This window comes from Hyperolius riggenbachi, chromosome 12 (assembly GCF_040937935.1).
Source record: "Hyperolius riggenbachi isolate aHypRig1 chromosome 12, aHypRig1.pri, whole genome shotgun sequence".
NCBI classification, from domain to species: domain Eukaryota; kingdom Metazoa; phylum Chordata; class Amphibia; order Anura; family Hyperoliidae; genus Hyperolius; species Hyperolius riggenbachi.
The window spans coordinates 204,890,353-205,467,068 of NC_090657.1; the positions used below are offsets into that span (position 1 = coordinate 204,890,353).

General features: G+C 45.8%; 4 protein-coding genes across 4 annotated transcripts; 3 read left to right on the forward strand and 1 right to left on the reverse strand.

The window, feature by feature from the left end:
* The first annotated feature begins 11,853 nt into the window (after nucleotides 1-11,853).
* On the forward strand, nucleotides 11,854-32,422 carry RCVRN (recoverin). Its single transcript, XM_068262264.1, has 3 exons — nucleotides 11,854-12,328; nucleotides 18,955-19,066; nucleotides 31,521-32,422. Exons 1-3 carry the CDS (start codon nucleotides 11,948-11,950, stop codon nucleotides 31,634-31,636), a joined length of 609 nt encoding a protein of 202 aa, XP_068118365.1. The 5' UTR covers nucleotides 11,854-11,947; the 3' UTR covers nucleotides 31,637-32,422.
* A 25,691-nt stretch (nucleotides 32,423-58,113) lies between these two features.
* On the forward strand, nucleotides 58,114-342,656 carry LOC137541031 (myosin-16-like). Its single transcript, XM_068262177.1, has 23 exons — nucleotides 58,114-58,170; nucleotides 64,101-64,343; nucleotides 70,535-70,570; nucleotides 102,328-102,420; nucleotides 104,467-104,615; nucleotides 152,914-153,004; nucleotides 164,373-164,429; nucleotides 171,575-171,661; nucleotides 178,969-179,214; nucleotides 214,622-214,739; nucleotides 269,648-269,775; nucleotides 277,947-278,143; nucleotides 281,058-281,190; nucleotides 282,933-283,149; nucleotides 287,191-287,327; nucleotides 317,696-317,799; nucleotides 326,018-326,210; nucleotides 328,539-328,742; nucleotides 332,239-332,364; nucleotides 334,643-334,813; nucleotides 336,279-336,479; nucleotides 342,146-342,292; nucleotides 342,497-342,656. The coding sequence occupies exons 1-23, from the start codon at nucleotides 58,114-58,116 to the stop codon at nucleotides 342,635-342,637; spliced, it is 3,276 nt and encodes a 1,091-aa protein (XP_068118278.1). The 3' UTR covers nucleotides 342,638-342,656.
* Nucleotides 223,605-226,130, forward strand: LOC137540831 (E3 ubiquitin/ISG15 ligase TRIM25-like). Its single transcript, XM_068261998.1, has one exon. It carries the CDS (start codon nucleotides 223,668-223,670, stop codon nucleotides 225,075-225,077), a length of 1,410 nt encoding a protein of 469 aa, XP_068118099.1. The 5' UTR covers nucleotides 223,605-223,667; the 3' UTR covers nucleotides 225,078-226,130.
* An 18,869-nt stretch (nucleotides 342,657-361,525) lies between the features above and the next one.
* Nucleotides 361,526-364,420, reverse strand: LOC137541032 (gastrula zinc finger protein XlCGF7.1-like). Its single transcript, XM_068262178.1, has 2 exons — nucleotides 364,411-364,420; nucleotides 361,526-361,926 (listed from the first exon to the last, which is right to left on the reverse strand). The coding sequence occupies exons 1-2, from the start codon at nucleotides 364,418-364,420 to the stop codon at nucleotides 361,526-361,528; spliced, it is 411 nt and encodes a 136-aa protein (XP_068118279.1).
* Nucleotides 364,421-576,716: the final 212,296 nt, after the last annotated feature.

Below are 576,716 nucleotides of genomic sequence, written 5' to 3' on the forward strand. Positions count from 1 at the left end.
TGCAGTGTACCTTGTAGTCGTGTTGTGGGATAGCTACACCCCACTGACATATGTTTAAGTGGAGGGGGATCAGCCAGGACCTCCATAACACAATACTACTATATCTATTTAGGCAGTGTCACTGTATAAAGCACTAGTACGCAGTGGTGTTTTTAGCAACATTTATTTGTAACATATATCAGGTGTATCATACCTGACTCAGTACCTATAAGGCATGTCTTTTTGACAAGTGTGTTTGTAGCTTTTAGTTAGCCAATGAATGGTGTCATCCTGATTCAAAACTTCTTGCATTCTCAGTGATGTCACTGGTCTCTGGGCAAGGGATAGGCTGTATTCTCAGTGAAGTAATTGGTCTCTGGGGATGGGATAGGCTGCACTCTTAGTGATGTCACTGGTCTCTAGTGAATAGCTAGGTTGCATTCTCAATTATGTCATTGGTCTCTAGTGAAAGGATAGGTTGCATTATCAGTGATGTCACTGTCTCTAGTGAATGGATAGTCTATGCTGTTAATGATGTCACTGTCTCTACTGAATGGAATGCTGTGCTGTTAGTGATGTCACTGTCTCTAGTGAATGTAATGCTGCGCTGTTAGTGGTGTCACTGTCTCTAGTGAATATAATGCTGTGCTGTTAGGGATGTCACTGTCTCTAGTGAATGGAATGCTGTGCTGTTAGTGATGTCACTGTCTCTAGTGAATATAATGCTGGGCTGTTAGTGATGTCACTGTCTCTAGTGAATATAATGCTGTGCTGTTAGTGATGTCACTGTCTCTAGTGAATGTAATGCTGGGCTGTTAGTGATGTCACTGTCTCTAGTGAATGTAATGCTGGGCTGTTAGTGATGTCACTGTCTCTAGTGAATGTAATGCTGGGCTGTTAGTGATGTCACTGTCTCTAGTGAATGGAATGCTGGGCTGTTAGTGATGTCACTGTCTCTAGTGAATGGGATGCTGTGCTGTTAGTGATGTCACTGTCTCTAGTGAATATAATGCTGTGCTGTTAGTGATGTCACTGTCTCTAGTGAATGGAATGCTGTGCTGTTAGTGATGTCACTGTCTCTAGTGAATGGAATGCTGGGCTGTTAGTGATGTCACTGTCTCTAGTGAACGGATAGGCTATGCTGTTAATGATGTCACTGTCTCTAGTGAATGGAATGCTGTGCTGTTAGTGATGTCACTGTCTCTAGTGAATGTAATGCTGTGCTGTTAGTGATGTCACGGTCTCTAGTGAATGGAAAAGCTGTATTCTCAGTAATGTCACCGGTCTCCAATGAATGGATAGGTTACTTTCTCAGTGAATTCACTGGTCTCCACTGAAATGAGAAGCCATGTTCTCAATACCAATAACCATCACACATGTATTATCTTTATTTCCTATAAATACAAATGTTAGAATCAGCTCAGAGGACACATAAGCCTTCAGGAATCACTCATGACCACATCTATCTGTACTGCTGTTAGCGGATCGGCCGCACAGCCTTCCCTATTCATGGCTCAGCGGGGACTCGTCTAGACCGGGTCACAACAAGGCAACACGTGAAAGTCGGGATGATGGCCAACTGTGTAAAAAGATCTAATTTACCAACTTATTGCAAAATGGGTCATTTAACAGCCATGCATTCCCCCGGCGTGTGACCTGGTGGCACAGATGGCGACTTAATCCACCCGGCATCCTATTGCATTTGTTAAAGCAGAATTAAGGTCTGTCTAAAGCTGCCCACAGAAAGATATAAGCTGATTAGGCTGCAAGTTCTTGTGTGGAGATGATAATTGTACACTCTGCATAATGAGAATGATGCTGTCACTATTGTGAGAGCTCCATATCCCCAGCAGAAACCCTTGTTACTTGTATGAGGACATAAAGACTGTACATTATAGTTCATACAATGTTTTTTACTAGGCCGTTCCTTATCTTTCACTCCTCCATCACCTCTGCTCTTCCCTTCTCCTGTTTCCCTTATCCATTCTCCACTCACTCTCACAACCCTTTCCTCTTTAACACTCCACCCTCATTCCCATTCCCTCCTTACTCTTCTCCCCTATCCTTCTTTCCCACTCCCATATCCCTCCTTCCCACTCCCTTTCCCACTTCCCTTCCCTCTTTCCCACTCCCTTTCCCTCTGTCCCACTCCCTACTACCTCAATCCCACTCCTATATCCCTCTTTCCCACTCCGCTTCCCTTTTTCACTACCTCAATCCCACTCCCCTATCCCTCTTTCCCACTCTCCTTCCCACTCCCTACTACCTCAATCCCACTCCCATATCCCTCTTTCCCACTCCGCTTCCCTTTTTCACTACCTCAATCCCACTCCCCTATCCCTCTTTCCCACTCTCCTTCCCACTCCCTACTACCTCAATCCCACTCCCCTATCCCTCTTTCCCACTCCGCTTCCCTCTTTCACACTCCCCACTACCTCAATCCCACTCCCCTATCCCTCTTTCCCACTCCGCTTCCCTTTTTCACTACCTCAATCCCACTCCCCTATCCCTCTTTCCCACTCTCCTTCCCACTCCCCACTACCTCAATCCCACTCCCCTATCCCTCTTTCCCACTCCGTTTCCCTCTTCCACACTCCCCACTACCTCAATCCCACTCCCCTTCCCACTCCCCACTACCTCAATCCCACTCCCCTATGCCTATATCCCACCCCGCTTCCCTCTTTCACACTCCCCACTACCTCAATCCCACTCCCCTATCCCTCTTTCCCTCTCCCCTATCCCTCTTTCACACTCACCCTTCCCTCATTCCCACTCCCATACCCCCTTCCCTCTTTTCCACTCGCCACTACCTCATTCCCACTCCCCTATCCCTCTTTCTTATACCCCTTTTCCTCTCACGACTACCTCATTCCCACTCCCATATCCCTCTTTCCTAATCCTCTATCCCTCTTCCCCACTCCCCCTTCCCTTTTTTCTTACTCCACTATCTCTCTTTCTCACTCCCCACTACCTCATTCCCATTCTCCTATCCCTCTTTCTCACTCACCCTTCCTCTTTCCTACTCCCCTATCCCTCTTTCCAACTACTCTATTACTGTCCCACCCCCATTACTCTTTCCAACTACCCTTTCCCTCTTTGTTTCTCCTCATTCCCACTCTCCTATCCCTCTCCCCATCTCCTCCACACCATCATTCCTTTTTCTTCCACTAACAACTAACCCGGTTTTCCTCTCTGTCTGTACTCCCCTCACCCTCCTCCCAAATTATCATGAACAGAGAAAACCAGAAACACAAGGGGCTTGATTCACTATGCGGTGCTAACCTACTTAGCACGTCTAAAGTCTTTAGGCGTGCTAATCAGGGTGCTAAGTAGGTTAGCACCGGTTTTCTCAATCAGATCGCGTGCTAAGTACCGCGCCCAAAGTTTTGCACACGCAAAGTCCTATGTGCGCGCTAAGTCCCATAGGCTTTAATGGGAACTTCGCACGGAGCGCACAAAGTTTTGCGTGCGAAAAGCTCGTTTAGACATGCTAAGGGGGTTATCACAGGCGTGCTAACAGTTAGCACCGCTTTGTGAATCAAGCCCCAGGATGGCAATACCGAAGTCAATACAAGTGTGCTACATGATACAGTGAATTTTATATAAAAATGGTAAAAACCGTTACATCTGGTGATCTCTTGTCAGGACATCTAGAATAAGGCCAGCATGGGGTCCTTGGTGGCACAGACCCCATTACTCTCTGAGCGAATGCACATTAATAAGAAAACATTCTTATTTTACCCTTTGTTGGGCTAAACAAAAATAGCTTAGAAAAAAAAGTACAAAATAAACAAAGCAAGAGAGAGGCTTGAATTGTTGATCATCTTCGCATTGTCATCAGAATTCCTTGATGAGCCATAATTATTTTCCTTGGAAACGTGAAAGGCAAGGAACATCTACGGAACATAATGACAGAAACGCGGGCGCAATCTGAGAACGGAGAATGGCTTTGATGAAAAACTTTTCTGTCACCAATCAGTTTGTCAATTCTTCGTAAACACAGACGTAATTCATAATCACAGCCAGACTTTGATTTGACGCCTTCTCTGATTGTTGTAGAAAGCTCTGCTTTTATGGAAAACAGTTCCTTCCTGCAATCGTTGTACATTACCATAAAATATCCATCTCTGCACCTTTACTGCGCTCCATACATTCTTACCGGATTCACTTTCATGTAAATCTCTGGGAATATAAACCCAAATTCTTATTTTTAGAAAGATTCTGAAGACTTTTTGGCCAAGTAAAAGAAGGGAAAGGCTCATAAAGATAAAGGAAAAATTCAGAGGTGATGGAGATGAAAGAAGGAGAAATAACAGAAAGAATAAGGTGAGCCAGTTAGTTGGAACAACAGCGGCTTGGGGGATTTTGATTTTACAGTTGGGGGGCTTTGATTATGATCAGCATAACCTGGCGGTGATATGCTAGGTTTTGGGGGTTTGGGGGAAGTACTGTTTAGCAACAAAGGTTTTATGCTAGGTTTCAGAAGAGGCAGGGCCGTTTTTAGGCAAAGGCATTCCAGGCCATGGGGGGCACCATGTCCTTGGATTAAGCCCCTTCTCTGAACAAAGCCCCACCCTCAGAATAAGCCCCGCCCCATGGGTGTTCTATCACCTGCTTCTGTGCATATGTGCAGCAGCAGGAAGTTCGGTGGTCGTCTCCTGCTCCCTCTAGTGCTGTCACCTCACGCGACTCATATCATGTGTAATCACATTATATGCAGTAGAAGATGCTGGGCTACGCTTAGTGACGTGCGGCGATAATCACCGTCGCGGCGGATCGGATCTTTAAAGAGGAACTCCAGTGAAAATAAGGTAATGATCAAAAGTGCTTAATTTTTACAATAATGATGTATAAATGATTTAATCACTGTTTACCCAGTGTAAAATCTGTCCTCTTCCTGATTTACATTCTGACATTTATCACATGGCGACATTTTTACTGCTGGCATCTGATGTCAGTGGAAGTAGCTGCTGCTTGCTTTTTTGGCACTTGGAACAGCTTTTATTTCCCACAATGCATCAAGGGTCCCATAGTGTGATGTCAGCACCATGGTCCTGACATCACACTGTGGGAGTGGTTTCACCACAATATCAGCCATACAGAGCATCCTGGTGATCCGTTTGAGAAAAGGTAAACATTTCTAATGGGAAAGGGGGTATCGGCTACTGACTGGAATGAAGTTCAATGCTTGGTCACGGTTTCTCTTTAAGATCCACCATGACTCCTGCACAAAGTACTGCGATTGCTTGAAGTCTCATTCATGCCCATCATGTGACGTCACGACGTATACCTGTCGTCAGGCAGATGGATCGGGGTCGCGATGTGAGTATTCAGCTGACATAAAATGTAAAGTCATGTACCTGTTTGTGTAAAGTGTACAATGCATGGAAAAGCTATGTCATTTTAATGCCTATTTTCAAACCTGTCAAGATGCCCGTGTATTGTTAGTGCCTTATGACTTTTGCAAAATAAACTTTTTTTTGTCAAACAAAAAATAATTTTTTGCATGCACTGCTAAGAGATACACCCCTTGCATTTATGCTCGGTGTGGGGAAGAAGTTCCTGGCAACCCAGGGCCATCCTGTGTACCACGCATGATGACATCATTGCACACAACAGCAAGCAGTGGTGGGTGGCACCTCAATGAGACTCCAATACCTTTAGCTTAATTTTTGGAGGTGATAAAATTGGCCAATCAAGATTGGAGGCATGTTCCCACCTTCAAGGTGGCCAAACACAACACAATAAAAACATTCTATTTTACTGATAGACACAAATCAGCTTTACAGAAAAATCAACGTTTCTTTTTTATTTGAGCAAGGAATCTGATTGGAATCCCCATTTTTATCAACAAAGACTAACTGATTATTCTGATCAATTTTTATGAAAATCGTACAGTGTTTGGTAGATTGTCAGTTTTGTCATTTACAGACCTAAGCAATTTTTTTGTGGAGATTTAAATCATTTGTTTTCATCATTGGGGAAGGATTGAACACTTGTGTGTGATACATCTGTCCGTGATTTTTCAGATGTTGCAAAAAGAAAAATTGATTGTAATTTCCACATTTAAAATATATATATTTTTTTAAATATATTGTGCATGGCTACCTTTATTTTTTTTTAAGTTGCTTCACTGACTAATAGAGAACTCAGAAACTCAGTCACTTTATTTTGTATTTCCTTACATCTCCTGCAGTCTGTGGAGCTGCAGAGATTTTATCCCTGAGGTTTGTCTATAGGTAATCTCTGATTATGCAGTATATTACCATGTGTTCAGCTGATATTGCCAAGTCCTACGACTTCACAGTCACTTTGTGTTGCAGTTTTGTCAGTCTGTCTCCTTCTGCAATGTATGTGTCAGGTTCAGACATATTACTGAACCACACAAGTTCATAATGAACCGTCCCCAGATATATCAATGTCAAACGTGATCAATCCTACAGGGGCTGCACATTTTCCAAGGCGTTAGACGTCAGGAATGTTTAGAGCCAGAGCAGAGTCCTCTTTTCATACCTGTTTTTATTTTTGCAGACAGATGGGTCAGGCTAATGTTTGAGCGCTATCTCACGTTGTTGTCAGCACACCTACAGGTAAGTGGATTTACAGACTCTATATTTAGACCTGAAGCTTAGAGATGATGAGCAGAGTTGAAGTTTCAAGGAAATTAAATGGGGCAATATATTGGAATGCTGCCAACAACTTAACATTTGACTAGAGGGTCCTCTGAGGTCCTCTTAAAGGACTAGAACTGAAGTGAGAGGTAAATGGAGGCTGCCATATTTTTTTATTTTGTTTTAAACAATTCCAGTTGCCTGGCAACCCTTTTCATCTATTTCGCTGCAGCTAAAATGGTCAGATCTGACAACAATGTCAGAAACGCCTAATCTGCTGCATGCTTGTTCAGGGGCTATGGCTGAAAGTATTAGAGGCAGAGGATCAGCAGGACAGCCAGGCAACTGGTATTGTTTACCAGAAAATAAATATGGCAGCCTTCATATCCCTCTCACTTCAGTTGTCCTTTAAGGATAATGATGTCAGGATTTGATTGAGGAAGGTCCAAGAACGGTTTGGAGATTATAGATGCATAGAGATTTCTACCCAATGTTCCATAACAGTCATTTGAAATTCCTTTACGAAAGGAATCAATTTGTACCACACACAATACATCAATTTTTAGTATATTCCAGCAGGGAATCTACTGAAAATTGATCAAGCTGCAGCGTTGCAAAGTTTTGATCCAGTGCAATTTTATGGGCTATTGATCTACCGCCTCCCCTGATTTGCCTCCAATCGACCTGGATTTGAGTAATTGATTAAAAATGTTTAAATTTTTATTTTTTTGCAAATCATGAAAGCAAACACAATACAAACATATCAAATATACTGTAATCTACAACAATGCTGAAAAGAAAAGAAAACTTTGCTAATAGCCCTGTCCTACTAGTGCTGCAATGCTAAGCCTAGGGCAAACTCAACTAATGATAGATTAAAGAGAAACAAAAAATGTACACAATAGGACAACTTAATCAACGCGTAGCGGTACACCTTTAAGAATATTAACTAGATCGATCGAAAATTTAAAGGAAGTGGTTCTCATCCGATTTGATCACAATGATTGAATCTGCAGATAAATTGATGTGTGTATGGGCACCTCAACACTGTGCAGATATTTATCCATCTGTGGCCACGTTGTCCATCAGTATCACAGTCAGCCTGTTTACAAGGATCACCAATGAATGAGACTCTGGATACATACATATGAGTCCAAATAAAATAAACATCTTACGTACTCTTCCAGAACAATTGCTTCTATAATATAATCTTAGATCATAATTAGGCAACATGCATCCACCAAACAGCATTATTAGCATACCCCCCCCCCCCACACACACACACACACACACACACACACACACACACACAAAATCATTAGGCAGCATATCCCCCAAACAACATAATTGAGGAGCATGACTTCCCCTCCAACCCCAACAACATAATTGGGCAGCATGTGTTAAAAGCACTATACATCTATACATTTTTTTTGTAAAATCATTTAAAGAGGCTCTGTAACAAAAATTTGAGCCTTATTTCTTCTATCCTATAGATTCCTATGCCTGTTGTAATGTGCTCTGTCTTACTGCAGCCTTTTCTAGTTGCACTGTCTCTGTAATAAATCTTATCTTCTTTCCTCTGTCGGGCTGAGGCTGGAATGTGTGGAATGTGCAGCACTGCTTGTCATTGGCAGAAGCTTTACACACCCTCTCCAAGCTCTGCATGAATCACACAGTAAGCTATTCTCAGCCTATCATACTCTGGTTAGAAGCCATGTCTTTTGTTTGTAAACACTGCCTAAAACTGTTAATTACAAACCAGGATTGCAGCAGGGAGTGACAGAAACAGCACAGAGGGGCCCAGGAGAACATCATGAATAGAATGGTATGCTTTTTATTGTAAGAATTTTAGAGTACAGATTCTCTTTAAGGTAATTGTATTGTTTAGTTTCCTTTGAATGAAATAATGGATTATGCCAAATGCGGGATGAGTTTATATATTAGGAGCACTACCCTAAAACCGGCCTATATGAATTTCTAAGGGTAATGAGAAAAGTGCTGTCTGTATTTAATTTAAAAAACTATATCAGCTTAGAATATACCATACACATCTAATATTACACTGCTGTACAATATTATGTTGCTTTATAGATAAAGAATAGCAGTGGCGTAGCTAAGGAGCTGTGGGCCCCGATGCAAGTTTACAATGGGGCCCCCCAAGCACTCTATACATAGCTATTGATACGGCGCACCAAAACCTGCCAATGGCAACTACAGTGTCAGAGGTGCAAGAAGGGGATGGGTGACAGTTTGTTAATGATTACCACTATTTAAAGCATCTATAGAAGTGATTATTATGAGCACAGGACCAATAGAGAGCTAATACTGTAGTTGAGGGAGGGCCCTTCGGGGCCCCTCTGGCCCAAGGGCCCCGATGCGGTTGCTACCTCTGCAACCCCTATTGCTACGCCCCTGAAGAATAGTAATTAGTTTCACTTTCCGTATTTGGTAATATACCTAATACTAGTAACCTTAGCTCATTTAAAAACGGGTTAGGTCTGCCTGCACTCCTACAGGGCGCCCACACGCCGCTCATGCACACGCCCGCACGCGCGCTGCTCGTGCATGCGTGCGCCCACCGCACGCACACACACACACTCTTTCTGGCCCCGTCCTCCCTCCGCTCTACGCAGTCTCTGCGTCCCTGCCTGCACAGACACACACACACAGGAAGTCAAGCACAGGGACGCAGAGACAGTTGCATATTATTACAGAGGATAGTCACATTTATATAGGTCTACTTGCTGAATAGGTGCAGCTTACTGAACAGAAAGAGACGAGATTTCAACCCTGGTCTTCCGTGTCAGAGGTGAAGCCCTTCACCAGTACACTATCCAGCCACTGCTCTGACCATAGTATACTTTATATCCTTCCTCTCTCAGATAATTGCAATCTCTGTGGACCAAAAAGTTTGTTTCTAAAAAGAAATGCCATCTTCAGTCTCCTAGTCACAGTGATTAATCTCCAGTTAGCATCTAAGTAATAAGGCTGCAAGCTGCAGTATGGACCCTGAGATATTTGAGTACACAGGTGCGCAAAGAAACAGATAAGTACATTAATGTTCTCCAAGAGCAGGAAACGCAGGGTGAGGACATTCATTTTCTGCTCAATGGAGTGAAGTGCATAGAGAATGATGCCTGCCTATTACCTTAAAGCGGAATATAACCCTGCATTTCAACTTTGCTCTAAAACATTATTTACAGCATATTATATGCAAAAAGCATTTTTTTTTTTACTAGACCAGCATTGGAAGGGTTAAACACAGAGGTTTTAAGTTCCGTGCAGACGTTCAGATAGTTACATTCTATTTAGTTATATGTATATATTTAGAAATGTTACACACTCTTTGGCTGTCCTCCAACTCCTTCTCAGTGAGAGAGATGAGTCACAATAAACACTTAGATACATTTGTGTAAACAAAAAGTATCTAACTCAAGTTCGGATGCGTCTGCAAAAATCTCCAGGGACTTTAAAACCCTGTGTAACCCTTCCAATGCTGGTCTAGTAAAAAAAAAAATTGCTGGTTGCATATAATATACTGTAAATAATGTTTTAGAGCAAAGTTGAAATGCAGGGTTATATTCCGCTTTAAGTTCTAAGGCCCAAACACACACTGTCTGTGTCCTCAGTCAGTAATCTGGCATGTGTGCCTGAGCAACGATCCCCTAGGTAGATCAATTTGGCTAAACGGCAGCCAATAGCTTTTTCTCTCCCCATTCGCCTCGCCTGCTGTGTAATGTCACATCTGCACCACTCCTTTGGCCCTTCGCCACCTTGTCTTGCAACAGAACATGTCGCAAGCCTGCAGGCTTCCTACGCATCTCTGCTGCCTCACCCCAGTGATGTCCGAGGGATCGGGTGCATGTCATGTCGGCACCGCTCAGTTCGGCGCGGTGAGAGACGAATGACGGCAAAATACTGAGGTGGCGTTAAATACTATTCCCCCTCCGAGTTGGGAGATGTAATTCGGGGTCTGGCAGCCGCCAGAGCCCCGAATTACCGCTACGTGCCCCGCGCAGCATAACATTGCTGCTATGGAGCGCCCAGTTTTCGGCGCTCGGCTCTCAGAGCTGCGTGCCGAAATAAGTTGATCGGCGAAGGATTGGGGTCCAATCCCCATCGGTTAGCATCCATCTAATGTGTGCAGATTCACATCACTTCTCAGGCAGAGAATGAGCGGTACCGAGCTCACTCTATCATCCAGCGCCCTGTTGGCCCTCTTCACCCCTACACTGAACATACTTGCTGTTTGGCTGTACCTTAGCGACATACCTACATATAGCTCTTGTGCTCTTCAGTGCTGTCCTAACAATAAAGCACTAATTTACGTGTGTATGGCAGGCATGTCCAATGTCTGTCCCGTTGGCCAAATGCTGCCCGTTGAGGAATATCTGGTGGCCCCCACAGCTCTCTATAGTTAATTCCATGCGGATTACAGGCCGTATCAGCCACCACTGTAGCAGTACCAGCGACTCAGTAGCAGCTGCCACTGTGCCAGCAGCAGCCCCTAATTAGTAGCTGCCACTATGCCAGCAGCAGTAACAGCCACTGATTAGCAGCCACCACAGTGCCAGCAGCAATAACAGCCACTGATTAGCTGCTCCTGCTATACCAGCAACAGTAACAGTTACTGATTAGCAGCAGCCACTATGCCAGCAGCAGTAACAGCCACTGATTAGCAGCTGCCACTGTGCCAGCAGCAGTAACAGCCACTAATTAGCAGCCACCACTGTGCCAGCAGGAGCAGTTCTTCTTTAACATGTAATTTGAACTGAATCCATGTAATATTCATAATATTTAGGATAATATGCCCATTGTATAGTCAGCCGTCTAATGAAGTTTGTTATACATAATTCAGAACTCACCTATAACAATCCTCAAAACATCACAATTACATATATATGATTGTGAACACAAGTAGAGCCAGACGGCAAACTATTAAGGGTGTAGTAAATAAAATGTTGTATACAGTATATGTATATACTGAAATGGCTTCTTAGTTGTGCTTGTGAAGCTAGGTCAAAATACATATCGCTTTGTGATCTATAATGCTGACTATTAAACAATTCCCCACCTGCAAAACTGTGCCATCATAAAATAATATTGACACCCATGAAGAGATGATGACGCTTCATCATTAGCTTGTTTTGTCAATCAGTGAATTGAAATTCCAGAGTCCTGTGATATCACAGAGTGAATATGATTCTGTTTGTGACGCCTAAACCCTCATAATCCCAAAAAGGCATTAGCTGGATTTATCCTGCTGAGAAGCCCTCTTGCTCAGTACCTTCCTGTGTTTGGTCTTGTAGGACAATAGGAAAGCTCCTCATTTTAGATTCTAGAAAAACTTCTTCACCATGGGCAACAGCAAAAGTGGAGCCCTTTCCAAAGAGATTTTGGAGGAGTTGCAGTTGAACACCAAATTTTCTCAAGAGGAATTGTGCACTTGGTATCAGTCTTTTTTGAAGGAGTGTCCCAGTGGGAGAATTAGCAAGAAACAGTTTGAAACCATCTACTCCAAGTTCTTTCCCGACGCTGACCCTAAAGCGTACGCCCACCATGTCTTCCGAAGTTTCGATGCCAACAACGATGGCACGCTGGATTTTAAGGAATACATGATAGCTCTTCATATGACCTCATCTGGCAAAGCCAACCAAAAACTAGAGTGGGCTTTCTGTTTATACGATGTGGATGGGAATGGGACCATTAGCAAAATAGAAGTTCTTGAAATAATTACGGTATAGTACTTAATTTTGTATTCATAGTTAAATGCATGCTATATTGAAGGAAACATAGGTCAGACAAAAATAAGTGTTACTAAGATACGAGTTCATCTATATTAATGTCCTAGTCCCACCAAACTCTGCATGTTTTGCAGGAAACCACACCCAAAGAAAGCTGGGTGCCGGAAGTGATTAAATGACCTATGTGGGAAACACTGATCATGATTTTGATCATGTGTGGTGAAAAAAAAATCTAGATTTAAAATGACTTAAATAACAAAAGTTCTGTTTAAACAAATTGGAATACAGAACCAACCCTTAGCTTAATGTACTCATTCAACGTAATCCTTATTTGATCTTGTCCATTCACAGTTTGCACCATTTGCACACTGCTGATCTCTAGATCTGTTAGAATCATTACTGACAACTTGTTTTTCATAGAAGGCAAGAACCTATCAAAAATTTGTTTACATACCAAATAACTTTTGGACCTTAAAACATGTTTGAAAGGCCCTGCGATCAAAGAGTTTGTAAGAGCAATTATAAATATTTTCCTCCCACGTTGAATTTGTCATTTTAAACCAAAGAACAAGAGTGACAAGACTCATTTACAGTCTGAAACTATAACCAGTAAATTTCCTGGCCCTGTATCGCAATTATTACGTTTTTCAACTTTTTAATAAATTACTTTTTTTTCAACTGTATTACAATACAGCACGCATAGTCAGCAGAATGATCTTAATTAAAATAAATGTAATAATGTAAAATATGACTAGGCTCATTTTATGCAAATTTCTTTAAAAATTACAGACTAAGAAATGTCCAGGGAATTGCTGTTAATTAATTCATGACATCACCACTAAATCAAAAAGGATATGTATGATAGAGAAAACATAAAACTCAAATAGTTTAATAATTGACTTGTACATTTTATTGTACCTCATTACCAGAGCTGACTTTATAGCGATTCCATTTAGTAAGAATAAAAAGTGCATTTAATTTACAGCCATTACTATTTTTCCACTTGTTAGTCCAGTATATTAATATTGCTGATTAGATTTTCTGACAATAATTAGGTTGCATTATTGATTAACCATTTAAAGTACCTTCCTGAGAGCTTGTAAACATCGGACACGCTTCCAATATATTTTCTGCATTCTCCAATACAGGAAAAATATACAGCCATTTAAGCTATGCTATTTTAAATAGAAACGGATCCTGATTTTAATGCACTTTGCGTGATTTATTGCACTAGAAGTAATAGGAGAACACAAGTGACCTTGTAGTCCTGGCTTAAAGTTAATAACAATTTCTGACAAGTTTTGCAACATTCTCATGGCTGGCATCAGAAAAAAAAGTGGGTTTTGTAAAATTCTTGGTAAATTAGTGATTGCAGGCACATGCATATGCATCTACTGAAAGGCCTGGGGCACACCAGAGGAGTTTTTCTGAGCGTTTTGAGTTTTTAAATCTGCTGCTAATGTCATCCTATGTGTCTGTGCACACTGGAGCAATGAGGTTTTGTAAAAATCCCCATAGCATTACATTGGAAAGAGCTTTTAGAGGTTTCAAAAGCTTTTCCTAATGTAATGCTATGGGTTTTTTTTTTTACAAAACCTCATTGCTCCAGTGTGCACAGACACATAGGATAACATTAGCAGCAGATTTAAAAACTCAAAACGCTCAGAAAAACTCCTCTGGTGTGCCCCAGGCCTGAGACAATAAGTTCAGGCGGTCGTGGTTTTTTCAAAATCAAGGACACTTACTGGAAATGTATGCTGAGAATCCATAAGCTGTAATCCTTGCAGTGCTGAGCCTGTCACCTAGTTATGTCACATGCAGAGCACTAGGACACTACGGCCCATATGCAATTACATTTTTCTCCTGAGTTTTCTCCTAGGAGACAAGTATTCATTTTTTTATTTGAAATAACTTTTCAAGGCTCTGCAATTGATAAAGTACCAAAAATGAGTTGAAGAAGTAGTCCATTATTCTGAGCATTTTCTTGCTTGCTGGTGGCTCAAAAAGCATTTTATTAATAAGGTGTTTAAGTATCATCTAGGAGAAAACTCAGGAGAAAAGGCTAATTGCACATGGCTCTATGGGCCCAATCCAAATCACTCTTTTTCCTAGGTTTATTTTCACATCATGAATAAAATGCCTTTTAAGCCACCAGCAGTAGAACAATACTCAGAATAATTTTGACAGTACTTTCTCATCTACTTTTTGGTACTTTTTCAGTTGCAGAATGCTGAAAAGTTATTTTAAACAGAAGATGAAATATGATCTCCTCGGAGCAAAGTGAATTGGACCGGGCTCTGTGTGCTGAATTGATGAGCTTCAATGAAACCAAAACTTTGGGTATCATTCATAAAGCATTTCCGCATGCGGAAATGCTTAACACCGGTGACTTTCCCGACCACTCAGCATAAGCCCCATTCATAAAGGCTCTTTCCGCATGAAAAGGTGACAGAGCGATACATTTCCGCCTTGTGCGGAGTTTTTCTAGATTAATCTAGAAAAAGTAACAAACACATCCATTCATAAAGATTAGAGCAAGCGGTATCCGGAAGGAAAATACCGCTTGCTCGACAGTAGCGATAGGCGGGCGGAATACATATAAATGAATGGGAGGGACCTCCCAAGCAGCATCAGACAGAGCAGCGCAGGGAGGGAATCGGGCAGCTTTTAAGTTTCCGCATGTCTTCCGCCACGCTGCCGCCAGCTTCCTCCAGAAAACCTCCGCACTTCTTCCGCAACAGGCAGACTTCTTTATGAATGGCCACCCAGAAGTCTTAATTACCGGTTGCGGAGAAGAACGGTGTTTTCCCGCACTACCGACAGCCTGTTTATGAATGATACCCAATGTATGGAGATTTCATCAATCATGAATTACAACAATAACATTTGTAAAACTCTTTATTAACATAGAACTCAAAATGCACAAAAGGCAAAACAGGATTCTGCATGGAGAGGCAATTGAAGAGGCAATTCACTTTTTCTCCTAAGTTTTCTCCTAGGAGATCATTTTTCATTTTCTGTTTAAAATAACTTTAAAAAACTGCAATTGAAAAAGTAGGTGAAAAAGTACTGTCCAAATTATTCTGAGCATTTCATTGTTTTCTGGTGATTTAAAAGTTATTTTAAATATAAGATGAAAAAATATCTCTTAAAAGTAAGCTCAGAGGAAAAAGTTTAATCACATATTGGTCATTGGCCTCAATTCACTAAGCTTATCTCCTGTCTTTAATAACTCTTCTAGAGTTGTTACCATGGTGATAAGGCATGTAGTATTCAGGAAACATTTTACCTCAGGCAAACCTAAAGTTAACTCTTCAATCCTTAAAATAACTCCAGAGTTAAAGACAGGCTGTTCATTAACTGCGTGTGAAAATAACTACAGAGGAGGTAACGTAACTACAGAGGAGGTAAATTAACTACAGAAGAGGTAACGTAAGGAATGAAGAGATAAGATAACTCTCTCACTGTGTGGAGGTAAGTTTTCTCTTGCCTTATTATCTCCAGCATGATCTTAGTGAATTGAGGCCATTGTTTGCTAAACTAAAGGTAGTCATATAAATAAGATTCGGTGATGATCAAAGAAATAGAAAGATGTTATCTGACCAGCATGTCTTCTTTGAACAGTGGTTCTGTGAAAAGTACTCTCATAATACTGGAGCAGTCTTGATGTACTGGATGAATAAAGGATTGAGAAAAACAAATAAAAATGGGCAATCTAGTCAGTAATCAAAGAATGATTTACTGAGGTTGTGTCCTGGTACTTAGAGATGCAATAATCATCTTCTGATCCAATTGAAATTGGCTCAGTTGGGCAAGAGTCATCTTATCTATAAGTACCAATCTATAAGTCATTTTTTAAACCCAATTAGTTCTTGGAAACCAAGGAAGATTAGAGTAAAACCTAAGACCTTTTGTAACAAAACCAATCCATTATGATGTAAGTATATTAAGCTTCATTAGGTATACGTTATGGCCAGCCCACCTAAATGATTTTGGCTTAATGAGATGGTTTATTTACTTAAGGTAAAGCCAAGCTACTTACAGACTCCAGATAATACAAAGATGTACCATTTCAAACTGACTGCTAAAATATAATCTTTTGTAATTTAGCATGCACACTTGGATTGACCAAGCATGAGTGTTCATCCTGTAAAGGAGGAAGGGTTGCCAAAGAAAGAGTCAGCACAAAGCTAGATTGTGTTAGTGGAAAGCATTTGTTATTGTCCATGGAGAGATTAACCTGTATAATCAGATTTACCTAAGACAGAGATGTTATGGGTGCCATTCAAAACATAAGCATTTTTCCCAAAATCATGTTGGACTTATGTGATCATTCCTCCTCCTCAGTCGTTTAGTTGACTCTTCATGACCATATGTACTTTTGCACGCCAGATGTCTCTGTCAATCACTCCTTCTTTCAGGCATGTTCCTGGCTTCATATATACTGTCTATCCATCTTAGCCTCTGTCATCCTCTTCTTCTTTTGCCCTAAATTTTTTGAAGCTAAAGGATCTCTCCAAAAAAACCAGTCTTCTCATTATGTGACCAGAGTATTTGAGTTTTAATAGTAGTATCAGCCCTTCTAGTGAACACTCTCTGGCCTTATTTCCTTAAATATTGACTGGTTAGATCTTCTAGCAGTCCAGGGAACTCTCAGTAGCCTTCTCCACACCCACAGTTCAAAAGCATCAGTGTTTGTTTGTATGCATGCGGTTACTACTTTTTAAAATATATAGGGGGTCCATTTGATTGAGTCCATAAGTTAAGTAATTTTCTTTTCACAAATAATTGATAAACACAATAAAGAGACAATAAAATGGTAGATGATTATAAATGGACTAATAGACTCAAGCCCGTTTAAAAACGGGCTCTAGGGTCTGTTTCTTGCCGCCTGCCGCATGTTACTGCTCATGCGAGTGCACCCGACGTGCGCACACCCGGCCACCCGCTCACACGCCCACCTGTCTCCATGGCCTCGGCCCCGTCCTCCTGTCTCTGTGAGGCTGGGTCCATGCTACGCACATGCACAGAAGCAAAAAGCACGGACCAGCTAAACAGGGACAGCGTGACGCAGGGACACAGGGGTTTTATTATAGAGGATATCATTCTCCAGAGTTTTCTTTCAGGAGATTATTTTTCAACTTCCCTACCAAGTAACTTTTCAGTACTTTGCAAATGAAAAAGTACCAAAAAGAAAGCTTCATCTAATGAACTGGAAATTGGGACCAGTGAGCTACTTGTTAAATCGTTAAACTGCTAAAAGCTTTGATTTGCTAAACCCAACTTCTGCCTCCTAGGTGGGGCAAATGAGTAAATTATGAGGTAAATTACGAGGTAAATATTTATTTTCATTTTTTCATCAACTGATTTTCTTAATCAGCTGTACTTTTTGAAAAATCAAACCAATCTGACACATATTATTCAAGCCCAGTGTTCTCCCCAGAATTTGTTTCCAGCTGGGCGGCATGAAAAAGTAGTCGGGTGGGGCGCAACCAGGGGAATGCAGGGCCGGTTTTTCTCCATGCAACTCTGCTTACAGAATAGGAGGAGGATTAGGAGGCAAATCGATGACAGCTGGGTGTTCACCAAAATTAGCCGGGTGGAGCACCCAGCTAAAAAAGCCTGGGGAGAACACTGAAGCCCATGATTGCGATATTAAAAAAAATCTTGATTTACTGTTTTCAGGTTTCAGTGATGACAGAGACCTGATTAGCATATACATAAAACCAGACTCTTTTCTAACCATCATATTTTGCCTTCAAACCTGTATAACTCTAAAAAATTTAAATATTAGGACATACATGCTAAAAAAAATGCATTACATTCATGCATTTATGGTAACATATTTTTATTTTTTTAAGTACTATAACTAAATGTGGCACACTAACACCAAGAGAAACACTATCTTCTGTTATCTTTTCTTGGTTTTCAATAAATCCCCGCATCACCCAGTCCCATGCACGCCTCCAGGACTTCTCAAGAGCTGCTCCAACACTATGGAACTCCCTACCTCCACCCATTAGGGCAGCCCCCTCCTTCAACATCTTCAAGAAAGCCCTCAAAACTCACCTTTTCACTCTGGCCTACTACCCCTCACAAGTGCTCTAAACCTACAGCTGAACTCTGGTCCCCTACCATTCGTGTCCTTACCTCTCCCTCTAGATTGTAAGCCTTTGGGCAGGGTCCTCCTCCTTTTGTGTCCTACCTGATCATGCACCTCCATTACTGTGAACCCATAATATGCATCTGAGTGAACCTAACTTGCCTAATCTCCATGCTCCATCCAGTGACTGACTAAGCATTACCTGGTACTCATACTATGGTGTGTGATCTGGTTTTCTTGTATTCCTGTATTGTCATATTGCTGTATGTCACCCCTAAATATTGTCTGTAACCTAAACTAATGTTCAGCGCTGCGTAATATGTTGGCGCTTTATAAGTACAATAAATAAATAAATAATAAAACTAAATCCAGCCGTTCCAAGCTGGAACTAGTGATGCATTTTGCAGGTAAGAAAGACGATTTATGTTGATATGCTTAAATGTCTGCTGTTGACTCTTGGTAATATTTTACCTATGTCCCAGTTAAGTAGGTGATAAAATGTTTTGCTCCTTCCCAGGCAATATTCAGAATGATTAATCCTGAAGACCATAAGCATCTTCCAGAAGATGAAAATACCCCAGACAAGAGAACCAATAAAATATGGGATTTCTTTGGGAAGAAGGACAATGGTAATTTACATTTGACACAGAAATTTTACATAGTTACAAACAATACAACATGTATAGTACCTGTTTCAGGAAGGGTGAGTTTTGATTCTCACAGGAAAGAATGTACCAGATACTTTTAATAGAATTATTATTATTTTTTTAATTAAAATTAGTCTTTTTGTGGCAGGTACCCGAGCATCTAAAGAAGACGGTAGGCAAATAGAACTGATATACTGTATTGTGTTTTTCTTTTTTTGGTGGTGGTGGTGGTGGGGGGTTAATAAGGTTTAAAGGATACCAGAGAGCAACTGAAGATGAGAAACCGGGGGGGGGGGGGGGAAGAAGGCTTGTATAGTGAGCTGTCCTGATGCTCACCGCTCCCCACGTTCTCCTTTCTACCCCCTCCGATACCTGTAATTGGGCTCCGGCCCTTCTGCCGGTCGGATTGGTTGGGCATCAGTACACCTGAGCTGGCCAGGCTGCACGTGTACTACAGCACACAACCATGGCCGAGAGCACTCTGTGCATGCACTCCCAGCCGCAGTTGCATGCTGTAGTGCACGTGCAGCCCAGCCAGCACAGGTACACTGATGTCCAACAAAGCCGACCTGAAGACAGGGCAGGAGGGCAATTACAGGTACTGGAGGGGCAGAAAGGAGAATGGGGAGTGGTGAGCATCAGGACAGCTCACCATACATGCCAGCTCCCCCCATTTCTCAGCTTCATTTGGGCTCTGGTATCCTTTAATAGTAAAGAAAAAAAGTTAATTTTTAATCCAAACAATATTAAGGATTAAAAGTTGGTTCAAGAATAATCCTTTAGGTTTACAAAAGCATTTTAAAGCCCCATTCAAGACACAAATGTTTTCTTAAATATGTGCAGACACTTGCAGAGCTTCTTTCTTATTTTCTGTGTTTAAACTCCTTGATTAGTTAATATCAAATCACTTGTGAAAAAAAAAGATTGGTCAGAACCCTAGACACTGGACATTTCCTGCATCACAACCTATCTGTGCTATAAACTGTGGTCTTTTTAGACAGATTGAGACCGTACTCCCCTCTTGCAGTTTAAACAGTAGGAATGATGCAATCAATGCATCATTACCAGAAAAGAGTTACACACAGAGTTAACCACAGATTGTACAAAGTGCACAGTGCTACAAATTCTATCATAGACAGGCTTGTACATGCAGAAAAAAACAGTGTGTATGGGGAGAATGATCAACGGATGGGATAATGCTTGGAGGGAATAGTAGAGTGCATAGGGCTCGATTCACAAAGCGGTGCTAACCCAGTTAGAGACTTTAGGCGTGATAACCATTGCACCACGCTGGTGAAAAGCCAGTTTAGGCGTGATAAGTTTAGGCGTGCTAAGTTTAGGCATGATAAGTTTAGATCGTGCGCAAAGTCCCGCACGCAAAGCAGCGCCATTAAACTCTATGCAAAGTGCACCAGACTTTGCTAGCGCAAAACTTTTGATCAGCTGTGCACTGCGGTGCTAACCCAGTTGGTGCTTAAACTTATCACGCCTAAACTTATCATGCCTAAACTTATCACACCTAAACTTATCACACCTAAACTGAGTTTAGGCATGATAAAGGGCTTTTCACCAGCGTGCTAACTGTTAGCACGCTTTGTGAATCAGTCCCATAGAGTTCAGAGAGTTCACAGCTGAGAGGAAGAAGCTGTTTCTGTGCCTTGAGCTCTTGGTGGTGATAAAACAACACCTCCTGCCCAAGGGGAGCCGACTGAAGAAGCGGTAGCCTGGATGTGAGGGATAATTGGCGATCCAAAAAGCCCTGCAGCGCAGTCTGCTTGTATACTGTAGCTGTAAAATAGGATTCCAATATCAGTAAAACCACTTGGTGGACCAACCAAAAGCTGAAACTGCTATGTTTAATATTTGATAGGATCCTAATACAAAAAGAATGTTTTTATTTTTTTTACCATTCAGAACAAGAAATAACATTTCAAAAGAAGAAGTGACACCCATGCAACCTGGAAATAAAAAACACATATATAAGTAGATAAATACTAATTCTACTTACAAATGTATTGCACTGTCCATCAGGGCCGGCCTTAGGTTGTACAGCGATCTGAGCGAAGCCAGATTTTGGTGCCCCCCCATTCATCCTCTTTGCACGTGCACATACACACGCACACACACACACACACACACACACACACAAGTCCATAGGCAATTCACCTTTTCTCCTGAGACATCTCCTAGGAGATAAGTTTCATCTTCGTTTTAAAATACGGTAACTTTTCAGCATTTTACAATTGAAAAAGTACCTAAAAGTTGGTGAAAAAGTGCTAACAAAATGATTGTTTTTTCTTGCTTGCTGGTGGTTTAAAATGCATTTTATGACAAGGGCCCATATGCAATTCACTTTTTCACCTGAGTTTTCTCCTAGGAGATAATTTTTCATCTTCGATTTAAAATAACTTTCCAGCACTTTTCAACTACAAAAGTACCACAAAGTTGGTGAAAAAGTACTATCAAAATTATTTTGAGTATTTTCTTGCTTTCTGGTGGCTTAAAAAGCATTTTATTGATAAGTTTAAAATTATCACCCAGGAGAAAACTCGGGTGAAAAGTTGAATTGCATACTGTATGGGCCAAGGGCCATATGCAATTCATTTTTTCACCTGAGTTTTCTCCTAGGAGAGAATCTTTCATCTTCTGTATAAAATAACCTTTCAGCACTCTGCAATTGAAAAATACCAAAAGCAGGCGTAAAAGTACAGTCAAAAGTATTTTCATGCTTGCCTCTGGCTTAAAAGGCATTTTATTAATAAGGTATGAAAATATCACCTTGGAGAAAACCCAGGAGAAAAAGTGAATTGCATATGGGCCACTTACTTTTGTTTTAGCAAGAATAAATAGTAACAGCAAAAACCAAAAAAAACTTGTTTATCGTTTATGGAAACAGGCTCTATAGTCATTGAAAGATGACGAAACACTGAAATGGAATTTAAATAAAAATGATAGAATTTCAAAATGAAAATGGTACGTGAACTCTAGGATCCCTTTACACTTCATACTGCAGCTAGGCTCAGGAATCAAGTAACTGAGCACAGGAGGATAACCATTAATCCCCCCCCCCCCTTTTTAGTGCATATAGTCAGCCCCCCACCACCACCTTTAGTGTATATAGGTAGATCCCCCTTAGTGCATATAGTCAGATCCTCCTTTTAGTGTATATAGGAAGATCACCCCCTTTTAGTTTATATATGCAGATCATCCCCCCCCCCCCCTTTAGTGTACAAGGGCAGATCCCCCTTTAGTATGTATAGGCAGATTCCCACTTTAGTGCATAGCTGTCCAATCAGACATCGCTGTGAGTGAGGGGCGGCACTGCTGGCATGCACGGCTCACACATGCTCCACAAGAGGCAGCAGCAGGTTACTGGAGTCTTCACCCCCATCAGCCCCAGCAGTACAGGGGGGGGCTGGGTTGGAGCCGTAGCAACCACTAGCAGCAGCAACACAAGGACCTGGAGCCCGCAGCCAGGTAGAAATGTTGCCAGGGTCAGTCCAGACAAGGTAGATGAATGTGCCTGTGCGCCCCCCTGGAAGCCAGCGCCCTGAGCGACCGCTCCAGTCGCTCAGGTGAAAGGCCGGCCATGCTGTCCATGTTATGATTCCTGTGAATTTTATAAAGGAAAAGCAGAGAATCCTATTCTAGACAGTTTCCATCTTGGTTACCTTTGACCTGACCTCCTGACATCATTTCCTCACTCACTCTTTTTTTCTCCTCTTGCTAATTGTGTATGCATTACCCACCCTCCTCCCAGAGTCTTCAGACACTCCCACGGAGGTCTATACTAGGAAGTGCACTGTCTTAAGCTATTAGAAGGAGGGGGAAATAAAGGGAAGAGTAGGACTATATCATAGATAAAAATACCCCCCAGCATGCAACTGTTTGGCAATTAAAGGGGCAGTGCTCCTAAGGTATGTGATAACTCCAAACCATAACAGCAGAAAAAGTTTTGAAAGTTTTGAATGCAGGATTAGCATCTTTATCACTTAATACACTCAGACCAGTTGCTGTTCAAATTTGATTTTTATTGCACTTTATAAAGTGCAAAAGCCAAAGTCATAGAAAATAAGGCAGCACCTGAATACTGCAATTGCAAAGCAATTAGATTATATTTTTCTTGGTGGCATGGGAGGTCTAAACGCAGCACCTCTGTTGAGATACACATGATGTTTCAGTGGACTAACTCCTGCAGCAGTGAGTTAGTTTAAGATCTTGCAAAATTCTGACAAGCAGATGTAATCCGACCGGTGGGAGTCTGCTCTCCTCCGCTTTGAGTGGGCTTTGGAAGTCTTTGGGAGCACTCAGGCTCTCAAAGACAGGCTGCTCCATGCTGTGCACTCTCTTGCGCACTCGCGCGTATGCAGTACAGAGCCGCCTGTCCTCAAGAGCACTTGAGCTCCTGAAAACTTCCAAAGCCTCCCACAGTGACAGTGTGCTTTGCCGACCCCTCCATGACAGAGAGCATGTTGGCAGATTGAGGTGAGGCCTAGATCAACACTGAGTGTATAACCCGCTTCTGAGTGTGCCCCCCCCCCCCCCCCCATAGACACAGCGGAGCTCAGTGGTACGGCTGTGTCTATCCTGGACTTGCAGATATTCAGTGCAGGCTGTTCAGAAGTGGGTTAGCTGGCTCAGTGACTCAAGTATAGGCCGAGACCCCCACATTTGGGCCCAAAAACTCAGCCTATACTAAAGTATATATGGTATCTCTTTTTTGTTTTTGTTTTTTTAACCACTTCAGCCTTCAGTCGTTTTTCACCTTATGCATCCGAGCAATTTTCACCTCCCATTCATTCGCCAATAACTTAATCACAACTTATCATAATGAATTGATCTATATCTTGTTTTTTTTCGCCACCAATTAGGCTTTCTTTGGGTGGTACATTTTGCTAAGAATTATTTTATTCTAAATGCATTTTAAACAGTAATATTAAGAAAAAAATAAAAACATTCATTATTTCTCAGTGTTTGGCCATTATAGCTTTAAAATAATACATGTTACCATAATTAAAACCTATGTATTTTATTTGCCCATTTGTCCCGGTTATTACACCATTTAATTTATGTCCCTATCACAATTTATGGCGCCAATATTTTATTTGGAAATAAAGGTGCATATTTTTCAGTTTTGCGTCCATCACTATTTACAAGCGTATAATTTAAAAACATTAGTAACAAACCCTCTTGACATGCACATTAAAAAGTTCAGACCCTTAGGTAACTATGTTTTTTGTTTGTTTGTTTGTTTAAGTGTAATTTTTTATTTTTTATAAGTTAAAAATTTTATTTGGGTATTTTTTTGGAGTGTGGGAGGTAAACAGTTAATTTTAAATGTATGTGATTGTGTTAAATAGAAAAAAAATGTGTCTAGATGTAGTTTTACTATTTGGCCACAAGATGTCCTCAGTCATTTATTTATTTTTACCTATTCTGTATGCGAGCACTCTCACTTACAGAAAGTGTAGGGAGGAGGTGAATTTTTTTTTTTAATTCAGAAAGATCGCAGTTTCTATAGGAGCTATCGGTCTTTCTAACGGGGACTTAGATCAATAAATGAGAACTGCGTTCCCATTCATTGATCTCTGGGACAACGGACAGTGGCAAGGTAGAGTGCAGGCGCGCAATCGGCCGCGGGAGCGCGCAGCAGCAGCCTTTTGGACGTAGCAGCTATGTCCAAAAGGCTGAAATGGTTAATAAGGCTTCAGATTCACTTTAGGCTGAGTGCACACTTGTCAGTGTGTTAAAGCTCGTTTTCTGTCATGTGCGTTTGTGTTTTTTTTACGCACATGCGTTTTTCTTGTGTTTTGCATGCATTTTAACGCACTGCTCGAGGAGGGGGCACTAGGAAATACTGCACTGCTCGGGGGTGGGGATGTCACTGGGAAGTACTGCACTGCTCGGGGAGGGGGGCACTGGGGAATACTGCACTGCTAGTTGGGGGAGGGGATGTCACTGGGAAATTCTGCACTGCCCGGGGGGGGGATGTCACTGGGGAATGTGGAAATCGATTGGCAATCTGTGTGTAGTGAGTGGAGGGATTCGACCAGATACATCCCTCTCTAATTAAATAATGAAGCACCCAAAAACTGAAACTGTTATGCGTAACATTTGACAGCATCCTAATACAAAAATAAATAAGAAACATTTTTTTACAATTCAGCACAATAAATAAATATGATCAAATATTTTCATTTTTATCCTTGACCTTAATTTATTGTTGTAGGTGTGTGCTTTAAATGTTGTTGATGTCTGCTTGTATTTAGCCCTATTAATTCTTTGCCATGCGATGAGGAGGAGACGCAATCTAGCGGAGAGAAATCTCCCCATCGTGGGAGGGGGAATGCAAAGTACATCAGGATAATCTCAGCATCGTCAGAGAGGCAAAGACATAAGAACAGTCACCAGACTCACCACTGTGTTTGTAGAGTATATACACACATCTTCATTGAAACCTCACCTTTGTGGGATGGGAGATACTCAAACTGCTTCTGGGAAATGTCTTCCTTGTGGGAGGGGCAGGAACACAAACTACTCCTGGGAAATGTTACCATTGTGAAAGGAAAAGGGAAATTTCATCATTAGATCACAGAAACAACAGAGGTGTAGCTAGAGTTCTCAGCGCCTGGGGACAACGTTTTTGTGCCCCCCCCCCCCTTTGGATAGTCCTTCTGCACCTGGCCATGCAGCATGAATGTGGGAGTTGTCATGAGTGGAGCCACATGTACAAATGCTGTTTAGATCGCCAGAAGTGCCCCCTTCCCCCTCATAGATAGCCAAGTGTGCCCATTCCCCCATTCAGATAGCCAGTGTGCCCCACTATCAGATGTTCTACCCTTTAGATAGCCAGATGTGCCCCCTTCCCTGTTTAGAGAGCCAAATGTGCCCCTTCTCTATTTCAGATAGCCAGATGCACCCCCTTCCCCCGTTTAGATAGCCAGAAGTGTCCCCCTTTACATAGCCAGATGTAACAGCATCTCACGACTTACCAGCTCCAACGTACCAGCGATGACATCATCTGTCCTCTGCAGCGTGCCTAGGGTGCTCTCCTTGGTAAGAGCAGTGTCTCTTATCAAATGATGCCGTTGCTACTAAGCGGTGGATGCTGGAACGTCTAAGCTGGTGAGACTTCTGCTGTTATTAATACTCCACTACATAAGGAGGGAGAGAAGCAGGGGCATTTTGGGCAGCCAGCGAGCCACCTCTCCTGCACGTGGGGGTGCATGGCCACACTGAGTGTCCTCACAGTGCTGCGCCCGGGGAGAAATGTACCCCCTTGCCCCCCTCCCCCATAGCTACACCTCTGACAAACTACTGTAGAAAATTCTCACAACTGAGAGAGGAAAGCACATGTAGCACACTGCAAGAAATTCTCACCATTGTGAGAGGAGAGGGGACAAACAGTTATAGTCAGGAAATATTCCCTTTGTTGGAGGAGAGGAGACACATACCTCTGCAGGGAATTCTCACCCTTAAATGAGGGGAGGAGACACAAACTACTGCAGGTGAAATATCACCACTGAGGGTTGGGGGGAGTGTGGGAAACACATTATGTGTGGAAGAGCAGGCCACACAAAGCACTGCTAAGAAAACTCTTCATATTATCAAACAAGATACTTGCATGTGAATAATTCTAGTTATTGGAAACAAAAAAAGGGACACGAGAGCCCAATATAGTGTATTAAGTTGTTATGTCGAGAAGAAATGAACAGCGTATAAGTAATTATACTTTCAAACGTGGCAACCACAGTACAGGCAGGTGGGGAGATTAGACCTGACCCTACTCAGGCTAAAAAAGTCACTCTATGTAGATCGGAAACAAAGAGGTAGCTCCCATCCACTAAGGCCTAGTGCACACCAGAGCGGTTCGGCTGCAGTTTGCGATCCGCTTGCGGGTGCGGATCTGCTAGGGTAATGTATTTCAATGGGCTGGTGCACACCAGAGCGGGAGGCGTTTTGCAGAAACGCATACTCCCGGGCTGCTGCAGATTTTGGATTGCGGATGCGTTTCTGCCTCAATGTTAAGTATAGGAAAAACGCAAACCGCTCTGAAAAACGGCACTTCAGAGCGGTTTGCCAGGCGTTTTTTGTTACAGTAGCTGTTCAGTAACAGCTTTACTGTAACAATACATGAAATCTACTACACCAAAACCGCTACACAAAACCGCAAAACGCTAGCTGAAACGCTGCAGAAAAAGAAGAAAAAGCGTTTCAAAATCTGCTAGCGTTTTGCGGATCTGCTTGCGGTTTTTGGTGTGCACCAGCCCTAAGGGTGGACTTTACAGTGTGACAAAGGTTGAAACAGAGGTGCTAAAATCAGGATAAAATATTTAAAAACCGGTTAAAAAGGAGGTAGTGGTGGAGTTACCTCCCCAATAAATAGACACAGATTTTTTAGATTTTTAGTCAACAAAAACAATAATAATGCATTATGAAGTACTCTAAAAAAAATGTTTTGTTGACCAAGAATCAACAGAATCTGTGTCTAGTTACTGGGGAGGTAAGTCCATCATTACCTCCATTTTAACCGTTTTTTAAATACTTTATCCTGATTTTGGTACCTCTGTTTAAACTTTTGTCACAAATTCTAGTTATTGGTACCTATAAAGGATTTTGAAGCAATGTGTGTAAAATATTTGGTCTATTATCAAATTCATGAGTACCTGTATTGAAGTTAATCAGAAAATCCTTATATATGGCAGCCATCATCATTGTTCGCGCTTTTTATTTGCAAGTAGCTTGTTTTTACCTGAAATGCTGCCTATTGAATTTCAATAAGGAAAGGCATTTATTTATTTTGTATTTATCTAGCATCAACATATTCTGCAATACTTTTCAATGTGCCTAGCCCTATCACTGGCTAACCAACCAACCAAGGAGGCGCACAGTCAGGGTCGCACATGCGCATTAGTCCCTGGGATAAACAGCGGGAGAACAGAGGGTAGGATTAGCTTTTCACTATGGTTATCTGCTAATTCATAAGCTTGTTGTTGTTGGACAGCATTATTAGATTGTGTTTGAAGTGTACTACACTGAGTAAACAAGGTTGAAAAGTTTCTGCTGTTTGCTTGCTAATTACTTAAATCTACCGTATATTCCGGCGTATAAGACGACCCCCAACTTTTCCAGATAAAATAAAACGTTTGGGATATACTCCCCTTAGAAGACTAGCCCTCTTCTAATGCACACCAAATAAAAATAAAAACACATCATATACTAGTGCTGTGTATGAACAGATAGTGGTGCTGTATTGTATGTGGTACCCAGTATAAAACAGTATATAGGCAAATGACTGGTTGGATTGGTCAGCTCTCCTTGTCTTCCTGTTTATCAGGGCGTTATGGAAGAATAGATTGTGCTGTGCCCATAAAACACGCCTCTTTCACCCTTCAGGCCCACCCTTGTTTCCTATTTACCTCCTTCTCTGCCTCTCAGATCTCACACATGTGCGCCTGCGCCTCTTCACTACAGTCCTCAGCAGCAAGATCTGAGAGACGGTAACAGGATAGGGCGTATCACCCAGCATCAATGACAACCGGCATATAAGACGACCCCTGACTTTTCAGAAGATTTTCAAGGGTTAAAAAGTCTTATACAGAATATACAGTAACTGATATTTTGTCCTACAGAAATTCTAACAGTTAGATTCAGTGAGGTATAAATATGTATTCAAATGACAACAGAACAGTCTCAGGCCTGGAACACGCTAGAGCGTTTTTTTTAGCGTTTAGGGAGCGCTTTAAATCACTAACAATTTCCCTAATAACTCTGCCAATGTAAATGGATGGGACAGATTCCACTAGAGCGATTGTGATTAAGAAAATAGAGCATTTTGGGAGCGTTTCCATTCTAATGAATTGTATTGGAGCAGGGAAATCGCTCCCAAAAGTGCTTGAAAAAACGCTACCACAAATCGCTAGTGATTGCGATAGTGCTTTACACTTTCTAGTGGGTTCCAGGCCTCATAGGCCTCAATTCACTAAGATCATGCTAGAGATAATAAAGCAAGAGAAAACTTACCTCCACACGTGAGAGAGTTATCTTACCTCTTCATTCCTTAAGTTACCTCTCCTGTAGTTAATTTACCTCCTCTGTAGTTAATTTACCTCCTGTGTAGTTAATTTACCTCCTCTGTAGTTATTTTCACATGCAGCTAATTAACAGCCTGTCTTTTACTCTGGAGTTATTTTAAGGATTGGAGAGTTAATTTAAAGACAGAAGAGTTAACTTTAGGCTTGCCTGAGGTAAAATGTTTCCTGAATACTACATGCCTTATCACCATGGTAACAACTCTAGAAGAGTTATTAAAGACAGGAGATAGGTTTAGTAAATTGAGGCCATAGTGTTTTATATTCGTTTTTTTTATACTGTGTTTTATGTTTTAAAGCAAAAAATGTAATTTTGATTTTTAATCCCACTTTCATTTCTATTAACTTTACATAAAAGCTGACCCTGATGGGGGTTTAATAAAAACCTTTATTTTTTTATGTATAATCGGCAAGCAACAGTTTTATGAATCCTTGCAACACAAGTAACTGTTAAGATAGTACTCAACCCTAGAAAGTATTCAGACCTACTATTATTTCCTAGAGATAAATTTTAACTGTGACAAGTAGGAATTCAGACTTACTCAAAAGCTTAGTAAGCATTACCGTATATACTTGCAAGCAAGCCGAATTTTTGACCCCCAAAAAGTGGGTCAAAAGTTGGGGGGTCGCCTTGCTTGCGAGTCATGTGGTAGAAATCCCCGCTCCCCCCACGGCCGCCGCTGCTATTACCTTAGCTCGGCGCCGCTTCTATTCTCCTGTCCTGCTCGTAATAACTAATTCACAGCAGCGCGCCCCACGGCGGCTGCTGTGATGAGGGAGGGAGCCGTAGAGAGAGAGCGGTTCCCATAGTAATGGCGATACACATCGCCGCTATAGGAAGCCGCTTTCTCTACGGCTTCCTCCCTCATTACAGCAGCCGCCGTGGGGCGCGCTGCTGTGAATTAGTTATTACGAGCAGGACAGGAGAATAAAAGCAGCGCCAAGCTAAGGTAATAGCAGCAGCGGCCGTGGGGGGAGCGGGGTGGTGCACTACCTACCTATACTGGGCACTATACTAGCTATACTGGGCACTATACTAGCTATACTGGGGCACTACCTACTCATACTGAGCACTATACTAGCTATACTGCGCACGATACTAGCTATACTGGGCACGATACTAGCTATACTGGGCACTATACTAGCTATACTGGGGAACTACCTACCCATGCTGGGCACTATACTAACTATACTGGGCACTATACTCGCTATATTAGGGCACTACCTACCCATACTGGGCACGATACTAGCTATACTGGGCACTATACTAGCTATACTGGGCACGATACTAGCTATACTGGGCATTATACTAGCTGTACTGGGGCACTACCTACCCATACTGGGCACTTTACTAGCTATACTGGGCACAATACTAGCTATACTGGGCACTATACTAGCTATACTGGGCACGATACTAGCTATATTGGGGCACTGCCTACCCATACTGGGCACTATACTAGCTATACTGGGCACTATACTAGCTATACTGGGGCACTACCTACCCATACTGGGCACTATACTAGCTATACTGGGCACTATACTAGCTATACCAGGACACACTGGGGGGATCACACGGACAGCATTTCCTACCCCTGGCTTATATGAGGGTCAATCGTTTTTTCCTGGTTTTCCAGGTAAAAGTTGGGTGGTCGGCTTATATGCGGGTCGGCTTGCTTGCGAGTATATACGGTACTTATGTAACAGAATTTTTAAAGCATGCATGAATTCCTGAACATACCCTCTAGTGTAAGCAATCTTATGGCAGGGAAGCTGCAGGGGTAGTGATTACTTTTTGGGGCCAACCTCAGCTATACAGGTAAGATATTTTCTTTAATTCACAAGAATTAAGATGGCAGCCCCTTATGAAATTCAGACTGCAGATTCTGCAGCTCTGGACAGTGGGTAAAAATGTGGCAGAGGTGGGTCAGATGAAGTTCTGTCCCCCCCCCCCCCATCATAACCCTATTTATTGTCCAGCGCTGTGTAATATGTTGGCGTTTTATAATAAATAATAATAATACTCTCTTCTACCTCCTCGAGGAAACACTAATCAATGCCTGCACTATAATACTTCTTTAGTTAATCTGCATGTTTTTACTCCTAGTTAATATTTCTATAATTTTGCAAGAAAACTATAATGCAAACCTTCATCCTAGACTGCAAGAGCGAGCTGAGGAAACTTAACAATGTGGTCAGGAAACCCCTCTAAGATGCTGCTGATGCTTGTAAAAAAAAAAAAGTAACATTGAAGTAAATTTTTTATAGATACACTGAAAAAATGAAAAAAAAAGGCCATTAAACTTCATGTTTGAAACCACTGCTAATTTGAATTATCCTTTTTTCAGATCGGTTGACGGAAGGGGAATTTATCCAGGGTATAGTCAACAACAAAGAAATTTTGCGTTTGATCCAGTACGAACCGCAAAAAGTCAAGGAAAAGCTGAAAGAAAAAAAACAGTAACTTGAAAGCTCCTGAATTTTTTTTACTTAAGACTGTTTATGTAGCTCTTTTTACACGTCCATCAACAAGATAATTACTGTGTTTAATGAAAGATGAACTGAAACGCTTCTTGTCCTTAAACCTGCTCTACGCAACTTGTGTCATGTACCATCACACTTTCTATACTATAATTAGTTTAACTAATAATCCGTGGATTACATCTCCAGCCTTCTTATGCTCTGAAGGTCACATAAAATAATCTTGTTGCATTTAAATTGATATTGCAGATGTTAAACCACTGAGAGCAAATAAAAGGCACTAAAACCACAAAAGAAAGCAGGAAGCAGCTAAAACATGAACGTAAAAAGGTCTTAAAGGCACAATAAAGAGAAATAGAAAAAAAAACTGAAAAAAAAGACATTCTTGAGTAATTTTATTATATTATCATCTGTCTAACTTGCAGTTAGTTAGTAATTTGTCATGTTGACTACATGTTCTGGTTTTATAAAAATGTCAATCATATAAAAAGAAAAAAAAAAGCAGTTAATTGTTTAGATTGCCAGTTTAGAATTTTTGAGCTGTGATTTACATATATGATTATTTATTATTGTGGTAATACTAGTCTTCGAAAATGCTGCAAGGTAATGTAGTTGATTGAAAAGTACGTGTATTACATAAATTCATTTCCAAATGATATTTATTGCCATGGGAAATAAATGTAATTTCATTATAAAATTAGCATAAATATTAGGCTTAATTTCCTAAAGCGAACAGCATGCAGTACAAATTTTTGCAATTAAAACTAAGAACTTTCTTAAATATGTGATAATTTGGCTGCTTTAATATATGAAGATTCGTTACAAATTAAATTATCTTTGTGTTTGTAGTTTTTGTGTTGTTTCTATTCTCTTTTCATTTTTAAAATGTTAAAAATAAAAACATATTTATTGTATTTCCATTATTCATTTTTTTTGTCTCTTCTTTTGATGTCTCTTTTTTGCATGTTTCAAATATTCATTTGATGAACCTTACGCACTCCTCCCCTCGCCAAAAAAAAAAAAATTAAAGATATTAAAATCAGCTGTCTCTATCATGATCAACAAAAACAGTGTATAATAATGTTTTATGGGGCCTTTTTTTCTAGGTGTGTGAACATGCAAATTTGGCCTTTTTTGGTGAAAACTATTGTCTCCTGTTGTACAGTATTGTGTCAGTATGGCCAAGAGAGTGAATCTTTGTCATTTTCAGTTACTCTTGTTTATTGCTGGTATTGTGCACATTTGTAATTTGTAATATGTGGAATACATCTTCTCCCCCACCCCTTTTTCTTGGGGGGGGGGGGAGAAGATGGGGGTTGACAACTTGACAATAATGTATCTGAAGAATGGAGAGCAGAGGGAACATTTCTCACATAAGGGTTGATTCTCTAAACCACAGGTGTCAAACACAAGGCCTGTGGGCCGAATGCGGCCCACCTAGCTTCCGATCACATGACATGCATTACATGATCACATGACACAGTTCGGTGTGAAGCAAGCACCCCAGGAGAGGAATGGTTGACGTGCTATGACTCCCAGGATCTCTGCACTAGATACACAACGACAATCCAGTCAGCACCGTTAATAGTATTAAAGCTCTTTATTGTGCTAAAAGCAGCATGATGTCTTGCTGTAACAGCGACAGCCCCACTGTTTTCCTCAGACAGACCTTTTTCAAGCCGTTCAGTTGTGCATTAAGCTGACAATTAAAATCAATCCATTTATATAGGCACACCTCCAAAATCCAACCAATCATGGTAAGGCATCCTCAGCCAATCAAAAGCCAGCGGCTCTCCAGTGGACCTGATAGAAAACAATGGTCCCTTATATGCAAAATCTCCACATCCCATAATAGTGCTTTCCACTCCCACCTATGTGAACCACCTCCCCAACTGTCACCCAGGCCTAAATGGGAGCTATCTATTTCCAAGTTCACAAACATAATGTGACCACACAGAATGCCCAGCCAAGGTCTCTTATATATATAAATACCGGAGAGTTGAACTCCGATACTGTACACACTCCCAAAAATACATAAAAGCTTAATGGCTCCACCAGGGAGACCAATAGTGTCAGATGTGGACTCGGTATTTGTCCTACTAGTCCAATTTGTGGATAAGTTGTTGCCACCTTTGGTTCAGTTGATTGACGCTTATCTCCGCGATACACATATGTTTATTGAAAAATTATATCTTTTGCATAGCGGGGCTGTCGCTGTTACAGCAAGACATCATGCTGCTTTTAGCACAGTAAAGAGCTTTAATACTATTGACGGTGCTGACTGGATTGTCGTTTACATGATCACATGACATGCATTCGGAGCAAGAGGTATGCAGGATAATGCGTGTGCCTGTCAGGAATATTAGAGGAGACCCAACACAGCACTGGAGCAGGTGAATTATTAAACTACTCCACTGCACCACTATGGCATCAGGGGAGGAGCCATCCCCCCCCCCACACCTCCGGTCACCATGATTAGGCTACTTTATTTGAGACCATTAGGCCAGCGACTTAGAACATGTCTTAGATTTTGGCCCCTTACATGATTGAGTTTGAAACCCCTGCTCTAAACAGCATTCATTTTACTGTGCTCACATAGTGCACAGCAATATTACCCTAACTTCTGCCTGCAAGTACTGCGAGTTACGCGATTAGCATGACCCACGGCATTTGAGTAACATGACCGTTGCTACGGTAATGCTCAATATAATCCTCTATTTTTTAATCCCCCTCCCCCCAAATTGGCCCTAGACTGCAATCCATGCACTACATGATCATATCATAGATTGTGAGGCACTCCGAGGGACAATTAGGTGACAGGGACATTCTCTGTACAGCGCTGCACTAGATTGCATCGCTGTACACTTACATTCCACCTTTTTACAGTTAAAATCAGCCTCCCAGCTCCGATCACAGGCTGGCAGGCTGATCATGAAATCCCGCTGTGTTGTGTGCAGGGAACGCATGTGAGCGCTCGTTCCCTGCAAATCTCGCGCATCACGAGAGTCACTCCATATGGCGTGACGGAGGAACAAGGAAGCCACTCTGCGGCAGCCATCCTGCGTTAGGTGGTTGCAGAGTAATTAAAGATTACCACAAGGGATAAAAAGTAGGGCTGTATCAAACTTATTTTGAGTACTGTATATTCTGGCGTATAAGACTACATTTTAACTCTTGAAAATATTCTGAGAAGTCAGGGGTCGTTTTATACACTGGGTGTCATTGATGCTGGGTGATACGCCCTATCCTGTTACCGCCTCTCAGATCTCGGTGCTGAGGACTGTAGTGAAGCGGTGCAGGCGCACATGTGCGAGGTCTGAGAGGCAGAGAAGGAGGTAAATTGGACACAAGGGTGAGCCAGAAGGGTGAAAGAGGCGTGTCTTATGGGTACAGCGCAATCTTTTCTTCCATACCACTCTGATAAACAAGGAGAGCTGGCCAATCTGCTTAGGGAAAGCTGACCAATCCAACCAGTCAATCGCCTATATACTGGGTATTACATACAATACGGCACCAGTATCTGTATCTTGCTGATATTTTCAATTAAAGTCTATGGCAGCATCCAATTTGTACAGAAGCTGCATGCACCCGTTTTGCCTGATGTCATGTGCGTGTGTGCAAGGGGGCGTAGCAATAGCCATAGCAAGTGCTATGGGGCCCTGGAGTAGAGGGGGCCCAGGTGGCACCTGATATATTCACCATTACCTTGCTTGTGTTCCTCCACCCTATGAGTTTGTCTCAGTGCCCATGGACTGTATGCAGTGTAGATCACGTTAGAATTTAAATTGCCCAATTAACTCATATCCATAGGGTAGGGGCATGTGGCAATGCTCAAAAATGCCTACATCTTATGGCCCCATGAAAATGTCACTATGGGGCCCTTAATCTCTAGCTACGCCACTGCATGTGTGTGTTCCCAAGAAGTTTTGCATGAAAACATCTTTTTACCTGTAATATATCAGTGAATGACATTTGGCTCTTTCCCATGCCCATGCAATGGGAGCCGGGTGGAGTCAGTTTTCATGAGATTTCTTTTTTTCAGATGTGGATAAAGTTGCGCCAGTGTAGCACTGCAGGTTGCCATAGCAGAGTATGGGCTAGAATTCACTAAAGCATGACAACACAGTTATCACGTGTTATAGCTTTTCACGAGCAATCGTGCGTGCATGCTGCGTGTGAAAAGTTTAGCACGCACGTGTTCATTTTTATCGCACGTACAGCGTTGTGCTTCATGCGAGAAGCACGCTTTTCACGTGATAATTGTGGCACTTCACGCCTTAAGTAGATAGAGTCTGGTACTGAAATCACCAATGGTGCTGTGAACCATGTCAGTTAATTCAATTACAGCGTAATTGATTGCGCTCGATATTCTTCTCTATGTGCAGTGTGCAATTTAGTTTCCTGTTGTTTTCAATTGGACTATTTAGTGTGTGTATAAAAGGTTTTTTTTTTGAGGGGGGGTTTTGTTCTACACTGATCGCGCGCAAAGTTTCAAGCGGATCGCGTGATGTGCTGTGTGCAGTTATAACGCATGATCTGTATTCCGTTCGCGTGATCTGCAGTGATATCACGTGATACTGATGTTTATCACGGGATATCCCGCCTTTGAGCACAAAGTCAGTAGTTATGGCGTGTACACCTTTGCGTGCGCGTGAATCGAGCCCCATGGCTCTCTGTTGGTGGGGTCTGATTGCTCCACAGTTGTTTATTTTTTTTCTTATAAATATTTATTTCATTTATTTTTTAATACATTTGGCTCTTTTTTTATTTCTTTTCCCCTGCTCCCTCCCCCCGCCAGCCAATCAGGGTGATCGGCTGTCATAGGCTTGTACAGCACTGCTGCCGATTGCATCGCTGTACATGTAAATAGACGGCGATTACACCATCTAACAGTCTCCAGAGCGGCAATCGTCGCTCGGAGACTGAAGGCGGGGCGGAGCTCCGCCCCCCAAGCAGGAGAGCAATCTCCCGCAGTAGCCGGCTCCAGGACCTGATGTCAATTGGCGTTAGGCGGTCCTGGGGCTGCCGCCGCGGCCACACCCTTTGGCGTGGAGGAGTCGTAGAGTAGTTAAACTCCCGCCAAACTGCAGTGCAAGTGTGCTGGCTGTCCCAATTGTGACTTCTTCCTTACTTCCCTTGCCCATCATAGGTAGCAAAAGTGCCCCTTAGTATTAGGTAGCCAGAAGTACCCTCAATATTAAGTAACTAGACTGCATGTAAAATCGTACTTTTGTAGCTCATAGTGATAGGTCAGTGTAGGGAGGGGGGCTTGGAGACGGATATCATGCCCCCTGCTAGGCACAATCTACAATTGTGTGCGATTGAGCTCTCTCTCTCCTGTCTACAGCCATCTGTTTCAGCTCTTGCTGGATTTGGTACTGCAGACACATGTACATGTATTTCCATCTTTTTATTGGCTGACAGGCTGTCTGTGGACCAATTTAAAAGGCAAGTTGCTGTTTTGGAGTGAGCATTGGCTTCAGGGCTGGGCCGAGGCAGAGGTGAGAGAGGCTCTAGCCTCAGGGCGCAGTGTAGGAGGGGCGCACAACTCACTCAGCTATCATTCCTCTATTGTGTTTGAAGCAGAGAGAAATAAGAGAAAGGGGATACCTGACAGTGACTGCAAGCCAGATAAGCAGGGATTAAGGTGATGGGGGCTTTGGGGGCCTTGGGGCGTCTCCCAGTCTAGTAGCATTCAGTGTGTGACGGCTGGGGTGGGAGGCATGGGGGGCGCACTTTGGTGTCTCAGCCTTGGGTGCTGGAGGACATTGTCCCGGCTCTGATTGGCTTCTTGTGTTTTGCATAATATGCATGTAGTAATATTATCTCATCCAATGCAGTTCAGCCACCATAGACAGCAGACATTGCGGGGAATCAGTGAACCAAATCATGTAGATGAGAGATCCTGGTACACTGATGCCAGGACTCCAGTGCTGCAGAGGCTGCTATGGACATTATGTAAGATTAGAGTCTCTTACAACCACTCATCGAACGGAGAACTCGTGAACTGTGAACAGACGTCAGAATTCAGCAGCTTCTCTTGTAGTCTGGAAAGTGCATTGCTGATGCCATTTTGGCAGAGCCCATGGAGAGAATGACTTAACTGCTGCTTCTGAGTTCAAGAGTGACTCCATTTTGGCATAGCCTGAGGAGAGACTGACATCTCGCAGCAATGGCAAATAACAGCTCTGGCTCCATATATTATATCCATTATAGGTCAACTTCAGAACTGAAGATTAAATAGTATGATTATGATCGCCCTAGCTGATCCCGTATTTACATACAAATCATCTTAAAATAAAAAAAATCTTTACTTCTGGTTCCTATAAACTTGTCTAAATACACCTGTCATAATACAGCAAGACCCCCGGCGGGGATCACCGGATGCCGGATACATGTTCTTGCCGGTTGCTTGAGCAAAGCACAAACCTCCCCCTGTGCAGCACAAAATACTTACTGAGCCCCAGCCCCAATACTTACTCTACCCATTCTGTTGCTCCTAGCAGCTTTCCGGCAGAAGGGTAACTAGGGTTTTCAGCGCCTGGGGACAAAAACAGTTTTTGCACAAAAACTCCATGGACAAAATGGGCGTGGTCACACATCATAATGCGGTTGTGGTCATGGGTGGAGTCAAATGAACAAATGCTGTTTAGATGTGCCCCCTTCCCCCTATAGATAGTGATATGTGCCCCCCTTCCCACCATTTACATAGCAAAATGTGACCCCCGTTGGCCGTTTCAGATAGCCAGATGTGTTCCCCTTCGCCTGTTCTGATAGCCAGATGTGTCCCCCTTTTATTAGCCAAATGTGCCCCCTTTAGATAGCCAAATCTGACCCCTTCCCCCATTTAGATAACCAGTGTACCCCCTGGAGATAGCCAGATATAGGCCACATCTGGCTATCTCCAGGGGGTACACTGGCTATCTAAATGGGGGAAGGGGTCAGATTTGGCTATCTAAAGGGGCACAGGGGCAGCTTTTTCTTCTGCTGTTAACGCTTCTTGCTTCTCGCTCTTTTACGAGAAGGGGGAGAGAAGCAGGGGTACCTTGGACAGTCAGCGAGCCGCCTCTGACGCATGTGGGGGTGCAGCGGTTGTGCTATGTCCCCCCTTGCCCACCCATAGCTACGGCTCTGCTTTCCGGCATTCTCCATGTACAGCTCCCGGCGTGTCATCTGCCTCGCGTCGGGTCATGCCATATCCCCCCAAAGCGCTGTCCCCTTTATCCCCTCAGGCATGTCGGTTAGTTGAGACTTCCGGGTGCCTGAGTTCCGGGTATCGGGGACTTTGCTGTGCAGTGCAGCAGGTCAAGCGGAGGAGAAATGTGGTGACATCATCAACTGAGAATAAGTCTGAAATCTGTGGTGGGTGTGTGTATGGGGACCTTAAATGGAACCTGTACTGAGTAAAAATATTTAAAATAAACACATGAGGTAACTTCAAATGAACATTACATAGTTACCTTGCCATCAGTTCCTCTCAGAAGCTCACCATTTTCTTCTTACAGTGATCCCTTCCAGTTCTGACAACATTTTGTCAGATCTGAAATATATCAGTTGCTTTCAATAAAATATCAGTTGCTGTCAGTTATAGCTGAGAGGAAAACTGATGTACCAGGTAATGTCCATGTTTCCCTATGGCTCAAGTGGGCGATGTTACAGTTTAACTGTGTGCTGACCAGAAAGCTGTTATGGGTAATGGCCATTTTCCAAATGGAGGACGGAAAATTCCCTTGATCACAGTGAACAAATAGGACGTGGGACAGGAGAAAGCCACTGAGGAGTAGACTACATGGGAGGTAAGTATGACTTGTGTATGCTTATTTTGACTTTTAATTTTCAGTTCAGGTTTTCTTTAAAGAGGAACTCCAGTGAACATTTTTACTGTTGGCAGGTGATGTAGCTGCTGCATGGTTTTTGGCAGTTGGAAACCGCTGTAAACAGCTATTTCCCACGAAGCAACAAGGTTCACAGACAGGAAACTGCCAAAAGTTCGAACTTTTCTTGTGGGAGGGGTTACTTGTGGGAGGGGTTTCACCACAATATCAGTCATACAGCGCCCCCTGATGGTCTGTTTGTGAAAAGGAATGGATTTATCATGTAAAAGGGGGTATCAGCTACTGGTTGGGATAAAGTTCAATTTTTGGTCGGAGTTTCTCTTTAACACAAAAATGAGAGCTTGCAGAAATAAACTGACAAGTAGCTCCAGTACTAAAGCAAATCTGTAGCATAGCATGTTTTAGATATACTTACCTATGCAGAGGGAGGGAAGGCCCTGGATCCTAATGGCACCTAATGAGTGGACATGACGATGCACATCTACCATGGCTAGATTTGAGGCAAGGCAGAAAAGGCCATGGCCTCGGGCACCAGGAAGCAAGGAGCGGTCAGCCGCTAGCACACTCAGGCAGTTAATTTACCAAACATGTGAATGGCAGCAGTCAAAGACAGGACGGTGGGAGAACAGCACAAGAAGCACAGGAACAGGGCGGCTGGGCGGTGGTGTTAGTGACGGTGGGCCTTGGGCAGTAAAACGTACAAATATGGCCCTGGTATCTACCCCTTCCTTCTAAATACAGCCCCAAATCTGATCATCACTCCCAATCTGTCAGCACTCACTGATGCAGGTCTTGCAGAAATATCACATTGGGTATTGTGCTTATGGAAACTGCAGGAACTGCATCCTGTTCAGTCAGCGTGACAGGTGAGTGACAGTGTAACAAATCTTGCCTGCAAGTTTACATCTGTGGATATCTATTCATTTCTCCAGTCCACTCACCACACTGCACAGATCACATCGCCCCCTCTGGGCCTGTTCACACTATGGGCGTTTTCCGCCTTTTTTCAAGCGCAGGTGATTTTTAAAATCGGCCACAAAACGCTTGTGCAATGATTCCCTATGAGAGAGTTCACAGTTGAGCAGTTTGTTTCCGATCCACTCAGCAAAGCGCTGCCTGTACCATTTTTGGGGTGTTTTTGCTATAATGAAAGGTATAGGAAAAATGCAAAACGCTCACAAAATCGCTTTTTACAGCGACTGCATTCGCGTTTTTAAGAATAAATACATTGTATTTATTATTTTCCGGGTCAATGAGTTCACTTCCTGACTTGCGTTTCGGCGCGTCTCTGACGAATCTGATCTGACGAAGGCGGAGACGTGCCGAAACTCGTAATGACGCTGCTGGCACGCAGAGGCTAGGCCCACAAGTCCTGGCTGATACTACCCACATCCACGGAGATCTGGATCCTGCACCGCCAGCCACGGAGCGAGTTGGGGGACAACGAGAGGAGGAGGGGAGCCTGCCTACAATGTTACACGCTCGTTCCTTCTGAAATCTAGTCATTCCTTATGAAATCTAGTACGTTTTTAAATGTGTTTTGCGGAAAAATAAATCATCTTTTAATGCACTATAGAGCGCTTCCTTTATTGTACAGATTGTTCTATCCTACTTTCCAAGGAGTTCAAGGGCGCAGCTCCGGAGGGCATCCATTGTACCAATGCTGACAATGCTTTTGTGCCGTGCTTGTTTGGACTTGACTTTAGATTAGCGCCCTGTCTGCTTAACTGTATGTGCTGCAATGTGCGGATAACGTTTGGTGAAACTTTTATGTTGCGTTCCTGCTTTTACAAGGAAAGCAATGCAACTCCCACTGTGAATGTAGCCTTAGCAGAAAGCAAAAGAAGACAGAGGACCTGAAAGAACGTTGACGGTAGGGTGAGTATCTGGATTTTCTCTATATAGGTTATTATATTATGCTGGGCGTTCTGCTTTATTACTTCTAGGACATTTTTGCAGGATCACTTTTGACGTCAATGATTTCCTCCAGCCCAGATAGGCCTCAGGCTAGGGTCACACGTCGTAAAAATCTCTGGTGTTTGCCGCAATGCGAAAAAAAGACCCGCGAAAACGCACATAATGCTTCCCAATGCATAAATGCAGTACACTGGGAGCCTTGTGTGGTTTTCCACTGCGGGGAAAAAAAAGCTGACTTTGTTGCTTTTTATCGCACAACGCATGCCATTCCCCTTTGGCAACAGTCAGCTGACTGCCAGACAAAAATTCTGATTTGGTCGCAGGAAAACGCTGGTGTTTTCCCACAGCCTGAAGTGTAACTCTAGCCTCAGGAAGTCAGGCCTATTATGCCCATTATTTAGACCTGGGACCCACTGTGAGTGATTCTGCGGGACTTGCCGATCGCCAGCAATAGGCAAAGCGCTGCAACAGTGGAAATCTATGGAGGAGGTTCCACGCAAAGCGATTGCGGAGAGATTGCAAATTGCTGCAGGCAGAGTTTTGGGAGCGATCCCTGAGCGATCGCATTAGTGGCTGTATTGCCAAATCATGATTGATCAAGGAATCACGGTGAAATCGTAGCATTTATGCAGTTCCGAAAATGACTGACGCATTGCGATTCCCACAAAGCTCTCGTAGTGGGTCTCTAGCCTAATAATGGCCTGTTTAGGAACATATGATCATTTTTATTTCACACAATTATATCTTTGTATTGTTATAACATTCATCCAGTTTGATTTTTGTTTTCCTCCAGCCCGACCAACAAACATGTACATTACAAGCTTGCCACTGGTCCCTCGGCTGGGAGAGAAGCTGGCTCTGAGCGGCATCATTGAGCAGTTTTATCTAAGTCGATCTTAGTTACTTGGATGAGGAACAAAAAGGCGCTTGTCATGGAAGTCAATTCCTAACGAATGAGAGATGTTTAAGATCATAACAGCTTTTCATTCAGTTGCTAGCAATAAAAATACAGCTATAAAGAGCAGGTATTTTTTATCTCTAACAGGGGAATGGAGATAAAATAGCATACAACCATTTACTAACGCCGTTCTGATGTGGTAGGAAAGGAGAAGAACTGTTATGATTCCTAGAACTCTCTCTCATTGTGAATTGAGCCCAAAGTGTGTGTATCAGTCGGTGTATGTCTCTGTCAAGTTTGAAAAACAAAAAATTTTACCATGATGTTTCCAATCTTCTGCACGTCCAGATCCCATCCGTCCATCACTGCCTGTCATCACATCTGGCCAGCTTCACCACACAGGTCTTCTAAATATTCAAAACAAAAATACAGTTAAAGTATCCAAACATACAGATGTATATGACAGAGATGTGGCGAACGGTTCCCGAACCGTTCGCCGGCGAACATCTCTAAATCCATGGGCCTCTTACTACTTCCGGGTCGCAATGACTCGGAGTAGTACGCCTGCGCTGCCCGGCGGAGCGCGTCCTAGATCGCGCTCCTGTTGCCGGGCACTCTCTGCGCATGTGCATGAGTGACATCACGCTCATGCGCAGAGAGTGCCCGGCAACAGGAGCGCGATCTAGGACGCGCTCCGCCGGGCAGCGCACTCGTACTACTCCGGGTCATTGCGACCCGGAAGTAGTAAGAGGCCCAGAGAGGTTCGCCAGGCGAACTGTTCGGCCCATCACTAATGACAGAAAGCCGCACATAATAGATCCTTAGCATACTGTAATGATCAGTATTAGCTCTAACAGCACAGTAGTCAGTATTTTATTCAGAATGTGATCACACGTGTCCTTGTGCACAGTATAACATAGGAGCACTCCTATGTGATAGCCCTTGGCTGTAGGGACTATCACTAAATAGAGTGGTCGTACAGGCAATGTCGGTAACAGGTCGGTCAGGTAGCGGTACAATATCGTCAGGCAAATACGTAGTGAGTAAACAAGCCGAGGTCGGTAATAGATCAGATGAGCGAAGGTACAGAATCAGGAGGCAATATCAGAGTCGGGGTCGGGCCGAGGTCGGCAGCAAACAGATAGGCAGAGTACAGAATCAGAAGGCAGAAGAATAGTCGAGAGTTCAGGCAAGGTTCATACACAATAAGGATATACAATAATGTAATTACAATTACGTTAGATAATAATAATAATCCTAAGCTATGTGTGAATTCCCGGGGTCCTGCCGGATCAAACACACCAGGAACTGACTAAGGTCTGAGAGCTTAATCGCAAAGTATCAGCAACAGCAGACAACGGGATACTGGCAGCTCAGGTTTTAAACACAACCAGGCAATCCAGAAGTTCCGCCCAGCGCACCACAGCCAATCAGCAGAGGAAGTCAGTTCATCACTGTCAGCTGACCGGAAGGTCAGCTGACCCGCCTCCTTAACGCATAAAGGTCCTGTCTCCTGGTGCGTGCGCTATTCTGTCCTGATGCACCCTGGAGAGACCTGTTCTGCCGGAAAGAGATGAGCGAGAGGACGCGGCGGGATCCGCCGTGACGTCAGAAGCGGGAGCGGCGGCCACGCCGCTCCCCGCTGCAGAGGTAACAATATTCATAACACATACGTTCCAGGTTGCGCTCCTGCCAAGGCTTTGGATTTCTCAGGTTAATCTGGCATCCATGTATATCCCGACTCCTGGGCTCTCTGGGGGGGGGGGGGGGTCCCCCGGCTGGCTCGGCTCACTGCTGACCTGAAACGAGAATACCTGGAATAGACGTTGCTCCAGGGATCCAATGAGCCTCTGGTCCTCTTCTCTGGTGGCCGACATCACCTCCTCCAGGGTCTGCTTCGGCAGGCTCTCCATTTCTGAGGGCAGCAAAGACAAGAAAAGATGCAGCTACAGGTTCTCGTAGCTGCAATATGACATATATAATATGCCCCGACCTTATACTTACTCGTTCAGGTACGACAGGGGGCATTAGGTGAAGACCTTCAACTGCCCCCCAGTCTACACCGGTGAAAAACGGATGTCCACGAATGTCACCGAATGTCACACAGGTGATGTAGTCCTCTGTGCCTGCGTATTCTGTGGCTGTGCGACCTTGCCACATGTTCTCCATGGCTAGACCAAAATCTGCCACTTTGACATGGCCAGATCCATCCAGCAGGATGTTTTACGTGTTATAAAGTGCTAAAATAACATTTTTCTCCCTAACGGTCATTCAGAAAGGCAAACAGAAATGTACAGCTTCAAATATCCAACAACAGCAACCAATCAAAAAATAGCATCAGTCTGTGTTGGTGATGCTTACTGTGGGTTACTAGGTTTTAAAATGTACCATTGTTTTTTTTCCATTGGTCTTAAAAGAAATCTGTGGCTTATATAAGTACTATATACAGTATGAAATATGTGTGTGGGGGGGGGGGCACTTTATTTTTTAGTGTAGCTGTGATTGTCACTTTAATCAACTCTTTTTTTTTAAACTGTTTAACTTTTTTTAAGTTACTATGAATAATTGCTGGTATTTGCTACAGCAGCAATCATTCACGTTTAAACAGTTGCGCATAAGCGGTATCTTTCAATGCTGGATATGAATCTCACATCCTGGAATGCTGGAAAGGACCAATTAGAACATGAAATTCACTTCCTAAAATGTAAAAGGATTAAAGGGCACCCGAAATATTTTTTTTGTTTCAAGAACCCTCCCATAATAGAGGTTCACCCGGATCGATTCCCGTTCGTCCCCGCAGGCGCTTCTTATCTTCCGCTCGATTCGCCGATATTGTCCGCCCGCTGGTATCGAGCGCGGAATCGATCCCCGCGGTGATCGGACACGTCAGATATTATCAATCGAGCCATCAGCGGCTCAATTGATAAGCCTGCGTCGAGCCGTGTATGCCCAGCATAAACCTCTCACACTGCCAGGTCCCCCGAACAAAGTCAGACAAGCATAAATGCTTTCTGATGCTTTCTGATTAAGTTAGATGATGAATAAAGCAGTTATAAATAAAATGCAAAGTCAGCTCTCAGAGTAAAATAAGTGTACTTTAGAAACATGTAATTTCTAAATGAATAATAATACTTATGCACAAAAGCAAATATGCGAACCGTATGGCATATAAAAAAGTAGGAAAACATGTTTTTATTGAATATTATGTCAGGGGTTTATTCCGCTTTAAACACCATTTTTAAAGGCAGTAAAAAAAAAAGAATTGTTAAACCAAGTTTAATGTTTACTTACCTGGGGCTTCTCCGGCCCCTAGATGTCATTTGGCCCCATCGCCGCAGCTCCGGTCTTTGCGGTGTCCCCTTCGCAGCTTCTGAAGATCGCCAACCCCCGGTGGGTTGGCATCATCTGTGCATGAACCTCCCTGCACTATCGGGAGCCTACTGCACCTACATAGCACTACTGCACAGGCGAAGCACACTCCCGGTGATGTGGGTGTGTTCTCCCAGGGGACAGGTGCAAGCCTGCGCAGAAGATGCTGAGCCATCGGGGGTTGGCGATCTTCAGAGGCTGCCAGCCTGCTGCCTTCTCTCAGTCCCCTGGATCCAGCGATGTCACCTGGTGAAGTTACGCATCCTCGCTTGCGCAGTACTGAGACGCTCATTTTAGGGAGTACTGGGGGACATGAGTGCTCGTAAAGCCTGAAGGCATATTTGCTTTTGCTGGTCAAACACATACAACAGGGGTGACATCGCTGGAAAGAGGAGACAGGGAAGACTTTTTAGGATCCAGTCAGAGCCTTCACTCTGCATAGTATCAGGTTTTTTTTCTTCAGATTTACTTTAAGCCATGCAGTCAGTACAATAAAACTAATAATGTCCCAGTTATATGTCTGGATAATTCAGTGTTTGGGTTGGCTGTACATGTGGAAATGTGATAGATCTGAGGTCTGAGGTGGCCGCACTTATTACAGAGATGGGATTCATTATGGCCATAAAGTTATGCTTGGTCATGGTGGTCACACTTTTAATGGGGCAGGTGGGTGTGGATGCAGTTGATAGGGGACAGAAGTCATGGAGGCTACATTGTTATGGAAGAGGAGTTCCGTGGTGGCTCTGCTTGTAATGGTGGTCTGATGCTGGCCAGTGGCCACACTGTTATTGAGGGGGAATCATGCAGGCCATGCTGTTATGGGACAGCCATAGTCATTATGCAGTTATGGGGAGGGGGATGCTGGTGATTATGCTGTTATGGGAGAGGGGAATGTGGACATACAGTAGCTGTTATCAGGGAATGGATGGGGTCATTCTGTCCACACTGTTATGGAAAGGCTATGGTGGCTGCAATGTCATAGTTGGAAGGAGAGGGGAATGAGAGCATGGTGGTTGTACTTGTTATGTTAAAGAGACTCTGAAGCGAGTCTTAATTCTCTTTTTTAACCTATATTCATATTAAGCCCCATAAGCACAGCTAAACCACCGCTATCCCGTGGCAAAACGAGGGGGTTATAACCCCCAAATCCCCTCTCCTACCTCCGGGGAGCGTTTCCTGCTTGAGGCGGAGCTACAGCCATAAGATCTGCCTCAAGCGCGTCAATCCCCGCTGATCGCAGAGTCTCTCCCGCCCCTCTCATCTGCCTTCACAGAGAGGGGCGGGGGAGCAGGGCCGTTTCTTGGGCAGTGCGGGCAGGGCGACCGCACTGGGCGCAGACCAGCAAGTAGATGAAGGGGGGTGCAGGCAGAAGGACATTACCACTAGGGAGCTGGTGACGTGCAGTGCAGCCAAATGGAAGAAGAAAGATTACCAGCGCGATCACCTTCCTTGACTCCTCCTAGGCTGCCTGCATCAGACTTCAAGTCACCATCATGCCATCACCACGTGATGACACATGATGTCTTGTAGTGGTACTGCAGGCTGTGAGTGCGCGGCACCCATGGAGGAGTCAGCTTTCTGGGCTCTCCTCGCCTGGGTGTTTTCCTGCTTCCTCCTGGATGAGCGGCTGGTCACTAAAAAGTTGGCAGATTTACTTGTAACCTGTGGCCGTGTTTCTGTTCCTAAAGTGTAAGGGTTCCCGAGTCCACTGGATGGGGGGGAAGGGGGCGCAATTTTTACACCCTCGCCCTGGGTGCAATTTAGCCTAGAAACTGCCCTGCGGGGGAGAGGCGGAGATCTGCGCGGCTATTGACGCCCATGGAGGCAGTGCTACAGCTCATAGCTCTGCCTCCAGGAAGTGCAAAATCCACGACCAAGAAAGTCGTAGATTTTGCAGGGGGATTTGGGGGGTATTAACCCCTCGTTTTGCCGTGGGATATCGGCGGTTTAGCTGTGCTTATGGGGCTTAATATGAATATAGGTTAAAGAAGAGAGTTGAGTCTATCTTCAGAGTCTCTTTAACGCTGATTAATGGGGCTTCTGTTCATGAGGGTAATGCAGCGCAAGGGACCTTATAAAGGTTTTCACTTTCACACTCGCTCCAAAAATAAGTCTCCTTTGTTCGAGGTTAGAAAACTCTTCTAACTGTATCATTCTGCTACAATAATAAAGGTGACACATTTTTGAAGGGAGCAATCACTAGATTGCATGGATTCATCATTTTGAACTTGAGAGTAACCAGTGGAGTATGGGATAAAAACACCTTGGATACCCATACTGATCACCGTCAGCAAGCACTTTATTGGCGCCCTCCACAGTCAGTGGTGCTCCTGGTGACGGCCTGAAATGTCTTTGGTTAAAAATGACCTTGATGACCAGGAATATTAATATTCAGAACTTCACCAGCTGCAGGAGAGCTCCCAGCATTCCAAGACACAAAGGGGCCAATACTGGTGTAACGCTGGGGGGGGGGGGGGGGATTATACTTTGACCACCCAGAGCAACAAGGCTAAGAGCTGGATAATGGAAGAGGCTACACAGGCTGCCCAGAGCAACTGCAGCTCTGGGCTTCCGATATCGCTACAAATAAAACACAATGGCAGCGCAGTGCGATGTTGCGCTGCCGTAGCGATAGCAAGCATTCAGACAGGTACAAGACTATAGATTGGAGCGTAACTAGTAGCAACCGCAGCTCACAGTCACGTCCACAGAAGCAGAGCAAGCAGGCTAGCAACATTCACCAGCAAGCATCCACCCAGGCAAGACTACAGGATAGAGCGTAACTAATAGCAACTGCAGCCTATAGTTACGTTCCCAGAAACTAGAGTAGCAGGAATACTTCCAGTCACCAATGTGGTGATGGCAGAATCCAAACTATCTGGATAATGGACTTCACTGACCCACCGCGGATGCAGCGAACGTCCATCAAGCATGGAACTAGGCAATACACAATAATAAGAAAAATAACAAACGGCTCAACTAACGGATAAATATATATTAGCAAGTCTGCATATATATTTAATCAGGAAACTAGCTAAAGCATAAGTAATAAGGTCGCATAGAACTACAATAACAGAACTATACAGAGTAACAAGATGCCTAGCAGACCAGCATACTGACCGCTATGACGGGCAGGGTCTAAAATGGGAGGCAGACTTTTAAACCGGCATCAGCCAATGGATGCAAGTATGCAAATTTCCACACAGCTGAATGGTAATCATTCAATCCTGAGCTGGCTTGATTACCATTTGCTAGCTGGCTGTGAATGCAAAGGACTCTCATAAGAAATACATGCAGTATTATGTAACGACATGCCTGCAGGAAACCCAGGGCTATCTGGCCGCAGCTGAGCTGCAACAAGCAATTGGTGGAATGATGACAGCATCCTGAGCTGCCCAGAAGTGCAGAGCGATTGCAAATGACAATAAGACTTATTGCGAATGCACAACCGAATGCAAGCAGATAAGTCAGAACTGTCCGTTTGCAGCTCCACTGTAACGGACAGAATAGGCTACAGGAGGGGCGTACGTACAAAAAGGGCGCCCGGACAAAAAGGGCGCGGGGTGTAAACGCTAATTAATAATTAATCATTAATAGTGTTTATAAAAATAGTGTGCTATATTTCGTTAACAAATAATGTTTTACAAAATTATAAATCATTAAATAATGTTTATGAAATCGGCAATTGTGAAAACGTTAATCTTCCCTGTTTCAAAAGTGAAACTTATAATTACGTTTATTAAAAAAAACGATAATATATGTTTAATTGTTATAATTATATATTATTGTGAATAACCTTCATTTATGGTTTGTTCTTATAATAAAATCTGAAAATATTCTTTATAACGATGATATAAATATAACTACGTTCGTAATAAGTGTTGTAAAACATTAGTAAGTATTACTAAAATTTTACTAAAACTATACCTAAGCCTACTGTTATGATCATGTCTGCAGCGTTTACTGCTGGCTGCAGTGGTATTGCAACCCAAGCAGTTCTAATGTCATTACATGCATTTGCTTGCATAGTTTGGTTTGCACTTAAACTAGTTGCTGATTCCATCTGCAGTCGCTCTGAAGTTAATGACAGTTTAATATGCTTTTGTGTAAACAAACATTGTCTACTGCAATGGAGGGGCAATCCCTTTCCTGCAGGCTGCATATCATTGTCTGCCTTTTCCTGCTGTCAGCCTGTGATTAATTACCATTCACTTGTGTGGGAATCTGCAGGTCTGCTCCCATTGGATGACCTCAGTATAAAGAACTGCTTCCTGCAATGCTTGATGGGCTACCATAGTCTCAGATTCTGTCTGTTACTCTGCTCGTGCCCCACCTTGTTCCTAGTCCGTGTGGACTGCGCTGACTCCTGCGAAGGGGTCAGCGAGTCCTCCTAGTTCTGCTCTTGTTCTAGAAGTTGTTACTCTGCTTGTCTTGTGTCATATATTAGTTCATTGCCAATATATACGCATACTTGCGCATTTTGTTATTTTCCTTGTATTCGTGTTACGTTGATACATCAGTGTCGCTGATATATACGTACACGAACTGTTTATTTCCTGTGTTCAGTTAGTCAGCCTTCCAGCACGTTTTGGTAGTTTGCGCGTATCGTGATCACCCGTGCTGAGCTAGTATCCTGCTCCTGGTCCTGTTTGTGGATTGCGTTCATCTCTGCGAGGAGATAACGAATCCTTCTGAATCCTGTCCTGTTACCGTTTGTGGATTGCGTTCATCTCTGCGAAGAGATAGCGAATCCTTCTGAGTCCTGTTCCCTGTATTGCTCCAGTGCTAGTCAGTGTTCCTGCTTATGTCATATATCGGTTCATTGCCGATATATACATATGTTAGTCAGACGTTACAAATAGTTTCATTGATAGCTGTAATTGTAATACACTAGGGAAACATACTTATTGTATATTTGTCTGTGTTACGTTCATCTATCTTGATCCTCCTATTTCCTGGCTATCCTGTCCTGTCTTTGTGAGGCACGCCATCGCTGCTACGCATTGGCTGCCTCATTCCAGTCTGTCTTGTTGTGGACGCTTGCTGTCACTAAGTAGTGGCTAGTTAAGCAGGCGTTCATTCTGTCTACCTGTCCTGATCTCCTCAGTCCTGGTTTATGCGCTCAGCGCTACTTTGCGCTGAGACGTTATTACGAAAGTGTTGTTTGTGGCTGTTCGGATCTGCACCGGCTCTGTGCACCACAATCTCCTATTGGAGTCAGTCCTCTCCTCCACTAAACTGGGCATATCCTGATTCCTTGTGCTGGTGTGTGTACCTCCTTCACGTCAGCTTATGTGTTGCATGCTGACTGTGGAGATTACACCTCCAAGCTTAACATTATGGTAGCCCCTGAACCGATCCCCATTGTGTGTGTGTGTGTGGGGGGGGGGGGGGGGGTGTCCAGCAAAAATGACACTGTTTGTTATGGTTCCTGTTCCTTTAAGAAATTTGAGAAACTTAATTCTGAAACAGAAAATGAGTTTTTTTCTGAATGTACCAGGTTCCTGGCCAATCCCGAGCTCCAGGCTACTCCTGTTTCAACGTGGGCCCCCCAGCTAGTTTATGTTTTATTTAAGGGAAGATTGTTTCAGTGGGCCTACGCAGGGCCGGATTTATACTTTTTACCGCCCAAGGCCAATGTCACCAACCTCCCCCTTCAGTATAGGTAGGACTAGCGAGGTGACCCCTCTCCCCTTCCCTCCAATATAGGTAGCCAGATGACCCACCCCCTTCCCTCTAGTATAGGTAGCCTGATGACTGCTCCCCTCTTTCCCTCTAGTATAGGTAACCTGATGACCCTGTCTCTTCCCGTAAAGGTAGCCTAATGACTCCCTTAATTCCTCCCTTTCCCACTCCCCCTCTTTCAGTACAGCTCGCCTCCACACCCCAGCAGCCATCCGCGTCACTCACTTCTCTGCTTGTCTCCGGTGCAGAAGCTTCCTTTACCCCTCCTTCTCCAATGCTGCCCAAGTCTGTAGCCAGTTGCTTTGGTGCCCTTGCTCCTGTGGTGCCCTAGGCCATGGCCTAGGTGGCCTTGGCCTAAATCCGGCCCTGGGCCTACGATGTCTTGGATCATACCAATTTAAAAGAGAGACCACTGGAATTTCTAGCGTTTGTGATCCATAACTGGCTGCGCAAAACCGATTTGCCTAGCCCTTTTGATAAGCTCCTGGCAGCTTGTCAATCAGCTGCTCCTTCTACTGCTTACAAAGATACTCAACAAGCAGATAATTGTTCTGATAACTTTTCTTCTGCTTTGAATAAATCACCTAAGGCAGCAGGGTCTAAAGCCAAACGTAAACGCTCCAAAAGAAAAGCGTTACAATCAGCGGAGTCGTTGCCCTTAGCGACTGCGCATCAGATCTGTAATGAGACTCCGCCATTAGCAGATAATGAAATTCAGTCACCATTCAGGGGAGTCAAATGGACCTGTGAAACTACTAATGAACTTTCATTGCTAGCCAGGGAAAATAAGAGTTCTTGTTTAAATGAATTATCTGAATATGATTATGAAGATATATTACAGAGTATTGAACAGATCAATTTATTCGTGCAGCAAGGGAAATTTGCATACACTACAGTTCAACACTTGCTACAGGTATTGGAGATCCTTAGGAATAAGAAATCGGCCAATCGCCTGCTAAATAACCCAATGTATGTTTCTGCCACAAACACATTTGCAAACTATGATCAACCTGAATGCTCAGCTGTTAAATATGCATGGGATCCTCCATTTGAGAAAGGAGAGATGGAAGCCCTGGTCTATGAATGGAAGAAAGATGCAAGTTCATTTTGTCAGTTTTACAGTGCAAAAAGTGAATTAGTATTGAATGCATGCATTAAGTCGGCTTATAACCTAATAAAGACTGGTGTGTGTGGGTATGACTTTGTGGCTCCATTGATCGATGTGTGGAGAATGATTTTGGACGATTTTTATGCGATTCAATCAGTTGATACCAGGGAAGACACACTGTCAATTGGAGATTGTTCCACTTCCTCAGTTCCTGAGGACTCGCCTGCTTCAGCACCTTTGGCTGATTCAGCGAGTGATTCAGAGCTCCTTTTGTGTGAAATTGAAGTTCCTGTAATTCCACCCTGTACCATGGATAACTCAGTGTTACTTCCCAGTAAGACAGAAATTACTAATACTTCCTTAACCTTGCCCTGCACAAATTTCTCAGCAGAGGACCCAGAGGTCCTGCTGACTTCTGAGTCCAGCCTAGCCAGTACTCATGAGTCTTTGTTCAGGGAAACAGACATTAGAAAATCTTTGCCTGCCTCTGCAAACACTTCTGTAGAATTTACCTGTGTTAATAAAGTTCAACTCCTGTCTGATCCAGCAGATGCCAATAGATGCACTACATTAGTTTCTGAGTCCCAGCAATCCTGTCTAGAAACCTCAGAACCCCAGCATCTGAATTTCCCAATTTTACAATTGAATAGTGCTTCAGATGCACAAACATTGTGTCTTGATCTTCCTGTCTCTACACCTCACTCTAGTTTCGTGAATAGCTCAGAGCATCTGCTATGTGAACCTGAAATCGTAGAATTATTACCTTGTTCAGAAAATGTTCCAGTAAATTTGCCCTGTACCATGAATTGTGCAGTAGATCTTCCCAATGAAGCTCAGGTCACAGAATCATTATGCTGTCCAGCAGGTGCTTCCATGGTTTTGCCCTGCGATATGGCCTGTTCAGTGATCCTGTCCAGTGAAGCTGTGGTCGCAGAGTCTTATGCTTCACCCAGTACTTTGGATACTTCAGATCCTCTAGTAGAGGAGTCTGAGGCACAGCTTACTTCAGTGGGTGTTGCAGTAGTATTCTCTTGTTTAGCAGCTGTTTTGGAATTACAGTCTGCTCTAATAAAACTTGATGAATCTCTGCCCAGTGAAGCAGAAGCTATTGAAACATTGTCTCTGTCAGCAAGCGTTTTTGATACCTTGCCCTGTACACAGTCTGATTTAGCTAAAGATGTTGAGTCCCTCTCTGATATCACAGTAGTCAGGGAACTTCAGCCCTGTCCTCTGAATGTTTCAGAAGTATTGCCCTGTAACATGGATAATCCTGACTCGCTGGAAAAAATAATAGAAATCTCAGAATTGCAGTCCGGGTTAATGAGTGTTTCTGAAACCCAGTCCTGTATCCTGGAAAATTCTGGTTTTCTGGCCGGTGTGGCAGAAGTTCCAGAGTCCCCTTCCTGTCCAGTGAGTTCCTCAGTTTTGCCTAGTTCAGTGGGGATTGCTGCAATACTGACTTGTTTTGCAGCCCTTCATGAGCTCCAATCCAGTGTATTTGATGAGTCTCTGTCTAGTCCAGAAGAAGTTATGGGAACCCTGTCTAGTTCGGTGCATACATCAGAAGATTTGTCCTGTCTTGTAAATGCCCCTGAACATGATTTGTTAATAACCTTGCTGGAATCAGAGACATCTAAGTCTGATCCTGCATTTTTTAGTGAGAATCCAGTAACTGTGAAGTCTAGTCATGATGATTTTTTTTTGCCCAGTCCTGGTTTCGGTCCTGTCTTGACTGACTTTGAGGTTCGCAGTTCCTTGACATGCCCAGAGGTCTCTCTTGTGCCAGTGTGCCCAGATGTGCTTCGTATGCCAGAGTGCCCAAGTGTGTCTGTGTTAGCGTGCTCACGTGCTTCCCTAGTGGAGACATGTTCTGATGTTGCCGGTTGGCCTGCATGCCCGGAGATGGTTCTGGTCCCTAAAAGCTCTGATCTTGATGTTTGTCCTTGTGACCCTGACTCTAGAGTTGCCCTGGGTTCCATAGGGGTTCTTGATAGTTCTCCATGTGAGCCTAAGGGGCGTTCTGACCTGTGGGGATCTCTTTGGAGCTTCCAAGTGTTCTGGGAGATCTCTGAGGAAACTTGTCCTGGCACCTTGGACTGGTTCAACGGTGGGTTTTGTGTTGGTAAGGACAGTTCCGGTGGGCATTGCAAAGGCTTTGGCGTTTTTGGACAGTCCCTGGAAGGCGGTGGGTATCGCTCAGAGAGTTTCTGGGGGCTTTTTTCTGGAAGTCGTGGTTCTGATGGGTGTCACACTGAGGCTTGTAGTGCTGACGGGCATGGTTCTGTAGGTTCTGGTTCTGATGGGTCCAGTCTTGTGGGGACTGATTCTGGAATTTGGTCTTGCCGGGCTGTGCCGGTCATCATGAATTATCAGTCAGATTGTTTTGTCGGGAATTTCAGTTTTGAAAAGCGTCTGGTATTCGCTTTTAAGGGGGGGGGGGGGGGGTAATGTTATGATCATGTCTGCAGCGTTTACTGCTGGCTGCAGTGGTATTGCAACCCAAGCAGTTCTGATGTCATTACATGCATTTGCTTGCATAGTTTGGTTTGCACTTAAACTAGTTGCTGATTCCATCTGCAGTCGCTCTGAAGTTAATGACAGTTTAATATGCATTTGTGTAAACAAACATTGTCTGCTGCAATGGAGGGGCAATCCCTTTCCTGCAGGCTGCATATCATTGTCTGCCTTTTCCTGCTGTCAGCCTGTGATTAATTACTATTCACTTGTGTGGGAATCTGCAGGTCTGCTCCCATTGGATGACCTCAGTATAAAGAACTGCTTCCTGCAATGCTTGATGGGCTACCATAGTCTCAGATTCTGTCTGTTACTCTGCTCGTGCCCCACCTCGTTCCTAGTCCGTGTGGACTGCGCTGACTCCTGCGAAGGGGTCAGCGAGTCCTCCTAGTTCTGCTCTTGTTCTAGAAGTTGTTACTCTGCTTGTCTTGTGTCATATATTGGTTCATCGCCAATATATACGCATACTTGCGCATTTTGTTATTTTCCTTGTATTCGTGTTACGTTGATACATCAGTGTCGCTGATATATATACGTACACGAACTGTTTATTTCCTGTGTTCAGTTAGTCAGCCTTCCAGCACGTTTTGGTAGTTTGCGCGTATCGTGATCACCCGTGCTGAGCTAGTATCCTGCTCCTGGTCCTGTTTGTGGATTGCGTTCATCTCTGCGAGGAGATAACGAATCCTTCTGAATCCTGTCCTGTTACCGTTTGTGGATTGCGTTCATCTCTGCGAAGAGATAGCGAATCCTTCTGAGTCCTGTTCCCTGTATTGCTCCAGTGCTAGTCAGTGTTCCTGCTTATGTCATATATCGGTTCATTGCCGATATATACATATGTTAGTCAGACGTTACAAATAGTTTCATTGACAGCTGTAATTGTAATACGCTAGGGAAACATACTTATTGTATATTTGTCTGTGTTACGTTCATCTATCTTGATCCTCCTATTTCCTGGCTATCCTGTCCTGTCTTTGTGAGGCACGCCATCGCTGCTACGCATTGGCTGCCTCATTCCAGTCTGTCTTGTTGTGGACGCTTGCTGTCACTAAGTAGTGGCTAGTTAAGCAGGCGTTCATTCTGTCTACCTGTCCTGATCTCCTCAGCAGAGCCGGGACAAGGTCCTCCAGCACCCAAGGCTGAGACACCAAAGTGCGCCCCTCCATCCCTCCCACCCCAGCCATACCACACTGATTGCTATTAGACTAAGAGGCACTCCAGGGCCCCCAACACCTTAATCTCTAGTTATCTGGCTTGTAGTCACTTCCATGTATCTCCTTTTCTTATTTCTTTCTGCTTCAAACATAATTAGGAATGAAAGCTGAATGAATTGTGCGCCCCCTCCTACACTGCGCCCTGAGGCTGGAGCCTCTCCAGCCTATGCCTCGGCCCGGCCCTGCTCCTCAGTCCTGGTTTATGCGCTCAGCGCTACTTTGCGCTGAGACGTTATTACGAAAGTGTTGTTTGTGGCTGTTCGGATCTGCACCAGCTCTGTGCACCACAATCTCCTATTGGAGTCAGTCCTCTCCTCCACTAAACTGGGGATATCCTGATTCCTTGTGCTGGTGTGTGTACCTCCTTCACGTCAGCTTATGTGTTGCATGCTGACTGTGGAGATTACACCTCCAAGCTTAACACCTACTCTCTCACAGAACCCTCCCTGTACCTATCCCTAACCCCTAGACCCCCCTGGTGGTGCCTAACCCTAAGACCCCCCTGGTGGTGCCTAAACCTAAGACCCCCCCTGGTGATGCCTAAACCTAAGACCCCCCTGGTGGTGCCTAACCCTAAACCCCCCCCTGGTGGTGCCTAAACCTAAGACCCCCCTGGTGGTGCCTAAACCTAAGACCCCCCTGGTGGTGCCTAAACCTAAGACCCCCTGGTGGTGCCTAAACCTAAGACCCCCCTGGTGGTGCCTAAACCTAAGACCCCCCTGGTGGTGCCTAACCCTAAGACCCCCCTGGCGGTGCCTAAACCTAAGACCCCCCTGGCGGTGCCTAACCCTAAGACCCCCCTGGTGGTGCCTAACCCTAAGACCCCCCTGGTGGTGCCTAACCCTAAGACCCCCCTGGTGGTGCCTAAACCTAAGACCCCCCTTACTGATCACTTTATTATGTGGATAATAATGTTTTACTAATTGTGGCTGCAAAAAATATATTGCAACCCTAAGACCCCCCTGGTGGTGCCTAACCCTAAGACCCCCCTGGTGGTGCCTAAACCTAAGACCCCCCTTACTGATCACTTTATTATGTGGATAATAATGTTTTACTAATTGTGGCTGCAAAAAATATATTGCAATTTACGTTACGTACTGATCGCTTTATTTTGTGAATAATAATGTTTTACAAACAGTAAGGGATAAAACTTTAAATAATGTTTTAATTAGTTAAATATATATGTTTAGTATTTTTATAAACGTTATTCGGCACGGGTGCATTTTATAAACGTAAATCACCACAAGCACAGTTATAAATCATTAAAAATCTCCGGGCGCCGTTTGTAAACGTTATTTATCTCCGGCGCCCTTTTTTCCTGCTCGGCGCCCATTAAACGTTATTTATTATGAGAGTGAATGGCGACGCCCTTTTTGTCCACTAGCTGCCTGCGCCCTTTTTTCCCGCTTCCACAGGAGGGATCCTTACAATTGGTAGTTACAGTTCACCACATTCAGACTGAGGACTAAGAGCACTGCATACAAGAATGACAAACCAATACGTATTTCCTGAGAGCATAGTGATGTGTGATGTGATAGACAAAGTGATGTGTCTGTATATTTCCTACTGTAGAGGGCAGAGAATAATAAATCAATGTATAATAAAGAATGACTATCACTTACTTCTCTCCAACCCCTTCTCTTCATCCAACCCTCAATATTTATTCAGAGACCTTGATGTTGTCGGAATCTACTTGGAAAGAAGGTGTCACTCTTTGTCCATGGAGGTGTCTGCTGGAGCCCAGCGGTTACGTTGAAACTTGTCCCCCAAGGCAGACAAGACGCAGGTGACAATGGTATAAACCCCTTGTACTGATGAGGGTGTGTACAGGAACGCCAAACAGCGTGACTGCTGCTCATCTATAAGGTGTGGGTGACAAGAAAGGGACATTTGTCAGCTGTCTAACACTCTGACAGTGGCATGGACTCCGTCTCCAGCGTGGTCTGCACCAGGCATGTCACCATCATGGACTGGATGGTAAGCTGAGACTTTCTGTTATATCTATTTCCAGATCCAGCTAGAGGAGCTATGTTCAAAATTAGTTTATTTTAAAGTAATTTGTCAAATGTGAAAGACATCTTCTTAATCTATACTGAACTGAATAAAAGCTGCAGAGTAACACTTCTCACCAGTATGCCGGGTGTAACTCTCAGTATCTGCTCTCATTCTGTATGTATGGAGGCTGCACAGTAGCGCTTCTCTTGTCCTGTATGCCGGGTATAACTCTCAGTATCTGCTCTTATTCTATATGTACGGAGGCTGCACAGTAGAGCTTCTCTTGTCCTGTATGCTGGGTGTAATTCTCAGTATCTACTCTCATTCTGTATGTATGGACGCTGTACAGTAGCGCTTCTCTTGTTCTGTATGACAGATGTTATTCTCAGTATCTGCTCTTATTCTGTATGTATGGAGGCTGCACAGTAGCACTTCTCTTGCCCTGTATGCCGGGTGTAACTCTCAGTATCTGCTCTCATTCTGTATGTATGGAGGCTGCACAGTAGAGCTTCTCTTGTCCTGTATGCTGGGTGTAATTCTCAGTATCTACTCTCATTCTGTATGTATGGACGCTGTACAGTAGCGCTTCTCTTGTTCTGTATGCCAGATGTAATTCTCAGTATCTGCTCTTATTCTGTATGTATGGAGGCTGCACAGTAGCGCTTCTCATCCTGTATGCCGGGTGTAACTCTCAGTATCTGCTCTTATTCTGTATGTATGGAGGCTGCACAGTAGCACTTCTCTTGTCCTGTATGCCGAATGTAATTCTCAGTATCTGCTCTTATTCTGTATGTATGGAGGCTGCACAGTAGTGCTTCTCTTGTCCTGTATGCCGGGTGTAACTCTCAGTATCTGATCTTATTCTGTATGTATGGAGGCTGCACAGTAGCGCTTCTCATCCTGTATGCCGGGTGTAACTCTCAGTATCTGCTCTTATTCTGTATGTATGGAGGCTGCACAGTAGCACTTCTCTTGTCCTGTATGCCGAATGTAATTCTCAGTATCTGCTCTTATTCTGTATGTATGGAGGCTGCACAGTAGCGCTTCTCTTGTCCTGTATGCCGGGTGTAACTCTCAGTATCTGATCTTATTCTGTATGTATGGAGGCTGCACAGTAGCGCTTCTCTTGTCCTGTATGCCGAATGTAACTCTCAGTATCTGCTCTTATTCTGTATGTATGGGGGCTGCACAGTAGCGCTTCTCTTGTCCTGTATGCCAGGTGTAACTCTCAGTATCTGCTCTTATTCTGTATGTATGGAGGCTGCACAGTGGCACTTCTCTTGTCCTGTATGCTGGGTGTAACTCTCAGTATCTGCTCTTATTCTGTATGTATGGAGGTTGCACAGTAGTGCTCAGGCCCGGATTTCGGAAAAGGCCACAAAGGCCATGGCCTAGGGCGATAAAATCAGATAAGATCAGAAGGGCGGCAGGACTTGGAGAGATGGTTAATTTGCATATATTCAGCAGTGGTGCTCTGGAAGACATCTCAAGCTCACTCCAACCTGAATTATCGCAAATTCTTTCTGTTTTAGGAAAGCAAACTTGTTTTTCTTAACATCTTAGTAAGGGGGCTTTTAGGACCATTGTAGTCCCTTACACACGCCAATGAGTTCTGGGTCACCATGAGCTTGCTGGTTAGTCTGTAGGAGTTGGAGAGAGAAGAGGTCATATGTCAAAGTAAATCATCTCCTCTGTTCCCGCAGCGCAGCCAGCCAGCGCCCTGCTCTGCACTAATAGATGAATTCCAGAGTTCCCCAATCCCTGCACCTCTCACTTCCTGATGTGTTATAACAATCAGGATCAATCATAACTGTCACCTGATGATCCAATTATCTATATGATCGACATACAGTACAAGTGGATGTGAGAAATACCAGGGATTTACATTACAAAGTAGATAAAACTAAGTTACGCTGAGTTCTAATGCAGGCATTCCCAAACATTTCTGCTAGTTTCTTTGCCTTCTCTTTTACAGCTGTGGCACTGACCCCAGCAGTTGTAAATTACACTTTCTTATCTAGGCCTAATTTATTGCTTTTTTTTTCTTTCTAGCCAGTGATCTCGTTTGTGCTTCAGTTAACTCTTTCCTGACTCATTTTCTGTCCTTCAGCTCCGACCATCTATGAGAACTGCTGCAGCCTGGAATAAAAATGCTGTACGCTTCCCTTTTATTGCTAAACTGTCACTGTCACCTGAGCTGTTGCTACCTCTATGCTGGTGTTTATGGTTTGGCATCCTTCTGCTTTCCTGTAGCAGTAGAACATTGTACCATCTTAGCCATCAGCAAAAGCAGAGAGTTTTGAATCAGGGTGATACCATTTATTGGCTTAAAAGAAAAAGAGTAAGCTTTCTGCTAATAAACCTTCTTCAGACTTTGTTCCTGTATGCTGCCAATATGTTAGAGCACACCACCATATGTTCATTCAGCATTCAAAAGAGATACGTAGATTTTTCAGCAAATATAAATAAATGTTATTCAGATGCTTTAAAGTGGAGCTGAACTCTTGCACAGGACAGAGGGAAAACATGCAGAGACATGCACCCTGTATGTATTTAGAGAGCCTTTCGAATTCCTCCACATCTGTGTCTAATCACAAGTTGTAATTTTATATCTTCCCTGTGTCACCTGACTGCCACAGCATATAAGCTTATTTTAAAGCACAAGATGTTAATATATTTGCTTCCATGAAAGTAGGAATTAGACACACTGTCTATTTATTGCAGAATTTGTATCGGCTGTAACTAATAAATGTTTTTCTTTAAAGGATATTATGTTGTTGAGTATCTTTTAGAGCAGAGAGGAAGTTCTGAGTTCAGGTTTGCTCTAATTACAACCAAACATCCAAAGTGGGTCTTGGCAGGATGTTTGCTGCTTACCTATTCTCTGTTTTGGATGGGCTTTTATCCATTGCTCTGCACTGCCACCTGTTTGTGGCTCTGACTGCAACCAGTCGCACAAAGGACAAAGAAGCAGTGCATGCTGTGGACACTTGCGCTCCCTGTAATTTCCTGCTCCTGCCCAGATGTGCACAGAGCGCTTCTCTTGTCCTGTATGCTAGGTGTAACTCTCAGTATCTGCTCTTATTCTATATGTACAGAGGCTGCACAGTAGCACTTCTCTTGTCCTGTATGCCATGTGTAACTCTCAGTATCTGCTCTTACTCTGTATGTATGGAGGCTGCACAGTAGCGCTTCTCTTGTCCTGTATGCCGAGTGTAACTCTCAGTATCTGCTCCTATTCTGTATGTATGGAGGCTGCACAGTAGCGCTTCTCTTGTCCTCTATGCCGGGGGTAACTCTCAGTATCTGCTCTTATTCTGTATGTATGGAGGCTGCACAGTAGCACTTCTCTTGTCCTGTATGCCGAGTGTAATTCTCAGTATCTGCTCTTATTTTGTATGTATGGAGGCTGCACAGTAGCGCTTCTCTTGTCCTGTATGGCGGGTGTAACTCTCAGTATCTGCTCTTATTCTGTATGTACGGAGGCTGCACAGTAGCGCTTCTCTTGTCCTGTATGCCGGGTGTAACTCTCAGTATCTGCTCTTATTCTGTATGTATGGAGGCTGCACAGTAGTGCTTCTCTTGTCCTGTATGCCGGGTGTAATTCTCAGTATCTGCTCTTATTCTGTATGTATGGAGGCTGCACAGTAGCACTTCTCTTGTCCTGTATGCCGGGTGTAACTCTCAGTATCTGCTCTTATTCTGTATGTATGGAGGCTGCACAGTAGTGCTTCTCTTGTCCTGTATGCTGGGTGTAACTCTCAGTAAATGCTTTTATTCTGTATGTATGGAGGCTGCACAGTAGCACTTCTCTTGTCCTGTATGCCGGGTGTAACTCTCAGTATCTGCTCTTATTCTATATGTATGGGAGGCTGCACAGTAACTCTGATGTGTATGCTTAGTAGAGTCATTATAACAGCAGGGCAGGCAGAGGTTGGGAATCACTACACTAGTTCCTTATTGGCGCTGTACTGGTAATGATCAGCAATGCAGTTGCTTTGAATAGTGGTAATCATTAACAAACCATTGCATTTTCCCTTGTACCTCTCTCACGCAGTGGCTGTTATTGGGAAGTGGGTCTTGGTGGTCTGTGTCATGTGATTATTATACATAGTGTTGGCGGAGGAGGGGTGTACTGTAAAATGTGCACTTGGGACCGTAGCTCTGAGGCATCACCACTGCTTGTGGCTGTTGCCCATAGTTGTTGCTTCCCAGCAGAGACCTCTAAGCGTGACAGGTTGTTCTGGCCTGTGCTGGGGTCAGAGGGAATTAGCACTAGACATGCTTGGATTGTCAGGGAAATTGATCTTCAATACTGAGATGTAGAAGGGACCCTTCAAAGAAAAGTTTCTTTTAAATGATTAACTTATTGCACAGAGGTTGAATAGGATTAGATGTAAAAACAACATGGCGGCTCCTGACAGAGACTTCTACATCTGTGTATTCTCCTGCCGGATAGAGCTGGTCCTTTAGGCCCCCCTGCAGCCCAAATCTGATTGGCCAAACGCCCCCCTCCCACTAATCTAGCAATACAAGAGTAATATAATAACGTTTGTAAATACCTTTCTCTTGGAGTAAACTGGGAAATCTATGGATTTAAAGTAAACTTGTAAGGGAAAAAGTGCCCTTGGGGGGTACTTACCTCGGGTGGGGGAAGCCTCTGGATCCTACTGAGACTTCCCCGTCCCCTTCAGCCTGGGGGATTCAATGCCTGAAAATCCATTTGACAAGCTTGACAGCGGGCAGCGCAGGCACAGTAGGGGCTTCAGTGCAGCAATATTTACCAATCCTCGCTCCTGAGCAGACACACTACCAGCTTCACCTCGAGCCCTGACGGATATAGCTGAGCCTGATCAGTTCTGCTCTACTGTGCCAACACGAGTCTCCTGCACCTGCGTAGTAGAGCGGACCCAGGCAGGCTCGGCTATAACCGCCAGAGCCCAAGGGGAAGCTGGTACTGTGCCTGTGCAGGAGCGAGGATTGGGAAAAATGGATAACAGCCTGCTTTAGCACATGATGATGACTAGCAAGTCAGAGACTTACATACTGTATCTATCACCTGACTAAACTGATCACATGCTTCTCCATGAGTTCTCCTAGACATCACCACCACGATTGACCATCTCTATGACAATGTTTAGGTTGCTCACTAGTTATCCAGACAACCACTTGCTCTGTACTCTCTCTCATTGTACTGCCTGCTCCTCCAAACTACATGAGGGCCTGACAGTGGCCGAGGAAGGCATATCAGAGGATATTTGCAGGTTGTCCTCTAGTGAAATCATACTCTAGACATTTCTATTTCCTGACATTCTTATGCACTGCAATGAAATGTGTACATTTTGCCATTTTGTCCACCACCTTCTACACACATATAGCTGTGCGGCCTGAAATTGTCATTTTTTTTTAATGTGAGCATTTTGGCTGCCGTCCAGGGTCACTCGCAGGTCTGCTGGAACCTTCCATTTATTACTTTTAAGGAGAAACTATGCGCTTTGGAGACTATCTCAGAAAAAATAGCAAGCAGTGTGGAATATTTTCGACAATGAGGTATTCTGTTTTGGAAGCGATAGGGAGACTTGGTGCCTGGTTCTCACATGCCGGCCAGCATGAGACAATGCTTCGTAACTTCGGATTATATTTTTATATCCAGAAAATAGGAAAAAATTATCTTACTCCCCCCTTTTCCATCTGACCTGCTGGAAGCCAAGTCCAGAATATATGAGTGTTTGAGAAGTGGAATGGAGATTAGTTTAGCAGCCCAGGGGTGATTAAGTCTAAAGCCCAGACATCAAAGCCAGGCCAAGATAGCATCAGGAAGTGGGATTTCACCTTGATGCTGACAGCCATCCCAAGTCAGGCAAAACTTGTGGTTCTGCTAGATTAAATTTCACAGGCCAATGACTTCCCAGGGATCACCACTGGGACCTCACAGCTGTGCTGAGCCTCTGCAGGAGCCAGAGCAGCTACTGGACCCAGCAAGCTTGGAAGAGCTGGACCCTGACCAGTCACTGCGGTCCCAGGTGAAAGGATTGGACGAGGGGGAGACACTGACGGACCGGACAGGCGCCATCGCCAACTCGGCACAAGTCGATATTTTAAATGTAAAGCAGCTTGTGCAAGGAGAGAAGGCGCTCAGCTCTGACGCTCAGCAGGTAAGAGCTTCATTTTATTTCCCTGTCAGGTGTAAGATCTCCCCACACTTCCTCAGCTGCCAGTTATCTTGGTTCAGAATCTGCTTCTTTCATTAATTTCCATACGAATGTGGTTATCTTTGCTTATAGTTAGTCCTTTTGTGACTACTGGCCGCAGAAAGAATTGGACAGGTTGAAGGACAACTGAAGTGAGAGGGATATGGGGGCTACCATATTTATTTCCTTTTAAAGTGGACCTGAACTCTTGCACAGGACAGAAAAAAAACATATAAACATGCCCCCCTGTATGTATTTAGAGAGTTTAGCCGGTCTAGTCCCCCCTCATTTGTGACTAAGCACAAGTTGTAGTTTGATCCCTCAGCTTTATCAGCAGACTGCCACAGCAGAAAGCTAATTGGTAAACACAAAATGTTTACAATATGGCTGCTTCCATGAAAGCAGGAAGTAAAAACACTGCAGATTTATTGCAGGATTCGTATCAGTTGTAACAAAGAAACATTTTCTTTAAGGCCTCTTTCACACTAAGACGTTGCGTTTCATGCAACGTTAAGGTCGCATAACGTGCTCCTAACGCAACGCATGTTAGTATTGAAGTTGGACGTTATATAGAGCCGCGTTAAAAAAAACATTACTGAGCATGTGCAAACATCCGAACGCAGCCAATACGAGTATCATGCACAGCATGCTGCACTTTCTTTGAACGTCCAGCGTTACACTGTAACGCCTAGGTTCTCAACATGCGGTACGCGTACCCCAGGGGGTACTTCTGATGGTTCCAGGGGGTACTTCGGCTTGATATAATTAACCAAGTATAACAAATTTAGAGTTTTAGAAAATGATAAATCCTATATAAACAACACCAAATTAGTATTTTAGCTAATTAAAAGCAATAGTAAATGCTTGGAAATTGTTTAGAACCAATTATTATGTACTATGATTAAAAATGTATTTGTCAAGGGGTACTTGAGATAATGTTTACTATGCTAGGGGGGTACTTGGTGAATACAGGGTTTTAAAAGGGGTACATACCAATAAAATGTTGAGAAACACTGCTGTAACGGAACGTGGGCACTGTGAACAGCCCATTGATTTTTCAGTGCTGTGAGTTGGGCTGCGTTACAGGCTGCTCTAACTGCGCCTGTAATGTCTTACTGTGAAAGCAGCCTAAAGGTTATTATGCTGTTGCATATCTTGAGCAGAGAGGAAGTGCTGAGTTCAGGTCCACTGTAAACAATGCCAGTTGCCTGGCTATCCTGCTGATCCTCTGCCTCTAATACATTTAGCCACAGACCCTGAACGAGCATGCAGCAGATGAGGTGTTTCTGATTATTGTCAGATCTGACAAGATTAGCTACATATTTGTTTCTGGTGTTATTCAGACACTACTGCAGCCAAATATATCTGCAGAGCTGCCAGGTATTGTTTAAAAGGAAATAAAAATGTCAGCCTCCATATACTTCTCACTTCAGGTTCCCTTTAAAGGACACTTGCAGAGGGACTAGCAAAGAGTATTCCTACAAAGACTGGAGGGACAACTGGCGTCCATGCTGGGACTAGTATTTGAATAGAGGCAGCAATGGGACCTGCTGGGACAGCGGCTGTGATATAAGTACCACCAGTGTGGGCATGCTGGGACTTGTAGTTTTACAGCGACAGGGGAAATACAAAGAACAGGAGATGTGGCAGGCTCAGACTTTTTTTTATATAGTTTTATAGAGCTACATAGATAAGCCAGTTGGGAATGCTTGAACTTCTGCAAGCATATAAGAGAAATCATCTGCAGTGTGCTTGGACTTGTAGTACTGCAGAGAGATAGAGGAAACCAAATGGGACATGCTGGAGCGTGTAGTTCTGTGTACCTATAGAGATAACAGAGATGTCGGTCAGGGAAACAGTTGGCTCTACTAATAAAGGTATCTTTCTCCAGCCATGAATACAGTGGCTAGTTTGGTGGCCTTCTGACCTTACTGAAGCTGCAGGTAGTGAGATGACAGCGTAACCTTGGCTCTGTTCATTTCGGCACCAGGGCCAAAATGCAATTAACTTTTTTTTCCTGAGGTTGGATTCACATATGACAATGGGCTCTATTCTCAAAGAGCCAAAAGTACCGCAAAATTTTAGCGCTAAATTCCCGCCAGCGGTAAACTCCGCATTTTTTCAGCATTCACTAACATTTTCCGCATGTTTTCCGCATGCGGGAAAAAAGATGCGGAAACAGGCATTATTCATGCGGGAATCATGCGGTAAAAAGGTCGCATGAAAAAGTGTTTAAAAAAAAAAAGTTAAAGTCCACCAAGCACAGCCCTTAAAGGTTCGTATACACGTCCGATAAAGATCGTTCGTTACGAACGATTCGTGACGTTTACACGATATTCAAATTAGACTGAAAAGATCGTTCGTAATGAACGATTGTGTACACACGTGAACGATATAAGTATAAAGTACTGAACGACGAACGATAAAAAAATGCGTGCGCAAACGGAAGTGACGTTATGACAGGCAATAAGAACATGCGTTATCGGACGATCTTTGTACACACTGCAACGATTGAACGATTATCTTTCGAAAAAATCCGCCGGGTTGGATCGGTCCGATTGAACGATAACGATCGTTATCGTTCACAAAAACGATCGTTCACACTTTTTGAACGCACGATTATCGTTCCGATTGTCGTTATCGTTCGTTTTTGAACGATCGTTATCGTACGTGTGTACTCAGCTTTAGCCTCCACACTTCATTAAAGTCAATGGGATGCGGAATATATCACCTACTACTTGTAGGTGATAAAAATTCGGTAATTAACGAAGAAATGATGCGCCTGAACATCTTTGAGAATTGATCTTTTATTGCGGAAAATACCGACTTTTGTGGAAATTTTACCGCATGAATCCCGCACTTTTATCACACTTTTTCCGCATGCGGAAAAAACATGCGGAACATTTTGAGAATCCCAACTTGCCGGTATTTTGGGTGCAAACTTCCCGCATGTACTTTACCGCATGCGGGAAGTCTTTGAGAATAGAGCCCATAGTGTGAAAAAGATGTGTTTTATGCAGGAGCGTGTGCGATTTTGTAATGCGTTTTTACTGCAGTTTCGGTGGATTTGCCTTTTCTTTTACTGCAGATGCGTTTTCCATGCATTTTGCGTGCATTTTAATGCGTTTGCGTATGTGTACAATATGCGTATATGCACATATGTAAAACGTATATGCGCTCTGTATGCGTAAACACCGTAAACAGGAAGCGAAAACACATAAAAAATCTTGCTATCCGGATATCTCCCAGTAAACCTGTGCAGAGTGGGCGGGGGGGGTCAAGCTTACCTGTCTGACGTCTTCTTCGTCCATCCCTCGGCTCCTCCCACAATGCGCTCCACGCGCGTCACGTGATTACAAACACTTCCTCCTTCAACCCGGAAGGAGGAAGTATTTGTACTCACGTGACCGCCGCTTGGAGCGCATTGTGGGAGGAGCCGAGGGATGGACGAAGAAGACGTCAGACAGGTAAGATTGACCCCCCCCCCCCGCACAGGTTTACTGGGAGATATACGGATAGCAACTATCCGGGTATCTCCCGGATGCGGATTTGGGCAGCCCTGCCGTCAGTGTCGCATAGGTTGTGCAATGCAATGCTGCAAGCCGCGTTCCATTGTGGCCGTTATGCCGCACTGCAAAGCACTACTGCAATAATGCAACGTTAGAGACAGCGCATTCTGTAGGGTACTGTGACATATACAGGGCCGGCCCTAGACTTTTTGCCGCCTGAGGCAGATTTAGAGAAAATTGTATAGTTTGTATCATTTTATTGTATCGTTTGTGGCCTTTTTGAAGGGATGAAAAAAGATCTATTTACCTGGGGCTTCCTCCAGCCCGTGGCAGCCACCCTAAGTAGGGTTGCTGAAATCCGGATCCGGGAGATACCTGGATAGTTGCTATCCGTATATTTCTCAGTAAACCTGTGCGGACGGGGGGGTCAAGCTTACCTGTCTGACGTCTTCTTTGTCCCTTCCTGTCGCCTCCCACGATGCGGTCCATGCGCATCACGTGACTACAAACACTTCCTCCATCAACCCGGAAGGAGGAAGTGTTTGTAGTCACGTGACCGCCGCTTGGACCGCATCGTGGAAGGCGCCAGGAACGGACAAAGAAGACGTCAGACAGGTAAGCTTGACCCCCCCCGTCCGCACAGGTTTACTGGGAGATATCCGGATAGCAACTATCCGGGTAACTGCCGGATCCGGATTTGAGCAACCCTAATCCTAAGGGCTCTTTCACAGTGCAACTTTAAAGGATACCACAGCTGAAAAAACAGAAAGCTCCAGTGTGTAGGGGATTAAAAGTACATAATGTAACTTCCACCTGCCGCCGTTCGTGCACTATTCATGCTGGTGTCCCGGCGACTTGCTTGACCCTTGACCTGGATATAATCTTCCTCTCTTCACTTCTGGCCGGCGCATAGCGATCGGCTTAGAAGCACGCTGTCCCCTGCGTCTACTCTGGGCTGTGTGTGCGCTTCATTACACCAAGCGTCACATGATAATGCGGGTGTATGCGAATTTTCATGCGAATTCGCATGAATGGCGCTGTATCCGAATTTAACCATGGCCGTGCCTGTGTGCTTTTCCATTGATTCCATGCAAATTCGCGTGCGAATTCGCTGAAAATTTGCATACACCCGCATAGCGGTATGCGAATTCTGATAGCTCTGCCATGCGGATTTTTCACGCAGATAAAAACGCTCAGAAAACCTGACAAGTGGAAACAGTCCCATCCACTTGTACTGGCTATGCGAATTTGCATGCGGCAAACGCATGCGAATTCGCGATAGTGGAAACGGGCCCTGAATTGTCCAGGAGCAGGAAAAAACGCTCCAAAAATCGCTTGCAAAACGCTATCACGAATCACTAGCGATTGCACTAGCGCTTTTTAGTGGGTTCCAGGCCTAAGGATGATCAATGAGTTGCAAATATTTCCGAGTTGATGCAGGATTATGTAAATTTGTATGCACATTTATGCAGCATGAAAGCGGACTCATCAAGACTCACCAAGGCCACATACACACATCAGACCATAGTCTTTGGAAAATGAAAGATCACAGACCAATCTTACCACCCTTCATGTAGTATGAGAGCCATACCTTTCCAGTCTTTTCTATGGAGCTGAAATCCCCATCAGAAAAAATCTTGCAAGATGCTGCACACACAGATGCTGTACAGACACAAAAGATCAGTATCTGCAAAAGATCTGTTCCTGCCAAAAATCCATTCCTGCAAATTGCAATGATAGTCTATGAGATCTGCACATCATCATACACACATGATTTAACTGACATTCATCTGCAGATCAGATCCACCAGGATGGATTTTCAGATCTGCAGATCTGCAGATGAATGTCAGTTAAATCATGTGTGTATGATGATGTGCAGATCTCATAGACTATCATTGCAATTTGCAGGAATGGATTTTTGGCAGGAACAGATCTTTTGCAGATACTGATCTTTTGTGTCTGTACAGCATCTGTGTGTGCAGCATATTGCAAAGATTTTTTCCTGATGTGGAGTTCAGCTCCATAGAAAAGACTGTGTAAAGTATGGCTCTTATACTACAGGAAGGGTGGTAAGAATCTGTGATCTTTCATTTTCCAAAGACTATGGTCTGATGTGTGTATGTAGCCCAAGGTTTAAATGAATTTACATAATTCTGCATGAACTTGGCAATATTTGCATCTCATTGATCATCCTTATGAGATAATAATTATTACAGCTTGCATTTAAATTTTATGCAGATTATGATTCAGACAAATTTTGAATATCCAACCATCATAAGGCCTCTTTTCCACGAACTGTTGAGCTGTGCGCTCAACAAGCAGTTGCCAGGCAGCAACAAGCAGTTACCAAGCAGCAGTGAGCAGTTACCAGGCAGCAGTGAGCAGTTGTGAGAGTTTGAGAGGCATTTCACTGCCTAGAAACAGAGGCCTAAATCACTAGCAATGAGGGGATAATTCAACAAATAGGCAAATTCCTGTATGATATGCTGAGGTAAATGTGGTCTGTTAGGCCTCTTTTCCACGAACTGTTGACAGGCAGTGAAATGCCTCTCAAACTCTCACAACTGCTTGCTGCTGCCTGGTAACTGCTCACTGCTGCTTGGTAACTGCTTGTTGCTGCCTGGTAACTGCTTGCTGAGCACACAGCTCAACAGTTCGTGGAAAAGAGGCCTTAATCTACTGGTGAGAGTATGAAGAGTAAACAAAATATCAGGCCTGACAACCAGAATAAGGCCCAGTGCACAACAAAACCGCCAGCAGATCATCAAAACGCTAGCGGATTTTGGAGCTGATTTCAGAGCGATTCTAGGCATGTTTAGAGACGTTTTCTAAACATGCCCAGCGTTTTTGGGAGCGTTTGTGTATAGCAGATTAATAATATTGTTACAGTAAAGCTGTTACTGAACAGCTTCTGTTACAAAAACGCCTGGAAAACCGCTCTGATCTAGCGTTTTCCAGAGCGGTTTGCGTTTTTCCTATACTTTACATTGAGGCAGAAACGCTTCTGCAAACCGCAAGCGTGCAGCAGGAGGCACGTTTGCGTTTTGCTAAAAACCTCAAACCTCTGGTGTGCACCATCCCATTGAAATACATTAGCCAAGCGTTTTCACAGGCGGAGGCGGATCGCTACTAAAACCGCTCGGTGTGCACTGGGCTTAACTTGATATTTTTACACAGAAAGTTGGTGGTAGAAAGTTCAGGATAATAATTAGGAGTTGCAGGAAAGGAGGGCGGGATCACTGGCAGGCAGCACTCAGCTGGTAATCAGTGGTCACATGACCCAATCAGCTTACACCTGAGCTCCTCCCACACTCTATATGCAGCAGTGATGGCTCCTCACACAGGTAGGGGAAGTTATTTTCTTGTGAAGTAGTTTGGTTTTGGTCTCTTTAGCACACAGATACCAGTTTGCTGACTGGACTGTGTTTCTCTGGTGTATTTTTGCTGTGTGGTGAAGTCATGCTGCAGTCTCTCAGATATTCATACAGCCTCAGTGTAGGACTTGCTGGAGGGTGGCATGGAGGATAGCAGCACTCTCACCTTTCAGCAATTCAGTCTGCATGGACTGTGCATGGACTCTGATTTGTGTGGATACTTCCCATGTGTCTTATTCCACCACATGCAAACATACTTTTTGAGAAATTACTCCCCCTCCCCCCTTCTCCCCCTGATGTAGCTGTTGTGGATAATGGTGGGGACAGTACACTGACCAGGAATTAGATTGGGAGCTCCTCTGAGGAGAGTTTGTGACAGGATTATGCCTGGCACACACTATACAATTTCCTGTCAGATCAACTGGTTTATTTGATCATTTATGACAGTTCTGATCTGTTTTCGTTTGATTTTCAGGGCAATTATGTAGAAAATGACTGGGAGACTCCTAAAGGGGCCCATACACCTAACTATTTTCCTGCCGATATTACAGCAGATTCCAGGGGTGCCTCTGGCCATTTTGGCACTCCAGGCAAGGAGACCTGTGGCAACCCCCCCCCCCCCCCTCTCCATGAACATATTTGCAATGTGGCAGCTTTTCACTGGAAAATAATCGTATTACAGTAGTGGTTCAGCGCGATACTACGAGCCCCTGATCTACCGCCACCATACCACTGTGTCCAATTGTAAAAATGTACTGCTTGATTATACTTTTGGTACATTTTTGCCATGGATTGATTAAAATTCTGATCGATGTGGTGGTTGATAATCTCCATATTCGATCATTTTAAAAGAATCTGTCTGTAAAAATGAATGCATGTATTGACAGCTATAGGCTAGGGTTACTAATAACAAGATTGGGTGATTCAATTGTAAGGGGAAGATTGGGGGGGGGGGGGGGTCAAAGTAGAGAGTAACAAGGAACATTTATAATTACTTTTTTCCTGGCGGATTCAGTGCTGACTCGCTCAGTAGGCAGTAGCAGTGTTAGGGAGTCTTGCCCAAGGTCTCCTACTGAATAGGTGTCGGCTTACTGAGTAGGAAGAAGCAGAGATTTGAACCCAGGTTGCCTGTGCCAGAGGCAGAGCCCTTAACAATTACACTATCCAGAGAGAGGAGGAAAAGCACTTTTATTTTGCTTTCCTTTAAGACAAGAAGACAGCCAGCACTAGGGGAAGGGGGGGTCAAAGGTGAATGAGGGAGAGAGGAGGAGTGGAGAGAGACTGAGAATAGCCTGAGATGGAGCAGACAGCTTATCTGTATTGCAGCCACATCACACAGAGGCGACTTGCCTGTAATGTGACGCCTGTCCTGCCAGTCTCTTATGCTGGGAATACACGTTTCGTTTTTGCCTTCGTTTAAACCTTCGTTTCGATTGTGCCTTTTGTCCTTTTCGATCCCGAAATAATCGATCGTACGGTTAATATCACCACCCACAGTTTCGTTTTTTTTTTCGATTCTGATGGTTTCGTTTTTCCAATGATCGAAGGCTGCAAAGAAACGAAACGTAGTACAGGGACGGACGGCATAAACGAATATATAATCGATCTGAACAGCCATCAAGCCTACCAATGGCTCGATTAGATGGATAAAGAGAGATAATATCAAACATGTTCGATCACTAGTCGTTCGTTTTTGGGGTCTATTAATCGAAACTATAATGAGATTATGACTATTTTCACATACGTTTTCAACACTCGATTCGTTTACCGAACGAATCGAAGACTAAAACGAAGGCAAAAACGAAACGTGTATTCCCAGCATTACACAAGGCTGCAGCAGCCCTCCTGGAGTCTCTCAATCAGTGTAATACATACCTCCCAACGTTTTGAGATGAAAAAAAGAGGGACACTTCTGCCATGCCCCTGCCACACCCCCGTCACACCCCCTAGTCACGCATACCATAAAGATTTCATAAGAAAAATATGTTGTTTTTTAATTCAAACCACACTGGTCCTTTCTATCCTGAGTCATTTTCCTTCATATTAACATTTTAAAATTAGTAATATATCAATGTAAAGGATAGGACTAAAATTTACAGTCAAACACATTTTTAGTAGAGAAATATATATTTACATAGAAAGAGGGACAAAATCCTGAAAGAGGGACATATGAGGAAAGAGTGACAGGGCTCGCAAAGAGCGACTGTCCCTCCAAAAGAGGGACATTTGGGAGCTACGACCTTATCTAGCTGACCACATGTAGTCTCTAGGCTTAAGCCGTAGATGCGGCCGCGATGTTTCTTATCAATCGAGCGGCTCGATTGATAAGATCCGACAGGACGGATCTCCGCACCGCCGATTCCCTGCTCGCTCCCTGCGAGGGGACAATGGCAGGGAATCGAGCGGGAGATAAGCGGTGCCGGCGGGGACGAGCGGGCACGAGCGGGGAATCGAATGCGGCGCACGAGCGGGGACACGGCGGGCACGCGGAAGAGGCGATCCGGCGGCTAATCGAGCCGCCGGATCGCTGCAATATGGCATGGTGTAGATGGGGCTTTAGGGCAGCAAGATGTGTATTGCCTCAAAAACATGCAATGCGATAACTGATATGGCGTAAAAGCAGCAAGATTTGACCAATAAACTAACCATAAAAGTGAAAGATTTAACTGTAAAATATGCTGGCTTTCATTGCTAACCCTGGTTTGAGGCTATTTGAATTGTAATATTTGAAGTCAAAAGTTGGAGAAATATAAAGTGTACAGAATGTAATTCTACCGGCATAATTTATCTCCAACTCCCTATTGAGTATTTGGGAACAGTGGTCCAGGCTGGAAGCACACTAGGCAGTGCAGAACACCATGCATTCTGCACTGAGCATTTTTAACTTTTTTTTTTTTTTTGATGTTTGCGGTTTTGCAATTGCTTCTCATTTTTGTTTTTAGTGTGTTTGCATTTTCAATATTTTTCCCTCTATCAATGGTGTATCAGAGCTCTTTTATACTGCATGCAATTCAGAATTTATTCCCCCCCCCCCCCCCGTGGTTTTCTTCTTGTGTTGCTAGCATCCAGCAAAAATCTACAAATTGGAATTGCATATTGGGATCCTTGTTTTGCAGTGTAGAAAAAATGCTGTTAAATCTGACATTAGCTGCATGCTTGTTTCTGGTGTGAAAAATAGAGGAGCAGGACTGCCAGGCAACTGGTATTGTTTAAAAGGAAATAAATATGGCAGCCTCCATAAACCACCTTTTTAAATAAAAATTGATCTCTCAGGCGGTTGCAGCCTCTGGATCCTACTGAGTCTTTCCCCGTCCTCAGTTAGCCCGATCCAGTGCTGAGACCACCCCGGTTTAAAAAAAAAAAAAAGAAAATTAAATTTAAAAATGCTGCGGTGGGCTAGCAGATTTTCCACCAGGCTCTGACGGAAATACATGTGCCTGATGGGGTCCGCTCTACTGTGTGGGTACAGATGGCTCGAGGTCCCAGTGCAGGATGGGGGAAGCCTCATAGGATCCAGAGATTCACCCCCCCCCCCCCCCCCAATCCAAGGTAAGTACCCCCTCAGCCAGGGGTTAGGAACCTTTTTGGCTGAGAGCCATAAACTGTCTACATATTTTAAAGAGAACCCGAGGTGGGATTTAATTGTTAGTGGGGCACAGAGGCTGGTTGTGCACACTAACACCAGCATCTGTTGCCCCATGGTGTGCCTCCAGGACCCCACTGCGCGCCGCTATACCCCCCGCAGTGCTGGCGACACACAGCGTGTTGCCAGCACAATGTTTACCTATGCGCTGTCTGTCAGCGCCGCTCCTCCGTATCGGCGCTACCTGCCCGTGTCCCTTCCCTCCCGCTGATTGGAGGGAAGTGACGCGGGCGGGTAGCGCCGATACGGAGGAGGCGAGGGAGCGGCGCTGACAGACAGGCGAGAGGTAAGTATTGTGCTGGTGACACGCTGTGTGTCACTAGCACTGCGGAGGGGATAGCGGCGCGCAGGGGGGACATGGAGGCACACCATGGGGCAACAGAGGCTGGTGTTAGTGTGCACAACCAGCCTCTGTGCCCCACTAACATAATTAAATCCCACCTCAGGTTCTCTTTAAAATGTAATTCCGTGAGAGCCATGCAATATGTTTCAAACTGGGACAATGTGCATGCGCAGAAGAGGGTTCAAATCCCTGTTGCCATGGTGATTTGTATATAGTTGATCCTCTAGGCAGCGGAAGTGTCACACATCTTCAGCTTCTCTGGGGTTCCAGCAACCTCAGCAATTTCCCTGACAGGAGAAATACCAACTAACAGGTTGTATAATTAGCTAGCTAACTTAGGGGTTGATTCACTTTGTAGGACGAGATCCCCGCACTTTGGCCCAATAGGCTCCCTGTCAAGTGAAAGGCAGCCTACTGGGCCTACCAAAGTACAGGAATCTCATTCTACAAAGTCACTGGACCTGACAGGGTCCAGAGTGGGACAATTGGAGCAGCTGTTAGTTTTGGGGGAGTACAAGTAAGTTAGTAGTGCATGCTACAGCAGCAGCGTGCACTACTTTGAAAATTTTATTTGCGCTGCCACACTAAGCTGTGCTGCTTAGGCAGTATAGCTTATTGAATCCCCCCTACTGATTTGTCTGTGAGCCAGATGTAGCCATCAAAAGAGCCACATCTGGCTCCTGAGCCATAGGTTCCCTACTGCTGCCCTAAGCCTAGAGGCACTTTTTTCCCTTCAGGCTCACTTAAACTACCTAAGCATGCTGGACTAGATTGAAGTCCCTCTGTAGGAAAAGCAAAATAAACTGCAGAAAATATTAGTCATAAGCAGCACCACAGCCAGTAATGTGTGTTTTACTACAGCTTTCTGTGTGAGTTGTATAAAGCCTTCTAGCAGGAGTTTTACAAGCATGGTGTTGGCCACGCACAGCAGTAACTAGCAGTTCTCAGGCCTCACCAGCAGGTGCCGATTAACAATACACATTACTGAATGGTTGATTTTTTGGATCAATGAGATTGGATAGTGTTTGATGCCAATTGATAACCAATTATTTCACATGGAATTGATACAAAAAACTAATCTAAAAATTAATTTTACTTTTCTTGTTTATGAGCCTTGATCTTAAAGTGAACCAGAGACGAAGCACCCTTGTGTATTTTACCATAGAAATCAGTGGGAACATTAGAGAAAACATTTACCATGCTCTCTGTTCCATCCTCACTGCTAAAAGTGTCTGTTATCTAGCTGAGATAAGAATCCCGGACTGAGCATTGATTCTGGCTTTGCTATAATGACTCAGCTATAATGATTCCTGAGCAAAGCCAGCAGGGGGCAGGCTTGGACTTGAAGACAGCAAAGAACACAGTCTCAGCTATAATTATTCTGTAGCAAAGCCAGACCGACTGCTTAGTCGGGATTCTTATCTTAGAGGTGATAACAGGCAAATTAAACAGAGAACAATGTAACAAAGAGCAGATTAGGTGTTTACTGTCATGTTCCCACTGATTTATAAGGTAAAATACATGAGGTTGCTTCATCTCTGGTTCTCTTTAATGAGGAGCTGTCAGTCATACTATTTCAGAAAAAAACACATATATAAGTAGATAAATACTTGCTCTACTTACCGTACATAACATGTATTGCACTGTCCACACTTTGATTTTAGTGATTTTTCTACAGTAAAAAAAAAATCCTTCTTAGCATTTCCCATTTTAACTGGCTATTTTGAAGCCAATCCTGATGTCATTTCCTCCCTTAGGGCTCATTCACACTAGAGGCGGTTTCGGACGTTTTTTCAAGCGCAGGCGATTTTTAAAATCGCCCCCAAAACGCTTATGCATTGAATGTCTGAGAATGTTCATATCAGCTCGGTTTATGTGCTGAGCGTTCAGTAAAGTGGTGCATGGACCATTTTTGGGGCGATTTTGCTATAATGGAAGGTATAGGAAAAACGCAAAACTCTCTCTCAAAATCGCTTTGTGCAGTGATTGCGTTCGTGTTTTTAAGAATGCATTGTATTCTTTTCTGGGTCAGAGTTCACTTCCTGACTTGCGTCAGGGAGTGAAATAAAAAAAAGTGCTTGGGAAAAGCGCTTAGAAAAGTGCTTTTCACAAAAATGCAACACCCACCCAAGCATTGGGATTTGAAAGAAAAAAAGTGTCAAAAAAAGCTGAACGCTAACATGAGCGGAATGCAATGTGAATAAGCCCTCTCTCTCTTCTCTGCCCGATTTGCCTGCCCTTCACTATAGAAAGTACATTGTCTCAGCATGAGAAATATTGGCCAATCAGAGAGGAACAGAGGTGTGGGAGGGGAAAATGGGAGGGAAAGAGGCTTCAGCCAATCAGGCTGCATTAGTTCAGTCTGTTCAGGAGTGATCTCCGAGCTTAATCACGAGTAATCACTAGTGATTCAAATGAGGTGTAATTACAGCAGGTGTGTGGTGGGGAATGAAAGGGTTATTTACCCATAATTCCGCTGTATGCCCTGCGTCCCAAGAGTCCGTGCTGTTAGACGGCTTGTGTTCCAAGCCTCGCTGCTGTCACTTCCACCTTGCGGCTTGAAGTAGGAAGTGACAGCAGTGAGGCTTGGAACACAAGCTGTCTAACAGCACAGACTCGCAGGGCGGACGGCGGAATTATGGGTAAATAACCCTTTCATTCCCCGCCGCACACCTCATTTGACTCATGATTAATCACTCGTGATTAAGCTTGGAGATCACCTTTGAGCCTGAGGGGAAGTAGAAAAGCTTAAAAGGACAACCCAGCATACCCTGCAACTTCCTTTTTGTGTACCAAATAAGAGTCCGGTAAACTGGGGAATGATCATTTATCAACAGGAAAAGTAATAGTGATTTTAACTTCTGGGATTGCCTGGTTAGCATCCTTATTACTTGTTTACCAGAAAATAAATAATTGATTTTATGCCCGACAGTTACACTTTAAGCAGTATAAGGTGTCCTGAACCCCCCTCCTTCCCCGGATAGTATTATGCCCCAGAGACAGCTGACAGGTCACTCCTACCCGAGCTGATAGTGTTCAGCCAGGATCTAGTTTCAATCCAAAGTACTTGTACCGAGGTGTACTCACCTGTCCAGCCGACACGCTCTCTCCTGTGTCCCATGTATGTATTTAGGGACGGAGACAGAAGGACACAGTAGGGAGTGCACAGGCCAGAGTGGTTGGTGTGCTCTGCTGCATTGAGACTGGGTCGGGGGTGGGGGGACCAGTGAATCACTGGACCACTATTAGTTCAGGGGGAGAACTGGGGCAAATCGGCTAATTTTGGCACAGAGCTGCACTGATCAGTTAAGTGCTGCCATAAGCTGTAATGAAAATTATGGCTATAGCAGCACTGGAGCTTTAAATTAAAAAAAAAGGTAGTATGACCACTAGCAATAGCCAAAGTCTGGATTATGTATTCCCTCCAGCCCATGGGTTGCGACAGCTAACGTCACCTAGGAATTTGCTTGCAGCAGGGTAAGCTGTCTTGTGGCTTCACCCTCTTCAAATGGCCACAGCCAAATTTCAGCAGTGCATGCGACCTGTTGGGGGTCTGTCAGCTGGCTCTGAGGTCCTAGGCAATTTTCAAGTTGTCCCTGTGGAAGTGCTGGCCCTGTATGTGTCCACTGCAACCACTCTGCGCACAGCTATGTGCTGGGATCTTCAGCTTCCAACAGTCGCCTACATAAGAGCTTTTACCTTTATTTTTATTGCAGTGTCTTACATAAGAAATAAAAAAATGCAAACACATGCCTCTCTTGGTAAAACATTTTATAAAGTAAGATAATGGCGATGACCACGTGGGTGCTGTCTAGGAGAAGATAAAAGGGCTCATAGCTGGGAGAGGGAATTGGGAACAGAAAAATGGATGGCAATGAGGGAGCACAGGTTTCATATTAGTATAGTGGCTAAGGAAAGGGGGGGGGGGGGGGGTGATAAAACAATGGGGATTGTTGTTATGGGTAGCAGTAGGGATGGCTGCTGAGATGCAAATTATTCCAAGTTCAAACAGGATTGTGCAAATTTTGTATGCGGGTACATGCAGCAAAAAAGAGATTTAATTAGTCCCAGGCCCGGATTTACATCACAGGAGCCCAGGGTCAGACTGGGACACTGGGGGCCCACCAAAGAAATTTCAACCTGGGGCCCACACATCCCATGATGATTGCGGTGAAAAAAGGGCGTGACCATGCATCGGAAGGTGGGCGTGGTCATGATGTATTATGGGCAGGGCCAAATGTACATGATCTTAGCAGCATTGTAATTCAGAGACACTGCTGCCCAGCAAAACTTTGCATAGAGTCCCCGTCTTCAATATAAAGTAATAATAGAGTAAGTGCCTCAACCTTAAAGCAAGAAGAAGAAGTAGTGCCCTGCCCCCAGGGCGTGCCTCAACCTTCAAGCAAGAAGAAGAAGTAGTGCCCTGCCCCCAGGGCGTGCCTCAACCTTCAAGCAAGAAGAAGAAGAAGTAGTGCCCTGCCCCCAGGGCGTGCCTCAACCTTCAAGCAAGAAGAAGAAGTAGTGCCCTGCCCCCAGGGCGTGCCTCAACCTTCAAGCTAGAAGAAGAAGTAGTGCCCTGCCCCCAGGGCGTGCCTCAACCTTCAAGCAAGAAGAAGAAGTAGCGCCCTGCCCCCAGGGCGTGCCTCAACCTTCAAGCAAGAAGAAGAAGTACTTTGCATTAGAAAATGTATGCGTGCTCAAACACCAAGTTTAAGGCTCTTTTCCACGGACTGTTGTTGTGTGCTCAGCAAGCAGTTACCAGGCAGCAGTGAGCAGATACCAGGCAGCAACAAACAGTTACCAGGCAGCAGTGAGCAGTTGTGAGAGTTTGAGGCATTTCACTGCCTATCAACAGTCCACGGAAAAGAGGCCTTACCCTAGCAAGTCTGGCTTTGCAAATCTGGCCTAATTGGCTATTCATGAGGCAATGCTCATGCAAATGCATGCACAAACCAATACCGCAAAGCGGTCGCCCTGCTACATGCTACATTAGCACTGTCCAGGAGCACCATGGGGAGGATTCCCAATACCCCCTTTTTATACAACCGGGGAGACCACAGGGTCCCAGGCTCTCTCACTGCCTGGGAACCACAGCAGCAACCCAGAGGGGGAGGCTGGGTGGCGCAGACGACCCCCTCAAGCGTGGCCAGCACCGGGGAGAGCCGTCCACACCCACCTCCCAATATTAAAAACAGGCACCTTAACGTCCATTGCGTTCTGTTACATGCGCTTTAACTTGGGGGCACCACATGAGAGAGGAGTGAAGCATGGGTCACCCCGAGCTTTAGAGCTCAGGGCTGGCTCACATACAGCACTCCAGAGGGGGAGAGGACAGGCGCAGACAACTCACTCCAGGGCTCACACCACCGGAGCAAGCCATCCACCACCTGCCTCCAAAGGATACAAACTGCACAAAATGCTTTCCATGAGAAAATTAATGCGCATGTAGCAGAACGCAATGGACGTTAAGGTAAGTGCCTGTTTTTAATATTAGGAGGTGGGTGCGCGGACGGCTCTCCCTGGCGCTTGCCACGCATGAACTAATTCCCGCAGGGCAATCGCTTTGCGGTATTGGTTTTTGGACCCTGCATAGTTTGGCATGCGAAAGCAAATGCATATTTGCATGAGCATTGCCTCATGAATAGCCAATTAGGCCGGATTTGCAAAGCCAGACTTGCTAGGGTTAAACTTGGTGTTTGAGCATGCATACATTTTCTCATGGAAAGCCTACAGTGGTGTGAAAAACTATTTGCCCCCTTCCTGATTTCTAATTATTTTGCATGTTTGTCACACTTAAATGTTTCTGCTCATCAAAAACCGTTAACTATTAGTCAAAGATAACATAATTGAACACAAAATGCAGTTTTAAATGATGGTTTTTATTATTTAGTGAGAAAAAAAACTCCAAATCTCTGCCCCCCTTGTTAAAAAATAACTTAACTGTGGTTTATCACACCTGAGTTCAATTGCTGTAGTCACCCCCAGGCCTGATTACTGCCACACCTGTTTCAATCAAGAAATCACTTAAATAGGAGCTATCTGACACAAAGAAGTAGACCAAAAGCACCTCAAAAGCTAGACATCATGCCAAGATCCAAAGAAATTCAGGAACAAATGAGAACAAAAGTACTGTAATTGAGATCTATCAGTCTGGTAAAGGTTATAAAGCCATTTCTAAAGCTTTGGGACTCCAGCGAACCACAGTGAGAGCCATTATCCACAAATGGCAAAAACATGGAACAGTGATGAACCTTCCCAGGAGTGGCCGGCCGACCAAAATTACCCCAAGAGCGCAGAGAAAACTCATCCGAGAGGCCACAAAAGACCCCAGGACAACATCTAAAAAACTGCAGGCCTCACTTGCCTCAATTAAGGTCAGTGTTCATGACTCCACCATAGGAAAGAGACTGGGCAAAAATGGCCTGCATGGCAGATATCCAAGGCACAAACCACTTTTAAGCAAAAAGAACATTAGCTCGTCTCAATTTTGTTAAAAAAACATCTCAATGATTGCCAAGACTTTTGGGAAAATACCTTGTGGACCGACGAGACAAAAGTTTAACTTTTTGGAAGGTGCGTGTCCCGTTACATCTGGTGTAGAAGTAACACTGCATTTCAGCAGAAGAACATCATAACAACAGTAAAATATGGTGGTGGTAGTGTTATGGTCTGGGGTTGTTTTGCTGCTTCAGGACCTGGAAGCAGGGCCGGATTTACCATTAAACAAAGTAGGCACGTGCCTACAGGCGGAGCATTTGTGAGAGGCGGGTAGCACAGTAGCAAGTGGTCTGTCCATTTCTCCCTCCCTTCATACTAGTGGCAGCGGCGGAGGAGACCCACATCTAGAAGAGTGGTGGCAGGCTGTCGTAGTTACTATTAGCGGCATGCTTCAGTCTTTCTTCAGCAGCGAGCGCCTCCATGACGTCACTCTGCAGCGCCCCCTGCTCCTCTCCATGGTTACTGCGTCCGACTCTGCGTGTTACCATAGAGAGGAGCAGGGGGGGCTGCTGGGTGACATCATGGAGCCGCTCGCTGCTGAAGGACTGGAGGTTGCCGCTAATAGTAACTAAGACAGCCTGCTGCCGCTGCTCTTCTAGATGTGGGTTTCCTCCGCCGCTGTCACTGGTATGAAGGGAGGGAGGGTCGCTGCCATCAGAGTCTTTCTTCTGCCTCCCCAGAGTCCCCCACATCCCAGGCGCTCTGGATATTTGGGAGAAGGACTTCAAACTTGCTCCAAGTCCGCCCCCTCCCCCAGAGCCCTGCCCTTCACCCACACCTGGGAAGCCACTAAGTGGACCTGAACTCACAGGACAGAATGAAACATAGGGAACGCACCCTGTATGTACTTAGAGAGTTAGCCTAATTGCCCCTCACTTGTGTCTAATCACAAGTTGTAATGTGATCTCCCCCTGTGTCACCTGATTGTCACAGCAGGTAAGCTCATTTGAAAGCACAGGAAGTTAAAAATAAGTCTGCTTCCATGAAAGCAGGAAGTAGACACACTGCAGATTTATTAAAGGATTTGTATCAGCTGTTACAAAGAAATGTTTTTTTTTATAGGTTATTATGCCGTTGCTTATCGTTCATTTTTTAAATTATTTTTTAGTATTTATGTAGCGCCGGCATCTTCCGCAGCGCTGTACAGAGTATATTGTCTTGTCACTTAAATGTCCCTCAGGTCCGCTCTAACCCTTTGCTGAATGCCCTTCTTTACCTGCTCTACCCTCTAACCCACCAACCTCGACTTACTGCTCTCTATACCTACCTGCTGCTCTCTCCCACCTACCTACCCCCACTGACTGCTCTCTTTGCTCTCTATACCTACCTGCTACGCTCTCCCACCTACCTACCCACCCCCACTGACTGCTCTCTGTTCTCTCGATACCTACCTGCTGTGCTCACCTACCTACCTACTTACACTGATCATTCTCTGCTCTATACCTACCTACTGCGCTCTCACACCTACCAACCCCACTGACTGCTCTCTGTGCTGTCTAAACCTACCTGCTGCACTCTCCCACCTACCAACCGATCCCCACTTACTGCTCGCTGTACTCTCTATATCTACCTTCTATGCTCTCCCACCTACCCACTCCCACTGATTTCTCTCTGTGCTCTGTATTCCTACCTACTGAGCTCTCACACCTACCTACCCTCACTGACCCCTCTCTGTGCTCTCTATACTTACCTGCTGCACTCTCTGACCTACCTACCCCCACTGACTCCTCTCAGTGCTCTCTACACCTACCTACCTACCTACCGCCAACTGACTACTCTCTACATTCTTTATACCATACCTAGGGAAAGGGGTGTGTTATTAGGGGGGTGTGGCCTGTTATGGGGCGGAGCTTAGGGCGCCAGAGCTTATGTGCCTATAGGCTCCTGAGCTGTAAATCCGGCCCTGCCTGGAAGGCTTGCTGTGATAAATGGAACCATGAATTCTACTGTCTACCAAAAAATCCTGAAGGAGAATGTCCGGCGATCTGTTCGTCAACTCAAGCTGAAGCGATCTTAGGTGCTGCAGCAGCACAATGACCCAAAACACACCAGCAAATCCACCTCTGAATGGCTGAAGAAAAACAAAATGAAGACTTTGGAGTGGCCTAGTCAAAGTCATGACCTGAATCCTATTGAGATGTTGTGGCATGACCTTAAAAAGGCGGTTTATGCTAGAAAACCCTCAAATAAAGCTGAATTACAACAATTCTGCAAAGATGAGTGAGCTAAAATTCCTCCAGAACGCTGTAAAAGACTCGTTGCAAGTTATTGCAAACGCTTGATTGCAGTTATTGCTGCTAAGGGTGGCCCAACCAGTTATTAGGTTCAGGGGGCAATTTCTTTTTCACACAGGGCCATGTAGGTTTTGAGTTTTTTTTCTCACTAAATAATAAAAACCATCATTTAAAACTGCATTTTGTGTTCAATTATGTTATCTTTGACTAATAGTTAACGGTTTTTGATGAGCAGAAACATTTAAGTGTGACAAACATGCAAAAGAATAAGAAATCAGGAAGGGGGCAAATAGTTTTTCACACCACTGTACTTCTTTTTGCTTCAAGGTTGAGGCGCATACTCTATTTAGATAGATGCGACGTATGCTACGACGCGGGTTGACTAGTATAAAGTAATGTCCTACGTTGCAGAGGTTGCGACCGCAGAGGTTGCAACCGCATCGGGGCCCTTGGGACAGAGGGGCCCAGAAGGGCCCTCCCTCAACTACAGTATTACCTCTCTATCGGTCCTTTGCTCATAATAATCACTTCTATAGATACTTTGAACAGTGGTAATCATTAACAAGCTATTTCCCGTCCCTTTCTTGCACCTCTGACCTCTGACACTGTAGTTGCCACTGGTAGGTTTTGGTGCGTTGTATCAATTGTTATGTATAGAGTGCTTGGGGGGGGGGGGGGGCATTGTAAAATTTGCATCGAGGCCTACAGCTCCTTAGCTACGCCACTGCTCTCAGCATGAGTGATTACAGCACTGAGAAGAGAATTTTTGTGCTGCAGGCAGCAATTGGAGCTCTGTCAGACAAGGGGGGGGGGGGGGGGCACCAGAGACCTGGAGGGGGGGCTACTACTGTGGCTCAGTCTGACCCTGCAGGAGCCTATAGGCACAGATGTCCTGGCACCCCAGACTTCGCTTTCCATAAACCTACAAACCACCACCGAACTGCACGCAAGTGTGCTGGCTGACCCAGCTGTTACTTCTCCCTTACTTTCCTTGCTTGTCATAGGTAGCTAAAGGTGCTTCGTAGAATTAGGTAGCTAGAGGTACTAACAGTATTAAGTAGCTAGAGGAGCCCCCAACTGATCTTGTCGATGGAATGTGGAGAGCTGGGTGAGTAACCCCCCCCCCCCCATGTACACTCTGTTTAGGACTCTGCATAGGAAAGGAGGGAGGGAGGCACTAGGGAAGGGGAGTGAGACACATTTTCTTTATTAGGCGCCTGTAGGCACGTGCCTATAGTGCCTTATGGTAAATCCGGCCCTGATTACTCCATTTCACCTTTGAAATCTGCAAAAAATATGTTCATAAAATTGTATCAGCTCTGAATGATTAACATTTCATTGACCCTCCCTAGACAGCAGTTTTAGCTTTTATGTTTAGCAGTTTTTTATTCTTAGGTTGTGTTTGCATATCCCAAAAACATGGTAAGTTAGTTGGCTTTCCCCAGAAATTGCCCTTGAGTTATGGCGGGCATCAGGAGTGCGCTCCTGTTGGATTCCGAATGGATTTCATTCGGAATTCATGCTAATAATTATTGCCCCTGAGCAGGTGGGTGAGGGAGGGTTAAACTTACCCAGCAGCCATCTTCTTTAATCCATCCCACGCTACGTTCCAAGTAGCGGTCATGTGACTACCACTGCTTCCTTCCTCCGGGTTGAAGCAGGAAGTGTGGTAGTGACATGACGCAGCTTGGAACGTAGTGTGGGTCTCGCCGTGGGACAGATTAAAGAAGACGGCTGCTGGGTAAGTTTAACCCCCACTCACCCCCCCCCTCCCCCCACACACGCAGCTGCTCTAATTATCAGGATGTATACTGAATGAAATCCATTCAGAATTCATCCGGAGAGCATCCCTGGCAGGCATGTTAGACCAGGGCTGTCCAGCTGGCAGTCCCTAAGCCGCACTCACTTGCCCAGATTTTTTTTTTTGTAAGTCAGGTCCCCTTCTCTAGCAGGCCCATCTTTTTGTTTTTGCTTGACTCCACTCCCAAAGCCAGGACATTGATGCTCTACCCCCTCCAGCCGAAAATCCAGTGCTAGACACACCCCATGCCCAGGGAGTTGGACAGCGCTGTATAAGGGCCCGTTCCACTAGTGCGTTGCAGAATCATCAGGAAATCAACGCGGACGAAATCTCATGCAGGTGCGATTCCGCATGCGGTTGTTGCCGCGATTCCATTCCGCATAGGTAAGGGTATATGCGAATGTAACTATGTCACTGCCTGTTTAAATTAACACTAGCCAACCCGCGTCGTAGCATACGCCGCATCTATCTATCTAATAGAGTACGTGCCTCAACCTTGAAGCAAGAAGAAGAAGTAGGCTTTCCATGAGAAAATGTATGCGTGCTCAAACACCAAGTTTAACCCTAGCAAGTCTGGCTTTGCAAATCCGGCCTAATTGGCTATTCATGAGGCAATGCTCATGCAAATATGCATTTGCATTCGCATGCCAAACTATGCAGGGTCCAAAAACCAATACCGCAAAGCGATCGCCCTGCGGGTATTAGTTCATGCTACATTAGCACTATCCAGGAGCGCCACGGGGAGGATTCCGAATGCCCCTATACAACCGGGGGACTGCGGGGTCCCAGGCTCTCTTACTGCCTGGGAACCACAGCGGCACCCCACAGCTGCACCCCCCCCCCCCCCCCAAGTGTGGTCAGCGCCGGGGAGAGCCATCCGCACCCACCTCCCAATATTAAAAACAGACACTTACCTTAACGTCCATTGCGTTCTGCAACATGCACATTAACTTGGGGGCACCACATGAGAAAGGAGTGAAGCATGGGTCACCCCGAGCTTTAGAGCTCAGGGCTGGCTCACATACAACACTCCGGGGTGGGGGGAGGACAGGCGCAGACAAGTCACTCCAGGGCTCACACCACCAGAGCAAGCCATCCACCACCTGCCTCCAAAGGATACAACTGCAAAAAATGCTTCCCATGAGAAAAATTTTGCGTGCTCAAACACCAAGTTTAACCCTAGCAAGTCTGGCTTTCCAAATCTGGCCTAATTGGCTATTCATGAGGCAATGCTCATGCAAATATGCATTTGCTTTCGCATGCCAAACTATGCAGGGTCAAAAAACCAATACTGCAAAGTGCTCTCTCGCTGCCTGGGAACCACAGCGGCACCCCGGAGTGGGAGGCTGGGTGGCGCAGCCCCCCCCCCCCCCCCCAAGCGTGGCCAGCGCTGGGGAGAGCTGTCCGCACCCACCTCCTAATATTAAAAACAGCCACTTACCTTAACGTCCATTGGGTTCTGCTACATGCGCATTAATTTTCTCATGGGAAGCATTATGTGCAGTTTGTGTCCTTTGGAGGCAGGTGGTGGATGGCTTGCTCCGGTGGTGTGAACCCTGGAGTGAGTGCGCCTGTCCTCTCCCCCCCCCCCCCCCCCCACCTCTGGAGTGCTGTATGTGAGCCAGCCCTGAGCTCTAAAGCTCGGGGTGACCCATGCTTCTCTCCTTTCTCATGTGGTGCCCCCAAATTAATGCGCATGTAGCAGAACCCAATGGACGTTAAGGTAAGTGCCTGTTTTTAATATTGGGAGGTGGGTGCAGACGGCTCTCCCCGGCGCTGGCCACACTTGGGGGGGGGTCGTCCACGCCACCCAGCCTCCCCCTCCGGGGTGCCGCTGTGGTTTCCAGGCAGTGAGAGAGCCTGGGACCCTGCGGTCCCTCCAGTTGTATAAAAAGGGGGCATTGGGAATCCTCCCCGTGGCACTCCTGGAGGCCTGGAGCACACTAAAAACTGCTAGCAGATCCGCAAAATGCTAGCAGATTTTGAAACGCTTTTTCTTATTTTTCTGTAGCATTTCACCTAGCATTTTGCGGTTTTGTAAAGCGTTTTTGGTGTAGTAGATTTCATATATTGTTACAGTAAAGCTGTTACTAAACAGCTTCTGTAACAAAAACGCCTGCAAAACCGCTCTGAACTGCCGTTTTTCAGAGCGGTTTGCGTTTTTCCTATACTTTACATTGGAGGCAGAAACGCCTCCTCAATCCAAAAAAATGCCTCACCTCGGGAGTATGCGTTTCAGCAAAACGCCTCCCACTCTGGTGTGCACCAGCCCATTGAAATACATTACCCAAGCGTATCCGCAGCCGCAAGTGGATCGCAAAACGCTGCCGAACCGCTCTGGTGTGCACTAAGCCGGATAGTGCTAATGTAGCATGTAGCAGGGTGACTGCTTTGTGGTATTGGTTTGTGCATGCATTTGCATGAGCATTGCCTCATGAATAGCCAATTAGGCCAGATTTGCAATGTCAGACTTGCTAGGGTAAGGCCTCTTTTCCATGGACTGTGAATAGGCAGTGAAATGGCTCTCAAACTCTCACAACTGCTCACTGCTGCCAGGTAACTGCTCACTTCTGCCTGGTAACTGCTTGCTGCTGCCTGGTAACTGCTGGTAACTGCTTGCTGCTGCCTGGTAACTGCTTGCTGCTGCCTGGTAACTGCTTGCTGCTGCCTGGTAACTGCTTGCTGCTGCCTGGTAACTGCTTGCTGCTGCCTGGTAACTGCTTGCTGCTGCCTGGTATCTGCTCACTGCTGCCTGGTAACTGCTCGCTGCTGCCTGGTAACTGCTTGTTGCTGCCTGGTATCTGCTCACTGCTGGCTGGTAACTGCTTGCTGCTGCCTGGTAACTGCTTGCTGCTGCCTGGTAACTGCTTGCTGCTGCCTGGTAACTGCTTGTTGCTGCCTGGTAACTGCTTGTTGCTGCCTGGTATCTGCTCACTGCTGCCTGATAACTGCTCGCTGCTGCCTGATAACTGCTTGCTGCTGCCTGGTAACTGCTCACTGCTGCCTGGTAACTGCTTGCTGAGCACACAGCTCAACAGTCCGTGGAAAAGAGGCCTTAAACTTGGTGTTTGAGCACGCATAAATTTTCTCATGCAAAGTACTTCTTCTTGTTTGAAGGTTGAGGCACTTAGTCTATTATATATATAGAAGATAGAAGATGTGTTCCTATGCGGAATCACACACGTAATTGCGGGGAAAAACGCATTCCAAAAATGCATGCGATTTCCCTATTAAATACATGGCGTGTGATTCGCATAGCGGTATGCCGTGCAGATTTTCCCTGCACACAAAAACGGAACGCACAAGTGGAAACGGGCCCATCTACTTGTATTGGTTGAGCGAATCTGCATGCAGGAAACGCATGCAAATAATTGCAGCTTGAAAATGAACCAATCAAATTAAACCTTGTTGGGACATGATCTTGATCCATTTTTAGGCTGCATACATTTGTTTACATAATTTATAATAATCCTGCATCAACCTGGAATTATTTGCATCTTGTTTACCATCCCTGATGCTACTCGCCTGTGATATTACTTTCACTTTGGCGATGGAGTTGAAAGAATATGGAGGAGCACCACAGCAGCTGTGAGAAGACTTAATGCTGGACTTCACTCAAGCTCAGAGGCTTCTTCAAGCAGCCCAAAGAAAGGCTGGGGATCCTAGAGTGAAGAATCCCTGAAGACTTCCAGTGAGATAGAAAGCAAGAGAATAAACATTAAGCCAGTGCTTGTGTTCTGCTGCAGAGGGCTGGGTGGAGGCCACACATGGTCTCCTGAAGCCCTTATGCATGAGCATGTGGGACAGGTTTTCATTTGAAAATTGACTACACACTTTTCTAAATGCATATGCTAGGTACACACCATACAATTTTGTGTTAGATAGATGGTTCGATAGTCTGATCTTATTTTTGATTGTTTTTCTAATCAATTTCTCATAGAAGTGAATGGAAATAGATAAAAAAAGATAAGAGAATCAAATAGGAAATTGATCGTATGTAAAAAACCGCATCGTGTGTACCCAGGATAAGTATTCTTCTGTGCGGAGTCTCTAGAGCTCTCGCTTTGCCGTGATGCTGGGAATTCACGGGACGATTCTGTCGCTCGATTCTGCGCCCGATCGTTTGGCCCGCTCGATTCTCTTATCTTCCGATCCCTTTTCTTACCTTTTTTGCAATTCACTTCAATGATGAATGGAGGTGCAAAACGATCGAACGGTGATTGGACATGTCGGAAATTATCTATCGAGTCATCTTAATGGCTCAAAATTGCCAGCATGACTGAACAAATAAACACAGCTACATCCACTAATGAGCAGTGCGGGTGTTTTACTGTGATTGCTCACAAGCGGGGTAATCCTCAGTTACATTTTATGAAATGTATATGACTTTATGTGGATTGTAAAGAATTTTTCATCCTTTTTTCATATTCTCTACGTACCCTTACATACTTGAATATAAACCAATATTTACTTTTGACCAAAAATTACCTTTTATATTTATATTGACACTTGACTCTTCCTGGATCACAGACTGTCACTGCTATAAGCTGCAGTCTTTTTTAGATACGCTGTCTGTGCCCCGCCCCCTGCAGTCTAAACATCAAGATCATATAAGCAGGAGTCGCACTTCGGGCTGGTGCACACTGCAAGAGCTTTTCTAAGCGCTTTGTGATTTTAGAAGCTCTTGCTAATGTTATCCTATGTGTGTGTGTTCACACTGGAGCAATGTGATTTTGTAAAAATCCCCCATAGCTTTGCATTAGCAAGAGCTTTTCAAATCGCTAGCGCTTAAAAAGCTCTTGTAGTGGGAACTTGCTCTAAAAGAACCTGAGATTTGATTCCCTCGTTACAATTACTCCTGGCCATGTGATAAAAGTTTTTAAGGCTGTATAGCTGAAGAAGCCTCATTTTACACCATTGTGTATTAAGCCTGAGTGTGAACCTAGCCTTACAGTCAGTCTACGGAGTTTCCGAAGTACACTGTATAGGGAGGAAAAGGCTTCTCTGCACATTTAACCAGTTCAGCCTATCTGGACGAGCTTCCTCGTCCAAATAGGCACTGCTGCTCCCGCCGCATGGTGCGCGCGCTCCCACCTCCCGCCGCTAGCCTCCGATCAGTGAATGGGAATATAATTCCCATTCACTGATCTAACTTCCCTGCAGAAATACCGACGCTTTCTCTCCAGAGAGCGCGGTATTTCTGCCCCCAGGAAACTGTTCGCATCCAGGACTTTTCTCACTGTGGCCATCTTGTGGCCAAATAGTAAACTGCACCCACATACATTTTTAAACAAACAATTATATTACTTTACATTTAAAATTAGCAGTTTCCCTCCCACCAAAAATTACCCACATACATTTTTTATAAAAAAAAAAAAATACAATAAAAAACAAAACAAAAACAACATAAATAGTTACCCAAGGGTCTGAACTTTTTAAATATGCATGTCAAGAGAATATGTTATTATATTATTTAAAGTTATAAGCTTATAAATAGTGATGGATGCAAATTGAAAAAATGCACCTTTATTTCTAAATGAAATATCGGCACCATAAATTGTGATAGGGACATCGTTTAAAAGGTGTAATAACCGGGACAGATGGGCAAATAAAATACATGAGTTTTAATTACGGTAGCGTATATTAATTTCAAACTATAATGGCCAAAAACTGAGAAATAATGATTTTTTTCAATTCTTTCTTAATCTTCCTGTTAAAATGGATTTAGAAAAAAATAATTCTTAGCAAAATGTACTATCCAAAGAAAGCCTAATTAGTGACGGAAAAAACGATATAGATCAATTCATTGTGATAAGTAGCAATAAAGTTATAGGAGAATGAATGGGAGGTGAACGTTGCTCGGATGCATGAGATTTTCGGCACTGCGGTGCTGAACCGGTTAATGGAACATTCTGTGCTTTTAGTTCTCCAGCACAAATACAGCAGAAGTTGAAAACAAAACGCTTAAGTAAGATCAGTTCCACATATAGCACTACATGTTTGCAGTGTCCCAAAAAGTTGTGCAGGACTTGAATTTGCATTCTGCTCTTGCAAAGGATGCAATAAAAACAGACATCAGAATCAGATTTATTTCGCCAAGTACAGCAGAGCTGTACTCGGAATTGTTTTTGGTACACATGGCATAGATAGTATAAGAGGACAGACGCACAACACATACAATTTAACAAATATTGCAAGTTATGAATTACAGTCGTGGTATAGATATGGCCCTTCTCAAATAACAGTCATATCATCAGTTAGTGTGTCCTCCCTCTGTGCGGGTACAGTCCAAAACACCTATACTGATAGTAGCAGGGATAAGAATAATAATAGTGGTGATAATTACAATAACAATGACAATGAACCCCCAACCGGACCCTGGGCAGTGAGAACCAAGGCGTGCAGCGGCGAGAACAGGCTCCGCTAGTAGGCGGGTCTGGGCGGAAGGTTGGTGTTAAGCAGCCGAACCGCTTGGGGAAGGAAGGTATTCTCCCGCCTGGTGGTTTTGGATGGTAAGGTCCTGTAGCGGCGGTCCAACGGGAGGAGCTCAAAGAAGCGACTGCCTTGGTGGGAGGGGTCTCGGGAGATCATGGTGGCTCTCTTCATCATCCTAGCGGAGTGGAGGAGATCAAGAGGTGGAAGAGGAGACCCAGTGATCTTTTCTGCGTCAGTTATGACTCTCTGCAGTCTGCGTTTATTGCTGGCCGTACCAGACAATAATGACTGAGGACTTCTGAATGGATCCTATGGATAACATTAGATAAGTCGACATGTCCATCTATTCAGAGAGCCAGTATGGTTGAGGTGACCCAGTGAGAAAGTCCATAGGGAAATTCTGTCAGGCCTGGAACCCACTAGAGCATTTTTTTGAGTGTTTAGTGAGCGCTAACGATTTCCCTACACGCTCTGCCAATGTAAATGGATGAGACAGATACCACCTGAGCAATTGCAATCACAGAACATGCAGCACTTTGGGAGCGTTTCCATTCTAATGAACTGGATAGAAGCAGGGAAATTGCTCCCAAAATCGCTTACAAAACGCTATCACAAATCGATAGCGATTGCAATAGCATTTTGCACTTTCTAGTGGGTTCCAGGCCTCAATGTGATTGGGTGGACAGCACCTTCTCTAACTTGTAGGTTAGAGCACAGCGTGACCAAGCGTCTAGCGAGACGCGAAACGGCCGTCGCAAGCCCCAACTGATGCCCGGCATCCCCACCTCCACCTCACAGCCACCATATTGACCACCCGTGGAATGCACCTGTGGTATGTAACCCTAATGAATGTGAACATTGCACAATAAATTTACGGACGGAAGGTGCCTGGATGTTTCTTTCCTTCTTTGTACCCTCAGTTGCGATACCTGTCATTTCCGCCATGCTGTTCCGCAGTGCACACGTCTGAGCAAGCCATACACAAGGTGTTACTGGAAGGAAGGTGAGAGGAACAACTGTTTGCCTGTCATTTTTGCCACTGACATCTGTACATCACATGGTAGGGAGTGCTACTCACAAAACGCTGTGTCTACATGCCATACCAATTCTGATGGGTTGTAGTAATAATATGGCCGCACTATTCAGCCAATTAGAATGCTTCAGGTTGTAGACAATTGCCTCTATTCACAATGAGTTACCACCAGCAGTAACAAAGCTTTGGAAAGTTGCTGACTGAAGTATGACCATGTCCACATTCACAATGTTTTCCACCTGAAATTACTGTTTGTGGAAAAAGTGCGGTCAAAAAGTGATAAAAGTGCGGTAACATGTCAGTAAAAATGTTTTATCTTAGAGCAGGGATGTCAAACTCAAATACAAAGTGGGCCGAAATAGTACATTGGGAACTGGTCGTGGGCCAATTTCAATGTCTGCTGGTTACCTTCCTCGCTAACAAAGTTCCCAGGTGTCTAATGGCCCCCTTCAAACCCCTGTACAGTTCCCTGGTGTCTAGAGGCCCCCATCCTCCCCTATACAGTTTTCTGGTGTTTAGTGCTTTCCCGCTACCTCCCCCATATGGCTTCCCTGGTGATCTAGGGCTTCACCTCCAATATAGCTTCCCTGGTGGTCTAGAGTGGGCCAAACATAATGCAAAGTGGGGAAACCACTTGAGGGCCAAATGTAATGGCTCTGAGTGCCAGACTTGGAGTTTGACATGTATGTCTTAGGGCTCAAACCCACTAGAGCGATTTTCTGAGCGTTTAGGGAGCTATTCAAACCGCTAGCGGTTTCCCTAAACGCTCAGTTGATAATGGATGGGCCAAATTCCACTGGAGCAATTGCAATTACCAAATCGCAAAATTCAGGACATGCAGCATTTTTCGTGTTTAGCGTTAGCGATTAGCGTTTCTGCAATGTAAAGTATATAAACGCTGGCGTAATCGCTCATCAAAACCTGCACAAGCAATTTTGTTAGCGTTTTGAAGTTACTGCATACTTTAACAATATTACAATTAATTGAAAGGACCAATCTGAATTAAAACACTAATCGCTACACAACCGCTGGCAAATTGAATACACTTTTTCAAATCGCTCCTGAAAACGCTCATGAAATCGCTTGCAAACAGCTCATACAAAACGCTAGCGATTGCGAATAGCGATAGCATTTTGTAGTGGGTTCCAGGCCTTAGAGGTAAATTCCGCAAAAAAAATTCATAATGAAAAAAAACACATTTTTCATCCTTAACCACTTCAGCCCGCGAGTTGTTTTCATCTTATGGACGAGAGGAATTTTCACATTTCAGTGCTTCTCCTTTTCATTCCCCAATAACTTTATCACTACTTATTACAACAAAATGATCTATCCCTTGTTTTTCCACCACCAATTAGGCTTTCTTTGGCTGGTACATTATGTTAAGTATTATTTTATTCTAAATACATTTTAATGGGAATAATAAAAGGAAAATGGGAAAAAAATCATTATTTCTCAGTTTTTGGCCATTATAGTTTTAAAATAAAACGTAAAACTATGGATAAAAGCTACACATTTTATTTGCCCATTTTCCTGGTTATTGCAACGTTTAAATTATATCCCTAGTACAGTGTATGGTGACAATATTTTATTTGGAACTAAAGGTGCATTCATACAGTTTTACATCCATCACTAATTTTAAGAACATAATTTAATAGTAATATACCCTCTTGACATACATATAAAAAAATGTATTCCATAAGATCTGTGCAACGATCGGTGTCAACACCCAGTGAGAATCTGATTGTTGGTGATCTGCAGTATCACCAGCAATACAGATATATACCCGATTATGGATGATCTGCAGAATCGCCAATAATCCGAGTATGACTAACCTCTGGACACCTATATAGTGTGAGTGTTTGGTGCAACAGTAATGACTTTGAGTAGGACCACCCGAGGAGCAGGTGGTCCTTGGCAGTATGAGAAATACCTCCCACTGGGAAGTGTGAAGACCTTTCAGCAGCCTGAGACTTCCAAGGGGGTGGAGCCCCAGGCTGAATAGCAGGAAGGCCCTGTGGCTAAGTGACACCTAGACGGTGGGCGTCACAAGCAGCACTGAAGACTAATCCCTCAATGGAGAGGGATAGCTCGCAAGGTCGGGCAGGATAGGTCGGCAACACACGAGCAGATAAGGTACAGAGACAGAAAGCTGATTCGGTAACCAGGGACAGGCAGGGTTGGCAACAGGTAATCAGAAATGCAAGGTACCGAATCAGAAAGCAGAAGGAGAGTCAGGGAAGCAATAGGTCATAACAGATATCAAACAAGGCCTAGTCTTGGGTGTGAGGTCCGTGGTCTCAACGCCCTGGAACTAATCTGAAGTATAACACAATGGTAACACAGTATCCCTAGTCTTGGGTGTGAGGTCCGTGGTCTCAACACCCTGGAACTAGTCTGAAGTATAACACAATAATAACACAGAAGTAATCTGGCTCAGTGTGAATTCCCAGGTCCTCCTGGTTCTAACACACTGTGGGATCTGACTATGGTCTGAGTGCTTTCACGTAAGTGTTCGCAACGGCAGACAACTTGAGACTGACCAGCAATAACTAAATATAGAGCGGTGCTCCCCGGCGCCACCCATCGCTGATCAACCAATAGCCGCCCGCTCTGAGATCAGCTGACCAACCTGGTCAGCTGATCCCTCTTCGTTTGTCATAAAGGTTCTGCCTCTCAACACGCGCGCATTCCTCAATCTGTGTGCACTAGAAGGCCCAGCCACATCAGACGCACGACGCCGCGTGTAAACCGCTGAGCTGGATGCGGAACCAGCTGCCTCGCTGCCAGTCCGCTTTTCCGCAATCTATTACAATCTGTAGGTGTAATTTTATTATTTGGCCACAAGATGTCTTCGCGTTTAATTTTCCATTGCGTACAACAAGTACACAAATGGGAAGTCATGCGTGGCTGTGTTACTTCGGAATGACGCAGGCATCTCACCTCACCGCCGGTGATCACGGGAACCTACAGGGGAGATGAATGAAAGGGAACTCAGTTCCCATTCATTAATCTAGCGATCGGCAGCAGGAGAGAGCGAGTGGGAGGGAGCGCGGCAGCACGACTGAGAATGATCACTGGTTTTGAACAAAAATAGTGATCATTCTCGCTGTACAAGAACGGATTGGCTCAGGGTACCTCTGTCCCCTTCCACCAATCCCCCTGGTGCCCGGGCTAACGCGGTCGCGGGCTTTCTCCCACACAATCGTGCAGCTCCGCAAACTGCACGGACGTGAGTCTCACATCCCTGTGGCCAGGACGGCACCAGCCGCGGACGTGAGTCTCGCTGACCTTTACTTGCACTCAGAAAAAAATGCTATAAATGTGGGGGGAAAAATGGTAATTGCCGTCTGATTTTTGTTAAAAATGTCTTTACCGCACATTTACTGTGAATGAAGGCCAATGCTGTGATTGGTGAACTGTTCCCTATGGACTTTCTTGCTGGGTCACCTCAGCTATACTAACTCCCTATCTGCGGATCTCCATTGTGGAAAACGGTACAATGATGTCTGTAAACCCTGGCCTGTCACCATGTAACTCAGGTGACCCTTCCTCCAGGGTATGTGTTTCTTATATTCATCAGTGGCAAATATCTGCTTCCCTGGAAAACCTCAATGCACATATACTATTAGGCTACTTTCACATATGCCACGGTGCAATTGTCCAATAAATTGTTGCAGTGCCATTGATTCCTATGGAAATGCCTGTCATCCATACCGCTTGGCAATGCACTGCAGAGTCTGCGTTGTCTGAACCACTTCCGCCGCGATGCACCCAGGGCTGTGGAGTCGGTACCAAAACCCACCGACGCCGACTCCACAGCCCTGGTTGCACCGCGGGTACTGTAGCCAGTAGAGACTACTGGCCACGGCAATGGAGAGCAACACAAGGCGATACTGTGACAGGGGCCTTTTAGATCAGACCAGTGCAATGCTGCCATCAGGAGATGCCGGTGCAGTGCCCGATTGTGCTGCCCTAAAGCCAGGGGCGTATCTGGGTAGAATAGCGCCTATGGCAAACACTGAAATTGCCCCCCCCCCCCCCCCCCAGTTAGACCACCTTGCCCCATAATAACAGCTTATTTTCTTGCAATGTTACAAGTCCCCCTAATATAAGTAACCAGAGCTAGCACCCTAGTTTAGGTAGCCAGAGGTGGTTAACCTAGAATAGGTAGCCCCCAGCTTAGGTTGCCCTCCCAGTATATGTAGTTAGAGGTGTCTCCCCAGTCCAAGTAGCCTTCTTTAGCATAAGTGGCGAGGGGTGTCCCCCAGTATAAGTAGGCCCTCAGTATAGCTAATGTGAGGTGTATCTCATTATAGGTAGTGAGAGGTGTCCCCCAGTATGAGTAACCCCCCTAATATAGGTAGTGACAGGTAACCCCCATATAATTAGTAGCCCCCTGCCAATATATGTAGTGAGGCCAATATATGTAGTGAGGCCAATATATGTAGTGAGGCCAATATATGTAGTGAGGCATGTATCCCAGTATAAGTAGCCCCCACACCCGTATAGGTAATGAGAGATGTCCTTCAGCATAAGAGCAGGTACAAATGCCTGAGAGGCATCCCCCGGTATGGTAGTGGGGAATGAGGAATGAGGGGGGAAGCCATGGTGCCCTGGTGCTGTGGCGCCCATGGCAAAAGCCATGCCTGCACGCCTCTGTGGCGCCCATGGCACAAACCATGCCTGCACGCCTCTGCCTAAAGGTGGCCACTAACGGTCCAATTTCTAGCGAAAAATCGTTCGAGCGATCAGAAATTCTGAGCGGACGAAAAATCGTTCACTACACCATCAACTAACCAATCATTGCTTCCTATCTATCACGACCACCAAGAAAATCCAAATTTTCGTTCGACGAAAATTCATTCGGGCGACATTTTTTTTACTCGTTCATAATCGATTGTGTCCACCAATGGAGATTATTTACAACCAATCCAATCAGAATTTCTGATCGCTCGAACGATTTTTTGCTAGAAATTGGACCATTAGTGGCCACTGGCCAGCTTAAAGCTGCCTTCTTGCGCATGCTCAGTGGCATAGATTACTGTTCCCTCTCTAGGCCGCCATAGACTCTGGGGTAAGGACAGGATGCTACTGCGCATGTGGTGCAGCGTAAATTTATGGGAAGCACAATTGGACTCAGTACCGGCCTCTGAATTTCCTACTTGCCTTCAGTGCAGCTGCTGACACACAGCTCTGACTAAAGAGCCCCCTTTAAAGGACAACCGAAGTGAAAGGGATATGTACCTGCCATATTTATTTCCTTTTAAACAATACCAGTTGCCTGGCAGCCCTGCTGATCTATTTGGCTGCAGTAGTGGCTGAATAAATCCGGAAACAAGCATGCAGCTATTCTTGTCAGCTCTGTCAATAATGTCAGGAACACCTGATCTGCTGCATGCTTGTTCAAGGGCTATGGCTTAAAGTATTAGAGGCAAGACAATCAGCAGGACAGCCAGGCAACTGGTATTGCTTAAAAATCACTACATTTGGCAGCCTTCATATCTCTCGCGCTTCAGTTGTCCTTTAGAGGGGAATGGGAGATGCTATATTTAGGGTTGCTCCATGAGAGGTTGGCGCGTGGCGTCACTCATAAGGTCATAGCGGAGGTTGCGTTCTGCTGCTGACGCGCTGTGCATGGAAATGGATAATTAGCTGAGGGCCTGATGTTCTGCAGGAACGGGACGCCCTCTCTGTGGCGCATATAAAGCATGCTCACCCGTAATTTATAACTGCTCCGCCGCCTCCCTTTGTCACCGCCAGACACCCATCTGCGGAGGAAAATTAAACTAACACCTGCACAGCCGCCAATTAATTACAGCTGAACTTTCCCGTTCTCTGTGTTAATGCCGCTTGCAAGGTGCCATCCATCATGGCATAATGTGAGGAAACGGTGAGCAGGGAAAGCTGCCTTCCCAGGCAATGTTCAGCAAGGAGATTTCCTCGGCCTTCCGCACATGGCGTGTAAAACACTTCTCCGCTCAGAAACAGGACAGCACTGCTCTCCATGTGCTCAGACTGCAGTCCAACAGACTATTACCATATCTCCCAACTGTCTCTTGTTTGGATGGACAGTCCCTTTTTGGGAACCAAATCCTACGTCCCTCTTTCTTCCTTATTTGTCCCTCTTTCAAGACTGATGTATAGATCTATATCAGGGGTCTCAAACTCAATTTACCTGGGGGGCCGCAGGAGGCAAAGTCAGGATGAGGCTGGGCCGCATAAGGAATTTCACAATCGCGGCACATCGCCGCCTCTGCCCGCCCCTCTTACTCTTCCTTCACAGAGAGGGGCGGGGAGAGGCGGCAATTGACGTCAGGAGGGGCAGAGCTGAAGCTGAAAGCTCTGCCCCTTCCAGGAAATGCCGGCGGATTGCCCCCCGGGCGATTTGGGGGCTCTGCAGCCCTCGTTTAGCGGCGGGGATGTGGCGGATTACTTGGGAGCACTGAAGCGAACTATAAGGAAGCTTTTGCCGTCGCGGGCCACAAAATATTCTTTCGAGGGCCGCAAATGGCCCGCGGGCCTCGAGTTTGAGGCCCCTGATTTCTATATTATGTCTTTTCTATTGAAAAATGTGTTTAACAAATTAGGGTACAGTAAACCCCCCCCCCCCCCCCCCCCCCCCAGAAAAAACAGTTTTAATTAGGCTGCTTTACATCATCCTGTAAATCTGTCTCTTTTGTTTTGTTTTCTTTCTTTTTTTTTCCTCTCGATGGGATCACTGTTACTATATTTTGTTGTTGCTCCCTGTTGGAGCCCACTGTTATTTCATATCTGTTTTCAGCAGAAAAGTTGTTTATTATAAAAAAAAAAAAAAATTTGAGGTCCTCCTCTGCATGCCTGAAGTGAACTTATTGGCTTGTTGGATACTTTTCTCTTATATGTTCCATTTGTCTACATTTACGATATGTATTACTCAGTATTCATTGACCTCAATAAAACATTTTAGTACCAAAAAAAAGAAAAATGTGTTTAACTGTCACTAAACTTTATTCCCATTAATTACACATGCACATTTCCAATGCGATGTGACGCAAAGACAATACTAAAGGTTCGTATACACGTCCGATAAAGATCGTTCGTTACGAACGATTCGTGACGTTTACACGATATTCAAATTAGACGGAAAAGATCGTTCGTAATGAACGATTGTGTACACACGTGAACGATATAAGTATAAAGTACTGAACGACGAACGATTAAAAAATGCGTGCGCAAACGGAAGTGACGTTATGACAGGCAATAAGAACATGCGTTATCGGACGATCTTTGTACACACTGCAACGATTGAACGATTATCTTTCGAAAAAATCCGCCGGGTTGGATCGGTCGGATTGAACGATAACGGTCGTTATCGTCCCAAAAAACGATCGTTGGAAAATTTGGAGCGCACGATTATCGGTCCAATTGTCGTTATCGTTCGTTTTTGAACGATCGTTATCGTACGTGTGTACTCAGCTTTATAGAACGAGTGCTGTTAAAACAGTGCAGGAGGTCTGGGCACAGCTGGCGCCACCATAGGCCATAATAGGAATTACAGCTATAGCAGCGAACAGTAAGTAACTTCGGTGCCATCAGAAGTCAGAGCTTAAGTCAATTTTTTAAAACACTGTAATTGGATCGAATTACATCATTCCCCACCATCCACGTCGACCTGGAGGTGGAATAGTAATTACCGCCACCGTGACTTGTGCAGGAGCAGGGTAAGCCATATATCAGCTGTATCCTGCGCCCAAGTCCCCCAGCGGCTATGTCAAAGGTGTGCCTAGTTTTAAAAGCAACATAAAACCGCAACAATGGGGTGGGGGAGAGAGTAGAGGGGCAGGCTTATGTCACCTGTCCCAACTGCAGTCATGTCCCGCATATGTTTAAATAGCGATCCAGATTTCCATTCTAGTAAGATATTGTAGAAACTGTAATTGGATCATGTCATCCTCTCTGAAGTCTGTTCTGTTTCTTTATTGTGCCACTTAAAGCGGATCTATTGGAACTTTATGCCCCTCCACGCACCCTCCGCTCTGCCAACAAGATGAAGCTGGTTATTCCCAGGATACACTTAACATTTGGTGCTCGGGCCTTTTCCTATGCAGCCCCTACTCTATGGAACTCACTTCCACAATCAGTACGAGAGGCTCCTTCTCTGGACAGCTTTAAAAAAAGGCTAAAAACTCACCTCTTTTCCCTAGCCTTTGAGACTGCATAATGCAGGGTCACAGCGCTTTGAGTCCCCAGGGAGAAAAGCGCTATATAAATGTTATTGTTATTGTTATTGTTAAAGAGACACTGAAGCAAAAAAAAAATATATATGATATAATGAATTGGTTGTGTACTATGAATAATTACTAGAAGATTAGCAGCAAAGAAAATATTCTCATATTTTTATTTTCAGGTATATAGTGTTTTTTCTAACATTGCATCATTCTATAATATCTGCAGATTACACAATACTCAGCATTCAAAATGATTCTTTCAGAGCAGTCTGTGAACTAATGACCTCTCCTCTGGCAGAGGAAAAGTAAACCGTTGAGATAATAAAAGTCAGAAGACAGCCCTCTCCACGACTTTTGAAAGTCATAGAAATGAATGGCTTTTTTGCATAGAGATAACAAGTGGAGTTTCTTAACTCTTCCTGTACTGGAAACAATTAAACTGATGTATCTGATCTTAATGTTTTATTTCTTAGCTGTACTACACATGCAAATCATAATATCATCATTTTTTTTTCGCTTCAGTGTCTCTTTTTAAAGGGGAACTGAAGAGAGAGGTATATGGAGGCTGTCATGTTTATTTTCTTTTAAGCAATACCAGTTGCCTGGCAGCCCTGCTGATCCTCTGCCTCTAATACTATTAGTCATAGCCCCTGAACAAGCATGCAGCAGATCAGGTGTTTCAGACTTTAAAGTCAGATCTGACAAGACTAGCTGCATGCTTGTTTCTGGTGTTATTCAGATACTACTGCAGAGAAATAGATCAGCAGGGCTGCCAGGCAACTGGTATTGATTAAAAGGAAATAAATATGGCAGCCTCTGTATACCTCTTACTTCAGTTCCCCTTTAAACCACTTCTTCCTTGTTGTTTCAGGAGGCGGGAGGGGAAGCGGAGGATTACGCAGAGGAGCAGAGAGATGAGACTGATCCGGACACATTATTATGTGGAGGAGAGAGGACTGAAGAGGTGCGTCCATCCGCCACCTGATAAGAATACTTTATGTGCAGCAATGTATCTGTATACCCTTTCCTTCTTCATATATTTAATTTAATGCAAATGTAAAACACATGGAGGGTGGGGTAAGCAGCAGCTGTCTGTGTGTTTTCAACAAATATATCTCCCATACCTGGCTGGCTCCAATAGCTTAATTTATTGTTGACGGTGCAATTATATTGGAGGGACAGCTGTCTGAACTCCTCCCCCTTTCCCTCTTCACCCATGAGGTAGTCTGGAAGGAGCTGGGAGGGTTGAGCAGCCAGTCTCTCTCTGTGAGCTCAGATCACCTGACCCAGTCCAACTCCTCCCACTGCAGAGATTTTACTCTCTGTCCAGAACGCAGCAAAACAGGTGCCCCTCTTAAGGACACAGAACTGCACATGCGGAAGTGACTATTGATGTCACTTCCACATATGCAGTGGTGTGTCTGTGGGGGTCCCATGTGCCATCTTCTCACTTTGGTTGCCGCTGATCAGATGTCTGACTGATGCTGTGACATAAGGCGCGTACACACACCTGATTTATTCAAACGACGGTTTCCGTGTGTGTACAGACTGATAAGGCTGGTTGTGACGTTACGCTCGGCGACCCATCGTTTGAATAAAACAGGCGTGTGTATGCGCCTATAGAGCCAGTGGGGACTGGACACAGCAGTGAAGGGCCTGGGCAGCATACGAGGTGGCAGGACAGGGGCAGGTATGGAGCCCATGGTGCTGTTGTGCCCATGGCACAAGCCATGCCTGCACCCTTAAAGATACGCCACTGCCTTAATGGGCATTACCAACATATCAAAAGTTGCCTGAATAGCATAACAATAATGGCAGGTACTGTTCTTGAGCTATTTAATCTGTAATTGAATTGTATTGATTGATTGTTGCAACTGGATTTCCAGGACAATATTCCAACCTGTAAAGACACAGGCTTCACACAAACAGTATTTTTTTTTTATTAAGTAACTGCATACCTTTCTTACCATTTTTAGGAATGTTTTGTTATGCGGTTTGAGCCAGTGATATGTATCTGGTTTGGTAGTAATATGCATATTCTTTATAGACTTGATTTGAGAAACAATATTTTTGTGTCTAACCTATTGATTAATTGTTGCTATCTGCAAAGCCAATTAATGTAATCTACAGACTTCCTATTTGTAAGTTTAGGGGGGAGGGGGAGGCAACAGCTGCCTTGCCTTGGGCATCAAAAAGGGCAGAAATGTCCCTGATAAGAGGTGCCCAACACGTTACAAGTCAGAGCTGGTCCACACTGGGCGCTTTTGTAGTGTTTTGCTGATAGCCGGCGATCAGCAAAGCGCTGCAGCTAATGTATCCCTATGGGCTCATTCTCACGGCAGGCGTTTGCGATCTGAACAAATGGCAGACCCACTGCATGCAGCGCTTTGGGGACGATTGTGTTGTGATTCTTGTTTTATTGAACGGGAATCACAAGTGTAAATTGCAGAAAAAACACAACATTTTGTACATTCACAATTCGCGATTCACGCTTCTAATGTGAACTAGCCCTCGTTTTTTTTTTTACCATGGTAATATTGGACAGGAAGTCAGTCAGGTGTATGCTAGAAAAGAAGCAGCTTTTACAAGTTTATCAGATTTCATTAAAAAAAAATAATAATCTTTTGAAATTTTAGTTATGTAGAGCAAGTCAACAACAGTCAACGTATTAACATCATATCACAATATGTAAGTGTTATTGTAGAGCCGTACCTGCTTCTGTTCCGCAGATATGAGTGTGTGGCCTGGGCAGCACAGAGCAGGATCATCCACCAGGCAACCGAAGTAGCTGATTGGAGCCTAGTGGGTGTCAAGGGCCCCACCTACCTCCTTCTCTGACCCCTCTCCACTTCAGCTTACCAAAAGGACCTCAAGAGGGCCCCAAGTCTACTACCTTGCCTAGGGCCCTGGGGCAGCAGTACTCTTCTATGATAGCCGTGTCTGATTTTCAGTGAAAAAAAGTTTTTTTTCTTTAATTTCTACTCAGACGTTTCCTTAATTTTTCCTCTAGGCCCTGAATTGTTGTGCTTCCCGAGAGGCTGCCTCACACACTCTACAGATCTGTGAAATGCAGGAGTTTCAAACGCACTTTGAGATGACTTATGACAAAATGTCTGAGAGCAACAAGAGGAGGGGCGACCTGGATGATGTCATCAAAAAGTATGTTTTCTGCTCAGGGGCTCAATATAACTATATGTAACTGTATCTATAACTATGGCTATATGTAACTGGCTATGGGAGTTCATCTATGAGTTTACTAGTTGCAGGAGTTTATCTTTTTATATTAATAGAAGAAAAAAATGATTGTTAATCTCATTACTCTGAATCCTGATTGAAATCATTCAGTGATTTAGAAAGGCAATCTGTACAACCTTTCAGATAAGATCACGTTCCATCGAAATTGCAGGTATCAAACTCAAGGCCCGTGGGTGGAATATGGCCCTCCTAGCAATTCTGCAGAGACCCTGGGGAGCAACACTTAAGATGGGAGGACACCTTGGGTGCCCCTGGGGCGATTGCCCTCTTTGCCTCTGTGGTAGCGTTGCCCTGCACAGATGCACACACCTACCTTTTCTTTCACTGGCTCCTTCTACCCTTGGTGTAAAGGAGGGAGCAGGGCTGTGGAGTCGGTACAAAAATCTTCCGACTCCAACTCTGACTCCTCAGTTTCTGAAACCACGACTAAAACTCCGACTCCGGGTACCCAAAATTGCTAAGACTCCGACTCCTTAGTCTAATACTTAACAGGGCTGTGGATTTTGTACAAAAATCATCCGACTCCCGACTCCGACTCCTCAGTTTCTGAAACCACGACTCCGACTCCAACTCCGACTCCGGGTGCCCAAAATTGCCCCGACTCAGACTCGTCGACTCCAACTCTGACTCCACAGCCCTGGGAGGGAGCAGTGCAATATTTACCTGCTCCAGTGCTACGTTGGCTGTCTTCTGTTCTTCTTAGCAACCACATGCTCTAAGCTTACATACAGCTCCTGATCACATTATCTGCATTGGGAGCCAGAGGTATGCAGCATAGAGTGTGTGGTAGTCAGGAAAAACAGAAGAGACCCAATGCTGTCCTGAACCAGGTAAATATTGCATTGCTCCATTGCATTGCTATGTAGAAGGGGGAGGAGCAGCAGCCCCCCGATAGCCCCCCATATTCCCCCTCCCCAGCCGCTATAGTTACACCTCTGAGTTTGAGAATGTTAAATCTTAATAAACAATTTGGTCCATGACTTAGATTGTGTTTTAGCTTTTGAGTGTGACACCCCTGTTCTAAAGCAGCCTCTGCGTCCTCTGAGTCCCCTCCATGGTCTCGCTGGCGAATTCCGCTAAAGTCGCGCATGCGTGTCATTGCGTCCGTCGCTGTGTGTGGCAATCGTGTGTGTGTGTGTGTGTGTCCTACACGTGTGTGGCACTTGAAAGACTGAACCGCCAGATTTACAGAGCCACCAGCAGGACCCTGGAGGAGACCTAGAGGACACCGAGGGACTGTGCGGGCTATGGGGGGCTGGAGGAAGCACCAGGTAAGCCCAAATTTGTTTGTATTACCTCTGTTCAGTGTCCCTTTAAATCAAGCATTTGAAAATGATGATCTTTTTGTTACATGCGTTGCAGAAAGCACATAGTACTGTGGCCAAGTAATCCATGAATAGTCAGTTCCTCATGCTAAATACCTACAGTACATATGTCTGTTACAGTTATAGGGATTTATTCCTGAAAGCTCTGAACAGTCTCGTCTGACTTGCAGAACTCTATCCTACCAAGCAGAAATATGGGTATTTATTTTATAAGCATAAGCAGGTGGTGGGTTAAAGGGGCGGGCGGAGGGATGGACTTATTGACAAAAACAGAAGTGCAGAAGGATGTGACTAATTATTAACAAAACCTGAAGTGTCAAAGATGTGTGACCAATGACTACCTGAACTACCAAAGATGTGTGACCAATGACTACCTGAACTACCAAAGATGTGTGACCAATGACTACCTGAACTACCAAAGATGTGTGACCAATGACTACCTGAACTACCAAAGATGTGTGACCAATGACTACCTGAACTACCAAAGATGTGTGACCAGAACCTGTTATGCTAGAGCGCTGTGACTAATTATGATTATTTATTGAAATAGAGCTCTCATCTCCTGGATAGCAATGTCGCCAACTGTCCCTCAGTGGAGCTCACAATCTAATCCTACCATGGTCATAGACTTCAGTCCCTGTAATAGTATAACGGTGCCTACACATGCAGAATCATTGTTGCCTACAGGGACCAGAGCTCCGTCACTCAGGTGGCAGTTTGTGGTCAAGTGTTGTACAGACATGTCGCTAGCCTAGAGGGCAGCGACACGTTCTGTTGTTAGGTAGCGTGCGAGGAGGGACAGGCATGGCGCATGGCAGAACTGGAAGAATAAGGAAGAGGAGACGGTCATCTTATGCTGGGCTGAGATGATTCGGCACTCGGGATTTTTTTTGCACACACTAGATTCTCGGAAGAGATGGCCCTGACCACCTGCAAATAAGATACATTTAGTCAGAGCCTGCTTAAGCACCTCATTGGCAATTAGGAGCTGATAACAAATGACGCACCAGAGAGCACAAAAATAAGGGGCATGAAGTTGGAATAACCAAGGCTTGAATTTCATTCCAATCATTAATCTTCCTAGCGGTATGGACAGATATATCCATCCATAAAAACATGCTATTAACAGTATAAATGTGCATACACATCAATACTCTCCTGCACTGAATACTAGACCCTTGCTTGACACATTTTGGCAAGTTACAGGAAAAAAAAGTTTTAAAAATAAATGTTATCACTTTTTGCACAGAAATCCTGGGAAAATTGAACGCCAGGGACTCCAAGTTAAAAATATATAATAGAAAATGGTACTCACCTGGGGCTTTCTGCAGCCCAGTGTAGGTCTGGAGGTCCCACGCCGGCTTCCTGGCTCTTCTCCCATGGTCTCCGCAGAAATGGCTGGCCGGCGGCTCCCGGCGACACTGGCCCCCAGTGTCGGGCTCCTCTTCTGTATACGTCACGTCTGACGTCCCCACGCCGGCCACCTCGCGTCATCATGGCGGCCGGCGTGACAGTACAGCGCATACGCAGTTTAATCGCGCATGCGCCATACTGTCACGCCGGCCGCCGTGATGATGCGAGGTGGCCGTCGTGGTGACGTCAGCCATGACGTTTGAGGAAAAGGAGCCCGACACTCGGGGCCAGTGTCGCTGGGAGCCGCCGGCCAGCCATTTCTGCGGAGACCATGGGAGAAGAGCCAGGACGCCGGCATGGGACCTCCAGACCTACACTGGGCTGCAGAAAGCCCCAGGTGAGTACCATTTTCTATTATATTTTGAGCTCGGAGTCCCTTTATCTGATGACCCCTTTCCCACAAGAAACAATAACAATAATATTTATAGAGCGCTTTTCTCCCTGAGGACTCACAGTGCTTTACCTTTTCTCGAATAGATTATCAAGGGAGTCTTTATGGCTGATATTGTGGTGAAACCCCTTCCACAGTGTGATGTCTTGACCATGGTCCTGACAGTTTCCTGTATATGGACTTTGTGGCATTGTGGGAATTTTTCCAACTGCCAAGCAAGTAGTATCCCCCTCTGTGCATAGAACTCTCAGTAGATAATATTCTGTATAGATCACCTGGCAGAACTAAAGATGTCACCACCTGTGATACATTTCAGCATGTAAATAAGGGAGAGGAGAGATTTTACAGCAGGCAAACACACTAACTAAATAATCTATAAATTAAAATTGTAAAAATAAAGCAATTGTATTCATTATGGTATTTTCAATACATTTCCTCTTTAAATTGCTTTAAATTTGTTCAAAGTGCTTTGGAGCTGAAGCCACTTAGCACTCACTCCACGGGCGACCAGGAGCATTATGGGGGCCTTGACCAAAAACTCCTTTCTTTTACCTACTGGCTTGATCCAGGATTTGAACCCTGGTCAAAGGCAATCAAAGGAAATCCTACATCGAAGGCAACATCCCCAACCAGTACGCTGTCCAGCTGCCCCTAAAGAAAATGTGTCTGTGTGTAAGAGAATGTGCCACTCAGCTGTACATAAACCACAATGGTCTGTACAGATTTATTGGACAAACATAGCTCCGAACTATTCTTCTTTTGGAGGGACAGTCCCTCTTTGGGAACCCTATTCCTCTGTCCCTCTTTCTTCCTCATTTCTCTCTCTTTCACCAAAGAGCCCCCACCCCAGCCATCACACACTGATTACTATTAGACTAAGAGGTGCCCGAGGGCCTCCAACCCCCCCAACACCTTAATCTCTAGTTATCTGGATTGCAGTCACTGCCATGTTTCCCCTTTTCTTATTTCTCTCTGCTTCAAACACAATAGGGGAATGATAGCTGAGAGAGTTGTGCGCTCCCTCCTACAATGCGCCCTGCGGCTGGAGCCTCTCTTGTCTCTGCCTTGGCTTTGCCCTTGGCGTGGCTTAAGTGTCCCTCTCTCTATTCTCAAAAAGTTGGGAGGTGTGAACAAGTCTTTCAGTTGTGTACATAACTTAAGGTGAACCTCCTGACTAAAAATCTACTCAGCAGCGCTGAAAAGGCTTGGTGTTTCTTTAACAATTCCACAGCATCAGAACTTTGTTTTTCTTACCCAAGCCTCATTTTTAGATGCACAGAAGCTAAGCCCCGCCCGATTAAAGAAATCTGCCTGGGCATTTTTCCCCTGACGCTGTGCAAAGCATGATGGGATTTCTGATGTTGTTCCCATTGCCTAGCGTGCTCATCTGGAACTGTGTGTCTCATGCTCCGTCGCCTCCTTTCAACCAGAAAGATGGCTGCCCCATGAAATCACAAACATTTGCCTGTTCTTTTAAAACCAGGTGGGTAAGAGATGATATTACCTATCTATTTTAATTAACATAACTAATGTAACTTAGTGACAGTATGTTTGTTTTGGCTGAATTTCCTCTTTAAGAAACCGCAGAACCAGAAATGCGGGTGAAGAATGAGGAAAGAGGACATTTTCAGCATTATGTGCATCAACATATCTGGATAGCGTACTGGTTAAGGGCACTGCCTTTGACATGGGAGTCCAAGGTTCAAATATTGGCATGAGTCAGTACCTATTCAGTAAGGAGTTCAAGGCAAGACTCCCTAACACTGCCTCTTGAGCACGTTCCAGTGGCTGCAGATCTTGAGTGCTTTGAGTCCGACAGCAGAAAAGCGCTATACAAATGTTAGCATTATTATTACAAAAAAACCCCCAAAACAATGTCCAGTAATAATAATAATAGGCTTTTGAATGGGAAGTAAAAATGTGCTGTGACTGTGCCCGGAGCTTGGCTTCATTTGGTGGTTAATCCATAGATGGGATCAATGCTGACACCGGAACATTGTGTTTATCTCTGATACAGAGACATTCCTAATGAAAATTCAGCACATGATTCATTAATCCACCAGAGTCAGGCCTCGCAGATTAAGCCATTTTTAATAAGCCCAGAAGAGCTGAATTATCATTTCATGTTCAAAAGATGTGACTTGCAATGTCTGGCAAATAATTGGCAGGAGAGCGAGGAGAGGGGTGAAGTATTTAACTGGCCAATCATCATCCTCACGCTGGACACAGAGTGCTGAGAGTGGGCATCATTAATTCTGGCACTGACTGGTGATGATACATGGCAGCTATAGGGCAGTTGTACTGAGAGCCTTGCTAGACATATCTCAGATTTTATCACATCACTGCTGTAACCGCTCTGCAGGAGGATATGGGCTGAACCTCATGGTTATGACCGCTGTCCTCATTCCCATAATCCCCTGTAACTGGAAACATGGAGCTGTGCTGTGTAGTCACATGACTGTCCTGCAGGAGGATAAAGCTGCTGCACCATCATGGCTGCCTTCTCTGTATTCTCTCCCATAATCCCCTGTTACTGGAAACATGGAGCTGTGCTGTGTAGTCACATGACTGTCCTGCTGGGGGATAAAGCTGCTGCACCATCATGGCCGCCTCCTCTGTATTCTCTCCCATAATCCCGTTACTGGAAACATGGAGCTATGCTGTGTAGTCACATGACTGTCCTGCAGGTGGATAAAGCTGCTGCACCATCATGGCCGCCTCCTCTGTATTCTCTCCCATAATCCCGTTACTGGAAACATGGAGCTGTGCTGTGTAGTCACATGACTCTCCTGCACGAGGATAAAGCTGCTGAACCATCATGGCCGCCTCCTTTGTATTCTCTCCCATAATCCTGTTACTGGAAACATGGAGCTATGCTGGTTAGTCACATGACTATCCTGCAAGAGGATAAAGCTGCTGAACCATCATGGCCGCCTCCTTTGTATTCTCTCCCATAATCCCGTTACTGGAAACATGGAGCTGTGCTGTGTAGTCACATGACTCTCCTGCACGAGGATAAAGCTGCTGAACCATCATGGCCGCCTCCTTTGTATTCTCTCCCATAATCCTGTTACTGGAAACATGGAGCTATGCTGGTTAGTCACATGACTATCCTGCAAGAGGATAAAGCTGCTGAACCATCATGGCCGCCTCCTTTGTATTCTCTCCCATAATCCCGTTACTGGAAACATGGAGCTGTGATGTGTAGTCACATGACTGTCCTGCAGGAGGATAAAGCTGCTGCACCATCATGGCCGCCTCCTCTGTATTCTCTCTCATAATCCCCTGTTACTGGAAACATGGAGCTGTGCTGTGTAGTCACATGACTGTCCTGTAGGGGGATAAAGCTGCTGATCCATCATGGCCGCCTCCTTTGTATTCTCTCCCATAATCCCCTGTTACTGGAAACATGGAGCTGTGCTGTGTAGTCACATGACTGTCCTGCAGGAGGATAAAGCTGCTGATCCGTCATGGCAACCTCCTCTGTATTCTCTCCCATAATCCCCTGTTACTGGAAACATTGAGCGGTGCTGTGTAGTCACATGACTGTCCTGCAGGAGGATAAAGCTGCTGCACCATCATGGCCGCCTCCTCTGTATTCTCTCCCATAATCCCGTTACTGGAAACATGGAGCTGTGCTGTGTAGTCACATGACTGTCCTGCAGGGGGATAAAGCTGCTGCACCATCATGGCTGCCTCCTCTGTATTCTCTCTCATAATCCTCTGTTACTGGAAACATGGAGCTGTGCTGTGTAGTCACATGACTGTCCTGCAGGGGGATAAAGCTGCTGAACCATCATGGCCGCCTCCTCTGTATTCTCTCCCATAATCCCCTGTTACTGGAGACATTGAGCTGTGCTGTGTAGTCACATGACTCTCCTGCAGGAGGATAAAGCTGATGAACCATCATGGCCGCCTCCTCTGTATTTTCTCCCATAATCCCCCGTTACAGGAAACATGGAGCTGTGCTGTGTAGTCACATGACTCTCCTGCAGGAGGATAAAGCTGATGAACCATCATGGCCGCCTCCTCTGTATTTTCTCCCATAATCCCCTGTAACTGGAAACATGGAGCTGTGCTGTGTAGTCACATGACTGTCCTGCAGGGGGATAAAGCTGCTGAACCATCATGGCCGCCTCCTCTGTATTCTCTCCCATAATCCCGTTACTGGAAACATGGAGCTGTGCTGTGTAGTCACATAACTGTCCTGCAGGAGGATAAAGCTGCTGATTTATCATGGCCACCTCCTCTGTATTCTCTCCCATAATCCCTTGTTACTGGAAATATGGAGCTGTGCTGTGTAGTCACATGACTGTCCTGCAGGGGGATAAAGCTGCTGAACCATCATGGCCGCCTCCTCTGTATTCTCTCCCATAATTCCCTGTTACTGGAAACATGGGGCTGTGCTGTGTAGTCACATGACTGTCCTGCAGGGGGATAAAGCTGCTGAACCATCATGGCCGCCTCCTCTGTATTCTCTCCCATAATCCCCTGTTACTGGAAACATGGAGCTGTGCTGTATAGTCACATGACTTTATAATCATTTTATGCAAATGCAGGCAGTTTGCAGTTAGACCGATCAAATGGAGCAGCTGATGATTTTACTGGTTCTTTTCCAAACGCCATAAAGTTTGCAACAACTCAAAGTTATCAGCAACTCATAGACCATCTCTTATTCTATCCTATTATCCCCAATACAAAAATGTAGTTAACTTTGTAATAGCTCTGAAATCCTGCAGGCAGACCATCCCTTTTTAATATCCAAAGGGAATGAAATCCTGTGGAAAGCATTAACGTCCCGGTGATTAATGGACTGTTCATAACATTACCATGCTTACATTTCTTTAATGGGAAATGAATCTAAATGTAAGCTGCATTTTCTGTGTAATAATTACCGTATATTCCGGCGTATAAGACGACCCTCCAACTTTTTCAGTTAAAATATAGAGTTTGGGATATACTCGCCGTATAAGACTACCCCCCTCTTCCAACACACACCAAATAAAAATAAACAAAAAACATCATAAACCGGTGCTATGTATGAACAGATACTAGTGCTGCACTGTATGTGGTACCCAGTATATAACACTATATAGGCGATTGACTGGTTGGATTGGTCAACTCTCCCTCTCCCTAAGCGGATTGGTCAGATCTCCTTGTCTACCTGCGGTATGGAAGAATAGATTGCGCTGTGCCCATAAAACACGCCTCTTTCACCCGTCCGGCTCACCCTTGTATCCTATTTACCTCCTTCTCTGCCTCTCAGATCTCGCACATGTGTGCCTGTGCCGCTTCACTACAGTCCTCAGCAGCAAGATCTGAGAGGCGGTAACAGGATAGGGCGTATCACCCGACATCAATGACACCCGGCGTATAAGACGACCCCTGACATTTCAGATGATTTTCAAGGTCTAAAAAGTAGTCTTATACGCCAGAATATAAAGTAACTAACAAGACTGAAGGTCTCCAGGCCGCTCCTCCATTCACAAAGGAGGGGACATTGCCTGGCATGAAATAGGGACAGCAATATAAAGGTTTTGGAGACATTTGGGTGATCTTCATCCGGGAGTATATTATATTATAGATTATATGGGCGGGCAAACCAGATGGTAAAAGGAGGGAGAGGAAGCCTGGCATTGAGGGCAGAGCAGGAAGGTATTTCTCTTGTATTTGGCTACCTGTGACGGGATAAGTGAGCTGTATGCAATATACAGGGGTTGGACAAAATAATGGAAACATCTTGAAAATCAACAAAATATATTTTAATGTGGTGTAGGTCCACCTTTTGCGGCAATTACAGCCTCAATTCTCCAAGGTATTGATTCATACAAATTGTGAATTGTTTCCGAAGGAATTTTAGCCCATTCTTCAGTTAAAATACCCTCCAGTTCTTTTAGAGATGATGGCGGCGGAAATCGACTTCTTACCTGAATATCTAATAATGACCGTAAATGCTCAATAATGTTGAGGTCTGGGGATTGTGGTGGCCGGATAAGATGCTCAACTTTATTAGAATGTTCCTCGTGCCATTCTTTAACAATTCTAGCTGTATGGATTGGGGCATTATCTTGATAGATGGCATTCCCCTCCGGAAACAGTTCTTGAACCATAGGATGAACTTGGTCGCCCAAAATTCCTAAATGGTCTTGGCTGTTAATTCTTCCATGAAGGGAAATCATTGGCCCGGCGGATTTCCAAGAAATAGCACCCCAGATAATCACAGAGCCCCTGCCATGTTTTACGGTTGAGAGAAGGCAGTCTGGATGAAATGCTTCTGTCGGCTGTCTCCAAACGTACACTCGGACGGAGGTCAGAAATAAGGTAAAGATTGATTCGTCAGAAAAAAAATCAAATTTTTCCACTGCTCGAGGGACCAATTCTGGTGGTTTCTACACCACTCTAAACACTTTGAAACATTTTCTAGCAATTCGATTTAGAGTCCGACGGTCTCTCTCAGACAACTGTGCTTTGCTGAGGATGTTTTTCCTTCTCTTTAAAAGGCAGTCATTACTTTTGAGACAGTACCTCTTGAAATGCCAAGCATTCGGGCAGTTTCTGTTACAGTAGCGCCTGCCATAAGAGCACCAACAATTTGGCCTCTTTGAAAATCTGAGAGATCTGCCATTTTTATAAATTATAACAAACTTATGTTTAAATATCTGTAAAAAAAACAATTAAATTATTTTAATTAAACAAATCAAATAACAAAAGTAATAAACAAAAAAAATGTAACATGTCAAGTTTTGATTGCTTGAAACATGTTCAAAGATTACGATGCCAGAATGTTAGGTGTTTCCATTATTTTGCCCATCCCCTGTTTATGGTTGAATTAACAAATCCCTCAAGCAAGGGGAAGCTTTCTTCACTGCCACCAGGGGCAGCCTTAGGCATCTGCTGTCTGTGCACGTGCACTGGGCCACCATTCCCAGGGGGGGGCAACACATGTGATCAATCATCGAGGGACAATCTGGCCACTATGCCTGCAAATGACACTGCCAGTGCTAGTAGCAGCACAGCAGGTCACAGTGACATTGTGTCCGTGTGCTGTGCCTGCGTGCGTCACTAGTAAAGGCACGGTTTGTAGCCTAGCTGCCCGAGAGGTCCTCCCCATAAGCTCCGCCCCCAGCAGCATGGAGAAAGGACACCACATACTGGGACATTAGGGAAAGAGGTAAAATGTTGTGACAAATTTTAGCAAAAGTTAAATCGGATCTGTAAACTGTAAAAAAAAATAAGTTTCACTTACCTGGAGCTTCTGCCAGCTCCCTGCAGTTGACCTGTGCCCTCGCAGTCCTGGACCGATCCTCCGTTCCCCTGCCACGGCTCACTTTTTTTTCCCCTAATGGAGGTCGACTTGTAACCCTGGCCATGCGCATCTTTGTACGCGTTCCTGTAGCTAGAAGCGCCCTGCGCAGTACAAGAAAATCTCTACTGCGCCTGCGCAGTGTGCGTTCGGCTACGGGAACATGAACGAGGAGGCACGCGGTGCAGTTCCCCCGAACTACGCAAAGTGAAAGTGAGCCGCAGCATGGGAGCATCGGTGAGTGGCTGCGTGGGAACAGGTCGGCCGCAGGGGTCTGGCAGAAACCCCAGGTAAGTGAATCTGTTATTTTTTTTCTTATCCGTTTACAGTTTTGCTTTAAACATTTGTGTCATGAGCACAAGGCGGCTATTCAGTGTGGACAAGGATACAGTGACGGGGCTTTTTTATATTCAAAGGCTTTATTAAAATCCAAGAAGTTACAATGCCAATAAACAAGTCAGGTACAAACATTCATATTAAAGTAGAAAAGTTAGCAAGCCAAAAAAAGCATAGGGGTGACAGAACAGTAATCATATGAAAGATATCAAATCCAGCAGTTCCTGCAATTCAAGAGCATATAAATTAAAGGGGAACTGAAGTAAGAGGTATACGGAGGCTGCCATGTTTATTTCCTTTTAATCAATACCAGTTGCCTGGCAGCCCTTCTGGTCTATTTCTCTGCAGTAGTATCTGAATAACACCAGAAACAAGCATGCAGCTAGTCTTGTCAGATCTGACTTTAAAGTCTGGAACACCTGATCTGCTGCATGCTTGTTCAGGGGCTATGGCTAATAGTATTAGAGGCAGAGGATCAGCAGGGCTGCCAGCCAACTGGCTTTGCTTAAAAGTAAATAAACATGGCAGCCTCCATATACTGTACCTCTCTCTTCAGTTCCCCTTTAAGGAGCCAGCAGAGATGTAGAAGGCAATACATTCACAATAGGTAGTCCACGGGTCCCAAATAGCATTGGATCTATCCAGGTTGTCAATTGAAGCATAAAACAATCTGTCTGAAAGTCTAATACTGTTCATCCTGTCAGTAATCATTGTGATAGAAAGAGTGGTGATTTTCCATTTTGAAGCGATTGCCCATAAGGCCGATAACAACAGGCACCTATATAATTTATAAAATTTACCTGGGATCAGTGGATCGGGAAAAAACAGCAAAGCTTGTTTCTTGGTAATATGAATAGTAAACGAAAATATCTGCAAAGCTAGATCATCCCAAAGAGCCCATAACTCTAGAGCCACTCTACAATCCCAGAAGATGTGGGACAACGTACCCTCATTATTACAATTTCAAAAAGCAATGAGGAGAATCCGAGGAAAACATTCTGTGTAATTTCACCGGGGTATAGTACCACCGTAACATTAGCTTGATAGCAGTGTCTTTCTGGACATTAGTGGAAGAAGTTGAAGCGACGTTAGCCCAAATCTTGGACCAGATACCTAGGTCAAGTTCCTCATCAATATCATGTTCCCATTGTAGCATATAAGGTAATTTATTATCAATGTTCACACCAACCAGCAATTGATACATTTTGGAGACAGAAACTCTACTGCGGCCCTGAGTATAATACATGACCTCAAAGGGCCGAAGAGGGGTTTGGGGGATAGGATTATACAATGATTGAAAATGTTTAATCTGGCATTAGCGGAACATTTCTCCATAAGGGATGGATCTGGTAAAACGAAAATGATAAAAAGAGGGAAACTTATCAGATATGCAAAACTTATTAGCTGTAATGAGTCCCTGGTTTTTCCACCATACAAAGAATTGAGGGTTCTCTAGGGCGGGAGGGAAATCAGGGTTACCTAAAAAGGAAACCCGGGTAGAGAGGGCAGGGGCCAATTGAAAGTGAGATTGGGTAAGGAACCAAAATTTAAGAGAGTGAGCAACAATCTTATTAAGAGGAAGAAGTTTGGAAATGATCTGTTTATTGGGAGAGGAAATTAGAGTGGGCAGATGGTAAGGTTCAATCGGATCAGATTCAAACTGACACCAAGGGGGTAAGTCCGAAGTCTGAGTCTAGTCTAACAGCTGAGAGGTGCGGGCAGCTAAATAATAAAGCCATAAATTAACCATTCCAATCCCACCAGAAGATCTGGGACGGTATAAAATCTTAGAGCAAATTCTGGTGACAGGGCTTTTTAAAAACATCTGTAAAAAAACTTGTGTGAAAATAACTTCCTATTCACACCCCTCCCCCATATATTTTTAAAGTGTACCCGAGACTGTGTGGCAGAGGGGCAGATGGGACACAGAGGCATGTTCCCCGCTGCAAGACATGCCACTGCATCCCCCCGCGCCTCTCTCTGCCCCCCAACCGCCGTGCTATAGCCCCCCCCCCGAAATTGCCGACATGCAATTGTCGCTATTCCGGATGGTAAAGAAGGAGAGATATTTCCTGCTCAAATTCACACTAGGGGCGTTCTTACAGGCATTCCCCAGCTGTCATTGGGCAGCTCTGTCTCTTCCTGGCCGCTCCCCCTGCCACTCCCCCTCCTCCCTGCACGCTGCTTACACACAGAGAGCTCTTCCAGCATCATGACACCAGGGGTCATGAAACTGAAACTAAAGAAGAGCAGACCACAGGAGCGGCTACTTGATACGTCCAGCCCCAGGATCGGGTAGCATTGTTTATTTTAATGTAGATCCCCATTTCCGGTTCCCTTTAAACCTGTCTGGCAAATTCAGAGGACTTTTTTTTGCAGATCGAGCCTTTTCTGCTGTCTGTTTAAGCTGTGCATTGGTCTTCTGCCTAAAATCCCTCTATTTCCACAGTGACAGTGTGCAAATGTAACACATGCGTTGCTATAGCAACACATATTACTACGCACGTTACCATAGTTACTTAAAGATTAATAGAGTTATGTTTGTGGCCCTAACGTATTATCGGCCACTGCTCTCCCTGCATATGGCAACTTTACCTGGCGTTTAGTGCATTAGGCCCATTGTGTATTATTTGCGTGTGATCACTGCAGTCATCACCTGGGTCATATCAGGATAAACCGACGACTAGTGAATGATTAGTATGTATGTGGAAAGCCTGGAATCGCTGCTCACTTCACTTGAGTGGATAAGTCCCTATAAGTTGAGCTCAGACATCCCTCCTGCTGGTATTCAGCAGTTTCCTGGTTTGTGGCCTGCCCGGAGTTCCCCTTTAACATTAGTAGTCCTGGAAGGACGAGCTGAATGTGTTGTTGTATTGCTAATAGCCATTCTCCACAGCCAGCGCTCATTAGCTGAGACTCGCCATCCGTGCGGCTGAGCGGAACTCCTCTCGGGTTAATGGAATCCGCCTCCGAAACGGCCTCATTACTGGAACTTTTCCTGTGAAAATTAAGCTTCTCTTCCCTATAGAAGGATAATGTTTGATTTTGCCCGTCCTCCGGTGCGCCGGCTACGGCCCACCAGCAATTAGGCTAATTTGTGGCCCCGCGCCGCTGATTCCCACTTTACGGGCTTGGGAAATGGCCTGTTCTGCGGAGATGTGACATTTATGTGTCACGCCAAGGGCTGTCATGGGGATCGGCAGGAATAATGATATCCCCAACCAAATGCCATAACCTTTCACGCCTCATTTTCCTGGCTCTGCAGGAAAGGGTTAATGCTGAGTTACAGCCGTCTCATTTTCCTTCCACGCTTTTGTGCTGGTTTAATAATAATTACATTAGGCTGCAGTTATAAACAGAGTTGTAAGTTTCTTTTAGGCATGTTAGAGACTATCATTCCACCAGAAGGGAAGAAGTTTATTTGAGCACTGCCATAGAGCCGCCCAGTTTAAAGGATAACCAAGGTGACATGATGAGACAGATGTGTATGTACAGTGCTAAGCACACAAATAACTAGGCGGAGTTCCTTTTTTTTTTTTCTTCTTCCTGAAAGAGTTAAAGTGAACCTCAACGAGTAAAATTATGTAAAATAAACACGATGTACCTGCAAATTAATATGACATACTAACCTCACCTTCAGTTCCTCTCAGAAGCTCACCATTTTCTACAATAATATATTCCAGTTCTGACAATGTTTTCTTAGAACTGAAATATATCAGTTTCTGTGAGTTATAACTGAAAGGACAGCTGCTGTGCAAGGCAATGTCCATGTTTCCCTATGGCTCAAGTGGGCATTATTAAGCCTCATCCACACGGAACAATTTTCCATCAGATGGGATCTATTAGAATAATTAGATGGATCTACTGTATTAGATAATTCCCAACCGGTCTAATCGGATTGCGTTAGATTTTGCAATATATTTTGGGAACTTATCAAAGCAAAATCTGTTGCAAATTTGATTTGAAACAATTTGGACATCTACACATGATGCAATTTCTAATTGGATCTATCTAATATATCCGTCTATCTAGTGGAAAACTGTACTGTGTAGATGAGGCTTTACAGTTTAACAGATTGCTGACCAGGAAGCTGTTACAGGGTCATTGCCATTTTTAAAATGGAGGACGGAGAATTACATCAATCACATTGGAGAAACAGAATGCAGGAGAGGAGAAAGTCATTGTGGGAGGTAAGTATGACTTATGCATGATTATTTTGACTTTTAATTTGCAGTTCAGGTTTGCATTTAAGCCTCATTTACACATATCGCGGTATGTCCCATTACATCGCACAAAAGCATTGCATCCCGTTGCAGTAGTAGTGATAGATCTATGTGGCTATCACATTGAGCGTGTTTGCGGTGTGTTAGTGCGTTTCCCGTTGTGACACTGCAAGAGTCGCGCGGTAACCCCGGAAGTGAGGCATACTTTCAATTTTTACTGATTGCCCAGCAAGCTCATGGTGATCCTCAACTCATTGGAGTGTGTAAGGGGCTAAAAAGGACCAAAAAGCCTTCTTACTAAAAATGCTATACAAAATAGAAATTTGCCTTCTTAACCTTCCTGGTTAAGCTGAGCTCGGGCTATGCCGTGCAGGCGGATTTCTCAGGCCCTGCTGGGCCGATTTGCAAAATTTTTTTTGGGTACACGCAGCTAGCACTTTGCTAGCTGCGTGTACTGCCCGATCGCCGCCGCCCACCGATTAGCCGCCGATCGATGCACCCCCCCCCCCCCCCGACCCCGTGCGCTGCCTGGCCAATCAGTGCCAGCCAGCGCTGAGGGGTGGATCGGGACTCCCTTAGACGTCACGACGTCATCCCGCCCCGTCGCCATGGCGACGGGGGAAGCCCTTCAGGAAGTCCCGTTCTTTCTTTGAACGGGATTTCCTGATCAAAGATCGCCGGAGGCGATCGAAGCGGGGGATGCCGCTGTACAGCGGCTATCATGTAGCGAGCCCTAGGCTTAACCCTCCTGGCGGTTTGCTAAAAATCCGCCATGGTGCAGCAAATCCGTTTTGTTTTTTCTTATTTTCTTTTTCATGTAGCGAGACAAGGTCTCGCTACATGATAGCCGCTGCTCAGCGGCATCCCCCCAGCCTCCGGCGATCGGAGATCAGGAGATCCCGTTCAAAGAACGGGATCTCCTGGAGGGCTTCCCCCATCGCCAAACCGAATAGCGGCGGATCGGCGGGTAGCGGCGGCGATCGCATTGCACACGCAGCTAGCAAAGTGCTAGCTGCGTGTAGCAAAAAAAAATTATGCAAATCGGCCCAGCGGGGCCTGAGCGGTGCCTTCCAATCAGTTTCAGCACACAGACCATGCAAGCTGTGGTCGGGATCTTTGCGCAGAAGCCGACGGAATTTGGGCAGCAGCCCGACTAGGAGGGAGCCTGTGAGGTACGGTAATTACAACTTACACACTATTTCAGGGTATAACTGCCACCACCTCTGTTAGCATGGGACAGAGGAGCCCACTGACTGTCTGAGGCTGAGCCTAGATCTACAAATAAAAACAGTTAAACACACTCTATTCTGTCTAGCTAGCAACAATACAATAGTAGCGTCTCTTCAGAGACTCGGGTTCAGTTTCTGTGTATAGCTGAATAATAGGGTAGCTGGAACAACAACTGACGTTAGCGTTGGTTTATTGAAAGCAATATAAATATTTAATATATACAGAAATTATTAAAATCAACAATTATAGAAACATTAATAGCCAGTATGAAAAGAAAAGGATAAAATACTCAGGTTTGTGGAAAGATGTCTGTTCTGGGAAAACTTGTAAAGTTCTTTTGTTTCAGTTCAGTTCAAAGTCCAAACAAACCAGGTGCCAGCATGTCCTCAAGCTGGCAAGGATATAATCAGCATGATGTTCAAAGTGGAGGACACTGCGTTTGGCTCCCCTGCCATTCTTATGCCCCTGATCCAGTAGGAGGGAGTGAGGGCGGGAGCCACACACCCCCTTAGAATATGAGATGAGTCCTCCCCTTGTCCTGGGGACCAGAAATCATACCTAACCATATATGGGCTCTATCTCACAGAACCGTACAGGTCAGGGCAGATTTACTAACATTTTCAGATCTGTCTCAATTTACCCTGCAACCTGGGACCCCTGTGGTATCATCAGGGCACTTTCGAACTGCCTAACTGGCAGTCTTTACCTCAGAATGTTTTCAGAACCAGCGCCAGACCAGGCCCAGCATGCTCTGGGAGTTTGGGAAGCCTGCCAGCCTGGCAATACAGGAAATATGACACATATAGAAGTTTATGGAATATTATATACATCTAGAGGTAACAGTAGGTCAGTTCTAGGTGAAGGCTCTTTTGAAGCTTTTGGGCAGCAAGCAACGTGTCAGCTCCCCTGCTGGGATTGTAGCCAGAGAGTCCGACTTTTCCCCACTAAATTGGTTCTGCCATCCTGCTTATCAGCTCCATTTGATGGATGGGCCATTAGCACAGCTTGATGCCGGGGACACTCTGCAGCAGGCTTCTGCCTTTTGGTGGGAGGAGGGAAAAAACTGTCTTTTTTTAAAAAAAAAACAGGAATGTGAGTTTCTGATTACTGCAATGGCTGGCAAATCTGACCAAGAAATCGGAAAAATCGATGGCGAATCTTCCAGATTCGCCTACGTTCCTCCCGGCTGTTCCGTGACAGCTGGGAGAAAGAGAAACTCCAGGTTGCTACAGATAGCCCCTACACAACCAATCCAGATTCTATTGATCTGAATCGCAATCGATGCAGAGAATTTTCTTCACGGGCGGTTCTAGGACGCGTCTGCAGCCACGCAGTCGTCCGTGACAGAAGGTATTTGTGATTATTCAGGTTGAGGTGAGCATGTGAGGTGTCCCACAGTGCATCACTGCTGAATATGCAAATTTGTTTTCCCTTAAAGCTAAACACACCTCCTGAACCGCTGAAATTGGCGTAACTAGAATGGAGAAGCCCCTGCGATCACAGGGGGCCCAGAGCTGTGAGGGCCCCATCTACTCAACTTCCCTTCCTGCAGGGGACTATACTTTAGATCAGGTCTGTTGTGACTGCATTTGCTATGGGTGGCCACACTTGTTTTATGACCCTTGTGAGATGGGCCCCAAGAACGTAAAGGGCACAAGGGGAGGCAAGGGAAGCAGTATGAATATTGGGGGGCCCCGTCAAAGTTTCAGACTCTACAGAATTTTTTTCCAGCCAGGTGGCATGAAAAAGTAGCTGGGTGGGGCAAGATGACAGAATTCAGGGCTGGCGCTTCTCTGTTTACAGCAGAAGAGGAGGTGGGCCAATGACAGCCGGGTGCTCACCAAATCTAGCTGGGTGACGCACCCGGCTAAAAGAGCCTGGGGAGAACAATGTAGTTCTATGGGGTGGAACTTAAAACACCCAGAGTTATAGATTGCCCAGCAAACTCGTGGACCTTTTTAGCCGCTTACAGACTCTTATAAGTTCTGGTTCACAATGAGCTTGCTGAGCAACAGTAACCCCATAACAGCTCCTAGGTCAACACTCTGTTAACTTTTGTCATCATTTGTCCTTTGAATTATAACTAACAACAATTGATATAGGGAAGAAGGGCCCTAAGGTTTCCAGAGAGACGAGAGACAAGACAAGACATAACATTTATATTGCACTTTTCTCCTAGCAGACTCAAAGTGCTAGAGCTGCAGCCACTAGGATGTGCTCAGTAAACAGTAGCAGTGTTAGGGAATCTTGCCCAAGGTCTCCATACTGAATAGGTGCTGGCTTACTAAACAGAGCTGATATTTGAACCCTGGTCTCCTGTGTCAGAGTCAGAGCCCTTAAAGCAGGGGTCTCAAACTCAATTTACCTGGGGGCCGCAGGAGGCAAAGTCAGGATGAGGCTGGGCCGCATAAGGAATTTCACAATCGTGGGGCATCGCCGCCTCTGCCCGCCCCTCTCACTCTTCCTTCACAGAGAGGATCGGGGAGAGGCGGCGATCCGTGCGGCGATTGACGTCAGGAGGGGCAGAGCTGAAACTGAAAGCTCTGCCCCTTCCAGGAAATGCCGGCGGATTGCCCCCCGGGTGATTTGGGGGCTCTGCAGCCCTCGTTTAGCAGCGGGGATGCGGCGGATTACTTGGGAGCACTGAAGTGAACTATAAGGAAGCTTTTGCCGGCGAGGGCCACAAAATATTGTATCGAGCGCCGCAAATGGCCCGCGGGCCACGAGTTTGAGACCCCTGCTAAAGGATACATGAGTCAAATTAAATAAAATCAGATTTACGTACCTGGGGCTTACCCCTCTGTAGCGGCCGGACTGGCGCTGTTCATGGTCGCAGTCCAGTAGCTGGGAGCTTTCTCCCAGCGACGGGAGTGTGCGCTCACGCATACGCAGAACCAAGGCCGCTACGAAGGGGACCCCGGGAGACTGGCTTGGAGCGGAGCTGCGCCGAGGGACACAAAGGCTTCTAGGGGTTGGAGGAAGCCCCAGGTAAGTAAATCTGATGTTATTTAATTTGAGTCATGTATCCTTTAAAGGGGAACTGAAGAGAGAGGTATATGGAGGCTGTCATGTTTATTTACTTTTAAGCAATACCAGTTGCCTGGCAGCCCTGCTGATCCTCTGCCTCTAATACGATTACCCATAGCCCCTGAACAAGCATGCAGCAGATCAGGTGTTTCAGACTTTAAAGTCAGATCTGACAAGACTAGCTGCATGCTTGTTTCTGGTGTTATTCATATACTACTGCAGAGAAATAGGCCAGCAGGGCTGCCAGGCAACTGGTATTGATTAAAAGGAAATAAATATGGCAGCCTCCGTATACCTCTTACTTCAGTTCCCCTTTAACCCCGGGGTGCACAACTGCCCATTGGGTTGATCGCGATCTACCGGTAGATCACAAAGGCCTTCATGGTAGATCCCGGCTGCACTACATTTTCCATTCTGTATATACTGTACAATTGTGCTCCTAAAATTGTACATAGGTAGATCATTTTGACTTGCTATTTTTAAAAAGTAGCTCACAAGCCGAAAAAGTGTAGGCACTTCTGCTTTAACCAGTACACTATCCAGCCACTAGCTTGACTAGATCTAGTCGGAACTGGAAGGAATTGTTATTAGAAGAAAATGGTGAGCTTCTGAGAAGAATGGACGGTGAGGTGTTTGTTTGAAATAATTTTGCTTGGTTCAGGTTCACTTTAAGGACTCTGTCCTTCATGTGTGTGATACTTCCATGTACAAGAATAGATAGACTCTATCCCTCTGCTCGTGAAGGTAAATAATGTTCCTGTAAACCAGAGGCAGCCGCAGTTATTTTTACTCTCCGCTGAGAGGATAGAAAGCCCGTCTCTCACGCGAGGCGAGGCGGATGCTGCTCTGAGTGATTGTAATGCGTCTTTGATGGATGAGCGGAGCTGCCGAGAGTTGTTACAGCGCTGGGGAGCACAACACAGCAATATTCATACCTCTTTCAATATTGTGACATTTCTGCGCTCGGTGAAATTGAGATTTGACACTTTGGGTAATGGGAGGCGGCCGAAGCTGGAGGTATTAGTCTGAGATGAATAAAGCTAATCCTTGTCACAGAAATAGCTTCTCAGCCATCCCCAAAGCATAACTCTGCTTTTGTGGAGGAAAAATAGAAATCAATCCCTTCAGGTCAGAGCTGTACATGGCAAGGAGTGTGGAGTACGTTCCTTCATCTCTCCTAACATTCAGGTGCAGAGGCAAGCACATGCATCCCGCAGGGTTCCTAATGGCAACATGGGCGGTTCAGGAGGTTTGCAATGCTTCCTGCTCTGTGCAGGTAATAGTAATGTTGGAAGACTGAAGAATCAAACGCCACAGTGGGTGATGGATGACGTCATTGCTACTGATTATGGTGTTCCTGTAACTGCTGTTTTCCTGGACCTGTCAGCACTGCATTTTTCGTTTTTAAAAACACAAGATTGCAATTTTTTTTAAATAATTTTTACCGGCGATTTCACTGTGATTTTAAAACAAGTCAATAATGTGTTTTTTCAAAAACACAAAAGCAGCGCTGGCAGTTCGAAAAGTGCTCAAAGCGAGGCTCAGCCCTTAAAGGACTCCTTAACTGGGAGGGATAAGGAGGCTGACATTTATTTCCTTTTTAATAATGCAAATTGTGTGGCTTTCCTGCTGAGCCTCTGTGTCTAAAGGTGCCCATACATAAGATGATGTATAGGCAAACCGGCCAAGAGAAAGATCTCACTCTGATCAAATCTGAGAGAGATCTGTTTTTTGCCCATACACCGCAGGCCAATTCCCAATCAATTTCAGCCTGACATCTCTCAGGAATCGGGGAAAAAACACAAAATCCAGGCTCCTCACCTCGAGCTAGGACACTTAAACACTTGCAGATAGGGAGGTGCTGGAAGGGGTGTGGCAAGCAAAACAGCAAAGTCGAAATGAACTTCCGCACACTCATGCAAATCCTCATGCAAATCCATTCACAAAAATCATGCAGCAATGAATGCTGTCCCTACAGCTAAGTTAAAAGCTGGGATCTTCGTTACAAGAATAAAGTCTCTTGCGTAGTCACATACACCGCGTAGAGGTAGCCCAGTGTCGTATGTGTCCTAACTCTGGCCCTGTAACATGCATAGCACAAACATGCACGCATTCAGCGCATCACAACCTATCTAGGGAACAGGAGCACATATCCTTACCGTCCTCCCTGGGACAGATAGTGCATCTAACTAATCCTGCAAGGGAGCTGCTAGTACCTACATATGTACCATGTACATCTCTCAGGAATCAGCCTTGTGTCACCTGATCTGCCACCTCATAAAAACTCCAGAATACGCATACATGAAAACTTGCATAAAACATTTGCTAAGTGTAATATCCTAGTGGATATAGACCCTGATTGTTGATTGTGTATTTTAGAAATGATTTTGTCGAATAGCTTCTGTCACAGGAGCTGCTGCATTGGAATGAAACATTACCTCGCAAGGTAGGCTTAATCTGTTTCCTCCTGAGCCAGAGTTTAGCTGGCTATTGCGCCTCACCCAGTCAGAGTTCCTGGCAATCTGGACAATCTAGACTCAGAGTATGAATGGAGTTTATATCTTTGCTTTTTATAATTTATTATTATTATTATTATTATTGAGGACAAATGAAATATTTCTGAATAAGGATTTATTTTTTCTGTGGAAATAAATATGGGGAGGCAGAATGAGTGGAAGTGCAGTGATTTTATTTTGTGAAGAACTGGAAGGGTTGATTGGGTGATGGGAGAGATATGTCCGCTGTCATTCTGTATGACAGGCAGCTATTGTCCGACGTCCCCGCACAATGCCTCGTTCCATCTGCACTGTGACATTTTCTGCAGAAATAAACTTCCAAGTGCAAAAATTCCCATTCAGTCACTGCATAATCTACTGAGCTGGTGCAGAACCTGGAAACCTTTTGTTACGCTGAAGGGTAACTGCAGTCACAGCAATGAGAGACGGCACCTCCTCCATGCCGACCCGCAGCATCCCCACTCTGATCCCCAGGTATGTGCTGCACTGGTGCCACATCACGCATCTGCTCTCAGCAGATCACCAGCCACACGTGAAGTCCTGCTTCCTCTGACTACAGCGGCGCCTCATGTGACCCATCAGCACGTAACTGGTCACATGAGGCGCCGCTGTAGCCATGGATACAGGAGGCTGGACAGGTGGATGGAGATCCCATTGCTGGAAAGCTGAGAGCAGTGCCGCGCATCTAGAGAGTGGGAGACAGGGAGTGCGAGGAGAGGAACATTTGGGGAGCTGCCTCTTGCTGCCCTCCTAATTGTTGATGCCCTGAAGCACGTGATTCATGTTGCTTGCTGCATGGAAGAACTACCCCTGATCAGGAAACACATTGATCCTGTAAACATTACCCTAAAAAGTTCTGTACTTCACCATGTGACCCTCACTACTCCTTCCATGGGCGCACAGTAGAGTAATGCATAGCACGCTTTATTGCAAGCATCACAAAAGGGCGCCTGGAAATGTGAGCACCCAGAAAAGCCAATAGTAGAGTATCTGCAAATTTGCAGATGTTCTTCTGTTACAGTGGAAAGAACTGTAGTGAAATATCAGTAATACAGGTAATCTAGGCCAATATTTTACTACTTACCCTTCAATTATCAATGCCCAACCTTAACTCCCCCCCCCCCCCCCCCCCCCACAGCTAACCCACCCCGTACAGCTAAACTTAACCACCCACCCCACGGCTAAATAAATGGAACATAAACAGAGAAGGATATGAATTTTTTCCATTTAAAATAATACCAGTTGCCTGACTCTCCTGCTGATCCTGTGTCTCTAATACTTTTAGCCACAGCCCTTTAACAAGCATGCAGATCAGGTGCTCTGACTGAAGTCAGACTGGATTAGCTGCATGCTTGTTTCAGGTGTGTGATTCAGCCACTTTGTCCTCCTTGACGTATAAAAACGTCAAGGAGGACATGCGCGCTCCCGCGGCCGATCGCGCACGTGCACGCACACTCCCGGCCACGGATTCGGTAGCCCAGGAATCAGTGTATCGGGCTATGGTGCCCGATCACTGATTCCTCTCCCCCGCTGAAAAAGCGACAGCTTCTCTCGTAAGCTACGCTTTTTCTGAAGCTATGTCCCTCTAAGCGTACATTGTACGCTTAGAGTGACAATGTAAACAAACTCAAGATTGCCATCTTGTGGCCAAAAAGTAAAACTACATCTAAAAGTAAAAAAAACATTACAATACACAAATATTTTCCCAAATAAAACACTATTTATATCCCACCCTCCAAAAAATGCCCACATAAAATGTTTAATAAAAAAAACAAAAACATTACTATAAAAAAAGCAAACACATAAATATTTACCTAAGGGTCTAAACTTTTTAAATATCTATGTAAAGATGAAATATTTATCTCTATTTTTTTTTTATAAGCTTGTAAATAGTGATGGGTGCAAACCGGAAAAATGCTCTTTTATTTCCAAATAAAATATTGTCGCGATACATTGTGATAGGGACATAATTTAAACGGTGAAATAACCGTGACAAATGGGCAAATACAATACGTGGGTTTTAATTATGGAGGCATGTATTATTTTAAAGGGAAACTGTAGGGGGGTCGGGGGAAAATGAGTTGAACTTACCCAAGGCTTCTAATGGTCCCCCGCAGACATCCTGTGTTTGTGCAGCCACTCACTGATGCTCCGGCCCCGCCTCCAGTTCACTTCTGGAATTTCAGACTTTAAAGTCAGAAAACCACTGCGCCTGCGTTGCCATGTCCTCACTCCCGCTGATATCACCAGGAGTGTACTGCGCAGACACAGACCATACTGGGCCTGCGCTGTGCGCTCTTGGTGACATCAGCTGGATCGAGGACACGGCAACGCAGGCGCAGTGGTTTTCAGACTTTAAAGTCTGAAATTCCAGAAGTGAACCGGAGGCGGGGCCCGAGCATCGGTGAGTGGCTGCGCCAACACAGGATGTCTGCGGGGGACCGTTAGAAGCCCCGGGTAAGTTCAACTCATTTTCCCCTGATCCCCCTACAGTATCCCTTTAAAACTATAATGGCTGAAAACTGACAAATAATGAATTTTTTCATTTTTTTCTTATTCTTACTGTTAAAATGCATTTACAGTAAGGTAGCTCTTAGCAAAATGTACCCCCCAAAGAAAGCCTAATTGGTGGCGGAAAAAACAAGATATAGATCAGTTCATTGTGATAAGTAGTGATAAAGTTATAGGCTAATGAATGGGAGGTGAACATTGCTCGAATGCATAAAGTGAAAACGACTGAGAGCTTAAGTGGTTAAGCCACTACTGCAGCCGAAGAGATTAGCAGGACTGACAAGCAACTGGTATTGTTTATAAGGAAACATCCATATCCCTCTCAGTTTAGGTTCCCTTTAACACTCCCCCACCAAGGCTAACCTTAACAACCCCCCACCACCCCCATTAACAACTATGGCTAACCTTAACAGGCTCCCCCACACCGCCAATCGGCTATAAAGGGAAAGAAAATGCAATTTTCCAGGTACGGCCATAGGCGCCCATTCATATATTGGTATTAAAGGGATATTTGGGCAACTGTGGCAGTCACCCGCAATATAAAATACAAATCACTGGCGCTATTTGTAGCCATATTTTACATTATATACTGCTCCAGTGCCCGCTTTATCGGGTGCCCAAATTTCCTCTCAGTGCCAATATTGTGGGGGCCCAAATTTCCCTTTTCCCTCTTGGTTGGTAGGTCTCATTTATAGGAATATGTCCACATGGGAATGTAAGGCATCCTTAACGAAATACAATTCTTAAAGTATGTGGGTAGTGTTTGTGCTTGTGCTGCTGTTCTCTATTGCTGGCTCCCTGATATTGGGATGTGTGACAGTGAAGCTGTTGTCTCCCACCTCTTATTGGCCCATGTTCAGAGTGCAGGAAAGGCCACAGCCGATGTTGGCTGAAGATGCTATCTTATAGATTGTTTCTCCGCAGGCTGCTCTTCAGTTTGTGTAGCAGCCTTCAGAACTTTCTTCCCTCCCACCCTTCCCTTTGTTGCTCGCACAAATTTGTTGGGAATTATTTCTAGGGTTACTTATTATATGTGAGCAGGCCTTTTTACATAAAGTGGTGATCGGGGTCAACTGGCAGAACTCCTCTAGTCTGCCCCTATTCAGCACCCGAGCGAGCGGACAGTGTCAGGAGGGGTCCTTTGGCTGAACCCCTCTAGTCTGCCCCTGTTCAGCACCCGAGCGAGTGCACAGTGTCAGGAGGGGTCCTCTAGCAGAACTCCTCTAGTCTGCCGCTGTTCAGCACCGAGCAAGTGGACAGTGTCAGGAGGAGTCCTCTGGCAGAACTCCTCTAGTCTAGTCTGCCCCTATTCAGCACCCGAGCGAGTGCACAGTATCAGGAGGGGTCCTCTGGCAGAACTCCTCTAGTTTGCCGCTGTTAAGCACCGAGCAAGCGGATAGTGTCAGGAGGGGTCCTCTGGCAGAACTTCTCTAGTCTAGTCTGCCCCTGTTCAGCACCGAGCGAGCGGACAGTGCCAGGAGGGGTCTTCTAGCAGAACTCTAGTCTTCTGCTGTTCAGCACCGAGCGAACGGACAGTGTCAGGAGGGGTCCTCTGGCTGAACCCCTTTAGTCTGCTGCTGTACAGCACCTGAGCGAGCAGACAGTGTCAGGAGGGGTCCTCTGGCTGAACTCCTCTAGTCTGCTGCTGTACAGCACCTGAGCGAGCAGACAGTGTCAGGAGGGGTCCTCTGGCTGAACTCCTCTAGTCTGCTGCTGTACAGCACCGAGCGAGCGGACAATGTTAGGAGGGGTCCTCTGGCTAAACTTCTCTAGTCTGCTGTTGTACAGCACCGAGCGAACGGACAGTGTCAGGAGGGGTCCTCTGGCTGAACTCCTCTAGTCTTCTGCTGTTCAGCACCGAGCGAGCGGACAGTGTCAGGAGGGGTCCTCTGGCTGAACTCCTCTAGTCTGCTGCTGTACAGCACCGAGCGAGCGGACAGTGTCAGGAGGGGTCCTCTGGCAGAACTCCTCTAGTCTTCTGCTGTTCAGCACCGAGCGAGCGGACAGTGTCAGGAGGGGTCCTCTGGCTGAACTCCTCTAGTCTGCTGCTGTTCAGCACCGAGCGAGCGGATAGTGTCAGGAGGGGTCCTCTGGCTGAACTCCTCTAGTCTGCTGCTGTACAGCACCGAGCGAGCGGACAGTGTCAGGAGGGGTCCTCTGGCTGAACTCCTCTAGTCTGCTGCTGTACAGCACCGAGCGAGCAGACAATGTTAGGAGGGGTCCTCTGGCTGAACTTCTCTAGTCTGCTGTTGTACAGCACCGAGCGAACGGACAGTGTCAGGAGGGGTCCTCTGGCTGAACTCCTCTAGTCTTCTGCTGTTTAGCACCGAGCGAGCGGACAGTGTCAGGAGGGGTCCTCTGGCTGAACTCCTCTAGTCTGCTGCTGTTCAGCACCGAGCGAGCAGACAGTGTCAGGAGGGATCCTCTGGCTGAACTCCTCTAGTCTGCTGCTGTACAGCACCGAGCGAGCGGACAGTGTCAGGAGGGGTCCTCTGCCTGAACTCCTTTAGTCTGCCGCTGTTCAGCACCCGAGCCAGCGGACAGTGTCAGGAGGGTCCTCTGGCTGAACTCCTCTAGTCTGCCCCTGTTCAGCACCTGAGCGAGCGGACAGTGTCAGGAGGGGTCCTCTGGCTGAACTTCTGTAGTCTGCAGCTGTTCAACACCGACCGAGCGAGCGGACAGTGTCAGGAGGGGTCCTCTGGCAGAACTCCTGTAGTCTGCCCCTGTTCAGCACCGAGCGAGCGGACAGTGTCAGGAGGGGTCCTCTGGCTGAACTCCTCTAGTCTGCTGCTGTACAGCACCGAGCGAGCGGACAGTGTCAGGAGGGGTCCTCTGGCTGAACTCCTCTAGTCTGCTGCTGTTCAGCACCGAGCGAGCGGATAGTGTCAGGAGGGGTCCTCTGGCTGAACTCCTCTAGTCTTCTGCTGTTCAGCACCGAGCGAGCGGACAGTGTCAGGAGGGGTCCTCTGGCTGAACTCCTCTAGTCTGCTGCTGTTCAGCACCGAGCGAGCGGATAGTGTCAGGAGGGGTCCTCTGGCTGAACTCCTCTAGTCTGCTGCTGTACAGCACCGAGCGAGCGGACAGTGTCAGGAGGGGTCCTCTGGCTGAACTCCTCTAGTCTGCTGCTGTTCAGCACCGAGCGAGCGGATAGTGTCAGGAGGGGTCCTCTGGCTGAACTCCTCTAGTCTGCTGCTGTACAGCACCGAGCGAGCGGACAGTGTCAGGAGGGGTCCTCTGGCTGAACTCCTCTAGTCTGCTGCTGTACAGCACCGAGCGAGCAGACAATGTTAGGAGGGGTCCTCTGGCTGAACTTCTCTAGTCTGCTGTTGTACAGCACCGAGCGAACGGACAGTGTCAGGAGGGGTCCTCTGGCTGAACTCCTCTAGTCTTCTGCTGTTTAGCACCGAGCGAGCGGACAGTGTCAGGAGGGGTCCTCTGGCTGAACTCCTCTAGTCTGCTGCTGTTCAGCACCGAGCGAGCAGACAGTGTCAGGAGGGATCCTCTGGCTGAACTCCTCTAGTCTGCTGCTGTACAGCACCGAGCGAGCGGACAGTGTCAGGAGGGGTCCTCTGCCTGAACTCCTTTAGTCTGCCGCTGTTCAGCACCCGAGCCAGCGGACAGTGTCAGGAGGGTCCTCTGGCTGAACTCCTCTAGTCTGCCCCTGTTCAGCACCTGAGCGAGCGGACAGTGTCAGGAGGGGTCCTCTGGCTGAACTTCTGTAGTCTGCAGCTGTTCAACACCGACCGAGCGAGCGGACAGTGTCAGGAGGGGTCCTCTGGCAGAACTCCTGTAGTCTGCCCCTGTTCAGCACCGAGCGAGCGGACAGTGTCAGGAGGGGTCCTCTGGCCGAACTCCTCTAGTCTGCCCCTGTTCAGCACCCGAGCGAGCAGACAGTGTCAGGAGGGGTCCTCTGGCTGAACTCATCTAGTCTGCTGCTATCCAGCACTGAGCGAGCGGACAGTGTCGGGGGGGGGAGCCTTTTGGCTGAACGCCTCTAATCTGCTGCAATTCAGCACCAAGTGAGTTTGGAATCGGTTATGCTCAAATTGAACACCAACACTAGTTACATTCTTGTCAGAAATTGGTATGGATCCTTGAGTCTAAAGGTAGTTAAATTTTTTTAAATTTGATATTTTGATTTAATTTGACCAAATCAATCCAGTTTTTTGGTTGATCGGAAGTTTTGAAGAAATTGTTAGATTTAATTCACACATATGTTCGAGATTGTAAATGTACAAAAAGTTGGTTGAATAGAAAACTCTCCTGAATGACAACCTTTCACTCAATAATCAACTTTTGATCATTTTTCATTCTCATAATACTACATTTTCCACTGTTCATTAATATTTCATCATTTGCTGTTAATTACAATTACCAATGATGCCCTTATTGCTACTTACAGCTGCATCTACCACACTTTATTCTGCTACAAACACTCAATGAGTTCTGTTTATTAACATAGTTGTTACATAATATGATAATTCTACAAAAACACACCATTCCATATACAGTATATTACAGTATTTGCACACTACGTGGCATAACATATTCTTTCCATCTTTTCATTATATATATATAAACTGTTTCATAATTCCATCCTTTTTGTTGTGTATACAAACAACAAAGTTTGGCATGTACTTATTACTGGTTATATACAGTGCATTCTGATTGAATACAATTTGACAATCCATCACATGGGAAATTAAATCTAAAAATCGAACAGAAAAATTGTAACATGTGGCCACCTTAAAGGACTTACGAGCCCAAATAAAAAAGTTAAGTACCTGCCTGAAATTTGAATGCACGGAGGACGCCATCCGCGCCCTCCGTGTAGTTCCGCCGGGTCCCCGCAGTTAAATCATCCCCCCGGGCCGCTCCCGACCCCACAGTCCGGGTCGGGCTCTCCGGCCTCCAGCAAAATGGCCGCCTAAACTGGTCGCGGCTGCGCAGTCCGCACAGACACAAATGCGGCTGCGCTGCACTTTGGCCTCCCCCCCGATCCACGCTACAGGCAGCGTGGATCGGGGGGAGGCCCTAGAGCTGCGCAGCCGCATTTGTGTCTGTGCGGACTGCGCAGCCTCGGCCAGCTCAGGTGGCCATTTTGCTAGAGGCCGGACTGTGGGGTCGGGTGCGGCCCGGGGGGATGATTTAACTGCGGGGACCCGGCGGAACTGCACGGAGGGCGCGGATGGCGTCCTCCGTGCATTCAAATTTCAGGCAGGTACTTAACTTTTTTTTTTTATTTGGGCTCATAAGTCCTTTAAGGGAAATGTCATGGAATTTTAATAACATGAGGCCTACTTATCCCCTGGAAGGCTATGTGTCCCTTGCCGCAGTTCCGCTCCCAGCAGGTCTCCTGAGGTATCCTCCGTTACAGCTGCTTACCCGGCGAGGTGTCTTATGCGTGAGTGCGCGGCCACTGCTCTCATGATCGTGTCATGTGGCCGGTAGATTTGTGTGCAAGGGCAGTACTTCTATGTCTGTGCAGAACTCTACTGGCTACGTCATTGCTAGCGGCATGGCTGCGCGCTCATGTAAGCGCAGAAGATACCGACCTCACCGAGTCGGCTGCTGTAACGGAGGGGACCCCGGGAGACCGGCTGGGAGCGGAACTGCGGTGAGGGTCACACAGCATTCCAGGGGCTAGAGAAAGCCTCACATAAGACCTCATTTTGTTAAAAATCCCTTAAGGACTGGTGGCTATATGCAATTCACTTTTTCACCCGAGCTTTCTCCTAGGTGATATTTTACACTACCAGCAGGCAAAAAAAGTCTCAAAACAATTTTAACAGTACTTTTCCACTTACTTTTTGATACTTATTCCATTGCAAAATGCTGAAAAGTTAATTTAAATTGAAGATTTTTATCTCCCAGGAGAAAACTCAGGAGAAAAAGCGTATTGCACATGGCCCTGAGGATGTATTGTTAGGCAAAGTTGCCCACTAATACAGATGGGCTTGGAACTTATGATAATTTAGGATTTACTCATTTATTGACTACTAGTTAATCAGGTTCATTGGAAAAACAGGCGCTAAATTGACACACAGTATGCGCATGCTCGTGATCGCTTGCGCACACCCACGAATGGCCACTTGCACGCTCGTATGTAAGCATTTGTAGGCTCGCGTACATGGCCGTTTGCGTGCACTGTGCATTAACCTAAGGCCCGTTTTTAGTTCCCCTTTCTGTCAGCGCACATGGCAAAAGGCATGGATCCATGCTTGCGCACTCGGCACCTGACACAGACGCAGCCCTTGGACGCACATTCCTGGGCTATTAGGTGGGATTGATGCTAGTTCAGTTGTTGGCATTGAATTTAATAAAGATTACGGTAGATTTTATAATCTAATCGCCACGCCCGACACCCCACATCGCACCATCAAAAACAGGCCGGCCAAAAAGGAAGTGACGCCCGCTTCTAGTCACTTCCTGCTTCGGGTGCATGGAAGCATATTGGTTAAAAAATGTACGTGTCGCCATAGACTACCATAACTTCCGGGCATAAGCAGATCACCGCAACTCAACACAGCGCTGCAGCGGTAACGTAGTTCTTGACCTGCATCGGGGATGCGGCAAAACGTCACTTCCATTACTTCGTGCGGTACTACGCAAGTATGAAAGTCTCCATAGACTTTTATTACCTGGTGGTGGGGTGCGGTAAAAATATTGCACCGCCTCGGTGTGAAAGGGCCCTTAGGCTTTTAGTTGGTCCATGGTCAGTGAGATGCAAATATTTCCAAGTTGTTTCAGGATTATGCAAATTATGCAAATTTATGTGGCTTACGTTTCTACTCCAATGGAGGAGAAAGATGGCGTCGCTGCCTATCACCTCTTCCTACCACCTCTTCCCAGGTTCAATAGAGTTTGGGGTATCTTTAAAGCAGCAGGGACAGCTATACTATCTCAGGAAAAAAAACACCTATATAAGTAAATAAGTACTTGTTCTACTTCCATCAATTGCCGTATGTATTGCACTGTCCACATTTTAATTTCAGTTCATATTATATTGTACATAAAGAGAAAACTGTTCCAGGCATTTTCCATCTTTACTGCCTCTGACTAAAGCCAAAGCTGATGTAATTTACTCCCTTACCCTTTATTTTTTTCCTGCCTGAAATGGTGAAGACATTCCCAGGCCTCCTCCCCACTGAGCTCTGTACTAGAAAGTACACTGTCATATCTAGCTTACTTTGTAAACACATGTGAACACATCAGAGATCATATTTCAGCAGCTTCTGCAGAGGAGTGAGGTGTATTTGCCTTCTCAGCCTCGTCACACTGAAATGTCCTCAGCCAATCAATGAGGAGCAGGAATGTAGCAGGGGAGATAACAAGCTTCCCTCTCCTTGGTAATGTACCAGAATAGAGCCAAGCTGACTGAGATGAGATTCATTACAGCAGGCGCATTTATGATTACATGCAGTCTACATTGCAAGCATTCCAATATAAACAACATCATAAACACAGAGCAGTGGGTAGATGGAATTTGATTTTATGGTTGACAATCCCGCTTTAACACTAAACAGTATACTGTTGCTATGGTTTTCCAGAAAGAGTCCTAAAAAAAAAGTTTTAGCAACTGCTGATTAAAGTTGAAAGATAGTATTGAATGCTACTGAATGAACAACATTTTATATAGATTTTTGTACTAAAGTTGAGTAACTTGAGTTAATTGCTGATGTGGTGATGACAACACCTGGAAGTTGGGGTGATGCTGGATGTACAGAAAAGGTTCTGCGCCCCTTACAGCTAGTACAGAATGCTGCATCCAGACTCCTAGCCAATGCCCCCCGCAGCTCACACATCACCCCAGTACTGCAAACTCTTCACTGGTTACCAGTAAAATGGAGAATCCATTTTAAAGGGAAGGTTCAGGGAAACCTGTAAAAAAATAAAAATCCCTATCCACTTACCTGGGGCTTCCTCCAGCCCGTGGCAGGCAGGAGGTGCCCTCGCCGCCGCTCCAGAGGCTTCCGGTCGTCTTCGGTGGCCGACCCGACCTGGCCAGGCCGGCTGCCAGGTCGGGCTCTTCTGCGCTCCAAGGACGGGCTCTTCTGCGTCCCACGCGGGCGCGCTGACGTCATCGGACGTCCTCCGGGCTGTACTGCGCATGCGCAGAACTGCGCATGCGCAGTACAGCCCGGAGGACGTCCGATGACGTCAGCGCGCCCGCGTGGGACGCAGAAGAGCCCGTCCTTGGAGCGCAGAAGAGCCCGACCTGGCAGCCGGCCTGGCCAGGTCGGGTCGGCCTCCGAAGACGACCGGAAGCCTCTGGAGCGGTGGCGAAGGCACCTCCTGCCTGCCACGGGCTGGAGGAAGCCCCAGGTAAGTGGATAGGGATTTTTATTTTTTTTACAGGTTTCCCTGAACCTTCCCTTTAAGATCTGCCTGCTGACATTCAAGGCTCTACACCACATGGGACCCAAATACATAGCGGATCTATTGGAACTTTATGCCCCTCCACGCACCCTCCGCTCTGCCAACAAGATGAAGCTGGTTATTCCCAGGATACACTTAACATTTGGTGCTCGGGCCTTTTCCTACGCAGCCCCTACTCTATGGAACTCACTTCCACAATCAGTACGAGAGGCTCCCTCTCTGGACAGCTTTAAAAAAAGGCTAAAATCTCCCCTCTTTTCCCTAGCCTTTGAGACTGCATAATGCAGGGTCACAGCGCTTTGAGTCCCCAGGGAGAAAAGCGCTATATAAATATTATTGTTATTGTTATTGTTATGTGACTGGTTCCTTAGGACTCTATAACTTGTGTGTACCTAAATCCCTTATGAATGGCTGTGATTGGCAGGCTGCGTCTGCTGAATTCGCACCGCTCCCGGCTCTCTTAATTGACAGCCTTGCTTGTCTAAATATAGCTGCGTATTCATTTTATGTTTTTTTTATCCTCCTCCTGACGGCTCCATCATTGTCTCTGTTAACTTTTCCCTGACAGAGGCATGCTGGGGATTAATTGGCACCTTTCACAATAAATGCTTTAGTGGTTGTTTAAGAAAATTCCACAGGTAGTTCCCATAGCAGAAGAGTCCTGCGCCAACTCCCTCCGCTTCCAGGAATAAAGACGAAAAAGACAATATTGTTCTATTTCTCAGTCCTTATCTGTTGTTTCCTTTCTTCTGTTCCATATTTCTATTTGCCCATCCATCATTATATCCCATTCCTTCCCTCATACTCTCCCCATCCCCTCTCCTCATCTCCCCATCATTCCTATTACCCTCTCTGCTCATCCCCTCTGTTATTTTCTCTTCACCTCTCCTCTCTTCCCTCATCTTCTCCCCTTCCTCCTCTCCCCTCCCCTCTCCTTATCTCGCCATCAATCCTTTCACCCTCTCCGCTCAGCCCCTCTGCTCTTCTCCTTTCTCTTCACCTCTCCTCTCTTCCCTCATCCTTTCCCCATCCTCCTCTCCTACCCCCCTCCTGATCTCCCCATCATTCCTTTTACCTTCTCTGCTCATCCCTTCTGCTATTTTCTCGTCACCTCTCCACTCTTCCCTCATCTTCTCCCCTTCCTCCTCTCCCCTCCCCTCTCCTTATCTTGCCATCATTCCTTTCACCCTCTCTGCTCAGCCCCTCTGCTCTTCTCCTTTCTCTTCACCTCTCCTCTCTTCCCTCATCCTTTCCCCATCCTCCTCTCCTACCCCCCTCCTGATCTCCCCATCATTCCTTTTACCTTCTCTGCTCATCCCTTCTGCTATTTTCTCGTCACCTCTCCACTCTTCCCTCATCTTCTCCCCTTCCTCCTCTCCCCTCCCCTCTCCTTATCTTGCCATCATTCCTTTCACCCTCTCTGCTCAGCCCCTCTGCTCTTCTCCTTTCTCTTCACCTCTCCTCTCTTACCTCATCCTTTCCCCATCCTCCTCTCCTACCCCCCCCCCCCCCCTCCTGAGCTCCCCATCATTCCTTTTACCCTCTCTGCTCATCCCCTTTGCTCTTCTCCTCACCTCTCCTCTCTTCTCTCAACCTCTCCCCATCCTTATCTCTTCTCCTGTCCCCACTCCTCATCATTCCTTTTACCCTCTTTGCTCATCCCCTCTGCTCCTATCCCCTTTCTTTTGGCTCGCCTCTCTTTTCTTATCCTCTCCCCCATCCTCCTTTCTACCCCCTTTACCTCCCTTTTCTCTCCTGTGTTGTCTTTTCATACCGTTTTTGCTAATTTCCACCCCTCTTCCTTTCCATTTATCTCTCCTCTCGTCTTCTCACTGATTACCTTTTCTCTGTTCCCATCTCGTCACTTTCCTCTCATTTGTTCTCTGTTGTGCTCCTCTCTTGTCCAATTCTCTCCTTTTCAGTGGAGTAGCTAAGTAACTTTGGGCTCCGATGCAAGTTAAACATGGAGTCCCCCGAGCATTTTATACATAACAATTCATATGGCGCAACAAAACCTGCCAAGGACATCCACAGTATGAGAGGTGTAAGCAGAGGAGGAGAAGTTTGTTCATGATTACCGCTATTCAAAGCATATATAAAAGTGATCAATACTAACATAGCACCATTTAAGAGCTAATACTGCGAGTAAAGGAGGGTCCGCCTGGTCCAAGGACTATGGTGAATCCCCTTTTGCTATGCCACAGCTCCTTTCCCCTCCCCTCCTCTGTTCTCTCATTATCTTCTCCTTTCCTCTTCTGCCTTCCCTTCCCCTCCTCTGTCTTCCCTTTGCCTTTTCTGTCTTGTTTTCCCCACTTCTGTCTTCCCTTCCCCTCTTCTGTCTTCCCTTCCACTCTTCTGTCTTCCCTTCCCCTCTTCTGTCTTCCCTTCCCCTCTTCTGTCTTCCCTTCCTCTCTTCTGTCTTCCCTTCACCTCTTCTGTCTTCCTTTCCCCTCTTCTGTCTTCCCTTCCCCACTTCTGTCTTCCCTTCCCCTCTTCTGTCTTCCCTTCCTCTCTTCTGTCTTCCCTTCCCCTCTTCTGTCTTTCCTTCCCCTCTTCTGTCTTTCCTTCCCCACTTCTGTCTTCCCTTCCCCTCTTCTGTCTTCCCTTCCTCTCTTCTGTCTTCCCTTCCCCTCTTCTGTCTTTCCTTCCCCTCTTCTGTCTTCCCGTCCCCTCTTCTGTCTTCCCTTCCCCTCTTCTGTCTTCCATTCCCCTCTTTTGTCTTCCCTTCCTCTCTTCTGTCTTCCCTTCCCCTCTTCTGTCTTCCCTTTCTCTCTTCTGTCTTCCCTTCACCTCTTCTGTCTTTCCTTCCTCTCTTCTGTCTTCCCTTCCCCTCTTCTGTCTTCCCTTCCCCACTTCTGTCTTCCCTTCCCCTCTTCTGTCTTCCCTTCCTCTCTTCTGTCTTCCCTTCCCCTCTTCTGTCTTTCCTTCCCCTCTTCTGTCTTCCCTTCCCCTCTTCTGTCTTTCCTTCCCCTCTTCTGTCTTCCCTTCCCCACTTCTGTCTTCCCTTCCCCTCTTCTGTCTTCCCTTCCTCTCTTCTGTCTTCCCTTCCCCTCTTCTGTCTTTCCTTCCCCTCTTCTGTCTTCCCTTCCCCTCTTCTGTCTTCCCTTCCTCTCTTCTGTCTTCCCTTCCCCTCTTCTGTCTTCCCTTCCCCTCTTCTGTCTTCCCTTCCCCTCTTCTGTCTTCCCTTCCCCACTTCTATCTTCCCTTCCCCTCTTCTGTCTTCCCTTCCTCTCTTCTGTCTTCCCTTCCCCTCTTCTGTCTTCCCTTCCCCTCTTCTGTCTTTCCTTCCTCTCTTCTGTCTTCCCTTCCCCACTTCTGTCTTCCCTTCCCCTCTTCTGTTTTCTCATTCTCTCTCCTGTCTTCCCTTCCTCTCTTCTGTCTTTCCTTACCCAGAACTCCCCTCTCCTACTCTTTTCTTTTCAAGTTTTCTCAACTCTCTCTTCTCCTCTCTCCCATACCTTCCCTGCATAAAACATCTGTCTGTGTTCCTGGGCTGAGCATGCATACAATTTACAGATGACATTACTCCCCTATCAGTGGTCCTGTGAGGAAAGCTGAAATATGCACAGGTACTTGTTAGAGGAGCGATCAATGAATGGAAACACAGTTCCCATTCATTGATCTAAGTCCCTCTGTCAATTATTGCCAGCATCAATGAGATGCCTGCGGTCATTGTAAATAAGGAAGTAACATGTCCACACATTACTTCCTATTTACATACTTATAGTATGCTAATAGGAAATAATGCATGAGGACATCTTGTGGCCAAATGGTAACATTCCACCTACATACATTTTTTTTTTAATAAAAGACCTACACTTTTTTTGCATAAAAAAATGACAATTAAAAATAAATACATAAATAGTTACCTTAGGATCTGGACTTTTTTAACCTCCCTGGCAGTACAATAAATCGGCCAGGGGGCAGCGCAGCACTTTTTTTTTTAAATTTTTGTTTTTTTAAAGCATGTAGCTAGCCTAGCGCTAGCTACATGCTTCCCCCCTCCTTTCGCTATCCCTCCCACCCTGCCGGCACTTTTACCCTGCAGGGAATCGAGTTCTGAACGGGATTCCCTGTATGGGCTTCCCCGTCGCCATGGAGACGATCACGATGACGTCACCGTCGTCATGGACGTTGTGACGTCAGCGGGTGTCCCGATCCACCACTCAGCGCCGCCTGGCACTGATTGGCCAGGCAGAGAAAGGGTCTGGGGGAGGGGCGGCGCGGCGAATCGGCGGGAAGCGGCGGCGATCGTTATGCACACGCAGCTAGCAAAGTGCTAGCTGCGTGTAGCAAAAAAAAATAATTATGTAAATCGGCCCAGCAGGGCCTGAGTGGCACCCTCCGGCGGCTTACCCCGTGTCACACACGGGGTTACCGCCAAGGAGGTAATATGTATGTGAAGAGGGTATATTACTGTTTTTTTATTAAATTATGGGCTTGTAATTAGTGATGGACGCAAAACTGAAAAAATGCACCTTTATTTCCAAATAAAATATTGGCGCCATACATTGTACTAGGGAAATATTCCAAAGGTTGCAATAACGACAAATGGGCAAATAAAATGTGTGGCTTTTATCCAAAGTACAATGTTTAATTTGAAAACTATAATGGCCGAAAACGGAGAAATGAATTTTTTCAAAAAATGTTTTTATTATTCCTATTAAAACACATTTAGAATAAAATAATTCTCAGCATAATGTACCACCCAAAGAAAGCCTAATTGGTGGCAAAAAAATAAGATCTAGATCATTTTTTTGGGATTAGTAAAAATTAAAGAGACTCTGAAGTGAGTCTAAAGTCCCTTTTTTAACTTGTAGTTATGTGAAGCAGTATAACCCCGGCTAAAATGCCAATATCTCGCGGCAAATTGAGGGTTTTTTAACCCCCAAATCTGCTCCGTGGTGCCCGGGGAGCGCTTCCTGAAGAGGCAGAGCTAAGCCCTGTAGCTCTGGCTATCAGCATGTGAATCCCCGCTGATCGCCGCCTCTCCCCCGCCCCTCTCTGTGAAGGCAGATTGAGAGAGAGAGATCCATGTGCTGCATCTCATAGCTCTGCCTCCATGAGCAGCAAAATCCACGATTAAGAAAGTTGTGGATTTTGCAGGGGGAATTTGGGGGGCATTAACCCCTTGTTTTGCTGCAGGATATCGGCGCTCAAAAGCGCTCAGTGTGGTTTTGATGCTGATAAGCTGTATGCTCCTTTTTGATTGGCCTGATGAAGCAAGATTGAGCCCGTGAAACGCGTTGCCTATTTTTACTGTGGAGTATAAATAAATTGTTGTTTGACTGTTGATGCCACAGTCCTTCCTTTGTTTGCTTTGTCTGCATGGATGGGATAGGCCCACCACTGCCCCATCGGTTTTAAGCTCGTTTAAGTGACTTTTATTCTATTGGCGCCTCTGGAAAGCTTCGACATATTGCTAAGTCCACCCTGGGTGGAGGGTTGTACCCATCTTCTTCCCATCTACAGAGAGCGACTTTTAATCCTGAGTGGGGTCAGGTTAATCTCCCCACCTGTCTTTACAGTGGTTGCCTAATGGTAACCCTGGTTTGTGAGTATTAAATTGTTATATTACTCATTATTAATTATCATCTATACAATATCACACTATTGGGCTCTTGGTGTCCCCCCTCCCTTTATGCAGGATAGCGGCGTTTTAGCAGGGGTTTTACTGCTTCACATAACTGCATGGTAAAAACTGAAATTTAGACTCACTTCAGTGTTTAAGTGATTGGCGAAAGAAAGGGAGGAGTGCTGACAGGTGAACATTGCTCTGGCCCTAAAGGTAAAAAACCCTCAGTGGTGAAGTGGTTAATATATATTGTGATGATAGGAAACCAATTTATATGCACAGACTAGGAATGTTCCAACAGCGGGGGTTTCACCATAAAAATCAAATTTCAACAGCAACTGGTCTAAATGTATTAAGTGATAAAGATGCTAATCCTGCATTCAAAACTTTTTTTGCTGTTATGGTTTGGAGTTATTACATACTATAGGAGCACTGGCCCTAGTGCCAAACAGTGCCAAAGAGTTGAATGCTGGGAGTTCTTTTGAATGCTGGGAGTTCTTTTTATCTATATTATATTCCTCCTCTTCCATTTATTTCCCTGCCTAGCTGATCACTTGTGTTTACAAGCAAGGCTGAGGTGACTCAGTGATTGGATGTGTAAATAAAAAAAAAACTCTGGGAGGAGGTCAGCTAATGAATACACAATGAACAAAAGAAGGGAGGGGGGAAAACAAGAGTCAGGGAGGATATGATGTCAGCATTAGCTTGGCAAGATGGCCACTGCCTGGAATAGGATTTTCTGCTTTTCCTTTATAAAATTCACAGGAATAATTACGTGGATAGCACAATACATCTGTATATATGTAAGTAGAAGTAGTATTTATCTACTTATATATGCGTTTTTTATTTCTAGGTTAGCATGGGTGTCGCTTGTTCTTTAAAGTGACAATGAAGCGAAAAAAAAAAAAACCAAAAATTTCTGATATAATGAATTGTATGCGTAGCACCGATAATTAATAGAACATCAGTAGCAAATAACAAAGTCTCATAATTTTATTTTCAGGTATATAGCTTTTTTTTCATAGCATTGCATTATTCTGTCATAGTTGCAATTTACAAACCACACTGCATTTGAAACCATGAAACAGAGCAGGGCTAATGACCTTTTAAACTTCCTTGCAGTAAAAATCTTATCTGAAGCTGCATTCTTTGATGTATAAGTGCCTCAGAAAACAGCACTGTGGCCCACTAAACTGGTTGGAGAGCTCAGAGAAGCCATACCTCCCAACTTTTTGAGATGAGAAAAAGGGACACTTAACCACTTCACCACTGAGGGGTTTTACTCCCTGAGCACCTGAGCAATTTTTACCTTTCAGCGCTCCTTCCATTCATTCGTCTATAACTTTATCATTACTTATCGCAATGAAATGAACTATATCTTGTTTTTTCCGCCACCAATTAGGCTTTCTTTAGGTGGGACATTATGCCAAGAATTATTTTTTTCTAAATGTGTTTTAATGGGAAAATAGGAAAAATGTGGGGAAAAAAATAATTATTTTTCAGTTTTCGGCCATTATAGTTTTTAAATAATGCATGCTACTGTATTTAAAACCCATGAAACGTATTTGCCCTTTTGTCCCGGTTATAAAACCATTTAAATTATGTCCCTATCACAATGTTTGGCGCCAATATTTTATTTGGAAATAAAGGTGCATTTTTTTCATTTTTGCGTCCATCCCTAATTACAAGCCCATAGTTTATAAAGTAACAGTGTTATACCCTCTTGACATAAATATTTAAAAAGTTCAGTCCCTAAGGTAACTATTTATGTATTTTTTTTAATTGTAAATTTTTTAATTTTTTTTTAATTACAAAAAAAAAAAAAATGGGGAGTGTGGGAGGTAATGAGTTAATTTTATGTGTAAAAGTCATTTATTTGTATGTGAAAAATGTGTAGGGTGTAGTTTACTATTTGGCCACAAGATGGCCACAGTAACTTTTTGTTTTAATGCGACCTCCAAGCTTCCTTCCGGAAGCTTGGAGGAAGTATAAGGAGGCTGGACACGTGAGTTTTTTCTCACAATGATCGCGCTGCCCATAGGAGAGCAGCTGATCATTGCGGGGCTTAGATCAACGAACGGGAATGGATTTTCCCGTTCATTGATCTCTGGGCGAGCGGGCGGCGGCGTGTTTACTAGCGGCGGGCGGCGTGTTTACGAGCGGGAGCGCGGGCAGCGTCGGGAACGCGGAAAGTACGTGTTTCTCCGTCCCTGGTTGTTAAAGGATGGAAAAAGGGGCGGAGAAATACGTACGCGCGGGGGTAAAGTGGTTAAAGGGACACTTAAGTCAAACAAAAAGATGAGTTTTACTCACCTAGGGCTTCCAATAGCCCCCGGCAGCTGTCCGGTGCCCTCGCCGTCTCCCTCCGATCCTCCTGGCCCCGCCGGTAGCCACTTCCTGTTTCGGTGACATGAGCTGACAGGCTGGGGACGCGAGTGATTCTTCGCGTTCCCAGACACATTAGCGCCCTCTATGCTGCTATATGGTATATGATATATGCTATAGCAGCATAGATGGCGCTATTGTGGCCAGGAACGCGAAGAATCACTCGCATCCCCAGCCTGTCAGCTCCTGTCACCGAAACAGGAAGTGGCTGCCGGCGGGGCCAGGAGGATCGTAGGGAGACGGCGAGGGCACCGGACAGCTGCAAGGGGCTATTGGAAGCCCTAGGTGAGTAAAACTCATTTTTCTCTAATTGTCATCCGGGACAACCTGAGATCCGGTCCCGCCCAGGATCTGTGGAAACACACCAACAAGAAGTTTAAAAGCCCCCGCCCACCCTCCATCCTCAGTTCATCTGTGTTTCCGTGACGGAAACACCTAAAGAAGCAAGCTCCCGTTTGTTATTTTTCTTGTACTCACCAGAGGGTGAGTCTTTTTCCCAGAGGAGGCAGAGGACGGTGGCGAGGCGTACAGAGGTAACGCTAGCCGCGGACCTCCTCTAAAATATATTGCAGCCAGGTATTTGGTCTCCGTGCGGAGTGTGACCAGAATACCTTCCTTCCTCCGTCAGACGCCGGCCCTGCAAGGCGCATCCGGTCTGACAGCCGATCCAGCCAATCGGAGAGAGGCGGAAGTGACGCATCGGTCACGCGGCTAAAGGAGGAGGCGGAATCCGGAGAGCCAGGAAGTTGAGAGAGCGTGCTCCTGGCGTCTCCGCAAGTGCACCGCTAGCAGAGAGGATGTCGCAACCTCAGCCGCAGCAGCAGCCGACACAGCGGGAGGCAGATGCGGCGGCCAAATCCTCTTCCCAGGTGCAGCAATCCGGGTCTGGGGTGGTAAGTCCTCCAGTGGAGGATGTGTTTTTTACTTATCCCCTCAATATGGCATATCTCAGTGGATGTCTTGTCATGTGTTTTTTTCCAGGCAAAGACTGAGCCCAAAGTTACTGCACCACCTAAATATAAAAGATGTGGTTTATGTAACACCAAAATTGCCCTAGAGACCCCTAGGAATATATGTCAGGCCTGCACTGATGCTATTGTGGTTTCAGAAACTTCTAATATTTTGAAAGGAGTTATGGAATCAGTAAATAAAAACATGCAAGAAACTTTAGACAAATTTAAAGAAAGTTTTGTGCCACCTGCTATAGATCCTCTTCCAGGTCCTTCCAATATTACTCCCTCTCAGCCTTCAAATCTGCCCGACATCTTAGGGGTTGAGGAGGAAGAGGAAGATAGAGAAGAGGAGGAGGGGGAGGATTTATCAGAGAATATATCACAGGAGGAAGGAGAGCAGCCCAGATCAGAGGGAGAGGAAACAGTTAAAACTCCCAGATTTTTATTTTCTCCTGATGAGTCTTCTGAATTGCTCAAGGCTGTGTATGTTACTGAGCAAATTAAGGAAGCAGTTCCTGAACTTACCCCTCAGGATCAGGTTTATTCTGGTCTAGGTCAGGCCACGGGTAAGGTATTTCCTATCCATAAAACTCTGCAGGAAATCATTACATCCCAGTGGCAAAATCCAGAGAGGCCCTTGTTTATCCCAAAATCAGCAAAGAGAAAGTTCCCTTTTTCTCAGGCAGAAATTGATAAATGGACTAAATGTCCTAAATTAGATGCGTCCCTATCCAAATATTCCAAGGATTCGGACTTATCCTTTGAGGATGCTGGGGTCCTTAAAGACGTGATGGATAAGAAAGTAGATTCACTTCTCAGGAGAGCATGGGAATCTGCTGCGTTTGGTTTCATCCCAGGTATTTCGGCCACCTGCATTTCCCGTAATCTTAGAATATGGATGGACAATTTGATTGAACAAATTTCTAAAGGTGTTCCACTAAAAGATTATGCAGCCTCTCTTCCAGTAGTTCTTAAGGCGGTAGCCTTTTTAGCCGACGCAGTTACAGAACTTATTCGTGTATCAGCCCGTACGACAGCACTTATTAATTCGGCTAGGAGAGCAGTGTGGTTGAAAACCTGGGAAGGGGACCAGACATCCAAAAACAAATTATGTGCCCTTCCATTTGAAGGTAATCTTCTTTTTGGCACAGGTTTAGAGGAAGTACTTTCCCGGTCAGCCGAAAAGGGGAAACAATTCCCAAATAAGAAGAAAAGTTTTAAGGGTAAAAGGCCTTTTGTCCCTAAAAGACAGGAGCCAGAGCCAACCAAAAACAGGAATGTGCAGAGGAAATGGTCCTTTCCGAAAGGGAGAGGTAGAGGGGGATTTACTCTCGGGAGGACTGATCCCCCCAAACCAGGTAAATGACTCTCTGCCAGTAGGGGGCAGACTTCTTTATTTTCAGTTAGAATGGGAGAAATTGAATCCCAATCCGTTTGTTTTACAAATTATAAGTCAGGGTTATCGCCTGCAATTCTCTGTCAAGCCCCCCGCAGAGGAGATTTGTAAATCCAATTCCGAAGGATCGAGCGAAAGCCGAGGGTTTGGAATTGGAAATTCAGAAACTTCTAGAAAAAAGAGTGATTATTCATGTTCCCCAGGAAGAAGTATTCCAGGGATACTACTCCCACGTATTTCTGGTAAAGAAAGCCAACGGGGAGTTCAGGTTTATTTTAAACCTGAAATCTCTCAATCCGTTTCTGACGTACAAGAAATTCAGGATGGAGAGTATATATTCAGTAAGGTCCCTATTGCAAGGCAAGGAATTTTTTGTCTCAATAGACCTTCAAGACGCCTACCTGCACATTCCGATTTTTGCGGCACATCAAAAATTTTTGAGATTCGCAATCAGAGCTCCCTCCCACATTCGTCACTTCCAATTTCAAGCTCTTCCATTCGGAATAGCGTCAGCTCCGCGAGTGTTCACCAAGGTGCTAGCAGAAGTGATGAAGGGTTTAAGGCTTCAGGGAATTTCGATTGTCCCTTACCTGGACGATCTGTTGATATTTGCGGAGACAGAAGATCTAGCCAAAACCCACAGGGATATAGTGATCCACACTCTGGTTCAGGTGGGCTGGATTGTGAATTACGCCAAGTCGTCTCTAAACCCGACCCAGGAAATTACTTTTCTAGGCTACAAAATAAATTCGTTAGAAAAGAAAATTTTCCTGCCGACAGAAAAGATTATAAAGATACAGTCAGAAATAAACAATTTAATCAGCCAAGAGACTTCGTCTCTCAGGCAGATTATGAGAGTGTTGGGTCTATTTTCAACAGCAATCCCGGCAGTCACTTGGGCTCAATCGCACGGGAGAATGCTTCAGTCTCTCCTTCTTTCGAATTGGGACAGATCCAGGGAGTCCTTGGATCTACGAATTTCGATCCCAGACTTAGTCAGGGTCGACTTAAGATGGTGGCTGAGCCGACAGAACCTGGAGACGGGGAGATTCTGGAGGCAAAACGATCCAATAAAGATTTTTACAGACGCAAGTTCTTGGGGCTGGGGAGCAACGTCTTTGGGCAATCATGCCCAGGGAAATTGGTCCCAGGCTATAAGCAGGAAGTCATCCAACTTCAGAGAGCTTCTGGCAGTTCAGAGAGCTCTTCTATTTTTTCAGTCTCTAATAGAAGAGAATCACGTTCAGGTCTTTTCAGACAATATCACGACGGTGGCGTATCTCTCAAAGCAGGGGGGTACGAGATCAAGCGAGCTCATGTCTCTCTGCGCGGAGATTCTCGTTTGGATAGAGCCTCGGGTTCTATCGCTGTCGGCGGTCCACATAAGGGGGATCCTCAAGGTGGAAGCGGACTTCTTGAGTCGTCAGGAGGTGAATCAAACAGAATGGGAACTTCATCCAGAAGTTTTTCAACTGATAACAGAAAGATTCGGGATCCCGGAGATAGACCTCTTCGCATCCCCTATGAACGCAAAAGTAGCGAATTTTTTCTCGCTACACAGATGCCAGAAGTCTCTGGGGTTGGATGCACTCAGTCTCCCATGGAGGTTCAAGCTTTGCTATGCTTTCCCTCCAACTGTGCTTCTTCCTCAGGTACTAGGAAAACTTCAAAAGGAAAAAGTGAGATTAATTCTAATAGCTCCCCAATGGCCAAAAAGACCATGGTATGCAACAATGTTGAAGATGTCAGTGGAACCTCAATTTCCTCTGCCACTTCGTCCAGATCTTTTGATTCAGGGGCCGCTCTCGCACCCCAAGCCACAATTATTCAATCTGGCAGCCTGGATCCTGAAAGGGTAATTCTTAGACAGAAGGGTCTTTCGGAAAAAGTGATCGAAACATTGATGAAATGCAGGAAACCGATAACGCAGAAGATTTACCGTAAGGTTTGGAAAGTTTATTTATCATGGTGTGAGGCTCATAACAAGAACCATACGCTATCAAGCTCAGTTCTGGATTTCCTCCAGGACGGGTTTGACATGAAGCTGGCACCAAGTACTCTTAAGGTACAGTGTTCAGCTCTATCCATTCTGCTAGACAGGCATTTAGCTCAGGAAGAATTGTTCAGAAATTTCTTCAAAGCTTTGCAGAGATCAACTCCGGTGAAGCAAAAGATTTTTCCACAATGGGATTTGTCTCTAGTCCTGAATAGTCTTATGAAAAACCCTTTTGAGCCTATTGAAGATATTGATATTAAATTTTTGACACTTAAAATAACTTTTCTCATTGCAATCACATCGGCTAGGCGCTTAGGTGACTTACAAGCTCTTTCCATCAAGGATCCTTTCCTAATTATCTGTCCTGACAGTATTAGACTCAGGTTAGATCCGGCCTATCTCCCAAAAATGTCTTCAGAGTTCCACAGGTCTCAAGAGATTATCCTTCCCTCTTTTTGTACTGAACCTGTGGGGTCCAGAGAAGAGGGGTTCCATTGTTTAGACGTCAGACGTTCCTTACTAACCTATCTTGCCAGATCAAGAGAATTTAGGAAGTCTAGCAACCTGTTGGTTTTATTTGCAGGTAAGAATAGGGGCCAGCAGGCATCCAGACAAACCATCGCAAGATGGATTAGACAGATGATAGCTTTAGCCTATGAGAGTAGTAATTGTCCCTTACCTCCTAACATTAAAGCCCACTCAACCCGATCTTTATCCACATCATGGGCAGAAAGGGCAGGAGCTACCATTCAACAGATTTGTCAAGCAGCAACCTGGTCGAGTGCATCTACTTTCATCAAACACTACAGAGTGGATGTGTTATCTCAGCAGGACCAATCGTTTGGCAGAAAGGTGCTCCAGGCAGTGGTCCCTCCCTAGGTGAGATGTTTGTCTTGTTAAGACTTCTTGCCTATCTCTCAGGTTGTCCCGGATGACAATTAGAGAAAGACTCCTATTAGACCTACCGGTAATGGAGTTTCTGATTGTCATCCGGGACAAACATCTAGAACCCTTCCCTTCTCCTGTCTCGCACCTTTCTCTGTTAGTTTCAGGAGCACAGGGTATTATCTTAATAGTCACCTTCAGGTGTCTAGTTTTTTCCTTCATCTTGGTGTTTCTAGTCTATGTTTACTTTCAGACGCACTGAGGATGGAGGGTGGGCGGGGGCTTTTAAACTTCTTGTTGGTGTGTTTCCACAGATCCTGGGCGGGACCGGATCTCAGGTTGTCCCGGATGACAATCAGAAACTCCATTACCGGTAGGTCTAATAGGAGTCTTTTTTGTTTGACTTAAGTGTCCCTTTAAGCCATACCCCTGCCACACCCCTGGTCACGCCCCCACCACATCCCTAGTCACGCATACCATAAAGATCTCATAAGAAAAATATGTTGTTTTATCATTCAAACCACACTGGTCTTTTCTGTCCTGGTTCATTTTCCTTCATAGTAACATTTTAAAATTAGTAATATATCAATGTAAAGGATGTGAATAAAGTTTAGAGTCAATCAAAAACATTTTTAGTATAGAAATATATATATTTATACAGAAAGAGGGACAAAGTCCTGAAAGAGGGACAAATGAGAGGGAAAAAGGGACAGAGGGACAGGGCTTCCATAAAGGGACTGTCCCTCCGAAAAAGGGACAGTTGGGAGCTATGGAGAAGCTCTGTTGCCTAGATAACAAGTGAAGTTCACTGGCGAACTCAGGGGGCTATTCCGGGTGTCTGGAACCTCCCCCCTGCACTGAGCTGTGTATTCAGCCAGGGAAGCCCGCATAATATAAACAGCCTCATTCTCCCTCCCTTCTTACTTCTGGTGCCTCCCTCCAGCTAATAGAATGAGAGAGGCAGCCGAGCTTCCCTCACAACCCTCACAAGAAGATGCAGCCTACAGTGAGAGAATGTTGATTATGGAGTCCTGGACTCTCCACAGCACAGAAGTGTCAGACATGATGAAATTAGAGTGCAGGCAAGCTGGTAAATATGCACAGCATGATGCAGAGCTTGCCTGGACTCAGGGTCTGTGGGCAAACATCTGTCTGGTCTCTCCCCATTGTTATAATGACTGCATGTGTGGATAAGGTGTGGATAACAAGCTGAAAAGTTTTTGACAGTCCCTAGACTCCAGGAGGGCTTCTTTCTGACTTGTGTGAGAGACTGACAGGGACAGGAGTCCGATTACAGGCAAGTAGCCTGTGTGATATGGCACTTCAATACAGATAAGTTCTCTGCTCCATCTCAGGCTATTCTCAATTTCTCCACTCCTCTCTCTGGGCTAGTGCAACGCCAAAATGACAATAGCAATCGCTAGCAATTTGTGAGTGTGATTTTGTGAAGTGATTTTCAGAGCGATTTTTGAATGAATTGCTCAAAAACATGCTACATGCAGTATACCTGCGATTTTGAAAAAATCACAACGCTGCTGTGGGAACACCCACATAGGGTAACATTAGCCAAGCGCTTTTCAAATCACTGTTGATTTGAAAAACGCTCAGAAGCACTCTTGGTGTGCACCAGCCCTCCCTCATTCACCTTTGTTTCCCTCTTCCCCTAGAGCTGACTGTGTGTTCTTGTCTTACAGGAAAGCTAAATAAAAGTGCAATCCTGGTGAGGCAAAATATTATTATTTAGTATTTATGTAGCGCCGACATCTTCCGCAGATGCATATATCCCTGCATCATATGGGTATCGCTTGCGCTATGTGACACTATGTAGCATATTCCACTGAATTGTCCAAACTAAGTCTATCTCCTGTTCCTCTCTTGGGGAGTTGTTCCAGCGCTGTACCCCGTTCACATTTGCTGCTACCAGAAGCCCTCAGAAACACTAGTGTCCTTGAGTACTTCCAAAGATAGGCAGCTCCGTAATACGCCAGCGCACTTTTGTGCATGGGCAGTATGGAGCCACCTGTATTCGGAAGCACTCGGGACATACGTGCTTCTGGACCTTTCAGGAACCCCCCCCCCTTAAAAATCCTGCGTTTGCCCCTGAAGTTTAACGCTTCCTGTACTGGAAACAGCATGAGACTGGTTTCTGTGCTACCAATAACTGTTCTATTTCTTAGCAGTACTACACATACAATCCATTATTTCATACGTCTATTTTCACTTCAGATTACTTTAAACTACTGGGTGATAAAATAATACTTGATCTCAAATGCATACTGGTATTCTACTAAAAGGTGTGCTGCAAAAACATTTTTTGTTAAAAAATGGGAGAAAAGTAATATATTTTTTTTTCTGTAGGAAGGAGCAAGAGGTCGGCATGTTATGCATGAAGCTGGAACAGGAGCGATCGTTATGCTCAGACTTACAAAAGAAAAACAAAGACTATTTGGTGAGCTGTTTGCTGCTATTTGAAAATCACTTACCCCAATAGCTGTGACAAGTCAGTTTCAGATCTTCAGCTACAACTCTGCTAGTTTATGCTTACAATATACAGCAACGTATGTGCTGCCACATTGTGGTCACTTCAGGTAGTGCGCCTAGAAGTCATACCTCCCAACATTTTTAGATAAGAGGGACACTTAAGTGGACCTTAAAGTGACTCTGTAACAAAAGTTACAACGTTTTTTCTACCATCCTACAAGTTCCTAAACCTATTCTTATGTATTCTGGCTTACTGTAGCTCTTTCTACTATAACCATCTCTGTAATAAATCAATGTATCTTTCCCCTGTCAGACTTGTCGGCCTGTGTCTGGAAGGCTGCCAAGTTCTTCAGTGTTGAACTGTTCCTCTATGCACACTCCAGTGTGTGTTTTATTTACATAAGCCAGCAGCTTCTCTGCTATCTTATCAGTGATAGAAGAGAGCTGGATAAAAATCCTCCTGTGGAGGCTGTGAAAGGAGCTGGTCTGTCACATACTAAGGAATTAACGACATAGGTAGAGCTGTCTGCAGGAAGCCTGTAATGTTCAGTGCATGAGAGAAGCTGGGGACAGAAGGTAAACACACACAAGTGATCTCTTGAGATTCAGAAGTAAGGCTGTATACAGCCTGCTTGTGTATGGATGTATTTTCTATGTGTTGACATGCTGTACATCAACCTACTTCCTGTTTTGGTGGCCATTTTGTTTGTTTATAAACAAACTTTTTAAAACTGTTTTTGACTACTTTTAATGCGGCGGGGAGCGGTGAAATTGTGACAGAGGGTAATAGGAGATGTCCCCTAACACACTGGTATGTTTACTTTTGTGCGATTTTAACAATACAGATTCTCTTTAACTCTTGCACAGGACATGATATAATCTCAGAAATTTGTAAACACAGGATGTTAACCCTTTATCTGCTTCCATGAAAGCAGGAAGTAGACACACTGCAGATTTATCGTAGGAATTCTGTAAGTTGTAACAAAGAATCGTTTTTTTCTTTAGAGGTTGTTATGCTGTTGCTTATCTTTTGGAGCAGAGAGTAAGTTCTAAGTTTAAATCCGCTTTAAGAAAAGACCATAACACACGTTCATAGTCATGCCTACCACAAAGAATTCAGAAACAAAAGATGTCGCTTTATCATTCAAACCAAACTGCTCCTCTCTATCATTAGTTTTTCTTAATTTTAACCTTTAGAAATAAGAAAGACAACAATTTGAAATACTGGAAAAAGTTGTTTGAGGAGGCGCCCTTGGAATATAGTAAGATATATGTGTGTGTGTGTGTGTGTATATATATATATATATATATATATATATATATAAACTCGTTTCACGGGTCTCTGCCCGCTTCCTCAGGTCAATAACACACCTTTTTGATAGCAGTGGTCTGAAATGATAGTAATACAGTTTAGAGTGAGTAAAACATTTTTGAGGAGAAAAATGCATATATTTACACTTATCTGTACATCGTGCCTGAAAGAGGGACGCGTGTGGAAGAAACAGGGACCGTGGGATTTAGTCTTGAAAGCGGGACTGTCCCGCCTAAAGATGGACAGTTGGGAACTATGCTAGAAGTGACACTATATCATACACATACTCTATGGTACTCCGCTCAGGTGGCCATGCAGGGCCAACTCGGCCAAGAAGCTAGTGAGGGCTGGTGCACACCAAGAGCGGTTCTGAGCGTTTTTTAAAATGCTTGTGGGGGAAATACGCCTGGCTAATGAATGTGAATGGGCTGGTGCACACCAAAGCGGTTTGATTTTTTTTCCAAGCGCAATCTTGGGTCCTGCAGCATTTTTGCAGTTTTCTGAGGCGTTTCTGCCTCAATGTAGAGTACAGGAAAGTGGAAAATCGCTCTGTAAAGCAATAGATTAGAGCAATTTTCCAAGCGGTTTTGTTACAGAAGCTGTTCAGTAACAGCTTTACTGTAACAAAATTTAACATCTGCTGCACAAAAACGCTCCAAAAAACGCTAGGCATGTTTAGAAAATCTCTCTAAACATGCCTAGAATCGCTCAGGAAAACCTCTGCTAGCCGTTCTTGGTGTGCACTGGCCCTGTCTGTGCAGGTATTCCTCAACATCATTTAAAGGAATCGTCAAGCAAAATATGCTGCCCTATGATATGCTTACCCGGAGCTTCCTCCAGCCCCTTGCAGCCGAAATGTCCCTCGCACCATCTCTGCTCGCAGCTGCTGGCCCGGGGTCCCCGCCAGTGCAGAGGCCGACCTCGAGGTTGTCCTTACTGCGCCTGCACGAGAGCCGCTGTAAGTCAAGTCCACGTTGTCCACAATGTATTGCGCAGGCGCAGTAGTTCTGTGACCGGAGATGCTGCGAGGAACATGTCGGCTGCAAGGGGCTGGATGAAGTCCCGGGTAAGTATGTCATGGGGCAGCATATTTTGCTTGACGATTACTTTAAAGTGAACCCAAGGTGAAGGACATATGGAGGCTGCCATATTTATTTCCTTTTAAACCATGCACGTTGTCTGGCTGTCTCGCGGAGCCTCTGCCTCTAATGCTTTATGCCATAGACCCTGAACAAGAATACAGATCAGGTGTTTCTGACAGGATTAGCCACATGCTTGTTTCAGGTGTGTGATTTGGACACTACTGATGTCAGAAAGATCAGCAGGGCTGCCAGGCAACTGGTATTGTTTAAAAGGAAATAAATATGGAAGCCTTCATATGTCTCTCAACTCATGTTCCTTTTAAAGATTTGGCCCGCTGGATCTTTATATGACAGTGATGGCGAAGTGAACTCTTTCCTCTGCCCGCCATAAGCCACTCCGTAATGCTCTGCACCCTTGTACCTCCTTCCTTCTCCATAGCAACAGCTGCGTAGCTACAGCCAAACAACATGTCTCAGTGTTCTCCCCAGAATTTTTTCCAGCCAGGTGATATGAAAAAGTAGCCGGGTGGGGCGAGATGAGAGTATGCGGGGCAGGTGCTTCTCTGCACAATTCTGCTTACAGCAGAGCAGGAGGTGAGTTGATAACAGCCGGGTGCTGACCAAAACTAGCCGGGAGGAGCACCCAGCTAAAAGAGCCTGGGGAGAACACTGTGTCTGTACAAAGTCTTGCCTGGAACTTTTGTCCTAGAAATTGGGTCCTAGTCCATCTCTACAAGCGATAGTTGTTGCACATGTGCACATAGCATAATTGGATTAAAAACTGCAAGAAGGAACACTACAATATTACTGATTACAGCTGCTAATAACTTTTATATGGAACATCAGCAGCAGCTTGGGGCTGTATAGACTGTAGCTGCATGGGCAGCACTATGGCATAGTGGTTATCACTCTTGCCTTGCAATGCTGAATCCCAACCAGGACACTATCTGCATCGGGTTTGAATGTTCTCCATGTGTTTGTGGGGGTTTCCTCTGGGCACTTCGGTTTCCTCCCACATCCCAAAAACATACAGATAAGTTAATTGGCTTCCCCTATATTGGCCCTAGATATGATGGATGTGGGACTATGATTGTGATTAGATTGTGAGCTCCTCAGAGGGACAGTTAGTGAAAAGACTATATATATTCTGTACTGTGCTGCAGAAGATGTCAGTGCTATATAAATACTAATAATAATAAAATAATAGCCGTCTAGAAAGGTACGTTTAGTCAGCTCTGAGTCTCTGCTACAAGGTTGCTAGCGTGACATGTCCTTTAAGCTGGCATTGTTTTTCTTTCTCTGCTTGTGCTGCCCGTTTGCTGGAGAGGGGAGTGCAGCCCAGACCTGTTTGCCTGTCTGGTATTCAGATGCCGTGCTCATTGTCTTAATGGAAATCCAGGGCCGTCCAGGGGTGCCGAGACTTCCGAGAAACGAGGTGATGGATGCTCGTCCTGCCTCGCTCAGATATCTCTCCTGGCTGAGCAAACATCCAAAGTCACAGCAGAGGAGGGCGCTAATGGTGGCTGCTGACCTTGCGTCTGTGCGCACGTGTTCTGCTTTTTAACCTGTCATTGAATTTCTTTATAGCTTTGCCATTCTTTTTACGTTACCTTATCTGTTTCTCCCCCTCCTTCATTCATCAGAAGAACATGGCACTGAGGGGAAGATTTATGAACGCATTACCGACAGTTTTTTCTTCTTAATCTGTTCTAACCAGCAGGGAGGACAGTTCTGCATGATAATAAGAACCTTCTTAAAGCCTAGGTAATAGTGGCAATTTAGCATACATTTCTAGAGCTGCACTACAGTTAAGAAAAGTGCAAATCCATCGCTAAACTGGGGCAGATTAAGAAGTGCTTATTAGTAGTTCTACAGGTGTAGAACTTCAGGCTAGACATGATGGCAGAGTGCAGGCTAGACATGATTTGTGATGTGCTCCTCCCCCCTGCTGAATTCCTCCTCAGAGCCTGCTGCTATCAATACAGCAGGTGTGTTGGTTTCTTCAGCAACAGCAATTCCCCTCACACACTGCACTGTCTGAGAGACCTTCCTAACTTCTCCTATCATACAACAGTTTTAGAAGGAATCTGCCTTATCTAATGATTTCTTAAGATGACTGAGACAGTTCTGCATGGATTTCTAAAAACCTACCAATATTTTGTCTCAGACACTCTTGATAAATCTGGCCCTGAGAGCCTTGAGTCATAACTGATATGTGTCACTGCTTTCCCACTTAAGCCTCATACATATGACCAATTAACGTTGCTAAAAGGATCGGGTGATTTTAGGAATGATTACTGTACAGATGCAATGCTGGGCTATGTGCTGGGCAGCATGTTCTGTACTATTGATGGGGCTGGTTCTAAATTTTCTGCTGCCTAAAGTAATCTTTGGAGGACGCACCAGACCGGCCAATCACAGCAGTGTTGCCAACGCATCCCTTCAAATACGGACACTTATGAATTATGCATGTCTTGTGGCTAGTTAGATGCAGTTTAGGCACTGATTATGTGTTAGAAGCCCCAGAAGCTGTATAACTTAGATGTGTCAGTATTTAAAGGGATGAGTTGGCAACCCTGTAGCACAGCCACCCTTGCTCCTTTTGCTAACTGGCACCAATGATCTTGTGGGCGAGACCATGCCACCATCATTGGGCCAATCACTACACTCAATCAGTAACAGTGACCTATCAGATGTTACTGCTACTGATTGAGTGCAGTGATTGGCACCATGTTACTGCCCTGTAAGACCATCAGCCAATATGGCTTCCCTGGTTTTCCAGGGCTTCACCTCAAATATGGCTTCCCTGGTGTTCCAGGGCTTCACCTCAAATATGGCTTCCCTGGTGTTCCAGGGCTTCACCTCAAATATGGCTTCCCTGGTGTTTTAGGGCTTCAACTCCAACATAGCTTACCTGGTGGTCTAGAGTGGGCCAAACATAATGCAAAGAGGGAAAAAACTTGAGGGCCACATTTAATGGTTTTGAGGGCTAGATTTGGTCTGCGGGCCGGAGCTTCACATGTGTAGTCTACATGCACTCAGGCTGGCTATCGGAGGAATGAATCAAGGAGGCCCTCACATATTGGGCACAAGTTGGGAAGGGTACCCAAAAAAGGGTTCTGAAGTTTACTGTCTTCTGTGAATTAAGGCTCAAGAGGGGTTTTCAGGGTTTCCCTTTATGCAGTCCAGGGAAGCAAATCCTGACATTTCCATTGTATGAGAGCTCAAGATGGATTGCTAACATTTGCTTTGTACAAGAAGGGGGTTTCTCACGCTGACTTTGTAAGGAAGCCCAAGACAAGCTCCTGATGTTACATTGTATGAGGGTTAAAAAAGGTTTCTAAAACTTACTTTGGTATTGGGGGGCCCAAGATGGGTTCCTGAAGTCTACTGTGTATGTAGGCTCAAGAAGGGCTCATCATGTTTCCTTTAATACGGCCCAAGAAAGGGTCCTGAACTTAATTTCGTATGTGGGGTTCAGAAAGGTGTCCTAAGGCTTACCTTACTTTTCCTGGGGCACTGACAGTTTTGTTGAGCTGTGATGGTTGCCCTATGTACACTTGATTTTCTAAGTGACCGCACTGGGGGCAAAAGATCAGTGTCCAACTGGGGTCTAACAACTTGCAGTCATTAGGCGGTAGCATTGTGGGAGGAGCTGCAGTTCAAGCAAACTGGATTTCCATACTTGGCTGTCCTCTTAGGAAACTGAGACCTCATCTGCTCAGCAGTGGTGAATCTCAGCAGGGCGGAGCCTTTTTCCAGAAGCTGATGTGTTTGGATATTTATATTGTATAATCGCAGTTCAGCTTTCTTCAGTGTTTTATCCAGCTGACCACATGCATCAAGCTTCCTTTTATAGTCTCAAAAAATTCTTAAAAAAATGCCTGATCTTATTGTACAGTACAGTACAGTACGCTTTTATGAACTAGATGCATTGAATTTCATTACATTGAGTTCTGCTTTTTTTTGATCATGTGTAATACAATTGCACAAAATATCACCGTATGAATAGAGGAGGAGTTGCACAGCACCACCCCTTGAATAAAAAAAATGGGGCTAAGAAAACAAATGGGCGGGGTGGGGGGGTTGTAGGTTTTATTGGGGATGAGCCACCTCTCTGATTGGCTGAATTTGAGTTAACGGATATGTTGCACATTTTAAGTTTTTTATGATTTTGAAACAGCATATTTTAATTCTATGCCTTAAAGTGGAACTGTAGTGAAATTAAGATAATTAATAACATTGACTATATAGTTACATAGTTATTTTGGTTGAAAAAAGACATACGTCCATCGAGTTCAACCAGAGAACAAAGTACGACACCAGCCTGCTCCCTCACATATCCCTGTTGATCCAGAGGAAGGCGAAAAACCCTTACAAGGCATGGTCCAATTAGCCCCAAAAGGGAAAACATTCCTTCCCGACTCCAGATGGCAATCAAGATAACATCCCTGGATCAACATCATTGGGCATTACCTAGTAATTGTAGCCATGGATGTCTTTCAACGCAAGGAAAGCATCTAAGCCCCCTTTAAATGCAGGTATAGAGTTTGCCATAACTACGGTACTTCCCACGGCAATGCATTCCACATCTTAATCACTCTTACTGTAAAGAACCCTTTCCTAAATAAATGGCTAAAACGGTTTTCTCTAGTCCTTTGTGAAGGCCTAGGGAGAAAGAGCTCATCCGCCAAGCTTTTATATTGCCCTCTGATGTATTTATACATGTTAATTAGATCCCTTTTAAGGCGTCTTTTCTCTAGACTAAATAAACCCAGTTTATCTAACCTTTCTTGGTAAGCGAGACCTTCCATCCCACGTATCAGTTTTGTAGCTCGTCTCTGCACCTGCTCTAAAACTGCAATATCTTTTTTGTAATGTGGTGCCCAGAACTGAATTCCATATTCCAGATAAGGCCTTACTAGAGAGACTATGGTTTACAATATTCATTTATAGATTAGTTAGTCAGTGTTTGCCCATTGTAAAATCTTTCCTCTTCCTGATTTACATTCTGAAATGTATCACTGGTGGCGACATCTTTAGTCCTGCCAGGTCATCTGTACGGAATGTTCATTACTGAGAGTTCTATGCACAGAGGCAGCTATTGCTTGTTTGGCAGTTGGAAAAATCTGAAATTTCCCACAATGCAACTAGGTTCAGAGACCGCAAACTGTCAGGACCATGGTGATGACATCTCACAGTGGGAGCGATTTCACCACAATATTAGCCACACAGAAAAGGCAAAGATTTATCATGGGAAAGGGGTGTCAGCTACTGATGGGAATGAAGTTCAATCCTTGGTTAAAGCTTCTATTTAAAGGGGGATTCCAGACTCTAGTAACAACCCCCATAGGCATTCTGACCATTCTCTGACCGATTTCCCATGGTCCCCAGCAGTGACAACATTAAATCCTGGTAGCTGAGGTCAGGTTAGTGAGGTAACAGGATACAATGTGCCTTTTTATAGACAGTAATTTGAGGAAAAAGTGTAAGATAAGGTATCGAATAAATTGCAGTTTGCTCTAGCGAGTTGTCTTCCATAGGTCTTTGCATCATTAGTTTACCCAGAATGCTTTGCTGTGTTTGACCTCAGAGATTGGCTGTGAAGCATTGTGGCTCATTGAGGCATGACTCAGGCTGCTTTCTGGCCTTATTGACAAGGCTGCCTGCCTACTGATGAGCCATCTCCGGATTGATGACCAGGTTTCTGCATTTCTTATAAGATCAGGACGGCTGTTGCGAGGCATTTGTTATTACAAGTGTCAGGTTCCATATTTCTGCAGCTTTTACGCTTGGCATCCTCCCGTCTCTTTTCTGCGGAGACCTCTGTGTCCCGCCGCCTGACCGCCTCTCCACTCTCACTCTGCCTCATCAGTCTGGTGATAAATATACATGCCTGGATTCACAGAGCTTCTACTGTTTGCTGATCTGGCCCCCTTATTCCTGCACGTTTGCCATGTCTACCAGCTGTAAAAATACCATAGTACCTGTTTCTATCTACCCTAACATACTAGTCTTGGAATCTGTTGCCAAAGTTTTCATACAGTGTATATGTCTATTGGACAGTGTATCAGGATGTCCCGTACTGCCCCTCTGGATTCCGTTGTGTGGTATAATCACCCCACCACCATCATCATCACCACTGCTTTGTCAGCCACTTGTGTGGGTGCTGCTGAGTGAAATTTTACAGATTATACAAACTCCACTCAGGTCTTTTTGTAGGCACTACCATTGCCAATGCCCTGACGTGGGTCGAGAACACCATCAAAATGTGATTGGCTCACAGTTATCACAGGGTCAGGAGCCAATGAAATAGTCTCCTGACTGCCTCACGGAGCTCTGCTGTCATACTGACACAGCAGGGCAAGCGGGCTGCAGCGGTGGGGTACCGACGGGAGCGTACGGCAAGGTAATTGAAATCTACACCCTGGCAGGGATAACAAGTCCCAACAAGGATGTAGATTTCAATTAGTCCGGTTCGGAAACAGAAGGCAAAATTACATTTGTCTTTGCTTTTTGGGGGGCTTTTGGTCTCTTTAAGCCCCTCATACCTTCCACGTGGTTATGGGTCACCATGAGCTGTCTGGGTATTCCTTAGTATCTGAGTCTGTGGCCAGAGATACACCATAAAGAAAACCAGAGACGAGCTGTAATAAAAGTTTTATACATACCTGGGGCTTCCTCCAGCCCCATGCGCATGGATTGCTCCCACGCTGCTGTCCTGCCGGAGAGATACGTAGAGAGCGCACTTATCTTGCGCACACTGGACGCGACTGATAGAACTTACGGGACCTGGTACCGGAGCAGGAGAAGACTGAGGACGCTGGCGTGGAAGCGATCCGTGCGGATGAGGCTGGAGGAAGCCCCAGCTATGTATAAAACTTTAATACAGCTCGGCTCTGGCACACTTTAACACTCGGTTCTGTGGCATTCATTCAAACTTTAACAAAAGAGGAAACAAATCTAAGTTGGTTGTATTTATTGGATCCCCAGTAGCCTGTCATCTTATGCTGATCTGATTGGCTGTGAGATAATGACAGGTGACATCTGGTAGTCTGGGGCAGTTCGCCCTGTGTGCGCCAGTAATCCAGGGGGCTGTGTTATTACGGCATGAATATAGACTGTTTTCGCTCTGTGGATCACAGGAAATTGCCCGCGGTGGCGTACGACCGGATAGGTGTTAACAGGCCTATTTGTGCAATCTCCGGACTGCCCGCTCAGATACGCCGCTGTCACGGCTCGTCCATCACTCATGATTGTCCACAAGCCCATTGTGTACGGCATCAGATCTGCATAGACAGCAGCAAGCCTGAGTCACAGTCACCTGCGTGGCGTCCGATCGTGTCAGCATACATAGAGGTCATTAAGAAGGATTGTGCTAATTAGGGAACATTAATTGCAACGTCAGAGATAATGGCGGATGAGCCATGTGATCCTCCTTGGAGTATGTCTGACTTTTCGTTCTTATTATACAGATCAGGGAATGCTGCTGTCCTCTCTCCAGACCTTGTGGTGCATGCTGTAGTATTCCACAGAGGGTGTCCTATGTCCTGCCTGAGCTCAGATCTCTTGACAAGCATACATTCATCGATCAAATCTGCCGGAGATTGATGCCCCGACATTGCCGCTCAATTGTAATTTCAGCCACAATCAGTAGAAATGATTGATCATTCCGGAAGGAAGATCTAGTTTAAATGGTGGTGGGGGTACAGTGGTAGGCAGTAGCCCAGGGCCCCAGAGCTGGTAACTGCCCCCAAGTTCCCCCCGGGCCCTTGCAGAGTACTCTCAGCAGAGCATACTCACCTGTCTGGGTGGCGCGCTCCATCCAGCCTGTGTGCTTCCATCATCCTCATCTGAGCCCGTACTCCGTGACCTGGCTGCATGTTACAGGAGTATGTACTTCCCATAGGGTCACAGATAAGAGGTGTCAGGAGGATGCAAAACCAAGGACACGGACTAGACAGGAGAGTTCACTCTGCTGCGAGTACTCTGCAGGGACCCCCGGGGCACTATTAACTTGGGGGCCATCAGCCGGCTCTGGGGCCCAATACTATCCATTTCCCCTAGGGTACAATTTTTCCATATTCTATGTAAAATAACTTTTGCACTCTGCAATTGAAAAAGTACCAAAAAGCAGTTGAAAAAGTTCTGTCAAAGTTTAGGAGCCGGAGCAATTTTTGGGTACCGGAAATCAGACGTTCAATAAACGGAGGAGTCGTAGTTGTATGATTTTTGTACCCACTCCATAGCCCTGCAAGGGCTGTGGAGTCGAAGTCGAGGAGTCGGGGCAATTTTGTGTACCTGGAGTCGGTGGCTTCCTAAACTGAGGAGTCGGATGATTTTTGTACCAACTCCACAGCCCTGGTTATTCTAAGTATTTTCCTGCTTGCTGGTGGCTTAAAAGGCATTCAGTTTTGATGCCTGTGGTTTCGGCGTTGTGATTTGGGTGCTGCCTTAGCAGCAATGATGTAGTTTGCAGCCTGACCCCGAATTACTTTTCCTTCCATGTTGCTACAACTTGGAGGGGGAATAGTATTCAACGCCACCAGGAATTGTAGCAGCAGAAGGGTGAGCCGTCATTCAGCTCACCCTGCGCTCAACGTCCCGGCGCCGTAGACCTACGTACGGTTCTATTTACTGTATAATAGAAAAAGTGAATTGGATCAGGCTCAATGTCCTCTTCAGAAGATACATTGTCCAAAAGGTCCCATTTTTAGCTCTTGCACGCACACATTCACATAGAATATATTTACATTCCATGGATGTCTGTATGAAGGCTCCGGATTGATCTATTATTTAGTGTCGTATGATTGCTTTTGTCTCCACTTTAGGGCAGTTTTGTATTTTCTGTGCTTTATTGACAGCTGGCTTTATATAATATGTGTACCTGGAGGGGGCGCCATTGATGGCCTCATTAATAGGTAACGTTGTCTCTCTTCCAGGTTCACATGGAAGAGCTGGAGGAGGAGCTGGAGGCAGAGAGGAGCATGAGGATAAAGGTATTACATTCCCAATATGTATACATTATATACATGTGACATTTATGTTCAAGTTATACCCCCCCCCACTCGTCATAGCTTAACCTCTAGCCGTCCTATTCATATTTTAATTATGCTGACATCCTTTTAAAAGTAAAATTCCTCTTCTGTACGGTGACCAGACGTCCCGCTTCAGCCGGGACGCGTCCCAGATTCAAGGCCCCCTGTTGAGGCTGCGATATGTCCCAGGAAACGTCCCGCTTTAAGCTGCGAGACGTCCCGGCCTCGGGACTCTGGCCACCATCCGATAGCATTAAGTGACCGCGGCGTCTAATAGATGCCGTGCTAGTTCATAGCCCGCAGCCCCGCTACAGCCTGCATAGTCTTCCGGCAGGCAGAGCAGGGCTATGGGAAGATGGCGTCCAAAGCCTTGTACTGGAGACTATTGGTGTACTATACAGTACAGTTTTTTTGGCGCCATCTTCCCGTTGCCCTGCTATTTCATTCAGCGCGGGAGATTGCAGGAGCAAGATCTCCGGGGGAGCTGCGCGTCAGAGGGCGGCCGGGAGAGGGGACTTCTGTCAGGTGAGTAAACTATTTTTTTTGCAGGTGAAATGTTGCCCAAATTGCGTTTATTTTCTGCTGAAATGCTGCCCAAAAATTGCATTTATTTTCTGCTGAAATGCTGCCCAAAAATTGCATTTATTTTCTGCTGAAATGTTGCCCACATTGTGTTTGTTTTCTGCTGAAATGTTGCCCAAATTTTATGCCAAGCACATTAGCATAACTACAGAGCCGCAGGCCCCAGTGCTCATTTAAATTGCCCCGCCCTAACCTCCACCTCCCTTTCTCACCACTGTAACAGCTGCATGATACCAAGTGACAAAACTTGCCTTCCATGGGCAGCTGTGGTGTGAGAGAGGTGTAAGCAGGATGGAGTGAAATGGTATAAAAGATTATCAGAAAGGGAGGTGATCATTAATGGCAACAATCAAGAGCTAATGCAGCAATAGGAGGAGGACCTTGGGAGACCTCTCGGGCCCAGGGTTTTTAGGTGCATTGGCAACCTCTGTGCCCCTATTGCTGTGTCACTTACTACAAGTAAATCTAGATTGAACTCGATTAAGTGGCCATCTTGGCTGAGAATCCAGCAGGTGTACTGGTGTTCCCCAAGGTCGATTAAAGATTCAGCACACCAGATGGCAATGCCCTTCGTGAAAAGATAGAATGCAGACAAGAGCTTAGAGAAGCTTGCAACCAGGCCCTAGGCACTTGCCTAGGTTGCCTTGTGGACGATGTGGCTCTGGCAAAGTGTATTGCTCCCCTCTCTACCCTGCCTGCCGGTACCCCACTACATTGTGCACCATGCCGTTGCCCCTCCTTTCCTTCACATAGCAACAGAAGTAGTTGTTAGCCTGTGGTCGGAGCACTTGTCTGTATGCAGTTGCACACAATACTATCGCCCCAGGGTTCCTGTCCCAAATCTCTATGGAGGGCAGTTATTGAAAGTGCACACATAGCTTAAGTCATCTTCAAACTTGTAAGAAATGGTAAAAAAAAACCAGGAAGGAGAGGTGCTGGCTGTGATGGGAGCTCGGCGTGCGCAGAGTATACAGAGACCCACCGTTGCTGCCGCCTCTTGCGTCACCTCCAGCCATCCGTTACGCCGGCACTCGCTCCTGCACCTTAATTACATGCAGATTTCTTGCCAGCTCTCTGAAGGGCAGGGATTATGCGGCCACCCTGGAAAAGGCATTTTATTTCATTTGGAAATGTATCACAACGGCAGACGAGGAAGGCGAATTTAATTTCCTTACCATCTCATTGGGGGTGAATATGAAACGCACGGAAACTGGCAAGCTTAAACATAATCCATTCCTTAGAAAAGGCCCCTAGCTTGTACAGCACAGGTTCTCTTATGACATCATGCCACTCTGAAAGGAGGGGGTAGACAGGCAAACACCTCATACACACATTCAGTTCATGTCATCCATTACTCGATTGTCAGGGCGACATTACAAGGAATGAGCATTGTAGAGACATGCTGCTCAGCTACACTGCTCTGTGGATAATGAAGGAGGGACGATGGGGAGGTGCACAATCAAGCAACAAGCCTAATGAATATATTTACCGCTTGCCATACAGCAATCTGTTGGCACACATCACTAAATGATGTCGTGGTACAGCCGTACACATGGTAGATTTCCAGCTGAGATGGCACTGAGCGTTGAATCTTTTTTGTCCAATTTTACCATTTCTATGTAATATAAAGGACAGCCTAAACTTTAGGCTGCGATGAGAAGTGTAATCGCAACCACTAATGATCCAATCTTCCTTGTCCAATTTTACCAACTCTATGTAGTAGAAGGGCAAACTGAGTGAATATAGTCAATAAACCCTTTAGGTCCTAAAGGGTTTATTGACTATATTCACTCAGTTTGCCCTTCTACTACATAGAGTTGGTAAAATTGGACAAGAAAGATTGGATCATTAGTGGTTGCGATTACACTTCTCATCGCTCCAAGTACACCATACCCACTGTGAGGCACGGTGGTGGCAGCATCATGCTCGGAATATGCAAAAACAGGAAACTACTCAAGGAATAAAGCAAACAAGAAGTTGTAGCATTTTTTGCATTGAGGAAATGGGAGGGTACTCACTATGTGAGCTACATTGTTGAATAAGTAAACACTTTATTAGTCATCACATGAAACTCATACAAAATCAATCAATTGGGGGTGTGGGGGGGTAGGATCTTATCACAAAACCAGTACAAGACATAGCTAAAAGCAATTATAAAACACAAACACACAGTGACTCCCACGGGCCTCTGCCGAAGGTGCGAATAGTGATGATTATTTGGGATGCATGGTAAGTGTGTGACTAGTGTTGTTGACTCGTGAATTATAATTTGATTTATTTGGATTATTTGTCAGCCCTCTGGGGGTTGTGCAGTACTGGAGAGAGGTGATTGTTATCCAGACCTGAATGGATTTATGTGGGAGGGGACACTCCTGTGTTTAGTTGTTTTGTTGCTGTGTCTTGTACTGCTTTGTGATGAGATTCTAAACAATATACTGACTCATTCTATATACAGTTCATGTGAGACAGGACCAGGGACATAACTGGAGGGGAGAAGCTCCTGCGATCACAGGGGGGCCCAGAGCTGTGGAGGGGCTCCTTCTACTAACCTTCCCTTACTCCGATACAAGGGGACTAAACTTCAGATCAGGCGTATGGCTACAGTTGTAATGAGTGTAAAGATCCTGATGGCCACCCTTGCTTTATGACCCTTGTGAGATGAGCTCCCAGGCTGTGAAGTGTACCAAGGGGGAGGCTAGGGAAAATTGGGGAGGGGTCCATCCAAGCTTTGCTGTGGACCGCCCATGAATTGTAGTTAGCCACTATTCAGGACTGAAGTCCCGTACACACCGCTGACTGATGTCACCCGTCGGGGATTGGCAGCTACAACTGCCAGAGCAGACCGAGCGATCAGAAAGTGCTGTCTGGGAAGGGCTTTGACCAACAACAGAAGGGCCCTTTGGCAGGGTGGAATCTGTACATAGGATGGAACTATGTGCTATAGTATATGCATAACTTGCTGAGGGCAGTTATGGTTCAATAAAGCCCTTTTTCCACTAGCTGTGATCCAATTCAAAAAGTGGATCGCAGCCGTTTTCCCGATCGCTGGAGTACAACGGTAACATGTAAATTGTGCTGCTCATTTTCCACCACCACGATTCCTTTTTTGCCGAATCGCGATGGCCGGTCCTTGCGTTTCTCGTTGCGATCGCGCTATGTTCCTGACGGCTGTACGGCGCAAACCTGGATAGTGGAAAAACAGCTTGCGCTATCACAAGCACAGGTGATTTGCGATCGCACTTTCCTAGTGGAAAAGGTCCCTAACTGTACAAAAATGGACTATGCCTGCCTAAAAAAATAGTTTACACTGTTGAAGGTTGAAGAGTGTAAACTGATTTGGCGGGGAGTATGAAAGAAGAGGAGAAGAATACAACAAAACCTGTGTGCAAGTAGGGGAAGAGGTGATTGGGTTGGATGAGAGATAATGATCATTTGTAGGACGTAGATTGTGGTCTGTATGGAGGAGCCAGATTGGCGACACTTAAAGGACAACTGAAGTGAGAGGAGTATGGAGGCTGCCATATTTATATCCTAATAAGCAATACCAGTTGCCTGGCTGTCCTGCTGATCCTCTGCCTCTATTCCTTTTAGCCATAGCCCCTGAACAAGCATGCAGTAGATCAGGCGTTTCTGACATTATTGGCAAATCTGACAAGATTAGCTGCATGCTTGTTTCTGGTGTTATTCAGACACTGCTGCAGCCAAATAGATCAGCAGGACAGCCAGGCAACTGGTATTGTTTAAAAGAAAATAAATATGGAAGCCTCCATCTCCTTCTCACTTCAGTTGTCCTTTAAGTGGGTATAACCAGAGCCGGATCATCCACAAGGCAATTCAAGGCAGCTGCCCAGGGCCTGGAGATAATATAGGGGCCTGGTGAATGCTAGCCTCCACCAAATCTAGCTAAACAAAAGTCAGGTAACCCTCACTGCTGGGTAAAAAGTGCTGTCTTGCCTAGGGTCTCATTTTATCTTAATCCTTTACTGAGGATAAAGGTCCATACACACGCTCAACAAAAGTCTTTTAAATGCACAATTATCAAACAACTTTTGTAGTTGAAACAAACCCAAGAAGTTGTTTGCTATTGTTCAAACAACTAATAAGCAAACAACTTTTTAGGTTTGTTTCAACAACAAAAGTTGTTTGATAATTGTGCATTTAAAAGACTTTTGTTGCGCGTGTGTAACTGGCTAGAAAAACATGGTTAGTCTAAATGGTCAGATAAGACAAGACATAACATTTATGTTGTGTGTCTCTCCTGGTACAGTCTAACCTGCAAGCTCATGGTGAACCAGAACTCATTGGAGTGTGCAAGTCCTGGTGGACTCAAAACCCCAGAGCTGCAGCCAATAGGGGGCACTCAGTAGGCAGTAGCAGGATTAGGGAGTCTAGCCCAGGGACTCCTTGCTGAATAGGTGCAGCTTAAGGTTCATACACACCTACCAACTATCTGTCCACCTATCTACCAAACTTGTCTGTTAAGCCCCATATAACTTTTGTTGTGAAACAAGTTGAAACAACTAAAGGGGCCCATACACTGGTCGATTTCAGCTGTCGATCGATCATTCGATTCGATCAAATCGATCGATTGGAAATCGATTGCCGATCAATTGGCCGATCGTTCGATTTGCGGCCGATTTAGATTGATTTGGTTGATCTGACAGGATGGAAAATCTAGGTCTATCTGCTGCTGCCAGCAGATCGATGACCCATAGAGTTGCATTGGATCTAATGGTCCAATAATGCATTTAGATCGATTTCCAATAGATTTAATTCTGAAATCTGTTGGAAATCTGTTCCTAGTGTGTGGCACAAATCAGATATATTCCTGTCAGATTCAGACTTGACAGACATCTGACAGAAATCTATCTGATGGTCGAATCTGCTGCAAATCTACAAGTGTATGGCCACCTTAAAAGAATCTTTTGCTATTGTTCAAACAGCTGATAAAGCTGGCCATACACTGGCCCGATTTGCCGCCGTTTCGACAGCAGATTCGATCACTGGGATCGAATCTGCTGCCAATCGTTCGCGCAACACGCCGAATTTCGATCCATTTCGTCTGATCCCGTCGATCGCTCCATGTGGAAAATTACCGTTGATCGCCCGCGGGTAGGGAGCACGTCGCTAGCGGCGTTCGAGTGCCCGACGACCGACGCAATAGAGCCGCATACATTACCTGCTCCGCTGGCACGACTACCCCCAGTCACCGCTGCTCCGTGTCCGCGCTGGTCTCCGGCATGCTTCAGTTCCTCCTGCCCGGCAGGAAGTTTAAACAGTAGAGGGCGCTCTACTGTTTAAACTTCCTGCCGGGCAGGAAGAAGTAAAGCATGCTGGACCTGGAGACCAGAGCGGAGAAGATAGCGGAGACCTGGGGACTGGAGTCGCTCCGGCGGAGCAGGTAATGTATGCGGGCATGCGGGCGGGGGGGGGGGGGGAGCGGCGGCAGCACCACCACCACCACAACAGATTGTGAACGGTTTCAGGCTGAAATCGGTTCACAATCTGTTTGCAGTAAAGGTAGCCATACGATCCCTCTCTGATCAGATTCGATCAGAGAGGGATCTATCTGTTGGTCGAATCTGATGGCAAATCGACCAGTGTATGGCTACCTTTAGACTGAAAAGAAGTCAATCCAACAGTTGGATTGACTTCTTTTCAGTCTTATCAGCTTTTTGAACAATAGCAAAAGATTCTTTTAGATGTTTCAACTTGTTTCACAACAAAAGTTGTTTGACAATTGTGCTGCATAAAAGACCGCTGTTGAGCGTGTGTATGGGGCCTAATGCTGGGAATACACAGCTAGATCCGATCTCCTGCTCGATCGTTTCGCCGCTCGATTCCGCATTGAGGAAAATGCAAAAAGATAAGAAAAACGAGCGGAAGGTAAGAGAATTGCTTGCGGAATGGAGCGGGGAATCGATCTAGCGGGAAAATCGAGCAGCAAAATCGAGCCGTGTATGCCCAGCATAACAGACAAGTTTGGTAGATAGTTGGACAAATGGTAGGTGTGTATGTTCATTTACTGAACAGGAAGAGCCGAGATTTGAACCTAGTCCGAGGCAGAGCCTTAACCTCTACACTATCCAGCCACTGCCGATTATACCCCCTTCCTAGCATGTGGAATAATGAGGAACAGATACTGTTCCCCTCTTCCCAGTCATGGGATCGGTTTGTGGCTCAGACAAAATCACTTGACCTTTGTTGTGCTGTTGCAATGCTCACATGAGGTGAGAAAATATGTTTTGCTAACCATACAGATCTGAGCTTTGTATGTCCTGAGCAAATTACCCTCTTGGCGTGGAGCCTTTCTGATTGGCTGAGTAGTTAGCTGGAACCCATGCTGACATTTCCCAGGGACTGTATTCCTCCTGCCTTTGACTAATATGCAGAATATACACAATATATTTATCAGGCACAATATGCCGTGTTCCCGTACATCGCAGGGAATTATCAGTGTGAGTTCTGTTTGGCCATTGATGGTTCCAGTTGTCACATAACCATGATAAATTGTTGTTGAACAGGTGGAGAAGCAGCGGGCTGACCTGGCCCGAGAGCTGGATGACCTTCATGACAGACTGGAGGAGATCGGAGGCTCAGCTGCCTCCCAGGTATGACATCACTTGGTACCTACATTCTGTGATCACTGACGAAGCTGTCCTATTTTTCCTGCCCAAGCAGGTATAGAAAATCTACAGGAGGTAGGAAGTGGTCACATTTCTCCCAACTGCCATATATCCATGAGGGACCTTTGTTATCCAGATCATTTCATGGTGTAGTAATAGGAAAAGTGTATAAGAGTCCTCCGATGCCAACAGACTGTTCTATAGTGAATTGTGCCCAATTGCTATAGTTATTCACTGCTCAAGCTTGTCTAACCCCTTCCTCACTCTATAAAGCAGAACACACTGTTTTTACAGTAAAAGGTCTTCCAAAATGATTAAGAATAAAGGTTTCATAAACCATTATTGCAAGTTTGTACGGTAGGCAGCAGAGTCCTGACCTGCAGTTACCCTCCTATAGGAGGAGTGCAAAGTCCTGACCTGCAGTTACCCCACCTACAGGAAGAGTGCAGAGTCCTGACCTGCATAGTTACCGCTTCTACTGGAAGGGTGCAGAGTTACCCCTTCCACAGGAAGAGTGCAGAGTCCTGACCTGCAGAGTTATCCCTTCTATAGGAAGAGTGCAGAGTCCTGACCTGCAGAGTTACCCCTTCTATAGGAAGAGTGCAGAGTCCTGACCTGCAGAGTTACCCCTCCTATAGGAAGAGGGCAGTGTCCTGACCTGCAGAGTTACCCCTCCTATAGGAAGAGTGCAGTGTCCTGACCAGCAGAGTTACCCCTCCTACAAGAAGAGTGCAGAGTCCTGACCTGCAGTTACCCCTCCTACAGGAAGAGTGCGGTGTCCTGACCTGCAGTTACCCCTCCTACAGGAATAGTGCAGTGTCCTGACCTGCAGTTACCCCTCCTACAGGAAGAGTGCAGAGTCCTGACCTGCAGTTACCCCTCCTACAGGAAGAGTGCAGAGTCCTGACCTGCAGTTACCCCTCCTACAGGAAGAGTGCAGTGTCCTGACCTGCAGTTACCCCTCCTACAGGAAGAGTGCAGTGTCCTGACCTGCAGTTACCCCTCCTTCAGGAAGAGTGCAGTGTCCTGACCTGCAGTTACCCCTCCTACAGGAAGAGTGCAGAGTCCTGACCTCCTATGGTGGGTATCGATTCAGCCCTATTTTAAACTTAAATATTGGCTATATATTGAGTAAATTTGCCATGAAACTATAAATACAAGATATTTTCCGCACCTTTAATGAACTAATTCAGCAAAAAATAAATTTACAGGCCAAATTGACCTATTTTCGTTTGGATACCCCTGAAAGACTTCTTTGCTTTGGTGACCTTACCCACCAGAGATCTTAAATATCTTTATGTGGGGATTTACCCTTTAATGTGTTCCAAATGATCACAATATAGCAATCCCCCTATAGACCTGTATATGCAATATTACAGGGAAAATGAGATCGGAGTCAGAATACCCCCCACTCCCCCACCCTCCGTCCGCTCAATCACCATGCCACGCCGCTCTCTTTATATTACTCTTCATATATTGCATGTTAATAATAAATGAGCTAAAATATTGATTTTTCCCCCCTTTTAAACGAGAGCATAAAATGAATCATAAAACATATTAGATTTTTGGAAAGCCCGATAATCCTGCGGACCCTGTAGGAAGTAATGACGGGCTTAGCGCGGCCGCCACAAAACAAAATGACTTTCTCTGACTCCTCCAGTTTATTGCAGCGCTTATTGATCTCAGAGAGCCCTTTTAATGTTTCCTTATTGCAACTGCGCCTTCTGGAAGAGTTTTATAGCTCCTGCCAAGGTGTAGCTTCAGTTTATGGCTGTGTGTTGTGGCAGTACTAAATCCTGAGCCAAGGAGATCAGGGCCTCCGTGTTATAGTGCGCTGTGAGGTGCTGTATTCATTTTTGCGCATGTTGCTGAGTAGTCCACGGTGGAAAGCCGGCAGATGCGATTGAGCAACCTCTGAGCGTCTAATCACTGTTAATTGACACCGTCATACCGCCCATCTTTTTTGAGATAAGAAAGGCGCATGCCTTAGGCTGCTTTCACAGTGGGACGTTACAGGCGCACGTTAGAGCAGCCTGTAATGCAGCCCAACTCACAGTAATGAAAAATCAATGGGCTGTTCACAGTGCCCACGTTGCGTTACATTGTAACGATGCACGTTCAATGAAAGGGCAGCATGCTGTGCGTTATACGCGGTTTTAGCCGTGTTAGACTGTTTGCATATGCTCAGTAATGTTGTAGGAAGAGGGGAGAGTCGCTATTGTGCCTAGCCACATGGCTAATTAATATTCACTGCACTGTGTGACGTCACGTTTACTTCCTGGAGCGGCTACTTTGTGCGCCGATTGGCTGGCGGGACCACGTGATGCGGAGTGTTCCGATCACGTGACCTCCACAGTCTTTTGACGCATGCGCCGTTTTCGTTCTACCAGTATCGAATGAAGACGGCGCACCAAGAGACGCAAAACGCGTCTCTATGTAGCGTCCAACTTTAGCACCACCATGCGTTGCATTAGGGGCACGTTATGCGACCTTAACGTCCCCTCTAACGCAACGTCTTGGTGTGAAAGAGCCCTTAAAGTGTAGAAGAGATGACATTTGTGGGCCAGTTTATACTTACCTGGGGCTTCCTCCAGCCCCATGAGGTGCTTAGAGTCCCTCGACATGCTCCTTGGCCGCTCCGTTCTCTCAAATATCCACCCGGTAATCAGGCCAGCTGCCCTCTCCTGCACATGCGCGGCTTGGCTGGGTGCGCACCTCCCATCGTGCTCCCGAAACCAGGAGAGTTTGTTTGAATTACACACTTGTTTTGAATGTGGCCATGTCGTGCAGTCGGTCATGTCGCTTGCACGCTCAATATGTAAATGAATTGGCTGTTCAGTGGGTCAGTGCACAGGAAATGCAAGTCGTGTAAACGGTTTGCCGTGGAATTAGTGATGCGCTTTCTTGGACATATTGTACGTTCCTTTAACCACTTGAGGACCGCCCCCCAGCCTATGGGTGGGAGAAATATCTCTGTAATTGACAATTTTTTGATTCAATTGTCCATTTACAGAGATATTTCTCCCACACAGCATGGGTATGTGTAAAAATACACCCCAAAACACATTATACTACTTCTCCTGAGTACGGTGATACCACATGTGTGACACTTTTTTGCAGCCTAGGTGTGCTAAGGGGCCCAACGTCCTATTCACAGGTCATTTTGAGGCATTTGGTGTCTAGACTACTCATCACGGTTTAGGGCCCCTAAAATGCCAGGGCAGTATAGGAACCCCACAAGTGACCCCATTTTAGAAAGAAGACACCCCAAGGTATTCCGTTAGTAGAGTAGTATGGTGAGTTCATAGAATTTTTTATTTTTTTGTCACAAGTTAGTGGAAAATTACAGTTTGTGAAAAAAAAAAAAAAAAAAAAACAACAATTTTTGCTAACTTATGACAAAAAATAAAATATTCTATGAACTCACCATACTCCTAACAGAATACCTTGGGGTGTCTTCTTTCTATAATGGGGTCATTTGTGGGGTTCCTATACTGCCCTGACATTTTAGGGGCCCTAAACCGTGAGGAGTAGTCTTGAAACCAAATGTCTCAAAATGACCTGTGAAATCCTAAAGGTACTCATTGGACTTTGGCCCCCTTAGCGCAGTTAGGGTGCAAAAAAGTGCCACACATGTGGTATTGCCATACTCAGGAGACGTAGTATAATGTGTTTTGGGGTGTATTTTTACACATACCCATGCTGGGTGGGAGAAATATCTCTGTAAATGACAGTTTTTTGATTTTTTTACACACAATTGTCCATTTACAGAGATATTTCTCCCACCCAGCATGGGTATGTGTAAAAATACACCGCAAAACACATTATACTACTTCTCCTGAGTATGGCGATACCACATGTGTGGCACTTTTTGGACATGGCAGCAGAGAACATGGGCATGTGATGTATTGGGTGCGTAGACCAATAAGGTCGCAATACATTCTTTTTGACTAGACCCATGTTAAGGAGAAGGCCCCAAAAAATGTTACGTTCGGAATCTTGCAGCGGCTTCCACCGTAAAGGCTGGGCATAGTAGCTTCTTGGATTGGCGGTTGCGTATTGTGTGGCATAACGGTTGGTCTCGTCACAATTAAGTCGTACCAGCAGTGATCAGAGAAAAAAATTCTGTCACTGCGGTGGGGCAGGTGAGGGTTTGGCCGGGTGATCAGAAGCTCGCAGAAGGGCAGATTAGGGCCTGATCTGATGGATAGGAGTGCTAGGGGGTGACAGGTGGTGACAGGAGGTGATTGATGGGTGTCTCAGTGGGTGATTAGAGGGGAGAATAGATGCAATCAATGCACTGGGGAGGTGATCGGAAGGGGGTATGAGGGGGATCTGAGGGTTTGGCTGAGTGATCAGGAGCCCACACGGGGCAAATTAGGGCCTGATTTGATGGGTAGGTGTGCTAGGGGGTGACAGGAGGTGATTGATGGGTGTCTCAGGGTGTGAATAGAGGGGGGGAATAGATGCAAGCAATGCACTGGGGAGGTGATCAGGGGTATCTGAGGGCGATCTGAGGGTGCGGGCTGGTCATTGGGTGGCCGCAAGGGGCAGATGAGGGTCTGATCTGAAGGGTATGATGGGTAGCAGTGACAGGTGGTGACAGGGGGTGATTGATGGGTGATTAGAGGGGAGAACAGATGTAAATAATGCACTGGGGAGGTGATCAGAGGGGTCTGGGGGGCTATCTCAGGGTGTGGGCGGGTGATTGGGTGTCCGCAAGGGGCAGATTAGGGTCTGATCTGATGGGTAGCAGTGACAGGGGGTGACGGGGTAATTGATAGGTGATCAGTAGGTGATTACAAGCGAGAATCTATGCAAGCAATGCACTGGCAAGTTGATCAGAGCGGGTCTGGGGGGCTATTTGAGGGTGTGGGCGGGTGATTGGGTGCCCGCAAGGGGCAGATTAGGGTCTAATCTGATGGGTAGCAGTGACATGTGGTGACAGGGGGTGATTGATAGGTGATCAGTTGGTGATTACAAGGGAGAATATATGCAAGCAATGCACTGGCGAGTTGATCAGAGCGGGTCTGGGGGGCTATCTGAGGGTGTGGGCGGGTGATTGGGTGCCTGCAAGGGGCAGATTAGGGTCTGATCTGATGGGTAGCAGTGACAGGTGGTGACGGGGTGATTGATGGGTGATTAGTGGGTGTTTAGAGGACAGAACAGATGTAAACAATGCACTTGAGAGGTGATCTGACGGCGGGTCTGTGGGCGATCTGAGGGTGTGGGTGGGTGATCAGACGCCCGCAAGGGGCAGGTTAGGGTCTAATCTGATTAGTAGCAGTGACAGGTGGTGACAGGGGGTGATTGATGGGTGATTGACAGGTGATTGACAGGTGATTATAGGGGAGGATAGATGTATACAGTACACAGGGAGAGGGGGGGTCTGGGGAGGATCTGAGGGTGTGGGGGGTGATCAGGAGCCCCCAGGGGGCAGTTAAGGGCCTAATCTGAAAAATAGCGTTGACAGATAGTGACAGGGAGTGATTGATGGGTGATTAGGGGGGTGATTGGGTGCAAACAGGGGTCTGAGGGGGTGGGCAGGGGGGGGGGGGTCTGAGGGGTGCTGTGGGCGATCAGAGGGCAGGGGGGGGGCAGGTGGCTGCAGCCTGCCCTGGTGGTCCCTCAATTACTGGGACCACCAGGGCAGGAGGCAGCCTGTATAGTACGCTTTGTATACATTAAAAAGCGTATTATACGCTTGTAATGCGGTGATACAGGGGTTAACAACCCGCCGGCGCTTCCGAACGGCCGGCGGGTTGACGTCGCGGGTGGGCGGAGCTTATTGCCAGCGGATGCGCGCGCAGTGATCCCCGGCACGGAAGAGTCCCAGGACCTGACGCCTATTGGCGTTACGTGGTCCTGGGCATGCCACTTTGCCGCCGCCAATTTACAGTGGGCGGTCGGCAAGTGGTTAAAGGAAATGACAATACATTGGAATTAAAGAGATTGTGCAGTGTTTGCAGAACTTAATTCAAAGAAAAGAAACGCCCTGTTCACTCTTTTAAAAAAAAAAAAAAAGGCAATTCTATTTTTGACAAAAATCAGTATTTGGCGGAATTACCCACATTTTATACCACACACTAACCTGCAAATTTTTTTTCATCATTTCCATTTGATATCATTCAAGAGGTTTTCAATAGGGTTAAAGTCTGGATCTTGGGCTAGGCAAGACAGACTCTTGATTTGGCGATCCTCCATCTAGATCTTTATTGCCCTTGCTGAGTGTCACAGAGTGTTGTCCTGCTGGAAATACTTATCTTCTGAGTTGGGGAACATAATTTTAGCAGTAGGAAGCAATTTTTTTTTCTTTTTATGACACGCTTGCCTATTGTATGTGGCTTGATCCATACGTCCTTCGCAAAGGCACATGTGCCTGATTCAAGCCTTGCTGAAGCACCTCCAGATCCTTACTAACCATACTTTGTATCTTAGGCCATAAGCCACCTGCAGTCATGTGACCAATCCAGTTTTTCTAAAATTCTAGGCAGGGCTGGGCCGAGGCAGAGGCGAGAGAGGCTCCAGCCTCAGGGCGCAGTGTAGGAGGGGGCGCAAAACTCACTCAGCTATCATTCCCCTATTGTGTTTGAAGCAGACAGAAATAATAACAATGATATTTATATAGCGCTTTTCTCCCTGGGGACTCAAAGCGCTGTGACCCTGCAACATGCAGTCTCCAAGGCTAGGGAAAAGAGGTGAGTTTTTAGCCTTTTTTTTAAAGCTGTCCAGAGAAGGAGCCTCTCGTACTGATTGAGGAAATTAGTTCTATAGAGTAAATTGAAATCTACACCCTGGCAGGCTTAGACGGACGTAAGGCCCCATTCACACTGCACGCGTTTCCAGCCGCGTTTTGGAAACGCGTGCAGGTGGCCGACACGCACGACATCAGACATTGCATAGAGTGCAATGTCTGATGTTCACACTGCATGCGTTCCGGACCTGTGCGGTCCGGGAACGCATGCTGCACGCATTTTTTGTAAAAACGCGTGGCTGTCCCATTCACTTTTCAGTGATGGGATCAGCCACGCAACGCACACAAACGCGGATGGCGTGCGTTTGTACGCGTTGCGTTCCGCGTGCGTGCCCGTCCGCGTTTGTGATGTGAACGGGGCCTAAACGGGGCATAAATTTCAACTATAGTGGTGGTTAAAGGGGGATATCTAAACTGCTTATCTTAAACCAAACCTTTGTGCAGAACTGAGACAAAACAATGCTTTAAAAAAAACAAAAAACTGTTCCTAAACTTTTTCTTTAAGCCTTCAGTCTAATTAATCTTTCTATTTTAACAGGTAGAGATAAACAAGAAACGTGAGTCTGAGCTGACCAGACTGCGGCAGGAGTTGGAGGAGTCTCTCCTCCAATCAGAAGCCACGGCCTCAGCGCTCAGGAAGAAGCATGCCACCTCACTGGTAGAGGCGGCGGAGCAGCAAGAGAGCGCACAGAGGATGCGGCAAAAGTTGGAAAAGGAGAAACATAGTCTGAAAGCGGAGATGGAAGAACTGGCAGCAGTGAACGAGACCCTACAGAAAGCTAAGGTAGTCTCCATGCGATCATCTTAGAAAGTTCTATCTGTTCCCCCTTGTAATATTAACAGCTTGACCATGTTGTGCTAAGCAGCAGGACTGGATGAGTTCATACACAGACCCATATTTTTCTAGCTGTGTATTTTACCACTCTCAGTTTGTGCAAGAGTAACTGTCGGCATAAAATCAAAAATCAATTCTTTATTTTTATCTGGTAAACCAGTAGTAAGGATGCTAACAGGCAGTCCAAAAGGTAAAAATCACTCTTATTTTTCTGCTCCATAAAACAACTTTCCCCAGTTTCCCTGGCTCTTATTTGGTACATCTGCCACACAAAGGAAGTTGCAGGGCATGCTGGGTTTTCTTTTTTTCTTCTTTACTTTCCCCTCAGACTTAACTAATGCAGCCTGATTGGCTGAAGATGCTTTCCCTCCTGTTTCCCCTCCCACATCTATGTTCCTGTCTGATTGGCCAATATTTCTCAATGCACTTTCTATTGCAGAGCTGGGTGGGAGTGTCTGATGACTGGAAGGAGGGCGGACAATGATACACAGAGTAAGGGAGGAAATGTCAGAATTACCTTCAAGATAGACACAGACAAAATGGAAAATCCTAAGAAGGATTTTCTCTTTTTTTACTATAGAAGAATCACAAAAATCAAAATGTGGACAGTGCAATACATACATTATGTAAGAAAAACAAGTATTTATCTACTTATATATGTGCTTTTTTTCTGAGATAGCATGGCTGACAGCTCTACTGTCAGGTAATGCTAGGTACTCACTATGAGATTTTCTGACAGATTTACTGTCTGATCAATTATTTCCAACATGTCAGATCGATTTCCGTCTGGTTTCCTGCCAGAAAATCTCATAGTGTGTACCTAGCATTGAAAGTATGGTTCCTGCCAATAGATAGGGCTGACACATTCTGCTGCAGCCAGGCTCCTAGCCAATGCCCCCCGCAGCTCACACATCACCCCAGTACTGCAAACTCTTCACTGGTTGCCAGTAATATAGAGAATCCATTTTAAGATCTGCCTGCTGACATTCAAGGCTCTAAACCACATGGGACCCAAATACATACCGGATCTATTGGAACTTTATGCCCCTCCACGCACCCTCCGCTCTGCCAACAAGATGAAGCTGGTTATTCCCAGGATACACCTAACATTTGGTGCTCGGGCCTTTTCCTATGCATCCCCTACTCTATGGAACTCACTTCCACAATCAGTACGAGAGGCTCCTCTGTACAGCTTTAAAAACAGGCTAAAAACTCCCCTCTTTTCCCTAGCCTTTGAGACTGCATAATGCAGGGTCACAGCACTTTGAGTCCTCAGGGAGAAAAGCGCTATATAAATATTATTGTTATTGTTACTGGCAGGAAGTACTTTTTTTTCTTTAAGGCTTCTTGCACACCAAGACGTTGTGTTAGGTGCCACGTTAAGGTCGCATAACGTGCACCTAACACAACGTATGGTGCTGCAAAAGCCGACGGTAGAGTGAGCCGCGTTCGGCGGCTCGATTCCTATAATGTCTCCCAGAGTGGCGCTGATTGGCCAGCGGGACCACGTGATGCGGAGCGAGACACTCCGCATCACGTGGTCCCGCCGGCCAATCAGCTGCCGCCAGTGCAGTGAATATTAAGTAGCCATGTGCGCGGCTACTGTAGCTGGCTCTCCCCGCCTCCTCTCCGCCCCCCACTGCGCATGTGCAAACAGTCTAACGCGGCTATAGCCGCTCCAACGCCGTAGCATGCTGCACTTTGCACCGAACGTGCAGCATTACATGTAACGCAACGTGGGCTGTGTGAACAGCCCACTTGTGTTACATTGCTGTGCGTTGGGGGAGCGTTACAGGCGCACTAACGTGCGCCTGTAACGTCTTGGTGTGTAAGCAGCCTTAAAGGTGCTCCTGAGGGGTAAGAAAGTACAATAAAACCTTGGATTGCAAAGTAACTTGATTTTTTTACTTGATAAGCAAGCAACGTCTTGATACACAAGCACAGAACCTGTAGTGACATCATCACAAGCGGGCCGATGACTCTTCTCCCTTTGATGCTGCAGGATTGTACTTAGTTTTAAGGTGGCCTCACACAATACAATAAAATGATCAGCAATTCCATAAAAAGATTGGTTGTCTCAAAAAATCTAATTTTTTTATTTGATTGAAAAATCCAATCCGATTTCCCGTTTTTTTTCAATATTAATCGATTGGTAAGGGTGAATTTTTTTGATAAATTTTTATGAAAATTGAATGGTGTAGGGTAGATTGTCAATGTATTAATGCATAAACCCAAGTAATTGTTTCAGAGTTTTCAATCTTTTTTTCATAACTGGGGAAAAATCAACACGTAATGTTTAATTTTTCTGATTAATTCTAACATTTAAAAAAATCTGACCACTGTACCACAAAGTCTTGTTTACATTTTTACTTTATACTGTACAGTACTTTGCATTAAACATTTCTCTATACATGTTTTTGGATTGTAGAACGAATCATCATCATCTGAGTTTCCATTAATTCTAATGGGGAAATTTGATATAAGAGTGCTTTGGATTACAAGCATGTTTCCAATATGAATTATGCTCATGAGGTTCCACTGTAAAAGATATAATTACCTCAGCGATATATAAGCTCTTCAGACACCTCCATGCTCTATATTGCGTCCGTGTATGCAACACACTGGACTCACACCTAGACAGGTCTGTGGCTCTAGTCCCGGAAGCCGGTGCCAACTTCTGCAGGTACACCACTCCTGCTAGACCGTACTTAGTGAACAAAATAGAAGACGGCACACAGAAAGGCTTCTTCAAGTAATCTGTATTAGGATCATACAGTTACAGAGTGTCGGAAAGAAGCCTTTCTGTGTGCCGTCTTCTATTTTGTTCTCAATATTGTGTCCGGCCTCTGGTCTCTCTTGCCGCTGTAGCACCCATTCGTAGCTCTGACTGGGACCAGTGGGAGAGCTACACATTTTAACGCAACGCATGGTGGTGTTGAAGTTGGACGTCAGATTGAGCTGCGTTATGCAGCTCTCAAAGCAGCCACTCCAGGTTAGTGATATGAAGTCCAGATCTTTTTAAGGATTCGGATCATTTGAATCGGATCATTGAAAAGATCCGGATCTTTGAACCGAATCATTTGACTCATTTTACTAGGGAAGCAGACTGAGTGAAATGACTAGCAGGACAGGACTTTCCCTGCACTGCACATTCTGTATGTTCCTGTTTCTTCCAGACAGACATCCGCTGTGAACCGAATCTTTCATTGTTATGATCCGGATGATTCGACTGACAAAAAAGATCCAGATCAAATGAACGATTTGTTCATGATCCGGACAACACTACAGTCCCACCACGAGTCTCTGCAGTGCAGTGAATATTAATTAGCCATGTGGTTGGCCGCGGAGGAGGAGGGGAGACCTCCCCCTCCAACATTACTGAGCATGTGCAAACAGTCTAACGTGCCTTAGCCCAGTATAACGTACAGCATGCAGCACTTTGTTGAAACGTGCTGCGTTACTATCTAACGCAACGTGTGCACTGTGAACAGCACATTGATTTTACAGTGCTGTGAGTTAGGCTGCGTTACTGTCTGCTGTAACGTGGGACTTTAACATCCCACTGTGAAACCAGCCTAACTGTCCTTAGAGGAACCTACCGTCTATTCCCTGCCAAATTGGGGGGAAGGGGGGATTTAGGATGGTTTCGGTCTGGTGGTAGCTGGTGATAGTGGGCTTTGGGCAGTAAAAAGTACAAATCTGGCCCACATTCTATGAGAAGCCGCGTGATCATTGTGGAAAAAAAAAAGTTTCCCATTCACAGTGCACTTCCGGTAAGCATACTATTTCCGCTTACAGGATGCATTAAAAAAAAGAGTAAGGCCATCTTGTGGCCAAATAGTAAAGTTACATCAATACATTTTTTTTTCAATTACAAGCTTTTTTTTTTATTTTAAAATTAACTATTGCCTGCCCCCCCCACACACACACTCTCCCCAAGGTAATCTTTATATATATATATATATATATATATATATATATATATATATATATATATATATATAATTAAAAAAAATGACAAAAAAACCCATAGTTACCATAGGGGCTAAACTTTTTAAATATGTATGTCAAGAGGGTACATAACTGTTATTTTTAAAATCATGGGCTTGTAAATAGTGATGGACGCAAAACAGAAAAAATGCACCTTTATTTCCAAATAAAATATTGCCGCCATACATTGTGATGGGGACAAAATTTAAACAGTGTAATAACCGGGACAAATGGGCAAATAAATTACGTGGATTTTAATTGCGGTAGCATGAATTATTTAAAAACTAGAACGGCCGTAAACTGAAAAATAATTATTTTCCATTTTTTTTTCTTATTTTCCTGTTAATAAACATTTAGAATAAAATAATTATTGGCATAATGTACCACCCAAAGAAAGCCTAATTAGTGTTGAAAAAAAACAAGATATAGTTAATTTCATTGTGATAAGTAGTGATAAAGTTATAGGTGAATGAATGGAAGGAGCACTGAAAGGTGAAAGTTGCTCTGGTGCTCAAGGGGTAAAACTCCTCAGTTGTGAAGTGGTTAAACTTCCCAAAGAGAGTTAGTGGAATCCTGCAAAGTGTCAACTATAAACTGAATGTAAACTTTAAGTCTAAGGTTCGGTGCTCCTCTAGCTTTAAGTACCTACAGGTATCTGACCAACTCCCCCTTTGATTCCCACGGCTGCAGGCACTATCTGTCTAAAGCAGGGATGTCAAAGCGGTTTTACGAGGGCCGAGGTCCTCAAACATTTTTGACACAGCTCACATAAATTGATAGGTCTGAATCAGGAAAGGTGTGGTCCATCAGGTAGAACACATTCCTCTCTTTCTCAGACCATCCTAAACACTGGCATGGATCTGGCCCTCCAGGCCTGGAGTTCGACACCTGTGGTCTTAAGGCCCGTACACACGTCGTACTAAAGGCAACAACGGGTCCGTCATCACCTCCCGCTGGGCGGGCGTTCCAGCGACAGTCCGGCGTGTGTACAGTCTGTCTGCAGATCGCTCTGACGGATCGCTCAGAAACAGCCTTATCAGTCCACCGACAGACTGTACACACACCGGACTGTCTGCTGAAAACCCGCCCAGCGGGAGGTGACAACGGACCCGTCATAGCCTTTAGAACGGCGTGTGTACGGGCCTTAAAAGGATTTATCTGCCTGGATGGTTGAGTTATAAAACATATAATATTAAAGGAACAGGAGGGACACTGGAGCCCAAGGAAAAGTATGAAAAAACACCTCACTTTGTTGCTCTCCGGGTACCCTTTATCCTTCATGTTATTTAACACATGAAACAAGAGTGCAATCAGAGTCAAAGACCTGATCTGTACACTGGTTCTGACAGAGGATCAGCACAATTTGCCAAACTCTGAATCCACCGAAATTTCTTACATAATTCCTAATTTTGGGGATGCTGAGTTTGAACTGTGAAAGCATGAAATTGTAATTAACTGCAAATATATTTTCACACGAACCATAAGGTTTAATATAGTAGAAATTGGATGAAAACAGAGGCGTCAAAAAGGATAAAATACACTAAAAACAGATCAAAATGGGAGGTAGTGGTGGGCGTACTTCCCAGCAGACGACACTAACTGTTAGTGGCCAACTTTACTCTATCGTCGGCTTCTTACAAACTCACTTTACTAAAACTTACCATATTGGGCTCCCATTTTCCCTCTTGTGCTTCTTATAAGGTTATACACGGTTAGTGCAAATTGGTGAAAATGTTTCACGACAGATTACAAGTTCGCTTACAATTTTTGCATTCATGTCCGTTTACTGAAAACTGTCTACTGAGCTTGTGAAAAACCTAAGCAAAATCCTATATAATTTCCCTGTCCCTGGCCCATTGGCCTAGCGCCCATTATTTAGCGGACGGCCCTTTTTTTACTAGTAGTTTCATAAATGACAAGTCAAATTTCAGTATCCTGTAAAATCCATGGTGCTCATCCCCACAGCACAGTCATGCGGCTTGCTCCATAGTCCTCTCATGTCAGCACTCCTCTAATAGGCCTCAGAGTTTCACACTTTCCTATTTAGCACGTTGCACATCCTGCGAATGTCAGTTCCCAGCCTCACGTTCATTTGCTTGTGCTGAGCCTGGAGCTCCGGCAATGAGAGATACACTCGGGGAATTGTTCAGTGTTTCTGTATGATCAGAGTTGGCCTGGTCTGCAGAGATGCCTTCGTGTCTCCAGCGGCTCCTGTCACAGCAGTAACTATTTACCAATTCACCACCTCTGCCGCACATGGAGCCATGAGGTCACCACAGCTGTTCAACATGCCAGGCGTAATCCTAACAAGCTACCTCCTGTGCTTGTTAAAAGAACACCGAGGTGACATGTGACATGAGACAGATATGTGTATGTACAGCGCAAAGCACACAAATACCAAGGCTGTGTTCCTTTCTTTTTCTTTCATTTCCTGAAAGAGTTAATATTCAGCTATGCAAGTCACAGTATCTCTAGGCCGGGACTGGGCGGGAACTATTGGTTTAACCCACAATTTTACAGCCATAAAACTCTTTTTTTAGCAGATAACAACTCCTGAGAGCAATGAAGAGATAAAAGAAAGGTCAATAGTGCATAGATTGTAGCTCTGACGTACTTCAAAGACTGTCATTGAGCACAGACAATGAAACATTAAAACCTTATGCCTGGTATACACCATACAGTCATGCAAGAGCACGCCCGTGCTGCACCAGCGCAGTACAGCCATGCTCGTACTTGAAGAAGAGTGCAGTCACAATCAGAAACCCCTGCTCTTGTCTGATTTCTTTTGGGGCTCCACGAGTGGAAACATTGGTCCAGGGGATGACATGAGAAGCCTCTGTAGCACCGGTGTCAAATACAAGACCTGCGGGCCGAATGAAGCCCTCCTTGTCATTTTATGTGGCCCTCCAGAGCTTCAAATATGCATCATTGTAAGCAGTAAAAATGGCAGTACACGGCCTTCCCATCCAGAGGAGCCCACCGGTGACAGTGCTTCTTGTTGAAAGATTGTCAATTTGAGGTGAGATGCAGAAGCAACCCATGGGCTTCCTAGTGAAATTAGCATGGGACCCCCCTTTTGGGAACCAAACCCTGTCTTGTGACTGGTAACCCCCCCCCCTCCCCCACAATGTACATATTATTTGGGTGCTGGGCAGTTCGGCACAGGGCGAGCCGAATGGTGGCTCTCCCTGCTGCCACTTAACTCCCCGGAGGTGTTAAATACTATTCCCCCTCAGAGTTGTAGTAACTGGGTTGTAAATGTAATTCGGTGTCTGGCAATCGCCAGAGCCCTGAATATTTGTTATGCGGGGTGCACAGCATAGAGTTGCTGCTATGACGGTGCCCAGTTTTGGTGCCGCGCGCCAAAATAACCTGCTTCACCCCTATACCCTTTCCCCACCACCTTAGCTTACAAAAAAGACTATGAGGAAGTGAGGCTATCATCATGACTTGGGCCACATGTGATCTCGATCCTTTTCTGCAGAAGCAGCACTGGGACAGGTAAATATTAAACTGCTCCACTGCGTTACTCTGAAGAAGGGGGAGGAGCTGCCCCCCATGGTCTCTATACTGTAGTTATGCCACTTAGTTTGAGACTGTTCAATATATATTAAATCTTAATAACAATTTGGCCCATGACTTAGACTATGTTTTAGATTCTGGCCTCTTCCCTGATTGAATTTGACGCGTACGTACAAAAAGGGCGCCCGGACAAAAAGGGCGTGGGGTGTAAACGCTAATTAATAATTAATCATTAATAGCGTTTATAAAAATAGTGTGCTATATTTCGTTTACAAATAATGTTTTACAAAATTATTAATCATTAAATAATGTTTATGAAATCGGCAATTGTGAAAACGTTAATCTTCCCTGTTTCAAAAGTTAAACTTATAATTACGTTTATTCAAAAAAACAATAATATATGTTTAATTGTTATAATTGTATATTATTGTGAATAAACTTCATTTATGGTTTGTTCTTATAGTAAAATCTGAAATTATTCTTTATAACGATGATATAAATATAACTACGTTCGTAATAAGTGTTGTAAAACATTAGTAAGTATTACTAAAATTTTACTAAAACTATACCTAAACCTACTCTCACACAGAACCCTTCCTGTACCTATTCCTAACCCCTAGACCCCCCCTGGTGGTGCCTAACCCTAAGACCCCCCTGGTGGTGCCTAACCCTAAGACCCCCTGGTGGTGCCTAAACCTAAGACCCCCTGGTGGTGCCTAAACCTAAGACCCCCCTGGTGGTGCCTAAACCTAAGACCCCCCTGGTGGCGCCTAAACCTAAGACCCCCCTGGTGGTGCCTAAACCTAAGACCCCCTGGTGGTGCCTAAACCTAAGACCCCCCCTGGTGGTGCCTAACCCTAACCACCCCCCTTACTGATCGCTTTATTATGTGGATGATAATGTTTTACTAATTGTGGCTGCAAAAAATATATTGCAATTTACGTTACGCACTGATCGCTTTATTTTGTGAATAATAATGTTTTACAAACAGTAAGGGATAAAACTGTACATAATGTTTTAATTAGTTAAATAAGATAAATATGTTTAGTATTTTTATAAACGTTATTTGGCACGGGTGCATTTTATAAACTTAAATCACCACAAGCACAGTTATAAATCATTAAAAATCTCCTGGCGCCGTTTGTAAACGTTATTTAACTCCGGCGCCCTTTTTTCCTGCTCGGCGCCCATTAAACGTTATTTATTATGAGAGTGAATGGCGGCGCCCTTTTTGTCCACTAGCTGCCTGCGCCCTTTTTTCCCGCTTCCGAATTTGACACCCTTGCTCTACAAGATCCTGAGACTTCTTTCTCTTTGGTTAAGTATCTGTTTTTTGACCTTTGGTTCGCCTTGGATACACTTTAATGCTTGTTTGGAAACCAAATCCATATTATAGTGGCTTTTAATGAGATTCAGATTTTATGCAAATGTGCGTGGCATGGATTGAATTAGTCATCAGTAGCTGGTAAATGTAGATACACTAAACTTAAAACGTGCATCACATGAAAGGCTGACGTCACCGCTCTGCAGACATAAGTTATGGATCTCATTTCCCACAATTCCATCTGCTTGTAAGGCCTCTTTGAGCATCATCTCCTCTCACATAAATGCCATACAACAAAGGTAGAAACAGACCAGCAGAACCAACTCTGCAGACAGATTCCTCCAATCTCCCCTCCGCAGAACTAAGTGCTCTGATCAAAAGGCAATTATTCTGCTGGTCGTGATAAACAGGCTTGCATGGACTGTGCATCCGGCTTACATCCCCTTTACCATTATTATATCTCGCCAGTACCGCCGCGGCTGCTCTCCTTATTGCCTATCGCGGAGACTTGCCGTATATCTAGATTTTTATGCACTTGACCTTCTGTAATGGAGGGATTGGTGCATTTCCGTACATGGTGTAATACGCTCACTTCTGTCTGGGCTGTAATCTGTGTGATTGCGCAGCCACCTGTCTCTTGTAAATCACAGCAGCGGCGAGACTCTATCTGAGCACACAGCCACCTGCTTTTACTCCATTCATCATGGGACGTGACTTACCGCATTGCGATGCTGTGACATCAGCAGGCCGCTCTCTACATAATCTGATTGTACCGTTTAACCTTCTGACATGCTAAGAGACTTCTTCCTAAGTGGGCCAGGATGGGGATCGGTCTAACAAGGTGCCGACCATCTGTGCAACGCAAGAGGGCCAAATCCAATATAAAGTGTCACTAAACACAGGACAAATATCCACCGGCTCTGACTGACTTATTCTTCACCTTGTTTGACCACTTCTAGACATTTGTGGATAAACACAGAAGGATTAATGAGTGGTGGTGGTAAGGGGGTTTTCGGAAGAAAGATGCAAGACTCTATATGGAGTAGTCTGTAGGCTCTGCACGCTCTGTTTACTTCAGTAACGGCAAGAACTGATAATATTGATGTGATTTTGAAGGTAGAGTCCAATTGCTTAATACTTCTTAGGGTGGATTTTTTTTTTGGGGGGGGGGGGGCTGTCTGTGCCGGGGTGTGACTTGCAGAGTGGAGTCCTGTGCGGTGAGAGTGCCCGGGGCCCCGTCTATATTGCACACCTTTATGTGTATTTTTTAAATCCCAAAGGCTAGTTGGCTTCCAAATCACATATTCGTGGTAGGGCCCCTTTCAACTGTATTGGGACCTCATTGAGGTGAGGGGGTCTAGTATGGAATTCCTTTGCATGCAAACCCTTTTGGAAGCGAACTTCCTCCATTAGTGCAACTGAATGCAAATTATGCAAAAAAGTGCAACTGAAGGTAAATTTCATGCAAGTTGTTTTTATAATAACTAGAATTCATTCTATTATGTGTAGTTGAGGGTCTCCCTTAATTTTCAGGTGTTTATTTGGGTCAGTTCAACCTTTGCACAATTTGGTGCTGCAGTTTGAATCCACGCACTGTGCTTTTCATTTGCTAATAGGCTTCTGCGGACCACTTATAATGCAGGTGCTGCTTGGAAGTGCTGCTACCTACTAGTGTATTTTTCGGAATATGTCGCTTCAGTATACAAGATGCGCCTAGGTCTACACTACACTAACCCCTGCTGCCCACCAGCTAAGCTGCACTACACTACACACTACAATACACCAATCTCTGCTACACCCACAAGCTAAGCTACACTATACTACACTACACACTGCAATAGACTATGCCCTGCTGCCCACCAGCTAAGCTGCACTACACTACACACTACAATATACCAATCTCTGCTACACCCACCAGCTAAGCTACACTATACTACACTACACACTGCAATAGACTATGCCCTGCTGCCCACCAGCTAAGCTGCACTACACTACACACTACAATACACTAACTCCTGCTGGCCACCAAATAAGCTACACTAGACTGCACTACACTACACTAAACTAGCACTGCAGTTACTTTCACCTGATCACCTCTTCCAGTAGTTTCTGTATTCAGCGCATGGCTAGATCTCAGGCAAGGCCACAAAGGCCATGGCCTAGGTCACCAGGATACAAGGGGCGGGCTGTGGGCGGCAGGATGGCAGTAGCAGTTAGCCTGTTGAATATTCGTCCTGCTACATAGAGATTGCACATAGTAGTGGGCGGCTACCAACAGCCGGATCTGGAACTCAGGGTGAAGAAGAGGCAGCAAATGGGCACTGATCTCTGAGCTGCTCGCCACTCAGTGAATGAGCCACTCGCCAAGGAGCTTGCAATCTAATCCCTGACGTCATGACACTAAGGCTACTTACACACCAAGACGTTGCGTTTTAGGGGACGTTAAGGTCGCATAACATGCCCCTAACGCAACGCATGGTGGTGTTGTAGTTGGACGTCAGATTGAGCTGCCTTATGCAGCTCTCAAAGCAGCCGCTCTAGGTTAGTGATAGGAAGTCCGGATCTTTTTAAGGATTCGGATCATTTGAATCGGATCATTGAAAAGATCCGGATCTTTGAACCGATTCATTTGAATCATTTTACTAGGGAAGCAGACTGGGTGAAATGACTAGCAGGACAGGACTTTCCCTGCACTGTACATTCTGTATGTTCCTGTTTCTTCCAGACAGACATCCACTGTGAACCGAATCTTTCATTGTGATGATCCGGATGATTCCTACCACGAGTCTCTGCAGTGCAGTGAATATTAATTAGCCATGTGGTTGGCCATGGAGGAGGAGGGGAGACCTCCTCTTCCAACATTACTGAGCATGTGCAAGCAGTCTAACGCTGCTTAGCCCAGTATAACGTACAGCATGCAGCACTTTGTTTAAACGTGCTGCGTTACTATCTAACGCAACGTGTGCACTGTGAACAGCACATTGATTTTACAGTGCTGTGAGTTAGGCTGCGTTACTGGCTGCTGTAACGTGGGACTTTAACGTCCCACTGTGAAACCAGCCTAACTGTCCTCAGAGGAATTTATAATGTAATCCCTGCCATCACTTCACTAACTGTCCTCAGAGGAACCTACCGGATGGTTTCGGTCTGGTGGTAGCTGGTGATAGTGGGCTTTGGGCAGTAAAAAGTACAAATCCGGCCCACATTCTATGAGAAGCCGCATGATCATTGTGGAAAAAAAAAAGTTTCCCATTCACAGTGCACTTCCTGTAAGCATACTATTTCCGCTTACAGGATGCATTAAAAAAAGAGTAAGGCCATCTTGTGGCCAAATAGTAAAGTTACATCAATACTTTTTTTTTTTTTTAATTACAAGCTTTTTTTTTTTAATTTAAAATTAACCATAGCCCCCCCCCCCCCCCCCCCCCCACACACACACACACACACTCTCCCCAAGGTAATCTTTATATATATATATATATATATATATATATATATATATATATATAATGACAAAAAAAAACATAGTTATCATAGGGGCTAAACTTTTTAAATATGTATGTCAAGAGGGTACATAACTGTTATTTTTAAAATCATGGGCTTGTAAATAGTGATGGACGCAAAACAGAAAAAAATGCACCTTTATTTCCAAATAAAATATTGCCGCCATACGTTGTGATAGGGACAAAATGTAAACAGTGTAATAACCGGGACAAATGGGCAAATAAATTACGTGGATTTTAATTGCGGTAGCATGAATTATTTAAAAACTAGAATGGCCGTAAACTGAAAAATATTTTTTTTCCATTTTTTTTCTTATTTTCCTGTTAATAAACATTTAGAATAAAATAATTATTGGCATAATGTACCACCCAAAGAAAGCCTAATTAGTGTTGAAAAAAACAAGATATAGTTCATTTCATTGTAATAAGTAGTGATAAAGTTATAGGTGAATGAATGGAAGGAGTGCTGAAAGGTGAAAGTTGCTCTGGTGCTCAAGGGGTAAAACTCCTCAGTTGTGAAGTGGTTAAACTTCCCAAGAGCAAAAAGATAATATAATTAAGGTTAAGGGGCCCATACACCTAACGATTTTCCCGCCGAAATACGACCGTTTTCATCACCGTGATCAAAACGGCCGTGAAATCGCCGCGCACACTGCTGACAGAACGATGGATTTCCGTCCGAAATCCATCGTTCCCGTCGATCCAGACGTGCGGAAGATTTTTCTCAGGTTGGGAGTGCGTCGATAGCGGCGTTCGAATGCCCGACGACCGACGCAATACAGCGGAGATACATTACCTGCTCCGCCGGTGCGAGTCCCCGCTGTCACCTCCCGGCTGGCATCTTCTCCCATCATCTTCCGCATCACGGCATCAGTGTATAACTTCCTGTGTCACTGCAGTGAAAGCGGAAGTACAAATAGAGGGCGCTCTATTTGAACTTCCGCTGTCACTGGAGTGACAGAAAGTTATATGCGGATGCCGGATGGGTGATGCGAAAGGTGATGGGAGAAGATGCCAGCCATGAGCCGATACGAAGAAGATGCCGGGACAAGGCGGAGAAGAAGACAGCTGTGGACCAGGGGACTCGCGCCGGCCGGAACAGGTAATGTATGCAAGGAGGGGGGGCGCGGCAGCTCCACAGATTGTGATCGGTTTCAGGCTGAAATCGATTCACAATCTGTTTGCAGTAAAGGTGGCCATACGATCTCTCTCTGATCAGATTCGATCAGAGAGGGATCTATCTTTTGGTCGAATCTGATGGCAAATCGACCAGTGTATGGCCACCTTAAGAAAAGTAATATTGAAAATAAGTAATCAGGAACAACTTACTTTGAGTGATTATTTTGCTTGTAAATGCGCGGAACGGTTATTTCTATCGGAAGCAGGAAATTTGGGCGCATGAGGCAGGTGGACAAAAAGGGCGCCGCCATTCACTCCCATAATAAATATCGTTTAATGGGCGCCCAACAGGAAAAAAGGGCGCCGGAGAAAAATAACGTTTTAAAAGCGGCGCCCGGATACTTTTAATGTTTTATAACTGCTTCTCATGATTACACATTATTTAATAATTTATATTTTTTTACACATTATTTTTAAACGAAAAACAGTACAATATTTTTAAAACATTATTTTTAAACGAAAAACCGCACAATATTTTTTGAAACGTTATTAATGCTTATCACAGGGGGTCTTAGGTTTAGGCACCACCAGGAGGGTCTTAGGTTTAGGCACCACCAGGGGGGTCTTAGGTTTAGGCACCACCAGGGGGGTCTTAGGTTTAGGCACCACCAGGAGGGTCTTAGGTTTTGGCACCACCAGGGGGGTCTTAGGTTTAGGCACTACCAGGGGGGTCTTAGGTTTAGGCACCACCAGGGGGGTCTTAGCTTTAGGCACCACCAGGGGGGTCTTGGGTTTATTCAACACTGAGTCCGCAAGGACAATCCCTATAAATGAACGACAGAGTTTATAGCTCCTAATAAAAAAGACTAATAGTCAGGTTAAAGTGCCCACCTAGAGCTCTAACTGGGGCCTTTTGCTGGGGGAATTTTTGTTGGTGGGGGGTGCACTGCTTACTACTGTATATATGTATAGCACTTCTTTGAAAAAGCCGTTAGGGTGAAACATGTCAGAATTACCATATACCAGCACCTTGTAATTTAGCACTTATCAATTGTTATCCTCAAGCAACTATTAGGTGACAGATTGTGTACAAATCAAACTATGCAAGTCGGGTGCATCAGGCCACAATGACTGAGCAATAGTATCACAACTGTCCCCCTTTGTGTGAGATTAAACCATATGTGGAATAGCTACACCACTCGGACCAATTGCCCGAGTGGGGGATAAGCAAAGACCTCCACTGCCAATGGTTACCTACTGATATGCAGATCTCCACAATTAGGGTCGCCTTAGGTGGGCACTTTAACCTGACTATTAGTCTTTTTTATTAGGAGCTATAAACTCTGTCGTTCATTTATAGGGATTGTCCTTGCGGACTCAGTGTTGAATTGCTTATTTCCCTTCTTGTAACTCGGAAAGTGTAGGGTCTTAAGTTTAGGCACCACCAGGGGTGTCTAGGGGTTAGGGATAGGTACAGGGAGGGTTCTGTGTGAGAGTAGGGTTAGGTATAGCTTTCCTAACATTCTTATTAATGTTTTATAAAACGTTATTATAAATTTCACTTTTTAAACAGGGAAGATTAACGTTTTTACAATTGCCGATTTCATACACATTATTTAATGATTTATAACTTTATAAAACATTACTTTTAAACGAAATATAGCTCAATTTTTTTTAAACGTTATTCATGCTTATCGTTTAAAACCGTGCGCCCTCTTTTCCCGGCGCCCTTTTTTCCCGGCGCCCGTTTTTAACGTACTCATTTCTATCAATTAGGTGATAAATACTGTATATTCTGGCGTATAACACTTCTTTTTAACCCTTGAAAATCTTCTGAAAAGTCAGGGGTCGTCTTATACGTCGGGTGTCACTGATGCCGGGTGATAACCCCTATCCTGTTACTGCCTCTCAGATCTCACTGCTCAGGACTGTAGGGAAGCGGCGCAGGTGCGAGATCTGAGGGGCAGAGAAGGTGGTAAATGGGATACAAGGGTGGGCCAGACAGGTGAAAGAGGCGTGTTTTATGGGCACAGCGAAATCTATTCTTTCATACCGCTCTGATAAACAGGGAGGCGGGGAGCTGACCAATCCAACCAGTCAATCGTCTATATACTGTACTGTTATATACTGGGTACCACATACAGTACAGCACTAATATCTGTTCATACATAGCACCAGGATATGATGTTTTTGTAATTTTTATTTGGTGTGCGTTGGAAGAGGGGTAGTCTTAGGGCCTGTACACACTGCTGCGCTTGCGCTGCATTTTTAAAAACGCATGCGTTTTTAAAATTGCAAGGTCTTTTGAAAAATAATGAAAATCGTGATGACCTGTACACACTGGTGCGATGCGTTTTTGGAAAAACGCAATCGCAGTGCCTGCTGTGCATTTTTTAAGCGCAGTGCTTGAAAAACGCATGAAAAAATGCAATGCGATTCCATTGCGTTTTTCAGAAGCCAGTATCCCAGAAGACTCTGCAATTTTCTGCTTCCTGTTGAAATGTAAACTAGAAAAAAAAGGATTCTTTAGCCAATCAGCAATTACAAGAAAAACGCAAACGCATCAAAAACGCAGGCAAAAGCGCATGCATATTTTAAAAATATTTTGCTTGCGTTTTTCAGTGTGTACAGGCCCTTATACGGCGAGTATATCCCAAGCTCTATATTTTAACTGGAAAAATTGGGGGGTCGTCTTATATGTGGGAACGTACCATAAGTCATTGATGAGACGTTTTGTGAATAGAGCCCATAGTGGTTACAATTTAGTGAGAAACTTCAAAATCTGAAACTCGAGTATTATCATTATGTAAAGATCTCTTGTAGAGAAGTACATTTAGGCCTATGTCCTGTCACAAATCATCACAAATAATGTCAGAAATCATCCAACCTTTCCATAAGAAGTCATTTTTCCAGCAGTGTAGGTGTAAAAACTTGATAACGTTGTAGGCGGGGTGATGTGATACGTGATAAAGTAGTGTCATGTGAATGGGGCATGTCCTAAGGCTGCTCAATATATATCATGTGTAATTAGTCAAGACGGTCAACTCTGTTCATGAACCCCCCCCCCCCTTCCGGAACCCGAAGTGTACAGAACAGCAAAGCATACAAGACTAAATAATACAATTACAATATAGATGAAATGGTTTGGCTATGCGCCACATGCTCCTGAAATCTCATACAGACTCGGGCCGATGCTGCTGACCACACCGCTTTCTCATGATTAGATTACACCAGTTCCCAACGCATGGGTGAATGCAGAATAGTAGTTGTCCTCCGAAGTACACACACAGCTTATCATTAGTCACCGAGTGCAATATGGAGGCTATCTGATGACCTCAGCAAGCTGTGACACCACAAAGCCCACAGAAGCGTGGAATAGATTGCGGAATAAAAGAGCGGGGAGCATCTCCTCATCACGCCTGGATGGACGCACAGATTATCTATTAGCCAAGGGAATTTTGCAACAAAACAAGGGGTAGAAATCTGTTTTCTAGCAAGCCCTTGATCATGAATTAAACTGCACCCTGTTCTTGTGGCTCGTACAATTCAAGCAATGATAGCGTTCTGTAGCCATTCTGCAAGGACAGCCGTGCAGATGTTCCCAGTCCTCAGTGACCGGGCCACTTCTATGTATTGCAGCTAAGCAGAGCCAGGACAAGGTCCTCCAGCGCCCAAGGCTGAGACACCAAAGTGCGCCCTCCATCCCTCCCACCCCAGCTGTCACACACTCATTGCTATTAGACTGTTATGCAAGTGTAACGTTGACTGTTCCACTGAGGAAAGGAGTCTCCCGAGTGCAGAGTCTAAGTGACCACGGGTCTTCACCAACACCCCAGGAGGGGGTGATGGGCCGCAACCCCTAGTGGGCTACGGACTACTTAGCTGCCTAGTGCCCACCAGGTTGCACCCAAGAAGGACTCCAGCAGTGGTCAGGAGAACAGATGACACCTCGATGTGGAGGCTGGATGACTGAATGAGGATCCGGGGTACTGAAGGTTAAGAGATCCGGGGTAACTGTGTTAGATCTAAATCCAGAGGGTAACTGAGAGCAAAGTTCAGATCCGGTAACAAACTGAGGTCAGGGCAGGTAGCAAAGGTTCCAATCCGGTAACAAGCTGAGGTCAGGGCAGGTAGCAAAGGTTCCAATCCGGTAACAAGCTGAGGTCAGGGCAGGTAGCAAAGGTTCCAATCCGGTAACAAGCTGAGGTCAGGGCAGGTAGCAAAGGTTCCAATCCGGTAACAAGCTGAGGTCAGGGCAGGTAGCAAACCAGGAGAGTCAGGGACGAGCCAAGGGTCAAAGCCGGGTAGATCAGATCAGGAGTAGTCAAGAAACAGGCCGGGTCGGTAACGAATCAATCAGGAAAACAAACAGAGCTTCAGGCTTTTTCACACACTAGCTGACAGAGGAATCAGCGTGGAGTGCTGTGAGTCCTTGCCTTTTATAGTGAAGGAGGGCTGGCCTTCCAATTGAATTCCGCGCCACGCATGCGTACTAACGGCCGCCAAGACCAGCGCATGCTTACTGCCATCCTGACGCATGCGTACTCTTGTCCGCCAGGAACGGCGCATGCATACTTGTTTGCCCACAGTCGCGGCTTGTACTTCCGCCCTTCCGGCCACCGGCAACCACCATGATGACGCGTCAGTGCACGTTCCTCCACACAGGCCACCCGGAAGTGCTGGCCTCCGATGGAACACGGAACATCGTGCACCCTGCATTGGCGGGGCCCCTCCGGACTGCGGATCTCCGGGAAATGCTAAGGCCATCAAACCACCGACTTGTGGTAAGATTTCCGTGTGATCCTGACATTGCCCCCCCCTTAAGGGCAGTCTCCGAATGACCTCTGGTTTTGGTTTTCCTGGATTATTTTTATGAAACAGATTAATTAATCTTGGAGCGTGAACATTTGAGACGGGTTCCCAGGAATTTTCCTCCACTCCAAACCCCTTCCATTTAATTAAATACTGCAACTTTTCAGATCGTCTTCGGGAATCCAATATTCTTTCAACCTCGAATTCCTCCGTACCTTCTATCAGAATGGGTTGAGGTGGAACCGCAGGTGCCCTTCCTGATGATTCTGGGATAAATCTTTTAAGACAAGACACATGAAATACTGGATGTATCTTCAAGGATTCCGGTAAGGTAAGTTTGAATGCAACATTATTAATTCTCTTTTCAATAGTAAATGGGCCTATGTATTTGGGGCCCAACTTCTTGGAAGGACATCGGAGTTTGAGATTAGTAGTTGCCAGCCAAACTAATTCCCCATGCGTGAATTCTGGACTCTTCCTCCTTCTCCTATCTGCCTGCTCCTTCATTCTCCCTTGGGTTTGCTGCAACACTGTTTGAATGAATTCAAAGTTTTCCTTCATCCTGGTAAGTCTGTCTTGAACTTCAGGGACTGAGCTCTCTCCCAATTCTCCAGGAATACTAGTAGGATGGAAACCGTAATTTAAAAAAAATGGAGTTTGCTTCGTGGATGAATGTACAGTATTGTTGAAAGAAAACTCAGCCATTGATAAAAGCGAAACCCAGTCATCTTGAGTAGCTGAGGAAAAACATCTAAGATATTGCTCGAGCACCTGGTTGACCCTCTCAGTCTGCCCGTTGGATTCAGGATGATAACCCGAGGATAATGACACCTGAATTCCTAATTGTGAACAGAGTTCTTTCCAAAATTTGGACGTGAATTGAACACCTCTATCCGAGACAATGTCAGAAGGCAATCCGTGTAGTTTAACTATTTCCTGCAAGAAAGTCTGGGCAGTGAGAGCTGCAGAAGGAAGTTTCTTCAGGGGAATGAAATGCACCATCTTTGAGAATCTGTCTACTACGACCAGAATTGTAGTGAACCCCTGAGAGGGAGGAAGTTCGACTATGAAGTCCAAGAAGATTTTTTCCCAAGGGCGGGAGGGTATAGGGAGCGGAGAGAGTAGTCCCCAGGGTCGTACCCTTGGTGTTTTAGAACGTGCACAGATCAAGCATGATTCTACAAATTGCTTACAATCTTTTGACATTTCCGGCCACCAGAATTTTCTTTGGAGGAGAACCAGTGTCTTTTTAAAACCATAGTGTCCTGCCAACTTATAGTCGTGATTCCATTGAAGAACAGTGGTGCGAAGATTCTCAGGTACAAAGATCTTCTCATCTTTATAAAAGATTCCATCCTTGGGAGTTAGTTGAGCTTTCACATCTGCAGGTAACACGGTGGATGCTTGCTGAAGTTGTTCCCTCAACTCATGGAGAAGAAGAAGGAAGTTGTGGCTGGAAAGAATGGTGTCGGGTGGCTCACCTGAATCCCCTTCTATGTCATCGAGAAACATTCTAGACAAGGCGTCAGGTTTGCTATTCTTTGAACCTGGCCGATAAGTCACATGGAATTCAAACCGAGAAAAGAATAATGCCCACCTGGCTTGACGCGGCTTCAATCTCTTGGCTGTTCGGAGGTATTCAAGATTTTTATGATCTGTGAATATTAAGATTGGGTGCTGTGCTCCTTCTAATAGATATCTCCATTCTTCCAAAGCTGATTTAATGGCCAGTAATTCTTTATCCCCAATGTCGTAATTTTTTTCCGCTGGGCTGAGTTTTCTTGAAAAGAAAGCAATAGGATGTAACAGGATCTTGGGACCAAAGCGTTGAGAAATAATAGCTCCCATGGCAAAGGCGGAGGCATCGACTTCAACAACAAAAGGTAGTGATGGATCAGCATGGTGAAGGATAGGCGCAGATGTAAATAGCTGTTTTAATTTGTCAAATGCAGATTGTGCTACCTGGTTCCACTGGAAAGTTTGATTTTGTTTAGTTAGTTGAGTGATTGGAAGAACTACGGAGGAAAATTTTTTTATAAACTTGCGGTAAAAATTAGCAAACCCTAAAAATCTTTGCACTCCTTTTTTATCAACAGGAACCGGCCAGTCCAGGATTGCTGAAATCTTTTTCTGATCCATGGAGATTCCTTGAGGAGAGATCTGAAGACCCAGAAATTGAATTTCTTCTTTATGGAATTCACACTTTTCCGGTTTTGCATACAGTCCATGAACTCTGAGCCTACCCAATATTTTCTTCACATGACCCTGATGTTCCTCCAGGGATGATGAAAACACCAGGATGTCATCCAAATATACCACCATAAACACATCCAGGAAATCTCGGAAGATATCATTAACGAAATGTTGGAAGGTTGCTGGGGCGTTGCATAGGCCGAATGGCATCACCAAGTATTCATAGTGGCCAAAGCGGGAACGGAAGGCCGTCTTCCATTCGTCCCCCTCTCTTATCCGTACAAGGTTGTAAGCTCCCCTTAAGTCGAGTTTTGAAAAAATCTTGGCAGATCGTAATCTCTGAAATAAATCGGTAATCAGTGGTAGAGGGTACCGATTCTTGACGGTTACTTTATTAAGTTCTCGGTAATCAATGCAAGGTCTTAAGGATCCATCTTTTTTTTCCACAAAAAATATTCCTGCACCAGCTGAGGAGGTAGAAGGTCGGATAAATCCTTTCTTTAAATTTTCATCAATGTAATCCTTGAGAGTGGAAAGTTCAGGTTCAGACAGAGAGTAGAGGTGACCAAAAGGAATTTCTGCTCCCGGACGAAGTTCAATTGGACAATCATAAATACGATGAGGCGGTAACTGGTCAGCACCTCTTTTGTCGAAGACATCCAAGAACTCATGATACATCGTAGGTATTAAACTCTGTTTCTTGATTTCTAGACAGAGGATTGGTCCACAGGAAGGGAGACAATGATTCCTACAATAATCAGATTCAAAGGACACACTCTGATTAGTCCAGTCAATCTTAGGGTTATGGGTCTGTAACCATGGCATTCCCAAAATAATTGGAAATAAAGGGGAGCAGATCAGGTTGAAGCATATGTACTCCTGATGATGATTGTTAGTTGTGACCAGAAGAGGCATGGTCTCTAGAGTGATGGGACCCGAGTTGATGGGAGAGCCATCCGCTAACTGGATGGGAAGAGCTTGTTCCTTGTCTCCGAGAGGTAGATTAAGTTTCTGGGCGAGGGATGAGTCTATGAAGCAGGAACAGGCCCCAGAATCCAGGATGGCCTTAATCTCGTTGATTCCTCCTGGGCCCTGAAGAGACAAAAACAGAGGTACATGAGTGAGCGAAGGGATCCCTGAGAACTCATGTCCTGGTTCCAGTAATGAAGTCTTACCCGAGGGTCTTATGGGGCAAGTTTGTCTAAAATGTCCAGAGGCTCCGCAGTAGAGACAGAGGCGGGAGGTAATCCGGCGTTGTCGTTCCTCAGTGGAGAGAGATGGTCTGGCCAAACCTATTTGCATAGGTTCCGTATCATCCCCGGTGCTGGCAGTAGCTCCGGATGGGACTGAAGAAGCTTGGCCGGAAGAGACATAAGGCCCAACGGGAACAGTGACCCCCGTCCTTTCCAATCTTCTCTCTCTTAGTCGTCTATCAATCTGTATCGACAGGACAATCAGATCTTTAAGAGTTGCGGGGACACCAACCCGTGCTATCTCGTCTTTTAACTGGTCCGATAAACCTTTGTGGAACTGGAACCTCAGAGCTGCGTCGTTCCACTGAGTATCGGCCTCCCACCGCCTGAAGTCAGAAACGTATTCCTCTACCGGGCGTCTACCCTGACGTAGAGTTTGGAGTGCTGCTTCAGCGGAAGCTGCCCGACCCGGATCATCATAAAGTTCTGCTAGGGCATCAGAGACCTTGAACAGTCTTCACCGAATCCTGACCCTGCTCCGTCATCCGGAGTGCCCATGCTTGAGGTTCTCCTTGCAGAAGAGATATGATAACCCCAACTTGGGTGGCTTCAGAGGCATAGGTTCGGGGTTGTAGAGAGAAGAACAGTTGACATGCACTCTTGAATAATCGGAATTTGTTCCTATCTCCGGAAAACCGATCTGGCAACGGAAGTTTGGGTTCCGGGAGTGAAGTAGTCAGAGTGATGTTTTGAGCAGCGGGCTGAACTGGTGCCGGGTTAACTGCAAGACCTTGTACTTGAACTTGTAGTTGTTGGTATCCTTGCTCAATCTTCTGAACGGAGATTGTTAAGTTAGCAATTTGTTGACAGAGCTGGTCAATTGGGGATGCTCCTCCAGAGGCGTCCATTATGGCTGATTCCTTCTGTTATGCAAGTGTAACGTTGACTGTTCCACTGAGGAAAGGAGTCTCCCGAGTGCAGAGTCTAAGTGACCACGGGTCTTCACCAGCACCCCAGGAGGGGGTGATGGGCCACAACCCCTAGTGGGCTACGGACTACTTAGCTGCCTAGTGCCCACCAGGTTGCACCCAAGAAGGACTCCAGCAGTGGTCAGGAGAACAGATGACACCTCGATGTGGAGGCTGGATGACTGAATGAGGATCCGGGGTACTGAAGGTTAAGAGATCCGGGGTAACTGTGTTAGATCTAAATCCAGAGGGTAACTGAGAGCAAAGTTCAGATCCGGTAACAAACTGAGGTCAGGGCAGGTAGCAAAGGTTCCAATCCGGTAACAAGCTGAGGTCAGGGCAGGTAGCAAAGGTTCCAATCCGGTAACAAGCTGAGGTCAGGGCAGGTAGCAAAGGTTCCAATCCGGTAACAAGCTGAGGTCAGGGCAGGTAGCAAACCAGGAGAGTCAGGGACGAGCCAAGGGTCAAAGCCGGGTAGATCAGATCAGGAGTAGTCAAGAAACAGGCCGGGTCGGTAACGAATCAATCAGGAAAACAAACAGAGCTTCAGGCTTTTTCACACACTAGCTGACAGAGGAATCAGCGTGGAGTGCTGTGAGTCCTTGCCTTTTATAGTGAAGGAGGGCTGGCCTTCCAATTGAATTCCGCGCCACGCATGCGTACTAACGGCCGCCAAGACCAGCGCATGCTTACTGCCATCCTGACGCATGCGTACTCTTGTCCGCCAGGAACGGCGCATGCGTACTTGTTTGCCCACAGTCGCGGCTTGTACTTCCGCCCTTCCGGCCACCGGCAACCACCATGATGACGCGTCAGTACGCGTTCCTCCACACAGGCCACCCGGAAGTGCTGGCCTCCGATGGAACACGGAACATCGTGCACCCTGCATTGGCGGGGCCCCTCCGGACTGCGGATCTCCGGGAAATGCTAAGGCCATCAAACCACCGACTTGTGGTAAGATTTCCGTGTGATCCTGACATAGACTAAGAGGCGACCCAGGCCCCCTCACCCCCCCCCCCCCCCCCCAACACCTTAATCTCTAGTTATCTGGCTTGCAGTCACTGCTATGTATTCCCTTTTCTTATTTCTCTCTGCTTCAAACACAATAGGGGAATGATAGCGGAGTGTGTTGTGCGCCCCGTCCTAAACTGCGCCCTGAGGCTGGAGCATCTCTTTCCTCTGCTTTGGCCCGGCCCTACAGCTGAGCCAATTACTCGAACATGAATCTGATTGGTTTATACGAGAAGCATCCGAAAAGTAACAGACGTTTTTATTTAACCACTTCAGCCTTCAGTCGTTTTTCACCTTACGCATCCGCGCAATTTTCACCTCCCATTCATTCGCCAATAATTTTATCACTAGTTATCACAATGAATTAATCTATATCTTGTTTTTTCCACCACTAATTAGGCTTTCTTTGGGTGGTAAATTTTGCTAAGAATTATTTTTTTCTAAACGAATTTTAATGGAATATTAAGAAAATAATGGCAAGCAAAACATTATTTCTCAGTTTTTTGGTCATTATAGCTTTAAAATAATACATGCTACCTGTAACGATTGCGGGTTTCTATTTCCGTGGTCAGCGCACCAGACGTGCGCTGACGCGGCGGAAATCCTCCACAAATGTGTAATTGGGAGAACCCAGGTTAGGTGCAATTCACCAGGTAGAGGGCAATTCCCACCGGCAGATGGAGCTGTGGAGTGCAGACGAGCCCTCCCTCTGCACTGCCACAGATGCTAGATGGAAATTGTACGAGCAGGATCAAGCAGGGCTGAATAGCCCTCAAAGAGAAATAGCACAGGGACAGACAGAATGTGTGTTCACCAATCTAGTCGCCCCCCCCCCCCCCCCCAGCGACGATGAACACACATCAACGGAAAGAAAGCGCGAATGCAATCGCAAGAATGGCGATTGCCAACAGACACCAGACTGAGAAGGACAGAGCATGAGAGTAGCAAAGGCACAGCAAACAACAATCAGAAGATAAGGAAAATAATAAACGCTAGCTAAACACGAACACCGCACTCATTCGCAACAGCTAACGCGTTTAAGCCCGATCACCGCGCGTTAGGCGCCCAGTGATAAGCGAGCCACCCTAACTAACCAATGACAGACAAACACAAAATAGAAAACGTGAATGCTTGCAAAACGGTTACCTCACCGAGCCTACAGCAAGCGTTCGTACAAGACAAACAGACAGACGGGGCTGCCAGTAGCAGCCGCTGCTCTGGCTAGCACCCCTAAGGCAGAGATACAGAAGGAGGCACTGCCACTACCACTAGGGCAAGTGCGATCCAGACAGATGGAGCAGCCAGTAGCAACCGCAGCTCTGGCCTACACTCCCAGACAGACAGAACGATTTCCTGTCGACCGCCGCTGGCGACAGGACAATCGCAACAGAGACAACACAGGCAAAACAGATAATGCAACCTGACTGCACTAGAAGAGCTGCCTAGTGCAGTCCCAAGGAATTACTCTAAGGTAAACTTTGACAAACAAACAGGGCTGATACTCTAGGAGAGTTCATCAGTAACAAACCATGAAATTTGACCAGCAAAGGATTCTGGGAGAACATGGTATTTATACTGCCAGCCTTCAAAGGAGGCAGCTAGGCAATTTGCATAACAAATGTATGCAAATTCCTCAGCAGCAGAGCAGGTCTGAAACTTGCAAAGAAAAGACAGGTCTCTTTTCCAGAGACCTGCAGTCCTCAGACTTAGGCTGGTTTCACAATGGGACGTTACAGGCGCACGTTAGAGCAGCCTGTAACGCACCCCACCGCACAGCAATGAAAAATCAATGGGCTGTTCACAGTGCCCATGCTGCGTTACTTAGTAACGCTGCGCCATTAGACAACGTACTGCATGCAGTACTTTGTAAGCGGTAGAGCCACGTTAGACTGTTTGCACATGCTCAGTGACGTTGGGGAGGAGCGGAGAGCGGCCAGGCACATGGCTAATTAATATTTACTGCACTCAGTGACGTGGAGTGTTTACTTCCTGGAGCGGCCGCTCTGTGTGGCGATTGGCCGGCTGGACCACGTGATGCCGCATGCGTCCATGAGTGCGCATCACGGCATCGCGGGTTCCAGAGTGAGCTGCACAACGCGGCTCACTCTGACGTCCAAAGCAGGGAGCACCAGGCGTTGTGTTAGGGGCACGTTATGCGACCATAACGTCCCCTAAAACGCAACGTCCTGGTGTGAAACCAGCCTTAAGGAATGGTCAAACAGCTGTCTGTCTGTGCAGACAGCTGAGCGGATCATTACACTACCATAATTAAAACTCATGTATTTTACTTGCCCATTTGTCCCGGTTATTACACAATTTAAATTATGTCCCTATCACAATTAGAGATGCTCATTCAAATTCCGATAAAAGGAGGAATAAGAGATCCGGGCACCAGCCAGCAGTTTGCTTAGATCACACCTTTAATTACATCCACCTGGGATTCCAAATGACAATAGGTACAATCGGCCTGACAGCCGTTTCGCAGGAACACCTGCTTCTTCAGAGGCAGCAATAACAGTACATGGCGTACAAACAGTTTAAATACATTTGTCTTACATACAGGAAGGGCTTACCGCACTTCAAAACCGCCCCACCGCCGAGCGTACGCTTCCGTATCGAGCGCCGCCCCGAGCCACTGGTTCATTTCCGGATTCCGACGTCACCCTCTCGGGTGCGTCATTCAGGCACTGCCTGATTGGTTGGTCGGGGGACAGGTGACTACTACGTCACGGCCCTTCCTCCAGTACGGACAGTGGTATCGGTGAAGAGGCTGGCCCCGCTTCTAGTTGCCTAGACAACGGGCCCCGAAGTGCGGCGTACCTAAAAAACAAACAGAACATAACAACAACAAATTAAAAACATTGAAGCATAGAGATAATACATACCCTATAAATAATATACACATAATACATGGAATACCAGGGGCCCGCGGGGGGGAGGGAGGGGAAAGGGGAAAGAGCCACCTATATTAACGTGGGATCGTACTGGTAAAAGACCAGATCGCAACCTCTAACCCCCATAAATTCTGGAAGTCTTAAACCTTATTCAGGGACACCCCAGATAAGCACATTGGAAATTACCACCCCCAATATCCCCTAGAAGATTAATTCCTCCGAGGGGAGCGGGTTGCATGTAAACCTGGAAACCTTGACCCAATGAAGCATATATTTACAACTAACAATGCCTCACTGGTGTATTGTTGTTACATAGGGTATTTAAGAAAAAATGTGTACATCTCTAGAATCTATTCCCAGAGCTCAACTGGAGAAGCTGTATTATGGTTTATAAAAAAACCTAATTGTTAGATAAAGATATACAGAGGGCGGAGGGAGAAAAAGGGATACAGGCAAGCAGGGGGGAAGGGGGGAAGAGAAGGGAGAGAAGGGGAGAAAAGAGGGACGGGAGAGGGGATGGAGGGGGGAACCCAAGGGGGTGAGGGACCTAGGGATAACATTAGGGACCTAGTGTTTATCCAAGAAACACCATAATTCATTACGATCATTTAGTCCCAGTCTCCCACATGCCTCAGTTTTTGAGATCAACTTCGCCTCCTCCCTTCGTAGACAAAGTTCACGGTTTCCCCCTCTATGTGGTACATCAACTAATTTTAAGCCACAGAACCGTAGGCAATCAGCATCACCACCATGTTCCTCTCTCACATGAGAAATTAATCTCCCCGCCCCCTTTCCTGTTTCAACTGATTTGTAGTGTTCTTGAAACCTTTGTTTAATAGGTCTCGTTGTCTCGCCCACATAAAATCTTCCGCATGGGCATACGACCGCATACACTGCAAACTTTGAGCCACAATACCTGAAGTCATCGAACACCACCTTATGACCTCCAAGGGTAATCGATTTCCCTGGCAAAAATTGATGGCAGTGGGTACAGTTTAGGCAACGGTAATTTCCTACAGGTCTCATCGCTGTCAACCAATCGGCCTCCCTTTTTGTTGTAAACTCACTGTTTACTATCCAATCTCCAATCGTACGTGCTCTACGAAATGTCACCAGAGGTCGATCGCTCAGTTTTGTCCCCAGGGCTGACCTACTTCTAAGATCGTTCCAGTGTTTATTCACTGTCTCTTTGATTTTAGTGGCCATTGGTGAGTAATTAAAAATGAAGGGAACCTTGCTTTTTGATTCCTGGGGGTCCCCCATTGGGTTTACAATCCTCTTCTTCTTCCTTTTCTTTAGTAGATCTCCTCTCCCTTTCGCATTTGCCCTATTAAATGCCTCTATCAAGAGGGGAACAGGGTAGCCCCGCTGTACAAATCTCTTGGCCAACTCCTTGCTTTGCTCCAGGAAGTCCTCCTGCTTACTGTTGTTCCGTTTCAGTCTCAAGAACTGACTGTACGGTATTCCATTCAACACATGTCGTGGATGGTAACTGGAATAAGATAGCAAGGAGTTGGTTGCTGTAGATTTGCGGTGGCCCTTAGATAACAACCTTCCTCCCTCCACAAAAATTTCCAAATCTAGAAATTCCAAGTTCAATCCTCCCCAAACTCCTGTAAATCTCATGTCCAGATCGTTAGTGTTCAACCAGATAACAAATTCAAAAAACAGATCCCTGCCTCCAGTCCAGATCATAAATACATCGTCCATGTAACGTCGCCATAGTCCAATGGCATGTCGGTAGGGATTCGCAGCAGAGTGGACATAGCTGGCTTCCCAATGTGCCAGAAAGAGATTGGCAAAAGTTGGGGCTACCGATGTCCCCATCGCCACACCAGAGGACTGTCTGTACCATTGATTGTTGAACATAAAAGCGTTATGTGCGAGTATAAACTTTAAACACTCGCCCACGAATGCCGCCCATTGCTCATCCCTCCCCTGTTCAATGAGGAAGGTTTCAATCACCTGGACCCCCTTTTCCTGAGGGATCCTGGTGTACAGACTCTCTACATCAATAGAGACCAGGCTATAGTTACTGTCCCATTGGACTGTTGGCAACAATCTCAAAACAGCCAAAGTGTCAGCTAGATGTGAAGGGACCACCTCCAAGAATGGTCTCAACAGATAGTCTACGTATTTGGACAATGGCTCTGTCACGGAGCCTCTAGCTGACACGATTGGCCGTCCTGGGGGGTTTTCCAAACTCTTGTGTACCTTGGGGAGGAAATACCACACAGGTTTTTTAGGGAAATCAGGAATGAGGCCCTCACCTAGTTTGCGTGTTATCCACCCAGCCTCGACTCCCCTGCGTAGGAGGGTAGTCAGGAGTTTTTTATATTGCTGTGTGGGATCTCCACGCAACTTTTCGTAGAACCCCTCTGATCCCTCGAGTTGCCTCAAAGCCTCTCGTAGGTATCCCTCCCGTGACAATATCACAAGGTTACCCCCTTTGTCCGCCTTTTTTACCACAATCTGGCTATTCAAACTTAGCCATTTGAGAGCTAGAATCTCTTGTTTAGAGAGGTTCTGCGTCCCCTTGGGGTAAATCAGGGCTTTCAGATCTTTTTGAACAAATTTATCGAACCAATCAATTTCTGACCCAGGAGTTGGGGGAAAATCTCTAGTGGATTTGCAGGGGATGAATGGCACTTGCGGATCTTCAGCAGTAGAGATAACTGACTCATCTGCTATACCTTGATCCGTTTCTTGAAGCAGTGCCATTAGATCATTAAAAACCTGCAGATCTAAGTTCGAACCTGGTGCAAAAAACCCCAGCTCGTTAGGATTGCTCAAGGAGGGAGGGGGAAGGGGTACTTGCAATGGGGTTTCCCTGAAATGGAATGCAGAGATGTTTAACCTTCTAATGGCTTTGTACCAGTCCACCTCAAACTGGAATCTGTCAAATTCACAGGTAATTGAAAAATTCAAACCCTTTTTGAGTAAAGTTTCACATCCCTCTGGTAAGGTTACCCCAGCAATATTGATAATTTGGAGATCATTCTCACCCAAGGAAGAAGAAGAGGTTACTTCTTCCTCCAAAACTTGCGACCAGAGGTCCCCTGATGCCATCTCACCCTCTTTTGCGGGGGTCCTGAAGGGTTTCCTCCTTCCCCGCCTCGTCCTGCCTCTAAAGGGGCCCCAGCACATCCTTGCTGAGGAGTCGGCCTATTAGGTATAACAGATGGTTTTTCAGGGCTAGAGTCCGAGCCGGAGTCAGTGGTCCAGTAGCCACCTGATTTGCGTCGATTTCGCTTCGGTTTGGACCCGGGTTGTTTTTGAGTCGATGGGTTGCCCGATTGGCCCCAGTTGAAAACTCTTCCCCTCTTAAAGTCCTCCTCGTCTCGTCTAAACTTGCGGAGTTTGCGTTCCTTGATGTTATCCTGCAAGGGTCCTAGACGTTTGTCTACTTTAGCAATAATTTCATTGTATTGTGTAGTAGATGTTAATTGGCCCAGCTCTTTTTTACAATCATCCAGTTCTTGTGAGATTTTGTTGTATTCTACTTCACTCCGATCCAACACAATCCTCTGTAATTTTAAAGCATTTTCCACTTGTTGAGTCGTCCAGGTTTTCATAAATTCAGGATCATCCTTATACTCCAATGCTTCACTATATTTGCGAAAGCCCCTTGCGGCTATTTGTTTATCCTCGTATCTTTTTAATGTTGCGACAGTCCAGAACAGTTGTAGTTCCCTTTCAGATAGTCGGTTCAGTCTCTGTTCCGCCACTTTGACTCCAAGGGCTTTACTGGAATCAGAGCCCTTGGCCGTGTCAGTAAGGAATGTCTGCCAGTCACTTCGTCCGGCTTGCACCACGGTGGTCACAGGTCCAGTCACAATTCCAGACGGTCCTTGTAAAGATCCATCGCTTGCGCCGCAACTCTGCATCTGTGCTCTAACCCGGAACCACAGTCCAATAGTTTCAAAGTGGGGAAGTACGAGAGTAGGTTGGCACTAGATGCATAGACAGGCAGATCCAGGGGGTAGCAGGTGGACAATCCGTGCCTCCGGATAAACAGACACCAATATGACGATAAAAGGAGGAATAAGAGATCCGGGCACCAGCCAGCAGTTTGCTTAGATCACACCTTTAATTACATCCACCTGGGATTCCAAATGACAATAGGTACAATCGGCCTGACAGCCGTTTCGCAGGAACACCTGCTTCTTCAGAGGCAGCAATAACAGTACATGGCGTACAAACAGTTTAAATACATTTGTCTTACATACAGGAAGGGCTTACCGCACTTCAAAACCGCCCCACCGCCGAGCGTACGCTTCCGTATCGAGCGCCGCCCCGAGCCACTGGTTCATTTCCGGATTCCAACGTCACCCTCTCGGGTGCGTCATTCAGGCACTGCCTGATTGGTTGGTCGGGGGACAGGTGACTACTACGTCACGGCCCTTCCTCCAGTACGGACAGTGGTATCGGTGAAGAGGCTGGCCCCGCTTCTAGTTGCCTAGACAACGGGCCCCGAAGTGCGGCGTACCTAAAAAAACAAACAGAACATAACAACAACAAATTAAAAACATTGAAGTATAGAGATAATACATACCCTATAAATAATATACACATAATACATGGAATACAAGGGGCCCGCGGGGGGGAGGGAGGGGAAAGGGGAAAGAGCCACCTATATTAACGTGGGATCGTATTGGTAAAAGACCAGATCGCAACCTCTAACCCCCATAAATTCTGGAAGTCTTAAACCTTATTCAGGGACACCCCAGATAAGCACATTGGAAATTACCACCCCCAATATCCCCTAGAAGATTAATTCCTCCGAGGGGAGCGGGTTGCATGTAAACCTGGAAACCTTGACCCAAGCATATATTTACAACTAACAATGCCTCACTGGTGTATTGTTGTTACATAGGGTATTTAAGAAAAAATGTGTACATCTCTAGAATCTATTCCCAGAGCTCAACTGGAGAAGCTGTATTATGGTTTATAAAAAAACCTAATTGTTAGATAAAGATATACAGAGGGCGGAGGGAGAAAAAGGGATACAGGCAAGCAGGGGGGAAGGGGGGAAGAGAAGGGAGAGAAGGGGAGAAAAGAGGGACGGGAGAGGGGATGGAGGGGGGAACCCAAGGGGGTGAGGGACCTAGGGATAACATTAGGGACCTAGTGTTTATCCAAGAAACACCATAATTCATTACGATCATTTAGTCCCAGTCTCCCACGTGCCTCAGTTTTTGAGATCAACTTCGCCTCCTCCCTTCGTAGACAAAGTTCACGGTTTCCCCCTCTATGTGGTACATCAACTAATTTTAAGCCACAGAACCGTAGGCAATCAGCATCACCACCATGTTCCTCTCTCACATGAGAAATTAATCTCCCCGCCCCCTTTCCTGTTTCAACTGATTTGTAGTGTTCTTGAAACCTTTGTTTAATAGGTCTCGTTGTCTCGCCCACATAAAATCTTCCGCATGGGCATACGACCGCATACACTGCAAACTTTGAGCCACAATACATGAAGTCATCGAACACCACCTTATGACCTCCAAGGGTAATCGATTTCCCTGGCAAAAATTGATGGCAGTGGGTACAGTTTAGGCAACGGTAATTTCCTACAGGTCTCATCGCTGTCAACCAATCGGCCTCCCTTTTTGTTGTAAACTCACTGTTTACTATCCAATCTCCAATCGTACGTGCTCTACGAAATGTCACCAGAGGTCGATCGCTCAGTTTTGTCCCCAGGGCTGACCTACTTCTAAGATCGTTCCAGTGTTTATTCACTGTCTCTTTGATTTTAGTGGCCATTGGTGAGTAATTAAAAATGAAGGGAACCTTGCTTTTTGATTCCTGGGGGTCCCCCATTGGGTTTACAATCCTCTTCTTCTTCCTTTTCTTTAGTAGATCTCCTCTCCCTTTCGCATTTGCCCTATTAAATGCCTCTATCAAGAGGGGAACAGGGTAGCCCCGCTGTACAAATCTCTTGGCCAACTCCTTGCTTTGCTCCAGGAAGTCCTCCTGCTTACTGTTGTTCCGTTTCAGTCTCAAGAACTGACTGTACGGTATTCCATTCAACACATGTCGTGGATGGTAACTGGAATAAGATAGCAAGGAGTTGGTTGCTGTAGATTTGCGGTGGCCCTTAGATAACAACCTTCCTCCCTCCACAAAAATTTCCAAATCTAGAAATTCCAAGTTCAATCCTCCCCAAACTCCTGTAAATCTCATGTCCAGATCGTTAGTGTTCAACCAGATAACAAATTCAAAAAACAGATCCCTGCCTCCAGTCCAGATCATAAATACATCGTCCATGTAACGTCGCCATAGTCCAATGGCATGTCGGTAGGGATTCGCAGCAGAGTGGACATAGCTGGCTTCCCAATGTGCCAGAAAGAGATTGGCAAAAGTTGGGGCTACCGATGTCCCCATCGCCACACCAGAGGACTGTCTGTACCATTGATTGTTGAACATAAAAGCGTTATGTGCGAGTATAAACTTTAAACACTCGCCCATGAATGCCGCCCATTGCTCATCCCTCCCCTGTTCAATGAGGAAGGTTTCAATCACCTGGACCCCCTTTTCCTGAGGGATCCTGGTGTACAGACTCTCTACATCAATAGAGACCAGGCTATAGTTACTGTCCCATTGGACTGTTGGCAACAATCTCAAAACAGCCAAAGTGTCAGCTAGATGTGAAGGGACCACCTCCAAGAATGGTCTCAACAGATAGTCTACGTATTTGGACAATGGCTCTGTCACGGAGCCTCTAGCTGACACGATTGGCCGTCCTGGGGGGTTTTCCAAACTCTTGTGTACCTTGGGGAGGAAATACCACACAGGTTTTTTAGGGAAATCAGGAATGAGGCCCTCACCTAGTTTGCGTGTTATCCACCCAGCCTCGACTCCCCTGCGTAGGAGGGTAGTCAGGAGTTTTTTATATTGCTGTGTGGGATCTCCACGCAACTTTTCGTAGAACCCCTCTGATCCCTCGAGTTGCCTCAAAGCCTCTCGTAGGTATCCCTCCCGTGACAATATCACAAGGTTACCCCCTTTGTCCGCCTTTTTTACCACAATCTGGCTATTCGAACTTAGCCATTTGAGAGCTAGAATCTCTTGTTTAGAGAGGTTCTGCGTCCCCTTGGGGTAAATCAGGGCTTTCAGATCTTTTTGAACAAATTTATCGAACCAATCAATTTCTGACCCAGGAGTTGGGGGAAAATCTCTAGTGGATTTGCAGGGGATGAATGGCACTTGCGGATCTTCAGCAGTAGAGATAACTGACTCATCTGCTATACCTTGATCCGTTTCTTGAAGCAGTGCCATTAGATCATTAAAAACCTGCAGATCTAAGTTCGAACCTGGTGCAAAAAACCCCAGCTCGTTAGGGTTGCTCAAGGAGGGAGGGGGAAGGGGTACTTGCAATGGGGTTCCGCGGAAATGCAATTTCCGAAATTCCGATCGGAAATTGCATTTCCGTATCGGAATGCGGAAATCGGTAATGCAAGTGCGTTAGGCGGATTTCCGCCGGAAATCGCGGAAATTCTGCCCGACTTTAACATTGATTTTCTCAAAAACTATAAGGTCTTTTTGAAAACTTTATTTTGCATCTTGTTCACAAGATGCAGTTTAATAACCCCTAAAAATTTGGTGTTTCTAGGACTTACGTGGGCTTTGCTATTAACCGCTAAAGTCGGCGGATTTTTACTGTAATGTAAATGCAGAAAATCTGCTTCTGCCTATTTTCTGCATTTACATTACAGGAAAAATCTGCCGACTTTAACGGTTAATAGCAAAGCCACCGTACGTCCTAGAAACACCACATTTTTAGGGTTTATTAAACAGAATCTTCTGAACAAGATGCAAAAAAAAGTTTTCAAAAGGACCTTATAGTTTTTGAGAAAATCAATGTTAAAGTCGGGCGGAATTTCCGCGATTTCCGGCGGAAATTCCGCATTGGAATGCGGAAATTGGTAGCGGAAAGCGGAATCGGTATTTGGCAATGGCGGAATGCGGAATTACCGCGGAATTGGAAATTGGCATTTCCGACCATCCCTATCACAATCTATGGCGTTAATATTTTATTTGGAAATAAAGGTGCATTTTTACAGTTTTGCGTCCATCACGATTTACAAGCTTTTTAAAAAAAATAGTAATATTTCCTCTTCACATACATATTAAAAAAATTCAGACCCTTAGGTAACTATTTATGTTTTGGTTTTTTTTTGGTTTTGTATTGTCATTTTTTTTTTAAATTAAAACATTTATTTGGGTATTTTTTGTAGTGTGGGGGGTAAACCATTAATTTTAAATGTAATAAATTGTATTTATTAAAAAAAAAAAAAAAAAAAAAGGATGTAGATGTAGTTTTACTATTTGGCCACAAGATGACCTCAGTGAAAATTTTTTTTTTTTTAGTCCTGCAAGCAATCTCTCCCGATTACAGGAAGTGAAGGGAGGACAGGAAACTTTTTTTTTTCTTTGGAAAGATTGCGGCTTCTGAAAGAAGCTGTTGGTCTTTCTAACCGGGAGTTAGATCAATGAATGGGAACTGTATTCCCACTCATTGATCTCCGGGCTAACGAGCGGGAGCGTGTGCGCCGTAGCACGCAACAGAGCAGCAGCAGCCTTTTGGACGTAATTGCAACGTCCAAAAGGCGAAAGGAGTTTATAAATCAAGGAAACATCTCTGTACAGCACTGTGGAGTATATAAGAGCTGCATAATGTATAATCGTGGGTGACAGTGGAGGGCACATTAGAGTGTAAGCTCCTCTGGTGCCGAGTGGATCACTGATCTCTGCACAGGACGGAGGAATATATTGGCACTACATTATTGTGTGTTAGCTGATATACTCTGTTTTCTGTCCCCAGGCTGGCAGCGATGCTCAGATCAGAAAGCTGGAAGATTTACTGTCAGAAGCGAATTCCAGAATTGAGGACCTGCAGAAACTTATTGTGGATAGTAACACCCAGAAGAACAAGCTGTCAGGTAGGTGGCTATATAGGTACATAAGAGGGAAAGCAGGTACAGTAGGTGGGTGAGCAGGTGAATAAGAGGGTGGGTGCACATAGTCTGGGTGCAGTGCGAATAAACAGCACAGTGCTAACATTCATGCGGCTATTACTTAAGATTGCCACTATTGATGCAATTTGCCAAACAATCGATTGTAACGATTCTTCTCATAAACGGTTGTAAATGATCGTTTGGGAACACTAATGGACGAAAATCTAACCAATCCAACAAGATGGAACCGAAATTCGGATCAATTTCATTAAGCTGATTGGAATCGTTTGGAGATTTGTCCATTAGTGGTCCTAAACGATCATTTACGATCGTTCATACGAAGAATCATTTGGCTAATTGTATCATTAGTGGCCACCTTTAGAGCCAGACCGTAATTATCAACAGCTAGGCTCAACCTTCTGCCCAGATGCTGGCCCATCTACCACATCATGTGACCACAAGTCACATGGCACACCCACTTTGGTAGAATATCAGTCTGGCTTTAAGGAACGGCAAAATGCATAGAAAAGGTTCCCTGTCAGTGGCTTGGGCATCATAAAAGAAAAACATTTGTAATATCGAAACATTTTAAAAGTTTCTGCCATTAAGATGTTCTCAACAGCAAAACTTCTGGGAATCTGTCAAACTCTGTCTCTAGTCAAATGCCTGTTGAGAGGGTATATGTTGATTTACCTTATAGGACAAGTGAAGCGAAGAATATGGAGGCTGCCATATTTATTTCATTTTAAACAATACCAGATGCCTGGCTGTCCTCCTGTTCTTTTTGGCCATGAGTTTGTTTACATGACGTCACTCTAAGCGTAACACACGCTTAGAGTGACGCATCGGGGAGGGAACAGCCAGAAAAGGCGAAGCTTCCGAGAGAAGCTGTCACTTTTTCAGCGGGGGAGAGGAATCAGTGGTCGAGCACCATAGCCCGATACACTGATTCCGTGGCTACCGAATCCGCGGCCGGGAGTGCGCGTGCACGTGCGCGATCGGCCGCGGGAGCGCGCGGTAGCGGGCATGGTTCCTGGACGTAGTTTCTACGTCCAGGAACCAAAATAGGTTAAATCCATAATTTACATAAATGTACAGTAATAGTGTAAATGGTGTATTGTACATTATGTGCTTTGTGTAGATAAAGTGGCTTGAGTGTGAGACATACTTAAGGTAGCCATACATCAGGCGACTAGGCGGCCGATCAACCATCCGATTCGATTATTATGAACACGACGAAACCCCCGGCGCTGTCCCCCCAATGTTAATTGTCCCTAGACTGGTGCCCTCCATACCCACGTGCCCCAACGTCAGACGTCATACACGCAGCCACGTTACTAGGCAACCGTGTGGTGCGTGTGTATGAAGAACAGAGTGCGCTCGGAGCAGCGGAGGACAAGCGGAGGTTGCGGGCAGGTAATATATAACATGCACTGGGCACCAGGGGGGGACATTTAACATTAGTGGGAAAGCAGCAGGGCGGCGTGGCGGTCGGATGCACCATCACAAGGCCGATTCCTGATCAATTTTAGCATGAAATTGATCTGGAATTGTACTGCGGTGTATGGGCAGATGACAGATCTCTCTCTAATCAGATTTGACTCTTGTTCAAATCTGCCCATCATCGCTATATGTATGACTATCTTTAGTATACTGACATTGCCTGAGCAGTTGGTGCATTCCTGCAACAGCAGCTGTGGGTGAGAATATGGTCTGTGGTACACTGCTGTGGTTGAAACCATTGGTACTTTTTCATGCAGTTTTGTACAGATTACAACCAGACTGCTGCATGCAATTGTTTGGGGTTTTACTACTGATTGTATCTTAGCAAGGCTTCCAAACATGGACAGATGTTTGATGTCAAGAACAGCTGTGTACTTCCCGCTGAAATCCCTCCTGAACCATGACTGAGAAATTAGGAAACCTGACTGTTTTATCAACCGAAGTTGTGCTTTTATCGGCTGATTGTAAACACTAGAAAGAACTGTCCTTCTTATCAAGTTGTAAACTTTAGAGACTTCCTACCAAAAACATCTGGGGCCCGATTTACATAATTAAGACTGGAGAACCATGGATTGATGTATATACTTACATATAAGCCTAATTTTTCAGCACAAAAAATATGCTGAAAAGTTACCCCCTCTGCATTATATGCGAGTCAGTGGAGCAGAACCGATGGTGTAGCAGGGTTTGTTACTGGTAGGTTTTGTTACTGGCTCCCTGCAGTGTGTGTGCCCCCACCCCCTGCAACATCGTGTGCAGAGTGCGCTGTTCAGGACTACCTGTGTCCCCTGGCTTGTGGAGCAGAGCGTGCAAGAAATGTGTCAGCGGTGCAATAATCGGGATTCTTCCTGTGTGGCAATCTCTGTGTCTCATATCTATGATGCCATTTAGTGGGGCCTTGAGACACAGCTGTATCATCCTTAGGGCACATCTGGCTGTGGGGAGGAAGGCTGACTTGTACTAGGGGCACATCTGGCTACTGTGGAGGGGGCTTATACGCGAGTCATTCACTTTTTTCTGGTTTCTGAAGGAAAAGTGGGTACCTCGACTTATATGTGGGTCGGCTAATATGCGAGTATATAAGGTTTTTATTTATTTATTGTATTCATAAACTGCCAACATATTACGCAGTGCTGTACATTAGTTAAGGCTACAGAGAATATTTAGGGGTGACATAAAGCAATAAGACAAAACAGGAATACTTGCAAACCAGATTACGCAGCACAGTATGAGTACCAGGTAATGCTTAGTCACTGGATGGGAGCATGGAGATTAGGCAAGTCGAGTTCACTCACATCCATAGGATGGGTTTACAGTAATGGAGGTGCGTGAACGGGTAGGAGACACAAGGAGGAGGACCCTGCCAAAGGCTTACAATCTAGAGGTAGAGGTAGGGACACGAAAGGTAGGGGACCCAGAGTTAAGCTACAGGTTTAGAGCACCAGTGAGGGGGGTAGCCCAGAGTGAAAAGGTGAGTTTTAAGTAAACTCTAATAGGGGGAGGTAGGGAGTTCCATAGTGTTGGAACAGCTCTTGAGAAATCCTGGAGGCGTGTATGGGATTGGGTGATGCGGGGGGCAGTCAGGCGAAGTTCATTGGAGGAACAGAGTGAGCGGCTAGGTGTGTGCCTCTGAGTAAGATCGGAAATGTGGGTTGGGCAGGTTTTGTGGACAGATTTGTAGGCCAGACACAGTATCTTGAATCTGGTTCTGGACTGGATAGAAAGCCAGTGGAGGGGAGCTGCCATGGTGGAGCGATGGGAGGAGTGGATAATTCTGGCTGGTGCATTCATGACGGACTGCAGCGGCGCAATTCGGGTCATAGGGAGACCGGACAGAAGGGCATTGCAGTAGTCAAGGTAGGAAATTATGAGGGCATGGATGAGGAGTTTGGTGGTGACAGAGGTCAGGAAAGGGTGGATCTTGCAGATGTTACAGAGGTGGAAGTTGCAGGACTTTGTGAGGTTTTGGATGTGGGGGTTGAAGGAGAGTGCGGAGCCCAGGGTAACACCCAGACAGCGGGCTTGAGAGGTAGGGCGAATGGTACTTTGGTTAACAGTGACATTCACACCTGGGAGGGTCAGGGATGGCCGAGGTGGGAAGATCATAAATTATGTTTTGTCCAGGTTTAGTTTTAGGACCCTAGCAGACATCCAGGAGGAGATGGCTGATAGGCAGAATGAGACCTTTTCCATGGTAGTTTTGGATAGGTCAGGGATGTGGAGGTAGATCTGGGTGTCATCTGCATACAGATGATAGTTAAAACCCATGAAGGAGGTAACCTTGCCAATGGAGGATGTGTATAGGGAGAACAGTAGGGGGCAAGGACCGAGCCTTGGGGGATTGAAGGAGGACGTGAAGGAGTGGTTGGAGGGGTAGGATGAGAGCCAGGGTGAGGTCATGAATGCCTATGGACTGGAGGGACTAGAGGAGTAGGAATTGGTCCACTGTGTCAAAAGCTGCTGAAAGGTCAAAGAGGAAGAGAATGGAGTTTTTGCCTTCAGCTTTAGCTAAGGCGAAGTCATTAACCACTTTGGTGAGAGCTGTTTCGGGTGAGTGAGCAGGCGGAAATCCAGACTGCAGTGGGTCTAGCAAGGAGTTGGCATTGAGGTAAGGGGTCAGGCATTTGTGAACCAGATGTTCAAGGACTTTTGAGGCAAAGGGGAGGAGGGAGACAGGGCGGTAGTTGGAGGGTAGTGAGGGGTCAAATCAGAGTTTATTGAGCAGGGGTAGTACAGTGGCCTGCTTGGAGTCTGAGGGGAAGGTGCCTGTAGATAGGGAGAGGTTTAAACAGAGAAGTGAGGACTGGGGCCAAATCCAGGAAGAGATCGGGTATGGTGACAGGCAAGGATGGTCCGGTTCAAACAGAGGTTGAGGCAGGAAACAGGAACGGGTGGTCGGGTTTATGCAGGGAGCAAACAGGAGTGGTCATATCCAGAGAGGACGACGAGGAGCAAATAAAGGTGGTAAGGTTCAAGCAGAGATTGAGGAAGGGAGCGAGCAACAATGGTCAGATTTAGACAGAGGTTGAGGCAGGGAGCAGAAAAAGATGGTCAAGCTGGTGAAAGTTAGAGACAAAAAGGAAGGTCAGGTTCAGGTAGAAGTCGGGGCAGACATTAAATAAGAATAAGTTTAGGAAGAGGTTGAGGCAGACAGTTAACAAGGGTAGTTAGGTTTAGGCAGAAGTTGAGCCAGAGAGCTAACAATAGTAGATAGATTCAAGCAGAGGTTGAGGCAAAAAGCTAACAAGGATAGTTTCAGGAGGAGACTGAAGCAGAGAGCTACCAAGGGCAGTTAGGATAAGGCAGAGAGCTAAGGATAGTCGGGTTCTGGCAGAAGCCAAGGCTGAAAAGCTAATAATGCTAGTTAGGCTGAGGCAGAGAGCTAACGAGGGTAGTTGGGTTGAGGCAGAGAGCTAACAAGAATAGTTAGGTTCAGGCAGAGGTTGAGGTTGAGCAGCACTACCAAGATTAGTTACACTGAGGCAGAGAGCTAAGAAGGTAGCTAGGTTCTGGTAGAGGTCAATGCGGAGATGAAACAAGGGATGGTCAGGTTCAGGTATCTGGAGACAATATTACATTTTCTAATCTCCAGCCTTGTCCTAAAGTTCACGCCTGTCGAGACCCATGTTTCCAATCACCTCTCCTTCCTGATCATATTCTACTCTCACCATCTGCTGCTACTTGTGAAATAATGGAAAATGAAAATAAAGCAAAGATTGATGCAAGCCGAGCGAGAAAATTCCAATTTGCAAAACCGGCAGTGATTCTTTCCACGGTTCTCAGAATGGTAGATTACTCCGCTAAAGAAACGCTGCACGGCCTTGGCTGTAAACACGAAGGTGGCGCTGATGAATACTGATGCGGCTCTCGGGGACAGAGCTGTACCGGGATTTGTGACCTTTTTCCTGTTCTGAGATGATACTTTTAACAGTGGATGATACTGCCATTTTTATGGAGGTCATAATTTTACAGCTCAAGTGGCCTGATTCATTAAGTTGCGCTTAATGTGCAGTAGTTCTCGCTAATTTACGCTTTACAAAGCAGTGCTCACTGCTATGTAGGAGCATGCCTCCCTTTAGTTATGTGCATTGCTTCCTTAGCAACGCGCTTAACTTTCAATGTGGGTGGTTCTGCCACCGCGATACTTCACTAACAGCGGCTACTATGACAATCAACATGTTATTGCGGTAGCAATACTTCACAGGACCTCCCGCATTAAACGTTGCGCATGTTGCTAAGGAAGCACTGAGCGCAACTAACGGAAGGCACACTCCTACATAGCAGCGAGCGCTGTTATGTAAAGCATAGTTTCCCCAACCCTGTCCTCAAGGCCCATCAACAGTACATGTTTTGCAGGAAACCACAAACATACACAGGTGAGGTAATTAGTGTCTCAGCAGAGCTGATTAACAACCTCTGTTGATTTCCACAAAACATGCACTGTTGGTGGGCCTTGAGGACAGGGTTGGGGAACACTTGAGTAAAGCATGGATTAGCGAGCAGGCCCATGGAGTCCAAAAAGGGGGGCCAACCCACTTACCAAATAAATGCAAAACCAAATGTAATATACCAAAAGAGCCACAAGGTGGCACTGTGTATTATTGTAATGAGCATTCTTGCATTGTCTACATTCTTCTTCTTTTTTTCTTAACCATGTGGCTTTGTCTTCTGCAAAAAGGTGGATATACATTATCTTGGATTTTGAGAACAGGTCTTTGGCTATAACTCTGACACAGGCGACCTGGTTTCGAATCTTGGCTCTTCCTGTTAAGTAAGCCATCACCTAGTCAGTGAGGAGTCCTTGGGCTAGACTCCCTAACACTGGTACTGCCTACTGAACATGCCCTAGTGGCTGCAACTCTGATCCTTTGAGTCCCCCAGGAGAAAAGCGCAATATGAATGTTATTTGTCTTGTCTATACAACAACATTTAAGCTTAAACTGAACTGAGTGTAATATAACAAAAGATCCCCAATGGCCACCCATACTTGGGAGAATATCTCTGACTACCTAATACAAAGCACACTTCCTTTGTGTGTTTTTTTACATCCCTTCCACTTTTAGTTTCAGTCCTCCATTATATGCTTGTGTTTTTGCTATCCCCTTCCTGGCCCTCCATGGCCATTTAGACAGCTCCTCTGTTGTGCTATTTAAAAATGTGCATTCCAATTTTGCAATAGAAAGGTTTCCATAGAATACATCTACATCTGTTGGAATACCTTGCGGTATCTACCTCTGTAAGATCAATAACTTAGTAAAAGGTATAACTTTTACAGCGTTGCGATCAAAAATATTGGGTAAAGTGGAGTTCCTTCCCTCTACAACAGAAAAAGTTATAGATGATGCTTTCCCTTGGAATAATCTCAACGCACTCAGTTTGGATTTTTATATAAATTTGTATTTTTCAAAAATCATATTTACAGCATAAAAATATGAATCTTCAAGATATTCAAAGTTCACAGTTCCATGAGCTGTGCTGTCAGTGTGAAAGCAAGAGTGAGCAGGCCGAGATACGGAGCTCTCCTGTCAGTGTGACAGGAGGGTGAGCAGGCCGAGATACGGAGATCTGCTGTCAGTGTGAAAGCAAGAGTGAGCAGGCCGAGATACTGAGCTCTGCTGTCAGTGTGACATGAGAGTGAGCAGGCTGAGATACGGAGCTGTGCTGTCAGTGTGACAGCAGAGGGAGCAAGCTGAAATACAGAGCTCTGCTGTCAGTTTGACAGCAGAGGGAGCAGGCTGATATACGGAGGTCTGCTGTCAGTGTGACAGCAGAAGGAGCAGGCTGAGATACGGAGCTCTGCTGTCAGTGTGACAGCAGAGGGAGCAGGCTGAGATACGGAGGTCTGCTGTCAGTATAGCAAGAGAGTGAGCAGGCTGAGATACGGAGCTGTACTGTCAGTGTGACAGCAGAGTGAGCAGGCCGAGATACCGAGCTCTGCTGTTAGTGGGACAGGAGGGTGAGCAGGCCGGGATACGGAGCTCTGCTGTCAGTGTGCCAGTAGAGTGAGCAGGCCCTGCGCACGCCCATGTTCATAGTCAACAACATCAGAAAAATGCATGCGGTCATTCAGATGCTGGCTACAAATAAAAAAGGTCATGTATTTGAACTGATATATACATTCATTAAGGCAGCAACTGTCCTAAGACTTTTTACATTTTACCACAAAAAATAAAAAAACGAAAAACTTTAAGGCTTTGTTCACATCTAAAATCGCCGACGCCAGCGGTTTTCAATTTTTTTTCGCAATTTTTTTAGCGCCTCCCGACGCTTACCTGCACGCTGCGATTTTATTTCTATAAAGCACTTTTCTAAGCGCTTTTGCAGAGCGATTCTGTTTTTTCACTTCCTGACGTTACAGCAAAAACAACAGAAGTGGAGGAGCACCCATGCAAGAGTATATGGGGGTGCCGTAGCTTTAAGTTCACTGTACCAATGATCATATGATGCAGATCCAAGCGAAGCAGGCACCACCTTCAGTAATTTAGTAGCTCTTTATTGAAAAGGTCATTAAAAATGACAAGTCATGGATAAAAATGGCTGTAGCCGCTAAGTACTAAATTACTGAAGGCGGTGCCTGCTTTGCTTGGATCTACTTCCTGACGTTAGTCAGGAAGTGAACTTTTTCACCCGTAAATAAATAAATACAATGTATTTATTCATGAAAGCACTGGGGAAGTTGCTATACAAATCGTTTTTTTTTTTTCAAGCGCTTTGCGATTTCCCTGTACCTTCTATTATAGGCAAATTGCCCCAAAAATGGCACAGGCAGCGCTTTGGTGAGCGGATCGGAATTGAACCGCTCAGTTGTGAAGAGTCTCATAGGGTATCATTTCACCAGCGCTTTTAGGGCGCTTAAAAAAATGTAGAGTATTACTTTAAGAGAGTGAGGTCTTAACTTGTCATCATTTCCTGGGTTGTTATAAATATGACACCTATGACGCCACCTACATTGCAGCTTCAGTGTTCTTCCCTTCGTCAGAAGTTCTGCTGAATTTGGAAAGGAAAGAACGAAGTTTTGAATCAGGATGATACCATTTACTGGCTAACGCAAGAGAAAAAGAGTAAGGTTCCCCACTAATATACCCTCTTCAGACTGTATTCTTGAAAGAAAGTGAGAACTAAGGGGCTGAAAGAACAGAAGCTGTAATTATCCAAGGCAGAAGAAATCAGAGGCTAAGTGACTGCAGGGAATGCAGGTGTCAATTACCAGTTAGAATTGGAGGAAGTAGTTAATGCAGATGAATAATTAACTCTTTCAATAGTCCAGCCTGTTTCCCTGAGCACTTCCTGGAATGACACAGCAGCTGCCTGATTGGTCGGCTTGACATCACTCTGCAGTGAAGACAAACAAGGGCTTGCTGTCTGGGAGAAAGACTTTCAGTTTCACTCCTGGTTGCCTGGGGCTCAGCCATGGCCTCTGCGGACGTGAGAGACGAGCTGAACTGCTCCATCTGCCTGGAGATGTACACAGACCCTGTTACTCTGAAATGTGGACACAACTTCTGCCGGGCCTGCATTGACCACTACCTGGACTCACAGGAGCAGGATTATGCAGGCTACAACTGCCCAGAATGCAGGGCTACCTTTCACCATCGTGCTGACCTGCAGAAGAACATCACTCTCTGCAATGTGGTGCTTCACTTCAAGTCCCTGCAGAGGAAGGAGGTGGCTGAGACCTTCTGCACCTATTGTATTCACTCTGCCGTACCTGCCGTGAAATCCTGTCTCCACTGTGAAGCCTCATTGTGTGATGATCACCTCATTATCCACAGCAAGTCACCAGAGCACGTCCTCACCGACCCCACCACTTCTGTGGGTAGCAGAAAATGTCCCACACACAATGAAATCTTTAAGTACTACTGCAAGCAGGACTCTCTCTGTATCTGTGTGTCCTGCAGGCTGGATGGGGAGCACCAGGGACATCAGGTGGGATCGCTGGAAGAGGCTTCGGAGACGAGGAAAGTGAAATTGAGGAAAGTTCTGGATAACCTTACCTCCAAGAGAGCAGAGACTGAGACAAGACTTCAGAGGCTGGAGGACCTACAGTGGGCCATTGCAGATGAGAAGACAGTACAGATAATCCGTAATCTTATCTGTGACATGGAGATAAAGAAGGGCGAGCTTTCCATGAAGATCCAGCAGGCTTCTGAGCTGTGCACAGTGACGGATGCCCTAACCATCTTGCTAGACCAGGAACCATACTTCTGGGGTACTGCGGAAGTGGAGAACGATAGTGTAGAAGATCTCTATCAAGGTCTGATCTCAGACACTGCGTGGAGTGAGGAGACGGATATAAAATTCAATGTCAATACCGCAGCTTGCAATGTTCGTGTATCCTCGGACTTAAATACCTTGTCTTTATCAGCAGGGTACCAGAATCGCCCAGATAATCCAGTGAGGTTCCAGTGCAATCAGGTTCTCAGCACCAGAAGTTTTTCTTCTGGGCGGCACTCATGGGAGGTGGAGACCAGTGAGGTTTCTGACTTCAGGATAGGTGTGGCCTACCATAGCATAGACAAAAGAGGGGATCAGTCCTATATCGGGGACAATGACAAGTCCTGGTGTTTGTGCAAAATGCATTCTAACCAGTATTCAGTGATACACAATGGTAAAGTCAACAAAACGCTCCACCAGTTTTCCTCAAATAAATTTAGGGTCTGTCTTGATTATGAAGCTGGACAGCTGTCATTTTATGAGCTGTGCGAACCAATCAAACTTTTGCACACCTTTACTGCCACCTTTACTGAGCCCCTCTTTGCTGCTTTCGGGGTTGGATATTATTTAGGCGGGGATGGCTGCTGGCTAAAGGTTTGTGGTTAAAGTGTACCTGAAGGGAGAAAAAGTGCCCACTTTGGGTAATCTACCTCAGTGAAAGGAAGCCTCTGGATCTTCAGAGAAATCTCGTCCCCCTCCACCTCACCTTTCCAGTGCTGGGACCCCCCGATGCTCATTAACAAGCCCTTGTTGAGAGAGCATGGCCACACTGCGAAGGCACAGATGGCTTGCACCTGCGCAATAGCACAGAGCTTTTTCCGCCTGGCCTGACCAGTAGCTCCATGCTACAGTGCAGGCGTGGGCTCTCCTGTGCAGTGTGGTCATACTTTTTCTCATACGGGAGCGCAGTTGCAAGCTTCAGCGGGTACCACCATCCCAGCGCTGTTATGTTGCGGTGGAGAGGGCTTGAGGAAGCTTCTGAAGGATCCAGTGGCTTCTGTCTACTAAGGGAAGTATATACATTTTTGCCCAAAGTTTCCCACAGGTTTGCTATAAGGAATCTAGGCCCTATTTGCTGTTGTTTTCAAGTTGATGCAAATGTTATGTTCATTCTATGGAAATGTATTTAGCTTTGAACTGGAACATTGAGAACCTTCTGCTGTTAGTACAGCTACTAGCTGCAACTAACCAGAACCAACAGCAATCAACCAACAACCGACAAATGGTAAATCTCATTTTGAGGCTTAGTTCACAATGTGCCGGACTCAGCCAGAGCAATACCATATCCAGTGCCATGAAGCCACCTGAGTCATCGGATTCAGGGGGAAACATCTAGGGGGCGGCTCTACCGTAGCTGTACTGCCATATTGAAGTGTCTGATGCACGCCATCCTATTGGATGCGATTATTGGCTACACATCCGCCCTGTAGAGACATAGTATAGGTTGAGTTTGTTGCTGTAACTTGGGAACGGCATAGCGGGACGTAGTGTGGACTCTTTCGTTCAAATATTATTTGGGCCCTTTTTTGGTCATTTCAGTGGTATCGGGAACGTAGGATTTCATTTTTATATTAGTAAGAGAGTTTTAAAAAAAATGCTAAACTTTATGCTGTTTTGTCTTTTTTATGTCTTTATAAAAAAAAGAACGTTATTTTAAAGGGACCCTGAACATTAGATAAAAATAAAAACCAGTACTTACCTGGGGCTTCCGCCAGCCCACCGTAGGCTGCAAGGTCCCCAGGCATCCTCCTGGCTTCTCTCCTGGTCCCGCTGGCGTCTTCATTACCGGCTACACCCGGGCCGAGTGTCGACCCAACACGTCCTGAAAGGTGACACTACGAGTCATCACGGCGGCCGGCGTGACAGTCTTGTGCATCCGCAGTTCAGAACCGTGCATGACATGCGCAGGACTTTCATGCCGGCCGCAGTGATGATGCGGAGTGTCACCGTTCAGGAAGTGGTGGGTCGACACTCGGCCCAGGTGTTGCCGGTAATTAAGTCATCAGAGGGGACTGGGAGAGGAGCCAGGAGGTCCTGCTGCCTACGGTGGGCTGGAGGAAGCCCGAGGTAAGTACCAATTTCATTTTTGTCTACTGCTCAGTGTCCCTTTAAATCAGTTATGCATCTAAGGTTAAAAAAGGGTAAAGTTTTTGAAAAGTAAAAGGATGGGTAAGAACTAAAACGATGCTCTCGGCTAAGACACAGCACTTTCAAATCTCTTGGCAATGAAGTGGGATCACTGTACACACATTAGCTTCTCGCTAGGGCTGGCTGCCTCAGCTTAGAGTGATTAACATGTGAACAAAGCCATGCAAAACACGTTGCTGATTGTGCATAGGGATAACCATACTTAGGAGAACTCATGGGGAATCATGCCGCTGATAGATTTGGAAGGTTCTGATTTGCTGTGATTAAATGACTTTCTGGCTTTTACCGTATGATCATAACCAGCAAATCAGAGCCTTACAAATCAATCATCTGATCAAACTGATCGTATGCTTCTCCATGAGTTCTCATAAGCCTTGCCATCCCTAATTTTGCAATCTTGTCCAATTTTACCACATCTATGTAGTGCAACATTTTCAAAGTGCAACCAGCCTGCATATCTTTGTACTATATACACTTGGATAAGATTGCATTAAGATTGTATTGCCATTCAGTTTGTATAGTGTATGGCCACCTTAGGGAGGGGGTGGTTCAGAATAACTGGGAATGAGCAGGCATAAGGATGTCATGAAATGGAGTAGAGGGTTCCTTTTTTTTATTTTGCAAAAACATTTTTTTCAAAGAACCTTTCATTTGAAATAATCTGCTTATTTCAGAAAAAAACAAAACGGTACCTGTCCAGGGTCTTTAACGCAGTGAGATAATGGGTTTTCTTTGCACTATTCCTGTCCATGTGCCAAATGTCTGTCTGTTATAACATATGTATATTTCCTTGTGACGTGCTTATCTCCCTCTCCCCCTCCTAGGGGTCCAATAAATACAATGGCTGTTATGTGTGTGATAAGGGCTAGCTCACACACTCAGCCATTGCTTTTATGAGCTTTATTCGCAAAACATAGTTAAACTTGAGATGTGCAGACAGTCCACATACACCTGGCGGTCTTCTATCAGATAGAACCCTCTTTCATTGAATCTGATCAGAGAAGGATCTAATTCCTGCCCACACACTGCAGACAGATTTCAGCATAAAATCTATTGGAAATTGTCTTCGCACAGCCACCATCTGCTGGGCCACCCCCTCCCCCCAAGTGTTTGTGTCCAGCCCCCTTGCCTGTCGTGAGTGTTGAAGATCCCCCTGTCACACCAGTGTGAGTCCCGGCTTCCTGCTAGGCCCATAATCTTTTTTTAGTTGTAAGTGCCCTGTACCACATGACACAGGCGCATGTACTGACTCCACTACATACCCTGGTGTCATGTGGTCCAGGCGCTCACGGCGACAATTATAAAAGATGATGGGCTCCGGAGGAGGCAAGGAGTGGCACCAGCGTGTCAGGGAAGCCTTCAGCACTCACCACAGGCCCCGGATGGACAAATAGGGCCTGATTCACAAAGCGGTGATAACTCAGTTATCACGCCTAAAAGACTTTAGGCGTGATAAGCTTTGCACCGCTGAGTTAGCACCGTTTTGTGCTCTTTATCGCGCGCAAAGTCCCGCGCGCGCAATCGCGCAACTCCGCACGCAGCGCCCATAGGGTTTAATGGGCGCATTGCGCGCACTGCACCGTGCACCGCGCGATTGCGTTTTGCGCGCAGAAAATTTGCGCAAGTTTCTTCTTATCATGCCTAAACTGAGTTTAGGCGTGATAAAGGGCTTTTCACTGGCGTGCAAACACTTTGCACCGCTTTGTGAATCAGGCCCATAGACTTGGGGGAACACCGGCCCGGGGGGAAATCACAGCCGTTGCCGCCATGTACCTGATCGCGCTCTGACGACCGAGATTTTCCAGCATGCCTGAATGAACCTTTCGGGCTGAAAATTAGATTGATTGGGTGACCATGTTGTGACATTGATATCTGCCAGATTCAATCATGGTGATCGAATCGATCAGGTATCAATGCTAAAAATCGAGGTATGTATGGTCACTCGTATAGATTTCGCCCCACTATTTCAAAACAAATTATTCCTTTCTGAAAGTAATCAATTCAGAAGGAACCGATTCCTACCACACACAGTATATTGGTTTTTAATAGATTGCAGCAGAGGAAATCGATGGAACAGCAGCGTTGCACAGGCAGCCATACATCTAGCGATTTTGCTTCCATTATTAAAGCGATCACCTTTATTGGACGATCAACTTCAGTGTGGTTTTATTGAAAGTTAATTGACTAGTGGCCCACACACTACAAGCAATATCCTATGCGATTCACCTTCGCTCATCGATCTGAACAATATTGTGCCTCCATGCTCTGAATGCAAAAATTGAGCAGCTATCCTCCCTGATCCAATGCTGGAACACACTCGATTCTCGAATCAATAAAATGATCGAATCGATTGGTGGATTGTACAGCCACGTTGTTAGATGTATGGCCACCCATAGATGCAATGCAACGCTATGGGCTATTGATCTACTGCCACTCCTGCCTCGACCCACATTTTCCATCCTGTCCATTAGAAACTTGGTGACTGATATTGGGTTAAAATCAATAAAAATGTGATTGATTGAGCATTTAAAGGAATTGATTTCCATCCGATTCAATCGAAGTGATCGAATTTGCAGGGAATCGGATGTGAAAATCGATGCTGCACCCGTGCTGATACGGATTCGCATCTGAATCGCTGTTGCTGGGGGATGCGGATGCATTGTGCGGCATTCATTTTTCTCCAGCATGACATCCGGATGCTGCCTGTTTCAATTGGCTGCGTTTCTGTATGTAAAATCTCATGCGGGAAACCGCTGCGATTCTGCTGCTGTGACAACAGGGCCTCATTGCACAACAGACCATGTGAGTGTTGCATGCAGGGCTGGTTCTCCCATGAAGCAAGGTGAAACATTAGCATCAGGCACAGAGATTTCAGGTGCAGCATTTTTGTACTGTGTGTACCTTCCTGAGGAGGAATGGAGTGGCTGTGGGTGAGCAGAGTGTTTGTCACAGACTCACAGCCAGCCAGTGTGCTATTGTGTTGAGCTGCAGCATGTCATGTGAGAACATTAAATGTAGCAGAGTAAATTGTCAGGTGCTGTGTGATCATTCCAAATGGGGGGTGTGGGGCATCCTCACAAGTTTGCCTCAGGCATCAAAAAGTCTAGCACCGGCCCTGGTTGCATGTATGAAGTGTAGTAGTAGCAGTAGCATATTGTATGTATTAAGCATGTTACGCTTCACAGACTGCTCATACCCGGTGAACTTGGCATATGTGCTGTCTGCACACATTATGTTTATCGTTGTGAGTATAGCTCAGAGTACCTCAGAGGCTCCGTCTCTCTTTGGGGGCCATATTCTTCTGTCGTTCCTTTTTTTCCTCACTTCTCCATTTTATTGGGGGATCCTATTTACAGATTTGTATAAATAAATCATTTATTTAATAAAAAGAACACTTCTGTACCGTTGTAAAATATTTGTCTATCCTCTAAATTACTGACCTGCATGTTTTTAGATGCTGCTGTTAAATGAAGACAAATAATAATTACCATTATTTTAATAATTAAGAGGACCTGCAGGATTTGAATAATGAAATGTCTTTGGCTGGTTACTGATAATGTGCACAGCTGGAGGTGCAGAGGGATTTTCTTTTTTTCTACCACTACACAAAGCACATATAGAGGTAACCATTACCACTACAGCAGCAATAAGAGGCAATGCAGCGAGTGGAGGTGGGCCCTGTGTGGGCACCTTAGGCCACATACACACATCAGACCATAGTCTTTTGAAAATGAAAGATCACAGACCAATTTTACCCCCTTCCATGTAGTATGAGAGCCATACCTACACAGTCTATTCTATGGAGCTGAACTCCCCATCAGAAAAAAATCTTTGCAAGATGCTGCACACACAGATGCTGTACAGACACAAAAGATCAGTATCTGCAAAAGATCTGTTCCTGCAAAAGATCCGTTCCTGCAAATTGCAATGATAGTCTATGAGATCTGCAGATCATCATACACACCTTGTTTAACTGACATTCATCTGCAGATCTGAAAATCCATCCTGGTGGATCTGATCTGCAGATGAATGTCTGTTAAACAAGGTGTGTATGATGATCGGCAGATATCCTAGACTATGAATGCATTTTGCAGGAACGGATCTTTTGCAGATACTGATCTTTTGAATGTCTACAGCATCTTTGTGTGCATCATTTTTCAAAGATTTCTGTCTGATGGGGAGTTCAGCTCCATAGAATAGACTGTAGAGTATGGCTCTCATGCTACATGGAAGGGGGTAAAATTGGTCTGTGATCTTTCATTTTCCAAAGACTATGGTCTGATGTGTGTATGAGCCTTTAGTTCCAGGGCCATGGTGCGGTCACCCTCTCTGCAACCCCTATTGCTACACCATTGTGTTGACCAACTCCTAACTGTGTTCTGTAAGGATAACTTTAGGATCACTTACAATTGATAAAATCAATCAAAAAAAAAAATCTACATGATGTTGGTTTTGATTTGCTTTGGCAGCACCTGTCCCCCCTTTTTTTTAATATACTGCTAGCTCTGGTTTAAAAAAAAATCTTTATTATACTTACTGGATCTCTGTATTTCCTTCTTCTGTCTGTAGCCCCGCCCCCTAAAGGAAGGGGGTCAGAGGTGTTTCTCTGATTGGTCCTAGAGAATACTAAAGAAGCACCTATGAGCTCTTCCTTTAGGGGGGCGGAGCTACGGACAGAAGAAGGACATCTGGTAAGTATAATAAAGTTTTAATGAAAAAACAAACAAACCGTGAATCACAATAGGAATCGCTGTAGAGCTTATGGTACAGCACTTCCAAGCATTGGGTAATTGGTAATTGATTGTAAGCGCCCTAGGAATTGCTGTACACAGCGCTGTGGGGATATTAAAGCATTGCAGCGATTCCTAGTGGGTTCCAGGCCTTAATCTAGTTGCAAGCTGCTTGCTTGTTTCAGGTGTGTGATTCAGACACTACTACAGCCAAAGAGATCACAGGACTTCCAGGCATGTCCTTTAAAGGAGTTCCTTGCAGCTGGAAGATGCTCATTGGGTAGCAGATCGGTTGCTAACCTGGGTGGCAAGCATGCAGGTCAAGTGTCCGTTAAAAGACAACTGAAGTGATGAGCGGTATATGGATATATGGAGGCTGCCATACTTTTAAACCATACCAGTTGCCTTTCAGCCCTGCAGATGTTTCATGCATCAGTAGTGTCTGAATCTCACACCTGAAGCAAGCATGCGGCAACTGCAGTCAAACTTAAAGTAAACCTGAAACAAATTGCCCCAATGTTGGTGACCAAATTGGTATTTCTATTATAAAGGTATCAAGCTATGTAGGATGCCCCTTTGTCCCTTGTTACATGCTAATTTTTTTTAGGGCTCTTAGGGACTTTCAAGGGAGACCTCGTTTATTTTGTTAGTCCAGAATAAATATGGGTAAGTATTGAGTCAATTCATCCGATAACCAGTTAAAATGACAATTTATTACAACATATTAAAACCATACATATCAAAAGAGCAATATTTACACATAGCCAGTACAACAGCATATTTCTACAATTTTAACAACAATAACAGTTTGTTCCCAATGTGGGTAAAGGCCTGAAACCCACTACAAAACGCTATCGCTAATCGCAACCGCTAGCATTTTGTATGAGCGGTTTACAAGCGATTTCATGAGTATTTTCAGGAGCGATTTTAAAAAGTGTATAAAATTTGCCAGCGGTTGTGTAGCGATTAGCGTTTTAATTCTGATTGGTCATTTCAATTATTTTTAATTTTGTTACAGTGTGCAGTAACTTCAAAACGCAAGCAAAATCGCTCTGTGCAGGTTTTGATGAGCGATTACACCAGCGATTATATACTTTACATTGCAGAAACGCTAATCGCTAATGCCAAAAATGCTGCATGTCCTGCGTTTTGCGATTTGGTAATCGCAATCGCTCCAGTGGAATTTGGCCCATCCATTAACATTAGCTAAGCGTTTAGGGAAATCGCTGCCTAAACACTCATAAAATCGCTCTAGTGGGTTCCAGTCCTAACTCTGATTTGGAATAATGTCCCTTATATCTGGTTAACCACTGCACTGTCCAGTGGATAACCCCGTAAGGGACACTAGTATCTGAACATATTGGTACATTTATTCTATATAACTAGTAGACCTAAGCCCGTTTAAAAACGGGCTCTAGGTCTCTCTCACCGCCACATGTCAGTGCGCATTCTTGCACCTGCCTGCCCGCACCCCCTGTCCCCGTCCTCCTCCTGTCCAAACGGCTTACACATGCGCAGTAGCCAAAACACACGGGACACAGGGACAGGAGGAGGACGCAGGGACAGTTAGGGTTTTATTACTTAAGATTGTTGTATGATGCCGAGATAAAGATTAAAGTAAACCTGAGATGTCCAAATCAAAAGATTTTATACTCACCCGGGGCTTCCTGCAGCCCCATGAGCAAGGATGCGTCCCTCGCGGTCCACCCTAGTGCCTCCGATCACATGGTATTGGTACCGGCAATCCTACTCAGTCGCGCCAGTCGGCTCTTCTGCGCATCCGCGCCCCCAGACCCTCCCCCCCCACCAAGTATAAAATCATTTGATTTGGACATCTCAGGTACACTTTAATTCAAACATCTTATCGGCATGCTTGTTCAGGGTCTATGACTAAAAGTATAAGAGGGAGAGGAGTCAGCAGGAATGCCAGGTAATTTGCATTGTTTATAAGGAAATAAATATGGCAGCCTCCATAGCCTTCTCAATTCATGTGTCCTTTAATATGCAATAAAAGGAAGAAGAATTATGACAAGTTGGTTTAGCTTAAGTCATGGTTCCTAGTGTGTACAGGGGAGGTGGATTTTCCTGATGGACTCAGCTGCTTCCACATTATATTAATCACACTTAGCCTGAATGACTTTGTTCTTTAAAAATTTGTATTCCGCCACATACTCACACTAAACACTTTTTAGTAAAAAAAAAATAAAAAAAATGATGTACATAAAGCTTTGAAGTCATTTATTAAGCAATATGAAATAGCAGGCACTTCCTGTATACCAGACCACTTGCCCCCAGCAAGCACAGAGGTCGTCCAGCACACGCCCCCTTCTCAGATGTGTGAATGTAGTAGTTGTTCCTGGACTGTTGCGTGATTATGTGTTATTTTATCTTGCTCAGTGCGTGATTTGTAAGCTGTTAAAGAGAATCTTGAGTTAACATAAAAAATGATATTAACTTACCTGGGGCTTCTTGCAGCCCCCTGGAGTCTACCTGTGCTCATGATGCCAGTCAAAGTCCCTCTGGCCAGCAGCAGCGATCCCCACTAAGCTGGCCGGTCACGGGTTGGAAGCATTCTGCGCATACGCAGTACGTGAAACTTGCTACTGTGCAGAGCACTCCTGGTTGCGGGAGGGCAATCAGAGTGCATGCAACTCAGGCCGACAACTGGCGGCGACAGGCCAGCTTTGCAGGGGACGCCGCTGCTGGCCACAGGGACTCGGATCGGTGTCGTGAGCACAGCAGGACGCCAGAGGGCTGCAAGAAGCCTCAGGTAAGTTAAAATGATTTTACTTTTTTACTTATAGGACATCCGAGGTGAAACTAAACTGATGATAAAAATAATTGTATCTGTCTTCCTTCTCCTAAAATGACTTTTAAGATATCCCACAGTTTGTATTCTATTTAAATCTAGTTTTAAGTTTTTACTATTTCATTGTCTCTGCTCAATGACACATTCATTGAAGTATGGCAGAGCCCAAATTTATGAATTATTGACCTTTTTATCTCTTTCCTGCTCTCAGAAGCTATGGAAGTGTTTTATGGCTGTAATTACTTATCTGTACATAGCAAGGAAATGAACAGCACTACTTAAAAACAGATGAGTGCCTACCTGCAAAAGAGTGCAAGCCCCCACTTATGGGATAAAATACACACTGAGCATACACATGACCTGTCTACCACTGGAGGATGTTGGTTTCCTGTAACAGCTTGCATGCAACTTGTTAAGTACTCGTCCCTCCCACTGCGAAGAAGTCAATCCTCCATGGGAGGGGACCTAACACTAACTAAATCCTACATATGCATAGCCTGTGCACTCTTTTGCAGGTAGGCACTCATCTGTTTTTAAGTAGCGCTGTTCATTTTCTTGCTATGTACTAATTTAATTCATTTTTGGTCAGCCGCTCCCACTTAACAGCTTTGCTTTTGGTGTATATGCAGAGCCTCTGTTTGGGTTCAAGGTGCGTTTGCAGTCTCTGGGGGGGCTCAGCGCATCTCTGATCGAAGGCCATTCGGAGGCGACTTGGTGATGCGCTGATCTCACTTTTTGTGTAATTACTTATCATTGAGGGTTATGCTTTAGTCTGATCTGGTCCCGACCTGGACAAAAATTGTCACTTGCATACCTGATATTTTATCTTTTTCAGGCAGAAAAAGAAAAAAAGGAACAGAGCATAGTTATAAGTGTCTTAAGAACTATACATCCACATGTCTATCTCATCATGTCACAAGTCCCTCGGGTATCCTTTAAGTGTCCCTTTAGGCAGAGGTAGGGGTGAGGGTGTGCAGGAATCTCTATTTGGAGCTCCCCTGTAGGTTGTGTAGGTGGTCAGAGCAGGTTTGTGTCTGGGTTATACGGAACCTGCAGCAGGCGGTTTGGGGAGGATCTTCCTCAGAGAGATGATGAATGGCGCTGGGGACGCGGCTCCGCTCCATCACATTACTCTCTATTTGATGTATTTACCGGGTGACACTTCATCCGACTGCAGAATAACCTGGATTAATGGAATGGCTCCTGCGCCCTATTCCCTGCGTCTTCTATAGATAGGAGAGAGGCGGCGGATGCTCCGCTCCCGGGCACTCCGGTCATCTATCACCCGCCTCGGCCTGCTTCCTTATTCTTTATTTGGGTGTTGCAGCCTTCATCCTCAGCTTTTCATTTATAAATCTGTAAGAAAGAGTCCAGCCTGGAAGATCTCGTCTGCGGTGCAAAATGGCGTGTTTCCTCAGACATACACGGTAATATCGTATACACCGTACAGAAGTGCTTTCTATCTCCCCAAATCACATCTTCATGTGGAGAAAAGGAATGCAGACTAATTTTCTTGCATTGTTTTTAGCATGAAAAAGAAAAAAAATTGTGCAGATTTTTGCAGTGTTCACAAATAATTGACTGTCTCTTGATGCCTTTCTGAGAAGATCACACTGCTACTTGTCACAGCTGCACTATTATTTGGGTATCTAAACTCCACCTAACTCCCCTGGGCCACACCTCCCTATGTTAAAGAATGGAAAGATGGCTGCTTGACATGGAGTCCCAGGTCCTCCCACAATCCCCTACAGTGAATCCGAGAAAGTCACACTTTCTATCCCTTAGTGCCACACTCCCAGCCATACTGTGCTGTAGCTTAACCACCCAATCACTACCTAGCGGAATGGGAGAGAGTGGTACCACATCCAACCACAATAGAAAAGGGAGGGGATAAGTGGCATGTGTGCCACACCCCCTGCCAAAATATACTGTGGGAAGTCGCACCACTGCTGTGATACAGGAGGAAGCCAACTGTGCTGTGTTCATACATCCTGTAGATAGCACTGTTCTATTTGCATTTCTGCATAAGATTATCTAGACTGTTGTGAACCGTTTGTTCCTGTCTCTGCCTGTCTGGAGACACAGCGGAAAGCCACTTTTTGTATAGAGAGCTGGTAGATTCTGCACTTGTGACTACTGAACACAACACACTGGAAAGGCTCTGTGTGATGTCATTGCTGAACTTTGAAGTAACTATGTAAATTCTGGGCTTGTGGGGTCATCGTTAGCGTGCTGATATCTTTGGCTGCAGTAGTGGCTGAATCACACACCTGAAACAAGCATGCAACTAATCCAATCTGACTAATCCAGTCCTCCTTCTGAAACCTCCATTTGCGGTCCTACGCCTTGTCCTAACCATAACGCCACCGTGGATGGGAGTGTTCTGCATGTGTAGTTTGTAAAAATTGCTACTGTGCATTCCACGGGAGCACAATCGAGTAGGCGCATGGCCAGGGCCACGCATGTGCAGTAGCCTATTGGAGGAGTGCAGCGGCTAAATAGAACAGAGAGGAACAACTGGCCACTTTTATTTAACTTAAAGCGAATCCGAGATGAAAAACGAATTATAACAAGTAACTTGTCCATATATGTTATCTAAAGTTTAGATAGTTTACACAGCAAATCCAGCTGCAAACAGATTTGATAGAAAATGAATATTTCTTCCTGTGATACAATGACAGCAGCCATGTTGTTTGTAAACATTACACAGAGGCAGGCTTATCTGCACCATCAGCACTCAGACCTAATCCCCCCCTCCTTCCTCCTCCCCTCTGTCTCTGAAATCAATGGCTAGTAACACCTCCTCCTCCTCCTGCCCAGACTGAGCTCCCATGAGCCCTTGCTACTGCTAAGGCTCTCTGAAACCCTGTGGGCGTGGTTTATTTAGTTTATAGGGAATTAGAGTATTAAAACAAAAACAAAAAAGTATTTGGCTTGAGGAATGCCCTATAAACAATATGAAAGGAACACAATTATGCAATGAGTAAAAGTTCACCTCGGATCCACTTTAAGGTTTACTTTAGAAAAAAATGCTTCATGACTTTTCTGGCTTCTGCAAGGAACACAGACATGTCATAGATAACTTAGTATCTACGCCATGCCCTTTACAACGGACATCATCACTACATGGACAGACACAGCGTGCATTGCATCTGCTGCGATTGGAAGAAAATCGCTGCTGCAACATGGCCGCCCGATTGACCTTTGGATCGATTTCCTGCTGAAATCAGTCAAAATCATTGATGCCGCATGCTGGAAAATCTTGGTCACAAGGGCTCGACTGGGTACACGGCGGTATCTGCATTTGATATTGCGTCAAACTATGGATCCTACAGACCCCTGGCTGATGTCCCACTAAGTGTAAAGTGTGTCTCCTCCTCCCCGTGACCGTGCAGTGATTTAAAGTCTCACCTATCTGCCGGTGCGACTTCTGGACTCCTCCGGTATTGGCTGACACTGAGGCATGTGTGATGTCATGTGCCGTGCCACGTGGTGCCGATGCTCTGGGTGACACCAGATGCCAGGGGAAGCTTAAAGTTGCGCAGACAGAGGGGGGTTGGATAGGGGGAGGTTCATTTTACACTTTTGGGTAAATCTTGTGCTGAAATCTATCGGAAATCGCTGTGCAGTGTGTGGGCAGGCAACAGGTCCTTCTCTGATCAGATTCAATCAGAGAGGAAATTATCTGATAATGAGCCTGCCTGTACATGGAGTGATGTATGGCCACTTAAAGACCACCTGGACTCAGAACTTCCTCTCTGCTCTAAAAGATAAGCAACGGCATTATAACCTCTAAAGTAAAACATTTGTTACAGCTGATTTCCTGCAATAAATCTGCACTGTGTCTCCTTCCTTCTTTCTGCTTTAATCCTAATGGCGTATCAATAGGGGTTGCAGAGGTAGCGACCGCATCGGGGCCCCGAGGGGCCCTCTCTCAAGCACAGGCCCTGTGTTGGTAATAATCACTTCTGTAGATGCTTTAAATAGTAGTAATCATTAACAAATGGTTCCCCATCCCCCTACTTGCACCTGTGAAAATCCTTGGCAGGTTTGGTGCGCCGTATCAATTGCTATGTATAGAGTGCTCGGGGGGCCCCATGTAAAACTTGCACCGGGGCCTGTAGCTCCTTAGCTACGCCGCTGTTTAATCCTGTTTACAAATTAGCTGCTCTGCCATGGCAAAGGAGATGCCTGAGCTGACACAGCTGAGAGATCAAATTACAGTGGGGATTAGTCACAGATGGGGGAATTAGACAGTCTAAACTTTCTAAATACACACAGGATTCATTTTTCTCTGTCTTCCTTCTGTCCTGTGCAAGAGTTTAGGTGTGTGAAATCGTTGTATGGGCAGATCAACAACAACAACAAATAACATTTGTAAAGCGCTTTTCTCCCATAGGACTCAAAGTGCGACCATCGTGGTACAGAGGAAGAATTTTATATGTCTGGAAATACCAGACGAAACAGGTGGCTTTTCAGTCTGAATTTGAATAACTCCAGGGATGGTGCTGTCTTTACTGGGTGTGGCAGGGAGTTCCAAAGAGTAGGGGCAGCATGACTGAAAGCTCTGTCTCCAAAGGTTTTGAGGTGCACTCTGGGAGTGACCAAGTTTATAGAACTTGCTGATCTGAGGTTGTGAGAGGTGTGGTGCAGCTTCAGTAAGTTCTTCATGTATCCAGAGCCCAGATTGTGCAGGGATTTGAATGTCAGCAGTCCAATCTTGAAGAGTATTCTCCATTTTACTAGTAGCCAGTGCAGTGAGCGAAGGATCGGTGTAATGTGACAGTGGCGAGGCTGATTTGTTAGCAATCTGGCAGCAGCATTCTGCACCACTTGCAGGTGGTGCAGGTCCTTGTTTGAGAGGCCAGCATAAAGGGCATTGCAGTAGTCCAGCCGTGATGTGATGAAGGCGTGAACTAGGGTTGGAAGATCCTCTGGGGGAATCAGATGTTTAATTTTTGCAATGTTCTTCAAATGAAAGTAGGAAGATTTGACTACGGATGAAATTTGGTTTCTGAAACTCAATTCCCCATCGAGTGAACCAGGGGCGTAGCAATAGGGGTTGCAGAGGTTGCGACCGCATCGGGGCCCTTCGGCCAGAGGGGCCCCGAAGGGCCCTCCCTCAACTACAGTTTTAGCTCTGTATTGGTCCTGTGCTCATAATAATCACTTCTATAGATACTTTGAACAGTGGTAATCATTAACAAGCTGTTCCCTATCCCCTTCTTGCACCTGTAGTTGCCATTGGCAGGTTTTGATGTGCCGTATCATCAATTGTTATATATAGAGTGCTTGGGGGGAGGCCATTGTAAAACTTGCATCAGGGCCCACAGCTCCTTAGCTACGCCACTGGAGTGAACTACTTCTCATAATGAGTGAACTGGGTTTCTCTCAGGCTGTCAACCTCCCCACCCACAAGAAAGGGCACACCCTAGATCTTATATTCCATTCCGGACTTTTAATATCACACACGGAAATAAACCCAGTGGTATGGTCAGACCACCACACCATCCACTTCTCCACCACACCACTTCACTTGAGTAGATCACACCTTCTTAAGGAGCCCATACACCTAACAATTTTCCCGCCGAAATACAGGCGTTTCGATCACAGTGATCGAAACGGTCGTGAAATCGCCGCGCACACCGCTGACAGAACGATGGATTTCCGTCCGAAATCCATCGTTCCCGTCGACTCCCGTCGATCCATCCGTGCGGAAGATTTTTCTCGGTCGCCGGCGGGTCGGGAGTGGGTCGATAGCGGCGTTCGAATGCCTGATGACCGACGCAATACAGCGGGTATACATTACCAGCTCCGCCGGCGCGAGTCCCCTGGTCCACCGCTGTCTTCTCTGCCTGGTCCCGGCATCTTCTCCGCATCAGCTTCCGCATCCCGGCACCCGGCATAACTTCCTGTGTCACTGCAGTGACAGCGGAAGTACAAATAGAGGGCGCTCTATTTGAACTTCCGCTGTCACTGGAGTGACAGAAAGTTATATGCGGATGCCAGCCGGGAGACGATGTGGAGAAGATGCCGGGACCAGGCGGAGAAGACAGCGGTGGACCAGGGGACTCGCGCCGGCGGAGCAGGTAATGCATGCGGGGGAGGGGGCGGCAGCAGCGGCAGCTCCACAGATTGTGATCGGTTTCAGGCTGAAATCGATTCACAATCTGTTTGCAGTAAAGGTGGCCATACGATCCCTCTCTGATCAGATTTGATCAGAGAGGGATCTATCTTTTGGTCGAATCTGATGGCAAATCGACCAGTGTATGGCTACCTTTAATAGTCAGCAGCTCTCATATTTGTCACCTGTGATCTCCTCCTGCTGTAACCTGATACTGGTAAAAGTAGCTAATAATATAAGCAGGCTATACATAACACTAATGGGCAGCTCCTCACCTGTGATCTCCTCCCGCTGTAACCTGATACTGGTAAAAGTAGCTAATAATATAAGCAGGCTATACATAACACTAATGGGCAGCTCCTCACCTGTGATCTCCTCCCGCTGTAACCTGATACTGGTAAAAGTAGCTAATAATATAAGCAGGCTATACATAACACTAATGGGCAGCTCCTCACCTGTGATCTCCTCCCGCTGTAACCTGATACTGGTAAAAGTAGCTAATAATATAAGCAGGCTATACATAACACTAATGGGCAGCTCCTCACCTGTGATCTCCTCCCGCTGTAACCTGATACTGGTAAAAGCAGCTAATAATATAAGCTGGCTATACATAACACTAATGGGCAGCTCCTAACCTGTGATCTCCTCCTGCTGTAACCTGATACTGGTGAATGCAGCTAATGATATAAGCAGGCTATACATAACATTAATGGGCAGCTCCGCTGGCAGTTGTAAATTGTGAGGAGTTGTTTGGAGATGAGGCAAGTGCACACTCTTCATTTGTCATGATTAGCGCTGGCAGCTGCGTGTGATTGACAATAATGAGGACGAGGGGGTTGGCGGGATCGCGGAGCGCAGGTGATGGATGGCTGACAGCCAGTGTCACACGCTTGTCATTCATCCTCGTCACGCTGATGAGGGGGACAAGGGAAGATGCTTGTTGTTCTATTAGTGAGGTGGCTGGCACATTCTGTCCTATTATCTCTATAATGCACTATACGGCTGTGTATAACCACAGCTGCTTCTCCTATTCCCCTCTGCAGAAAACCTTCCAGCTACTTCTACTCTAAAGCTGAATACTCAAACTTGACGAGGCAGAAAGATGGATCCTAGCGATGACCCCCGACGACGGGCGTTCCCCGATCCATCTTCCAGCCGGCAGCTATACGCGATGGCACACGACAGACACGAATGAGAGTGCAATCGATCGTGGTATCCTCGATTGCGCTCGCATCACTGTGACCGTCCTGCGCATGCGCAGCACGTGTACGTAAGTAGGAATGTGTACTGCGCATGTACAGAGCAGCCCTGGCCGCGCGCATCCTCGATTGTGCTCCCGTCGTAGTGGCCATCCTGCATATGCGCAGTACACGTACTGCACATGCGCAGGATGGCCACAGCAACGGGAGCACGATCGAGGATGTGCGCGGCAAAGGGCCATGCAAGCGCAGTGGCGAAAACAAAACTAGCTTGCGGCGGGGGGGACTGGAGGATCCGTGTGCGTGCACAGGAAGGCTGCAGGGGGATGGTAGAAGCCCCAGGTACGATCGGTCGGCTGGCACTGCGCCTGCGCAGCCCTGGCCGCGTGCATCCTCGATCGCGCTCCCGTCGTCGTGACCATCCTGCACATGCGCAGTACACGTACTGCACAAGCGCGGGGCGGCCACTGCAATAGGAGCACAATTGAGGGTGTGCGCGGCAAAGGGCCGTGCTCGCACAGTGGCCAAAACGAAGCTAGCTTGCGGCAGGGGACTGGAGGATCTGTGAGTGACTATGCGTGCACAGGAAGGCTGCAGGGGGCTGGTAGAAGCCCCAGGTAAGCAAAACTCATTTTCCTACTTCGGTTAAGGTTCCCTTTAAGGCCCCCTTTACACTCAGACGTGGACACGTTTACATAAACAAGAGTGCAATTGCAGTGTGTGCAGTGTGACGCCAGTATACGCTTGCATTTCCCCCCAGTTCTGAACGTGTTATGGCATGCATGAACACAGGCCTCAATTCACCATGACCTGTTTGGAAAAAAGTAGTAGATCTGCTACAGTGATTTACACTCCACATCTGGCTAGCGTTGTGATGATTCTTCAGGTAGTCTGCCTAAATCATAAGCCTGCCTTTACAAGAGCTGCTTGAGACAGCGTACAACAGTACAAGGCATCCCCAGCGTCCCTTAAGATTTACATGCATGCCACTAGAGGGCTCTAACTGTGTATTCGTCTTTAACTGTGCAGTCTAAATGGATACAGGGGAACCTCTTTGAATGTGTCCTGCTCATGTGTCTCATATTTTTTTATTTTCTGATGTCCTGCCCAACAGTGCATCAGTACTAGTGTTGGGCGAACATCTAGATGTTCGGGTTCGGGCCGAACAGGCCGAACATGGCCGCGATGTTCGGGTGTTCGAGCCGAACTCCGAACATAATGGAAGTCAATAGGGACCCGAACTTTCGTGCTTTGTAAAGCCTCCTTACATGCTACATACCCCAAATGTACAGGGTATGTGCACCTTGGGAGTGGGTACAAGAGGAAAACATTTTTAGCAAAAAGAGCTTATAGTTTTTGAGAAAATCGATTTTAAAGTTTCAAAGGGAAAACTGTCTTTTAAATGCGGGAAATCTGTTTTCTTTGCACAGGTAACATGCTTTTTGTGGGCATGCAGTCATAAATGTAATACATATAAGAGGTTCCAGGAAAAGGGACCGGTAACGCTAACCCAGCAGCAGCACACGTGATGGAACAGGAGGAGGGCGGCGCAGGAGGAGAAGGCCACGCTTTGAGACACAACAACCCAGGCCTTGCATGAGGACAAGAAGCGTGCGGATAGCAATTTGCATTTTGTCGCCATGCAGTCATAAATGTAATACAGATGAGAGGTTCAATAAACAATAAACAGTAATTGGTGTTGTCCAGAATGCGCACAATGCGTGGGTCGCGTTCAATGCAGTCCTAGGCCGAAGAGGTCCTAGCCTAGGGTCACAAAAACCTGTTTATTTGGGCAATTTCAATGGTGGCGAGTCTGACGTACATAAATCGCAGCAATGGCCGTTAGCAAAGTCTGAATCTCACGAAATGTCTCATGCAGGTAGAAGACATATTGTTAGACTTGGGCTCCAAAGATGGGTTCCCTACATCTCTGCAAACCAGAGTTACAGGGCTCCAAAATTGGTAAAATAGGCTTTCATTGGGCCTCCTATTTACAGTTCCAAAATCTCACATCTTTTCAAAGGGCAATTGCTCAGCAGTGGCAAATTTTCTAGCATTGTAGGGACCCTTAGGGGGAACATGACTGGTGAGTTTCGGGCCCCTAGGCCAAAGAGGTCATAGCCTAGGGTCACAAAAACCTGTTTATTTGGGCAATTTCAATGGTAGTTATGCTGACGTACATAAATCTCAGCCATGGCCGTTAGCAACGTCTGAATTTCACGAAATGTCTCATGCAGGTAGAAGACATATTGTTAGACTTGGGCTCCAAAGATGGGTTCCCTACATCTCTGCAAACCAGAGTTACAGGGCTCCAAAATTGGTAAAATCCCCCATAGGCTTTCATTGGGCCTCCTATTTACAGTTCCAAAATCTCACATCTTTTCAAAGGGCAATTGCTCAGCAGTGGCAAATTTTCTAGCATTGTAGGGACCCTTAGGGGAAACATGACTGGTGAGTTTCGGGCCCCTAGGCCAAAGAGGTCATAGCTTAGGGTCACAAAAACCTGTTTATTTGGGCAATTTCAATGGTAGTTATGCTGACGTACATAAATCTCAGCCATGGCCGTTAGCAACGTCTGATTTTCACAAAATGTCTCATGCAGGTAGAAGACATATTGTTAGACTTGGATTCCAAAGATGGGGTCCCTACATCTCTGCAAACCAGAGTTACAGGGCTCCAAATTTGGTAAAATCCCCCATAGGCTTTCATTGCCTCTCTATTTTACTTTCCAAAATCTCACATCTTTTCAAAGGGCAATTGCTCAGCAGTGGCAAATTTTCTAGCATTGTAGGGACCCTTAGGGGGAACATGACTGGTGAGTTTCGGGCCCCTAGGCCAAAGAGGTCATAGCCTAGGGTCACAAAAACCTGTTTATTTGGGCTATTTCAATGGTAGTGATGCTGACGTACATAAATCTCAGCCATGGCCGTTAGCAACGTCTGAATTTCACGAAATGTCTCATGCAGGTAGAAGACATATTGTTAGACTTGGATTCCAAAGATGGGGTCCCTACATCTCTGCAAACCAGAGTTACAGGGGTGCAAAATTGGTAAAATCCCCCATAGGCTTTCATTGCCTCCCTATTTCACTTTCCAAAATCTCACATCTTTTCAAAGGGCAATGGCTCAGCAGTACCAAATTTTCTAGCATTGTAGGGACTCTTAGGGGGATCATGACTGGTGAGTTTTGCCACTGCTGAGCCATTGCCCTTTGAAATGGTGTGAGATTTTGGAACGGTAAATAGTAGGCCCAATGAAAGCCTATGGGGGATTTTACCAATTTTGGAGCCCTGTAACTCTGGTTTGCAGAGATGTAGAGACCCCATCTTTGGAATCCAAGTCTAACAATATGTCTTCTACCTGCATGAGACATTTCGTGAGATTCAGACGTTGCTAACGGCCATTGCTGCGATTTATGTACGTCAGACTCGCCACCATTGAAATAGCCCAAATAAACAGGTTTTTGTGACCCTAGGCTATGACCTCTTTGGCCTAGGGGCCCAAAACTCACCAGTCATGTTCCCCCTAAGGGTCCCTACAATGCTAGAAAATTTGCCACTGCTGAGCAATTGCCCTTTGAAAAGATGTGAGATTTTGGAAAGTGAAATAGGGAGGCAATGAAAGCCTATGGGAGATTTTACCAATTTTGGACCCCTGTAACTCTGGTTTGCAGAGATGTAGGGACCCCATCTTTGGAATCCAAGTCTAACAATATGTCTTCTACCTGCATGAGACATTTCGTGAAATTCAGACGTTGCTAACGGCCATGGCTGAGATTTATGTACGTCAGCATAACTACCATTGAAATTGCCCAAATAAACACGTTTTTGTGACCCTAGGCTATGACCTCTTTGGCCTAGGGGCCCGAAACTCACCAGTCATGTTCCCCCTAAGGGTCCCTACAATGCTAGAAAATTTGCCACTGCTGAGCAATTGCCCTGTGAAAAGATGTGAGATTTTGGAAAGTGAAATAGGGAGGCAATGAAAGCCTATGGGGGATTTTACCAATTTTGGACCCCTGTAACTCTGGTTTACAGAGATGTAGGGACCCCATCTTTGGAATCCAAGTCTAACAATATGTCTTCTACCTGCATGAGACATTTCGTGAAATTCAGACGTTGCTAACGGCCATGGCTGAGATTTATGTACGTCAGCATAACTACCATTGAAATTGCCCAAATAAACAGGTTTTTGTGACCCTAGGCTATGACCTCTTTGGCCTAGGGGCCCGAAACTCACCAGTCATGTTCCCCCTAAGGGACCCTACAATGCTAGAAAATTTGCCACTGCTGAGCAATTGCCCTTTGAAAAGATGTGAGATTTTGGAACTGTAAATAGGAGGCCCAATGAAAGCCTATGGGGGATTTTACCAAATTAGGAGCCCTGTAACTCTGGTTTGCAGAGATGTAGGGAACCCATCTTTGGAGCCCAAGTCTAACAATATGTCTTCTACCTGCATGAGACATTTCGTGAGATTCAGACGTTGCTAACGGCCATTGCTGCGATTTATGTACGTCAGACTCGCCACCATTGAAATTGCCCAAATAAACAGGTTTTTGTGACCCTAGGCTATGACCTCTTCGGCCTAGGACTGCATTGAACGCGACCCACGCATTGTGCGCATTCTGGACAACACCAATTACTGTTTATTGTTTATTGAACCTCTCATCTGTATTACATTTATGACTGCATGGCGACAAAATGCAAATTGCTATCCGCACGCTTCTTGTCCTCATGCAAGGCCTGGGTTGTTGTGTCTCAAAGCGTGGCCTTCTCCTCCTGCGCCGCCCTCCTCCTGTTCCATCACGTGTGCTGCTGCTGTGTTAGCGTTACCGGTCCCTTTTCCTGGAACCTCTTATCTGTATTACATTTATGACTGTAAGCCGACAAAAAGCATGTTACCTGTGCAAAGAAAACAGACATTTCCCGCATTTAAAAGACAGTTTTCCCTTTGAAACTTTAAAATTGATTTTCTCAAAAACTATAAGCTCTTTTTGCTAAATTTTTTTTCTCTTGTACCCACTCCCAAGGTGCACATACCCTGTAAATTTGGGGTATGTAGCATGTAAGGAGGCTTTACAAAGCACGAAAGTTCGGGTCCCCATTGACTTCCATTATGTTCGGAGTTCGGCTCGAACACCCGAACATCGCGGCCATGTTCGGCCCGAACCCGAACATCTAGATGTTCGCCCAACACTACACGTGACCTGTTCGGCCAATCACAGCGCTAGCCGAACGTTCGGGGAACGTTCGGCCATGCGCTCTTAGTTCGGCCATATGGCCGAACAGTTTGGCCGAACACCATCAGATGTTCGGCCGAACTCGAACATCACCCGAACAGGGTGATGTTCTGCAGAACCCGAACAGTGGCGAACACTGTTCGCCCAACACTAATCAGTACCAATGGAGTGAGTAGTAGGACAGTGTGGCTTCTCCTATTGGCTGGCTCCTTTCCATCTCAATGTTTTACAAAATGCTCTGAGGGCTCTTTCACACTTGCGGCGATTTTGTGCGTTAACGCAAACGGCTAACATTTGCGTTAACCAAGGTAAAATGAAAGTCCATAGACTTTCATTTTACCTTTCACACCCGACGCTGCGTTTCGATGCGTTGCGGTTCCAACACACCCGGGCGCAGTTATTCGCCCAACGCACCCGCGAGACGGCGTTTTCCATCGGGTTTAATTACCAGCTACCGCCGCTGATTGCGTCACACTGCAGATACCCGGCGACACGCCGCAGGCAGACAACGCGTGCAGGAGAATGACTCCTGCATGCGTTGGCTGATGTGAAAGAGCCCTAATCTATGTGAACTGATATTTACTGAGTTCATGGGTAAACAGAGGCGCCTGCAGGATAAAAACAATCGTTTTAAAATATGCTGGGAGGTAGTGGTGGACTTACCTCCAAAAAGCAGACTAGACAACTGTCTGACATAAATAAATAAATATTTTATTGGTACCTCAATGGATGCAATGCGTTTCGCAGGTCAAAGCCCGCTTCATCAGGCAATAGGTAGGGGACAAAACAGTAGCTGTCTTACAACACGTGTAGCTCCTCTGTTTTTATGTCAGACAGTTGTCTAGTCTGCTTTTTGGAGGTAAGTCCACTATTACTTCCCAGCATATTTTAAAACTTTTATCGGTTGTTTTTATCCTGCTGGCGCCTCTGTTTACCCACATGTTCATAAGCGTCCACCCTTGGTGGGAGGGGGACCCACCCCTATCTTTCTTCCTTTCTACAGAGAGCGACATCTTAACCCTGAGTGAGGACAGGTTTTATCTCCTCACCTGCCTTTACAGTGGTTGCCTTAGCGGTGACCCTTGTTTGTGAGTATAATTGTCTCACTTTTTTCAAATAACCCTCCAGGACAGGTGCTACATATGAGATTTAGGCCCGCCCCCAACAGGAAACACAAAGATCTAGCTCTCTATAAGTTCCACCTCTAATCTCTACCTGCCAGTTCTTTGTGTTTCCTGTTCCGGGGAACACCTAGCTCCCTAGCTAGGGAAGGTGGTCAGCAGCCAGGCAGTGCTGAGGCCATCTAAGAACTAGTATGTGGGGTAGCCCTATCCTGGTTTGGTCGGAGGTTACCTGTATCCACGGTTGTTGAAGCCTTTGGTGGAGTCGGCAGGTGCACGGCAGCCAGGGGAGCGACTTTGGAGACAGCTAAGGCGGAGGCCATACGCCCGACGGAAGAGGCTAACACCAAGCGGAGGCGGAATGGTGGCCTCGGGAAGGAGCGGTGAGCATTGCAGCGTGTCCAGGCGGAGGCGAGGGCATTAGCGCTGTGGATGTGGAACTTCCGCCCTCACGGTGATGTCACGTCCGGTGACGTCACTTCCGGATCCGGGTCGGGCGCCTGTTTAGAGGTCGCGGCGTCCATCTCCACATGCGGTGGCGTTCTTGGAGGAGATGGACGCGAAACAGAAGACGGCAGATCAGGTAAGTGGGGCAGAGTCGGAGGACAAGCGCCCGTCTGATCTGCGAGGTCTGATGTTGCTGGCTGGATCATGGAGGTCTGACATGCGGATGATGGCTGATATTATTTGCCGCTGTCTGATCTGGTGGTCTGAGCAGGGAAGCAAGTATATGTGCATACCTGATAAACGGCAGTTTTTGATTCATTGCTGCATACCCTGTTATTGGGGGTTATTATTATGCTATTTAAACACATGTTTTTCGAGTAAGATAATAGCATGTTACCTTAGAGCTAGACAGACTTAATCATTTGTTCACTTATTGGCCACAATGTATTAAGGGTTATTATGCAGTAATCCAGACTTAGATATGTTTTGACCATGATGGTCTTATTCATCTCTGTGACTTAGTAAAATAGTGGCTGATTCAGCTGGATATTTATCAATATAATATTCTCATGTATGGAACATTGAGTAGAATCCGGTATTGATTGCATTATTTGTATGTTTTCCAGGATGCTATGGAGTCTGATAGCTCTGATAGGCCCAGGAGTTGCATTTTATGTAATAAACCTCTACAACTACACTGGCCGAAAGCATCATGCCAAAAATGTATATCAAGTATTATTAATGAAGATAACACTGCTTCCTGTAAAGACTTTATGTTTACAATGCACCAAGAGATGGTGGAAACTTTTAAGGCCTTTAGGGAAAGTTTGCCAACCACCTCAGGGCAGGAGCAGCAGACGAGACAGATAAGTAAACCTAAAAAGGCTACTAGAAAGTCACCCAGAGTAATCTACTCCTCAGAAGAGGAACAGGAAAGTCATCAGGAGACCGGGGAACCGGATTCTAGGTCTGCTGAGGAGTTTTCAGAACAGGAAGAAACTGATGAGGCATTTACATCATCTAGATTTAAATTCGCGTCAGAAGAAACGGAGGAATTGCTTAAAGCAATCTACTCAACCCTTGACATACCGCAAAGGAAGATAGCTGAGAAATCGTTACACGATAAATTGTATTTGGGCATGGAACCTTCGGAACAATTATGCTTCCCGGTTCATAGCTCAATGAAAAATGTAATATCTTTACAGTGGAAGGAACCTGAGAAAAGACTATTTATCTCAAAAGGATTTAAGAGAAGGTTTCCATTCTCAGAAGAGGATGCTAAATTGTGGGAGTCATGTCCCAAGCTGGACGTAGCTTTCAGTCAGGTAGAAAAAGATAACGAACTCGCATTTGAGGACCTGGGTCGTTTAAAAGATCCAGGGGACAAGAGGATTGAATTCTCACTAAAGAAAGCCTGGTCAGCTAGTGCGACTAACTTTAAGCCAGCCGCAGCAACTACCTGCGTTTCTCGTACCATGTCTGTATGGTTAGAAAGAATAAAGAAATTGGTGAATGAGGATGCACCAAAAAAGGATATTCTAGAAGCAATTGAGGTAGTTGAAGGGGGTAACGATTATGTGATTGATGCGGCCTCAGAATCCTTGAGAGTAACTGCAAAATCCACAGCACTTATAAATAATGCAAGACGTAACCTATGGTTGAAAACATGGGATGGTAGCCAGACATCAAAGGCTAGGGCTTGTAGCCTTCCTTTTTCTGGGGATTTACTGTTTGGGCCACAACTGCAGGAGGTGTTAGAGCGTACAGCCAGTAAAAAGACAACTTTTCCCAAGAAACGGAAATTTGAGCCTAAAAAGAAACCTTTTTTTCGGAGAAGACAAACACAAGGCAGAGAACAGCAGAGACGTAAGCCTTGGGCAAACAATAGGGGGTTCCCCAAGAAAAATCCGTTGTTTAGAACAACGGAAAGTAAGGATAAACCATGACGCCAGCAAGGTGGGAGGAAGATTAAAGACATTTCTATTGGGTTGGAAGGAAATGACAAAGAACAAGTTCATTCTAGACCTAATAGAAAACGGGTACAAGATCCAATTTTCAAGATCTCCTCCCAAACGATTTTTAATGACTCAGTCCCCCAGAGTGCCAGAGGAAAAAAACGCTATGTTACAAATAGTACAGGATATGCTGGCAAGAGAAGTAGTATGCAAGGTCCCAGTAGATCAGGAGAAACAAGGGTTCTATTCAAGATTTTTTTTGGTAAAAAAGCCCACGGGGAAGTATCGACTGATACTAAACCTAAAACCTCTGAACCCTTATATAAGGTACGAGAGATTCCGAATGGAGACAGTCTTTACGATGCGAAACCTTCTATCTCCAGACTGTTTTATGATCAATATCGATCTAACAGATGCCTATTGGCATATCCCAATAAGAAAAGAATCTCAAGCTTTCCTTCGGTTTTCTGTAAAGACAAGTTCAGGTCTAGAACATTTTCAATTTTGCTGTCTCCCATTCGGTATCTCTTCAGCACCCAGAATATTTACAAAAGTAATGGCGGAGATAGTGGGGGCTTTACATCTGAAGGGCATCCTTATAATACCCTATCTGGACGATTTGCTGGTAGTGGCCGACAGTATACACAAACTGGAGGACCACAAGAGTTCAGTAATGGATCTCTTAGAACAGACGGGGTGGCTAGTGAATCGACAAAAATCAAATCTGATTCCAACGCAAGAAATCCAATTTTTAGGATTCAGAGTAGATTCACTGTCTCAGAGATTATATCTGCCACAGGACAAGGTAATAAAGCTCCAGACTTTGATACATCAGTGTCAGGGAGAAAAAAGTACAACTATAAGACTTGTGATGAGGCTGATTGGCTTTTTAACCTCCACAGCTCCAGCAGTATATTGGGCACTGATGCATATAAGACCACTACAGCAGTGGTTGCTGCAGAATTGGAAGGGAGTCCAGTCAGATCTGGATCGGACTCTTTCGATGCCAACAGTTGTCAAGCAGTCCCTAAATTGGTGGCTACAGGAGGACAATTTAACAAGTGGTCGTCTATGGAGGTGTCCAGTAACAAAAGTACTAACGACAGATGCCAGCCTCACAGGTTGGGGGGCCCACATAGAAGGCATATGTTTACAGGGCACCTGGTCAAGGGAAGTGATGACGCAATCATCCAACTTTCGAGAATTACGGGCAGTAAAGGAGGCACTGACTCAAACAGTAGACAGAATAAGAGGTCACCATCTCCAAATCCGGTCAGACAACATTACAGTAGTAATGTGTTTAAACAAACAGGGGGGCACGAAATCGGAACCACTCCTAACACTAGTACTGGAGATATTGAACTGGGCAGAACAAAATCTACAGTCAATCTCAGCGGTACATCTCAAGGGTTCGCTAAATACTATGGCAGATCTCTTGAGCAGAAAGAAACTGTCAAAATCAGAACTAAGTCTAAGTCCAAAAATATTCAAAGAGCTGACACTGAGATGGGGCCATCCACAAATAGATTTGTTTGCCAACTGGGAGAATACTCACTGCAATCAGTTTTTCTCGCTAGACCCAAGAGGTGCTTTAGGGGTAGATGCGTTGGCCCAGAGATGGGACTTTCACATGGCATATGCTTTCCCCCCAATACCTCTATTACCAATACTGTTACAGAATCTAAAATCAACAGCAATGTATCTGATATTGATTGCTCCAAACTGGCCAAAACGTATCTGGTTCCCGATGATAAAATCGATGTTGGTGGACAAACCAGTACAGTTGAAAAACAGACTCAACATCCTCAGAAAAGAAGGAGAGCGGACTCAGATTCCCAATCTTCAGCTGACAGCGTGGTTTCTGAGGGGCAAATCTTGAAAAGAAGAGGTCTATCTGACAGGGTCACAGAGACTATACTTAACAGTAGAAAGAATGTGACGAGGGCAATCTACTCAAAATATTGGAACATTTTTTGTAGTTGGAAGAAGGATAAAGGTCTAAGATCCAATAGACTGGCCACAGTTCTGGAATTCTTGCAAGATGGAATAGAAAAAAAGCTGGCGCTAAGTACCTTGAAAGTGCAGGTTGCAGCCCTTTCGGTTTTTCTTAATAGGCGGTTAGCCTTAGAACCTTTAGTTGTAAGATTTTTCAAATCAGTAGAACGTTCCAGGCCGGTATGGAAACGTTCGTATCCCAGATGGGACTTAACTTTAGTTTTGAATATGTTAATGAGTGATGTGTTTGAACCATTAAGGGATATTTCGTTAAGATTATTAACAATGAAGACAATTTTTTTGATAGCAATTACCTCAGCGAGGAGGATAAGTGAGCTGGAAGCTCTAAGTTCGGTTGAACCATTTTGTTTAGTTCTCCAGGACAGGGTAGTTTTGAAAACAAGTGAATTTTTACCAAAAGTAGCTACCCTATCCAATAGGATGCAGGAAATCATATTGCCATCCTTTTGCAAAAATGCCACGGATCCTAGGGAAGTTAGGTGGCATAAGTTAGATGTTAGGAGATGTTTACTTTTTTACCTAGATAGAGTAAAAGACTTTAGGAAATCTACAGCACTATTTGTTAACTTTATGGGAGCAACGAAGGGTGAAGGCATGTCCAAGGCATCTATAGCAAGATGGATTAAAGCCTGTATTAATGAAGCTTATAAACTTAAAGGAGTTCCATGTCCAAAAGAGATAACGGCACACTCAGCTAGGTCAGTTGCAACCTCCTGGGCCTACAAAGCTGGAGCAACGGCAACCGATATCTGCAAGGCAGCGACATGGAAGACAGTGAACACCTTCATCAGACACTACAGACTGGATCTACTAGCAGCGGAAGAACAGACTTTTGGAAGAAAAGTTCTTCAGGCTGTGATCCCTCCCTAAGGTTAGTGTTATTTATTGCATATCATCTCATATGTAGCACCTGTCCTGGAGGGTTATTTGAAAAAACCAAAATTAGCTTACCTGGTAATGCTGTTTTTAATAACCCTCCAGGACAGGTGACCCACCCTAAATTTATGAAGGTATAACTATCTATATGTTGTAAACATGACCAATAAGGAGTAAATGGTTAGAGTGTTATTAATATGTGGAGTTTAAAGTATTCTATCGGAACAGTTAATTGGAACAGACTGGCAGGTAGAGATTAGAGGTGGAACTTATAGAGAGCTAGATCTTTGTGTTTCCTGTTGGGGGCGGGCCTAAATCTCATATGTAGCACCTGTCCTGGAGGGTTATTAAAAACAGCATTACCAGGTAAGCTAATTTTGGTTTTTCATTGTACCAACTTACCCTCTGCATACTACACTGGGCTCTTGTTTACCACTTAACTCAGTACTTTACCCCTCTAGTCTGTAATTTCAGCTTTACTTGCGATACTAGCCTTATTGAATTGACATTTTCTGTAAATTCAGCTTTTTTTCTGTATTATCGAATGCAGTAATGCTTCATGTATGCTTTGTGAATTGTGCCCAATGTGACTTACAATTACAATAGGAAATTACATGTATGGGCATTTTGCAGCAAGGCACATAGGCCCTTATTTAATTCCCTTTTTCTACTAGATCATTTTTCTCCTAGGAGATAATTTTTCATCTTCTGTTAAAAATAAATTTTCAACACACTGCAATTGAAAAGTTACTAAAAAGTAGTTGATATACTGTAGTTCTGTGATTTTTATTTTTTTTTGCTTGCTGGTGGCTCAAAAGGCACCTCATTCATAAAATGTGCATAAAAAATGCACTCAAACAAAAGTCAGAACTGAAAAACCGCAAAATGCAGAATCACAGATATGAAAAAGGAGGAAATATGCAGCCAGAAATCGCAGAGATAAGTAAGAAAGCTGTAGAGAAAAGAAACAGCAACATGCGGCACTCAATTGTGTAATAAGTGAAAAAGATTTGGTCTCACAACTGTCACTGAGGGTGTGCTCTGTTCATAAGGTCAAGAAGGAAGTATTTGAAATGTTAGGAAAAGAAGGAAGAGGCGGGCACCATCCAGTGCCAGTAGCTGCTTTATTGTGCCATGCTATAGGTCACGTCATATAACACACCAAATGCATTTATTGCAATTCGGTGCAACTTCAAACCTGCATGAGGAGGTGGACATGGCAGAGGAGGTGGGTGCGGGGGCACAAGTCGGACAGAATGAGAGCCGTTTCACATATCTGTAAGGCGCTTGGTCACGTTGAAGTCAGGGCTAAGTAACAAAGTTGCCGACGTTTCTGCCGCAGGCTTGCGTTTCACATGTGCAAACTTGCATGAAAATTTTCACAAAGGAAAAGGCCTCAGGCCTGACCCTTGTACCCTACCCACAGTACAAATGCACTTTGACCAGAATGTATGAAGTGTTTCCTCTGACGAACCGCATAGTGGCAAAACATGTAGATTAGAGAAAAGAGATGATTGGCACTAGATCACTGTGCACACAGTTGAGGAGGGTACGTGGTGCAAAAGGCTATGCCTCCAGATAAACCAGGTACAATTTCCAAGCAAGCAGGCAAAAGGAGCCGGGCACCAGCCAAAGTCCAAAAAGGGTCAACTTTATTTCATCCTCAACAAGACAGATAAAAGTTGCATATTGTATAGCCTAACAGGCTGTTTCGCAGGATACCCTGCTTTGTCAGAGTCAATATATTGGTATACTGGCTTTGCCTCTGACGAAGCAGGGTATTCTGCGAAACAGCCTGTTAGGCTATACAATATGCAACTTTTATCTGTCTTGTTGAGGATGAAATAAAGTTGACCCTTTTTGGACTTTGGCTGGTGCCCGGGTCCTTTTGCCTGCTTGCTGGGATAGTGGCAAAACAGCTGTCAGGGTTTTCTTGTCACCCCCACTGCTGATGCCTAGTATCTACCTGACTTGAAACAAGTTTTTTTATGGCAAGCTGTGCCTCGCTACCTTTCTTCAGTTTTGGATATGTTGAACCATATGAGAGCATGCTACCTATCCCTATCAGCTTCAGAGCATGCTACCTATCCCTATCAGCTTCTCTATGTGAGCTCATATGTGAGCATGCTACCTATCCCTATCAGCTTCTCTATGGCATCCTGCTGCATCTAGTGCCAGTATTTGCACCTTCACAATTATTTATATATAACTCCGCTTATGTTGAGATAAGGGAAAATAAACTCTCCTTTTACCAGTTAGCCACACAGCACAAAGTGTAAAAAGTCCCTTATTCCCCTTCCCACTGACTAATGTCAGCATCCTGCCCAGTATGTGTTATGTTATAATTTAAGTAGGCCTCAGTTATTTGGACTGAGTTTATGTAAAAGGCTTGTTCGCAGAATATATCTTTAAAACAGAGTTTCTTGTGATGTAGGCAGAAGCATCTCAGTGTCTGCTTGAAAACAGATGAATAACAAGCAGATACTGAGAACATGTTCCTGAAGGAAGGCCACAGGCCTACACTGCCCCAGACAAATGAACAATCAACATAGGCCATATTTACAAAATACCACATTCCTGTAAGTAAGTGAAAGGCATCATTAAATATTAATCGAGTAGGTGTGTATTAGGACACCACGAGGGGTCGAAGCCAATAGCCGGGTCTGGGGGATGGCTAAGATGAGGTCACATTTAACTCTTTCCTAGTCGGTATTAAAGGGCCAGAGGGGCTGACGGAGCTCACTCTGATTCCTACTTTCCTGCTCTCTATATGCTGACTGGAACACCTAATTATTTTCCTTTCTTTATGTAATCTGATATAATGTATGCTGTACATAGGTAGTCTAGAAGATGTAACGTAGGATAGATATAAGAAGACCTGATTGCCCTCAGCAGGAAGGTAATCACACCGCTGTAACGCAACATGGAACTTTGCTTGGCTAGGATATGACAAACTATATCTGTATAGCTGTGTACTTAAACTCCATCAAACTGTGTACTTAAACTCCATCAAACTCCATCAAACTCCATCAAAGACGACTGAGAAAGTCTATCTCCTGCTTGCTGTGATGAGTCATGTGTGCAACTCTCGCGGATGAGTTTGCTGGTGCCGGAGGAAAAGGTGATTTATAACAGTTTATAACATGTTACAGGCTAATAAAACTGTTTAGAAAAAAAATTACAGTGCTAGAGCTGGACACCTTTGGTTGTTGACAAACTGGCTGGGCTGCAGCAAAAGATATGACATCAACAGAGCAGTAAATTGTAAATGATCTACAGCACAAAGGAGGCTTAAGGTGGCCATACACTCGTTAGATTAGCAGCAGATAGATCATCAGATACATTTCTGATCTATCTGATGTGTTTAGGAACATTTTTTACTAGAAACAGATTTCCAATAGATTTCAGTTTGTAATCTATTGAAAATCGATCTGATGGCATTTTTTTTGCCATTAGATTTGCATTGAGGGCAATGCAAATTGATAAGCAATCTCTTCAGATTGATTTTGATTTTCCACCCTGGCCGATTGATTGAAATCGATCGAAATCGGCCGCAAATCGATCGAATCGGCAAACTATTTGCAATCGATCGGTCGATCGTTTTCAATTGATCGATCGATCGGCCGTTAATCGGCTGAGTGTATAGGCCCCTTTACATTGTACAGCATTTAAACTTTAGACTCTAGCAAGCCCATCTACTATTAGAGTACTGTCCAACGTCCTGGACTTGCTCCTTGGTCTGGAGGTGGTGGAGCAGCAACATCCTGGCTTTGGGGGAAGGGGGGGGGGGGTGTGAAGAGAAAGAGGTGGGCGTGGTAGCAGGGGCGTATCTGGGTAATATAGAGCCCGTGGCAGACATTTAAATTGCACTCCCCACTCCCCCTTAGAGAGCCCTTCACCTCTAAAACAGCATCCTTTCTCATGTACATGTGTTATGGTTGCCTGTGGTTGTTGGCTCGGGATATTACTGAAGTTACTTTTTTAGAAATATCTCTTCTTATTGCCTCTCTGTCCTCTTTTTTAACACTAAGCCAAGTACACCCTACATACATACATAAATTAAGTAGCCATGTTCCCCAGATAACAGAATTAATCTGATCTGAGGTCTGAGTGAGGGAGAGGCATGGGGAGCAGCACAGGGTGGTGCAACACAGGTACAGGCATAGTGTTGCACCATTGGGGCAGGCATTGGGCGCAGCACAAGGGCAGGCATGGCGCCCATGGTGCTATGGCGCCCATGGCATGAGCCATGCCTGCACCCCTCTAGATACGCCTCTGCGTGGTAGAAGTAGTGAGAGGAAGTGGAGTGACGCAGCAAACAGACTGTCCGCAACAAGAGCTCAGGAGGGCCAGGTATGTGTCTGATTACGCTGCCTGTTAGTTTGCACTGCCCCGCATGCGCAGTAGGAGACTGTGCGGCCACATTTCCCATTTAATGATGCTGCTGGTGGTAAAATACTAAATATCTCCGCTTCCACACATCCTACGCTCCCCAAATTTTCAGGGTAGGGAGGGGACCATCCGAACTACCTCTATACCAAATTGCAGCCCCCGAGCCCCGCTGGTTCCCAAGATAGGTTTCTATAATCTATATCCTGAACCAGCGGGGCTTGGGGGCTGCAATTTGGCATAGAGGTCTTTCGGATGGTCCCCTCCCTACCCTGAAAATTTGGGAAATGTAGGATGTGTGGAAGCGGAGATATTTAGTATTTTACCACCAGCAGCATAATTAACTTAACGCAGAGCATGCGTGCTACTCAGTGTGGAAGGGAGCTTCCGGGCAGCGCAATCAGACATTACACCGGATTAGGACAGTGCTAATAGATGCACTGCAAAATTCAGCCTAATGCCAGGCATTTATATATTATAAGACATTTTTAATAGGTTAGGCATTAGATATGTAACACGTAGGAAACATCAAATCTAATGTAGATTTATCACTAATCACTGTACCTCCCCACTACAGCTTGGTGTGTGACTGATCTAACTCATGGGATCCAAGTCCTGAGTAGCTATAGACAAGACAAGACAAAGAACATGTATATTGCGCTTTTCTCTTGATGGACTCAAAGCGACAGCTGCAGCCACTAGGGTGTGCTTTATAGGCAGTAGCATTGTTAGGGAGACTTGCCCAATGACTCCTTACTGAATAGGTGCTGGCTTACTGAACAGAAAGAGACGAGATTCAACTCCTGGTGTCAGAGGCAGAGCCCTTAACCAGTACACTGTCCAGCCACAGCTGTCCTGCAACTCCCCATTAGATCTACACATCTCTGTGAGACTATTACTCTCTTAGCGCATGTGCAGTGGCTTTTAGTATTGCAGGTAGAGGCTTCTGTGACCTCTGTGTTCTCACTCTATCTGAGGTTCTCCACAATCAGTAGCTTTCCTTGCTTGTGTGTTAGGATGCACGGTGCGCGGCTACACTGGAGAGAGTAGTAAGGACCTGTCCTGCTGTCGTGAGCAGGTAAAGTTTGGCGCTCCACTGCTACTGCTCTGCATGTGAGCGCAGGAGCTGCCTCCTTTAGTTCTGCTCCCCTTCCATGTTGGCGGGGGTCAGGGGGCTACTTTTTACACCTCTGATGCAGGGCAATGTTGTCTTCACACTTCTGGCCCACCAGATCGATCGTCCCCCCAAAAAAGCAAAGTACTTATTCAATTAGTATTCAGATTGAAATGCTGATAACCAAAATGTCCAAGTTGGTCACGCTTACCAGTCGAACATGCTGCAAGATGTAGGGCTGACTTGCTCGATCGGGAGCGAGGTGATAACAGCATGCGATATCGGGACAAACGCGACAGAACTCCCGACGCTGTCCCCCCAATGTAAAACGTTCCCTCGGTGCCGGGTGCCGTATACTTTACCTGCCCGTGTCCCCCCCTGGCTCCGGACTCAGTCTTCACACACTCACACCATGTGGTTGCCGACATAACGTGGGCGCGTGTAACGTCACACAGGCGCCCACATGTATGCTGGGAACCACATAGAGCGAGTGTGTGAAGACTGAGCCCGGAGCCAGCAGGGGACACAGACAGGTAAAGTATACGGCACCCGGCACCAAGGGAACGTTTTACATTGGCGGGGGGGGGGGGGGGGGGGAATCGCCGAGGCAACAGATGCAGCTACACAAGGCAAATTCCAGAGTTCATGCTGATCATCGATCGGAAATCAGCCCGTGGTGTATGGGCACGCAGCAGATCTCTTTCCAAACAGGTTCAGAGAGAGAGATTTGTCTCTTGGCCGACCTTCCCTTACATCGTCTGATGCATGGGCACCTTAAGAGTGTTAGCACAAATAACTGGGAAGGAGGTACCCAAAAGATAAAAGTATTAACAGTGCAGTACAAACTTGATCACCCCTCTATTACTACATTAGAACTGGTTAATGGACAACTATCCTGAGAGGTATATCGAAACTACCATATTTATTTTCTTTTAAACAATACCAGTTGCCTGGCAGTCCTGCTGACCATTCTGGCATCAGTAGTGTCTGACTCACAACCCTGAAACAAGCATGTGGGTAAGGGCCCGTTTCCACTAGGGCGGTTTCGCCGGCGATTCGGCAGAGTTTCCCCGCACATCATTCGTACGGGGAAACTCTGCCATAGGGGATGACGGCGCCGCGGCGAAATTGCTTGCGGGATCGATTCGCCCGGAACCCCCCGCAGATTTCGCCACGGAGGCTGCGAATCCCATAGCCGTGCATGGCACGGCTCATGGGATTCGCCCGCGATCCCGCCCACCGGCTCAGTGCGGTGTGCGTCTGCGAGACGCACGCCGCACTAGTGGAAACGGGCCCTAAGACTTCAGTCAGAAACATTTCATCTGCATGCTTTCTCAGGGTCTTTGACTATGAGTATTAGAAATAGAGGCTCAGGAGGACAGCCAGGCAATTTGCATTGTTAAACCACTTTGCATTCCTGGGGTTTTTACCCCTTAAAGGACTTCCGAGATGACTACTGTAATCTATTTGTTACTCACCTAGAGCTTCCTCCAGCCTCTCGCAGCTTCTCAGTCCCTCGCCACAGCTCCTCCGGTCCTCCAGCGGGCTGCCGATGGGTCAGCGCTCCTGCACAGGTGCTCATGCCTGTGCGCCCACGTCATCTGGCGCGTTCTGTGCCTGTGCAGCAGTACTGCGCAGACACAGTATGTACCTGCTGACGTGGGCGCTCAGGCGCAATTGCACAGGAGAGCTGACCTGCCGGAGGGTCGCAATCTTTATGGGCAGCCAGCTGGAGGAGCGAAGAGGATTGGAGCTTCAGCGAGGGACTGAAGTAACTTTTAGGGGCGGGAGGAAGCTCCAGGTGATTAACAAATAGATTTTAGTAGTCGCTTCGGAAGTCATTCAAGATTCCTGACAAATTTTATTTCAGTAGTTTCCCTATTGATACAACAATGATGTTTTATCTCTTATGCCATCAAAGTGATACATATATTGTTGTTGTTGTTTTTTTTTTTTGGGGGGGGGGGGTCTAGGCATTCTTTGGGTAATGTCTTTTTTTCCAAGAATTGTTTAATTTTACAGGCATTTTCCATGTTTCACTCTTCCTAATTTTCACTTGCTAAGTGCCACAGTTATTACACACCTCAAAATACATTATTTGGCTTCTTCCAGATACCACCACATATTCCATATTTTATCACTAGTTGGGCATGTAGCATACCATTATTGCCAGCATGTGAGTCTGTGGCAATTGGCAATATAAGCGTCACGTCTTGGAATCAGGAACATTAATTAGGATGTGAATCTCCCGTCATAAAATCTTAAATAGTTAAAAGGAGATAAATATGTCAGCCTCCATATTCTCAATACAGCTGTGCTTTAAACAAGGTGAGAGGCATATAGAGGCTGCCATATTCATTTCCTTTTAAACCATGCCAGTTGTCTGGTAGTCCTGCTAATCTTTCTGGTCAGTAGTGTCTGAATCACACACCTGAAACAAGCACGCAGCTAATCCTGTCAGATTTTTGGCAGAAACATCTGATCTGCATGCTTGTTCAGGGTGTATGGCTAAAAGTATTAGAGGCAGAGGATCAGCAGGATAGCCAGGCAACTGGTATTGTTTTAAAGTAAATAAATATGGCAGCCTCCATGTGTTTCTCATATTGGGTTCCCTTTAAGCTCTGCAGTCAGAAAGGGAGTGTTTAAAGCAACTAGTTCTTAAAGGAGTCATCAGCCAAAAATAACTCCCCACCCCGGGGCTTCCTCCAGCTCCCACCCTCAGCCGTTGGCCCCAAGTTCCCCACCATTGCGGTGGGCGACCTCGAGGTTGTCTCTACTGCGGCTGCACGAGCTCCGATGTCAGTCAAGCCCACGTTGTCCGCAGTGTACTGTACTGCGCAGTCACAGAACTACTGCGCCTGCGCAGTACATCATGGACAACGTGGACTCGATTGACACCGGCGCTTGTGCAGGCGCACTAGAGGAGGTCGGCCTCTTCACCGCTGGGGACCCGGGCCGAGCTGTCAGCGTGGGACATGTCATCTGCAAGGGGCTGGAGGAAGCCCCAGGTAAGTAGAGCTGGGGGAGGGGGAGTTATTTTTAGCTGATGACTCCTTTAACAACTTTAGGACCGCGGTGATTGAAATCTACGCCCTGTTTTGGTGGGCTGCTGGCTGGCAGGGTGTAGATTTCAATCACCGTCCACAGCGCGCATCTGCCGTTTCCGTCGCTACCCGCCGATCACGCCGCTCAAACCCAACGTTTCTCGCCACAGCTCACAGGCTCTGCCTGTCTCTATGACGGCAGAGCCATGTGAGCCGGTTAGGAGCAGATTTCATTGGTCCTGGCCATGTCTATCAATGTAAGCCGCTCCCATTGGCTTAAATTAATAGACACAGTCAGGAGCCAATGGAAGTGGCTTCCGACTGGCTCACATGACTCTGCCGTCATAGTGACGGCAGAGTCTATGTCCTGAGGATCCCGGCGGTGACGGCGATTGCGGCGGATATGCGCAGTGGGATTCCGTTGGTATTGTAAAAAGCGGTCCCTGGTCCTTAAAGTGTACCCGAGGTGCCAGGCGACATGATGAGATAAACATGTGTATATACAGTGCAAAACATATTCATAACCAGGCTGTTTTTCTTGTTTTATTTTGCTGCTTTGAAAGAGTTAATTTTTGGGCACTGAAGTGACAGCTTTTGTCTTGTCAGGAGCTTGTCAAAAATATAGTAACCATAACTGATAAGCAAATTAAAGCCATAAAAGTTTTCCTGGCAAAATACAACTTGTGAAGACAGGGTAGAGATAGAAAAAGGTCAATAGTTCATGTATTTTAACTCTGGGACACTTAATAGACTGCCATTGAACAGGGAAAATAAAACATTAATTCTACTTTGTAAATGTTTAAATATAAAATAAAACCATGGGATATCTAACAAAAAGTCATTTTTAGGAGTAGGAGGATAAATACTATTGTTTATTTCATCAGCTTATTTTCACCTCAGGTTCACTTTAAGGGGGCAGAGACCGCTGGTACTTAAGTGGTTAATCAATGGGATATAAAATATAAATGTATGTAACTTGCATGCAGTCAGAAGTAATAGGTTATTAAAAAAAAAAACCATGAATTTTATTAACCGAGAATGAAAACAGTCACAAAAAGCTTCAAGACTGTGGCACAGTCACAATGCAAATTCAGTACAGTTACAAAATCATACATTTTATACACATAATGTTATATGTAATCAGATACAACACTAATCTGTAATTATTGGTATACACCTTTGACTAAACCAACACATGATGCTATAATGGATAGAAGCGAATGAGTCAAAAAATTATGCCACAAGCTAAAAACGTAAAATTAAACTATTTGTGAGGAGGAGAACAGAAACAGACTACCTTCTGTTTTAAGAAGGCAAACAACACTAAGCATTGCTTTTTTTTGTTTTTTGTTTTTTTTGTTTTTTTAGTAAGAGGGCTTTTCAGTCTTTTAGTCCCCTATATTTAGTGGTTTTGGGTCATGCCGAGCTGCTTGGTTGCTCTGCTGAGGAGAAGGGAGAGAAATCTTCCCTTTCAATAAATACATGACCCAATATAATACTTTTTGTTTTGTTTTGTCTTGTTTTTCTAACTGGGCTTTCTTCCTCTACATTTAGGACTTGTTTGTAGATCAGACAACATTTTCGGTCACCTTCAAATAAAAAGATAAAGAATTTGAAAGGCTTCTCAAACTTTAAAGCACCACCTGCTACTTTAGCAAAACCAGGATTCCCGCAGTGGAATCCACAGCAGGGTAAGGTTGCATACACACATCAGTCATAGTCTTTGGAAAATGAAAGATCACAGACCAATTTTACCCCCTTCCATGTAGTATGAGAGCCATACTCTACACAGTCTCTTCTATTGAGCTGAACTCCCCATCTGATAGAAATCTTTGCAGGATGCTGCACAGAAAGATGCTGTACACATTAAAAAGATCAGTATCTGCAAAAGATCCGTTCCTGCAAAATGCATTCATAGTCTATGATATCTGCAGATCCTCCTACACACCTTGTTTAATAGACATTAATCTGCAGATCAGATCCACCAGGATGAATCTTCAGATCTGCAGATGATTGTCTGATCTGCAGATGAATGTCTGTTAAACAAGGTGTGTATGAGGATCTGCAGATATCATAGACTATGAATGCATTTTGCAGGAACGGATCTTTTGCAGGAACAGATCTTTTGCAGATCTGTTGAATGTGTACAGCATATTTGTGTGCAGCATCTTGCAAAGATTTCTATCAGATGGGGAGTTCAGCTCAACAGAATAGACTGTGTAGAGCAGGGGTCTCAAACTCGCGGCCCGCGGGCCATTTGCGGCCCTCGATACAATATTTTGTGGCCCTCGCCGGCAAAAGCTTCCTTATAGTTCGCTTCAGTGCTCCCAAGTAATCCGCCGCATCCCCGCCGCTAAACGAGGGCTACAGAGCCCCCAAATCGCCCGGGGGGCAATCCACCGGCATTTCCTGGAAGGGGCAGAGCTTTCAGCTTCAGCTCTGCCCCTCCTGACGTCAATCGCTGCACGGATCGCCGCCTCTCCCCTCTCTGTGAAGGGAGAGGGGCGGGCAGAGGCGGCGATGCGCCGCGATTGTGAAATTCCTTATGCGGCCCAGCCTCATCCTGACTTTGCCTCCTGCGGCCCCCAGGTAAATTGAGTTTGAGACCCCTGGTGTAGAGTATGGCTCTCATACTACATGGAAGGGGGGAAAATTAGTCTGTGATCTTTCATTTTCCAAAGTCTATGGTCTGATGTGTGTATGCACCCTAACTGTAAACCTGACTTTTCCTGATTGATAAACTATCTTCACTTGGTTAGGACGTCACACTTCAAGTTTTGAAACTTTTTAACACTGGTGAGTCAGGAATTATTTCTGTAGTTTATAATCTTAATACATGAACCTTCTTTAGGAATCTCAGTCCTCTCAAAGAGAGCAAAGAAAATGTCATGTGTAGTGTAAAATGCGAGATGGAGGGGCTCAGTGAAGGTGGTGGTGAAGGTGTGGAGATGTTGGATTGTGTCACGCAGAATATAAAATGACAACTGCCCAGCCTCATAGTCTAAATAGATTCCAAACTTGGTGCTTGGCAAATGCATTCCTAAAAATCGTATCTTGTCTACGTTATCGTCATGAACCACTGCTAGATGAACTAATCTGGATAAGCACCAGGACTTCTTATTGCTCCCAATCCATGAATTCCTTTCCATACTGGGATAGCACAGTCCTACCCTCCAAATGGACATGGAATGTGTATCTACCTCCCAGTAATGTCGCCCTGAAGAAAAACTCTGAACACTTAAGACCTGAGACTCTAGAAATCTTTTTGGTGTCTCTGGACGATTCTGGCTATTTTCTGACCAAGTTGCGGTTCTCAGGTCATCGGATATAAGTACATCATTAGCAGCTGTGCTCACGTCAAGTATAAGATCCTCAGGTTCTGGCTTGAAGATCCAGATGTCTATACCTTTCATGATGTTAGCTAGGCTTGCCTGTAATTCCTTCAGGAACCAATCCACCTCCATGTGACCTACGCCAATGAGCATTTCATCCACACTCTTCGGGAGCTTCTCATTTTCTGCTTTCATGTCCAAACTGTCATCATCAGTGCTTGACTTCTGATATTGTAGAACAGTCAAAGGATCACTTGAGTTGCGCAGCTCACAGATGTGGGTCATCTTACAAGTCAAAGAGGCCTTCTTCTTTTCCAGCTGATTGATGAAATTAGAGACTGATTGTGAAATGCAGTATTCCTTATATCTGACATCCCTCAGGACCTTATTCTCTTGCACTTCCATCTGTCTCTTCAGGTCTTGAAGTATAGCGGAGACCCTTTTTTTCAGGTCAGCTGCTTTTTCATTTTCTGTTATTTGATATTCTTCTAACATCTGCACTTTTGTCTCAATGTCATTGGTCTCTGTGGTCAGTTCCTCTAGGTCAACTTTTAGTTTGTCCTTCTTCTTCTCGGAGGCCTCCTCCAGTGACTTTAGATGATGTCCTTTGTGCTCTCCAAGCAGGCAGCACGTGGCACAGACACATGTAGAATCCTCGGTGCAGTAATACTCCAAGATCTTTTTGTGGATAGAGCATTTCCTGTCCTCTGGGCAAGCTGTGGGATCAGCTAGGACATGTTCAGGCGTCTTGCTGTGGACTTTCAGGTGATCATCGCACAGAGAGGCTTCACACAGTAGACAAGATTTAACAGCAGCTACAGCGGAGTGAATACAGTAACTGCAGAAGATCCCGGAAGCCTTCACCTCTGGCTGAGTAGTGTGGAAATGTTGAACTACATTGCACAAGGTTATGTTTCTCTGCAGTCCAGGACGTTTCTTAAACTTACACCTGCAATCTGGGCAGCTGTATCCACCTGTTCCCTTCTGCTTCTCCAACACGCCCTCAATGCAAGCTCGGCAGAAGTTGTGTCCACATCTCAGGTTCACCGGATCTGAAAAAATGTTCAGACAGATGGAGCAGTTCAGCTCTTCTCTCAGCACAGCAGACGCCATGACAGAAAACAGGTTTTTCCACTACAAACATTAGAAGGCGTGTTCACTGTGATATTGGCTTGTTTAGTCCCTTCTTATAGTATAGAGTTAAAAACAAGGCATAATGATTGTATTCAACAGAAACAGAAGATATTAACAATAATTGGCAAATTTGTTCCCGCTGTCACTCTGTGAAAAAGTAACAATGCTCATGTATTGACAGACAAGTGTTGTAAAAGACAGATTATAAAGTTAACAGACAGCAGTGATGGGCAATAAAAAAGAGAGAGAATAACAGTGTACCTGAGATGAAGATGAGAAAAAAAATTATACTTACGTGGGGGTTCCTCCAACACCCTTCAGGCTAATCCAGGGATAGGGAACCTTGGCTCTCCAGCTGTGAAGGAACTACAAGTCCCACAATCCATTGCAGGAGTCTGGCAGCCACAGTCATAATTAATAAAGGCAAATGCATGCTGGCATTTGTAGTTTTATCACAGCTGGAGAGCCAAGGTTCCCTACCGCTGGGCTAATCGGTCCCTCGCCATCCTCCTCCGCTGCCTAGATTCTCAGGTAGATATTTTATATTTGCCAGTCAGGATCAATCAGTGCAGTCCGCATCCACTCAACCTCCCCGAACGCTCAACTGGTGAAGATAACGAGGCATCTACCGGAGGATCCAGGCGCCGTAGGACAGTGAGGGACTGATTAGCCTGAAGGGGACTGGTGCCCCAGGTATGTATAATTTGTTTTCTTCTTGTTCATCTCAGGTTTCCTTTCAGGCTCTACAATTCTGTGCAAATTCACTTCATTCTATCCCTCTCTCTACTGACAGGTAGATTGCAGGTAGTGATGAGCACAAATTTAGCATAATCGTAATTTTGCATGGTAATTCGCAACAAGGATGAAAATTGCAATGTGAAATTTGAGGAAAAAAATCTTAATTTTGTTTGTTACCATAATCAGGAACCGTAATTTTGCAATAGTTTGTTCTGACTTTAGCGGTTAATAACAGAACCCCAATACAAGCTATCATCACCTATATACATATCTACGTGTGTTAAAGTGTACCAGAGATGAAAAAAATAAAAAAAGTTTTATGCATACCTGGTGCTTCCTCCTGCTGGATGGTGAGCTGCACTCTAAAGCTGGCGTTTAATATCCTGTGTATGGACTTTTTTTTCTACCGATTGATAGCTGTGGGTGGAAGTGGTTCAAGTTAGTCATGGGTGGAAGTGGTAGAGGCTAGATGTCCAGTGTTGGCAGGATGTCACCGCTATAACTCCCCTTTACCGACAGAACCCCTTCAATGGGTTGGCGGTAAGGGGATGGTTAAGATTAGGAGTGGGGGGTGTTGGTAAAGGCTACATGTTAATGGGAAGGTTAAGGTTAGCTGTGGATAGGAGCTTAATTAAGGTTAGAGCATTGGGTGGATAAGGTTAGGTGTGGGGGTTAACTGTGGTTGGCCCGTGGTTTAGGTTAAGGTTATGCATCCAGGGGAGTGGTTAAGGTTAGGCATGGGTGGGGGTGGTTAAGGTTAGCTGTGTGGGGGGAGGTTAAGCTTAGGAATCCAGGGGGAGTGGTTGAGGTTAGGCATGAGTGGGTTGTGGTTAAGGTTAGGCATAGGTGGGGTTGGTTAAGGTTAGGCATGGGTGGAGAGTGGTTAAGGTTAAGCATGGGTGGGGGGTGGTTAAGGTTTCCCATGGGTGGGGGGGTGTTTAAGGTTAGGCATTGGTGGAGAGTGGTTAAGGTTAGGCATGGGTGGGGGTTGTTTAAGATTAGGCATGGGTGGAAAGTGGTTAAGGTTAGGCATGGGTGGGGGGTGTTTAAGCTTAGGTATCCAGGGGGGAGTGGTTAGGGCCTGATCCCACTAACACAGTTGTGCGCAGTTGTGTCCGCTTTTCAGCAACACATCAATGTTACAGATGCTGAAAAGTGGACAGAAGCGGATACAACTGTGTTAGTGGGCTCAGGTCAAGTGGACCCAAATTACAAGATTTCAGAAATAAAATCTATTTTCTAAATTATAATAATACTGTAAATTAGCAGCCTTTTTTCAGCTGCATGATGACAAATATAAAATATTTTACATTTATTGGAGAAACCCCTCCCTTCCTTTCATATTGCCGGGACAGAATCCGGCAAAATGCTGGAGTAGGTGGTGTCCGGCAATGGAGGAATTGCTAATGGCTGCCACCTGTATAACCCTAGTTATGAAAAGAGAAGGTTGAAAAGCATGCACTGAAATGCGCATAGGCTTGAAGGAGTGTTTATCTTTGTAAGTGTCAGAGAGGTGCAACTAAATATTTTTAATTAAAAAATGGTTTGGTTTGGGTCCGCTATAAGGTTAGGCATCGGTGAAGGGAGGGTTCAGAGTGAGAGTAGGATTTGGTTTAGTTTTAGTAAAATATCAGTATGTATTACTAACATTTACTGTCACTATTAGCACTGCAAGAGTAAAAAATCTGTAAATTTACCGATAATCTACTATTGTTGATTTCCAGGCGCCCTTTTTTCATATCCGCCTTCCCTCCCCCTCCCCCCGCCGCTGCCGCCGCAATGTATGAATGTATGTAGTGTAGTGCATTTATACATTACCTGTCCGGTGTCAGCCTCCACACGGTTTCTGTCCATCTCACCGGGTTTCGCATACACGCCGGCGGCACATAGCGTCTGACGTCAGATGCTATGCGCCGCTAGCGAGTATGCGGCTGTTACCCGGCGAGATGGACAGACACCGCGCGGAAGCTGCTACAGGATAGGTAATGTATAAATGCACTACACTATATACATTTTGGGGGCGGACGCGGCGGGCTCAGCCGATTCCCTGATGATTTCATGCTGAAATCGGACAGGAATCGGCCTGTTGTGTATGGGCAGATTCGACTAGAGACAAATTTATCTCTGATCAGATTCGATTAGAGATAAATTTGTCTCTTGGTCGAATCTGCCCATAATCTTCTAATGTATGGCCACCTTAAATGCATTATTGGACAATTAGATCCAATGCATCTCTATGGGCCATAGATCTGCTACCAGCAGCAGATCGACCTAGATCTTCCATCCTGTCAGATAGATCAAATGCATCAAAAATTTATCAAAATCCGCCACAAATAGCATAATAACATTTAAAGAAAAACATTTCTTTGTTGCAGCTGATAGAAATCCTGCAATAAATCTGCAGTGTGTCTACTTTCTGCTTTCATGGTAGCAGACATAGGGTTAACATCCTATGTTTACATATTTGCTGCTCTGCCAAGATTCCTGTCCTGACACAGCTGAGAGATCAAATTGCACTTGTAAATAGTCACAGATGAGGGGGGAATTAGACAGAACTCCACCTTTTATGTATTTTGAGAGTTTAGCCTATCAGTTTTTCTTCTGTACTGTGCAAGAGTTCAGATCCACTTAAAACAGAAGGTATTTGCGATTATTCGAGTTGTAGCGAGCATTTGAGCTGTCACACAGTACATCACTGCTGAATTTGCAAATGTTGTGGGTTTGAATGATATCAGATAAATTCTGGCTCTTCCCTTTGCAGTAGAGAACAGTGAGCTGAATCACCAGCTGGAGGAGCTAGAGAGCAGCCGAGCTCAGCTATCCAGGACCAAGGTGTTACTGGTGAACCAGGTGGAGGACCTGAAGAAGCAGCTGGAGGAGGAAGCCAAGGTATTTATCATGGGCAGCTTGTATCATTCTCTACTAGACACATTTTGTAATCCACATATGTAATCCACAGAACATTATTTTTGATTAACTATGAATGAAAAAAAAGTTATAAGCAGGCAGCTGGAGGTTGCTGAGGTCATTAGAATATGTGAATTGATTTGGGAAGCATTTTTTTAAACTACGTTCACTATTTTTTTTTGTGAATAATCAAATTAAAATATTGTCATATCAAGAAAAAAAAGTTGACTTAATTGGGGCTTCTTCCAGCCCACGTAGTCTTTGAGGTCCCTCAGTCTCCTCTGTTGTCACCAAAATAAAGTCTGCTACCTGGGCAAGGGGGTTGGGGGAAGGTCCTTCACCACTTTTTGCTTGGTACTACTGAGCATATTGGGGAGGAGGGGGTGGTGGCTTTTTTTTTTATTTGAGCAGCCCCCACTTAAAGAGACTCCGTAACAAAAATTGCATCCTGTTTTTTATCATCCTACAAGTTCCAAAAGCTATTCTAATGTGTTCTTGCTTACTGCAGCTCTTTCTACTATGACAGTCTCTGTAATAAATCAATGTATCTTTCCCCTGTCAGACTTGTCGGCCTGTGTCTGGAAGGCTGCCAAGTACTTCAGTGTTGTGGTTCTGCTATGAACTCCCCCTCCCAGGCCCCTATATGCACACTGCCTGTGTGTTATTTAGATTAGTGCAGCTTCTCTCTGCTCTCTTATCTTTTACAAGCTGGATAAATCCTCCTCTGAGCTGGCTGGGCTTTCACATACTGAGGAATTACATACAGGCAAAGCTGTCTGCACTCTGCAGTAAGAAACAGCCTGACACTTCAGTGCATGAGAACAGGGGGAAAGAAACACACAAATGATCTCTTGAGAATCAAAAGGAATGCTGTATACAGCCTGCTTGTGTATGGATGTATTTTCTATGTGTGGACATACTGTACATCAACCTACTTCCTGTTTTGGTGGCCATTTTGTTTGTTTATAAACAAACTTTTAAAAACTGTTTTTAACCACTTTTAATGCGGCGGGGAGCGGCAAAATTGTGACAGAGGGTAATAGGAGAGGTCCCCTAACGCACTGGTATGTTTACTATTGTGCGATTTTAACAATACAGATTCTCTTTAAGGACCCTCCGCACAGTCCTGCCTTTGTTGATAAAAATGCGACCCCCTCAGTTTTATATATCACAAAGAATTTTGAAAGCAAAGTTTTAAGATTTCTTTGTTTCTGCAGAAACCGCTACAGCATTCCCACTGAATTAGTGAAAAACACACTGCCTGTTGGATGTGTCAGTTTGCTGATTACTGCCCAGGGTTACCTATCCAGAATTTCCTGGTCTGTGCAGCTAATTACACATGCAGGAAATGCCTGGGCTGTAATCGGACAGGACTTACTACAGAGCGTACTGATAACATGGCTGGAAGAAAAAAAACCATTTGAGCTTACAGACCCCATTACAGTTTCATATCTGCCTGCAAACTGAAAAATACTTTTTAATAACACTAAGGGTCCTTTCACACTGGTGCAGTGCGGTGGGTCATTTTACCGCCCCTCACCTCTATCACAATGAAAGCCTATGAGTGCTTTCATGCAGCAAACAGTGCTCCGGAAGTCGCTGAACTACATACTGACGTTACTGCGCGTCCTCTGCGGCGGACCGGAAGTCATGTATATCAATGGCTACGCAGGGGTTTTAAAAAAGGTTGGCGGTGGCGTTGCAGCGCACGTGTACGGAAGCGTATTTTTACAATATGCTTCCGCGCACTTCTGGATTTTCGAAACAGGAAGTGAGCAGAAGCAAGCATCACTTCCTGTTTGGATGTCGGCCAGAAGGGGATTACCGCTTACGTATGTAATATTAATTTGCAAGTACATCATGTGTCAGCTGTCGTCAAGTCTTCCTTCTTCCATCTAAGAAATATAGCGAGAATCAAACACCTTTTCCCAGCTGAAGACCTACCTGCCCTGGTTCATACATTTGTATCCTCCCGCCTAGACTACTGCAATGCCCTGTTCATCGAATCTACAGATAAGGTTCTGCGCCCCTTACAGCTAGTACAGAATGCTGCCACCAGACTCCTAGCCAAAATGGAGAATCAATTTTAAGATCTGCCTGCTGACATTCAAGGCTCTAAACCACATGGGACCCAAATACATAGCGGATCTATTGAAACTTTATGCCCCTCCACGCACCCTCCGCTCTGCCAACAAGATGAAGCTGGTTATTCCCAGGATACACTTAACATTTGGTGCTCGGGCCTTTTCCTATGCAGCCGCTACTCTATGGAACTCACTTCCACAATCAGTACGAGAGGCTCCTTCTCTGGACAGCTTTAAAAAAAGGCTAAAAACTCACCTCTTCTCCCGAGCCTTTGAGACTGCATAATGCAGGGTCACAGCGCTTTGAGTCCCCAGGGAGAAAAGCGCTATAAAAATATTATTGATATTGTTGTTATTTTAAATAATTTTACTCGGTTGAGGTTGACTTTAAGGTGTATGGCCAACATTAATTGTTCCTCTCTAATCTAATTCTTAGCTTGTTTAACAGATTAGCTGCTGACAGCACAACACATGGATATGTTTAGTGTTGGGCGCTCTGTCTAATATACCATTCTTGTTAAAATGTGTTTTTTTTTTCCATGAGCTCCATTTGTAAAGCTCCGTCCCCATAAATGCCATCTCGTCCCATTATCACACGTCAGGAGGTCTGAGTCGGATTGTGCAGATCGGTTTGTGGTTACAAATGCAATGTGCTCTGGTTTCCTCTCTGGCTTTGATCTTGGCCGGGCTTAGCTGGATGAGACATCAGTGATCAGACAGCCAGGACTCCGCCGGTGCCTCTTCCAGATGGATGCAGCCTAATCGTATCACTGTTTGACATTTGTGGAGAGGAGATTTGGCCAGTGATGGGTAAACAAGCTTGGGACAGTTGTGCGGAGCGCAGTGACCGCGGCTGAACCCAAATCACTTCTTCTCACGCACTGCAAACATGCCGCAGCTAAAGCGGACCTCAACCCAAAGATTCCTCTCTACTCTAAAAGATACACAACAGCACATAAACTTTTAAAGAAAAACATCTATTTGTTACAGCTATTAGAAATCCTGCAATAAATCTGCAGTGTGTCTACTTTCTGCTTTCATGGAAGCAGACATTGGATTAATGTCCTGTTTTTACAAATTAGCTGCTCTGCCGAGGCAGCCAGCTGACATAGCTGAGCGATCAAATAACAGTTGTGCTTAGTCACAGATGAGGGTGCAAAACGCTTAAAGTGGAACTTGATTCAAAACTTCCTCTCTGCTTTAAAAGCTTAGCCACAACATGATAACCTTCGTGGAAAACAAATCTTCATTATGGTTTCTTGAAATTGAAGTTTTACTTGGTTTCACTTTTGCAGAAGACGCTGGAAGGGTTAAGGCTCTGTGTTTACCACATGGAGAGTTGCCATGGCAAAGCTCTCCTGCAGTCTATTCAGGGTTGCTGATAAGAACTAATTAGGATACTGTGATCTGCCTAAACAAACAGAACACAGAGAAGTGAATTTCTTCAGCATCTACCATATATGTGGAAAAAGAGACTTTTCATTGTGTGCTTTGCAAGAGTTCAGATCAGTTTTAAACAATTAAAGTGGGATGTGAAAGTTCGGGCAACCTTGTTAATAGTCATGATTTTCCTGTATAAATTGTTGGTTGTTACGATAAAAAATGTCAGTTAAATATATCATATAGGAGACACACACAGTGATATTTGAGAAGTGAAATGAAGTGTATTGGATTTACAGAAGGTGTGCAGAAAGTGTGCAATAATTGTTTAAACAAAATTAGGCAGGTGCACAAATTTGGGCACCACAAAAAAGAAATGTAATAAATATTTAGTAGATCCTCCTTTTGCAGAATTAACAGCCTCTAAACGCTTCCTGTAGGTTCCAATAAGAGTCTGGATTCTGGTTGAAGGTATTCTGGACCAATCCTCTTTACAAAACATCTCTAGTTCATTCAGATTTGATGGCATCCAAGCATGGACAGCTCACACCACAGATATTCAATTATATTCAGGTCTGGGGACTGAGATGGCAATTCCAGGACGTTGTACTTGTTCCTCTGCATGAATGCCTTAGTGGATTTTGAGCCGTGTTTAGGGTCGGTACCTTGTTGGCCTTGTTGAAAATCCAGCTCTGGCGCAGCTTCAGCTTTGTCACTGATTCCTGGACATTGGTCTCCAGAATCTGCTGATACTGAGTGGAATCCCATGCATCTCTCAACTTTGACAAGATTCCCAGTCCCTGCACTGGCCACACAGCCCCACAGCATGATGGAACCACCACCATATTTTACTGTAGGTAGCAGGCGTTTTTCTTGGAATGCTGTGTTCTTTTTCCTCCATGCATAACGCCCCTTGTTATGCCCAAATAACTCAATTTTAGTCCACAGCACCTTATTCAAAAATGAAGCTGGCTTGTCCAAATGTGCTCTAGCATACCTCAAGTGTCTCTGTTTGTGCTGTGGGCGGAGAAAAGGCTTCCTCTGCATCACTCTCGCATACAACATCTCCTTGTGTAAAGTGCGCCCAATGGTTGAACGATGCACAGTGACTCCATCTGCAGCAACCTAATGTTGGAGGTCTTTGGTGCTGGTCTGTGGGTTGACTGTTCTCACCATTCGTCACTTCTGTTTCTGTTTTTTCTTGGTCTGCCACTTCAAGCCTTAACTTGAACTGAGCCTGTGGTCTTCCATTTCCACAATATGTTCCTAACTGTGGAAACAGACAGCTGAAATCTCTGAGACAGCTTTCTGTATCCTTCCCATAAACCATGATGGGGAACAATCTTTGTCTTCAGGTCATTTGAGAGTGGTTTTGAGATCGACCCCCATGTTGCTACTCTTCAGATAATATTAAGAGGAGGGAAACTTGCAATTGACCCCCTTAAAGGAGTTATCAGGGATTTTGAAGCAAAATAAGTGCTACTTACCTGGGGCTTCGTCCAGCCCCAAGCTCCCAGCATGTCCCTCGCCGCAGCTCTGCCATCAGCCATACGCCGTCGCTGCCCCCGGTCCTCGGCGATGACGTCAGGCCGACCTAGAGGATGGCCTGTACTGCGCCTGCGCGAGCGGCACTGTCAATAACCGCCAAGTGGACCGGAGCGTACTGCGCAGGTGCAGTAGTTCTGCGCCTGCGCAGTACGCTCCGGTTCACATGGCGGTGATTGACAGCGCCGCTCGTGCAGGCGCAGTACAGGCCGTTCTCTAGGTTGGCCTGACGTCATCGCTGGGGACCGGGAGGCAGTGGTGGCGTACGGCTCACCGCGGAGCTGCAGCGAGGGACATGCTGGGAGCTTGGGGCTGGACGAAGCCCCGGGTAAGTAGCACTTATTTTGCTTCAAAATCCCTGATCACTCCTTTAACCACTTCCCAACTGAGGGGTTTTACCCCCTGACCACCAGAGCAATTTTCACCTTTCAGCGCTCCTTCCATTCATTCGTCTATCATTTTATCATTACTTATCGCAATGAAATGAACTATATCTTGTTTTTTTCGCCACCAATTAGGCTTTCTTTAGGTGGGACATTATGCCAAGAATAATTTTATTCTAAATGTGTTTTAATGGGAAAATAGGAAAAAATGTGGGAAAAAATGTATTATTTTTCAGTTTTCGGCCTTTATAGTTTTTAAATAATGCATGCTACTGTAATTAAAACCCATTAAATGTATATGCCTATTTATCCCGGTTATAAAACCGTTTAAATTATGTCCCTATCACAATGTTTGCTGCCAATATTTTAATTGGAAATAAAGGTGCATTTTTTTCAGTTTTGCGTCCATCCCTAATTACAAGCCCATAGTTTATAAAGTAACAGTGTTATACCCTCTTGACATAAATATTTAAAACGTTCAGTCCCTAAGGTAACTATTTATGTTTTTTTTTTAAATTGTACATTTTTAATTTTTTTTTAATTACAAAAAAAAAAATTGGGGAGTGTGGGAGGTAAGGAGTTAATTTTTTGTGTAAAACTAGTTTATTTGTGTGTAAACAATGCTTAGGGTGTAGTTTTACTATTTGGCCACAAGATGGCAACAGTAACTTTTTGTTTCATGCGACCTGCAAGCGTCCTTCCGGACGCTTGCAGGAAGTAGAAAGAGGCCTGGGAGTTTGTTATTGCTCACAATGATCGCGCTGCTCAGCCGAGCGGCAGCGGATCATTGCGGGGCTTAGATCAACGAACGGAAATGGATTTTCCCGTTCGTTGATCTCTGGGCGAGCGGGCGGCGGTGTGTTTACTAGCGGCGGGCGGCGTGTTTACGAGCGGAAACGCGGGCAGCGGCGGGAGTGCACAAAGTACGGATTTCTCCGTCCCTGGGGGTTAAAGGATGGAAAAAGAGACGGAGAAATCCGTACGGGCGGGGGTAAAGTGGTTAAATGCACTTTCTCATAATTGGATTCACCTGTGTTTGTAGGTCAGGGGTCACTGAGCTTACCAAGCCAAGTTGAGTTCCAATAATTCATTCTAAGGTTTTTGAATCAATAAAATGACAACAGTGCCCAAATGTATGCACCTGCCTAATTTTAGTTAAACAATTAATACACACTTTCTGTAAATCCATTAACCACCTTAGCGGTATGGACGAGCTCAGCTCGTCCATTACCGCCAGAGGGTGCCGCTCAGGCCCTGCTGGGCCGATTTTGATCAAATAAAGAGCAGCACACGCAGCCGGCACTTTGCCAGCCGCGTGTGCTGCCCGATCGCCGCCGCTCTGCGGCGATCCGCCGCGAGCAGCGGCGAAAGAGGGTCCCCCCAGCCGCCTGAGCCCTGCGCAGCCGGAACAAATAGTTCCGGCCAGCGCTAAGGGCTGGATCGGAGGCGGCAGACGTCAGGACGTTGGCTGACGTCCATGACGTCACTCCGCTCGTCGCTATGGCGACGATCTAAGCAAAACAAGGAAGGCCGCTCATTGCGGCCTTCCTTGTTTATTCTGGGCGCCGGAGGCGATCAGAAGAACGCCTCCGGAGCGCCATCTAGTGGGCTTTCATGTAGCCAACTTTCAGTTGGCTGCATGAAATAGTTTTTTTTTTATTTAAAAAAAACCCTCATGCAGCTGCCCTGGCGATCTTAATAGAACGCCAGGGTGGTTAAACTTAATTTCACTTCTCAAATAACACTGTGTGTGTCTCCTATAAGATATATTTTTTTTTAACCCAAAGCGAAGTTTATTGGAACAGTAAAGGCAAATTTTACAACACTGCCTGGTGCAAGGCAGAACACGAGTACAATCACGTGAGAAAGGTACATATGCAATATTGAGAAATGACATAGGAATATACATTATTTGCAGTTAAGTCCTGTGGGATGTGGGGATGTACACACTTTATACTATAAAAGAAAGAGGAGAGAGAGCTCTCAAGAAAGTTTAAGGACCATGGTGTTCTTACATCAAGAATGGTATATACTAACACTAATCTATCTCTCTATCCATTTATCCCATATTAGATGGAATTTGTTTATGGCCTTCCTGTGAAGATTCCTATAAGATATATTTAGCTGACATTTTTTATCATAACAATTAACAATTTATACAGAAAAATTATGATGATTAACAAGTTTGCCCAAAATTTCGCATCCCACTGTATATTGGAGTAGCAGCATAGCAGCATGTACAAATGCTAACTGCACTTGTCCTGTACTGACATTAGCTCGACAACTAACTTGTGTAGCTATGATGTGTGTCATGGCAAATATAACATAAAGTGACATTGTTTTCTACAATTCTGCTTTACTGGTGAGATTAGACAATGGCCTCAATTCACTAAGCTTATCTCCTGTCTTTAATAACTCTTCTAGAGTTATCACCATGGTGATAAGGCATGTAGTATTCAGGAAACATTTTACCTCAGGCAAACCTAAAGTTAACTCTTATGTCTTTAAGTTAACTCTTCAATCCTTAAAATAACTCCAGAGTTAAAGACAGGCTGTTTATTAACTGCGTGTGAAAATAACTACAGAGGAGGTAAATTAACTACAGAGGAGGTAACTTAAGGAATGAAGAGATAAAATAACTCTCTCACTGTGTGGAGGTAAGTTATCTCTTGTCTTATTATCTCCAGCATGATCTTAGTGAATTGAGGCCAATGACTGTTTCCTCCCTCTTGTCCCTCCGTTTCCTTTGATGAATGTTTAGGGGAAGAGCACAGTGGTGACGACACTGGCCAGCCTGAAGCTGGACTATGAGATGGTGAAGGAGCAGCTGGAGGAGGAGGTGGAGAGCCGCTCCGAGCTTCACCGACACATCTCAAAGCTGAATGGCGAGGTTGTGCACTGGAGGACGCGCTATGAGAATGAGGCCGTCCAACGCACCGAGGAATTGGAGGACGCCAAGTGAGCTATTCAACTCTGCACTTTATTTCATGACCTATTCACTCCTAGCTAGGATTTGTGAAAGAGGTGGATACTGTACAACCAGGGCTGGAATTAGCACTAGGCATGCTAGGGATGAGCCTAGAGATGCCAGTGAGCTGAGAGGCAGCTCTCATGGGTTAGCAAACTAATGCACACTATCTTCACTATCCTGGTGCCACGCCCTCTTTACTGCCCCTGGAGCATAGAGAGCAGGATAGACGGGCTGGATGGGACAGCCCATCTATCGCTCTATGCTCCCTTGGTGGTGAGCATGTACAAACAAGAACTGGATGTGAAGGTGTACATAAGGGGTCCCCAAACTTTTTTGGGTCAAGGGCCGGGTCAACAAACCTCAGACTGCTGGAGGGCCGGAAAATACATAAAATGATGTTGAAAAACATTACATTGAATCTAGGTATTGATTCCCCCCCAATCATGCCCAGAGGAGAACTCCCAGCAGCAGCCATTCAGTCATGCAGCGCCCGAAGAACGTCTTTGTGCACCAGACAGTGAAGCATACCCAGGTGACAACGTGGCATCCAGTTGGACAGCAGTGTCACCTGATGCAGAATTGGAAGCCAGCAAATGACTGCTCGCTGTAGTACATGGATCGGTGGTGCCAGCACTACTATTCTATATGCGGGCCGAGGATATATAAAGGTGCAGTGGGCCACATCGATAAGTTATACATTTTGTGTTTGGGGGCCAGTAGTTTGAGGACCACTGGTCTACATAAACAACAGTTTTATGAAGGTCTGCACAAACAATAGTTTGCATAGACCCTATAGTCACCTTTAGTGGGGGGAAGTTTAGGTGGCACCAGTGAGCTGTCATATCATGTGAGTTCCTTCCCCACTATCTTCCTCAGTATTGTGTTGTTATGCCCTGTGGTACCGTACACCAGCTCTTATGTGACAATCTTATTGGTTGACGATCTGGATGTAGTGCTAGACTCCTCCTCCAGGGTGCTATAAATCCCACCCACCTTCCCTCATTGCACAATGTAACAGACCAGCAGAGGAGTGGGGGGTTGGGATTTGTGGCACTCAGGTGGATGAGGTGGGCATAGCAGCTCTGCTCTAGCCTGATTTGCAGATTATCAGAAGGGATACCCCCACAATACTAATGAGAACAGGGGAAAGGATATAACCGCACATTCTTCCTGGAGCCATTTATACATTTCCACTTTTGTGAACTCTACAGAGTCCCATTAAAGAGTCACTGTGGTGGCATAAAGTAGAATGCTGTAAATTATTCAGGATACAGACTGTTATGTTAATTATCCTGGTTTCAGCATCAGAAACACTTCCTATATCTATATATTGCTCTATATTGTATGTAACCCCACTCTCCCAGTGATGTTTAGCCTAGGCTATTTATCAATGTGGAATTCTCCTCCCAGAGCATTCTGGGAAACTAGGTATTATTTATGCTGTCTTTGGAACACAGGGTACACAAATATTTCACAGTGACCTGCCAGGACTAAATAAGTGTCCACCTGTGATAAATATCAAAATGTAAATGTGGGTGAGGAAAGATTTTACAGTGGGCAAAACACTAAATAATTTATTAAGTCATATTGTAAAAAAATTAACAGTTGTTTTCCTTTACATTAGATTCAGTAATGCTCCCCTTTAAATAAGGCACTATTAATTCCCCTTTGTGGTTTTGCCTATCCATGACCATATTAGGGCATCTCTGTCTTCCTTTTTAATTCCCCATAATATATAATAAAGAGTATCTGCAGAAGGGGAGCTAAAGCCCCTGGTAATGGGTGCAGTTAGGGATATACTCTGCAGAGATCTCACCATCCCTGAGAGATAGAAGAATGCTGTAGGAGGTCCTCTAGTAATGGGTACAGAAGGTGTGCAGACTAGGATTTCACCATTTGAGTTCCTGGGGGTGGAAGAAACCATTTGCGGTTTTACCTCCACCATCTACCAAACACTGAGATATCACATATCATAGTGTAGTGGGGGTGTCTCAGCACCTTGCAGGGAAAAAAATATATAGGAGACAAATACGGGAGCTCAATAGTGTAGTATATTAGTATGCAATTGAAAAAAGAAATTTCAATAAATTACTACTCACAAAAGGAGGTTGCAAGGGCAGCCAACCGTAGGAAGCAGGGGGAGACCATAAACCCGACTCCACTCCGGGTAGTCCCAGCCAGGACCTGGATGTGGTCGCTCTCCTTTAAAAAGTAGGGACAGGTGTCCACTGTGAGGCACCCACAGGTGGTCTGTCACCACCCCTCAAACACAGATTGTTTGGGGGTATAGCTATGCACAATTGAAGGTAAAGAGGCGCCCTGGTTGAAATAAAAGCATCTAAAAACAGCTTAAAATCGAGGAAATAATATTAGGTGGCTTACCTCAATAACGAAATCCTTGTATATGACAAAAGATTTTTATTTAGCACAGGCAACGCGTTTCGCGGGTCCAAGCCTGCTTCATCAGGCCAATAAAAGTGCCAAATGAACAAGTCGATATGGCAAAGGGAGCCTCCGAAAACGCGCCCAACGAAAACGCGTTGCCTGTGCTAAATAAAAATCTTTTGTCATATATAAGGATTTTGTTATTGAGGTAAGCCACCTTATATTATTTCCTCGATTTTAAGCTGTTTTTTGATTTTATTTCAACCAGGGCGCCTCTTTTCCTTCAATTGTGCATACCACATATCAGTTCAGGGTGGAGCGACTTTTTAGACGCAGTTCACAGGTCCAGAGGACGCTGATTGATGGCGGGAGTATAGTTTTGTTATGGTTTAATTGTAAACATTCTGTTATCTTATTTGGAATTAATGAAGGATTGTTTAGGATTGGCTGAAATTAATGACAGCACTTCTTTCAATAACCTTGTCATGTCCACAAACTCTTCACATCTCCGTCCAGGAAGAAACTCGTCACCCGTTTACAAGAGGCCGAGGAGGCCGCAGAGATGGCCCAGGCCAAGTGCTCCAGCCTGGAGAAGAGCAAACAGCGCCTGCAGGAGGAGATGGAGGAGCTCTGTGTGGACCTGGAGAAGGTGCTGCTCCCCTTACTACTCATTAACATCACATTGGGGGAAGGCAGGGCTTCCTGATCACACTGGAAGAGATGATTGCCCAATTCTGATTTGGCCAATTTCCAGTTAGAGTTAAGCTTTCCAATTCGGAAATTGCAAAAACTGAAATTCCAGCCTGTTTGTCTATGTTTCCGGCTTTTCAAGTAAAATGGAAAGACCCTAAATATGCCATTCACACAAAATTTATTTTGGAGTTCTGGGCCACCAGTGGGAACATGTTGCCTTTTTTAATCAAAAATCTTGAAGATGTTGAGAAAGTCGATGTTAAAGGTTTTTTTGTGTGGAATTTCAGCAGTTTTAGGTTCATTAGCTTCAATCGCCAGGATTTTCTCAAACATTCAATTGGTAAAACGTTTTTTTTTTAAATATGTACTGTCCATTCAAATGTAAAAACAGGGTCCTTCCTCCCAGCACTTATAAACCCCTGGCTGTTCCCCAGAAAGTCTGGAGCCTCCAAGTTTCGGGCATGCTATCAGCTCACATGGACTATAAGTTCGGTGGGTACTCTGCAAACACAGAGATAGCAAGCATTTTGTAAAAAAGCATTTTTTTCCTAGTGTCAATTAGTTGTTAACACTTTGCGAGAATAAGTAAAACAGAACTTTGCCTTCTTAAAACAGAAGGTATTTGCAATTATTCAGGAGTCTGTCTCCCACAATACATCACTGCTGAATATGCTAATCATTTCTTAGTTGTCTTTGTAAGCTAAACACACCTCCAGAACCGCTGGAATGCAATGACTTGTCGGCTGTTAATTGTACAGAGCCATAATAATCCAACATGCATGTCGGAGCAGTTTTGGGTACCTGGAGTCGCAGTCACAATTGGAGGCTGTATAAACTGAGGAGTTGGTGTCGGATGATTTTTGTACCGACTTCACAGCCCTGCGGTTTCAGACTGGTTGGCCCTTATGAGTGCATGGCATGGATTAATGTGGCTCTGGGGTAGGACGTGCAAATACCTTCTGTTTTAATTTAGGCAAACTTCTGTTTTGCGTAGTTTTAGCATATTGAACCTAGTTTTAGCATAGTGAACCTAGGAGTTCTGGTTCACCATCTGTAACCCCAAGAATTAGTTAAACCCGGTTCACATTGAACAAAAACAGAACGGTCCCTAACGGAGGTGAACGGCTCCTATGTTACTGGTAATCAATAGGATTCGCTCGCATTGCTTCGTTCTAACGGATCTGTTCGGACCATTCTGCCCAAACGGACGGAAAGTTTGGCTCTGCAGCGATTTTTGTGGATCGATGGATGCGTTGCACGGACTTTACTGAACGAAGGGTCACGGAAAAACTGATGCCATTAAAGACTGATCCATTCCATGAATTTGTTTTTTCACGGATCAGTTTTCCATTCATGTCTGGGTGAACCGGGCCTCGGGGATTCTATTATATTCTTATGCTCATTCCACTGGGAGGTCCAGATATTGCAATTATCATCAGTACCATTATTTCAATTTCGCAACACATTTTTAATCATAGTTTTGTCCTATTTCTTCCATTTGCTGCCTAACTCCATCTAATACCTCATTACTGAATCCCCTTTCTGACATCTAACCCAGACCTACCCCAACAGTAACCTCTTCCTGATGCCTATCTGTGCTCCCCCCCCCCCCCCCCCCACAGCACCCAAACTTATCAGCAATCTGCTCCAAATCCACTACTTTGATCATTCTTATGTTGGCCTCTGCTTCCACTTCAGGCAAACACCACAGCGACAGCTCTGGACAAGAAGCAGAGGATGATTGATAAGCAGATCCTGGAGTGGCGGCAGAAATATGAAGAGAATCAGGCGGAGTTGGAGGCCTCACAGAAGGAGAGCCGTCTCTACGCCAGTGAACTCTTCAAGATCAAATCTGCTTTTGAAGAGACCAGCGAGCAGCTAGCGTCCGTAAGAAGAGAGAACAGAGTGCTGCAAGGTAAGGGTGCCACAGTACTGCCCATACTGCTAATGGTATTCGCCTACTGCAATCCAAACATGGGAAAGGCAGTGCATCTGATTCTTCTATGAATTGCACTGAAAGTATGTTTACAGGTTGTTGTTTTTAATCAGGAATATATTAAATATCACAAATGAAATTATGATACTAGTTTTGTTTAGCTTCCGAGTAGTAAAGATAAGCTACCGTCTTTGTTAACAATAGTCCAGCAAAGTCCCCGGTATATGGCACTAGCAGGGATCGCCTGATGCCGGATACATGTGCTTGCCGGATGCTTGAGCAACTGGCCGATAAAACACAAAACACAAATCTCCCCCCTACAGCTACAGGTAGGTTAGAAGATGCCGCTCGGAGGCTGGGTAAGTATTTTATTCTCTGCAAAGCCCCCCCCCCCCCCCCCCCCAAAGCACAGTCCCCGTTACGTCCTCAGGCGTGCCAGTTAGTTAATACTTCCGGTTGCATAAGTTCCGGATAATGGGGACCATGCTGTAGTTACCTGAAATGACATGCAACGTGGTTAGATGAACTTGTGAGCATACAGTACCAGTCATACTTAGAACTTGCCTGTGTTCAACTTTTTTCTTTAAATAAATGAGAAAAATGGAGAGAAAGTGCCCTATCCATAATCACCTTATGATTACTTACAACCTCACAAACCTGAACGATTGATCACATCTGAGGAAAATATTGTACTGTTAATGGACACTTTTAAAGGGGAACTTCAGCCTAAACAAACATACTGTCATCAAGTTACATTAGTTATGTTAATTAGAATAGATAGGTAATATCATCTCTTATCCCACCTGGTTTTAAAAGAACAGGCAAATGTTTGTGATTCATGGGGGCTGCCATCTTTGTCATGGGGGCAGCCATCTTTTTGGTTGAAAGGAGGTGACAAGGAGCAAGAGACACAGTTCCAACTGTCCTGTGTCCTGATTACCCCTCCCAGCTGCACACGCTAGGCGTCAAATGTCAAATTTAAAATGTAAAAAAAAAAAAATTGCACCAAAACAGCAGAACGAGAACAACAAAATCAGAAATCCCATCATGCTTTGCACAGCATCAGGGGAAAAAAGCCCGGGCAGTTTTCTTCTGTGCAGCTAAAAATAAGGCTTGTATAAGAGAAACAAAGTTCTGATGCTGTGAAACTGTTAAAGAAACACCAAGCCTTTTCAGTGCTGCTGAGTCGATTTGTAGTCCGGAGGTTCACTTTAAGATGGGAAGGTATTTATATGTACAGATACTCCACTCAGCATGCAGATATTAAGGTCTGCCCTACATAAAAAAACATATACTGTAGGTAAAGATGATAAAACTGTGTTGTATATTGATAATGATGGTGAAGGCCCCTCACCTCTGTTTAACAATGGTTGGTTTCAGTGACATAGCTAAGGAGCTCTGGGCCTTGGTGCAAGGTTTACATTGGGTCCCCCTTCCTAATCTATACATAACAATTGATACTGTGCACCAAAACCTGTCAAGGACAACCACAGTGTCAGAGGCACAAGAAAGGGATGGGGAACAGTTTGTTAATGATGATCACTATTATTCAAAGCATCTATAGAAGTGATTATTACCAGCACAGGACCAATAAAGAGCTAATGCTGTGGGTGAGGGAGGAACCCTCAGGGCCTTGGTGTGGTCGCAACCTCTGCACCCCCTATTGCTACGCCACTGGTTGCTTTAGTTGATCTAGACAAACTAGGTCAAACTAGACATAAAGCTAAAGCACATCTTCAGCTAGGTCATTTTAACAATTCACATCTGTAGAATGAGTCTCAATTAGGCTTGACCTTTTTAAGTGGGCTAAATGGATTGATTAAAGTGGCAATTAAACCAGGAAAAAAAATCAGTTTTACTCACCTGTGGCTTCTACCAGCCCTCTGCAGCTGTCCCGTGCCCTCGCAGTCGCTCACGGATCCTCCGGTCCCCCGCCACCAGCTAGTTTCATGTCGCCGACACACCTGGCCATGCGTAGTCTTCTTCGCATTCTCGTCCGTAATAGAGTCCTGCGGCTGCGCAGGACGGTATTGTGGATGGGAACATGAAGAAGGTGACACGTGGCCAGGCCTGTGCAGGCGCAGAGGGCCTGTCGGCCGAAAACAACACAAGCTGGTGGCGGGGACAGGAGGATCTGCGAGTGACTGCAAGGGCATGGGACGGCTGCAGGGGGCTGGTAGAAGCCCCATCTGAGTAAAACTGATTTTTTTTTTTCCCTGGCTTAAAGAGACTCCGTAACAAAAATTGCATCCTGTTTTTTATCATCCTACAAGTTCAAAAAGCTATTCTAATGTGTTCTGGCTTAGGGCCGGTTCACATTACAAACGCGGATGGCCACGCATGCGGAACGCAACACGTACAAACGCACGCCATCCGCGTTTGTATGCGTTGCGGGGCTGATCCCATCACTGAAAAGTGAATGGGACAGCCGCGCGTTTTTGCTAAATCTGCGTGCAGCATGCGTTCCCGGACTGCACAGGTGGTCCGGAACGCATGCAGTGTGAACATCAGACAGTGCACTCTATGCACTGTCTGATGTCGTGCGTGTCGGGCCACCCGCACGCGTTTCCAAAACGCAGCTGGAAACGCGTGTAGTGTGAACGGGCCCCTACTGCAGCACTTTATACTATCACTGTCTCTGTAATAAATTAATGTATCTTTCCCCTGTCAGACTTGTCGGCCTGTGTCTGGAAGGCTGCCAAGTTCTTCAGTGTTGTGGTTCTGCTATGAACTCCCCCTTCCAGGCCCCTCTATGCACACTGCCTGTGTGTTATTTAGGGTTAGAGCAGCTTCTCTCTTCTCTCTTATCTTTTACAAGCTGGATAAATCGTCCTCTGAGCTGGCTGGGCTTTCACATACTGAAGAATTACAAGGGCAAAGCTGTTTGCAGGAAGAAAAGAGCAGCCTGAAACTTCAGTACATGAGAACAGGGGGAAAGAAACACACAAATGATCTCTTGAGATTCAAAAGGAAGGCTGTATAAAGCCTGCTTGTGTATGGATGTATTTTCTATGTGTGGACATACTGTACATCAACCTACTTCCTGTTTTGGTGGCCATTTTGTTTGTTTATAAACAAACTTTTTAAAACTGTTTTTAACCATTTTTAATGCGGCGAGGAGTGGCGAAATTGTGACAGAAGGTAATAGGAGATGTCCCCTAACGCACTGGTATGTTTACTTTTGTGCGATTTTAACAATACAGATTCTCTTTAAGACTCCCTTTAAAGGAGTCATCAGGGGATATTTAAGAAAACGAGTGCTACTTACCGGGGGCTTCCTCCAGCTCCAAGCTCCCAGGACGTCCCTCGCTCCAGCTCTGCCTTCAGCCGATCGCCGCTGGTCCGTCCCGGCCTCCGGCAATGACGTCAGAGCGACCTCTAGGTCGCTCTGTACTGCGCCTGCATGAGCGGCGCTGTCAATTACTGCCACGTTGGCCGGAGCAGACTGCGCAGGTGGTAGTAGTTCTGCGCCTGCGCAATCCGCTCCGGCCCACGTGGCGGTGATTGACAGCGCCGCTCGCGCAGGCGCAGTACAGAGCGACCTAGAGGTCGCTCTGACGTCATCGCCGGGGACCAGGACGGACCTGCGGCGATCTGCTAAAGGCAGAGCTGCGGTGAGGGACGTCCTGGAAGCTTCGAGCTGGAGGAAGCCCCCGGTAAGTAGCACTCACTTTCTTACATATCCTCTGATGACTCCTTTAAGTACATATGTGTATTATATTATTTACTAATTTCACATGTAGAAGTAACCTGTAGCAGCGACAAAAATGTCATCAACAGCAGGGCTTCCTAACCCTATCCTCAAGACTCAAGTACCACCAACAGTGCATGTTTTGTGGAAATCCACAGAGGTAGTTAATAAGCTCTGCTGAGACACTAATTACCTCACCTGTGCATGTTTGTGGTTTTCTGCAAAACATGCTCTGTTGGTGGTATTTGAAGACCAGCACAGGAATCAACATCCAGTTGAGATTTTTGTCTTCTTCTTTGGATGTGTACAGTTTCTTTCTTGCTTTACAGAGGAGGTGACGGACCTGTCTGAGCAGCTGCGGGATGCTGGGAAGAATGTCCACGAGCTGCAGAAGACCAAGAAGAAGCTGGAGATGGAAAAGGAGGAGCTACAGGCGGCCTATGAGGAGGCAGAATCTGCATTAGAGGTGAGTGACTGTTGCCCGAGCGCACACATGGACTTTGCTGAACCAGAATTACTAGTAGTGATCTGATCAGCTGACTTGGTGCTCCAGATCACATGGGAACTGCCCACAGGCCATTGTTCTGCTCTAGCAAAGTATGCGGAATGTATTAAATGCCTGATGGATCAAGCCTCTATAAAAATCTCTCCGATGCAAAAGTAGTCATTCAAATGTCTTTGTTCCTTACATTGTGGAATCAAGGCAAAGAATGGTGTTGGTCAGGAGGGAGGAGCATGACTGTGGCTTCCTTTTAACCGCTTGCCGCCCGCGTCACACCAATGGGCATTCCCGTGGCGGCAGCCCCAGGACCAGCTAATGCCGATTGGCGTAAAGTCCTTGGGGCTCGCAGTACAGGAGATTGCGCGCACGCTCCGCCTTCAGTCTCAGAGTGGCGGTTGCCGCTCGGGAGACTGTTAGACGGCGGAATCACTGTCTAATTACATTGTACAGCGCTGCGATGTGACACGGCTGTCCCCATGGGACACTAGAGAGCCATCGGCTCTCATAGGCAGAAGTCTATGACAGCTGATCGCCGTTATTGGCTGGCTGTGGGGTGGGAGGGAGGGAGGGTAAAGCAAAAAGAAAAAAAAAATAGGCGGTTTTATTTAAAAAGCGACAACATTCACACAAAACAAACAAACACTGGGAGGGAGGGGGGCGATCAGATCCCACCAACAGAGAGCTCTGTTGGTGGGGAGAAAAGGGGGTAGGAATCACTGGTGTGCTGTGTTGTGCGGTCCTGCAGCTTGGCCTTAAAGCTGTAGTGGCCTTTTTTAACAAAAATAGCCTGGTCTTTAGGGGGGGTGAAGCCCATGGTCCTCAAGAGGTTAAACATGGTGGAATGGTTTTTCTGGGTTCTCATTATGCACAGGTACTTTGTGCCTGCAATGACTGTCACCCATTAGGGATCGGGAAATGATGCCTTGGATGACAAATGGGGGAACAATGCTGTACAGATATTTCCCTAACCCTCAGGCTGGCAATGCATTCTGTAGCTATTGAGGGGGAAGGAGGGCTGATGATCGGCATAAGAGAAAGTGAGCGAGGGGAGCAAAAATAATAATGTGTTCGGCCCTGCTCGGGGAAATTTGTCTCATTGCACTCCTGCGCCTGGTCCCCGGTCCTCCTCCGGTAAGCGTCCTTCTATTCACTGAGGCACTTGCTGTTTCTTTCCCTGCGGGGATCGTCTCACTGTTCATCCGGCCTCCTTTCGCTGTTGTTTTCTTATGCACGGCTCCTCTCTTCAGTCTCTCTCCGTGGGGACTTTTTACCATTGCAGTTAGCATCTATTGGCACTCATTCACTTTCCCACACCATTGCATAGTAACATGCAGGGTGTCTTGCACATTGTTTCAGGTTCTTTATCTGTTATGGAGGCAGGAAATTTGGGCGCATGAGGCAGGTGGACAAAAAGGGCGCTGCCATTCACTCCCATAATAAATATCGTTTAATAGGCGCCCAACAGGAAAATGTTTTTTAAACATTATTTTTAAACGAAAAACAGTACAATATTTTTTAAAAAGATTATTTTTAAACGAAAAACAGCACAATCATTTTTTAAAACGTTATTAATGCTTATCACAGGGGGGTCTTAGGTTTAGGCACCACCTAAGACCCCCCTGGTAGTGCCTAAACCTAAGACCCCCCTGTCTTAGGTTTAGGCACCACCTAAGGGGGGTCTTAGGTTTAGGCACCACCAGGGGGGTCTTAGGTTTAGGCACCACCAGGGCGGTCTTAGGTTTAGGCAACACCAGGGGGATTCTTAGGTTTAGGGACCACCAGGGGGGGGGGGGGGGTCTTAGGTTTAGGCACCACCAAGGGGGTCTTAGGTTTAGGCACCACCAGGGGGAGTCTTAGGTTTAGGGACCACCAGGGGGGGTCTTAGGCTTAGGCACCACCAGGGGGGTCTTAGGTTTAGGCACCACCAGTCAGGTCTTAGGGTTAGGCATCACCAGGGGGGGTCTAGGGGTTAGGGATAGGTACAGGGTGGGTTCTGTGTGAGAGTAGGGTTAGGTATAGCTTTAGTAAAATTCATATTAATCTTTTATAAAACGTTATTATACATTTCACTTTTTAAACAGGGAAGATTAACGTTTTTACAATTGCCGATTTCATACACATTATTTAATGATTTATAACTTTATAAAACATTATTTTTAAACGAAATGTAGCACAATTTTTTTTAAATGTTATTCATGCTTATCGTTTAAAACCCTGCGCCCTTTTTTCCCGACGCCCTTTTTTAACGTACGCATCTGTTATATCTCCTTGGTCACTGTTGCTTTGACGCTTATGTTATATAGGGGGATTTCATTGTGATTTGTTTACACATGTATTTGGAGACCCATTACAATATGCCTACCATTGGGCTTTATATTACAGTGCAATAATTGTTTTTATATGTTTTTAATCCTTATATGATGCAATAAAGGCCTTTTCTACATTGATACTTTGGTTTTGGTGCGGTTTCTGTAGGGCCGTTCTTTTCCTTTGTTTTTGTAATACATGCTTGGGGAAATGTCCTAGCAAAAATAAAACACACAGATTTACTTACCTGGGGCTTCCCCCAGCCCCTGGCAGCTGATCTGTCCCTCGCCGCAGCTCCGGTGGCCCAGGATCCCGTCCGTTGGAGATGCTTACCTCGTCAGGTTGGCATCTACTGCGGCCAGGCCACTCGCGCTCACGTGGCATCTGCAACAGAGGGGATCCCGGGCCCCCGGAGCTGTGGCGAGGGACAGATCGGCTGCCGGGGGCTGGAGGAAGCCCCAGGTAAGTAGATCTGTTTTTTTTTATTATTGCTCTGACATATCCTTTAAACATCCAACATGCTGGATCCTTGAGTGACGTTGTGTGTACGCTGTAGATAAGCAAACAATCGCTGATTGAATCTCGCGTTGTCGGCCACTTCGGACAACTTTTATCTGATGTGTGTACATACCTTTAAACTAATAACCTCAGATGCCTGAGTGGCTTTAGCAGCACTGGGAAATGTTATGTGGATTTTGTAATGAACAGCAGAGTTGCTCTCTGAATAATTTGATATCACAGCAGAAGACAGAGACACACACAGACTTAGATTGAACGCAGCTATAAAATGCAGACTGGAGAAGCGCTGCTGACAGGCGCGATCCATCACCTCTACGTACGCCCGGGCAGGTGTTTTGAGCGCCTGACAAATTAGTAGCTCCATCAGAACGCACAGCTAATTAAAGAGAAAATTAACGTCCGGGGAAATTAGGCTGCTCGCCGCTAACGGCGTATGGAGAGAATCTGTCCTCTGGCTAAATCCTGTAGCCCGCAGCAAATTATCTCCGAATGCTGTTTGGCCGCCAAACAAATATGTGTTTTACTCTTGTTCTTCAGCTGAAAGTACATCTAGTACCAAGAAAAAAAATCCATGTATTCCGCTAAGGCAGAAGAGTGAATACACAGAGGTTCTGATAAACATTAGTGAAGGACCTGTGCTTAAGTGAATAGCTAATTAGGATTTACAGCTGCTTGCTGTATAATCCCTCCAGGACTTAAATTATACTGCTCTTTTACAAACAGTCATTTCAAGTGTGTAGCCACTTCTGTTAACTGATTAGACACCAGGCTATGGTGACTGTGCACAGCAGGCTGCAGGCGAATTCACCCTGTTCTGTTTATAGTACTGATGTCAACAGCAAGACATCTCATTTGCAGGTAATAAAAGTATGGGCAGCAGAAATCAGCTATAGGGATGTAGTAACACTGGACATCCATCTTGTATCGGTCCACCACTGCCTCCCGAACCCTTTTAACAATTTTAGTGATTTTTATCCTTTTGGTGCCTCTGTCGATTTTTACAACACTAGAAGTACACCCTGGGTGGAGGGTTGTCATACCCCCTTTCTTTTCCTATCCACAGAGAGCGACATTTTAGTCCTGAGTGAGGACAGGCCTAAACTCCTCACCTGCCTTTACAGTGGTTGCCTGAGCGGTAACCCTGCTTTGTAAGTATAAACACTTACGCTTCATCATTTCTTCCTTTTCCAATACATACTACACTATATTGGGCTCTTGGTCTTCTGTTTTCCATATCTTGTATATGTCCTGTTACTGCCAAACAGACCATCACGATAATTCATTTAAAGTATGGCTTAATTAAATTCTACTAAGGCTAACATTTATTAAAAGGAAAGAAGTCTGAATACACAAATGTCTGGTTGAAGTAGTAGTCTGGTTGAGTAGCTGAGCGGGTTGACAGTAGTTTTGTCATTTTATCAAGGAACAGAACTGTTCTCCCTTCTGTAAAGGCAGAGCTGATCAGAAAGCACCTGTGTGTATTTTTAACTGGGAAATCACTCTGCAGACAGAGAAAGAATGATCAGGACTTTACCGAGCTGCTGTGCATCGTACAGGTCATCAACAGCATGGCAGTTCTTCCGCAAGGCACTACTGGGCAGCAGATCTCCTCTATGAGGAAGACATTATATCGGTCACATACGGTGGCATGCATTCCTGTTACTTCCAAGATGCAAATGATATCACTTTTTTCAATAATGCAAAAGTTTGTATTGAAAACTCAGTCAATGCAAAGGTGATTTTTATAGGTGTAATTAACCACTAATTATATCACTTTCACTCAGGGATCGGGGGCTCCTGGTAATGGCTTCATTAGCAGAGCTGAGGTGGCAACTCAAAAAACCAGAAGGCCCACCACCAGAGTCCAGGGGGTTATCCAGCAGGGGGAGCCCCTGCAAATATGTGTGACAAGTGTGCAGGCTGAGAACCCTGGAATACAGAGATCTCATCACTAAAGCACCTAGAGACAGAATAATAAAGCAAGGAATTTGGGAGACCCTGCTAGTATTACGCTATTGGGCTCCCTTTTTGTGTTTCCTGTGTCTTTTCTCCAGGGTGTCAAGACACTCCTACCATACCACATATTTTTACGATATTCATTTAGGCCTGGTGCACACCAAAAACCGCTAGCAGATCCGCAAAATGCTAGCAGATTTTGAAGCGCTTTTTCTTCTTTTTCTGTAGCGTTTCAGCTAGCATTTTGCGGTTTTGTGTAGCGGTTTTGGTATAGTAGATTTAATGTCTTCTTACAGTAAAGCTGTTACTGAACAGCTACTGTAACAAAAAACGCCTGGCAAACCGCTCTGAAGTGCAGTTTTTCAGAGCGGTTTGCGGTTTTCCTATACTTAACATTGAGGCAGAAACGCATCCGCAATCCAAAATCTGCAGCAGCCCGGGAGTATGCGTTTCTGCAAAACGCCTCCCGCTCTGGTGTGCACCAGCCCATTGAAATACATTACCCTGGCGGATCCGCACCCGCAAGCGGATTGCAAACCGCAGCCGAACCGCTCTGGTGTGCACTAGGCCTTACAGATTATTTTGTCAATGTTTGCCCATTGTAAAGTCTTTCCTTAACCAAATTTACATTGTGAATGCAGCATCTTTAGTCCTGTCAGGTGATCTCTGCGGAATGTTGGTTTCCTGAGAGTTCTAAAGCCAGTACAAAATATACCTGCTCTCCCAGAATGATCTGAGAGGAGAATTCTTCCAGGGGTTTCCTGTGTGTATATAAGGATATCTGTGTGCTGGTAATAGTACAGTGATCTGTACACAGTGTGTAAATCCATCCACCTCTCTCTCCTCTCTGGAGAACAAGTGATGTAAGTACACCGGTCCCTGCTGGAATGCATTATTACAAGCCACGCGGCACAGGAATTACTCTGTCAGGAAGCCGCTGCTATAACGCATGTTATAAACCAATTTACACTTGCAGATTACATTTAATGCCGCGCATGACTTCTGCAATTTGCATCAAGTAAGCAGGCCTGAGAAATGGAAAGCCAATTTCTGTCTCCTGTGGCAGGATGCGGGCGGCAAATAGTGATGGGAACAGGATGACCTCTATTTACACCAAGGATGAACACAGAACATTTTTATTTTTTTTATTTATTCTACCTGGAATAACGTAACATGTGCCCTTTTACTTTAATTAAAGGACAAATTTGTCTGAATTTTATGTAAAAATTCTGTTTCAATTTTTTTTATATAACCATTTACATTGACATCACATTGCAAATAGAATTATCCTTGCCATAAGGATCTATCTATCTATCTATCTGCAAGGGTCGCCTGGAAAGTAACAATAGTTTTCATTTAATCAATTACATTTTATCTATTTTATTTTAGATACAGTGGCCATATGCAGTTCACTTTTTCTCCTAAGTTATTTGGCATTTTGTCTCCAGGAAGCAGTGGGTGGGTGGGGAGGGGGCAACATCATTCCTTCCTCGCTCTCCATTGCACCCCTCCAGAGCTTCCCTGCAGAGCTGGAGCAGCGGTTGGTGTGTAATTACTCGATAGCTTGCTCCATGCCATGTGTCCCCCGCCAGCAGCCGTCTCCTCTCTTCTTCCTGTTTCCCTGTATGACGCCTATACTGGGGAACCTATACCTGCTGACCATACTGTGGCACCTATACCTGCTACCTTTACTGGGGCACCTATTACTGGCTACCTATACTGGCTGCACCTATACCTGGCTACCTGTACTGGGGGCATCTATTCCTGGCTACCTGTACTGGGGGCATCTATTCCTGGCTACCTGTATTGGGGCATCTATTTCTGACTACCTGTACTGGGGGCATCTATTCCTGGCTACCTATTCCTGGCTACCTATATCTGGCGGCACCTATTCCAGGCTACCTACACTAGCTGCACCTATATCTGGCTACCTATACTGGCTGTATCTATATCTGGCTAAGTGTACTGGCGGCACCTATTCCAGGCTACCTACAGTAGCTGCACCTATATCTGCCTACCTGTACTGGCTGTACCTACACCTGGCTACCTGTACTGTTGGTGTCTATTCCAGGACAGGACAAGTTGGATACCAATACATATCTGGTATCGTTGGATTCCGCAGAATCAGGGCTTCTACAAACAGTAACATTTTTTTTCAGTAAAATTAATTGTTCTTTGAAAAAAACACAACAGAAAAATATTTTATTTTTTAATTTTACTCCTTTTTTTTTTTTTTTTTTTTTACATATTTCACTCAAAAATTTTATATTTCCAGAAAAAGTACAAAATTTAGCTTCAGTGCTCAAGCCCAATTAATTACGGAAAAGCAATATTTCATGTAGGTTTTCTTTTCAGAAATCCTAAGTAAACCTAATGAGTGCAAAATGTGTAAAAACTGCTGAACAGTAGATGTTTGCGCTTAGGACAAATCTGCTAGCAGGGAAAGGGTTAAATCATCAGCAAGGAAGAAGACACTAAATCATTTTGATAGTACTTTTCCACCTACTTTTTGTACTTTTTCAATGGCAAAGTGTTGAAAAGTCAGCAGAAAAAGCTAATTGCAAATAGGCCACTGTATCTATTTATTTCACCACATAATCCTGAAATTGAGCATTTATCGTATCTTTTTACTAGGGTTTGAATCCGTTTTTGTGGTATCATCCTACTCCTCACCTATAGGTTGGAGGAATGGAGGGACGGTTCATGTTAATACTGCTGAACAAACAGTTACTGCCATTCTGCAGTCACACAAAAAGCAGTGCAGGGACAGAAGAGGTTAGAGAAACGTGTTAAATTACACATCTATTTTCCTATCTATCTACATACCTACCTATCTACTGATTCGGCAAACAGATCGATTTGCTTGTGAGGGTGAACTGACCCAATTAGGTTTCCTCTCCTGCAATTTATGCTTGTTTCTAATTTGATATTTTTTAGAAAGAAATTATTCCAAATGCAAAACAAACTTTTCATTTATTTGTAAGACAATGAGAATGATCCCACTGATTTATATGGTATTTTCTACACTCTCTACCGCTCCCCATGTTCTGAGCTATGTTGCCATCTACACTGGCAGCATTCGTTGAGTTCCTAGATTAGACTTTATCTGCCAAGGCTTAGCTGTTGGTGCGTTGGTGCTACCGAAACTGTTGTGTAGGATCAGACTTGTGAGCAGTCACTACATACATACATAAATACATATACATACGTTCAGTATGTATATAAGCCTTGAGCACCCGTAACCAATCTGAGAAATGTGGGCGCCCACTATCGGTATACGTTTGGTGCCCATGCGGCGCCCACTCGAATGTTATCTTTTAGAGAAAATTTGGGCACCTAAAAATTAGCAGTTTTTTTCTTCAGATTTTTCGGCGGGTCGACGCATGCGGGTGTGGGGGTCATGGCTAGGCATGGCGGTGGGGAGTGATTAAGGTTAGCCATGGGGGGTGGTTGGTTAAGGTTAGGTGTGTGTGTGTGGGGGGGGGAGTTAGGGTTAACCATGCGGGGTGGGTGGTTAAGGTTACTCGTGTGTGTGTGTGTGTGTGTGTGGGGGGGGGGGGGGTGTTAAGGTTAGGCATCGGTAGAGGGAGGGTTTAGTGTGGGAAATGGGTCTTTTACAGCTAGTGAAGCCCAAAAAACGTGTGTTCACCGGGCACCCTTTTTCACCTGTGCCCTTTGCCCTTTTTGAACAGATGCCCCATAGCACTGTCACAGATTGATCAGTTGCCCTTCCTCGGACTACGTTTAGTAGGTGCACTGCATGCTGGGAACACACCCCACAAGACATACTGGCTTAGTGTGGGTCCTTCCATGTCACAATTTAGCCCTAGAAAAATTTGCTCAGGTTTTTCTACATCCCTGTTTCCAACACACCACCTCCAAGACCAGACTGTTCACTCACAATCTTTGTTATTCCCTTCACCAGTGGTTTTCGCTGATCGGATGTGTATGTGTGTATCTATATAGCTATATACTGTATAATTTTTACCAATTGATGCGTTAGTGCATCCTGACACCTAGTGACCAGTGCACTTACTGCAATTCTAGTGAACCTGGTGGAGTAGAGGATATTATTTATGTATACTTTAGTTGGGAACACTGTAATTTAGCTGGAAAAGGATTATTTTCCCTCCATTATTTGTCTCAGAATGGTCACAGCAGTTAGAGCCGCACCTTTAGAGATTTTGAGATTCTTAATGATTTCTTGTAATCTAAAACTTTATTCGTTAGCCTGCAACCAGTGGAGTCTCTGCTACTGCTCAGGGGCCCCAGGTAGTAACAAGCTCTTTAAGGGAACATTATGGGCCCAGTTTTGCTTTGCACCCCAGCAACTGATTGATTAGTCATTTGCCCCTGTGGTAGTACTGACCCTGTTGGGAGGAAATAAGTGTGCCCAGAAATTCACCTAAACACACTCTGTGCAAATATTGTACTTCCCCAGACTTGAGACTTGAAGGGATTGTGAGGTGAGAGACTTATGGAGGCTGCCATATTTATTTTCTTTTAAACAATAAGAGTTGCATGGCTATCCTGCTGTTCCTCTACCTTTAATACTTGTAGCCATAGACCCCGAACAAGCATGCTGCAGATTAGATGTCTGTCAAAATTAGCTGCATGCTTGTTTCAAGTGTGTGATTCAGAAAATACTAATTCAAGAATGGCTAGCAGGTGTGCCAGGCAACTGGCATTGTTTAATCTTTAAGCATCTAAATAAAGTAAAACTTTATTTGGCTGCCGGGCAAATTTTTCCTGTTGCTGGGTAAGTGTGCCTTTCCTAGCCTGGCAGGCTCTGCAGGGAGCTTTTATAGTTACTGGACTACAGGATCTACTTCTTCCTCCACGATGTAACTCCAACATGTCTTCTCGGTATAAATCACATGATATGATGTAATCGGGATTCAGGAGGCCATGTTAGCATTACAGTGCCACCCGGTGGTGTTTGAAACTGCAAACCGGTTAAAAGGAAAGAAATATACTTTACCACTTCAGCCTACCTGGACGAATATACTTGTCCAGATAGGTTGCACTAACTGCCACTGGCCCCGCGCGCTTCCGCTGCCCCGGAGATCAATGAATGGGAACACAGTTCCCATTCACTGATCTATGTCTCTGTATGAAAAACCGACGGCTTCTCTGAAAAGCTGCAATTTTTCTAAGTTTCACGTCATCCCTTCAGTTACTGTAAGCGTGAGCTCTCGCTTACAGGATGAAAAACAAAAAAAAGACTGTGGCCAAATAGTAAAACTACATCTACATACATTTTTTTTTAAATATACTCAATCAATTACATTTAAAATTATCTGTTTACCTCCCCACTCCAAAAAACCCTGAACAAAATGTTTAATCAAAAAAAAAAACAAAAAAAACAATATAAATGGTTACCTAAGGGTCTGAACTTTTTTAATATGCATGTCAAGAGAGTATATTACTATAATTTTTTAAATTATAAGTTTGTAAATAGTGATGGACGCAAATTGAAAAAAATGCACCTTTATTTCCAAATAAAATATTGACGCCATACATTGTTATAGAGACATAATTCACTTCACCACAAAGGGGTTTTTACCCTAACGGACAAGAGCGATTTTCACCTTTCAGTGCTCATCCCTTTCATTTGCCAATAGCTTAATCACTACTAATCACAATGAAATGATCTATATCTTGTTTTTTTCACCACCAATTGGGCTTTTTGGAGTTGATATTTGTTTTCAGTAATTACTTTATTTTCTATGCATTTTAAAGGGAAAAACAAGGAAAAAAAATGAAAAATACACTATTTCTCCAATTTCATCCCCTATAGTTTTAATATAAACATTGCTAATGTACATAAAACTCACACCTGCCTATTTGTTCTGGGTATCACAAGATTGTAATTATGTCTCTAGTACAAAAGTATGATGACAATATATTATTTGGAAATAAAGGTGTATTTTTTCTATGGTGGTTTTTTCTCCCCACTATTTTACGTGCACGTGCACGCGCACAGCAGGTGCAGCACTGTTTGACTTATAAAGACGTCCTGGAGCTGTTTAGAGGCTCTAGCAGGACGTTTTTATAAGTCTGCTTGTCATTAAGTGGTTAAATGGTGTAAATAACCGGGACAAATGGGCAAATAAAATATGTTGGTTTTAATTATGGTAGCATTTATTATTTTAAAACTATAATGGCTGAAAACTGAGAAATAATAAATTTTTTCCATTTTTTTTCTTAATATTCCCGTTAAAATGCATTTAGAAAAAAAATAATTTTAATTAAAAAGAGAGAAAAATTAACATCAGAGGGAGCAATTTTCAGCACCTCAGACCAAGGAGATTACAAAGTGGGAAAGCTCGTAAAAGAGATGGGAACATTGGTAGGTAAGGCTCTAATAGTAAGATATTGGAAAAGCAGTCAGGCTCCAACTCTAGAAGAGTGGTGTAGTAATGTGGGGGAAGTCTTGGGTACACGTGAGGAATTAAGAATGGGGGAAGTGCGAAAAGTGCATGACTATAGAGATATATGGGTGGAACTGTTACAAAAATGGGAGACCAAAACTGTGTGAGTAGACTTCGCTGAATGGAGGCAGTAGAACAGGAAAATCTTCAGGAGTAATAGTGGATGGGAAAATTGGAGTGATATCGGATTGTCCGGTTAGTTGTATCTCCTGATTGTTAGGTATATCTTTATTTTTCTCCTTTAGTTTGATCAGCCACACCAAGGAGTGATGGATAGAGTAGGGTTGTTTTCTTCTAAGTTCCTGCCACTGGGGGGGGGGGGGGGGGGGGGGGGAAAGAATGATGGTTGAATGGGTGATTGGATGTGTGGACCTCTATGTATAGCATGCTTCATGTGTGTATGTGTGAGAAATAGTAGGCTTTGGGTGCCTGATTTTTTTATGACATTTAAATACATGTTATACGGACTATGATGCAATCTTAGGCCCAAAGCCACAGGAGCATTGCAGTGAAGGGCATCTAATAGGCTGGGCAAAAAATTAAGCTGAGGTCCGAAGAAAAAAAAAAATAAATCTTAGCGAAATGTACCACCCAAAGGAAGCCTAATTGGTGGCGGAAAAAACAAGATATAGATCAATTCATTGTGATAAGTAGTAATAAAGTTATTGTCGAATGTTGCTCGGATGCATAAGGTGAAACAACACTGAAGGCTGAAGTGGTTAAGACAGGGACCATCTAAGCACTTCTGCTCACAATCAATTATATTACTTATAAATAGGGATGGCAATGCTTAGAATAAATCATGGAGAAGCATGCAATTAGTTTGATCAGCTTACAGGTTTGTAAGGTTCTGATTTGCTGTGATGACTTCCTGGTTTAACACATGATCATGACTAGCAAAATCAGAACCTTACAATTCTGTCAGCTAATCAAACAAGTTTCACCTAAGCATTGCCTAGAATTTGCATTTAACCACTTGAGGACCCACCCTTTACCCCCCCTTAAGGACCAGCGCTGTTTCAGCTGATCTGTGCTGGGTGGGCTCTGCAGCCCCCAGCACAGATCAGCGTGCAGGCAGAGCGACCAGATCGCCCCCCTTTTTTCCCCACTAGGGGGATGATGTGCTGGGGGGGTCTGATCGCTCCTGCCTGCCGGGTGTTGCGGGGGGGGGCACCTCAAAGCCCCCCTCCGCGGCGAAATCCCCCCCCTCCCTCTCCTACCTGGCCCCCCCTGGAGATCCGGGCTGCACAGGACGCTATCCAGCAGTGCCGTACAATGTAAACAAAGCGGATTATTTCCACTTGTGTTTACATTTAGCCTGCGAGCCGCCATCGGCGGCCCGCAGGCTATTCACGGAGCCCCCCGCCGTGAATTGACAGGAAGCAGCCGCTCGCACGAGCGGCTGCTTCCTGATTAATCAGCCTGCAGCTGGCGACGCAATACTGGTCCTGCAGCTGCCACTTTGCCGACGCACGGTATAAGCGTGCGGTCGGCAAGTGGTTAAATAGGGATTCTGTCTTGAAATAGGGATGGCCTATGGACTTCTGTTTAGGAACAGGGATTTGTAGCCTGGTGTAACATCTGCAGAAATGGCGGCTGCGGGCACGCAGGGTGTCTCCGCAGCCGTCTTGCCTTTCTGCTCAGGGACTTCGCCCGTGCCTCTGGCGTCTTGTACTCCGAGGACGGGTTCGTCTATTGCACATAGGGTTGCCGTATCGCGAGGGTGTGCGCGGAGACAGGACCTTTATGCGGGGAGGAGGTGCGTCAGCTGACCGGCCGGTCGGCTGACGTCAGAGGAGACTCACGGCGCTCCGGATTGGCTGATTGTTGTGGGCGCGGCTGTGGGGTCTCCTCTGCTTCAAAAGCCTTCAGGGTTCACTCGCAACTTGTCTGCTGTTGCGAATACTCACGTGTTAGCGCTCAGACCTTAGATAGTATCCGGTGTGCTTTGATCTGGGAGGAAACCAGGGATTTCACACAAGACTAGCATTATTGTATTCCTGTATATTGATATTCTGTGTATGACTCTGGCTACCCTTAGACTCTGCTCTTGCTTATCGTTTCTGTACTTCTGCCCATCTGACTCCGTTGCTGAACCCTGCGTGATATCTTACTACTCTCTTGCCTGCCGATTCTGTACTGTACCTGCCCACTTGTTACTGATCCTAGCCTGTCTGACCTTTCTACTCACCAGTGAGCCCTTGTCACTGGTGAGGTGTTCTAATAGTACCCACCAGCTCCTCTGGTGAGGTTTTGTCAAACTATTCAGTTATTGTCTAGTGTAATGGATAACAGAGGCGCCAAAAGGATAAAATCAATTGTTAACAATTGACAATTGATTTTATCCTTTTGGCACCTCTGTTATCCATTACACTAGACAAAATATCCACCCCTGGTGGAGGGGGATACCCCTTGTTCTTCCTATCTACAGAGAGCGACTTCTTAACCCTGAGTGAGGACAGGATAATCTCCTCACCTGCCTATTACAGTGGTTGCCTGGAGGTAACCCTGGTTTGTGAGTATAACTTTGTACTCTTTTCTATTTTACCCATTTATTAGTACCTACTACACTATATTTGGCTCTCGGTTCTCTCTTTTATATATTCAGTTATTGTGTACCAATAGTGCTCACCAGCTCCTCTGGTAAGGTCTAGCTAAACTATTCTGTTACTGTTGCACCAAGCGCTACATACTTTGTATTCTGCCAGCTATACTTGTATTATTGGTGATACTGCAGATCACCACATAATCAAGTATAGCGTCTGTATTATTGGTGATTCTGCAGATCACTCATAATCAGACGTCTTTGTTGCTACACCAATCGTTGCAGAACAGCAGACCAGAAAATGTTAACGGATACACTGTGCAATCATGTTGAGATTTTAATCTCGGCTGTTAACCAATTGGCTCTTACGGTTAACACCCAACAGACTTAGATTAGTCAATTATCTGAGATGGTGCGCACCATTCAAGCACCAGATGCAGCAGTGTTATCCCCTCTAGTTTTGGAGCCCAGACTGCCTCTCACAGAAAGGTTTTCTGGACATAGGGCTGATTTTCCCAGACTGCCTCTCCCAGAAAAGTTCTCTGGACATAGGGCCGATTTTTGGAATTTTAAAAATCGGTGCCTATCATACTTTGAGTTATGTCCTGCTTCATCAGGCTCTGAGAGTCAGAGAGTTGTATTTATTAAAACATTACTGTCTGGAGATTCGCAGTCTTGGGCCTACAGTCTCCCAGATAACCATAAATCCTTAGAATCTGTTCAGGAATTTTTTAAAGCAATGGCTGTTATATATGATGATCCTGATTTAGCTATAACAGCAGAAAGGAAACTTAAGACCCTCAGACAGGGGCATAATACTGTTGAAACTTACGCCGCAGAGTTTAGAAGATGGGCAGTATCAACTAGATGGGGGCAGTATGCTTTGTTCGACTGTTTTTTATTGGGGTTATCTGATGCGGTTGCTGAGTTAATGCTAGGTCATCCAGAGCCCAGGACTATGTATGAGGCAATTTCTTTAGCCATTAAGATTGATCGGCGAGTCCGATACCACAAACAGACTCGCAGTAAAGTACCAGAGAGATCTCCCGTTAAGACTTGCTATGCTTCTCTCCCTCCTCAGGAGGAGCCGATGCAAGTTGCTCAGACTAGATTCACGAAGGTGAAGAAAGATGAGAAATGGGTACATTGTGCAGAGACAGAACGTATGGTCCCAGATTGTCTCATCAAGACAGAGAAGTTATACCGTTCTGTGATAATCGGCAGGGCCACTCTAGGCGACCCAGGCTCATCAGTAAGGGATAGTCGCCTACTTCTCCCATGTTCTCTTAAAAGGGAAGATCGGGTTCAGACCACTCAGGACATTATAGACTCAGGCTCTGCGGCCAATTTTATGGATTATGATTTTGCAGTAAAGTTTGGTTTCCCTCTCACGTCTTTGGAACCTCAGCTCATTGTCACTGCAGTGGATGATTTACCACTGCAGGGGAAGCGATCTCTCTCTCAGACTCCTGTATTGTTATGTCAGATTGGGGTTCTGCATAAAGAACAAATACAATTTCTGGTCATTAAGATGGCTACCTCTACTGTGATCCTTGGCATGCCGTGGCTTCAAAAGCTCTCCCCTCAGATTGACTGGGGTTCCAGACAGTTGTTATCGTGGTCCCCCTATTGTCATCAGCATTGTTTGGAGAAAGTCACGATATGCAATACCAAGGTCCAAGTGGAGGGATTGCCTACTCAGTACTCTGACTTTGCTGGTGTGTTTTGCCCTAAGGCTGCAGACAAGCTTCCTCCTCATCGGACTTTTGACTGTCCTATTGAGTTGAGATCAGGTTGTATGCCCCCTAGGGGCCATTTATATAATCTTTCCAGGCCCGAAAAGCTTGCCATGCAGGAATACATAAAAGAAAACTTGGCCAAAGGCTTCATCCGTCCTTCTAGGTCCCCGGCCGGGGCAGGGTTTTTTTTCGTACAGAAAAAGGGCGGTGGCCTGCAGCCATGTATAGACTACAGAGGTCTGAACAACATCAAGGTAAAGAATCATTACCCTCTTCCCCTGATTGATGATTTATTCGCCCAGATTACCGATGCTGGTGTTTTTACCAAACTCAACCTCCGAGGGGCATACAACCTGATCCGCATAAGAGAGGGTGACGAGTGGAAGACGGCGTTTAACACGCCCGACGGGCGGGTGAGTATCGTGTCATGCCCTTCGGGTTGTGCAACGCACCCGCCGTCTTCCAAGAGCTCATCAATGAGGTCTTCAGAGAAGTCCTCGGGCGGTTTGTTCTCGACTAATTAGACGATATACTCATTTTTTCACCCAATTTGTCGGAACACAGAGAACATGTGAAATATGTCCTGAAAAAATTAAGACAGAACTCCTTATACGCCAAGATTGAGAAATGTCTCTTTGAAGTTTCAGAGGTTCCTTTTTTGGGGTACTTAGTCTCTACCACGGGATTGTCAATGGACCCAAAAAAGGTTTCAGCCGTCCTGGAGTGGCCGCAACCTTTGGGGTTGAAGGCACTTCAGCGATTCCTAGGCTTTGCCAATTATTACAGGAGGTTCATTAGGGGGTTTTCTTCTGTGGTATCACCTCTTACTGAGCTTACCAAGAAAGGAGCTGATACTTACAATTGGTCATCAGAGGCACAAGCTGCTTTTTCATCACTGAAACAATTGTTTTGCTCTGCTCCCATTTTTAGGCATGTGGATGTGTCCCTTCCGTTCATTGTTGAGGTGGATGCCTCAGAGATAGGGGTGGGGGCTGTACTATCTCAGCAGTCCGGGCTTCAGGGCAGGTTGCACCCGTGTGCATTTTTTTCCCGGAAATGTTCTCCCGCCGAGAGAAACTATGACATTGGGAATCGTGAACTGTTGGCCATCAAACTCGCTTTTGAGGAATGGCGACACTGGCTTGAGGGTGCTGAACATACTATTACAGTCTATACTGATCACAAAAACTTAGAATATATTGAAGGAGCGAAACGACTCATTCCCAGACAGGCTTGCTGGTCTTTATTTTTTGCTAGGTTCAGGTTCGTCATCACTTATAGGCCAGGTAATAAAAACATTAAAGCTGATGCTTTATCTAGATGTTTTGAGCCTGAGACAGTACAGCCCGTCACTCCGACAGGCATCCTTCCCGAGAAAGTGGTCCTTGCTACTGTGATAGTTCGGAAGGATTTAGTCCCCACTTTTCAAAGTCAGCAGAAAGGTAGGAGACGGTCTTAAGAGTGGCAGGTTGTACCAAGTGACATAATGTGGACCCTGCCGTCCAGAATGAGAAGGGTTAAAACTTCTCACGCGTATCCATTTAAATCTGTGGTACAGGGGCACTCCTCTCCCTCCCTCCCTGGAATGTTGGATACAGAAGAACCTAGGTAAAGGATGCAGGACAGACCTGATGGACCGTGTCCGGAGTCCACGCCTCAAGGGGGGGGGTACTGTAACATCCGCAGAAATGGCGGCTGCAGGCACGCAGAGTGTCTCCGCAGCCGCCTGGCCTTTCTGCTCAGGGACTTTGCCTGTGCCTCTGGTGTCTTGTACGCCGAGGACGGGTTTGTCTATTGCACATAGGGTTGCCGTATCGTGCGGGCGTGCGCGGAGACAAGATCTTTATGCGGGGAGGAGGCGCGTCAGCTGACCGGCCGGTCGGCTGACGTCAGAGGAGACTCACGGCGCTCCGGATTGGCTGATTGTTGTGGGCGCGGCTGTGGGGTCTCCTCTGCTTCAAAAGCCTTCAGGGTTCACTCGCAACTTGTCTGCTGTTGCGAATACTCACGTGTTGGTGCTCAGACCTTAGATAGTATCCGGTGTGCTTTGATCTGGGAGGAAACCAGGGATTTCACGCAAGACTAGGATGATTGTATTACTGTATATTGATATTCTGTGTATGACTCTGGCTACCCTTTGACTCTGCTCTTGCTTATCGTTTCTGTACTTCTGCCAATCTGACTCCGTTGCTGAACCCTGCCTGATATCTTACTACTCTCTTGCCTGCCGATTCTGTACTGTACCTGCCCACCTGTTACTGATCCTAGCCTGTCTGACCTTTCCACTCACCAGTGAGACCTTGTCACTGGTGAGGTGTTCTAATAGTACCCACCAGCTCCTCTAGTGAGGTTTAGCCAAACTAATCAGTTACTGTGTTCTAATAGTACCCACCAGCTCCTCTGGTGAGATTTTGTCAAACTATTCAGTTATTGTACAATTGAAGGTAAAGAGGCGCCCTGGTTGAAATAAAAGCATCTAAAAACAGCTTAAAATCGAGGAAATAATATGAGGTGGCTTACCTCAATAACGAAATCCTTGTATATGACAAAAGATTTTTATTTAGCACAGGCAACGCGTTTCGTGGGTCCAAGCCCGCTTCATCAGGCCAATAAAAGTGCCTACAATAGTGAAAGAGCTCCTCAGTATAACTATATCGACAGCGTTATAGGTTAATACAATGAATACTTATGCATTATACATTTATATCCCAATAGTATACATACCACTGGGTTAAATGAAAACGATCGAATGATTCGATAGATCCATCAATCAGAAAAAACGATTTTTCAAAAAAGTAAATATAACCTAATTTAAGGATCTAGACTGCCGATCTAAAATGGGAGATGGTAAATATGCAAATGCAGTGTTCAGCTGCATTTGAAGGTATTTATATAATGTTCAAAAATCAACAGTCCATGGGCCTGATTCACAAAGCCGCGCAAACCGTCCAGCACGGGTGCGCCAAACAGCCAGCACGCGAAGCGCCGCCCGCGGCCTCCCGCGCGCGCAAAACGCCGCGACCCACGCGGCCGCGGCAAAACGCGTTTGTAATAGTCCGCGACCGCGCGAATCACGGCACCCCACGCGCGCAAAAGCCCGCGAATGGCACCCCACGCGCCAACCACCCAGCACACCCGCGCCTAACAGCCCGCACGCCCCCGCGAACCAAGCCCACATGCCCAAAATTTCCATATGCTGGAGGAGGTTTTTATAACAAAAATTAATTAAAAACTAAAGTTATAAAATATATATATATACAGATATACATACACATACATACATATATTTATACACACATATACATATACATGCAGCCACAAATTAAATTAATAATAAAATAATAATAATAGTACTAATAATGCACAAATTACATATGCAAGAATCCAGCATTCATAGTACAGTATAGGAGATATTTATCTTGCCCGTGAATATATAGCTTATAAGATAGACTAAAGTGCATATATCAATCTAAAAAGTCTATGCACTTTATTGATATATGCACTTTAGTCTATCTTATAAGCTATATATTCACGGGCAAGATAAATATCTCCTATACTGTACTATGAATGCTGGATTCTTGCATATGTAATTTGTGCATTATTAGTACTATTATTATTATTTTATTATTAATTTAATTTGTGGCTGCATGTATATGTATATGTGTGTATATATATATGTATGTATGTGTATGTATATCTGTATATATATATATTTTATAACTTTAGTTTTTAATTAATTTTTGTTATAAAAACCTCCTCCAGCATATGGAAATTTTGGGCATGTGGGCTTGGTTCGCGGGGGCCTGCGGGCTGTTAGGCGCGGGTGTGCTGGGTGGTTGGCGCGTGGGGTGCCGTTCGCGGGCTTTTGCGCGCGTGGGGTGCCGCGATTCGCGCGGTCGCGGACTATTACAAACGCGTTTTGCCGCGGCCGCGTGGGTCGCGGCGTTTTGCACGCGTGGGAGGCCGCGGGCGGTGCTTCGCGTGCTGGCTGTTTGGCGCACCCGTGCTGGACGGTTTGCGCGGCTTTGTGAATCAGGCCCATGGACTGTTGATTTTTGAACATTATATAAATACCTTCAAATGCAGCTGAACACTGCATTTGCATATTTACCATCTCCCATTTTAGATCGGCAGTCTAGATCCTTAAATTAGGTTATATTTACTTTTTTGAAAAATCGTTTTTTCTGATTGATGGATCTATCGAATCATTCGATCGTTTTCATTTAACCCAGTGGTATGTATACTATTGGGATATAAATGTATAATGCATAAGTATTCATTGTATTAACCTATAACGCTGTCGATATAGTTATACTGAGGAGCTCTTTCACTATTGTAGGCACTTTTATTGGCCTGATGAAGCGGGCTTGGACCCGCGAAACGCGTTACCTGTGCTAAATAAAAATCTTTTGTCATATACAAGGATTTCGTTATTGAGGTAAGCCACCTCATATTATTTCCTCGATTTTAAGCTGTTTTTAGATGCTTTTATTTCAACCAGGGCGCCTCTTTACCTTCAATTGTGCATAGCTATACCCCCAAACAATCTGTGTTTGAGGGGTGGTGACAGACCACCTGTGGGTGCCCCACAGTGGACACCTGTCCCTACTTTTTCAAGGAGAGCGACCACATCCAGGTCCCGGCTGGGACTACCCCGAGTGGAGTCGGGTTTATGGTCTCCACCTGCTTCCTACGGTTGGTTGCCCTTGCAACCTCCTTTTGTGAGTAGTAATTTATTGAAATTTCTTTTTTCAATTGCATACTAATATACTACACTATTGGGCTCCCGTATTTGTCTCCTATATTTTTTTCCCTGCAAGGTGCTGAGACACCCCCACTACACTATATATTCAGTTATTGTGTACCAATAGAGTTCATCAGCTCCTCTGGCGAGGTCTTGCTAAACCAGGGGTGCCCACACTTTTTCGGGTCGCGAGCTACTTTTAAAATGACCAAGTCTTGGAGATCTACCAACATGCACGCACACACACACACACACACACACACACACACACACACACACACACACACACACACACACACACACACACACACACACACACACACACACACACACACACACACACACACACACACACACACACACACACACACACACACACACACACACACACACACACACACACACACACACACACACACACACACACACACACACACACACACACACACACACACACAGTTAGGCACATGGTTGGTCACAGAATCCTTCCCCCACAGAGTGTCATAATCCCATAATCCCCCCTCCCCATCACAGCATAGTTGTCAAAAAAAAATGGTCACAGAACCCTTCTCTTCTACACCCGCCCCCCCTTCACAATCCTTCTCCCCCCCACAGCACATGGCTCCTATAATCAAATCTATAAACACATCTATAAACACCCCCCCTCCAACCACCACAATGAATTAGGCTCAATCAAGCAACCCCCCCATCTTTATCAAATCAGAAATTCCATATGCCCACCTTGCAAAGCAGTCTCTTTAGCCCCCTTTCTGTGTGCAGGAAATCCTCCATTGAGTTGCCTCTGCTCCTCTCACAAGAGCGGGGATGACCGTTAGCCAATAACCACTGAAGACCCGCGGGACTTGGGGAGGCGTGGCCACACGGCTTGCATCACAGAGATTGAAGGGGAAGGAGAGGCTCCCCATTTACTCCTCTCAGCCTTCAGCCACGCCTCTCCCCATGAGCCGCGCCTCTCCCCTTCAGCTGTCGCTCCTGGTAGGAGAAAATGACAGCTGCAGCTACAGTTTCACAGCCGCAACCACGCGGCAGCTAAATTTGACAGGACGCGGCCGGACGGCCGCGATCTACTCAGAGGGCGGTCGCGATCTACCGGTAGATCGCGATCGACGTATTGGGCACCCCTGAGCGAAACTATTCTGTTACTGTTGCACCAAGCACTACATACTTTGTATTCTGCCAGCTATACTTGTATTATTGGTGATTCTGCAGATCACCATATAATCAGGTATAGCGTCTGTATTATTGGTGATTCTGCAGATCACTCATAATCAGACGTCTGTGTTGCTACACCAATCATTACACCTGGTTTACTCCTCACTAATCTCCCAGATGAGGGGTTTTGTTATTGTTGTCTGTTCCTATGCAGAGGCTACTTTGGAGCATAGAGAGTTATGGTGGCCATACACGGTACAATAAAAACATTCGATTTTCCCGTTTATTCCATCTAAATGATCAAATCGAATGAAAGTTGAAAATATTTTTTTTTTCCATCAAGAAATTCGAACGATTATCCAGTTTTTTCGAGAAAAATCTGTTTGGACATGCTGGAAAAATCTTTATATTCGATCTAATAGAATAATCGAACTAAATTATCTAATCGAAAATAAAAAATTGTACCATGTATGGGCACCTTTTTATCTGAGGCTGGTATTCCAAGGCTGATTACAATATTGGATATAATGAGGGGGATATGTTTTAGCTGATACAGCCGGAGTTCTCTGTTACACCTGCCTGATTCTGTATCATGTGCCTTATGCCTTTCTTCCTCATTACCGCCGATGTGTGTAATCCCCCACCATCCCGAGCTGTTTGGTCCACCCCGGACACCCAGCCAGTCCGCCCGCCATCGTTTTATCTGACACATCAAAGCTGGCCAGCCCGCTATCGTTTTATCCGCCACACCGAAGCTTTGATCGCTGGCTTCACAAATCAAAGCGAGTCCTTTTTTAATAATGTGAATTGATGTAAACGATGTTCTGAGCCGGGATCCCGGCATTTAGTCAGGAGGGATTAGCTGGAAAAGAGCTTAAAACATTCACAATTTGCAGAAAAAGGGATTTGGCGATAGAAAAAAAAAAGTTTTTAATCCGGGGATTTTGAAGTTTCAATAGGACGTCAGCGGCCGTCCGAGGGCTCATTAGTGATTCTCTTTGAATGAGCGATTTGCGTCCTCTTGGCGCACAGAGAGACGCTTTCCCTCTTCTTCTTTTAGAGGGTGATAATTTCTGTTTGACGGAGCTAGAGTGTAATAAGAGTTGCAAATTGCTCATTTCCAGCCTTATTTGTGTGTCAGTATAAAGAGAACCTGAAGTGACAGTAATGAGGGAGCTGCCATCTTTGTTACCTTTTAAAGTGGGATGAAACCCCTTATTAACTGAATAAATAAAATGAAAATCATCCAATGAGAAATAACCTATTTAGCTCACCTATCCTGTTGTTTTTAGTGTTCACTGTCAGATTTAGGAGAAAGTGATATAAAAAAAGAAAAAGAATATTTCTGCTGGTTTCCATCTTTACTGTTTCTCTGTGACGCCAAAAGTGACATCACCTCTGCTCTTTTTACTGTCCCTCCCACAGGAAAAATCACCTAGACAACAGGCTTACATCACTGTGTAAACTCTTCAAAGGGTTAGGGGGATTCAGTTCTTCTTTTAACCTTCCTTGCGGTCTATTAAAATCGCCAGGGGGGAGTGCAGCACTTTTTTGTGCAGCGGCATCCCCCCCCCCCCACCCCCTCTGGCGATCAGCGCAAACAGGAAATCCCATTCAGACCAGGATTTCCTGTGTGGCTTCCCCTGTCTCCATGGCGACGATCGTCATCAACGTCATCGGGAGTCCCGATCCACCCTCTCAGCACTGCCTGGCGCTGATAGGCTAGGCTGCGCAAGGGGTCGGGGGGGGTGGCGAATCGGCGCGGAGTGGCGGCGATCGGGAAGTACACGCAGCTAGCAAGAAAAAGAAAAAAATTATAAATTTATATATTAAATGTATATATTATATATTTTATACACGCAGCTAGCAAGAAAAAGAAAAAAATTATACAAATCGTCCAAGCAGGGCCTGAGAAATCCTCCTGTGCGGCATAGTCCGACCTGAGGTCGGGCTTACCGCCAGGGAGGTTAAGGTGGCCATACACTTATAGATTTGCAGCAGATTCGACCATCAGATAGATTTGTCAGATGACTGTCAAGTTGAATCTGACAGGAATCTATCTGATGTGTGCCACACACTAGGAACAGATTTCCAATAGATTTCAGAATGAAATCTATTGAAAATCCATTGAAAATCGATCTAAATGCATTATTGCACCATTAGATCCAATGCAACTCTATGGGCGATTGATCTATCTGCTAGATTTTCCATCCTGTCAGATAGATCAAAGTGATTGAAATCGATAAATTTGATAGAATTGATTTTTGATTGATCGATTGAAATCGACCAGTGTATAGGCCCTTTTATGGTCATAGTGTCCTTATCTTACCGGTAGGAAGCTTTCTGTTTTTTCATGCTTAGTCCGCAACTCGTCCACGCTGTGTAGATTAGACCGGCCGGTCCGTTTCCTCTCCGGGTGCGCGTACGACGTCAGACGCTTGGCTTGGTCAGACGCTTGGCTCCAGAGCCAAGCGTCTGACGTCGTACGCGCACCCGGAGAGAAAACGGACCGGCCGGTCTAATCTACACAGCGCGGACGAGTTGCGTAACTTGCGGCCAAGTAAGGGAGTAGAGCGGGAGAACGCGGACCCCCTACCCTGTACCTTGCACCCCAGCGGATGGGCATTGGATCATAATTGTCACATGCTGATATTCATACTGGACGCGTAAGTGTGATTCTATCAAGCGCCCAGAGGCGAATCTTACAGTGTTACACTATGTGGATATTTTTTATGTGTTTTATCGAGAGAATTTTATTGGAATAAACAAGAGACCTCAAGAGAGGAAGTTGGAGTGCATAAGTGCCGTGATTTGCTGATTGGAGATACCCTAAGCAAGTTATCCACCTAGAATCAGAGGTGGGCTGTATCTGGTGAGCGAATTGGCATGTTAGTGTGTGGACTGGCACAAACACTGGGTGTTATCACGGAACCACAGTGATTTTTTAGTACACAGTACACGGCTATTGGAGCAATACTAGTACTCTATGTGGAAGTGTCTTTTTATTGCTGCAAGATTGCATTCTGAAATCGATCAGGAATTGACCTGCTGTTGATGGCAGCCAACAGATCTCTCTCCGATCAGAAAGAGATCTGTTTTTTGGTCAATCAGCTGCCAAAATTGCTAGATGTATGGGTAACTTTATCATATCAAATAATTCTTCCAATCATCTTTTGGCCACAACATAACTAATCAATTTCAGACAGGTTATTGTTCAAAAGTGTGAATGGAGGTGGCAATAGTTAGTTTTAAATCGAGTGGCGGAGAGTGGAAAGAGCAGGGGTGGATTGCAAGCTTCACACTGTGCCATCCATAACAGAGCTAGAGGGAGAACCATATAATATCATTCTCAATCAGGTTTCCGAATCTCATTGAAAACGAGTGATGCAATGTGGTAAATTAATTGTAACTTCGTGTTCCATTCCCATCAGTAAATAATCAATTATTTTCCACCATAGACACTTGTATGGCCAGATAACAATCACTTCCTGAGGAGTGAAGATGAGGATCATTATCAATGCTTCCTAGTGGCTGCTAGGAGATTATGTGAACGCCTTGGGGAATACATTCATCTGCATAATGGGCTACAGCTCCCTTTGTAAAAGTCAAACACATAAATGAAGGTTAATTGGCATACTAGAATTAGCTCATGTCTAACAGCAGTCAGTTGTGTCTATAAAAGGCATATGAGCAACATGACGATTTGCATTTTATTCATATCGCGCTAGCATATGAATAAAAACCAGCCACTGGTGTGGCCTGTGGCAACGGGAAAGAGCTTCAAATGCTGCAAAACGGGCTGCATGTGGAAAATAAAGGCAAATCTCATGCTGGATCCACACGGTGAGTTCGCGCATTCGATTTCCCGCTCGATTCCCGTCGATTTGTTTATTTCCAACATGTCCGATTTGGATTTCGATGGATCGTTAGGTCGATTCGGCATACTTTGCATGCGAAACGACCTAACGATCCATCGAAATCCAAATCGGACCTGCTGGAAATAAACGAATCGACGGGAATAGACAGGAATCGAGCGGGAAATCGAGTGCGCGAACGCACCATGTGGATCCAGCATAACACAATAGATGCAGAATTCAAACTCTCATGCTTGCTCCCCAGGGATGCTTCTATCATGAAGCAAGGTGAAACATTTGCATCAGGCGCAGAGATTACAGGGGCAGCATGTTTGTACTGTTTGTTTACACACACAGCATGCAGTCAGAGTAGGAGAAGCGAGAGGAGAGCGAAGTGAAGAGGCCATCATTAGGGAAAAGCAGCTTGTTGTGCTGTGTGAGGAGTCTGACAGTGAGTGAGAGCGGGGGAGGCAGGAGAGCAGCAGTGTTTCATTTGACTTGCACAGCAGAAGGGGTGGCACTGCTGTCCTGACTGAGGAGGAATGGAGTTGCAGATGGTGAGCAGTTTGACAGACTCACATCCAGCCAGTGTGCTATTGTGTTGAGCTGCAGCATGTCATGTGAGAACATTAAATTAAGCAGAGTAAATTGTTGGGTGTTCGCGATCATTCCAAATCGGGAGGCGCATCCTCACAAGTTTGCCTCAGGCAGCAAAAAGTCTAGAACTGGCCCTGTTGCTCCCCCATTAGATTTCATTCAGAGTTGAAACTATGCTTTTTAGATTCTGCCTAACTACTTCAAGAAGTAGAGAAAGGGAATTCAAAACTGTGCGTTAAAGAGACACTGTAGCAACATACAGTACAGTAGAATGCAGTAAATTACTCAGGATACATGAACATTATTTTTCCTGGTTTCAGCAGAAACACTTCAAGTATCTTTATATTGCTGTACAGTATATTGTTATGCAGCCCCGCCCTCCCAGTGATGTTTACCTTAGGCTGTTTAGCAATACAGAATTCTTCTCCCTCAACATTCTGAGAAATATGGTATATTTTCTACTGGCTTCGGAATTCTCAGTTAACAAACATTCCGCAGAGATTACCTGACAGCAGTAAAGATGTCGCCACCTGATACATTTCAGAATGTAAATCAGGGAGAAGAGATTTTACAATGGGCAAACACTGACTAACTAATCTATAAATCATGATTGTAAAAAATAAGCAATTTTCTTCACTATGTTATTTTTACTACAGTTCCTCTTTATAGTGCCCACTAACTGCGAGTTTTAGTGAACGATCGTGTTTTTTGATCGGGTTTTCAAGAAGACGATTCAAATTGAAGGACAAGATCGAAAAGATCCACAGCATTAAACAATCCAAGTTGCGACCAAATCGAAACCAGTTCCAATCGTATCTATGAAAAATCCGCCATGCCAGTCAACAATATCTTTAAGGATACTATTGATAATGAGATGTTCAGGATGGATTGGGCCCTCCAGCATCTCTGTTTTCATACAATGTGATCTGCGTAATTTGATAGAAAAAAAATGATTGTTCACTAAATATTGTACTATTAATTGGCAGGCCCGGATTTACCTCACAGGAGCCTATAGGCACAGATGTCCTGGCACCTTAGACTCCTCCCTTACTTCCCTTGCCTGTCATAGGTAGCTACAGGTGTCCCTTAACATTAGGTAGCCAGAGGTACCCCTTGGTATTAAGTAGCTAGAGGTGCCCCTAAGTATTGGATAGTTAGAGAAACCTCAATATTAGATAGCTAGAGGTGCCCCTGACTGAAGGGAGATCTCATCAATGGAATTCCGTGAGCATTGTGAGTAACCTCTCATTTACACTCTCATCAGGACTCTGCATAGGGAAGGGGAGTGAGACGCCTTTTCATCACCAGGAGCCTGTAGGCACGTGCCTACAGTGCCTTATGGTAAATCCAGTTCAGCATAGTAGTAAATAGAAGATAAAAAGGTAGATAGATTGAAATCTTTATTGTCGTTGTAACAACTGAAATTTTACAACGAAATGTTAAAATGCAATTTTCCAGCAAAAGCAAAAGAATATAAGAGCATTCCATTCCTGCATACATTGCATTGCACACACCCCTTATCAATATGGCCACTTAGCAACATTTAACATAGGAATGGCTGAAGGATAAAAACTGTTCTTTAATATTTGTCTTAGTTTTTATAAGTCTAAAACATTTTTCAGAAGGCAGATGTTCAAAAAACACGTGTCCTGGATGCCAGGCGTCACTTAAAATGTTCTTAATATTCCTGAAACAATAAGAAGTATGTCATTCTTCTAATGGAAGAAGAGGACAGCCAACTATCTTCTGGGCAACCTTAAAGTGGAATATAACCCTGCATTTCAATTTTGCTCTAAAACATTATTTACAGCATATTCTATGCAAAAAGCATTTTTTTTACTAGACCAGCATTGGAAGGGTTAAACACAGAGGTTTAAAGTTCCGTGGAGAGATATGAGGAAGTTCAGATTGTTACATTCTATTTAGTTATATGTATCTATTGAGAAATGTTACACACTCTTTGGCTGTCCTCCAGTCAGAGAGAGTGAGTCACATTCAACACTTAGATACATTTATGTAAACAAAATGTATCTATGTCAGCTTTGGATGCGTCTGCAGAAATCTCCAGGAACTTTAAAGCCCTGTGTAACCCTTCCAATGCTGGTCTAGTAAAAAAAAAAAAAATGCTGGTTGCATATAATATACTGTAAATAATGTTTTAGAGCAAAGTTGAAATGCAGGGTTATATTCCGCTTTAACTACCCTATGAAGCTGCTTTTTCTGTGCTACTGTGAAGTCTGAAAACCACCCACAGAGACAGTACACTGGGTCTAGGACACTCTCCGCTATACTGCTGTAAAAAGACACCAACAATTTCTCAGGAATATTATTCTTCCTAAACACCCTTACAAAAATATAGCCTCTTTAGTGCCTTTTCCACTACTTCAGCAATATGTTACCCCCAAGTCAGGTCCTTTTTAATAGTAACTTCCAAAAACCGAAAGTCTGTGACCCTCTCTACAATATTTCCATTTATAATAAGTGGCTGAATGTCATCTGCCTTCTTTCTAAAATCCACTATAAGCACCTTGGTTTTAGCTATGATCAAAGCTGATGCCATCCATAAATAAAATATAGCTTTTTATTAATTGTCAGTGACATACAGGATAGATGCCGCTCCCATTTATGAACCCTCCCCCTTCTACATCAACAATTCACTGGCTGCGGCCCAACAGTGGGGCACCACTGGAACAGAAGGTCTGTGTTGAGTTGGAGCAGAGCAACATAGACCTGTCTAAAGGTGGCCATACACTGGTCGATTTGCCATCAGATCGACCAGCAGATAGATCCCTCTCTGATTTAATCCAGAGAGGGATCGTATGGCTGCCTTTACTGCATGAGATCGATTCACCATCTGTGGAGCTGCCGCTGCCGCCGCCGTCCCCCCGCGAGCTATACATTACCTGCTCCGGCCGGCAGAGTCCCCCTGTCTCCGCTGTCTCTTCCCCGGTCCGAGCTCCTCCAGCTTCACTTTACTTCCTGCCGGGGGAAGTTTAACAGAGGGCGTTGGACTCAAAACCCAGCAAAGAGACGGAGCAGCGTTGACCAGGGAACTCGCGCCGGCGGAACAGGTAATGTATTGCCGCTGTATTGTGTCGGTCGTCGGGCATTCGAACGCCGCTATCAACACATTCTCGACCCGCCTGCGCCTGTATGGTCCCCTTAAGGAGAGTCCATCCACTTAAAGGAACACTATCAAACCAAGTGTTCTGAAATGACAATGTACAAATGACAATGACAAATGACAATGTACAAATAATGTCTAAGTAGCTGTGTAAACATTTTCCTACTTTTCATGTTAAATATCAGAGGCAAAAGCTGTAATTCGGTGTGTAAAGGTTGTAGCTATATTGGTGCAGTAAAGGTTGTAGCTATATTGGTGCAGTACACTCCCAGCAACGTCAGTGGGAGCAAGGATGCGTGCGGCCAAACCGTGCAGGTGCAGTGGACTGCGACATTAAAGTTACAAAAAAACAGGAAGTGAGCCACAGCGAGGTTCGGAAGATCGTCTGCGGAGGGCCGGTAGAAGCCCCAGGGAAGTTGAACTCTTCCCCCCACTTTAAAGTACATTGAAACGCAGAAATACATAGTTGCTCTAAAACAGTAAACAGCAAAAAAAACAACAGAAAACAGTAAGAAAAAAAAAACAAAACTGCTATTATTACACAGAGTAGGGACTCGAAGAGCCAAATATAGTGTAGTATGTACTGGTAGTTAAAATGAAGTATGATAGAGTAATAAGCTATACTCACAAAGCAGGGTTACCTCAAAGGCAACCACTGTATAGGCAGGTGGGGGAGATTAGACCTGACCCCACTCAGGATTAAGAAGTCACTCTCCATAGATGAGGAAAAAAGGGGTAACACCCCTCCACCAGGGTGGACTTGATATAGCTTAAGGCGCGCCAGACTGTTTCAAACTATGGGTCGTTCTGACGACAGTTCCACGTCAGTACAGGCTGTTGTCAGACTGATTTTGACTGATCCGCTCAGCAGATCAGTCAAAACCAGTCTTATCAATCTGACGACAGCCTGTACTGACGTGGAACTGTTGTCAGAACGACTGCCCTGCGGACGGGTCTGGCGACCCATAGTTTGAAAAAGTCCTGTGTGTGAACGTGCCTTTAGTATGGATACAGTGGTGCCTCTGCTATTATTATGTCACTTGAAGACATATTTACACTTCACTGAAGCTAATTTATAACATTACAGGTCAGTTGATCAGATTTTCTTGTAATTGCTGTGCAAACAAAGTAGAAAAGTTTTCTGTTCCTCCAAAACAATTTGATAGTATTAGTAGTTAAGGGCAATCTTATCAGTTAGCTTTTGAGTGAAGTTAAAGTTTCAGTAATTTGGAAACCAATAATATGTTTTTCTTATTAGTTTTATACTTTGTTAAATGCTCACAGATGAGATTTAAGTTACATAGCACGTTTTAATGCTTCTCTTGTAAAATCTCTGGCAGGTAGAGGAGAGTAAACTAGTTCGGCTGCAGCTTGAAGTGACCCAGCTGCGGATGGACACAGATAAACGGATTCAGGACAAGGAGGAGGAGTTTGAAGCCACCCGGTAAGCAGTTTTGCTTAAAGTGGATCCGAGGTGAACTTTTACTCATTGCATAATTGTGTTCCTTTCCTATTTATAGGGCATTCCTCAAGCTAAATACTTTTTTGTTTTTGTTTTAATACTCTAATTCCCTATAAACTAAATAAACCACGCCCACAGGTTTTCAGAGAGCCTTGGCAGTAGCAAGGGCTCATGGGAGCTCAGTCTGGGCAGGAGGAGGAGGAGGAGGTGTTACTAGCCATTGATTTCAGAGGCAGAGGGGAGGCGGGAGGAGGGGGGATTAGGTTTTTTTCACAGGCTGAGTGATCAAGATACAGATAAGCCTGCCTCTGTGTAATGTTTACAAACAACATGGCTGCTGTCATTGTATCACAGGAAGAAATAATCATATTCTATTAAAGCTGTTTGCAGCTAGATTTGCTGTGTAAACTATCTAAACTTTAGATAAGATATATAGACAAGTTACTTGTTATAGTTAGTTTTTCATCTCAGATCTGCTTTAAGTCACAACAAAGAGAGTATAGTAGGCAGGCACACAGAGATAAAACTGCCCGGAGTGCAAACACAAAGTGTCACATGTTACAAAGTCAGTGTGCTCAAAGCGTCACAGGTTCAGAACCAATCAGCACAAAGGATTGGTAGAACGCTTGGCAATACTGACCAATATTTATTACTGAAATCAGTTCATATTAATCCATCCAGTAGTATATACACAACAAATCTGGTTATACTTATATGCAGCAGTGATGGGGTGTGGGGAATGGCGGTGGGCACCGCTGGGTGGTGGGTAGACGGTTTGACGGACGTTTTGCTTTAGTCAGCTTCTTCCGAGGCTCTAATGTGCACGCTTTGCTTTGTTGTAGAGGAGGTATGGTTAATGAGATGCTAATAATTTCAAGTTGATGCAGCATTATGCAAATGTATACAGCTTGAACATGAACCAGTCAAATCCTGCATAAATTTACATGCACAATTTGCATAATCCTGCATAAACCTTAAATTATTTGCATCTCATTGACCATCCTTAGTGTAGAGTTTAAGGGAGTTTGGAGACAATAAGACCAAAGCAGGCGCATCAAACACATAAAACACATGAGGGGGGGGGGGGGGGGGGGTGTCGGGCAGCTTGAATCTTTTGGCGCTTCGGGGAGCGTATCATTACTGTAAAGCCGCACACTGTGAGCCACACTGCCCAGGCTTGTCAGTGACCCTTCAATAGCTGGAATTATATGACGCCTCATACTGATTGTCTGACCCACAGCCAGCCCAATATCACCTAAGCAAATACATGTCAGGTTCAGGAAGTTATGTCAGTGACAGGAACAGGCGTCAGTTCACGAAGCGTTGCGGTAAAGCAAGTAAAAGTTGATTTTACCAAACATTTTGTTAAATGTCAATTCAATAAGGCTATTCCCGCATGGGAAACTAAACCTGAATTCAGGGAAAAAAAATTTCTAACTCACTGAATGAGGTATTTTATGGACTTTTTCACCAGACTGCCCTTAGTGAATTGAAGCCATTGAATACTTCAGAAGACCATAAAAAAGCTTGGCAGATGAGCTTTTTGTCCCCAGAGTGTACAAAGGACAAGGGGGGCATGATCTGCGTATGGAGGGAAAAAGGTTTTTCCATCTATTTAGAAAGGGTTCTTTACAGTAAGAGTTGTTAAAATGTTAAATATTTTACCACAAGAGGTTTGAATGCTTTCCTTGCGTTGAAGGATAGCCATGGCTATAATTACTAGGTAATGCCAGCATAGTTGATCCATGGATTTTATCTGACTGCCCTCTGGAGGCAGAAAGGAATGAACTGCACAAAAATCTCGGCACAGATCAGACAGTGCTGACAGCTCAAATGACAGTGGCTCATTACTAGCAGATGGTATAATTAGACAGGCTGTTATCTCTAAATTCAAACAGGGTGGGTTTCTCTGTGTTTGCCTTCTCTCCTGTGAAAGAGTTTAGGTCCTCTTTAACCACTTCCCGACCGCCCCCAGCCGATGGGCGGCGGCAAAGTCCGGGCCTAAACGACCGCAATACGCCCATCGGCGGGGGCGGCTGCGGGTGTTGCTATGCGGCGATCGCGTCATTCGTGACGCGATCAGCCGCCGGGGACTGGCTCCGCCCCCCGTTCGCTTTAACCCGCTGGCCGTTCGGAAGCGCCGGCGGGTTACTAGCACCCGGATCGCCGCATGAACTTGGTATAATACGCTTTGTAATGTATAGAATCTGCCCCTTGCGGGCACCCAATCACCCGCCTACACGCTCAGATTGCCCTCAGACCCCCCCTTATCAATTCGCCAGTGCAATATTTACATCTGTTCTCCCCTGTAATAACCCACTGATTACCTGTCAATCACCTATCAATCACCCATCAATCACCCCCTGTCACTGCCACCCATCAATCACCCCCTGTCACTGCCACCCATCAATCACCCCCTGTCACTGCCACCCATCAATCACCCACTGTCACTGCCACCCATCAATCAGCCCCTAACCTGCCCCTTGCGGGCAATCTGATCACCCACCCACACCAATAGATCGCCCGCAGATCCGACATCAGATCACCTCCCAAGTGCAGTGTTTACATCTCTTCTCTCCTCTAAACACCCACTAATTACCCATCAATCACCCCCTATCACCACCTGTCACTGTTACCCATCAGATTAGACCCTAATCTGCCCCTTGCGGGCACCCAATCACCCGCCCACACCTCAGAACGCCCTCAGACCCCAGCCCTGATCACCTCGCTAGTGCATTGCTTGCATCTATTTCCCCCCTCTAATCACACCTTGAGACACCCATCAATCACCTCCTGTCACCCCCTAGCACACCTACCCATCAGATCATGCCCTAATTTGCCCCGTGTGGGCTCCTGATCACTCGGCCAAACCCTCAGATCCCCCTCAGACCCCCTTCCGATCACCTCCCCAGTGCATTGATTGCATCTATTTTCCCCTCTAACCGCCCCCTGAGACACCCATCAATCACCTCCTGTCACCCCCCTAGCACTCCTATCCATCAGATCAGGCCCAATACATCCTGTCATCTAAGAGGCCACCCTGCTTATGACCGTTTCCACAAAATTTGCCCCCTCATAGACCACCTGTCATCAAAATTTGCAGATGCTTATACCCCTGAACAGTCATTTTGAGAAATTTGGTTTCCAGACTACTTACAGTTTTGGGCCCGTAAAATGCCAGGGCAGTATAGGAACCCCACAAGTGACCCCATTTTAGAAAGAAGACACCCCAAGGTATTCTGTTAGGTGTATGATGAGTTCATAGAAGATTTTATTTTTTGTCAAAAGTTAGCGGAAATTGGATTTTTATTGTTTTTTTCACAAAGTGTCATTTTTCACTAACTTGTGACAAAAAATAAAATCTTCTATGAACTCACCATACCCCTAACGGAATACCTTGGGGTGTCTTCTTTCTAAAATGGGGTCACTTGTGGGGTTCCTATACTGCCCTGGCATTTTAGGGGCCCTAAACCGTGAGGAGTAGTCTTGAAAACAAATGCCTCAAAATGACCTGTGAATAGGACGTTGGGCCCCTTAGCGCACCTAGGCTGCAAAAAAGTGTCACACATGTGGTATCGCCATACTCAGGAGAAGTAGTATAATGTGTTTTGTGGTATATTTTTACACATACCCATGCTGGGTGGGAGAAATCTCTCTGTAAATGGACAATTGTGTGTAAAAAAAATCAAAAATGTGTCATTTACAGAGATATTTCTCCCACCCAGCATGGTTATATGTAAAAATACACCACAAAACACATTATACTACTTCTTCTGAGTACGGCGATACCACATGTGTGACACTTTTTTGCAGCCTAACTGTGCTAAGGGGCCCAAAGTCCAATGAGTACCTTTAGGATTTCACAGGTCATTTTGAGACATTTGGGTTCAAGACTACTCCTCACGGTTTAGGGCCCCTAAAATGCCAGGGCAGTATAGGAACCCCACAAGTGACTCCATTTTAGAAAGAAGACACCCCAAGGTATTCTGTTAGGTGTATGATGAGTTCATAGAAGATTTTATTTTTTGTCACAAGTTAGCGGAAATTGATATGTATTGTTTTTTTTTTTCACAAAGTGTCATTTTCCGCTAACTTGTGACAAAAAAAAATCTTCTATGAACTCACCATACTCCTAACAGAATACCTTGGGGTGTCTTCTTTCTAAAATGGGGTCACTTGTGGGGTTCCTATACTGCCCTGGCATTTTAGGGGCCCTAAACCGTGAGCAGTAGTCTAGAATCCAAATGCCTCAAAATGACCTGTGAATAGGACGTTGGGCCCCTTAGCGCACCTAGGTTGCAAAAAAGTGTCACACGTGGTATCGCCGTACTCAGAAGAAGTAGTATAATGTGTTTTGGGGTGTATTTTTACACATACCCATGCTGGGTGGGAGAAATCTCTCTGTAAATGGACAATTGTGTGTAAAAAAAATCAAACAATTGTCATTTACAGAGATATTTCTCCCACCCAGCATGGGTATGTGTAAAAATACACCCCAAAACACATTATACTACTTCTCCTGAGTACGGCGGTACCACATGTGTGGCACTTTTTCCCCCCTAAGTGCGCTAAGGGGCCCAAAGTCCAATGAGTACCTTTAGGATTTCACAGGTCATTTTGCGACATTTGGTTTCAAGACTACTCCTCACGGTTTAGGGCCCCTAAAATGCCAGGGCAGTATAGGAACCCCACAAATGACCCCATTTTAGAAAGAAGACACCCCAAGGTATTCCGTTAGGAGTATGGTGAGTTCATAAAAGATTTTATTTTTTGTCACAAGTTAGCGGAAAATGACACTTTGTGAAAAAAAACAATTAAAATCAATTTCCGCTAACTTGTGACAAAAAAAAAAAATCTTCTATGAACTCACCATCCTCCTAACGGAATACCTTGGGGTGTCTTCTTTCTAAAATGGGGTAATTTGTGGGGTTCCTATACTGTCCTGGCATTTTAGGGGCCCTAAACCGTGAGGAGTAGTCTTGAAACGAAATTTCTCAAAATGACCTGTGAAATCCTAAAGGTACTCATTGGACTTTGGGCCCCTTAGCGCAGTTAGGGTGCAAAAAAGTGCCACACATGTGGTATCGCCGTACTCAGAAGTAGTATAATGTGTTTTAAAGAGACACTGAAGCGAAAAAAAATATATGATATAATGAATTGGTTGTGTACTATGAATAATTACTAGAAGATTAGCAGCAAAGAAAATATTCTCATATTTTTATTTTCAGGTATATAGTGTTTTTTCTAACATTGCATCACTCTATAAATTGTGCAGATTACACAACACTCAGCATTCAAAATGAGTCTTTCAGAGCAGTCTGTGAACTAATGAACTCTCCTCTAGCAGAGGAAAAGTAAACAGTTAAATTGCAGTTGAGATAATAAAAGTCAGATAACAGCCCTCTCCACGACTAAGTTAGTCGTAGAGCTTAATAGCTTTTTTGCATAGAGATAACAACTGGAGTTTCTCAACTCTTCCTGTACTGGAAACAATTAGACTGATGTATCTGATCTTAATGGTTTTTTTCTTAGCTGTGCTACACATACAAATCATAATATCATCATTTTTTTTTCGCTTCAGTGTCTCTTTAAGGTGTATTTTTCCACATATCCATGCTGAGTGGGAGAAATATCTCTATAAATAGACCATTGTGTGTAAAAAAAATAAAACAATTGTCATTTACGGAGATATTTCTCCCACCCAGCATGGGTATGTGTAAAAATACACCCCAAAACACATTATACTACTTCTCCTGAGTACGGCAATACCACATGTGTGGCACTTTTTTGCAGCCTAACTGCGCTAAGGGACCCAAAGTCCAATGAGCATCTTTAGGCTTTACAGGGGTGCTTACAATTAGGCACCCCCCAAAATGCCAGGACAGTGAACACACCCCACAAATGACCCCATTTTGGAAAGTAGACACTTCAAGGTATTCAGAGAGGAGCATAGTGAGTCCGTGGCAGATTTCATTTTTTTTTGTCGCAAGTTAGAAGAAATGGAAACCTTTTTTTTTTTTTTTTTTTGGTCACAAAGTGTTGTTTTCCGCTAACTTGTGACAAAAAATAAAATCTTCTATGAACTCACCATGCCTCTCACTGAATACTTTGGGATGTCTTCTTTCCAAAATGGGGTCATTTGGGGGGTATTTGTACTATCCTGGAATTTTAGCCCCTCATGAAACCTGACAGGTGCGCAGAAAAGTCAGAGATGCTTGAAAATGGGAAAATTCACTTTTGGCACCATAGTTTGTAAACGCTATAACTTTTACCCAATCCAATAAATATACACTGAATGTTTTTTTTTTTTTATCAAAGACATGTAGCAGAATAACTTTCGCGCTCAAATGTATAGGAAATTTTACTTTATTTGAAAAATGTCAGCACAGCAATTTAAAAAAGTCATTTTTTTGACAAAATTCTTGTCTTTTTTGATGAATATAATAAAAAGTAAAACTTGCAGCAGCAATCAAATAGCACCAAAAGAAAGCTGTATTAGTGACAAGAAAAGGAGGTAAAATTCCTTTAGGTGGTAGGTTGTATGACCGAGCAATAAACCGTGAAAGCTGCAGTGGTCTGAATGGAGAAAAAAGGCTCTGGTCCTTAAAGAGACTCTGTAACAACAAAAACCTCCCCTGGGGGGTACTCACCTCGGGTGGGGGAAGCCTCCGGATCCTAATGAGGCTTCCCACGCCGTCCTCTGTCCCACGGGGGTCTCGCCGCAGCCCTCCGAACAGCCGGCGACTGTGCCGACTGTCAGTTCAATATTTACCTTTGCTGGCTCCAGCGGGGGCGCTGTGGCGACTTTCGGCACGGAAATAGACGGAAATACCCGATCTCCGTCGGGTCCGCTCTACTGCGCAGGCGCCGGAAACTTGCGCCTGCGCAGTAGAGCAGACCCGACGGCGATCGGGTATTTCCGCCTACTTCGGCGCCGAGAGGCATCAGAGCGCCTGCGCAGGAGCCAGGAAGGTAAATATTGCGTCACCGCTGCATGGAGGGCTACAGCGAGACCCCCGAGGGACGCAGGACGGCGTGGGAAGCCTCATTAGGATCCTGAGGCTTCCCCCACCCGAGGTGAGTACTCCCCAGGGGCCGTTTTGTCGTTACAGTTCCTCTTTAAGGGGCGAAAAGACTGTGGTCCTCAAGTGGTTAAGTTAATTGGCTGAAGCCTTGCACAGGTACCCATACAATGATGTATGGGCAGATTCGACCAAGAGACAAATCTCTCTCTTATTGAATCTGATTATAGAGAGATCTGTCAGCTGTCCATACACCACAGCCTGATTCCTGATCAATTTCCTGCTGAAATTGATCCAGAATCAGCCTTGTGACACAACATCCGTCCGCCTCGCCGCCCCGACGCTGTCCCCAATGTAAAATGTCCCCCCATGCCCTGTGTAAAGTATACATTACCTGTCCGGGACCTCGGCTTGTCCCCCGCTGGTTTCCAGGATTCCTCCTGCATACACGCGCGCCCAACTTGGTTTCCTAGTAAGGGCGTGTGTGTTTGATGTCACACCTTACTAGGATACCACATGGGGCATGCGTGTATGGTCAGGGGAGTGCGCCCGGAAGCCAGCGGAGGGACAAGCGCAGGCTGTGGACAGGTAATGTATACTTTACACGGGACACAGGGGGACATTTTACATTGGGGAACAGTGCCGAAGGTTTAGTCGCGCTTGTTGATCTTTGCGAAATTGCACGTTGTTCCCACCGCGCATCCGATTGATCAAGTTGGCCCAACATCTTGCAGCATGCGCGATCGAGAATGCGACCAATTTTCATCCCTAAATTGGTCACATTGTCAGTCGAGCATGCACTTGGCGGCACTGATTTTCATTCAATTCGATTATAATAATCGAATCCGATGGTCGATCGGCCACTAAGTCAACTGTTGTATGGCCACCAGGGTTTTTTATTTTTGCCTTCTCCTGGATGAACTGGGATATGTGAGGTTGCAGGAGAGAAAACTACCTAATGTTAACTTTTTTTATCTGTTTTTATGTAATTATGTTTCTCACAGCCAATCTAACTATGTAACTGTGTAAGATTTTTAATGAAGAACATAACTATACATGTAACAGATTCCACGTGAGCCTGACTGTGTGCTGTAATATTACCCTTGGCCTGGCCACAGTCAGATGACAAGCTTCTACCCCAATAGCTTCTCATGTATGTATTGGCTCCCTCTGTGTAGAAAGGGCCTGCAGCGTGCCATGGAGTCCTTACAGGCCAGCCTGGAGGCCGAGGTCAGAGGCCGGGCAGAAGCCGTAAAGGTGAAGAAGAAGCTGGAGAGTGACATCAGCGAGCTGGAGGTGCAGCTGGAAAACGCCAACCGAGGCAGCACCGAACTGATGAAACTGGTTAAGCGGCATCAGCAGCAGATCAAGGTAGGGACAGGTCCTCTTTATGAGTCATTATCTGTTTGTGAGAAAAGCTAATAAGTCCAACTGATCAGCCTGGCAAAAGTTTGTGTCCCTTGGAAGAAAAACACTTGAAAAATATTAATACTGTACTTATATTTTTATAGTTGTTTTCAGAGGACAAATATTGTAACATTCATTAATGCTGAACAATGTTAATGTACAGCTCTTTACCAGCTCTACTAGAACCAGGGGGTGACGGGGCAAAAACTCGAGTGTAAATCATTATTCTTTTGAAACTCCGCCACCTTCCTCAGCAAGACCGCTGCATCCATTTTATGCAAAGTGTTCTAAAGCTCTGTGGCCACCCCCACCTGTGTGGCCTGCCCCCAGCTCGGCAGCCACTTATAAGGACTCTGCTCCCGAGCAGGGGGAGGGTCAAGGGGATGGCCACAAAGAAACAAGGCGGTTTTGCAGAGGAAGGGGGCAAGCTGACGTGGCTGACGTTCATTCAGCTTGCAAACAGAGAAATGATGATGTTTGCACAGACACTCGAAGTTCTCAGTAGGATTGGAATTTTACATGTTTACCTTATCGTTATCTGTCACTTCAGTCATACTTCAAACTCTGCAAAGTCTAATCTCACCTGTACAACCATAACCATGGTCCATACACCTAACGATTTTCCCACAGTGATCGAATCGGCTGTGAAATCACCGCACACACCGCTGACAAAATGATCGATTTCCGTCCGAAATCGATAGTTCCCGTCGATTCCCGTCAATCCGTCCGTGCGGAAGATTTTTCTCGATCGCCGGCGGGTCGAGAGTGCGTCGATAGCGGCGTTCAAATGCCCGACGACCGACGCAATACAGCGGGTATACATTACCTGTTCCGGCTGGCGCGAGTCCCCTGGTCCCCGCTGTCTTCTTTCCACGCTGGGTTCCAGGCTGGCTGCAGCTACACAAAACTTCCTGTCCCGGCAGGAAGTTTAAACGGTAGAGCGCCCTCTACTGTTTAAACTTCACCTGGACAGCAAGTTCAGTAGCTGCAGGAACGGTCTGGAGCCCGGAGCGGAGAAGAAGACAGCGGGGACCAGGGGACTCGCGCCGGCCGGAACAGGTAATGTATGCGGGGGGGGGGGGGGGGGGGGGGATGTTGCGGCAGCTCCACAGATTGTGATCGGTTTTAGGCTGAAATCAATTAACAATCTGTTTGCAGTAAAGGTGGCCATACGATCCCTCTCTGATCAGATTCGATCAGAGAGGGATCTATCTGTGGGTCGAATCTGATGGCAAATCGACCAGTATATGGCCACCTTTACTGGTGTCCAGTGTCTAATATGATGACCTTTCCCCCCATTCTCCTTCTATTTATGCCACTAGTTTATCCATACCTGGAGCATCAATTTACTTACTCCTGGTTGCATTGATATCTGACAGTCAGGAGCGTAAATGCAAATCATAGGGCACCCTCATGTATTTTACCATATATATATATCAATGGGAACATGACAGTAAACACCTACCCTGCTCTCTGTTCCATACTTCTCTGAATGTTCAGTCAGGGATTCTTATCAGGGCTGATAACAGGCAGATTTAGCAGAGAAGAATGAAACAGAGAGCAGGGTAGATGTTTACTGTCATGTTCCCATTGATATATATGGTAAAATACATGAGGGTGCTTCGTCTCTGGTTTCTTTTAACTGCTGTTTCCTGTGTTCCTGACAGCGTTATGGAGGTGTCTCTGTCATCAGAGCATCAGTAATGAGCTTAGGCAAGAAATCTGGCAGTCTATAGTTGCAAAGTGTAGACTAGAGCAGTGTTTCTCAACATTTTATTGGTATTTACCCCTTTTAACACCCTGTACTCGCCAAGTACCCCCTAGCATAGTAAATATTATCACAAGTACCCCTTTGCAAATATATATTTAATTGTAGTACATGATAATTGGTTCTAAACAATTTCCAAGCATTTACTATTGCTTTTAATTAACTAAAACACTAATTTGATGTTGTTTAAATAAGATTTATCATTTTATAAAACTCTTAAATTTGTTATTCTTGGTTAAGTATATCAAGCCAGAGTACCCCCTGGAACCATCATCAGAAGTACCCCCTGGGGTACGCGTACCACACGTTGAGAACCTAGGGACTAGAGCATGACCTTCTGGAGTGAGAAAAGCCAATAAAAATGAATACAAAGTGCTATCATTGATTTCCACACTTCATTGATATGACTTTCTGTGGAATAATGTTACAAAATGATGAAAAGAAGTGGAATAGGGAGAACATGGAGATAGGGTGCACCATCACACGGGTGATTATAAGTCCGCCACTGTGACTCTCTCTTGCAGGATCTGCAGGTCCAGATGGAGGAGAAGACCCGGCAGCAGGAGGACACCAGAGAGCAGTTGGACTTACTGGAGAGGCGGAACAGCATTGTGGGGTCGGAGCTGGAGGAGATGAGGACAGCCCTGGAGGCTTCGGATCGATCCCGCAAAGCTCTGGAGATAGAACTGATGGATCTGACTGACAAATGCAATGAGATGAACAACCAGGTACAGCTGAGTACAGTAGCTATGCTCAGTGTAAAGGTAGCCATACACTCATCGATTTTTCTCATTCCATTCCTTGCAGACTCAATTCATCTGCTGGGAACCGATTCCCCAAAATGTCAGATCGATTTTGGATTGATTTTGACTAAAGACTGGTCAAAAACCTCAATCAGACAGGATGGAAAATTTAAAACAATTGGGGGCGGGGCAAGAGCATTGGCAGATCATTGGCTTATAGCATTGCACTGCCTTGAACACTGCAACTCTACAGTTCGATCGATTTTCAATGGAGTCCCTGCCTGAATTTATTGGAAATTGATGTGCAGTGTATGGTAGGAATCGATTCCTTCTGAATCAATTCTTTTTAGAAAGGAATCGATTGTGTTGGAACATTAGGTGTAAGTCTATAAAGGTGGTCATACATCAGGCGACTTGGCGGACTATCGACTATCTGACTTGATTATTATAATCGGAATTGGATGAAGATTGGTGCCACCAAGTCCATGCCCAATCGACAATGCAACAAATTTCGAGCCGAAATTGGTTGCAGTAATCGGTCGGACATGCTGCAAGATGTAGAGCCAACTTGCTTGATCAGGTGGGCGGCAGTAACAGCAAGTGATATCTGGACAAGCTACACACTTGCAGAAATCCCTGATGCTGCCTCCCATAATGTGTAATGTGCCCCCCACCCGTCCCCCCCCCGGTGTCCAGTGCACTATACACTACCTGTTCATGGCTGCCGCTTGTGCTCCGCTGGCTGTGGGCACACTCCTTGCTCCATACACGCACCCCACGTAGTTGCCGGACTAAAGGGCGCGTTTGTGTGATGTCACAAACGGACCCACGTACACCAGCAACCACGTGGGCCGTGTATGGAGCAAGTAGTGCGCCCAGAGACAGTGGCGGACAAGCAGCGGACATGGACAGGTAATGTAGAGTGCAATGAGCATCGAGGGAGGGGCACATTACACATTAGGGGGGATGTCGTCGGCCCGGCAAGGCATTGAGGTGGTGTCACTAGGACTATTCCAGATCAATTTCAGCATGAAATCGATCAGGAATTGGCCTGCAGTGTATGGGCAGCCGACAGATCTCTCTCTAATCAGATTCGAATCTGCCCATCATTGCTGGATGTATGGCTACCTTAAAGAGACTCTGTAACAAAATTTTGAGCCTTATTTCTTCTGTCCTATAAGTTCCTATACCTGTTCTAATGTGGTCTGTCTTACTGCAGCCTTTCCTACTTGCACTGTCTCTGTAATAAATCTTATCACCTTTCCTCTGTCATGTCTGTCGGGCTGAGGCTGGAATGTGTGGAATGTACTGCACTGCTTGTCATTGGCAGAAGCTTTACACACCCCCTCCAAGCTCTGCATGAGTCACACAGTAAGCTGTTCTCAGCCTATGATACTCTGGTTAGAAGCCAGTCTTTTGTTTGTAAACACTGCCTAAAACTGTTAATTACAAACCAGGGTTGCAGCAGGGAGTGGCAGAAACAGCACAGAGGGGCCCAGGAAAACATAAGGAATAGAATGGTATGCTTTTTATTGTAAGAATTTTAGAGTACAGATTCTCTTTAAGTGTATGGCCAGCTTTATTGTACATAACTACTGTAGAGAAGACTGGGAACTTCTTACATATTAGGGACACTTTAATAGTGAACTGCTTTGACCACATAGTGTGCCAAGGTGCAACAGCTTGTGTTGTCTACATACTAATATTTATCTTACTCATCAGGACACTTACTGCTCTTCAGTGTGAGATGTGCCTGTATGTTTGATGGCTTTGACTTTTGACCAGAGCTAAACTCCTCCTCTACTGTTTAGCTGATCAATGTCATACCCTCAGTGTCCGCTAAAGGCTTCCATAGAGAGCATGCCGCTGAACCTTCAGGGACAGGACTAAGCACAGGAAGGGGAAGGGCGTTCCTTAGATCGAGGAGTACAGAGTCAAGTTTCTGGATTATGTCACCAATTCACAAACGCCACAAACTGCAATAGCTCCATAACATTAATAGTGGGGGGGGGGTTGTTGAAAATAAAAACGGACGCTTACTTGGGGCTTCTACCGGCACCCTGCAGCTGTAATGTCCCACGCTGTCCTCCAACGGTCTACCTTTTCCTGCAGGCACTGCTGGTCTAATTCGGCATCTGAACCAGCTGCGGCTGTGTGGCCGTGGCCACGCATGTACTCGCTCCCGAGTGCGTCATCAGGAACTTACTGTGCAGGCGCAGTACTAGAAAACTTTGTACTGCACCTGTGCAGTAAGCTCCCGATGACGCATGTAGGAGTGAGCACTATTCATCTTGTTAGACGAATATCACATCGGGACCGGCGGCGGAGAACCGAGGATTGTAGGAGGACGGCACGGGACAGGACAGCTGCAGGGGCTGGCAGAAGCCCCAGAGAAGTGTCTGTTTATACTTTAAACCCCCCCCCCCCCCCCCAGCAGCAAAATCTAGGGGACAGCGTTTGGACAAACAGTTTGGCCTACCTGACACTTGCCTCCTCTCCGCTCTCCTACCCGCCTTCTTGGCGCACACACTACCCTCCTCATCTATGCATATCTGAATCCCCATCCTCAACCGGTTTCACCTTCCGCCCATCCCTATAATATCATAAGCAAGTGAGGTGTCTCCTATTATTGAGGCATGCTACAGTAAAGCCCCATCAGCAGTGAGAGATCACCATGGTCCGTCAGAGGGGAAGCTTAGGCACGTGACCAATCAGGCTGGGGTGCTGGTACCAGACCAACCAATTACAGATGCCAGCTGCTCCTTTTGCTAACTGGGGCCGATGGTCTTGCGGGCAGGACCACAGCACCGTCACTGGGCCAATTACTGCACTAGATCAGTAGCACCAACCTATCAGATGTCACTGCTACTGATCTGACTGGCCATGGTGATCTCTCGATGGTGATGGGGCTTATATGGGAGTATAGCACAGTGGCCTGGTGGTCAGCGCTCTCTCACTGCAGCACTGGGTCCTAGTTTTGAATCCCAGCCAGGGCACTATCTGCACAGAGTTTGTATGTTCTCGTCGTGGGTTTCCTCTGGGCACTCCAGTTTCCTCCCACTTCCCCAAAACATACAGATTAGTTAATTGGCTTCCCTCTATAGTGCCCTAGACTATGATACGTACACTACACGATACATACATAGAGATATGACTATAGTAGGGATTAGATCGTGAGCTCCTCTGAGGGACAGTTAGTGACTAGACAATATACTCTGTACAGCGCTGTGGAAGATGTTAGTGCTATATAAATACTAAATAATAATAATATTATGAGGTATATGATACGTGGGATATATAATACATATAGCGTTTCGGGGGGAGGAGCGTCCTCCATAGTTTAAAACTGCCCCTGCTCAAGATATTCACTTTGAGGAGCTGCACAATACACCTGGCTTGAGGCAAGATAGCTAAACCCATACTGGTACTGTGTGTGATAAGCCCACTGAACCACAAATGCCTCTCCCCTGATTCTCACCAGCTCCAGTCCGCCTCTGCCATAAAGAAGAAGCTGGAAGGGGACCTGGAGCAGCTGGCAGCAGAGAATGATGAGTATCTGAATGAAATCCGCAGTGCTGAGGACAGAGTGAAGAAAGCTGGAACTGAGGTAACTGTCCTCTGATGGGATGCAGGGGAAGCTGGGTAACTGGTGTGTTTTCTGCTACCCTCAGCCTTGTCTTACTGCTAACTGTCCCCCTCAACATACAGACTCTTATCGTACCCTGTGATTGTTTGTTTAGTGCCAAGTGTGACCAACATAAGTCCTGCATGCTGCCCCCACCATACAGATAGCAGGTGTAACTGAACTGGTCCCTCCCCCACCCCTACTTCCTTTGGCCACCCTAAGAAGTGAGGGCTGTACAATCCTTACCACCTTATCAACAAGTGTGGCCACTATAATGTTCCTCCCTCACCCCATTGAAAGTTGGACTTGTTTAAAAGATACCTGAAGTGAGGGGGATATGGAGGCTGACATTTTTTTTTCCGTTTAATCAATACCTGTTGCCTGTCAGTCCTGCTGATCTCTTTGGCTGCAGTAGTATTTATCACACGCCTGAAACAAGCATGCAGCGATCTAGTCAGATTTCAGTCAGAGCACCTGATCAGCATGCTTGTTCAGGGTCTATGGGTAAAAGTATACAGACATAGGATCAACAGCACAGCCAAGCAATGTGCATTGTTTAAAAGGAAATAAATGGCCTCCACATCCCTCTCAGTCTGAGACTTTGAAAAAGGCACAACTTGCTCCTTGTTTAAAACTGCGCCTGCTATAATAGTGGATGCCGGGGCCACCTGCTATGTGAATCACATAACGAGCAACCCCAGCACCTGCTTTCATAGTGGGCGCAGATGTTGAGTTAGGGTTTGGGGGTTTGTTAAGGTTAGATGCAAGTTATTAAGGTTCATTTCCCAGAGGTGGCAAGTGGCAACCAGTTAGGTGCCAACAAGGGAGAGAATTAAGGGTCAGGCATTACGAAGGGAGGTTAAGGGTTAGACCTCCCTAGCGGAGGGTTCTGTGTGAGAGTGGGAAGAGGTTAGGTAATAGTAAAATATTAGTCAATTTTACAGATGTTACTATATGAATGTAGTAGAATATCTGTAAATTTACCGGTATTCTACTATTGCTATTCTGCACCCTTTTATATAGGCACCTTTTTAAAATGTATGCCTCTCAGTTCAGGTGCCCTTTAAAAAACAGAAAAAGAAAAGCACAGACATTTGTAATGTAGTTTCATTCCAAAACAAAAAAGTATCTTGTACTTTGCTGCCATCTAGTGGTTGTTTTGCAAAAGTGCAATTTAGAAAACTTTAATTTTGAACAGTGTAAAAAAAATCTAAAAAGAAGTGTGAGGGAGTCCAGCGTCGTATGAAGGCAGGTGCAGCCCTAAAAGGTATGCTTATGTGATTTCTTACCCTTCCTATAGGAATGAAATGATTTTACCGATAAAATGCTTTCCCCCAACTGGGAACTGTGAACTATTAATACTGACATTGATTATGATGTAATGGCATAATGTTGTAACTACTTTCATCCTAATCTTTTCTTTCTCTCCGTGAATACTCGGACAATACTCGGAAGCATAGAATGCACTCTCTCTCTATTCCTTTCCACCTCTTCCCTTTTCTTTAATCTTTACTCTTACTGGGTGTTTTTTTTTTCCTTGGTAAGGTCATGTTGACCTGGGGGTAATATGTTTGTTTACTGTCTTGTTATTATAACAAAAGACTTCAATAAAATTTAAACTGTTAAAAAAAAAAAAGAAAAGTGAGATGACTCGCCTCCTGTAAAAATCCCCCCCCCCCCCTTCCCCAGTGGAGACAAATCCTACGTTAAAGGACAACTGAAGTGAGGGGGATATGGAGGCTGCCATATTTATTTCCATCTAAGCAATACCAGTTGCCAAGCCCTCCTGCTGATCCTCTGCCTCTAATAATATTGGCCATAGCCCCTGAACAAGCATGCAGCAGATCAGGTGTTTCTGACATTAATGTCAGATCTGACAAGACTAGCTGCATGCTTGTTTCTGGTGTTATTCAGATACTACTGCAGAGAAATAGACCAGCAGGTCTGCCAGGCAACTGGTATTGATTAAAAGGAGATAAATATGGCAGCCTCCTTATACCTCTTACTTCAGAAAAAATGGGGTGAGATAGCAATGTGGTGTATGTTAGTGAGCATTGGAGCTGATCCCTGGTATCTCATTGCTGTGAGGCATAGCCAGTATGAATGCTTGAGGGGAAATGTAAGAACTGTTCCTCCCATGTTGGAAGTAGAAAGTTCTCTTTATCCTGAGGTGGTTGCATTGAATTCAGTAATACATTCTAGCTGAAGGAGACATGAATGCCAATGCTACTCCACAGTTAGCTTTTCTTCTGTTGTATAGACCTCACGCCTGGTGGAGGAGTTGCGCCTTGAGCAGGAGCACTCGCAGCACCTGCAGAGGGTCAAGAAAGGTCTGGAGAACCAGATTCGAGAGCTGACAGCTAAAGTGGAAGAGGCGGAGCAAATGATGCTAAAGGATGGGAAGAAATCGATGCAGAAGATGGAGAGCCGGGTATGTATTGCAGTGCTTGCTTACAGACATAGACATGGCAACTGCCTAGGCATGTTTTTATGCAGGACAGCCACAGCATAAACCAAACACCTGGGTTGGGGTTAATCGGCATAGCAAATTCAGAACACCTAAATATGTCCGCTTGTTCAGTGCTGAACAGTGGTAGTTAGGAGTATTCTGATGCTGTGAATTCGCTATGTTGAATTCGAACACCAACACTACCAAACGTGTTTAACAATAAACTCCAGGTCACCCTCAAAATTTTGCAATAATTCCTGTCTCTATGTGTAATTAAAGTGGGATAAATCTCTGACATAGCATTCAATAAAAATGCGTTTTCCTACTTTTTATAACCCATACAGTTATCATATTTGCTTTGTGCACAAGTAATATTTCCTGTTTACAAATTACACGTTCCTAAAGTACAGTTTATCTGCCCTGAAAGCCACCATTGCAATTTATTGCATAGCTGCTATATTTATAAAATAAAATCTATCTAGTGATCACATCTCAGCTTTTTCTGCTTCTCGCCTCGTAACAGCTCAGTTTCAACAGTTTGTTAATGTTTACTAAATGTATCTGACAAAGACAAGCCACAGAACACTTATATTGCGCTTTTCTCTTGGGGCTCAAAGCGCCAGACCTGCAGCCACTAGGGTGCACTGTATAGGCAGTAGCAGTGTTATGATGCAATTCTCTGACAAATTTCCTGTCAGATCGATTATTTCCAACATGTCCAATCTGATTTCCGATTGATTTTCCAATAGATTGTCCATTCATTTCTATGGACAATCGATCAGAAAATCGATCAGAAATCATATCGGACATGTTTGAAATAATTGATCTGACAGTAAATCTGTCAGAAAATTGCATTGTGTGTACCTAGCCGTAGGGAGTCTTGCCCAATGTCTCCTCACTGAATAGCTGCTGGTTTACTGAACAGGAAGAGCAGAGATTTCAACCCAGGTCTCCTGTGACAAAGGAATGTAAACAAAAGTTAATGTTATCACCTCTTTGGGTGAGGCCAGAAGCTGCCCACTGAAGCAAGGAGCTTTCCACTGAAGAACAAAGTGCTGTGTTTAACTGTCTGAATGCTGCTCTGGTCCTCTTTTTTTTTTTTTTTTTTTTTTTTTTGTGGCAGCAGTTTTTATGCTGTAAATAATCTTTTAGAGCAAAGAGGAAATGCTGAGTTTGTACCACTTTAAGCACAGAAGCATTAGTTGCATATGTTATCAAATACAATATCAAGATGTGGAAGTTCTTTAAAGTTCCATAGGTCCCAATTGATAGTTGGTAAACACGGCATGTAAGGGAATAGTGGCTTTTTATTAAAATGTAAAAAAAAACAAAAAACACTAGACCAATAAGTTTGTCAGTTTTGCTAAATTATTGGGAAATGTAAGAATTTTGTGTGATTTCTCTTCCCAAGTAGGTCACGGAGTCTTCAGTGTGTGTTGTGTTTCAGGCAAAAGAGCTGGAGCTGGAGTTGGACACGGAGCAGAAGAGACACGTAGAGACCACCAAGACCCTGAAGAAGTACGAGCGACGCCTGAAGGAGCTGCTCTTCCAAGCTGAGGAAGATCAGAAGGCCCAGCAGCGGGGCCACGAGCTGATAGAGCGACTGCAGGTGAAGCTGAAGGTCTACAAGAGGATGGTGGAGGAGGCGGTGGGTAACAGACCATGGCAGAACTCTGGCAAAAACTTTCTTTCTAACCTTGGATAGAGTAGAGAAGGCTTAAAGTGTACCAGAGCTGAACAAAGTAAAAAAATTTATACATACCTGGGGCTTCCTCCAGCCCCATCCGCTCAGATTGCTCCCACGCCGCCGTCCTCCGCTGCCCACAGCTTCAGGAACCGGGTCCCCACACTTCCGTCAGTCGGTTCCAGACTACGCAGAAAAAGTGCGCCGTGCACAGTACATATCTCTCTAGCAGCCAGTGGAGAGATACACAAAGAGCGCACTTCTACGCAGACCGGAGTCAGCTGACGGAAGTGACAGGACCTGGTTCCCGGAGCTGTGGACACTGGAGGATGGCGGCGTGGGAGAGATCTGAGCGGATGGGGCTGGAGGAAGCCCCAGGTATGTATGTCTTTTTACTTTGTTCAGCTCTGGTACACTTTAAAAGTTCTCTCATAACGTTATAGTTATTTATGAGCCTGTTGCAGAATTTCCCACACTCCATGTCCTGTATGTACTTCATTGTCACCTTTCACATCTCCTCCCTTGCTGCCCTCCACCAAGAGTTGTCAAAAGTTATAAAAAATGTGCTAAATAATGTAATTTCAGCAATAAGCAGTGTAGTCACATGATCCGTCTTACTGCTCTATATCCTCTCACTTTCCTTATTAATGCAGAACATTGCCTTCAGGCTGCCACTCCACCTCCCCTTCCAGTTAGGATGTCAGAAGAGGCGTGGCTGAACTACCACTAAGCCCCCTCTCATCAGGATTCATTGAGGAAGATATGGCCAAGCTACAACTTACCAATCCTGCTATTTAATATGCCAGCTTCCTTCAAAACCCCCTCTTATCTGTATTAGTGGGATTTGTCCAAGCTTCCACTCACCACTCCTCTCACTAATTCAGAAGGGGATCAGCTGAGCTGCCTCTAACTTTTCACTCATTGGGATTGAGATGTGGCTAAGCTTTCAACACCCCTCCCAATTAGGATGCCAAAGGGCGACTGGCTACTCTGCTATCCTCTTATTGGGGTTACTAAGGTGTGGCCAAGATGCAACTCACCGCTCCTGCTACAGTTAAGGGCCTGTTTCCACTACACACAGATTGGATGCAGAAAAACTGCGTACCCTCACGCGTACCCTCATATGCGTCATCACGTAGAGGACGTGAGGTCAGAGAAAGGGCGGAAGTACCACAAGGGTACTACCGCTGAACCGCCCGCTGCCCGGCCTCAACGCGTCACTCTCCTAGGCGGACTCCTCCTCCTCACTCACTCCACTGCCAGGCCAGCAGCCAGCCACCGGTACTAGTATTAACTTTCAACAAACTTTTGTTATGGGGAAGCGGGCAGAGGGGGGAGCGCTAGCGGAGGGGGTGGGGGGAATTTCCGACCCCCCCGCGATCGGGGCATGCTCCCCCCTTATGCCTGCTACCCCATAGGGGGGCCGTATTGCGGCATGTTCGGGCGAACAGGGGCCCTGTTCGGCGGGCATTGAATAGTTCGGGCGAACCCGAACTAAAAAGGCCGAACACCATCAGGTGTTCGGCCGAACTCGAACAGGGTGATGTTCTGCAGAACCCGAACAGTGGCGAACACTGTTCGCCCAACACTACCTGGCTGTAGGGTGATAATGTTTTTATTTACTACCCCTTGTGCTCATTATCAGGGACTTTGCTGACAGGGGCCAAACCAGAAGAGTATCAATTCATCAGGCCCTTTTTGTCACACAGATGCAGTATTCTCCCCAGAATCTTTTTCCAGCCGGGTGGCATGAAAAATTAGATGGGTGGGGTGGGAAAGGGCAACACAGGGGTCTTCGTTTCCATATGTGCAAAGCGGTTTCTCTGATAGCACGCTTGCAGCCTCTCTGTTCTATAAATAGAAACCTAATGGGCAAAAAACTGCCTATTAGACTTCTATTTATAGAACAGAGAGGCCGCAAGTGTTGCTATCAGAGGTGCCCATATCTTTGACCTGAGGAAGCGGGCTAGTACCCGTGAACAGAGGCGCTCCTAGAGACCAGCTGACCAGCTAATTGCCTAGAGCGCCATATTTATGGCAGGCGCTTTGAGGGAAGAAAAAGTTTATTTTTCCTGTCCTTAGAGACTGAAAAATTAGGGAACGGAGATAAAAAGTTCTAACGAAAGTCTTTGCTGCTCAGCCTCAAATAAGGAATCTACAAACCTTTTGTCTACAACACTTTGTATGGCATTCCCTAATGTTAGTGTTATCTCCAGATCTAGAGTGTCTGTGTGACTGCTGGAGGCTCCCGCCCCTCCCTGTGCCAAAGAGGAAAAGTACACACAGCAGAAGAGCATGTCTGTTGGAGCCTTGGAGGAGGTAATAACAAGGCATGCAAGACATGCCAGGAGTGCAGAGCTCCAGCTAGAGAAAATCAATCCCCAGACAGTTACGTTACTGGGCACTGACTTTGCAGCACTAGGGACATTTGTATTTCCTCACCAGACTCGATCACCTGAATGTGATGGCTTCCAGACTGATAAGGTACCGTGTGAATAGCAGGACAACTAGCTAAATGAAAAGCTTTAGTCACTGATTGAGCACACAAAAGGTTAAATTCTGGCTGCAGCTCAGGGAGGGGGAAGCACAGCAGGAGACCAGGTCATCAGGATGTGAATAGAGTGACTTGCTGTATAAGATGCTGATCAGGCTGCTTATTCTTTGACCAAATCATAGACTGCAGTGCACCCTGGGGAACTACAGGTACCAGCATGTCCTACTGTGATTATGTATGTGTCATGTATGGAATTACAGTTCATCTTCACAAAGAAATGCTGGTAATTGTAGATCTCCCAGTGGTTTATAAGGTTCTTACAAAGGTACAATAATGGATAATTGTTCATATACAAGTGATAATTTTTTTTATAGCAGTGACATCTCCTGCAGCACTTTACAGAGTACATAGTCATGTCACTGACTGTCCTCAGAGGAGCTCACAGTGTAATCCTACCATAGCCATAGTCTAATGTCCTACCATATTATGTATTTATATAGCACTGACATCTTCTGCAGCACATTACGGAGTACATAGTCATGTCACTGACTGTGCTCAGAGGAGCTCACAGTCTAATCCTACCATAGTCATAGTCTAATGTCCTACCATATTATTATTATGTATTTATATAGCACTGACTTCTTCTGCAGCACATTACAGAGTACACAGTCCTGCCCCTGACTGTCCTCAGAGGAGCTCACAATCTAATCCTACCATAGTCATAGTCTAATGTCCTACCATATTATGTATTTATATAGCACTGACATCTTCTGCAGCACATTACAGAGTACATAGTCATGTCACTGACTGTCCTCAGGGGATCTCACAATCTAATCCTACCATAGTCATAGTCTAATGTCCCACCATATTATTATTATACTGTATATTTATATAGCACTGATATCTTCTGCAGCACATCACAGAGTACATAGTCATGCCACTGACTGTCCTCAGAGGAGCTCACACTCTAATCCTACCATAGTCATAGTGTAATGTCCTACCATATTATTATTATTATTATTATTATTATTATTATGTATTTATATAGCACTGACATATTCTGCAGCACTTTACAGAGTACATAGTCATGTCACAGACTGTCCTCAGAGGAGCTAACAGTCTAATCCATCCTATCATGGTCTAATGTCCTACCATATTATTATTATTATGTATAATTATATAGAAGTGACATATTCTGCAGCACATTACAGAGTACATAGTCATGTCACTGACTGTCCTCAGAGGAGCTCACACTCTAATCCTACCATAGTCATAGTCTAATGTCCTACTATATTATTATTATGTATTTATATAGCACTGACATCTTCCGTAGCACATTACAGAGTACATAGCCATGTCACTGACTGTCCTCAGAGGAGCCAACAATCTAATCCTGCCATAGTCATAGTCTAATGTCCTAGTATATTATTATTATTATTATTATTATTAATTTAAATAGCAGTGACATCTTCTGCAGCACATTACACAGTACATAGTCATGTCACTGACTGTCCTCAGAGGAGCTCACAATCTAATCCTACCATAGTCATAGTCTAATGTCCTACTATATTATTATTATGTATTTATATAGCACTGACATCTTCCGTAGCACATTACAGAGTACATAGCCATGTAACTGACTGTCCTCAGAGGAGCCAACAATCTAATCCTGCCATAGTCATAGTCTAATGTCCTAGTATATTATTATTATTATTATTATTATTATTATTAATTTATATAGCAGTGACATCTTCTGCAGCACATTACACAGTACATAGTCATGTCACTGACTGTCCTCAGAGGAGCTCACAATCTAATCCCACCATAGTTAAAGTCAAATATTCTCAATATAGGATTGTTTTGGGGGAAACCAGTTGACTTGTTAGTGTGTTTTAGGGATGTTGGGGAATATGAAGTGCCTAAATGAATTCCTGGGGAAGATAGTAACTCCATGCAGATTTTGCCCTAACCAATGTTCAAACCTAGGACTCAGCCCGTGGGGTCTGTGGCATGCAGAGCAGGGAGGCAGCTGAATTACGATTATTTTCCAGTGAAACACAGCCGCATCACGATTATTTTCATAGGGAGGCACCACAAGGGGGAGGATGGGGGATCGTGTCGGGGCACCATAGGGGGGGGGGGGGCACCACAGGTTTTCTCGCCTGGAGTGCCAAGATGGCTAGAAGCGCCCCTGCCCGTGAAACATGTTGTCTATTTTGTGTTTTGAATAAATACTTTTCCAGTACTACTAGTGTTTTTGTCATCAGGAGATGTAATAGATCATCTCTTATTCCTATTTTAACTATTGTAATTTATATATATTTTTGATGGCCCATCAGCAAGCTCTGGGCCCATGGGCAAATTGCCCAGGGCTTGCTGATGGAACTCCAGGTCTCCCCCAATTGATAGTGCTCCCTCAGTAACCTTGCAGAGTGTCGGTGTGCTTCTCTGACACGTGATTGCTGGGTGCTGCTGTGTGCACACTCATTTACACATAGAGAAACACACACTACACAGACTTTACACATAGACAGACACACACACAGATGCAAACAGACAAACACACACAGACAGACAAACACAAAGTCAGACACACACACTCACACTCACACACACCTCAGAGAAGAAAAGCTGACCTCTGGTGTGTCAGCAGCACGAGGAGAAGAGGCGGGGCCAGACTGACAAGCAACAAATAATAATTAATAATTAATAGGCGGGATGCATACACTTGCAGCTCTCCAGTGCCTGGGTAAGCAGCAGAGGGAGAGTGTTTGAGAAAGATCGTCCGATGTACCAGTGAACAGTGCAGCTGCCCCCTAGAGTCTAAATTACGGGATTCAGGTTTGCATAATTGAGACAATGTTTCTCACACTCTCTCCCGATCTGCTGACATGCGGGACCAGAGAGCTGCAAGTGTGTGATCCTACCCCTAAATTATTATTCACTGCTGTTCTGGCTGGCCCCACCTCCTCTCTATGTGCTGCCCTGACGAGAGAGCCATGACAGCCAGGCACTCACCAGAATTAGCCGGGCAGAGCACCTGGCTAATATAGGGCTTGGGGAGAACACTGCAGATGGATAGTGACTGATCTGCTTTGTAGCATATGTTGATTAGTTCTGGCTCCTTTTTCTGCAGGAGGAACAGGCCAACTTAAACCTGAACAAATACCGTAAAACGATTAGTGAGCTTGATGATGCAGAAGAGCGAGCGGACGTGGCCGAGGCAGCTCTGACCAAGATTCGGACGAAGCACAGAGCGAGCTTTGGGAAAGGATGCTTATCGGTAAGGGAAGGCTTACTATTTACCTATCACAATCAAGGTACATAGACGTCATACATCATTAAACTCATAAGAGTATAAAAGCATGAACTCATAAAATGAATTGTAAACTGGACATTCCCAATACATTTAACGTGCTGTAAATAGCAGAGAAACAAACCGTTAAACGTTTGACAAGTGACACACATTTTGTCCACTCACTTGCAGCGCTGCTCATCCCCGAATGCTTCCCACATCCCGTCCCCCAGCATAGCGGGGTCCGAGTGTCTGGTGGAGAGACTGGAGGAGGGGACGGCGTGCCTTATCCCGACTTACCTCGACTCTATAAGGAAGTTCATGACCGACTGATGTCACCTGTCCACCTCTATTTAAGAACATATAAAGTTTACTCTTACAAAAAAAAAATCTATTTCAGCCACTTTTTTTTGTTAACCGTTATTGGGTTTGGGGAGGGGTTAGTTACTGTCTGTGTTCCCCTTGCATGAGAAGTCAAAGTTCAGGATTTCCTGGCACACCTATATTGCATTTACCCAGTCATTTATTGACAAGACACAGAACATTTATATAGTTCTTTTTTTTTTCCTGGCGGACTCGAGGCAGTTCAGAGCTGCAGCCACTTAGGGTGTGGTCCAAGGGCGACCAGGATCATTAGGGAGCCTCGCCTAAACACTCCTTACTGTTTAATTTACTGGCTTGAGCCAGGATTCTAATGATGGCCAAAGGCTCAAATCCTACATCAATGGCAACAGCCTGGTTTTCTCAATCAGGGTTTCCTGAGTCCTTTGCAGGGTTGCCTTGGCATTTTCCCACATCGTGGGTGGAGAATGATAGAGCACACTATAATGGGGGTACTTTAAAAAGAAGCACTAAATAGGGGGTCAGAATAATAATGAGCACATTAATAAAAAGCACTAGAAAAAGGAGACAGTATAATGAGTGGCACTGTAATAGGGGGGTAGTTAATTTAACCACCTAACGACTGCCTAACGCCGATAGGTGTCGGCAGGTCGAAGTGGTGTTACCATGGAAACGGCCGCTCAAAGAGTGTCTCCGTGAACAGCCTGCGAGCCTTCCGATCGCGGCTCGCAGGCTAAATGTAAACACGCGGGGAAGAAATCACCACTGTTTACATCATACGGCCTCTGATTGGCCGGGGATCGCCGGCATCTGATAGGCTGAAGACTGTCAGAGGCAGCACAGGACGGATCGCCGTCCTGTGCCGCCCAGAAAGAGGAGGGGAGGGAGGGAAAGAGAGGGAGGCTGGGAATCGCTGCGAAGGGGAGCTTTGAGGAGCCCCCCACCCACTACACGCAGGTAGCCGGCGATCAGACCCCCCCAGCAGGACATCCCCCTAGTGGGGAAAAAGGGGGGGAAGTCTGGTCGCCCTGCCTGCAAAGTGATCTGTGCTGTGGCTGGAGAGCCCACGCAGCACAGATCACAGAAAGATAACCCGGTCCTTAAGTGGTTAAATAAGCAGCAAAACTTGCTTTTAACCTTCCTGGCGGTAAGCCCGAGCTGAGCTCAGGCTATGCCGCGCAGGAGGATTTCTCAGGCCCTGCTGGGCCGATTCGCATAATTTTTTTTTGCAACACGCAGCTAGCACTTTGCTAGCTGCGTGTGCATTCCGATCGCCGACGCCACCCGCCGATTAGCCGCCGATTGCCCGAGGCTCGCTACATGATTTAAAAAAAAAATTTTTTTAAAGACTGCTGCGCTGCCCCCTGGCGGTTTCTAATAGACTGCCAGGAGGGTTAAAGACCATGCCTCCTGCAAAGTAAATGCAGAGGTTCCCTGAGATCCAAAAATTATTGCAGGGTTCCTCCATGGCAAAAAGTTTGAGAAGGCTGCTCAGGTGCAAGTCGCCTGCACAGTAGAGCGGACCCGACTGAGATTGGCTATTTCCGCCTATTTCCAAGCCGAGAGCCGCAACAGCGCCCTCACTGGAGCCGGGGAAGTTAAAAATTGCACAGCTGGACAAATTGTTGGCTGAGACCATCATGGGATGGAGGAGGATAGCGGAAGCCTCGATAGGATCCAGTGGCTTCCCCCTCCCAGAGGTAAATACCCCCCAAGGGCACTTTTTTTTAGTACAGAGTCTTTTTACAGCACTTCCTGGAAGGATTTGTACAAAGATTCCAGCCGGCCTCCCTACTTACGTGCATATTATGATGGGCTAACATTGCAATTTCGTGTTTGCAAAATTTACAGAGAAAATGTGCAAATCGCACATTCAAGGTGAGCCCCATAGATTTCTAAAACTTTCAGGACATCTCTGCAGCCACAACCTCTTTAAGTGTACAAAGTGCCCAAAACACCGACAGTGGCATGGTGGGGATCAATAGCGAAATATTTGGCGAAAAAAAGTATTTTATGTAGATGCTTTTTTAACAGGTTTTTAAAAGAGTTGTCAATGGCCGCCACATTTAGTGGTAAATAGAAAATCCTGCGTACTTGCTAGAATCACCAAATTTGCAGAGTATATTAAGGAGAGGAGTGGAAGCATGAATAACATTTTCAGAAAGATCTTGTAGTTTTTTAGAAAATTGATTTTGAATACTTCAAAGAAGTGATGTCTCTGCTCTCATGTTTAAAGGACTTACGAGGCCAAAAACAAAAACAAAAAGTGAAGTACCTGCATCATGTTTAAATGCACGGAGGACGCCATCCACGCCCTCCGTGCAGTTCAAACGGGTCCCCTTAGTGCAATCGCCCCCGTGCCGCTCCCAACCCCACAGCCCGGGCTCTCCTAATATGGCCGGAGTTGGCCACGGCTGCACAGTTCGCATAGACGTGAGTGCGGCTGCGCAGCTCTAGGGCCTCCCCCCGATCCACGCACAGGAGACAGCCTGTAGCGTGGATCGGGGGGAGGTCCTAGAGCTGCACAGCCACATTCGCGTCTATGCGAACTGTGCAGCCGCGGCCAGCTCCAGCGGCCATATTAGAAGAGGCAGGAGAGCCCGACCCAGGCTGTGGGGTCAGGAGCGGCACGGAGGCGATTGCACTAGGGGTGTCAGAATTCTAGCGGTTTTATTTATGCAGGAAAAGATGTCATATGGATATGTGTTAAGTTTTAATGTTCTATGCAAAATTTCATTGTAAAGTGAAAAGTTAGAGTACTTTATATTGCTCTGTGACATAGCATATTCCAGGCTGTGAGGCCTATAAGATTATTCTAGTTACAAAAAGTCAGAGCATTCTTGTTTATGCTAGTGCGTGGTTTTGACATTTAAAGAGGCTTCTGTGTGAAGACAGAAAAGCAAGTTAAACTTACATTACTGCAGTAATTATAAATGCACATAATTATTACACACAGATATTATTAATCTAAATATTAATGATCAATACAGACCCTTTAAAGAAAGGAATAGTTATTGTTAAACCCTATATAATAGAATCTATTACTCTGAAAAACATTTAAAAGCTGTATTCTACCCATGAAAGATGAGACAGTAAAACATTCTCGTAGGATTGTTTTGGTTCTGGAAGAATTGTTGACATGTTCCTTGGCTTGAAGGCCATTACAGCCAGCAAGAAAAGATACGTTTCCCAGACAGAGAAAGTCAAAATAGGAAAAGATAAAATAATAAAACAAGGGGTTTTCCCAATTAGTTAAAGATGATTCAATGATGACCCCTGCCGGTGGAAAAATATTACATTTATTTCTTCATCAGAAAGACAAAAATATATGGAAAAGGATTTTATATTATCAAGATTTAATGTGCAATTATTTCTTTTGTGATTAATTGTTTTAAGAAGAATTATATAATAAGCTTTATATTTAAATAAGTATATTAGAAGCCTTGTATGTTTCAATAAGCCCTAAATTGCTGAAGACTCTCACTGGTCTGGTTACAGTGTCAACCTGACCAATCTCATGTCTGGGGAAGTACCAAGACATTCCAACCTAATTAGCAGCGAACACTTTATCAGAAATGCGTCATGAATGACATTGTTTAGTCTCAATGTCTGGGGCAGCCAGCAGATAAGATGGCTGTTGACGTCCATTTTTAATTAACCGCGTCAGAAATGACCTGATTAGAATGTGTAAACATTGCAAACCTACGTAATTCCCACAAGATAAGGTAATTTAGAATTTATAAACAATAATATTGTGACTTAGGTAATCAAAACATGATAAAGCAATGACGCACGAAAGCTTTAGCCAATCAGAGCCTGGGATTCAGGGAAAGTCCAGATTAGGCAGCCATATTGCCTCCAACCCCTATAAAAGTAGAAGCTGAAAGCTCATAGTTTGCAGAAGCCCAACAATCTCCTGAGAAGACACATGAGGCAGAAGCTACCTTCCCACAAGATGCTGAAGAGATGACAGAGAAGGGGTAATATGCTTAATATTCTGGTGATTTACTTTATTAATTTTTCAGCATTAAGTTTTTTATTAAGATGTTAGCAAGAAGTTTTTGAGAAGCTATTTTTTATGTTATTTCTTTAAGAAGATTACTACAAGTTTTACACAGCTACTAGATACACAGCTATTGATACAGATGAGACTACTTTTGATCCTATTCTACATAACCCAACCGTTATATTCTTTTTTGAATGTACTAAGAAGATAGATTGATCATCGTTTGGCTATAAAGCCTTGATGAGATGGAATACTGTTAGAAGGAAACACTACTTGGAACTGTTCATATTTTGTATATATGCTGTATGATAAGCAAATACAATTTTTTATATAAAATCATATACTGAGTGCTCTGATTCATTTCAAGGTATACCGTCAATCTATAATTACTGTTATAGAGGGTTCAGACCCCACTATGCCGGATTTATATGATAGCAGCGCTTTAAGGGCTAGTCCTTTACTGAGTTAGCAATCATGAAAAAGGCAAAAACCGCTCAGGTTTTTGACAGTTGGCGCCCAACAGTTGATGGTTATCTTGATTGTTATCTTGAAGTATACTTTCTATGGTGGAAATATAGACCATAGTTTTCTATCGCGATAAGAGAATAAAAAAGTACTTATATACTCAAATATAGAGTTGGATATGCATATGAAGCATCCAAAAATCTGAAGCAAAGAAGGAAGATATACTTATGCTTTAAAATCTCATAGAAGAGAATTGCTAATGAGCACACTCAGTTTATAGTCTATGAAATGACTTAGAAGAGAAAATAAATACTTTGACCTATTGAACCTAAGAAAAGGAATAGCGCTACATGTATTTTTCTGGCAAAATGAAGCAGATTATATTGCAGCAGCATACTGAAGCAGAGTATATAGCTATACGTTATGAAAACGGCTACCTTAGAAGTGCAGAAAAACTTTTTTGAGACAAGCTCAGTGAAAAGAAAAATGAGAGAGCAGTTTTTGTCAAACAAAGAACATTTTTTTATATATATACGTAAGAAATTCTACTATCAAGAGAATTAACATTGTTTTTTTATACTAGAGAATTGAACATACTTTGTGATGAAAGCAAAAGCTCCATTAAATAACTTTTTTGAAAAAAAAAAAAAGAGAAAAATCCTGTTTTAAAGATGTATGGCTCTTTAAATGTAGAAGACTACAGATACAAGACAAGTTGCAGCAGACATAAATGAGATGTAAGAAGAAATGTTTGCTTTTATTTTTGTAATTTTTTTTTATGAGAACAAGAATCTTTAGTGTGTGGTTAGCACTACCAGATGCCGACACAGGAGAAGACAAGACAATCCTCCAACTGACAGCAACACAACATGCATTAAGAATAGACTTAAAGAGATATGACACTTGATTTTTTTTTTCTCTTGAGATTATGAATGACATTTTTTTTTTATATATATGACTGCTGATCTCAGTTTTTTTGTTGAAAATAAGAAAGAAAGAAAAAAAGCCTACTACAGTCTTTTTTTACAGACATTAATAAGCTATTATGCCAAGAAGTAAAAGAAGAACGCACTAGTGAAGATTCAAGTAGTGAAGATTGAAGTGTTTTTTTTTATTATTTTTTTTTATTATTTTTTTTATTATCATGAGAAGCTGAAAGAGTGATGAAGACTCATATATAGCAGTTGCCATGTTGAGATGTAACGCATGAATATACAGAAGTGACCGTTAAACAAGAAGGTTTTTCATTTTTATAGTCCTAGCCTCAAGGGGGGAAATCTCTACTCATTTTTGTGGCTAGATCCTATTAAGAAGCATCAAGAGAGACTCTATTTTTGTGACTACATTATACTAAGAAGGTTTCACTAAAGAAGAATTGAAAATGTTGCTATTGAAGCTTGGAAGTCTCACAAGATAATCTCCTTTGTCTGAACCAAAGAAGACTCCAAACAAGCATTCCTTGCAGGCACCCAGAAGAAACCCGCTAAGATAAAGCGATGAAAGCTACATGCTAGAAGACTATGCAAAGATATCAACATGAAGACAAGCCATTGAATGAGGCTATGTTATAAGAAGCTCTGATCTGAAAATAGCTGAAGAAAAAACAATTGGAACTGGAGTAACCAGAGAAGTGTGAGGACTAAAAAGTACTTTTACTTCTTTAACAACTCCAACCACTGGTTGACGCACCAGCTGAGAGAAGATCAAGACAGCACTAAGAGAAAAGTGGGCCTGAAGGAATACAAGAAAAGAAGACCAGACAGAAGAAGACACCAGGTTAAAAGATAAATGAGATTATCAGGTGGGTGAAGAGAGAGCATTAGAAGATGAAAATGGAGATATTCAGTTTTTACAGATAAATCTGATGAACTATAAGAGGACAAGATTTTTGACATAGAAAATACCAGAAGTTGAGTGAAAGAAGGTTTTGATAGACATTTGAAACTACAATAGAGACTGTTACATCATATCAAGATTTCAAGATCAAGACTAAGATGTCAAGATTATCCAGTTTTAGAAGAAGACAGCCAATGTAGAAGTTTTTGAAAAAGACTGATAGATATTCTATTTTTGATTCCGTATATGAAGAAGATGTGGAAGATATAGATTTTTCTACTTATGCAGCGATATACTGACATGCTACAGATATAGAAGCAGAAGCAATAAAGACTTATGAGAAGTTACAGGAAGAAAGCCATACTACAGGAGGAACAAGGAGATAACTGTTCACAATAATGACATACAGCAATCAAGCGGGTACTACAGAAGACTGCACTAAACTACATTATATGTACAAGATGATTAAAGGCCTAATGTGAAGAATGAAGCCTAGATTGATGAAGACTTTTTTAAATACATGAAGAAGAAATGAAGTTATGTACACCAAGAGACTGGAAGGGAAATCCATGCCTTAGGTAATCGACTGATGAAGTTCAAGAAGAACAGTTTCAAGATGATACTCTATTCAAGAAGTGTGACGCTGAGGACAACAGTTTACTAAAGTGATGAACAACCGATGACAAGAGAAAATGTTTTTGTAAATGGACAAGGATTTACTTACGGATGTCAAGCTAGAAAAAAGCCACAACATACATGAAGCCACAAATGAGGACATGTATGATATGCTATTGAACGATTTTAATACACAGCTTAAAAGAAAGTTTTTTTTCTTTCAGAAGAAGAAAATGAACACTTTTCAAAGAGAAGACATATCTCAACATTTACAGAAAATTGATAATACTACTTTGATTTTTAAAAGACAAACTAAGATGAACTTAAGAAAAGATAAGCAAGAAGAGAAGGAACCTGATGTTATAAGTTTGAACACTAGAGCAAACTAGTAAGAATGCACCCAGCACCATATAGCATCACAATAATATATTTTTCTTTTTGAACCACAAGTGGGAAGGTAGTAGTGAGTTAGTTTTTTTATGCTGAAAATTCACCAGAATGTTGCATATTACTTTTTTGTGTTTTCCCCTTCTCTCCTCTTCCTTTTTATTTTTTCTCATAGGTGCTGAGAACAATATCAATTATCTGCAAAAATACCCATACAAAAGGGGTTTGCTGTACCTGATACATTTAATGACTACAAAAGCTGAAGTTTGCAACTTACAAGGAAGACTTCAAAAATAAATTGAACTTGATGCATCAACAGTATGCCCAGTGCCTGAACAAGAGTGACTGCTGGATTTGCTCATACAGCCTTTATCCTTAAAGATGATGCCCAACCTAACCATTCCAGTACTATCTGAAGAATTGGAAACCAGAGTGTCCGGAGGAAACCCACACAGACACCGAGAGCACATAAAATCTCCTCTCAGACCCAGCACTACAAGGCGAGAGCACTAACCCCTACGCCACTGCGCTGTTCATATGAAGTTAAAGAAAAATATTCTTCAGAAACGTTCAAATATGCAATACATGGACAATTAAAAGAGAAAATCCAATTCACCAGAATAAAGGACAGTTTAACATTTGTTTGAATTCCAAGAGATGAAAATATCCTAAATGATGAAAAGATATATTCAGCAAGGGACTATCGTAAATCTGCACACAGTTCTGCATAGTGAATGAAACTGTACTAAATTGCAACCCGACTGATAATGAAAATAATACAACGTTCCGTTTAATAATACAATTTGGAGATGACCGTTGTTACTCATCCTTTTCAAGTTTCAAGAAAGCATCCTGGGACAAATAAAATTGCCCTATGACTGGTTCTAGCATACAAGTTATTGCCTGATGGTGGAAAAGGAAGATGCACCATAATTAGAGGAACACCCGCTACAGGACTTAAGGAGAAAGAATAACTCAAATATCAATTAAATACCCAAGCCGTATATATACAAGAAAAGTACTGAAGAAACTAAGAGAGTGAAACGCCTTCAAGTGCCATGATATGCAAAGACTGTCGTATACACTGTTCTTATAAATGTAAGATGACTAGCTATAGTCAACTCAGAAAATATAGAGTTATTTGCGGGACTATTTGATAATATTACAGATTAAATGTTCTAAACAACCTGAACTGTCAATAATGCGTTAAAGTGGCAGACTTAACTGCTAGTAAAACATTGGACTGGTACTAGATTGCTATAAAGCGGCACAAGGGGGGATCCTATCATGTTATCATGAGAACTGCATGTTGTATACAAGAATTACAGACACTTGACTGAAAGTTATATGAAACATATGATACCTGTTACAGAAGTTTCCAGAAAAGAAAATTCTGAATGACTACTAATTCCAATACTAATGATTGATTGCTGCGGAGAACTACTTCAATCAGAGAGAAGATCTACACATGACATATCCAGGATCAAGCGTGTAACTGCATTAAATATTGCCATAAGAAGAGACTGTGCAACAAGAAAACAACCATATGTCAAACTTACTCTACAAGATAAATTATCACATTTGACTTTTTTTGCGAAAGTAAACATGCAAAGATTTACATACAAGAATGCTGACAGTCTACAACATAAGTTTCAAGAGACTTTTAATTCAACAGTAAAGATCCTGATCAATTCAAGAGAGAGAATTACTCCTAAATATTGGAAACATGAAGTGGAAAAGCAACTTCAACAATGAGATGTTAATATATATGTTTTATTGAGAATATATTTGAAAACAGCTACTGCAACTAGTTAGCTTGCAATTTGAATTGCTAAAGAACTTTTCCATGCCTACATTTTTGATATGATATCTATATTTAAATAGAAAGATGACATTATTTTAGGGAATTCTGCTGGCAAACTACACATACTTTGTTCTGCTACATACCATTTGTGAAAAGAAACTTTGTGGTATAAGAAAAGTGTAATGAACTGTATTAATACATAATACTAACCAACTAACTAATTAACCTGTTGTAAGCTAACAATAAAATGTTGACTGTATTGTGTTCAAAATAACCTAGGGACCACATGAACGGTATGATTCCTGTTTATACATTTTGAACTTTAAGTTTTACCATATGTCTTATATAGGTAGAAAAAAAACAACGTTTTGTAAGAAATAATACCTTTTAATGGCTAACTAATAGAGTTAAATGATGCAAGCTTTCTGAGATCTAGTCCCCTTCTTCAGGCATATTTCCAGATGTAAGCTGAAGTAAAACACTGATGCAGATAAATGGTAAACACGAAGATGACAGTTGTGTTGGTTACTGTTTATCCGTTAGGTGTCAGGTGATCAGCAGGCTGGAGCCAGTGAGTTAGTGCAACCATACATGAAATCCAGCAGGTTTCTGAAGATCATGAAGCCAAATCAATCATGTTACATAAGGTGTCATGAATCCTGTACCACAATTTAAACCTTCTGTTAATGTCTTGAACATTTTCATAAATTTGTACTCAGAAACTTTTCTTGATTGATCATTTTTGAAGTTACCCTTAAGAACAAGTACTTTTAGATCTTGCATGCTGTGTCCTGGTTCACAGAAGTGTTGGCCCACTGGTGTGTCCATTTTACCCTCATTAACCTCTTGCCGACCGCGTCACGCCAACGGGCGTGGCCGCGGCGGCAGCCCCAGGACCAGCTAACGCCGATTGGCGTAAAGTTCTTGGGGCTCACAGTACAGGAGATCACGCGCACGCTGTGCGCGCATCTTCTATTAGTGGGCGGAGCGGAGCTCTGCCTTCAGTCTCCAAGCGGTGGTTGCCGCTCGGGAGACTGTTAGGCGGCGGAATCGCCGTCTAATTACATTGTACAGCGCTGCGATCGGCAACAGTGCTGTACTGGGGACAGCCATGTGACGAGGCTGTCCCCATGGGACACTAGAGAGCGATCGGCTCTCATAGGCAGAAGCCTATGACAGCTGATCACCATTATTGGCTGGCTGTGGGGTGGGAGGGAAGGAGGTTAAAGCAAAAAGAAAAAAATAGGCAGTTTTATTAAAAAAAAGACAACATTTACACAAAACAAACAAACACTGAGGGGGAGGGGGGCGATCAGACCCCACCAACAGAGAGCTCTGTTGGTGGGGAGAAAAGGGGGGAGGAATCACTGGTGTGCTGTGTTGTGCGTTCCTGCAGCTTGGCCTTAAAGCTGCAGTGGTATTTTTTTTTTAAATAGCCTGGTCTTTAGGGGGGGTAAAGCCCATGGTCCTGAAGAGGTTAATTTTAAAGCGGTGATGGTTCATTCTTGTGCGCAGTTTTTGTCCTGTTTCTCCTATATAGATTCCTCTTGAGGGGCATTTCATGCAGTGTATCATGTATACAACATTGCATTACTCGCAGGAAAATTGGTCTTGTATTTGATGATATTTCTGTGAGTTTGGTATTTGTATTTGGCTTGTGCTCAAGATATAAGGGCAGGTCTCACACCTTGTGTTATTGCAGGGTAATGTGCCTGGAGTATCTGGTGTAGATAATGCACTTCTGATAATCATTTGTCTCAAATTGGGAGGTTGTCTGAAAGCAAGCAGTGGTAAATCAGGAAAAACATCCTTCAGGCGTTTGTCTTTATGGAGTATCGGTTGTAGGGCTTTTGATATCTTCCTCAGTGTCTTTAATTTTGGGTTGTAGGTTACCACAATTGGGATTCTGTTGTTTTCAGTCTTTGGGGTTACATAGTTACATAGTTACATAGTTACTTTGGTTGAAAAAAGACATACGTCCATCGAGTTCAACCAGTACAAAGTACAACTCCACCCTGCTCCCTCACATATCCCTGTTGATCCAGAGGAAGGCGAAAAAACCCTTACAAGGTAAAAATTCCTTCCCGACTCCAGATGGCAATCAGATAAAATCCCTGGATCAACATCATTGGCATTACCTAGTAATTGTAGCCATGGATGTCATTCAACGCAAGGAAAGCATCTAAGCCCCCTTTAAATGCAGGTATAGAGTTTGCCATAACGACTTCCTGTGGCAATGCATTCCACATCTTAATCACTCTTACTGTAAAGAACCCTTTCCTAAATAAATGGCTAAAACGTTTTTCCTCCATGCGCAGATCATGTCCTCTAGTCCTTTGAGAAGGCCTAGGGACAAAAAGCTCATCCGCCAAGCTATTATATTGCCCTCTGATGTATTTATACATGTTAATTAGATCTCCTCTAAGGCGTCTTTTCTCTAGACTAAATAAACCCAGTTTATCTAACCTTTCTTGGTAAGTGAGACCTTCCATCCCACGTATCAATTTTGTTGCTCGTCTCTGCACCTGCTCTAAAACTGCAATATCTTTTTTGTAATGTGGTGCCCAGAACTGAATTCCATATTCCAGATGTGGCCTTACTAGAGAGTTAAACAGGGGCAATATTATGCTAGCATCTCGAGTTTTTATTTCCCTTTTAATGCATCCCAAAATTTTGTTAGCTTTAGCTGCAGCGGCTTGGCATTGAGTACGATTATTTAACTTGTTGTCGATGAGTACTCCTAAGTCCTTCTCCAAGTTTGATGTCCCCAACTGTATCCCATTTATTTTGTATGGTGTTAGACCATTGGTACGACCAAAATGCATGACTTTACATTTGTCAACATTGAATTTCATCTGCCATGTATGTGCCCATATAGCCATCCTATCCAGATCCTGTTGCAATATAACACTATCTTCCTTAGAGTTGATGATTCTGCACAATTTTGTATCATCTGCAAAAATAGCAACATTGCTCACTACTGTATCCACTAGGTCATTAATAAATAAATTGAAGAGCACTGGACCCAGTACAGACCCCTGTGGGACCCCACTGCTAACAGTCTCCCATTTTGAGTATGATCCATTGACCACAACTCTTTGTTTTCTGTCCATTAGCCAGTTCCCTATCCAAGCACACAGACTCTTCCCCAGTCCTTGCATCCTCATCTTTTGCACCAGACTTTTGTGGGGAACAGTGTCGAATGCCTTAGCAAAGTCTAAGTATATCACATCTACAGCATTCCCAATATCCATATTAGCATTCACTACCTCATAAAAGCTGAGCATGTTAGTCAAACAGGACCTGTCTTTAGTAAACCCATGTTGATGCTGAGAAATAAGATTATTTTCTACTATGAAGTCATGTATAGTATCTCTTAGTAACCCCTCAAATAGTTTGCATACAACTGATGTTAAGCTTACAGGTCTATAATTTCCTGGATCTGATTTTTTGCCCTTCTTAAATAATGGGAAAACGTGGGCTGTACGCCAATCCACTGGGACTCTGCCAGTTGCAAGAGAGTCACAAAAGATAAGATAAAGGGGTTTATCTATAACTGAACTTAATTCCCTTAGGACCCGAGGATGCATGCCATCCGGGCCAGGTGCCTTGTCTATTTTTAATTTATTTAGTCTTGCCTTTACTTCTTCCTGCGTTAAGTATTTAATATTACAGTTAGAAGATTGAGACTCATCCGCCTCTGTAATTTGCAACAGTGCTGTTTCCTTTGTAAAGACAGAAGCAAAGAAAGCATTTAATAACTCTGCCTTACCTTGGTCATCCACCATTAAGTTTCCACCTTCATCCTTTAGGAGTCCTATACAGTCAACCTTTCTTTTTTTAGAGTTGATGTACTTGTAAAACTTTTTTGGGTTAGATTTGATATCCCTAGCGATTTGATTTTCAGCTTCGATCTTTGCTAGCCTAATTTCTTTTTTACAATTTTTATTGCACTCCTTGTAATTGCTGAGTGCAGCCTCGGACCCCTCCTGTTTTAGGACCTTATAGGCATTCTTTTTCCTCTTCATTTTATCTATAACCTTTCTATTCATCCATAGAGGCCTTTTTTTATTCCTAGACATTTTGTTTCCATATGGGATATACATACTACAATATTGATTGAGAATACGTTTAAAAGCTTGCCATTTCCCTTCAGTGTCCTCCCCTTGTAGTACATTATCCCAGTTCACCAAACTTAGTGCCTGCCTAATTTGATTGAACTTTGCTTTTCTAAAATTCATAGTTTTAGTGGTCCCGCTGCCCCGTGGCCTATCAGTCACCAGATCAAACGTTATCATGTTGTGATCACTATTTCCCAAATGTTCTTGAACCTGCACATTTGATACATTATCTGGTCTATTCGAAATGATCAGATCCAGTAACGCATTCCCCCTAGTTGGTTCCGTTACCATTTGAGTCAAGTAATTGTCCTGTAGTGCTGCCAGAAATCTGCTGCTTTTACCAGAATGGGTAGCCTCAATACCCCAGTCAATGTCTGGAAAGTTGAAGTCGCCCATAACTATGACCTCATTTTTACTTGCCGCTTTTTCAATTTGCTGTAGTAATTGCAGTTCTGCAGCTTCATTAATATGGGGTGGTCTGTAGCATACCCCAATAAGCAATTGGCAACTTTTATTTCCACCATGAATATTTACCCAAACGGACTCCACATCTTCGCAATCTTCCTCCATCTCATCGTTGAGGACAGCTGTAAAAGAATTCTTAACAAAGAGACAAACCCCTCCACCTTTTTTCCCTGTTCTATCCCTCCTGAACACATTGTATCCTTTTAAATTGGCTATCCAGTCATGACTTTCATCCATCCATGTCTCGGTTATTCCCACAATGTCATAGCCTTTGTCATTCAGAATGAACTCTAGTTCATCTATTTTATTTGCAAGGCTCCGAGCATTGGTTATCATGCACTTTATATTTTTACCACCACATTTACCAATTTTGTTTACCTGAAATGGGCTACTTGAAGTTTTACCAACCTCCTTAATCTTTACACTGTCCCCACCCCCCTCTCCACCCCCCATAATGTTAGGCTCCCACTGTCTTTTTACCTTATCTTGTCTATATGTTGAGACTTTATCCTCCCGCCTCCCCCCAGATCCTAGTTTAAAATCTGTACTTCAACAGTTCCTCTCTTGATTTTAAAGTTGCTCTGTGTATTTGATCATCAACGATTTGTGGATGATATCCCCGATCTATGAATATTTTACGTAGTGACATAAGTTGTCTGTCTCTGTCCTCTGAATTAGAACATATTCGGTTATACCTTAGAGCCTGGCTGTAAACAGTAGATTTTTTGGTGTGTTCCGGGTGGAAACTCTTCCATTTTAGGTAAATATGCCGGTCAGTTGGTTTACGGTATATGGATGTTTGTAACATTCTATCTTGTATATAAATTGTGGTATCCAGGAAACTGACATGGGAGTTTGAAAAGCTGAGCGTTAACTTGATGTTCTTGTGGTACTCTGAGAAGTTTTTGTGGAATCTGATTAATTCTTCCTGTGATGCTGTCCAGATTAATAGGATATCGTCTATAAATCTGAAGTAAGCCCATGGTTTAATTTCACAAGTTGAAAGGAAGTTTTCCTCCAATCTGGCCATAAACAAATTTGCATACTGGGGTGACATCCTACTTCCCATAGCACTGCCCATTGTCTGTAGATACATATCATTCCCAAATGAAAAATAGTTATTATTATTATTTATTAGATTTATATAGCGCGAACATATTACGCAGCGCTGTACAATAAATAGGAAGTTGTGAGTTAGTATATACCTGATAAGTTGTAGTGTGGGCTCTGTTGGTAGATCATTTAGCTGAAGGAAATGTTGGCAAGCCATATGTCTTAAAATGGGTGACAAATATTGCCTAGAATTTTCCTACATATCTACACAAGCTACCACAGTGATAGAAACTACAGATTCAAGGGTGAATCCATACATATGTCATATATAAAGACTACAGCCATATTTAGACCAGCAAAATATGTTTATTGGGTAGATTGTCAGGCAGGCAACACAGCTGACAACGCTACTTAATGAGCAAGGTTTTGCAAGAATGAAAGATTGCATTACTTTTAATTTTGATTATAGAATTTATTTTTTTTCCGGAGAAATGTAACAACTACGGAGATCGCTAATCATCTGCCATCATTTTCCTGCAAGGGGGGATGTCAGAATTCTAGCGGTTTTATTTATGCAGGAAAAGATGTCATATGGATATGTGTTAAGTTTTAATGTTCTATGCAAAATTTCATTGTAAAGTGAAAAGTTAGAGTACTTTATATTGCTCTGTGACATAGCATATTCCAGGCTGTGAGGCCTATAAGATTATTCTAGTTACAAAAAGTCAGAGCATTCTTGTTTATGCTAGTGCGTGGTTTTGACATTTAAAGAGGCTTCTGTGTGAAGACAGAAAAGCAAGTTAAACTTACATTACTGCAGTAATTATAAATGCACATAATTATTACACACAGATATTATTAATCTAAATATTAATGATCAATACAGACCCTTTAAAGAAAGGAATAGTTATTGTTAAACCCTATATAATAGAATCTATTACTCTGAAAAACATTTAAAAGCTGTATTCTACCCATGAAAGATGAGACAGTAAAACATTCTCGTAGGATTGTTTTGGTTCTGGAAGAATTGTTGACATGTTCCTTGGCTTGAAGGCCATTACAGCCAGCAAGAAAAGATACGTTTCCCAGACAGAGAAAGTCAAAATAGGAAAAGATAAAATAATAAAACAAGGGGTTTTCCCAATTAGTTAAAGATGATTCAATGATGACCCCTGCCGGTGGAAAAATATTACATTTATTTCTTCATCAGAAAGACAAAAATATATGGTAAAGGATTTTATATTATCAAGATTTAATGTGCAATTATTTCTTTTGTGATTATTGTTTTAAGAAGAATTATATAACAAGCTTTATATTTAAATAAGTATATTAGAAGCCTTGTATGTTTCAATAAGCCTTAAATTGCTGAAGACTCTCACAGGTCTGGTTACAGTGTCAACCTGACCAATCTCATGTCTGGGGAAGTACCAAGACATTCCAACCTAATTAGCAGCGAACACTTTATCAGAAATGCGTCATGAATGACATTGTGTAGTCTCAATGTCTGGGGCAGCCAGCAGATAAGATGGCTGTTGACGTCCATTTTTAATTAACCGCTTTAGAAATGACCTGATTAGAATGTGTAAACATTGCAAACCTACGTAAATTCCCACAAGATAAGGTAATTAAGAATTTATAAACAATAATATTGTGACTTAGGTAATCAAAACATGATAAAGCATTGACGCACGAAAGCTTTAGCCAATCAGAGCCAGGGATTCAGGGAAAGTCCAGATTAGGCAGCCATATTGCCTCCAACCCCTATAAAAGTAGAAGCTGAAAGCTCATAGTTTGCAGAAGCCCAACAATCTCCCGAGAAGACACATGAGGCAGAAGCTACCTTCCCACAAGTGGTTCTAGATGCTGAAGAGATGAAAGAGAAGGGGTAATATGCTTAATATTCTGGTGATTTACTTTATTAATTTTTCGGCATTAAGTTTTATTAAGATGTTAGCAAGAAGTTTTTGAGAAGCTATTTTTTATGTTGTTTCTTTAAGAAGATTACTACAAGTTTTACACAGCTACTAGATACACAGCTATTGATACAGATGAGACTCCTTTTGATCTTATTCTACATAACACAACTGTTATATTCTTTTTTGAATGTACTTAGAAGATTGATGATCGTTTGGCTCTAAAGCCTTGATGAGATGGAATACTGTTAGAAGGAAACACTACTTGGAACTGTTCATATTTTGTATATATGCTGTATGATAAGCAAATACAATTTTTTATATAAAATCATATACTGAGTGCTCTGATTTATTTCAAGGTATACCGTCAATCTATAATTACTGTTATAGAGGGTTCAGACCCCACTATACCGGATTTATATGATTGCAACGCTTTAAGGGCTGGTCCTTTACTGAGTTAGCAATCATGAAAAAGGCAAAAACCGCTCAGGTTTTTGACAGGGGGACCCGCGGAACTGCACGGAGGGCGTGGATGACGTCGTCCGTGCATTTAAACATGATGCAGGTACTTCACTTTTTTTGTATTTGGCCTCTTAAGTCCTTTAAAAAAATCAGATTTCTAAAGGAAACATTTCACACATTCAGAACAAGAACACGGGCACTCTAACAGAAACATTTCCCACACTCTGGGCATAAATAAGGATGCTCTCCTGTGGGAATTCTGTGATGTGTAAGAATAGATTTCTAACAGAAACATTTCCCACACTCTGGACATAAGTAAGGACGATATACTGTGTGAATTATCTGATGTGTAAGAAGAATAGATTTCTATCAGAAACATTTCCCACACTCTGGACACAAGTAGGATGCTCTTCTGTGTGACTCTGATGTCTAATGAGATTGGCTTTCTAACTGAAACATTTCAGTGTGACTTTTCTACAAAGATCAACTCTGCAACTTAACCAAACAGAACACAAAAAAAGATCTTTACCTATGTGACTTGATGTGCAAGAAGGTCAGCTTTCTGCCTTGAAATATTTCCTGAACTCTGGACACAAATAAGGATGCTATTCTGTGTGCCTTCTCTGATATGTATTGATATTTGCTTTTGACTGAAACATTTCCCACACTCTGAAGATGAATGAGGATGCTCATCTGTGTGACTTCTCTGATGCCTATGGAGATCATCTCTTCATTTAAAACATTCCCCACATTCAGGACACAAATAAGGTTACCCTTTCGTGTGACTTCTCTGAGATGTTTTGAGATTAGCTTCTCGACTGAAACTTTTCCCACTCTCTGCACATGAATAAGAACAATCATCTGTGTGACATCTGATGTCTATGAAGATCATCTCTCGAACTGAAATATTTCCCACATGCAGAACACAAGTAAGGAGGTTCTTCCCTGTGACTTATCTGATGTGTAACAAAATTAGCTTTCTGACTTAAAGTGGACCTGAACTCTTGCACAGGACAGAAGGAATCCTAGAGAAATGCACCCTGTATGTATTTAGAGAGTTAAGCCTTTTTAGTTTCCCCTCATTTATGTCTAATCACAAGTTGTAATTTGATCTCTTCCCGTGTCACATGACTGTCACGGCAGAGATGGCAGATACGCTCATTGGAAAGCACAGGATGTTCACAATATGTCTGCTTCCATGAATCAGGAAGTAGAAATAGTGCAGATTTTATTTTAGGATTTGTATCGGTTGTTACAAAGAATTGTTTTTTTGTTTAACGGTTATTATGCTGTTGTGGATTTTGTAGAGCAGAGAGGATGTTCTGAGTTCAGGTCCACTTTAATCATTTCCCTCACTCTGCACATGACCCTCTTCTGTGTGACTTCTCTGATGTCTAATAAGATTAGCCTTCTAACTGAAACATTTCAGTGTGACTTCTCTGATGTCTACAAAGATCAACTCTGCAACTGAAACATTTCCCATACTTAGGACACACAAAAAGGATCTTTACCTATGTGACTTGATGTGCAAGAAGGTCAGCTTTCTGCCTGAAATATTTCCTAAACTCTGCACACAACTAAGGATGCTCTTCTGTGTGACTTCTCTGATATGTATTGGTATTTGCTTTTCAACTGAACAATTACCCACACTCTGAAGATGAATGAGGATGCTCATCTGTGTGACTTCTCTGATGCCTATGGAGATCATCTCTTTGACTTAAAACATTCCCCACATTCAGGACACAAATAAGGTTACCCTTTCGTGTGACTTCTCTGATATGTTTTGATATTAGCTTTTTGACTGAAACATTTCACACTCTCTGCACATGAATAAGAACAATCATCTGTATGACTTCTCTGATGTCTATTAAGATCATCTCTCCAACTGAAATATTTCCCACATTTAGAACACAAATAAGGACGCTCTTCTTTGTGACTTATCTGATGTCTAATGAGATTAGCTTTCTGACTTAAACATTTCCCACGCTCTGCACATGAATTAGGACCCTCATCTGAGTGAATTCTCTGATGTCTAATGAGATTAGTTTTTTGACCGAAGCATTTCCCACACTCTGCAAATGAATAAAGACGCTCACCTGTGTGACTTCTCTGAAGTGCTTTAAGAAGGGGACGCTCAGATACCTGTACCCTTCCTAGGTGAAATGAGTATAGGGGTACAGACATATCCTTTACTCATTTTCACAAAGAGTTCAAAATAAAAATGCAATCAAAAAAAGTCCTTTAAAGTTCTTAAAGGAATTCTATGAAAGTTGTACTATTTTCTGGCACCAGCATGAATCAATATGGCAAAAACAGTATGAATGGTTTCAGCATATGTTTTTACTGTGCAGTGCTGTTTTTTTTTAATCTACCTTCCTGACGCCGTCCCCTTAAGAAACTGACGGCGAGGGATCATGGGCGAGTTAATTATTTGAGGTGATTCCTCTTTTTTAGTGAGGCAGTGAAATCACCAGAGCGCGTTTTACAGCGGGTGTCCCTCCGAACTAATAAGTTGCTATGAGGAGCTCTCGCTCTTAATCCTTGTTGTGAAAGGAACTTCTGTGTGCCGCTGCTTCATTGGTTAAGCAACGGCAAACTAATGAGCTGGAGGTGGGCGCGTTATTGCTCCGAACGGAGCAGAATTAAGCAGCGGGCCAGCGGCACATAGAAGTTCCTTTCACAACAAGGATTAAGAGCGAGAGCTCCTCATAGCAACTTATTAGTTCGGAGGGACATGCGCTGTATAACGCACTCTGGTGATTTCACTGCCTCACTAAAAAAGAGGAATCACCTCAAATAATGAACTCGCCCGTGCTCCGTCGCCGTCAGTTTCTTAAGGGGACGGCGTCAGGAAGGTAGATTAAAAAAAAAAATGCACTGCACAGTAAAAACATATGCTGCAACCATTCATACTGTTTTTGCCATATTGATTCATGCTGGTGCCAGAAAATAGTACAACTTTCATAGAATTCCTTTAATTAACCATAAATACTTATCTTTCATTACCCCCACGACAGTATCCTCTGAAATGATCCAGCACCATATCCATCTGATAAATGACAGTGGGCACCACGCGTGTTATCCCTGCCCCAATGACCGATGAACAGCGTGGCAATCAGTGGGAGATCAGTAGACAGGCCAGTAGTCAGTGGGAGATCAGTAGACAGGCAGTGGTGGTAGATCAGTAAAACCACCAGCAATTAGTGGGAGCTCAATAGACAGGCCAGCAATCAGTGGGAGATCAGTAGACAGGCCAGCAATCAGTGGGAGCTCAGTAGACTGGCCAGCAATCAGTCAGAGATCAGTAGACAGGCCAGCAATCAGTGGGAGATCAGTAGACAGGCCAGTAGTCAGTCAGAGATCAGTAGACCTGCAGCAATCAGTGGGAGACCAGTATACAGGCCAGCAATCAGTGGGAGATCAGTAGACAGGCCAGCGATCAGTGGGAGATCAGAAGACAGGCCAGCAATCAGTGGGAGATCAGTAGACAGGCCAGCAATCAGTGGGAGATCAGTAGACAGGCCAGTAGTCAGTCAGAGATCAGTAGACCTGCAGCAATCAGTGGGAGACCAGTATACAGGCCAGCAATCAGTGGGAGATCAGTAGACAGGCCTGCAATCAGTGGGAGATCAGTAGACAGGCCAGCAATCAGTGGGAGATCAGTAGACAGGCCAGCAATCAGTGGGAGATCAGTAGACAAGCCAGCAATCAGTGGGAGATCAGTAGACCAGCCAGCAATCAGTGGGAGATCAGTAGACAGGCCAGCAGTCAGTGGGAGATCAGTAGACAAGCCAGCAATCAGTGGGAGATCAGTAGACAAGCCAGCAATCAGTGGGAGATCAGTAGACAGGCCAGCAGTCAGTGGGAGATCAGTAGACAGGCCAGCAGTCAGTGAGAGATCAGTAGACAGGCCAGCAATCAGTGGGGGATCAGTAGACAGGCCAGAAAACAGTGGACGATCAGTAGACAGGCCAGAAATCAGTGGGAGATCAGTAGACAGGCCAGCAATCAGTGGGAGATCAGTAGACAGGCCAGCAATCAGTGGGAGATCAGTAGACAGGCCAGCAGTCAGTGGGAGATCAGTAGACAGGCCAGCAATCAGTGGGAGATCAGTAGACAGGCCAGCAATCAGTGGGAGATTTGTAGACAGGCCAGCAATCAGTGGGAGTTCAGTAGACAGGCCAGCAATCAGTGGGGGATCAGTAGACAAGCCAGCAATCAGTGGGGGATTAGTAGACAAGCCAGCAATCAGTGGCTTCGGTGGTGAGCGAAGCCGAGGTCCTGCACCTCTTATCAACACTGAATGCCAGGAAAGCCCCGGAACCCGACGGAGTGTCCCCTACCTGCCTGAAAATCTGCTGTCGGCTGCTAGCTCCCACCCTCTTCGCCATCTTCACCAAGTCCCTGGAGGATGGCAAGGTCCCCACATGCTTTAAGAGGTCTACCATCATACAAGGGGTCTCGGAGCTCAACAACTTTAGGCCCGTGGCCCTGACGTCCGTCATCATGAAAACCATGGAGCGTGCAGTCCTAGCCCACCTCAAGCTCTCCACTTCACCCCTCCTAGACCCCTACCAGTTTGCCTACAGGGAAAAAAGGTCCACCAATGATGCGATCAATGTCTGCTTGGAGCTCACCAACGACCATCTTGACAGGCCGGACACGTATGTTAGAATACTCCTCCTGGACTTCAGTTTGGCCTTTAACACCATCTGCCCACGCATTCTCCAACAGGACCTTGCTGCACTTGGAGTACACCCAAGCCTACAGCTGTGGATCACAGACTTTCTCACCAACAGGTCCCAAGTCGTCAGACTGGGCAATAGCCACACTCAAGCAGCGATCACGAACACAAGTGCTCCCCAAGGCTGCGTCCTGTCATCACTGCTGTTCTCCCTCTACACGAACAACTGCAGATCTGAGGCAGACTCTGTAAAGGTCATCAAGTTCGCCGACGACACCACCATCATTGGCCTGGTCACCAAGGATAATGTCCAGGAGTACCGCCAACAGGTGGAGAGAATCTGCAACTGGAGCAAGGAGAACAGGCTGGTGCTTAACACTGCAAAAACAGTTGAGCTAATCATCGACTTCAGGAAGTCTGCTCCCCCCCCGCCCCATCTATATTGACGGCACTGAGGTAGCCAGAGTGCCATGCACCCGGCTTCTGGGTACTATGATATCCAGTGATCTCAGCTGGAAGCCCAACATCACTGCCACCCAACGGAAAACCCAGCAGAGACTTTTCTTCCTCCGCCAGCTGAGAAAGTTCGGCATGACCCAAGAAATCCTAACCAGCTTCTACTCCGCCACCCTTGAGTCAATCCTCTGCTCCTCCATCTTGGTCTGGTATGCTGGTGCCACCGCCAGCGACGAGGACAAACTTCAGAGGGTCATTAGGTCAGTGGAGAGGATCGTTGGGTGCCCCCTCCCCTCACTTGCCCTGCTACACAACAATAGACTGAAATCCAGGGCTCTGAGGATTGCCAATGATCCCTCTCACCCAGGCCACCGCTACTTCAGCCTGCTGCCATTGGGAAGGAGGCTTCGGGCCATCTCCACAAAGACCACGAGACACAGGAACTCTTTCTTCCCCTCGGCAGTCAGCCTCTTAAATTCCCTCCACATACTACCAACAATGCAAGCCCCGACGAGCTGTGGGCGGTCTGTGCCATGGCGGATCAGTCAACCGCACCAACCAGCCCACTAGACTAACTGTCAGACACCTAGGTGTCACACTGGGGACTGTGATATGTGGGGATGTATAGGGCAATGCAATATAAGGTATAGGGCAATGCAATGCACAGTGCAATGCAATGTATAGCGGTATGTAATGTGATGTAATGTAATGCTAACTCACGCTAACTGATGCCTCTACGGCTCATTGCTATCTATCTATGTCTCTATCTATGTCTTCTTTTTCTGAGCTACATGTATTGTGCCAAAAACAATTCCGGGCATGACCCAGTCATGCTTGGCGAAATAAAGATTTCTGATTCTGAGATCAGTAGACCTGCCAGCAGTCAGTGGGAGATCAGTAGACAGGCCAGCAATTAGTGGGAGGTCAGTAGACAGACCAGCAATCAGTGGGAGATCAGTAGACAGGCCAGCAATCAGTGGGAGATCAGTAGACAGGCCAGCAATCAGTCAGAGATCAGTAGACAGACCAGCAATCAGTGGGAGATCAGTAGACAGGCCAGCAATCAGTCAGAGATCAGTAGACAGGCCAGCAAACAGTGGGAGATCAGTAGACAGGCCAGTAATGGATTGTGACAGGGAGCAGGGTAGCAGCAGGCATAGTTTCTTTATCTAGACAATAGGTGTGCCAGATAATAATGAACTTTGACCATCACATGATTTCACCATTACTATGATTAATAAGTATTTTTACAGCACTTACATTGCATCACTTTACACAGTACGTAATCATGTCACTGACTGTCACCAGAGGAGCTCACAATCTAACTTCAACCCTGGCCATAGTCTACTGCTCCTGTCTTCTGCCATAGTTTAAGTTCAGTTATGAGGGGAACCAATGAACTTACCATTATTTCCTGGGGATGATGGAGGAAACAGAAGTGGCTGAAGGAAACCCAGCTGCAAACTCTGCTCAGACAGTATCCTGGACAAGATGTGTATCGGGGACTCTGGTGTTGCAAGGAGTTGCTATCCACTGAATTTCCTAGCACAGTTTAATCCTGCAAATTATGTACTTTTTGGACCTAGAGAGTGCTTTAGCAGTTGTATCCTCTTGAAGAAATCACCACTTACATCTGAACTGAACACATCACAGGAAATAAGAAAAACCTCTGTAACAAAACCAGGAGTATAGCCTGTACAACGGAGGTGACCCTCTCCTGCGCAATACAGAATGGGAAAACTGTAAAGGTGGCCATACAGCTATTAATATTGCAGCCCAATCGACCATCTAGTTCAATCATTTTATCGAATCACATAAAAATTGGTGCTGCAACAAGCATGCCTGATCGACCGATTTCGGAATGTATAGAGCATGCTGCAAAATCTTGGGCTGACGCGGTGGATCGGGTGCGCTGTGATCGATCGGGTGCACAACCACCTACCAAGATGGCGGACCCCCGGCCTCTGTTCCCCTAAATGTAAATGTGCCCTTCGCTGGTGCTCGTGAATTCAAATCTCACCTACTCCAGCTAAACCTGGTCTCATTCACTGCTTCTCCCAAGGCCTGCCAGGCCCGTGTGTGTGTTGTCACACATGCATACCTCCCAACATTTGAATTATAGAAAGCGGGACACTTAGGCTACACCACCAATCCCTAATAGTCACGCCCACCAAAAAGTTTTTTAAGTAAATATTTTTAATTAACAAATAATATTAATTACTCTTGAAAGGGGAGGCACGTGAGGGTGCCAGTGGGTGGGGAGGAGGGTGAGGGTGGCCGTGGGTGGGGAGGAGGGTGAGGGTGGCCGTGGGTGGGCAGAGAGGGGGGAAAAAACGATCGAGACATCAGCCTGGGGATGCGGTATGTGGCATGGATGGCCGCCATTAAATTTCTCCCTTTCTCCTAATGTTCCCCCAGTGTCCCCCCCCCTCCCGCCTGCGGAGTAAAATGCGCAGCGGAGCGGGCTGTAAATCTTACCATTGCCTCTCCGTACCAGGATCTCATCCGGTCTTCTTGGCCTCCTGCTTCCTGTGACGTCACAGGAAGCAGGAAGCCCAGAAGAGCCAGATCCGGTACGCACGGAGAGGCAATGGTAAGATTTACAGCCCGCTCCGCTGCGCATTTTACTCTGCAGGCAGGGGGGGGCACTGGGGGCATATTAGGAGGGAGGGAGGGAGAAATTTAATGGCGGCCATCCATGCCGCATACCACATCCCCGGGCTGGTGCCTCGATCAGTTTTTTCCCCCTCTCTCCCCAGCAGCCGGGACCAAGGGGGGGCAGCGCGGGATAGCGGGAGGGCCCCTCAAAATTGGTACAGTCTCGATGAAAACGGGACGGTTGGGGGCTGTGCACATGCACCACGAGTTATATGCTACAACCTTGGGGGGTAGGGGGGGGGTGTCTGCGTGTGATGGCAGCACTCATGGGGAAGCAGCGGGAGAGACTTGGAGCAGCTGGACAGTCCCAGTAACTGGAGCAGGTGAGATCTAAATGCATGTGTTTGGGGGGTGGGGGGGAAACACATTCGCATTTGGGGGGTACAGCAGTCAGGTGGCAGAGGCGGCGCCACAGGTGCCAATTCCCGAGAGGTTTCATGCTGAAATTGATCGGGATTTGGCATGCGGTGTGTGGGCAGCAACAGATCTCTCCCTGTTTAGATTCGATCCATCTGCTAATACATCACTAGATGTATGGCCTTCTCTTCACTGCTTGCAATTTATAAAGATTGAAGATGTTACGGTCACTTCATATGAGGCTGGAGAGGTGGATTTATCACTGTTTGCAGGGCTTTATGTTACTGTTTTAAAGGGGAATCCAAACTGAATGGGAGGCCACCATCTTTATTCTCCTTTAAAGAATACTAGGCTGCCTTGTCAAGCTTTTAGCTGCCGTTTCTGAGTCTTACCTGGAACCAGCATGCAGCCAAAGGATTCACACCACAATCGCAACACCTGATCTGCATGCTTGTTCTGAAATGATTCCAGGCAGAAGCTGAGCATGGAAGCCAAGTAACTACCTTTCTTTGCCAGGGAATGAAGATGACTGCCTCCGAACCTCCTCTTCTTTTTAAAGCCACCAGTTCAGGGATAAGTTTTTATATGCATTTAATAGAACATAATTTAAACTGATTCTGTATAAAAGAATTTTGTTACAGGAAACCTGAAGTGAGAGGTGTATGAAAGCTGACATTTATTTCCTTTTAAGCAATACCAGTTGCCTGGCTTGCCTGCTGATCCTCTACTTGTAATACTTTAAGCCATAGTCCCGGAACAAGCGGTGTGTGGGCAGCCACAGATCTCGCCCTGATCAGATTCGATCCATCTGCTAATACATCACTCGATGTATGGCCTTCTCTTCACTGCTTGTAATTTATAAAGATTGAAGATGTTACTGTCACTTCATATGAGGCTGGAGAGGTGGATTTATCACTGTTTGCAGCATTTTATGTTACTGTATTAAAGGAGTATACAAACTGAATGGGAGGCCACCATCTTTATTCTCCTATAAAGAATACTAGGCTTACCTGCATTGCCTGTTTCTGGTGTTATTCAATCACTACTGCAGCCAAATAGACCAGCAGGACTGCCAGGCAACTGGTATTGTGTAAAAGGAGATAAATATGGCAGCCTCCATATTCTTCTCATTACAGTTGTCCTTTAAAGGGAACCAGAGACGGCCAGAGAGGGAAAAAGGAAAAAGATTTTATACATACCTGGGGCTTCTTCCAGCCCCATAAGCCTGAATCGCTCCCACGCCGCCATCCTCCGCTTCCTCTATCGGCGGTACCGGGTCCCGTCACTTACGGCGGACGCGGGCAATTGTCCGCATGCACAGGGGCTCCCGCCATACCCTTACACATGCGGCTGCGCAGTATGGAGCCGCACGCGTACGGGTATGGAGGGAGCCGCTGTGATGCGGATAATTGCCCGCGTGCTGCTGCCGACTGGCCGAAACTACGGGACCCGGTGCCGGCGGATACAGGCAGCGGAGGACGGTGGCGTGGGAGCGATCCGTGCGTATGGGTCTGGAGGAAGCCCAGGTATGTATAAAATCTTTACTTCACTTCATCTCTGGTTCTCTTTAAGGAGAAATAGCAGTTGTTGTATCAATTTATTGATGCTCATATCCTCAGCAACCTCCAGCTGGCTGCTCACTTCCTCCCTTCTATCTCTATGGATACAAAGCCATGCCTGACTGCTAGGGGCTGATAGCCATAGTAGTCAATAAGTCATCAGAGGGCGTGGCTTCCACTGACAGAGCACTCACTTTACTCCCTTCTTACCCATGTGACTAGGAAGGACGTGGTTCAGACATGGTGGGAATGAGCAGGCAGCTTTAGGTCACTGTGAATTGTTGCAGCATTTTTTCTTTTCTTTTACACACAGTTCATTTATGCAGCATTTAGGGAATTTAAATAAGTGTTCCGTGAAATGCATGTAAATAATTGTACCTGAACTTTGGCTATAAACATGGTTTTAATATATTCCTAACAATATTGTTATGACATGCCTGTGATGTAATGCAACATAACAGGCAAAGTTTGTGTTTTTTATGAAAAAAGAATATATGTTTATTAGGTTTCCTGATATTTTATGTTTGTTCTGGATTCTCTTCTTTAAAACACACGAGCAGTAAAAACAGAAAATGCAATGAACTTACAGAAGTATATAACCAAAGGCTTTGCATCACTGGGCCCAGAGATACGAGCTGAAGAAGGCACAGGAGAAATTGGGTCTATAGTAACCAAAAAGAAGAAGTGAAATATGGACTACAGTTCCACTTTAATTATATGATTTAATTATATATATATATATATATATATATATATATATATATATATATATATATATATATATATATATATATATATATATATATATATATAAAAAAAATAACCACCCACTGGAGAAACAATTTGAGCCCATTCATTTTGACCAAATAACCAATCTGCTGTGCAGAAATGCAAGAAATCTCCGCCACGCTTCACTGTTGTCTCTGATCCTTGTAATGTTCTCCCAAGCTTATGTATAGTTGTAAAAGGAAAAAACACAGAGAGATCCGGGAGCCCAATCTGGTGCAATATTATTAATAGATCAGGGTGGTGTGCAAAAATTAGTAGAGATTATACTCACAAGAGTGGGTTGCTAAGAGAGGCAACCACTCGTTTTCGCATGTGGAGAAGTACTGTTTCCACTAGGTCTTTCAGTCGCTCGATGTTCGCTGCTCCAAAACAGTGATTTTTCAGTCAAGGTGTCTCGACCAAATCTCCCCTCCTAGGTAGGGGGTACTAGTAATACTCTAATACAGGTTGGAGGCGCCCGGGGAAAAAAAACAGTAGTCTATTTCTATGTAAATATCTCTATATGGTAGTATCCAACAATGTATAGGCATAAAGTTGTCCTTCCGTTTAGATGTCCCATTTAGGATAAAAAACCAGTAGAAGCTCAAGATAAAAGGTCAGTTTATTGGTGCACTAGACAACGGGTTTCATGGCAACAGCCGCTTCCTCAGGTCAATAACAGTGCCTTTAAGAACAAATGCCGATACTCAGAACTCAAAACATCACATAAAATATTCAAAAACACAGAATTCAAAACATCACATCAAATTAAAAAAAATCTTTCTTTATACATCTAGTCCAGAATGTTGGTAACATCTCTCAATACAGCAATGTATCAGGGCATGACTATAGTACTAAGATTAATTATAGTTAAAATATAGAACATAATAGGACATTGAACCATATGTATAAACATGGTAGATCAGAGTACTATACAGAAAAAAACCCTGTAGTGTAACATGGCTAGGGCTATGCATTACTACTTGGTTCTAGCTTGGTTGCACTATAATCCCTATGTATTGCTATATTCAGCTATCCTGCATAGCCCTAGCCATGTTACACTATATGGATTTTCTGTATAGTACTCTGATCTACCATGTTTATACCAGATGGATGAAATATCATGGTCCTAAATATATGCTTATATACTACATATGGTTCAATGTATCTATTATGTTCTATATTTTAACTATAATTAATCTTAGTATTTTAGTCATGCCCTGATACATTGCTGTATTGAGAGATGTTACCAACATTCTGGACTAGATGTATAAAGAACGTTTTTTTCAATTTTACATTTTATGTAATGTTTTTGAATATTTTTATGTGATGTTTAGAGTTCTGAGTACCTCCATTTGTTCTTAAAGGCACTGTTATTGATCTGAGGAAGCGGCTGTTGCTGTTAAACGCGTCTAGTGCACCAATGAACTGATCTTTTATCTTGACCTTCTACTGGTTTTTATATTCTAAATGGGACATCTAAACGGAAGGACAACTTTATGCGTATACATTGTTGGATACTACCATATAGAGATATTTACATAGAAATAGACTACTGTTTATTTTCCCCGGGCGCCTCCAACCAGTATTAGAGTATCCATAGCTTGTGTGAACAGTTTATCTTATGTTTCTGCCAGCAGATAGTAAGAGTTGTCATCAGTGTGGAGAATCTACTGCAAAAGTTCTGCACAGCACCATTTGGGTTTTGTGAGTCACTTGGCCTTGTGTCTACATCGGAAAGCGTCTTTTGGGTGCAAGTCTTCCATGTAGACTGTTTCTTTTTATCACAATCCTTTTATTGTTTTCAGGATAAAAGTAAACAAATCCATATATGACATATGCAAATGCAATAATATGTGCAATACAGAAGGTACAGCAAAATCTGCAACGACAGATATTTAACACAAAATTAACATGGGAGCTGGCGGCACAAGGCATCATTCACCGTCTCCCCAAGGAAGTCAACAAATAGCTTAAGAACCAACAGTAAAATGGTGGCCATCACACAGTCTTGGTGACCCAATAGCTCACGACTAAGAGTACCCTATTTCCGGTATTATAGTCTGGGAGTTGCTAGAATGCCTACTCAATCTGAAGGGGAGTTTACCCAGACTCAAATAGCCTCTTAGCTAGAAGCTGCAGGAATTGTTAGGTAAATGGGACAGAACCATTTAAAGGAAGGAAGGAGTAGAGAATGAAAGGAAGAAAGGAAAGAGAGGAAGAGAAACAGGAAAGAAGAGCCACATGTAGACTGTTTCTGGCCAGACTTCTCTGGAAGGTTGAAGGGTGGGGGTGACACTGAGTGTTTCACAAATAGAATTAGTGATGAGGTTAAAAACTAATGGTAGCCTCACTGCTGGGCAGAAATATATCCATAATGCAGGTACCATCAGGAAGTGGTTTGATCAGTTCCACCTATGTTTATGACCTAAAACAGAGTTCCCCAACCCTATACTCAAGGCCCAACAACAGTGCATGTTTTGCAGGAAACCAGAAACATGCACAGGTGAGGTAATTAATGTCTCTGTAGAGCTGATTAACTACCTCTGTGGATTCATACAAAACATGCAATGATGGTGGCCCTTGAGGACAGGGTTCGGGAACACTGCCCTAAAACACATGGCCAGAATGCTAAAACACATGAAATGTCCCTAACAGAGTCCTTATCCAAACATCATTCAGGAATTCTGGGATAACTTAATAAAAGTTAGGACGTCTCAAAATGTACAGCTGTACCAAGGTAAGTTTACCAAGTAGCTTGTGGCCCCTTTTGCACTTTTTTTTGCATTGTGATGCGATGGTCCTGCCGCACTGCAACACAAAAAATGTTAATCATGGCCCTGCGGCAGAGTGCGCCTACAGGGTCATATGCATAGCGCCGCCCCCGCTCAGTGATGTATTCCCTGCTGGACAGGAAGTACGTCACTGGGATTTCTGTTGGTCCGCATCACGCTCCGTCATTTACACTACCTGTGTTGCCCATAGACTTGCAATACAGCACGCTCCACGCAGTGCCTGCGGTAACGTGCTGCAGCCCTTGCATCAGACCGGATACTTCCAGCACACCGCATTGTGTTTAAGTATGAATGACCCCTTTCACTTGCATTGCTTTTGTCTTACCCTGTGGTATAACAGGGTAACACAATGCAGACTTGTAATGCAAGTGTAAAAGGGGCCTCGAAGAACTTCTTACAAATGTGTTCAAAAAGTGTATGCTGGGGGTGTCTAAGATAATTACTGCAAAGAGCTACTACACCAAATGCTGATTTCATGTATGTTTCCCTCTGTCTACTACATTTTCTAGGAGGTTTGTTAAAGGAAACCTGAACAAACTGTAAAAAAATTAAAGAGTTTCACATACCTGGGGCCTATGTTAACATCAATAGAATCTGTTCACATTGCTCCATTAGAACAGATCCGTTCTGCACATTCCGCTGAACAGACTGCAAGTTTTTGGAGGCTGCAATAATTCCAGGGCAGCTGAGGCGTTGCATTGACCACGTGCTAACTAAACAATAACTGATGCTCAATAAAAATTGATCCGTTTTATGGATCACTTTTTACATAGATCAGTTTTTGATCCGTCCAGTGTGAACCGGGCCTTAGGAAAGTTGCAATACAGATACTCCCCTATTAACAAACAAATGACTCGATTTTATTATATTACTATATTTCAGTAAAACAAAGTTGTCTTCATGTACAAAATATTCAAAACTGTTTATTACATATTTTTGTTACATGTTACAGAATGATATAAACTTTTATAAGTAGCTCAAAATTCTTTAAAGGACACCCGAAGCGAAAATAAACTATTAAAATAAATGATCTTCCTATCTTCCTTCTCCTAAAATGACTTTAAGATATTCCACAGTCTTATTTTATGTTTAAATCTACTTTTTAAGTTTTAACCGTTTTATTGTTTTTACTCAATAACACATTCATTGAAGTATGTCAGAGCTAAAATCTATGAACTGTTGTCCCTTGTTATCTTTTTCCTGCTCTCAGAAGCCATTTTCTGCTAGGAAAGTGTTTTATAGTTGGAATTTCTTATCAGTGAGGGTCACACTGTAGTCACTTCCTGTCTGAATCAGGACTGAGTCAGCCACTTACATACCTGATATTTAACTCTTTCAGGCAGAGAGAAAAGAGAGGAACACTGCATAGTTATTTGTGTGTTTGGCACTGTACATACACATGTCTATCTCATCATGTCACATGTTACCTCAGGTATCTTTTTAAAAGCACATTCAAAACAACCAAAAAACAGTTTATACTATATATCCAAAGCCAGAGTTGTCTGAAATTAAATCATTCATCCACGTTTCACCATGTTTAACACAGAACTCAAACAAATTTAAATTACAAACAGGTTGTTTGTAAGTAGGGGACCAAAGATTCATAATTTAGGAATATGTTACTTGGTTTTCCTATGTTGTTCATTGCAATACGTGCCATGTACATTTGGTTTCTATAATGGTCACACCATACCTCTGTTACACTCTTTGGCCTCTGTCATTGCAGCCTGTAGAGCTTGGTAACATTCCGCTTGCTACAGGTGATTCTAGAACCTACTACTGATGTGACATCGGTGATTGGCTACGTCACAATCCACATCTCCAAGGACAGAAATCTCTGCTTATGATGTCTGAAGGTAAGTTGTTTGTGTGGACTGTAGGGAGAGTAGCTCAGACTGACTGGGAGTGAGCAAGCAGCTGGAGGTTGCTGGGGAGGTGATAAGGATCTAGAACAGTGGTCCTCAAACTAAGGCCCGCGGGCCGAATGCGGCCCCCTGAGGCTTTTTCACTGGCCCCCCAAATACAAAATGTATAACTTGTTGATGCGACCCACTGCACTTTTAAATATCTGTGGCCTGCATATAACATAGCAGTGCTGGCACCACCCATCCACACACCGTAGAAGCCAGCGAGCAGTCATTTGCTGGCTTCCAATCCAATTCTGCATCAGGTGACACTGCTGTCCGCTGGTGGTAATCGCTGGCGTTTTGCGCTTTTAAGTGTGAACAGGGCCTTAGTGCAGCCTGTTTAAAATAATAATCCTGAGTGGCCTTTTCCACTGCTGTGTTCCGTTTAAAAAAAAACCCTCAAAAGCATGTCTGTGCTATTATGATGCGTTTTGCATTTCAATGTAAAGTATAGGAACGCATGAAAACCGCTTTGTGTTTTGCATTGATTTAACCACTAGTATCTATTTTCAAAAATTAAGACAACACTTGCCAATCAGAAAAACACAAATGCACAAAAAACGCACATCAAAATTGTTCAAGTATTTCATTTTGCAGTGGAAAAGGACCCTGTGCAGCTGCAGTTCCTGACTCATCCACTGAACTGATTCAGTTCAGTGTGATGAGTCGGATCCCTCGACTCACAGGAAAGAACCGGCTCAAATGAACCGATCACTCATGAATCGGACAGCACTAGTATGTTCCGGCCCCCCAGCAGTCTGAGATAAGTTGACCCGGCCCTTGACCAAAAAAGTTTGGGGACCCCTGATCTAGAAGTTGTTGTTTTTTAACCACTTCCCCCTCCCCCGGGACTAGTAACTATGTCCCTGCAAAATGCAATAAATCCATGCAGGGAGGTAGCTCAGGGCTGGGCCGAGGCAGAGGCGAGAGAGGCTCCAGCCTCAGGGCGCAGTGTAGGAGGAGGCGCACAACTCATTCAGCTGTCATTCCCCTATTGTGTTTGAAGCAAAGAGAAAAAGGAAAAGGTGATACATGGCAGTGACTGCAAGCCAGATAACTATAGATCAAGGCGTTGGGGGAATGGGGGCCCTGGGGCGAATCTTATTCTAATATCAATCAGTGTGTGACGGCTGGGGTGGCGTGGGAGGGGCCCACTTTGGTGACTCAGCCTTGGGTGCTGGAGGACCTTGTCCCGGCTCTGACGTAGCTACTACGTCCCTTCCTACTCACCCCTCCCCCTGGCCCCCGCGCTCCCGCAATTGTTACCGCCGTTAGCCGGGAAATCAATGAATGGGAACACAGTTCCCATTCATTGATCTAAGTGCTCGTGTGAATGAACGCCACCATCTATGAGACGGCGCCCTCATTCACAGAAACACATACTTATACATCCACGCATTACTTCCTCTATGCGTAGTAATACTATGCTTAGGGAAGTTATGCGCGAGGTCAAAAAGTAAAATTACATCCCAAAACATTTTATTGAATATAAATACCTATTTTTACTTTTTAAATTGACCCCTTACCTCCCACACTCCCCAATAGTTGCCCCCCAAAATTTTTTGTAAACAAAAAACAAAAAACAACAATAAAAAAAGCAGTTACCTTAGGGGCTGAACTTTTTTTTTTAATATGTATGTCAAGAGGGTATATTACCGTTACTTTATAAATTATGGGCTTGTAATTAGGGATAGACGTAACACTGAACAACTGCACCTTTATTTCCAGATAAATTATTGGCGCCATATATTGTACTAGGGAAAAATGTTGCAATAACTGGGACAAATGAGCAAATACAATGTGTGGGGTTTTTATTACGGTAACATGTATTATTTTATAGCTATAATGACCGAAATCTGAGAAATAATGACATTTTTTCATTTTTTTCTTCTTTTCTCTGTTAACCTCCTGAGCGGTATGGACGAGCTCAGCTCGTCCATCACCGCCGGAGGCTGCCGCTCAGGCCCTGCTGGGCCGATTTTCTTCAAATAAAGTGCAGCACACGCAGCCGGCACTTTGCCAGCCGCGTGTGCTGCCTGATCGCCGCCGCTCTGCGGCGATTCGCTGCGAGTAGCGGCGAAAGAGGGTCCCCCCAGCCGCCTGAGCCCTGCGCAGCCGGAACAAAAAGTTCCGGCCAGCGCTAAGGGCTGGATCGGAGGCGGCTGACGTCAGGACGTCGGCTGACGTCCATGACGTCACTCCGCTCGTCGCTATGGCGACGATCTAAGCAAAACAAGGAAGGCCGCTCATTGCGGCCTTCCTTGTTTATTCTGGGCGCCGGAGGCGATCGGAAGAACGCCTCCGGAGCGCCCTCTAGTGGGCTTTCATGCAGCCAACTTTCAGTTGGCTGCATGAAATAGTTTTTTTTTTATTAAAAAAAAACCCTCCCGCAGCCTCCCTGGCGATCTCAATAGAACGCCGGGGAGGTTAAAACACATTTAGATTAAAATATTTCTAAGCAAAAAATACCCCCCAAAGAAAACCTAATTGGTGGCAAAAAAACAAGATATAGATTTTGTTCGTTGTGACAAGTAGTAATAAAGTTATAGGCGAATCAATGGATGGAGCGCTGACAGGTGAAAATTGCTGCTACTGTTACGTGGATCGGGGGGTTGGCCTTAGAGCTGCGCAGCCGCACTCGCGGCTATGCGGACTGCGCAGCCGTGGCCAGCTCCGGCGGCCATCTTGGTGAAGGCTGGAGAGCCCGACCCGGGCCGTGCGGTCGGGGGTCGTTCGGGGGGATATTCAGCAGCGGGGACCCGGCGGAACGGCACGGAGGGCGCGGACGGCGCCCTCCGTGCCTTACAAAAACACACAGGTATCTAACTTTTTTTGTTTATTTTTTAAAAATCAGGCCTCGTAAGTCCTTTAAGGGAAAATACCCTTGGAGGCTACTTTTTAATTTTTACAACAATTCTTCATGCAGGACCTCATTATCACTGGTGTTACATCAGTGGAGGACCAGGTGATTCTACAGAGCCACCACTGCAAAGTTATTCTGTACCTGAGGACTCTGGACAGCCATTTCACCAATGTTCCCTTATACTTTGAGGCCTGCAAGGAGATGAATAGTACCGGTAAGTCATTTTACTTTGACAACACAGCGTATAGGGATGATCAATGAGATGCAAATCATTTCTCCCTGCATTCAAATTTCATGTAAATGTTATGCAGCTTGAACTTGGACCACTAAAAATTGACAAAGTTTTTTCTGATTGGTCCAATATCCTGCTGCATATCGTTTACATGAAATTTGAATGCACCTAGCAGCCTATACAGGTAAAGTTCGAAAAATGTAAATAATGAGCAAAAGTTAATTTATTTCAGTAATTGAGCTTAAAAGGTGAAACTAATATATGAAATGGACTCATTACATGCAAAGAGGGATATTTCAAGCATTTATTTGTTATGTTGATGATCATGGCTTACAGCTTATGAGAACCCCCAATCTCAGAAAATTTGAAAATTACATGAAATCAATAAAACAAAGATTTTAAATAGAAAAATGTTGGACCTTTGAGAAATATAATCATGTGTTTGTACTCAGTACTTGGTTTTGCCCCTTTTGCATCAATTACTGCCTCAATGCAGTGTGGCATGGATGTTATCAGCCTATGGCACTGCTGTGGTGTTATGGAAGACCAGATGCTTCAATAGTGGCCTTCAGCTCTTCTGCATTCTTCAGTCTCATGTCTCATCTTTCTCTTGGCAATGCCCCATAGATTTTCTATGGGGTTAATGTCAGGAGAGTTTGCGGGCCAATCAAGCACAGTAATCCCATGGTCATTGACAGATTTTGCTACTTTTGGCAGTGTGGACAGGTGGCAAGTCCTGCTGAAAAATCAAGTTGGCATCTCCATAAGGCTCAACTGAGGAAGGAAGCATGAAGTGCTCCAAAATCTCCTGCTAGAAGGCTGCATTGACTTTGGAATTAATGAAGCACAGTGGACCAGTGGATGACGTGGCTCCCCAAATCAACACAGAGTGTGGAAAATTCACCCTGATCTTCCAGCATCTTGGATTGTGTGCCACTCCGTTCTTCCTCCAGGCTCTGGATCCTTGGCAGGGGTGCCTCTAGCCATTTTGTCACTCCAGGCGAGAAAACCTGTGGTGCCCCCCCTACCCCGTGGTGCCCCCCCATGAAAATAATCGCAAAGCGGCAAGGTTTCCCCATAAAATAACCGTACTGCGACAATGTGTCCCCATAAAGTAATCTTAATGCGGCAATGTCTCCCTATAAAATAATCGTAATGTGGCAATGTTTCCCCATAAAATAATCGTAATGCAGCAATGTTTCCCCATAAAATAATCGTAATGCAGCAATGTTTCATCAGAAAATAATTGTAACGCAGCAATGTTTCACTAGAAAATAATCGTAACGCAGCAACGTTTCACCAGAAAATAATCGTAATGCAGCAATGTTTCACCAGAACAGAGGTCTGATTCTGTGGCTCTAGAGCCATATGTGGCTCTTTAGCCATTTGAGTGCGGCTCTGATAGCCTTCCATTTTATGCTCTCCTCCCCCCCCCCCCCCCCCCCTTCAGGTAGTTGCCAGTTGGTGCAGGCAAGCCCTGCAAAACCCTCTATCTCCTCCCCTCTGGGCCTCTCCACAGCGGTGCCGTGTGACGGTAAGTGCGACCCAGGCTGTACTGCACTGTGCAAACTTTGTAGTGCACAACCTTGTTCAGAGCCTCAATCAAGACCAAAATGTGAGTATTGTATTTCTAGTTTAATGTGAAATAACAATTTTGGTCATGATATAGGATTATTACTATGGTTTTATTTAACCACTTGCCGACCGCACGCTTATACCGTGCGTCGGCAAAGTGGCAGCTGCAGGACCAGCGACGCAGTACTGCGTCGCTGGCTGCAGCCTAATTAACGAGCGATCGCGCGGCTGCTACGTCACATTGTTGGGCACCCTTGTGACTTCAGCCCGCCGGCCAATCAGCTGCGCCGGCGGGCTGTACTTTTTCAAATTAGCCAATGCAATGAGTATAATACAGTTTGTTTACGTAACAAACTGTATTATACTGCCTGCCTCCCGCTGGTGGTCACACTTAGCGATCGACCACCAGCGAGGAGAGCAGGCACAGTAAGAGTGCACACACACACATCTTAGGAGCCCCACAGACCCCCCGATCACCCGCAGCACCCATCAGACACCCCCCTGCAGCCCGCAGATCAGACCTAACCACCCCCCATATCACCCATCAATAAATCCCTGTCACCACCTGTCACTTCTATCCATCAGAGCAGACCCCCAACTACCCCTTAGGGGTATCTGATCACCCCCCACACCTCCAGATCTCCCCCCGACCCCCCCCCCCCCCCTGTATACTGAACCTATCTATCTCCCCTGCATCTGTCTATCTCCCCAGCGATCAGCTGCCAATCACCTATCAGTCACCTGTCAATCATCCCTTGTCACCACCTGTCACTGCCCCCCATTAGATCAGACCCCCAACTGCCCCTTAGGGGCTTCTGATCACCCACCCACCCTTTCAGATCCCACCGAGACACCCCCCCCTGATCACATCAGCAGTCCATTGTTTACATCTGGTTTTCCCTGTAAACACACACTTATTACCTGTCAATAACCCATCTATCACCCCCTGTCACCACCTGTCACTCCTATCCATCAGATTAGACCCCCAACTACCCCTTAGGGGTATCTGATCACCCCCCACCCCTTCCGATCCTCCCCACACCGTCCTAGTTCATTGATTGCGTATATTCTCCCCCCTGCCACTGTGTATCGTATCTCCTGTCTGTAAGGCTTGATTGTGCTTTGTTTGGCTACAATTGTCTCAATTGCACTGTGATTGGCATCGATTGTCGTTTGATTGGCTTCGATTGTCACGTAATTTGTTTTCGATTGTCGCGTGATTGGCTTCAATTGCCCGTAATTGGTTTTGATTTTGCCAATTGCCCACTGATTGGCTGTTTTGCCCTGTGATTAGCATCGATTGTCGTGTGATTGGCTTCAATTGTCACGTAATTGGTTGTTGATTGTCGCGTTATTGGATTCAATTGGTCCGTGATTGGCTTTGATTGCGCCGATTGCTGTAATTGTGTTGTAATTGTCTCGTGATTGTTTTTGATTATTTGTGATTGCTCTCTGATCCCCAACCCCCCCCCTCCCCCCCCCCCCCCCCCCCCCCCCCCCTCACCATCACTATCCTAGTGATCTAAAAACTTTTTTAGTATCACTAGTGGTAACAAACAGTTAGGCCAGTTAGCTAAGCAAAAGGGTTGTTAGTGTCAGTTAGTGCTCAGCCCACTGCACCACAGTCACTAATTAGCGTCATCACTGTCACTAATCAGCATTGGTACTATATAGTATCTGTAAGTGATTATTAGTGATCACAGTCAAATCTATATTAGGGTCTCTAGGATCCACAAAAAAACGCAGTGTTTGCCCGATCAGACCTGATCGTTCGCCTGCACTGCGTTCAGCCTGCCCCACCGCAGTGACAGAAATTTCTTTTTTCTGATCACTGCAAAAAACACTGTACACAAGCTGTGGCACTGTAAACATCAGTTTTGATTTTTTTTATCTAAACTCAGTGACCACAGCTTTCTACCTCTCAAGTACTCCCTTTCGCTAGGTAGGTGCTCTTTTCCTGGGTAGTCTCAGAGGAATACCTCCTAAATTTAGCAGGCCACCATGGCAAAAAAGAGGTTTTCCAATGAAGACATCTACAGGTACATGGACCAGTCGGATGAGGAGGATTGGGTCGACTTATTCGACGAATCTTCGGGTTCAGAGTACAATCCTGTAGACAGCAGTGGCTCTCTGACCGATAGTTCCGATGACGAGGTTGAGGTCCCGGCTAGAGCCAGGCGTACCACACCCCATGTCATTGGACTGCAGGTGGCGGAAGATCAGTCTCAAGGGCAGCAGAGTGGCGCTGATCTGATTTTTCTTGGTGAGGCATGCACCAGCAGCGCAGCATCTCCTGGACCTATCAACACCAGTACTTCCGCAGAAGACCCTGATGAAGTGGCGGACACCATCCTGGAAGTAGAAACTGGTTCGGTGGTACGTGAATTAAGATCCGATCCGCAGCCACCAAGTAGACGGGCCCGTACTCCCATTGGTTTTCCAGAGGTGCTGGCAAACCCTGATTGGCATTCCCCTGATCCCGCCGCACCCATACTGCCCCCTTTCACCGCCCAGTCTGGAGTCCAGGTGGAGACAGTTGAACTAGGATCGACCCTAGACTTTTTTGAACTGTTCCTCACCCAGGATCTCCTTGACTTAATTGTGGCTGAGACCAACCTATATGCCACACAATTTATAACCGCCCATCCGAACAGCTGCCACGCCCAGCCTTTTCGGTGGAAACCACTCCAAGTTTCCGAACTTAACATTTTTTTGGGCCTTCTCCTCAACATGGGTATTACTAAAAAAAAATGTATTGCGCTCTTATTGGTCTACACGCCACATACATAACATGCCCGTGTTCTCTGCTGCCATGTCCAGGACGCGATTTGAGATCATCCTGCGCTTCCTGCATTTCAATGACAACGACACCTGTCATGAAAGAGACCACCCAGCTTATGACTGGCTCCACAAAATTCGGCCCCTCATAGACCACCTGTCATCCACATTTGCAGATGCTTATACCCCTGAACAGAACATCTGTGTAGATGAGTCCCTCGTACATTTTACCGGGCGCCTTGGCATCAAACAGTACATCCCAAGCAAGCGCGCCCGGTATGGGGTGAAACTGTATAAGCTCTGTGATAGGGCCACAGGCTATACATCTCGTTTTAGGGTCTATGAGGGAAAAGACTCAAAATTGGAGCCGGTCGGATGTCCTGACTACCTGGGGAGCAGTGGAAAGATTGTGTGGGACTTGGTGTCACCCTTGTTCCAGAAGGGGTACCATCTTTATGTGGACAACTTTTACACAAGTGTGGCCCTCTTTGAGCACTTAAAGTTAGAAGGAATCCGATGCTGTGGCACCGTGCGGCCTAGTCGCCGGGGCTTCCCCCAACGGCTCGTTAACACCAGACTTCAACGGGGGGAGAGGGCCGCCTTGTGTACCGATGACTTGCTCTCGGTGAAATGGAAGGACAAGAGGGACGTTTACCTTCTGTCTACCATTCACACAGACACGACAGTACAAATTACACGGGCAACAGAGGTCATTGAAAAGCCCCTCGCCGTCCACAGCTATAATGCCAACATGGGAGGGGTGGACTTCAATGACCAAATGTTAGGGCCCTATTTAATTTCCCGGAAAACCAGACGCTGGTATAAGAAAGTGTCTGTGTATTTAATTCAATTGGCGATGTACAACAGCTTTGTTCTCTACAGTAAGGCTGGGAGAACTGGATCTTTCCTTCAATTCCAGGAAGACATTGTTTCGGCACTCCTCTATCCAGAAGGTGCCAGAGCCCAACCCCCAAATGCAACTAGCCGGCTGCATGGAAGGCATTACGCCTACCCGATTCCCAGTACCCCAACTCAACGCAACCCCAGAAAAAGATGTCGTGTCTGCAGCAAGGCTGGAATAAGGCGTGACACCCCCGTTTACTCTCCCCGCTGTCCTGACCAGCCTGGCCTATGCCTAGGGGAGTGTTATGAGAGGTACCACGAGAAGGCACACTTTTAGAACCTAGGGAACTACAGACACAGCAGTAGGCACACAAGGGTCTCTCAGTGCTATTTCACACTGGCGCGATGCGTTAGGGCAAATTGCCTAGCAAAAGTCACACTTTGCGGTCCCCCCCTACGCCGGAAGTGCTTGACTTAACGCTAGTGCATGCCTACGTTACTGCGTGGCTTCTGCGGCAATTTGGGTCGGCCCGGAAGTCATGTTAGTCTACGGCGACGCAGTTAATTACTAGGCCGAATGCTACTCTTGTGGTATTCCCTGAAGATCTATTTTGGGCGAGACGGTGCGGCGCGCTCGACCGACCGGATAGGCCAGTATGCAGTGTGAACCCAAACATCAGGTTTTGAGAGATCCAAATACACTGGCCTGCCAGAAACCTCTCCTTTCACTTGGGACAGAATGCATAATGTACTTCGCCATATATCTGTGCGATTTGCACTTTGCACATTGACCCATGGGGGAGGAGAAGTTTATCCTCAGCTCGCAGGTAAAAAAAACAAAAAACAAAAAACAGGTAAGCAAAAAAGTTAATATTTGGTTACCAATGTTATTGTTTGGTTTGAACATATTTATTAAAGTTTAAAAAGTTAATGTTATTGAAGTGCTTTGCTGCTTGCTTGCTTTTTTTTTTTTTTTTTCTTCTTCTTCTTCTTCTCTCTTTTTTCCAACCGACCAATCAGCTGCAGCACTGATGATGCATCCTGACAGAAGCATTGCACTTCTGTCAGGTTACACAAAATCGGTGCATGCAGCGCTGTAGGACGAGATTTCTCCTCCACAGTAAAAAAGATACGTTTGCCGAGGCATATGGGCCAAGGTGTGGTGTTGGGGATTCATATGCTTTGGCAAGCACTTTGTATCAAAAAAGAACTCAAGCAATGATTTCTCCATTCACATCGATCAATGTGGATGAATAAATCAGGATTGCCTGGGAATACGAGCTGGTGGGTTTGGATTTTTGGGGTGGCAGCTCCTATGTCCAGGCGGACGCCTTCCCCTCCTTTATGTTTTGTTTTTTTCGTTTTTCTTCTCTCTTTTTTCTATCCAGACCGACCGACCAATCAGCTGCAGCACTGATGGTGCATCCTGACAGAAGCATTGCGCTTCTGTCAGGTTACACAAAATCAGTGCATGCAGCGCTGTAGGACGAGATTTCTCCTCCACAGTAAAAAAGATACGTTTGCCGAGGCATATGGGCTGAGGAGCGGTGTTGGGGTTCATATGCTTTGGCAAGCACTTTGTATCAAAAAAGAACTCAAGCAATGATTTCTCCATTCACATCGATCAATGTGGATGAATAAATCAGGTTTGCCTGGGCATACGAGCTGGTGGGTTTGGATTTTTGGGGTGGCAGCTCCTATGTCCCTCTTTCTTTTCTTTTTGTTTCACATTTTTTGGCAAATATTTGTTCATCCACATTGATCGATGCGAATGAAGGGATGTTTGCCGTTCATTTTTCCTTTCAGCCCAGAATGCACTACCTGTATGCCCAATATAAGGAGTATAGCAGAAATACTGGCCATACATGTAATGATTGCAGAGGCCCTAAAATGCCAGGACAGACCCCACAAATGACCCCATTTTGGAAAAAGGACACCCCAAAGTATTCCGTGAGGTGCATGGTGAGTTCATAGAAGATTTTGTTTTTTGTCACAAGTTAGCATAAATTGTTGTTTTTTGTTTTTTTTCACAAAGTATCCTTTTCTGCTAACTTGTGACAAAAAAATATTTTTTTTTATACAACTCACCATGCCCCTCATGGAATACTTTGTGGTGTCTTATTTTTAAAATAGGGTCATTTGTGGGGTTTGTTAACTGTCCTGTCATGTGGGGGGGGGGGGGCTAAATTGTGAGCACCCCTGTAAAGCCCAAAGGTAGTCATTGCACGTTGGGCCCCTTAGCGCAGTTAGGCTGCAAAAAAGTGCCACACGTGCTATCGCCGTACCCGGGAGACGTAGACCAATGTGTTTTAGGGTGTATTTTTACACATACCCATGATGGGTAGGAGAAATCACTCTGTAAATGACAATTTTTTTGATTTTTTTTACTCACATTTGTCCATTTACAGAGATATTTCTCCCACCCAATATGGGTATGTGTAAAAATACACCCCAAAACACATTGTACTACTTCTCCCGAGTACGGCAATACCACATGTTTGGCACTTTTTTGCACCCTAACTGCGCTAAGGGGCCCAGAGTCCAATGAGTACCGTTAGCATTTCACAGGTCATTTTGAGAAATTTGGTTTCAAGACTACTCCTCACGGTTTAGGGCCCCTAAAATGCCAGGGCAGTATAGGAACCCCACAAATGACCCTATTTTACAAAGAAGACACCCCAAGGTACTCAATTAGGAGTATGGTGAGTTCATAGAAGATTTTACTTTTTGTCACAAGTTAGCGGAAAATGATTTTTATTGGTTTTTTTTTACCAAGTGTCATTTTCCGCTAACTTGTGACAAAAAAAAAATCTTCTATGAACTCACCATACTCCTAACGGAATACCTTGGGATGTCCTCTTTGTAAAATGGGGTCATTTGTGGGGTTCCTATACTGCTCTGGCATTTTAGGGGCCCTAAACCGTGAGTAGTAGTCTTTAAACCAAATTTCTCAAAATGACCTGTGAAATGGGAACGGTACTCATTGGACTCTGGGCCCCTTAGCGCAGTTAGGGTGCAAAAAAGGGCCACACATGTGGTATCGCCGTACTCGGGAGAAGTAGTACAATGTGTTTTGGGGTGTATTTTTACACATACCCATATTGGGTGGGAGAAATATCTCTGTAAATGGACAATTGTGTGTAAAGAAATCAAAAAATTGTCATTTACAGAAATATTTCTCCCACCCAATATGGGTATGTGTAAAAATACACCCCAAAACACATTGTACTACTTCTCCCGAGTACGGCGATACCACATGTGTGGCCCTTTTTTGCACCCTAACTGCGCTAAGGGGCCCAGAGTCCAATGAGTACCTTTAGCATTTCACAGGTCATTTTAAAACATTTGGTTTCAAGACTACTCCTCACGGTTTAGGGCCCCTAAAATGCCAGGGCAGTATAGGAACCCCACAAATGACCCCATTTTAGAAAGAAGACACCCCAAGGTACTCAATTAGGAGTATGGTGAGTTCATAGAAGATTTAGCTTTTTGTCACAAGTTAGCGGAAAATGATTTTTATTGGGTGTTTTTACCAAGTGTCATTTTCCACTAACTTGTGACAAAAAATAAAATCTTCTATGAACTCACCATACTCCTAACGGAATACCTTGGGATGTCCTCTTTGTAAAATGGGGTCATTTGTGGGGTTCCTATACTGTCCTGGCATTTTAGGGGCCCTAAACCGTGAGGAGTAGTCTTGAAACCAAATTTCTCAAAATGACCTGTGAAATGCTAACGGTACTCATTGGACTCTGGGCCCCTTAGCGCAGATAGGGTGCAAAAAAAGTGCCACACGTGGTACCGCCGTACTCAGGAGAAGTAGTATTATGTGTTTTGGGTTGTATTTTTACACATACCCATGTTGGGTGGGAGAAATATCTCTGTAAATTGACAATTGTGTGTAAAGAAATCAAAAAATTGTCATTTACAGAGATATTTCTCCCACCCAATATGGGTATGTGTAAAAATACACCCCAAAACACATTGTACTACTTCTCCCGAGTACGGCGATACCACATGTGTGGCCCTTTTTTGCAGTCTAACTGCGCTAAGGGGCCCAGAGTCCAATGAGTACCTTTAGCATTTCACAGGTCATTTTGAAACATTTGGTTTCAAGACTACTCCTCACGGTTTAGGGCCCCTAAAATGCCAGAGCAGTATAGGAACCCCACAAATGACCCCATTTTAGAAAGAAGACACCCCAAGGTACTCAATTAGGAGTATGGTGAGTTCATAGAAGATTTAGCTTTTTGTCACAAGTTAGCGGAAAATGATTTTTATTGGTTTATTTTTACCAAGTGTCATTTTCCACTAACTTGTGACAAAAAATAAAATCTTCTATGAACTCACCATACTCCTAACGGAATACCTTAGGATGTCCTCTTTGTAAAATGGGGTCATTTGTGGGGTTCCTATACTGTCCTGGCATTTTAGGGGCCCTAAACCGTGAGGAGTAGTCTTGAAACCAAATTTCTCAAAATGACCTGTGAAATGCTAACGGTACTCATTGGACTCTGGGCCCCTTAGCGCAGTTAGAGTGCAAAAAAGTGCCACACATGTGGTTCCGCCGTACTCAGGAGAAGTAGTATTATGTGTTTTGGGGTGTATTTTTACACATACCCATATTGGGTGGGAGAAATATCTCTGTAAATTGACAATTGTGTGTAAAGAAATCAAAAAATTGTCATTTACAGAGATATTTCTCCCACCCAATATGGGTATGTGTAAAAATACACCCCAAAACACATTGTACTACTTCTCCCGAGTACGGCGATACCACATGTGTGGCACTTTTTTTGCACCCTAACTGCGCTAAGGGGCCCAGAGTCCAATGAGTACCTTTAGCATTTCACAGGTCATTTTAAAACATTTGGTTTCAAGACTACTCCTCACGGTTTAGGGCCCCTAAAATGCCAGAGTAGTATAGGAACCCCACAAATGACCCCATTTTACAAAGAGGACATCCCAAGGTATTCCGTTAGGAGTATGGTGAGTTCATAGAAGATTTTATTTTTTGTCACAAGTTAGCGGAAAATGACACTTGGTAAAAAAACCCAATAAAAATCATTTTCCGCTAACTTGTGACAAAAAGTAAAATCTTCTATGAACTCACCATACTCCTAATTGAGTACCTTGGGGTGTCTTCTTTGTAAAATGGGGTCATTTGTGGGGTTCCTATACTGCCCTGGCATTTTAGGGGCCCTAAACCGTGAGGAGTAGTCTTGAAACCAAATTTCTCAAAATGACCTGTGAAATCCTAAAGGTACTCATTGGACTTTGGGCCCCTTAGCGCAGTTAGGGTGCAAAAAAGTGCCACACATGTGGTATCGCCGTACTCAGGAGAAGTAGTACAATGTGTTTTGGGGTGTATTTTTATACATACCCATGCTGAGTGGGAGAAATAACTCTGTAAATGGACAATTGTGTGTAAAAAAATCAAAAAATTGTCATTTACAGAGATTTTTCTCCCACCCAGCATGGGTATGTGTAAAAATACACCCCAAAACACATTATACTACTTCTCCCGAGTATGGCGATACCACATGTGTGACACTTTTTTGCAGCCAAACTGCGCTAAGGGGCCCACAGTGCAATGACTACTTTTAGGCTTTACAGGGGTGCTTACAATTCCGCACCCCCCAAAATGCCAGGACAGTAAACACACCCCATAAATGACCCCATTTTGAAAAATAGACACTTCAAGGTATTCATTGAGGGGCATGTTGAGTCCATGGCAGATTTCATTTTTTTTTGTTACAAGTTAGCAGAAATGGAAACCTTTTTTTTTTTTTTTTTTTTTTGTGACAAACTGTCATTTTCCGCTAACTTGTGACAAAAAATAAAATCTTCTATGAACTCACTATGCCTCTCAGTGAATACTTTGGGATGTCTTCTTTCCAAAATGGGGTTATTTGTGGGGTATTTATACTATCCTGGAATTTTAGCACCTCATGAAACATGACAGGTAGTCAGGAAAGTCAGAGATGCTTAAAAATGGGAAAATTCACTTTTTGCACCATAGTTTGTAAACGCTATAACTTTTACCCAAACCAATAAATATACACTGAATGGGTTTTTTTTCATCAAAAACATGTTTGTCTACATTTTTCGCGCTGCATGTATACAGAAATTTTACTTTATTTGAAAAATGTCAGCACAGAAAGTTAAAAAAATCATTTTTTTGCCAAAATTCATGTCTTTTTTGATGAATATAATAAAAAGTAAAACTCGCAGCAGCAATCAAATAGCATCAAAAGAAAGCTGTATTAGTGAGAAGAAAAGGAGCCAAAATTCATTTAGGTGGTAGGTTGTATGACCGAGCAATAAACCGTTAAAGCTGCAGTGGTCTGAATGGAAAAAACACCGCTGGTCCTTAAAGGGGGGTAAGGGCCCTTTCACACCAGAGGGATTTTTCGGCGTTTTAACGCCACGGCTGAAGTTGGCGTTTTGCTAGGTAAAAGAAAGTCCATAGACTTTCCTTTTACCTTTCACATCTAACTCGGCGTTTTGAAGCGTTGCGTTTCAACGCTCCCAGGAGCTTTTTCAGGGCTGTTAACAGCCAAAGTTGGCTGTTGGCGTTTCAATGATAGTCAATGGAAAACGCCAAATTCAGCGTTTTCAAAGCCTTTTCAAAGCGTTTTACAGCTATCTTGTTCACTTATTTTTATAGAAGAAAAAAAAAGGACGTTTTCATATGGGCTGTAAAACTCTTTCAAAAGGCTTTGAAAACGCTTTGAAAACGCTATGTATTGGCGTTAAGCAAAAGGCTGACTTTCAGCCTTTTCTACCGCAGCCTCTAGTGTGAAAGAGCCCTAAAGGCTGAGTCCTCAAGTGGTTAATGCAGTAGCTAGTTTAAACAGACTTCCTAATTTGACTCTCAGAAGAAATCTTCATTGTTGTATTGCTGATATTTGGCTCTTTTGACAAATGAGTTTGCAGACCACTGCACCAGAAAATAATTATAAGGCAGCAATGTTTCACTAGAAAATAATCGTAATGCGGCAATCTTTCACCAGAAAATAATCGTAACACAGCAATGTTTCCCCATAAAATAATCGTAATGCAGCAATGTTTCACTAGAAAATAATTGTAATGCAGCAATATTTCACTAGAAAATAATCATAATGCAGCAATGTTTCACCTGAAAATAATTGTAATGCAGCAATGTTTCACCATAAAATAATCGTAATGCAGAAATGTTTCACCAGCAAATAATCGTAACGCAGCAGTGTTTCACCATAAAATAATCGTAATGCGGCAATCTTTCACCAGAAAATAATCGTAACGCAGCAATGTTTCACTAGAAAATAATCGTAATGCGGCAAGCTTTCACCAGAAAATAATCGTAATGCAACAATGTTTCACCGGAAAATAATCATAATGCAGCAATGTTTCCCCCAAAAATATTCGCAATGCAGCAATGTTTTACCAGAAAATAATTGTAATGCAGCTATGTTTTACCAGAAAATCATCGTAACGCAGCAATGCTTCACTAGAAAATAATCGTAATGCAGCAATGTTTCAATAGAAAATAATCGTAATGCGGGAATGTTTCACTAGAAAATAATCGTAATGTGGCAATCTTTTACCAGAAAATAATCGTAACACAGCAATGTTTCACCATAAAATAATCGTAATGTTGCAATGTTTCACCAGAAAATAATCGTAACGCAGCAATGCTTCACTAGAAAATAATCGTAATGCAGCAGTGTTTCACTAGAAAATAATCCTAATGTGGCAATCTTTCACCAGTAAATAATCATAACACAGCAATGTTTCACTAGAAAATAATTGTAATGCAGCAATGTTTCACTAGAAAATATTCCTAATGTGAGCAGCGTTTCACCAGAAAGTTCTGTGCACCTTTTTTTTTTTAAATAAAAATCAGAGACAGGCAGCTAGTATGATCACCTCAGACAGCATGATTGCTGATTATCTTCATTGGTGATGCAGCTCAGACAGTGTGTCACTCACTGTCTCTCACATGATGTCACTCACCTCACTTGCTGTCACGCTGGGTCCAGGTTTGATATTGCTGGTGTGTGTCCTCTGTCCTGTGTGTTAAGGCTGGCTGCCTTGCAGACACAAACACTCTGCTGGACAACTAGTGTCTGGGATAAGTGGGAGAGATGCCGAAGCAGCCATGTGTGGTGGGGGCAGCACTGGACGCAATCACGCAAGACCAGGGGGCAGGACGGGGAATCTTAGTCTGGCTGCCTGATGGTCTTCACTGGCAGGGGGCGGAGTTATAGGCAGCATGAAGTAAACAAAGTACGTGCAGCTGCCGCTATAGTGAAAAGGAGGCCGGGCGGCATGAGGAGGACTGGGAAGAGCAGTATTAAACACTGCTTCAATTGGTCAGGGGGCGGACACAGAAGGGAGTGGAGGTGGCGATGGAGAGACTGGAGACCAGGTGGGTGGGGGAAGTAAATAAACTTTAAATGTCACACTCACACAGTAGTAGTGGTGGCCCGGCAGGTGGTCGCGGTGACACTGTCCTGGCGTGGCTGCGCCTATCCCCCTGCATGCCACCCCAAGCGACTGCCTAGAATGCCTGGAACTTCAGGCGCCCCTGGTCCTTGGTATCCAAATGAGATGCAAAATTTGCTGTCATCAGAAAAGAGGTTGTTGGACCACTGAGCAACAGACCAGTTCTTTTTTTCCTTAGCACAGTAAGACGCTTCTGACATTGTTTGTTGTTCAGGAGCGACTAAAAGAGACTCAAACAAAATGTTCAGCCTTATTTCTTGTATCCTATAAGGTTCTATACCTGTTCTAATGTGGACTGGATTACTGCAGCCTTTTCTAGTTGCACTGTCTCTGTAATATATCTAATCTTCTTTTGTCGAGCTAGAGAGGAATGTGCTGCCTCTGCTGTGATAGGGAGAAGTTATGCATGCCCCCTGCAGGCTCTGTGTGCTTTGTTTACTACTCACAGACAGAGCTCTCTGAGGGGGAAGGGAGCTGCCTGTCTCATGCTGAGAACTGTGAGAATCCCTGACTGGAGTGCAGATAATTATCTATGTAATAAAGACTTGTAGTACCCTGTAACATCACGTCCTGGTTAGCGGCCATGTTTTTTGTTTGTAAACACTGCCTAAAACTGGCGATTAAAAGCCAGGATCGTGGCGGAAACGGCAAAGAGGGGCCCAGGAGCACATAATGAATAGAATGGTATGCTTTTTATCGTAACTATTTGAGAGTACAGATTTTCTTTAACCAGAGGAATACAACATTTGAAGCCCATGTCCACGATCCGTCTGTATGTGGTGGCTCTTCATGCACTAACTTCAGCCTCAGTCCACTCCTTGTGAAAGACTACAACACTTTTAAATGGCCTTTTCCTGACAATCCTTTCCAGGCTGCGCTCATCCCTGCTGCTTGTGTACCATTTTTTTCCCACACTTTTCCTTTCCACATAACTTTCTATTAATGGGCTTTGATACAGCACCTTGGGAACATCCACATTCTTTTGCAATTACCTTTTGAGGCTTTCCCTCCTTTATGGAGGGTGTCAGTGATGGTTTTCTGCACAACTGTCAGGTCAGCATTTCCTATGATTGGCTCTATACTACATTACATACATAGTCGTATGACTATGGTAGGGACTAGATTGTGAGCTCCTCTGAGGGACAGTTAAGTGACAAGATCATATACTCTGTATAGCGCTGCTGAATAGGTCAGCACTATATAAATACTAAATAATAATAACATTTGAATCAAATTGAGACCATTCAATGATGATGAATGTTTATCAATCTATATATAATGGAGAACACAGGACTGTATAATAATATAGCAATTTATGAATTCAAAAAACACTAAATACACCATAGCATCAGTTAAAACCATAGAGGGCAGCATGGTGGTGTAGTGGTTAGCGCTCTTGCCTTGCAGCACCGGGTCCCCAGTTCGAATCCCAGCCAGGTCAACATCTGCAAGGAGTTTGTATGTTCTCCCTGTGTCTGTGTGGGTTTCCTCCGGGTACTCCAGTTTCCTCCCACATCCCAAAAACATACAGATAAGTTAATTGGCTTCCCCCTAAATTTGGCCCTAGACTACGATACAGGCACTACACAATACATACATAGACATATGACTATGGTAGGAATTAGATTGTGAGCCCCTCACAGGGACAGTAAAGTGACAACACAATATACTCTGTTCAGCGCTGCGGAATATGTCGGCGCTATATAAATACTAAAATAATAATAAAATAATAATAGAAAATTCACATATGGCCATACTAAACCAGACCTAGCCTGTTACCGTCCTATAGGTACACCTATATATTGTAAGGAATCAGTAATATCTTCAGCCCTTTTTAAGGAATAAAGTAGCATAAGCACATTAGTCACTCCTCGCTATCTTCAGCCTCTCCGTGTGCAAGAAAGCACGCCTCTTATATAGTAACCATACGCTCTCATTAGGTGCATATACATGCACAATGCATCTACCTTTGCAAACACTTCGAGGTCCAGACAGAGCCGGTACTCACATAACCCACGTTGGGCAAAGGTGGAGAAGCGCTCCCGTCACTGTATCGGCTGTCTTACGGCCAAGCCTGGCTGGAGATTTGTGGCAATTCAAATCTCATGCAGTAAGAAGAACGCCAGAGAGCAAGGCTTATTGGGAAGAGGGCGCAGGCACGGGAGGCTAGCATCGTGACGTATTGGCACACGGGACCCGTTTCGCCAATTAGGCTTCCTCAGACGTGCAATGCAAGTTTGGTCAGCCCCTTATACTAGAGGGGGCTGCTCATTTGCATACATTTTAAATTCAATTTGCAATTTCAGTAAATAATTACGCATATGAGCAGCAGACAAACCCAAGACGCCTGTAAAGTGTCAGTCCACAGAAACGCTTTCAGATTTAGATCGCTATTAAACCCATAGGGTTGCATGGCATTGCATATATAGATCCAAAACAATTGTTTTTTTTAATAATTGCTGATCATAGTCCCCTCTTCTGGGACTGATCTTCTACGAAATATATATATATATATTTATTATTATTTAGTATTTATATACCGCCGACATATTACGCAGCGCTGTACAGTGTATATATATCTTGTCACTAACTGTCCCTCAAAGGAGCTCACAATCTAATCTCTACCATTGCCATATGTCTATATTATGTAGTGTAAGTACTGTAGTCTAGGGCCAATTTTTAGGGGGAGGCAATTAACTTATCCGTATGTTTTTTGAAATGTGGGAGGAAACCAGAGTGTCCGGAGGAAACCCACGCAGACACGGAGAGAACATACAAACTCTTTGCAGATGGTGCCCTGGCTGGGATTCGAACCTGGGACCCAGCGCTGCAAGGCCAGAGAGCTAACCACTACGCCACCGTGATATATATATATATATATATATATATATATATATATATATATATATATATATATATATATATACATATATATATACATATATATATATATATATATATACATATATATATATATACATATATATATATATATATATACATATATATATATATATATATATATATATATATATACATATATATATATATATACATATATATATATATACGTACGTACGTACGTACATACATACATACATACATACATACATACATACATACATACATACATACATACATACATACATACATACATACATACATACATACATACATACATACATACATATATATATATATATATATATATATATATATATATATATATATATATATATATATATATATATATTGGTTTCAAAACCCTTGGATCACAATTATGTACTCTTTTAAGGTACATAGCCACTGGCCTTTTTTTCTTCCTCATTTTTAATATTATTTACATGTTCTTTAATTCTTGCTTGCAAAGGACCTTAGATGCTAAGCACTTTAGCTCTGCGGGGTAGCGAGACATGGAGGAGGTGGGGAGAAGATGATTGATAGCTAGAAGGGGGGAAAATCCTGTATTTAATTATTCTTGCCATATGCAGCAAACACATACCTGTGTGTGCTAGATGGCTGTGGATGCAGCTACACTGTGTCAGCAGATCTTGTCACATGTGGCATGTGCTTCTCTGCCTGCCATGTGCTGCTCTGCTTCCTCCTTCCAGCTTTAGAGAAGATGCCAGAACATTATCTAGCTCTTGTCCTTTCAAATATCCCCAGTCACTAACAGACAGAGCTTTCCTATGACACCTTTTCCTCTTTCACACTAGCATGTTCCCAGTTATATGCACTAGTATGGGGGGTGGGGATGTGTCAGCTTGAGAGGAGGAGGAGTCTTCTATAATTAAAGATGGGAAGCAGTAAACAAGCCAGCAAGAAAGTATTCTGGTGCCAGCATTCATCACAGATTTTGGGTAGGCAAAAGACACAGAATTATCTTATTCTTGTTTTGACTACCCGCAACCCGACCCACACCCACAGAACCGCTACCCGCACCCCACCCGCAACTCGCTACCCGCGACCCGACCCGCACCACCCGCAATTCGGGTACCTGCACCCGACCTGCGTTGTGGGTTACCCGCCGGTACCCGACCCGCTGCAGGCCTCTACCCTAAAGTAGACTAACCCTCTACAGCTAGTCTACTTTAGGGGACCCAAAGCAAATAGACAAATTTCCCTCACTGTAAACCGCAACAAATTTCTGCCTTCCCGCCGCCACAACCCCCCATGTTATATATCATTAGAAAGCGCACAATCTCCTCTCATAAAATTTGTTAACCTTTTCAAGCTGCGATACATACTTATGGAATAAATGGCCCCAAAATTCTGCACTCGTGTTTGTAGCAGCATTTCATTTTATCTCTGCTCTGCAGCTTCTTCCTCCTGATTAGCGGAATGCTGTGCTGGGGGCGTGACACAGGGTTTGTGAGGGGAAAAAAAAGATTGTCTACCCACGCCACCTAGTGGCAGACAGTACAATAATTGCCAATAAAGAAAAATCATGAATGAAAGTACATGACAATATCAATTATATTAAATAATACAGGAAATTTTCTTTGTTCTTCTGCAGCTGGGGGTGTAAGAGGGTTTGTGGCCCAGGAAAAAAAAACCTTGTCTGCTGGCAGTTTAAGTACATTAAATTCCCACAGAACTAGATAATAATAATAAAAAAGTCATAATAAAAAAAATTACTTTTTTTTAACCGCATTATCAAGCAGTAACAGTAGTGAAGTAAATTTAACATTAGAAAATACAATTCATGTAAACTTGGTACACCTACAAATAGGAAGAATAGAATTAAGTCAAATTTTTTTTAGAAATGCAAATACACGGACAATATTCTTGAAGGTAGTCGTCATACTGGTCATTATCAGCAGTATTCAGACTGTGTGCTCTCTTTAGGCGCTGTTTGAATCAGCACTACTGACTCTCAATCCCTTGAGTGTGGGCACCTGTTTGCGGGACGACAAAGTTTACGGAGTAGTTAACAGCATAGTGGTGATATCCAGCAGGTAACGCTGAAACCCCTCCATACGCCGTCCCAACGTTGTACTACTGGTGGGAGATGCTGGTTTTGTCAATTTCCACGACGACACCAGGACTGCCAATCTGCCTAGGGTTTTTCAAAAAATACTCTGCAAAAATGTCCCAAAACTATTGTGTCCACTGCACAAAGTGCACAGGTGACTGATGAGCTACGCCTACTTTGTACTCCATCTGTTCCAGGGTACCCATTTGATGAAGGTACAAGTAGGACAAGTAAAAAATTGGGGGGCTAAATGAGTTCCCTCAAAGAAAGTGCCTGAAATATCCGATTCGCATTTTCCCACTGCCTCTCTCGCAGTAGGGACAATGATTGCAGGTCCACCTTCATCCGCTGCCAGCACTACCATCCCCGTGCTCCTGCATGCTATTGCTGCCGCACCTGGGGCAGCTTCGGGGCTTGTGAAGAAGGCCTAGGTCTTTTAGCCATTCTTCAAAAGCAGCGTCACTTTGTTTCAGCTGATCAAACAGCTGAAACAAAGTCTTGTTTCTTAAATGACAATGTTTTGATTTTTTTACACACAATTGTCCATTTACAGAAAGATTTCTCCCACCCAGCATGGGTATGTGTAAAAATACACCCCAAAATACATTATACTACTTCTCCTGAGTTCAGCGATACCACATGTGTGGCACTTTTTTGCACCCTAACTGCGCTAAGGGGCCCAAAGTCCAATGAGTACCTTTAGGATTTCACAGGTCATTTTGCGACATTTGGTTTCAAGACTACTCCTCACGGTTTAGGGCCCCTAAAATGCCAGGGCAGTATAGGAACCCCACAAGTGACCCCATTTTAGAAAGAAGACACCCCGAGGTATTCAGTTAGTAGTATGTTGAGTTTATAGAAGATTTTATTTTTTGTCACAAGTTAGTGGAAATTGATTTTTTTTCCCGCAAAGTGTCATTTTCCACTAACTTGTGACAAAAAAATAAAAACTTCTATGAACTCACCATACTACTAACGGAATACCTTGGGGTGTCTTCTTTCTAAAATGGGGTTACTTGTGGGGTTCCTACACTGCCCGGGCATTTTAACAGCCTTAAACCGTGAGGAGTAGTTTGGAAAGCAAATGCCTCAAAATGACCTGTGAAATCCTAAAGGTACTCATTGGACGTTGGGCCCCTTAGCGCACCTAGACTGCAAAAAAGTGTCACACATGTGGTATCGCCGTACTCAGGAGAAATAGTATAATGTGTTTTGGGGTGTATTTTTACACATACCCATGCTAGGTGGGAGAAATATCTCTGTAAATGGACAATTGTGTGTAAAAAAAAATCAAAACATTGTCATTTACAGAGATATTTCTCCCACCCAGCGTGGGTATGTGTAAAAATACACCCCAAAACACATTATACTACTTCTCCTGAGTACGGCGATACCACATGTGTGACACTTTTTTGCAGCCTAGGTGCGCTAAGGGGCCCAACGTCCTATTCACAGGTCATTTTGAGGCATTTGGTTTCTAAACTACTCACGGTTTAGGGCCCCTAAAATGCCAGGGCAGTATAGGAACTCCACAAGTGACCCCATTTTAGAAAGAAGACACCCCAAGGTATTCCATTAGGTGTATAGTGAGTTCATAGAAGGTTTTATTTTTTGTCACAAGTTAGTGGAAAATGACACTTTGTGAAAAAAACAATAAAAATCAATTTCTGCTAACTTTTGACAAAAAATAAAATCTTCTATGAACTCGTCATACACCTAACGGAATACCTTGGGGTGTCTTTTTTTCTAAAATGGGGTCACTTTTGGTGTTCCTATACTGCCCTGGCATTTTAGGGGCCCAAAACCGTGAGAAGTAATCTGGAAACCAAATGCCTCAAAATGACTGTTCAGGGGTATAAGCATCTGCAAATTTTGATGACAGATGGTCTGTGAGGGGGCGCATTTTGTGGAACCGGTCATAAGCAGGGTGGCCTCTTAGATGACCGGTTGTATTGGGCCTGATCTGATGGATAGGAGTGCTAGGGGGGTGACAGGAGGTGATTGATGGGTGTCTCAGGGGGTGATTAGAGGGGAAAATAGATGCAATCAATGCACTGGGGAGGTGATCGGAAGGGGTTCTGAGGGGGATCTGAGGGTTTGGCCGAGTGATCAGGAGCCCACACGGGGCAAATTAGGGCCTGATCTGATGGGTAGGTGTGCTAGGGGGTGACAGGGGGTGACAGGAGGTGATTGATGGGTGTCTCAAGGTGTGTGTAACGAATGTGGAATCGTATTCGCGGTCAGCGCACCAGACGTGCGCTGACGCGGCGGATTTCCTCCACAAGCGTATATTTGAGGACACCCAGGCTAGGTGCTATGCACCCGCAGAGGGCAATTCCCTCCGGCAGATGGCGCTGTGGAGTGCAGGCGAACACAGTCGCAGCACAGCCACAGATGCCAGACGGGAATTGTACAGATCCAGGACAAGGTACGATCAGGCAGGGCTGGATAGCCCACAAGAAACAGAGCAAAGGGACAGAACCAATGTGTGTCCACCAAACTAGTCGCCACCCAGCAACGGTGAACACACAACGGCGGAAACAAAGTGGGAATGCAATCGCAAGAATGGCGATTGCCGACAGAGACACAAGACTGAGCAAAACAGGGCACGAGGGTAGCAAAGGCACAGCAAATAATACAATGAGGAGATATGGAAAACAACAAACGCTAGCTAACCGCGAACACCGCACTCATTCGCAACAGTGCACGCGGTTATGCGCGGTCTCCACGTGATAAGCACAATAGAGACAAGCACGCCTAACTAACCATTAACAGACAAACCTGAAACAGAGGACGCGAGCGCTTGCTTAACGGTTACCTCACCGAGCCTCCAGCAAGCGTAGCAGACAAGACAGACACACGAAAACAGGGACAAGCGAGAGATAGGATCCACAGCACTAGCGAAAGTGGCTAGCACGATCCAGGTACAGAGTAGCAGAACAGAAGGATCCACAGCACTAGCGAAAAGTGGCTAGCGCGATCCCAGGAGACAGAACAGAAGGATCCACAGCGCCAGCGAAAAGTGGCTAGCGCGATCCCAGGAGACAGAACAGAAGGATCCACAGCGCCAGCGAAAAGTGGCCAGCGCGATCCAGAGAGGCAGAACAGAAGAGATAGCTGGTAGCAACCGCTGCACCAGCTATGCTCCAAGAACAGAGATCAGAACGACTTCCTATCGACCACCGCTGGGACAGGACAATCGCAACAGACAAACAAAACAGATAATACAACCTGACTGGGCTAGAAGGGGAGCCTAAAGCAACCCCCAGGAATTAACTATACTAGATAGCAACGGCTGACACTCCAGCAGTGTCCATCAGGAACAGACCATGGAAGGGAAATGACCAGCAAAGCCTTCTGGGAAACATAAAGCTCTTATAGTGCCAGTCATCAAAGAAGGCAGGTAGGGGATTTGCATAACGAATGTATGCAAATTCCCCAGCAAGGGAACAGACCAGAAACTTGCAATGGAAAGACAGGTCTCTGTTCCAGAGACCTGCAGCCCACAGACTAGAGGAATGGACAAACAGCTGTCTGCCTGTGCAGCCAGCTGAGCGGATCATCACAGTGTGATTAGAGGGGGGAATAGATGCAAGCAATGCACTGGCGAGGTAATCAGGGCTGGGGTATGAGGGCGTTCTGAGGGTGTGGGCGGGTGATTGGGTGCCCTAGGGACAGATAGGGGTCTGATCTGATGGGTAGCAGTGACAGGTGGTGACAGGGGATGATTGATGGGTGATTGATTGGTAATTAGTGGGTGTTTAGAGGAGAGAACAGATGTAAACAATGCACTTGGGAGGTGATCTGACGTTGGGTCTGCGGGCGATCTGATGGTGTGGGTGGGTGATCAGATTGCCCGCAAGGGGCATGTTAAGGGATGATTGATGGGTGGCAGTGACAGAGGGTGATTGATGGGTGATTGATAGGTGATTGACAGGTGATCAGTGGGTTATTACAGGGAAGAACAAATGTAAATAATGCACTGGCGAATTGATAAGGGGGGTCTGAGGGCAATCTGAGCGTGTGGGCGGTTGATTGGGTACCCGCAAGGGGCAGATTAGGGTCTAATCTGATGGGTAACAGTGACAGGTGGTGAAAGGGGGTGATTGATGGGTAATTAGTGGGTGTTTAGAGGAGAGAACAGATGTAAACAATGCACTTGGGAGGTGATCTGACGTCGGGTCTGCGGGCGATCTAATGGTGTGGGTGGGTGATTAGATTGCCCGCAAGGGGCAGGCTAGGGGCTGATTGATGGGTGACAGGGGGTGATTGATGGGTGATTGACAGGTGATCAGTGGGTTATTACAGGGAAGAACAGATGTAAATAATGCACTGGCGAATTGATAAGGGGGGGTCTGAGGGCAATCTGAGCGTGTGGGCGGTGGATTGGGTGCCCGCAAGGGGCAGATTAAGGTCTAATCTGATGGGTAACAGTGACAGGTGGTGATAGTGGGTGATTGATGGGTAATTAGTGGGTGTTTAGAGGAGAGAACAGATGTAAACATTGCACTTGGGAGGTGATCTGTCGTCGGGTCTGCAGGCGATCTGATGGTGTGGGTGGGTGATCAGATTGCCCGCAAGGGGAAGGTTAGGGGCTGATTGATGGGTGGCAGTGACAGGGGGTGATTGATGGGTGATTGACAGGTGATTGACAGGTGATCAGTTGGTTTTTACAGGGAAGAACAGATGTAAATAATGCACTGGCGAATTGATAAGGGGGGGTCTGAGGGCAATCTGAGCGTGTCGGCGTAGCAGCATTTAATTTTGTCTCCGCTCTGCAACTTCTTCCTCCTGATTGGAGGAATGCTGTGCTGGGGGCGTGACACAGGGTTTGTGAAGAGGGGAAAAAAAATTGTCTACCCACGCCACCTAGTGGCAGACAGAACAATAATAGCCAATAAAGAAAATTCATGAATGACAATATAAATTATATTAAATAATACAGGAAATTCATGAATGAAAGTACATGACAATAATAACTAAATGAAATGAATATACAAGTTTGAATTAGTAGCAGGGAAGGTGTATACCTACAGAGTCAAATGTCTTGAGTGGCCACAGTACTGTTTGAATTGCACATGTTCTTTGTTCTTCTGCAGCTGGGGGTGTAAGAGGGTTTGTGGCCCAGGAAAAAAAAACATTGTCTGCTGGCAGTTTAAGTACATTAAATTCCCACAGAACTAGATAATAATAATAAAAAAGTCATAATAAAAAAAATTACTTTTTTTTAACCGCATTATCAAGCAGTAACAGTAGTGAAGTAAATTTAACATTAGAAAATACAATTCAAGTAAACTTGGTACACCTACAAATAGGAAGAATAGAATTTAGTCAATTTTTTTAGAAATGCAAATACACGGACAATATTCTTGAAGGTAGTCGTCATACTGGTCATTATCAGCAGTATTCAGACTGTGTGCTCTCTTTAGGCGCTGTTTGAATCAGCACTACTGACTCTCAATCCTTTGAGTGTGGGCACCTGTTTGCGGGACGACAAAGTTTACGGAGTAGTTAACAGCATAGTGGTGATATCCAGCAGGTAAAGCCGAAACCCCTCCATACGCCGTCCCAACGTTGTACTACTGGTGGGAGATGCTGGTTTTGTCAATTTCCACGACGACACCAGGACTGCCAATCTGCCTAGGGTTTTTCAAAAAATACTCTGCAAAAATGTCCCAAAACTATTGTGTCCACTGCACAAAGTGCACAGGTGACTGATGAGCTACGCCTACTTTGTACTCCATCTGTGCCAGGGTACCCATTTGATGAAGGTACAAGTAGGACAAGTAAAAAATTGGGGGGCTAAATGAGTTCCCTCAAAGAAAGTGCCTGAAATATCCGATTCACATTTTCCCATTGCCTCTCTCGCAGTAGGGACAATGATTGCAGGTCCACCTTCATCTGCTGCCAGCACTACCATCCCTGTACGCCCGCATGCTATTGCTGCCGCACCTGGGACAGCTTCGGTGCTTATGAAGAAGGCCTAGGTCTTTTAGCCATTCTTCAAAAGCAGCGTCACTTTGTTTCAGCTGATCAAACAGCTGAAACAAAGTCTTGTTTCTTAAACTGTCCATGACTGAAAAGAAAAAGGATACAGCCAAAAAATATGCTACACTCATATCTGCACAGTACTCACTGTCACAGCAGCTCCTACTCAGCTACAGCCTCTCCAGCAGTCTTCAGGGTCTGTACTGCTCAGCTCACTTACTGCCTCTTGTGTCTGTAAATGGACAGACCAAAGAGCCAATGGGGAAAGAGGCGGGGGAGTGGCCGGCTATGCTGGAGTGAAGACATGATCTCCCACGGCTCCTCCACCTCACCTCTAATCCTGCGGCATCCTGACCTTCCCATCAGCCCATCCGTCACGCAACATTCCTCCAGTGACGGCGGACCTCCGCAGCTCTCGTTTGAGACCCGACATGCAGAAATCCGCGCAGGTCAGAGCCGAGGAGGCGGCCGAGAAGCTGGCCAAATATGCTCATGGAGCCAGCCAAGATGGCGCTGCTCCATCCCCGGCTACACTGCCTGCAGCCACACTAGCAGACAGCTCCTCCAGCGATGAGACAGACATGGAGCAGGAGGGGGTGACGGAACACACTGACACCCAAACTGTGACTAGCTGCCACAGCCCCAGGACAAACAAAGGGGAAGCCAGCAGGAAAAAGAAACGAGCACAGGCATCCAGTGATGGCAGTGGCGGACACAGGCAGCAGTGGGCCCCTGTGCAAAATATCAATTGTGGGCCCCCTTGACGCGAAGCGCGCCGCGGCAAAAATGGGTGCGGCTATAACCTGCGGCTATAAAATGGGCGTGGATAGAACCTGCAGCGCGTAGCGCCGCGGCAAAAAATGGGCGTGGCAATGACCGGATAAGGGCGGAGCTAACTGTAATTTAAAGTGATCCCGGGGTGAGAGTGATATGGAGGCTGCCATATTTATTTCCTTTTAAACAATACTAGTTGCCTGGCGGCCCTGCTGATCTATTTGGCTGCAGTAATAAACTGAATTACACCAGCAACAAGCATGCAGCTTAATCTTCTCAGTTCTGACAATATTGTCAGAAACCCCTGACCTGCTGCATGCTTGTTCAGGGTCTATGGTTGAAAGAATAAGAGGCAGAGGACCAGAACGGCAACCAGGCAACTGGTATTGCTTAAAAGGAGAGAAATATGGCAGCCTCAATATTATTCTCACCTCAGGTTCCCTTGAAAAGTGCAACGCAAAGACAGTGGGCCCAAGTTTTGGTGACCCTTTCCCCAGAAAATTCACATAATTGTGCAGGTTTTCTCAAGAAAATACACATAATGTGAGCAGATTTGCCCAGAAAATACATTCAATCATGTCGGCAGATTTGCCCAGAAAATACATTCAATCATGTCGTCAGATATGCCCAGAAAATACGTGCAATGATGTCGGCAGATATGCCCAGAAAATACGTGCAATGATGTCGGCAGATATGCCCAGAAAATACGTGCAATGATGTCGGCAGATATGCCCAGAAAATACGTGCAATGATGTCGGCAGATATGCCCAGAAAATACCTGCAATCATGTCGGCAGATATGCCCAGAAAATACCTGCAATCATGTCGGCAGATATGCCCAGAAAATACGTGCAATCATGTCGGCAGATTTGCCCAGAAAACACATGCAATCATGTAGCAAATTTGCCCAGAACATACATGCAATCATGTGGCAGACCTGCCCAGAACATACAAGCAATCATGTGGCAGACCTGCCCAGAACATACACCTGCTAAAATAAATAATAAAAAAAAACATTTACTCACCTGCAGCAGCAGACCTCCTGTCCCAGCCTCCATCCGGCGCGCAGCTCCCATGGGTGGTTGGGTGGATAGGTAGCCTGGTGGGTAGGTAGGTAGGCAGCCGGGTGGGTAGGTAGGTAGCCCTTAGCCGGGTGGGTAAGTAGCCTGGTGGGTGGCTGGGTAGCCGGGTGGGTAGTGTTAAAAGAAAATAAACTTACTCATGAAACATTCCTCGTTCAGTTGCCAAAACCTTAGAAATCTTTATTCACTCAGCTGAGGACCCTTTTATATACCAGCATTTATTAAAGGAGAAACAGGCTAGCTGCAGCCCGGCTAGTCACAAAAGGGTAGAGACTTCCTTTCTCGGTAAATCTTTATACCCCAGTTAACATGCTAATATATTCCTCCCTCCAAACAGTCTGTAATCCTATAAGTCCAATGAGCAATGTCCAGTTTCTCCTTCTGGGTGTGTCCGGTCCTCCTCTGTGTCCTTCATAAATAATTTAGAAGTCAACAGGAACAAGAAATCTTCTGTTCACCAGTTTCCTGTTTTGTTTCTCTCACCTTCAGGAAACTGGTTTAGACTGGCCCCTTCAACCTGCTCATTCTGCGCCTGGCACAGAATGACACTGGGGGGAGGTTTTGGAGGTTGTTCTGGAATTTCACTGTGAAGGACAAAGGAGACTGCACAGTATATGGTTCAAAAACATATATAACATATATTCAATGGTATCGTGATAACTCCTTGGTTAACAATAATCCTATTACTTAAAGTGTCACTCTAACACAATAATCTAATCTTGTGCATGTGGACTATATAGTCACATAGGTTACACAGGATATACAGAATATATATAAAGATTAACAGATTAATTATAAAATTCTTTCCACATTTCCCTCCTGTTTATAATTAATACTGTGGGTTGTGGCTTGATTATATATGTGTTATAAAAAGAATATTTACATTCACATTTCCGTGCTTATGCTTACTTAAGCCTCAGGTATCTGCAAATGTGTCTCCACTACAGGGGTCAGAGGTTCAAGCAAACACAGCCTTCTACTCCCCTTTGCTGCAAATGGGTATGCACTACAGCAAGTCAAGGCATAGAAGTGAAATGCTCAAAAACAAAAATCAGGCTCTGGCCGTGAGCTGGAATTATTGCCTCACACGTTGGCCTGGCCATCTCCTTTCAGCACATCATCATCATGTTTGCATTAAGGTTACATACATATTTGATGTAAGAACATGGGACAAAAGAAGGAGCATTCTCATTCAGGGACTGTCTGGCATTTGCTTCAGGCACTGGTCTCCTTTTAGGCTTTCACCAGTGTCGTCATACAATCCAGTTTCCCTTTCAGTTTACACACCCACATATCCCAGTATTTAACCTTTGCAGCATCAATGTACACGTATAAGTCTCAATTGGGCGTGAGAAAGATTTCGGGTATGTTCTCCTCTCCATGCAACAGACAAATTTAGTTCTGTCAGTTAATCAGTCAATAGATTTATTATTCTTAAACAAGTCACTTCTAGGGTCTGTGATGTTATTGTCAGTATCTGTCGTTGTCATTCCAGGGCTCTTCTTCTTTCTTTAAAATACTATAGTTTTGACCCAACCTGGTTCAAGAAAAGCAATTCCTCCATGTAGCCTTTCCCGTATCTGTTCCCCCCCCTTTTATCTCCTCTTTCACCATGGTTCAAGATAAAGAACTACACCTGTGCCTTAGGAAGAATCCTCTAATATCTTCCCACAGCCTTTGAGATCGTGGTCGCACTGAGGCTCAAGCAAATGTTCCCGTCGCCTCAGGATCTCAAATTTCCGCCCCTCTTTACCCCGTGGTGCTAACTATCAAGAACAGATTGGATCTGGCTACTGTTTTTAGAAGGAAATCTAAACACTTTTCATGACCGAGGTACTAAAAAAAAAAAATTTCTTTTTTATTTCAAAACCACCGAAGTTTACATGTGAGTGTTTGTAGCAAGTTGTGGCTCTGGATCTTCAATTAATCTAGACCGGAAGGCCCATGTGCGCCCTCTTACAATGGCTCAGATGTACCCATGTTGCTCTTTCCGCTATTCTGACAGCGGTTGGTGTGCTTATCAAGACTTGGTAGGGGCCCTCCCACCTTGGAGAGGACCAGCACTTCCTCTTTACCACCTTTACCCACACCCAATCTCCAGGATTCAGTTCCTGTCCCTCTTCCACCTCCCCTTTGGGTATTGGGCCCGGATACCTGGCCCTCTGTCTTTGTCTGCAAGTGTACTTCAGAAAGTCAGCAAGTTCACAGTCTTCTAGGGGTTGTTCTTGTGTGTCAAAGTCAGGAAGTCTGTACTGTCTGCCAAACAATATCTCATAAGGTGACAGTCTCTTTCTTCCTGGTGTTATTCTGATGCTCAGTAGTACTGCTGGCAAACACCAGGCCCAACCTCTCCCTGTTTCCTTGATGGCTTTACTGAGTTTATTCTTAATTGTCCCATTAACTCTTTCCACACTTCCTGCTGACTGGGGATGGTATGCACAATGGTTTCTGACATCTATACACAATGAGGTAGTCAGGTGGGATATAACCTCATTTACAAAGTGGCTGCCATTGTCGCTAATCATCTTCTCTGGGATCCCCCATCTTGGTACTACATTACTAGTGAGGGCCTTGGCAACTGTTAATGCATCTGCTTTGTTGGTGGGGAACACCTCCACCCACCCGGAGAATATGTCCAGTATGACCAGGGCATATTTCTTCCCTTCAGAAGGTGTCAGCTCAATGTAGTCTAGTGCAATGGTGTGAAAAGGGTATGTACCTGATGGGGTGTGTCCTTTCACTGGCTTTAAGCCTTTGGCCGTGTTGTTCTGGGCACAAATCGTGCACTGGGCACAGAAACTTTTAAGGAAGGATTGTATGCCTGGGGCATGGTATCTTTGTTCAAGGATAGCCACCATCCCTCCTGTTGACACATGTGAAACCCCGTGTGTCACAATTGCAAGCAGTCTGAACAAAATCCTTGGTATACAAGGTTTACCATCAACCATCCACAAGCCTGTGGAAGACTGAGTGGCACCTGCTTTAAGCCACTTATCCATCTCCTGTTGGGGGATTTGTTTTTGGAAACTCAACAGGTCTGTGGAATGCAAAGACTCAGGTTCTTTGGAATGCAAGTCAGCAGGGGGTGTAACTGCGGCTAATTTAGCTGCTTTGTCTGCCAGGTTATTGCCACGAGTGACAGGGGAGTCATCATTTCTATGGGCAGCACATTTGCAAATAGCCAACTTTGAGGGTGCTTGGATAGCTTCTATTAGTTGGAGAAGCAACTCTTTGTGACGGACAGGCTTCCCTGCCGCTGTAACCATACCCCGCTGGTGCCACTGAGCTGCAAATGTATGTACGGTTGAAAAAGCATACTGGCTGTCAGTGTAGACAGTGAGGGATTGATCTTTGTGCAGCAAACAGGCTCTAGTAAGAGCATAAAGTTCCGCAGCTTGAGCTGAAAACGTGGAAGAGAGCTTACCAGCATCCACGGTTGATTCCAGCGTCACTACTGCATAACCCACTAGGTTTTCTCCATTCTCTCCTCTGCTTGCAGAGCCGTCCACAAAGACTACTTTACTCCCCTCTAGGGGCTCACTCTGGAGGTCTGGACGGGGAAGAAAACTACGGTGGGAATTTTCGATACAGTCATGTGGAGACTGGTTTTCAGATGGCAAGGGTAGTAAAGTGGCGGGGTTCAGGGCGGTACAGCGTTGAACAGTGATGTGGGGTTGTCCAAGCAAAGTGGCTGTGCAATACAGGTGACGAGCAGGTGTTAGCAAGACCATCTTTTCCTGCAGGAGCAGGGCATGAACAGCATGTGGCACTTTCACTGTTAGTTTGTGATACAAAACAATACCTGCTGTGCTGTCCACAGCTTTGGCTGCTGCTATGACGGCTTGGACACAATGTGGCAGTGCTTTGGTGACTGAGTCTAATGGTGCTGAGTAGTAGGCCAGAGGCCTCATTTTGTCACCCCACTCCTGGCAGAGAACTGCTGTCATGCATCCTTCTCTGCAATCTGTCATGAGATGGAATGGCTTGTTGTAGTCGGGATAGGCCAAGACTAAGGGGTCTTTAAGTCTGTCTTTGCATTTTTGGAAGCTTTCCATCAGCTTGTCATCCCACTGTATCTTGTCTAGCATACCCATTGGTTGTGAATGTATAGCATCATACAATGGACGTGTAATGATGGAACAGTCAACTATCCAGGCTCTGCAGTAGTTCAGGGTACCCAAAAATGTCATCATGTCTTTCTTTGTGACAGGTGGGGGTATGGCAGTGATTGCAGTAATTCTGTCATGGTCTAGGGACTTGCCCCCTGGAGTCAGAATGTGACCAAGGTATTTAACCTCCTGTTGGCAGAACTGTAGTTTGGCTTTTGAGGCCTTGTGACCTTCTTGTGCTAGGAACTTAAGTAGGTCAAGGGACACCTTCAGACACAGGGGCTTGTCAGGGGCTGCTATCAAAAGGTCATCTACATAGGTCAGGAGAACACACCCAGGTGGGACAGGGAAGGGTTCCAGGGAGCGTGCAATTTCAGTTGAATAAATTGCTGGACTCTCGCAGAAACCTTGCGGCAACCTTGTGTACGTGTACCTTTTGTTCCGGAAGGTAAAGGCAAACCAAAATTGACTATCCTTGTGCAATTTCACAGAAAAAAACGCATTAGCAAGATCTACAATCGTAAAAAACTGCACATCTGGTGGTATTGAGTTAAGCAGGGTGCTGGGGTCTGGGACCACCGGCGCCCTGGGGATGATGGCAGCATTTACAGCTTGTAGGTCCTGGACCATACGGTACGTCCCATCATTCTTGCGTACCGGGAACAAAGGAGTGTTACATGGAGAGTCTTTTTCTTCCCTGATTACCCCCTGCTCAAATAGTCCCTGTATGGTAGGGGCAATGCCCGCCTCTGCCTCCGGTTTCAAAGGATACTGTCTCTGGTAAGGTCTGTAATTTCCTTTTGGCGTAATGACCACGGGGTCTGCTGTTCTGATCAGGCCTACATCAGTTTTTGACTTGGCCCACAGCTGAATCGGGACATCAGTTAAGATGTCCTGTTCTGTTAGTAACCGTCAGGCAGAATTGGGAGGGGCCTCCTGGTACCTGGTCAATTCACCAATAAAGACATGATCAACATCCATCCACCTTACACCCTCTGTCTCCAGTTCTTCCTTCTTCATACCTTCCCACTTAGTCACAAGCTCACCACACCGTTTCCATGCACCCCACTGAGGTTTTCTCAAAGGCGCATGGGGCACCACCTCATTCAACCTGTACATTTCATCTCCCATGTAGTTAAAAGGGGAGTTCTTGGTGTATCCTGGTACTGCACACGCACACACAACATTCCCTCTGCTGTCTGCATACACACGTGTCATTTTCACTTTCACCCTCCTTCCCAGGGAATACTCTTCCTCATATTCAATGTCTGGAACACATGTGTTGAGGAAGTGGGTGGTTACATGGGGCTTGGTACTACAGTCCCCTTCTCCAGGGAACTTTTCCAGTTGCATTTTAACCCATTGGTGTGCGGACTGATCCAACACTAATCCATACCAGATGTAACCCTCTTTGGCTATGGAACCCCCCCTCATCACTCTAAGGGAATCCTCCCCAGGAGCTATGGTGATGCCTAAATCACCTATCAGGTCCCTGCCACACAAGTTAATCGGACAGGCTTTTGAGACAATGAACTGACATTCTACTCTTTTTTTTGTACAGGGATCTTCCACTACTATTGGGTCACTAACTGGTTCCCAGGATGCCCCACCTCCAGCATTCCTAGCAAGAACTGATCCTTGCTGTTTCCACTTCACACCACTTTCAGCCATCAGCACAGATCTGCAAGCTCCCGTATCCACCAAAAATCTAACTTTCACACCTGCCACCAATAGGGTAATCTCGGGCTTGTAGCGATCTGCATAGTTAATCTCTACAACCTCGGTACCTTTACCCACGCTTAGTCATTGTGGACCTTGGTGTCTCTCGGGACACTGTCGGACCAGATGACCCTTCCTACCACATTCAAAGCATTCTCTGCGTTCTTTGCGACCTTCGTAATCCTTATATCTGCGCTTTTGCGGGCGTGCGATGCGCCCACTGTTATTCACATAACAACCATTCTCATCATCACTACAATCAAAAACATATGCGGCAGCTTTCTTCCCTTTCTTTCCCTTTTCTCTAATAACACGCTCCGCATGCCGGGCATATTCTAGGAAATCAGTCAGTCTGCAAGTTCTATGGTTAACCATGTGCTTTGTCACAAACTTGCCCACATCTTCTTTTAAAGCTCTGTGTACAGCAATTTTAAGTTGTTGTTCGTATGGGGAATCTACTGTTCGGTCAGCAGGGGGAGCTATGCCACTATGTCTGTTGAAAACCTCCACCACCCTGGCTACTAACTCATCCACTCCCTCCCCTTCTTTTTGGGTGATGATGGAAATCTGGCCCCAATCTGGTGTCGTCTTATACTTCTCCTTAGCCCTGTCAAGTACAGCATCATATCTTTGAATCAGATCAGCGCTGTCCCAGACCAGGGGTTTAGGGGGAGCAGGTGGATTTTTTGTTGGATCCCCTGCATCAAAAGGGTTCCAGGTACCAGCTACCATGTGCCAGTCTGTTTGGAACTTCCCTCTAAGGACCCTCTCACATTCCAACCCGTCTAGGCCGTAGCTGATCCGGAGGTTTTTCATATCCCTTATGCATGTATCTATGTCTTCACGATGTGAGGGTATGCCCTGTAGAGCTTCCTTCACATCGTTATCTGTCCATGGCCTATAAACCCTCACAGCCTCACCTCCCGCAGGGTTTGGCATCTGAATCATGGGCATAGTAGTTGCCTCACAGGCAGGGGCTGTAGCCCGCAGGTGCACATATGGTGGGGGTAGTGGTGGATACATTTGTGAAACGTGCACCCCTGCCTCCCCCTCTATCTTCTTTTTGGTGGCCCTCGTCAGCACTCCCCCTCTATCTGTTCCTACCTCCAAACCTCCCGTGGCCCCCCCTTCCTCCTCCTGCTTAGTTCCACCTCCCTGTGGGGCCCCATCTGCGTCATGTGGGAGGGCCTCAGCCTGGTACAGCTTGGCCCTGGACTGGGGGAGGGATCTGAGGGTCTTGGCGTGGAGTGCATGTTACCACTTCCAGGTCTTTGTTCTTTTTTCCTAACCAATATGTATTCACCTGTTTCTGCCTCTTATGCGCCTCTTCTAGCCATATTTTAGCTTCTGCTAAACCAAATCGACCTTCTAGCTTCCTGTCACCTTGCGCTTCACATTTAATTTGAGAAACGAGTTTCTTGCACCCCTCAGGGTGAAGGTGTCCCGAAAAACCAAATTTACTCCTCCACAGGCTACAATATTTTACCCAGCTTTTGTTCCTTCTGCGCATAACATATTCATCATCAGTTGCTTTAATTTTGCCTGTACCTTGACCCATTCTTTACCTCCCCGTCCACGCACCTCTTATTGGAAGGATTGGTAGTCACCTGGAGCCCCTGTCCGCCCTCTTACTTGGGCACGGGGTACCTGACACAACTTCCGTGCGTTGAACTTCTAAGGAGAGGCACCTCCAACTAAGGTACTGACACAATCGGTGGTAGTATATCCACTCCTGATATTACTGCCTGTTACGCGGCTGTGTTCTATTGCAAAAACTTACAATTCCGCTGAGGCACACAGTAGCTTAGGAAACTGACCACAGATTGTGTCATGCAAAACAATATAACAACACATCAATACTTATACTTTAAACGCAGCCCTGCGTACGAGAAGTTACAGAAATAAAAGGTAGTACTTACAATTAAGAAGCTTTCAGGACACCCGAGAAGTTTGTTTTAGAAATCCTAAGCAGGCGATTTCACCGACCTTGGCTGAAGAAGTCTCACGGTTCGAATAAACCGTATGTCACAAAGACGTGAGATCTAGATCTTGCATTTGGCCACCTTTTTAAAGGAAATATAATCCCGGTGGGCTTTCACCAGCTTTTTATCAGATTCGCCAGTCGCAAACGCGCTCCTAGGCCTCACCTCTCTGTGACGATAGGTTTCCGGTTCGAAGGACCAGATGTTAAAAGAAAATAAACTTACTCATGAGACATTCCTCGTTCAGTTGCCAAAACCTTAGAAATCTTTATTCACTCAGCTGAGGACCCTTTTATATACCAGCATTTATTAAAGGAGAAACAGGCTAGCTGCAGCCCGGCTAGTCACAAAAGGGTAGAGACTTCCTTTCTCGGTAAATCTTTATACCCCAGTTAACATGCTAATATATTCCTCCCTCCAAACAGTCTGTAATCCTATAAGTCCAATGAGCAATGTCCAGTTTCTCCTTCTGGGTGTGTCCGGTCCTCCTCTGTGTCCTTCATAAATAATTTAGAAGTCAACAGGAACAAGAAATCTTCTGTTCACCAGTTTCCTGTTTTGTTTCTCTCACCTTCAGGAAACTGGTTTAGACTGGCCCCTTCAACCTGCTCATTCTGCGCCTGGCACAGAATGACACTGGGGGGAGGTTTTGGAGGTTGTTCTGGAATTTCACTGTGAAGGACAAAGGAGACTGCACAGTATATGGTTCAAAAACATATATAACATATATTCAATGGTATCGTGATAACTCCTTGGTTAACAATAATCCTATTACTTAAAGTGTCACTCTAACACAATAATCTAATCTTGTGCATGTGGACTATATAGTCACATAGGTTACACAGGATATACAGAATATATGTAAAGATTAACAGATTAATTATAAAATTCTTTCCACAGTAGCCTGGTGGGTGGCTGGGTAGGCGGGTGGGTAGGTAGCCTGGTGGGTGGGTAGGTGGGTGGTTAGGTAGCTGGGTGGGTGGGTAGGTAGCCTGGTGGGTCTTTAGGTAGGTAGCCTGGTGGGTTGGTAGGTAGCCAGGTAGCCTGGTGGGTAGGTAGCCGGGTGGGTGTGTAGGTAGCCGGGTAGGTAGCCGGGTGGGTGGTTAGGTAGCCGGGTAGGTAGCCGGGTGGGTGGTTAGGTATCCGGGTGGGTGGGTAGGTAGCCGGGTAGGTAGCCGGGTGGGTGTGTAGGTATCCGGGTGGGTAGGTAGCCGGGTAGGTAGGTAACCGGCAGGGTGGTTAGGTAGCCGGGTGGGTAGCTAGGTAGCCGGGTGGGTAGGTAGCCGGGTGGGTAGGTAGCCGGGTGGGTGGGTAGGTAGCCGGGTGGGTGGGTAGGTAGCCGGGTGGGTGTGTAGGTACCGGGGTGGGTGGGTAGGTAGCCGGGTGGGTAGGTAGCCGGCAGGGTGGGTAGGTAGCCGGGTGGGTAGCTAGGTAGCCGGGTGGGTAGGTAGCCGGGTGGGTGGGTAGGTAGCCGGGTAGGTAGCCGGCAGGGTGGTTAGGTAGCCGGGTGGGTAGGTAGCCGGGTGGGTGGGTAGGTAGCCGGCAGGGTGGTTAGGTAGCCAAGTAGGTAGCCGGGTGGGTAGGTAGCCGGGTGGGTGGGTAAGGTAGCCGGGTGGGTAGCTATCCGGGTGGGGGGCCCGACTCCTATCCTCCCTCACTCACCTCGGGGCCCCCCTCCCGGTATGCGCGGCGGCCGGCGGGAGAGCAGAAAATACAGGAAGTCTCTGGCCGGGGCTGCAGCAGACGCTAGAGGCAGCTGCTGCTTAGTTTCCGATATGTCTCCAAGTTGGAGACCAAGCGGCAGCTGCCGCCCTCTAGCGTCTGCTGCAGCCCCGGCCGGAGACTTCCTGTATTTTCCGCTCTCCCGCCGCATGAGGGGGGGGGCCCGAGGTGAGGGGGGAGGGGGGCCCGAGGTGAGGGGGGAGAACAGGAGTCGGGGCCCCCCAGGTTAAAAAAATAAAAGATTAAAAAAAAAAACCTGCAATACTTAATGGGTCCCTGAAGCAGCGGAACTTCAGGGGCCCTCGTGCGGCGGCACAGCCTGCACGGCCGTATGTCCGCCACTGAGTGATGGGGACTCAGACAAGGGGGAGAGGAAGCCGACAAGGGCTGAACTTTTGGAAGCAATAAAAGCACTACAGGTCAATGTGACAGCCAAACTTAACACAGTACAATCTGATTTATCCCTGGTTAAGGAAGACTTAAGGAGATTAAAGGAAAGAGCTGCAGAATCGGACAGAAGAATAAGTGATATGGAGGATGCTATAAAACCTATGCAGACAGCACAATCCACTATGACTAAAACTACAGCTTCACACGGTCTGAAGTTAGATGACCTAGAGCAGGGGTGCCCACACTTTTTTGGCTTGCGAGCTACTTTTAAAACCGCTGCGGCCACGAGATCTACCACCCCCCCAGCATGCATAGACAGTCACAGTATTCTAGACACCCCCCCCCCCCCCCCCCATATCAAGCCTGGTGAATACATTACAAAAGCCTTCTCTTCACAGTAGTGGAGAAATGTATATATTTACATAGAAAGAGGGACAAAGTCCTGAAAGTGGGACAAATGAGGAGGAAAGAGGGACAGGGCTCCCAAAGAGGGACTGTCCCTCCAAAACAGAGGGGAACTATGGTAATGAACAAGGATTGGTCAGAAGGCTCAGCAAAAAAGTGTATCAATGAATGTAAGGGGAATCAAAGATAAATGAGAGAAAGAGGGAAGGATTGTCCCAGGGAAGGGAAAACAAAGGGTTTATGTTTAAAAAAAAACAAAAAAAAAAAAACAGAGAGAGTGAGAAAGAGAGAGGAGCAGGATAAGACCCCCCCAGGAGTTCAGGACAACACAAAAGAAAGATAAGAGTAATGAGCCATAAAGTACCCAGTGAGAGGAAGGATCAGCGGTGACAGCGAACGAGCGAGCTGCATAGAACTCCCGGCCAGCGTCATATGAGAAGAGACAGACGCAGGCTGGAGAGTGACAGCAGAGACAGCAGTTGACTGAGCAGGGAAGTTACCGAAAGAAGAGGAACCACCGATTACTGCAGGGTAAAGGGGACGCACATGTCAGCAGCACAGCCTGGTCTGCAGAAATAGTACACATGTGCACAGAGTGAGCAGAATAATGCAGTTCGCGGGGGGGGGGGGGGGGGGGGCTATGCAGTTTCCTCCTGATGGGGTGCCAGCCAAATCCCGGGATTCTGCCTGCAGTGGACTATGTTACACTACCTCACGTTATGCAGCCAGGGGGGAGAAGACGCTGTGCACGCAGGCAGCCTGGAGGGGAAGAGAGACGCATGGCACACAAGCAGCCTGGAGGGGAGGAGACCTAGCTCCTCATTGGCTCCTCTACCCTCTAGCCGCGCCTCCCCTTTAGCCGCGCCTCTCCCCTCTTCTCCCTGATGCGAGTGGCAGCAAAATCTGACAGCCGCGGCTGCGCGGCTTCAGATTTTGACAGGACGCGGCCAAGAGGCCGCGATCTACTCATCAGGCGGTCGCAATCTACCGGTAGATCGCGATCGACCTATTGGGCACCCCTGACCTAGAGAATAGGTCACGAAGATCTAATTTGCGGTTTGTGGGTTTCCCTGAAAAGTCAGAGGGAACTGCCCCAGAGAACTTTCTAGAAGACTGGCTGAAATCCACCATCCCAAACCTAGAACTCACGCACTCCTTTTCTATAGAAAGGGCTCATAAAGTCCCAGGTAGAAACCCAACGCCAGGCAAACCCCCTAGACCTATGATTGCGAAGTTCTTAAATTACAGAGACAGAACCGAGATCCTGTGAAAAGCCAGGGAGATCCCACAAATGGAGTATAACGGCGCAAAAATTTCCATATATCAAGATTTTTCTGTAGAAATACAAAAACTCAGAGCCACATTCCAAGCGGTTAAAGCGGGCCTAAGAAATAAACATGCTGTTCCCAGCCAAACTGAAAATCCTGTTTAAAGGCAAAGCACTTTTCTTTACAACCTCGGCTGAAGCAGCAGCTTGGATGGAGGGACAAGGCATTCCAATGCCAACCTTTCCCAACAAACCCAAACGCTGAACAGTGACGCAGTAACTTTTAAGCTTTCAAGTGCTTAGTACCTATACAGTTACGGTCTTTGAGTTGTATAACTATGACCTGGGTTTTTGAGATCCGTCAGAGACTGTAGACATTAGGCCTTTGGAACTTTCCTCAAGCTCTCATCGTTCATAACATAACTATATCTCGTTTTTTTCAGTTATAAACTAACTGCTCAACACTTCAAACAAGTTTCCTTTTTTTCTTGGTCAACAACAGCATACCAGGTTTTCCTTATAACCTTTTTTTCCCCTCCCTCCCCAAGTGTTTTTTTCAGGCTCAATAGTATATAACTCTATCTGCCTCGTATAATTACTCTTTGTGCAACAATGACACCTACTGGCCTGTTTTGGGAACAAACGTTAAATTACTCTGTTCTGTTATGTTTTCCTACTCCTGTAATGGTTACCAGATTTCAATTCTTTAGCTGTATAGAATCTCTTATTGTGGCAGTTATCAGTTAGCAAAATCCCTAACTATATATACAGAATAATTATTCGTTCTGTTTGAAATATTGCCAGACTGTGGTTTACTATATTATTACATATGCGATATTATGACTATACCTGATAATATATTAGCAATAGTGTTGGGCGAACAGTGTTCGCCACTGTTCGGGTTCTGCAAAACATCACCCTGTTCGGGTGATGTTCGAGTTCGGCCGAACACCTGATGGTGTTCGGCCAAACCGTTCGGCCTCATGGCCGAACTAAGAGCGCATGGCCGAACGTTCCCCGAACGTTCGGCTAGCGCTGTGATTGGCCGAATGGGTCACGTGGTTCGGACCCGAACGCGCTCTGATTGGCCGAACTGTCACGTGGTTCGGGTAAATAAATACCCGAACCACGTCATATCTCCGCCATTTGTCTGTGGGTTTAGCTTTGGGTAGGCAGTCAGGGTAGTTCGCGCTCCAGCCACGCTAGCCAGGGTCCCCCCAGTCATTGTGTGTCGCTGCTGGGAACAGTAGTACACCGCCACACTATATAGCATTGTGTTTACGGCCACTCTGTGTACCTCGCTCAGCCACACTATATAGCATTGTGTTTACTGCCACTCTGTGTCTGCTGGGAACAGTAGTACACTGCTCGCTCAGCCACACTATATAGCATTGTGTTTACTGCCACTCTGTGTACCTCGCTCAGCCACACTATATAACATTGTGTTTACTGCCACTCTGTGTCTGCTGGGAACAGTAGTACACCGCTCGCTCAGCCACACTATATAGCATTGTGTTTACTGCCACTCTGTGTACCTCGCTCAGCCACACTATATAGCATTGTGTTTACTGCCACTCTGTGTCTGCTGGGAACAGTAGTACACTGCTCGCTCAGCCACACTATATAGCATTGTGTTTACTGCCACTCTGTGTACCTCGCTCAGCCACACTATATAGCATTGGTTTACTGCCACTCTGTGTCTGCTGGGAACAGTAGTACACTGCTCGCTCAGCCACACTATATAGCATTGTGTTTACTGCCACTCTGTGTACCTCGCTCAGCCACACTATATAGCATTGTGTTTACTGCCACTCTGTGTCTGCTGGGAACAGTAGTACACTGCTCGCTCAGCCACACTATATAGCATTGTGTTTACTGCCACTCTGTGTCTGCTGGGAACAGTAGTACACTGCTCGCTCAGCCACACTATATAGCATTGTGTTTACTGCCACTCTGTGTACCTCGCTCAGCCACACTATATAGCATTGTGTTTACTGCCACTCTGTGTCTGCTGGGAACAGTAGTACACTGCTCGCTCAGCCACACTATATAGCATTGTGTTTACTGCCACTCTGTGTACCTCACTCAGCCACACTATATAGCATTGTGTTTACTGCCACTTTGTGTCTGCTGGGAACAGTAGTACACCGCTCGCTCAGCCACACTATATAGCATTGTGTTTACTGCCACTCTGTGTACACCGCTCACCCAGCACTATATAGCATTATTGTGTTTACTGCCACTCTGTGTCTGGGAACAGTAGTACACCGCTCACCCGCCACTGTATAGCATTGTGCTTTGTGTCGCTGCTGGGAATAGTCGTACACCGCTCACCCACCACTGTATAGCATTGTGCTCTGTGTCGCTGCTTTGAATAGTGGTACACCGCTCACCCACCACTGTATAGCATTTCTGTACTGCCACTGTACTGCTGCCAGTCAGCGTGTACTTTAAGGATAAGTGAAATGAGGAAGAAATCCGGTGAAAGAGGGAGGGGCAAGGGAAGAGGTGTTTCCCCTGACGGTTCAGGTACAGGCCACAGGGGAGCACCCAAGAAAACCCACTCAATACCGCCCATGTTGTCCAGGACAACAACCCTCACAAATCCAAAAGAACAGGACCAGATAATTACTTGGATGACCTCTCAAGCGTCCAGCAGTGGGTTAAGCAGCACCAGCACATCACGCACGAGGTCCGAGTCCTCAGCCAGTTACAAGGAGCCAGTGGGCACAAAGCTGACACAACCGGCAGCGACACCACGCACACAACTGCCAGATAACCAGTCCGATGAATTACCTCAGGACACAATGGGGTATTCGCAGGAGCTATTCCCAGCCCAACAAACTTCCACCTTTGAAAGGTCAATGGAGGAACAGCCAGAAATGTTGTGCCCGGATTCACAACCATTAACTGTGGGAAATGCACAGCGCACTGAAATACAAGGCGAGTCAGAGGACTTTGAAACCCAAATCCCAGAGCAAGTTGGGCAGGAGGGGTTGCAATTGCAGAAGGTCGGCCGACAAGATCTGGAAGACGACGTTGGAGTAAGCTGCGCAGAGGTTGTTCTGGGGAGCTCTACTCCACGGCGGCGGCCCCCCACAATGACGATGTGACGAGTTTGAGGAGATGGAAGAGGAGGGTATGGACAATGTGGACATAGACCCAGATTTTGTTTGTGAACGAGAACATCGCCGTCGTAGCAGCAGCACAGATGAGTCTGTTGAAGAACCCACTGCTGCACGAGTTCGCCTTGTGCCACAAGGTAGGCGGCGCGCAATTTCAGGCACCACAAGCGTGGAAGTTCAAGTGAGAGGCAAAAGAGGTGCAAACAGAAATCGCCAGCAAGGCAGGTGCTCCAAAGTCTGGGCTTTCTTTGAAGACTGCACTGAGGATGGTACTATGGCGATTTGCAAGGTGTGCAAGACCCGCCTGAGCAGGGGGAAAAGTATTAACAACCTCTCCACCACCAGCATGAGCCGCCACATGCTATCCAAACATCCCACTCTGTGGGCAAACGCGGCAGGACAGGGTACCAGCAACACTGCCTCCCTTGGGGTCACCAGACTCACCACCAGACCCGCCACCAGACCCGCCTCAGCAGCAGCAGTAGCCCAGCCATTGCGTGGTTCACAACATTCACAAACATCAGACGACGCTGACACTGTCACTTTCCGGAGTAGTGCTCTTGAGGTCTCCCAGTGTTCATCAAACACAACAACCAACAGCCCTTCATTGTGCAGCCCTACGGTTCAGTTGTCTGTCTCGGAGATGTTTGAGCGCAAGAGGAAATTGCCAGCAAATGACACCCGGGCCGTGGCAGTAACAGCCAGCATAGCCAAGCTTCTGGCCTGCGAAATGCTGCCATATCGAGTGGTGGAGACAAACAGCTTCAAGGGCATGATGTCAGTGGCCATCCCACGTTACGTGGTTCCCAGCCGCTACCACTTTGCGCGCTCTGCAGTGCCTGAGTTGCATGAGCACGTGGTCAGCAAAATAACCCGAAGCTTGAAGAATGCCGTTGCCTGCAAGGTTCACCTCACCACTGACACCTGGACGAGTGCGTTCGGCCAGGGTCGATACATCTCCCTTACCGCGCACTAGGTGAACCTTGTGGAGCCTGGCAGCGATTCCTCACCTGCTACGGCGCGGGTGTTGCCCACGCCGCAAACAGCTGCACCGCCGTCCCTCCCACTGGATAACAACAGCAGCACCTACCTCTCTGACTCCTTCTCCTCCAACGCATCTCAAAGCTGTACCTCATCCGGAAACGCTAACCCAGCAGCAGTAGGATCGTGGAAGCAGTGCAGCACAGCTGTTGGCATGCGTCAGCAAGCGTTGCTGAAGCTGATCTGCCTTGGGGATAAGCAGCACACAGGGGAGGAAATTTGGAGGGGATTAAAGGAACAGACGGATTTGTGGCTGGCACCGCTGGACCTGAAACCGGGCATGGTTGTGTATGATAATGGGAGTAATCTCATTCGCGCTTTAAGGTTGGCTAAGCTGACACACATCCCTTGCCTGGCGCACGTGATGAACCTAGTAGTTCAGCGGTTCCTGAGGACATACCCAGGCGTGGCCGATCTTCTGTTGAAGGTGCGACGAGTGGCCAAACATTGTAGAAATTCCAGTACTGCTTCGGAGGCACTCGCCAAGATGCAGGAGCGCTTCAATCTCCCCCACCATCGCTTGCTGTGTGATGTCCCTACGCGCTGGAATTCTACGCTGCACATGCCAGCCCGCTTTTGCGAGCAGAAGAGTGCAGTGGTCCAGTACATGACGGCGCAGTACCGAGGCGCATCCGGACAGCTGCCAAGCTTCTGTGGATCCGATTGGGCCAACATGTTGGACCTCTGCCAAGTCCTCCAAAATTTTGAGCAATCCACGTTGCTTGTGAGCAGTGACAACTCTTCAGTCAGCATTACCATACCACTGCTGTGTTTACTGAAGAGGTCAATGTTGAAAATCAAGGAAACAGCTGTCATGATGCAACTGGGGGAATCTGAAGGAGAAAACGATCAGGTGATGGTACCAACATCAGGCCATCCGCCTCAGGAAACGCTGGCCCCAGCAGCTATGACGAAGAAGAGGAGGAGGAACAGCTGGAGTTGGAGCGGGAATTTCCTGCCACCACTGACGAGGGCCAGAGCGGTGCACGTTGGACTTCCACAATTCAGCGAGAATGGTCAGCAGAAGCAGACAAGGAAGAAGGTGACGACTATGATGCATCACAACAACTATCACAACGCTCACAAGAGGATGATGAGGATTCTGGCAGGACTCTGGCACACATGGCTCAATTCATGCTAGACTGCATTGAACGCGATCCACGCATTGTGCGCATTCTGGACAACACCAATTACTGGGTTTATACCCTTCAGGATCCACGGTACAAACACAATGTTCCAAAACTGCTTGAAGAAAGAGTCAGACAGGTCAAAATGGAAGAATACCAGCAGGCCCTTGTGGAGACTTTAGAGAGGAGATTGACATCCTCCCCCTCCTCTAGCCAGTTGTACGCCGACAGACTGACTTCCGCAAACCCAGGACGACCAGGAGGGCAGCAAACAACACAAGCCGCAGCTAGTGCCCAAAAGGGAATGGTATCGGCAGTGTCCTTGGAGTGGGAACATTTTCTGACACCCATGCAGCAGCAGCCCACAGAACAGCAAGCGTGCAGATCCACCTCCAACACCGATCGCCCGGAGAAGATGGTCAAGGACTACATGTCAGATGGCGTAGCTGTGTTGAACAATCCATCTGCACCCTTCAACTATTGGGTATCGAAGCTAGACACCTGGCACGAACTGGCAATGTACGCAATAGAGGTGCTGGCTTGCCCGACAGCCAGCGTTATGTCGGAACGCTGTTTCAGTGCTGCCGGAGGCATCGTCACAGATCGGCGTATCCGCCTCTCCACAGAAAATGCAGACCGTCTGACTCAAATTAAAATTAATCAATCCTGGATTGGAAACGACTATGCAACACTCCTGGACCCCAACCAAGTAACATGAACAATGACCATCTGTGATGGGTTAGCGTTGCGGTCCCTGTTTATTGAACCTCTCATCTTTATTACATCTATGACTGCATGGCGGCAAAAAGCATTGCTATATCCGCACGCTATTTGTCCTCATGCAAGGCCTGGGATGTTGTGTCTCAAAAAGCGTGGCCTTCTCCTCCTGCGCCTCCTCCTGTTCCATCACGTGTGCTGCTGCTGGGTTAGCGTTGCCGGTCCCTGTTTATTGAACCTCTCATCTTTATTACATTTATGACTGCATGGCGGCAAAAAGCATTGCTATATCCGCACGCTGTCCTCATGCAAGGCCTGGGATGTTGTGTCTCAAAAAGCGTGGCCTTCTCCTCCTGCGCCTCCTCCTGTTCCATCACGTGTGCTGCTGCTGCTAGGTTAGCGTTGCCGGTCCCTGTTTATTGAACCTCTCATCTCTATTACATTTATGACTGCATGGCGGCAAAAAGCATTGCTATATCCGCACGCTATTTGTCCTCATGCAAGGCCTGGGATGTTGTGTCTCAAAAAGCGTGGCCTTCTCCTCCTGCGCCTCCTCCTGTTCCATCACGTGTGCTGCTGCTGGGTTAGCGTTTCCAGTCCCTGTTTATTGAACCTCTCATCTTTATTACATTTATGACTGCATGGCGGCAAAAAGCATTGCTATATCCGCACGCTATTTGTCCTCATGCAAGGCCTGGGATGTTGTGTCTCAAAAAGCGTGGCCTTCTCCTCCTGCGCCTCCTCCTGTTCCATCACGTGTGCTGCTGCTGGGTTAGCGTTTCCAGTCCCTGTTTATTGAACCTCTCATCTTTATTACATTTATGACTGCATGGCGGCAAAAAGCATTGCTATATCCGCACGCTTTTTGTCCTCATGCAAGGCCTGGGATGTTGTGTCTCAAAAAGCGTGGCCTTCTCCTCCTGTGCCTCCTCCTGTTCCATCACGTGTGCTGCTGCTGGGTTAGCGTTTCCAGTCCCTGTTTATTGAACCTCTCATCTTTATTACATTTCTGACTGCATGGCGGCAAAAAGCATTGCTATATCCGCACGCTTTTTGTCCTGATGCAAGGCCTGGGTTGCGTCTCAAAAAGCGTGGCCTTCTCCTCCTGCGCCTCCTCCTGTTCCATCACGTGTGCTGCTGCTGCTGCTGGGTTAGCGTTGCCGGTCCCTGTTTATTGAACCTCTCATCTTTATTACATTTATGACTGCATGGCGGCAAAAAGCATTGCTATATCCGCACGCTATTTGTCTTCATGCAAGGCCTGGGATGTTGTGTCTCAAAAAGCGTGGCCTTCTCCTCCTGCGCCTCCTCCTGTTCCATCACGTGTGCTGCTGCTGCTGCTGGCCTGGGTTAGCATTTCCGGTCCCTGTTTATTGAACCTCTCATCTTTATTACATTTATGACTGCATGGCGGCAAAAAGCATTGCTATATCCGCACGCTTTTTGTCCTCATGCAAGGCCTGGGTTGCGTCTCAAAAAGCGTGGCCTTCTCCTCCTGCGCCTCCTCCTGTTCCATCACGTGTGCTGCTGCTGCTGCTGCTGGGTTAGCGTTGCCGGTCCCTGTTTATTGAACCTCTCATCTTTATTACATTTATGACTGCATGGCGGCAAAAAGCATTGCTATATCCGCACGCTATTTGTCCTCATGCAAGGCCTGGGATGTTGTGTCTCAAAAAGCGTGGCCTTCTCCTCCTGCGCCTCCTCCTGTTCCATCACGTGTTCTGCTGCTTGTGCTGGGTTAGTGTTACCGGTCCCTTTTCCTGGAACCTCTTCTCTGTATTACATTTATGACTGCATGACGACAAAAAGCATGTTACCTGTGCAAAGAAACATGACATTTTCCACATTTAACCAGCCTGGCGGTATGGACGAGCTCAGCTTGTCCATCACCGCCGGAGGCTGCCGCTCAGGCCCTGCTGGGCCGATTTTCATCAAATAAAGAGCAGCACACGCAGCCGGCACTTTGCCAGCCGCGTGTGCTGCCTGATCGCCGCCGCTCTGCGGCGATCCGCCGCGAGCAGCGGCGAAAGAGGGTCCCCCCAGCCGCCTGAGCCCAGCGTAGCCGGAACAAAAAGTTCCGGCCAGCGCTAAGGGCTGGATCGGAGGCGGCTGACGTCAGGACGTCGGCTGACGTCCATGACGTCACTCCGCTAGTCGCTATGGCGACGATCTAAGCAAAATAAGGAAGGCCGCTCATTGCGGCCTTCCTTGTTTATTCTGGGCGCCGGAGGCGATCGGAAGAACGCCTCCGGAGCGCCCTCTAGTGGGCTTTCATGCAGCCAACTTTCAGTTGGCTGCATGAAATAGTTTTTTTTTTATTTAAAAAAAACCCTCCCGCAGCTGCCCTGGCGATCTTAATAGAACGCCAGGGTGGTTAAAAACTCTGGTTCAAGAGTGATCTTATCCCTCGATGCCAATAAGGCTTTCGACTCCATCGAATGGGTATATGTTAGAGCAGTCCTAAAGGCCTTTGGCTTCGGGCCTGTTTTTCAAAAATGGTTCCAGATTCTATACAACAAACCAAAAGCCAAAATTAGAATCAACTCTCTGATCTCCCCCCTGTTTTCTATCGCTAGAGGTACGAGACAGGGCTGTCCGCTTTCACCTCTCCTCTTCGCCATTGCCATAGAACCTCTTGCCCAAGCTAATCGCAACAGCCCCTTAATTCAAGGTCTCAAAATACACAAAGTTGAAGAACGTATTTCCCTATACGCTGATGATATATGTTGGTATATTTGGCAGATCCAGGTCCCTCTCTAGAAGCTACTTTAAATATATATAATGTCTTTCACCAAATCTCAGGATTGTCCATTAATTGGTCCAAATCGATCTTATTCCCTCTGGAAACCTTTGACCCTCAAATAATATCCAAGCTTTCCCAACTACAGGTAGTGGAAGAGTTTAAATATTTGGGGATATGGATAAGGCGTCATTTAGCTTCATTCCTGGAGATAAACCTCGCTCCAACTATGTTGCAGGTTGAATCAAAATTACGAAAATGGACCTCTCTGCCTTTAAATTTAGCCGGCAGACAGAGCCAGCCTTTGGGGGTGGCAAGTGGGGCAATCGCCCCAGGCCCCGCGTCTGAGGAGGCCCCGCACCCTCTGCAGTGCTGGGGAGAGCGGGCATAGTTGTTAAAACTCACGTGTCTTCCTCCGATCCTCACAGCTACCATCTATTTCCTCTCCCAGCATCTGTGTATTGGTAACAGCGCCCCCTATGATGACGTGACCGCATGTCACCACAGGGGGGCACTGTTACCAATACACAGATGCTGGGAGAGGAAATAGATGGTAGCTGTGAGCATCGGCGAAGACATGTGAGTTTTAACAACTATGCCCACTCCCCAGAACTGTAGCCACCTTGCTATCTAACCTTTACTGCGGGGCACCTACCTATCTAATCTATACTGCAGGGCATCTACCTATATAATCTATACTGCAGGGCATCTACCTATATAATCTATACTGCAGGGCACCTACCTATACAATCTATACTTCAGGCACCTTCCTATCTAACCTATACTACAGGCTGGCACCTATCTAACCTATACTGCAGGCTGGCACCTATCTAACCTATACTGCAGGCTGGCACCTATCTAATTATACTGCAGGCAGGCACCTATCTAACCTATACTGCAGGCACCTATCTAACCTATACTGCAGGCTGGTACCTATCTAATCTATACTGCAGGCACCTATCTAATCTATACTGCAGGGCACCTACCTATCTAATCTATACTGCAGGGAACCTACTTATCTAATCTATACTGCGGGGCACCTACCTATCTAACCTATACAGAGTGTGTGCTTCCACAACGTGTGTATCCACAGCATATATCTCTAGGCCCCGCATATGACACTTGCCCCAGGCCCCGCGTACTCTAAGGCCACCTCTGCCGGCAGAATATGTATTATTAAAATGGTAATAGCCCCCAAAATACTATTGTGAGAAAACGCGGAAAAGCCGGCGCAAGTACTCAGAGTAAGGCGGCTGATTCCGCGTTCAACATGACGGGACCTGCATTTACTGGCCTGACGGAACGCGGAGAAACCGCCGCATGCCCAGAGAACAGGGTGGCGGATTCCGCGTCCGACGCGGCGGTTTGCATGCATAGGCCTACTCCTGTCTGTACTGCTGAACGCTGAGAAAATGCCGCATGCTCAGACAGCGGTGCGGCGGATTCCGCATTCAAAACAGCAGAGGCAGTACAACACAGGTCTGGTGTGGCTGGGACTGATAGTCCACACAGGTTCAGAATGACGCGTGCGCGCGCGGAGAGGCAGAGCATTTATAACAGTCAGAGGGGTGTTGTAATGATCTGCTCAGCTGCCTGTGCAGGCAGGCAGCTTTTTGACCATTGTTCAGGTCTGCATTCTGCAGGTCTCTGGAAGAGAGACCTTTTGTCAGTTTTTCAGCTTGCTGCTGCTGAAGAATTTGCATACGTTTGTCATGCAAATTGCCTAGCCACATCCCTTGTAGGCTTGCTCTATATATACCATGTGATATCACAGACCTTCGCTGGTCATAAGGATTTATCCTGTGAAAAACTCCGGAGAGTGTCAGCCTTGCTCATTGTTTGAAGATTAGTTTAGAGTAATTCCTGGGACTGCACTAGGCAGGTTTCCCTAGTGCAGTTAGGATTGCATATCTGTTTTGTTTGTCTGTTGCGATTGTCCTGTCCCTGCGGTGGTCGGCAGGAAGTCGTTCTGATCTTTGTTCTTGGAGTATAGCTGGAGCAGCGGTTGCTACCAGCTATCTCCTCTATCTGTCTTGCCTGGATCGCACTCGCCTAGTGCTAGTGCTGTGGATCCGTCTGATCTCCATCTCTCTGTCTCCCTGGATCGCACTGGTCTCTTTTCGCTAGTGCTGTGGATCCTATCTCTCGCTTGTTCTTGTTTTCGTGTGTCTGTCTTGTCTGCTACGAACGCTTGCTGGAGGCTCGGTGAGGTAACCGTTAAGCAAGCGCTCGCGTCCTCTGTTTTAGGTTTGTCTGTCGGTGGTTTTTTAGGCGTGCTTGTCCCTGTTGTGCTTATCACGCGGGGACCGCGCATGAACGCGTGCACTGTTGCGAATGAGTGCGGTGTTCGCGTTCAGTTAGCATTTGTTATTTTCCTTATCTCCTCATTGTATGATTTGCTGTGCCTTTGCTACTCTCGTGCTCTGCCTTGCTGTAGCCTTGTGTCATCTCTGGCAATCGCCTCTCCCGCGATTGCGTTCCTACTTCATATCTGCTGTTGTGTGTGCACCGTCGCGGGTTGGCGACTGATTTGGTGCACACACATACAATCTGTCTCTGTGCTCATTCTCAATCGCTTCTCTTGCGATTGCGTTTCTGCCCCTCGTGCAATTCCTGTCTGGCGTTTGTGGTAGGGCAGAGGATCTGTTCCTCTGCACTCCACAGCTCCATCTGCCGACAGGAATTTCCCTCTACAGGTGCATTGCACCTTCTGCTGGGTTTCCTCAAATTACACGCTTGTGGAGGATTTCTGCAGTGTCAGCGCACGTCTTGTGCGCTGATCACGGAGAGAATTCCACAAGCGTTACAGGTGTCAGCTGACCAGGCTGGTCAGCTGACAATTCTTTCAGTTTTCATTGGTCCAGCATTTAGGGGAGGCGCTGGAGAGCGCTGGTGTATATATACTGGGTGCTGGTCATTCCTCTGGTGTCTGGCGTTGCGATCACTACGTGGTAGCACTCAGACCCTGTCAGTATCTGTGTTACATTAGACCAGTTTCCAAGGTGTTGATGACCACGGAACTCACACCTTAGTCTAGGAAATTCTGTTATAATCTGTGTTATTGTCTAGACCAGTTTCCAAGGTGTTGATGACCACGGAGCTCACACCTTAGTCTAGGAAATTCTGTTATCATCTGTGTTATTATCTAGACCAGTTTCCAAGGTGTTGATGACCACGGAACTCACACCTTAGTCTAGGAATTGTTGTTTATTTGTTATGACCTTCTGCTTCCCTGATCTCTGATTTTGTACCTTGTCATTCTGTTACTCTGTTGCTGAACTTGGCTAGTCTCTGGATTATCTATCCGTCTTCTGTCTCTGTACTTTATCTGTCCGTGTGTTAACGACCTGGCCTGCCCGACCTCGAGAACTATCTCTCCTGTTGAGAGATAGTTCACAGATCTGTCAGTGACACTCCCTCATTGGTGCGTGGTAGGCAGTGTACGAGCAATGCAAATTGGGAATGTAGACAGTTCCCTGTTGGTGCGATCTGGCAATCCTCCTTAGGCAGCTCTCAGTATCCACTAGAGAAAGTAAAAACATGCAAAAGAGAGAGCGCTCTGAGTGACAAATAAATAAGAGCATCCACCCTGCCAAGGACAGGTCTCACCTGTTCAGAAATGGCTGCTCGTAGGACACAGCCTCTGATAGCGTTTGTCCCTTTAGGGGCCAGGGACCAGGCTCGCGATCCAGCTCCAGGCGGGGAATCCGGAGGGCCACCAGGGAGTCACGGTCTCAGTTTGGACACTTCCAGGGAGGCTGTAGGCAGGCCAAACGTTAGATCCTGGCGCACGCTCACCTTGCGAGACCAAACGGGAGTGAGCGGCGTCTATGCGATGTTAGTAGCGTACTAATAAGGAATTGTGCGGCTAGCAGATATAACCGCTGACTTGCCGCAAATAAAATAGAGAGTGGTGAGGTGGTAAGGTATAAAGGGGGGCTTATTTATTAGTAAAAACAACGCGTTTCTCAGAGAAAACTTTCTCTGTTTCATCAGGCTAATATAAAACAAGATGGCGGCATCTCTTTTTATAGGAAATGCTAAACATTGGTTCTTTGGGATTGGCCAATCCACATTACATGGGCAGTACTATGCAAAATAGTGTGAGGTCATAAAGGTGGTGCTAATGATGTAACTTCCACTAGGTGGAGTATGTAAATGAGAAGGAGGAGTTAGAAAACTGCTCCTTTATCACAATACTATAAAGATCACTGAATAAAACAATTGAAAGTTGTATATATAGCAGTAAGTTTTTTTTAGAAAGGATCTTCTTCATTTAAATTACTCGATCTTAAGAGGAAAGTAATATTGAAATTTCCCAATAATCAGTCACCATAATGGGGTACCATTAATGGTTCCCTAGGGTATATATAGATAAAGAAAGGGAAGTGGTATAATGTGAATTCACTCACAATTTCACATGGTTACAAACAAAACATGCATCACGCACACAGATCCACATATATATGTATATGTAGCATGTGGGTTTGCCTACCAATGGCTGTACCCCACAGCCACACATACCTGTTGTTCACAATCAAATCTTCCATTATATACTTTGTAAATAAAGAGGGGAGGGGAATAAAATAGGAACCAGAACAGAAAGATTGATTGTCATCAAATATAAAGTGTATGCATTAATATCCTATATCCCTATTAAGGAATATAAGGGGCCTGACCCACAAAAGAGCGCCAACCCCCAGCACGGCCACCCCCCACACGAACCCCCGCACTGCGCGACCGCGAACCCCCACGCGAAACAACAAAGGCCCCGCGCGCAGACGCGAATCCCCGCGCGAAATCGACATCGCTCCCGCGCAAAAATTCGCGCAAAAATGACATCGCCCCGCGCGAAAATCCGCAACCGCACGCAACGCGAAAACCCGTGCGAAGACGGCCGCGCCAAGAGCCAGCACCCCCCCGCGAACCAAGCCCACAATGTCCCAGCTAGTCTGTACCTCCTAATGTATTTCCTCTAAGCATTTATTAAGGCCATCTGGTTCTAGTGTCCCCAATTTGAGTATCCAATATGATTCCCTCCTACATAAGGTGCGAAATCTTTCATATTTATTGGCCATAGGAATTTGTTCTATAATTGTAGCTTTTAGAAGGTTATAATTTTTTCCATGAACCAATAAAAAGTGATTTGAAACACTATGCTTGCTCTACCCCTTTTTATGTTAGATCTATGTTTATTCAGCCGAGTTTGAAATTTTTGGGAAGTCCTTCCTATGTAGAACAAATTGCAAGGACAGGTTAGTAGATAGATGACGTGGGTGCTCTGGCACGTTACATAAGATTTGATTGTATAGTGTGTAGATCCTGAGGTAGCGAAGGTCTTAGCTCCATCTACTATTGTCTTACAGCATAGGCATCGTCGGGACCGGCATGCGTAGCATCCCACTTTATTCGGGACTGTTTTAATGCATTTATTGGTGGGTAGTTGAGATTTCAATTTGCTAGGTGCAATATATCCTCTGATATTTTTACCACGTCTAAAGACCACATTTGGTTTCTCGGGCAGGGTAGTTTTAAGGATGGGGTCACTGAGCAAAATTGGCCAGAAACGGTTAAATATATCCCGACATTCCATTGACTGGCCAGAATAGTTAATAATAATAGGTAATTTCTTATGATTTGTATCAGTCTGCCTAGGGTCGCTGCTGCAATCATCACCCTTAATACAATCACGTTGGGAAAATGTAGCCGCTTTTTTATATGCTGCTTCAATTAATTTTGGTGGATAGTGTTTCTCGGTAAATCGAGTTTTAAGGATCTCCGACTGTAAAACATAGTCCTCATTACGTGTACAGTTACGTCGAATGCGTTTGAATTGTCCAAAGGGGACATTTTTTAACCACGGTTTATAGTGAGCACTATTGAAGTCTAGGTACCCGTTTCGATCAGTGGGTTTGAAGTAATTGGTGGTGACAATTGCAGCAGAAACTGGATCAATTTTAATTTCTAGATCTAAAAAATGGATCTCAGTAGGATGAGTATCCATGGTGAAAGTTAATCCGAACGTATTAGCGTTCAGGTAATCGACATATTGCTGAAGTCTATCTCCTGAACCCTCCCAGACACAGATGATATCGTCGATGAAACGGCGATGTAGGACGAGGTCCGCACCATACGGGTTGCCCTCAGACCACACCAGTTGGTCTTCGAGCCAACCCATATACAAATTGGCGAACGCCGGTGCGAACCGCGTCCCCATCGCCGTTCCTCGTAGCTGCAAGTAGAAGGCATCCAAGAAAGTAAAATAGTTAGTTGTAAGGATTATCTCGATGGAATCCAAAATAAATTGTTTCTGACTGAGTGGCATTAGTGGATCGCCTGCCAAATAGTACTCGACAGCCCTAAGGCCCAAGTCATGTGGAATATTCGTATAGAGGGCACACACATCTAGTGTGGCCCATCTATACGAATCCGGTTTCCACTCTAACTGATGAAGAGTGTTAAGGGTATGAGTAGTATCTTTGAGATACGAAGGGAGTTGGGTCACATATTTCTGGAGATGTACATCAACATAATGTGACAGACCACTGGTAATTGATTCCATACCAGCAATGATAGGTCTGCCCGGTGGGTTAGTGCTACATTTGTGCACTTTTGGCAGGTGGTAAAAAAACGGAATTTTTGGAGTTTGTATATTAAGATACCGGTATTCATCATTATTCAAAATTCCGTCATCAAAACCTTGTTTTATATGATCCCTGTAGTTGTTGAGGAAAAGATCTGTAGGGTCAAAAGTAAGTTGTTTATAGTATGTGGGATCGCTAAGGAGGCGTGTTGCTTCACCCACATAATCCTGTCTATCTTGTATGATAATCCCCCCCCCCCCCCCTTGTCGGCCTCTCTTATTACAATAGTATCATTATTGCCTAGTAATTTAATGGCCCTCTTCTCCATTCTAGTCAGATTGGTTTTTTTGACAGGTTTATTTGATAATTTCAGAATTTCTGAGGTAACCATATTGCAAAAGGTTTCCACTTGTGCACCCTTGTATTGGGTTGGATAAAATTTAGACTTATTTTTAAGAAAAGTGGATATAGGTTTTTCTAGCAGAGTGTCTACAAGGCTATCAACATTGCTCTGTGTATTGGATGGATTATCGATGCAGCCCACGATATTAATATCTACAGGATTATTTGAATTTTTCTGTTATTTGAGAGCAAAATACCGTTTTAGGGATAGTTTGCGGGCGTAGGAATGAAGGTCTGTAAGCAATTGGTAAGTATTTATTTTCTCAGAGGGACAAAAAAACAAACCTTTCTGAAGGACAGATGTTTCATCCTGGGAAAGAATATATGAGGAAAGATTAAAAATTGGGACTAATTGGTCATTATCTATTCTGAGGGTCGGATTGGTTGTCTTTTGGAGCCGGGCTCGTTTGGAATCAATTACCAGTGGTCTGTCACATTATGTTGATGTACATCTCCAGAAATATGTGACCCAACTCCCTTCGTATCTCAAAGATACTACTCATACCCTTAACACTCTTCATCAGTTAGAGTGGAAACCGGATTCGTATAGATGGGCCACACTAGATGTGTGTGCCCTCTATACGAATATTTAGAGTTGAGCTGAAATTTTCGTAATTTCGCATTACTATAATTACGCATGCGAAATTTGCGATTACGATGCGAAATTAGCGTAGCGAAATTGCCATTAAAATCGTAATTGAAAATACCGTAAGCGTAATTTTCAACGCGAAATTTCGCGTTTCGTTCATGCCGTAATTTCGCATTAAACGCTACCGTAATTTCGCGTTAAACCGTAACGCTCCGTATAATATAAAAAAGCCGCCGACTTTAAGGGTTAATAGCAAAGCCCCCTTAAATGCTAAGAGCCTCAAATTTGGAGAATATATTAAGGAGATCAGGAGGAATAAGAGGAAAATTTTTTTTTCAAAAAGACCTTATAGTTTTTGAGAAAATCGATGTTAAAGTTTCAAAGTAAAAATGTATACATTTAAAAACCCGCCGACTTTAACGGTTAATAGCAAAGCCTGCTTAAAGTTTAGGAACACCAAATTCCTAGGGTATATTAAGGGGATCAGTGGGAATAAGAGGAAAAATTTTTTTTTCAAAAAGACCTTATAGTTTTTGAGAAAATCGATTTTTAAGTTTCAAGGGCAAAAATGTCTTTTAAATGCGGAAAATGTCAGTTTTTTTTGCACAGGTAACAATAGTGTATTATTTTCATAGATTCCCCCAAGTGGGAAGAGTTTTACTTACTTCGTTCTGAGTGTGGGAAATATAAAAAAAAAACGACGTGGGGTCCCCCCTCCCAGACCTCTTTAACCCCTTGTCCCCCATGCAGGCTGGGATAGCCAGAATGCGGAGCACCGGCCGCGTGCGGCTCCGCACCCTGACTATACCAGCCCGCATGGTCCATGGATTGGGGGGTCTCGGACGGGGAGGGGCAGCCAAGCTTTCCCCTCCCCCTCCGAGCCCTTGTCCAATCCAAGGACAAGGGGCTCTTCTCCACCTCCGATGGGCGGTGGAGGTGGAGGCCGCGATTTCCTGGGTGGGGGGTTCATGGTGGAATCTGGGAGTCCCCTTTAAAAAGGGGTCCCCCAGATGCCCACCCCCCCTCCCAGGAGAAATGAGTATAGAGGTACTTGTACCCCTTACCCATTTCCTTTAAGAGTTAAAAGTAAATAAACACACAAACACTTAGAAAAAGTATTTTAATTGAACAAAAAACATAACCACGAAAAAAGTCCTTTAATATTCTTAATTAACCATTAATACTTACCTGTCTCTTTAAATAAATGATCCCACGCAATATCCTCGGAAATGTTCTATCAGTTACAATGTAACAAAGTTATTACAATGTAACAACTTTGTTACATTGTAACTACGCCGCACCCGACGTCACTCACCGCCGCCGCCGCCACCGCGTCTGTGCTGCAGGACCCGACAGAGCTCTGAGCTATAGCTCAGAGCTCTCGAAAGCATCTTTGTATTTGGGCTCCAAGGAGCCCCATTGGTCCTTAGCAGACCAATGGGGTTCCTTCTGATTTGAAGGAACCCCATTGGTCTGCTAAGGACCAATGGGGCTCCTTGGAGCCCAAATACAAAGATGCTTCTTAGAGCTCTGAGCTATATAGCTCAGAGCTCTGTCGGGTCCGTGCAGGACGCTAAGTCCCCGCCGGCTCCGCTGCCCTCCCCGCCTCTCCCACATGTCACCCACATGTCACCCACATGTGGGTGACATGTGGGTGACAGATGTGGGCGGGGTGGACAGCGGGAGCCGGCGGGGACTTAGCGTCCTGCAAGGACGCGTAAGTGTATGCGGCGGGTGAGCAGCGAGTGATGTCGGGTGCGGCGTAGTTACAATGTAACAAAGTTGTTACATTGTAATAACTTTGTTACATTGTAACTGATAGAACATTTCCGAGGATATTGCGTGGGATCATTTATTTAAAGAGACAGGTAAGTATTAATGGTTAATTAAGAATATTAAAGGACTTTTTTCGTGGTTATGTTTTTTGTTCAATTAAAATACTTTTTCTAAGTGTTTGTGTGTTTATTTACTTTTAACTCTTAAAGGAAATGGGTAAGGGGTACAAGTACCTCTATACTCATTTCTCCTGGGAGGGGGGGTGGGCATCTGGGGGACCCCTTTTTAAAGGGGACTCCCAGATTCCACCATGAACCCCCCACCCAGGAAATCGCGGCCTCCACCTCCACCGCCCATCGGAGGTGGAGAAGAGCCCCTTGTCCTTGGATTGGACAAGGGCTCGGAGGGGGAGGGGAAAGCTTGGCTGCCCCTCCCCTTCCGAGACCCCCCAATCCATGGACCATGCGGGCTGGTATAGTCAGGGTGCGGAGCCGCACGCGGCCGGTGCTCCGCATTCTGGCTATCCCAGCCTGCATGGGGGACAAGGGGTTAAAGAGGTCTGGGAGGGGGGACCCCACGTCGTTTTTTTTTTATATTTCCCACACTCAGAACGAAGTAAGTAAAACTCTTCCCACTTGGGGGAATCTATGAAAATAATACACTATTGTTACCTGTGCAAAAAAAACTGACATTTTCCGCATTTAAAAGACATTTTTGCCCTTGAAACTTAAAAATCGATTTTCTCAAAAACTATAAGGTCTTTTTGAAAAAAAAAAATTTCCCTCTTATTCCCACTGATCCCCTTAATATACCCTAGGAATTTGGTGTTCCTAAACTTTAAGCAGGCTTTGCTATTAACCGTTAAAGTCGGCGGGTTTTTAAATGTATACATTTTTACTTTGAAACTTTAACATCGATTTTCTCAAAAACTATAAGGTCTTTTTGAAAAAAAAATTTTTCCTCTTATTCCTCCTGGTCTCCTTAATATATTCTCCAAATTTGAGGCTCTTAGCATTTAAGGGGGCTTTGCTATTAACCCTTAAAGTCAGCGGCTTTTTTATATTATACGGAGCGTTACGGTTTAACGCGAAATTACGGTAGCGTTTAATGCGAAATTACGGCATGAACAAATAGCCATTGTAATGCGAAAATTACGCTTACGCGAAATTTCGCGAAATCCTTCTTCATTACGATTATGTACTTACGGCCATAATCGTAATTACACTAATTACGCGAAATTTCGCTAAATCGTAATTAGGTCATTACGCTCATCTCTACGAATATTCCACATGACTTGGGCCTTAGGGCTGTCGAGTACTATTTGGCAGGCGATCCACTAATGCCACCCAGTCAGAAACAATTTATTTTGGATTCCATCGAGTTAATCCTTACAACTATTTTACTTTCTTGGATGCCTTCTACTTGCAGCTACGAGGAACGGCGATGGGGACGCGGTTCGCACCGGCGTTCGCCAATTTGTATATGGGTTGGCTCGAAGACCAACTGGTGTGGTCTGAGGGCAACCCGTATGGTGCGGACCTCGTCCTACATCGCCGTTTCATCGACGATATCATCTGTGTCTGGGAGGGTTCAGGAGATAGACTTCAGCAATATGTCGATTACCTGAACGCTAATACGTTCGGATTAACTTTCACCATGGATACTCATCCTACTGAGATCCATTTTTTAGATCTAGAAATTAAAATTGATCCAGTTTCTGCTGCAATTGTCACCACCAATTACTTCAAACCCACTGATCGAAACGGGTACCTAGACTTCAATAGTGCTCACTATAAACCGTGGTTAAAGGGAACCAGAGAGGAACGGGGGGTGGAAAAAGAAAAAGATTTTATACATACCTGGGGCTTCTTCCAGCCCCATAAGCCTGAATCGCTCCCACGCCGCCGTCCTCAGCTTCCTGGATCCGCCGGTACCGGGCCCGTCACTTCCGGCGGACGCGGCCAATTGTCCGCATCACAGGGGCTCCCTCCATACATGTACGCATGCGGCTGCGCAGTTAGCGGCCACATGCGTATCAGTATGGGGAGAGAACCCGGTGATGCGGAGAATTGGCCGCGTCCGCCGGCCGACTTGCCGACTCGCGGCAATGACGGGACCCGGTGGCGGCGGTTCCAGGCAGAGGAGGACTGCGGCGTGGGAGCGATCCGTGCGTATGGGGCTGGAGGAAGCCCCAGGTATGTATATTGCATCCTCTCTGGTTCCCTTTAAAAAATGTCCCCTTTGGACAATTCAAACGCATTCGACGTAACTGTACACGTAATGAGGACTATGTTTTACAGTCGGAGATCCTTAAAACTCGATTTACCGAGAAACACTATCCACCAAAATTAATCGAAGCAGCATATAAAAAAGCGGCTACATTTTCCCAACGTGATTGTATTAAAGAGAACCCGAGGTGGGTTTGACGAATATTATCTGCATACAGAAGCTGGATCTGCCTATACAGCCCAGCCTCTGTTGCTATCCCAAACCCCACTAAGGTCCCCCTGCACTCTGCAATCCCTCATAAATCACAGCCACGCTGCTGACAAACAGCTTGTCAGAGCTGGCTGTGTTTATCTCTATAGTGTCAGTCTGCTGCTCTCCCCGCCTCCTGCAGAACTCCGGTCCCCGCCTGCATCCCTTCCCTCCCTGCTGATTGGAGGGAAGGGATGGGGGCAGGGACCGGAGCTATGCAGGAGGCGGGGGTGCAGCCGAGACTGACACTACAGATGTAAACACAACCTCATAGCAGGGCTGTGATTTATGGGGGATTGCAGAGTGCAGGGGGACCTTAGGGGCGTTTGGGATAGCAACAGAGGCTGGGCTGTATAGGCAGATCCAGCCTCTGTATGCAGATAACATTCTTTAACCACCTGGGCGGTATGGACGAGCTCCGCTCGTCCATCACCGCCGGAGGCTGCCGCTCAGGCCCTGCTGGGCCGATTTGCGCCAAATAAAGTGCAGCACACGCAGCCGGCACTTTGCCAGCCGCGTGTGCTGCCCGATCGCCGCCGCTCTGCGGCGATTCGCCGCGAGCCGCGGCGAAAGAGGGTCCCCCCAGCCGCCTGAGCCCTGCGCAGCCGGAACAAAAAGTTCCGGCCAGCGCTAAGGGCTGGATCGGAGGCGTCTGACGTCAGGACGTCGGCTGACGTCCATGACGTCACTCCGCTCGTCGCTATGGCGACGGTGTAAGCAAAACAAGGAAGGCCGCTCATTGCGGCCTTCCTTGTTTATTCTGGGCGCCGGAGGCGATCGGAAGAACGCCTCCGGAGCGCCCTCTAGTGGGCTTTCATGCAGCCAACTTTCAGTTGGCTGCATGAAATAGTTTTTTTTTAATTTAAAAAAAACCCTCCCGCAGCCTCCCTGGCGATCTTATCAGAACGCCAGGGTGGTTAAACACACCTCGGGTTCTCTTTAAGGGTGATGATTGCAGCAGCGACCCTAGACAGACTGATACAAATCATAAGAAATTACCTATTATTATTAACTATTCTGGCCAGTCAATGGAATGTCGGGATATATTTAACCGTTTCTGGCAAATGTTGCTCAGTGACCCCATCCTTAAAACTACCCTGCCCGAGAAACCAAATGTGGTCTTTAGACGTGGTAAAAATATCAGAGGATATATTGCACCTAGCAAATTGAAATCTCAACTACCCACCAATAAATGCATTAAAACAGTCCCGAATAAAGTGGGATGCTACGCATGCCGGTCCCGACGATGCCTATGCTGTAAGACAATAGTAGATGGAGCTAAGACCTTCGCTACCTCAGGATCTACACACTATACAATCAAATCTTATGTAACGTGCCAGAGCACCCACGTCATCTATCTACTAACCTGTCCTTGCAATTTGTTCTACATAGGAAGGACTTCCCAAAAATTTCAAACTCGGCTGAATAAACATAGATCTAACATAAAAAAGGGGGAGAGCAAGCATAGTGTTTCAAATCACTTTTTATTGGTTCATGGAAAAAATTATAACCTTCTAAAAGCTACAATTATAGAACAAATTCCTATGGCCAATAAATATGAAAGATTTCGCACCTTATGTAGGAGGGAATCATATTGGATACTCAAATTGGGGACACTAGAACCAGATGGCCTTAATAAATGCTTAGAGGAAATACATTAGGAGGTACAGACTAGCTGGGACATTGTGGGCTTGGTTCGCGGGGGGGTGCTGGCTCTTGGCGCGGCCGTCTTCGCACGGGATTTCGCGTTGCGTGCGGTTGCGGATTTTCGCGCGGGGCGATGTCATTTTGGCGCGAATTTTTGCGCGGGAGCGATGTCGATTTCGCGCGGGGATTCGCGTCTGCGCGCGGGGCCTTTGTTGTTTCGCGTGGGGGTTCGCGGTCGCGCGGTGCGGGGGTTCGTGTGGGGGGTGGCCGTGCTGGGGGTTGGCGCTCTTTTGTGGGTCAGGCCCCTTATATTCCTTAATAGGGATATAGGATATTAATGCATACACTTTATATTTGATGACAATCAATCTTTTTGTTCTGGTTCCTATTTTATTCCCCTCCCCTCTTTATTTACAAAGTATATAATGGAAGATTTGATTGTGAACAACAGGTATGTGTGGCTGTGGGGTACAGCCATTGGTAGGCAAACCCACATGCTACATATACATATATATGTGGATCTGTGTGCGTGATGCATGTTTTGTTTGTAACCATGTGAAATTGTGAGTGAATTCACATTATACCACTTCCCTTTCTTTATCTATATATACCCTAGGGAACCATTAATGGTACTGATTATTGGGAAATTTCAATATTACTTTCCTCTTAAGATCGAGTAATTTAAATTAAGAAGATCCTTTCTAAAAAACCTTACTGCTATATATACAACTTTCAATTGTTTTATTCAGTGATCTTTATAGTATTGTGATAAAAGAGCAGTTTTCTAACTCCTCCTTCTCATTTACATACTCCACCTAGTGGAAGTTACATCATTAGCACCACCTTTATGACCTCACACTATTTTGCATAGTACTGCCCATGTAATGTGGATTGGCCAATCCCAAAGAACCAATGTTTAGCATTTCCTATAAAAAGAGATGCCGCCATCTTGTTTTATATTAGCCTGATGAAACAGAGAAAGTTTTCTCTGAGAAACGCGTTGTTTTTACTAATAAATAAGCCCCCCTTTATACCTTACCACCTCACCACTCTCTATTTTATTTGCGGCAAGTCAGCGGTTATATCTGCTAGCTGCACAATACTACTCAGTACGCTACTGACATCGCATAGACGCCGCTCACTCCCGTTTGGTCTCGCAAGGTGAGCGTGCGCCAGGATCTAACGTTTGGCCTGCCTACAGCCTCCCTGGAAGTGTCCAAACTGAGACCGTGACTCCCTGGTGGCCCTCCGGATTCCCCGCCTGGAGCTGGATCGCGAGCCTGGTCCCTGGCCCCTAAAGGGACAAACGCTATCAGAGGCTGTGTCCTACGAGCAGCCATTTCTGAACAGGTGAGACCTGTCCTTGGCAGGGTGGATGCTCTTATTTATTTGTCACTCAGAGCGCTCTCTCTTTTGCATGTTTTTACTCCCTCATTGGTGTCACTCACGTTCTGTCCTTCCTACACCCGGCCTGACTCCTCCCTGCGGGGAGTTCAGACCAACGGAAGGAACTCGCTGCAATACTCCTTATTGCTTTAGCACCTGACATTCAGGTGCGATCCTCAAAGTATTACTGTTGCACCAAAACACTCTCATCACTCAGGTGTCCAGAGGTTAGAGATATATCTGATTATTGGTGATACTGCAGATCATCAATAATCGGGTATATATCTGCATTCTCGGTGATACTGAAGATCACCAATAATCAGATTCTCTCTGTGTTACACCGATCGTTACAACTATACATTATGCAGATGTCCCCAGTTTGGATCCAACAATCCCTATTCAAACGTATTAACTCCATGATACTTTCCTTTATCTGGTCTGGGTCCTCACCGCGTATATCACTAGCTACACTTCAACTTCCTCCCGCTTTCGGAGGCCTGTCCCTGCCTAATTTTTTGATATATCACATGGCGGCACAACTAACCCCCATTCAAAGCTGGCTTAGCGATGATAGGACAAACTCTAGCCTAGCGATGGAAGCGGACATTGCGGGTTCGTATGAGTCACTCTGCGGTGCGGTTTATAGATATAAAGTCTCTGGAGGTCTAGAGCAGTGTTTTTCAACCAGTGTTCCGCGGCACACTAGTGTGCCGCGGAACGTTGCCTGGTGTGCCGTCCTCTTCTCCCCCTCCCGCCCGTGCCGCCGCTGTTATTAGCATAGCAGCGGCCGCTCTCCCCTCTCCGGCGCCTGTATATTCTAGCAGCGTATCTCCGGCTGCTCTGTCTGTGTGATGCGGAAGGAGGGAGGGCTCGGTTCCCATAGTAACGGCGATACATATCGCCGTTACAGGAAGCCGCTGCCCGGATGCTTCCTTCCGCATCACACAGACAGAGCAGCCGGAGATACGCTGCTAGAATATACACGCGCTGGAGAGGGGAGAGCGGCAGCTGTTAAGGTAATAACAGCGTTGGCCGTGGGGACGGGCGGGAGGCACTATACTGGCTATCCTGGGGCACTATTCTGGGGCACTATACTAGCTATACTGGGGCACTATTCTGGCTATACTGGGGCACTATACTAGCTATACTGGGGCACTATACTGGGGTACTATTCTGGCTATACTGGGGCACTATACTAGCTATACTTGGGCACTATACTGGGGCACTATACTGGCTATACTGGGGGGCTATACTGGGGCACTATACTAGCTATACTGGGGCACTATTCTGGCTATACTGGGGCACTATACTAGCTATACTGGGGCACTATACTGGGGTACTATTCTGGCTATACTGGGGCACTATACTAGCTATACTTGGGCACTATACTGGGGCACTATACTGGGGGGCTATACTGGGGCACTATACTAGCTATACTGGGGGGCTATACTGGGGCACTATGCTGGCTATACTGGGGCACTATTCTGGCTATACTGGGGCACTATACTGGCTATACTGGGGGGCTATACTGGGGGGCTATACTGGGGCACTATACTAGCTATACTGGGGGGCTATACTGGGGCACTATGCTGGCTATACTGGGGCACTATTCTGGCTATACTGGGGCACTATACTAGCTATACTGGGGCACTATGCTGGCTATACTGGGGCACTATGCTGGCTATACTGGGGCACTATACTGGCTATACTGGGGCACTATACTGGGGCACTATGCTGGCTATACTGGGGCACTATTCTGGCTATACTGGGGCACTATACTAGCTATACTGGGGCACTATGCTGGCTATACTGGGGCACTATGCTGGCTATACTGGGGCACTATGCTGGCTATACTGGGGCACTATTCTGGCTATACTGGGGCACTATTCTGGCTATACTGGGGCACTATACTGGCTATACTGGGGCACTATACTGGCTATACTGAGGCAACTAAACTCCCTACACTGGGGCAACTATGCTAGCTATGCAGCCGCAACTCCGCCCGTCGCCGCCCCCCCCCCCCCCGCGCCGTTCCCCGGAGAAAAATTTGGTTAGGCAGTCTTCCCCGGGCCAGAAAAGGTTGGGAACCACTGGTCTAGAGGGTACTGCCCTTATTCATAATACCATCCGAATGTACAAAAAGCTCGGAAACTACTAGATGAACCCCTAAACTACGTGTCCCTTAGCTCTCCCTTATGGGGTAACCCCAACCTTTCTGAACTACAGACACTGCCCGACATCACTTTCTGGCATACACATGTTACACAATGTTAAATATATAGCTCAACTGTATGATAATGGGGCCTTTAAAGATTTCAATTCCCTTCGTTCAGAATTCGGCCTACCTAAACATGCCCTCTTCCGATATTTCCAATTACGACATGCTCTAAAGGCACAGATTGGACTAAAAGGGGTATGCCTTGAACCTTCGGAACTTGAAAAAGTCCTCCTTAAAAAAGACCACCCAAAACAAATATCCACTTTATATAACTTTCTAACTACCCATGGAAATGCCAGGAGGGTTTCAGCCTCCAGAAATCGATGGTCGGTCCTTGACCCCAATGTATCCCAAGAGCAATGGTTGGAACATGCCGAAAGCTTCAATAAGGATATCATTGCCTCGTATGACAAGATTATAAATATTAAATGGTTCCACCAAGTATACTACACACCATTAAAACTAGCTAAAATGAGCTCCTCGTATGACGATAGCTGTTTTAAGTGCAAGGCCCCCCGTGCTGATTTTCTCCACTGCATATGGAGTTGCCCCTTAGTTAACCCCCTTGGCGGTATGAAAAATCCCGCCAGGGGGCAGCGCAGCAATGTTTTTTATTTTATTTTTTTTTAAATCATGTAGCGAGCCCAGGGCTCGCTACATGATAGCCGCTGCTGAGCAGCATCCCCCCGCCCGCTTCGATCGCCTTCGGCGATCTCCGATCAGGAAATCCCGTTCATAGAACGGGATTTCCTGGAGGGCTTCCCCCGTCGCCATGGCGACGGGGCGGGATGACGTCACCGACGTCACTGACGTCGGGACGTCATTGGGAGTCCCGGGCCACCCCTCGGCGCTGCCTGGCACTGATTGGCCAGGCAGCGCTGGGGTCTGGGGGGGGGGGGCCGCGCGCCGCAGCAGATAGCGGCGATCGGGCGGGGGCCGGCGGCGATCAGAGTGCTGGCGCAGCTAGCAAAGTGCTAGCTGCGTCCAGCAAAAAAAAAATTATGAAAATCGGCCCAGCAGGGCCTGAGCGGCACCCTCCGGCGGCTTACCCCGTGTCCAGCACGGGGTTACCGCTAAGGAGGTTAATAAGTACTGAAAATCCGTTACACACTTTTTGCGTGATACTATACAACTACCAGTGATCCTAGATGTACAGCTATGCTTATTGGGAATTTTGGGTGATCTGCCCTGCAGCAAAAATCAATCAATCCTAATCAAAATTCTTCTATTTTATGCCAGAAAAGCCATAACCTTGAAATGGAAACTACCATCAGTTTCCACTATAAGAGATTGGAAAAAACTAGTAAACTCAGCGCTCCCACTATACAAGCTCACCTACCAATCACGAAATCAATTCAAAAAATTTGACAAAGTCTGGTATAGATGGGTAAATGCTGCGGAAACCACAATCCCTAACCTTGACATAAACGTAGCTGTTCAGGATCTTCAATGGGTTTAATGACGATTATAGGTATATTCCTTTGTACTATTACCTTTTCATTGTACTGATCATCAGCAATCTATGCAAGTGGTGAGAAACTGTAATCTTGTTCTGAAACATATTTGGGACATGTTGTAATGTCGAATTTAACCGTATATTGATTATTGTAACTATCTACATGTACGCTGGATTGGCCTTTCTTTTTCTTCTCTATGTTTTTCTTTTTCTCTTTATTTTTGCTTTGATGTTTTATTTTTTTGTTCTCTGTATTTTAAACAATAAAAATTCTCTTTAAAAAATAAAAAAATGGGGAAAGAGGCGGGAAAGACTCTGCCCTGCAATAAACTAAATATCTGCTGTAGATGGGAACTTTTGTTGGTTAACGATCAGTAAACTGCCAGTTTTCTTCAACAGGCATGTTAGAAGTTAATCGTAAAACGGTTTGGAGAGGTTTATCGACAACCACTTTGGCATTGACTGACAGGCTCTGCCCAGGCAAAAACTTTTACCAAACTATAATATAAATAGGCCTCTCCCCTTCCCTTTGTAGTAGTGACAGACGTGTAAGCGATTATCAACTTCAGTACCTATATAGTACATATAAAACCCTCTTAACCTCCCTGGCGGTAAGCCCGTGCTGAGCACGGGCTATGCCGCCGGGAGGCACCGCTCAGGCCCCGCTGGGCCGATTTGCATAATGTTTTTTTTGGTACACGCAGCTAGCACTTTGCTAGCTGCGTGTAGCATCCGATCGCCGCCGCTACCCGCCGATCCGCCGCTATTCGTCACGCCGCGGCCGACCCCCCCCAGACCCCGTGCGCTGCCTGGCCAATCAGTGCCAGGCAGTGCTGTGGGGTGGATGGGAGTCCCCTTTGACGTCACGACATCGGTGACGTCATCCCGCCCGTCGCCATGGCGACCGGGGAAGCCCTCCAGGAGATCCCGTTCTTTGAACGGGATCTCCTGATCTCCGATCGCCGGCGGCTATCATGTAGCGAGACTTTGTCTCGCTACATGAAAAATTTTTTTTTTAACAGCACTACTTTGCTGCCCCCTAGCGGATTTTTTTAAACCGCCAGGAGGGTTAAAGGATACCCGAAGTGGCATGTGACATGATGAGATATACATGTGTATGTACAGTGCCTAGCACACAAATAACTATGCTGTGTTCCTTTTTTCTTTCTCTGTCTGAAAGAGTTAAATATCAGGTATGTAAGTGGCTGACTCAGTCCTGACTCAGACAGGAAGTGACTACAGTGTGACCCTTACTGATGAGAAATTCCTCGTTTTATCTCTTTCTTGCTCTCAGAAGCCATTTTCTGCTATGAAAATGTTTTATAGTTGGAATTTCTTATCAGTGGAGGTCACACTGTAGTCACTTCAGGTCTGAGTCAGGACTGAGTAGCCACTTACATACCTGATATTTAACTCTTTCTGGCAGAGAAAGAACAAAAGGAACACAGCATAGTTATTTGTGTGCTAGGCACTGTACATACACATGTCTATCCCATCATGTCACATGTCACTTCAGGTATCCTTTAAAGAAAACCACAGACAGTCCAGATTGTAACGTAAAAAACAGATACTTACCTAGGAAGGAGGACACCTCTGCTTGGGGGCTTCCCGTGTCCTCCTTCAGACCACCACTGCTGCACAGGACTCTCTTCAAGTTTGCATCTTGCATCTCTTCCTGCACGAGCGCAGCTGTACTCGTGCATGAGCAGTACAGCCATGTTTGTACTTGGAAGAGGAGTGCGGCCACGTAACATAATTGATAATCTCTTAGACATTTGCCGGGCGTCTGCGCTCAGCAACAGTAGGGGAGACACAGGAAGCCTCTAGAGGATTCACAGGCTTCCCTCTTGGTAGGTAAGTATGTTTTTTAAGTTACAACTTTCCTCGGGTACACTTTAAGCAATAACTGTATCGCTACTTAACCTTTTGCCGACCGCATCACGCTGATGGGCGTGGACGCGGCGACAGCCCCAGGACCGCCTATTGCCAATCGATGTAAGGTCCTTGGGGCGTGATTTGCGGGCGATCACGAGCCGATGCACACGCATCCCCGCTCTGATGGCGGAGCTCTGCGATCGCCGCTAGGAGATTGTTAGACTGCAGTCTTTTATTGCTGTACAGTGCTTCGATGTAAAGCAGCGCTGTACTGGGAACAGCCGTGTGACATGGCTGTCCCCTCCAGAAGCAGGGAAGTGATCGGTTGTCATAGGCTGAAGCCTATGACAGCTGATCACGCTGATTGGCTGGCGGGGGAGGGAGGGGGGAGAATAAAAAAAAATAAGTTTATTAAATCAAAAATAAAGAACATATATTTATAAAAAATTAAACATCTGGAAGGCGATCAGACGCCAAACAACAGAAAGCTCTGTTCGTGGGGGAGATCACTTGTGTGCTGTGTTGTGTGGCCCTGCAGCTAGGCCCTAAAGCTGCAGTGGCCAATTAAGCAAAAAATGGACTGGTCTTTAGGGGGGTTTAACACTGCGGTTCTCAAGTGGTTAAAGGGTAGATCTATTTACATGGGGCTTCCTCCAGCCCCTGGCAGCCATCCTGAGCCCTCCGCTCCCAGTCGGTGGGCCAGGGTCCACTCCGTTGCAGATGCCATCCGGCAATCACTGCGCATACACAAACACGCGACCGTGTTGCTTGCGAACACACGTAGCCTGGAGCTACTGTTCCTGCACAGAACACTTTAGATCACGAGAGTCGCTCACACAGGCGTAGAAGATGCCGACCTGGGAGGTTGCCATCTGCAACAAAGGGCACCCCGGGCCATCGGCTGAGAATCTCCAAAACAAGACTTCAGCGCTATAGGTACTTCACAATTTCATTCCTCCACCAACACCCTTTAAAGTGCAGGCTTACCGACTGATAATAAGACCCAAATTATAAGGTCTGAAGCGTATGATGCATCTATGCCACCACGATCACTGTTTCCCAATCCAGTCTTGTACTGATATGTCCAGCCTCCTTCCTCAGCATACAGACATTTCCAGCATGTATATATTGAATAAAAAGACATCTAAGTGTACTCCGTCTTAGAGTCAATCATTTATTCAATAAAATCAGCATATATAAATTACTCACTCCTAGGCCCTTTTGAAAGGGACCCACAGTAGTACAGCGCGTCTAATAAGTTCGTGGGGTGCCGCTCTCCCATCCACCATGCGTCCGCCACAGTCGGGCGGACGCATGGTGGATGGGAGAGCGGCACCCCACGAACTTATTAGACACGCTGTACTACTGTGGGTACTTTTTTGTGAGTCGAATCATCCGGATCATCAAAATGAACGATTCGGTTCACAAAGGGGGTGGAGCCAGGAGCGGCACGCCCCCCCTCTCAGGGGGCAGGGGGGTCCTGGAAGCAGAGCAGAGATGGATCGCTCAGTTGGAGGGGAGCCAGCCTTGAAGGGACAGGTAGATGAGAGAGAGGGGACATGGGTGCCACTGCCAGATATGTGTAGAGCACATGTACTGGCTGCAATGTGCTGCTCATTTTAGGCTGGCTGTTCCGTAGTGCAGTGCTGCATAGTGAACAAATGGGAAACTTTTGGCTCAGAAGCACAGCTCAGTAACTTTGCAGACAGCGTGCTGGGCTAGAATGACAGGGCAGGCACTGTGATTGCAGTGCAATATGATCCTCCTGCACTCTGCTCTAAACAGCTGCACTTCACTTCTCCCTAAATTTATGATGAGTGTTCGAGGTGAGAAAAGGACACATTGGGGAATGCTTTCTTTCACTGTGAGACGTTTGCATTCAAAGTATACAGATGCACATATAGGTGAAATATATGTAAAGCATATGATTGCAACATGTGGGTAATGTGTGCAAAAAAACATTTCTGCTCTCTGCTCCCCCCTTCTCTGTCCTCCTCCCTTCTCTGTCCTCCTCCCTTCTCTGTCCACTCCCTGCCCTTCTCTGTCCATCTTCTCCCCTTCTCTGTCTGTCCACCCCCTCCACTTCTCTGTCCACTACAGGGAAATTCCTTCCCGTCCTGCTAGTCATTTCACCCCCAGAATGCTTCCCTAGTAAAATGATTCGAAGATTCGGTTCAAAGATCCGGATCTTTTCAATGATCCGATTCAAATCATCCGAATCATTGAAAAGTTCCGGACTTCCCATCTCTATTAACTTCTCCAGCAGCACAGGCTGTATTGTAATGTAGTGTGCCTGTCTGATCTCCAGTTACAGGCATCGGTTCCTTGCCCCCGCCTCTCAGTCACAACGGGAGGAGCAGAGAAGAGTAGAGATGGGAAGTTCAGATCTTTTCAATGATTCGGATGATTCGAATCAGATCATTGAAAAGATCCGGATCTTTGATCCGAATCTCGGGTCATTTTACTAGGGAAGCATTCGGGGGTGAAATGACTATCAGCTGCAGGACACGACTTTCCCTGCGGTGGACAGAGAAGGGCAGGGGGCTGGATAGTGTAATGGTTAAGTGCTCTGCCTCTGACACAGGAGACCTGGGTTCGAATCTCGGCTCTGCCTGTTCAGTAAGCCAGCACCTATTCAGTAGGAGACCTTGGGCAAGTTTCTCTAACACTGCTACTGCCTATAGAGCGCGTCCTAGTGGCTGCAGCTCTGGCGCTTTGAGTCCGCCAGGAGAAAAAGCGCGATATAAATGTTCTGTGTTTGTCTGTGTTTGACACACAGAGAAGGGGAGATGGTGGACAGAGAAGGGCAGGGAGTGGATAGAGAAGGGAGGAGGGACGAGCAGAGAGCAGAAATGTTTGTTTGCACACAATACACACATGCTGCAATCATATGCTTTACATATATTTCACCTACATGTTCATCTGTATACTTTGAATGCAAACGTCGCACAGTGAAAGAAAGCATTCCCCAAAGCATTCCCCGAAGTGAAGTGCAGCTGTTTAGAGCAGTGCAGGAGGATCATATTGCACTGAATCACAGTGCCTGCCCTTCTAGCCCAGCACGCTGTCTACAAAGTTACTGAGCTGTGCTTCTGAGCCAAAAGTTTCCAATTTGTTCACTGTGCACAACTACGGAACAGACAGCCTAAAATGAGCAGCACATTGCAGCCAGTACGTGTGCTCTACACATTTCTGGCAGTGGCACCGATGTCCCCTCTCTCTGATCTACCTGACCCTGCAAGGCTGGCTCCCCTCCAACAGAGCGATCCATCTCTGCTCTGCTTCCAGGACCCCGCTGCCCGCTGAGAGGGGGGGGGGGCTGCGGCTCCTGGCCCCGCCCCCTTTGCGATCCGAATCACTCATTTTGATGATTCGACTCACAAAAGAGATTCGGATCAAAGATCCAAATCGTTCATGATCTGGACAACACTAGAGAAGTGGGAAGCTCCATGTGACAGGAGGTAAAGAGAGCACACGGACAGGCATGCTAGAATACCATACCTCCCAACATTTTAAAATTAGAAATCGGGACACAGGCCACACCCTTAACCACACCCCCAACACACACCCAAGTCACGCCTACCATAACGGTTTTTGAAGATTTTTTTTTTAATATTGATGCCCTTATATTTTTTAATAAATATATCCCTCATATACCCTGCCCGTGGGTGGGGCTAACTGTAATGTAGTTATACCAGCTAATGTAGTTACATAAAAAAATATGAAGTAAATGCACATAATGACAGACAGTGTTTCCCCAGTAAATGCACATAATGAGAGACAGCTTTTCACCAGTAAATGCACATAATAAGAGACAGCTTTTCACCAGTAAATGCACATAATAGGAGACAGCTTTTCACCAGTAAATGCACATAATAAGAGACAGCTTTTCACCACTAAATGCACATAAGAGACAGCTTTTTCACAACTAAATGCACATAATAAGAGACAGCTTTTCACCAGTAAATGCACATAAGAGACAGCTTTTCACCAGTAAATGCACATAATAAGAGACAGCTTTTCACCAGTAAATGCACATAATAAGAGACAGCTTTTCACCAGTAAATGCATATAATAAAAGACAGCTTTTCACCAGTAAATGCACATAAGAGACAGCTTTTCACCAGTAAATGCACATAATAAGAGACAGCTTTTCACCAGTAAATGCACATAATAAGAGACAGCTTTTCACCAGTAAATGCATATAATAAAAGACAGCTTTTCACCAGTAAATGCACATAATAAGAGACAGCTTTTCACCAGTAAATGCACATAATAAGAGACAGCTTTTCACGACTAAATGCACATAAGAGACAGCTTTTTCATGACTAAATGCACATAATAAGAGACAGCTTTTCACCACTAAATGCATATAATAAGAGACAGCTTTTCACCAGTAAATGCATATAATAAGAAACAGCTTTTCACCAGTAAATGCATATAATAAGAGAGAGCTTTTCACCACTAAATGCACATAAGAGACAGCTTTTCACCACTAAATGCACATAAGAGACAGTTTTTCACCAGTAAATGCACACAATAAGAGACAGTTTTTCACCAGTAAATGCACATAATAAGAGACAGCTTTTCACCAGTAAATGCATATAATAAGAGACAGCTTTTCACCAGTAAATGCACATAAGAGACATCTTTTCACCAGTAAATGCACATAATAAGAGACAGCTTTTCACCAGTAAATGCACATAATAAGAGACCGCTTTTCACCAGTAAATGCACATAATGACAAACAGCCAGTTGTCCCCAGTATATGTAGCCAGGGATATATGTGCCCAGTAAATGTAGCCAGAGGTATATGTCCCCAGTATATGTAGCCAGCGATATATGTGCCCAGTATATGTAGCCAGAGGTATTTGTCCCCAGTATATGTAGTCAGGGGTATATGTGCCCAGTATATGTAGTCAGGGGTATATGTGCCCAGTATATGTAGTCAGGAAGTATATGTCCCAGTAAATGTAGGCAGGGGTATATGTGCCCAGTATATGTAGCCAGGGTGTATATGTCCCAGTATATGTAGCCAGGGGTATATGTGCCCAGTATATGTAGCCAGGGGTAAATGTCCCCAGTAAATGTAGCCAGAGGTATATGTGCCCAGTATATGTAGCCAGGGGGATATGTGCCCAGTATATGTAGCCAGGGGGGTATGTGCCCAGTATATGTAGCCAGGGGGATTTGTGCCCAGTATATGTAGCCAGGGGGATATGTGCCCAGTATATGTAGCCAGGGGTATATGTAGCCAGGGGTATATGTGCCCAGTATATGTAGCCAGGGGTATATGTGCCCAGTATATGTAGCCAGGGAGATATGTGCCCAGTATATGTAGCCAGGGGAATATGTGCCCAGTATATGTAGCCAGGGGGATATGTGCCCAGTATATGTAGGCAGGGGTATATGTGCGCAGTATATGTAGCCAGGGGGAAATGTGCCCAGTATATGTAGGCAGGGGTATATGTGCGCAGTATATGTAGCCAGGGGGAAATGTGCCCAGTATATGTAGCCAGGGGGAAATGTGCCCAGTATATGTAGGCAGGGGTATATGTCCCCAGTATATGTAGCCAGGGGTATATGTGCCCAGTATATGTAGCCAGGGAGATATGTGCCCAGTATATGTAGCCAGGGGGATATGTGCCCAGTATATGTAGCCAGGGGGATATGTGCCCAGTATATGTAGGCAGGGGTATATGTGCGCAGTATATGTAGCCAGGGGGAAATGTGCCCAGTATATGTAGCCAGGGGGAAATGTGCCCAGTATATGTAGGCAGGGGTATATGTCCCCAGTATATGTAGCCAGGGGTATATGTGCCCAGTATATGTAGCCAGGGGGATATGTGCCCAGTATATGTAGCCAGGGGGATATATGCCCAGTATATAAAGCCAGGGGTATATGTGCCCAGTATATGTAGCCAGGGGGATATGTGCCCAGTATATGTAGCCAGGGGTATATGTGCCCAGTATATGTAGCCAGGGGTATATGTGCCCAGTATATGTAGCCAGGTGGATATGTGCCCAATATATGTAGCCAGGTGTATATGTGCCCAGTATATGTAGGCAGGTGTTTATGTGCCCAGAATAGGTAGCCAGGCGTCGTCCCCCCAGGAGAGGAGCAGCGCAGAGAAGAGGGAGAGCGGTGGAGAAGGGGGCCATCAACCCCCCCCCTTCCCTCACCGTAGTGTCCGTGTCTCCTCCGTCTGGTCTCGTCTCGTCGCCGGCGCGGGACGATTTGCCACCACTCTGGTCTGATCCACACCAGTGCAGTGGCTGCAGAACCAGAACTTCCGGCCGGCGCTTGGAGTGACACGGAAGGTAAGTCCCGCCTGCTGCCAAGCGCCGCCACAGTTCGTATCGAAGGGGACAGCGAGGGAGGGAGAGCACTAAGGTGAGGGAAGGGGGGATATGGCCCCCTTCTCCGCCGCTGCCCACCGCTCTCCCTCCACTGCGCTGCTCCCCTCCTGTTATGGGCGGCTGTCAACACTGACAGCCGCCCGGGACTTGGGGGGCTCATACCGGGATAGCGGGAGAGCCCCCCAAAATCGGGAGAATTCCGACGAAAACGGGACGGTTGGGGACTATGCATAGCTCCCAACTGTCCCTCTTTCGGAGGGACAGTCCCTCTTTGGGATCCCTGTCCCTCTGTCCCTCTTTCCTCCTCATTTGTCCCTCTTTCAGGACTTTGTCCCTCTTTCTATATAAATATATATATTTATCTACTAAAAAATGTGTTTGATTGACTCTAAACTTTATTCCCATCCTTGACATATTACTAATTTTAAAATGTTACTATGAAGGAAATGAACCAGGATAGAAAGGTCCAGTGGGGTTTGAATGATAAAACAACATATTTTTCTTTTGAAAACGTTATAGTATGCCTTACTAGGGGTGTGATGAGGGAGTGATAGGGGGTGTGGCAGGGGCGTGGCTTAAGTGTCCCTCTTTCTCATCTTAAAAAGTTGGGAGGTATGGACTATGGAATACATACATGCTGCCTGAGGGATAACTTACAGCCAGGCTGCTTCCTGGCCAGCTAGGTAATGTGAAGGGGAAAACTTTTAGAAAAGAGTGCAGCAGCTACTTAAAAGTTATTAAACAAAATAAAATTGGGCCCTGGGCAAATGTTATCAGTCCCCCTCCCCCCAATTAGTTGTATCAGTTGCTGTCTGTATCCCCCACCCCCCAAACTAGTGGTACAGGGGGCCACCCACACCTGCCACTTATCCAAAGTGCGCACAGCATAGCCTTTTCACCTGTCCAGAATGCACACTACCATTTTTCTTTATCCTGTGTCCTCCCATCTCTATTACCCGCTGTGTCTCTGTCCCTGAGACCTGCCAGGATGCTGCATACATGGTGTGTGTGTGCATAGCCGGCCTTTGACCTAAGCAACCGGAGCGGTCGCTCAGGGCGCCGGCTTCCAAGGGGGCGCCTCTAGCGGGCTACCTATACTGAGGGCACCTACACCTGATTTCCTATACTGCTATACTGGGGGCACATATAGCTGGCTACCTTTACTGAGGGCACCTACACCTGATTTCCTATATTGGGGGCATCTATAGCTGGCTACCTTTACTGAGGGCACCAACACCTGGATACCTATACTGGAGGCATCTACGCCTGGCTACCTATGAGGGGGATGAAGACCTTCAACTGACTTCCTATACTGGGGGCACCTATGCTTGGCAACCTATATTGAGGCAACCTACACATGAGATTGTATACTGGGGGCACCTATAACTGGCTATCTACCTATACTGAGTTACTGAGTCTGAGGGCGTTTTTTTTTTTTTTGGGGGGGGGGGGGACGCACTGCGGTTATAATGTGTGGTGCAAATTGTCGGTGCTGTGCTATCATTCTAAATGGGGGTGGGGGGGCTAACTGTCCCAGTGATTGTTTTTATTAATATTCCTGAAAGATTCTAGCCTTCATTTTTAAGTGTATTCAGGATAATGCACTCTTTCTATCCATTCATGGTTATTAATAGTATTTTTTCTATTGTACATATGTAATGTGTCACGGAGATCTTAGCATTTGTGTCATAACGTCAAAAAGGTTGGGAACTACTGTCCTAGGAGATATCTCAGGAGAAAAGGTGAATTGCATATGGGCCTGAGGATGAAGAGGGGCACAAAAATCAGGTTTCGCTCAGGGCGCTGTGAAACCTAAGGCCGGCCGTGTGTGTGTGTGTGTGTGTGTGTGTGCTTAGCCCGTTTAATAACGGGCTCAAGGTCTGTCAGCGCACGCCCGCGCGCACACGCCCGGCCCCCTGGCAGTCCTGTTCCAATAATGGCTGTCCCTGCGGCACATGTGCAGTAGTGCAAACGCAGACACACACACAGGGACAGGACGCAGAGACGCAGGAGTTTTATTAGATAGGATATATATATATATATATATAATGGGTATGTATATATATATATATATATATATATATATATATATATTTATATATATATATATATATACATATATTCAGAGGGAGCCCAGATCTGCTAGTTTGCTTAGGGCCCCATTTGGCCTTAATCCGGCTCTGCCCCCCCCCTGCATACATTACCTGCTCCGGTCGGCGCGAGTCCCCCGGTCTCCGTTGTCTTCTTCTCCGCGCTGATCTCCGGGTCCGGCTGGCTTCACTGAACTCCTGCCGGGGGAAGTTTAAACAGCAGAGGGCGCTCTACTGTTTAAACTTCCTGCTGGGACAGGAAGTTCAGTGAAGCCAGTCAGCCGGACCGGAGAAGAAGACAGCGGAGACCGGGGGAGTCGCGCCGGCTGGAGCAGGTAATGTATTGCCGCTAGCGTCGGTCGTCGGGCATTCGAACGCCGCTATCGATGCACTCCCGACCCGCCGGCGATCAAGCAAAATGTTCTGCATGGACGGATCAATGGGAATCGACGGAAACAATTTATTTCAGACGGAAATCGATCGTTCTGTCAGCGTTTGCGCAATGATTTCACAGCAGATTCGATCACAGTGATTGAATCTGCTGTATATCGGCGCGAAAATTGTTAGGTGTATGGGCCCCTTTAGACACCTAAGTTCCAACATAAAAACACAGTACACCTGATAAGGTTCCTCCATGCAATGTCCCATCTGACACCATCAGACTTAAGCTCAACACACACCATACAATCTTGGTTGTACAGGTTTACCAAATCTATGTAATATAAGGGCCAACAGATTGAAAATACCTTGAATGATTGATTGGATAAGCTCTCATACTGCATGAAAGTGGTAAGATTGAACAACCAAGATTGTATGGTGTGTGTTGAGCTTCACTCTTCAAGAAAATTGTTGTTGACTAGCACCAGAGATTTTCAAGTCACGTATTTTGACCGTAAGACACACCTAGGAAGACAAAAATCAGGGAAAGAAAATATACTGAACATGGTGTGTCCATTGTGCAGGGGAAAAACAAAAGTTTGCTTTCTTAAAACAGAAAGAATTTTCGATAATTCAGGTTGGAGTGAGCTCGAGATGTCTCCCAGTGCATCACTGCTGAATATATGCAAATTAACCATTGTACCCTTAGAAGCTAAACACACCTCAAGAACCGCTGGAATGCAATGATGTGTCAGCTTGTTAATTTGTACAGAGCCATAACAATCCAACATGCATACAGACTGTTTCGGATTGTTTGATCCTCATCAGTGCATGGCATGGATTAATTTGGCTCTATGCAGTAGGGCTTGTAACACCGAGAGGGACAGACTAACCAGCAAGCTCATGGTGACCCAGAACTCATTGGAGTGTGTAAGGGACTACAATGGTCCTAAAAGCCCCCTTACTAAGATGTTAAGAAAAACAAACATTTGCTTTCTTAAAACAGAAAGAATTTGCGATAATTCAGGTTGGAGTGAGCTTGAGATGTCTCCCAAGGCATCACTGCTGAATATATGCAAATTAACCATTGTACCCTTAGAAGCTAAACACACCTCCAGAATAGAGATGTCGCGAACCTCCGATTTACGGTTTGCGAACTGGGTTCGCGAACTTCCGCGGAAGGTTCGGTTCGCGGAAAAGTTCGCGAACCGCAATAGACTTCAATGGGGAGGCGAACTTTGAAAAATAGAAAAAATTATGCTGGCCACAAAAGTGATGGAAAAGATGTTTCAAGGGGTCTAACACCTGGACGGGGGCATGGCGGAGTGGGATACATGCCAAAAGTCCCGGGGAAAAATCTGGATGTGACGCAAAGCAGCGTTTTAAGGGCAGAAATCACATTGAATGCTAAATTGCAGGCCTAACGTGCTTTAAAACATCTTGCATGTGTATACATCAATCAGGGAGTGTAATTAGAGTACTGCTTCACACTGCCACACCAAACTCACTGTGTAACGCACCGCAAACAGCTGTTTGTGTAGTGACGGCCATGCTGGACTACTGCGCAACATGGCAAGATTGCTCTTCCTCACTCAGTGATGTCAGGTAATGTGTGACTTCCTTCTCAACTTTCCATGGCATTGTTAAAAAGCTTACGTTTTGTTTTTAAATTACATTTTCTACTTGCTGTGTACTTGTTCAGTACCGCTACAATGAGAATCCTGTGGAGGCGGGCAAGTCTGCCATTGTGACCCCGGCTAATGGCCGGGGAATGAGGGGTTTGAATCCGGTGTGGAGCCTGAGCAACGGCTAGCACTACACATCCAAGGAGGGCAGCGGGCAGGCATGCACGCCCGCCCGCCCCGAGGTAGTGACCAAAAATAACAATACAGGAGGCGGACTTTGGAGGCCCTGCTGTGTATTTGAAATGAATGTACTTTAAATCCTTGAACAAGAACCAGTTATGGCGGGCAAAGATGACACCACACTCCTTTCACGAGAATCATATGGAGGCGGGCAAGTCTGCCATTTGTGACCCCGGGTAATGGCCGGGGAATGAGGGATGGAATCCGGTGTGGAGCCTGAGAAACGGCTACCACTACACATCCAAGGAGGGCAGCAGGCAGGCATGCACGCCCGCCCCGAGGAAGTAACCAAAAATAACAATACAGGAGGCGGACTTTCGAGGCCCTGCTGTGTATTTGAAATGAATTGACTTTAAATCCTTTAACGGGAATCCGTTATGGAGGGCAAGTCTGCCATTGTCACCGCGGGGAATGAAGGTTGGATTCCGGCCCCAAGTGGGAGCTTGCTGAGACCCATGCTGTAGCTGCCCTGACCGTGCTTTGCAGACCAGGCATCTGTGGTCAGATGGACCCTTGAGCCAGCGGAAGACAAACCAAGTCGAAAGCATTTGCCAAGAATGTTTTACGGAGGGCAAGTTTTGTTGGCATTTTTGTAAATTGTTTGAAAATGTAGATGGTTGTATTTTTAAATAGTTTGAAAGTTTAGATGGTTGCATTTTTAAATTGTTTGAAAGTTTAGATGGTTGTATTTTTAAATTGGTTGAAAGTTTAGATGGTTGTATTTTTAAATTGTTTAAGTGTAGCCATTCTTCCTCCCCCCAGCCACGAACAATACCATGGGAACGTGGAGCAGCAGAAGCCCCCTGTGACGGCTGCCGCGGTTGTTCTCCGCGGCTTGTCTTTTGAGGGGTGCTGCTTTTCCTCAGGTGTTCTTGCCATAGCTGTTTGTGCCTTCTCTCCAGGTGCCTTCGTAAAGCACTTGTCCCTATGTGACAGTTGGCCTTTCCACGGCTCAATTTTTGCTGGCAGAGACACTAGATGGCTTTGCTCCGATCTGAGACACACACGTTAAAACATTTCCAAACCGCTGAGCCCCCCTGGGCTGATGGCGCTACGGTGGCATCAGCAGCTGACGTTGAAGGACATGTTGGCTGTCTGGCCATAGCGGGCGATACATGGCGCCGGACACTGCCCCCAGCTGTTTCTGAGGACGAGCTCCCTCTTGTATTGCGTTCCGGAGTTGGAGCCTGATCAACGGCTACCACCACACATCCAGGCAAGGAGGGAGGCAGGCAGGCATGCACGCCCGCCCCGAGGTAGTGACCAAAAATAACAATACAGGATTCAGGAGGACCTTTTGCGGCCCTAATTGAAGTTAATTAACTGTAAATGCTTTAACAGGAATCCGTTATGGAGGGCAAGTCTGCCATTGTCACCGCGGGGAATGAAGGTTGGATTGCGGCCCGAAGTGGGAGCCTGCTGAGACCCATGCTGTAGCTGCCCTGACCGTGCTTTGCAGACCAGGCATCTGTGGTCAGATGGACCCTTGAGCTAGCGGAAGACAAACCAAGTCGAAAGCATTTGCCAAGAATGTTTTACGGAGGGCAAGTTTTTTTGCCCTTTTTTTAAATTGTTTGAAAATGATAGATGGTTGTATTTTTAAATTGTTTGGAAGTTTAGATGGTTGTATTTTTTAATTGTTTGCAAGTTTAGATGGTTGTATTTTTAAATTGTTTAAAAGTGTATCCATGCAAGTGCAAGTTATGCACAGACTGCCAGGTATAATGTGCAGTCACAGATGCAGTAAAAGGTATGCAGTGACTGCAAACAGCCGTTTGTGTAGTGACGGCCGTGCTGGACTGGTGCGCACCATGACGAGAGTGCAGGTGATGGTGGCTTTTCAGCCCATATGCTCGCCCGGCTCATGTAGCTGAATGACAGAACAGTGACTGTCCAGCTGATCAAATTTGGTCTGACCACAATGAAGCAACGACCTTATTATCTTTTGTGTGCCACCCCCACCCGAGACACTCAAATAGCCGCCGGTCATTGCTTCATTGTGATGCGCAAGCCCCTTCACCGCGGCAAGGTAATGATCACGAAGGGGGATGGGCACATGTACACGCACCAGAAAAATTAGTGTAGCGGCCGCTGCTAGCAGCGGCCTTAAAAATTCAGGGATCCGCCTAGAGTCCTGGACCCTGTTGGTGGTGGCGGAGAAGGCAGTCAAGCGGCCTGCAGGCAGAGATGCTGTGTGTGGGGACTGACTTAGTCTTCGGTCGTGCAGTAGCCCTCCGTGATCCATTCCTCATTCATTTTGATAAAGGTCAGGTACTGAACACTGTCGTGACTTAGGCGACTTCTCTTCTCAGTAACTATGCCTCCAGCTGCACTGAAGGTCCTTTCTGACAGGACGCTTGCGGCAGGGCAAGAGAGAAGTTGTATGGCAAATTGGGACAGCTCTGGCCACAGGTTAAGCCTGCACAACCAGTAGTCCAAGGGTTCATTGTCGCTTTTCGCAGAGTCTACATCCACACTCAAGGCCAGGTAGTCGGCTACCTGCCGGTCCAGGCGTTGGTGGAGGGTGGTATGGAAGGACTATGGCGAGGAGTTGGACTAAAGAACGTCCGCATGTCCGACATCACCCTGAGATCGCTGGAGCGTCCTGTTCTTGCCTGCGTGGACTTGGGAGGAGGAGGGTTACTGCCAGTGGTACCTTGATTGCGTTGTGCAGCCACATCACCCTTAAATGAATTGTAAAGCATCATCGACAGCTTGTTCTGAAAGTGCTGCATCCTTTCCGCCTTTTGTTGAGTTGGTAACAGGTCGGCCACTTTGTGCCTGTACCGAGGGTCTAGTAGTGTGGCCACCCAGTACAGGTCATTCGTCTTGAGTTTTTTGATACGGGGATCCCTCAACAGGCTGGACAACATGAGAGGACATCTGCACAAAGCTGGATGCAGACATACTGTCCATCTCCTCTTGCTCTTCCTCAGTGACGGGACGCAACTCCTCTTCCTCCCCGCAGCCACGAACAATACCACGGGAACGTGGAGCAGCAGAAGCCCCCTGTGATGGCTGCTGCGGTTGTTCTCCTTCCGCCGCCTCTTCCTCCTCCACAGAAACACCTTCCTCATCATCACCATCATCAGAGTCTGACTCCTCTCCTTCCCCACACGACTCCTCTTCTTCCTCCTCCTCCTCCCCCCTCTGTGCTGCCGCCGGTGTTGTGGAAACATCGGGTTCGTGTGTAAATGGCTCCCACGACTCCTGCTGCCCTAACTCTTCTTGTTCACGCTCCTCCACAGCTGTATCCACCACTCTACGCACGGCACGCTCCAGGAAGTAGGCGTAGGGGATCAAGTCGCTGATGGTGCCCTCAGCGCGACTCACCAGTTTGGTCACCTCCTCAAAGGGCTCCATGACCCTGCATGCATTTCGCATCAGTGTCCAGTTGTTGGGCCACAACATCCCCATCCTCCCAGATTGTGTCCTTGTACTGTAATGATACAGGTACTTGGTGACGGCTTTCTCCTGGTCTAGCAGGCGAGAGAACATCAGCAGGGTGGAATTCCAGCGAGTCGGGCTATCGCAAATCAGGTGTCTCACCGGCAAGGTGATTCTACGCTGAATCTCCGCAAAGCGTGCCATGGCCTTGTAAGAGCGCCTGAAATGCCCACACAACTTTCTGGCCTGCTTCAGGACGTCCTCTAAGCCTGGGTACTTGGACACAAATCTTTGCATGACCAGATTAAGCACATGTGCCATGCAGGGTATGTGTGTCAGCTTTCCCAAATTCAACGCAGCACTGAGATTGCTGCCGTTGTCACACACCACGTTGCCGATCTCAAGCTTGTGCGGGGTCAGCCATTGCTCCACCTGTTTGTTAAGAGCAGCCAGGAGAGCTGCTCCAGTGTGACTCTCCGCTTTCAGGCAAGACATGTCTAACACTGCATGACACCGTTGCACCTGGCATGCAGCATAGGCCCTGGGGTGCTGGGGCTGTGTAGCTGGAGAGGAGATAGCGGCACCAGCCAAGGAGGAGGAGGAGGAGGATGACGACAGCGAAGCGGTGATAGCAGGTGGAGAGGAGGTGGCTGGAGGCCTGCCTGCAAGCCATGGAGGTGTGACAAGTCGGTCCTCTGCGCAGCCACGTACTCCCTGCTTGCTGCCATCGGTCACCAGGTTGACCCAATGGGCTGTGTATGTAATGTAGTTGCCCTGCCCGTGCTTGGCAGACCAGGCATCCGTGGTCAGGTGGACCCTTGACCCAACGCTGTGTGCCAGAGATGACACCACTTGCCTCTCAACTGCACGGAAGAGTTTGGGTATAGCCTTTTGTGAAAAATAATTGCGGCCTGGTATCTCCCACTGCGGTGTACCAATGGCCACAAACTTACGGAAAGCCTCCGAATCCACCAGCTTGTATGGTAATAGCTGGCGAGCTAATAGTTCCGCCACGCCAGCTGTCAGACGCCGGGCAAGAGGGTGACTGGCAGACATTTGCTTCTTCCGCTCAAATACTTCCTTCACGGACAGCTGGGTACTGCTGTGGGCAGAGGAGAAGGAACCGCTGAAGGGAAGAGGCGGTGTGGAGGAGGGTGGCTGTGAAGGTGCAGGGGAGAAAGTGGATGAAGACGATGCACCTGAAGGAGGAAGAGGAGAAGGAGGGTGGCTTGTCTTTTGAGGGGTGCTGCTTTTCCTCAGGTGTTCTTGCCATAGCTGTTTGTGCCTTTTCTCCAGGTACCTTCGTAAGGCACTTGTCCCTACGTGAGAGTTGGCCTTTCCACGGCTCAATTTTTGCTGGCAGAGACAACAGATGGCTTTGCTCCGATCTGAGGCACACACGTTAAAAAATTTCCAAACCGCTGAGCCCCCCTAGGGTGATGGCGCTACGGTGGCATCAGCAGCTGACGTTGAAGGGCATGTTGGCTGTCTGGCCATAGCTGGCGATACATGGCGCCGGACACTGCCCCCAGCTGTTTCTGAGGACGAGCTCCCTCTGCTTCTATCATGGAGTCGTCTCCTCCTAGTCCTCTCTGACTCCTCCTCTGAACTGTCCCCCTGGTCATCTCCTCTACCGGGAACATATGTGGTATCCGTATAATCGTCATCATAATCCTCCATGCCAGCTGCACTTTCCTCAGACACCTCCTCAACTGCACCAACTTCAGGTGTTTCATCAGCCCCCTCCACACAGGTTACGTCCATACTATCGCCGCCTAACTCAGACGTAGGAGGTGGTGTACCTGCGCCTTCTTCTTGTTGTTGCAGTAGTGGCTGTGAATCGGTGATTTCACCACCACCAAATAACTCCTGCGAAGTGTCAAATGCAGCGGATGTGGTGCTTGTTGCAGCGCTGGTGGCTGCGGGAGATGAGGTGTTCTGTGTTAAATACTCAATCACCTCCTCACGATTTTGGGAAGTGATGGCACGTGCCTTCTTCTGAGCACTGTATTTTGGGGCAGGTCCGCATGAAATCACAGAAACACCACCTCGCACAGACCTACCGGTGCCTGGTGGCCTTCCTCTGGGTCTGCCTCTACCTCTTCCTCTACCTGGTTTGTCCATTTTGTCCATCTCGGGGGGATGCTAGGTATATGCAGTGAGCTGGGTTCACTGAACAGTAAAGGTACTAGGATGCAGTGAGGTGGGTTCACTCAACACAACAGGTAGTAGGATGCAGTAAGCTGGGTTCACTGAGCAGTAAAGGTACTAGGATGCGGTGAGGTGGGTTCACTCAACACTACAGGTAGTTATGTGCAGTGATGAGGTGGGTTAAGTAAACACAACAGGTAGTAGTAGTAGGATGCAGTGAGCTGGGTTCACTCAACACAACAGGTAGTAGGTATATGCAGTGAGCTGGGTTCACTCAACACTACAGGTAGTTATGTGCAGTGATGAGGTGGGTTAAGTAAACACAACAGGTAGTAGTAGGATGCAGTGAGCTGGGTTCACTCAACACAACAGGTAGTAGGTATATGCAGTGAGCTGGGTTCACTCAACACTACAGGTAGTTATGTGCAGTGATGAGGTGGGTTAAGTAAACACAACAGGTAGTAGGTATATGTAGTGAGCTGGGTTCACTCAACACTACAGGTAGTTATTTGCAGTGATGAGGTGGGTTAAGTAAACACAACAGGTAGTAGTAGGATGCAGTGAGCTGGGTTCACTCAACACAACAGGTAGTAGGTATATGCAGTGAGCTGGGTTCACTCAACACTACAGGTAGTTATGTGCAGTGATGAGGTGGGTTAAGTAAACACAACAGGTAGTAGTAGGATGCAGTGAGCTGGGTTTACTCAACACAATAGGTAGTAGTAGGTATATGCAGTGAGCTGGGTTCACTCAACACTACAGGTAGTTATGTGCAGTGATGAGGTGGGTTAAGTAAACACAACAGGTAGCAGTAGGATGCAGTGAGCTGGGTTCACTCAACAAAACAGGTTGTAGGTATATGCAGTGAGCTGGGTTCACTCAACACTACAGGTAGTTATGTGCAGTGATGAGGTGGGTTAAGTAAACACAACAGGTAGTAGTAGGATGCAGTGAGCTGGGTTCACTCAACACTACAGGTAGTTATGTGCAGTGATGAGGTGGGTTAAGTAAACACAACAGGTACTGGGGGTATATGCAGTACTGGGTAGTACAATGTGCAGCTCCCTGTCACACACACAGGCAGTCAGTCACTGAATGTGCGGGGCTGCTGGCAGTGGCACACACACACTATCAATTAGCAAGGCTGTGCATGCAACAAAAGTGTCAGTTTGACACAAAAAAAAAAAAAAGTACAGGATGAGCTCTGACAAAAGCTGTTGCTGGGTGCTATAAAAGCAATAACAATCAGCCAAGGAGCAAACTAAGCAGCCAAGAACTAATCTGTCCCTAGAAGAACAAGTCTGCAGCAGCTGTCCCTTTCCTCTCACTAGCAGGCACACGAGTGAGTGTAATGGCCGCCGGAGCCTGCCTTATATAAGGGGGGGTGGGGCTCCAGGGCTTACTGTAGCCTGAATGGCTACAATGTGCCTGCTGACTGTGATGCAGAGGGTCAAAGTTGACCCTCATAGTGCATTATGGGGCGAATCGAACTTCCGTAAAAGTTCGCCTGTCGCAGGTGAACGCGAACCACCAATGTTCGCCTGGAACCGTTCGCCCGCGAACCGTTCGCTACACCTCTACTCCAGAACCGCTGGAATGCAATGATGTGTCAGCTTGTTAATTTGTACAGAGCCATAACAATCCAACATGCATACAGACTGTTTCGGATTGTTTGATCCTCATCAGTGCATGGCATGGATTAATTTGGCTCTATGCAGTAGGGCTTGTAACACCGAGAGGGACAGACTAACCAGCAAGCTCATGGTGACCCAGAACTCATTGGAGTGTGTAAGGGACTACAATGGTCCTAAAAGCCCCCTTACTAAGATGTTAAGAAAAACAAACATTTGCTTTCTTAAAACAGAAAGAATTTGCGATAATTCAGGTTGGAGTGAGCTTGAGATGTCTCCCAAGGCATGGGCAGTCGCACCTTGTGGAGCTTCCCCCGCCCCAAAACAATTTTTAACCTTGTGGAAGGTTTATTCAGTAGTCTCAGTCACGTCATGTACACAGCTTTGTTTTGTAAGTGATTGGCTGCCAACAGGCTCACTGCAGAGCTCTGAATAATGTGCTGAGGCACCCCTAGGAAAGTTTCCTGCATACAAGCGTTGCAAGTATAGCAATACAGTATTTTTTACGGTTTACCATATCTCCGCTGCAATGCCTGTTTGCCAGATGTCCCACTCCAATGCCTTCTCAGGTGGGACATCTCCCTGCAAGTCACCCATTCAGTTGCATAATAATTACTCCCGGGCAGGCACCGGGCCATACAAGGAAGAAGACCGCAACCTCCCCCATTGTTAATTTTCAGGTGGGACACCAACAGTCCACCCACACCAATCACCTATTTTTGGGAGCTCTCAGCCACTCTTGGGGGTGGGGGGGGGGGGGGGTTCCTATGGCCACGCCTGCCACCATGCCAGTCAGCCCAGCAGGCAGCAGCTCTCCACTGTAAGTGGCCCCAATTGCTTTGCAGGCAGGACACCAGGGTGTGCCTGCAGCCAGTTTTCTTGCTTCCAAAAGCAAAATGGGACACCCTGGGATGTCAGTTTATTGTCAAAGCACCCTGGGATGTCCGTTTATTGTCAAAGCACCCTGGGATGCCAGCTTATTGTCAGAGCGTCCTGGGGTGTCAGTTTATTGTAAGAGCATCCTGGGATGTCAGTTTATTTTCAGAGCACCCTGGGATGTCAGATTATTGTCAGAGCACCCTGGGATGTCAGTTTATTGTCAGAGCACCCTGGCATGTCAGTTTATTGTCAGAGCACCCTGGGATGTCAGTTTATTGTCAGAGCACCTTGGGATGTCAGATTATTGTCAGAGCACCCTGGGATGTCAGTTTACTGCCAGAGCACCCTGGGATGTCAGTTTATTGTCAGAGCACCCCCCCCCCCCCCGGGATGTCAGTTTATTGTCAGAGCACCCTGGGATGTCAGTTTATTGTTGTCAGAGCACCCTGGGATGTCAGTTTATTGTCAGAGCACCCTGGGGTGTCAGTTTATTGTCAGAGCACCTTGGGATGTCAGTTTACTGCCAGAGCACCTAGAGATGTCAGTTTATTGTCAGAGCACCCTGGGATGTCAGTTTACTGCCAGGGCACCTAGAGATGTAAGTTTATTGTCAGAGCACCCTTGAATGTCAGTTTATTGTCAGAGCACCCTTGGATGTCAGTTTATTGTCAGAGCACCCTTGGATGTCAGTTTATTGTCAGAGCACCCTGCGATGTCAGTTTGTTGTCAGAGCACCCTGGGATGTCAGTTTATTGTCAGGGCACCCTGTGATGTCAGTTTGCTGTCAGAGCACCCTGGGATGTCAGTTTATTGTCAGAGCACCCTGGGATGTCAGTTTATTGTCAGAGCACCCTGGGATGTCAGTTTATTGTTGTCAGAGCACCCTGGGATGTCAGTTTATAGTCAGAGCACCCTGGGATGTCAGTTTATTGTTGTCAGAGCACCCTGGGATGTCAGTTTATTGCCAGAGCACCCTGGGATGTCAGTTTATTGTTGTCAGAGCACCCTGGGATGTCAGTTTATTGTCAGAGCACCCAGGGATGTTAGTTTATTGTTGTCAGAGCACCCTGGGATGTCGGTTTATTGTCAGAGCACCCTGGGATGTCAGTTTATTGTTGTCAGAGCACCCTGGGGTGTCAGTTTATTGTTGTCAGAGCACCCTGGGATGTCAGTTTATTGTTGTCAGAGCACCCTGGGATGTCAGTTTATTGTCAGAGCACCCTGGGATGTCAGTTTATTGTCAGAGCACCCTGGGATGTCAGTTTATTGTCAGAGCACCCTGGGATGTCAGTTTATTGTCAGAGCGTCCTGGGATGTCAGATTATTGTCAGAGCGTCCTGGGATGTCAGTTTAAAGCACCCTGGGATGTCAGTTTAGAGCACCCTGGGATGTCAGATTATTGTCAGAGCATCCTGGGAAAAATTGCACATGTGTGTGGTACATTGGTCATATTTTTGAAATGTTACAATCAGTCAGAAAAATGTATTGTCGTTTTTGAATTGAACAGATATTTAAAAAATTATATGGTGTGTGGCCACCTTAAGGTATGATCTTGGAGCTAGATAACCTGTTATAGACTGCATACTAAATATTAGACAGATGTATATGATACAGAAACAGTGGATGCAGTAATTTGTCCTTACTGTTGTCTACCAACTTGTATTCCTATTCTTGTATACATATGTAAAAATGTGGCTGAAAAAATTGCCTTGACGTGTTTTGGTTCTGCACTGTACAAAAGGTAGCCACTAGCAAGACAATTTGCCAACGATTGATTATGAACGATTCTTCATATAAATGATAGGAAATGATAATTTAGGACAAAAATCAACCAAACTGATGAGATTATTGAAATTGATCCAATTTCCGAGTTGATTTAATTAATCTGATTGAATTGGTTAGGAGATTTTTGTCCAATAGTGGTCCTAAATGATCACATCCAATCGTTTATATGAAGAATCGTTTATCAATGATTGTTCAGCAAATTGTATCGTTAGTGGCCACTGGACCAGTTGACCATTGCCATAGGATCTTTATCGTAAGCCCACAGCAGTTAATAGTCTTCATTATTAAAGTGCACATAATAAATCACTTAAAAATAATGTTCTTGTCAGCCAGTTTTTACACATAAGACATATTTGTACTAATGACTGTGATTTTTTTAGTCAAGCACACCCATACTGACGCGACCCCAGTCAGGTCACACAGTGACAGGGAGCCAGCAGGAGGGGACACAAGATTGAGGATTTTGTCGGCTGAATCAGGTGAGGGTCTCTGCTATACACTTCACTCTGCAATTGCCCGGGGGTGCAGGATCTTCTCAAAAAATTTGCATATTGTGATAAAGTTCATTATTTTCTGTAATGTACTAATAAACATTAGACTTTCATATATTTTAGATTCATTACACTACAAATGAAGTAGTTGAAGCCTTTTATTGTTTTAATATTGATGATTTTGGCATACAGCACATGAAAACTCAAAATTCCTATCTCAAAAAATTAGCATATTTCATCCGACCAATAAAAGAAAAGTGTTTTTAAAACAAAAAAAGTCAACCTTCAAATAATTATGTTCAGTTATGCACTCAATACTTGGTCGGGAATCCTTTTGCAGAAATGACTGCTTCAGTGCGGCGTGGCATGGAGGCAATCAGCCTGTGGCACTGCTCAGGTGTTATGGAGGCCCAGGATGCTTCGATAGCGGCCTTAAGCTCATCCAGAGTGTTGGGTCTTGCGTCTCTCAACTTTCTCTTCACAATATCCCACAGATTCTCTATGGGGTTCAGGTCAGGAGAGTTGGCAGGCCAATTGAGCACAGTAATACCATGGTCAGTAAACCATTTACCAGTGGTTTTGGCACTGTGAGCAGGTGCCAGGCCGTGCTGAAAAAATGAAATCTTCATCTCCATAAAGCTTTTCAGCAGATGGAAGCATGCAGTGCTCCAAAATCTCCTGATAGCTAGCTGCATTGACCCTGCCCTTGATAAAACACAGTGGACCAACACCAGCAGCTGACATGGCACCCCAGACCATCACTGACTGTGGGTACTTGACACTGGACTTCAGGCATTTTGGCATTTACCTCTCCCCAGTCTTCCTCCAGACTCTGGCACCTTGATTTCCGAATGACATGTAAAAGTTGCTTTCATCCGAAAAAAGTACTTTGGACCACTGAGCAACAGTCCAGTGCTGCTTCTCTGTAGCCCAGGTCAGGCGCCTCTGCCGCTGTTTCTGGTTCAAAAGTGGGTTCATGCTTGCATCTGCTGAAAAGCTTTATGGAGATGAAGATTTCATTTTTCAGTACGACCTGGCACCTACTCACAGTGCCAAAACCACTGGTAAATGGTTTACTGACCATGGTATTACTGTGCTCAATCGGCCTGCCAACTCTCCTGACCTGAACCCCGTAGAGAATCTGTGGGATATTGTGAAGAGAAGGTTGAGAGACGCAAGACCCAACACTCTGGATGAGCTTAAAGAGAACCTGTACTGAGAAAAATTATTTAAAATAAACACATGAGGTAACTTCAAATGAACATTACATAGTTACCTCGCCATCAGTTCCTCTCAGAAGCTCACCATTTTCTTCTGACAATGATCCCTTCCAGTTCTGACAACATTTTGTCAGAACTGAAATATATCAGTTGCTGTCAGTTACAGCTGAGAGGAGAACTGATGTGTCCATGTTTCTCTATGGCTTCAAGTGGCGATGTTACAGTTTAACTGTGTGCTGACCAGAAAGCTTTTGTTCAGTAATGGCCATTTTCAAAATGGAGGACCGAGAATTTAATTGATCACAGTGGACGAACAGGACGCAGGCGAGGAGAAAGAGATTGAGGAGTAGAGTACACGGGAGATAAGTATGACTTGTGCATGTTTATTTTGACTTTTAATTTTCAGTTCAGGTTTTCTTTAAGGCCGCTATCGAAGCATCCTGGGCCTCCATAACACTTGATCAGTGCCACAGGCTGATTGCCTCCATGCCACGCCGCATTGAAGCAGTCATTTCTGCAAAAGGATTCCCGACCAAGTATTGAGTGCATAACTGAACATAATTATTTGAAGGTTGACTTTTTTGGTTTTAAAAACACTTTTCTTTTATTGGTTGGATGAAATATGCTAATTTTTTGAGATAGGAATTTTGAGTTTTCATGAGCTGTATGCCAAAATCCTCAATATTACAACAATAAAAGGCTTGAACTACTTCAGGTGTGTGTAATGAATCTAAAATATATGAAAGTCTATGTTTATCAGTACATTACAGAAAATAATGATGAACTTTATCACAATATGCTAATGTTTTGAGAAGATCCTGTATACAGGAGGCTTAGCAGGGGGCATTAGCCGCTGCAGAAAAACTTTTTTCTCTCTGAAGTTGCCGACAGGCAGGCCACTGATGTGTTAATGATGGGGGGGGGGGGGGGGGGGGGGAGACCTGGCGCAATCTGAATTGTATTATTCAGACCATAAGACGCACAGACATTTCTTCAAAAAGACCTTTGTAGTTTTTGAGAAAATTGATAATGAAAACTAAAAGGGAAAGTGTTCTTCGATCAGTTTTCTCAGCAACTACAAGATCTTTTTAAGTTTTTTTATTACTTGTTCCCACTATTGCCCTTAACATACGTAGCAAATTTGTTGATGATAGCAGGTATGGGGACTTTTCTATAAACTGCTAAAATAGGCGCGAGATTACATATAATCTCTTGCACCCAAAAAGAGGAGACTCTCTGGGTGCTCTTTAGGCTACCAAAATAGGGGCTCTCTGGCTACCAAAACAGGAGGCATTCTGGCTACCAAAATGGGGTCTCTATTGCTAACTAAACAATGGGGGCTCTCTAGCTACCTACAAGGGGGGAGGCTCTCTGGCTACCTGTCTGGGGGCATCTTATACTGGGGGACTGCATGAGGCTACCTAATACTGGGTGCTCTTGTGATCCATCGGGTGAATGGCTGGCTGAGGGATTGGGGGCTGCCTTACACACACTGGTTTTTCGGCAGAGACGATCATTATCGGCCGCCTCGACTGAGTTTTATCTGGCATGTTTACAGGCCTTAATGCCATGCAGCCATACAGTGGGTTGCAAAAGTATTCGGCCCCCTTGAAATTTTCCACATTTTACTGCCACAAACATGAATCAATTTTATTGGAATTCCACATGAAAGACCAACACAAAGTGCTGTACACATGAGAAGTGGAACGAAAATCATACATGATTCCAAACATATTTTACAAATAAATAACTGCAAAGTGGTGTGTGCATAATTATTCGACCCCCTTTGATCTGAGTGCAGTCAGTTGCCTATAGATATTGCCTGATGAGTGCTAATGACTAAATAGAGTGCACCTGTGTGTAATCTAATGTCAGTACAAATACAGCTGCTCTGTGAGGGCCTCAGAGGTTGTCTAAGATAACATTGGGAGCAACAACACCGTGAAGTCCAAAGAACACACAAGACAGGTCAGGGATCAAGTTATTGAGAAAGCAGGCTTAGGCTACAAAAAGATTTCCAAAGCCTTGAACATCCCACGGAGCACTGTTCAAGCGATCATTCAGAAATGGAAGGAGTATGGCACAACTGTACTCCTACCAAGACAAGGCCATCCACCTAAACTTACAGGCCGAACAAGGAGAGCGCTGATCTGAAATGCAGTCAAGAGGCCCATGGTGACTCTGGACGAGCTGCAGAGATCTACAGCTCAGGTGGGAGACTCTGTCTATAGGACAACTATTAGTCATGCACTGTACAAAGTTGGCCTTTATGGAAGAGTGGAAAGAAGAAAGGCATTGTGAACAGAACAGCATAAGAAGTCCCGTTTGCAGTTTGCCACAAGCCATGTGGGGGACACAGCAACCATGTGGAAAAAGGTTCTCTGGTCAGATGAGACCAAAATGGAACTTTTTGGCCAAAATGCAAAACGCTATGTGTGGCAGAAAACTAACACTGCACATCACTCTGAATACACCATCCCCACTGTCAAATATGGTGGTGGCAGCATCATGCTCGGGGGGTGCATCTCTTCAGCAGGGACAGGGAAGCTAGTCAGAGTTGATGGGAAGATGGATGGAGCCAAATACAGGGCAAACTTGGAAGAAAACCTCTTGGAGACTGCAAAATACTTGAGACTGGGGTGGAGGTTCACCTTCCAGCAGGACAACGGCCCTAATCATAAAGCCAGGGCAACAATGGAATGGTTTCAAACAAAACATATCTATGTGTTAGAATGGCCCAGTCAAAGTCCAGATCTAAATCCAATCGAGAATATGTGGCAAGATCTGAAAACTGCTGTTCACAAATGCTGTCCATCTAATCTGACTGAGCTGGAGCGGTTTTGCAAAGAAGAATGGGCAAGGATTTCAGTCTCTAGATGTGCAAAGCTGGTAGAGACATACCCTAAAAGACTAGCAGCTGTAATTGCAGCAAAAGGTGGTTCTACAAAGTATTGACTCAGGGGGCCGAATAATTACGCACACCCCACTTTGCAGTTATTTATTTGTAAAAAATGTTTGGAATGATGTATGATTTTCAATCTACTTCCTACATGTACACCACTTTGTATTGGTCTTTCACGTGGAATTCCAATAAAATTGATGCATGTTTGTGGCAGTAATGTGACAAAATGTGGAAAACTTCAAGGGGGCCGAATACTTTTGCAACCCACTGTAAATACTAGATACAAACAAGATTTACAGTAAATGGTTCCTACAAACTGTTACCGTATATACTCGCATATAAGCCGACCCGCATATAAGCCGACCCCCCAACTTTTCCCTGAAAAAACAGGGAAAAATGATTGACCCCCATATAAGCCGGGGGTAGGAAATGCTGGATTGGTGCAGCCCCCCAGTGTGTCCCAATATAGCTAGTATAGTGCCCAGTATAGGTAGGTAGTGTCCAGTATAGCTAGTATAGTGCCCAGTATAGCTAGTAAAGTGCCCAGTATAGCCAGTATAGTGCCCAGTATGGGTAGGTAGTGCCTCAGTTTAGCTAGTATAGTGCCCAGTTTAGCTAGTATAGTGTCCCAGTATGGCTAGTAAAGTGCCCAGTTTAGCCAGTATAGTGCCCAGTTTAGCTAGTATAGTGCCCAGTTTAGCCAGTATAGTGCCCAGTTTAGCCAGTATAGTGCCCAGTTTAGCTAGTATAGTGCCCAGTTTAGCTAGTATAGTGCCCCAGTATGGCTAGTAAAGTGCCCAGTTTAGCTAGTATAGTGCCCCAGTATGGCTAGTAAAGTGCCCAGTTTAGCCAGTATAGTGCCCAGTTTAGCCAGTATAGTGCCCAGTTTAGCCAGTATAGTGCCCCAGTACGGCTACTATAGTGCCCCGTTTAGCCAGTATAGTGCCCAGTTTAGCCAGTATAGTGCCCAGTTTAGCTAGTATAGTACCCAAGTATGGCTAGTAAAGTGCCCAGTTTAGCCAGTATAGTGCCCAGCATAGGCGGGTAGTGCTCCCCCCCCCCGCTCCCCCCGCGGCCGCCGCTGCTGCTATTACCTTGTTAGACAGCGGCCGCTTCCTAATCCGCGTTCCTCTTCTTTCTCAGAGTGTATCACAGCAGCGCGCCCGGCGCTGCTGCTGTGACGATGCAGGGGGCAGAAAAGAGCGCAGCTCCCTATAGCGGCGATCTGTATCGCCGTTACCAAGGGAACCGCTCTTTCCTGCCCCCTGCATCGTCACAGCAGCAGCGCCGGGCGCGCTGCTGTGATACACTCTGAGAAAGAGGAGGAACGCGGATTAGGAAGCGGCCGCTGTCTAACAAGGTAATAGCAGCAGCGGCCGCGGGGGGAGCGGGGCGCGGACCACCCGACCACCCACCACTAGACCACCAGGGAAGACTCGCATACAAGCCGACCCCCCAACTTTTGACCCCCTTTTTGGGGGTCAAAAATTCGGCTTGTATGCGAGTATATACGATACTTCCCGAAAAATGGGTAAATACGCACTTTGGAATACAGATTTGTTTTTTTGCAGTCTGAGGTGACCTAGGAATGACCTCTTTGTTGTAAAGTGTATCTTAGATGAAAATAAAAAGTATCCATACATACCTGGGGCTTCCTTCAGCCCTCTTCAGTCCGTTGTCTCCCTTGCCGTCCTCCCGGCCACTTCGATCCTTCTCTGTTTGTCCCTGTTAATCTGTCAGTCACCACCAGTCGGTGTGTAGTGGGCATTCGCAGTTCAGCCGCGTGCGCTCCCCCATCACGCAGGCGCACGGGAGCATGCATGGCCAGGCTGCGAATGCACAGTACATAGTGACAGGTGGTGACTGACAGACATACCTGGATAGCCTAGCTGGAAGAGAATCAAGGTGGCCCAGGATGATAGTGAGGGAGCCAACGGGCTGAAAAGGGTTGGAGGAAGCCCCAGGTAGGTACGGATACTTTTTTTATTATTATTTGTCTCAGGTTTCCTTTAAGTAGGAATATTACACTGAGAGTTTCTTTTTAGTGGGAGGACTTTGCAGTCTCTTTTAGTCCCCTACACTTTCCTAGTGGTTCTGGGTAACCCCGAGCGGCTTGGGTATTCTGTTCATAGCAAGATACTGAAGCTAACAATGTATATCTATCATATCTTCTGAATGGGAGATCTCTTAAGTTTCCCGAGACAAATACATCTCTATTTCATTATTTCCCTCTACCTCTGTTGCCTTTCTGCTACGCCTTAACCGGAAGTCAGGTTATAGCAATAGCTCAAAACTTACAACTATCATAATCTGTATACCAATGGACTTCTAAATCCAACAAATAGCAAAGGAGCTCCCTCTTCCGAAATGTATCATTATTAGTCAACACAAAGCATGCCAAAGTTTCCGGTCCACTAGCGGTCTCTTACGCAAGTTATTTCAAAAGCATAGTTGAATGTTCCTTGTGTGCAGCTCGCCCACAGTGCCTCTAGAGGCGCCTTTGCTCTTGCTTTGATCTCTCGGCACTCTATTGGGCCTAAGGAAGTGGGCTGAGACCCACGAAAAACGTTGCCAAGTGCATATTAAAGTTTGTTGTTTACCATTTCAAATTTGTCATATCTAAAGTAAGCCACCTCATTTTTTTTTTCATTTTAGCTGTTTTTACCGCAGTTTTATCATACCCTGGGCACCTCTTCCCCCCCACCCGCGAAAGAGACCTCAAGTGGTGTAGAAACATTGGCTTGCTTTATGTTGGCTTTCAAACATGGACTTCAGAAGTGCAGGCTCCGTTGCTATGTGTTGGATGTTTGGAAATAAGCACACACCATAATGTTCACTGTCAGTTACGCTCTTACTTTTCAATCCATCACCTCAGTAATTCCCACCCCACCAGCAGCCACGCCTCCCTCACTCTCTCATACCGCTCACTTATTTTATACGGTACTTTACTGGCAAACGCTACGTCTGACTTTGTGACATGTTTGTACGCATATCCAAATGTTGTGATAGTATTTTATTAAATGTCATTTTAAATTTAATTGCATTAAAATAAAAATACAAGGTTTTCAAGATGATAAAGAACTTCATTGTTTTAAAGCCAGCATTTTTTTTTTTTTAAATACATTTTTCTCATTTTTTCCAGCAAGGCGACAGAAGAAGGACTGTGAGAGACTCAGAGAGGGCAGGAACCATATTGGAGGTCTGTAGATTCCTCACTATCCATAACACAGTGATCGGTGATTAATGAGTGATGATTGGTGATTAGTGGGTGATGATTAACATGTGTTTGCAGGGGATCCATACATTTGCTGCTTAAATCTGCAAATGTTATGAGTCTGGTAAAAAGGAAAAGAAAAAACATTTTTAGAGACAATTGCAGAAAAAAGGGAGAAGTATGATTAAAAAATATATCTGTTTTACTTCTCAAAAAATATATAGAATTGTAAGTACTATTTAACCACTTCACTGCTAATGCTGGGAATACACAAGTTTTTTTTTTTAGCAGATTTACTGTCTGACTGTTTTTCTGATCGATTTCCATTCACTTGTATGAAAAAAAAAACAATCAGAAAAACTATCAAAATCGGATCAGACCTGTCGGAAATTATTTATCAATCTTCTATCTGCCCCAAAAAACTCATTGTGTATTTCTAGCATTAGGGTTTTTCCACTTAAACGCCAGAGCATTTTTCACATTTCAGCGCTGCGTCTATTCATTCGTCAATACATTTATCACTACTTATCACACTGAAATCATCTATACATTGTTTTTTTTTTTCGTTACAATTTAGGCTTTTTTTGGGTGGGACTCTTTGTGAAGAATCATTTTCAATTTATATGCATTTTAGAGTGAAATATAACCCTGCATTTCATCTTTGCACTAAAACATTATTTACAGCATATTATATGCAACCAGCATTTTTTTTTTTACTAGACCAGCATTGGAAGGGTTACACACAGAGCTTGAAAGTTCAGTGCAGTGAAATGCAGACCCATCCGAACTTCAGATAATGTTACATTGTGTTTACTTAAATGTATCAAGTGAGGAATGTGACACATTCTCTGACTGCGGAGAAGCTGGTGGAGACAGAGAGACACTGAAAGCTTGCCTGGCTGCAAAACAGCAATTAATAAAACCAGTTATTAATTAAATGCAAAGTCAGCTCACAAAGCAAAAACCTGTACTTTTGGAAACCTATTACTTCTAAATGAATAATAATACTTATGCACAAATGCAAATATGATAACCGTATGGCATATAAAAAGTAGGTAAACATGTTTGCATTGAAAATTACGTCAGGGTTTTAAAGTGAATTTCTCAGCTTTCAGCTAATATAGTTTTAAAATAAAACATGCTACTGTAATTACAACCAACACTTTTTATTTGCCCATTTGTCCCTGTTATAATACCATTTAAACTATGTCCCTAGTACAATGTATTGCGGCAATATTCTGTTTGGAAATAAAGGTGTATTTTTTCCATTAGGTGATTTTGTGTAACCAATAATATAAGCCCTTATTTGCAAAAAAATAACAGCAATACACCCTCATAGCATACATATTTTAAAAGCTAAGTCCCTTAACAATGAATGTATTGTCTTTTACATTTTGTCACTTTTCTTTTTACACTTGTGTTATATGGGGGCAGGGAGGGAGCATTATTAATTAATGGACTTATTATAGGGATGGGAAATGTATATTTAATTTTTTTATTGTAATATTCTTTTTGGCCACTAGATATTTTTGGCCACACATTTTACTGTCTGGTTAGAACGCAGCTCAAGCTGCATTCCAGCCAACAAGAAATTACAATGACTGTCCTTTTTGTAATGGAATGTAATGGAATGATTGTGTTGCAGGTTGCAAGTGCAATTAGTTTCAGTTCAAACACTTAGATCGGGTTATGGAACATATGTTCCTATTCCCCAATCTGTGCTAAACCGCGGAGGGACACGCACACGTGTGTGAACGCAGGCAATGAGCGTGCACAGACAGGGATGAGGATCTACGCCCCTGGGAGCTAAGGTGAAATTTTCAGGGACGTAGATCTTCGTCCCGTGGGAGGGGAAGAGGTTAAATTCGAGGGCATAGTACACACTGAGGGACAAGCAACACCACAATATACCAGAATTGCACATGGAATAAGCATATGTGTGGTAATTAGTATTATTATTACTACCATATATATGCTTATTCCATGGTCTTGGATTTATGCTTTGACTCTACAGTGTGGAGGACTTCCCTATTTCCTATTAACCTCCTTGCCGGTCTAATTCTCGCTGGCAAGGAGGCAGCGCAGAACTTTTAAAAAACAAATTTCTCCAATCATGTAGCGAGCCCAGGGCTCGCTACATGATAGCCGCTGAGCGGCAGCATCCCCCCACCCACTCCGATCTCCTTCGGCGATCAGAGTATGCAGGAAATCCCGTTGAGAACGGGACTTCCTGCAGGGCTTCCCCGGTCGCCATGGCCGTCGGGACGTCACAGGGAATCCAAATCCACCCCTCAGCGCTGCCTGGCACTGATTGGCCAGGCTGCGCAGGGGTTGGGGGGGCGGCTCTGCGCGGCGGGTAGCGGCGGATCGGCAATGAGCGGCGGCGATCGAATGTTACAAGCAGCTAGCAAAGTGCTAGCTGCATGTAACAAAAAAAAAATTATGCAAATCGGCCCAGCGGGGCCTGAGAAATCCTCCTGCGCAGGTTACCCCAAGCTGAGCTCAGGATAACCGGCAAGGAGGTTAAACTGGCCAATTCACAATATTCATCACCCTATGGAACATTGATTGGAGTGTGCAATTCTGGTATATTGTGATGGTATTTGTCCCTCAGTATGCCCTCGATTTTAAATAGTACTTACAATTTTATATATTTTTGTGAGCAATAAAATTGAGATATACTTTTTCATTATTTTTTACTAGTGCTATTTTGGGTTCTCAGACCCAAAGGAAGCTTTGTACAGTACAACTTTATTGATCTGTAGTTTGTTGAATTTTCATAGAATAATATAAACACTTAATATTGAAAATAACACAAAAAAACCTCTTATACAACTAAAAGGGTTTTGTTCTACCAATAGCGCACAGCCTGACACTCATTTCACAGCTCAGAGAGACTGCTTCTCTGAAGGTCCCTTTTCTGGTTTTTGTTACTGTTTTCCAAGTACTTGTACATGGAACATATCCATGACCTCTTTATCTCACATGGCCTCACTTTTTTGAATAACTGAAACATGACTACCTCCCTCAGACACCGTCTCACCTGCTGCACTGTCATAAGATGGCCTACAGTTCAGCCATACACCCAGACCTGGTAATATGGAGGGGTTACAGGCATCATTCTTTACCAAACCGGTTTTTAGCCCCCCCCCCCCCCCCCCCTCCCCAGATCCAGCCAGTCCTTCCTTAGACCACTTCTCAGCATGGCTGCTGTTCCTATCAACTGACATTCCCTCATCTAATTTTGCCTATACACTGCATGAATTCAGCATGAAATCGATTCAAATCCTGTGGAGCCGCCGCTTGCCTCGCCGTCCCCTGGCCTCCCCATTCAGGCTCCCTTGGCCAGCAGCAATGCATCACCTGTCTGGCCGGTGCGAGTCCCGCGAACCGTGTCTCACTTCTTCCCCTCTTCTCTTCCTGTCTTGTCCTGTGACTAGCGGAAATTCAAATAGTAGAGAGCGCACTATTGTTTGAACTTTGACTTGTCACAGGACGCAACAGGAAGAGAAGAGGAGACGAGAAGAAGGCCAGCTGGAAAAAGTGAGACTGCACATATCCCGGGGACTTTTGCCGGCCGGACAGGTGATGATATTGCTGCTGTTTGTGCGGCATTCATTGCCGAATCGAAACGCCCGATAGCGATGCGCTCCCGCCCCACTGGCAATTGAGCAAAATTTACTGTCAGCATTTGCGTTAATGATTTCACAGTAGATTCAATAACAGTGAATCTGCTGTATATTGGAGGGAATTCGACCCAGTGTATGGGTACCTTTACTCTCACCTACAAGCCTACAACCTAGCTCTTGTCTAAAACTTAATTCCAGAACCCATCCTATACGCAATATCCACTCTACTAACAGTATTCTCCTGTCTTCATCTCTGGTCACCTTTTCTCACGATCCTATCCCCTCCTCTGGAACACCCTCCTTCAACACAACCATCACTCACACTTAACCTTTTTAAGCACAATTTGAAAACTCACTTGAAGAGCGAAGCATACTCTCCTACCTAGGACACTTTGGCCTCTGACCACCATTTCTATCATCTCATACACAGCTTCACTTTACCTACTGTCCTATCCCTTAAACCTTTGACTGTCAGGCGTTTTGGCCAGGGCTGCTTCTCTTTTTGTCTCACAATGCTGTGTAATGTGTGCGCATACCTCCCACCCCTGTGTAAAAACCTGTAGTTGATTTGTTTCTCTGCATCAGTGGTAATCCACCGTTGTCTTAATCTTAACTGTTGTAATGTTTATTTTGTATTATTGTTATACCCAACCCTGTATGCTGTTGCAAAGCGCCATGGAAGATGCTGGCGCTATATAAATCTATTATAATGATAATAGCCTGTATCTTAGGGGGCCCATACACTGGTCAATTTTAGCCACCAATCGACGGCTGATTTGATCGCTCTGATCGAATCTGGTAAAAATCGATGCAGCAGGAAGCATGATTGATCGGCCGATCGATCGATTTCCGCCCGATTTGGATCAATTTGCTTGATCGGTCCACATGGAAAATCCACATGGGGCCCAGGCTGAAACTTCCTCGGTGGGCCCTTAGTGTCCCAGTCCGACCCTGTTCAACGGATTTCATTCTGAAATCTATTGGATATCTGTTCCTAGTGTGTGGCACACATCAGATAGATTCCTGTCAGATTCAATCTGACAGGAATCTATCTGATGGTGCAAATCTATATATCTAAGTATATGGCCACCTGGGGTATTACACATCTAATAACTTTGTCTATGGTAATTGTGTGCACGCTGGGGATTATGGTTAATTGTATTGTTATAACAGACACTGGTTGTTGTTAGTATAGAACATGACTGCCCTCACTCATTGTACAGTTTAGGTGCCATGTCATATTTGCATAGCTTTACCATGCAACACAATGTATACATGTATGGGAGCACATATGGAGAGTTATCAGCAGAATGTGATTGGCCTGTGCGTACTTACACTGTCATTAATGGACTACGCAGCAGGCTTCCATACTTTTCCATATTCTGCAAACTTGACCATTCCATCTTCAGTTACTATGATTGATAGGTCACTTGGAATAAATAGATTATAACAAATCAGCTCATCCTTCGATGCCCGTTTCCGTACAATGGTGATGTAAAGGTCTCCTTGCTTGCGGATCTGGATGAACTGGTTGGGGTTACATTTCTGGAACTGGATCCTGGTGTCTGGCTTTAGCACCACAAACGTCTTCTGAGATACATCCAGATGAACCTCGTTCTGTTTGACTCCTGCTGCGTTCGTAACTTCTGTTGCTATTTCCTGGACGTGCAGCTTCTTCGATTCCCAGAACACTAGAATGGTGTCTGTGCAGGCGTTGGCCACGTGTGTCATTTCATTGCCCATTTCTGCAATCAGAACAAAAACAGCAACATAGGCGCTATCAGTGAGTTATATAAGCACATAAGAAGCACTGGAGCTGATTTAGGCCTCTGGCACATGGACAGCTCCTCCCATGGATCAGCCAGGTGCAAGCAAGCAGGCCTCTGGCACATGGGCAGCTCATCCCATGGATCAGCCAGGTGCTAGCAGGCAGGCCTCTGGCACATGGCAGCTCCTCCCATGGATCAGCCAGGTACTAGCAGGCTGGCTTCTGGCATGTGGACAGCTCCTTCTATTGATCAGCTAGGTACTACTGTCTTTCCCCTAAAATAAGACATCCCCTGAAAATAAGCCCTATCTGAAGTTTTAAGCACCCTCACAATATAAGCCCTACCCCGAAAATAAGACCTAGCGGCAGCCCATATTCCACCCCAAGTCACAGTGTCATATACAGTGATCCTACAGGAGGTGCTCCGGCACAACTACAGCAGTGCGCACTGTGTCCCCACTGCTGACTGGTAGTCAAAGTGACAGCAGTACCGTGTGTGCATCTGTATTCAGCGTCATACGCCAAGCGCTCCTCACATGCCAGGCTGCATCTCATGTGAATCCAAGGTACATCCACCTCCTTCGCCCATCCAGCATGAGTCTGCTGAGGCTGTTTCTCATTGGAGCTCATGGTCCTGGAGGCGGGACCAAGGCTCCGTTATTGGGCCAATCACTGCACTCGCTTCTACCAGAGAACGCAGTGATTGGTCCAATAATGGAGCCCTGGTCCCGCCTCTGAGACGATCAGCTCCAATGAGAAACAGCCTCAGCAGACTCACGCTGGACGGGCGAACGAGGTGGGCGTGCCGTGGATTCACATGAGATGCAGCCTGGCATGCGAGGAGCATCTGCCTATGCAATGAATCAGGAACACTTGCATTATGACGCTGAATACAGATGCACACATGGTATTGCTGTCACTTTGACTACCAGACACAATGCGGCGAGCAGTGGGGACACAGCGGTAGAGATGAGCGTAATGACTTAATTACGATTTCGCGAAATTTCGCGTAATTAGTGTAATTACGATTATGGCCGTAAGTACATAATCGTAATGAAGAAGGATTTCGTGAAATTCCGCGTAAGCGTAATTTTCGCATTACAGTGGGTATCGCGAAATTACGTTTGCCTTGCATGCAACCGTTTGTAAGCGTAGTTACATAACGTAATTTCGCGATAGTTCATATTACTGTAAGCGTTCATTTTCGCGTCGTTTTCGCGTTACGGTGGGTATCGCGAAATTATGTTTGCCTTGCATGCAAACGTTTGTAAGCGTAGTTTACACCCTTGAACTGCGCATGCTTAGTTATTACATTATTTAACGCGAAAAAGCATTTATATGCGAAAATTTGTTAGCGTTTGTCTGACTACCGCTGATTCGCTTCTGATTGGCTAATGCGAACAAGTAATTTTTTATAGCTAACAAGTAATTACGAAATTCGCGAAATTACTAAGAAATGCGAAATTACGGGATGGTTAAACACGAAATTACGTTATGGTTTAACGCGAAATTATGTTATGAACGAAACGCGAAATTACGCGTTGTAAATTACGATTACGGTATTTTCAATTACGATTTTAATGGCAATTACGCTACCATAATTTCGCATCGTAATAGCAAATTTCGCACGCGTAATTATAGTAACGCGAAATTTCGAAAATTTCGGCTCAACCCTAAGCGGTACAGTGCTGATCAGGCAACAGTCATGTCATCCCGGCACACAGCAAGTTTATCAGCTGTGTTTCCCAGGATGACAGGGCTGGTGCCTGATCAGTACTGTACATTGCACAGCAGGAAGAGGTGCCAAAAATAAGACATCCCCGAAAATAAGACCTAGCACATATTTTGGAAAAAAAAAATTCGGGGAAACACGGTAGCAGGCAGGTCTCTGGCACATGACAGCTCCTCCCATGGACCAGCCAGGTGCTAGCAGGCAGGCCTCTGGCACATGGCAGCTCCTCCCATGGATCAGCCAGGTACTAGCAGGCTGGCTTCTGGCACGTGGACAGCTCCTTCTATTGATCAGCTAGGTACTACTGTCTTTCCCCTGAAATAAGACATCCCCTGAAAATAAGCCCTATCTGAAGTTTTAAGCACCCTCACAATATAAGCCCTACCCCGAAAATAAGACCTAGCGGCAGCCCATATTCCACCCCAAGTCACAGTGTCATATACAGTGATCCTACAGGAGGTGCTCCGGCACAACTACAGCAGTGCGCACTGTGTCCCCACTGCTGACTGGTAGTCAAAGTGACAGCAGTACCGTGTGTGCATCTGTATTCAGCGTCATACGCCAAGCGCTCCTCACATGCCAGGCTGCATCTCATGTGAATCCAAGGTACATCCACCTCCTTCGCCCATCCAGCATGAGTCTGCTGAGGCTGTTTCTCATTGGAGCTCATGGTCTTGGAGGCGGGACCAAGGCTCCGTTATTGGGCCAATCACTGCACTCGCTTCTACCAGCGAATGCAGTGATTGGTCCAATAATGGAGCCCTGGTCCCGCCTCTGAGACGATCAGCTCCAATGAGAAACAGCCTCAGCAGACTCACGCTGGACAGGCGAACGAGGTGGGCGTACCGTGGGTTCATATGAGATGCAGCCTGGCATGTGAGGAGCATCTGCCTATGCAATGAATCAGGAGCACTTGCATTATGACGCTGAATACAGATGCACACATGGTATTGCTGTCACTTTGACTACCAGACACAATGCGGCGAGCAGTGGGGACACAGCGGTACAGTGCTGATCAGGCAACAGTCATGTCATCCCGGCACACAGCAAGTTTATCAGCTGTGTTTCCCGGGTTGACAGGGCTGGTGCCTGATCAGTACTGTACATTGCACAGCAGGAAGAGGTGCCAAAAATATAAGACATCCCCGAAAATAACAAAAATCTATTAACCCTTCGCACACTCACATGCAAATGTTCAAACAAATGCATTCACAGATTCACTCATCCAGGCACAACTGTTATCCCTACAGCTAAATTAAAAGCCAGGGTTTTAGTTCACAGAAGAATGCATTCTTATGCTTAGTCACCTATACTGCGCAGAAGTACCCAGGTAAACATAGGTGTCCTAACTCTGGCCCTGTAACATGCATAGTGCAGACATGCAAACACATTCATTGCATCAAACCTATCAATGGATTAGGAGCACACATCCTAACTTCCTCTCCTGGGAAAGACGGTGCATCTTTGTGATTAAACGCGGAAAAGCCGCTGTCTCTCAAGGCGAGGCGGCTGTTTCCGCGTCCAGCATGGCGTCACAACGCGGAAAAAACGCTGCATGCCGCTTAGGCAGAGCGGCGGAATCCGCATCGGAGGCGGCTTCCGCACTCAGTTCACTGGATACATTGCAAGACAGTACTGGTGTGGCTGGGACTGATAGTCCACCAAGATTCAGACTTACACGCGCGCGATCACATATGTGGAAGCACCCAGATCCGTAGTCAGATCCGCAAGTGTGCCGGGACCAGCTGGAGCTGTAATCCTACACTTAGCTAGATTTTGTTGATAGCTTAAAGTACTAGTTTGATTGTGATTATTTGTTATGACTTTTGCCTGCCTTGACTACCCTTCTGAACTCTGATCTTGTACCTTGATATTTCTGATACCCTGTTGCCGAACCCCGGCTCGTTTCTAGACTCCGTCTCAGCCTCCTGATTCTGTACCTCGATATTTCTGATACCCCGTTACTGAACCCTGCCTGTACTTAGACTCCGCCTTTGCCTCCTGATCTTGTACTTTATCTGTCCGTGTGTGTACGACCTGGCTTGTCCGACCTCGAGAACCGACCTTACCGTTAGAGGCGGTTCCTCGCTCTGTTAGCGACCTTTCCTCCTGAGGGTCACTTCCAGACATCCTTCCTACTGTCAGTCTGACTCCTCCCATCTTGGAGAGCTCAGGTCTGCAGAAGGAATCTGTGCAGTACTCCTTGCTGCACTGAGGCCTAGTCCTCAAAGTGTTACTGTTACACCAAACACTACACTCTACTCAGGTGAACAGAGGTTAGCTAGTATATCGGATTATCGGTGAGACTGCAGATCACTTATAATCTGGTATATATCTGTATTCCCAGTGATACTGCAGATCACCGGTAATCAGATCCTCTCTGTGCTTCACCGATCGTTACAGAACGCCAGACCAAATACAAAATGGACGCAAACACTGATTGTCTGGGTGTACTTGCCACTTCGGTGGACAACATCAATCAAGTACTGGGCGCCCACATAACTCTTATTGATGCCCTATCAGGGTCTGTACAAACCCTCCAGACATCAGTGGATCATGTGCGATCCTCTCCTAGCTCTGACATACGTATGCCTGTACCTGAAAGCTTTTCCGGCCACAGATCTGACTTCCGGAATTTTAGGAGTAGAGTATTGTCCTATTTTGAGTTGAGACCCCAATCTTCGGGTACTGAGACCCAGAGGGTCACGTTTATAAAGACTTTGTTGTCTGGCGACTCCCAGTCTTGGGCATATAGCCTGCCCGCCGGAGACAAAGCTCTTACCTCTGTAGAGGAATTCTTTAAAGCTATGGCAGTAATTTACGACGATTCGGACCTTGCTTCGACTTCTGAGCGGAAGCTCAAGCTTTTGCGTCAAGGCGAAGGTCCGGTCGAAGATTACGCGGCCGAGTTTAGGAGGTGGTCAGTTACGGCCAGGTGGGACACTTATGCCCTATTAGATCGTTTCTTGTCAGGGCTGTCCGATGAGGTCTCTGATTTGATGTTAAGCCAGCCCGAGCCCAGAACAGTCGATGAGGCCGTCTCAGAGGCCATCCGAATCGACCGCAGGCTGCGCTACCAAAAACAGACCAGGGGTAGTTCCCGTGTCAGAGGGGTATCTTACACTACGGTCCCAGTAACTCCACCTCCTACTATTTCACCTTCTCCCGTCTTGCCTCCATCCGAGCCGATACAGATTGCTCGGTCAAAGTTGACCCAGGTAGAGCGAAGACGGAGAATGACCGAACAGCTGTGTCTGTACTGTGCTGAAGGGGGGCATATAGTACAGAACTGCCCTAACAAGCCGGGAAGATGCTACCGTTTAGGAGTGGTAGGGGGTAGCACCCTAGGTGCCCGGCTCATACCCTTAAACGAAAAACGTTTGCTCCTTCCATGTATGATTACATGGGGGGACAAATCTGAAGCCACAGAAGCCTTTGTTGATTCTGGCTCCGCGGCTAACTTTATGAGTTCAGAGTTCGCAGAAAAGTTGGGCATTCCGCTCACCCCAGTAAAACCACCTATCCAGGTTACTGCTGTGGACGACTCCCCGCTGCAAAGGGACCGTCCGCTGTCTCAGACACCAGAGGTGGAAGTCACTATTGGGGTTCTGCATAACGAAAGTCTAAGTTTCTTTATATTACACATGACCACCTCCACAATTGTTTTAGGAATGCCCTGGCTGCAGCTCCATTCGCCACAGATTAATTGGGCTACAGGACAATTAACTAGTTGGTCAGACTTCTGTTCCCAACAGTGTCTAGGGAAGGTGACTTTAGGTCAGACCAAGTTGCATGTGGAGGGGGTTCCCGAGCAATACTCCGAGTTCTCGGATGTATTCTGTCCCAAGGCTGCTGACAAGTTACCTCCTCATCGCCCTTTCGATTGCCCCATCGATCTCCGTGCCGGTTGTATGCCCCCTAGGGGTCACCTGTATAATTTGTCTGGACCAGAGAAAATAGTGATGCAGGAGTACATTCGTGACAATTTAGCCAAAGGGTTCATTCGCCCCTCCCGGTCGCCTGCAGGGGCCGGATTCTTTTTTGTTAAGAAAAAAGACGGAGGGCTGCGACCATGCATCGACTACCGTGGCCTGAATAAAATCACGGTGAAGAATCGTTATCCGTTACCATTGATAGACGATTTATTTACGCAAGTCACCAACGCTAAGATCTTTTCAAAATTAGATCTGAGGGGTGCATACAACCTGGTCCGCATTAGAAAGGGTGATGAATGGAAGACGGCCTTCAACACTCCCGACGGGCATTACGAGTACTTAGTGATGCCCTTCGGGTTGTGCAATGCGCCAGCCGTCTTTCAAGAATTAATTAACGAGGTATTCAGGGAGGTGTTGGGTAGGTTTGTACTAGTATACCTTGACGATATACTAATCTTATCCAACAACCTCCCCGAGCACAGGGTCCACGTTAAATTCGTGTTGGACAAATTGAGGCAAAATATGCTGTATGCCAAGGTGGAGAAATGTATTTTCGAGGTGACCACTGTCACATTTTTAGGGTATGTGATCTCCACCTCAGGCCTGTCAATGAATCCTGCCAAGGTCACAGCTGTCCTGGAATGGCCACAGCCAGTGGGGTTGAAGCCCCTGCAAAGATTTTTAGGTTTTGCGAATTACTATAGGAGGTTCATAAAGGGATACTCCACGATGATTGCCCCTCTTACCAGTCTAACAAAAAAGGGGGCAGATACCAACCACTGGTGTCCTGAGGCTGTGGCAGCTTTTTCTCACTTGAAAAAATTGTTTTGCTCTGCACCCATATTGAGACACGTAGACACCTCTTACCCATTCATTGTGGAGGTTGATGCCTCAGAAGTTGGAGTAGGGGCTGTGCTGTCTCAACGCTCTGGGCTGCAGGGAAGGTTGCACCCGTGTGCCTATTTCTCTCGGAGGTTTTCACCGGCAGAGAAAAACTACGACATAGGCAACTGGGAACTTCTGGCCATTAAATTGGCATTTGAAGAATGGCGCCACTGGTTAGAAGGGGCAGAACACACGATCACGGTGTATACTGATCACAAGAATCTGGAATACATCGAGGGGGCTAAGAGACTAAGTCCCCGACAGGCCCGTTGGTCGTTATTTTTTACGAGGTTCAGATTTATTATCACATACACTCCAGGCAGCAAAAACATCAAGGCAGATGCCCTGTCCAGATGTTTCGAATTAGAGACAGCACAGCCCCCCGCTCCTGAGTCAATCATCCCGCAGAGGCTGATGTTAGCAGCCACAGAGACCTGGGAGGATTGGACAAAGGTTTTGGGTCCCTTTCAGCAGGATGTCCCTGAGGGAAAACCGGAGGGGGTCTTGTTTATCCCACTGTTTTTTCGTCTACAGGTCTTACAAATGTTTCACGCCCATAAGAGTGCTGGTCACCCTGGTGCTGCCAGAACGCAGGATCTGATTGCCAGGTGTGCTTGGTGGCCTTCTATGGCATCAGACTGCAAGGAATATGTCAGGGAATGTGCGGTATGTGCCAAAAGTAAACCCTCCCGGCAGGCACCTGTCGGTACCTTACAGCCTTTACCCGCCCCGAGTGAACCATGGACCCACTTGTCCATGGATTTTGTGGGTGAGCTCCCCAGGTCTGAAGGCATGTCGGTCATTTGGGTGGTAGTCGACCGCTTCAGCAAAATGGCCCATTTCGTGCCTTTGAAAGGACTCCCCTCGGCCCAAGAATTGGCTGACCTATTCATCATCTACATTTTCCGGCTGCACGGCATTCCGGAGAACATTGTGTCTGATCGGGGAGTCCAATTTATCTCTAAATTCTGGAGGGCATTTTGCCACCAAATGGGCATGAAGCTGTCTTTCTCGTCAGGCTACCACCCACAGACGAATGGGCAGACTGAACGAATTAATCAGTCTTTAGAACAGTTTTTAAGATGTTACGTTGCGGAGGCACAGAATGACTGGGTGAAGTTTCTGGCTTTTGCAGAATTTGCGCAGAATAATTTAAAGAGTTCTTCTTCTGGTTTTTCCCCGTTCCAGATTGTGACAGGGAGGTCGCTCAAGTTCTCCCCTTTGCCAGTTGCCTCTTCTCCGTTCCCAGCACTGGAGGATTGGCAGAGGTCACTCAGGGACAATTGGGGAATTGTTAGAGATAATTTGCAGAAAGCGTTCCAAAGTCAAAAGGGTCAAGCGGACAAGAGACGTTCCATGGAATGGAAGTTTCAGCCAGGGGATTTAGTCTGGGTGTCCACACGTCACTTGACCCTGAAGCAGCCTTCTGCCAAACTGGGCCCCAGGTTTGTGGGTCCGTTTTCTGTGACCAAAAAGATCAACAACGTCACTTATACCGTTGATCTCCCCGCCAGCATGCGTGGGGTGAGATCATTTCACGTATCCCTGCTCAAACCTGCAGTCCATGTGGGCCCTACTCCTCCTCCTCCTGTCCTGGTGGATAGTCATCCTGAGTTCGAAATAGAGAAAATTTTGGACTCTCGCATTGTCCAGAACTCGGTACAGTATCTGGTACACTGGAAGGGATATGGCATTGAGGAGAGACAGTGGGTACCGGGGACTCGCATGCATGCGGATGAGTTGAGGAAAGAGTTTCATGCCTTACACCCCGAGAAGCCTGGTAGGAGTTGTCCGGAGTCCACTCCTCGAGGGGGGGGTACTGTGATGAAACGCGGAAAAGCCGCTGTCTCTCAAGGCGAGGCGGCTGTTTCCGCGTCCAGCATGGCGTCACAACGCGGAAAAAACGCTGCATGCCGCTTAGGCAGAGCGGCGGAATCCGCATCGGAGGCGGCTTCCGCACTCAGTTCACTGGATACATTGCAAGACAGTACTGGTGTGGCTGGGACTGATAGTCCACCAAGATTCAGACTTACACGCGCGCGATCACATATGTGGAAGCACCCAGATCCGTAGTCAGGTCTCAGGTCTGCAGAAGGAGAGCTCAGGTCTGCAGAAGGAATCTGTGCAGTACTCCTTGCTGCACTGAGGCCTAGTCCTCAAAGTGTTACTGTTACACCAAACACTACACTCTACTCAGGTGAACAGAGGTTAGCTAGTATATCGGATTATCGGTGAGACTGCAGATCACTTATAATCTGGTATATATCTGTATTCCCAGTGATACTGCAGATCACCGGTAATCAGATCCTCTCTGTGCTTCACCGATCGTTACAATCTTACCAATCGCACAAGGGAGCTAACGTTATGTGTCCATGTGCACCATGCACATACACCAGCATAAGCTGTGTGCATGCTGACAAACACATACAGGGGAAGGGGGGAGTGCACCGAATTAGACCCTAGCCACAGGGGTCAGTAGTAGTTTCCCTAATAATTTATTTAATGTCCTAACTAGAAGCGATGTGCCTGGATATATGTATTTCCATTTTACTACTGACCCCTGTGGCTAGGGTCTAATTCAGTGCACTCCCTCCTTCCCCTGTATGTATTTGTCAGCATGCACACAGCTTATGCTGGTGTATGCGCATGGTGCACATGGACACATAACGTTAGCTCCCTTGTGCGATTGGTAAGATGCACTGTCTTTCCCAGGAGAGGAAGTTAGGATGTGTGCTCCTAATCCATTGATAGGTTTGATGCAATGAATGTGTTTGCATGTCTGCACTATGCATGTTACAGGGCCAGAGTTAGGACACCTATGTTTACCTGGGTACTTCGGCGCAGTATAGGTGACTAAGCATAAGAATGCATTCTTCTGTGAACTAAAACCCTGGCTTTTAATTTAGCTGTAGGGATAACAGTTGTGCCTGGATGAGTGAATCTGTGAATGCATTTGTTTGAACATTTGCATGTGAGTGTGCGAAGGGTTAATAGATTTTTGCTGTTTTCTAGCCACACCCCCTTCAGCACCTCCCTTTCCCTAATAATTTATTTAATGTCCTAACTGGAGGCGATGTGCCTGGATATATGTATTTCCATTTTACTACTGACCCCTGTGGCTAGGGTCTAATTCAGTGCACTCCCTCCTTCCCCTGTATGTATTTGTCAGCATGCACACAGCTTATGCTGGTGTATGCGCATGGTGCACATGGACACATAACGTTAGCTCCCTTGTGCGATTGGTAAGATGCACCATCTTTCCCAGGAGAGGAAGTTAGGATGTGTGCTCCTAATCCATTGATAGGTTTGATGCAATGAATGTGTTTGCATGTCTGCACTATGCATGTTACAGGGCCAGAGTTAGGACACCTATGTTTACCTGGGTACTTCTGCGCAGTATAGGTGACTAAGCATAAGAATGCATTCTTCTGTGAACTAAAACCCTGGCTTTTAATTTAGCTGTAGGGATAACAGTTGTGCCTGGATGAGTGAATCTGTGAATGCATTTGTTTGAACATTTGCATGTGAGTGTGCGAAGGGTTAATAGATTTTTGCTGTTTTCTAGCCACACCCCCTTCAGCACCTTCCTTTCCCTAATAATTTATTTAATGTCCTAACTAGAGGCGATGTGCCTGGATATATGTATTTCCATCCCCGAAAATAAGACCTAGCACATATTTTGGAAAAAAAATTCGGGGAAACACGGTAGCAGGCAGGTCTCTGGCACATGACAGCTCCTCCCATGGACCAGCCAGGTGCTAGCAGACAGGCCTCTGACACATGGCAGCTCCTCCCATGGATCAGCCAGGTGCTAGCAGGCAGGCCTCTGGCACATGGCAGCTCCTCCCATGGATCAGCCAGGTCCTAGCAGGCAGGCCTCTGACACATGGGCAGCTCCTCCCATGGATCAACCAGGTACTAGCAGGCAAGCCTCTGGCACATGGACAGCTCCTCCCATGGATCTGCCAGGTACTAGCAGGCAGGCCTCTGGCACATGGACAGCTCCTCCCATGGATCAGCCAGGTACTAGCAGGCAGGCCTCTGACACATGGACAGCTCCTCCCATGGATCAGCCAGGTACTAGCAGGCAGGCCTCTGGAACATGGCAGCTCCTCCCATGTATCAGCCAGGTACTAGCAGGCAGGCCTCTGGCACATGGACAGCTCCTCTCATGGATCAGCCAGGTACTAGCAGGCAGGCCTCTGGCACATGGACAGCTCCTCTCATGGATCAGCCAGGTTCTAGCAGGCAGGCCTCTGGCACATGGACAGCTCCTCCCATGGATCAGCCAGGTACTAGCAGGCAGGCCTCTGGCACGTGGACAGCTCCTCTCATGGATCAGCCAGGTACTAGCAGGCAGGCCTCTGGCACATGGACAGCTCCTCTCATGGATCAGCCAGGTTCTAGCAGGCAGGCCTCTGGCACATGGACAGCTCCTCTCATGGATCAGCCAGGTACTAGCAGGCAGGCCTCTGGCACGTGGACAGCTCCTCTCATGGATCAGCCAGGTACTAGCAGGCAGGCCTCTGGCACATGGACAGCTCCTCTCATGGATCAGCCAGGTTCTAGCAGGCAGGCCTCTGGCACATGGACAGCTCCTCCCATGGATCAGCCAGGTACTAGCAGGCAGGCCTCTGGCACGTGGACAGCTCCTCCCATGGATCAGCCAGGTACTAGCAGGCAGGCCTCTGGCACATGGACAGCTCCTCTCATGGATCAGCCAGGTTCTAGCAGGCAGGCCTCTGGCACATGGACAGCTCCTCCCATGGATCAGCCAGGTACTAGCAGGCAGGCCTCTGGCACATGGACAGCTCCTCTCATGGATCAGCCAGGTTCTAGCAGGCAGGCCTCTGGCACATGGACAGCTCCTCTCATGGATCAGCCAGGTTCTAGCAGGCAGGCCTCTGGCACATGGACAGCTCCTCCCATGCATCAGCCAGGTACTAGCAAGCAGGCCTCTGGCACGTGGACAGCTCCTCCCATGGATCAGCCAGGTGCTAGCAGGCAGGCCTCTGACACATGGACAGCTCCTCCCATGGATCAGCCAGGTACTAACAGGCAGGCCTCTGGCACATGGACAGCTCCTCCCATGGATCAGCCAGGTACTAGCAGGCAGCTGTAAACACTCAGCATGTACTGTGGTCTTTGCCCCCCCTGCATCTACATCCGAGCAGGCAGCAGCCACCACTAGACGTGACATGGGGCAGTCTTCTGCTGCAAACTAAACACGTTGTGTATCTGACACATGGTTGCAGACTTCGGGCTTCATGCAGTTACTTGCGGTAACATTGCTGTGCACAGCAAGAGTGCCCTTAATTCCACAGCAAATACTGCGAATTACGCTATTCCTCAACTCATGGTACTGGAGTAGCGTGACCATTGTTGTAGTGATGCGTGTTACTGATGGTAACGCTTATTGGTAATGCAGGTTGCCATAGCAATGGTCGTGCTAGTTGAGTACCGCAGGTCATGCTAATAGCGTAACTCGCGGTATTAACTGCAGAAGTAAGGGCACTCTTGCCATGCACCGTTTGTGTACGGCAATATTGCCGCAAGTTACTGCAGCAGGCCCATTGCTATTTAGTAAACAGTGATAAAATGATTCTCCATATTGACTAACTCATTTCTACCACATATGTCCAATAAAAGCGCCTAGAAATTTGGGTGCCCAGTAATGCAGATAGTAAAATATCGGTATTAAACACAGGTATTTTACTATGACCAAACCTAACCCTACTCTCACACAGAACCCTCCTCTTCTGACGCTTATCCCTTAAGATCACCCCTCACAAGCTACCTACCTAACGCCTAACTCTTCAACCCCTCCCCCCTGCACAAACTACCTAGCTAACACTTAAACACCCCCCCCCCCCCCCGCGCAAACTACCTACTTAACACCTAACCCTTGAGCCCCCTGTATCAGCACCCGCTATTTACCGGGGCCCCAAATTTCCACTCTGGCACCCATTTACTGATATTTTGCAATGGCACCTACATATATTTTCCAATGGCGCCAACATTTTCTACTTTGATTTCATCCTGTGTGCAGTGGTGAATAGTCAAATCTGCTTATTCTGTATCGATGTTAATATAAACTTTGAAAATTATAAAAATAAAAAGTCTAAAAAAAAGATATTGTGTATCATTTAAAGGACATCTAAACTGAGAGGGATATGGAGGCTGCCATATTTATTTCCTTTTAGATAATGCCAGTTGCCTGGTAGTCCTGCTGATCCTTTGCCTCTAATACCTTTAGCCATAGGAGTTGATTCATTAAGCGCAGCTTAATGAGAGGAGCGCTCATTAAGTGCACGCTATGCTCCACTGAACCTGCCCTGAGCCCCAGAGGGTCTAGTGGCTTTAATGGATGTGATCCCAGCACTTTGATTGGCCAAATAGGCTGCACAGTCACTTGAAAAGCAGCCTATTGGCCAATCAAAGTGTGGGGATCACATCCATTAAAACCACTGGACCCGTTGGGGCTTAGGGCGTGTTCAGTGGAGCGGCCGTTATTTGCAAGGAGTGCAAGGTAGTTAGCAGCACATGCTACGATGCACTATCTCTGTCCCACAAACAGGACGTACAGGTGTGTCCTGTCAATCAGCGGCAGGTAATCATGCACATTCTCCCGTCGCTCCTTCACAGCGCTAATTACCTAGCAGGAATTGATAAAAGGGAACATGTGTTCCTGAAGCCAAAGTGCCTGTGAATCAATAAACATGGCTCCAATCAGGAGCAATGTTCATTTATTAAAGAGACCCTGTAACAACAACAACAAAAACTCTGGGAGATACTTACCTCGGGAGGGGGAAGCCTCAGGATCCCAATGAGGCTTCCCTGTCCTCTGTACCTTCGGGGAATTCAGTGCTGACTTCCCCGAAACTTCCCCCGAGAAGCTTGACAAGAGTGCGCAGCTGCTGGCTATATTTACCTCTCCGAGATCCTGCTCAGGAGCACTCTTCGTTCAGGTAAGGTGGAAATAGCCAAACCCAATCGTATCTACTCTATTGCGCAGGCGCAAAGGACTCATGCCTGCGCATTAAAGCGGATCCGATCAGGTATGGCTATTTCTGGCTTAACCCGAATGGAGAGCCGCTAGTGCGCCTGCGCAGGAGAGAGGTATGTAGATATTTACCTCACCGCTGTTCTGAGGACTGCAGCACTGAATTGCCGGGACACAAGAGGACGGGGGAAGCCTCATTAGGATCCAGAGGCTTCACCCTCCCAAGATAAGTATCCCACAGAGTTGTTTTTTTTCCATTACAGGTTTTCTTTAAAACAAAAGTTAGAAGAGTAAAAAACCCACACTTTCTTTGAACACAGGATTAAGTGTGTAGCACCCTCTAGTGGACAAAAATAGAAAATACATTACAGAATACATTCCTCCTATATTTATTATTCCCTTTTGTCCCCTGTCGCCTCCCCATAGATACCAAAATAAAACACTTGTTACAAAAAAAGCCAAAGTGACAGCATTTAAAAGAATACATAATTAGTTAGCCTTGGGACTCAGCTTTTTTTTTAACATGCATGCCATGAGGGTATGTTACTGTTACTTTAGCAAATAAGGGCTTGTAAATGTTGATAGGGTACAAAAAAGGAACATTGTTTATTTAAAACTGTAGGCAATGGCGTAGCTAGAGATCATGGGGCTCCATACCACAACTTTCATGGGGCTCTTAGATGTAGGCACTCTTGAGCGATGCCACCTGCCCCACTCTATGAATATGAGTTCATTGGGCCGTTTACATAATCATGCAATCAACATGGCATATAGGTCAAGGGCACTGAGATAGGGCTTGATTCACAAAAGAGTGCTAACTGTTAGCACGGCCGTTTTCGCGCGAATTTTCGCATTGCACGCGCGTGCTCGCGAATTTTCGCGTGAAACGATAACGGTTTCGCGCGAAAACGCGAATTTTTGCGCGAAAACAATATCGATTTCGTGGGAAAAATCGTGTTTGCACGCAAAACGATAGTTTCACGCGAAAATTCGCGATCGCGCGCAAAAGAACCGGCCGTGCTAACAGTTAGCACTCTTTTGTGAATCAAGCCCATAGAGTCAGAGGCAGGAGTAACACAAGAAAGTTAATGGTGAATTTATTTATTTATTGTATTTATAAAGTGCCAACATATTATGCAGCGCTGTACATTAGTTAAGATTACAGACAATATTTTGGGGTGACATACAGCAATATGACAATACAGGAATACAAGAAAAACCAGATCGCACAGCACAGTATGAGTACAAGGTAATGCTTAGTCACTGGATGGGAGCATGGAGATTAAGCAAGTTAGGTTCACTCAAGAGTTCACTCAGATCCATAGGATGGGTGTACGGTAATGGAGGTATGTGAACAGGTAGGAGACATAAGGAGGAGAATGCTGCCCGAAGGCTTACAATCTAGAGGGAGAGGTCGGGACACAAAAGGTAGGGGACCAGAGTTCAGCTGCAGGTTTAGCGCACTAGTGAGGAAGGGGGGTAGGCCAGAGTAAAAAGGTGAGTTTTGAGGGCCTTCTTGAAGAGGTTGTAGGAGGGGGAAACCCTAATGGGAGGAGGTAGGGAGTTCCATAGTGTTGGTGCAGTTCTTGAGAAATCCTGGAGGTGTGCATGGGATTGGGTGATGTGAGGTGCAGTCAGGCAAAGTTCATTGGAGGAGCGGAGTGAACGGCCAGGTGTGTACCTCTGGGTAAGATTGGAAATGTACTTTGGGCAGGTTTTGTGGACAGATTTGTAGGCAAGACACAGTATCTTGATTCTGGACTGGATAGGAAGCCAGTGGAGGGATTCACAAAGTGGAGCCGCCGTGGTGGAGTGATGGGAAGAGTGGATAATTCTGACTGCCGCATTCATGACGGACTGCGGCGGGCAGTTCGGGATATAGGAAGACCAGATAGAAGGGCGTTGCAGTAGTCAAGGCTGGAAATTATGAGGGCATGGATGAGGAGTTTGGTGGTGGCAGAGGTCAGGAAAGGGTAGATCTTACAGATGTTATGGAGGTGGACGTTGCAGGACTTTGTGAGGTTTTGGATGTGGGGGGGGGGGGGGGGGTGAAGGAGAGTACGGAGTCTAGGGTGACACCCAGACAGCGGGCTTGAGAGGTCGGGCGAATGGTAGTGTCGTTAACAGTGACATTCAAATTCGGGAGGGTCAGGGATGGACGTGGTGGGAAGATCATAAATTCCGTTTAGTCCAGGTTTAGTTTCAGGAACCTAGCGGACATCCAGGAGGAGATGGCTGATAGGCAGGAGGAGACCTTGTCCATGGTGGATAGGTCAGGGATGTGGGGGTAGATCTGGGTGTCATCTGCATACAGATGATAGTTAAAACCCATGGAGGAGATAACCTTGCCAATGGAGGATGTGTATAGGGAGAACAGTAGGGGGCCAAGGACCAAGCCTTGGGGGACTCCTAACGAGAGGTGGTTGGGGGTAGATGAGGATGCCCCCATCAGACTAGCAGAGCTGGTGAGTTATGGTAGCTCTCACGTTCTTCCTACCTTGCAACCTATACAGTATGCATCCTTGTCCTTCCCTGCACCCTCACCAGCCCAATAGCCTCTGTCTATACTTCTCTGCACCCCCCACTAGCCCATTCGTCTCTGTCTATGCTTCCTTGCACCCCCACTAGCCCACTAGCCTCTGTGTATGCTTCCCTGCACCCCCATCAGCCCACTAGCCTCTGTCTATGCCTCCCTGCACCCCCACTAGCCTCTGTCTATGCTTCCTTACACTCCCACTAGCCTCTATCTATGCTTCCCTGCACTCCCACTAGCCTCTGTCTATACTTCCCTGCGCACCCACTAGCCCATTAGCCTCTGTCTTTGCTTCCCTGCACCCCCACTAGCCTCTGCCTATGCTTCCCTGCACCCCCAACTGCCCACTAGCCTCTGTCTATGCCTCCCTGCACCTCCACCATCCCACTAGCCTCTGCCTATGCTTCCCTGAACTCCCACTAGCCTCTGTCAATGCTTCCCTGTACCCCCGCCAGCCCACTAGCCTCTGTCTATGCTTCCCTGCACCCTACCAGCCCACTAGCTTCTGTCTATGCTTCCCTGCACCCTACCAGCCCACTAGCCTCTGTCTGTGCTTCCCTGCACTCCCACCAGCCCACTAGCCTCTGCCTATGCTTCCCTGCACCCTACCAGCCCACTAGCTTCTGTCTATGCTTCCCTGCACCCTACCAGCCCACTAGCCTCTGTCTATGCTTCCCTGCACTCCCACCAGCCCACTAGCCTCTGCCTATGCTTCCCTGCACCCTACCAGCCCACTAGCGTCTCTCAATGCTTCCCTGCACTCCCACCAGCCCACTGCCTCTGTCTATGCTTCCCTGCACCCTACCAGCCCACTAGCTTCTGTCTATGCCTCCCTGCACCCTACCAGCCCACTAGCCTCTGTCTATGCTTCCCTGCACTCCCACCAGCCCACTAGCCTCTGCCTATGCTTCCCTGCACCCTACCAGCCCACTTGCTTCTGTCTATGCTTCCCTGCACCCTACCAGCCCCCTAGCCTCTGTCTATGCTTCCCTGCACCCTCACTAGCCCACTAGCCTCTGTCTATGCTTCCCTGCCCCCGCTGGCCCACTAGCCTCTGTCTATGCTTAGCTGCACCCCAGCAGCACACTAGCCTCTGTCTATGCTTCTCTGCAACCCACCAGCCCACTAGGCTCTGTCTATGCTTCTCTGCACCCCCACCAGCCCACTAGCCTCTGTCTATGCTTCCCTGCACCCTACCAGCCCACTAGCTTCTGTCAATGCTTCCCTGCACTCCCACCAGCCCACTGCCTCTGCCTATGCTTCCCTGCACCCTACCAGCCCACTAGCTTCTGTCAATGCTTCCCTGCACTCCCACCAGCCCACTGCCTCTGTCTATGCTTCCCTGCACCCTACCAGCCCACTAGCTTCTGTCTATGCTTCCCTGCACCCTATCAGCCCACTAGCTTCTGTCTATGCTTCCCTGCACCCTACCAGCCCACTAGCCTCTGTCTATGCTTTCCTGCACTCCCACCAGCCCACTAGCCTCTGCCTATGCTTCCCTGCACTCCCACCAGCCCACTGCCTCTGTCTATGCTTCCCTGCACCCTACCAGCCCACTAGCCTCTGTCTATGCTTCCCTGCACCCTCACTAGCCCACTAGCCTCTGTCTATGCTTCCCTGCCCCCGCTGGCCCACTAGCCTCTGTCTATGCTTAGCTGCACCCCAGCAGCACACTAGCCTCTGTCTATGCTACTCTGCAACCCACCAGCCCACTAGCCTCTGTCTATGCTTCTCTGCACCCCCACCAGCCCACTGGCCTCTGTCTATGCCTCCCTGCACCCCACTAGCTTCTGTCTATACCCCCCTGCCCTTTTACCAGCCCACTAGCCTCTGTCTATACCCCCCCTGCCCTTTTACCAGCCCACTAGCCTCTGTCTATACCCCCCTGCCCTTTTACCAGCCCACTAGCCTCTGTCTATACCCCCCTGCCCCCTTATCAGCCCACTAGCCTCTGTCTATACCCCTGGACCCTTACCAACCCACAATCTAGCCTGCAGACCCTAGCAACGCACCTTGCCCCCCAACAGCATAGGGAAACTTGCCTCTTCAGCTCACTGCCTGCCCCATCACATAGTGACCTCCTTCACTTCAGCTTGGAGGATCAGGAGGCTGGAGAATTGATCACAGCAGCGGGATAGGTAAGTGATGTTCCGCTATGCTAACTGTACACTATGCTATCTAAGGTCTGCTGTTTGAGGGAGGCTACATAACACTAATATCTGAGGGGCCCTACCATTAGTATTCCTGCTTTTAATAGTAGTATTAGGGGGTCACAGTGGCGTAGCAATACGGGGTGCAGAGGTAGCCACCGCACCTGGGCCCTTGGGCCAGAGGGGCCCCGAAGGGTCTACCCTATGGGCTTGATTCACAAAGCGGTGCAAACTGTTTAGCATGGGTGTGCTAAACAGTTAGCATGTGAAGTGCTTTTCGCGGACTTTTGTGCGCGCAAAGTGCCGCAATTCGGACGACCGCTGACTTTTGCGCGCACAATTTACCGCGATTCGCGGCAAATTGCGCGCGCAAACGTCCGCGATCGCGCGAATCGCGGCACTTTGCGCGCGCAAAAGTCCGCAAAAAGCACTTCACGTGCTAACTGTTTAGCACACCCATGCTAAACAGTTTGCACCGCTTTGTGAATCAAGCCCTATATCACAGTATTGGCTCTCTATTGGTCCTGTGCTTGTAATAATCACATCTATAGATGCTTTGAATAGTAGTAATCCTTAACATACTGTTCCCCATCCCCTTCTTGCACCTCTGACACTGTGGTTGTCCTTGGCAGGTTTTGGTGCGCCGTATCAATTGTTATGTATACAGTGCTTGGGGGGCCCCAATGTAAAACTTGCACCGGGGCCCACAGCTCCTTAGCTACGCCACTGGGGGTCCCCTCTCCATCAGATAGCTTTAAATACCACTATATGAGGGGCCCTTCCTAATACTGCTATCTGAGGGGGGGGGGGGGGTCTACTACCAAATACTGCTACCATAGTGGGGCTACATAATATGGCTACATGAGAAACCCTGATCCTGCTATCTGAGTGGGGGCTACCTAATACTGTTATTTAACCTCCTGAGCGGTATGGACGAGCTCAGCTCGTCCATTACCGCCGGAGGGTGCCGCTCAGGCCCTGCTGGGCCGATTTTTATCAAATAAAAAGCAGCACACGCAGCCGGCACTTTGCCAGCCGCGTGTGCTGTCTGATCGCCGCCGCTCTGCGGCGATCCGCCGCGAGCAGCGGCGAAAGAGGGTCCCCCCAGCCGCCCGAGCCCTGCGCAGCCGGACCAATCAGTTCCGGCCAGCGCTAAGGGCTGGATCGGAGGCGGCTGATGTCAGGACGTCGGCTGACGTCCATGACGTCACTCCGCTTGTCACCATGGCGACGAGAAAAGCAAAACAAGGAGGGCCGCTCATCGCGGCCCTTCTTGTTATTTCTGATCGCCGGAGGCGATCAGAAATATGCAACAGGAGCGCCCTCTAGTGGGCTTTCATGCAGCCAACTTTCAGTTGGCTGCAAGAAATAGATTTTTTTTTTATAAAAAAAAAAAACCCTCCCGCAGCCGCCCTGGCGATCTCAATAGAACTCCGGGGAGGTTAAATGACAGCTACAAAATGTATATATTTTTTTTAATCTAGGGGTCCTCTGACTACTTAATTCTTTTATGTGGGGCACCTGGCTATTTCATTTTTGTATATGGAGGCACATGGTGGTAATGTAAATGTATTTTTCAGGTCGTATTATTAATTTGTAATGGGAATTATTGAGCTCCTGTACTTTTTTTAGTGGATGTTTGTGTTCAGTTGTGTGTGTGGTGCTGAGCAGTGTCACAAGTGAGTTGGGGGGCAGGTCTGAATTCTGTAGCTACGCCACTGAGGTCTGTAGCTACGCCACTGGTGATCTGTATATATTTCAGCCTCTTTCTAGGGCATCAGCAAAGACACCCACTTTAACAACACTACAGGACATACCCAGGTGTCACCTGTATCATATTATAATCAATAAAGTACTGTTGTTTTACTTGAGTGGCTTATGTGACCACTCCTATTATTGTACTGTAGGGCTTTGCGGTCCCTTGTGACCAACATCTTGCAAATTTTCTGGCAGTCAAGAAAAAAAAGTTTATTTTGCCTGTCCTGAGAGACTGACAACTAAGGGTGTGGAGAGAAAAAGCTTTCTGTTTCAAAACATTTTTATTAGCAGAAGACATGTTAAATCAACTGGGTTCATAGCGTTGAATATACAACTGCATTTTGAAAATTATTTTTAAAGGACCACTGTTGCGAAAATCTTAAAATATTTGTAAACATATACAAATAAGAAGTACGTTTCTTGTAGAGTAAAATGAGTCACAAAGTTAATTTTCTCCTACGTAGCTGTCACTTACAGTAAGCAGTTGAAATCTGACAGAACCGCTAGTCCATCTCTTCATCGGGGATTTTCAGCATGGCCTTTATTCTTTGTAGAAGACACTGCCTGAAAACGATTTATACATAAATGCTGACCAGCCTCCTTGCTCACTGTACATTTTTTTTGGCAGTTGGACAGAGCAACTGCCATTTACTAAGTGCTTTTCAAATAAAGAAATCCCTGAGAATCCCCCATGAGGAGATGGGCTAGACAGAGGCGTAGCAATAGGGGTTGCAGAGGTTGCGACTGCATCGGGGCCCCGTTGGGCCCAGCCTCAACTGCAGTATTATCTCTTTATTAGTCTTGCGCTGACAATAATAACTTCTATAGATATTTTGAATAGTGGTAATCATTAACAACTGTTCCCCATCCCCTTCTTGCACCTCTGACACTATGGCTGTCCTTGTCAGGTTTTGGTGCGCCGTATCAATTATTATTTATAGAGCTCTTAGGGGGGCCCAGTGTAAACTTGCAACGGGGCCTGTAGCTCCTTAGCTACGCCACTGGGGCTTGTCCAAAACCTGTCCGTTCTGTCAGATTTCTACTACTTACTGTAAGTCACAGCAACATAGGAGAAAAGGAATTTATGGCTCATGTTTCGCTTGGAGCAATGCACTTCTTATCTGTATATGTTTACATATATTTGAAATTTTAAGATTTCCACAATTGTGGTCCTTTAGGGCTCTTTTCCACTATGGAATGCGATTGCGATCGCGATTGCGATCGCGATCGCGTTTCAATTTCCACCATGCAATTGCGATTGAGCTACTATACTCATTATAGTCCAGCTCAATCGCATACAAAACGCGGCAGGACGGCGATTGCGCTTTGACCAAAATCGCATCGCAATCGGATCGCACTAATGGAAATTGCTGCTGCAGTTTCCATTAGTTAACCACTTCACCACTGAGGGGTTTTACCCCCTGAGCACCAGAGCAATTTTCACCTTTCAGCGCTCCTTCCATTCATTCGTCTATAACTTTATTATTACTTATCGCAATGAAATGAACTATATCTTGTTTTTTTCGCCACCAATTAGGCTTTCTTTAGGTGGGACATTATGCCAAGAATTATTTTTTTCTAAATGTGTTTTAATGGGAAAATAGGAAAAATGTGGGGAAAAAAATAATTATTTTTCAGTTTTCGGCCATTATAGTTTTTAAATAATGCATGCTACTGTAATTAAAACCCATGAAACGTATTTGCCCTTTTGTCCCGGTTATAAAACCATTTAAATTATGTCCCTATCACAATGTTTGCCGCCAATATTTTATTTGGAAATAAAGGTGCATTTTTTTCAGTTTTGCGTCCATCCCTAATTACAAGCCCATAGTTTATAAAGTAACAGTGTTATACCCTCTTGACATAAATATTTAAAAAGTTCAGTCCCTAAGGTAACTATTTATGTATTTTTTTTAATTGTAAATTTTTTAATTTTTTTTTAATTACAAAAAAAAATAAAAATGGGGAGTGTGGGAGGTAATGAGTTAATTTTATGTGTAAAAGTCATTTATTTGTATGTGAAAAATGTGTAGGGTGTAGTTTACTATTTGGCCACAAGATGGCCACAGTAACTTTTTGTTTTAATGCGACCTCCAAGCTTCCTTCCGGAAGCTTGGAGGAAGAATAAGGAGGCTGGACACGTGAGTTTTTTCTCACAATGATCGCGCTGCCCATAGGAGAGCAGCTGATCATTGCGGGGCTTAGATCAACGAACGGGAATGGATTTTCCCGTTCATTGATCTCTGGGCGAGCGGGCGGCGGCGGTTTTACTAGCGGCGGGCGGCATGTTTACGAGCGGGAGCGCGGGCAGCGTCGGGAACGCGGAAAGTACGTGTTTCTCCGTCCCTGGTTTTTAAAGGATGGAAAAAGGGGCGGAGAAATACGTACGCGCGGGGGTAAAGTGGTTAAATGTACCTTGCGATTTGCGATCAGAAGCAAATCGCAAATCGCAGGCTAGTGGAAAAAGGCCCTTAACCTCCTTGCCGGTTATCCCGAGCTCAGCTCGGGGTAACCTGCGCAGGAGGATATCTCAGGCCCCGCTGGGCCGATTTGCATAATTTTTTTTTCCTACACGCAGCTAGCACTTTGCCACGGAGTGGGTGGGGGATGCTGCCGCTCAGCGGCTATCATGTAGCAAGCCCTGGGCTCGCTACATGATTTGAAAAAATAAAAAAAAAATGCTGCGCTGCCTCCTTGCCGGCGAGAATTGGACCGGCAAGGAGGTGAAGTACTCTGTGTTTAGTCAACAAGTGACACTGTATGGGGTCTTAATAATGCTTAAAGAGACACTGAAGCGAAAAAAATTATGATATAATGAATTGGTTGTGTAGTACGGATAATTACTAGAAGATTAGTAGCAAAGAAAATATTTTCATACTTTTATTTTCAGGTATATAGTGCTTTTTCTAACATTGCATCATTCTCTAATATGTGCAGTTTACACAACACTCAGCACTCTAAAGGTAGCCATACACTGGTCGATTTGCCATCAGATTCGACCAACAGATAGATCCCTCTCTGATCGAATCTGATCAGAGAGGGATCGTATGGCTGCCTTTACTGCAAACAGATTGTGAATCGATTTCAGCCTGAAACCGATCACAATCTGTGGTGGTGGTGCCGCCGCTATCTCCCCGCCCCGCATACATTACCTGCTCCGCCGGCGCGACTCCCCAGGTCTCTGCTGTCTTCTTCTCCGCTCTGGTCTGGTCTCCGGGTCCGGCATGCTTCACTTCCTGTCTGGGGGAAGTTTAAACAGTAGAGCGCCCTCTACTGTTTAAACTTCCTGCCGGGACAGGAAGTAAGTGAAGCATGCCGGACCCGGAGACCAGAGCGGAGAAGACAGCGGAGACCTGGGGAGTCGCGCCGGCGGAGCAGGTAATGTATTGCAGCTGTATTGCGTCGGTCGTCGGGCCCTCGAACGCCGATAGCGACGCGCTCCCTTCCCACGGGAGATCAACGGTAATTTCCCGCACGGAGCGATCGACGGGATCGATCTATTTCGGGACGAAATAGATCGAAATTTAGCGTGTAGCGTGAACGATGACAGCAGATTCGATCCCGGTGATCGAATCTGCTGTCGATCGGCGGGGAATCGGCTAGTGTATGGCCAGCTTAAATGTTTTAACTAAGAAGGCTGTGAACTATTGACCTGTCCTCTGGCAGAGAAAAAGAAAATCCTTGCCTGACAGCTCAGATTATGAACTCAGAGCTCTGCAACTTTGAAAGTGGTAGAGCTCAATAGCTTTTTTGCATAGATAACAAGTGGAGTCTCTTAACTCTTCCTGTACTGGAAACAACATTAGATTTATGTCTCTGCCCCTAATGTTTTATTTCTGAGCTGTACTACACATACAAATCATTATATCATAATTTTTTTTTTCACTTCAGTGTCTCTTTAAAAGAAAAAATCCAGTACAAACTTCTAAACAACTGAAAGTGGAAATACTGTACACAGAACAATAACTGGAACAGTAACAATACCAATAGGAATCATCTTCACAGAAGAAAAGGAAAAGGTTGGTAATATTGAGGCAATATATTGAGTGCACTCTAGTCTAACACTGTATTGCTGTGACACTATATATTATTATGACATGACATGGCCCCACCATAATTCCGCTATCTGCAGGCCGATCCAGTTCAGATTTGTTTATAATCCCACTCACAATTGTCATTCAATCTTGGCTATCTATTAACCTTGACACATTTGATCACTGATTATAGTTATTATCCTACAGCTATCCATAGAGCTGCGCGCGCATCTCCTGCTCGGGGGGCGGAGTTCTGCCCCGCCTTCAGTCTCCGAGCAGCGATCGCCCCTCAGAAGACTGTTGGACGGCGAAACCGCTGTCCCCCTAGGGGACAAGAGTGCGATCAGCTCTCATAGGCAGAAGCCTATGACAGCCGATCGCCAGGATTGGCCGGCTGGGGGGAGGGGATTATGAAAAAAAAAGAAAGAAAGAAATAGGCAAAAATAATAAATAAATATCATAAATATTTATTTAAAAAAAATAAACACCGGGGTGGGGGGGGGGGGGGGGTGTATGTGTTCGATCAGACCCCACCAACAGAGAGCTCTGTTGGTGGGGAGAAAAGGGGGGGAGGATCATTTGTGTGCTGTGTTGAGCGGCCCTGCAGCATGGCCTTAAAGCTGCAGAGGCCAATTTTGTATGAAATAACCTGGTCTTTAGGGGGGTTTACCACTGTGGTCCTCAAGTGGTTAATATTTAAAATTAGTGTTGACAATTTGCAAGATCTATGCAAGCTCAAGGGTTTTGGGATCCCTCTAGTGTCTTGCTATAGCTGTTTTGGTAGCCAGAAATACTGTATATTAGCTAAGATCTGAAGGGTAAAATTAGAAAGTTAATATCAAGATTAAACAGTGTTAGGCCCTGAGATGGTCTGAGTCTGAGCCCCTTCAAGGAGAAAATAGTCAAAACATTTTTTTGATTTATGGACAACTCCACCATATGTGGAATATGCTTCCTTTAGCTGAACAATTCCACCAACATCTATCTGTCTGGTCATTAGAAAATAAAGCCAATCTATAAGGAGTGTCATAGCATTGGGGCAATGGTTTTTGATATATCTCTCTGTGGTTGACACAGTGTGTTAGATTAGTTAAAAATTGTTTTGCCTTGACCAATTGGGTGTTATGTTTGCAAATTCTTGTTCCCATGTTTTGATATGAGAAGACTTTACAAAACCTGATTTATTGAGTATATTGTAAATAGTAGCGGTAGCCTTAAAGTGTTCAAACTGTGGTTGTAGAAGATTAATTATACATTTATGAATTTCTGATGTTAAGTATGGAAAAAGCTTTCTTCTTCTGCACAATTGTTCTAATGACTGCATCTGCTCAGCCACTGATAAGGAATCATACAAAGTTCTGTAGACAAAGATTTGTAGACAGTCCCTATTCAGTGTGCAGCAAGGTCTTGTGTACAGCGCCCAGCCCCCAACCTCTACACCCCCCCTCCCAAGTACTCTGTATTGTAGTGATGCTGGAGGAGTCTGCAGAGCCAGTTCTGCTTCATCAGGGGACAGAGTAAGTGTAATAAGAAGCTGTGTCTGGGAGCACACTTGATTGTCTTCTCTGTGTGTTTTTCTGTATGCATTTTCTGTACACCATGTGTGTCTCTATATGTGAAAGCTTGCATGTTTTATCACAGAAGTTAATGTAATTAATAGAGAAAATGTGTGCAGTGCTTGACTGCTGTCAGTTTTTATCTGCATGTGGAAAACACATTTTGGTGTGCACTAGCAAATTGATTGACATTGGTTCTCAGTTTTCCTGTGCAGAAAACACACCAGCAGACGTGTGCTCCCAGCCTGAGGACAGGACAGCATAGTGAGATCAGTAGCCAGGAGTAGCAGCTTAGACAGGCAGTACATGTGCCCCAGTGAGTCTCTGTTGTCTGCATAGGGACTTGCTGTGAGTGTAGCAGCAGGTCTGTGTGTCACCGGTGGAATTGGAAATCATCTTCTAAAGCTCTTAAAGTAAAATGTGAGAATTGTGTATATTCTTTCAATCATCAGATATTTTGGGGCCCCTTATAGTCTCCTTCCCTGCTGCCATTATAGCACCGTTTCTTTCCACATTGCATGCCCTCTTTCTGTACACACCCCCATGGCTTTGTGTAGCAACCACCGCAGAGAGGGTATTGGGCATACATGGTCCCAAATGTCTCACAACTGCTCATGACTTGTATGCTCTCAGCCATGTCTGCTGTGTGGACAAGGCATACACCCTGCTCCAACTGGATCCAGCTGGTGATGTGACTGTTTGTATGTGTGTGTGTGTGTGTGTGGGGGGGGGGGGGGGGTTGTGGAGGAGTCTCCAAATGTCTTATGATGTAAAGATGAAACAGGTTGTAGATTTTTGTTCCCCATGATATATTTTAAGCCATATTTTAAGTTTGTGGCCATCTCAGCCTAGAATCTAATGTGAGTACTGGTGCCCAGCCCCCCCCCCCACCCCCCACCACCAAGGTCTTTTAAGGATCCAGCACATCGAACTTTAAAATATAACTTACCTCACCTGCCAGAAGCCATTATATTATGCTACTAGGGCTGAAAGATTTTCAGTTTAAATCCGAAAATTGGGCAATGACGATCTTGGGATCATCAAAGCGGGCGACGGTTTTCGCCACTTCAGCCTGGTCTGCTCCACTCCTTTCCCCCTCCTCCGCTTGCGACCTCCTCCTCCAGTAAGTTCCAAGTACATTCATGTTCACCGCATTGCACTACTGCATGGTGAGCCGCAGGGGAGAGGCCGCGAGTGTTCGGGGCCTGTACCAGGAGGTGACATCACTTCCTGGCGGCCATCATTACTGGGCAACACTCGTTGCCTCTTCCCTGCGGCTCTCCGCGTGGCAGTGGAATGTAGTGAGCCCAAATGTAATTGGAAGTTACTTGAGGTGTGGGCCGCGAGCAGAGGAGGGGGAAGGGGGCGAAGCAGGTAAATTCAGAGGCGAGGGGGATCTGGAGGCTGCAGCACCTATACACTGGCTAACCTGTCCTGTGGCACATATACACTGGCTAAGGCAAATGCATTGTGGGACTTGTAGTTCCTTAAAGAGACACTGAAGCGAAAAAAAAATTATGATATTATGATTTGTATTTGTAGTACAGCTAAGAAATAAAACATTACGATCAGATACACAGGGCCGGATTTAGGGGCAGGCACCCAAGGCATGGGACTAGGGCGCCAGAATTACCCTTACTCCGTGGGACGGGTGACAGGTTAACTGTACCTGTCACCCGCAATAACTAAAAGCCGCTCCGGTAGTCTGAAGCTAGCCGCCCCGCTTTGCTGTGTGTTTGTCAGCATTGCCTGTGTAGCAGGCAGATCAGCTGGCGAGGCAGCCGCTCGCATACGAGCGGAGCCAGAACAAGCAGTGAAGCTGAGAGGGGCTGGAGAGAGCATCAGCCTGCAGCTGCAGCCTGCAGCAGACTCGCTCTTCCATTCTGGCCGAGTCCCGACTCCAGTGTGCGTCCTCCTGGCTGCATGTCAGTGACCCAGGCGGCAGCTCCGCGACCAAAATAAAGACAGCGGGCACATCGGCTAAGCCTGCTGTCAATCAAAGCACCTGGCTGCCTGTGACGTCAGCCCCGAGTCCAGTGCTCAGCATGTCCGCCGCGGGATTCCGTCAAGCTACAGGGGCCACGTACTTCTTGCAGGGCGCTCTGCTCCGCTCCTAATCCACTCCCCTCTCCCCCTCCCCTTATGCACTTCCCCTTCTCCCTTTCAACTTCTGCCGCCTGTCGCCTTTGAACTTGTGCGCCCGGGCCCAATGATTGGCCTGCAGTTAGTAGCCCCAGCTGCTTTTCCCTAGGTAGGACTTTTGGCTGCCAGAGGGATGGCAAAGCAGTGTGTGTGCGTCTGTGTGTTTTGTGGTCTCCTGGTGCGTGTTAGAGTGTGTGTGTCAGTGTGTGTGCGCATGCCTACGTGTGCCAGTGTGTGTGCGCGCATGCATGTGTGTGTCAGTGTGTGCGTGCGTGTGTGGGTGTCAGTGTGTGCGCGCGCGTGTGTGTGCATGTGTGCGTGCGTGTGCGTTGCGTGTGTCCGTGTTTGTGCATGCATGCATGCGTGTGTGCGTGCGTGTGTGTGCATGTGTGTGTGCATGTATCAGTGTTTGTGCGTGCGTCCGTGCGTGTGTGTATGCGTGCGTGTGTCAGTGTTTGTGCGTGCATGCGTGTGTGTATGTGCGTGCGTGTGTCAGTGTTTGTGCACGTGTCAGTGTTTGTGCGTGCGTCAGTGTTTGTGCGTGTGTGTGTGCGTGTGTCAGTGTTTGTGCGTGTGTGTGGCAGTGTTTTTGCGTGCGTGTCAGTATTTGTGCGTGCGTGTGTGTGTGTGTGCGTGTGTGTGTCAGTGTTTGTGCGTGCATGCGTGTGTCAGTGTTTGTGCGTGCGTGTGTGTGTGTGCGTGTCAGTGTTTGTGTGTGTGTGCGTGTGTCAGTGTTTGTGCGTGCGTGTGTGTTTGTGCGTGTGTCAATGTTTGTGCGTGCGTCAATGTTTGTGCGTGCGTGTGTCAATGTTTGTGTGTGTGTCAGTGTCTGTGCGTGCGTGTGTGTGTGTGTTTTGTGGTCTCCTGGTGGTTGTTAGATAGCTTGGTATGTGTCCATAGCTCCCAACTGTCCCTCTTTGGGAGCCCTGTCCCTCTTTCCTCCTCATTTGTCCCTCTTTCAGGACTTTGTCCCTCTTTCTATGTAAGTATATATTTCTCTACTAAAAAATGTGTTTGATCGACTCTAAACTTTATTCCCCTCCTTCAAATTGATACATTACTAATTGCGAAATGTTAATATGAAGGAAAATGAGGCATGATAGAAAGGACCAGTGTGGTTTGAATTATAAAACAACATATTTTTCTTATGAAATCTTTATGGTATGCGTGACTAGGGTTGTGGTGGGGCGTGATCAGGGGTGTGGCAGGGGCATGGCTTAAGTGTCCCTCTTTCTTATCTCAAAAAGTTGGGAGGTATGTGTGTCTGTGTGTGTTTTAGACATGGGGGGGGGGGGGGGTTATCTTGGTTGATACCCAGGGGACTCTGAGGTAAGAGGGAACCTTTTGATGCATTTTGTGTTCCGGAGTTAACGGTTGGTGCATTTCATGTGTTGGAGGTAATGGTTGGGTTGTTGCATTTGATGTGTCGGAGGCAACGGTTGTTGCATTTCATGTGTCGGAGGTAATGGTTGTTGCATTTGATATGTCGGAGGCAACGGTTGTTGCATTTCATGTGATGGAGGCAACAGTTGTTGCTATTTTCGTGCCGCACTGACATAATTCTACCATATTATTATTAGGTATTTATATAGCACTGACATCTTCTGCAGCACTTTACAGAGTACTTAGTCTTTTCACTGACTGTCCTCAGAGAAGCTCACAATCTAATCCTACCATAGTCATAGTCTAATGTCCTACCATATTATTATTATTATGTATTATATAGCACTGACACCTTCTGCAGCACTTTACAGAGTACAGAGTCATGTCAGTGTCTGTCCTCAGAGGAGCTCACAATCTAATCCGGTCATAGTCATAGGCCTCAATTCACTAAACTTATCTCCTGTCTTTAATAACTCTTCTAGAGTTGTTACCATGATGATAAGGCATGTAGTATTCAGGAAACATTTTACCTCAGGCAAGCCTAAAGTTAACTCTTCTGTCTTTAAATTACCTCTCCAATCCTTAAAATAACTCCAGAGTTAAAGACAGGCTGTTAATTAGCTGCATGTGAAAATAACTACAGAGGAGGTAAATTAACTACAGAGGAGGTAAATTAACTACAGAGGAGGTAAATTAACTACAGGAGAGGTAACTTAAGGAATGAAGAGGTAAGATAACTCCCTCACGTGTGGAGGTAAGTTTTCTCTTGCCTTATTATCTCTAGCATGATCTTAGTGAATTGAGGCCATAGTCTAATGTCCTACCATATTATTATGTATTTATATAGCACTGACATCTTCTGCAGCACATTACAGAGTACATAGTCATGCCACTGACTGTCCTCAGAGAAGCTCACAGTCTAATCCTACCATAGTCATAGTCTAATGTCCTACCATATTATTATTATGTATTTATATAGCACTGACATCTCCTGCAGCACATTACAGAGTACATAGTCATGTCCAGGGCCGGCCTTAGGTTTCACAGCGCCCTGAGCATAACCAGATTTTGGCGCCCTCCCCCCCCCCCCCCCCCCAATTCATCCTCTTTGCGTGTGAGCGCACCACACACATACACTAATGGGGCTGCCCCAGTATAGATTAGATAGGTAGCTGCCCCAGTATAGATTAGATAGGTAGCTGCCCCCAGTATAGATTAGATAGGTAGCTGCCACCAGTATAGATTAGATAGGTAGCTGCCCCCAGTATAGATTAGATAGGTAGCTGCCCCCAGTATAGATTAGATAGGTAGCTGCCCCCAGTATAGATTAGATAGGTAGCTGCCCCCAGCATAGATTAGATAGGTAGCTGCCCCCAGTATAGATTAGATAGGTTGCTGCCCCCAGTATAGATTAGATAGGTAGCTGCCCCCAGTATAGGTTAGATAGGTAGCTGCCCCCAGTATAGGTTAGATAGGTAGCTGCCCCCAGAATAGATTAGATAGGTTGCTGCCCCCAGTATAGATTAGATAGGTAGCTGCCCCCAGTATAGATTAGATAGGTTGCTGCCCCCAGTATAGATTAGATAGGTTGCTGCCCCCAGTATAGATTAGATAGGTAGCTGCCCCCAGTATAGATTAGATAGGTAGCTGCCCCCAGTATAGATTAGATAGGTAGCTGCCCCCAGTATAGATTAGATAGGTTGCTGCCCCCAGTATAGGTTAGATAGGTAGCTGCCCCCAGAATAGATTAGATAGGTTGCTGCCCCCAGTATAGATTAGATAGGTTGCTGCCCCCAGTATAGATTAGATAGGTAGCTGCCCCCAGTATAGATTAGATAGGTAGCTGCCCCCAGTATAGATTAGATAGGTAGCTGCCCCCAGTATAGATTAGATAGGTTGCTGCCCCCAGTATAGATTAGATAGGTTGCTGCCCCCAGTATAGATTAGATAGGTTGCTGCCCCCAGTATAGATTAGATAGGTAGCTGCCCCCAGTATAGATTAGATAGGTAGCTGCCCCCAGTATAGGTTAGATAGGTAGCTGCCCCCAGTATAGATTAGATAGGTTGCTGCCCCCAGTATAGATTAGATAGGTTGCTGCCCCCAGTATAGATTAGATAGGTAGCTGCTCCCAGTATAGATTAGATAGGTAGCTGCCCCCAGTATAGATTAGATAGGTAGCTGCCCCCAGTATAGGTTAGATAGGTAGCTGCCCCCAGTATAGGTTAGATAGGTAGCTGCCCCCAGTATAGATTAGATAGGTAGGTTCCCCCAGTATAGGTTATATAGGTAGCTTCCCCCAGTATAGGTTATATAGGTAGCTTCCCCCAGTATAGATTAGATAGGTAGGTTCCCCCAGTATAGATTAGATAGGTAGGTTCCCCCAGTATAGATTAGATAGGTAGCTGCCCCAGTATAGGTTAGATAGGTAGCTGCCCCCAGTATAGATTAGATAGGTTGCTGCCCCCAGTATAGATTAGATAGGTTGCTGCCCCAGTATAGATTAGATAGGTAGCTGCCCCCAGTATAGATTAGATAGGTAGCTGCCCCCAGTATAGGTTAGATAGGTAGCTGCCCCCAGTATAGGTTAGATAGGTAGCTGCCCCCAGTATAGATTAGATAGGTAGGTTCCCCCAGTATAGGTTATATAGGTAGCTTCCCCCAGTATAGGTTATATAGGTAGCTTCCCCCAGTATAGATTAGATAGGTAGGTTCCCCCAGTATAGATTAGATAGGTAGCTGCCCCCAGTATAGGTTAGATAGGTAGGTGCCCCCACTATTGGCTAGATAGGTAGGTGCCCCTCCCCCTCATAGTGGAGGGGGAGCCGCGGGGAGGGCAGCCCGACCTCTCCCTCCCTTCCTCTCCGGGCTGCCCTCCGTGCTCAGCCCTCCAATGCAGACTGCAGTGCAAAGAGAACCACTCACCTCCCTCCCTGGTTCCGATCGCCGGCGCCTCTCACTTGCCGCTGGTCTCCTCTTCTACATTGTCACTGATGCACACTAAGCTTCCTGTTAAGCAGGAAGTTTAGTGTGCATCAGTTCAGTGACAATGTAGAAGAGGAGAACAGCGGCAAGTGAGAGGCGCCGGCGATCGGAACCAGGGAGGGAGGTGAGTTGTTCACTTTGCACTGCAGTCTGCATCGGAGGGGGGAGCAAGGAGGGCGGCCCGGAGAGGAAGGGAGGGAGAGGTCGGGCTGCCCTCCCCGCGGCTCCCCCTCTATCACGGGCACGTTTGCCAAGTTTGCCCCCCAGCCATCACCCCCAGCAGCGGCACCAGGGGGCGGAGCAAGACGGACCCAGCCGGGGCCGCAGCTTCGCAACGTAGTTCACATTAATACAGGCAGCAGGAGCGCCCCCTGGAAGCCGGCGCCCTGAGCGATCGCACAGGTCGCTCAGGTCAAAGGCCGGCCCTGGTCATGTCACTGACTGTCCCCAGAGGAGCTCACACTCTAATCCTACCATAGTCATAGTCTAATGTCCTCCCATATTATTATGTATTTATATAGCACTGACATCTTCTGCAGCACATTACAGAGTACATAGTCATGTCACTGACTGTCCTCAGAGAAGCTCACAGTCTAATCCTACCATAGTCATAGCTCCACCCATGACCACAGCACAGGACTAGCCGGAGGGGAGCGCAAAAACTGTCTTTGTCCCCGGGCGCTGAAAACCATAGCTAAGCCTCCAGGAGTGTGGAGGGGATGGACAGGTCTCATGGTGCATTTGGGGCTGAGCAACTAGACCAGAACTCCAGGGTGCAGGTACAGCACAGCCCCCTGAATAAACATATCTGCTGCACACGGCCACCAGGCCTCCAGACCTGGTGTGTGTGTGTGTGTGTGTGGTGAATGCCCGGATGGATTTGTTTCACTGACACTTTGACAGGAGAAAAAGGCTGTACTGCTAGGTACACACAATGCAATTTTCTGACACATTTACCGTCAGATCAATTATTTCCAACATGTCCAATCTGATTTCCGATCGATTTTCCATAGAAGTGAATGGAAAATCAATTGGCTATCAGATTGGACATTTTGGAAATCATCAATCTGACAGCAAATCAGTCAGAAAATTGTATTGCGTGGACCTAGCATTAGTGAGCTTAGTAGTCAGTACTTTGTGATGTTTATTTTAACGTTAAGTGTTGGTTGGCAGCGTTGGAGAAAATACAGTCCTGTGATTCAGAGGGAGGGGGGGGGGGGGGGAGGGGGGCGCTTGGTGACAGTGGGCCTTGGGTGGAGAAAAGTACAAATCCGGCCCTGCAGATACATCAGTCTAATTGTTTCCAGTACAGGAAGACTTTAGAAACTCCAGTTGTTATCTCTATGCAAAAAGCCATTAAGCTCTACGACTTTGAAAGTCGTGGAGAGGGCTGTTTTCTGACTTTTATTATCTCAACTGTTGCTGAACTATTTACTTTTCCTCTGCCAGAGGAGAGGTCATTAGTTCACAGACTGCTCTGAAAGAATCATTTAGAATGCGGAGTGTTGTGTAATCTGCACATATTATAGAATGATGCAATGTTAGAAAAAACACTATATACCTGAAAATAAAAATATGAGAATATTTTCTTTGCTGCTAATCTTCTAGTAATTATTCATAGTACACAACCAATTCATTATATCATGTTTTTTTTCCGCTTCAGTGTCTCTTTAACCGCTGGAGGGCCAAGTTTGCCCATGCCTGGGCTAACCTATACCGTGGCACCTATACACTGGCTAACCTGTCCTGTGGTACCTATACACTGGCTAATTTGTCCTGTGGCACCTATACATTGAACTCATGCACCACCGAGAAAAGGTACCAGGGTAAAAATATATGCACACTCTTAGTCCATACGGACAAACCCTATGGGTACTTAAAGTCGTTGTATCAACATCAAATAAAAACATAGAATATGTACGAGGGGTCTTGTGGTCACAAGTGTTCCCCAGAGGACCTGCTGTATATATAGCGCAGACCTAATACATGCCGTGAGGGTCTTTGCTGATCCCCCACACCCCTATTTTGATTATTAGGTGAGATGTAGCTATCCCTTGGCTTAAGTCTAAAGGTCCCCACACAGTAACTCAGGAAGCACTGGGCACCTGTGCGGTCATAGAGTTGTGAAAGACCATACACAGCTTGCAGAGTACTGTCCTCGAGACATATACAATGAATAGAGAGACATACGGGGGGCTCCTATATATGTACAGTGCTGTAACAATCACCTAGACATGTTACACCCTAACGGCTTCCTCAGTCAGTAAGTGCTTTACATATATACAGTACAAAATCACACATATATACAATCCCACCACCCTACCGGTAGAAATTTTACTTTATTTGAAAAATGTCAGCAAAGAAATAAAAAAAAAAATCATTTTTTTGACAAAATTCATGGTTTTTTTGATGAATATAATAAAAACTAAAAATCACAGCAGAAATCAAATAGCACCAAAAGAAAGGCAGGGGCAGTGGTTTAGGCAGGGGTTTTAAGGCTGCAGTCCACAAATGGATCATCAGGGGGCTCTGTATGGCTGATTTTGTGGTGAAAACCCTCCAACAGTGTGATGTCAGCACCTCACAGCACTGAGGTACGGACATCACCCTGTGGGAGCCTTGTTGCATTGTGGGAAATAACAGTTGTTAACAACTGCCAAAAAAGCAAGCAGCATCTCCTTCCAGTGACATCACCTACCAGCAGTACAAACCAGTACAAATGTCACCATGTGATAAATGTCAAAATGTATATCAGGGAGATGAAAGATTTTACAATGAGAAAACACGGACTAAATTAATTATACATAATTATTGTAAAAATTAAGCACATTTTTTTATTACATTATTTCCACTGGAGTTCCTCTTTTAATGTGCCAGATCCCAAATTACTTCTCCCTCCCAGTTACTACGATGCTGGGAATTTGAGCGACAACAGAGTCACCCTGCACCCAGCTTACTGGCTCTGGGACAATATGTATGTGAACAAATGTCCTCACTTAATTGCTGTCCGGGTTCCATCTATTAGAACTTGTTCTCCCTTTTTGTCCCTGTGACAAGCAACAGCAGTGTTGCAGAGGATACACATTCACAGGAAACCACTCTAATAAGGATACCCACTTTACAGGAGTGTACATAAAAGTTTAGAAACTGTGCAAAATGCTATTACTGTCCCCCCTTTCAGACCTCAGTGCTGCTGCTGCTGCTGGACAGCACCCCACACTGCACAGTGTGTAACTCGGACTCACTGCAGCATTCATGCTGTTCCAGCTGCTGATCAGCTATTTGCAACACTTACTTGTCTCCTCGTCGACTTTCTGCCACAAATGCTTCCAAAGCCTTAGGCACTCTGTCTTTCTGACTGCTGCTGTCAGCCAACTCCTTTATAGGCTGCTGATCAGATACAGAATGTTTGAGCTGTGATCTCACAGTGGGGGGCTGGGTCATGGGCAGTCTTGGGGAGCAGAGCCAAGCTGACTAACATCTGGATCCTTCCTGTGAGAGATGGCAGAGAGACTTAAAGGAAACTGATCCTCTGGTCCCCCGCAGGGACCCACTTTTATTTCCGGGGACTCAGCGAGACGATAGCCACTGCGCTTGCACAGCCCTAGTCGCGCGTATTCTCGATCGTGTTCTCATTCCCAGGAGCGACCTGTGCATGTGCATTACAAGATTTTCTTGTACTGCACGTGCGCAGGACATGCACAATCAAGGATGCAGTGGCCATTGACTCGCTGAGTCACTGTAAATGAAAGTGGGTTGCTGTATGGGACTGAATGATCGGTTTGTCACGGCGCAGGAACATGGCTACAGGGGGCCGGTAGAAGCCCCAGGCAAGTTAAACTGGCTTTTTTTTAAATTACTTTAAGTGGACCCAAATTAAAAATACAAGATTTCAGAAATAAAATCTATTTTCTAAATTATAGTAATAAACAGCAGCCTTTTTTCAGCTGCATGATGACAAATATAAAATATTTTACATTTATTGGAGGAACCCCTCCCTTCCTTTCAAATTGCTGGGATTTTTCCGGCAAACTGGTGGAGTAGATGGTGTCCAGCAAAGGAGGAATTGCTAATGGCTGCCCCCAGTATAACCCTAGCTATGAAAAGAGAAGGGTGAAAAGCATGCACTGAAATGATCATAGGTTTGAAGGAGTGTTTATTTTCCTTTGTATGTGTCAGAGTGGTGCAACTAAATATTTTTAATTAAAAAAATGTTTGGTTTGAGTCCGCTTTAAGGTTTTCTTTAGACAAGAATGCAGAGTCGCTGCTGCTCCTATGAATATATGAGCATCAGCACATAGTGACTGGCGTCCCTTAAGGCTGCTTACACACCAAGACGTTACAGGCGCACCCCCAACGCACAGCAATGTAACACAAGTGGGCTGTTCACATTCTGTGCAGCATGCTACGGCGTTGGAGCGGCTATAGCCACGTTTGACTGTTTGCACATGCGCAGTGGGGGGCGGAGAGGAGGCGGGGAGAGCCAGCTACAGTAGCCGCGCACATGGCTACTTAATATTCACTGCACTGGCGGGCGCTGATTGGCCGGCGGGACCACGTGATGCGGAGTGTCTCGCTCCGCATCACGTGGTCCCGCTGGCCAATCAGCGCCACTCTGGGAGACATTATAGGACTCGAGCCGCCTAACACGGCTAACTCTACCGTCGGCTCTTGCAGCACCATACGTTGTGTTAGGTGCACGTTATGCGACCTTAACGTGGCACCTAATGCAACGTCTTGGTGTGCAAGAAGCCTAAAGGAATACTATCGATTCACATATTTTTTTCAATTGACACAGGAATTGTTTGGGAAGTGCTGCTAAGTACTGGTGTACAGGGGCGGACTGACCATTAGGGCACTCGGGCACGGACCGAGGGCCCGTGGTCAGGGGGGGCCCGCCACCCGCCAGAGAAGCCTGAGCAGGAGGGGAGACAGCCAGTGAAGAAGGGCGATGGGCATAGCAGCGGAGAAGGGGGGAAGTTTCCCCCCCTTCTCTCACCTTGGGGCCCCCCTTCCTGGCTCTCCCCTCCGTAATCTGTAATGTGTCGGACAGCTGGAAGCGGCTGACAGCGGGCGGAGACGCTGTTCAGCCACCGGAGGGATCGCTGATCTGTGTGCAGCTAGTCTGGGCTTCTCAGAGAGAAGGGGGGGGGGGGAAACTTCCCCCCTTCTCCGCTGCTATGCCCATCGCCCTTCTTCACTGGCTGTCTCCCCTCCTGGAGACACCTACAAGCCTGGCTGCATATACTGGGGAGACCTATACACCTGGCTGCATATACTGGGGGCACCTATAGACCTGGCTATACTGGGGAGACCTATACACCTGGCTGCATATACTGGGAAGACCTATACACCTGGCTGCATATACTGGGGGCACTTATACACCTGACTACATATACTGGGGCACTTATAGACCTAGCTACATATACTGGGGGCACCTATAAACCTGGCTATACTGGGGACACCTATACACCTGGCTGCATATACTGGGGAGACCTATACACCTGGCTGCATATACTGGGGGCACTTATACACCTGACTACATATACTGGGGGCACTTATACACCTGACTACATATACTGGGGGCACTTATAGACCTAGCTACATATACTGGGGGCACTTACAGACCTGGCTATACTGGGGAGACCTATACACCTGGCTGCATATACTGAGGAGACCTATACACCTGGCTGCATATACTGGGGGACACTTATACACCTGGCTACATATACTGGGGGCACTTACAGACCTGGCTATACTGGGGAGACCTATACACCTGGCTGCATATACTGGGGAGACCTATACACCTGGCTGCATATACTGGGGGCACTTACAGACCTGGCTATACTGGGGAGACCTATACACCTGGCTGCATATACTGGGGAGACCTATACACCTGGCTGCATATACTGAAGGCACTTATACACCTGACTACATATACTGGGGGCACTTATAGACCTAGCTACATATACTGGGGGCACCTATAAACCTGGCTATACTGGGGACACCTATACACCTGGCTGCATATACTGGGGACACCTAAAGACCTGGCTATCTATACAGGAGACACCTATAGACCTGGCTATCTTAACTGGGGACATCTATAGACCTGGCTATCTTAAATGGGGACATCTATAGACCTGGTTATTTATTCTGGGGACACCTGCAGACTAGGCTACTTATACTGGGGACACCTATAGACCTGGATACCTGCACTGGGAAAAACTATAGACCTGGATACTTCCACTGGGGATACCTTTTGACCTGGTTACCTATACTGGGGGCACCTATTTTGGCGGAACTGCTGCCAGATTAACTATTTTTGGGGAACTGCTGCTCTCAGATTAAGTGTATTTTGAGAAACAGCTGCCAGATTATGTGTATTTTTGGGGAACCGCTGCCAGATTGTGTATAATGGGGGAACTGCTGCTTCCAGATTCTGTGTATTTTGGGGGAACCACTGCTGCTACATGTATTTTTGGTGATCCGCTGCCAAATTATGTGTATTTGGGGGAACCGCTGCTGCCAGATAACGTCTATTTTGGGGGAACGACTGCCATATTCTCTGTATTTTGGAGAAACCTCTGCCAAATTGCATGGATTTTTGGTGAAATGCTGTCAGATTACATGTATTTTGGGGAGAAACACTATGGCAGAGTTCAGACTTCCCCGGCAGACCTTTTACACCACTGCTAAGGTCATGTATATTTTGCCCCACCCATGACCACGCCCACATTCTGTTGAGTGACCACACCCATTTTGGGATTTTTGTCAGTGTACGATATCTCAATAGAACATATTTACTGTTGACAATAAATGATTATATCTTAGTCTGTAAAAATATAACGTGAAAGGTGGGAAACACTGGTATGGGGGCCCCATAATCTCCTATTGCCCGGGGGCCCCATGAGTTGTCAGTCCGCCCCTGCTGGTGTATACATTTTAGTAGCAACTTCATTTTTTACTGTTAGCAAAATACTTTCAAAGTTTACTGACGCCAAAACTGACGGCTGACTGAGCCATGAGGAGAGGGGAAATTCCCCTCACACTTGATCAGTTAACTCTATGTGTAGCTCTGTGCGTGACAGAGAGAGAGAGCTCCCAACAGCTGCAGATCCTGTGTCCTGTGTTTCTGACTGAAGTGTCTGAAGAGAACAGAGGAAATGTAACTAATTCTCACAGCATTTCATACTGTTTTTGCTTTCAGAGTTTGATATGTTTGATATTTGCTTTCTGTAGTCTGATATGCAACTCTGGCTGTGCATTGAAGCAGACACCCCTTCTGCAATTGATTTGTCCCAATATAGCTAAATCCTACCCTCAAAAAATTACAGCTTTTGCCTGATATTGATATTTAACATGAAAAGTAGGAAAATGTTTACACAGCTACTTAGACATTATTTGTACATTGTCATTTTAGAATACTTGGGTATCGATAGTATTCCTTTAACCTCCCTGGCGGTTTATTTATTTTGCCAGGGAGGCTGAAATGGGGTTTTTTTTAAATAAAAAAAAAAATATTTCATGCAGCCAACTGAAAGTTGGCTGCATGAAAGCCCACTAGAGGGCGCTCCGGAAGCGTACTTTCGATCGCCTCCGGCAATCGAAAGTAACAAGATAGGCCGCAATGAGCGGCCTATCTTGTTTCGCTTTCCTCGTCGCCATGGCGACGAGCGGAGTGACGTCATGGACGTCAGTCGACGTCCTGACGTCAGAGCCGCCCGATCCAGCCCCTAGCGCCGGCCGGAACTGTTTGTTCCGGCTGCGCTGGGCTCGGGCGGCTGGGGGGACCCTCTTTCGCCGCTGCACGCGGCGGATCGCCGCGGAGCGGCGGCGATCGGGCAGCACACGCGGCTGGCAAAGTGCCGGCTGCGTGTGCTGCTTTTTGCAGAATGCAAATCGGCCCAGCAGGGCCTGAGCGGCGACCTCCGGCGGCATACCCCGAGCTCAGCTCGGGATTACCGCCAAGGAGGTTAAAGCACTGGTGCTCCAGGCAAGGGGTTACAATGTCTTTGCCCAAGACCAGCCCTAGTTGAGGAAAGACACTTAAGTTTCAATGTGGACAGAAAAACAAAGTCTTGCTATCATTATTATTATTTAGTATTTATATAGTGGCAACATCTTCCGCAGTGCTGTACAGATTATATAGTCTTGTCACTAACTTTCCTTCAGAGGAGCTCACAATTGAATACCTACCATAGTCATATCTCCATTGTAGTTTAGGGCCAAGTTTGGGGTGGAACCATTTAACTTATGTGCAGTGGTGCTCAGCAGAGCTCGAATATTCGAGTAGCTCGAATATTCGAGCTCTTTTTCAGCTATTCGAGCTCGGTATTCGAGCTCCGAATAGCTGGAGCTATTCGAATGGGCTATCCGAGTACACTCGAATAGCCCATTCACTATTCGAGCTATTCGAGCAACTCGGCGCTATTCGAGCTCGGTACCGAGCTCGAATAGCGTCATAGCCCAGATTGATGTCCTTAGAGCCAATCAGAGGGCTCCCAGGCCCTCTGACGGCAGCCAATCACAGAGGGGGACCCTGGCCAGCCCCTACCCTATAAATAGCGGCCGCCATGTTACGTTTCTCCATGCTTGCCTGAGACTTGTACAGAGAGAGAGTTGCTCCTTTGTGCTTTGGCTTAGCAAGTGCTCTATTGTGATCATTTACCTAGCGTTTTTGCTCACCTACACCTGCCATATACACCTATATTGTTGTTAGTTAGATAGACATTGTATTTTAGTTAGTAGCTTGTGTGTTACATTAGAGACAGGCAGCTGCTGCAAGCTTACAGGTTTAGGCCTCAGGGGGGCCTTGCCTCTGTGGGCAGCTGTCCTCTGTTTATTTCTCTCATCTATACCAGTATTTCTGCTGTCCTTTACTAATAGTATTGTAGTTATACTGTACTAGGAGTAGGACACTCACTGACTGTCACTGTTTATAGGCTACTAGCTAGCTCCTGCGTGTGTGCACTCACTCACTGTCTGTGTGTACACACACTCTATTTCCTTCTGATTACTGATAGATTATTGTTAGTTAGTTGTACTTACTGTTACTACTTACTCTTACTGTACTAGGAGTCTAGGACACTCAGTCAGACAGTCACTGTGTTCATAGGCTACTAGCTCCTGCGTGCGGTCACTCACTGTCTGAGTGTACACACACCACCCACACTCCATTTCCTTCTGATCGCTGATTGATTATTGTAATTAGTTAGTTCTACTTACTGTTACTACTTACTCTTACTGTACTAGGAGTCTAGGACACTCAGTCACTGTGTTCATAGGCTACTAGCTCCTGCGTGCGGTCACTCACTGTCTGAGTGTACACACACCACCCACACTCCATTTCCTTCTGATCGCTGATTGATTATTGTAATTAGTTAGTTCTACTTACTGTTACTACTTACTCTTACTGTACTAGGAGTCTAGGACACTCAGTCACTGTGTTCATAGGCTACTAGCTCCTGCGTGCGGTCACTCACTGTCTGAGTGTACACACACCACCCACACTCCATTTCCTTCTGATCGCTGATTGATTATTGTAATTAGTTAGTTCTACTTACTGTTACTACTTACTCTTACTGTACTAGGAGTCTAGGACACTCAGTCACTGTGTTCATAGGCTACTAGCTCCTGCGTGCGGTCACTCACTGTCTGAGTGTACACACACCACCCACACTCCATTTCCTTCTGATCGCTGATTGATTATTGTAATTAGTTAGTTCTACTTACTGTTACTACTTACTCTTACTGTACTAGGAGTCTAGGACACTCAGTCACTGTGTTCATAGGCTACTAGCTCCTGCGTGCGGTCACTCACTGTCTGAGTGTACACACACCACCCACACTCCATTTCCTTCTGATCGCTGATTGATTATTGTAATTAGTTAGTTCTACTTACTGTTACTACTTACTCTTACTGTACTAGGAGTCTAGGACACTCAGTCACTGTGTTCATAGGCTACTAGCTCCTGCGTGCGGTCACTCACTGTCTGAGTGTACACACACCACCCACACTCCATTTCCTTCTGATCGCTGATTGATTATTGTAATTAGTTAGTTCTACTTACTGTTACTACTTACTCTTACTGTACTAGGAGTCTAGGACACTCAGTCACTGTGTTCATAGGCTACTAGCTCCTGCGTGCGGTCACTCACTGTCTGAGTGTACACACACCACCCACACTCCATTTCCTTCTGATCGCTGATTGATTATTGTAATTAGTTAGTTCTACTTACTGTTACTACTTACTCTTACTGTACTAGGAGTCTAGGACACTCAGTCACTGTGTTCATAGGCTACTAGCTCCTGCGTGCGGTCACTCACTGTCTGAGTGTACACACACCACCCACACTCCATTTCCTTCTGATCGCTGATTGATTATTGTAATTAGTTAGTTCTACTTACTGTTACTACTTACTCTTACTGTACTAGGAGTCTAGGACACTCAGTCACTGTGTTCATAGGCTACTAGCTCCTGCGTGCGGTCACTCACTGTCTGAGTGTACACACACCACCCACACTCCATTTCCTTCTGATCGCTGATTGATTATTGTAATTAGTTAGTTCTACTTACTGTTACTACTTACTCTTACTGTACTAGGAGTCTAGGACACTCAGTCACTGTGTTCATAGGCTACTAGCTCCTGCGTGCGGTCACTCACTGTCTGAGTGTACACACACCACCCACACTCCATTTCCTTCTGATCGCTGATTGATTATTGTAATTAGTTAGTTCTACTTACTGTTACTACTTACTCTTACTGTACTAGGAGTCTAGGACACTCAGTCACTGTGTTCATAGGCTACTAGCTCCTGCGTGCGGTCACTCACTGTCTGAGTGTACACACACCACCCACACTCCATTTCCTTCTGATCGCTGATTGATTATTGTAATTAGTTAGTTCTACTTACTGTTACTACTTACTCTTACTGTACTAGGAGTCTAGGACACTCAGTCACTGTGTTCATAGGCTACTAGCTCCTGCGTGCGTGCACTCACTGTCTGAGTGTACACACACTAAATTTACTTGTGATTACTACTGATTATTGTAACTGCTAGTTGTACTTCCTGACTGTTACTACTTACTTACTGTACTAGGGGACACTCACTCAGTCACCTCACCAACCAACCCACTCCATTAAAGTACCCCACTTTTCACCCGCCCTTTTACAAAACTTTTGTCTATACGCCCAAAACATTTAAGATGTCTGGAAGTGGCAGCCAGCGCGGTTTGGGCAAGGGGAAGGGCAGCAAGGGAATCAGGAGGAGAGGGAGCAGCATTGTGGCAAGCCGCGGCCGCGGGCGCGCCACCATGCACAGTTCCGCAGCAGCAGCAGCAGCGTCAGTGGCTAACATTCCTCCCATAGCCACTGGCCGTGGACGCCTTGGGCGCCGCCCAGCAGGAGCATCTGCAACTCACGCTGCAGAGACACAGCAGCAGCAGCGTGTAGCACCTGCTCCGATTTTCCTCCAGCCGGGTCGGAAACGTCCCATTGAGGAAAAGGATGCAGACACTGTGGTGCAACTCATGACGGAGGATGAGCAGCCCGCCATCAGCTCTGCATCCGAGGCCTCCACCCTCACCACCACCACCACCACCACCCCTGTTCGCAGCAGCCGCCCAGCAGGGTCTGGGGAGGAGGCCAGTTCACCGTCAGTCGCCGACCTCTCATTCAGCACTCTTTTGACCCCAGGCATGATGAGTCAATTGTCTGCTGTTGTTGGCGATTTTGAGGAGGAGATGCTGATGGGCACTTTGGGGGATGAGGGATTGGACAGCAAGACTGTGGCGACAGTCAAGCAGCCCATCCATGCATCAGGAGAGGAGTTTGGGGGGTCATCATCCCAGCAGGACATGTTTGAGGAGGGGGAGGATGATGTTGATGACCCGGTGACAGACAGAGACTGGGTGCCACCACCTCCAGGGGATGTCGTCCTCAGCAGCTCGGAGGAGGAGGAGGATGCGCTTGTGGGCCTTGCAAGGAGGCGCATCATTGCAAGCATTGGCAGCGACCCACAGCCTGCTGGTGTCTCAGGCTCAGCAGCAGCAGCAGCAGCATCAGCCAGTACCACCACCAGCCGCACCCAAGCCCCCCCCCCAACCACCACAGGGAGACAGGCAGCAGCGCTTCCATGCCGTAGGGGGATGTTTCTGTCACCAATCTGGCGCTTTTTCACCATGCCCACTGTGTACAGCAAGTACGCCACTTGCAACCACTGTCAGCGGAAGTTGAGCAGAGGTGCAGACCCCTTAAAGTTCAGCACCAGCTCGCTGATCAACCACCTTGCGGCTAAACATTTCCACCAGCATGAGGAGTTCCAGAGGCTGAAGGCATCTGGTGCTGGCAGTGGCACCACACCCATCACTGCACAGCCTTCAGCAGCAGCAACAGCAGCCACCCGCCCTCCTGCTCCTCCAGCAGCACCAGCAGGAGTGCGGAAACGCACTGCTCCTCCCCCCTCTGCAACTCCTGCCGCCGACACTGAGGCCTGTTCTGGCAGCCAGTCCTCAGTGGCCTCCTCCGCTGTGTCTGGTGATTCCCGTGTCAGCAAAAGGCCACGCCAGAGCCTTTTGAGCGAGTCCTTCCAGGGGGTGGTTAGGGCTCTGCCTCCCAGCAGCCGTCGCGTGCGGCAGCTGAACGGCTTGCTGGCACGGGCCATGTGCTCCCAACTCCTGCCGTACACGCTCGTGCAGGAGGGGAGCGACATGCGGGCGCTGCTTGCTTGTGCAGCCCCAGACTGGCAGCTCCCCAGCAGACACTTTTTCTCCCGCAAGGCCATTCCAGCACTGCACCGCTTTGTGATGGCCAATGTGGAGCGAGGGCTGGAGCACGCGGTTGGTGAAAGGGTCCACGTCACCATGGACTCCTGGAGCAGCCGCTTCGGGACAGGCCGCTACCTGTCCTTCACTGTCCACTGGGTCAGCTTGGTGGAAGGGGGTGAGGATGGGAGAGCAGCAGCGGGCACAGCAGCAGCAGCAGCAGCAACACAGTGGGTGGTGCCACCCCGCAGGGTCAGGGGAACTGCAGCGGGTTCCTCCGATCCTCTGCCATCCTCCGCCACACCTGGCCAAACCCCCCGCCTCAGCAGCAGCGTGAAGGCCCGCCACTGCCAAGCGCTGCTGCACTTGGTCAGCCTTGGCAAGACCAAGCTGACGGCAGCCCACGTGTTGGCCAAACTCCAGGAGCAGGAGAGGATTTGGCTGACCCCCAGAGGCCTCAGAGTCGGAGAGGTGGTGTCCGACAATGGGGCCAATCTGGTTGCTGCCATAGACAGGGGAAACCTGACCCACATCCCCTGTCTTGCCCACGTGCTGAACCTGGTGGTGCAGAAGTTCCTGCGCACCTACCAGGGGATGGGCGAACTGCTGGAAACGGCAAGGAATGTTGTGCGTCACTTCCGGCGCTCGGCTGCAGCCTGTGCGAGCCTGGAAGACGTGCAAAAGGAGCTGGATCTGCCACGCCATCGGCTGATCATTGACGTTCCGACTCGCTGGAACTCCACCCTGGCGATGTTGGAGCGTATGGTTGAACAGAGGCACGCTGTCAACCAGTACCTTGCCCTGGCCACTGTTTCCGCAGCTCGGAGAAGGGACAAGACCAGCAACATCCCGTCCATCGTCCCCGATGATGACTGGAGGCACATGCAGCAGGTGTGCTTTGTGCTGGCTCCCTTCCTGCAGGCCACAAACATGGTGAGCAGGGACCATGCTATGGTCTGCGAGTGGGTGCCCCTGGTTTCTCTGCTGAACAGGGCCCTCGATGGTTTGCTGGAACAGGGAGCGGCAGCCTTGGACCAGCAGGAGCGGCAACCAGCTGCGCAGTCCACCTCTGAGGGGGAGGAGGAGGAGGACTTGGTGGAGGTCCCTGACCTGGCTGCTGATGAGGGGGATCAGCACAGCGCAGCTGAGTTGGTGCGGGGGTGGAGAGAGGATGAGGCGGCAGAGGAGGAGGATGAGGACAGCACTGACGTCGATGTGCCAGCAGACGTGGCCCGCCTCTTCCCAATGGCAGCGCACATGCTGGCGTGCCTGCGCAGGGACCCCAGGGTGATCCAGATGAAGCAGAGGGAGGACATCTGGATCAGCATGATGTTGGACCCACGCCTCAAGGGGAAGTTGAGCCAGTTCCTGCCGCCTGCAGGAGGAGACCCAGCGCAACAAATAAGGAGCTTGCAGCAGGCCCTTGTTGAGCGCTTGGAGGAAGCCTTCCCCCAGCCTTCCACCCCCACTGTCCAGCAGCCAGCACAGAGGCAGCAGCAGGTGCCTGCATCCAGCAGCAGCAAGCGCCCCACAGACCTGCTGTCTCTCAGCCACGAGCTCTACAGGACTGTAGAGGCTCCGGCAGCAGTGACTAGAGAGGAGATGCATGCAGCAGCATCCTCCTCCGGTCACAGCCAGCGCCTGACCCGCATGGTGGCTGACTACATGGGGTCGTACAGCGGGCTTGACAGCGATGCCCCTGTTGATCCCATGGAGTATTGGGTCAAGCGCATGGAGATCTGGAGCGAGCTAGCGCAGTACGCCCTGGAAGTGCTGTCCTGCCCCCCTTCCAGCGTGCTGTCCGAGCGCTGCTTCAGTGCAGCTGGTGGCGTGGTCACCGAGAAACGCTCACGTCTGTCTCACAAGTCTGTGGACAGACTGACGTTTCTCAAGATGAACCAGGCGTGGGTGGAAGGCGAGTTCCTGGCCCCTGTTGTCGGCGAGAGGGGGACATGAACTGGCTGCCGGAACCATCGTTAATGTGCCTTACCACCCTTTACCACCTCCTGGCTCCTGCTCACTAAGCCAGCCTGGTTCACTTTGACTATTACGTCGCCTGCAGCCACACATTTTACACCTACAGTGGGCTGCTGTGTACTGCCCTTCTGCTGTCTGTCTGTGTTTCCCACTGCCAGGGTACACAGAATGACCTTCTTCTGCTGCCACTCTGCCACCAGCTATTACGTCAAACAATAGCTATATTGGTTGCAAAACCGAAACCAAACAAACCATTAAAAAAAAAAAAGGTTTAATTTTTCTGAGGTGCCCGGGTTGAAAACTGTGTTGTCCCAGTTGTGTATTGGACACAATGTGGGCTGCACGACCGCTGTCTGGGACCTCCTGTTGTGTTTATTTACGGCCCTGGTATCACCGCTAGGTACCAGGGCTATTATGTCACGCTGCCTACCTGCTGCCACACTCACACTACTCCTCCATTCCTCCTGCTGCTGCTGCTGCTGCTGTCTGTCTGTGTTTCCCACTGCCAGGGTACACAGATGATTTACCTTCTGCTGCCACTCTGCCACCAGCTATTACGTCAAAAAATAGCTATATATCTGTGTAATTGGTTGTAAAACCAAAACTACAAAACCATTACAAAAAAAGGTTTAATTTTTCTGAGGTGCCCGGGTTGAAAACTGTGTTGTCCCAGTTGTGTATTGGACACAATGTGGGCTGCACGACCGCTGTCTGGGACCTCCTGTTGTGTTTATTTACGGCCCTGGTATCACCGCTAGGTACCAGGGCTATTATGTCACGCTGCCTACCTGCTGCCACACTCACACTACTCCTCCATTCCTCCTGCTGCTGCTGCTGCTGCTGTCTGTCTGTGTTTCCCACTGCCAGGGTACACAGATGATTTACCTTCTGCTGCCACTCTGCCACCAGCTATTACGTCAAACAATAGCTGCTCGCCTACTCCTCCATTCCTCCTCCTGCTGCTGCTGTCTGTCTGTGTTTCCCACTGCCAGGGTACACAAAATTACCTTCTTCTGCTGCCACTCTGCCACCAGCTATTACGTCCAAAAATAGCTAAATTGGTTGTAAAACCAAAAACCAAAAAACCATTAAAAAAAAAAAAAGGTTTAATTTTTCTGAGGTGCCCGGGTTGAAAACTGTGTTGTCCCAGTTGTGTATTGGACACAATGTGGGCTGCACGACCGCTGTCTGGGACCTCCTGTTGTGTTTATTTACGGCCCTGGTATCACCGCTAGGTACCAGGGCTATTATGTCACGCTGCCTACCTGCTGCCACACTCACACTGCTCCTCCATACCTCCTCCTGCTGCTGCTGCTGCTGTCTGTCTGTGTTTCCCACTGCCAGGGTACACAGATGATTTACCTTCTGCTGCCACTCTGCCACCAGCTATTACGTCAAACAATAGCTGCTCGCCTACTCCTCCATTCCTCCTCCTGCTGCTGCTGTCTGTCTGTGTTTCCCACTGCCAGGGTACACAAAATTACCTTCTTCTGCTGCCACTCTGCCACCAGCTATTATGTCCAAAAATAGCTAAATTGGTTGTAAAACCAAAAACCAAAAAACCATTAAAAAAAAAAAAAGGTTTAATTTTTCTGAGGTGCCCGGGTTGAAAACTGTGTTGTCCCAGTTGTGTATTGGACACAATGTGGGCTGCACGACCGCTGTCTGGGACCTCCTGTTGTGTTTATTTACGGCCCTGGTATCACCGCTAGGTACCAGGGCTATTATGTCACGCTGCCTACCTGCTGCCACACTCACACTACTCCTCCATTCCTCCTGCTGCTGCTGTCTGTCTGTGTTTCCCACTGCCAGGGTACACAGAATTACCTTCTGCTGCCACACTGCCACCAGCTATTACGTCAAACAATAGCTGCTCACATAATTACTCTCCTCCATTCCTCCTCCTGCTGCTGCTGCTGTCTGTCTGTGTTTCCCACCGCCAGGGTACACAGATTTACCTTCTGCTGCCACTCTGCCACCAGCTATTACGTCAAAAAATAGCTATATATCTGTGTAATTGGTTGTAAAACCAAAACTACAAAACCATTACAAAAAAAGGTTTAATTTTTCGGAGGTGCCCGGGTTGAAAACTGTGTTGTCCCAGTTGTGTATTGGACACAATGTGGGCTGCACGACCGCTGTCTGGGACCTCCTGTTGTGTTTATTTACAGCCATGGTATCACCGCTAGGTACCAGGGCTATTATGTCACGCTGCCTGCCTCATTGACTGCATGCTGCCACACACTCATCCTCCTCCTCCTGCTGCTAAATTTACCTCCTGCTGTCTGTGTGTTTCCACTGCCAGGGAGCACATACAATGGCGCTTCCAACATGCGTGCGCCACCAGCTATTTGTTGTTACGCTCAAAAATAGCTGCATTTCTTTAAAAAAAAAAAATGAAAAGAGAAATAAGTGACGAAGAAGACGATATAGAAGAAGATGAAGAAGAAGAAGAAGATGAAGAAGATGAAGAAGAAGATGAAGAAGATGAAGAAGAAGATGAAGAAGATGAAGAAGAAGATGAAGAAGAAGATGAAGAAGATGAAGAAGAAGATGAAGAAGAAGAAGAAGAAGAAGAAGAAGATGAAGATGAAGAAGATGAAGAAGAAGATGAAGAAGATGAAGATGAAGAAGATGAAGAAGATGAAGAAGAAGATGAAGAAGATGAAGATGAAGATGAAGAAGATGAAGAAGAAGATGAAGAAGATGAAGAAGAAGATGAAGAAGAAGAAGAAGAAGAAGAAGAAGAAGAAGATGAAGAAGAAGATGAAGAAGATGAAGATGAAGATGAAGATGAAGAAGATGAAGATGAAGAAGATGAAGAAGAAGATGAAGAAGATGAAGAAGAAGATGAAGAAGAAGAAGAAGAAGATGAAGAAGATGAAGATGAAGAAGATGAAGAAGAAGATGAAGAAGAAGATGAAGAAGATGAATATGAAGAAGATGAAGAAGATGAAGAAGAAGATGAAGAAGATGAAGATGAAGAAGATGAAGAAGAAGATGAAGAAGATGAAGAAGAAGATGAAGAAGAAGAAGAAGAAGAAGAAGAAGAAGAAGAAGATGAAGAAGATGAAGATGAAGAAGATGAAGAAGAAGATGAAGAAGATGAAGATGAAGAAGATGAAGAAGATGAAGAAGAAGATGAAGAAGATGAAGATGAAGAAGATGAAGAAGAAGATGAAGAAGATGAAGAAGAAGATGAAGAAGAAGAAGATGAAGAAGATGAAGAAGATGAAGATGAAGAAGATGAAGAAGATGAAGATGAAGAAGATGAAGAAGATGAAGAAGAAGATGAAGAAGATGAAGATGAAGAAGATGAAGAAGATGAAGATGAAGAAGATGAAGATGAAGAAGATGAAGAAGAAGAAGAAGAAGATGAAGAAGAAGAAGAAGATATAGAAGAAGAAGAAGAAGATATAGAAGATAAAGAAGAAGAAGAAGAAGAAGTATATACAGTACTGAACAAAATTCTGGACACAACTTCTCTTTTCACCTTTTTTTTTTTTTAAAGGAACATCCCCACATAATCACTTGCTGTTGTCACTTGGAAAAAAATATGTTTCTTGCATCATTAACCCTCAAAACAAGTGTTGGGAAGCTATTTAAGGCCAATTCGAATAGTCAGCTCGAATAGTTAGCTCGAATACCGACTCAAATAGTGAGCTCGAAGTCCGAGGTCGAATCGAATAGTAAAAATTATTCGACTCGAATATTCGACTGACCTCGAATAATTTACTATTCGAATTCGACCAAACTCGAATTTTAAAAAGGGGTATTTGAGCATCACTACTTATGTGTACGTTTTAAGGATGTGGGAGGAAACACACGCAAACATAGGTAGAACATACACACTCCTTGCAGATAGTGCCCTGGGATTCAAACTAGGGAACCCAGTGCTGCAAGACAAGAGTGCTATCCACTACACAACCATACTGCTTGAGTGCACTGAAGCTGTAGTTGGAATATCTCAGCCAGTACACCTTCTTCCTAGGTGCACTGCTGCTTGCGATAGTCCCATTGAGGACTCACACTGTCCCCCCCCCCCCCCCCGCGCTCTGTGCTATAGTGATATTTTGTTGTTGCATTGTGGTGTGGCGTGTGTTGCAGCAACACAACACTTCTATACAGCTTTACAGTGTAACCCCTGTCACTGCACATAAGTTATTGATAGCCATTGATCCACACACAGCGTCACCCATGTCATCTAACCCTGCATTTCTTTCAATCATGTCAGACTGCCAGTGTGTGGTTAAAAAAAAAAAAAAAAGTGTCCTGCACATTTTTGTTCTCAGCTTACTGATTGTTGGTTAGCATTAGCAACTTGCTGTGCATTACTTTCAGTCATATCAGACAATTAGTATGTGGTAAAAAAAAAAATAATTTACTGTGTCCGGCACATTTAATTTAAACTCATATGCGCAGGGGAGACCCTCTGGGGAGATGGGATATTTTTACCATTGGCAATGGGTGCTCATCCACGAGTCTGCGATGCCTGCAGACTCCTGCGTCCTTTTGAGGACACCACTAATGCCTTACATCTTTTTTTCTGGAGTGTGCCATGCTGTGAATGAGCTGGAGCGTAAAGAAGAGAAAGATAAGTTTACGCTGCCGATACTTAAAAAGTGGCCAATGTCATCGGCTGTACATAGGCAGAGGGAGGAGTCTGAAGATGAGTCCAAGGAGGAGGATGACGGCTGTGGTGGTGAGGCAAAGCAGGAGGAGCAGGCTTCCCGGGGGGCTGCTCAGTGCTCACCTTTCATGATCTTGTCTGCGCATGGGGGGAACAAACCATGATGGTGGATGTTGCCCTGGATGAGGAACAGGAGCTGCAGTCCTTTGCCTCAAACCTCATAAGAATGAGGTAGTTCATGCTGTCGTGTCTGAGGAAATCCATGAAAGTCACGGACCCGTACTGGGTGGCAACTTTATTAGATCAAGCAAAAAATAGTGGACATGTGTAAGAAACGAAGCAGCTGCGGCGGACAGCACCGGCGCCGCAGCTGCCTCCATGCGGCCATCCGTCTGTTCGCCATCCAGGACGCCGAGGACGGAACGTTCTCCCGTGCAGGGGGCTGCCATAGCATAGACGGGACCTTTATGCGGGGAGGAAGCCCGTCAGCTGACCTGCTGGTCGGCTGACGTCAGGGGAGACCCACGGCGCCCAGGATTGGCTGATGAGAGGGGGGCGTGCCAGTGAGGTCTCCTCTGCTTCATAAGCCTCCTGGCTGCATTGCTACTTTGTCTGTTGCCGTGAATGCTTGCGTGTTAGCGCTCAGACCTTAGGCTAGTTCCCTGGTGTTGATGCTACGGATTTCACACCAAGATTAGGAGATTGTTATCTATTTATTGTTATTTGTTTAGACTAGTTCCCTGGTGTTGATGCTACCGATTTCACACCAAGACTAGGATATTGCTTACTGTTTGATCTCCTGTGTATGACTCTTAGCTATTCCCTCTGACTCTGATCCTGCCTTCTGATCCTGTACCTTCACCTATCTGCCTACCTGTTGCTGAACCTCTGCCTGATTACCGTTTACTCTCTTGTCTCACGATTCTGTACCGATACGTACTTTCCTGTTGCTGAACCTCTGCCTGATTACCGTTTACTCTCTTGTCTCACGATTCTGTACCGATACTTACCTCTCTGTTACCGAATCTTGCCTGTCTGACCATTCTACTCGCCAGTGGGCCCTCGCCACTGGTGAGGAGGTGTTACTGCGCCAGCTCCGCTGGTTCAGCAGCTCTGTTAGGCTATAGTTTAGCCATAATTACCTGCAGTATATTCTGAATCACCCGCTCCTCTGGAGATTCAGCCTCTTCAGTTTTGTCTCTCCAGCTTGCTGGAGGTTATACGTTAGTACACGCTCAGTGTACTGTTTATACCTCACCAGCCCCTCTGGTGAGGTCTCATTACCATTAAAGTTACGGTTGCACCCAAACACTTACACTTTATTAGGTGTCCAGAGGTTAGCCATACTTGTATTATTGGTGATTCTGCAGATCACTAATAATCAGGTATACATCTGTATTGTTGGTGATACTGCAGATCTTCAATAATCAGATACTCTCTGAGTGCTGACACCAACCGTTACAACATGCTACCAGAGTCTTCGAGGGTGGACAAAATACAACACTTCCACACCAAGCCGAGACAGATGCTGTATTGTGCTTTTCGGGGTGGTAGTAGCTCAGGAAGAGCCATTTCTAGCCGAAGTGGTGCAAGGAACACTCCACGGCCATCAAGAACAAGGCAATTTGCTGCTGACGGTGATGTGGAAATCATGTCTGACATGAGGTCCTGCTTCTGTACAATGCCTCACCAGAGTGCTTCTGGATCCACCATCAGAGAATGCCTCGACCAGCAATCACTGAGGACACTCTGCAGAGAGAGGAACCTCTGGACTGCTGGGTGTGCAGGCCTGACCTGTGGTGTAGCTGTTGCAATTTGGCATCAAGCTTTTGGCTTGCCCCCCCCCCCCCTCCCCCCCTTCAAGTGTCCTGTCAGAAAAAGAGTTCAGTGCTGGTAGAGGGATTGTGACAGACAAGCATAGTCGCCTAGCACACAGCAGTGTTGATTACTTGACATTTATAAAAATGAACGAGTTGTGGATACCAGAGAATTACAGTGCCCATGTGTAATACCGGTACTAGGTACTAATGTAATTGGATTTTTACACCTTATTACTCTGGCGCATGCCAGTCACTCCAGGCCCCATGTCTGCCCTGGCTACAGGCACAGCTTTCCTGCACCGTCCGCCACAAAAAATATATATATTACCCTGGCACATGCTACTTTCAGGCCTCTGTTTCATAAAGAGGTTGAATCTCAAATATCTGATCTGCAGGTGACTGCTCAATTTTTAAGGCCTCACCTTATGTGGCTGCATATTCATAATTTCAAGGCCTCACCTAGTGTGGCTGCTTATTCACATTTTAGGCAGATAACTGCTCAATATTTCAGGCCTCACCTTGTGTGGCTGCTATTTCAAATGTTTAGGCAGGTAACTGCTCAATTTTTTAGGCCTCACCTAGTGTGGCTGCTGTAATGATCTGCTTAGCTGTCTGCACGGGCAGACAGCTGTTTGACCATTCTTTAGGTCTGAGTGCTACAGGTCTCTGGGAAAGAGACGTGTCTTCGCTTTGCAAGTTTCAGAGTGGCTCTGCTGGTGAGAAATTTGCATATACTTGTCATGAAAATTGCTTAGCTGCTTCTTCTGATGGCTTGCAGTATATAAGCCATTTCTTCCCAGAATTCCTTGCTGGTCATGATGGTTTGTTCCTGCTAAACTCTCCTGGAGTGTCAGCCTTGCTATTGTTTGCTAAAGATTATCTTAGAGTATTCCTTGGGACTGCACTAGGCATCCCTTCTAGTGCAGTCAGGTTGTATTATCTGTATTGCCTTGTTCTGTCTCTCTGTCTAGATTGTCTTGTCGCCAGTGGCGGTCAACAGGAAATCGTTCTGTCTGTCTGGGAGTGTAGGCCAGAGCTGCGGTTGCTACTGGTAGTCCCATCTGTCTGTCTTGTCTGATACGAACGATTGCTGTAGGCTCGGTGAGGAGACCGTTTAGCAAGTGTTCGCATTCTCCATTTCATGTTTGTGTTTCATTGGTTAGTTAGGGTGGCACGCTTATCACTGGGCGCCTAACGCGCAGTGATCGTGTCTTAAACGCGTTCACTGTTGCGAATGAGTGCGGTGTTTTCGCGTTTAGCTAGCGTTTGTTATTTTCCTTGTTGTTCTGATCGTTGTTTTGTGCTATGTCTTTCTTGTTGCATTTGTGCTCTATCTGTTTCAGTCTTGTGTCACTATTGGCAATCGCTACACTTGCGATTGCGTTCCCACTTAGTTTCCGTTGCTGTGTGTTCACCGTCGCTGGGTGGCGACTAGATTGGTGGACACACATACATTCTGTCTCTGTGCTCTCTCTCTCTTTAAGGGCTATCTTGCCCTGCATTGCTTCAACTCGTACAATTCCCATCTGGCATCTGTGGCCGTGCAGAGGCTGTGTTCATCTGCACTCCACAGCTCCATCTGCCGGTGGGAATCTCCCTCTACAGGTGCATTGCACCCAAGCTGGGTTCTATTAAATTACACGCTTGTGGAGGATTTCCGCAGTGTCGGCGCGCGTTCTGGAGATACGGAGATAATTCCCCATTCGTTACAGCTGCTATTTCAAATGTTTTGGCAGGTAACTTCTCAATTGTTCAGGCCTCACCTATTGTGGCTGTTTATTTAAATTTTTAGGCAAGCAACTGCTTAATTTTTCAAGCCTCACCTACTGTGGCTGTTCATTCAATTTTTTACAAGAAATTCTTGTTACCTCCCATGATGCAACAAGAGAAGTAGAGACAATGGACGCCTGACTCACAAGACATGATTACATGATTATAGGTGCAACTTGTCGTCTCCCGTTCACGCGGGGGCTTGGCATTTAGGTGAAGAGTGTGCTATTAGATTGGGGTATAGAGGCAGCTGACCTCTGATTTAAATTGCCCTAGGTGGAACATTCAAGCACTTTTCGTTTGTTAGTATTCTTCTTTCAGTTAAGTTTTGTGCCCTCTTTTTCAGGCCTATTTGAGGACTGGCGTGACTTTTAGGTCAAGCTGGAATAATGATGTAGCTATAAAGGGGAGTCACTGGCAACACAGTACGTTGAGTTGAAATATTAAATGTTGAAATTTTAGGTCACAAAAAGTTTCAAAATGTAATAGATACATTTGTAATGGTACACATTTCTGGTCTCTGCTAAAGTGGCTAAACATAACATTTATTTAGACAGGTGACCACGATGGCCATTCTTAAGACCTTTACTTTAATAATCCAGAAACTGTAAGCGATATTTTTCACCCTTGATCCACTTCCGCCATGCTACTGTCTGGGTTTTTTACACTTTGTACATCTTCTTTAAAGAAATTGTAGCTGCAGAGATGCCCTGGAGGTCTCAGAAGCTCGCCCTGCCATTACAGTTCATGTTGTAACAAACACGCAAGAGACGGCTGCGGTGAACAGCGATACCACCGCAGCCGTCTCCATTTCTCTGCCTAACGATCTATCCGGTCCTCGGGCGTCTAGCACGCGGAGGACGGGTTTGTCAGCAGCACATAGGGTTGCATTGTCGCGTGCGCGCGTGCATAGACGAGACCTTTATGCGGGGAGGAGGCGCGTCAGCTGACCGGCCGGTCGCCTGACGTCAGAGGAGACGCTCGCCGCTCCTCATTGGCTGATGAGAGGGGGCGTGCCGGAGTGGTCTCCTCTGCTTCTTAAGCTTCCCTGAATCACTCTCAATTTGTCTGCTGTTGCGAATACTTCGTGTTAGCACTCAGACCTTAGTTAGATCCGGTGTGCTTTGATCTGGGAGGAAACCGGGGATTTCACACAGTGATAGGATTGTTTGATAGCCATAATTATAACTGAATAGTGTATTATCTGTGTATGACTCTTGCTCGTTCTGACTATTCTTACTCTCAGTGATTCTGTACTTCTGCCCATCTGATCTTGTTGCCTGTTAAAACCTTCCTGCCTTTGCCTTCTGACTTTGTACCGTGTCTGCCAGCCTGTTGCCAACTCGTTTAGTCTGACCACTCTACTCTCACCAGAGGGCCCTAGTCTCTGGTGAGGGGTTTTGTACTGTTAGTGCCCACCAGCTCCTCTGGTGTGGCATAACTAAACCTGTCAGTACTACTGTTGCACCAAGCACTATACTTTGCTATCACATTAGCTGTTGGTATACCTGTATTATTGGTGATTCTGCAGATCATCATATAATCAGGTATATATCTGCATTATAGGTGATACTGCAGATCACCTAATAATCAGAATCCAGTTCTTGCTGACACCAATCATTACAGAACAGCAGACCAAAATGTCTATGGACGCACTGTGCGGCCAAGTTGGGGCCTTGACCACAGCGGTAAACAATTTAACCGTGCTGGTCAATACCCAACAGATGCAGATCACCCAGCTGTCTGGAGCTGTGCAAACTCTCCAGTCAGCAACCGCACCAGTGCAGTCCCCTCCTGTGGTTGATCTAAGAATGCCTCTCCCTGAAAAGTTTTCAGGGCACAAATCTGACTTTCAGAATTTCAGAAATCGTTGCCTCTCTTACTTTGAGATGAGACCTATTTCATCAGGGACAGAGAGTCAGAGGGTGACCCTTATTAAAACCTTATTATCAGGGGATTCACAGACATGGGCATACAGTCTTCCCAGTGATCATAAGGCACTATCTTCAGTTCAGGAGTTTTTTAAGACTATGGCTATCATATACGATGATCCTGATATAGCAGTCACTGCTAAGAGGAAGTTAAAGTGCCTCAGACAGGGACATAATACGGTGGAAACTTATGCCGCAGAATTTAGAAGGTGGGCTGTGTCGGCTAGATGGGGACAGTTTGCTTTATTAGATTGTTTTTTAACAGGATTATGTGACACGGTCTCTGATGTGATGTTAGCTCATCCTGAGCCTAAAACTGTCGATGAAGCGATTGCATTGGCGGTAAAGATTGATCGCCGCATTCGTTATCAGAGGCAGACTCGTGGGAGATACCCTGTGAGATCTGTTACTAAAGTCTATCCGTCATTTTCTCCTCCTTCGGATGAACCGATGCAAATCGGACATTCCAAATTGTCAGAGGTAGAGAAAAACCGCAGACGGTCAGAGAGACTCTGTTTATACTGTGCAGAAAAGGGTCATGTAGTGCAGAACTGCCCTAAGAAGTCGGGAAGCGCTGCCGCCTAGGTGTACTTAGAGGTAGTACCCTAGGCGAGCCAGCATTACCTCTAACAGATAATCGCTTGCTCCTCCCCTGCTTTATCACCTGGGAGGGTCAAGTACGGTCCACTCAGGCATTCGTGGACTCGGGATCTGCAGCCAATTTTATAGACTATGACTTTGTTAAGAAATTGGGGATTCCCCTAATTCCATTAGACAGACAGATCTTGGTAACAGCTGTGGATGATTCTCTCCTGCAGTGTAAACAGCCTCTTTCTCAGACCCCTGTACTGCTGTGTCATGTAGGGGTATTACATAAAGAAAAGTTACAGTTTTTTGTGCTTCAAATGGCAACCTCCACTGTGATCCTTGGGATGCTGTGGTTGCAAAAGCATTCTCCTCAGATTGAGTGGAGTTCCGGCCAGTTGTTAAGCTGGTCCTCCTTTTGTCATCATCATTGTATGGAGAAAGTTGCTGTTTGCGCCACCAAGGTTCAGGTGGAGGGGGTGCCTAGGCAGTATGCAGAGTTTGCGGATGTGTTCTGTCCCAAGCCCACAGACAAACTTCCCCCACACCGAAGTTTTGATTGCCCCATTGAGTTACGGTCAGGTTGTATGCCCCCTAGGGGTCACTTGTATGACCTTTCTGGTCCTTAAAAACTTGCTATGCATGATTACATTAAGGAAAACCTGGCCAAAGGGTTTATCTGTCCTTCTAGGTCTCCGGCCGGAGCAGGGTTCTTTTTTGTTCAGAAAAAGGATGGTGGCCTTCGGCCGTGTATTGATTATCCGGGATTGAACAAGATTACCGTAAAAAATAGTTACCCACTCCCTCTGATTGACGATTTATTCTCCCAGGTGACTAATGCAAGTATCTTCTCTAAACTCGATTTAAGAGGGGCATACAACCTGCTGGTACGCATAAGGAAGGGTGACGAATGGAAGACAGCGTTTAACACGCCCGACGGGCACTACGAGTACCTTGTCATGCCCTTCGGATTGTGTAATGCCCGTGCCGTTTTCCAGGAGTTGATCAATGAGGTGTTCAGAGAAGTCTTGGGAAAGTTAGTCCTGGTATATTTGGATGATATACTGATCTTCTCACCTAACCTGACTAAACATAGGGAACATGTAAAGTTTGTGTTGGAAAAAATTAGGCAGCATTCCCTGTATGCTAACTTAGAGAAATGTCTTTTTGAGGTGTCTGAAGTTCCATTTTTAGGGTATATCATTTGTACCTCTGGTCTTTCCATGGACCCAGGAAAAGTCTCTGCCGTTCTGGAGTGGCCACAAGCCGTGGGGTTGAAAGCACTCCAGAGATTCATAGGCTTTGCCAACTATTATAGAAGATTTATTAAAGGATTCTCTTCTGTAGTAGCACCCCTCACCAAGCTCACCAAGAAAGGGGTGGATACTTATAACTGGTCAGCAGAAGCACACTCTGCTTTTTCATCATTAAAGCAGCTGTTTTGTTCCGCCCCTATCTTGCGGCATGTGGATATCACTCTTCCCTTTATTGTGGAGGTGGATGCATCAGAGGTTGGGGTCGGGGCTGTACTGTCACAACACTCTGGTAATCAAGGCAGGTTGCACCCCTGTGCATTTTTCTCACGTAAGTTCTCCCCCGTGGAGAAAAATTACGATATTGGAAACAGGGAGCTTCTGGCCATTGGCTTGAGGGGGCAGAACATATGATCACAGTCTATACTGATCATAAGAATTTGGAATATATAGAAGGGGCTAAGAGACTTAGTCCCCGACAGGCTCGCTGGTCCCTATTTTTTTCAAGATTCAGGTTCGTGATTACCTATAAGCCAGGTAGTAAAAATGTTAAAGCAGATGCCCTGTCTAGATGTTTTGAGCCTGAGACGGTTCAGTCACCGGCCCCTGAGAGCATTCTTCCAGAGAAGGTGGTCTTAGCGGCCACTGAGACTAGGGAAGATTGGTCCACCACTTTAGGCCCCTATCAACAAGATGTTCCCGAGGGGGTTCTATTTGTACCACTTCCCTTTGGCCTGCAGATCTTGCAGTTGTTTCAAGCACATAAGAATGCAGGGCACCCCGGGGCTGCTCGGACACAGGATTTGCTTTCCAGATGTGTCTGGTGGCCATCTTTAGCTCTTGATTGTAAAGAGTTTGTGAAGGATTGTTCCATCTGTGCCAGGAACAAGCCGTCCCCTCAGGCTCCTGTGGGCACTCTGCAATCGTTGCCAGTGCCTAAGGAGCCATGGACCCATTTGTCCATGGACTTTGTGGGGGAACTTCCAGGTCCGAGGGAAAAACAGTCATCTGGGTGGTAGTCGACAGGTTCAGCAAGATGGCTCATTTCATTCCTCTGGACGGATTCCCCTCTGCCCAAGAATTGGCGGATCTCTTCATTCAGCACATTTTCCGGTTGCATGGCATCCCGGAGAATGTGGTGTCAGATAGGGGAGTCCAGTTTGTGTCCAGATTCTGGAGAGCCTTTTGTCATTATCTGGGGATGGACCTGTCATTTTCCTCCGGCTACCACCCACAGACCAACGGCCAAACTGAAAGGGTTAACCAGTCCTTGGAGCAGTTCCTTAGATGCTATGTGGCTGATGCGCAATTGGAATGGGCGAAATTCTTGCCATTCGCAGAATTCGCACATAACAACTTGAAAAGTTCCTCTTCAGGCTTTTCTCCCTTTCAGGTGATAACGGGGAGATCCCCAAAATCTTCCCCGTTGTCAGTGGTTTCTTCTCCTTTTCCTGCACTGGAGGATTGGTAGGGAGCATTAAAGGAGATTTGGATTATGGTTAAAAGAATTTGGAAAAGGCCTTTCAGACCCAGAAAAAGCAGGCAGATAAAAAGCGGTCAGTGGAATGGGAATTCGTGCCAGGAGATATGGTGTGGGTTTCAACCCGGCATCTGGCCCTGAAACAGCCTTCAGCAAAGCTGGGCCCCAGGCTTATAGGCCCATACCCTGTTTCTAAAAAGATTAATAATGTCTCTTATGTCATTTCTCTGCCACCCAGTATGAAAGGTGTAAAAACATTCCATGTGTCTCTGTTGAAGCCGGCTGTGCATGTGGATTCTCCTCCCCCCCTCCTCTGTGGTGATTGATGGTGAACCTGAGTATGAGATTGAACAGATTTTGGATTCTCGTCGGGTGCGTAACTCGGTACAGTACCTTGTTCATTGGAAGGGGTATGGGCCTGAGGAGAGGTCTTGGGTGCCGAGTTGTCGCATGCATGTTGAGGAACTTGGGGAAAAGTTTCATGAGTTGCATCCTGAGAAGCCATGCAGGACGTGTCCGGAGTCCACGCCTCGAGGGGGGTACTGTAACAGACACGGAAGAGACGGCTGAGGGGACCGCGATACCACCGCAGCCGTCTCCATTTCTCTGCCTAACGATCTATCCGTCCTCGGGCATCTAGCACGCCGAGGACAGGTTTGTCAGCAGCACATAGGGTTGCATTGTCACGTGCGCGTGCGCATAGACGAGACCTTTATGCGGGGATGAGGCGCGTCAGCTGACCGGCCAGTCGGCTGATGTCAGAGGAGACGCTCGCCGCTCCTCATTGGCTGATGAGAGGTGGCGTGCCGGAGGGGTCTCCTCTGCTTCTTAAGCTTTTCTGAATCACTCGCAACTTGTCTGCTGTTGCGAATACTTCGTGTTAGCGATCAGACCTTAGTTAGATCCGGTGTGCTTTGATCCGGGAGGAAACCGGGGATTTCACACAGTGATAGGATTGTTTGATAGCCATAATTATAACTGAATATTGTATTATCTGTGTATGACTCTTGCTCGTTTTGACTATTCTTACTCTCAGTGATTCTGTACTTCTGCCTTCTGACTTTGTACCGTATCTGCCAGCCTGTTGCCAACTCGTTTAGTCTGACCACTCTACTCTCACCAGAGGGCCCTAGTCTCTGGTGAGGGGTTTTGTACTGTTAGTGCCCACCAGCTCCTCTGGTGTGGCATAACCAAACCTGTCAGTACTACTGTTGCACCAAGCACTATACTTTGCTATCGCATTAGCTGTTGGTATACCTGTATTATTGGTGATTCTGCAGATCATCATATAATCAGGTACATATCTGCATTATAGGTGATACTGCAGATCAGGGATGCTCGGATGTGCCTCATCCACGAATTCGGCAATCCGCGTGGTTGAAAAAAAAATCCGCATTCGGCCCCGAAATTACAATCCCCCAAATTGCATGGATTATCGAGGTGATAAGGGGCAACATAACTTCAACACAAAAAATTCCCCAATTTTTTTTTTCTAAAGAAAATGGATTTTAAAGTGAAATCAACACTTTAAATGGGGCTATTAATTGGTAATAAGTGGTTTTAAAAAGGGATATACGCGTTAAGCAGTCAAAGAGGTGAAGGCGAGTTCCAATGGCACTTGGCGGCGAAGGTACCGCTGGAGGAGGATGAGTGGCTGACGCCAAAAAGGCCCCAGAGAGGTTTTTGTAATTTTTTTTTTTTGCAGCAATTAGCAATGACATCGCAGCAGAGTTGTCAGTGGACACGGGCAGTGTGAACGCAGAGTGCAGTGGTGGTAGAGACTGAGTCAGGAGAAGGACTATGCGGGCGGTCAGTTCAGCAGCACAGAAGGACCACGGCAACATACTGGTAGTAGTAGTAGCAGCACAGCGTCATAGTGCTGGCCAAAAAATTAAATGCACCCGGTGACCCGGGCAGTGTGAACGCAGACAGACATTGGTGGTACCGTGGTAGCGACTGAGTCAGGAGGAGGAGGAGGACAAAGCGGGCGTTCAGTTCAGCAGCAGCAGCAGCAGCAGCACAGAAGGACCATGGCAACATACTGGTGGTAGTAGTAGCAGCACAGCGTCATAGTGCTGGCCAAAAAATTAAATGCACCCGGTGACCCGGGCAGTGTAAACGCAGAGTGCAGCAGCGGGAAGCGACTGAGTCAGGAGGAAGAGGACAATGCGGGAGGTCAGTTCAGCAGCAGCAGCACAGAAGGACCATGCCAACATACTGGTGGTAGTAGTAGCAGTAGCAGCACAGCGTCATAGTGCTGGCCAAAAAATTAAATGCACCCGGTGACCCGGGCAGTGATAACGCAGACAGAGTGCATTGGTGGTACCGTGGTAGCGACTGAGTCAGGAGGAGGAGGAGGAGGACAAAGCGGGCGTTCAGTTCAGCAGCAGCAGCAGCACAGAAGGACCATGGCAACATACTGGTGGTAGTAGTAGCAGCACAGCGTCAGAATGCTAGCCAAAAAATTAAATGCACCCGGTGACCCGGGCAGTGATAACGCAGACAGAGTACATTGGTGGTACCGTGGTAGCGACTGAGTCAGGAGGAGGAGGAGGACAAAGCGGGCGTTCAGTTCAGCAGCAGCAGCAGCAGCACAGAAGGACCATGGCAACATACTGGTGCTAGTAGTAGCAGCACAGCGTCATAGTGCTGGCCAAAAAATTAAATGCACCCGGTGACCCGGGCAGTGATAACGCAGACAGAGTGCATTGGTGGTACCGTGGTAGCGACTGAGTCAGGAGGAGGAGGAGGACAAAGCGGGCGTTCAGCAGCAGCAGCAGCACAGAAGGACCATGGCAACATACTGGTGGTAGTAGTAGCAGCACAGCGTCATAGTGCTGGCCAAAAAATTAAATGCACCCGGTGACCCGGGCAGTGATAACGCAGACAGAATACATTGGTGGAAGCGACTGAGTCAGGAGGAGGAGGACAATGCGGGCGGTCAGTTCAGCAGCACAGAAGGACCATGGCAACATACTGGTGGTAGTAGTAGCACAGCGTCATAGTGCTGGCCAAAAAATTAAATGCACCCAGTGACCCGGGCAGTGATAACGCAGACAGAGTACATTGGTGGAAGCGACTGAGTCAGGAGGAGGAGGACAATGCGGGCGGTCAGTTCAGCAGCACAGAAGGACCATGGCAACATACTGGTGGTAGTAGTAGTAGCACAGCGTCATAGTGCTGGCCAAAAAATTAAATGCACCCAGTGACCCGGGCAGTGTGAACGCAGAGTGTAGTAGTGACTGAGTCAGGAGGACAAAGCGGGCGGTCAGTTCAGCAGCTCAGAAGGAGGACCATGGCAACTTACTGGTAGTAGTACCATAACACCAAAAAATTAACCAAGGTAGGCACTAGGCAGGTAGTAACTGTCTTTATAAAGGCAGGCATAGTTAACAACAGCACATGCAGCAGCCACTTCATGTCCCCCTGTGTCCGACAATAGGGGCCAGGAACTCACCTTCTACCCAAGCCTGGTTGATTTTCAGGAAGGTGAGTTTGTCCACAGAGGCGTGGGAGAGCCGAGAGCGCTTCTCTGTGACCACGCCACCAGCCGCACTAAAGCATTTCTCTGAGAGGACACTGGAAGGAGGGCAGGATAGGAGTTCCAGGGCGTACTGGGAAAGCTCGCTCCAGATGTCCAGTCTCTTGACCCAGTACTCCAAGGGGTCCACGGGGCTGTCGGTGTCATTGAGCCCGCTGGATGACCCCATATAGTCAGACACCATGGTGGTCAGTCGTTGCTTGTGCTGGTTGGTGGTGGATGCTGTGGCGGGCACCTCTGTTCTGGGCTGCTGCACTGCATACAGGCTCTTGCTTAGGCTCTTCAGGTCTCCGGGGCGCCAGTTGCTGCTGCTGCTGCTGGTGGTTGTTGTTGTGCTGCTAGTGGCAATGGCAGGCACCTCTTGCTGGCTTGGCAGAGCAGTTACAGTGGGGGTGGAAGGCTGGGGGAATGCTTCCAGTAGTCTGCGCACAAGGGCCTCCTTCAACTCCCTTGTGCGTTGCTCGGTGGTGGATGGCGTCATTAAGTCTCCCAGCTTCCCCTTCAGACGGGGATCAAGCATCAAGGTAATCCAGATGTCCTCCCTTGAACGCATCGGGATCACCCGGGGGTCCCTGCGAAGGCAGCGCAACATGTGCACAGCCATGGGAAACAAGTGGGCCCTGCCAGCAAGATCTTCCTCCTCCTCGCCATTGTCCCATAACGCATGCCTGTCCTCTTCCTGTGCCATGTCGTCCTCCTCAAACCGCCATCCACGTACAACGCCTGCTGCACTCTGCTCCTCCTCCTCCTCCTCATTCAGGTTAGGGACCTCCAACTCTTCCACTACCTGCTGTGAGCCCTCCTCTGAGCTGGACTGTGCTGCCATCTGCTCCTGTTCTTCCAACTGCCTCAGGGCTTCATCCCCACGCTCAATTAAATTGTCCATTGCCTGCTCCAGTAGACAAACCAAGGGCACCCACTGGCACACAGAGGCCCGCTCCTCACTGACCATCTTGGTTGCCTCCAGGAAGGGACTCAGCACCAGGCATACTTGCTGCATCAGTGTCCACTGAGTGGCAGTAATCATGGGGACTTGCTGGTTGCTGGGGACACTTGGGTCTAGCATGTAGGCCCTAAGAGCCAGCCTGTGCTGACACAGCCGCTCCAACATGGCCAGAGTCGAATTCCAGCGAACTGGCATGTCGATGATCATCCGGTGTTGTGGCCTTCCATACTGCTGCTGTAAGGTGGACAAGAGTGCAGAGGCAGTGGCTGACAGGCGGAAAAAGCGTACCACCGCCCGGGCATCCTGCAGCAGCTCGCTCATCCCCTGGTAGGTGCGCAAGAAGCGCTGCACCACAAGATTGAGCACGTGGGCCAAGCAGGGGATGTGCTGGAGGTTTCCCTGCTGCACTGCTGCCACCGGGTTGGCCCCGTTATCGGCTGCCACATACCCCACTTCCAGGCCTCTGGGGGTCAGCCACCTCCGCTCCTGCTTCCTGAGGGCGGCCAGGACGTTGGTGGCCGTAAGCCTCTCCTTCCCCAGGGTCACCAATTTTAAAAGGGCTTGGCAGTGCCGAGGCTTGGCGCTGCTGCTGCCGAGGCGGGCTTGCTTTCCGGGTGCAGAGGGAGTGTCGTGACAGGACCCTTCTGCATCCCCCCTGATCCCGCGTGGTGGCACCACTAGCTGGGCTGATGCGCTCTTGTCCTCCCTCCCTTCCATCAGTGTCACCCAGTGGGCCGTAAAGGACAGGTAGCGACCTGTCCCAAATCTGCTACTCCACGAGTCCATGGTCACGTGGACCCGCTTGCCCACAGAGTAGTCCAGGGAACGGGCAACGTTTTCCACCGCAAACTTGTGGAGTGCTGGGATCGCGCTCCTGCTGAAATAGTGGCGACTGGGGACTTGCCACTCGGGGATGCCAGATTGGAGCAGCGTCCGCATGGCGCTCCCCTCCTGCACCAGGGAGTAGGGAAGCAGCTGTGATGCCATGGCCCGGGCCAGCAAGCCATTTAGTTTGCGGATCCGCCTGTGGCTTGGAGGCAGAGGCTTGGTCAGACCCTGAAAGGTGTCGCTCAGCAGGGTCTGACGACGCTGGGATGCAGGGGAGACAGAGGAGAGAGACGAACACTGCCAGCCTCAATGTCTGTGTCCTGAGTAGCCGAGGTGGAAGAGCGCTTGCGTGCTACTACTGCTGCTGCTGTGGGGGATTCACGACCCTGAGGGAGGGATGATGCTGCTGCGCTGGTGGGCCTTCTGCTCTCAGGAACCCCTGCCAGCAGTGCCTGCTTCCTCTTAAAGTCTGCATACTCGCGGCAGTGGCGGCTTCTCAGGTGGCCCTGGAGGGATGAGGTACCCATCTTGCTCAGACTTTTCCCACGGCTCAATCTTTTGCTGCATAACCTGCACACCGCATACCTTTTGTCATCAGTACATTCCTCAAAGCAATCCCACACTGGTGACTTTAATTTACTGCGGCCCCCACTAGCAGAGGGTGCAGCGGAACAATGTGTGGTAGTAGTTGCCGGGGGTTGCATGGTGGTGGTGCCGGCTGAAGCAGTGTCCTGTCTACTTCCTCCACGCCCACTGCTGCCGATGCCCCTGCCCCTGCCTGACATATGGCGATATCCTTGCCTAGGCCGAGGTCACTCGTCATCCTGCTCTGCCTCTGACCATTCTTCCACGGACTCAGCAGGCTGCACATAGTTAGGGTCCACAACGTCGTCATCATCAGCAGCATCATCATAATCCAGCTCTTCCTCTGACTCCCCCGCCTCCTCTTCTGTCCCTACATCCCCAGACACAGACCCCTCTTCTTCATCGCCAGAACTCAACAACGCTTGTGATTGTGGCCCGATCTCAATCTCTGCCACATCAGTCCCCAGTAAGTCCTGAGCTTCTTGCATCAGCAGGTTCCCAGAAGCCGGACTGAGGGACAGAACGCTGTCATCCTGGGAGGGCTGCTGACCAGTGGGTGCTGGGGTGGATGTCACAACAAGCGTGGGACGTTGGCTGCTGCTGCTGCTGCTGCTTGGAGTGGTGCTCACAGTAGAGGTCTGGGAGGAAGTCATGATGTCCATGAGTACGTCAGGTTCCATTTGCTCAACCACCACACGGGGACCAGAAACGTTAAAATATTTGGACAATGGCGTCCGCTGACTCGGCCCAGGCTTTTCCCCCCCTTTCTGCTGCATCACAACCACGTACAGCTGGGCGTCCTCTCCCTGGACGTGGAGCAGTCCCAGAAGTGGCTGAGGCAATTGAACTCCCTTTCCTCTCACCCCGCGAAACCCTGCCAGACATGTTGCTAGTAATGAATCACTGGATGCACTGGGCACAGTACGGTCACTGAAGAATGCACCAGGCACAGTACAACGGCACTGAAGGATGCAGTGGGCACAGTACAAGGTCACTGAAGGATGCAGTGGGCACAGCAGTGGGCACTGGATATACAACTAGGTCACTGAAGGATGCAGTGGGCACAGTACAAGGTCACTGAAGGATGCAGTGGGCACTGGATATACAACTAGGTCACTGAAGGATGCAGTGGGCACAGTACAAGGTCACTGAAGGATGCAGTGGGCACAGTACAAGGTCACTGAAGGATGCAGTGGGCACAGCAGTGGGCACTGGATATACAACTAGGTCACTGAAGGATGCAGTGGGCACAGTACAAGGTCACTGAAGGATGCAGTGGGCACTGGATATACAACTAGGTCACTGAAGGATGCAGTGGGCACAGTACAAGGTCACTGAAGGATGCAGTGGGCACAGCAGTGGGCACTGGATATACAACTAGGTCACTGAAGGATGCAGTGGGCACACAAGGATGTCACACTGTGTAATGAGATGCTCATATGCCAGCGAGCGAGCAGTGGGCACTGGGCACGGCACAAGGTCACTGACAGAATGAATGAACAGCGCTGGCAGAGAGTGGCGGCGCCGGCGGTGTGACTGGCTGCCTGCAAATAGTACAAGTGTATAATTGTCACTGGAATATGCAAGTGAACACTGCAGCTGCACTAACCTGCCTGCCTGCACTACACACAGATAATCCCCACTCCCACTACACTGACTACACTGCAGCACTGAACCTGCCTGCACTACACACAGTTAAATAATCACTAGACTCCCACACTCCCACTACACTACACTGACTACAACTAACTACAGCAATCACTCACTGACTAGCTAACTGTGTACAGTATACGAGCAGTGTTAGCAAAAAAACCGCTTTGTTTTTAACACAATAAATGCACTTGCTCAAACAACAATGGCCTGGAGATAATCCTCTCAGCACCACAGTCTAGCAAGGACAGAGCTTTTCCATCATGGCCGCCGCTTTATATTCAGGAGGGGAGGGCATAGCTCCCCTCCTGTGATTGGTTGCTAGGGCCTGGCTGGGGCACTCTGATTGGCCTGCAATGTGTCACTTCCGCATAGTTTACGCATTTCTGCAAACCACGACTTCAGCACCGGGTTTCACGAGCGTGAATGCGGATTTCTGTCCGCATTCACGCGAAGCCGAAGTAGATTTTCGTGGTTGAAAATCTATTCACGGCTTAGCGTGTCCGAGGCGGAATGCGTCAAAATGGTCATGAATCCACACGTAAGCGTGATCACGACCTGGCGGTGAGCACCACTGCTGCAGATCACCTAATAATCAGAATCCAGTTCTTGCTGACACCAATCGTTACACATGTGGATTGCAATGTTCGACCATCAATATTGCCAGACTGTAGGAAAATGACAACATTACATGACATCAGCCCCGTTTCTAGGGGCGTGTAAGACGTGCCATCGCCCTGAGCGATGGGGGGGGGGGGGGGGGCTGTGATGGAGGGGGGGAGCCGCGGCCACATTTTGACTCAGCTGCGTGGAGGGGAGCCCGACTTCTACCCCCTTTCCTCTTCCCGGGGCTCCCCTCCGTACTCACCCTCTATGCAAAGTTAGCGCAGGGAAGCTGGTATGCGCACCTCACCTTCCAATCTCTGTCTCTCACGTGCCGCTGGTTTCCGTCTGCATAGCCACTGATATACACTCTACTCAGGCGCAGACTGGCCAGGGGGGAAGGGATGCGATTGCGCCCCAGGCCGCCTTTCATTCAGTTATTTAGGGTCGGTCCAATGCCTGGTGTATTCAGGTTTGTTGTTGTAAGGCAATGTGAAACATTAGACTAGCTAATAAAAGTGCAATTAGAGGGCAGGCAAGTTGGTAAATATACACAGCATGATGAAGAGCTTGCCTGGAGGGTCTGTGAGCAAAAATCTGTCTGGTCTCTCCCCATTGTGATAATAACTGCATGTGTGGATAAGGTGTTATAACAAGTTGAAAAGTTTTTGACAGTCCCGAGACTCCAGGAGGGCTGCTTTCTGACTTGTGTGAGAAACCAGCAGGGACAGGAGTCCTATTACAGGCAAGTAGTCTCTGTCTGATGTGGGACTGCAATACAGATAAGCTCTCTGTTCTATCTCAGGCTATTCTCAATTTCTCTCCACTCCTCCTCTCTCTGGGCTAGTGCACGCCAAAATCGCAATAGCAATCGCTAACAATTTGCGAGTGCAATTTTGTGAAGCGATTTTCAGAGTGATTTTTGAATGAATTGCTCTGAAAAATGCTTCATGCAGCGTGTTTGCAATTCTGAAAAAAATCACAATGCTGCTGTGAGAACACCCTCATAAAGTAGCATTAGCCAAGCGCTTTTCAAATCGCTCTTGGTGTGCACCAGCCCTCCCTCATTCACCTTTGTTTCCCTCTTCCCCTAGTGCTGGGTGTCTGTGTCTTCTTGTCATACGGGAAAGCTAAATAAAAGTGCAATCCTGGTGAGGCAAATATCTTCTTCCCTCTCTTTCAGCTTTTCTCTCTCTGTTTCTCCCCTTCTATGCATAAGGGCTCAGACACACTATAAGCGCATTTCTGAGGGATTTTACCGAGATTGCAATTTTACCGTGATTTTAATGTGAATCAATGGGAGCATTTTTAAAAAAGCTCTCAGAAAGCCCTGATGGCTAAAAGTGCTCAGAAAAGCGCGTATAGTGTTTCTGAGCCCTTCGTTTTTGTACGCTGCTGGTGAGTTGGGCACCGGGAGCGCCAAATGAGGGCTCTTCCTGTTGCCACTAAACTCCCTGGTTGTGTTAAAGAGAATATGTAACGACAAAACGTCCCCTGGGGGGTACTCACCTCGGATGGGGGAAGCCTCAGGATCCTAATGAGGCTTCCCACGCCGTCTGCCGTCCCTCGGGGGTCTCGCTGTAGCCCTCCGTACAGCGGTGACGTAATATTTACCTTCCTGGCTCCTGCGCAGGCGCTCTGGTGGCTGTCGGCTCCGAAGGAGGCGGAAATACCCGATCGCCGTCGGGTCCGCTCTACTGTGCAGGCGCAAGTCTCCGGCGCCTGCGCAGTAGAGCGGACCCGACTGAGATCGGGTATTTCGGCCTTCTTCGGAGCGAAAGCAGCCACAGCGCCCCCGCTGGAGCCTGCAAAGGTAAATATTGAATTGAACAGTCGGGCCTGTCGCCGGCTGTTCGGAGGGCTGCAGCGAGACCCCCGTGGGACAGAGGACGGCGTGGGTAGCCTCATTAGGATCCTGAGGCTTCCCCCACCCGAGGTGAGTACCCCCCAGGGGACTTTTTTGATGTTACAGAGTCTTTAAATACTATTCCCCCTCGAGTCGTTGTAACTCAGAAGGAGGTGTAATTTGGGGTACGGCGATCACCTGAGCCCTGAATTACCATTACGTGCCCCGTGCAGCTTATTATTGCTGCTATGGCCCCTTCTCTTTCTATTCTTGTTATTAGTAAACCATAAACTAAAGCAGGCCATACATACATCAATTGTTACTGACAGATTCTTTCACTATGATCGAATCATAATGACTTTTCCACCTGTCAGTACTGAGTATGGATGTGGCCTGTAGGGTTTTATACTATAGTAAAGTGGGTCGTGGGCAGGCAGAGATGCACTGCCACTGACCACCAATAAAAAGCAGGTAAGCAAGGCATGAATGTTGGGGGGGAGGGGGGGAGTGAAAAAAAAGTGATGGAAGGAGGGGTACTAAAACTTTGGAAATTAGCATTAGCGAGGCAGGGAACATGGTGCCAGGAGGGAGGTCAGTAAAGATGTTACCTGACTGAGAAAGATGGTGGTCTGGTAAAGGGGGAGGGGACATCCGAGATGGAAGAGGGGCTTGTTTGAGGGAATAGTAGAGATGGTGGCGAAAGGAAGGACATAAGTGGGGGGGGGGGGGGGGGAGGAATGAGCCTTGGGGAATTAAAGTGGCCATGCATCTGTTGACTTGACAGCCGATCAACTGTTTGATATTATCGAATCGGATAAAAAATGTGGGTGGAAATTGGTTGAATGTATCGATCTGAAATGTTGGTTAATTTTGGGCCAATGTGGTTGTCAGGTACGATAATCACGGTGTGCGATAACCACGAATGTTAGACATGGCCTAAACCCCGGCCGTTGTCCCTCAAAATGTATTATGTGCCCCCCGGTGCCTGTACTTTACTTGTCACACTGTCCCTAGAGTGTCCTTGCTGTATTTCCGCATTGGCGCTCCACGTGACTACTGGCATATACGATGTGGGGTGCATGTGTGACGTCATTTGGGCTGGGGCTGCCATGATAACGGACCTCTAGTTTGTTTTTCCTCCCAGACCAAAAGGTCCCAGTCCTCCCCTGACTCTACTTCCTGTTAAGTAGGAAGTAGAGTGTATATCAAAGGCTATGCAGATGGAGATCAGCGGTAGGTGAGTGGCAGCGATTGGAACGAGGATGAAGGTGAGTTGTGCATACCATCTTCCATGCTCTAACTCTGCATAGAGGGGTAACATGGAGGGGAGCCCCCATCCACGTGGCTAAGTCTCAGTATGGGGAGCCACGGCCACACTTAGACTTAGCCGCGTGGAGGGGAGCCCGACTTCTCCCACCCTTCCTCTCCCCGAGGCTCCCTCTGTGCTCCCCCTTTATGCAGAGTTAGCTCAGGGAAGCTGGTATGCGCAACTTACCTTCCTCCTCGTTCCAAGCACCACCACTCACTTGCCGCTGGTCTCCATCTGCATAGCCACTAATATACACTCTACTTCCTGTTAAGCAGGAAGTAGAGTGTATATCAGCAGCTATGCAAACAGAGATCAGCGGCAAGTGAGTAGCAGCGATTGGAATGAGGAGGAAGGTGATTTCTGCATACCAGCTTTTCTTAACTAACTCTGCATAGACGTGGGAGCACGGAGAGGAGCCCCTGGGAGAGGAAATGGGGGGTGAGAGTCGGGCCCCCCTCCATGCGGCTAAGTCTCAGTGTGACTCCCTCCTCCATCACCTATGGGGGAGCACGTACCCATCTAACATATATTGCGGGCACCTACCTATCTAACCTATACTGTGGGCACCTACCTACAGTGGAATGCGAAAGTTTGGGAAACCCTGTTAATCGTCATGATTTTCCTATGTAAATCGTTGGTTGTTACGATAAAAAAGTTAAATATATCATATAGGAGACACACACACTGATATTTGAGAAGTGAAATGAAGTTTATTAGATTTACAGAAAGTGCGCAATAATTGTTTAAATAAAATTAGGCAGGTGCATAAATTTGGGCACTGTTGTCATTTTGATTCCAAAACCTTTAGAACTAATTATTGGAACTCAAATTGGCTTGGTAAGCTCAGTGACCCCTGACCTACCTACACAGGTGAATCAAATTATGAGAAAGAGTATTTAGAGAGACACTGAAGCGAATAAATTTCTCCCTTTTTACCTTATTATACACTTCAGCAGTCTCAGCACAAGTAAACTGTTGCATCCCCGCCGCAAAACGAGGGGTTTAGACCCCCCAAATCGCTGAGCAAACATCCACGACCAACTTGGTCGTTGATTTTGCTGCGCTGAGAGGCAGAGCTTTCAGCCGCAGCTCTGCCTCTCCTGACGTCAATCGACAAGCGGATCTCTGCCTCTCCCTGCCCCTCTCTATGAAGGAAGAGTGAGAGGGGCGGGAGAGGTGGCGATCAGAAGAGGCAGAGCTGAAGCTGAAAGCTCTGCCTCTTTCAGGAAATACCGGCCAGATTGCCCCCCGGGGATTTGGGGGTCTAAAGCGCTCGTTTAGTGGCGGGAATGCAGCGGATTACTTGTGCTGAGAGTACTGAAGCGAATTATAAGGTAAAAAGGGCAAAATTAATTCGCTTCAGTCTCTCTTTAAGGGGGTTAATAATTGTAAGTTTCCCTCCTCTTTTAATTTTATCTGAAGTGTAGCAACATGGGGGTCTCAAAACAACTCACAAATGACCTAAAGACAAAGTTTGTTCACCATCATGGTTTAGAGGAAGTATACAGAAAGATGTCTCATAGATTTCAGCTGTCTGTTTCCACAGTTAGGAACGTATCAAGTTCAAGTTAAGGCTCAAAGTGGCAGACAAAGAAAAATAGACAGAAGCGACGAATGGTAAGAACAGTCAGAGTCAACCCACAGACCAACAACAAAGACCTACAACATCATCTTGCTGCAGATGGAGTCATTGTGCATCGTTCAACCATTCGGCACACTTTACACAAGGAGATGCTGTATGTGAGAGTGATGCAGAGGAAGCCTTTTCTCCGCCCGCAGCCGCAGCATAAACAGTGTCGCTTGAGGTATGCACATTTGGACAAGCCAGCTTCATTTTGGAATAAGGTGCTGTGGACTGATGAAACTAAAATTGAGTTATTCGGGCATAACAAGGGGCGTTATGCATGGAGGAAAAAGAACACAGCATTCCAATAAAAATGCCTGCTACTTACAGTAAAATAGGGTGGTGGTTCCATCATGCTGTGGGGCTGTGTGGCTAGTGCAGGGACCGAGAATCTTGTCAAAGTTAAAGGACGCTTGGATTCCACTCAGTATCAGCAGATTCTGGAGACCAATGTACAGGAATCAGTGACAATCAGTGACAATACTTAAGCTGCGCCGTGGCTGGATCTTTCAACAAGACAACGACCCTAAACACTGCTCAAAATCCACTAAGGCATTCATGCAGAGAAACAAGTACAACTTTCTGGAATGGCCATCTCAGTCCCCAGACCTGAATATAATTGAAAATCTGTGGTGTGAGTTTAAGAGAGTTGTCCATGCTATGAAGCCATTAAACGTGAAAGAACTAGAGATGTTTTGTAAGGAGGAATTTTCCAAAATACCTTCAACCAGAATCCATACTCTCATTGGAACCTACAGGAAGCATTTAGAGGCTGTAATTTCTGCAAAAGGAGGATCAAATAAATATTGATTTCATTTCTTCTTTGTGGTGCCCAAATGTATGCACCTGCCTAATTTTGTTTAAACAATGGTTGCACGCTTTCTGTTAATTCAATAAACATAATTTCACTTCTTAAATATCACTGTGTGTGTCTCCTGTATGATATATTTAACTGACATTTTACATCCTAACAACCAACAATTTATACAGGAAAATCATGACGATTACCAAGATTGCCCAAACTTTCGCATTCCACTGTATCTAACCTATACTGGGGGCCCCTACCTATCTAACCTATACTGGGAGCTCCTACCTATCTAACCTATGCTGCAGGCACCTACCTATCTAACCTTTACTGTAGGCACCTACCTATCTAACTTATACTGGGGGCTCCTACCTATCTAACCTATACTGCGAGCACCTACCTATCTAACTTATACTGGGGGCTCCTACCTATCTAACCTATACTGCGGGCACCTACCTATCTAACCTGTACTGCGGGCCCCTACCTATCTAACTTATACTGGGGGCTCCTACCAGGGTCGGTTTAAGCAACAATGGGGCCCCAGGGCAAAATAAACCTGGGGGGCCCCCCAACACATACCCCAGAACAAAAATCTGCATTAAGGGACCTTTTTTGCAGCTGGTATAGTCAGGGTGTAAAGCCCCAATCGGTCGTAGCTCCACATTCTGGCTATCCCAGCCTGCATGGGGGACAAGGGGTTAAAAAGTTTCAGGAGGGGGGACCCCACATAATTTAAAAAAAAAAAATTCCCACACTCTAAACATAAAAAAATTGGGAAAATAGGAAGAAATGCCAGGGATCTCCATACAGCCATATTGCGGCTGTATAGGGATCCCTGGCCAAAACGATGCGGCTGAGTATGGACCCCCTGGAAACCCCATCACCAAATGTATTGCTCTTTCTTTTGATGCATTTAAAATTACACTACTAAAAGTGACATTTACCGCATTTAAAAGTATACTTTTTTCCTTCGAAACTTTAAAATCGATTTTCTCAAAAACTATAAGGTCTTTTTGAAAAATTGTTTTTTCCTTTTATTCCCAATGATCTCCTTAATATATCCTGCAAATTTAAGGTTTCTATCATTTAAGGTGGATTTGCTATTAACCGTTAAAGTCGGTGGGTTTTTAAATGTGTATTTTTTTTCCTTTGAAACTTTAAAATCAATTTTCTCAAAAACTATAAGGTCTTTTTGAAAATGTTTTTTCCTCTTGTAGCCACTGGGGGCCCCTACAGGCTCTGGGGCCCTGGGGCAGTTGCCTCCTTTGCCTCTATGGTAGCGCCGGCCCTGGCTCCTACCTATCTAACCTATACTGGGGGCTCATACCTATTTAACCTATACTACGGGCACCTACCTATCTAACCTATACTGGGGGCACCTACCTATCTAACCTATACTGGGGGCTCCTATCTATCTAACCTATACTGGGGGCTCCTACCTATCTAACCTATACTGCGGGCACCTACCTATCTTACCTATATACTCGGGGCTCCTACCTATCTAAACTATACTGCCGACACCTACCTATCTAAACTATACTGCAGACACCTACCTATACTGGGGACACCTACCTATCTAACCTATACTGGGGGCTCCTACCTATCTAAACTATACTGCGGGAATCTAAATATACAACCTATACTGGGGGCACCTACCTATCTAATGTATAATTTAGGCACCTACCTATTTAACCTATACTGTGGGCACCTACCTATCTAACCTATACTGGGGGAACCTACCTATCTAACCTATACTAGGGGCTCCTATCTATCTAACCTATAATGCGGACACCTACCTAGCTAATCTATAATGGGGACACCTACCTATCTAACCTATGCTGTGGGCTCCTACCTATCTAAACTATACTGCGGGAATCTACCTATATAACCTATACTGGGGGCACCTACCTATCTAATGTATAATGCAGGCACCTACCTATCTTACATATAATTTGGGCACCTACCTATCTAACCTACACTGGGGGCACCTACCTATCTAACCTATACTAGGGGCACCTACCTTTCTAACCTATACTGTGGGCACCTACCTATCTAACCTATAGTATGGGCACCTACCTTTCTAACCTATACTGTGGGCACCTACCTATCTAACCTATACTGGGGCACCTACCTATCTAACCTATACTGGGGGCACCTACCTATCTAACCTATACTGGGGGCACCTATCTATCTAACCTATACTAGGGGCTCCTACCTATCTAACCTATACTGGTGGCAACTATACTGGCTACCTGTATCAGAGGCACCCACCTAGCTAACCTATACTGGGGGCAATTATAATGGCTACCTATACTGGGGGGATCTATAGCTGGCTAACTATACAGTATTGTATAAACTTTTATAAGTAGTTTAGAACAAATTAAAAGCATGTTGAAAACAACCAAAAAAACATAGGTTATACTCTGTCAAAATCCAGAATTGAATCCAAGTAAATTATGTATTTATATTTCCCTATGCATAACACATGACTCAACTAACAAACTCACTCCCGGAAAGTAACCTGGTTGTTAGTAGGGGCTGTGCAGGGGATCCTCAAGGGTGTAGTGCTCAATTTTGAAAAAGGGGCCCTAATCAATCAATCCTGCTAAATTGTGTATGTAAAACCCCCTCTCTAGAAAGCAGTAAAATTTTGGGATGCATTAAAAGGGAAATAAAAACTCGAGATGCGAGCATAATATTGCCCCTGTTTAACTCTCTAGTAAGGCCACATCTGGAATATGGAATTCAGTTCTGGGCACCACATTACAAAAAAGATATTGCAGTTTTAGAGCAGGTGCAGAGACGAGCAACAAAATTGATACGTGGGATGGAAGGTCTCGCTTACCAAGAAAGGTTAGATAAACTGGGTTTATTTAGTCTAGAGAAAAGACGCCTTAGAGGAGATTTAATTAACATGTATAAATACATCAGAGGGCAATATAATAGCTTGGCGGATGAGCTTTTTGTCCCTAGGCCTTCTCAAAGGACTAGAAGACATGATCTGCGCATGGAGGAAAAACGTTTTAGCCATTTATTTAGGAAAGGGTTCTTTACAGTAAGAGTGATTAAGATGTGGAATGCATTGCCACAGGAAGTAGTTATGGCAAACTCTATACCTGCATTTAAAGGGGGCTTAGATGCTTTCCTTGCGTTGAATGACATCCATGGCTACAATTACTAGGTAATGCCTAATGATGTTGATCCAGGGATTTTATCTGATTGCCATCTGGAGTCGGGAAGGAATTTTTCCCTTTTGGGGCTAATTGGACCATGCCTTGTAAGGGTTTTTTCGCCTTCCCCTGGATCAACAGGGATATGTGAGGGAGCAGGCTGGTGTTGTACTTTATACTGGTTGAACTCGATGGACGTATGTCTTTTTTCAACCAAAATAACTATGTAACTATGTAACTATGTATTAGGCAGTCTTAGCCTCTCCCCTCTTCCTTTCTTTTTAGCAGTATCAGGCAGACTTTGTGTCTCCTTCCAACCAAGTCTTTTGGCTCCACCATCAAAACCATCACTGCTCAAATCAGCAGTCATAAGAGCCCACAATAAGAGTGGGCACATTGGAGCCGGATGTAGCCACCGATTCACCTATCATTACTGGGACCTCTGTCCCTCTTGATGAGCACCCAAGCTTCTTTTTAGGCAAATAAGAAGTGGATGCCTATATGCAGTGGTTGCTAAATATAAGTAGGTGCAAAATTGCAGTGGGTGGCCAGATGCAGTGGGTGGTAAGAAGCAAAGGTCCAGTTTGTGCTAATTTGTAGTGGGTGTTGAGGTGCCAAACTACAATCTGTCAAGCTGCAGTGGTTACCAAGGTCTTATTCGTATTGAGTGTTCATTTGCAGTGGGTGCTAAACAGTATTGGGTACTGAATGAGTAGCAGATGGTGATAAACAATAGTAGGTGCCATGTGAGTGCTAATTGGTACAGGGATCCATGTGAATGCTGGGTACAGGCCAAGTGATTACTGAATGAGTACTGGGTGCATGTAGGTGCGGTGGGCAAGGAATGAGTGAGTAGGGAGTGCCATGGGGGTCTGGATGTGTGCCACGGGAGAGGACTGGGTCTCCAGTTAAAGAGATAGGTGTGTTCGGCACTCCCTTATGAGAAATGGGAATTTCTGGCAAGATAGTATATGAAAAAACAAAGTTCTCAAGACTGCTGCAGCAATTCCCGAAGCAGATGCAGGACATGTGCTCCGTGAATCAATCTTGCGAAGAAAGAAACATCATCAATCTCTATGGAAGAGGCAAAGGCATGTGCACCATCCGTCCTTGTGCAAAAGAGTGTTCATTGCATCATCCATTGTATCAGTACATTTTATCAGGTGAATCGCTCATAGCCCATGTCATGGGTGCAGACTGCTATGGCAGCTGTGGGTGCTGGAGGTGGGGTGGTGGGCACTGAGACGGAGCTAGCGACAGCCCTTTAGCAACCCTCTGGAAGCTTGGTCACTCTGCGTTCCACTACAATAGGCGGGACACAGACATCCAGATTAAAGGGAACCAGAGACGAAGCACACTCATGTATTTTACCATTTTGTTTCAGTGGGAACATTAGAGAAAACAAATACTCTGCTTTCTGTTTCATTCTTCACTGCTCTGCCTGCTTTTTATCAGCCCTGATAAAATCCCCGACTGAGCTTCAGTCTGGCTTTGCTCAGGAATCATTATAGCTGAGTCTGTCTTCTGTGCTGTCTTTTCAAGTCCAAACCTGCCCCCTTGTGGCTCTGCTCAGCAATCATTATAGCTGAGTCATTATAGCAAAGCAAGACTGAATGCTCAGTCGGGGATTTTATCTGGGCTGATAAGAAGCAATCTGAACATTAAATAATGAAACAGAGAGCAGGGTAGGTGTTTTCTCTCATGTTCCCACTAATATACATGGTAAAATACATGAGGATGCTTCGTCTCTAGAGATGGCCCGAACGGTTCCGGGTGAACTTCCGATGGTTCGTGTTCGCGGAGAACCACAAAGTTTGCGGATGTTCGGTTCGCCCCCATAATGCACCATTAGGGTCAACTTTGACCCTCTACATCACAGTCAGCAGGCACATTGTAGCCAATCAGGCTACACTCTCTCCTGGAGCCACTCCCCCTCTTTTAAAAGGCAGGAAGCGTCAGGCTTTGGACTCACTCGTGTGCCTGCAGTAAATAGAGAAGGGACAGCGGCTGTAGACTCTGTCATAGGGAAAGCTTAGTTAGGCTCTTGTAGGCTTGTTAGCTTGATCCTTGCTGATTCTTATTGCTAAAATAGCACCCCTACAACAGCTCTTTTGAGAGCTAATCTTGTTTTTGTTGTGTTGCCCACTGACACTGCATTATACAGCCCCATCTGTTGCAGCTGGACCTTGGTAATTGCTATACTGTGCCTGGCCCTGTCTAACTATCTATACTGGGACACCTACCTATGCCTAGCTAACTACTGGGGCACTCACCTACCTATACGGGAACACCTACCTATGCCTAGCTAACGACTGGGGCACCTACCTACCTATACAGGAACACCTACATATGCCTAGCTAACTACTGGGGCACCCACCTACCTATACAGGAACACCTACGTATGCCTAGCTAACTACTGGGGCACCCACCTACCTATACGGGAACACCTACCTATGCCTAGCTAACTACTGGGGCACCTACCTACCTATACGGGAACACCTACATATGCCTAGCTAACGACTGGGGCACCTACCTACCTATACGGGAACACCTACCTATGCCTAGCTAACTACTGGGGCACCCACCTACCTATACGGGAACAGCTACCTATGCCTAGCTAACTACTGGGGCACCCACCTACCTATACGGGAACACCTACCTATGCCTAGCTAACTACTGGGGCACCTACCTACCTATACTGGGACACCTACCTATGCCTAGCTAACTACTGGGGCACTCACCTACCTATACGGAAACACCTACCTATGCCTAGCTAACTACTGGGGCACCCACCTACCTATACAGGAACACCTACCTATGCCTAGCTAACTACTGGGGCACCCACCTACCTATACTGGGACACCTACTTATGCCTAGCTAACTACTGGGGCACCTACCTACCTATACTGGGACACCTACCTATGCCTAGTTAACTACTGGGGCACCCACCTACCTATACGGGAACACCTACCTATGCCTAGCTAACTACTGGGGCACCTACCTACCTATACTGGGACACCTACGTATGCCTAGCTAACTACTGGGGCACCTACCTACCTATACGGGAACACCTACCTATGCCTAGCTAACTACTGGGGCACCCACCTACCTATACGGGAACACCTACCTATGCCTGGCTAACTACTGGGGCACCTACCTACCTATACGGGAACACCTACCTATGCCTAGCTAACTACTGGGGCACCCACCTACCTATAAGGGAACACCTACCTATGCCTAGCTAACTACTGGGGCACCCACCTACCTATACAGGAACACCTACGTATGCCTAGCTAACTACTGGGGCACCCACCTACCTATACGGGAACACCTACCTATGCCTAGCTAACTACTGGGGCACCTACCTACCTATACGGGAACACCTACGTATGCCTAGTTAACTACTGGGGCACCTACCTACCTACACGGGAACACCTACCTATGCCTAGCTAACGACTGGGGCACCTACCTACCTATACGGGAACACCTACCTATGCCTAGCTAACTACTGGGGCACCTACCTACCTATACTGGGACACCTACGTATGCCTAGCTAACTACTGGGGCACCTACCTACCTATACGGGAACACCTACCTATGCCTAGCTAACTACTGGGGCACCTACCTACTTATACTGGGTCACCTACCTATGCCTAGCTAACTACTGGGGCACCCACCTACCTATACGGGAACACCTACCTATGCCTAGATAACTACTAAGGGAACCAACTACCTATACGGGAACACCTACCTATGCCTGGCTAACTACTAGGGCACCTACCTACCTATACGGGAACACCTACCTATGCCTAGCTAACTACTATGGCACCCACCTACCTATACGGGAACACCTACCTATGCCTAGCTAACTACTGGGGCACCTACCTACTTATACTGGGTCACCTACGTATGCCTAGCTAACTACTGGGGCACCCACCTACCTATACGGGAACACCTACCTATGCCTGGCTAACTACTGGGGCACCCACCTACCTATAAGGGAACACCTACCTATGCCTGGCTAACTACTGGGGCACCTACCTACCTATACGGGAACACCTACCTATGCCTAGCTAACTACTGTGGCACCCACCTACCTATACGGGAACACCTACCTATGCCTAGCTAACTACTGGGGCACCTACCTACCTATACTGGGACACCTACCTATGCCTAGCTAACTACTGGGGCACCCACCTATCTATACGGGAACACCTACCTATGCCTAGCTAACTACTGGGGCAGTGTCAGTGTGAAGCAGTACTCTAATTACACTCCCTGATTGATGTACAGTGGCTTGCAAAAGTATTCAGCCCCCTTGAAGTTTTCCACATTTTGTCATATTACTGCCACCAACAGTAATTTTATTGGAATTCCACGTGAAAGACCAACACAAAGTGGTGTACACGTGAGAAGTGGAATGAAAATCATACATGACTCCAAACGTTGTTTTACAAATAAATAACTGCAAAGTGGGGTGTGTGTAATTATTTGGCCTCCTTTGGTCTGAGTGCAGTCAGTTGCCTATAGACATTGCCTGATGAGTGCTAATGACTAAATAGAGTGAACCTGTGTGTAATCTAATGTCAGTACAAATACAGCTGCTCTGTGACAGCCTCAGAGGTTGTCTAAGAGAATATTGGTAGCAACAACACCATGAAGTCCAAAGAACACATCAGACAGGTCAGGGATAAAGTTATTGAGAAATTTAAAGCAGGCTTGGGCTACAAAAAGATTTCCAAAGCCTTGAACATCCCACGGAGCACTGTTCAAGCGATCATTCAGAAATGGAAGGAGTATGGTACAACTGTAAACCTACCAAGACAAGGCCGTCCACCTAAACTCACAGGCCGAACAAGAAGAGCGCTGATCAGAAATGCAGTCAAGAGGCCCGTGGTGACTCTGGACGAACTGCAGAGATCTACAGCTCAGGTGGAGGAATCTGTCCATAGGACAACTATGTGTGGCAGAAAACTGTGGGTGGGTGCTCTCAGCCTGACACCCACCTCCAGCACCAGCCACCCTGTCACCGCTGGTCACATAAGATTTGCCTGGCATCACTTGCCTCACCATGTAAAGTCATTGTTTGACGGAAATGTGATTTTGCTTGCATATTGGAATAGACTGTCATTTTTTGCTATTAAACCACAATATAAAGACGGAAGGTGCACGCAATCTGCTTTTTTCTTGAAAACTGGATATTGATTTGCTTTTCTTCTGTGAATTAGCAGTGCACACGTCTGAATGACAATTTGACAGATTCAAGCTTATTGGTGCAGGGATTTGGAAAGACTGTTTTGCCAAGTGTCATATCTTTTGCTCAGGTCCAATTTTGATGGGTTGTGCAATACACAGGGTCGGACTGGGACACTAAGGGCCCACCGAGGAAGTTTCAGCCCACAAAATGCAATCAAATTGGCTGCAGATATCCCCACAAAATCCAAATAGATTGGCGGCAGATATCCCCACAAAATGCAATCAAATTGGCGGCAGATATCCCCACAAAATGCAATCAAATTGGCTGCAGATATCCCCACAAAATCCAAATAGATTGGCGGCAGATATCCCCACAAAATGCAATCAAATTGGCGGCAGATATCCCCACAAAATGCAAATAGATTGGCGGCAGATATCCCCACAAAATGCAATCAAATTGGCGGCAGATATCCCCACAAAATGCAAATAGATTGGCGGCAGATATCCCCACAAAATGCAATCAAATTGGCATCAGATATCCCCACAAAATGCAAATAGATTGGCGGCAGATATCCTCACAAAATGCAATCAAATTGGCGGCAGATATCCCCACAAAATGCAATTAGATTGGCGGCAGATATCCCCACGAAATGCACATAGATTGGCAGCGGATATCCCCACAAAATACAATCAGTTTGGCAGCAGATATCCCCACAAAATACAATTAGATTGGCAGCAGATATCCCCACAAAGTCAGGTCCCCTGTTAGTGGGGGCCCCCATGCTGGAAGGGGGTGCAGTGGGCACAGAGCGGCGGGAAGGGGGGGATGCCTCCCCCCCTCCCCCCCCTCCCTCACCTGGAGCTCCCCCTCCCTCACCTGGAGCCCCCCCCCCCCCAGTTTAGGTAGGAAGGTCACAGGTGTCCCCAGTTAGGTAGGTCTAAGTTCTCCCCCCAGCTTGGTAGGGGGGGCCGGGGCAGTGGGCACACAGAGCGGCGGGGAAGCTTCCCCCCCTCCCTCACCTGGAGCCCCCCCAGTTTAGGTAGGCAGGCCGCAGGCGCAGGTCACAGGTGTCCCACAGCGCAGGAAGAGGGGAAATTGGGCACACAGAGCAGCGGGGAGGGGGGGGGAGCGTCCTTCCCCTCCCTCACCGCAGCAAAAATAAATGAGTGTCACCATGCACTGGAACATGGGCGTGGTCATGATGGGTCATGGGCAGACTTTTAAAAAAAAAAACACAAAAAAAAGTAGCGGTTTTATTCACAGAGATTAGGTCCGACCAGATACATTTTAGATAAAATAATCAAGTAGTTACATGCCTCATGATAATTCATCAAGTATTCAAATGGCAGCAGATTTTCCGACAAAATGCAATCAGATTGGTGGCAGATATCCCCACAAAATGCAAACAAATTGGCAGCAGATATCCCCACAAAATGCAAATAGATTGGCGGCAGATATTCCCACAAAATGCAATCAAATTGGCGGCAGATTTCCCAACAAAATACAATCAGATTGGTGGCAGATATCCCCACAAAATGCAATCAAATTGGCAGCAGATATCCCTACAAAATGCAAATAGATTGGCAGCAGATATCCCCACAAAATGCAAATAGATTGGCGGCAGATATCCCCACAAAATGCAATCAAATTGGCGGCAGATATCCCTACAAAATGCAAATAGATTGGCGGCAGATATCCCCACAAAATGCAATCAAATTGGCTGCAGATATCCCCACAAAATCCAAATAGATTGGCGGCAGATATCCCCACAAAATGCAATCAAATTGGCGGCAGATATCCCCACAAAATGCAAATAGATTGGCGGCAGATATCCCCACAAAATGCAATCAAATTGGCGGCAGATATCCCCACAAAATGCAAATAGATTGGCGGCAGATATCCCCACAAAATGCAATCAAATTGGCTGCAGATATCCCCACAAAATCCAAATAGATTGGCGGCAGATATCCCCACAAAATGCAATCAAATTGGCGGCAGATATCCCCACAAAATGCAAATAGATTGGTGGCAGATATCCCCACAAAATGCAATCAAATTGGCGGCAGATATCCCCACAAAATGCAAATAGATTGGCGGCAGATATCCCCACAAAATGCAATCAAATTGGCATCAATTATCCCCACAAAATGCAAATAGATTGGCGGCAGATATCCTCACAAAATGCAGTCAAATTGGCGGCAGATATCCCCACAAAATGCAATTAGATTGGCGGCAGATATCCCCACGAAATGCAATTAGATTGGCAGCGGATATCCCCACAAAATACAATCAGTTTGGCAGCAGATATCCCCACAAAATACAATTAGATTGGCAGCAGATATCCCCACAAAGTCAGGTCCCCTGTTAGTGGGGGCCCCCATGCTGGAAGGGGGTGCAGTGGGCACAGAGCGGCAGGGAGGGGGGGATGCCTCCCCCCCCTCCCCCCCCCCCTCCCTCACCTGGAGCTCCCCCTCCCTCACCTGGAGCCCCCCCCCCCCAGTTTAGGTAGGAAGGTCACAGGTGTCCCCAGTTAGGTAGGTCTAAGTTCTCCCTCCAGCTTGGTAGGGGGGGCCGGGGCAGTGGGCACACAGAGCGGCGGGGAAGCTTCCCCCCCTCCCTCACCTGGAGCCCCCCCAGTTTAGGTAGGCAGGCCGCAGGCGCAGGTCACAGGTCACAGGTGTCCCACAGCGCAGGAAGAGGGGAAATTGGGCACACAGAGCAGCGGGGAGGGGGGGGGAAGCGTCCTTCCCCTCCCTCACCGCAGCAAAAATAAATGAGTGTCACCATGCACTGGAACATGGGCGTGGTCATGATGGGTCATGGGCAGACTTTAAAAAAAAAACCCACACAAAAAAGTAGCGGTTTTATTCACAGAGATTAGGTCCGACCAGATACATTTTAGATAAAATAATCAAGTAGTTACATGCCTCATGATAATTCATCAAGTATTCAAATGGCAGCAGATTTTCCGACAAAATGCAATCAGATTGGTGGCAGATATCCCCACAAAATGCAAACAAATTGGCAGCAGATATCCCCACAAAATGCAAATAGATTGGCGGCAGATATTCCCACTAAATGCAATCAAATTGGCGGCAGATTTCCCAACAAAATACAATCAGATTGGTGGCAGATATCCCCACAAAATGCAATCAAATTGGCAGCAGATATCCCTACAAAATGCAAATAGATTGGCAGCAGATATCCCCACAAAATGCAAATAGATTGGCGGCAGATATCCCCACAAAATGCAATCAAATTGGCGGCAGATATCCCCACAAAATGCAAATAGATTGGCGGCAGATATCCCCACAAAATGCAATCAAATTGGCTGCAGATATCCCCACAAAATCCAAATAGATTGGCGGCAGATATCCCCACAAAATGCAATCAAATTGGCGGCAGATATCCCCACAAAATGCAAATAGATTGGCGGCAGATATCCCCACAAAATGCAATCAAATTGGCGGCAGATATCCCCACAAAATGCAAATAGATTGGCGGCAGATATCCCCACAAAATGCAATCAAATTGGCGGCAGATATCCCCACAAAATGCAAATAGATTGGCGGCAGATATCCCCACAAAATGCAATCAAATTGGCGGCAGATATCCCCACAAAATGCAAATAGATTGGCGGCAGATATCCCCACAAAATGCAATCAAATTGGCATCAGATATCCCCACAAAATGCAAATAGATTGGCGGCAGATATCCTCACAAAATGCAATCAAATTGGCGGCAGATATCCCCACAAAATGCAATTAGATTGGCGGCAGATATCCCCACGAAATGCACATAGATTGGCAGCGGATATCCCCACAAAATACAATCAGTTTGGCAGCAGATATCCCCACAAAATACAATTAGATTGGCAGCAGATATCCCCACAAAGTCAGGTCCCCTGTTAGTGGGGGCCCCCATGCTGGAAGGGGGTGCAGTGGGCACAGAGCGGCGGGGAGGGGGGGAAGCCCCCTCCCCCCCCCTCCCTCACCTGGAGCCCCCCCCCCAGTTTAGGTAGGAAGGTCACAGGTGTCCCCAGTTAGGTAGGTCTAAGTTCTCCCCCCAGCTTGGTAGGGGGGGGCGGGGCAGTGGGCACACAGAGCGGCGGGGAAGCTTCCCCCCTCCCTCAACTGGAGCCCCCCCAGTTTAGGTAGGCAGGCCGCAGGTCACAGGTCACAGGTGTCCCACAGTGCAGGAAGAGGGGAAATTGGGCACACAGAGCGGCGGGGAGGGGGGGGAAGCGTCCTTCCCCTCCCTCACCTAGGGCCCCCCCTTCTTCCACGCTCCCCCTTCCGCACTCCCCCTCCCTCCAAAATTGCAGCCAGCGGCAGCAAGACAGGAATAGCTTACCGGCATGATGACCAGGGCCGGATTTAGGGGCAGGCACCCAAGGCATGGGACTAGGGCGCCAGAATTTCCCTTACTCCGTGGGGCGGGTGACAGGTTAACTGTACCTGTCACCCGCAATAACTAAAAGCCGCTCCGTTAGTCTGAAGCTAGCCGCCCCGCTTTGCTGTGTGTTTGTCAGCATTGCCTGTGTAGCAGGCAGATCAGCTGGCGGGGCGGCCGCTCGCATACGAGCGGAGCCAGAACAAGCAGTGAAGCTGAGAGGGGCTGGAGAGAGCATCAGCCTGCAGCTGCAGCCTGCAGCAGACTCGCTCTTCCATTCTGGCCGAGTCCCGACTCCAGTGTGCGTCCTCCTGGCTGCATGTCAGTGACCCAGGCGGCAGCTCCGCAACCAAAATAAAGACAGCGGGCACATCGGCTAAGCCTGCTGTCAATCAAAGTACCTGACTGCCTGTGACGTCAGCCCCGAGTCCAGTGCTCAGCATGTCCGCCGCGGGACTCCGTCAAGCTACAGGGGCCACGTACTTCTTGCAGGGCGCTTTGCCCCTTATGCACTTCCCCTTCTCCCTTTCAACTTCTGCCGCCTGTCGCCTTTGAACTTGTGCGCCCGGGCCCAATGATTGGCCTGCAGTTAGTAGCCCCAGCTGCTTTTCCCTAGGTAGGACTTTTGGCTGCCAGAGGGATGGCAAAGCAGTGTGTGTGCGTCTGTGTGTTTTGTGGTCTCCTGGTGGGTGTTAGAGTGTGTGTGTCAGTGTGTGTGCGCATGCCTACGTGTGCCAGTGTGTGTGTGCGCGCATGCATGTGTGTGTCAGTGTGTGCGTGTGTGCGTGTCAGTGTGTGCGCGCGTGTGTGTGTGCATGTGTGCGTGCGTGTGCGTTGCGTGTGTCCGTGTTTGTGCATGCATGCATGCGTGTGTGCGTGCGTGTGTGTGCATGTGTGTGTGCATGTATCAGTGTTTGTGCGTGCGTGCGTGCGTGTGTGCATGCGTGCGTGTGTCAGTGTGTGTGCGTGCATGCGTGTGTGTGTGCGTGCGTGTCAGTGTTTGTGCACGTGTCAGTGTTTGTGCGTGTTTCAGTGTTTGTGCGTGCACGTGTGTGTGTGCGTGTGTCAGTGTTTGTGCGTGTGTGTGTGTCAGTGTTTGTGCATGCGTGTCAGTATTTGTGCGTGTGTGTGTGTGCGCGTGTGTGTGTGCGTGTGTGTGTCAGTGTTTGTGCGTGCATGTGTGTGTCAGTGTTTGTGCGTGCGTGTGTGTGTGTGTGCGTGCGTGTCAGTGTTTGTGTGTGTGTGTGTGTGTGTGTGTGTGCGTGCGTCTGTCAGTGTTTGTGTGTGTGTGCGTGTGTCAGTGTTTGTGCGTGTGTCAATGTTTGTGCGTGCGTGTGTCAATGTTTGTGTGTGTGTCAGTGTCTGTGCGTGCGTGTGTGTGTGTGTTTTGTGGTCTCCTGGTGGTTGTTAGATAGCTTGGTATGTGTCCATAGCTCCCAACTGTCCCTCTTTGGGAGCCCTGTCCCTCTTTCCTCCTCATTTGTCCCTCTTTCAGGACTTTGTCCCTCTTTCTATGTAAGTATATATTTCTCTACTAAAAAATGTGTTTGATCGACTCTAAACTTTATTCCCCTCCTTCAAATTGATATATTACTAATTGCGAAATGTTAATATGAAGGAAAATGAGGCATGATAGAAAGGACCAGTGTAGTTTGAATTATAAAACAACATATTTTTCTTATGAAATCTTTATGGTATGCATGACTAGGGTTGTGGTGGGGCGTGATCAGGGGTGTGGCAGGGGCATGGCTTAAGTGTCCCTCTTTCTTATCTCAAAAAGTTGGGTGGTATGTGTGTCTGTGTGTGTTTTAGACATGGGGGGGGGGTTATCTTGGTTGATACCCAGGGGACTCTGAGGTAAGAGGGAACCTTTTGATGCATTTTGTGTTCCGGAGTTAACGGTTGGTGCATTTCATGTGTTGGAGGTAATGGTTGGGTTGTTGCATTTGATGTGTCGGAGGCAACGGTTGTTGCATTTCATGTGTCGGAGGTAATGGTTGTTGCATTTGATATGTCGGAGGCAACGGTTGTTGCATTTAGAGATGAGCGTAATGACGTAATTACGATTTCGCGAAATTTCGCGTAATTAGTGTAATTACGTTTATGGCCGTAAGTACATAATCGTAATGAAGAAGGTTTTCGCGAAATTTCGCATAACCGTAATTTTCGCGTAATTTTCGCATTACATTTGGTATTACGAAATTAATGCGTATGGCCATGCTCCCAAGCGGAAAAGTTGACGCATGGATCAATGTTAGGTAGCCGCCAACTTTAAGGGTTAATAGCAAAGCCCCCTTAAATGCTAAGAGCCTCAAATTTGGAGAATATATTAAGGAGATCAGGAGGAATAAGAGGAAATTTTTTTTTGTCAAAAAGACCTTATAGTTTTTGAGAAAATCGATGTTAAAGTTTCAAAGTAAAAATGTATACATTTAAAAACCCGCCGACTTTAACGGTTATTAGCAAAGCCTGCTTAAAGTTTAGGAACACCAAATTCCCAGGGTATATTAAGAGGATCAGTGGGAATAAGAGGAAATTTTTTTTTTTCAAAAAGACCTTATAGTTTTTGAGAAAATCGATTTTTAAGTTTCAAGGGCAAAAATGTCTTTTAAATGCGGAAAATGTCAGTTTTTTTTGCACAGGTAACAATAGTGTATTATTTTCATAGATTCCCCCAAGTGGGAAGAGTTTTACTTACTTCGTTCTGAGTGTGGGAAATATAAAAAAAAAAACGACGTGGGGTCCCCCCTCCCAGACCTCTTTAACCCCTTGTCCCCCATGCAGGCTGGGATAGCCAGAATGCGGAGCACCGGCCGCGTGGGGCTCCGCACCCTGACTATACCAGCCCGCATGGTCCATGGATCGGGGGGTCTCGGAAGGGGAGGGGCAGCCAAGCTTTCCCCTCCCCCTCCGAGCCCTTGTCCAATCCAAGGACAAGGGGCTCTCCTCCACCTCCGATGGGCGGTGGAGGTGGAGGCCGCGATTTCCGGGGGGGGGGGGGGGGTTCATGGTGGAATCTGGGAGTCCCCTTTAAAAAGGGGTCCCCAAGATGCCCACCCCCCCTCCCAGGAGAAATGAGTATAGAGGTACTTGTACCCCTTACCCATTTCCTTTAAGAGTTAAAAGTAAATAAACACACAAACACTTAGAAAAAGTATTTTAATTGAACAAAAAACATAACCACGAAAAAAGTCCTTTAATATTCTTAATTAACCAATAATACTTACCTGTCCCTTTAAATAAATGATCCCACGCAATATCCTCGGAAATGTTCTATCAGTTACAATGTAACAAAGTTATTACAATGTAACAACTTTGTTACATTGTAACTATGCCGCACCCGACGTCACTCGACGCTCAGCCGCCGCAGCAATTACGCGTCCGTGCAGGACGCTAAGTCCCTGCAGCTCCCGCTGTCCACCCCGCCCACATCTGTCACCCACATGTCACCCACATGTGGGTGACATGTGGGAGAGGCGAGGAGGGCAGCGGAGCCGGCGGGGACTTAGCGTCCTGCACGGACCCGACAGAGCTCTGAGCTATATAGCTCAGAGCTCTCTAAGCATCTTTGAATTTGGGCTCCAAGGAGCCCCATTGGTCCTTAGCAGACCAATGGGGTTCCTTCAAATCAGAAGGAACCCCATTGGTCTGCTAAGGACCAATGGGGCTCCTTGGAGCCCAATTACAAAGATGCTTAGAGAGCTCTGAGCTATATAGCTGAGAGCTCTGTCGGGTCCGTGCGGCGGCTGAGCGGCGAGTGACGTCGGGTGCGGCGTAGTTACAATGTAACAAAGTTGTTACATTGTAATAACTTTGTTACATTGTAACTGATAGAACATTTCCGAGGATATTGCGAGGGATCATTTATTTAAAGGGACAGGTAAGTATTAATGGTTAATTAAGAATATTAAAGGACTTTTTTCGTGGTTATGTTTTTTGTTTAATTAAAATACTTTTTCTAAGTGTTTGTGTGTTTATTTACTTTTAACTCTTAAAGGAAATGGGTAAGGGGTACAAGTACCTCTATACTCATTTCTCCTGGGAGGGGGGGTGGGCATCTGGGGGACCCCTTTTTAAAGGGGACTCCCAGATTCCACCATGAACCCCCGTCCCCCCCCCCCCCCCCAGGAAATCGCGGCCTCCACCTCCACCGCCCATCGGAGGTGGAGAAGAGCCCCTTGTCCTTGGATTGGACAAGGGCTCGGAGGGGGAGGGGAAAGCTTGGCTGCCCCTCCCCTTCCGAGACCCCCCAATCCATGGACCATGCGGGCTGGTATAGTCAGGGTGCGGAGCCCCACGCGGCCGGTGCTCCGCATTCTGGCTATTCCAGCCTGCATGGGGGACAAGGGGTTAAAGAGGTCTGGGAGGGGGGACCCCACGTCGGTTTTTTTTTATATTTCCCACACTCAGAACGAAGTAAGTAAAACTCTTCCCACTTGGGGGAATCTATGAAAATAATACACTATTGTTACCTGTGCAAAAAAAACTGACATTTTCCGCATTTAAAAGACATTTTTGCCCTTGAAACTTAAAAATCGATTTTCTCAAAAACTATAAGGTCTTTTTGAAAAAAAAATTTTTCCTCTTATTCCCACTGATCCTCTTAATATACCCTGGGAATTTGGTGTTCCTAAACTTTAAGCAGGCTTTGCTATTAACCGTTAAAGTCGGCGGGTTTTTAAATGTATACATTTTTACTTTGAAACTTTAACATCGATTTTCTCAAAAACTATAAGGTCTTTTTGAAAAAAAAAATTTTCCTCTTATTCCTCCTGATCTCCCTAATATATTCTCCAAATTTGAGGCTCTTAGCATTTAAGGGGGCTTTGCTATTAACCCTTAAATTCGGCGGCTTTTTTATGTTATACGGAGCGTTACGGTTTAACGCGAAAATTACGGTAGCGTTTAATGCAAAATTACGGCATGAACAAAACGCGAAATTACGCATTGAAAATTACGCTTACGGTATTTTCAATTACGATTTTAATGGCAATTACGCTACCGTAATTTCGCATCGTAATCGCAAATTTCGCATGCGTAATTATAGTAATGCGAAATTACGAAAATTTCGGCTCAACTCTAGTTGCATTTCATGTGATGGAGGCAACAGTTGTTGCTATTTTCGTGCCGCACTGACATAATTCTACCATATTATTATTAGGTATTTATATAGCACTGACATCTTCTGCAGCACTTTACAGAGTACTTAGTCTTTTCACTGACTGTCCTCAGAGGAGCTCACAATCTAATCCTACCATAGTCATAGTCTAATGTCCTACCATATTATTATTATTATGTATTATATAGCACTGACACCTTCTGCAGCACTTTACAGAGTACAGAGTCATGTCAGTGTCTGTCCTCAGAGGAGCTCACAATCTATCCTACCATAGTCATAGTCTAATGTCCTACCATATTGTTATGTATTTATATAGCACTGACATCTTCTGCAGCACATTACAGAGTACATAGTCATGCCACTGACTGTCCTCAGAGAAGCTCACAGTCTAATCCTACCATAGTCATAGTCTAATGTCCTACCATATTATTATTATGTATTTATATAGCACTGACATCTCCTGCAGCACATTACAGAGTACATAGTCATGTCACTGACTGTCCCCAGAGGAGCTCACACTCGAATCCTACCATAGTCATAGTCTAATGTCCTCCCATATTATTATGTATTTATATAGCACTGACATCTTCTGCAGCACATTACAGGGTACATAGTCATGTCACTGACTGTCCTCAGAGAAGCTCACAGTCTAATCCTACCATAGTCATAGCTTCACCCATGACCACAGCACAGGACTAGCCGGAGGGGAGCACAAAAACTGTCTTTGTCCCCGGGCGCTGAAAACCATAGCTAAGCCTCCAGGAGTGTGGAGGGGATGGACAGGTCTCATGGTGCATTTGGGGCTGAGCAACTAGACCAGAACTCCAGGGTGCAGGTACAGCACAGCCCCCTGAATAAACATATCTGCTGCACACGGCCACCAGGCCTCCAGACCTGGTGTAGTGTTGGGCGAACAGTGTTCGCCACTGTTCGGGTTCTGCAGAACATCACCCTGTTCGGGTGATGTTCGAGTTCGGCCGAACACCTGACGGTGCTCGGCCAAACCGTTCGGCCATATGGCCGAACTAAGAGCGCATGGCCGAACGTTCCCCGAACGTTCGGCTAGCGCTGTGATTGGCCGAACGGGTCACGTGGTTCGGACCCGAACGCGCTCTGATTGGCCGAACTGTCACGTGGTTCGGGTAAATAAATACCCGAACCACGTCATATCTCCGCCATTTGTCTGTGGGTTTAGCTTTGGGTAGGCAGGCAGGGTAGTTCGCGCTCCAGCCACGCTAGCCAGGGTCCCCCCCAGTCATTGTGTGTCGCTGCTGGGAATAGTAGTACACCGCTCGCTCAGCATTCTGTTTACTGCCACTCTGTGTACCTCGCTCAGCCACACTATATAGCATTCTGTTTACTGCCACTCTGTGTCTGCTGGGAATAGTAGTACACCGCTTGCTCAGCCACACTATATAGCATTCTGTTTACTGCCACTCTGTGTACCTCGCTCAGCCACACTATATAGCATTCTGTTTACTGCCACTCTGTGTCTGCTGGGAATAGTGGTACACCGCTCGCTCAGCCACACTATATAGCATTCTGTTCACTGTTCTGTGTCTGCTTGGAATAGTGGTACACCGCTCGTTCAGCCACACTATATAGCATTCTGTGTACTGTTCTGTGTCTGCTGGGAACAGTAGTACACCGCTCGTTCAGCCACACTATATAGCATTCTGTGTACTGTTCTGTGTCTGCTGGGAACAGTAGTACACCGCTCGCTCAGCCACACTATATAGCATTCTGTTCACTGTTCTGTGTCTGCTGGGAATAGTGGTACACCGCTCGCTCAGCCACACTATATAGCATTCTGTTCACTGTTCTGTGTCTGCTGGGAATAGTGGTACACCGCTCGCTCAGCCACACTATATAGCATTCTGTTTACTGTTCTGTGTCTGCTGGGAACAGTAGTACACCGCTCGCTCAGCCAGAGTATATAGCATTGTGTTTACTGCCACTCTGTGTACACCGCTCAGCCAGACTATATACCATTGTTTACTGACACTCTGTGTACACCACTCAGCCACACTATATACCATTGTTTACTGACACTCTGTGTACACCGCTCAGCCAGACTATATACCATTGTTTACTGCCACTCTGATTCTGCTGGGAACAGTAGTACACCGCTCGCTCAGCCAGACTATATACCATTGTTTACTGACACTCTGTGTACACCGCTCAGCCAGACTATATACCATTGTTTACTGACACTCTGTGTACACCACTCAGCCACACTATATACCATTGTTTACTGACACTCTGTGTACACCGCTCAGCCAGACTATATACCATTGTTTACTGCCACTCTGATTCTGCTGGGAACAGTAGTACACCGCTCGCTCAGCCAGACTATATACCATTGTTTACTGACACTATATAGCAGACTATATAGCATTGTGTGTACACCGCTCAGCCAGACTATATGCCATTGTTTACTGACACTCTGTGTACACCGCTCAGCCAGACTATATACCATTGTTTACTGACACTCTGTGTACACCGCTCAGCCAGACTATATACCATTGTTTACTGCCACTCTGATTCTGCTGGGAACAGTAGTACACCGCTCGCTCAGCCAGACTATATACCATTGTTTACTGACACTCTGTGTACACCGCTCAGCCAGACTATATACCATTGTTTACTGCCACTCTGATTCTGCTGGGAACAGTAGTACACCGCTCGCTCAGCCAGACTATATACCATTGTTTACTGACACTATATAGCAGACTATATAGCATTGTGTGTACACCGCTCAGCCAGACTATATACCATTGTTTACTGACACTCTGTGTACACCGCTCAGCCAGACTATATACCATTGTTTACTGCCACTCTGATTCTGCTGGGAACAGTAGTACACCGCTCGCTCAGCCAGACTATATAGCATTGTGTTTACTGCCACTCTGTGTACACCGCTCAGCCACACTATATAGCATTGCGTACTCTGCCAGTCAGTGTGTATATTGCTGGGATCAGTAATACTCCACTCACCGTCAACCACTATATGAGCTCAACATGAGTTCCCCAGAGACCTCCGCTGTGAGCAGCACTCCCAACAACAGCAACAGCCAACGCCCCACGCAAGCTATAACATCCACCCCAGCAGCCAGTGGTCAGCAGCAGCCCTCCCCGGAGGAGAACGTTGTGTCCATCAGTCCGTCGCCAGAGCGATTAATGAGGGCTGCCATTGAGGAGATGATGGGGCCTGATGTGGAGGAGGAGGTCTGGCTCAGGCCAGCATCCCAAGTTAATGTTGAGGACGATGAGGGGTCTGTGTCTGGGGATGTTGGGGTGGCAGAGGTGGTGGGTGGGTCAGACTCAGGAGAAGAGTTGTATGATGAGGATGATGATCGGGACCATCTGTATGTGCCTCAGAGTCCGACCCCGGAAAACATGTTGTATCGTGTGTTTAGGTACTAAAATCTGCGTTCCCTCCCAGTAGTGTTGGGCGAACAGTGTTTGCCACTGTTTGGGTTCTGCAGAACATCACCCTGTTCGGGGTGACTATATAGCAGACTATATAGCATTGTGTTTAATGCCACTCTGTGTACACGGCTCAGCCACACTATATAGCATTGTGTTTACTTCCACTCTGTGTCTGCTGGGAACAGTAGTACACCGCTCACCCGCCACTGTATAGCATTGTGCTCTGTGTCACTGCTGACAATAGTGGTACACCGCTCACCCACCACTGTATAGCATTTCTGTACTGCCACTGTACTGCTGCCAGTCAGCGTGTACTTTAAGGATAAGTGAAATGAGGAAGAAATCCGGTGAAAGAGGGAGGGGCAAGGGAAGAGGTGTTTCCCCTGACGGTTCACGTACAGGCCACAGGGGAGCACCCAAGAAAACCCACTCAATACTGCCCATGTTGTCCAGGACAACAACCCTCACAGATCCAAAAGAACAGGACCAGATAATTACTTGGATGACCTCTCAAGCGTCCAGCAGTGGGTTAAGCAGCACCAGCACATCACGCACGAGGTCCGAGTCCTCAGCCAGTTAAAGTCTGGGCTTTCTTTGAAGACTGCACTGAGGATGTTACCATGGCGATTTGCAAGGTGTGCAAGACCCGCCTGAGCAGGGGGAAAAGTATTAACAACCTCTCCACCACCAGCATGAGCCGCCACATTCTATCCAAACATCCCACTCTGTGGGCAAACGCGGCAGGACAGGGTACCACCAGCAACACTGCCTCCCTTGGGTTCACCAGACTCACCACCAGACCCGCCTCAGCAGCAGCAGTAGCCCAGCCATTGCGTGGTTCACAACATTCACAAACATCAGACGATGCTGACACTGTCACTTTCCGGACTAGTGCTCTTGAGGTCTCCCAGTGTTCATCAAACACAACAACCAACAGCCCTTCGGTGTGCAGCGCTACGGTTGAGTTGTCTGTTTCTGAGATGTTTGAGCACAAGAGGAAATTGCCAGCAAATGACCCCCGGGCCGTGGCAGTAACAGCCAGCCAGCATAGCCAAGCTTCTGGCCTGCGAAATGCTGCCATATCGAGTGGTGGAGACAAACAGCTTCAAGGGCATGATGTCAGTGGCCATCCCACGTTACGTGGTTCCCAGCCGCTACCACTTTGCGCGCTCTGCAGTGCCTGAGTTGCATGAGCACGTGGTCAGCTAAATAACCCGAAGCTTGAAGAATGCCGTTGCCTGCAAGGTTCACCTCACCACTGACACCTGGACGAGTGCGTTCGGCCAGGGTCGATACATCTCCCTTACCGCGCACTGGGTGAACCTTGTGGAGCCTGGCAGCGATTCCTCACCTGCTACGGCGCGGGTGTTGCCCACGCCGCAAACAGCTGGATAACAACAGCAGCACCTACCTCTCTGACTCCTTCTCCTCCAACGCATCTCAAAGCTGTACCTCATCCGGAAATGCTAACCCAGCACCAGCAGCAGTAGGATCGTGGAAGCAGTGCAGCACAGCTGTTGGCATGCGTCAGCAAGCGTTGCTGAAGCTGATCTGCCTTGGGGATAAGCAGCACACAGGGGAGGAAATTTGGAGGGGAATAAAGGAACAGACGGATTTGTGGCTGGCACCGCTGGACCTGAAACCGGGCATGAAGCTAGACACCTGGCACGAACTGGCAATGTACGCAATAGAGGTGCTGGCTTGCCCGGCAGCCAGCGTTATGTCGGAACGCTGTTTCAGTGCTGCCGGAGGCATCATCACAGATCGGCGTATCCGCCTCTCCACAGAAAATGCAGACCGTCTGACTCAAATTAAAATGAATCAATCCTGGATTGGAAACGACTACGCAACACTCCTGGACCCCAACCAAGTAACATGACCGATGAACATCTGGGATGGTTTAGCGTTTCCGGTCCCTGTTTATTGAACCTCTCATCTGTATTACATTTATGACTGCATGGCGGCAAAAAGCATTGCTGCTATATCCGCACGCTTTTTGTCCTCATGCAAGGCCTGGGTTGTTGTGTCTCACAAAGCGTGGCCTTCTCCTCCTGCGCCTCCTCCTGTTCCATCACGTGTGCTGCTGCTGCTGCTGGGTTACCGTTGCCGCGTGGTCCCTGTTTATTGAACCTCTTATCTTTATTACATTTATGACTACATGGCGGTACAAAGCATGCTATCCGCACGCTTTTTGTCCTCATGCAAGGCCTGGGTTGTTGTGTCTCACAAAGCGTGGCCTTCTCCTCCTGCGCCTCCTCCTGTTCCATCACGTGTGCTGCTGCTGCTGCTGCTGCTGGGTTAGC

Excerpts from the sequence above, each read along its gene's own strand:
- RCVRN (XM_068262264.1), top strand. The coding sequence starts at position 11,948 with ATGGGCAACAGCAAAAGTGGAGCCCTTTCCAAAGAGATTTTGGAGGAG. Across the intron at positions 12,329-18,954 it reads AAGTTCTTGAAATAATTACG|GCAATATTCAGAATGATTAA; the intron begins GTATAGTACTTA and ends GCTCCTTCCCAG. Across the intron at positions 19,067-31,520 it reads CTTTGGGAAGAAGGACAATG|ATCGGTTGACGGAAGGGGAA; the intron begins GTAATTTACATT and ends TCCTTTTTTCAG.
- LOC137541031 (XM_068262177.1), top strand. The coding sequence starts at position 58,114 with ATGGACTCCGTCTCCAGCGTGGTCTGCACCAGGCATGTCACCATCATG. Across the intron at positions 58,171-64,100 it reads TCACCATCATGGACTGGATG|GGATCACCACTGGGACCTCA; the intron begins GTAAGCTGAGAC and ends ATGACTTCCCAG. Across the intron at positions 104,616-152,913 it reads CTGGATGATGTCATCAAAAA|GAAGGAGCAAGAGGTCGGCA; the intron begins GTATGTTTTCTG and ends TTTTTTCTGTAG.
- LOC137540831 (XM_068261998.1), top strand. The coding sequence starts at position 223,668 with ATGGCCTCTGCGGACGTGAGAGACGAGCTGAACTGCTCCATCTGCCTG.